At 31.0% G+C, this 576,716-nt stretch overlaps 22 protein-coding genes, 7 long non-coding RNA genes and 1 pseudogene across 45 annotated transcripts; 14 read left to right on the top strand and 16 right to left on the bottom strand.

The window, feature by feature from the left end:
• Positions 1-106,158: 106,158 nt before the first annotated feature.
• LOC148226716 (uncharacterized) lies at positions 106,159-128,029 on the top strand. 9 transcript variants are annotated; one of them, XM_088203479.1, is made up of 8 exons: positions 106,305-106,547; positions 110,544-110,686; positions 113,528-113,665; positions 114,245-114,346; positions 114,415-114,633; positions 114,693-114,908; positions 118,369-118,474; positions 122,652-124,680. In XM_088203479.1, the coding sequence occupies exons 1-8, from the start codon at positions 106,481-106,483 to the stop codon at positions 122,942-122,944; spliced, it is 1,284 nt and encodes a 427-aa protein (XP_088059605.1). In that variant the 5' UTR covers positions 106,305-106,480; the 3' UTR covers positions 122,945-124,680. The 9 variants fall into 9 exon arrangements, with proteins under 9 accessions (XP_088059602.1, XP_088059599.1, XP_088059605.1 ...); XM_088203471.1 differs by lacking the exons at positions 106,305-106,547; positions 122,652-124,680 and adding exons at positions 106,922-107,093; positions 125,376-128,029; XM_088203470.1 differs by lacking the exon at positions 106,305-106,547 and adding an exon at positions 106,944-107,093.
• On the top strand, positions 118,481-122,014 carry LOC148226717 (zinc finger X-chromosomal protein-like). The gene has a single exon (XM_088203480.1). The coding sequence runs from the start codon at positions 119,370-119,372 to the stop codon at positions 119,631-119,633; it is 264 nt and encodes an 87-aa protein (XP_088059606.1). The 5' UTR covers positions 118,481-119,369; the 3' UTR covers positions 119,634-122,014.
• Positions 128,030-129,754: 1,725 nt separating the features above from the next.
• LOC148226715 (uncharacterized) lies at positions 129,755-156,321 on the bottom strand. The gene is made up of 5 exons (XM_088203944.1): positions 156,065-156,321; positions 130,864-132,336; positions 130,609-130,802; positions 130,332-130,546; positions 129,755-130,269 (listed from the first exon to the last, which is right to left on the bottom strand). Exons 1-5 carry the CDS (start codon positions 156,105-156,107, stop codon positions 130,113-130,115), a joined length of 2,082 nt encoding a protein of 693 aa, XP_088060070.1. The 5' UTR covers positions 156,108-156,321; the 3' UTR covers positions 129,755-130,112.
• Positions 156,322-159,900: 3,579 nt separating this feature from the next.
• Positions 159,901-181,235, bottom strand: LOC148226714 (uncharacterized). Its single transcript, XM_088203945.1, has 4 exons — positions 181,032-181,235; positions 164,611-164,811; positions 160,608-160,718; positions 159,901-160,473 (listed from the first exon to the last, which is right to left on the bottom strand). Exons 1-4 carry the CDS (start codon positions 181,090-181,092, stop codon positions 160,241-160,243), a joined length of 606 nt encoding a protein of 201 aa, XP_088060071.1. The 5' UTR covers positions 181,093-181,235; the 3' UTR covers positions 159,901-160,240.
• Positions 181,236-187,783: 6,548 nt separating this feature from the next.
• On the top strand, positions 187,784-227,300 carry LOC148226713 (lysosomal proton-coupled steroid conjugate and bile acid symporter SLC46A3-like). Of its 3 annotated transcripts, none has more exons than XM_088204889.1 (8): positions 187,784-188,027; positions 191,596-191,734; positions 207,726-208,530; positions 208,590-208,761; positions 221,714-221,815; positions 222,616-222,753; positions 224,427-224,667; positions 224,725-227,300. In XM_088204889.1, exons 3-8 carry the CDS (start codon positions 207,727-207,729, stop codon positions 224,993-224,995), a joined length of 1,728 nt encoding a protein of 575 aa, XP_088061015.1. In that variant the 5' UTR covers positions 187,784-188,027; positions 191,596-191,734; position 207,726; the 3' UTR covers positions 224,996-227,300. The 3 variants fall into 3 exon arrangements, with proteins under 3 accessions (XP_088061015.1, XP_088061014.1, XP_088061017.1); XM_088204891.1 differs by lacking the exon at positions 191,596-191,734 and having other exon boundaries at positions 187,806-187,849; positions 187,931-188,027; XM_088204888.1 differs by lacking the exon at positions 191,596-191,734.
• Positions 227,301-227,509: 209 nt separating this feature from the next.
• Rab11 (RAS oncogene family member Rab11) lies at positions 227,510-232,669 on the bottom strand. Its single transcript, XM_088204893.1, has 6 exons — positions 232,528-232,669; positions 231,920-232,041; positions 228,549-228,781; positions 228,208-228,323; positions 227,696-227,844; positions 227,510-227,632 (listed from the first exon to the last, which is right to left on the bottom strand). The coding sequence occupies exons 1-5, from the start codon at positions 232,565-232,567 to the stop codon at positions 227,711-227,713; spliced, it is 645 nt and encodes a 214-aa protein (XP_088061019.1). The 5' UTR covers positions 232,568-232,669; the 3' UTR covers positions 227,510-227,632; positions 227,696-227,710.
• A 228-nt stretch (positions 232,670-232,897) lies between these two features.
• On the top strand, positions 232,898-235,396 carry YL-1 (Vacuolar protein sorting-associated protein YL-1). The gene is made up of 6 exons (XM_088204892.1): positions 232,898-233,056; positions 234,000-234,129; positions 234,195-234,309; positions 234,377-234,635; positions 234,702-234,854; positions 234,913-235,396. Exons 1-6 carry the CDS (start codon positions 232,914-232,916, stop codon positions 235,265-235,267), a joined length of 1,155 nt encoding a protein of 384 aa, XP_088061018.1. The 5' UTR covers positions 232,898-232,913; the 3' UTR covers positions 235,268-235,396.
• Positions 235,269-276,271, bottom strand: p130CAS (Serine_rich_CAS and FAT-like_CAS_C domain-containing protein p130CAS). The gene is made up of 6 exons (XM_088204887.1): positions 275,953-276,271; positions 244,110-244,253; positions 243,858-244,019; positions 237,681-238,194; positions 237,456-237,608; positions 235,269-237,383 (listed from the first exon to the last, which is right to left on the bottom strand). Exons 1-6 carry the CDS (start codon positions 276,001-276,003, stop codon positions 236,512-236,514), a joined length of 1,896 nt encoding a protein of 631 aa, XP_088061013.1. The 5' UTR covers positions 276,004-276,271; the 3' UTR covers positions 235,269-236,511.
• On the top strand, positions 270,614-285,571 carry LOC148226707 (uncharacterized). The gene is made up of 2 exons (XR_015812403.1): positions 270,614-270,757; positions 285,198-285,571. It is a non-coding gene; the product is annotated as an uncharacterized LOC148226707 (long non-coding RNA).
• Ns2 (nucleostemin 2) lies at positions 280,597-283,850 on the bottom strand. The gene is given in 3 exon segments (XM_088203357.1): positions 280,597-280,895; positions 280,957-281,578; positions 281,846-283,850. Coding segments are annotated over 3 exon segments (2,679 nt in total). The 5' UTR covers positions 283,809-283,850; the 3' UTR covers positions 280,597-280,801.
• Positions 284,506-285,060, bottom strand: LOC148226708 (putative small nuclear ribonucleoprotein E pseudogene; annotated as a pseudogene).
• A 12-nt stretch (positions 285,572-285,583) lies between the features above and the next one.
• On the bottom strand, positions 285,584-286,982 carry LOC148226706 (uncharacterized). 2 transcript variants are annotated; one of them, XR_015812402.1, is made up of 4 exons: positions 286,913-286,963; positions 286,174-286,234; positions 285,926-286,101; positions 285,584-285,861 (listed from the first exon to the last, which is right to left on the bottom strand). It is a non-coding gene; the product is annotated as an uncharacterized LOC148226706 (long non-coding RNA). The 2 variants fall into 2 exon arrangements; XR_015812401.1 differs by having other exon boundaries at positions 285,588-285,861; positions 286,174-286,982.
• Positions 286,983-288,352: 1,370 nt separating this feature from the next.
• Positions 288,353-289,034, top strand: LOC148226705 (transmembrane protein 170A). The gene is made up of 2 exons (XM_088204894.1): positions 288,353-288,433; positions 288,510-289,034. Exon 2 carries the CDS (start codon positions 288,557-288,559, stop codon positions 288,953-288,955), a length of 399 nt encoding a protein of 132 aa, XP_088061020.1. The 5' UTR covers positions 288,353-288,433; positions 288,510-288,556; the 3' UTR covers positions 288,956-289,034.
• Positions 289,035-291,170: 2,136 nt separating this feature from the next.
• On the bottom strand, positions 291,171-294,767 carry Cep135 (Centrosomal protein 135kDa). Its single transcript, XM_088204886.1, has 2 exons — positions 294,529-294,767; positions 291,171-294,460 (listed from the first exon to the last, which is right to left on the bottom strand). Exon 2 carries the CDS (start codon positions 294,450-294,452, stop codon positions 291,249-291,251), a length of 3,204 nt encoding a protein of 1,067 aa, XP_088061012.1. The 5' UTR covers positions 294,453-294,460; positions 294,529-294,767; the 3' UTR covers positions 291,171-291,248.
• A 1,546-nt stretch (positions 294,768-296,313) lies between these two features.
• LOC148226702 (SH3 domain-binding protein 5 homolog) lies at positions 296,314-311,941 on the top strand. The gene is made up of 6 exons (XM_088203173.1): positions 296,314-296,447; positions 305,421-305,483; positions 305,584-305,761; positions 305,839-305,957; positions 306,022-306,105; positions 309,882-311,941. The coding sequence occupies exons 1-6, from the start codon at positions 296,397-296,399 to the stop codon at positions 310,659-310,661; spliced, it is 1,275 nt and encodes a 424-aa protein (XP_088059299.1). The 5' UTR covers positions 296,314-296,396; the 3' UTR covers positions 310,662-311,941.
• Positions 296,439-300,426, top strand: LOC148226703 (F-BAR domain only protein 2). The gene has a single exon (XM_088203172.1). It carries the CDS (start codon positions 296,517-296,519, stop codon positions 299,193-299,195), a length of 2,679 nt encoding a protein of 892 aa, XP_088059298.1. The 5' UTR covers positions 296,439-296,516; the 3' UTR covers positions 299,196-300,426.
• A 2,204-nt stretch (positions 311,942-314,145) lies between the features above and the next one.
• if (integrin subunit alpha inflated) lies at positions 314,146-391,849 on the bottom strand. 2 transcript variants are annotated; one of them, XM_088203170.1, is made up of 25 exons: positions 391,514-391,847; positions 369,271-369,395; positions 346,647-346,735; positions 332,871-332,991; positions 332,739-332,800; positions 325,561-325,609; positions 325,343-325,414; positions 324,331-324,506; positions 323,800-324,009; positions 323,624-323,726; positions 323,321-323,561; positions 323,080-323,252; positions 322,738-322,886; positions 321,437-321,660; positions 321,126-321,366; positions 320,888-321,057; positions 320,645-320,820; positions 320,428-320,571; positions 320,185-320,355; positions 319,404-320,127; positions 319,093-319,332; positions 317,145-317,488; positions 316,783-317,081; positions 316,329-316,559; positions 314,146-315,613 (listed from the first exon to the last, which is right to left on the bottom strand). In XM_088203170.1, the coding sequence occupies exons 1-25, from the start codon at positions 391,678-391,680 to the stop codon at positions 315,545-315,547; spliced, it is 4,770 nt and encodes a 1,589-aa protein (XP_088059296.1). In that variant the 5' UTR covers positions 391,681-391,847; the 3' UTR covers positions 314,146-315,544. The 2 variants fall into 2 exon arrangements, with proteins under 2 accessions (XP_088059296.1, XP_088059297.1); XM_088203171.1 differs by lacking the exon at positions 325,343-325,414 and having other exon boundaries at positions 391,514-391,849.
• Positions 391,850-397,509: 5,660 nt separating this feature from the next.
• Positions 397,510-399,639, top strand: LOC148226700 (sesquipedalian-1-like). Of its 2 annotated transcripts, none has more exons than XM_088204244.1 (4): positions 397,510-398,012; positions 398,080-398,268; positions 398,538-398,645; positions 398,716-399,639. In XM_088204244.1, exons 1-4 carry the CDS (start codon positions 397,805-397,807, stop codon positions 398,862-398,864), a joined length of 654 nt encoding a protein of 217 aa, XP_088060370.1. In that variant the 5' UTR covers positions 397,510-397,804; the 3' UTR covers positions 398,865-399,639. The 2 variants fall into 2 exon arrangements, with proteins under 2 accessions (XP_088060370.1, XP_088060371.1); XM_088204245.1 differs by having other exon boundaries at positions 397,529-398,012; positions 398,538-398,642.
• A 1,626-nt stretch (positions 399,640-401,265) lies between these two features.
• On the top strand, positions 401,266-403,138 carry LOC148226699 (uncharacterized). The gene is made up of 2 exons (XR_015812261.1): positions 401,266-401,976; positions 402,780-403,138. It is a non-coding gene; the product is annotated as an uncharacterized LOC148226699 (long non-coding RNA).
• A 3,482-nt stretch (positions 403,139-406,620) lies between these two features.
• On the bottom strand, positions 406,621-442,943 carry skd (mediator complex subunit skuld). Of its 3 annotated transcripts, none has more exons than XM_088204966.1 (24): positions 442,777-442,943; positions 423,907-424,228; positions 419,306-419,390; positions 419,150-419,233; positions 418,798-418,931; positions 418,383-418,720; positions 418,207-418,310; positions 417,871-418,132; positions 417,671-417,798; positions 417,372-417,600; positions 417,180-417,293; positions 416,836-417,108; positions 416,493-416,701; positions 416,195-416,420; positions 415,897-416,122; positions 415,006-415,826; positions 414,744-414,933; positions 414,219-414,445; positions 413,212-413,430; positions 412,764-413,139; positions 412,343-412,620; positions 408,017-408,289; positions 407,694-407,950; positions 406,621-407,242 (listed from the first exon to the last, which is right to left on the bottom strand). In XM_088204966.1, the coding sequence occupies exons 1-24, from the start codon at positions 442,843-442,845 to the stop codon at positions 407,110-407,112; spliced, it is 5,577 nt and encodes a 1,858-aa protein (XP_088061092.1). In that variant the 5' UTR covers positions 442,846-442,943; the 3' UTR covers positions 406,621-407,109. The 3 variants fall into 3 exon arrangements, with proteins under 3 accessions (XP_088061092.1, XP_088061093.1, XP_088061094.1); XM_088204967.1 differs by having other exon boundaries at positions 416,836-417,102; XM_088204968.1 differs by lacking the exon at positions 417,180-417,293.
• LOC148226698 (uncharacterized) lies at positions 429,820-434,436 on the top strand. The gene is made up of 3 exons (XR_015812412.1): positions 429,820-431,073; positions 431,723-432,490; positions 434,307-434,436. It is a non-coding gene; the product is annotated as an uncharacterized LOC148226698 (long non-coding RNA).
• A 4,764-nt stretch (positions 442,944-447,707) lies between the features above and the next one.
• On the top strand, positions 447,708-448,708 carry mRpL50 (mitochondrial ribosomal protein L50). Its single transcript, XM_088203223.1, has 5 exons — positions 447,708-447,816; positions 447,932-448,032; positions 448,090-448,295; positions 448,368-448,487; positions 448,546-448,708. The coding sequence occupies exons 1-5, from the start codon at positions 447,748-447,750 to the stop codon at positions 448,659-448,661; spliced, it is 612 nt and encodes a 203-aa protein (XP_088059349.1). The 5' UTR covers positions 447,708-447,747; the 3' UTR covers positions 448,662-448,708.
• A 39-nt stretch (positions 448,709-448,747) lies between these two features.
• hob (bridge-like lipid transfer protein family member hobbit) lies at positions 448,748-467,660 on the bottom strand. Its single transcript, XM_088203222.1, has 33 exons — positions 467,537-467,660; positions 467,235-467,361; positions 466,858-467,169; positions 466,513-466,797; positions 466,271-466,438; positions 466,115-466,204; positions 465,870-466,049; positions 460,966-461,119; positions 460,741-460,905; positions 459,841-460,668; positions 459,583-459,769; positions 459,353-459,521; positions 459,168-459,290; positions 458,689-459,106; positions 458,467-458,631; positions 458,193-458,393; positions 456,685-456,878; positions 456,490-456,611; positions 456,279-456,426; positions 456,006-456,215; positions 455,718-455,936; positions 455,518-455,646; positions 455,283-455,442; positions 453,520-453,702; positions 453,291-453,451; positions 453,050-453,220; positions 452,832-452,984; positions 452,606-452,767; positions 452,367-452,542; positions 452,057-452,298; positions 449,404-449,627; positions 449,015-449,335; positions 448,748-448,952 (listed from the first exon to the last, which is right to left on the bottom strand). The coding sequence occupies exons 1-33, from the start codon at positions 467,593-467,595 to the stop codon at positions 448,896-448,898; spliced, it is 6,663 nt and encodes a 2,220-aa protein (XP_088059348.1). The 5' UTR covers positions 467,596-467,660; the 3' UTR covers positions 448,748-448,895.
• Positions 461,599-462,447, bottom strand: LOC148226695 (uncharacterized). Its single transcript, XR_015812189.1, has 2 exons — positions 462,281-462,447; positions 461,599-462,215 (listed from the first exon to the last, which is right to left on the bottom strand). It is a non-coding gene; the product is annotated as an uncharacterized LOC148226695 (long non-coding RNA).
• A 7,491-nt stretch (positions 467,661-475,151) lies between the features above and the next one.
• On the bottom strand, positions 475,152-486,526 carry LOC148226693 (uncharacterized). The gene is made up of 2 exons (XR_015812188.1): positions 475,886-486,526; positions 475,152-475,734 (listed from the first exon to the last, which is right to left on the bottom strand). It is a non-coding gene; the product is annotated as an uncharacterized LOC148226693 (long non-coding RNA).
• Positions 475,567-492,581, top strand: LOC148226692 (uncharacterized). Its single transcript, XR_015812187.1, has 2 exons — positions 475,567-475,702; positions 486,496-492,581. It is a non-coding gene; the product is annotated as an uncharacterized LOC148226692 (long non-coding RNA).
• Positions 492,582-535,115: 42,534 nt separating this feature from the next.
• Positions 535,116-540,328, top strand: LOC148226691 (uncharacterized). The gene is made up of 6 exons (XM_088203221.1): positions 535,116-535,223; positions 535,333-535,520; positions 535,584-535,751; positions 535,813-536,109; positions 536,172-540,010; positions 540,077-540,328. Exons 1-6 carry the CDS (start codon positions 535,195-535,197, stop codon positions 540,158-540,160), a joined length of 4,605 nt encoding a protein of 1,534 aa, XP_088059347.1. The 5' UTR covers positions 535,116-535,194; the 3' UTR covers positions 540,161-540,328.
• A 4,619-nt stretch (positions 540,329-544,947) lies between these two features.
• On the bottom strand, positions 544,948-553,815 carry LOC148226690 (sterol O-acyltransferase 1-like). The gene is made up of 9 exons (XM_088203827.1): positions 553,599-553,815; positions 550,841-550,923; positions 550,371-550,538; positions 546,756-546,901; positions 546,540-546,679; positions 546,323-546,477; positions 546,125-546,254; positions 545,907-546,056; positions 544,948-545,512 (listed from the first exon to the last, which is right to left on the bottom strand). Exons 1-9 carry the CDS (start codon positions 553,599-553,601, stop codon positions 545,081-545,083), a joined length of 1,407 nt encoding a protein of 468 aa, XP_088059953.1. The 5' UTR covers positions 553,602-553,815; the 3' UTR covers positions 544,948-545,080.
• A 2,678-nt stretch (positions 553,816-556,493) lies between these two features.
• Positions 556,494-559,575, bottom strand: LOC148226689 (sterol O-acyltransferase 1-like). The gene is made up of 9 exons (XM_088203640.1): positions 559,281-559,575; positions 558,826-558,957; positions 558,578-558,748; positions 558,203-558,345; positions 557,999-558,138; positions 557,776-557,930; positions 557,579-557,708; positions 557,362-557,511; positions 556,494-557,040 (listed from the first exon to the last, which is right to left on the bottom strand). Exons 2-9 carry the CDS (start codon positions 558,909-558,911, stop codon positions 556,561-556,563), a joined length of 1,455 nt encoding a protein of 484 aa, XP_088059766.1. The 5' UTR covers positions 558,912-558,957; positions 559,281-559,575; the 3' UTR covers positions 556,494-556,560.
• A 3,738-nt stretch (positions 559,576-563,313) lies between these two features.
• LOC148226688 (sterol O-acyltransferase 1-like) lies at positions 563,314-569,554 on the bottom strand. 2 transcript variants are annotated; one of them, XM_088203638.1, is made up of 10 exons: positions 569,276-569,554; positions 569,053-569,150; positions 568,411-568,556; positions 567,965-568,141; positions 567,747-567,892; positions 567,534-567,670; positions 567,309-567,463; positions 567,118-567,247; positions 566,898-567,047; positions 563,314-563,967 (listed from the first exon to the last, which is right to left on the bottom strand). In XM_088203638.1, the coding sequence occupies exons 2-10, from the start codon at positions 569,128-569,130 to the stop codon at positions 563,488-563,490; spliced, it is 1,599 nt and encodes a 532-aa protein (XP_088059764.1). In that variant the 5' UTR covers positions 569,131-569,150; positions 569,276-569,554; the 3' UTR covers positions 563,314-563,487. The 2 variants fall into 2 exon arrangements, with proteins under 2 accessions (XP_088059764.1, XP_088059765.1); XM_088203639.1 differs by lacking the exon at positions 569,276-569,554 and adding an exon at positions 569,250-569,268.
• Between the last annotated feature and the right edge of the window lie 7,162 nt (positions 569,555-576,716).

Raw genomic sequence — 576,716 nt, 5'->3', positions numbered from 1 at the left:
TATATAAAATCAAAATAGGTAGTTTCCGATTTTTTTTGTATAACGTTGACTGAATAAATTTTCGTTAAAAAGTGAAAAATACATTTCATTAATTTAATATAACATAAAAAATATTCTGAGCTGGTTTAAATTACTTAAAACTATAAATCAGACCTTCTCAATAATATTTTACAGTACAAAATAATGTTTTTTAGCCTTTGCAAATAAAAAAATTCTATTCTTACAATAAGTCCAGTTTTTTTAGAATATTGTTGATTTATTCGTTAAATTCATATTTAAAATGAAAATATAAACATGTAAATAAATTACATGGATCGATTTATAAAATAATTTATATATATAAAGTAAGTACCAATTTTTTTAAACGCCCTGAAAATATTTATATATATAAAATCATTAGGTAATTTTCCATTTTTATATATAACGTTGCCTAAATAAAATAAATTAATTTACATTAAAAAGTGAAAAATACATTTCATTAATTTATTATTAACATAAAAAATATTTTTTAATTACTTCTTAATTAAATACTATAAACCAGAAATATTTTGATACATTTAAATAATATTTTACAATACAAAAAAAATGTAAATCTACGATTTTTAGTTTTTGAAGATAAAACATATTATTTTTACAGTAAGATCATGCTTTTTAGAATATCGTTGATTTCTTCGTTAAATTCATTTTTAAAATAAAATTATATACATGCAATTTAATCGTATGGATCGATTCATAAAATAATTTATATCTATATATATATATATATAAAATAGTACCACTTTTTTAAAACGCCCTGACTATATTATATTATAAAAAATAATGGATTTATATATAAGATAATGGATTTCTTTCCGATTTTTTTCATACTATCTCCAAACTTCTGACCAATTAAAATAAATCGTGTCTATCGTATGATACAGGGTTACACTTTTATTTTGTAGAGATGCTTTTTAATAATTATATCCAATTTATTTGATCGGAACACTTCGCAACACTTTGGTACTTGTTGATCGTTAGTGCGCATTGTATGTGCGTTATAATATATAGTATACTTTTTTCAGCTGAAAACTAACCATTCGATGCGTCCAAATTGAAATGTATGCATCAATTTGTGAACCAACCATGCGGAAATTATTCCTGGCACATAATGAAACTTTGATAACTGATAATCAGCCGGAGGAGTTCGCTTCGAATGGATCGTTAGTGCTAACGATATTATTCATCATGCGAATAAACGCATTATGCACACTTTTAAAGGTACACTGCTTCAATTATGTTATTAATTATTAATTAACTGAAAAATCTGCTTTGACTATGATTATTAATTAACGTTTCTTAAAAGGAAAGATTCGCATTTATGAAACACATCCTTCATAAGAATTATTGCTGAATAATATATTTAATCTAGCGCTAATTACACCATATTGTTTGTTGATGAGTATATAAACACATAAATATAGTGAAGTAGTAGTTTAGCAAAGTGAAGTAGACGTTTGTTTGAGCCTCGCTGCAATTAAACTCGGGGGTGGAAAAACGCCGGAAAATTGCTAGATACTAATGTAAGCTCTTATTTAAATTTGTACAGCCGCTCGCAATTGCAAACGTACACCGTCTTCTTATCCGTTACACTCTTCTCTGAAACGTTTTGTTTGCTTCTCTCTGACTGCCTTTGATGTAACGTTTCATGGGTTTTGAATTGCGCAGAATGTCTAATTTGCTTATATTCAAGCGAGACTAATAATAATCTAGGCGCTATCTGTTCTTTTTTATATTTAGCCTCTCAAAAAATACGTATCACTAGAATCTGCAATAGCAGATCTTATCTTGTAATATTTCCCCTGTGTGTTTTGATCTTAATGTAAGCTAGAGATAAATATAATTTATTCAGCTCGCAAGGGTAAAGATAACGTAGCTTAAAATATATTAAAAAAACTTGAATTGCGTTAAGTGACACTCAAAATTGTATTATATAGCGTCTTTGCTTCATATTAATCTTTGATAAAATAATATAAGACGCATTACTTAGTAGTTTAGTTGTAAATAGGTATCTTTTTATTCTTAAATAAATCATTTAAGATAAATCGCTACCTAAAGCTCACAAGTATGCTGTGATCCATTGATATAGAAGTAGATTATTATAAATAAATAGTTGATGTATCATATGTATATTGAAAAATTTGGTATATGCTATTATATACAATAGTTAGATAATCAGTAGTAATTGTAGATTTAAATAGCTAAGTTTTATAGCATTGGCTTCTCGCCCTTGAGCCAAATTGATACGTCCAGCTTATATAAATATATAATTCAATCATTACTGATTTATGCATATGTTAGGTAATCCTGAAATGTCGTTTTTTTCAATAAAATAGAAAATTATTTTTATTTTAATGATTCAAAATATTTAACACCTTTTAACACCTCTTAGTATTTTTTAAATTCCAATAGCATAAAATGTTGGTACGATATGCTATTTTTAAAATCATCTACATTTTTATTTTTGTTGCGTATATGAGGTACTGCATGGATAGAAATAAATATAATAGCATATGATGGATGAGTCAATTCTTCGTGCAATTAATTCAGTTGACCACAATTACTGTTTGCCCATGTTTAAAAGTTTCTTAATGCACAATCGTTTTGCAATCCCATTATATATAAAAAAAAATCGAGGTACGTTTTGTTATTTGAAATTATCAAATGATCGAAATAGGGCGAAAAGCTTTGATTTTGTGAAACGGATTTTGTGTGAAACACATATTATTTCCAAGCCTTCCCAATATTTTTAATGAATCAATATGCTGTTTAGTTTCTCTACTAGCTAATGGATGGTTTGAGTAAGATTTGCTTCTATTTCTGCAGTATCGTATCACTTTACAGATAATTTTAGTAGCCATAATTGTCGATTTAAAAAATCATATTACATACAATTTTCTATAAAATTTTCACGTAGTAAAAATTCTGCCACCATCAATTTTGTGGACAATTTGTTTTGTGTGATTTAACACATATTATATATAACAAAATACAGCCAAGGCACGAAAGATTGTTAAAACTTTAATTTAAATTTTAGGTTCCAAGCCTTCCCAATCTTTTTAATATGTTTATGTGCTGTTGCATCGGACTGGCTTAGTATCGTAATGTCATATTCGAATTTTTTTGAATTTTTAAGATTAACGGATATCTAATGAATCACCTATCACTTCACAAATGTTTTTAGTAGCCATAATTGTCGATTTAAAAAAATCATATTACATGCAATTTTTTTTGAACTAACACATTATATTTATATAACAAAATATGAACTGCCATGGCACGTAAGACTATTAAAATTTTATTGTATTTAGGATTACCTAATATATATATTTATTATTAATAAAATAGCTGCAGTGTATATTTTCTTCTAATTCATTACGTTGCGAGTATAAATTCGCTTGTGTGCACATCGTGGAAAAAACGACTAATGTTTACAAAACGTTGTTCACAAATTTGTCACACAATAATGGGCACCTGGCGGAAAGCTCTTTGTGGTATCCATACTTTGTGAATGTATATGGATATGTTATAATATGTAACTGTGACAAAAGCGATACTCGTGTGCAATGATGACCACAAAATGTGTATGAATTGTGTGCAAACGGACACTCGAACCAATGAACATATTTGCATATTTTATTAAACACGGATTTTCATTTGAAACAGTCTTATATACAATAATAAATAAAGCAGCAAATAATTCTTCAGTGCGTTAAGATTATTTTTTTATAAATAAATTTTCAATATTTTATATAATAACGTATAAAATACGCTTACGTTATTTAAACGTTGATTTCTGTTGGTAAGCATATCAGATATGAAACTCTGCAGTTGACAGCTCTCAATTTTACGCTTTAAAATGTTTTTAAATTAATAAATATTACAATGGAGATACGCTATAAATTAATTTTAAATACACATAAAATATTTGGGCATTAGATTGAGCTTTAAAATTATTTGATTGAAAGCTCACTATTAGAGCACTTATAAGCATACATGTACGAGCTTTTATTTATTCTCGTGATATAATAAAAATATCGATTAAATCGTTACCGTTGAATTAAAGTCACAGTTAGTCGTTTTTTTTCAATAACTATTAATGTCGTTTTTTTATTGAATCACAATGTAAAATAACAGGGATATGTTTGTGGTGTTGGATGAGCTTGATCTCCTTCAACGCTTATTACAATACAGATTTTTAAAAAGTCTAGCTCGATAGAACTTAGGACTTCTATAACATTATTATGTTTTACGCGGTCAAATACTTTCTCAAAATCTATCAAGAAAATATAAACAGGTTTACGAACTTCGTATCGTCTCTTAAGTAGAATATACATGCAGAAGAGCGCTTCTTGTGTATCTAAGCATTTTGCAAATCTGAGTTAATAGCTTTTTACAACGTATTTATATGTTTTCCATATTTTTCAAGAACTCATCTGGAATCGAATTAGGTCCGGTAGAATTTTTATTACATAATTATCTTACATAGATATGAATATGTGCGTTCCCGTTTCAAGTTGGTTCTTATTTGTTATGGCTTTTATGGTTCTCAAATAATGATTTTATGTACTAAGTAATATTATTTCATTTGCGTCTTTCAGGAGTGGCATTTTTTTTATTGATTTAGTCTTAAAGTTTCTTTTAATTGTTGTTGTAAATAATATTCGTCGTGTTTTTGTTACAAATTTATATTTCTTTGCAATTTTTATTCATCCAATTTTTCTTGGCTTTTGATTTTTTTATTATAAGACTATGAATATCATTGTATTCTTTCTGATTTCCTACGATTGTTCATTAGTTCTAATAATTTTTCCTCGAAAAACTTCATTGTCGTTTTTTTCATGATGTTTTGAGAGTCAATTTCAATTTTTTTACTTCCAGATGATCCCAATATATGCTAATAATCTTAAGCCATATTTGAGTGTTTCGTAATGCACAATCTATTTGCAATATCAGCATACACACAAAATATCTGTTTTACAGACAGCCCTTCGAGGTAGATTTTGCTACTTACCCTATTTATAACTACTGACTATTACGAGAATGATTGTCGTACAACACATATCGCTCATCCCCAATTATCAAATTATCATGCAAAGGCAACCAGATTCAAGATGCAGAATCTCTTAGAATATGGGCTGTTTTTAGCATTTTTTTCAAGTAATTTCTATCACATGCAATTTTGTGAAAATGTTCATTTGGTAAAAAGTCATTGTAGTTTTGGGACTCAATTTTTTTGTGTGAATTTAAAATACGACATTTATATCAGGACTATCTAATACGTGAAATCTCAGTATAGCGAAGCTCGCGGGATCGAATAAAAAAATTCGTTATATTGAACGTAAGGAAGATGATATATTTTAATTTTATTTATAATAACCTCTCACGGCATAGCCTCGTTTTTTGTTCATTTTTATGGATACTGTAATGAACACAATAAAATTTGTTGAAAAACTGTTTTATAAAAAAAGTTTGAGTTTTGCTACAACTTGACACAATATTTCTCCGAATTTATTTCGTTCTTGACTTGGCGTATGCCGGATGTGTTCACAAGCGTAAACACAATGAAACTCGCTTGCGAACACAACCAGCACACGCCAAGTCAAGGTCGAACTAAATTCGGAGAGTTATTGTGTCAAGTTGTAGCAAAATATTTCGTTATACTGAGATCAGTCTTCGTTACAATGAAAACATTTTGCATGAAAGTTTTTCGGGGATTCGTTATTTCGGTATTCGTTACACAGGGATTTCACTGTATATTAATAATTTATTATATCAACTATATATTTTCTTCTACTTCACAAATGTTTTTAGTGGCCGAGTTGTCATTTTTTTAATTTATAATATATAACATACAATTTTAAAAAAAATATTTTTTTAGTAAAAAATATTTTTCAATATCGGAATATGAAGTCCAGATGTGCAACATCAAATATATAACAAAATATGTACTCAAATAATAACGGCTAAAGTACAACTGATTTTTAAAACTTTTATTTAAAAAAAATACAGTTATTTCTGTTTTTACTTAATATACAATAAAACATTATTACAATCTCTATTAATTAGTTGGAGTGAAGTCTCAATTTTATGTTCTTTGATGCATATTTTCTTTTCGCATTTTATCGATTCGACCTACTGACTGTTCTTAGCATATGCAATATTAAATCGGATAAATCTGTATCTGTTGAGATAAGATTGAGATATCGCCCTAAGTGATCATGGCAACATCTCATATTGAGTCAATGAATTTGATTTAGTCTTCTTAGTTAACCCCTTAACAGTTTGCATATACGTGACTTTGATACCCATGGAACGATATTGCATATTTTTAATGCATAATAATTTTGTGCAAATCTTTTCTTTGTTTGTACTATTTATGGCTGAAAGTCAAGATAAAATTTATTTATAAAAAAAACTGTTTTCTCTGCCCAAATAGGCATTGAAATAAAATCTTAAATTTCAAATGTTATTTTAAAATATTTCCCGACAAGCTCTATCGATTCTATTACAAAAAAAACATATAGGATTTCAATAAAAATATAATTAAAAATCTAAAAAAATTCAAGTACTTGAAAGGCCATCCCCTGAGGGTTACAGTCATGTGTACATTCGCAAATTGGTTATGCAAAAATGTCGGCGGTCGTGTTTTCGGTGATTATTTGACGGTCATTGTTTCGACGGGACGAACGACACGAACCAATGAATTGTCCATAGTTTTCCGTTCGAACTGTAACTGCGGACACAATCAACGGTAAATTATTACGAATTCAGCTTGTAACTTTTAAAACAACAATGCCCGCCAATAACAAGCAGCCTAGTTCGTTAAATATTGAACAGCTTCCCTTTCCTCTATCCTACTCTCTGTCATACACTTTCGAGTGTTTTTTTTTTATTAGTATTTATTTGCTAGGCAAACACGACCGCTAAATTTTTGGCTTTTTCGCCGAACGATTCAATGACCTTTTTGTGTTTTAACTTGCAAAACCACTGTAGATAACAAACAATAAAGATTTATTTTAATCAAACACACTCTCAGATTATTATTAGTTTAACTAGAGAGAGATCACCTTCGATGAATCCGGTACAAAAATTTAGATATAGATATAGTTAGGTATTGTTAAATCGTTATAATGACACGTATTGTTATGATGATAGATATGTTAATGAAAATTATAAATATGTATAATATATACCTACGAATGATGATTGTGGCCAAAAACATTTTCTTTTTAGCTTTGTAGCATAATGAACATATAGATAAACTAAATTGTTCAACGATTAAGCTTTTGTACATATTAAAAAGATCAATAATTTGCCGTGATAAAAATATTATTTTTTCTTATTATGTACGTACAACACAGTTAATATAACTATAGCGGTTAAATATATTAGCTAATAAAAAAATAACATTGCTTTAAAAAATAAAACCAGAAAATAATTTTATTTTATGTAAGACATTTGTATGTAATAATATAAAAATCAGAACTTTTATTTATGAAATTGACAAGTCAAACATATATTTTTTTCTGGAAAACAGTTTTAGCGTTTGATTTTTATGCAAAATGCATACATATTGTAATATTTTAATAGATTTTATTGAACCATTTTTTAAATATTCACTGTGTGTTATAAAAGCATACAATAAAAATGTTAAGCATATCGATATAATTATTTATTCACCGCATAGAGCGCAAATAACATACAACTCGAGTTGCTAATTTATTCACGCCCATAATGAATGTGTATTTATTCAGAACAAAAACTGATTTATTCACTACAAAATTATAAAGCATAGTTGTCACCGAAAATCCTTATGTTTTGCAAGCTCGTGCTAGAAGAGCGTTCTTAAGCGCTGATGTCTTGACTGCAACAGTCAAGAATAAGGGACGCGATCGCGATCGCTACTCAATGGCGCTCTAAACCTGGCAGCTAAAACGCAAAAAAATAAGTACATAATAGGAAAAACTAATTGATTTTAAATTATCTTGTTATTTTTATTTGCAGTTTATAAGAAAAATATGACCATATTATATGTAAATAAATATACTAGATAGGAATATTATTTAATATAAAATAAATATATGTATGCTAAAGTAATATATTTAAATTAAAAATCTAGATAAATAGTTGGTTCAGATTTGTATGATTTAATATCAAAATTGATACAACCTCTCAGCTACTGGGCTAGCGTCGAATTTATTATCATAGGTTTTTAAGTTTTTTAAATTAAAAATATTTGCTCCCCATGATATTTTTTAAAAATACTGCCCAATCGCTAAAATATTTTTAGATACTCTCACAAAATTATACAAATATTCACTTTGTTTTTGCTACATTTTTAGGTACAGATAAAACATCGTTGATATAATAAATCGACAAAACCGGCGACAACTCGCAACGGCCATTTTGCGGCTGGAAAATGTCGCTGCTGTCTAAATTTGCAGCGGGTCATAAGTTCAGATGTTTATTTATTGATCAGATTTTATAATTTACAGAAGCTAGACCATACAAAAATTAATTTATTAAAATGCTTCTCGCTACGTTTTGTTCTCTAATTAAATCCTTAATTATAAAGGATAACGGCTTAATCCCTACTGCTGCCAATTCAATAAAAAAACATTTGTATTAACACACTTTGCACAATTGAATAAGTAAATTTTCCCATGAAATGAACTTAAATTCGTTTGATATTATCTCTAGCTATGTTATTGTAGTTATGATTATAAGTGGCATAAACGCACAATTCGATTTAAAAGTAGTGTATATTGTATCATATTAAAAATATAATTGGAAAAGGCACGCTTAAAAGTAGCCTGTTATAAATGTAGCTATCAAAATACTAGATAGACACGCGTTTAATTAGATATTGCTTTAAAATATAAATTTGCATAAAATTAGTATAATAAATGGATATTATAGATTAAAATGAAATAATTTAGGTTATAAATATTGTAGAGCAAATTGTAAATAATTGTTAAAAGTGCAGATTCATTTTTACCTGAATAATTAATCATAGATTAAGTCCATCGTTTTCATAATACGATGTGCTATATTAAATACATAGTTAACAATATTATTATATTTAATAATTTAGATAACATTAACCGATATTTAATAAAACTATTTGTTGAAAATCAGTCAAGAAAATAAAAAATACATGATTTTTTTTTCATATAAAACCATTTTTTTTTTAATTTAGTAAAAATGTTGTTTTGATTATTATTAATTATTCAATATTTTATATGTCAGTCAAACATACATTATTTTTTTTAATATTGTAAAATAATGTTTTTATTTTTATTAATTATTTAATACAGTTTATGTTAATATCCGGATTTTAATAAAATATTTTAATATCAGTCAAGCAAATGAAGGATACATGAAAATATTATTTTTCTATAAATCGCGTTTTTTTAAAATATAATTTAAATAATTGTTTTATTGGTAAAATTTATTTAATATAAATGACGTCATTAACCGGTTTTTATCAGTTCTTATTGGAACATTTCGTTAAACAATATTTTTATATGATAATCAAGCATATGAAGGATGCACGAATTTTTTTATCTAAAACACCATTTTTTTAGAATAAAGTTAAAATAATGCCTTATAAATATTATTTATTCATTATAATAGATGTTAATAATCGGTTTTTATCAATTTTATTTAAAAAAAAAATGTTTTATATCAGTCAAGCAAATGAAAGATACATGAAAATATTTTTTTTATACAGAATATATTTTTTTTAGAATATAATGAATAATGTTTTTACTATTATTTATTTATTATAATTCATGCCATTATTTGGTTGTTAGCGTTACTTATTAAAACATTTTGTTGAAATAAATCAGTCAAGCACATAAAGAAAGCGTAAAAATATTTTTTTATGTAATTAACCGGTTTTTATTGGAACATTTTTTTGAAAAATATTTTTATATATCAGTCATCCAAATAAAGGACATATTTTTTAAATACAGGAAAAATTATATTTTTATTGTTATTATTTAATAAATATAACTTACATTATTAATCGGTTTTTACTGATTCTTATAGGAAAATTTTTTAATATATTTAAAATACAAGCTAACAGTTTTTAATAAAATATTTTTATGTATCAGTCAAACCAGTAATATATGAAAATATTTTTTTATATATGAAATACCATTTTTTTGATGATATAGTTTATTATTAATAAAGCTTAATATGTAGCTAATAATAATATTAATAATACTCTTTATTTTAAAATAAGTTAACAATCGAAATAAAAAATAAGATAAAATTAGTAATTTGTCACAAATATTCATAAATATTGTATATAAAAATTTAGTCACTCAAGTTAAAATATATGTTAATAGTAGTTTTTTGCTATGAAGCTATTGTAAATATTAGCTTATTTAGTAGTGAATTATTATTATTAATATTAAATACCAGTAAGTAATCTAAATTTTTGTAAAAAAATAAAAGTATTTAAGAAAGGATCTATACATATCCTGCTACAGTTTTTAAGTAAAAAATTCATGCAGTTCATCGCTTAAATCTGAAACTCAATAGACAAAAATATTTATGATATATAGAATATAATACCAGTAATAATATATTATATAATAGTTTTAAAACCAGTAGTTTTAGATTTCAAATGACAGCACTGTTTATCAGTAGCGCATTTAAAAGTATCCCTACATTTCCCCTAAAGCAAATTTATACATGCATAATTGAACGTTGAAACTGCAACAAAACTTTTATCACACTTCAAAAGTCGCCTCGTTGCCCGACATATCCAGTGGTTCTGTAACTTTTTTAGTGGCGAGTGAAGTTTTTTTATCCCACATAATTATTATATCAGCCGTTTTAGAACGTGTCCAAACCATTATATACGATGAAGCCGATTCAAATATTCCACTTTAGCCATTAGAGCGGTTGTTGAAGCAAATTAATGACTTTAACCACGTATTGGGAACCCGTCAATTACCGATTAGACATCTGCCCAGTTTTTGATACAATAAAACCACCTCTCGTGTATTTATATACATACATACATACACATACAGTTGTGCTCATGTGTGCTTGTATTTTTTTGCAAAGCGACCCGTTGCTGCATTACTTCCATAGCGGTTTTCGGAAATATTTCATTACTGTACTTCTTTCTACTGTTATACATTCAGATGAAAGATACAGTTTACAGAGAAAATACAGCGTGAGCGCTTAAACCGTGGATTAACTCCATAACAAAATTCATATCTTAAATATCGTCCCATTGTAAACCACTTTTAATAACAGTATCTAGCATAGACATGTTTACATAGTTTAATAACAGATAGTTAAATGTTATTGATAAAATTAAAATAACTCTTTTATGAAAAGTTAATTTTTTTATGGTTACATATTCTAATAAAAAAAGTTAATAATAAACTTAAAATAAAAATACACAAACAACAAAAAAATGGTTTAAAACTTAGATATTATTTAATTTAATTTTTATATTTTGTATTTATTAAATTTGTATTATATATATATACAATATATAATTAGATTTTATTATATAATCAAGATAGTTTAGTTGAGTAGATTATTAGATGCATTATTATATGATCACTAGATAGATAAAATCTGAAGCTTTTTAAAATAGCTTAAGCAATTCTGAAAGATTTGAACTATATTCGTCCAAAATTACTTTTAAAAATGTTGCGTAGTTTATTACCTAAAAGGCAATTTAAATTATTTATACATATTATAAAATAACTATTTTAATTTTGGACATGTTACTAAAAAAACTGACTTCACTAGTAGCGTCGATAATAAATCAATAAATTACCACGCTTGACCTTTGCGTTTATTTTAAGTAAGGCGCACTTAAACGTAGCCTCGCACATGCCGGCATAAACTAGTGTGTAAATTAAACGTATTTCTATTCCCAAGATTTCCTCCGCGGTCTCTGGTCCAGTCTGACTTTCCACAATCTCCATAGAGTCCCACCTGAGCCTTCGTGTTTGCAACAAAGGGTTTATCTGGGAAACTCCAGCTACAAACAAACAATCAGAATCGAAAACAACAAACTCGAGACTTGATTAAACAAGTATCAAAGCTTAATTTAACTAAATTAATATGTTTATTATTAAATAAAATACATAACAAACTAATAAGTAACTCTAAATTATTATTTAATATTTTTGTGTTAAGGCTTGAAAATAAATTTTAAACATACGAAAATCCAAAACTCGTCATCCTACGACTGTCTAATGTTATTTAAAAATACAATACTGTGCTTGATGATATAAGATTTATTCATTCTGTATTTTTTAGAAATTATAAAGTATCCATCATCAAATTTTTAGGTATAACTTTTTATCACAAATTAATTTATCTTTGTTTTAATGGCATTAAAACGATATTTAATTTGCTAATCGTAAGCTTTTAGAAGCTCTTTACAAATCACTGTTCTAATTATTATGCAAGGACACAATTTTTTTCTTGTCAATTGAACTATTTATTTCTATAAATTTAATTCACTTATGAATTATGCGTTATATACGTTACATATTAATATTATGACACAGTACTATTTTAATATATTGATTCAAGTTAAAAAATTGTATGACTCCAAATCAGTTTTTCAACTCAAGAATTACTAATATAATTTCCAGCAACCAAACTATTCAGAGGCATATTTACTTTTTTCATAGTAAAATGTATATAATTTATATACTTAAAAAGTCAAGTTAAAAATTTCGTATTTTGTATTGTCAGATTATTATATAGAATATTCTTATTTTATGTATTTACATTTTCAAGCATCTTAAAATAAAGTCATAAATTTATGTATAGATAATCTTCATGAATTTATTAAATCAAATTATTTTACTAAAGTTTATCTCTAATTTTATAATAAAAAAAATGGCAGTCAATATTATAGTATAAGCCTTTCTCATTGAATTTCATAGTTTAATTTTTTTCTATTTATATTTTAAATTATATTTGAGCAAATTTCAACTAAAAATAAAAAATCTAATCTCTCGAGATTTTTTAAAAAATATTTTGCTTAAAGAAAAGCGACATTAAATATGTATATGATTAAAAACTTTTCTTTAAATATACATATCTAATGATTTTATACTCTACCTTATTTATTTTTTTTAAATAGAAATGCTTCATCTAATTTTGTTAAAAATGTAAATTTTGTGGATATTCCAAATATTTTCTACGATTTTAAACCAATTTTACCCTATTATAAATAAAAATAAAAATCTTCAAACAGCATTTTTTTGCAATGATTTTATTTCTCATGCTTCTATTCAAATAATAGTAATATGCTTGTATTAAATTAATTCATTAATAAAAAAGGGTTGAATTGCAATTTTTATTTTTTTTGTATCAATAATACAAGCATATATTCATACAAGTACATATATGATTTTTGATAAAATTCATCAGAGAGAACTATAAATCAGCAATTTTTTCTGTAGCTCAAAAATCTGACTTTCTTAAACTATTTTTATGCCAATTACAATAGTATGTTCATATTAAATTAATGCATTTATAGGAATAGTTTTAATTAAGGTTTTTTGTAGTGCTTTTATTTTTTTCCTATATCAGTATTTTAAAATCATACAGATTTTCTTAGGCCACCTTTATATATATCTGTACGAGTATATTTTAAAACATTTACAATGAATTAAAAATGATTTTTCTCTACCTTAAATATGTAAAGACTCAAATCACCAAACAGTACTAGAAATCAGATATTTTCTACTATGACTTTTATTCTAATTTCAAAAATGTACTTATAGGTATTAAATTGATTTTTAGGAAACGCCTAAACTACACTTTTTATTTTTTTTCTTACAATAGACCATCAGATATAAGCATTTAAAAATCAGTTTTATTAGGTTTTTTAATGTATAGTATTTTTAATGAATTGAAAATGATTTTTACATAACTTGAGTATGTAAAAATACAAATCATTTATTTTTATTCTGTGGCTTCAAAAGTCCAACTTTTTGTGATCATGTTTTTAAACTGCTTTTACAGCAATCACAGTGGTGTGCTTATATTTAATCGATGCATTTATAAGAAAGCCTTAAATTGCGCTTTTTTCTGTAGTAATACTATGAGATATAAGCATTCAAAAATCGTATCAATATCGTATGTATTCGTATCAATACATTTACCATGAAATTTAAATGATTTTCTCTTACCATAAATATGTGAATCATCTTATTCTGAAGCTATAAAAGTGCAACTTGAAAGTCTTGTAAATGACAATTATATTGATGTGCATATATTAAATTAACGCTTTTATGAGAAAGGCTCAAATTGCGCTATTTTATATTGTTTTCTGTATCAATAATCAGTTAATTCTTATTTATATATATGCCTACTATTACATTTTAAAACTTTTACCATTAATTGATAATGTTTTTTACATAACTGTGTGAAAATATAAGTCACGAGACAGCACTTGAAATTAGTTATTTTAATGCTTTTATTTATTCTGTAGCTTAAATAGGTAGTTGTTTTACAACTTCTATGCCAATTACTACCTTACATGTGTGAACATTTACCATATGGATTTATTTATAGCTCGTGAATTATCTGTGTAGATTCTATCAATGTATCTTGAATTTTTCAGATGACATATAAACTCGCTTCAAAATTTGTGTTACAAATTATCTATTTATAAATTATTAGAAACTTCAGGAAAATTATAAATTAAATATTGATCTTAGTGTGTTATTGAAATATTTATCTATATTTAATATTTTTCAATCGATTTAATAGCCCTTTTCAACACCCACTGTGTTTTTTGCACACATTTTTTTAGTATTATTTAAGTTATTCAATAATAGATGGCGCTACCGTCGCGCGAACTATGAAAACCACATTAGAATCTAGTTTTATCAGATCTCACGTAATCCGCGATTACATCCATAAAAAAGGGCATCGTCCTAATATGGCCATGAACACATAAGTATGTACTCGGATACTTTACATTCAAACTTTGAATAGCAAAAAATATAGTGGGCCGCGGCACTTGCCGCAGTGCAAATTCTCGGTCTGAAGTCGTAGAAATTTGGGACACGAGGAAAACGTTTGAGAAACGTTGACCTCGCACATAGGTCCGAAAATTTCGGCTCGCGAGGGCCCCGCGATTCGCGCAAGGTCTCTCGCGTTCGCGGTTTTCGCGAAACCACGCGGCCCTGAATGTGCCAATCTAGTCGGCCAGCGGTCGCCAACCTTTCGGCTAGACGGGATAATCATCTTTGTGTGTGTGATGTTGCAGTTACGCCACGTTGAGCAATTAATTTCGTGCACGCACATGTGCGATTCCGTATTGTAGATTGATTACGGTGACCAGTACTCGAGACTCGAGTGGGACAGTGAGATCATCTTGGGCGAATTAAGACTGCCTTTAACACAGATTCAACATTCATGAAACGAAACGAATAACAGGAATCATTAATGCTGATTTTTTATTTGGAGATTTTAATTCGCACTTCATCTAAAAATAATCATTAACCATCATATATATGTAATAAATAAACCTATTTGCTTACTACCTTTTTCTATGGAAGCTAAATATATTATTTGTGTAGGGTCTAAAGATTTTTAATTAAGCTTGAGTCTTTTCAATGAAACATGCCATTTATATTGAAAATGTTTATAATTCTGCTTGCAGTATTGTAAGAACTAGGAACATTCTCCCTTTCTTTCTGTGTTTCTAAAAACATTTCTTTCACCAATATCTTTGCTGCTGCTCTTTTATAACACGTCTACATCAGTGCCATTATTTTTTAAACCAATACTTTTACTCAAATATAATATTATTATATAAGTTACAGTTTGACCACAATTTAACCCAAGCTTTACCAACGATACAATGAAAAATTAGTATTAATTCTGTATCAAAGACAACTTCAAAACATTTGTGGTGTAGTGATAAAAGCATACATCTCTAAGTCTGTAAAATAAGCAGTACTGCCCAACACTAAAGGATATTTAATTAACATATCTTTTTTTAAATATATTTCTTAAAAGATTCCTATGAATCAATTCAATAAAAACATTCTTATTCATCATATAACATAATATTTTTTATAAGAACTTCATTGGCTCGTATCTTGATTTATTGACTTGTTCCAAATAAATAAAAACTGTAGCTTTTATATTTCTTAGCAGTTTTTCAATTCTATCAAATCAGTAGTAATTTTCAACTGTGATTTTTATAGGGAAAGAACTTTTACTTATTTAGCAACATGAGTTACTAAATTTTTGCATATAATTTTCGTTTTCGTTTGTATGTAATATTTTTTTAAGCACATAAAAACCTTAAAAATACAATCACCAGCTAACAAATTAGCAACAATTTTTTGCGGTTTTTGTAAAAATAAATTTGATTTATTTTGCAACGTAAGTCACTAAATTTTTCCACATAATTCTCAGCAGCTTGTCAATTAAATCTCATATTTTATTTAGCAAGTAATCTTATTTACAAATAAAAACATTAAAAACAGCTAGCTAATTCGCTACAATTTTCAACATCTCCAATTATCTATGGTCTTTGTAAAGTCTTTTAAATCGTCTTTTTACTTAAGGGTTAATATCTACATTACAATATTTTTAAACTACGTTACAATATGTTCTTACTTTTAAGTCTTCATATGTATATTTAAACGGTTAAATCAAATTAACGCCTATAATTTTAGCATATAATCAGAAATAAAAACAATCAATCAGAGAGTTTGGTTACTTGTTTCCGTGAGATCACTGGTTGATTTCTCTATTGTTTATCAGAAAAGCCAGTTTCATTCTCAGATATATACATGGGTTAAAAAATACATTTTTTTAATTACCTACAAAAAATTTACCGATCGATAATAATACATTTTTTCAACTCAAAAGTAAGTAAATGTTTTATTTTGCTCATGAGTTCAATTCTCTGGAATTAAGACCCTCACTTTGATAAACCCCAAGATTCAATATTTTTTTTAATTAATCCCGGATCAAAGAATCATATATATTTTACATACGTTTATTGAATTTTAGATGCTCTAAAAATATATGTTATATATTTTTAGAGCATCTAAAAATAAAGTCAGCAATGTTCAGACTTTGTAAAAAAATATCAAAGCTACAAGATTTTTATTTCCGCATTAAAAAAAAAATAGAAAGATATATTTATGTTTTTATAATTTAGATTACTTTATAGATGTTTTTTAAAGTAATTATTTTTAATATAAGAATTCATATAATATATTTTTAAGTTAAACTCTATTTTAGAGCACCTAAATTGAAATAATTTTATAATTAAAATTATTTTTCTATTAATAATTTTTTTTTTAATATTTCTTAGATATATTTACATTAAATATGTAAAAATCATAGTGAGCTTTATATATCTGTGTGCTTATAATATTTTTTAGACCATGATATATAAGCGATTAATTATCTTATGGCATACCTGTACATATATGTATATAGATACGTTCTAATATAAATAAATATATATTTTTTTGGTTTATTGGGACCAAGAAATAAAGATGTAGTGCTGATCGCTTAATAACTTTTATTATTCATATATAAATAATAAATAATAATCTGCTTGCTATCATATTAATATTTATATAACTATTAAAACCTTCTTATTATATTTATTATAATAATTTGTAACCTAAACTTATCTCAAATTAGGACACCGTCCTTGGTGTATTGCGATCGCTGGTCGCTGTAGTGTGTATAATATTTACATAAATCGTATGACCTCATCGACTAAAAAAGGTTTTGAAGACGTTACACATTTGCGGACCTGATTTTTTATTAGTCGACTGTACATATACTATTCGCTAAGATGTGCTAAATCAATTTTTGCATTTTATTTTTAAATGCTTCTGAATGTCTTCAAGGTGAATGTTTTTTTAAACATTTCTTGTTTTGATTTAGACAAATCCATTAGAGGTCAAAGGTGCTTAAATGTGCGAATTCAAGTATGCTTGGTATCTACCATAACGGTAGGAGACTTGTACGTTATAGCGACGTAAGCTGTGTGTTGTTTAATACAAGAACAAACAATGCTGCATAGGATGTTTTAAGAAATGAAAGATTTGCTTTTTTTTTAGAACTTTAAATTAAATTGCCGTTGGCGAATCACATTTTAATTAAAGATAATAGATTTTTTTGGGTACAAAAAATATTCATTCAAATTTCTCTAGGAAGAGTGATGGAAAGTGTACGTAGGACAATATTTTTATTGCATTCAATGGATACAATTTTCTCAAAAGTGATTGCTTTTTCTTGTATCAAGCTACATGTATTATTCAAATCCAGAATTGCTTCAGCTGTTTAAAGAATGCAGGTTCTGAAAAAATTGCCAAGTGCCGCAAACTGTTTAAGATCGCTGGTTTCGAGTACAGGCATCGCATACCATACGACCTAGTTAGGAGAAGCGGTAGTAGTAAGGGTAAGGACAGCGATCTAGATCTTTTAGAGAACGCAAATTTGGCAACGGCGCTCTAGCGTCGAAATTTGCTTAGGCTGCAGAGTGAAAGTGTCTGGACAGAGGAGCGGAGATGGCAAGCCAGAAAGGCCAAATAACGGGCGTGCGCCTGTCTGTGTTTACTTACCGTTGGCCTTGTCTTCTATGACTTGCCAAACTCAGAGCCACTGGCCGATACACTTGCCGCACGGACGCATACAGACGATCGCCAGACGAAAAAAGTGATGATACAATCGAAACGAGCCGTTATCGTAATCAGTCTACGTCACTGACACGCATGGCGAGACGGGAAATCTCGCGAGATCGGTTGAATCTGGCCGAAGTGCTCCTGGAGCTCTCAGATGCTAGGAACTATAGTTCTGCAATTCATTTAGATTCAAAATTTTTAAAGATTAAAAAAAAAAGAAAACTTATCCGTAAATAAAAGTCAAATACTCACGTTTATATTCCTGTATTCTAACGATTGAAAAGGTTATTTAAAAAACGTATATCAAATAAAGTGCGATTTAAGTTAGGAGGCGAAGGACCAGAGAATAAAGGGGTAGGGCATGTATGCTATTTTTTATCGTGGCACACGCTTATATTTATGTTCTCTAATGAATAGAAACGCGTGCCAAATAAACGTAGAAACTGTAACTAGGAAGCGAAGGACCAAAGAGTAAAGGGATAAAGGGTGAAAGTAGTCTATGTTTATCGTTGCTTACGAATAAATAAAAGTCAGATACTTACATTTATTTTTCTGTGCTTTAACGATTGAAATTGTGTGATTTTAATTAAGAAAGTGAAAGGGGAAGACAAGTATGCTATCGTGGGCTACAAATAAATTATTAAAAAATAGCTATTCTAATAAGTAAATAATTATAGATAAAGTCAGATATTAATGTTTATTTTCCTGTATTATTTGTTTGCAAAGAACATGAATAAATTTTAATAAATAGCTTTTCTAAAAGGTGAATAATTATAGCAAAAAAAAGCTGTTCTGAGTAGTTATTAATTATAGTCAAAGTCAGATACTATTTCCTGTATTCTAACGATTAAAAAGACGTTGCAAATAAACGTGCAATTTCAATTTGAGGCAAGGGATGAAAGAGCTTAGGGGTCGGAGAGATATGTTTTATTTATCGTGGAATATAAATAAAATATTGAATTAATTTATTCTCAAAAGTTATTAATCATAGTCAAAGTCAGATAATCATGTTTATTTTCCTGTATTTTAACTATAAAAATGCGTGTCAAATAAACGTGTGATTTTAGCATAAAGGCGAAGGACCAGAGAGTAAAGCAATAGGGAAGGTATGTTATGTTTATCATTACACAGTATTAAAAAAATCTATTCTAAAAGGAAAATAATTTTCAATTTTAACGATTATTAAGGCATGCCAAATAAAGGTAAATAAATTTAAGGGTCGGAGCGATATTATGTTTATTGAACACTTATTTGAGCAAACTTGTAAGTTATTCTCTTATTAAAAAAAGAGTTAATAAATGTAATCAAGTGTAAGGGTAAGGCAGAGATGCTTTATTTAGTCTAATTATCCGTTTTTAGGTGATCAATATCCATTTCAAATATTTTTCGTATTTTTTCCATTTTTGATGTCGACGCAAAAAAAATGAAAGAATCGCTAGAATAGAGATAAATATTGTTCTGGTTTAGAAAAATCTGAAAAATGCAGTCTTATATATGAGTTTTAAGTGTTAATTAGAAAAATATTTTACACCATTTATAAAATGTTTGCTAAAGTATCTGCATCGTGTAATAAAATTGAGTTTATTTAGATTCTAGAAGCAAAGGAATGAAACATGTTTTAAAAATTCTCTGGTATTAATCTCGTATTGACTTGAAAGGGCAAAGCTGATTATTCTCGCAATTGTATTTTTATATTATTTTGGCGAAAACATCGTAAAAACGAAAGGTTATCGTTTGTACCTTTGAAAAAAAATATTACATCACACACTATTTTTACCAGCCGAAGTTAAATCAACACATTTGTTGAGATAACTCGTAAAGTGTATGGGTCACATGTGAATCGCGCTCAAGCACGTGTACACACAAGCATTCGCTATTTACATATACATATTTATATTATACACACATACATATATAATGGTTAAAGTACTGTTAAATTTATATATTAAGTCACTAAACTGCAGAGTAAAATATAAGTGTTGCGAAATGTTCGATCAGTAATACACCTTATTAACATAATATTTGATTCGCTGAAAATGTTAATTTTTGCAATAACCGTTAGAAATATTGTAATTTATAAAATGTAAGTTAGGTAACGGATCGAAGCTGCGTTGTGATACTGATTAGTTTTCTCCATTAAACGAAATGTCTGGTCACAGCACGTTTATCTATCAATTTATCTATGTATACTATACTGTGTATGAGCTTATTCAATTTATAATTAAGACAATTAAATGTGCTATTATGTGTCAATAAATGATATGTGTAAACATATTAAACTATATCGATGTTGTATTTAGAATAATTCATATCAATAAGATTAAGGGTTCCGGAAAAAATATTGTTTTACTGAATTAAAAATTTCCGATGTGAAAAACTGAATTAATGTTTATTTAAGTATATTTTTAGCTTTTATATTATAGTTTGATGAATTACTTTCCGGCCCCTTATGCATGTAATTCGCTTGCGAAATAAAATACTGTGCTTATCGTAATAATTAACCGAAACGGTATTTTTATCATATTAAACTGTATGTAAATAAACGTTAAAATATGTATATGAATAAAGAAAAAAATATGGAATTGCAAACACATCCTTTTCGTATCCAAATTTATAATTAAAATCAGAGGGTAAAACAGTAAAAACGATTACGCCAATCGGTGAAAACATTTAACCGACGTTTTCATTATATCTGGTTAAAAATAACCAATTTTCCGATCCAAACCCGACCGCATTTCAATTTTCAAGTTTTTCAGCGTCGACTGCCACTGACCGTTCGTGTCACTCCGATTCATTAAAATTATATATTTGTGGGCATATATGAACATATGGATTCGGTATATCAAAGCGAATTCATGTTCATAATTTATGCATACGTCGAAAAGGGTGTGTCGATACGTCCGTTGATTTAAAATATAAATATATAGGCCTATGTATAGATTATAAATAAAAAACAATGTATGTATTTAATATCAATGGAATTAATTATACGAGCACTATGTATTTGTGTCATGTTTAAAATACTTTTACTGTATTAATCAGATCAATGTAAACTTTACTTATAATGCAATAATATCATCTACTATTTTATTAATTTTATTTTTACAAAAAATTATATTTATAAACGATTTGTACGACTTTGTATCTGTGAAAGATTCTAAATAGGTGTATTAAAGTTTTAATACACAATAGGCATCATAACATCATTATTTCTACTTTATAAAAATATAAATGTAATGTGTGTACAATAAATTAATTGATGTAACATGTTAGTATTTCATTCGATATGTTTAAGTTGTGAATCCACTCAAATTAATAATAACATGGGAATATCTCTAATCTATTTTTTTATATAATTCATTATCACGCAACATTTTATATTTTAATTTAACACATATTATAATTTAATATAATGCTACACATATATTTATTCAAATGCATACTAAACCAAATTGCTTTTGGTTTAACACGCATCGACAATTCACACCAGCAACTGCGTTTAAGCCTTATCGTTTAATTAACGATAAACTTTAGATTAACCACTTTGCAAAGGGGGATGGAAATATTAGTGTGCAGTTACTGAACGTGTAATATATCATAAACACATACATTCAAGATCTAAATTATTATTATATACCTATACTAATAAATACACGTTAAAGTAAAATATCCTCCTTTTCATATGCACTTACTTTTTCACCATCATAATAACTGCAGCGAAAATCCAAGGATCACTTCTAATAAATGCATTGGTAAGTAGATTAAAATCACTAATCTATTTATTATTAATTTATAAAATAAATTATTATATGTTTCCATTTATATTCATTATAGTGGCGAGCGTTTGTTGCGAGCGAGAAAATTGCCGCTTTTCCCGCAGTGTTAATTTTCGCCCCCATCCCTTCGATGAAAAACTACGATCTCATATTAATATCGGAGGTGCATGGGATGCTTCACAAGGTATGTATGTATAGCTATCATAGTTACAAAGGTGTGTCTGTGTGCATGTGTGATGTAACGACTGTTTCCGCTCTGCGTCCTAAAGGGCGCTATAGCAGAAAATGTTCGCTTGGGGTTTTACCTACTTTAATTGCTACACAAGCGAAAAAAGTTTCCACGGATTTATAAATTCAATGGTTCAAAGTTCTGTAATGAACTCGTTAAAATGACGCGAGAAAACGTGTGCCTTTTCTTGAATTAATAATCTATAAAAATTGAATTTAGAACTTTTTAATTTTAAGTTTGCTCTGAAAACATAATAAAATATATTTTTTAATTGTTATTTTATATGTGTAAAATTATTTAAAAAATATAATATATAGCCTTTCAATACATTCTCTCAGATAATATTTTTTTTATATAAAAATAACCATTTATTTGCTTATAAAAATAATCTCAAAGTGCTTTTTCTAGAAGGTTGATGTGAAAGCTAAGTACGAGTGTTAGTTATGTGTCACGTTCTAACTGAAGTATCTCAATAAATCTAATATTTTAGCTTATATATTATACATAATAAAAATCCATAGCCAATCTTGCAAATTAAGGGCAGAAACAGACTTTTTGTTATTATCTAATATAGATTTTTTTGGACAGTGACTCTTTTGATTTGTACATGTAATCCTGCTTATTATGTAAATGCCTTTAAACTGTTAAATATATGTCTAAACAGATACGCAAAATCGTTTGTCTAACGCCAATAATAAAAATATAAAGTACAGAAATAAATTAATCATTGTGACTTATTTTATCGCAATTTTTAAACCGTATATGATATGATATGCGTCAGTCACTGGTGACCACTATGGCATAGTTAGGAACGATAATATATAGGAAATAACTCTTATGCTAAATATTAAATAAATTAATATACACAATTTCATTACCAAATATAGAACATATTTTTAAATAAATTTAGTTTTAGTTTAACAATATAAAGTAAAGATGCTGCTACATTTATTATTATGTTCTACAGCATTTTTCGGTTAGCTTATGTAATAGATGGAAACTTAATGTTGCTAACTAGTTAATTTATCTATTATCGAGCTGCAACTATTTTTTTATAGTTTTTGATTTGTAATAAATTATTTAGCTAATTATTATTTTTTAATTACATTGACCATTTAAAGCAGAAACATGACTATTTTTTAAGAATTATAGATAATCTTACCGTTGCAAATCAGGCGCGAGCGGTGAGATACTTTCCCTTTCGCTCGCTCGCGTGTTAAGTGACGAGAGTGAGTGAGAGATAAGGGCATGCGGTCCGCATTCCCTTATCTCTCACTCATATCCGCTTCGTTTTTATATACAATAAAACAAAATTGAATATAAAATACATATAAATATATTAAAATTCAATTACTTTAATGAAAATATTATTTGGAGGTTTAAAAGTTGCTCATATTAAACATATGTATAAGAATTCTTATTTTAATATTTTATAAATATTGATTGAATCAGAGCATTTTATGATTTAACACATAATTACCACATTTTAATAATTTAGTATATGAGCGATTTAATTTTATATATTAAATTTAATATATATAAATATTTAAATATGTATGTTTTTTTAACAATATATCAGAAAAAATAAATGTGTATATAGCAAACAATGTTCTATATTAATTATTTTTATTTTATTTACACTACATAATTTAATTTATAAAAAGGGCTCGGACATATTGGTGTATTTTATAATAAAAAAAACAGACTGAAAAATTTATTTAATTTATAATAATTATTAAATCTCACAGTATATTTTCATTAATATATTTAGTAATATCGAAAAAATCACTTTAAAATATTTATTTTTTTATTCTAAAGATGTAATCATTTCACACCTTTCAGTCTATTTTTTTAATTTTATTATCATTAAATGTTAGAAGCTTGAGACTTGGAACCATATAAAATGAAACCTCAAATGATTAAATAAATTAACAATTAATGAAAAAAATATAACTATATGATATATAATGATAATTTTGATATTATAATCACTGTAAATAATTTTATAATTACAAAAAGTGATATTTTAACATTTTTATGTATACTTGTAGATTTTACTAAAATCAACTAAAGAAATTAAAAAATATTTTTTTAATATATTTATGCAACTTTATTCAAATAACATTGAGGTAATAATACATTTATGATATCTCTATATAATTATTATTATTTATTTATTTATCATGCTTCTTATATTTCTTATTTGTTCTTTTAAAATTTAATAATAAATATATTAAGTGTAATTATTATATTTTTCTAAATGTATACGTATTAAATTTATAATTTTATTGTATAAAATTGGAATCCACATACTTTGCTTCCAAGTCTTCCTAATCCTAGTTGTGTGTCTGAGCACTGTTGAATTGGACAAGTTTAGTTTCTCAGCTGCATTATCGTCTCCCAAATATTTTTTTAAGCCATTCTTCACATTAACATTTATTTAATTCATCACCTTACAAATGTATTTAGTGGCCATAGTTGTCAATTTTGTTCTAATAAATTCATATACCACACAATTTTGTACAAATTGTTCATTTAATAAAAATTCTGCCATCGTTACATTTAACTCAATTTTATTTTAAATACGGAATGTGGGGTCGAGATCTGAGATTACACAGTAAAATCTGTACTTGGATATCAACGTTTAACGCAGGACTGACTTTTAAAAAACGACATTTATTATAGGATTACCTTAACAATACATAATTTCTCCTAATTAATTACGTATATATTATTGACATATTTAAGTATTCATATATTTTTGTGTTTTAATATAATATATTTGCACTACAAATGCAGTTAATTAATTAAATTGCAACCATCATCGTACTTATTAAATCTCAGTATTATTAAATTTATCGGAAAATTATTATTAAAATTAAAGCATTTGATTTATGAACAATAGAAAACTATACTCATTGCGGTGAACTAATTGCATTTATATTATGTAATTATATTAAATTACTTTATCAATATTGTCGATTATATTTAATTGCTAAAATTATTTCCGCTGCGGTTTTGTTGGATTCGATCATCTTTCGCCTGATTTGTTCAGCTAAATTTTACGCACACGTTCGTTAGAGACATTAACCTGTTCAACAGGTAAAAAATGCAAATATTAAAAATGTTTACGCAAGTCCCGGAAGCGCGTGAACATTTCGCAACCGAGCAAAAGTGCGGTAGTAGAGTGCACATCGTTCAATTAAAATCAAACCGCAGCCCCGTGAAACAAGATAGGGATAATGATTGTTCGGATTGTAAAAATCATAATGGAGCCATAAATCCCGATTCGGACTGGCCATAATTACCGGTAGAATTATCGCGAATAATCGCGTACATACGCGAACGTTTAACCGAAGCGAATTAACCAAGGGTTTTCAAAGGTGAATTTTACGGTTAACGGACACATTAAAATAGATAATAAATATGTAATTAAAAGCTTAAACAGTTAATGTAGATTACAAAAAGGAACTCACTTCTTGTCAAGAATTTTACTAAAGAAAATTATGATATATTCCAATATCATTTAAATGAAATTTAATGCAGCTTTTCTTATGCCGCGAAGCGCAAAAAATTAAACAAATATTTCTGCTTTTGAAAAATAGCTAAATAAGTCATATTTTTTTTGACTGGTGAAAGATTCTGATTTTGCAAATATTTAATTCGTTACATGAGAAAAAAGTCCTATATAGGGTAATTCGTTTATTACATAAAAAGTGAGAATTAAGTTTAATTACATAGTTTTCACTGCAAAGAAGTACAGCTTTACAGATAAAAAAGAGTTCTTTCTTTTAACGCTATATTAATAAAATTGCTGAAAATGCTTCATAGTATATTGACATACAAATCTCTACAGAAAATTGTGTAGTGCTTGTAAATTAAACAAATATTTACTAATCTCTGCTTAATCTTATTCTAAAAGATCCTCAGTATATATCTATGAACCATTATTATTACATACATTTATTAAAATATCTCTTATGTTGTGGTTTGTTGTTTTCGCCATTTTCCGATACTCTAAACATTCCATATCAGCATTTCGCACACATTGCATCCCACTGATGAAATGTATTATAAAATAGGAAATGCAAATTCAGTGAGACAATTCTGCGTGGAGACAGTCGATCAGGAATAGGAACGTTTCGGATTAGATTGCACTAGCCGCAAAAGCACAGATGCTCAAACGTTTCCGATTTAATTTATTTAATTCCACTCTGACCCCGATCGCATTACAGTGTAATCTATACTGCAATTTATTCTCGTAATCGAATCAGAGGGTTAATGTGAATTCTTTTTGCATGCAAAACAATTTAACACTAACCTTTGATTTACTTTAACATGATACAATGTGAGCCAAAAGTCACTTAACAATTTAAAAATAAAATAACTTATTTGTTTCAATTATCATATATATTCTACATTCTCTATATATTTTATTTAAAAAAAATCTGATGGTTGATTTTCATTTTTATCTTCACAATTGCAAGTTCCTTTAATGATACTCACCACATCTATTACACAACCATAATATAACTCAGATATTTCCACGAATATTATTTTAATGCTCAAGAAAAGATCAAGGCGTTTCAAAAAACACAAGTAAATGACAATATAAATATATACAGGTGTTTTATTTACAGTTTAAAGCATGATGCTGAACACTTTTGATGTACCCTTGTTCGCCTAACCATGTGCACAATCACTGGCTTAGAATATAATTTCTGGGTTATAGCATTAAAACGTTAACGCTTAAAGTGTAATTGAATAAGTTTATTTATATTACCGTCATTATTTAAAAAACATATATTCACTTTCTAATTTCAAATTTAAAATAAAAATAAAATAATATAGGAACCATTTTTTCAATGATTTTTGAAATTTTTACCCAATTCGGGGTTTTTATTACATATATAAAAATATATATTTTCTTGTATAAAAGTTATTTAAGCATGAGAAAATATTTTTATTATTTAGTTATATTTTTTATGAGAATTTTTGTAGCCAAAGTTGCAATTACACAATTTAGTGCAAGTGTAATATAATTTTTAAATGGTGAAAGTTTATAAAAAATATGGCTACTTAAATTTATACATATTTAAACATGAACATTATATAGCATTGTTTCGATTTGTGTAAAAAAAAATTTGTATCATCGAACAAAAACACCCATCGCCCACCATGGATGCTTAAATCGCCCTCTAGTGAGCGGTTTTTGCGCTCTCCTATTGGCCATTTTTATTTAATACATATTATTATAATTATAAGCGTTAAGATAAATATATTTTAGTTCTTATTCCATACTAAAATTGTGTTGTCATTAAAAAAATGCAGTTAACGAGCTTTTTCTGTTAAATATCGGTCTAACGCTGCAATGGCTGCAAGCTCTTTAATAATAGGAGATGTTTCTTAGGATAGTCTGTGGAACAGAAATTTCAAATATTTGTATTGAATAATTATTATATAATTATTTGTTTATTTAAACAGAAGAAAATATAGTGAAAAAAAACGTTATATAAACAGTTTACCTGGATACGTCTTTTGTACCGGTTGCATAATGAAAAATTCGGTCGGATTGTGTTTGATTCGCACGTTCGTGATTTAATTTCATAATTTTCATTATTTTTAATTAAAATGTGACACCTCTAGTGATAAATATGAGTTCCATTTCGTTTCATAAAACAAAAACCTTTGGTATATCCAAGTTGATTATTTTTACATCTGAATTGGTAATTATTCTTAAGATTTAAATTTTTTCAATTGATGTAATTTTTACAGAGGTTGTGGACAGGCATTAAAACTTGAGACTTGATCTTGTTTTCATGAGAAAGAACTATAGATTAATAACGGAATAATAATATCAATATATAAAAAATCGATGATAGAACATCATTGATATTTTCTCGTCCTGGTTTTTTTTTAAAAATAGTAAATATATATTTCAGTGCACACAAAAGTATTTTTCACTCACGTTCTATATATATTTAATAACTATTACCTTGATTAGTTTTATTAGTTATATTAAGGATATTGTAGCGAAATTTATTTTTGACATTATGAATTTATTTATTTTTGTTGCATATATATTTTCTGTATTCTAACTAAAATAGTTTATTGTAAGAGAATTTTCGATAGCTCATATGTATGATTTGCTTAATTTTTATTTTTCATGAGATCAGAAAAATCTATAGGTAAACCTTATTTGTGATGATCGATCAGAATTATAATTATACACTAATCACTAATTCAGATCTCTCAGATACGATAGTAATTATTGAAAAACGCTTAGGTCCATATGGGATTCCATTCTAGATCTTTTAAATTAATAGTCAGAGACTTATAATAATACAATATATAGTAACACAAACTTTTAAAAAAATTAATATATAGTCATAATTATATAATTCTACGACTGTATATTAAAAACAAATTTGACGGAATTTAGTAAAGATATTAACCCCAAAGTTTTCTCTTTTTTGCTTTCTTGTAATTTTCTTTAACTCTTTAACTATAGCTTTATGTGTCTAATGATAGATGATAAACATAGATATTGGTTAAAATAAGCAGGAAACAGTTTCAAACTATTCCGACTTATAATTGAAATAGTGGCATTTCTTTCTGATATACATCTCATTTTTTACGTATTCGGGAAATGCTGCGAACGTTGAGAATGGAACAGACTATTTTTGCCTGATTCTTACAACCTCAAAGTATTTTTGAAAAGTCATGAAATATGAAACGAAACAATTGGAATGATCCGTCCTTTATTTACTAACAATAAACGCTAATTTTCATGTTACTGTTATTTTTTTTATAAAGCTTATGACAAAGTTTCGTTTTTATTGTTTTGAAACGCGAAGTGGTGCAGTGTGAATACGTTAGTGTCAAATGTTCTTCAGAGCTGATTGTGTCGATCGTTCTTCAGAGCTGATTTCTTCCTCGGTAAGTAAATTTTAATTTTTAATCGTGTTTCAACAAAATATTTTTTTCCCTTATGTACAATATATAGACCAACATTAAACTTTACATAATATATATTTTATTTTGAGGACAAGTATTGTATAAATACATATTTTAGGTAAATGGTTATGTTGCATAATTCATTATATAATACAATATTAAACTAAAGCTATTTGATTTTTTCACGAACTGACGCTTTAGTTTCATTTGATAAGGTACTTTCGGTCCTAAGCACGTAATATGCCTATGGTCGTGGTTGCAATAATACCGGCATTTTCAATATCGGTATTAGTATGTAATACCGGTATTACAAAGTATTATTTTGTTTTATTAATTGGTAATACAAAAATAACAAAAAAAATCTATTCCTTCGAATGCTATATTGCAAAGTTTATGCTGTAGTGAATGTTGATACATGCTTGCGAAATTAGCAAAAAAACCAAGGAACTATTATGGTCTTTATATATTTTTTTGAAAATATAATAAACAAGCAAGTCAAATTTCGACTTAAGTTACCGACATTTATGATCGATTACCCGTTTGTCCGTATATGCATATTTCATGTTTCAAACAACAAGTAGCTCTTAAGCAATCTTCCTTACATTCAGGTACTTCTAAAAATACTTTATACACTGATTGTCATTTTTGTAGTTCTAAGCCATGAAAATATCATTTTCAGTAAATAAAATATACGGTTTTTGCAAAAAAAAAAATTTTTTGTGCTACTGGTATTTCATTTTTTAATACCGGTAGTACCGATTTTTTTTTCGCAAATCCGTATATTTTATTTAAATAAATAAATTTTACGTTATAAAATATCCATTTGTAATAACGGTAGTACAGGTAGAATTTATAATACCGGTATTACCGTTATTGGAATCCCTAGACGCGTTCCACATAAAAATACGTAGCAAACCACATATGGTCAGTAAATCGTATTTTTCTAAGGCTCAAGTATGTAGATGTTAACCAGATCAAACCCAATCAACCCTCGACACCAATGTTCATGTATATCCTCGATTTTAAATTAAAAGCCAAACAAGACGCATTCCTTGTGATTACCATCACGTTTCGATTGCATCGTTTTTTGCGTTCGATGTTTGCGGATGAATCGGCCGCAATCAGCGTCGGTGGCCGTCTTCGCCCCGAATCCCATTAGCGTGGGGTCGCTTCCGACCCCGGGCACGTATTATGCACGCCGGTAGGGGGTTACGTGCGTGCACCGCTAATTTATTTGTTGTCGCCGCAAAACCCTCCGCCACTGCAATTTCGACTTCATTATTTGCTGGCGCTGATTAAAAGCACCAGTGTTGCCATATGGCGCTCGCACGAATCTCCGCGCGACAAGATTCGATTAAGGAGCCGCTAAAACAAATGACCGGCTGGAGGATTATAATCAAAATAGAGGAGATACAGTTTTAACACTTTCGGGCAATTGGCTAAGGTGTTTTTGATATTTCTAAATGTTTAAGTTTTTTTTTGAGGGTGAGAGTTAACCTAATACATTAATTTGGAATAAATAACAATAATTTACGTTGTCAACGTTGTCAAAAACACATTGATTTTTATATTAAAAAAATGTATATGCTGCTTTTAGGAATCGATAATAAAGAGTTGGCTTTTTAATAATTTATTTCGTTTAAAAAATTCTGTGAATTTCGGTCATAGTATATACAACCGATAAACATTTTATTCACAAATGTTTTTCAAAGGCGTAAAAGCATTTTTTTTGTTGAGAATAATATAATAAATAATTGAGTCACATTTCAAATCAAAATAAAGACTCATCAAAAACCATGGATAGAGCGACACTAGTCACTCGGATATATTGATAGAAAAATGACTACCCGTGTTGCTAAAGTATAAAAATTGTTTTATTCGAAGTTTTTTATCAAATTTTATTTGATAAAAATAAACAAATATTTTACGAAAATTCGATCAATTATTCGAATATTTATATGTATAGTTGAAAATCAGGTGAATAATACTCGAATATTCAATTAAGAACCCTAGTTGCAACCACTTATTACTTACATAGTTTTCAAGTCGCCTCGAAGGTAGCGTTAAGCTCTCGGGATTTAGATTATTATATCTATTATTTATATTTAGTCGAAAGTAAAGTGGTAGTTATAAATTAAGTTTCTGACTGAAGTGTTGTTCTGGCTTATATTGAGGTCCCTTCTAGTTCTTGATCGTCTGGCCAATATCGTGGATTTGAAACAAAAAAAAAAACAATTTTATTTTTTACTAAGATTAATGTGAGACTGCTCCTTAATTTTCTAACGGAATTAAATTTAATTCGCTTTATTTTGAGTTATATTTTAAGGTATTATAAAGTCATTTATTTTTATTTTTTTCTATCGTCTGACAAATGCAATAATTTGGGGTGGAAACAGACTATTTGTTAATGTGTACTGAATATCTAGTTAAAATATCATTTTATTTATGGCAATGATTGAAAATGGTAAATTTTATAATGATGTAATTACAATAAAATACATTATCTCGCGTTTGTGTATTTAGGAATGTATTCCATATAATATTATTATTAATGCTCGGCTTCGTTATGCGAAGCGCGTAGCGTCCTCGAAAATGGCTCAATTAATTCTAGATATTAATCCGTGAGATAAAAAAAAACTTAACAAAACCTAATCTGTAATGCTAAAGCGGAATTATAATTATATAATAATCCCTATATTTCGATTGACACAATAGAAATTGAAAAACACAAAGCTTTATATGGGAGTAGAACTCAGATCTTTTCGGTTTTAATCCCCTATTATACCACTGGTCTTTCATACTGGTTGATGACAACACATCAATGCTCGCTGACTTTCAGCTGCGAGCTTTAGAGTATCCTAGAGAGTTGCGATCGCGTTCCTTATTCGTGTCCATTGCGGCACAAGACGTCAGCACCCGAGAATGCTCCTCTTGCGTGAGCCATCCAGCTTCTCAACGAACTTGCTAAACACAAGAATATTTTTTTCGATAGCTATGAGGGGCTGGGAAAAAATATGTGGGAAGATTCTCATATATTTTAAGTGTGCACCACAATACTTTTTTTATGTGAATTATTGTTTTTATAATGACCATCATGACGCATTAAGAAAATATGTATATAAAAAAACAATATTTTGATGCACTGATCCTTTGGTTTTATATTTGTAGTGCTACCAAAGATTCTGTTTAACATTTATGTTACTATCTATAAAGTAGATTTCTTAAGAAATATACATATTGCAGAGGGATTTATAACCTGAAACTTTTTCTATAAATAGACTTTGTAAAAATCTCAGCCAGCTTGATTCGCTATATCGTTTTAAAATTACGGATATTCGAATAAATATTGGTTTTAATTATAAAATAAATTTACGCTTGATATTTTTTAATAATCCAGAATCAGCGTTTGCTTATTCTGTTACTATTGTACTAATTTTTGTAATACACTATTTCCAACCGGGGCTATTTTATATTTTTATGGTTATAAAATCAGATTCGTATTCGTTATTTACAGTAGAATAATAAGTATCCTTTTTAACTCTTCTTGCTTTCCTTTTTTAATAATGTTATTATAACATAAAATTTGTGATTGAATATTGCAATAATTTATTTATAATATTTATTAAAGAACTGAATCTAGATCTAAATAAAACTTATTACTTAGAATAGGACAAATGAATATTATGTAAATATGTTCCTAGAATAAAATTGATATAGACCTCTTGCTGGTCGGTAAATTGTTTCGCTACTTATTCATTGCACTCTTATGTGTATATATCACATTTCATTATTTGAAAGCTCTGTCTAGTCAGTCGGCAGTCGGCTTAGGGGTTGCCCCTACTCCACCACTTATTTCAGGTAACAATGACAATAATGACGTAGATTCTATTTTATTTTAATTTTTCAAGTAGCTTAGTTGCATTGAAACGAAGGGGTAATTTGTGCTCCCCGTCGAGCAAGTGAAATTATCCCAGCGTTCGCTATGTACAATCATGAAAGCGATGAAAACATAATTATTTCCATGAACGTCATATTTTGAAACAGTTTTATAAGTATAAAAAGGTAGACATTGTACATTAAGACAGCATTAACTTTTATATTCTCAGTCCTATCACTAGTGCCTGAGCATCGTGATCTTAAAAATTTCTGGAGCAAAAGTGAGTTTCTATTCGTTATAATAATATATTTTACACTAATTTTATATCATATAACATACAATAATCAAATCTGAAGTATTTTTAAAATAAAATAAATCAAGTCTGTGAATCGTATATCATCTTTATTTTTACTAAAAATTTTAGTGTGAGTATATAAAAAAATCTGAAAATAGTATACCTTATAAAATACGGAAATATATAAGCCTTTTTCGATGTCAAACCAAAATACTTTTTAAAACAATGTCAGCTAACTCCGCGTTAATTTTTAACTACATCCGGAACTTTCATTGGGATAAAAATAATATTTAAAAAAGCCCTGAAATAAACTTGTCATCCTGAATTTCGTCGGTGAATGTATCATACGTTAATTTAACACTTGACATTGTATTTTTTATAATTGTTTTCGAATAACATATTTTTTATTTCGAACTTTAGTTATAAACACAATATATTTATAGTGAAAAATACAGATGTTTCTCGTTATTAAAATTTTTACATTGCTGTATTTTTAATTCATGCCTTTGTTACAATATTAGTTCTCATCCACATAGAATTGTTTATTGATCACTATAATTTTTAATAAAAATCATTGTGTTTGTTATGCATCACCACAATAAACGTAGCACTTAAAAAAGCATATTTTCTTTATCCTAAAGCTCGCATAAACATGAAAAATTATAGCGCACGGTTACAAAATATGTGTAATTTAATGCGCCACGTCGTATTATCGCATTACAAATTCTGAACACATGAAATATTGCTGATGTTTATTTTTTGCTGGCACAAATGTATAATACATGTATGTATCACCATTATATCTAGTAACCACAGCAGTACTATCACTAACCTTCGGATCGATACTGCGCTTACATAATGTATTACTATTGTAATGCACATCATTTGTGTGCGAATAAACGCAGCAAAAAACTTAAATCTTTTTAATATAATCAATTTTATGTTGTTTTAAGCAAAACATATATTTTTTCTTCTTTTATATTTATTATTTTCTAAATAATAAATTTTAGCAATTATCAAATTAAATTTAGGCAATGGTTCGATATTGCCTAAGATTTTTTTTATTTTAAAGACATTCATGTATTTAAAAAAATGGTTTTACTCACTCATTGCCGTTATGTAATGAACAATTACCTTGTCCTTATTTCATTAAATAAAGTAAAAAAATATTCTCTGGAATTCAAAATGAAAATATAGATATAGCAGAGCGTTCATTGTCCTGCATTTAAAAATCAGTGTTAGGAAAATCTTAGCAAGTGTCAAGTACTTAAAATCCTTGGTCTAACACTGTTATGGTCTGAATTACTTTAGTCGCAAATGAAACGGCGGAGGTCTTCTTAATAAGTCCTTACATGGATTCTGCCATTTTTCTTAGCAATTTGTTTGGTTCTTAGCAATAGTAAATGATAACTTTATTAGCCTAAGATGTTAAAATATCAACCCATAAGATAATCAGCATTTTTTTCTGCGTTCAGGGACAGTTTTTTATTGTTTTACTGCACATTATAATCAGTTTTGATATTTTTTAATTGAAATAGCTGTGTATGTGTACAATATTTTGAAATATAGAGCTAAAATTTATATTTAGATTTTTTAGTAATTCTTTAAGTAAAATAAAATTTATGGAAAATACCTCCTGATATTATTTGACTTATTAAATATCAGTTAAAATATCTTAAATTTTCGAGTTGCAGGATCATAAAAATATCTGCCGGAAAAATATTCCGTCTTTTAAAAAAGTCTGTCCCTTTCATGAAATATATAAAAAAAATGAAGCTCAAAAATTTTTCTTCAAATAGAATAGTAATTAAACTAGTTTAAAAATAGTAATTTGTACAGAAATATTACTTAACATTATTAACATACATATTTTACGCAATAACAGTTAATAAAAATAATATCTATTTTAATTTAAATGGATCTCCAAATCATGAACTTCTGGTAAGAACTGCCAAATTTATTGAGATGTATTTGCTTGATTTGAATTTTTAAATCATCAAATTTTAATAAATACTTCTGAAATTTTTATTTTGTATAAATTTTTATATTACATGCTGAATAATTACAAAAATTAAAATGATTCACTACGCTAATTAGACCATAGCTTTATTAAAATTATAATCAACAAGTAAAATATCTATTAAAATATACATATTTTATGCATAAGCACCTTTACATGACCTCAAATAATCGACTAATATTAATCTATGAATTATGGAAAATCTTTATAAATATTATGTCAAAGAATCTTAAAAATTTTACAAATTATATTTTTTACATAATTTAATATTATTAACGTCATAAAAACTGTATTTTTTCTAGTTTTTGAAAATGTTTTTAACACTTTAATCGATCGTAAATTTAACAAACTAATTTCTTATGACACATATAAAAAATATTATTAAGAATTAGTTTTAAATTATGAACTTTTAGTGAGTTTATTCTAAAATTTAAAATTAACTTATTAAAAGTTCTTTTTTTAAAAATATTCTTAAATAGAAAAGTATTTTAATTTTTTATATGTGCCATAAGTAGTAAGTTTGCTAAATTTGTTTGTCAAAAATAATAATAAAATACAGTTTTTATGACATTACTAATACTAAATTATGTAAAAAATATAATTCATGAAGATTTTATTTATTTATTAGCACCTTATCGTAATATTTATGGATATTATATTACAATAATAAAATTTTGCTTGATATTATATTTTTGATCAAGTGTTTTTATTACTTTTACAAAGTTATTTTTTATTACAAGTAAAAAATATTTGAGTACTGAAGCATACAAAATTTATTGTATTTAACATAAATTTCTCAAGCATACACTTCTATTATATATCTTTTTGTTTCATATATATTTTTTCTCTTCTACTACTGAAAATGCCTTTAGTGTTTTAATCAAGAATTTTGATCACTTTTACGTTACTAAATTTTAATCGCACGTAAAAAATATTAATATACTTAAAATGAAGGGAAAATATTAAATCTTTATATACACAATATATTGTATTAGAGGTGAATTTCTAAAGCATACTTATATAATAAGTTCTGCTGAAATTTTAATTTTAACCGTTTTTTCAAATATATTTGTACCTTTTTTTTAAATTAAATTGGATTTTTTAATCACTTTAATATATTGAATTTTTAACACACGTCAATAAAAATTGATATGAAGTGAAAATTTTAAGCTTGACCTATTATTTGCGATTCATTTCTAAAGCAAAAATTTCTTTCTGACCTATTTATTGCAAATGTATTGAACGATTTTTATTTTAATCGAGTATTCCGTTATGCTTACTAACTTAACACATGTAAATAAAAATATTTAGGCACTCAAAAATAGTAAAAAATTATTTTCGTTGAATTTCTGAAGCTTAAATTTTTTATATATTTCCAGTAAATATCCAATAAAAATAAAAATAGTTTATGCTAAAGTACATTTACGTTAACTCAAATAATTAGTTTTGATTAAAATTTATAAATTATGGAAATTCTGTAGAAATAATCTTAAAATCTTCACAAAATATATTTTTTTAGTGTTTTTGTCACTTTTACATCATACACTAAATTAGGCACTCAAAATGTGAAAAAAAATAATCAACTATTTTTTTATGAGCTTCAAGTTTTTCCCAAATTCTTATTCACACCTTTTTCTTTCATATGTATTTCTCCAAAAATAATTCAAATGCTTTTATTATATAAAAAAGTAGCTGAACCTCAAATAACATTACTATCAACAATCTAAAAGTATGGTTTGTGGCCTACTGTTAAAAATATTATAAGTACTACTTATTTTTATAAATATTTGATCAACCGGTATAATGTGAGTTTACTCAGATAGTGAAAATTTCCACACAGCAGCAATTATTTCAAAACATACGTGTACTATTTTTTTATTTATTCAGTATTCAAAGCGCAAACATGTACAACTCTAATTTCAAAGGACGGCTAAACTCAATTCTAGGCCTTTCTTTGCGCTAAAATTTTTCAGAGCGTTGGCCCGGCTGACGTGAAAAAAGTGTGCTAAAAAGTCAATTTGCAAGTCGGCAAACTAATTTGCGGCCAGATAAATCATATCGCGAAACGTGTGTCACAGAACATGTGGCTTAGAGGCACGTGCAAAAACACATACAAGCATACATACGTGAGCTTGGTATTGTGCTAAGATTTTCCTCGGAAAAATCAGGCGTGAAAGCGGCGTTTTGTTGGCGACGACTCATTTGCATGTCAGCCGCCATGGGTCGTTTGTCCGATTATGGCTACGACAACGTTTCAAAGGTGCCATTATGTACGCCGTGTAAAAAGGAAGACCTTTGAAGACAAGCGATGTCGTCTGATGGCGAGCGAGGGAAAATTATCGAGATTTCCGTTAAAAAAACGAGGTCGAAAAGCGTTTAATTATCAAGCTAGTGAATAGGATTGCAAACCTACATATGTACACAATGAAAATAAAAACAAGCATTTATAATTTTCGATTTTTAAATTATTTATGTTAATTGCTGCATTACCCATTTTAGAAAGCAATTTTCATCACAATTGATTAGGTTTTCTTAAGCATTTTCATTAACACAATTTCTCGTTGATAATTAATTTATCACGGTATGAATTTCTATAAAGAACAGATTATTTATTTTGTCCATCAATTTGTTCTGTTTTCAATGTTCCAGATATGGCAATATAATCGTTTTAATTTCGGAAAATGTTTGGGAAAACCTAGATTTTTTATTCTTACATAGGAATTTTTGCCCGTTTTTTATACATTACAGTTAAATATGCAAGCTTTATTTTGTATAGCAATTATTTAAAATTGTTTCGATGCATTTTATCAGTTGCGGAATCTTTATCTCTACAGAGTAATTTATTTTCACTGTGGAACTTGCTTTCTGTCAACTGTCTACCTTTTAGTGTCGGAAAATTCCATATTATATAATTTTCCTGCGACCTCGTCCTGGCTATAAAAATTTCTACTAAAGATTTTTACACGTAAACAACGTCTGCAAAAAATCCTGCAAGATTCGCAGCATTGATAAATCAGAATATATAATTTAAAATCCTTGAATAAGCAAATAAATATGTTTTTGAGATATATTTGTATAATGACATATACTTATTATCCGTTCTCGTATTCCGGAGCCTTTCTTTTAAAATCATTTTGCTACGATTTTCTTTGTTTTCACAGAAAATTATGATTTGGAGTCTTTCTTAACTATTGAAGGATACTTTTGATAATTATTTTTGAGGTATTTCAATTTTCAGTTATAGAACAGAACTCAAAACTATAATTTCTTATTACTAGTTGTATTTGAAACAGTTATTTTTAATAGTAAAAAAAAATGTTTAGCTACATACAACTTTATGGGAGAACTCAACAAATTGTATCACAACGTTCCTAAAAAAAAGAAACTGAGATACAAAAACAGATGTAACCAAATTTCTGAGGAACATTTTATAAACTTTTTTAATAAAAATATAATATTTATTTACTTGAGGATTTGAATTTTCAAACCTGATTTAAAAATGCTGCAAATTTCATAAAATAAACAAATTACTGAAAGCCGAGCATCTTAGAAGATTTTTTTATTTAGAGAATAAGCTTTACTTGCTCTAAAAAATATTCTGTTATCTAAATATAATGTAGAAGCTTCCCACGGAAAAATTATATTATATGGCATTTCTAGACGCTAAAGGGCAGATCTCCACAAAAAAATTTAACTCACTCGATAGAGATAAATAGTCTGTAACAATCCGCATACATCTAAAAAAAAAACAAATCATTAGCACATAGAAGAAAAATGTAACTGCCATGTTTGTCATTAATTAATAACGAAAAAAACAGAGGGTTCGGGCTGCACCCTTGTGGAACTCCTGAAGGCGTGAAATATTTCTTTGATAATTTCTTATAACACAGACTTTCATCTTGGAATATTTTTCGCAGATGTCATTTACGTGAAGAGAGAATCGCCATTTGCTCTTTCTTCGCCAAGTTGTTCTCACTGCGATCGTAAAAATATTTTAATGAAAAAATATGATCGATAAAAATACATTATATGGCATTTTCCGACATTGAAAAAAGCCCATATTTATAGAGAATCTTAATTACTTTGAACGAAAAAAAATCCACAATAAATCAAATGCATCTAAATAATTTTAAATCATCAGCATATATTATAAATATCTCATATATAAGCTAATACGGAAATTTATTTGCAATAATGTATATATTATTTATATACAAAAAACTGCTAAATAATTTATCTAAAATTCGTAAATAGTATAAAATATTCTTTGCCTACAATATAAAGTTTTTTGAAGCGCAAAAATTTTTTTTAGAAAAAAGGGATAAATACTATTTAAATCATTACACATATATTTTTAAAAGATCTCCTAAAATATTATTATCATAGAAATTTATATCGAGGTCGATTAAAAATTGCGTTAAGGTGTTAATGCATATCAAAATAATCGTTTTTTTTATAATATGCAAAAATCACTTATGATTTGCAAATTTATTTACAATAGCATATATTAATAAAAAATATTACTCAAGGTTTGTTAAATACATACAATATTTATACACCATATTGTCTTTAATATTGATAATATACAGTGCTGCAAAAAAACTTTACCATTATTGATGAATAAAAAAAATTAAGTCAGGTAGATAACCGTTTCCGTAGATTGATTACCGTTGTGATATATAACGTATAATTACGTTTACTGACCAACGTTATTAGTCAACGACAGTTACGTTGATCTCAAGTTATAACTTATAAATAGTCGATCAATAACTTACGTTTAAGAAAGATTATCACCATATAAATATCCTTTTCAGTTTTATTTTTTATTAATAAGCATAATTTAACTTTTTTGTTCAATGTTTTAAATAAAGTCAGAGTAATAATTCAAGCGAATCCCATAGGGGTTATGGTGATACATATAAATGTAAATTTAATTTTAAATATAGAGATAACTATTAATTCGTTGCGTATACCTCAAATCTAGAACTGTTTTATCAAAACATGCAGTTGCTTTTTATGCCAATTTATATACAAATAAAATTAATTTCGCACACTGTTCTGCGAATATGATTCACGCGTATTTGCACAATAATACTGTTAAATGAGGTCGACAACCTTTTAGTATTGTTTTAAATTATAATAGAGATTTCGAAATTGTACTTCATGATTTTTTTCTTTCTATTGAATTGAGCGTTTTTGATTATGTAGATGTTTTTATTAGATTATATTAAATTGCATATATTACTTTTTAGTATAAATATTATTATTTTAATTGCGTTGTAAATATTTAATTAACATTATTAAACCTCAATAAATTGATCGTTATATTTATTGCATTTAATTCATTATTGTATAATTCTTGCAATAAATATTGATAGAGCACTTGAAAATATCCTAAAATACAATTTGCGTATTTATTTAATAAGTATTCTTAACCTATTAAGGATTTTTTTTATTAATAAGCCCGATTAATATTTGCATTTCCATTATAGGTATTTGTACAAATTCATAAAGCCTACTAAATATTTTCTTTTTAAGCCATTATCTCCTTTGGAATAAATTTCGATTGCTTCATCCAATCGAAGTTAATGCATCATCCAATCGGAATAAGTGCGGTTGTGTTTCCCAACTATGTGTGCACAATAATTGTAAAAGCGTATTTAACTGATGGATAAGTTAGCAAACCCTCTGGGGGTACTTTGGATTTCATTTACATTTCAGATCGACTTAAAGGTCTCGACAAACACGTACGAAAGCTCTTCAAGCCGATTGACAAACAGGGAAAAAACTCGAAACGAGCACACGCAATTTCCGATTCGATAGGTTTAGAATATAAATAGTAACGAATCTACATAGAGAACAAATCAATCTATGCGCCAAATTAAATTAGCGCCAAACCAAATTACGGGTTTGCCGCTTACAACGTAACGGTGCGTCGATGTCTTCCGGCAACTTATTTAATTTTTTTATGTATACGTATTTATTGGCGAAATAAATCAGCGATACGCTCAACGATTTTTGCGGCGTTTACAGTTTGAATGATGGTTTAATAAAACATAAAAGAATCCGTAGAATTTGCATACCTTTAGAAAAAGCTCGGTTCTATTATAGATGCGTAGTTTAGATTCTGACCGTTGTAAACATACCTTAAGAAAATGAACAAAGTTTCGAGAGGAAAGTTTTTATTAAGAATTTTGTTGGTCAGTGAGTTTTTATTTATTTTTATATGCATCTTTGCGCTGCATACTATTTTGACATAGTATAGCATTAAATAACGTTCATTTTTGTATACCTACCGTATCTATTATTGTTGGGAGAACTTATTTTATAAATTCTTCAGATGTAATGCAGGAAAGGTATTTTAATAAAATTTCGCAAACAATTTTATACATTGCATAGATAGCATTTTAATATAATAAATATTAAAGTCAAAGATGAAAAAATGTCTTTTTATGATTTGTAATAATATTATTAAGCTATATTTACGTACTTGGGATAACTATAAATAAGACTAATTTATTTATTTTAATAAAAAAAATATTTGTAAACATTTAATGCTATAGAAAAAATGCGACGAAAAATATTCAGTCTATTATAATATTGTTTTAAAACTGTTGAGTCTTTAACTTTAAATATTGATAATAATTGTTAAATCGATCTTAAAATACATAAAATAAATAACCAAAGGTGTAAAAAAAAATTATTAATTATTTGCTTAAAGGAAAATGTACATATATAAAATTGCTATAGAAATTATACACCTATGTACTTTTGTCGTTTTAATTTATCAATACCAATAAAGATAATTAATATTTCTGCTCTTTTTTATCGTTAATTTTTCTTTTAAATTCAATATATACCTTCATTATACAATACCTTAAATTCCCACTTAATTTAATAGGAGCTTTTATCAGAGCTTTCGCAGGTCCGAGAATGTCCCGTCTATGCCGCCAGTTGGAAATAAAATACTGATCAAATTCAATCTGGCTCGAGTTTCCTCCTATTTCATTGGCTGAGTTTGCATATAGTACATCTGGATTGTGGATTTACATTAATCCATTCGATGTCTGCGTAAATATTTTGCGATACCGATTCCAGCAAAACGAACTATTGTTTCGAGCAGCGCTTTTAATTAACGCGCGCGAATCTCGGTTTTACATGACAAACGATCGTTTTTGATGCCGATTTGTCCAGAATTTAATCCCGGCACCTTTTTGTCGGAAATTTTGCATTTTTCGCTTTCGAAAAATTGCGTTGTTTCATAATCCGGGGCCACTTATCGGCCGAAGCCATACGGTTTGGAAAATTTCGACGAATCAATTTGCGGTCGTTATTTGGTCATTGTTTGCTGGGGAGGAAAGAGGTGAAATATTTCATTATTTTAATTGACCAATATAGGATTTTGTGTTAATGAGCGATTAGGTTGTTTTATCTCAAGTAAATCACTAAAATAATTATGATTTTAATTAATTTAAGAGCATCGAATCATCAAGCTTTAAATCAATATTTTTTTATTTTTTCTGTATTATTTTCAATGATGTATATTAATTTTTGTAAATAACGTGTATTATATCTGTACATATTGATCCTTATTTATTGATTTTTAAGTAATTAAGCAACTTATTATCAATCAAATGGTTTTGATTTAGAATCCTACACAAACTTTGTCATTTATCAATTTCAAGTGAATTTTTTCAAGAGATTGAAATATTGTTAATAATTATAATGCTGATTTATCAGCTTTTCTAGAGCTTAAAATTTAACTAATAAGGTGAATTAATAATCTGATTGAGTTCAATGTACAATAGTATATGGAAAAAATTTAGAATTAAATTATCTAGCTCTATTATTGTAAACTTCAAAGAAAGAAAAAAATGTGCAATTTCTTCTTAATTACTTGAGATCTCCCTTTGTTAAATAAGTTTATCTAGATACAGTTTCTTTTGATTTTTAGGTTCAAGTATTTTTTTCCTTTAAAGACACATTTTTTAAAAATTGTTTTTTTTTTCAATGGAAGCTTTAGATATTTTTAATTATTATATTAAATGATGAGGTAACAATATCTACAATGCAAATAATTTGAAAGTAACGTCTCTAATTTATTAATATTAAATTTAAAATCTAACGTATCATATTTTTTATAAAATTGTATTTCTTAACTACATTTAATTTTAAAATTGATAAAATATAAGCCACGAAAATATAGATAACTTATATTATTTTTAATAAATTTTTGTAACAGTATTCTATTAATTTCTTAATTTCTAAAAAAATCTATGTTTACTTCTAAATAAAAATTTGCTCCTCTCTTTTCAAAAGAATATGTACATATACTATATTTTCTGTCAAGTGCGCAAATTCATTTTTATTTATCAATCGGTGATAAATACGCGAAATATATGAGTTAAAATCCCATATGAACCTTTGTGTTTTACTCTAGGAGTTTTGAATAGAATTAAGATTTTTATACACAATCATTTTTTTATTTCTAGCTTACGAAAAAAAGTAATATCTTAAGCTTATGGTATTTTATTAAGGATTAGACTGGCTAGCGTACTTAGCTGAGTATTTTACAAAATCTATTTTTAGAAAAAAAAGCAAAAAATAGGATTTTTTTATCAATTTGGTATATATAATAAAAAAATAATACTTATATTTAAATTTTTATTTAAGAATGTACTATTATGTCTACAATTTTTGACTTGAGCTTAAATTTTATTTATATTTTGAATATGCACAATTTTGAAACTAAATAGCAGCTCAGATTGTCTAACTAAATAAGCTGAATTTTTTAGTTTCATATCGATATGTTGAAAACTACGGCAGTTATCGTGTTCTCAAATTTTCGCTATGGAATAAAACGAAATTTAATACAATATACTAACGAAAGTTAGGATATTGTTTAAAACTTAAACATGTTAAAAATTTTACATTTTAACTATTCTTTATAATATATAATATTTTGCGTTATATATAAAAAAATTAATTTTGTATATTTGATGGCAATTTACAAATTCGCGATCTTTACTTATGATTTATAAAATCTTTGTTAGTAAATATATATTGTACTTACTATTTAGTTATGGTTTAAAGTACAAAATTGTTTATTATTCAAATTTACTGTAGAATAAAAGTAAAATATTTTTCACTTTGCTTACTCATTATTTAAATATATGAAGCACATTTTGTTTGCACACAATTTGTTGATTTGAAGCGTGGAGCGCAAGATTATGAGCTCGTAGCGCAAAACAGTAACGTAGTATATAACACTCTCTCACTGAGATTGTCATTTTTCTTAAGCAATTTAAACCAAATAACCATATATTTATAAATACTATTGTACTATTAAATTATTAAATAATTTTAGTTTCAATCGATCATCATAGATTTTCACGATTTTCTAGATTTTCATAATCTCACGGATGAATATTGTGAGTCCGAGAATCGAAAGTCGTGCATATATATATGGTATAAAAGAGATTTTAATCAAATATTAAATTATTACAGTGGTACCTCGACTTACGAACTAATTAATTTCCTTCTGTGGTTCGTAACCTAATTTCTATTACATTTTATTGATTACATAAATATCGCAATAGATACAGCGTGCATACCACTTTTTGCGTCATGTTCAGATTAATGAGACGTAAAAACAATATACACAGATCGTGTCTCGAATTTAACTTCTTATATATAGGTTCAAATGATGTATGTAAAAGCTCGTATCACGAAAAGTTTGTATGTCAAGGTACCACAAAAAGTGAATTTTATTTAGTAAAAATATGGTATTAAGTCTAATTTATTTTTTACGTTTATTCACAAAAAAATTGCGTGTTACATTTATTAAAAATAAAGCATTTCAAAAAGTTCGTATCTCGAAAAGTTCGTATATAGAGCAGTTCGTATGTCAAGGTAGTGGCAGTGTAGTATTAATATTAATTTATTGTTCACATTTTTTCACTAAAAATAATGTGTGTTATATTTAATAAAATGGTCTTCTAGATTCATATCATTATTTTATTGTTAAAATTTTGTAGCATATAATATATATATTGGGTCAGTAATTGTGTTTGCTTTTGATCAATAGTTTTAATAAATAGTCCGTTACATGATTTTTTTTATTCTGCTAGCTGCTTTACAAACCATTTCTTGTCAAATATTAATCAGTTCATTTGCGTACTTATTTTTTATATTTTTGTTTAAATTTTTAAGATTAATTTCTCTATTTTAAAGAATTAAGATTTTTATTGCATATGTATCTGAAAAGTATAAATATGCTTTTATTAAAAAGTCTAACGAATAAGTCATTTTCATCTCAAAATAAAGATATTTAATTAATACCTAATATTTTTTCTAAAACAACTAGTTTACATATTTTTTATTTATTAGGTTAGCTTAACATGAATGGTATTTTTAATTGTAAATTTAAATATATTAATATTATTTTATTAATGGTTAGTAAATAAATAAAATGGAAGAGCTTATAGTTAAAATTAAATTAAAATAAAAAATGTAACGTTTTCTGTTATATATTATTATATATAAACCAATAATATTTTTTTATGATGTAAATTCAATTGCTAATGTTACATATAAATAGATTTATATTAGCAAAACATATTGAAAATTTCTATCTTAATTCTGTATTTTGTAACGACAATATGTCTCAAAATAAATATTATATGAGCACATGAACGAACAATAGCGTTATCAATTATGCAATACGTTCAATTGCGATAAAATTGTTTATACCTTAATGTATAACTCGATAAGAATGACAATGGAATTTTTTAATATCAATAATAAACTTTCTAGAAAGTAATTATATGCTATCAATAAATTGCATACATGTGTTCTGCTCATACAGTTATCAAAAATTATGTAAACATTTTATTTTATAATTATACTTAAGCGTGTATTTAAAATTCATATCGCATTATATCCACCCTTTTCCAACGTTAAGCACTCGCATTAAAATATGCATAAAAAGAATATGAAACGCTTTTACTGGAACTTAGCACGGCGATAGTAGCATTTACGATTCCCCAAATCACCATAATCATACAAAGACAAGAAACTGAAATAAATTCTATATTCAATTTAAAAACTCTCTCGTGTCGAATTCTCTAAATAAACCAATTAGCATCGCATAGCACTGCTATGTGATTTGTCCAAGTGTCAAACTCAATCGTAACAACTCAATATGAAACTCGGTAATTGCCGATCAGTCTTAATAAAAGATTTCAATTGTAAATTTCGCCGCCACCAGTCCGACTCTGCATGCATTGCACCTCTCACATACACACGCGTGTCTGGGTAATCTCATCAAACATTTAAACAACAATCGACCGCGTGATTTGTAAACATGTTTTAAAATACACCAGGGCCAGACTCGCTGTTCGAATTAAATTATTATGGTAATGGTATCGAACCGATGAACGTTAAACAGAAGTTTGAGACTTTGCAGTTGGGTTTTGTCTGGCTGCGACTAGACGGAACAAAATTTATTTCACGTATTAAGAAGCGGTGTAAGGTTAAACCTGGTATTATTTAATAAATGTACATTTATATTGGTGGACTAGTAAATTTTGAAGCATCCCAATGGAGAGTTCTATAGTCAAGTGGAGTTGTAACGAGCCTCTCGTTTGAAATACGAGCTTGAATTGGCAAGCCCTCAAATTTTACATTTAGTTATGTAGGATTGTTACATAATATGAACAAAATCAAGTAAAACATCTTAAATTGTGATATATTGATTTTGATATGATCTGATGAACTTGCAGTAAATTAAAAAAATACAAGAGCAATTGTGCGTGAGAACAATTGTCCTCAGAGCAAGTGTCCGTCAGAGCAACTGTTCTGAGAGAAATTGTCGTAGGAGCAATTGTCATGCAAAGAAACATGCAGAGTGATTTGATCCATATTAGGTAATGGATGAGATTAATCAAATTAGCAATTAATGAAAAAACTGTTTTTTCAATCACTGTAAATAATTATCTTATTACAAAAAGTAATACAGGCGGCCCTCGACTTTCGCACATAATTGGTTCCTGAAAATGTGTGTGAATGTTGAATGTACGAAAGTCGAGGGAAGTAAAAAAAATTGAAATTGTGTGTATTTTAAAATATTTATTTATCAAGTAAATATAAGATATTTAAGAGGCGTTTAAGAGACACGTTTAAGTGGGGTTTTCGGATGTTTCCTTTGAAAAGTTATCAAGAGTTAACTGTTTTCCACTATTCTTTTTCTGTTCTTCGTATAGTATTTTATAACATGCTATGTTTTTATTGATCACCCCACGCACTTGAGATATGCGTTCTCCATTGGGATCACAATCTTCCATAATATTTAAAAATTTGTCAAGGTGCGTGAAGGCTTCATTCATATTTTTCATTGTTATAGAGTTTTCCAAAATAAACCTGTCTCATCTACATTAAATATTTGGTTAGAGGAATATTCTACATCTTCAATAATTTTGGATAATTAGGAAATAAATTTTTTTGCAGCATCTTTATCCGCATCAGCCGATTCTCCAGTAAATTTAATATTATGAAAAGAATATCTCATTTTAAAATTGTAAAAGCAACTGTTACTTGCTTGAAAAACCGTGTTAAAATATTTTTTTAATCTATCCTTCCAATCTTTGTACAAACTAAGAGCTTTTGCTTCAATAATTAAAATACTTAGAGGGACATCTTTTTGATGTTGGTCATCGATCTATGATGACAAAGATTTTCCATTTCATCCATGCTTTTTTTATGCTGTGTTTTTTTGGAAACATATCATTAAAGATTGTGGAAATATATCTTTATTTTCCATAATTTTGAACGTATTCTTTAAATATATTTTTATTTTGCAAAATTGAACATATCGTAGACCTTTTTGTATCATACGAACGTCCGATTGAAGCAAAAAATTCACAGCTATCAGAACGTTTTTTTAAAAAAAAAAATTTTAAAAATGTTCTTTTTTAAATCTGCGAAATAGCGAATTGTGCGAAAGTCGAACGTTCGAAAGTCGAGGGCCGCCTGTATTATAAAATTCTTTGGTTTATTTTAGATAAAAAAAATTTTTTTAACTATATTTATAATATAATAAAAAAAATATTACTAATGTCAAAAATTTTATACAGGTTTCAAAATATGATTGTATAAAACTAGGTTAACCCTTAAATGCATGGTGTTGCAAATTTGCAACAATTTATTTAAGCTCTTATAACTCAGTCTACGTTCAATAAAGGAACTATATTGCATAATGCTACACATGTGTAACAAATGCCGAGCCATTGTGTTTTCAAATTATTCCGATAGATGTCTCTGTACGCGTGATAATGCAATTTAAAAATATCGTTGGGTGCAAATGTGGGAATTTAAACATTTGTTTACATTGGTGCTAGTGGATATAAAACGAAATAAAATTAATTTACAATATATTCTGAAAAAAAGTTAGTCTACCATTGTTTATTTATTTTCAATTTCTATTTTTTGTAATCGTTGCATAAAATAAACAAAATATACAGTTGTAAACACTGGCCCATATTGACCAAGAGGAACAGATGCAAAATGTCGAAATGCAATGGAATTTCACTATGTGTGAAAAATGTGGCGTGGTCTTATGTTTTAATAAAAAGAATTTCTACTTGCAAATATTTTTTGTATATTTTTAATTTTAATATACTTTGTTAACGTTCTGCTTGATGTTGCATATTTATAAATATAATCCACAAATAAGCCTAAATATTTTTTTAATTATTTTTGCCGTCGTTTCAGCCTAATTGTAGTATAAAAATATTTTTATTTTTGAATATGGAAAAATCATCCATTTAAGGGTTAAATATTAATTATGCTCATATTCAAAATCTTGCGTTTAGGAATTTACAATTCATTTGAAATTAAATTCACTTCAGATTCTTAAGAATTGTGCAATAAAAAATTTGCCTTTCGATGCTCACACATATGTGAAACTAAACTTTTGCCTATAACTATTCTACCAAAATTTAAATAATAATGGTTATAAAAAAACGCAAGAGGAAAAATCGATTATAAATACTAGATTTAAATTTAGAAAACAGTTACATAATTATGAAATTAGATCTGCCGATTATTTACACATCCCTAAAAAATTTTCTGTGAAGTTTGGCACAAATTCTTTAAAATATATTTCATTTAAAACATTTAATAATTTACTAAAATTTACTAGGAATAATTGCAAAGAAATTTAAATATTTTTTTTCAATAAATACATGCAACTTTAATAAAATTTAAATAATATATATGTATATATATATATATATATATATATATATATATATATATATATATATATATATATATTTATATATATCATATCACAATATAATTATTATTTTTGTTTTCTTTTCACATGCTTCTTATTTTTCTTACTTGTTCTTTTAAAATTAATCAATAAATATTTTAATTGTACTTATTAAATTTTTCTTAATGTATATTTAGTAAATATATAATTTTAATGTATCAAATTGTTATCGCAAAATGAGTTTTTAATAAATAATATGAAGCATATTAAGGAACTAGGTATCTTACTATACATCTATACATTATATTATTTAATAATATATTGAAATATCTTAAAAAAATTGTCAGGCAAAGGCAATTTTTTAAACGTTATTTTATTTTTACATGTATTTATCTTTTATTTTTATTATTTTAATAACTGTCATTTTTAAAGAAGATGTCAAAACACACTTGCTATCTAGCTTAGCTAATATATTTACATACGATCTAATTAAAACTTAGGCAGATACCTCAGCCCTTCGTGATGTCCCGTATTTACATTATTACACATTTTTTTCCTAGAGAGCAAAAAAATCTAGGATCCCGGAAAAAATGTAAAGCCAAAAATAATTAGAAAGCAATGTTAATTACATAAACTCCAACCATGGATTAAAAATTTATTTCAAAATACTACTATTATTATAAAAAAAATATTTAAAGGCTTTGCTATGTTTCTTCTATCTGCTTCCAAATCGTTTTTATATCCTATTTACTTTTCTTAGACCCTGTATTTTCAGTTTAAATTTGAAAATTAATTTAAACGATGTTCTTGAAGCAATTCCCTGTTCAATCGGTACAAAAGGGCAACTTGAATCCCCACTGGAGAAATTTAGCATAACAACAAGCCGTAAATTAATCAGCGGCCAGCTTTGATAAGTTACCTCGGCAAAACCGCGCTCACGTTAATGTTGCTCTTACCGGATTCGAACCATACAACACCAAGGCATATACTGTGTGTGGTGCATTTTCCCGATAGAATTGATATGTTGAAGCATTCTGCGGCCCAACAACTAGCTGCAAGTCGTCAGGGGCTATTTGAGGAATTAGAGCGCGAATCCTCTTTACTTAAACTTTACTTACTTGTTTGCTAAACTTTCGCGAGGCATGCTACTAAAGCTGGTTTATTTCGTTCCCTTGGCTGTACTTGGTATCGCTTTAATTGATTTTTTGAATCTGGTAAAATTCTAAATCCAGTTTAAAGTGAGTTGTATAGGAAAACAAGAAACTTAATACCAGTTGACCTCTGTAAAATTGTAAGAGCAGACATCCGCCTCCCTAGACACCCTCGTCGTACGAATCTCCGAATAGTTTTCGGAGGCTGTGGTCGGTGCGAATTACTGGATCATTGTTAACGTCTCTGCCGTTATATTACACGATACAATTAACAGCATCGCGCCCTTTCAAGCGCTGCAAAATGCCGCCGTAAGCCCTTTTCGGCCTTATTGAATCACACTGACCGTTGGATTGAAAACTAATATCAGTTACATCACACGGCCGTTGAGTTGAAAACTAATATCAGCTGTATCGTGTATGTGTTTTAGCTTATTTTTATATTACGACGTTTATAGTGTGTATCCACATATGTATATTTTAATATTAATTTCTATAGCAAGACTACCTTAATTGTCTTGAATATAATTACGACTAAGCTTAGAATGAAATGATTATTGCACTGTATTTATTTTTTATTGATTAACAATAAAATACTTATTATATGTATCATATTTACGGAATTGTTACACTCGAAAGTATTCAAAGTTATTATCGGAGATAGTTTTCTGTTTTCTCTCTTATAAAAAAGCAAATAGTAATATAAAATCATATTTATAAATAATATTATGTAAGCATATACATATATAATTATTAAAAATCAAACAATAAACCTTGATTTTTTTGTACAATTTTAATCATTGTCTTAGTACCTACAATTAAAAGCTTTGTAATAGGTACTGAAATATATTTTTTACTCAACATTCCACCGCAACTTTCTTGATAAATTAGCAAATAAAATAAAAATATATGGCAAATCTAGTATTATACATACAATACTATCTAGTTACACGCTCCCGCTATATGCGCCGGCGCTACATCGTCTATATGAACTCTATCTCTAAGAAAAACAAATATGAAAAATACTTTTTGCACATCTTTTAAGCAAGCGTTCAGCATTAATTCTGCTCTATTAATACCTAACTTTGTTCCTCAGTTAAAATATATTTTCGGCATACTGTATTTTTTAGATTTTCTTTGATGCAGTGACGTAGCTAGGATATGTGCCGCCCAGGGCGATCCATAAAATAGCCGCCCTCCCCCCCCCCCATATATTTTTTTCAGGATCATAAAATCAGCATTTCTTAAAATAATAAATTAGTTATTATAAATCTCTTGTTATTCGTGGATTTATGTATGTTTTAGTGCATTCAGGGTTAAGAACCACACTGGCGAACCCATCGCGAATATGCCGCCCCAAGCAAGTGCCGCTCGGGACGGCCCGCCCCCTCCGCCCCACCATAGCTACGCCACTGCTTTGATGTCTTTCCCACTTTTTTTAGGACGAAACGCAATCCAAAAATTAAAAAAAACTACCACATTCCTTGTTTTTTTTTAATATTAGGATTTTATTAAGATAGACATGCATTGACACACAGAATGACATGCATTTCTCGGGCCAAATTCAAGAAGGAGGAGGGGAAGCTCCCACCTACCCTTCCCAAATGACGTCGCTGTATCTCACACTTATCACTAGTGTATCTTATCGAGAATTATTTCTCGAGAAAAATGTCATTTCTTGACAAATTTCATAAAATATTTTTTGGGTTTATGCCTAATATGCATACTTCTGGGAATGACGAAAAATTGCTTACAAATTTTAATAATTATTTTTGCATAAGTAATAAAAGAAGACACTCAGATAATAAACTTTCTGAATGTGTTCGTGGCAGATGTTTGAAAAAATGCATACTTTATCGGAAGATCGAAAGTAATTGAATGACTTGCAAATTTGCGGTTTTCTATTACTCTAACCTTGCTTTGGTAATCTAAGAATTCCCTCCGATAAAAAGAAATTACGCTTGGGAATCGTCAGAATGCAAAACGATTTAGGGCTATTTTTCTTATGATAATTCAAACGGTTTTTTTTATTTTGTTTTTGTAAAGTAGCAACAGCTGTTATTGACAATTGTTTCACGATTATTATTGACAGCCAAAAGATATCTATACAAATAGAGCCTCATATACTTTTGGAAGTATAGTAAATTATCTTATAGTGTAATTTCAGAAACATTAGTTTATTTCAAAAATAATAAAAAAATTGCGAATCAGAAATTCTAATAATAAAATTTTTTTTTTATAGAATTAGATTATATGCTACAAATAACGAGTAGCAGGTTGGTTTGTAATTAATGACTTAAAGTGTAAATACACGTATGTGTGTTTGTTGGCATGTGCATATCGTGTAACGTTTCGATGGTCATAGTTATAATTGGATATAAATTACATTGTAACCACCCGTTAGGTATATATAAACACATCGATATCTAATTGTGATATAACGGAAAATTTTTGGTTGAATAAATATACGCAGATAAGCATAAATATTAACCTTTGCCATCCATATATATTTTTTGCATATTAAAGGTAACCTGAATACTTAAAATTCATAATTTTCGTAAAATTATTTGAGAGCCATGTTATGCACACGCAGACGTTTTTTATGCATCTCAGACACGTTTTGCATTAATTAAATATTAATAAAACGCATTGAGGTCAATCATAAGTATATCCCTATTACTATCTTATCATATTATAAATAACAAATAAATTAATTATACATCTTTTGCTGTTAAATGTAATGTTTGATGCCACACACGTTTGGTTACAAACAACCGTCGGTTCGATTTCCGACACAATTCGTTTAATGAACGCATCAATCAGACCTCGATGTAGTCAAGTTCTTACTAAACACACTGTAGCTGTTTGTATGCACAACGTTCCAGTGCTGAAACAAACTTGATGACTTCCAATCAAATAATTTTCATCATGTAGTAATAAAGTAAATGTTTAAGTAGTGTTGGTAATTTGGTAATAAATTTATCATCATGATTATAATTAGTTAATAATATTAATACAATTTTTTTTTAATAGTCAAGTGTTTGATGCATAAACATTAATGTTACGCAATAACACATTCGCTATGTTGATTTGGCAAAAAGGAAAAGTTTTACATAATTCTCTGCATTCCTTTTACGCCAAGGACGTCACTGTATAATTTCGATGGGTCTATAGTTGAAAAATTCAAAGTTTATCGTAATTCAGTGCGAGCAAACTTTGAAAAGGTCGACTGTTTCGCCTTGAAATAGGATATTAGTTGAAAAAACATTTATCACCGTCGGTGAAGAGTGTGTCTGGTTTCAGCAGTCAATTGGTATCAAAAAACTCTTATTACGTTACTACGTGCGTATCATAAAACGAGTAGTTTGTAATGTTCAATTTGTTTTATGTAAAATATGAAATGTCATATGTGTTGTATTAGTGCTAATACTATGCAAAGAATCGCATGTTCGACGCTATATTTAAATTCCTTCATGTAATAGATTTTTAATGTTAATAAATAAAATCTTATTATCATATTTTTTTAGACCTATACATTAAATACAATAAAATAATATAATAATATTTTTTGTTGCATCTGTAAACACTTGTAGTTATTTTGAGTACGCAACTTGTGTCATTGTGACTTAAAATTGACTATGAGAAAAGCATTAGTCGTTGAATTAAGCTTATATAGCATAAGCTCATTGAAAAGGCAAAGTAAATCATAAATCTAAGCCGATTTAAAATAAAAAGCAAATCACAAATAATCAATGTGATTCTTAGAAATATACTAATGAAGATCGTTGCTTCATCACACATGTGTTTAATGTATTATATTTACAAGCAATCGCAAGGTTTAAGTGTATCATCAATTAATACCATTCTTTAGTGTAAGTTTGTCTGAATGCTTCAAGAAAATTTAGGAACCTGAATATCTTACGTCAATTGAGTAAAATAGGCTTGAAACAATCAGTCTTCATTTATAGGTTAAATAATGAATATTTAAAGAGCGTTAATAATTTTTTTTTATATCTATTAATTTAATAAATATTTCAGTATTCACACACATGATATTATGTTAACAAAAAAGTTGCCTTGACCTAGAAATTTGCAGCGGAATGTCCTGTAAAAAATTCAAATCATTAGTGTTCCATTCAGTGACTTAAGATTTATCTATACCAACACAATAAACCGGTGGTATATGTTAGTGAATCCTATTTCTCAATTTCTATCGTATTTGGAAGATCTACTTTATTGACAATTATATAATTATAATTCAGATCGATCATCACAGATTAAGTTTTCCTAGATTTTCCAAATCTCGCGGATAATAATTTATAATAAATCGAGCTTGAATGTGCATTGTAACATCTATTGATTATAAGCTGTAATAATAATTAAATGTACATCACTGATTCAAGTCTAGTGTCTCGCTACTTAGTAGTTGTTGATTGTGTTAGATAGATAGATTCACCATACATAAATTAGAGTATTCGAGACGTGGAAATTGAATCCTTATACCCTAATTTATATATAGTGAATCTATCTATCTAACACAATCAACAACTAATAAGTAAGTAGTGAAGCACCAGACTGAAATCAATATATATTTTTTTAAATATATTATATAGTTTTTTTTTTAAAAAAAAGAGTAGAAATTATTTTACACTCAGTATTTATGTTATATGTAAAATTTATCAAATCATCTAATAATATTCGGAGGGTCATTTGGTAATATTTTGTCAAACAATTTCGCGACCTTTTGCAATCGATGGACGCCCGGTTTTATCTTGCACAGATCAACATTCATATTTACAAAGCTTAACCTATTAAATAATAATACTAATATGATTTAATCGCAGTTGTGTTTCAGTTTATCATAAGAAAACTTAATTTTTGCTCAATTGCGCTATTAAGTTTGTTCGATCATCAATTGACAGATAAATAATATGTTTATTTTGCTCTTGGTCTCATTTTATGTAATTTTAATACTTAAGCATCATCCTGTAATTAAGTTTCCACATTGTATATGCCATATAAGACGTTTAGAATATTAAATTGGATGTTAGCATTGATATTTTTTTTCCTGCAGTTATTTCATGCCAAATAAATATAAAGATATCTTGAAATTCGTTTCAGGGATACTTATTTTAATTTAAGTCAAAATTATTTTTTGTGCAATAAATCATCAAAGTTTTCTCTGGGTGTAATCGTAGACGTAAGAGAGAAGCGGCGGATTCTGCGATTATTGATGATCTGAAGTTGGGTTTAAATTTGTACGTAGTTGGTCCAAATTTGAAGACTCTTGAAATTATGATGCCTTGAACTCTGAAATCAATAAAATTCTCTAATGAAATGATTATTAGTTGCTCGCGTTCTCATGTATATGACATTTCATTTTTCGCCTCTTTCGGTTGAACGGCCGAAATATAATATAAATAAATGGCCGTGTGCTATTTTTTTAAAAAGACAGCCGTTAACCACTAGAGCAGTTTATAAATAATCCTGAAAGTACGTTTCATCTTTTTTCAGTGTAATTACGACATTTTTTTTAACTTTCTGATTTATGATAGGTACTTTAATTTAATTTGCAAAAATGCTTTTCTCACGTTGGTGCCCCATTTTACCAAAAAAGTCCATTTATTGTCATATACGTTTTAAATCCGTCAGTGTATATCACATGCTGAATTTGACTTTGTGTTTGATTTATTATACTCTGTTTTTCATCCATTTTAGTGGGACGGCCAGTCAAAACAGAGTGACCGTTGGATAGTTTTATTGGCCACTATATCACATTACAGACGGTTTGGTTAACAATCCTGAATGCACGTGATAGATATTTTTTAATCATTCTGGTTTATGACAGGTACTTTGACTTAATCTGCAAGAAAAGTTTTCTCATGGTGGTGTTATTTTTGTCATAAACGTTTAAAACCCTTCTTTGTATATCAGTTATTTTATGATTCCTTAACATAATATTCGAATTCTCACGCCTGTTGGTCCAATTGTTTAATAGATTTAATTTAAATTTATTCGTTAAATCCAACATAAAATTAGCGAAATTTGATTTTTAATCCCAAATGCTTAATTAGTAAATTTGGTCTACAGTAATTGCTTGTATCAAAATATACATTTGTTGATTTTGCTCTCAATATTCCTTACAAGTTATTATTTAAGTTTATAAATAATTTATTTAACAAATTTAGCTAATAGTAATTAATTTGAAATATACAATATTATTATCATCTTTGTTATTGTTTTTACCATATTTTTCTTTTAAGAAAATATTATTCTCATGTAATGAGATTTTATTTTGTGCCCCTTTCGGTAGAACGGCCAATTCTAAATGGCCGTGTGTTATTTTTTTAAAAACAGATTGCCGTTAACTGCTAGAACAGTTTATAAACAATCCCTAATGTATATGTAATCTTTTTTCAATGCAATTGCGACAATTTTTTTTAACTTTTTAATTTATGACAGGTACTTAAATTTTATTTGCAAAAAAGCTTTTCTCTGGGTGGTGCCCTATTTCAACAAAAATCCGTCAGTATATATCACATGCCGAAATTGACTTTGATTGTATGATTTAATATACTCATAAGTATCCTATTGTAGATTCTATATATATCGCCATTTTTAGTGGGAGTGGTCTTGGATAGTTTTTTTTAAGCATATTGCGTTTGGCCACTAGATCAGATTATAAACGGCCGTTTAGATAACAATCCTAAATGTACTTGCGGATATTTTTAATCATTCTGATTAATATCAAAATAAAATCTGATTAATATCAAAATAAGCGTCATAACGCTTATTTTGACTTAATCTGTAAAAAGTTTTCTCACGGTGGTGTCCCATTTTAACATAGAAGCTTATTTTTTAGCCATCTTTGTATATTAATATTTTATGATATGAATATATATATACATAATATTCGAATTTTCACGCCTGTAAATTTTACTTAAAGCTTTTTTTATGGTTGGTCCAATTGGTAAATAAATTTAATTGATGTTTTAATCCAGGAAATCAACCAAATGTAATTTTTAAACCCGACTACTTGATTTGTAAATTTGCTTCTTTTTTAAACACTAATCTCAAAACATATATTTATTGATTTTGCTCTCAATATTTCTTACAATAATTTATTTTACAATTTTAGCTAATAGTAATTTATCTGAAATATACAATATTATTAACTTAGCATTTATGAATCATACTAGTTATTCTTTGTTATTGCTTATACATTGTTTATTTTTTAAGAAATAACATTAGTTACTAAATATAGGTTTTGTTTAGGTCTATTCTTGTTAATATTATAATCTGGTGTATAAATTGTCTGACTCCAAGATTATAAACATCATAGGAAAGACAAAAAAAAACGTGTTGTTATCCTTCTTGATCTTGATATACTTATTTTTGATAACTATTATACATAACAACAACTTTATATATAATCACGTAACATAACTTGTTTCATATGTGATGTTACATACATACATATATCAAGGTAATATGTTGATTAAGATTGGATTATTCATATTCCAGATTGATTATTAGATTACAAATCCCTAATTTGCAATTATTTACTTCCATATCCGTTGTAAATGTAGTACTTTATAGTGGCAATATTCATTCGTAGAAGTCCGAACATTCCATCGAGAATTCATCAGTCGAGGAATTTCGGAAACTATGCGCTCCAATCAAATTACATTTTTGTTGATTTGAACTCTTTCTACGCAATTTTATTATTATTTACTGCAAAGTTAAACACATTTTTTAGTTACCCTTTCACTCTTTCGTCTACGCTTAGTCGGGTCGACCACTCTCTAATTAAATTTAATTTGCTGGAAATTAAATTTTTGCCCAAAGTTACAAGAGCCATGTAACCATACGGTTCTAGAGTCGAGAGCCAGGCCCTCGTGCAAGCGGCATGATTGAATTAGGGGTGGAATTCACCTCCCCTCTTGATCAATACCCCGCATGCATCCCGACATGTCCCTAATTCGGAATTGAGCGTGGACACTTGATTAAGCACCGGTTGATGGGTCCATTTTCGCAAGATATAACTGGAATTCTGCGTGGTTATCGTGCCCAATATCGATGATTTTTAACCCGTTAATCGCCATACACAGGTGAAATCTCGACCGATGCGCCGTTCGTGCCACATTTTGAGCGATTTCGCCAAATTAGATGTATTGTCGAAGAAAGCAACGGTGCAGAAATGCAATTCTATTCGTTCCCTTGTGAGTTTACGGCCAAATAGTGAGTCTGATAAAATAATGTCTACATATCTCACCTGTTTCTTCAAAGATAAAATCATAACAATATTTAATATTGAAATTTAAATAAGATAATAATATTTTTTAATGTATATATGTATTTTAAATGCAAATGAAACACTGATTTTTTACAAGAATAATAAAAATAATTATTTCTAGATTAACATAATTTAAAAAAATATTATGTATAGTAAAAATAATATATGTATAATTATATAATTATAAAGTTTTTTTAATATTACAGATACTTACTGAAGTCAGTGTTAATATGATATAATCTCGATTCCTATTTTTGCGAAATAAATCCCATAATGCCGAGAGAAAGAAAAATACTATTAAATATCGAGAAAGATTCCAATTAAATATTTTCTTACTAAGTGATATGATACTCGTTCATTACGCACTTATCGTGCCTAATATCGATTTTTAACCCGTTAACCGCTGCACAGGTGAAATCTCGTCCAAAGCGCCGTTCGCCCCACATTTTCAACGATTTCGCCAAATTATACTTCTATAATATTAAATTTGTCGTCTAATGTTGTTTTTTTTTCTACCATTGCTCCAATTTCCGCAATCGTTTATTAGATTAACGGTTCCATTATGTTGCCACTACTGTTATTAATTGTTGGAAACCAATTAATGCGATTCATACCTTGGCTGTGTGCAAAAATTTATAGCAATCCCAGCCGAAGCAGATCAGAGAGCGAGAGATGCACTCGCGTGTTATTCGAAGCGCTAATCCGCCGGTTGAAAACCCCTGATATACATAAATATATTCAATCCGACTTGCACCAACAAACGCAAATGAACTCAACCCGGGTGTGCAGTTACGCGACCGTTGTTTCAATCTATTACAACTATATAATTTCTATATATGCTTATAACATTTATTATGTACTAAAAACATTCGTGTGTGGTATAGTATAACAATATAACTGGAATGTTTAAGGTACTGTAATTGTTTTTTATCATAATTTGATATAGTATGAATAATTTGGATCGACCTAACCACTAACTGAAACCTAAAACCGCAGTTTAGAAATGGTAACAAGCTAAGAATATTTTATAAAAATTAAAAAATATTAATAATAAACTAATTTTTAATTAGTAGGTTAGTAATTAATATATTAATTAGGTAGATCTACTATTTGACTCAATGGTGACGACTATAACTGGTTTGATTATTAAAAAAAATACTATTCGACTTAATCTATTTATAATAGTTACTTGAATGTTCACTATATAAGTATATGTTAACTAGTATTATTTTTTTAATATATACTGCATACAGTTTTATATTGATATATGTATTAATAATAAATCATTCGATGTGATATGATAGATGTTTACCCAATGCGTCTCAACTGGGTAAACACAATCAACAACTAACAAATAATTAATAAAAAACCAGAATGAAAGTCAGTAATATTTATTTTATTTATTATAAAATATTATTATATATTATTATATATAATCAATAGATGTCACAATTATAATTATTAACACTTGGTTTATAAGTACAAACTTACATCTCAAAGTATTTCGCTGACGTTTTGGCCGCGACGTATAAGAACAAGGGACGCGATCGCGACTCTCTAGCTTACAGATTAAAATCGTCCCTTAATAATTTTAGCAAAATGTTTTATTGAATAGTCACTGAGAGTGCAGTGTATTGTTTCTAAACTCTATAAGAAAAAATACGGATTTTTTAATAAATTTTCTTTGAATCCTGTTTTATTTTAACAACAATAAATAATTTGCTTTGCTAGGATTACGATTGAGCCATTTTCAATAACGCTACGAGCTAACGTATCGTACAATAATAAATTGCTTAAGTAACACGCGCTCCGCATAACGGAGCTGAGCATCTTCAACAATTTATCGCAATGCTTAAAGAAAGCAGATTCTCAATTAATCATTTCCACTCCAGGACTTCAGGTATTTTCGTTAATACATATAATACGCATTTATACGAATAATCTGTAGCACTTACAGGTCATAAACATCTTAATTACTGTATAAATGTCATTGATAAAAGATAAATTGGAAATAATACTAACGAAAAGACCGTTCGAAAAACGAGTTACTTAAAAATTTCATAAGAAACTTTTGCAAAAGACTGCCAATATTGCTTAAAATTAAAAGTGGCAAACGAAAACCACGTCAGATATATTTTTAATTCCAAATTTATCTTTATTTTTGTGAATCAATATGACTTTTGTACATCTCAATGAATTAGGCAACGAATAAATTTTCAGGAAAGTCAGGAATTAGGTCTAGTTCTGTGAATACGCGATTTGTGCTTCAAAAGTCATACTACGTGTCAAAAATGTCGACTTTATTTATGACTAAAAAGGAGCTGAAGAATTTTCATAGTCAGAGTAAATATAATCCATGAAAGCTATAGCAATATCCTAATAGCATTCGGATTTTTTTCTTAGATATTAATGCGCAACGTAACTGATTTTTTTACAATCTTTAAAGTAATCCCTGTGGCATCATTATCATAAATCCGCAAGGCTTGTTTCCTTTTGAGTATTGCAACATTGTAATTTTGACCTATGCGTCTCGTTTCCTGCGGAATCGTTGGTCGAACACACCGTAAATATCGTAATAGAGAGCGGTAAGGGCTGCTTCCAAGTTATTTCAAATATATTTAAATTATCAACCCCATTAAAAAAATGGTTTATTATTTATAATAAAATAAACAACAATTAAATTTAAATATTAAAAAAATACGTTTAAATATCCCTTAACCTCGTTTGTTAACATGTTCTAAAATTTTTTGCTAATTGATTAAGGAAATATATTTTTTAAATATATACATTTATTATAAATTATTAAAAATAATATTTTAAACACATTTTTACTCTCATAGCTTACCAGCATTTTTGCTTAATATATTAAAATTTCACACTGTGCATCCAAAGTAAAATAATCTAGCTAGTATAATTAAGTTTAGACATTGCTATAGTGCTTTTAAAAACTATATGATATATTTTATATAACTTATATAATATAAGATAAACTTAAGTATATGATATAAACAAATTACTTAATTAAGGATTTTTGTAAGAGTTAGTCGAAATATTTTATTGAAAATTGTTTGTTTCGCAATTAGGATGACACCACTGTCTGACAGTACACTTAGCAACGCTATTGCGAAAATTCACATTAATAAATAATCATAATAAGTAGAATTTTTCCAGAAATAACTGACGAACACTGTATTATTATTATTATTTATTTTCTGTATTTCTCATTTGCTGTAAATTATACACATTATATTAATTAATTTATGGGTTAGTATTATCTGCAACGTATGCTAAAACATAAACCTTAGATAAACCTAGTTATTCTAGCAGCAATAATAGTATGCATGTGTTATGTAGTTTGAATCTAATCCCTTGTCAATGTACAAGATTAAAAACACTGAAGGAATTTCCAAAACTTGTTCTTAATTAAAACTTATGTAATATCGATCAACCGTTCGCAAATGCTATGATCTAATTCGCGACCCAAAGGTTATGAAACTTTGCTCTGAGGTCTGGCAGCCAACGTGGCCTTCGAAAAGTTATAGCTCATGTAACGCTTCTTAGCACATTACATACATTGTATTATGTACACATGCGAATCCTCCATGCACCCGACAATGACTAAAGAAGGTTGCAAAACTCGAAAACATCGGAAAATGTCAACGGATCGGTATTAATAGACACGTTCCGTGTGGACAGCATAACAAGAAGTTTTTTTCGTTAGTTTGCCTCCGCCAGTTCTTAAGGCTACTACTATAATCGATGCACAAATAAATTCCTATGTGGGATATTAGGCAGTTGCGTCAGCGTTTTCTATTTTGCCATTTTTTTTCATTTTGGCGTGCCCATCTTGCAAAACTGGTTTTTGGGCACCTATCGATTTGTCCCGAAGGTATAATACTACACGCGCAGACTTGTGTACCGTTGTTTAGCACATTTGAACTTGGGAACTTCGCGCGACGTGGCCTTAAATACACACTACTTGCAAAAAACAAATTCAGACCTCAAAACCGTCGAAGGATCGACTCTAATTGTGAGTAAGCAATTTTTAACAAGCTATTAACTGCACCGGCGAGTCTCGTGAATTTTGATACATTCCACCAATTGCATCTGTTCCAACAATGATATTGAATAATCACTTACCCAATGGTAAAAACTAGCAAATTAAATTCAATGAAGAAAATTATGAATAGATTACATAACAATTAGATTCAATAAAAAATATTTAGATGAAGGTGCTAGAAAAATTATTAGCTCAAGATTTTATATATAAATCAGGTTTTGATTTTTTTGTAGATTTTCCACCCTGTTAAGATAATAAAATTGACTATTCCAAAAAATATTTATTCGAACAAAAAGTAAATATAAATGTAGAATTTACCAATCAATATAGTGCCAGTTACTTTACACAAAAAAAATTGTAAATACCTCAACTTTTAAAAATATTCTAAAATGTACGAAACACGATGCCTAGAATCGCATCAATACATTGAATGATCTGTAATAATATAATAATAATAATAATATACTAAAAAACACGCTAATGTCTGAAATTGTATTTTGATGTATTAGGAGTGATTCAATCAAATTTATGAGTGCGTTGCGTGAAACTTCCGATAGCTCTGAATTATTTAAATTAGTTTATATAGGTATACTGCGCATCATTATCACATAATTGTACAGATCTTATGGTTGCAGATCCAATGTTCCAGGGCGACAAGCGTTTCTTAGAACCAAATTCTCATAGAAATTTATTTCCGCACATAATATTTTTTATTTATTTTTTATTATACACTAAAACTGGTGTATATGACAAAAAAATCTCTTCAGATTTAATTTGTGCTATAATCAGATACTATTTTAATTCCATTGGCGTTCAAAAGTTTTTAGGGACACTACATTAATGAGGTTACAGTATAACCGTTAATATTCCAGGCGATAAGCGACGGAGGGAGTGGGTTTCTAAGAACCAAATTCTCGTAGATTTTTTTTCCGCCACATAATATTTTTTTATTTATTTTTTATTATACACTAAAACTGATGTATATGACAAAAATAAACACTATATTTAATTTAATAATTTGCGGTATTATTAAATACTATTGGTGTTTAAAAGTTTGAGTTGAACTACAAAATCACTAACATTATTGATGTTACAGTATAACTGTTAATATCCCAAGCGATAAGCGATGGAGGGAGTGGGTTTCTAAGAACCAATTTTTTTCCGCCACATAATATTTTTTTATTTATTTTTTATTATACACTAAGCTGGTGTATATGATAAATAAAAAAACACTTAATTTAATAATTTGTGTTGTTATCAGATACTATTGGCATTGAAAAGATTTTAGTTACACTACAAAATCACTGGACTAGTTTAAGAGGCAAAGTCCTCTTCACTCGTATTTTTATATTGTCTACATTGAGAAGATTGATGCCTCGATGTTGATGTGCTGTCGTTGTGAATCTCATTTAATGTTTAAAAGCAAACAGTTTCAGAGCACTGGTAACGTCTTCAAAACCTAGGTTACATTATATGTTTCCATAACGAAGCATTTACAAAGTTGCGTAGCACTTTAATTTGGAACATTTTGACACGTCCCTAGAGTTTTATGACATAAAATCAAACTTGTATCAGGACTTGGTTGTACGTCTTGATATTTATTAATAAATTTTAGTTTCAGTCAATGTCTGGTGTAAGAGAAATGTGCTTATTTCTTGATCCTTTAACTAATGCAGGTGATTCGGAACAAAGCTTGAATTTTTGTTCAGAGCATATTAACCCATATCTTATATTAATTTTTCGGCTACAAAATCTGAATTTTTGTTGTCTATTTATTTTTTTATTTTTTCCCACTGACACGATTTTATTGCTTTTAACGTGAATTTTTGTCTTCTGAGAAGAGATAATTGTTTCTTGCAGTTAATATAGAAGACAGTGCTATTTTATAAAGCAGTAATTCAGTTATTTGCATTACGTTTTCACGCTTTTACTCCATCGCAGCTTCGCGTCTAATGTTAATTTGCATCTTGAGTCCACTTCTTAATTTTGTCAGTTGATTTTTCTATGGTTTATCAATCACAGATGTAGCCATCGTTATCGCTTATACACTAGTCATAGCATACTACCTTGAAGTACTCTAGTTGATATCTTTCTTATGGATACAAATATTATTGCTTAACTCTAAAGTGTCTCTGATATAATAACGAACTATATATTTTGGTAGAAGTGTACCTGTTTTAAATTCGAGCACTATCTGCCACACCTTATCAGAGGCATGAGTGACGTTTGATGAGTTGTGATAAAATGAACTTTTCCCGGAAGTCAAACTGTTGATTCGTAATTATCTGGTTTCTCACACCCCATAATATTATTTATTGCTGATATTCTTATGAATTTAATATAATATTGTCATTGACATTGTTTTTGCGTAACTTAAACATATCAGTGATAATGTTTAATTTATTATTTGCACGCGTTATTTGCATTATTAAAACAATTTCACATTACTATATCAGCGCTCGCCCTTTAATATCAAAATGTCAAATTATCGCGTGTTCGGCAAAACAAACAACATTCGCGAACAAAATCAAGCGTTCCCAATATGTCTTTTACTTTTCCTGTCGAGCACTAATTCAGTAGATAAATAAGATCACCGCATTATGTGTGTGTGAAAATTTTAATAGTTCCAAAATGTGGACCGTTGATTTATTGTACAAACTTTTGCACTAGCTTCATATTATTCAACCGGCAAATATTTGCATTGCGACGAGCGGCGCTTAGGTCGCCAAACGAGTACGCGTTTGTGTGTATGTACCCAAAATTTGCCTGATAATATATTTTTTAAGCAAAACGACGAGAATGTCCGCGCTAGTCTTAGCTAGTATAATCTAGGCGCATAACTTCCTATAACCTGCATTGGAGCCCAAACTCGTTTTCGGCATAGGGAGGAACTTGTTTGCAAATTAAGGTCTTAAATTACACACACTTGTGTACGCACACAGACTTGAAGCGCAAAAAAACATATCTGCAGAAAGACGCAATTAATTCAAAGGAATGAACTGATGACGTTGCGTTTTAAATTCAGGCTCACCAGTAGTTTAAAAGCCCTGCATGTTCAAAGACTTATGATCAAATAGATTTTCGTTTGTACAGAAAAAAAATAATACAGGCAAGCTAAATTAAAAAACCTTACAATAAACGCGTACTTCTACCACTACATAATTAAAATTCTGTCCGTCTGTATTTAAGCTCTAAACAAATATTGAATGAAACGAACTTTGTGTTTTTTTTAAATTATAATAAATATTTCTCTGTAAAGGTTTTACGCTATAATATTAAACAAATTTTAAATATTGCACAACCAATTAGTATACATAGACGAACTAATATTATTAAATGTGTTTTTAAGGTTTATTTTACATTATGGATTTACATTTTAAATTTTAAAAGAATGTCAAAAGTAAGGTCGAATGAAATAATAAATAATTAATTTTATGTATTATTATACAAAGTATCTATAATAAAAAATAGATCACATCGATTTGAGTCCCTTATGTTTTTAAATCAAACGTTTTTCAATCCTGTCTAAGAGAGCTAAATAAGTGATTATTATTTAATAATACATATTTTATTTAAGGTTTTTCGATTAGCCCTTAAATGCATGGTGTTGCAAATCTGCAACAATTTATTTAAGCGCTTATAACTCAGTCTACGTTCAATAAAGGAACTCTATTGCATAGTGCTAGATATGTGTAACAAACGCCGAGACATTGTGTTTTCAAATTATTCCAATAGATGTCTCTGTACGCGTGATAATGCCATATGCAGATGTGTCACATTTTTGGAAATTTCAACGTTTGTTTTCATTGGTGCTAGTGGATATAAAATAAAACAAAATTAATTTATATACTCGAAAAATGTTGGTCCATCATTATTTATTTCTTTTTGATTTCTATTTTTTGTAATAGTTGCATAAAATAAACAAAACATGCAGTTGTAGATTTAACATATTTTGTTCTGGTTTCTGCATGATGTTGCATATTCACAACAAGCATTTTTTATAAATATAATCCACAAATAAGCCTAAATATTTTTTTAAATTATTTTTTCCGTCATTTTTAACCCAATTTTAGTATAAAATATTTTTATTTTTGCATTTGGAAAAATCATGCATTTAAGGGTTAAACTAAATTTATTATAACATATATGTATTACATAATAAAAAATAGATTTAAATTAACCAATACGATAGATCACTGGCTCAAGTCGACTACTAATATCTGAAAGAATTTTGATTGATTTCAATTTCATACTTTTTTAAACCAATTTTTTCAATCATGTCTAAGAGAGCTAAATAAGTGATTATTATTTATTTAGCTAATTTTGTTAATATTTTATACACTAAACAAATTTAAACAGAACATAATATCAGTGGTGTAGCTAGGATATGTGCCGCCCGGGGCAATCCTTAAAATTGCCGCCCCCCCCCCCATATATTTTTTTACAGGGTCATAAAATTAGCATTTCTTAAAATAATAAATTGATTATTTTTAAGCTCTTGCTATTCGTAGATTTACATAAATTTTAGTTTATTCAGGGTGAAGAACCACACTATCGCGAATATGCCGCCCACAAGTAAGTGCCGCCCGGGGCGGCCCGCCCCCTTCGCCCCCCCCCCATAGCTACGCCACTGCATAATATAAACATTAACAGAATAAAAAAAATCATATGTACATATATATTTCCATACTTAGAGAAAATATAATTTAACTGATAAATGCTAGTGAAATTATACGCAACTCGTAATATATTTAGCTAATATAGCTAATTGTTTATACACTAAGCAAATTTAAGCAAAACATAATCTAAACATTAATAGATACATATATATTTACATACTTGAAAAAATATTATTTGCTGTTCTAAGATGTCTATAAAACGCAATTTGACAGTTGCGAAACGCATATTTGCTGCTTAAACACAAATCTAGTCTAATGAAAATTCGTAATCTAGTTTTAGAATTTTTATTATGTCAAGTAAAAAAATGTAAACTAAGCCAATGTATCTCTCAGGGGAAAATAAGCGGAAGAATAAGTACAGACATCGCATCTCACATATTGCTCCATAGTTTGTCTGCATTTCGATATTAAACTATGTTTTAAAAATATGATAGCTATCTTTAATGATCTTATTATGAACTTCTAATATAAGAGGGCTAATCAAAGTATATTCAAACCGAATTTTGATTAATAGGAGAGCACAAAAACCATTAACACTTCTCAGAAAAGCGTGTCGGTGCCGTCGCAGTGAGAACGCTCGGTAACTAGCGTACCCACTACGACGGCTTAGTAATTGTTAATTTGGGTTTTATTGTCAGAAATAGGTGCAGCAACTATAATTTGCTATGCTTAGAAATTCTACCATATTAAATCAATTTATATAGACATGATTTGTATCAATTTATAAGAGAACGTCCTCAGCGACATAATATTAACTCGGAAATTTGCGTCAGCTCCTAAATTTCGGCAGTTAGAGTGATTTTACTTATTGTTTTGTATGCAACTGCTTGTTTTTTGTCCTTTTAGCTTTGTTATGGCTATCGTAAATAACTTAAAGATTGGTAGAAGAATTTCACAAAACATTAAAATATTTTACTAATAATTAGTTGGATATTCTAATAACAATTCCGTCGAATATAATCAGTATTCAAATAGTCTTTATTATAAATCGACCTGATTTAAAAATACTAATCTGTATTTGTGTTTTCTATACATTTCTGAATAATTTAGTAAAATATATTAAAAAATGAAGTATTGTTATATAATAAAAAACGTATTACGCGTTACATTTTTTTTAGTCTTAATTTAAACAGCACACTCATGGATTGTATTTGAAAACAATTACATAATGCATATTCGCCATGAAATATACGATCATTTACACCTAATAATAAACACAAATTGATGATCGATTTGCACAAGTGTCCTCTCAATAAACGAAGAAGATACATTTATGCATACATTTACCGTAAATTAATCACTAACACTTACGTACAAACGTATGGGTATGTGTGCGCATGCATAAAAACGTATCATTACCCTTTACCGAATTGTAATTTAACGCGAAAGCGTTATCTGGTACATTTGTTACATCAATGACCAATTTAGTACAATTGCTTTTCAACCGGAAATTGTTTTTGTGCGAAAATTATATTTTCGCCGAGCGTGCAAAAAATCTCACATACAGAGTCGTTTTCATTGTTTCCGATGCTTCGCGTTTCCATTACAATTATTATGGCTGCGTTTATTATTTTTCACAAATGAATAATCGACCTTAGGAGATTCTTCGTTGGATTAGGGCCAAAGTGGCGTTAAATTCTATTAAAAAATAAACGTGCTTCTTCTCGGCGTTCCTCAATAAATGTTGCCAAAATAAGTACACGACTACTGATCAAAAGTGACCTAAACGACCCCAACATTAACAACAAGATTATGGCGTATCTGTGGAAAAGAACAGAAATATTGCTTGGGCAATTATGTTTTAATTAAGAACTACGTATACATGTCTCATTAGTGACTACTTTAGTATAACATGAATACTGACATATACCGCAATATCTGAAATTGAAAATGTAAAAATATGTTTTCATTCAAGTAACCCAAATAAAAAGCTATCAACTAGATATAGATAATTAAAAATATTCGATATTAGGTCATGGATTTATTATGAAAGCATTAAAGGGTATGAAAACCTTTTATTTACATGGAGATTTTTTTATTTATACATTCAGAAAACTGGTCTTTATATAAAAGGGCTCATCGTTTCCTAATTCATGAATACGCATATATACAAACCTAATCTGCAAAAAGTGTATTAAATAGTGTATCGAAAACTTTGAATTGATCCAAAATTTTTTTTTAAATTATTCACAAATATAATAATAATCACTGTCGGTAGGCTTTAGTGAATTAACTACACGGTTTTCACTTGTGTAACTAATTTCTTATGCCTCTTTAAGACGGTGATTATAAAATCCATGTCAATATGATATGTACAGACTTTCAAAAAGCATTTGACAAAGTCTTCCGTCAACGTATTCTTCAGAAGTTTCTTATAACTTTTATTTTAAAGATTTTATTCGTTTTTGAGAACCATAGCTATCCAATTTTGAATCATTGTTTCTCATTTATGTTCAATAAAAAGCTCAAAATATCAAATATATGATGATGACTTAATAGTGTTTTAAATATTCGCACAAATGCGGATTCGCAGTTTTTATAAAAAAACACATGTCATTTTAAAGCTAATCGATTAATAAGTATTACTAAGTATCACATTATTTCCCGACGGAATTTTCTTATAGTTTAACGAAAATGTTTTAACGAGAGAAAAGTATTAGAAGTAATGTTAGAAAGGGAATGAATATTTAATATGCAACGTAACGTAAAATGTCACTTAAAAATTTGCAATTTGTGTTAGTTCATAGCCTCCTTGAATTTGGCTTTATTTTCTTGTACTCTCTGTTATTAAAGAAGATCCAGAGAATAAAATCCGAATTATATTTTTAAAAGTATTTGTATTCTAGTGTTTTTTGTTGTGTTTAAAATCAAATCATTCCAATTCAAAATAAATCAAAAACAATTTTTGAAGGTCGTATATAAATATCCTAGTGCCTTTTTGCTAGGAGATTTGATATACAAGTCGTTCACTTAATAAAACACTATATAAAATTACAACTCGTCAATGCTCGGCAACTTTCGGCTGCAAATTTTAGAGTACCCTAAATATCATAGTCACGATCGCGTCCCTTATTATTGCCCGAAGCAGCCAGAAGCTTGGCACTTGCGAACTCTCTTCTTTCAATAAGCTTTCCAAACGCAATTATGTTTTCGGTAATAGCTATGAGGAGCTGGAAATTATGTGGGATGGTGCTTGTTTTTTTTGTAATAATTATTTTTTCTCAAAAAAAATATTGGTCATAAAATTTAACTTAATATTTTATATTATATATATATATATATATATATATATATATATATATATATATATATATAATATAAAATATTAAGTTAAATTTTATCCTCATAGCTATTACCGAAAACATAATTGCGTTTGGCAAATAATATATATAAATATATATATATATATTTATAATTTTGAGCTCTCATATGTATACTCGAATCGTGAGACAAATAACAATAACAGCTGTTGATACTAATATAAAAAACCTTTTTAATTATCGAAAAAAAGTAGCTCTAAATCGTTTTGCATTACGCGTAATTTCTTATTATCAGTGCGGGTTCTTAGATCACCAAAGCAAAGATAAATCCGCCGGCCGGTTAGAGTAATAGAAAATCGCAATTAAATTGTTGATCATTCAAATAATTTCGATCTTCCAAGGAAGTATGCTTTTTTTAAAACATTTGCCACAAACACCTTTGGAAAGGCTTTTTATCTGAGTGACTTATTTTATTACTCAAGCAAAAATTTGTAAGCAATTTTTTGTCATTCCCATAAAAAATTAAAACACTTCAAGAAGTTTACATATAAAGTATGAATTCTTACTTATGCAACGTTATAAAAAAGATAGTGGTTGTAAAATTTTAAAAATATTAGATTTAATTATATATAATAAAAAATGCTTTATAAAATATAACAATCCTTAAATTGTCTCACAAATTACAATTTTCCTTCAAATTATTTTTTTATCCACTATTACCTCTAAATATTGTATATTATCATTTATATAATAGAGCTGAGCTAATTGCGAAACGTACATTGGCTGTTCAAACCCAAACCTTACTTGATATAATGAAAGCTTAAAAATGAACTATATTTTTATTATATTAGGTTTAAGATTGAACAAGTACATTTTGCAACAATCTAATTTAATTTCAAACCTCTTAGAGCAGCAGTGTATCGGTTAAATTATATTTCCTCTAAGATAAATATATACCTACCGGTGAAATTGTATTCAGATATAATATCACTGAAACGCCAGCGAAAATATAACTTTACTGATAATACACATTTACTATAACATATATTCTGATATATGTACAATAGATGTTCTGTGTTGTTAGTAACATGTTTATACTGATAAATCTTCTTTTTTATCTCGAAAGTCAAGTTAACTCTTGAAAATTCAAAGTTACCAGATTGGGCGATCAAAATGAAAGCGGATTATTTTGTTAAGACCTTAACTTTGTCGTCTGTGTTGATCCAGGATTAGCTCCGCTAACTAAATTATTTAGTATAACAAATTAAGTAATAAAATATATCTACCGATGAAAATGTATGCGGGTATGATTTCACTGAAACAGTAAGTGAAATTATATTTTAGCTAGTTAAAATTTATCTTTACTGACAAATACATATTCACTGAAACATATACACCACTACGCTAGTAATTAATCAATGGTACAAATGCTATATATGTTTTAAAACGAGTTTTTCAAATAAAAAAAAATATCATTTATAAATTTAGTAATATTTTATTTGTAGCAAAAATCTGGTTGTTTAATGTAATAGTGAGAAATCATTGAAATAAATTTTGACTTAATTTTTGTCTGCTTTAACTATATTATACTAATGTTATTTTTTAGCACTTATATCTCACTAATATTTTGCCAATAAATTACTTACACACTTTAATGTTACTATAAAATTTGTCTGATATCAATAAAATACGTCGAATTGACTTCGATATATAACTGTTATCTAAATTAATACTCATACAAGTTTAATATACATTATCGTAATATCATAGCATTCTTTGTGTCCTACACTTATTTTTTGATTAATGCTACCTAGGAGTTCATCTATTTTATCATCCGAATTAAATTACGGATTGTATCAAGCATTTGTTATAGTTTCAATTGAGCTCCAGTACTTAAAAAATGATTACGAAACAATATAGTAATTGAAACGGATATTTATAGGTAACACATATTTAACTAAAAAAATATGCTGTTCATGCGCAATAACTTCTAAGCCCAAAAAATACGTATTGTTAATTCCACGCTCGCAAAATTTTACTCGCTGTCTTGGTAATTTTGCAAATAAATCTATGAGTCATAAAGGGCAACGACCATCGGCTCGACTAATTCTACTTTAACATCAATTTTTATGGTATAATTTAAAGGTTATTCATCTTGAACCCTTCTCTAACGCGCCTACTTCAACACACACACATATTTATTAGCATATGTGTTTCTAAATTATTTGGCAGCGCTTATCTATACAATTTAGGCAATGTCTAAAAATTTACGTTGCGAAAAATGACGTAGGTTTATGTTAAATAATATGTTTTTTATACCATCTAACACACTGACTAGTTATCAACGATTTATCAAAATAAATAATTTAATATACATAAAACCGATAAGTGTTACATAATATTTGAGATGAATATTTTATATAAGGCCATGTACCTCTTGATAATTTAGCAAGTACTATTCAAGGATTTTCAAGTGCATTCATAAGATTATCAACTATGAAATGTTATTGTATAAAAAAATAATTTCATAATTTTAGTAAAATTATTTATAGAATATATTTATTATTTTTATTTTGATAAAATATTTGTAGCAGATGAAATTATACATGTTTTTCATTCAAGTATTCGCGTGTATTTATTATTATATATAAATATAAAAAAAAATATTTATTTAAAATGTTACACATGTGTGCTAAAGTATAAACAGCGCTCTTATCTGACTCTTGTGAGCGTCCTTATAATTACTGTTTATTTTCTTACATAAGAAAAATTCTAAAAATCACAACTCGAAACATCAAGTATTTGCAGATTGTAAATATGGAAACTATTTATATTTTTTGTGATAAAAATCTCAAATAACATTTTTTATAAAAAAAAATATTAATTACATGCATATGTAATATATCATAGCTTTATGCATAGAGTCGAAAAAATATGTCTATTTTTAAAGATGTATAAGGGAAACGTGTTTTTTTTTATTATTTAATCACACTACGCCACTGGCGTTAAAAAACCTACGTCAGTGGTTCGAGTGTACGTCGCACGCTATTATAGTGTTTGTTATTATTTCACTTGTGGAATTTCGCCTTAAATTCGACCATTTTTTTGGCCTCATTCCAAAGTTTAGTCCTATGGAATAAAGAAAGTCTAAAGTCTGCCCGCGGCTTTAAAACCATTTGTACAGTTATAAAACCATTTGGATGCTGTAAAGTGTTTGAAAACTTATTTTCAAACGCTTTTTTCCACGTTGAAATTGCATAAATTATCTGTGCAAAAAATATGATCAAAGCGAGCAAAAAACCTTTGGGTAAAAAGCGCATTAAAATTACGACAGTATACAACAAAGTATACAAACAAATAGTATTTTTTGCATGATATTTTAAACTCCACTCATTATTATAATATCATTAGTAGTTAAATAAAATACCGAATTGTAATTTATTTAATCTTATTATATATTATTATTAATCCATAAATAAATTATTTTTAACCAATGGTTCATTAATTTCCATATTTTCTAAAACTGTTTACAACGTCATATTACGTGGGATTCATTTAGCTGAAAATAGTATTCGTGAAGTATCCGTAGTCGTTATAAATATAACTCACGATTGGTTCGTTACTATTTTTATATTATCTACCTATTGTAAAAAATCGAATATATATTTGTATAAAACTCGATGAAAAAACACATCCGTTGCAATTTTTACAAATTTATTCAGAGGTCTCCCGCAGGTCCATGCCAATTCGAATTTAATACTGGCGTGAATTTGGAACCGATTTATTTTTAGAGTCTCGGTTACAAAAATACATCTGCGCCGTTTTTTCTAGACAAACGGCGCCCTTTGGCCATTGCGAATACATGTGAAAATTGTAATTGAGTTTCGAACTGAAAACTAATACTATGTCAAATAATAAAGTTCACGAATATTTATTTAGTTCACTAGATACATATTAATCACTAAAACACAATAAAAAATTAGAAATAGGATATTTTTTATTTTTATTATATGGATATAATACAGTCATCAGTGCAAATACATGCTTATAGTCATCCATAGTTCATCATGACTAAATATAAATATTAATTTTACCGAACAATGATCAAATTTGCAGTTACGTGATATGACAAAAGTTTGCTCTTAAACAATGGTTCTCTTTGGATTTGATTTAAAAAAATAATTAATAATAATCAATTACAAATTCAATCAATATACTGTAAAAAAATAATTTATTATTACTTTTGCCGAAAGCATGTATTAATATGACTTAACTAAAAACCGCTTATGTATTTAATACACAAATAAATACAGTTAAAAATATACATACGTTTGATAAAAAAATATATTTAACCGAGTAGAAAGAAGTTTGGATCTCAAACTCTCAATTCAAAGATCTCACTTTTTAGTCAATGAGCGCTGTATTTAAGCTGACTTGTCGTCCATTTGGAACATACCAGTTCAGCTAGCTGAGGTCGGTCGACGAGGAGATGTATATCTTATCAACCGACTAGTTGCAGTCTCGATTGAAAGGTATATGTTTACCTCGCAGGCAGAAATTTAAGAATTATAAATTAGTTCGTTCAAAAATTAGGAATTAATATTAAACGTAATTTTTGCCACGATTTTGGATATTAAATCGATGTGATTTTATATTGTTTGCTTAAAATAAAAGATTACATCCCGAAATTTATGGTAAAATTGTCAGTGATTATATGAGTTTCGGTTGATATTGTTTTTTTTAATGATTATTAAGTTTTATTTAATGATTTTCAGAGATAACTTAATTTTAAATTGCACTGTTTTTGGCGAGGCTATGTGTCATCATACATAATTTAGCAGGTGCGCGCGTAAACAAAGGGTAAATTTAATATGGCATAATGTTTTTTCTGCATGTTTCAAGATTATTATATTATAATACTTTTAACAGTGGTTATCAACCGTTGGTCCTTATAATATTCATGTAAACTTCGCATGGACATTTTATTTTATTTTATTTTTTATTACGAATCATGACTAGTCATTCTGGTTTCTTGATGTTTTTATTTCTCGAGAAATGAAGTTTCTTGATTTTCTAAAAAATATAGTGTATGATTATAATATCACATTATATTATAGTAGACTTATTTATATCATTGTTAAACAGAACACTAGATGATCGTTAAAGAAAAAATCTACAATAGAATGATGATTTGTTATAAAGGACCAAAAAAAATCGATCTACTTTGACTGATTAGAGCGTTTAGTTATGAAAAAATTTTGGGTTCTCTTATCGTTTAGAAAGGTGTCAAAACCAGCTGTTACTTATTTTACATTTTCATATTTCGAACAACATCTTTATGTTTTTTGCCTTTGCAAAAAACTTCTTTGGAATATTAAAAACACGGGATTTAAATTCGCCAACAGGCAAATTTTATGGCGTAACTGGGTGGAAAGCCTCCATAGATTTTTGCTATCTGCCGATTCACACGCTGAGCGGTTTTTTTATCTGATTATTAATGTAGTTCTTATAATATCACAGCAAAGATAGCTCAGAATAGTTGAGAAAATCGTAAGCATCTGGCACGGACCCGCTCTTATTTAGGCAGCAAAATAATTTTAAATGCAACCTTTAAAAATATTTGTGCAGATTTATTTTTCAACAAAATATGGCTCCATGAAAATTCTTAAATAATTCTGAATTGACGTTTTTCTCAGAAAATTTTCGAGAAATACTTCCAAGAACGTATTTTTTTCGGGGTGGGGTACAAGGTGGAAAGTCAGTCATTAAGATTCAAAGTATTTTATTAAGTGACATGCATTTTTCTAGCCAAATTTGTATAGGTTAAATTCAAAGCTCGGTTATCTAGATATAATAAGAATTTTTATAACAATACTACAACTCATAATAAGTGAGAATCAAATAAAGCATATCTAAACCGAATTTTAACCTGTGCCTTTCTATTGACCAAAGTTTTGCTAGAAATAATATATATTTACCAGTCAAAATTAATTCGGACTTCACCAGAGAAAATATATATAGATCATAAAGAAATTGTAGGACATATATTTGACTATAAAAAGGTTAGGCATTGTAACTTGACATAGCACTTTTTATTTTATTATATATAAAATATTCTCTACGAGCTAAAAATAGCTCATTATTAGAGAATTTTCAATACCAGAAATGTACTACCTAGATCGATTTTAATTAATCATCATGATATTCATCTGTGAGATTAGGAAAATCTAGGTAAACCTAATCTGCGATGATCACTCAGAATTATAATTAGCACTAATTCCGATCTTTTAGACAAGATAAAAATTTAAAAACACTTAGGTCCGTATGGGATTCAGGTCGTGCTGGTCTTTCAAGATATAAAAGTGTTTCTCAAAAATAATTATCTAAAATTTCAAAACTTCTAAACAATAAAAGAGGAGTAATACTTTAATCTAAATAAAGTGAATTTAAAACAATATCATGATCTTTTTCTTGTGATTATTCACTGAAAGGAATAAAATCTTATAACTATAAAAAAACCCATATATTCATTTAAAGCTTAAGCAACCATCGTTGCATATGATTCTGATGTGTAATGTTTATATATTTTAATGACTACCAACTTTTCAAATTAAATTTAATAAATAGAAAATATATACTACACCACTGGATTTTTGTTCACATACCTTCAGGGTCTTCCTGTCACAATTCAACACGTGCCTCAAACTTGTTCAGCGCCTCGTTTTGAAATATGGACCAGCAAATCCGCAGCTTTCTAAAATTGATTGGCGATTTTTTTTTAAGCAATTCGACGTTCGCCTCCAAAAAACCTAAACGACGTTTTGATAAAATTCGCACATATTATGTTACGTGTGAAAACGTTGCTCAACCCTGTTACCTTCTAAATTTTAAATGTTATTCAATAATCCATTTTTTATACATAGTTTTTAATAATATAATTATTCTACAATTTTACCTCGAATGTAAATTATAAATTTGATACATTCAAACGGAAAATCTAAGCTATTTATAAATCACCACCTGTTGTTTCTAAAAACACGCATTATACCTCTAAAATAGTTATTTAATATTATATATGATTGAACATAATGGCGATTAAAGTACTGACTATAAAGGGTACTATAGTATATTTATATTTTTCTATCGAATGACAATCATAGTGATGAAATTGAGATTTTCATACTTTTAGGGCATCTTGAGAATCGAGTGTTTTATTATTCAAATACATTTAATACTACTTTATTTTGTATTGCTATATATTTTACTTTTAAAACATATAGAGATAAATATAATATTAATCCAATTTACGCTTGTATCATAATATATTTTTTTTATTAAAAATAGATAAAGCGATCGCATTCCTTCGTCTATTTCCTAAATAAAATAATTATTTTCCACCAATCATGGCCATTAATTTATATGTTTCTCTCTGAACCGCAACACTTTTCCCTACAGTATTCCAACGAATTACGTGCCACACAGATAAAAATAGCACACGCGTACATACTTACTACACAGCATAGAACGAATCCCTGTAATTTTAAAATCGCTCCATTCAACGCCACTCGCATAAATATGTAGTATGTGATTTTTTTTATATTCAGATTTTTTCTCAGCATCCGACGCCAATTTTTCTCTATTCACGGCAACATCTGTTTACCACGTGCAATGTGGAACGCGGTGCATCTTTTGCTCGCTAGCGAAATAGCGAAAGTATGAAAATAGCGACACAGGAAGTAGCACACAACAACATACAAACACAGATTACATTCGCGAAAAAAACGCCTTTCCAAATTTCGACTAAGCGGGCCCTAATTGAGGGGTATAAAAGCAAAGGCATCTATGTCTCACATTTTTGCAGAAGGCAAAACACTATACAGAATTATTAGCAGTTTGGATTTTATATTAGATTTAGAGTTGCACGAAAAAAATCGATTGAGATTAAGCGAACAAACTCTTTAAATATGTTCTAAAATTTATTCATGAAAATAGTTCAATTAAATATAGTATTCAATATAAAAACAGACTTCAATCGATTATGGCACATATTAATAATAATAATGTATTTTGGTTTGTCAGTGTTATAAATCGATAAAACTCGCCGATGCTTATAAAATTAGGAATACAAATTACTGTTTATAGTTGCTTTCTATTTTAAAATAATATTAATTATATAAAAGCAATAGTCCTAAGATGTTTTAAAAATACAAAAAAATCGTTTAAGTTAAAAGGAAAGCTAAAGTAATTTTAAATTATCATTAAAATTATATATTAATTTAACTAGCGACCTAGATATACTGAAAATTTGATTTGCATCTCTAAAGCATTTTATTTTGTTTTGGTCTTATCATAGTCATTGATTCTGAGGATTAATAAGCTATAGTTTAGTATAATATAATATTTGTATAAGTATAACAGTGTTCTTTATATGTTGATATTAAAAATCTACTATAAAGTTTTTCAAAGTTAGTACATAAAGAATGAGTATAAAAAAAATGTAATACCGGCGATACTCCACACCGAGCAAGCATATGCTACTACCGCTCTAATTATCTGTTTATTTAACACAATTTATTTATCAAAAAGAATTTTGTTCAACAAATGTCTTTTAGACTCGAGTTTCTTGGTATGTTTCGTATATTAATTCCAGACAAAATATATTTCAATATGTTTCGTAAATATAAGCCTTCTTTTTATTTTACGTATAAAGGTTTCGAAGAGAGTCTGAAGTCTGTGATAAAACTTATTGATTTTTATCAGCTTTATCGCGTAATATTTTAAAAAGGTTCTTTAAATAAGTTTCAGCTTTTAACATGACGTTAAACAATAGCTATCGCTTCGAGCGTACTGCGGATCAGGTTAAGATTGATATTATCAATGTCCTGACGGACCATATGATACGAAATGCTTTTCAAAACAAACAAAAAAATAAGTTTAATCAAAAATATAAATAAATCAAAGAGAGCATTTTTCGACTTATCAGATAAAAATAACAATGCCGGTTTCATCATCGTTGCCTTGAAATATGAGCGACTGACCTCCGCTTAAGTCGTAAAATATTTGATAACTCGTACCCTCACACTCAAAACAATACATTTTGCATGAAGTAAATTGAATTTTTAAATATATTTTGTAAATATAGTGAAAAAAAATTACAGCATTATTTTACTATTTTTTTTCTTGTAAATTACGATAGTAAAAATCCTATTTTATTAGGCAATAAATAGTATGTAGAAAATTAAAAATGTAGAAAAATGTATCGCCTGAAATTTACCGCCAGCAATTAATCGCATTTTTAGCCTACAAATGATCACTAGCATATTTTACCGTCTAAAAGCACTAAGATGCGTTGCCACAAACTCGCTTATTCATTAATTAATTGACGGTGTGTGCTCAAATTATACGTCCATGAAAATCAATTTTACAGTTGTGAAACGTCCATTTACTGTTCAAACCCAAATCTAACCTAAGCATATAAATCAAATGGAAGTTCAAAAAATATAATAAGTTTTAGAACGTTTATTAGGTTAGGTTTGGGTTTGAACAGCAAATGGGCGTTTCGCAACTGTTTCAGTAAAGTTATATTTGCAATAGTATGAATATAATTTTACTAACTAGGCCAGTTAAAATGTTTTAAACAATTGATTTATAATTCCAGTAGTCAGTATCAGTGGTAAAAATAATAGCTATAAAAAAACATTATTTTCAATTTCAAAAAAAATATGTATTGCCTGACAATAATATGTGCTAGCGATCATTTGTATGCTTTATTTTATTAATGCGATCAATTCACTTAGCGGTAAGCTGCTAGCGAGTAATTGCTGGCGACGAATTACGGACTAAAAACATTCCGGACCCCATAAAAAATTCTGATTAGGTTAATCAAAAATATTTTATTGATTCTTCAATATTTAATTTGTGCACTTCTCAACATATATAATACACTTTTGTGGAATATGTACATTATTTGGCTTAGTCTTCATTTCATTCAGTAATCCTTTATTTATCCGTTCTCTTTTTAATTTTCTATTTATCTGTAAAAGCAGAAACAAACTACAGTATCGTGATGCAAAATCCAAAAGTTTGCCTACAATTCTGGTCTATTTATTTAGATTTTTTACGCAAACAGTGTAAATCTGCAAGATAATACTTCTTAAAAACCATAGTCGTAAAAAATAATAGGAAGAACCTTGCCATTTGATTGAACTTAGCGGGCTTTTTCAGGTCTATGCTCTTCATGGCGCTTCTTTTGAGGTGACCTTAAAATATTTGTCCGATATATGTTATGTTAAACGATTTTAATAATTATTTTTCTAAAAAATTAACGGCTTTTTATCAAAATGTCAAAATTGCCTGATAGGAATTTTACGAGACACCAAATTTTTGAATCTCCCTAATAGTAATTCGGTCAATGCTAAGTAGAATGTTCTTTATTTAGTACTTTGGTTGATGTGCATTTTAATTATTTGTGCCACTTATAAATTCATGGCAAAAGCTTACTAAAACACATCATTGAAACTTATTTCATCCTTAATAATAAAGACATTATTTTCTATATAAAAAAAATGTCCAAACATGACAAATTGCGTCGTCAATATGTTCCGGTTAAATACAAACTACGCGCAGAATAATTTTGACAATTTACATTATCTAGACATATTTTTTTAAATTAAGAAGGTTAATTTTATATTCCTAAGCACTGTTAAATTTTTGTTACATTATACTTTATAAAAATATTGTTTGAAACGCGTGTATTTTTTTATCTACCGTTGTAACCTGACAGGCGTATGCCCAATGCGTTACAGCGAATAAATCTATACCAACTGGGTATGGCATCAAACATAATGAATACAAAATACATAATTGCAGCTGAGACAGACTTTTTGTTATTAGCACATTTTTATAATTAAATATTCGAGTCTGTTGCTGTGACTCGAACCCGAGACTTTACGGACATTTTACGGTTAAAATATCAGATATTTTGTTATTGTCTATTTAGCTAAAGATCAGTATCAAATTAAACTATTTTTTTATATTTACACATCGCACCATTAGTAAAATACTGTAAGGGCGAATAAATAGTTCTATCGATTTTTTATTAAGCGATACTCTTAAATAGAGATTTATTTATTGTTACACAACATGCGTTACAACAGGTTCAACACGATCAACAACTACTAAATAATACATCAGACTGAATTCAAAGTCTATAAATTAGTCACATCTATTATATTAATTATAAACAATTAATATCAATATATATTACTATTCCTGATTTTATTTTAATTATTCATCCGCGAGATTGGGTAAATCTAAGATAATCTAATATGTGATTATATTTATTTAGACCTCCAATTCACGATAGAGATAAAAAAAACATTAGGGTTTATATGCGATGGAAAGGTATTAGTCACTAACTGTTTTGTGCTAAGATACAAAAGTATTTTTTTGAATGGCAAAAGTAAAATAAACAATTTCAACCATTCAGCCAAAATTCAGTCAGTCTTTTACAAACTAACTTAGGTTTTTATTGTATTAGTTTATTTTGAATACGTGGGTTAGTATTGTTTCAAATATTTTTCAATCTCCTCTATTTTATAATATAAACGATAGTAGTATTCCCACAGTATAAAACTATTTTTTGTAAGAAACGAAAAAGAGAACATGTTTTACAGTTTTTAACCGTTGATGTTATGAACCTCTGCAGAATTATAATAATATATATTTTTATATTTAGATCAAAAGGCTTTCTAAGATTTCTCTCATTCATCATACGAATATAGTAGGACTTTAATAAGTTTAGAGTTATTAATCAAATCCTACTAAACTAGCAATTTAAAATCCCATTCATCGCAACGTATTTATTAGGCAATCACTAATGATTTTCTATTATGTAATATACTTACCTTAGTATAATATATAATATTTTGATTTTGTATTTAATCACAGTTTCCATTAATCGTAATTACGTTTTTATATAACGTCTATTTCCATACCTTAGGTTTATAGTAAATCGTGAATTGCCACTCATAACTAATTTTCGCGGTTTTGCTGTTAAGCCCATTCCAATTGATGAAGGACGCATTTCGCCAATGGTCTATTTTAGGCCATCAGAAGTGGCCAATCGTGATCAATGGACTCGGGTCAGAACCTAGACCAATTCCACTCCAATCAATCATCCCCTGGACGTCCGGTTAATTAGATGTAATTAGACGCGATACAAAAACGTCATAGGCGGTTATGCTTAGCATGACATGACAACGTTATGGAGAGTGAGGCAGAAAAATGGCATGGTCTAAACACACCTTAAGACATACTTCGAGAGCAACGACCTTTGTCGATTTGGCACATGCTGTCACTTGATCAAAATGACCGATGTAAAAAACATATGTAGATACTGCTCCTTGGTAGGAATGTGTGTGGCATGTGCGTATTTGTAAGTTCCTGAAACTGGTGTAGCTCATAAAAATTATTGAGAATTAAATGCCAGATTTAACATATCTCATATCACACACCAGATAACTAAATCACTTGATAAGAGTCGTGTGTTAAAAGTGTTGTGATGACTCTCTGAACATTCAAGTTACAATTCAGTACATTTTTTAATATATTTGTTCAATTTAAGTCGAAATATATGATTTTTAATTATGTTTTTTTATTTAAAAACAAGTTTTCAATATATTATGGCGTAAAAAAGTATATATTCAAAAAAAAATAAAGGCGAGGAAATAAGATTTTGAAGGCTTCACTTCCAGACTGGCGTTACACGCCAGTGCTTCTCAATAGTCTGCGTTACAACTTAAATGTAATATTGCATTATGAAAAATTCCTTTAGCTCTTCTCTAGTAAGAATTTATTAATACATGTGTATAAAAATGTAATTTTATAATAATTTATTTAAAATCTATCTATAGATAATAGCATTGTTACAGATTTTGTCATAGGTAAAGGTTTCAAGGTTATCTAATTAAAACCTCTGTTCTCTTTTCAGCTTCCAAATTTATTTGATAGCTTAAGTAAATAAAACACAATGTAAATATTTATTTAAAAAAAATGATAAAGATCAAAGTAATTCAGTTTGAACTCTCTGAGTTATTCTTGCTGAATCTCCCTTTTTACTTAATACAAAATGTAATCAAACTATCATTTTGGTTGATTCAATTAATTACCTCGTTTTATTGAATATTACTTAGTTTCACAAGAGCTTTATGAAAGCCTAAAAAAATCAAAATAGACATATAAATTAACAAGCAGTTTTTCTTTGTAATAAGATTATCATGTTTCTCAACAATATCAATGAAATTATTACAAGTTACTAGAGCCCTGTTAATCTAACTAGAAATATCAAATCAAAAACTTGCAGACAATTCAATATTCTAAATAAGCATTACCGTATATAGTGAAATCTTTTTGGAACGAATACCAAAATATCGAAATTCCCAATATAACGGATCTTCAATTTGTCCCCAAATAATTATCATACAAAATGTTTTCGTTGTAACGAAGACTGATCTCAGTATAACGAAATATTTTGATTCGAATTTAAGAATGACGTTTCAACTTGACAACATTCGTCCTTGACTTGGCCGGTGCCAGATTTGTTCACAAGCGAAATTCAATGTGTTTCGCTGACCCTCAAACTTTTTATATAAAATATTTTTTTTTTAATTATTTTTTTTATTACAGTATCCTTAAAAATAGATAAAAAATTATCTGTCAATCTTGTAAGAGGCTATTTTGATGCTGTGGTAATTAAAAATAAAATAAAATTATATCATCTTCTTACATTCAATACTACGATTTTTTTCTTTGCTCCTGTGAGTTTCGTTATACTAAGATTTCAATGTATTTATTTTCAACAATCAGTGCACAAAAACTTCCTTTAATGTGTGAGTATCAATTGCTCTTAAATATCTGCTCTGTGACTGGCAGGTTGCTCTGAGGGATAGTACCACTATGTGTAAGTGCACAGGTGTTTTTTTTTTTTTTTTGGGATATTATTACATTATTTCCTCTTCTTTTTTGTTAAAATTATATAGTATACGTTATTCATTATAACTTTTGCCTTGCTAAAATACATAAAATATACACTTTTTTTATTTATTATTAACATTTGTTTGATTCTGCGTGTTTTTTTTATTTAATTTTTCAGACTATCTTAACTTTTCTAATTTAATAAAATACATTAGGTGGATTCAATTTAAAATTAATACTATTTAAATGTATTATTCATTTAAAACAAATTATTTTAAATATAGACATAAGTAACACATTATTTTTTTACGAGCGCGAAGTTATTGTAGGTAAACTTCTTGACAAATAAATATAATGCAGAGAGACTTTCGTATTTTTTATTACATAAAATAAATAACAGACCTCGTAAAAATCTCGACAAAGTTCGTTAGCTAACCTGATACGCAATCTTGTTTTAAAATAGCTGCAAAAATAAAAAAGTAGTTTTTTCTAAAAAAAAATTATGTATAATGAATTTAATAAAAATCGTAACTTAGTTGAAAACAACCTTAAAAAGTGTAAAGAGGTCAAAAATATTCTATATAGTTTTATATACATCATTTTTTTTTTAATTTTATTAATTTAATATTTTTGTTAAAATGTCATTAAACCCAACCCCTCTTATAAACGAAATATAATATAAATAGCCAAGCAACGATTTTTTTCTCTGCCAATTTATATTTTCATAACAAGAATTTGCCTCGTTTTTAATGGTAGTAATAATCGGCGATTATTTTAACTCGTGCAATATTTATAAATATAAGTTTTCTATAATACACCAGAGCTTATTATTATATAATAAATTATATTATATGTATAGTATATCTTCCATTAGATTATTGATTATAAAGTTGCAATAATATTATTTTCGAAACAATGCTTATGGCTATTTGAAATTGCCATATGGTGATCGAGGATTATTTTATCTTTAATATAACTTTCTATTTAGAGAGGTCTATCATTGAAGTATCCTTATAATTAGTTTAGCGCCTGTGTTAATATATAATATTACTTATTATCATTTTAGTGCTCTTGTAGCTCTAAAAATAAATATTAATTTAAAATGATTTTTTGTTTTTTAAGATATGAAATAGCTGTTTAACATTTTTGCGATAGTAGTCTTCATTTGTGTTAAAACGGTAACTGCCTTGGTGTTCACCGGTACCTGGCAATCAAGTATGGCGTTGCGCCATGGTATTTAGCGGTGCCCGGCAAAGTTTTAAAAAAATCCGCATATGCAATTAATCACATTCCTGATAATGCATACCATATTATCTACAAAAAAATATTTTGTTAATAATTGTGTAACAAAATATTTTTTGAAACTAGCGCAAAATTTTCAAATTTCGCTTGGGAGTTAACGTGTTAATCATCTACTAAGCTAGCAAATTTTTAACATTTTTTTTAAGCTCATATTTAAATATGGGTCTAGTATTTAAACTTTTAAACGCCATATTGATTAACTTAAGCCTAACAATTAGCTTAGCATATGATTCAACCTATGATATATGTATGTATCTTACATATGAATATATCTCACTCACCATATGGCAAGTTTCAAAGGGAATCGTTTATAAACTCGGACTCTAAGTATAACATATTATTGATTATTTAAACAAAACGTGTAAAGAATACTATTCTTAGGCTTCCACAGTGGAAACTATTAATGTATAAATTATAAAAGATCAATACAGTGCCATAAGATAATCATGATATGTTATGTGCATGTGTTACGAAATATTAGAAGTTTAGATTATTTTATATCACATTTGTGCTATGAATATAATATTTTTTTTATTAAAACTAGAAAATAAATATCAAAGGTAATTTTTGCATTTTCTTTGAATACAAGAGATCATCACTTAAAATATAATTTATTTTTTGCCTTTAGCAATATTGTGTATTTCCATAAAATAAACTATACATAATTTCGTTCTCTTTTTTATATAAGACTAATATATTTTTTGTGGAGGTAGTACAACATTTTTTTTTTAATTTATTTATCCAAATTGATTTTTCATATTTTTATATAATTGGATATATTTTTATGTATATATTATATTTACATATATATAACAAAACATACAGTCAGAGAAAATTGCCATATTACTTAACTAATCACACTAATTTTGCTTAAAAAACATACCAATCCTATCATAAAATGTTGTGATATATAGTTTTTGGTGACAGATAGAAGTTCTATAAGATACTTGAAACGTTAACACCTAATTACCAGTCTTTATTAAATTGCAAAATTGTCTGAAGAAAATGTTTATACTCGTATTGTATTTACTCAAGTTATCAAATAAACTTGAAAGCTGAGAAAAATGCCGAGAAATTGAATCCGGTGACCTATCATAAAGAGATATACTATCAAAATAAGATTGAATTATTATATTACCTTTACATATATGTATACCCATGATAAAACAAGTATTAAATTAAATTAAAAATAAATTTTAATGACACTAAAAAAATTAAATATATTATATATGTATAATACTATTTATTTGTGATGTAAACCTCTTTAGCAAATGATAAATATATATTTCATTATGATAGTTATGTATTATATGTAACAATGTAAATTAATTTTCTCTCGAATTGATGCGAATTCCGACAAACTTAAAATTTTCTGATTAACGATCGCCTCTCCAATTGACAGAAACTTTGACAGAGTGTAATCCTTATAACTAATTTATTTCATTGCTGGGTTTAACCATATTTTAATTTTCATATAATATTCTTCATAAATATTGCCAAAATTTTTGCAACCTCATTATTATTAAGAGTATAAGAACGATAATTGTCATTATTACAAGGTTTTTTTCTAGTTACGTAAATATTTATTTCCATAAGTCTAAATTAAATGGCTTATTAACAATCGTTCTATAATCTTAGATACAATCTCTGCTTGGCTCATCAAAGGTCTCAAGTAAAGACGATTTCCTCTTGAAATTTCGATCTTGAGATTTCGAGTCTCATAGAAATATTTTGTGGCACTGGTTATTTGTTTAAGAGATTGGATTATACCGTCTGGGCTTTTTCAAACGTTATTAGTATTTGATTTACTCTTTCCAGTTTCCAAGTGAGTGACACAACAATAAATGAGAACGACTCTGATCGAGGTGGTTTCTGTGAGAGTCCTGATTAACTATCCAATCCGGACTTACTTGGTATTTTTAGGAAAATCTCTTAATTACTATTTTTCGGTCAATATTACACCACTTGTTCAAATCTCATTTTATTTTGTTTTAAAAACGTACATCTTATTTGTTGAAAACGATATAGTTTTGGCTTTGAAGTACTAAAACGACGATACTTACATATTTTATTTTATTAACCTATACATTTTATTCTCCGCTTCGACTTTAAAACAGAAGCGGAGAATAAAATGATGCTCCTTATATGGTATTAATATATGTACTACATAGTTTTATCGGAAATATCAAAGTAGAATAATATTTTCAGAGGATCAAAATTTCAAAATAAAATAGAAATCCGGCGTTAAATTTTTTTAATTTAATTTAAAATGTTTGATATTTTTGTACGATATAAAAGGAATAAATGTGGTTTATCTCAGGCAAATCTAACTGTACCTATCAGCTCCCAGTAATTTTGTTATGTAACAGAAATGATCACTTTTGGTAGAAGGAAATGATAGAAGATCGATAGTTATCGGTCAGATGAGTGATCGTATGGTTTCAAGTTATTTGACAAAATGCTCCCGAATAAAATATAATTAGTTGTTTCAACATCATGAAAATGGTCATCGCATTGTCTTCCAGTTCAAAAATGAGTATGTAGCGTTTGTTGCTGAGCAAAACTCATAAGTAATATAATATATAACAATATAACATGCGTAGCAAACGGTCCGTTTGAACACGGATAATATCGATATTCACCAGAGTCGAAATGATTTTGCATAAATAATAAATTATTTGTATGCCGTGTTATCAATATCTTAAGTTACTGAGAGTTTTTATTCGTATGCCAATGTTAAAAAAAATACATACGCAATGCAAATCAGGAGCATGCTTTTCAAAACAACCGAGATCAAGTTCACTCGGGTCACTGCTCCACTCCTATATTCTGGCAGCCCTACACGCACCATTTGATTGTCGTGAAAGTTTTCGCGAATAGTCTGCGTTGCGCAAGCCGCGCCACGCGTGCACATTCGCACGTTTGAGTATTTTTTACGCGAAATAGCGTATAAATAGCCCGCAAGTGAAATAGTTCGAAATCTCTGTTGGTCCCCGACGTATGTGTGTGTAGCATACATAGCGTCTACGTCAAAACAGCGTGTAAATGTATGCGCAGCATAGGACACAGCATGGGCCGACACACATCTGCAGCCAAGGGACACGCACACTGCCGCACGCCCACTGCCATCGCTGTTACGTAAGCGCGACGATCAAGGACGCAGCCGCTTTGGGCCAAACGAACTAAAAAAGTTTGCAATTTGCACGCGACAATGCCGATGCGAATATAATCGACTGTTTGTATTCGGCGCGTACGTCGAGAGGCGAATGGTTGACCCGTTGTTTGTTGGGTTGCACTTTTTGGATTGGCCTATTCAAGGTTGTGCAATCATTTTTGGTGGTGTTCTCTGGTGGAATCATATGAGCCGTAGGCTCACGACTAGTGAGCCTTGATTTTTGAGAAAGCCCGGAAATATTGAGTGAGAATAAATAATCAATTTAATTAGAGATTCAAAAAAAAAATATGTATGCCTATATGTGTTGAAAAAAACTTTATTAATTATAATAATTACAATAAGCAAGGCTTTTTTTTTTTAAAAAAAGGTGCCGAAACTCACTTCTTGTCAAGCTTTTTACTAAAAAAATATATTCAAATGTCATTTAAATTAAATTCATCATATTTTTTTTCTTTATTATAGACATGTAAAATTTAAATTTAAACGAACAAATGCAAATATACAACTGAAGATTAAATGTAAAATAAAATTTTAAAACATTATATATTTCAATAAAAGTTTATAATGGTTATCAAAATTTTTTCCAATTCTCGTTTTAACAAATCGTCTTGATTCATTTTTTTAGTGTTGTTCTATGGCCAAATTAAATTAAAGAGACCACAGATCAACGTATTTTGAATGATCGAAAAGTGACGTAGGTGGTCCAATGAGTATGATGAACAAAAGTACCGAAACTGTATTGGTCTTAAACGAAGCTCTTATTGGGGTAATAATTAGATTCATTTGCGAAAACCCGCGTTCACATTCATCTGAAGAAATGGGAATAGAATTTATAGCATATATCAAACCCAATATTTATTCAAGATGTCTTTTCGATAATGTATTCGCAAAATCCATGAATCATTTCTTTCGTTTAGTGGTAATGGTCTAACTGACATGTTTCTAATTTCCATCTTTCCAAATGTTAACTGAACATCAATATCTTTAGACAATATTTTTGATCAAATGCGCGAGTCCAAAGTGAAAACTCAACATTTTTGCTATCTAGTATCATTTTTTAAATTGACCCTTTCAACGTGGAATAAAATGTTTTCAAGTCAATAGAATTATGTTTTTTTTATTTTTTTGTGATTTGAAATGTACAACAGCTGCAGCAGTGTCGTAATTTGAGAGGTTAGGTGCTATTTTCCTTCCCTTTAATTTGGTCAGAAAAGTGCATGTCTTTTAATGAAATATTATGAGTTTTATTGAAATCAAAATATTAAAAATAAACGATCACTGACAAGCCAACTTTTGCCCCCTCTCCCTGTAAAAACTGAAATGTCGTCCCTGATTACAAATCAGAAATTCATTCAAAATCAGATTATTTCTCAAAGAAAATCTAAATAACAGTCTCGAATCGATCCCAAAAATATTTTTTTAAATATGTTCATTTCAGTGAAATCATATCGGAATACATTTTTACCAGTAGATATATATTTTTACTAGCGAAAAAAAGCTCTAATGAAATTATATGCTGTTCTAAGATGTCTCTGAAATTTAATTTGACAGTTGCGAAACATACATTTGTTGTTCAAACCCAAACATAACCTACGTGATTTAACCAAACCCAACATGAACAAATGAAAATTCTAAAACTAATTATAATTTTAGAACTTTCATTAGGTCAAGTCTAAAAAACAAACTTCGCATGTTGCTTCATAGTTTTTCTGCACTTCGATATTACACTATGTCTTAAAAATATGAGCTATTCTCACCGATATTACTACGGACTTCAAATATGAGAATATTGGTCAAAGAGTATTCAAACCTAATTTTGGTCAATAGGAGGGAGCAAAAACAATTATCACTTCTCAGAAGTCAAAAATTCACGTCAAAAGCAATAAAATCGTCTCGGCGTCGTCGCAGTGGGAACGCTCGGTAACGAGCGTTCCCACTGCGACGGCGGCGGCACGATTTTATTACTTTTGACGTGGATTTTTGACTTCTGAGAAGGGATAATTGTTTTTTGCGCTCTCGTATTGCTCAAAATTCGGTTTAGATATGCTTTTTTTATTCGATTCTCATTAATTATAAGTGGATATATTGCTTTAAATGAACGCTAGGTAACCGAGGGTTTTCACTGCGATGGTGACGGCACGTTTTTATTGCTTTTGACGTGGATTTTTTACTTCTGAGAACTGATAATTGTTTTTTGCGCTCTCCTATTGGTGGAAATTCGGTTTAGATATGCTTCTTTTATTCGATTCTCACTTATTCTGAGTCGTAATATTGTTATATAAAGTATTGTTATAAACACTACATAACCGAGTGTTTCTACTGCGACGGTACGATCTTATTGCTTTTGATGTGAATTCTAAACAACGCATATCTTTTAATGAAATACTATGAATCATAATGAAATCGATATATTATATTTAAAAAACGACTACTGACTGACTTTTGCCCCCCCCCCTCCCTGTAAAAATCTGAAAACATATCCCTGTAAAAAAATCTGTTTTCTTACTTTTTGAATCTTGTGTTGTTATTAATCATTTTATACGCTTAATTGTGACACTCTATACATAACTTGGTTCTGATTACATTTTTGACACAATGATATAATAACATGAGTTATTTATTTTGTAAGGACCTTATAGCATTATTAGTTCATTTTTTCCGTTAAGTCAAAGGGCATAGGCTTTCTGGTGGCTGTCATCTGAGAGCAGGCCTAGTCTCCTTAGGGCTGTAGTTTCAGAGTAAATGAGTGTAGGTTGTGATTTATGTAGGCTCTCGGAATACACCAAAATCTAGAGGATATAGAAGCAAACGGTCAAGTGTAGAGCCATTGCGATGAGCATGACTCCTATATCCGTACTCGAAAGCGACTTTTTTGCGAACGGTATTTAAAGATTTAAGATTTCGATTGATTAGTCATCCCTTATCTTGCCATGCCATTCAAGACATGTTAAAGTAACGTATTCAAAAGTTTAATAAGAACATATACATGTTAAAAATATATTATGCTAATTATCAGGAAAGAAAAATATAAATTCTTAAGCAAAGTACTTTATTCTCTAATTTTGTATGTGTTTTTTACAACAAAAAAATTGTTTATTTTATTTTCTAAATTTTTTTTTATAACGTAAATATATTGCTTCAACTATTATGTACGTAGTTTATTACAATCTTTCATTTTAATTTGTATAGTAATATTTTGTAGTGCATTTTTATATATAAAAAAATGATGTTGATACAATCTTTCATTTTAATTTGTATAGTAATATTTTGATGATATCAAAAAATGAGATATAGTGACACAATTTAAATAATCATGTAATTTTATTATATATTTATCAAGTTCTTGAAAAATTGTTTTTAATTTATAATGGAAATAGATTAACAGTATAATAGTTTTAATTATGAGCAAAAATATGACATTAATAAAAATACCAAAAAATATTTAATTTTACTTTGATCAATAACTTTAATAATTTATTTTATACAAAGTAAATATTTTAAATATTGTAAATATTATCGCTTTATACAAAGTAAATATTTTTTATAACTTATAAACATATATGCATAAATTTAAACCTAATAAAAAATATTTTTGCTCATGTTGATATACATATACTACATTATATAGTGTCTCGAATATAAAGCTTATACTGAAAAATCCCGGTTTTACCTTTACAAAAGAGAAAGGGTGTGAGATGCTTCATAGAAAATTTATTTTTAAAATGTTAAGGAAAAAAATATAGAGGTGTGAGTAGCTAGCTTGGTAAAAATCTTTTTTAACTAAGTGTTGAGAACTGCTGATATATAATAAGCGGTATAATATATTAAATTGTTATCTTATTGACAACTATAAGGTTGACGATTTGACCCGTTACTGATTATGTTTTGATATCGCCTTTAGCAAACTCAGACTTCACTGTTTTATCTTATTTTCATAAGTGACAATCTGCAATACTATCATTGAAAATTTTTTTTTTATCAACAATCGTTGATTAGACAGATATGTTTTACTCTTAATTGTTAGGGGATAATATACGCATGATAAAATAATGTATTGGTTCAAACAAGTACTAGTTGTTATTAGGCAAATCTAAGGACTATTTTTTACCACTGTGGAGCATTGCAAAATTATATATGCAAAAAAATGGTTAGGTAATTTTACGGTAAACTTTCACATTTTAACGCCCATAGACAGTTACCTACTTGGCCTGGCGGACAAATCGCTACTGTAAATTGGGCTAATAAATTTGCCATAGATTAAATAGTAAATGGTGTCGCAGATTCTCGTTTAACGATTACGGTTCGGTAAATTGAGATTAAGTTAATCGCAGGAACAATATGGTATATAGCCCTTAATTTTAAGTATAACGTTTTCAAATATAGCCCTAAAATTGGAATATTACTCGTTTCGATCGCTAGCCTAGCGATTATCCCAAGTAAAACGTAGGCGTCAGAAATTTTAATACAATTGCACATCAAAGAGAAATTAGGGCAATGGTTGAATACATTTACTGTGTTAGTGGTTATATCCATTTAAATAATAAAATATATAATAGATTGACGTATCTCTCTATAAGAAAAAAAGTAAGGTTAAAACAACGTGAAAGTAAATGTGAAGGTATAATAAATTAATTCAATAAACACTATATTGTGAACTATTGTTCAACATTTCGCATACTATTCGTAGTGTAAAATTTCTATAAAAAAATGTTAGGTATATATGGACTGATTATATGTCTACAAAATTGTATCTCAACAATGTCGATACAACAAACATTAACAATAAGCTTTTGAAAGCATTAAAAAAATGTTATATATTATATTAATCATAAAATCTTGGACTTATAAATATCGGAATTGCTCAAGGCAAAGTACGTCATAAAGTCAGCTCGTTTACCAGTGTTTCTTAAGCTTTGTATATTAAGTATGTTGTCACCTGTTAAACTATATGAGTTTTACATTCATGTCTTATTGTCTATTATGTTAGATATTCCTAGATTTTTTGACACAAGTACTACATATAGATCGGTATATATAAATTTTAATATTCAAGTGCATATAATTAAATATAAAATAGTAAGCCTTTGAAACACAGCTAATGGTTTTCAATTTTATTTTAATGTTATTATAAATTAATCACCAGAACTAAGTACTAAAGTATTAAAACAAAATTATCTATTGTATAAATGTATGTACATATAAACAGGTTGTTTCTAAAATCACTATATATTATATTTTATTATATTATAGTTTAATTTTAAAATTAATAGTTGCAAGGTAGAATAAATACTTTTTTATAGAACCACCTTCTGATCTATTTGTGTAAGTAAAATGCACATATTTTTACAACTGTCCATACAGAATTTTGTATTAGAAGATATTTGTAAAAGTGCTAAAATGACTTGCATTTATAAATATGGAGGAGCTTATTCTAATAGCAATATATGTAACTACAAATTTATTCTCTACATAGTCTAAATTTTTCAAAAATTTTGTAGTGTAAATTGCTGGTAATATATGTACTAATTAAAAAAAGTGTTCCAGGTGCAATATTTACACTCAATGTTATACATGTTTGAGAGCCACTGTCACGCGAGCATTGTTTGCTCTTGTGGCAGTAAATTGCCTAATGACCGTGGCCCTCGATTTCAGCTCTGACACGCGAACAAAAGAAATGCTGTCATATTTGCTGAAATAATTTTAGGACGTGTAATAGTCGTACTACAGACTGAAAAATATAGTTATTATTCAGTTTGCATATATTGCCTCACGAGCGTATGACGTTTACAATAATTACTACTTTAAAATACTATAGAATAGCTTCTATACAAATACATAAAGGCCTTCACTTTGAGTTGCGACCTTTGATGACACATCCCATTCGCTACATCCGCATATAGGGCTTCCAGAACACAATTTCCATCCCGAATATATCCTGACAATTTTCCCTGTATATGTATGTCTTTACTCAGGTGAATACACATCGCATATCTAAAAATCAATGTTCGTTTTACGCTGCATGCGTCTGATGTATGATATGCCAGGAGAAAAATGTAGATATGCCATAATCAATCTGAAACCCTTTCTAAGGCGTTCAATTTAAATCGCTTGTTAGATCCGATTCAGTGTCACTTAGTGAGTTTTAAAATGTTAATTTGAAGTAACCAGTTTGAATAATCAAAGCGACAGTCGGGGCCACCAGTGAACCTCAAAAGGTTAATTAAGTTGCTGGTAATTTCAAAAGGGCAGCATAAAATTGAATAATATTATAAAACAACTAATTAAATCCGCTTGTTAATTGCGCTTATATTCAAACTTTTTATAACAATATTATAACTTACAATAAATGAGAATCGATGCAGTATAAACCGAATATTGACCAATAGGAGAGCGCAAAGAACCATTATCACTTCTTAGAAGTATAAATTCACGCCAAAAGCAATAAAATCGTGCCGTCGCCATTGTAGTGGAAACGCTCGGTTATGTAGTGTGACTTTATATATCAATATCAAGACTTACAATAATTGAAAATCAAATGAAAGAAGCATATCTAAATCGAATTTTGCCGAATCTGCCAAATCCCACGCAGAGCGGATTTTTCCTATCTGATTATAGTATCAAGGTAGTTGAGAAAATCAATTTTTTGCAATTTAAATAAAAGCATGCATATATTTACACATCTGGAACGGACCCACCTTTTCTTATGCAGCAAAATAATAAATTTAAAAATTATTTTTTATTACCATTTTAAAATATTCGCAAAAAATTTTTTCAACATTACAAAAATTTCTTAAGAAAATCCTCAAAAAATCAGCAAATTTCTCAATAAACGTAAATTCCCAATTTAGTGTTTTTCTCGCGAAATTCACGAAAAATACGTTTTGAACCCCTCCCTAAAATTTTTTTTTCGTGGAGGGGTTCTAGCTAAAAAGCTATTCCATGATCGTTTTTTTAATATTTCCACTTCATTAGGATTTTTTTAATTGACATTTTTCTGGTCAAATTCAACGCTCGGTTAGCGAGTTTTTATAACAATATTAAGACTCATAATAAGTGAGAGTCAAATAAAGCACATCTAAACCGAATTTTGAGCAATAGGAGAGCGCAAAAAACCGAGCGTTCCCACTGCGACGGCGCCGACGCGATTTTATTACTTTTGCCGTGAATTTTTGACTTCTGAGAAGTGATAATTGTTTTTGCGCCCTCCTATTGACCAAAATTCGGTTTCTATACACTTTAACCAAAACTTTAATATTAGAAATCCATGATAATATCGATAAGGATAACTATCTCTAATTTTAAAACATAGTGTTGTATCGAACTATAGAGCAAGATGCCAGTCTGTACTTCTTCTTTCACTTATTTTCTCATGAAAGAAATATTTTGGATTTTACCTTAACTATAATAAGTTTTCGAACTTTCATTGGTTTAGGTTTGGGTTTGAACAGAAAATTTACTTTTCAAAACTGTCTAATAGAGCTTCATATACATAGAGCAGCATATAATTTCACTAATGCCAATCAGTTCAATTATATTTTCACTAGTATAAAAATATATCTACTGTTGAAAATGTATTTGGACTTGAAAAATACAATCATTTATACATCGCATGTAAAAAATAATGATTCGTATGTAAATGTATATGTTACTACATATAATTTTACTAGCACCTACTAGATAAATTGTATTTTCACTGGTAAATACATATATAATACATATCAACCTATGACAATGTATTCCAATATAATTTCACTGAAATGACATACATTAAAAAATATTTTTGGGATAGACTCGGGACTGTTTTTATTTTAAATTTTTTTGAGTGATAATCTGAGAATTTCTGGTTTAGAATCAGACATAATTTTATATTTTTCAAGGGGTGGGGGGGAGGAAGAATTAGCAAATCAGTGGTTGTTTTTTTTAATACTTGGATTTCATTAAAATTCATAGTATTTCATTAAATGACATGCATTTTTTTCGCCTAATTCAAGGGAAGGGCAATTTCTACCGCCTTTTCCCCCTCTCCTCCTAAATGACGTCACTGCATTATTGTAATTAAAGTCGTTTCAAAACTGTTATTCACAAATTAGATTACTTTTTCGAACATCGTAACGCCAACGATTTTTATTAGTATTTATTTTATATAATGACGGACAACGATATATCGCTGTTTAGCACTGAAAGGGCTTAGAATTTCAGAGTATATATGTAAATAAAAAAATTATAAGTACGTAAATGTATATATTTTTAATAGCACCTGCCAGATAAATTATAGTTTTTATCAGGGCAGTGTACAGCTGTTGAATATGCGCATGTGCAAATACAGTGGGGTTGGGGATACGTCAAAAATTGCAATCCTAACTCAACCCCAAATGTCTGGTTCAGAATCCGCCACCCCAGGTCGTACAACACGTCGGACAGTCGGCACATGATTGATCGATAATCTATTAGTCGGATTGTTACCTTCGATGACCGGTTGTGGGATATTAATCCAAAAGTGTATTTACTTCCTGTCTACTAACATGCCAAGATTATATACATAAAAGGGTCAAAGCAACGCGCAATTTGCCACAGGCGATTAGCAATTAATCTCCTCTACACAATACAAATTAGCACTTCCGATGCGTTCTAATAGGCTCGATGCCTATTTGCCAAGTTCTAGCTAGAGACTACAGGAATAAATTTTTCGCGTCATTCACAAAACAACGCAGCGTACGATACGCTCCATAATCTCGTGGCAAAAACTGCAATTATTAATTATTATTAATTGACTTTGGAAGGCTCGCCAGCTTAATTGGCTGTAGTGCTTCTTTATCTCTAATCTGATCTCAAAGTGCCCTGTTTCGAGGTTGGCGCGGCTTAGAAATTAGCAAGTACTGCGAATATCTCTCGAAAAGAGGGTCGGTAAAATAATTACCTAATATCCATCATCAAATTATGTATAATATACGAATAACTCATATAAGATCGTGTGATAAATCTTTCAAGATATTCGGCTTTGTTATAAGGAACACATTTCACTTTGACGATCCATCAGTTATTTGCGTCCTCTATGAGATCTATAATTTGGAGTCCCCGAATATCCAAATACTCGGTTTTAATCGAAAAAGTTTAGAAAAGGTTATTGTTATATATTATCAGTTCTTGTATCCCAGCGTCTTTATTTTTGAAGCGTTGGGTTACGACTCGATTCAAGTTCTCGCAGAGTTGTATGTCCTAAGCTTTTTTTTAAACCATTGAAGGTTGCTGTCATAATTAAAGTAGAATATTTGTTATTTTAATATTTACCTCAAACAGGTAATGGCTGAGCATTTCACAAAAAAAGATGACCTGAAGAAATTTATTCATCGGTTCTGTGCGTTATTTATAATTTTTGGGAAAAATTGATATTTCATATTTATCTTAAAATAATCGTTTAAACGGTTAACCGAGTTAAAATAGCCGGTTTTCGTTTTTTTTTAAATTAAACGAAAACCGGTTAATCGGTATCAGTTTTAACCGGTTTGAAAGCCCTAATGTGAACAGGCAATAAAACAGCAATACAATTAGAAACTTGACCTTGTTTTTATGAGAAAGAACTTTTAATTAATAATGAAATAATATCATTAATTACTGATATTTTCTTGTCCCGGTTTTTAAAACGTGAATTATGAAAGTCTGAATTTTAAAAAATAGAAAAATTCACGGGATTTTACAGGAGTAAAATAGCTCCATCGCTTAGTATGGCTTTTCAGGAAAATGCTAATTCTAGCGAGTTTGTTATGATGTCAACTAGGTATATAAAAAAATATTTTGACACGACACGATTTTATTGCTTTTGACGTGAATTTTTGCCTTCTGAGAAGGAATAAATGGTTTTTGCGCCCTCCTATTGATCAATGTTAGGTTTAGATATGTTTCCTTCGTTCGATTCTCCCTTATAATAAGTCGTAGTATTGTTATAAAAATGCTTAATATGAACGCTATGTAATCGAGCGTTTCCACTGTGACGGCGACGGCACGACTTTATTGGTTTTGACGTCATTTGTGTCCACTTGGATTTGGTCAAGAAAATGCATGTCATTAATTGGTATATTATGAATCTTAATAAAATCAAAATTTTAAAAATAATCGACCACTGACTGGCCATCTTTTTCCCCTCCCTGAAAAAAACTGAAATGATGTTCTTTATTTTTTCTTAACACCAATTTTTGCCGCCCCAGGAAAAGCCTAGTTTGACCCCCCCCCCCCCCCATAGATCTGGGCCGAGTTATATATTCATAAAACACCTACCTTAAATGTCTTGAAATTCTTGATTTAAGCTAACAGTATTTTATAATGTTAGATTACTTCTGTTCATCTTTAGGCAATAGGGTTCTGAAGTACAGAAATATAGATTGATTCGACGCTGCGGTTGATGTATTTTGTATGTGTGTATTCACGTTTTTATGTATATTACTATGACTTGAAGCTTTACGACGTAATCTACTAATTTAATTTTATTGCTAACCGAACCGAAGGTCGCAGAATCGCAACTGGTTTTCTTCTATCTTCCATCGAATCGAGCTTCCCTGTCCCGCTAGTCGGTCAAGACCGATATCTAGAATATGCTATTCAAAATGGTCTGCACACCTTTGGCACGGCAAATATCTCAAACGTTCGACTCTCTTCCATTTACTGTACAACACATCCGAGACAGGTGTGTGTATACCTTCTATTATATACACTGCTCGAGTGTGCGCTTCAAAAACGGTCTCAGTCATTTCGACTATGAATAATTACACCATTTGCGCCACGCCATGAAAATCTGTTACACTATTGACAAATTCATTAGTTTTCATGTCTTTCTGTATCATATCTATAGCGTTTTTGTCACTATTTGGATCTATTCTACCATTCAGTAGTTTGCTGTTGTTGTGTTTAGTTATATTTTCACTCTGTAGAAAAATAGTCTTCCGGTGCTTTTCCGGTGCCAGTTCCGGCGCCGTTATTTACAGTTTGCGCTCAAGATTTGCATAAAATCTTATTAACTGCTGCAAATGTGCCATTTTTTTCTTTCCACTCTGCTCTTCTCACCGACGTCCCAAAAAAGAAACATCGACCGGTTCGCTAGTACATAATTGTTATGGCGGTCGTGCACCAATTCTTCTTACGCCTTAATCTCCTCCCTCCCCTTTCTTTTTGCATCACATGTGCAATAATCCTAAGCCAACGGATGCGTTGAAAGTGCGAATCATTATAACGTATAATGTCCGATAGCTAAAACGGTTAAATTTTTACGATTTAATTACGGTAAATTTGCTAATCATCTTTCTCCCCTCCTCGTATATTAATGTGTATATTTGCAATAAGCGAAAATGTTTAACGATCATATTTTAATTGCTTGCGGTATTAATGTGTACATTTTATTGTTACATCTGTGTAATCGTTTAACGGTATGTCTTATTGTTTTTAATTCACAAATAATGTAATATGTTGATACGCAATCTTATCTAACGCTTCCAATAAAAAATAATAAACTATGTGTTTATTTGGTATGTACTATATTTAGATGCCTCGTTTATAATTTCAGTAGCATTGTCTTATCGTTTATGACTCTCTGATTTTATCAGTTCCAAATCCATACTAAAAAAATATATATAAATTATAATATAATCCACGAAAGTATGTAGTTCCAGAATTTGATGCTTATTGTGGTAATGCAGTATATAAATTTTGCTTTAACCCAATTATTCCAGCATAATTTATAAACTGCAAGCACCAAGCACTTTTCACTTTACAAAATTATATAAAATTGCTTCCATTTCCAATTCCGTATCGTTTTACTCGTTTAAATATTCAATGCATGATACGTCATAGATGGATAACCTTAGACTGAAATTAAACGACTATTTCCCGCCCTTCGTTAGAGATGTGCAATGTCATATATCAACACAAAGCGATAAGGTTGATAATGCTGCTATCGCACCACATTTTTTTTAATTGGGTTTTTCATACACGTTTCATGCAACTCTAGCTGGTTATTTTTAATCCGTAACATTTGGGCTTATTGTATGTGTTTTGTATTATAAATAAGAGATAATATCTAAGATAGTCAACGCTATAATGCTATACTAGTATGTATGTATTATTAATATAATGTATAAAGAATATGACTTTGATTAACAGACATGATTCATTGCTGAAACAGTTTTTTTTTATTATTATATATATGAAAAAATATTCATAATAATATAAATATAGCTTACAATCAATAATTATAACTTTTCCAACTAATATTAGCGCATTTTTATAAATAAAAAATTGAGTCGGCCGTGGAAACCGAACCCACGACCTCTGGATTATTACTCTAGCACCTTACGAACTACAGTATTCTGGCCTTATATGATACAAATTTTTTAGGCCACCTGAACAATAATATTATCAATACAATTTTGTGATTGTTTTATCTATGGTAGCGGTTACTTTCTCAACCTAAGTTGGAATCTACATTGTATTAAACTTGCATATGTACATTTATTTTTTTGCTTAGTAAACAGCCATTAATACAATTTCGTTATCTTACAATCTTTCCCACATTAAATGTTAAGGTTATGTACATACAGCTAGTGTTTCTTATTTCTCGATTTTAGATACATTCGGACATATGAAAAAATATATTTAATATACAGTATGTATTTATATTATTACAGTATATAGAAAATATATTTACTGATTTAATTTACAACAATCTAGGTCAATATTTATACATGTAAATAGTATAGTTAACAATTTAAATTTAAAAGTAAAAAATATATTAAGACACTGGGGTACATAATTATTACAAATTATTTAATTGATGATTAATTAACGTTAAATTTTCATTACATTATATTTTTCATCGTATTTTGCAAAAAATGACAACATTGTATTATTTGCATAACATTTAAATGAGAGCATTGACTCATATAATCCTTATCATAGATTTAATAATATAGTCATTCTTAAGTATTGATCCTTGCCTTCTTTGTTTTTTAATGATCCGGCAAATATTCAAGGAAGTCGAAACAAAATGTTTGCTAATCGTTCTTCCTTGAGTGGGTCATAAAATGTTTATTATCAAATAATTTTTTGGAGTATTAATTAAAAATCTCTTTTTAGACTACCTGCTCTGAATGCAGCTGTGAACTTAGCAGTTTTATAAGACTTCTTGTTTTTAAAAATTTCACTGAAGTTACAAAATTGTAAACTATACAAATTTATTTTTGGCAATTTTTAATATAAAATATTTTATGAAAATTCTCCAGAAATCTTGAGAAGAATCACTACATATAGCCAACATTACTCCTGTATAAATAGAGTTGCTCTTCAAACAGCCCTACTCGCATTGTAATATATACCAAACTTCGTGTAGAACTCAAGTTTCAGCGTAACATGAGTTGGAAAGAATAAACTGTTACTGAAATTAATCAGAAATTATTTTAGAAATGAAATGATAAACATGCTAAATGTGTCAAAGCAGAAAAAAGTAATAATATGGTAGAATAATGGAGGATTCCAAAGATTTTAATAACGGTCAACTTCCTATAAGTGACCCTGATCATACCACAAAGTCACCCTCAGACAAAATCTATCTATATCTTTATAGATATTGTTTTAAAGGTTACGATAACTGTCATAATTTGAATAAAAAATTACCTAAACTTGTTTCAAAATTGCATTAATTAAAAAATCCTAGAGAAAACAATGGGTAATAGTTTAAAATATTTTTTTTTAAAACAGAAATATAACTGATTATTTTTTTATGAATATGACTTTATATATTGGAAACCTTCTTTAGCGTCCTGTTAAAATTAGTTTTAGCAGAAGTCTGAATGAGACGTGTTTAGCTATTTTTATGAATAGTGGTTGACATATATGCTACATATCATCAACAACTACTTGTGCTGCAGTGATTAAATATTCTGCTGAAATTAGATGATACATTATATCTATCGAATTGCAAGCCTTCAAAAGTTTCATTGAGATTACCAGCCATAGCCTAAAGAAAAATTGTCTTGATAAGTTATTGGAAAGGGGATAGAAAACTAACAGTGATTGCTACTGTACCTTAATGGGCAAGTTACGAAACCCCACCTGATTAACACAATGCAAAAAAATCCGGTTCATCACTCGTCAATTCAAATAACTAGATAAACCCATTACATTGGCTTTCAATTGCTCTCCTATGTCCCATATTCACCCTCTGACTCCTCTGAAGAGTCAATCAACCATATTCATATGAAATATATAATAATTAAAGGAGATTGTACTTAAGCAATGCTACCCTAACCATTGTATTTCTATTTAATTCTACGAACTTTTAGATTATTCCTCGTATAGATAAAACATATTGACTAAGGGTGGTTTTGGAATCTTCTTGTGATAGTCAAATAAACCGCAAAAAATAAATCACTTCAATAAATACTATTTGTATTAAAATCTACATAAACGATCGTATAACGAGAATATTGTGAAACACAGCCACCGATGATTTTACACACAACACAATCATGTTCCACCACGACAACGCAATAACCGCTGAAATATATTATCTTTACTTGCAATTTTTCAAGTTTAAAATTTAAAAACAAATGTCGTTTTTTATATTTCTGGTCATTTATACAAGTTTTTGAAGATAACTGTCGTAGTTCTAATCATATAGACATTAACTTGAAAATATATTGGCTATGTTCGTTAATCAACTCAACAAAATCTTATTTAAAAATGGCGGATATTCAAAAGATTAAAAAATCGTCACTTTTGATTAAAAAAAATTAACATAAAAAAATTAGTATATAAAAAACTTCACTTAAAAAAATCCTAGAGAAAAAAGTAGAGGTCCAAAATGTTCTATAATATATATTGAAATAAAATTTAAATTAAAATATACAGAAATTTAAATTTATATACTACATAATTATTGCGGCCTTTGTCGTTTTTTTTTTGTTTTATTTTATTTATTATTTCTGTGTATATTTTTTACATCCTATATTTTTTTCAAGTACTCTTAAAATTGGTGACTGATTATAAATGGTAGGATGTAGATATTGATTTTAATTTTTTAATTGCTATGTTATAAATTATATTAAACGTAATAATTAATAATTATGATATGTCATATATGCCCCTACAGCTGGGGCCGGTTTTTTTTAATAATAGTGCATTTTTATATTTAAAAATTCGAGTGTCGGTGCTGGGGCTTGAACCCGCAACCTTATAGTTACTGGTCTGAGACGTTACGGACTACGCTATTCCGTCCTCATAATGTCTCTGTGTTCAACTGTCGTGTGGTCAGTTGTCTGGTTTCCGCTTTTCTAAGTTCACTCGTCCACGCAACTCGAGAAAACCATATCCCAACATACCTTGTAGGAATTTTGTGGAACATAAAAATTGATAATATTTATATTTCCTCATATACAGGTCGTGTGCATTATTTGCCGACCAGAACAATGAAGAACGTTTAAGCATATTACGCACTGGGTGATTATACAATGCACAGTCCCCTCTAGCTCCCCAATTTATTGCATGTTTTATATAAGCTGATGGAATCTGTAGTACGTTGGTATAACATAAGGTGACAAAACGTCCTCCTTTGAGGATTGTCCTTTTCGAGCAAAAATGTCCGAGGTTACTAATTTTTAGCTCCCGCAGCATCCCTAAATGAACAAAAAATCCTAAATAACTTTTTTTTATACAGAACTTCCGAAATTACCTTTCTTTTGCTTCTGCGTCAATTTGTTCTCTATCAAAAATGTCCGAAATGATTATTCTATTTTTAGTGACCATTGATATGTTGAAAATATGGTCACTTTATATAATACAAGGTACCCTAATCGGTTACCAATTCAATCGTGGTTGTGTGGTCTTTTGGTTATAGTCGAATAAACTGCAACGAGTTTTGATAAACAGTATTTGTACTGATAATGAAGTATCGTGAGTTAATAGTAGGACGTAGAAAGAAGGTCCTGGTTCAGTTCAGGTTTCATAAACATGAAAATTCCATTCTCTCGGTGAGATGATACAATGGTGGTTTCGATCGAACGAAGTATTGGAAGAGCATAGAAGGATAGTAGAGAAAATGTTGCGCGCCCCTGCCGCCTCTGAAACACAGCCGCCGATGATTTTTTAAGGGATCTCGGCCTTCGTGACATCACAGTCAGCCGGCGCGGGACAATTATAGTTAGACGGCGCTAGAGACCGGCGAAGAAAGCTGCCTTCTAGATCCGCGCGCTCTCGTCTCAACGGGCGTTCGCAAATCGGTAGGGCTCTGTCTATCGCGTATCGCGAATGGCGAAGGTCGCGTCTCGCTATCGTTTTCGATAATCATTCGGGCGGCGACGGCTGAGGCGGAGGTACGCGCGTTCCGTTTTCGCGATATGGCCAAAAATTACGCAAACTAACGGTCTTCTTCGTCGGTCTTCCTCGCCGACGCGCGGCGCGTCAAATGTGCACCGTGTCTAGGGACGAGCGCTGCGCCAAGGCGCCGCCGCGTTCGGAGATCTTCGCCAAAAGTACGTAATCGCACCCTATCGCACCCGTGCTTACCGACGGAAGGGTTTAATGTCAAGGTCGCGAGCGCAGATAACCCATTATCTGCGCGCGGAGGAGAGGTCGCGCGGATCTCGCGAGCGGCGCTCGGATCGCTCGGATCGCTCCGTGCGAAAACGGCGGTGTGGCGGAAGTGGCGCGTTCGCGAATCCGGAGACGATTTTGCGCACGGCTCCGGCGTTCGCGGACGAGCGAAAATGTGTGCGAATTTTACAAAACAGTGTATTATCTCTTCAGCGCAGTGATATATTTTTAATAATCGTGCAGAAAACTTTTCTAATTTTGTGAATTGTGAACGAACGTTTCAGAATCCAATACCTTTGTGCAAAAGTGCATTTTTAACGTTAGAGTTTCATTTAATGTGTATTTTTTTTATATATCCCTCCCTCCGAATATTTTCACAAATGTTCAGATAATATACAAACAGTTCAGTGCAGTTTTAATGTTAGAGCGAGGAACAACATTTGGTGTTAACATTTTTAAAATGTTATCTAGTTTAAAGTTGATAGGCAAGTAATAATGCAGTGCTTACAATTTCGTGTCAATGTTGTATTATTCAATAATTTCTCGTTTTGTAAAAAGGTTCACTCCCCCCCCCCCCACCTACCGCATACTTAATATTATTTGCATTGCAATATACACAAGTGCTACCAGTTCTATTGTGAGTGCAAAATTATTTTTTAAATATAATTTGATAGTGCCTAGAAAAAAATTGGTTTTACTATGTTTACATATTGAACATCAATTTTATATTCAATAATTTTCTATTTTGCCCCAACATTTTTTTTGTTTTTGGTAAAATACAAATTTCTACAGAAGTGTTGACACTTCGATTATCAGTACATTTAAATATGATTTTATAATCGATAGAAAACTTTAAATATTATCCAGTAGTGGAGTGATTCCGCAGTTACATATCATATTTGATCATTTTTCAAAAAGTTTCCACTCCCCCCCTTTACTGCTCATTTAATATTATTTACATTGAATCTAAGTGTTACAAATTATATTGTGAGTGCAAGATTATTTTTTAAATTTGCTTGTATAGTGCATTTTTATAACTGAAAATAAAATTTCATAATGCCTAGAAAAAACTTCGCTTTTAAAAAACTATGGTATATATTATAAAGTTTCTGGTGAAAAAATACTACAATGCTAACATAATATACACCGAAGATATATTTAATAATACCTAATTTTTCCCCAACTTCCCCCCCTCTTCTCGCTTATTTTAATTTTTCTAAAGTGTTAACAGTTAGATTTTTAGAGCATTTAAATATAATTGTATTATTTACTGTTATTTTTTAATCGATAGAAAACTAGATCTTATCCAATATAAAGTTTCCCCGGTGTTCCATATTATATCGTATAATTCCTCGTTTTGCTCAATTTTTTATTCGTGCAACAGTAATAGTGCAGTTTGTGGATATTATCTAATTTGTTAATGAGTGATACAAATTTGATTTAATGTTGTTTGCTAAACTCACCCCCCCCCCCATTATTATTAAAATGTAAAAATAATTAAAAACAGTGTTGATTTCAAAAATGTCCTTCGTAAATTAAAATAAAAAAGTTTATTTTGCATACCAAAAAATGGTCACCTTGGACATTTTTGTGCATTTATAAACAAAACTGTCCGAGGTGACATTTGTTTCAGTGTCCTTTGATATTTTCAAAATCTGTTTCAAAAGTTGGTTTTACTAAAATACTTTTTCTTAAGCAAATAAAATAAACTAGAAATAATTGATTTTTCGGTCGGGCTCAAAATTTGAAATTACGCTTGGAGTAAATTTTTATTTATATTGAATGTTTATAAATGCAGAATTGCATAATGAAAAAAGTTTTTGGACAAGTAATACTTAGATTTTGTCGAAAACACTTTCACGCTTTCATTATTTAAATTGCAATATCCACAGAAGTGTTGCTAATGCTGATAATACTAAGAGAAAGACTATCCTTTCAGTAAGTCGGCTTTCATAAATGATGCCATGGGCTTAGTGGGGTGGGGGTCAGCGGAATTGTGACAGGGTGAAATAAACCGGAGACGGGCACAATGATACCTTGTGACAGAGGAGTGGGTAAAAAAATCACGAAAACCTGAGACATAATTAAATAATTTAAAGAAGCCGCCTAATAGCAAAGTTTGGTTTATATAGTATTTTTTTATAAATCATTGTCCAGAATTTCAAAATATAAACGTAGAATTGAATTAAGTTTATGGGAGCAAGTGTTTTTATCAAAAGTTTATTTTTTATCGCAAATTTTAAATTACAAACAGTGCATAATATAAAAGAGACTAGACTTTTAATTAAAGATTTTATAGTGTATTTTTTGTAGATTAAATTGCAGAATTGTAAAGCAAAGAGACATTTTTCAGATACAGTTTAGTATTAATTAGATAGGCTAACAATAATACAGTGCTTACAAAAAAAATAGTGTTTCATATTTTTTAATGTTAGAGTTGAAGAAAGGCCTAATTTTAAATTACTTTTTTTATAAATTGTAATGCAGAATTACAAGGAAATGCTTACTTTTTTGTATGAACTTGATAAGCGAATGATAAAGTAGTGCTTACAGGTTATATTTCAGTATATTATTTGCCTAATATTATAATTTAGAACTGAATGAAAATATAACTTTATAGTGTTTTTATTATAGATTCAAATTCAGAATTGCAAAGAAATACTTATAAAGCATAGCAAACTTTAGATATTTACATTTTTCAGACACCTTGTTTGAGCTTGATTGACGAATGAAACTGCAATACTTACAAAATATATTTCAATTCATTTTTTATGTTAAAAAATTGATTTACCAATATTTATTTTATAAATTCTAATGCAGAAAGATTTTAGGTGTTAATTTTTTTCAGATATTATCTAATATGGTCATGATTTGCAGATGAAACTGCAGTGTTATTACTAACTATTAAAAATAATAATTTCAGCTAGAATGCTTATTAAATCGAATAAATTTGTTTAAAATATAAATCAATTTATTCAAAACAGTGTAAAACGTTTCTTGTTTTGAATCTAATCGTTTATTTTCTCATTTTTTGTAAAGTAATATTTTTAAATTTGAATGACTTAACCTTCCTGAAACCGCCTAGTGTTATATTTGATAATATCTTATATCTCATTAGAGATGCTATCTAGTATATTTGCAAAGTGCCACTCCCCCAACTCTTATTTGGGAACATTATTTTTAATTTGAAATGTTCACAGAAATGCTGCCAGTGCAGAAAATTATTAAGTGAAAATATTTAGTATAAAGATGAATTTCCCCCTCCCGCGAAATTTGTTTTGATTATTGAAAATTGCAAGTGTTGCCAGTGTCGAAAATAATTGTCGATAAATAGGGCAGTGCAAAATCGAAGGAAGACAAGCGGAAGAGCTTAAAAGCTCGAAATAAGGGCTCCGGCGGCCGGTGGGGGGCGCGCCTCTTTGCGAATCGGCGGACGCGGCGTAGTTGGCGCGCGAATCCGGCCGCCGCACGTCGATCGCCTCCCGGCGCGTTCGCGAATTTCCGCCGTGCGAATTTTTCGAAATTGGCGGTCTCGCGTCGTGGCACCAGTCGCGAACCGGAGTCGCGGCCGCCGCCGGCTCCGTGAGGCCGCGACACGGCGACATGCCGCGAAGGGCCGCGGCCGGCGAGGGCGTGCACCCTAGCCAGCAACAGCAGCAGCACCACCGCGCCCCCCCGCTCCACCCCCCGCAGCACGCGACGACGCCCTCAAGGGACGATTTCGAAGCCCCGCCCGGTGAGCCTTCGCCCCCGCCCCGCAACAAGTGGACTCCGGGGGGCGGCGCCCCTCGGCCCCCCCGCGCGCCCCGCCCCTCCCTTCCGCCCGCGTTATTTATATTATCGAACTGCGGCGCGTTCGCAAATCCGCGCGCGCTGCGTTTCGCAATATGGTCGCGAATGTGAATTTTTGGCAAATGTGATTTTTCGGCTTGCAGCGCCGCTCGCGCCCAAGATGGACCAGCAGTTCTGCCTGCGGTGGAACAACCACCCGCACAACCTGACCGACGTGCTGGCCAGCCTGCTCCAGAGGGAGGCGCTCTGCGACGTCACCCTGGCCTGCGACGGCGAAACCGTCAAGGTACCCCCCGCTTCCCCTCACCCTCTCCATACAACCCTCGCTGCCGATTTATTTAACCTTTTTTTTAAATAAACAAGTGCATGTGCACCAAGTCAATTAATTACACACTGGAAATATTTTCAGAACGTCTGCTCAAGAAGCAAGTGAACTCGTTTCAGAGCTCGGCGTTGAAGAGTGTAGTTTAAAAACAAAAACTAGTGACTGTTCTTGACCTATTTTTCAAACATTTTATATATTTTTAAATCTTTTCAGATATAATTTTTACAAGCAAATCTCTTAATGATATCCCTCAAACTTGAAAAAATAGCATAAAAATTGCTGCTGTATAAACCCTTTGACATTTAGTCAAAGTATAAGTATCAATTTAATTTCAAAACTTAGCATTTAATGTAATTGTTGACCCAATTTCTTCCCTTTAAAAATTAGAAATAATCCTTCACCATAAATGTGAAAAAATATTTAATTCCCTATACTCCGACCTATAAAACATATATTTATTTATTTCCCAATTTGGGTTTACCATTAATATCCTTAATGACTCATACTTATGATATATTTTATCAACATATTATTTAATTAAAATAATGCACTAATATATACATCATATCATTGCATTATCTCTAATGTAACATATTTTACTTTTTTGATAGATGCTAATGGTTGTATGATTGTAATAATTTAAAAAATGTTTGCTTAAAATTCTAACGTTCAATGGACTTAATTATCGATAACATACTCGATCATCTCTAAACACCATATATGAAGTGCATACAATATTAATCCTTTGAGCGATATCGCCGTTAATGTATGATGGTCGATCTTTCACTGTTTTGAAGTACCCCAGATAGTTATATATTTACATAAATAATAAATTAAAAACATTTATATAATACATTTTATAATTTGATTCATTTTATAAAAAATATTTATACAAAAGAAATATGTAAAATAAATTAACAAAATTCAATAATAGAAAAGTGTTAAAATAAATTATTAAAACATACTAATACAAAATATTAGTAAAATAAAACGCTGCGAATCACTGATTTTCTTCTATAATTTACTATAAATGCAATATAAAACAAAAATAAATAAATTACAAATACGCAAAATTATCTCACTAATCAAAGGGTTAAGAGTTATAATAATTTTTTTCATATATCTAACAATAAAATAGCAAAAAGTGGATTCTGAAATTTTTAAATGCCAACTGAGTGGAATAAGATGGAACAAACTCCATTGTCTGACCGATTGTTTCTTGAAAGGGAATTTTATAATAATTTTTAACGTTTTGTTTATAACTAGGCTTTGTCAACTATAAGACGATACTTGTGGCTCTTGCGTGTCTATGAAACATATGCCGGTATAAACACAACACTAAGAAAAATGATATTCTTGATATTTCGAACACATACTAAACTGTTATGTGATATTTTTTATTCATTCATTAGAATTAACCCTCATTTTGTTGATATGCAGCTATTGCGCTTCGTTCACTTAATATACGGAAGTGACGTGCTTTTGACCTGAAAATGTCAGATTAATTGCTTCTTAAATGGTTAAGAGAGAATTCAGTAAGGTATCATTTTTTTATTTTTTATATAATTGTGTTCATCACACCTCAAAAAAATAACATAGTAAAAAAGAAACAATCTTGGATTGAGATTTTACTAGACCGAATAGATATCGAAACTGCTCGGCCAAACTAAATCTTATTTCAAACAAGTTTGAGACGAGTTTTGTCAAGTTATACTTATTCCGACTAATTATGTTTCGTATGGGTTGCTATTTCGCCCTTAATTTTGAACGCTAAAAGTCAATTTAAATAAGTAATACATCAAATAATTGTTCCATAAAACAAATCGTTTCATGTAAACAATTTCTATAGAAAATGATTCCAATTAATTATAGAGTAAAATAAATAAACAAAACAAAAAATATTTTATGGTGCGATTTAACATGGACTTATTTTAAGAGATATGTGCATTTAAATAAACGATTTTTTTGTGCGTTACAATAGTAAAAATATTAGCAATAGATAAATATTATGTTCAATAAAAAATGTTAGATTCAGCAACATTTTATTTGCAGTGTGCACTAAACGGATAATATGTGCATTAAAATAAATAAGTGCTAGTGTAACAGTCAACGACCGAAGTTAAGCAAAATTAGTTGGTACTTGGATGGGTGACCGCTTGGTGACGTCGGGTATCGTTGGCCATAATATTTAGCTATATCAAGTTTTTCATTACCGAGCGAGCATTGTTCAAAACAGTGAACATCCCTTGAATAACTGCAATGAATCTATTTAAACGGAGGATTATATAAAATAGTTTAATAACTTGTCGCATTATCACCAAGCAGTCGCAGTACCAATGTTGTTTTACTTCACTCGTTGACTACACCTGCCTATTTATTTTAATGCACAAATCATTTGTTTTAGTGCACACTACAAATAATTTTTTTTTTTATTGAACATAGCTATATTTATTTAATACTCGTTTTTATTGTAATGCACAAAAAAATCGTTTTATGGTACAAAATATTCATTTAAATATGCACATGTCTTAAAATAATTCCGTGTTAAATTGCACCTTCAAATATTTTTTGTTTTATTTATTTATTTCGTACTTAAATTATTTATTTATTATATTTGTAAATATGTAACTATCTGATGTTCCGCAAAACAATGAAAGATCGATCATCGTATATGTACGGCGATACCGCTTAAAGGGTTAAATGATAGACGAGTATTCATTTATTAATGTTGATTTTATTCCAATCAGCGTTTTATAATAATATATTTTTGCAGATCTTTTAAACATGATATTTCTATTTCAGGCCCATCAGACGATCCTTTCGGCGTGCTCCCCGTACTTTGAGAGCATATTTCTTCAAAACTCACATCCGCACCCCATAATATTTCTTAAGGACGTCAGATATAACGAGATGAAATCGTTGTTAGACTTTATGTATAAGGTGACTATGAAGTGCTTGTTGTATTTGGTGCGACGGAAGCGGATTAGACGATTTATGAAAAAATTAAAGAAATTATTCACACGTAAAAGGAAATCTTGCCCGAGTCAAAAATCACAACTTCACAGGAATGTTAAAACAACATAATATGATACAATTCTCCGATCGACTCGTTTAATTATTTTTCCTCAATTTAAATCATAAATAGCTTTTCGTAAATTTCACACAAATAGAGAAACTAGTTAAAATGAGACAATTTAAATAAGTTATATATAAAATAATTGTTTCATAAAATGAATTGTTTGTGCATTAATGTTGAATAGTGAATACCTTATATATAACTTTGCAACGAATCATTTTCTGAAGATTTGCCTTACATAAATGCACATATCTCTTAAAACAACTCCCTGTTAAATCGTACCCATAAAATAAATCCAAGGCTCAGGATTTAAAATATATAATATTTGAACAGTTGTAATGTGTTTATACAGTCCTTAATGTTTATGAAACATTGAATTTATCGTCTAATCGCACCCGTCACACCTCATATGATCGAACAGTACTAACTGAACGTTTCCGAAGGGCGAGGTCAACGTCGGCCAAAACATGCTGCCCATGTTCCTGAAAACGGCCGAAAGCCTACAAGTCAGAGGCTTGACGGACAACACCACCTTCAATTCGAAAGTATGTTCGTCTTCGTCTTTATCGTCTCGACGATGATCGTACCGTTGTAACGCTCGAAAACATTACAGGCGGAAGGGAGGAGCACGCCTTCGACTCCCGCTGTGGAAAACCTGTCGATGAGCAGCAGAGATGAACGAATTCCCGACAAGAGACGACGCAAAAACAGTTCGACCGGCGCCGCGTCCAACAGCTGCGACAGCCCGCATCCTCATCTCCTGCCGCCACCGGCTCATCCTTCGCTATTAGACACTTCCGCCCCCCTACAGAGGCATTTCGCCGAGTCGCAGGTACTACGATCATCGCGTTTGCAGCCCGAAACCGTTCATTTCAAACGTGCGCCTTTCAGATATCCTCGCTAGCATATAAGAGTAGTCCGGGTCTTGTCGGCGGTCACAAGCAGAGCGGCAGGTCGAGCAGAGGGACCGACGAAGAGTCCGGAGGGAGGGACGGCGCGAGTCCGCCGCCTCCTCCGGCTCATTCTACTCCTCCCGTCAACCAAGCGATGGTCAAGCAGGAGACCATCGATACGCCCTATCACATAATGAATACTGAAATGCCGTTGGTGAGTCCGCTTTTCTTACTTCGTTGTGTACGTTTCCAGTCTCAAAAAAATCTGTGGTGTAATTATATAATTATAATTGGCTAGATTAAGTTTTTATTGTAAAAGGGGAAGAATGAGAGACTCGGCTCGTAGTGATGCGCCGTAATTGGAACGGTGGATCCTGTGATATATTTTTTCATTGTGTATATAGTGATTTTCTTTTAAAGTGAGTGAAAAGTGTGATTGCTAAAGACAATATATCCATTAGTGCATAATAAATTGAAGTAAAAGTGTATGTAAAACATCCCAAGTGTAAAGTTCTCTGGAAAACGCCCGTCACTAACAAATTATATATCGCGACGACGATAATATGTTAACCGACTCGCTACAGGGAATGATCTTTTTCTTCTTTGTAAATTGTAAAATAGAACGAAAAACATAACGTGTCATAAGCGAAATCGTTAATAGTCGTCTACACAGGAAGGAAGGGATCTGCTCTGTCGACCTAAATTTTAATACTTTTCGAAAGACGAGAATGTTTCTTTTCTCTTGCGAAAAAAAACATTCTTATTTAAAAATATAATGATTGGTATAAAAAACAAAATCCTTTCCTTCTTTGTTGACAGACGATTGATTGGGCGAGACTAAACGCTCGTGGGGCATCTCCTGCTAGCGAAGAGGGGATGGGTCAGGCGGCCGGATGGCAACCGTCTCCCCCCACTCCTCCGCAATTGTACTCTTCCGAAAGCCACAGCACTTTACACCGGTATCTTACGCAAAGCAAGCTCACCGAACCTCCGCAGCCCATCGACTACTGCACCGACTCGGTGGGGCGGCGGACCAGAGCGAAAGAGTCGCCTAGGCACGATTCTGTCATTCAACCGCCGACAGCGAGAGCGCCGCAAACGACTCGGAAAGGAGGTCGATTTCGAGCAAACTGGTTGGAGCAGTTCGATTGGCTGCAGTACGACGAGAGGATGAACATCATGTTCTGCACGTACTGCCGTCGCTGGTCACACGAGCTCCCCGACATTCGCACGTCTTTCGTGGAAGGCAACGGAAACTTCCGCTTGGAGATTGTGAACCATCACGACAAATGCAAAGCTCATCGGCTGTGCAGAGATCGAGAGAGAGGAGCGGGCGACGGAGGAGGAGGGACGACCGCTATGCAGGACGAACCTCGATGAGCTACGTCTTTGGAATCAGTGCATCGACACGTTGTGAAAAGAGCACGCTACTATTATAAAAATGTGCCAGAGTGAGGAACAATTATCTGTGATTTTGATGTGATCGTTCGAGTGTTAGCTGGTTTCTTACGAACTGACCAATATTGAAGATATTAGATTTGTGAATCAGATAAATCAGTCCCTGCAGAAGTCAGTTTACATTACTTTCTTTAATCCTCCCCGGTCATGCCCAAATTAATTCAACAATTTGTAATGCTCATTTTTTATTATTATAATGCACAAACAATTATTTTATATATTGCGCATTAGAATATTTTATAAAAAAATATTGAGAGCTTCTGAATTGATATAAAAAAATACCACAAAAGACAATTATATAAAAATATGTAAAATAAATTATTATAATATACTAATACAAAAAAGTAGTAAAATAAATCAACGCAATAAAATGTTGAGAATCATTGATTATTTTTCTATAATTTACTATAAAGGCAATATAAAATAAAAATAATAAATTACAACAGAAATAATTATTACTATCAGATTTATCGAAAAAACTAGCTAAAAATTAAATTTGTGCGAATATTTTTAAATGTTTTAAAAGGCTGCATAGAAAAGGGTGGATCAGTGTAAAAAGTTTTTGAGTGAAATACTGTGACCGGGAAGTGGTTAATAGAATTGCAATTTAATAATTTTCCTATAATTCTGGCTTGCCTTAAAATATTAAGCAATGTCCTAAAATTTTATACTTTCTATAAAACATAGATATTTATATTTTTTATATTAGGCTTGCTCAATGCTTGCCTTTCTGCAGGCACCGATTCATACATCGATAACTATATTGAATCTGTGTAAAGCATTTTTATACATTTCGGTTGTGATATGAAACATTAGCGTTTAAGTAATCCTTTTTTAATATTATAGCTAGATTATATATATATATATATATATATACATATATTTATATTTATATATATATATATATCTTTATATATATATATATATATATATATATATCTTTATATATATATATATATCTTTATATATATATATATATCTTTATATATATATATATATATATATATATATATATATATATATATATATATATATATATATTTGAGTTATTATAATGTTACGATTATACAATATAGTCTATGTTATTTTTACCGTAAAATGACGACGATTGAGAGAGAACATTATTTTTAAAGTTATAAAACAACCGAGTTTGATATGGATTACTTTTGCATACTCCATGACTAGCAATTAAGTATGCCATTTTGTCTTCAGCATTCACTGCCACTATTCGGAAGACGTTATTGAATTTTTTGATAAACTATGGATTGCTAGTCTTCAGATAACATGTAATTATTTTATATAAAATTTGTTATATATGAACTTTTACAATTGTGTTTTAATTAATTTTAAAGACAACTCATATTTTCGTAATGAATTTATACATTAATTAATTTTTTATTTAGTTTCTCGATAGTTCCTTAACGATGCTGGATTGAAATCATTAATCATATTATGTTTTACTATCTATATTCATACGACAAAGATGTAATTATTATATCATTAAATGATGTTATTATGTATTGATGTTAAATGTATTTATACGATATTGATGGTGCTATGTCATTCGTTGCGTTGGCAAGGACAGGGTTTTAGGTTATACAATATTTTTCTTATTAACGTTTACATACATAGAACGGAATAATTGTTAAATATTTATTGTTAAGCGTAACAGAAATACGCACTTTAATTAATGTGCCATTATATAGATAAAAACGAATGCATTTAACTATTTTAAACCGCGAGTGGCATATCGTCTTAACATTTGCATTCCAAGAAATGATCTAAGATAACAAAAATCTGTTTTTGACTGACTTGGCATCGTAAAGAACAAATTCCCGTAAAAGAACCAACTCATATGATAAATTTACTGTATTTATGGATGCTATATATATATATATATACATATATCTTGTATTTGGATAATTTTGTGATTGAAGCTTTGTATTTATTTTTAGTACATTGAAGGTGCATTTTAATAATGCACTAAATATATTATTTTAATAAAAATCTAAAATGTTTTGTAATTCACGTATTCATATTCCGAAAACCATAACAATCGAATTGATTGTTTGACTTGTTGCATAATCTTGTAATACTGGAAATATTCAGACGTCAGGTGTTTATATATGCGTCACTTTTGAGATTGGAAACGTGTCACAATATAATAATATAAAGTAATCAATTTTTTAAATCTCTTGCAAATTGTGCTCTTTTAGGGTCCAACCGATATGACATCTTTACTCCAATCTCACGGAATACCGGATCACACGGATTCGGATAGCATGCTGCCGTCACATCTCGAAGCCTCCGACACGATGGATGGTAAGGGATACTATTTTACAAAAGAAAAAGTAATTTTAGACGCATTTTATTATTTGGTTTGCTTCGGGTATAGAATTTTATTTTTATTACAAAATAATTGAACAATTCAAAATGACCATTGTAACCGATTGTTGAAAATTATAGTTCAGTATTATTTTGAAACACAATGAAATAATTTTTATGCATGAAAGTGTTCTTTATTCGGTTTAAAATTGAAAAAATACGATTTGTATTATACATATGTATGTACATAAAATTGTGGTTACAACATGGTTACAAAAAAGGTACAGATAAATATTAACAACTTGTATATATAAGAATTTACAATTATTTTTTTCATCTGTAAATTTTTATATGTACAAATCTTGCATGAAGTTCGCATGTTGCTTGTTTGATTTTATTTTTGTTAATATACTCTTATCGTTATTAATCGGTGTATGGAATGTTGCTTGTCTAACTGTCATAAACATAAGATTTAATTATAATAATAAAAAAATAATAATAAAACACTGGTATCATATACTCACATACACAATACATCAATTTTATTTACAGCGTTGAAAATTTACAAAGATTTGTAAATTTCGAATCAATTATTTGCATCTCGTAATATGGGGTAATTTATTTATATATAAAAATAAACAACATTAAATAAAACTGTTTTCGTAGATACATTTTTAGTGTTACAGTGAATGCCATGTCCCATTTTGAAGGATTCTATAATGTATTCATTTTTTAGAAAGGCATGTAAGTAAATTGAATAGTAAAATGGGAAGGATTTGAAATTAAAATAGAGATATATAAAGATGGCAAAAATGTTATTCGTTCGTTTCCGTGGGATTTTGCAGAGAACATTTCCGCCGACGAGAACCATGAACCTCCGGAATACGCACTGATGCAGTCCATCCGCCGTAAGAGCGAATCTAGCATTAGAACCAAATTGCTGCTGAAGGGCAGCAACCATTCTTTTGACTTGCAACCGTGCACCACGTGCGGTAAACACGTCGCGAATATCAGGAAGCATATGAAATCGCATAATCCCGATCAGCACAGGTGTCCTTATTGCTCGTTGATCCTCACGAGGGCCGACAATCTGAAACGACACGTTAAAATGAAGCATTTCAATTCAGAACTAGAGAAGAAATGCTTGAATATATAAAGAATACTTTGTTTTTGTTAGGTACTTATTTAGTTTATATAGTAAAGAAATTATTTAGACACTGTAGTTAAAATCGCAACTTGTCGTTTCTTGTTTCACTTTTTTTTACTGTAAAAAGTTGCAATTATTAAAATAATCAAAAACCTTCCATGCCTTCCAATTTATTGTATCAGTTTACAGACAAAAATTTTAAGCATATTTGCTGTATCCTTAAATTATGCAAATAATATATTACAATTTTATTTGTGTCATTGAAAATTGAGTTACTTCTGAATCTTATGTAACTTTCACCATTATTTATGCTTTAAACTGGTTACTCCACAGTTTTAATTATTAAAATAATCGAGAACCTTCCATGATATTTTTTAGTATATTTGCTGTATCCTTTAGATTTTAAATTATGCAAATTATTCTATTCACGTTTGTGCCATTCAAAGTTGGGTAATATCTGAGCCTTATGTAGCTTTCACTATTTTTCATTCTTTAAACTGGTTACTCTACATAAGTATCAAACGTTCCATTCCTTCCAAGATATTCTATTAGTGTCTAACAAAACTTCTTTAGACTTTAAATTATGCCATTAAGAGATTTGTGCCTTTCAAAGTTAGATAACTTATGTTTTGCTATCAATAAATAAATAAATAAAATACAACGGAAGTGGAATTACTTTTTTATAGAAGCTTATGACAGTTGTCAAATTTTGACTAATACTATTTCTTCTAGTGTTCAATAAAAACTAAATAAGTACCTTTTGGTATTCATAAATTTGATAATGTACGATTTTTTCTAATTTAAATTTGATTTTTTTTAACTACCTAGTCAGGGTTTTTTTTAATTTTGCTCTAATTTGTCGTCTTAATATATTGAAATACTTTTACATTATTTCAATATACATTTATTGAACTATTTTTAATAGGTGAACTCAGTGTGATATGACTTATATAGTCGGTAACGTTCCTAATCGAAAACCGCAAGACTGATTTTACTTTTATACAAAAATATTTTTTATACCTTTTTTATTTTGATATTTATAAATATAACGAATTTGGTTTGTTACGATTTTATAATTATAAGGTTTTTAATGTTCCAAGTGCCTCAAAATATTAAAAAGACTGATGAATTTGTGCCAAATGTTATTATATGTATAATTAATATTATATATAGTTTTTTTGAAATATGTTAACTATACTCGCTTTGTCTCATATTTATTTGACTATTTTTAATATTAAAATGTGAACACAATAATAATAATCTTGTTCCTATTATTATTATTTAATCTTTGATTTTATATTAAAAGACATTGAAATTTCTTTCGCTTTTGTAGTTTTACTCGCATCTATATTGAAACTGCCCTTTATATAATCTATTTATTATCTATTGGTTTTTGAAAATTTCCACAGTTTTATGTTATTTCAAATCGAGCAGGTATGGTATGGGTGATCGTCGGTGAATATAATATGACATCTTACCCTCATTCGTGTTTCATACTCTTGCACCAATCATCATCTGGCTGTTATAACAAAACGCTTCCGCATAACTCGAAGATCCGCATTAATTAAAACTGTTTTGTAAATAAGTTGTTTTGGGGGAGTGGCGAGATAATTTTCCAAAGCGCAAGGTATCTTTTCTTCTCATTTCTAATCTTATCCATGCATGTTTTCATTTTTCTAATTTTTAATATGTAATAATTATGATTTAATGAATCGCGTGAAATATTTGCTTCTATGACGCTTTAGTAATCATGTTCATTATATGAAACACTATAACGTATGATGCTATATAAGTTTTTTTGATAGCTAAAAGTCTTTTAGTGTAATTATTATATAATAACAATATACATATATATTTAGTCCGGAGTGTCTCCCTTTGAGGCGAAACATAAATTAATGCAATATTTTGTAACACTCCTGCCGGGGGAACCAACATTCCATATATTTCTTAGATCAATGATGACGTACTTTTTAAAATCCACGGTTTATGGATATATCACGTTTTATCTTTTGATTTGAACATATTTAGGACATCTTAGATATATTGCACGTATAAAAATGAGTATGATATTAAGTTGGTGCAAAATCTCAGTTATCAACCGTTGACTTTAAAAATGTATAACTGTACTTGTTATTTAAGAATGATGAAAATCATTAATATGGATTATATTCAATCATTTCACAAAGTCTACTTTATCTGTAATTATGAAAAAGGAACGGATTACACGATTTTTAAAATAATGATTATTTGATATTGTGAAAAACACTACTATAAATAAATAACCACATGTAAATCGTCTTGTAATTTTGTTTTATAAAGATTATATTGTATTTTTTGCTACAAAGATACCTGATTTATATGTAAAATTTTGAGCTTTTTATTTATGAAAATTTATAATGCAGGGTTTATATTATATTACAATATTCAGTAGTGGTCGTTATAAAATACTATTATTTTTTCTAGCCTCTCAGACTTTTGCCAAAACTTATAGTAAATGATGCATATTTAATATTGCATTGATTTAAATATGAATTCTCGGCTCAAAATAATCATTTTTGTTATCGTAGTTGCTGTAAGAGTGTATTACTGTAATTAGTTTTTTATTAGCACGATTCTTTTACATTTATTACAGCTAGTGTTTTCATTGTCAACATTAATCACTACGGTGAAAGCATTTTAATACCTCATTGGTAAAATCAGTGCAATTATATTATGTACTATCGTATTGAAATCGATTAATCAGCGCTTAATTTTATATATAGATCAGGTTTTTCATATTTTATATATAATAATCTCATACTAGATTCCTTATCTTTGAATTTACTATTCGGCCCTCGGATTACAATGTTCTGCGTATGCATTTCTTAAGTCAACGGTCAGAAACGGGAATCAATTTTGCACCAACCTGATATATAATCGGATCGAACAAAGGTATGGCAATGTGGTTCGACGCTTGGGCGAACGTCCCCCGGTGGTGTGTTGTATGGGTGAGGAATGGCGGCGGGCAGTGACGTGTGTGTGTTACAGGCTCCAAGGGTTGGCACATGCGGCTGACATTCGAGAGAGTGGCGGGCGCGCTGAACCTCCACCGCTGTAAGCTGTGCGGCAAGGTGGTCACCCACATACGCAACCACTACCATGTGCACTTTCCTGGCCGCTTCGAGTGTCCCCTGTGTCGTGCTACGTATACGCGTTCAGACAACCTACGCACCCACTGTAAGTTTAAGCATCCGGCGTACAACCCCGACACACGCAAGTTCGATCCGCCGCCGACGGCGCCGGCGCTGCTGACGTCGCCGCTGCACCACGGCCTCGACTGATCCTCCCTGCTGTGGCTGGGCTTAGACGCGCTATGATCCTGCCCCGCCGCCGCTCCCCTATCGCGCGCTGCTGGAATCTCAATAGGTGCATTTGAAACTTTTACGAGGCCTTCTTGACGAGAGATGGAAAGAAAACGGAATGTGATCTAATGGATATTGATAGATGAAAATTTTTATACAAATGTAACTATTTACGGAGATTGTTTTATATTATATATATATTTAAAAAGTGAAATTTTATTATGTCATATTTAATTTTTTTTTAAATTTTATTAGTGTTGATTTTTTACGTGAATTCTAATATATTATCATATTTGAATTTTATATATTATAGTCATACGAGTTCTACGTAGAAGCAGCTTTATTGTTTTTTACACTCTGATAATTGAATTGTGTTCATATTACGCACATATATAATATATATGTGCAGCGTGAGCGTATCTATACAACGAAACCTTGTTTTTACGTCTTTCCGACCGATGCCAAAAAATGAACTTAAAAATCGTCGATACGCTGGTGGCATATATGATGATCGGTAGCTGCAGAAGGCTTAATTACTTAAACCGATCAATAGCTTAGATCGAAGTCTGTATCGTTATTTAATATAATCACTTCTCTCGGAATTTAATTTATTTTATATAATCACAACTTTCTGCAGGGCCCGATTGGTGTATTTTAAAGACGGTATGTTTAACATAATAGGGTAGTCACTCAAAGTGATAATTTGATAAAGCGCTGGACGCTGGAATAGAATTAAATCGGCGTATACGATGGGAACAATTTACTTTGGAATTAACATAAAATCAAAGTCTAGGTGTATAAATACGCACACGTCGAATTATATACATGTATATATACGCATGTCTGCATATATATACATATATAACCTATTTAGTATTTATATAAAGATATACACACACACACACATTGTGATCTTCCCGGCGGTGAACGAGTCCGTCGCGGCGTATGCTTAAATAAAATATAAATGAACACAACTTCGAAAAACGGCATTAAATATTGGCATTATGCGATTGGGACTAACCTAGAATAATATTAATATTAAATTCTGTTAAATTTTAGCTAAATTTAGGGTGGTACGGTAATCAAATTGTGATATATTGGAATGGTGCTACAGCCTAAGAGTGAAACACGGTGCCCCGTGTTGTCAGCATTGGCCGACTGTCGTAGATAGATAAATGTTTGCATACTTCGATTTGATCATTTATATAGCGGGTTACGATTATATCATCGATTGATACATACTCTGTGCAATATTACTAGTTATTTAATTTTTAACCAAACTAAATGTTATATTGTAACAATTGTCTAAACGTTGCGTCTACCTGATTTGTTTTTCTTATAAGTAATTTTTAGTTATTATTTGGGTTATGGTTAAAATCAAAACTAGTTAAGTAACAAAGATAAACAATTTCCATACCTCTGCAGATTAAGAGCTATTTAATACATATATACTTATACGCGCTCGCGTGTACGCATATATAAATATATATCTAATGTTATTATTGCCTAGCAATTATGTTCCATTACACAAAGTCAATTGAAATTTTATTTATATCCCATATTAAGTTATATAAATAGCGAATGCAATTATGTTGCATTCTATACTGCATTTATCTGTTGTATTTATTACTAATTTACATTAAATTGTGGTATGTTACAAATATATTGTGTTGTTATTGTAATAAGTTAAATAAAACCCCCAGTTCTCAAGAAAAGTTTTTTAAATATAAAATACACGTACACACATACACTCATACTTACAGAAAGTGTTGCATGCGCCGTCTTGTATTGTATATCGTTAGTTGCTGACTGGTAGACGTCGTAGCAGCAATCGTCAACTTCGGAACAAATCGACAGCATCGGTACAAAACCCAAAATTGGCTTTGATAACATTCAAATAATCCATGCGAATCATCAACTAATTTTCCTCTACCAAACCCTTCTATGATTTATTCTTCATCTTTATATAATAAATTACGCTTTCGTTTAATCGTTATAATCTCAGATTCACTGAATTTCAATTTTCCATACACTTATTTTTTTAACGATTGTGAAAAAAATCATATTTTAGTGAGCATGTTTATGTGTTAGGAAAGTAATCATATATCAGATCAATGCGAATCGGTGCGAAGGATGGATGCTGATACTAACTCGATCATCACTCTTAGCATGATTTTTTACTTCACTATCACGACCGCTTCTTCATCATGTTTTTGTTAACAATGCTTTTATTAATGTGTCGTTGTCTCTAATGTTGCAAAGACGTTCTTGCGATGCATGTTTGATGTGCTAAACGATTTTTTGTGTAAGTTTTATAATTTCACTTAGCTTTTATTGTTATAATTAGTTCGTATGAAGTATGACTGGTTCTCGAACCGTTTCTAAAAAGATGATTAAATATATTTTGCAGACGTGAACTGCTCCACACTGTCATATCACAGCATGTACACCGCGACATCCGATAACTCTGGATTGTGGAGGTGCAAGTCGTGCGGCAAGGAAGTATCCAACCGGTGGCACCACTTTCACAGCCATACGTCACAAAGATCCTTTTGCCCCTATTGTCCAGCCACGTACAGCCGAATCGACACATTACGATCTCATCTAAGAATCAAACACGCTAGTCTCGTCATGAAGCATTAAATCGTCGTCGGGGACTCCATCGCGGTTTATTTGTTTAACTTACGACCGCTTGTAAAGGAAGTCTTTAAATCTCTTCAATATTTTACTTTATGTATATATATATATATATATATTTTTATGTTATTTATATATTATATACAATAATAATGTATCCATGATTAACACGATTGGGACCGAAAATTTGGATCTATAATTTATATAGACAACGAAGTATATATATACATCTTTTGAACATACGTATATATATCAATATATATATATTAAATTTATCACAATTGTTAAAAAAAAATGTTTTTCCGTCCTAAAATTTTGTTCTCTTTCAAACGATTTGGTTTGGCTTTTGATTTAAAAAAGAATATTGTGTAAGAACATACAGTACTTATTAAATTGGGGGAGGAATTATAAATACATATTTTAACTGAAAAATATAGTGCCAAAATAATCTAAATTGTATCAAAGCAGTTTGCTTTTGCATCGGTGATGTCAATCAAAAGACTTGAAAAATATTGAACTGAAATTTTTATTCCATTGAAATTAATTTTGGCATGCCATATTTCAGTTATGGTTACCATTTTTTTAGTTATTAATCGACTATTTAGAGTCCTATTATCAAACTAATTTTCCAGTATTCGCCCTTTATGACTATATATGATATAATATTTATCCTTTAACGTCTTTTGTAATAAATATGGCCCAAAATTTTGCGCATACGTCAAATGAATAAATATTTACAGTTCTTAGAAAGCGCATGAATATTTGGATTAGTGCGGCAGATGTTCAACGATTGAATAAGCAGTATGGGGCCAAACATTTTCATTGTAGTAACAAAACACCTGTCCTCAGAAGTTCACATCGTTTCGATTGGATTTCAGATCGAAGATAATTCTTGAGACTTGTGTATGTCGTACTGTTGTGCTTCAAAACTAACCGTCGTTCATCTCAAAACAAGCATATTTTTTCTTCTAGATGGTTATATATGGTGAGGAGGTATGTGAACCCAGATTTATTTTTAACAATCAGTGCACAAAAACATGCTCTAATTTCTGACTTGATGGATGTACCGGTATGTGTAAGTACACAGGACGGTATTGTTTTGTTATTCTCGAGATAATTATTTTATCGCCTCTTTTATTTTTTTTTAATTTGATTTATTTTTTTAAATCAATATTATTTTTTGCACTGATTGTTATTTTTTTAAGAACTGCAAAACATCATGTATGATATGGTACGCTGATCATGTCTCACTTTTACAGTACTCAAATATTTTTTTAGTCCACTAGTACACTTGCTAGAGTGATATACGTGCATCGCCATACTAAACTTTCATTTTTCGATTAATTTTAATGGGTTTCATTCGCCAAATAACACAATAGAGCAATGCTTTCATATTATTAACATAGACTTTTAATAACAAAAAAGTGTACTAAATATAATACTTCATTTCTCTCTTCTGCTTTAACCTATCTATCTATACCCACTGCAAGATAAGCATAATGATAATATTTTGCAACTCCTCAATCCTATCTCTTATTGTTGAAATAAATTTCTTGTTACGTTTTATAATGTAATAGTAATATTCACATCCATCAACATAATTATTGGTCACATAAACATAAGAGGTAGAGCGGCACAGTAGATAGGGACCGGCGATTGTTATTTTTTTATTGAAATTTCACTTATCCTGTAACATTTTCTTGCGTTGTTTTAATTTATACCATTAAGTCTTGCTATGAAACATATTAATCTATATGGCTCTTTACACTTAACCACTAGTCCCGTTGATTTGAATTTGCTTGTAGGACTTTCATGAATTGAATTATTATTATTTTGCTTTTGCTTGATGACATGCAGCTGATTAATAGTGCCGAATAAATTTTCTTTTAATAAACTATATCAATTACAAGTTACTGAAAGGGAAGAAAGAGTTATAATATATTTATAAACGTTAAGATCTCATCCGAGATTAGCTTTAGCTGGGTGCTTTGCGAGAATAATAATGCCTTTGTGATAATTTGCGATATTTATTCTAAATTTTTCTGTCAAGTTATTCGAGACTAAGACGATGAACTGTGATTTATAATATGGTTAAGGTTTGTGACAATGCGATCAAACGCCGTCGTGAATTCATGAAGTGACAGAATATGGTTTTTGTTGTTTGTTTTTTGTTATACGTGTTTTCTTTGAAATTTTAATTCGCGTTGGTAAAGGCTGTGGAATGATACGTCAAACGTAACAGTATTGAATTTGTATTTTTGCATAAATCAAAATTAGGGTAATTTTGGTTCGTTTTAAATATAACATTTATTGTATGACATTGTTTGTATGACAAAAATAATCATTCTATCCCAAACTTACAGGGTTATAAGTAGAGGAACCAAATAAATTTATCTAGTGATCGAGATTATAGACGAATAGCCGAAAGAGTATTTTCATCTCGAGTCGCATATTAGTGTAACTTGTACATAATTGTGGTAACCGTTTTGAGATTAGAAAAAAATTGTGCGATATTATTTTTGGTAACTTAAAAAATTGACTGAATTATTTTATTGAAAGGAAATGATATATAATTTTATACTTTCACATATATTGATCTCCAACATTATATATATATACACTATTATTTTAATGGAAAATAAAATATTGTATATGTTTTAACATATATGATTATTATACCCAAATACCGTTTTTTTATTATAACTTATGGATGTATTTTATGTTCTTCTAAGGTTTTGTGTTTCAGCTACGAACAATACATCACAGCACTCTCATACACTACTTTCAGAAGGGTAAATAACCTATTAAAAGTTTGTAAATAAAATTATCGATTCACTACATTGCACTTCTCGTATTATAGAAATATATTTATCATATATATTCAAATAATTTAATTGTAAATACGACTAAAGCGTTCATACCATGAAATTTACAAAGAATTTTATCGACTACATATTCACTCATACAGCTGAACACATGTAGATGATATTTATTGCACATAGAAAATTCACACTGAAAATGTGCCAATATTTATAGCAACATGAGAGTTATTAAAACAGGTATTTATTAATTTTACAACATTAAGCAAATTTGTATACAATGTATTGTAAAGACGCACATATACATTAATAATAATAAACCACCATAAATTATATGATTAAAACTTAATTCCAAATCGATGAAGAAATGCTAATACTATGAATAAAAAATGAGGTTATGTCGTGACAGATAAGATATATTTAAAATATAAAACATACGTTTTACTCATCGATTTAACTTAATTTATTATTATAAACTACTCTTCTAAGTTGAAATATATAGTTTAAAAACAATAGATGCCATAAGAAACGTCAATCTGTAAAAGTCGTCTACGAAATGTCAACGCATTTTGGCCATAACACGCATTTTTTCAACCATACTTTTTGGTCTTAACATTCCCTTTCCAAAATAAATCATTTTTAAACGTCTCTTAAGACAATTTGCTATAAAATAAATGCTTATTCAAGCTTTTTATATATAATAAGTATTTCTAAAAACATTTTATAGAATAAGATCAGTGTGTCAAATTATTACATTTATTCTTAAGATTTACATTCTTAAAACTTCATTTAGAATTGATTGTTAATGTCTTGTAAATATATTTATAATATGGTTGATTTTGTGATATTTTATTTATTTAAATAAATTTTAAAACATCGTAAATATTTCATTTTTATTGTTTTTACAATATTAAATCAAGCTAGTCATAATTCTCTCAAATATATTATAAATGTGATTATTTATAAAAATAAAGGTTTTATATAATATTATAATAAATTAAGACATTTTAAAATAATATACATACTTAATTCAATTCTTTTATTAAATTTATTATATGAATAATATGTTTATAATTAACTATAATTAGTAAATGTTCACTATTTTATTGAAACTCTGTTGATGTATAGAATTAAAAAATATACATAAGCTTTATCCTATTTACCATGTGTCTGTGTAAAATATGTGTGTAAACTGTTGTATTTTTTTTTTGCATACTCGCAGTATTGTTTACATATTATTATATAATTTGAAAATGTTATTTGCATTTATTTAAAATTTAAATTAATGTGTATTTTTCATTCCTAATAAATGAATAATAAAAATAATTATATCTTTTATTTTATTGTGATTCCCTTTAAAAATGTATCATGTATTAAGGCACTGTTTTCTTACACTGACTAGAGTTTTTTTTATTGTTTTTGTGACAAACATTAAATTGGCACTTCATAGTTTTCTTTTATTGAAGTGTCTTTATTAAAAATACCTAAATGGCTTTAATATTATAAATAAGAAACATTAAACTATTATTGCACAAATAATATATACATATCCATTTAAATAGTTTAAAATAAATAGATTAAAAGCAATATTAAGCATTAAAATAAATACTTAATTGTTCTTGAGATCTAAGATCTTAAAATATTTACAGATTTTTAAATGTTCAGTCACATTCCTAAATGTATACACCATATCAATTATCATCATATGGTTTTAACGCTCCGCTCATACCCGAACTCTTTATTTCTATAACATCCACTTTTTGCATCTCTAAGCTCGGCTCTGGATTGGAAATCTTCTTTTTCTTCTTCATCTTTTCCTCTAATTCTTTATATTTGATAGTTAAATATCTGCAACAATATACATTGTTTAACACTGATTATTATTTAATATATTAAATACAAGTTATTACTTATCAACTAATGGGCCACTGTAGTCTTCAGGAAACTTTGGATTGAATGGTAATATGTATTTATAAAGCCTTTCGTTTAAAACATATAATTGAGTTGTGGTTGAGCATTTAACATTGAACCACCAGTCACACGTTAATGCCACTTGACTGAAAATTGTGCCATTCGGACATAAGAAAGACGCTTGACCTCCATTTAGATCACAGTAATGCCACACCTAAAATAAAACACATTAATATCATACTATAAATTTTAACATATAAAATAAAACTGTTATACTTGACAATTTGTTTCAGGATCTCCAAAGAATCCTTTATAACGTTGAGTTTTGCAATCAAAACTAGTTTTTGGAATGGTCGCTAAAGCTGGATAATCGATCCCTAATTTTCCAGGCGTTCCACCAACTTCATTTGAATCGGCCGGATACGATTGACTACTACCTAATCCATGTAACGGTGCTTCAACGACATGTTCTAAAAAGTAAGATAGTTTTATTATATATGTTGAAATAGCTATATAAATATTTTGACTTACCTAAGTCTTGTGACGGATATTCATGAACTAAAACAGGACTTACAGTCGGTTTTGTTAGGCTCACTATTTTTTTTGAAGGAATAAATGGTGTCAATATAGCTTTTGGATGAGGCAGATGTTTGATTGCTGGTTGAAAAGGCAGTGGTGAGCTAATAATTGGTTTAATTGTAGAAATTTCTACATATTTGTGATTATTACTCTTCAAATTCTTTAAGATTTTGACCAAAGTTTTGATTGAAGAATCTACATTATCTGTTGTTATAGTTTTAGGTAAAGAATTTGAAGCTTGTAAGCTCTTCAATATCGATGCAAGATTATTTTGTTCAAATTGATCTGTCGAAGAAGGTCCGTAGTTGATTTCTGGTGCTTTAGTTATATAGTCTTCTGATGATGGATTTATATAAATTGAATTTGCTTTATAATAAATTGGTTTGCTTGTAGTCCCTGAATTACTCTCAAATGAAATATCGATTGGAGAGTAAGGTATTGTATTGAAGTGAGATACTTTAGTGTTACTTATCGGTGATGCATACGATGGAAATATTGGTTTAAAACCTGTCGACATAGTCGGAATGGCGTTGTACTTAGATGTATCTTCTTCATATTCTTTTTCAACTTTAAGATTGCTCGTATCATAGCTCTGATAATTCTGAACTTCAGGTGTATATTTATAAGATTGATCAAAATATTTATTATGCGTAAACACAGGTTTCTTTTCTTCTTTGTAATAATTATACTTCTTAGATTCGAAATAATCATTAGATTCATCCAATTCTGGAACATGAACCGGCGGTGTTTGCTCGTATGGTATCAATTTATATTGCTGTTTTGGTACCTCTATAGATTTTAAGAAATAATCTGAATTTGGGAATTCTTTATTGAAGTTTGAAGATACTTTTACAGGCACCGGTATCGGCCTTTGGAAATCATATACAGATTTGGTTGGCGGTCTCATTATCGATTTGATCGGGGCATATTTAGTATCTGATTGCAGATTATGATTTATATATTTAGAATGCTCTGTATTGTAATAATAATCTTGAGCTATTTTATCCGGATATGAAGAGGCAATGTTGAATTGAGTCAATCTGTTTCCTTGATAATGAGGAACTTTGCTGTATTGAATAGCCGATTTGCTGCTCTGTGTCCTTGTTATGACATTATTAGGTATAGCTATTTTTTGTAGAGGTACTTTCGAAGGTTGTACATCATTCTGAGGGTCGTTAAAATCATTGGCGAGATAGAATGTCATATACGGTATCAACCGTCTGTATCTTTCGTTGACCGGAAGGGCGGTAGAGTTTAAGTAACTCTTTTGCTTCAAATTACTCTTGCTCGTTCTAGGAGAATTCGTGTGTGGGTTTATCGGTACAAAGCCACCAAACTCTATGCTCTTCTTATCGATGGACAGCATTTTTACGTCTGGACTGTGTCCGTTGGATGAAATCGTTATACAACTGCCATGGCATATAACTGCAATCAAACAATAGTTATTTAAATTAGGCAATAAATTAAATGGTCCGAATTTCAATCAACTTTGGGTTAGAATAAATATCAAATGGTTAGAATAAAAATAGCATATGGTCAGAATAAAAATATAGGACAACCAGAATTAAAATATAGGATGATCATGTAAATTAAAAAAATAATATAACATTTACAAATTAAATAAGCAATAAATTATTTATTTTAGAAATATCTTATAAACTATCTCGCTCACAACAAAGCTTTTTGACAGGTTAGGTACGTAGAGCGGACGTTTGTCAGAACATTGAACACCCCATAAATAAATTTAAATGAATCTATTTAATTGTATCTATGATCTGTTGTATGGTATTCAGAGCGATGAACGAAGCATGAATAACGACAGAGCGGCAGTGGAAAGCACACTTATCTTGTTGTGTTGATATCTGACAATGTTGCGAGCCCAACCAAACAACACTTTGATAATGATAATGAAATGACAGATAGACCAGTAGTGCCAATTTTTAGAGTTACATCAATAACAACACTATATGATAACAGTGTTACCATAACACTATTGCCAACTGAAAAAAATGATTTTGAACATATGTCAAAATAATTATTACTATTTAATTTAAATTCTGACCGCAACCGTATTATATTTTGACCCTTTAAATTATCATTATAGTTTTAAATCGTATAAAAATAGAGAAAGTTGATTTCATTGTTAAACAATTAGATATAAAACATTTGTTAAAAATACATGTACTTTGTTCAAAATTTATATAAAACACCTAAGGCTGTTGTATTGTTCATTTTTCTCAATTTTATTGTCAGAATCTGTGTTATAATTGTGTAATCATGTGCTAGATTGTGATTGCATTTTGATTATGTGCTTGGAGGTAATAATGGGTTTAAATGAAAAATAAATAAATCAAAGTGAATCATATTCAATCATAACGGGTGTGCCAATATAAGGAAGATATATTAGAACGGGGCCCGATTCAAAGTTTAATATAATATATTTTTTCTAATAGTATTGTAGTATCATATTACATACGTAACAAAAAAAAGTAAATACACCATAAAAAATACATACAATTTTGAGGGATAATTCGATAATATTTGGTTTTGAATCAAGGGCCTCATTTCAATTTTTTCCGGAAGTAAAAATATATATCTACCAGAGAAAATGTATTCCGTTATGACTTCAATAAAATGACATATTTTAACAAATGTTTTCTGGATATATTCGAGACTGTTTTTAAGATATTTTTGAGGAATAACCCGATAATTTCTGGTTTAGAATCAAGGACGTCATTTCAGCTTTTTCTGGGATTAAAAATATATATCTACTGGAAGAAATGTATTCCGATATGATTTCACTGAAATAATATTTCAACAAATATTTTCGGGATAGATTCGAGACTGTTTTTTTAGTTTTTTTTAGAGAAAGTCCGATAATTTATATTTACAATCAATGTTTTTTTCGGAGAGGGGAGAGGGGAAAAAGTTCGCCAGTCAGTAGTCATTATTTTTAAATATTTTGAGTTCATTAGGATTCATAGTGTTTCATTAAATGACATGCATTTTTCTGGTCAAATTCAAAAGGAAGGTGTGCAAATGTCTCCACTTGCTCCCCCTAAATGACGTCTCTGTGTGATGCGGGTGTCACTTAAATAATTTATTGCTGATTCGCGCTCTGTACGATACGCTAGTTCGTAGTGTCCTCGAATATAGCTCCATTGTCTAAATTCCAAGTGAAGCGAAATTGTTGTTGGAGAGAATTCAAAGAATTTGATTAAGATATCTCTATAAGAAGAAGTACGGATTTTTTTTTTTTGAAGCATATTTTTAAAGATGCAAAGGAGTGGTGTCGATAACCTGTTAATACTCGATAACTTTCGGTCGCGATCGCGACCCTTGTTCTTACCCATCGTGGTTAAAACGCCAGCACTTGAGAATAATCATCTTGCACGAACCATTTAGCTTCTTAAAAATATGTCGAATGGTGCTCATATATTTAAAATGTGCACCATAATTGTTTTTGCTTTAAAAATATTAAATTGTAATCATCATGAAACATTGGAAAAACCTGTCAAGTCACGATGGTCATATTTTCAATAAATAATAAAAATAAAAATATATGATCATTAGATTAAAATGGGGTACTAGCGTACCCCTCTTCGCTCAGGCTAGGTAAAAATATTTTCTGTGACTAAAGTTAATAAATAAAATGATCCAATTTAAAATTCTTTTCGTGCACTTAAGCATCTTCTTGCAAACGAAGACATCAGATTAGGTGACATAACATGTAACGGCCACGAAAAAACCGTAACAATATCACGCAACAGGGCATAACGGCGCCGTTATCGGACCGTGAAACAAACGTGCACTTGTCAAGGCTGTACAAACAGACAATGCATTTTGAATATACGTTTTCTTTTCGAAGCCATAAGCCCCAGTGTATATACACAGATTGCGTAATCTCATTGTGCTTCGTTTTTTTTCGTACAGCGCGTGCCATTATGTCAGATTTATGTTCCGTGGCGTGGTGACTTTTAGGAATTGCGAGGAAATTCACGGTAGGAAACTCGCCTAGTGTGCGATTTAATTGAAGAGCAGATTCTGCGAATTAGAGAAACATGCGGAACATACAACATCCGCAATTTAATAAAGTAGTCGATTAAAACGCAGCTTGAAACATCAAATGATCGGTCAGTGCGGAAGGAGATTTCAATCACAATTTGAGATGTGGGATTCGGAAAAATCTGAGAAATAAACTACATTATAATGTGCATTTTAGGTTAAACTATAACAAATAAATTAAAGTAATATATTAATACAACAATTAAATATAATTAGACAGTTTAAAACCATTAAGAAAGTATGTATTATTTCACTCGCGGTTAACTTCGTGTGTTATATACGAATCTAGTTGTTTCTTATATTCATTATCACGAAAAGACAATGAGAGTTTTAGTACCATAAAATCATTTCTCGTTAATCTAGCTTAACTGTTGAGAATTAAATATTTATATACTTTACTTAATATAGTATATTATTGTTTTCGGAACTAGGCTAAGGCCAGATAATATACGGCGATACTTTTCAGTATCTTTAATTGTAAGCTCATTAAAATGTAATTGAAGATATGATTTCAAAGTTGTTTAAACAAGCTTTTTTTAAGGTTATTATTTCATTGGAATTATATAATACGCCATCTGCGATAAATAGTTCAGAACATTTAATTAGCCAGAAGAATATAAACTTTAATAGACCGCAAATAACTTGCTCACTATTTCAAGAATTTAATGAAGCAACTTGAATAGCTTATTTATTGGTATGTCTTCAGATAAACGCCACTGTTATGAGTGTGTTAATCTGAGTGATGTTACTTTCACAGATTGCTATCTAATTGAACAAGTTTCGAGCCTAATAGCTGACAAGATTGATAATCGCACGGGGAAACTCACAGTTTTGCTATAACTTCCTGCAACAATAAATTCATATATATATCATATCACACTCCAGCCTTGACTGAAAAAAGAGTTGGCGAAAAATAAGTAAAAATTCATATTGTTCTGTCGTAAACAATGGGGCGGTAGAGAACATTTCGCATAGAGTACACGCCGGACCCGGCGAGGAAAGTATGAGAATATTGTATTATATGTTTATTTTTTTAAGAAGTACTTGATTTTTTACAGTCGTTGAGTAAAATCGTGAGAATTAGAAGAGTGATACGATTGTGGTGTCTGTCAATTGGTGGTATTTTTCTTTCCTGTTGTTATATATTGTACTTAAGAAGGAAATTCTTAGGCGTCGATAGCGTAACTGTGATATAAAATACACTTCCATTTGTATTTTTATTTAATATGATATGTCTTTGATACATTATCTATATAAAAAAATGGTCAAACATGTACTTAAAATATGAATAATAGTATAAAACCTAACCAAGTTCAATCCGCACAGAATATTCTCACATAGACTATTAAGAAAACTAATTATTAAGTCATTATGAAAAACAATTATTATAATTTGTACAACAGTAATTATGGTCACTCACACAATCCATTAACCTAATTCTAGTGATAAAAAATAATTATATCCTTCATCATCTAATCCAGTCCAGATTTACCTGATTTAAAAAAATGAATTGTGCGTGAGAGATTCTTTAAGAAGTAAATTATTCAACGAGTTGTATAAATCATATTTATCATTTTAATTGTAACTGAAAAAAATGTCGGTAGTCTTCTCAGGCTATTAATTAAATAAAATCTGTAGTATTTTTAATAAAAATACATGGATCTTTTATGTGAGTGTAAATAAAAAATATTTACATAGGTGAATAAAATAACTACCATAGGTTACTTGTCATTTTAAACTATTCAAATATCGAATAGTAATCGATAAAATATTATAATATATTTTTTAAGCTTACCCCGGCGCCTTTATTTGATTAGGACAAAGATACATTTTTTTGCAACAGTTATTTATATTCATGTAGTGGATTTTATGGTCCGATCAATTATATAAGGGTAGCGAATTTCTTTGAAATAAATTGCCGTTGGCTGTTAAGGTATATTGGAAACGGTTGCGCGCGTTATCTATTCTTAAAGCAATAAATATTTAATGTAACGAGCGCTCCCACTGCGACGGTGACGGCACGATTTTATTGCTTTTGACGTGAATTTTTGACTTCTGAGAAGGGATAAATTTTTTAAGCGCTCTCTTATTGATCAAAATTTGATTCTTACTTATTATAAGTCGTAATATTACTATAATTATATTTTAATATGAATGCTAAATAATCGAGCGCTTCCACTGCGATGGCACCGAGACGATTTTATTGCTTTTGACGTGGATTTTTGACTTCTGAGAAGTGATATTTCTTTTTGCGCCCTTCTATTGATAAAATTCGGCTTGGATTCTCTCTTACAAAAAGTCTCAATATGAACATTAGATAACCGAGCGTTTACACTGCTGATTTTATTCCTTTTGACGGGGATTCTAAACAGGACTCCCTTGAATTTGGCTAGAAAAATACAAGTCTTTTAAAAAAATTCAAATATTACCCCCACCCGCTCCTTCTGAAAAAAGCTTTACGTCCCTGATAACACAACAAACATCTTGCGCTTGCTTGAAAATAAGCCTACGCCATGCAGTCTATTACTATAACAAGGTTTGCAGTAAATAAGTGGCGATGATTCTGCCCTGCCTATTGCACTCTCACTGCTCCTAGTGAGTTCCACTAAAAAGTGCCGAGTCTTAGTGGAATACTGGACAATATTTTGTAAGCTTGTGTGATTAACTAGCACTATTAATAACTGAAAGACCTGAGTTCATAAACCAATTGTGTTTTTCAATTTATATCGTATCTGTACTTTTGAATAATAACTACTAATTTATGTACTTATGCAAGCGATTTTTTATATTTTATTTTAAAGCTTGTATTTGCAATACTAATGACTTGGTTTTTTTTGTAATGTTATTAAAATACAATAAAACATATTATATAAGATTGAGAAGAAGGTGTAGGTAGAAGAGCTCTGGTTATGTCTTATGAATTATATATTATGAAACGGATGTTTCTTGAATAATGTTGCGATCTCGTATTCTGATCGTCCATTTATCAACATCATCACTATCCTATGTAAATTCAGTATGTATTTATGTTGTAAGTAGTAGTGTTGAAAAATTAGAATCGTGACGATTCAGATCCAGTTTTGAACGTTCACTTCTGTTCACTGTGAGTAAAACGGGAAGGTTTTGAAAGACACAAACAAAGTAATACGCTCTAACAACTTCGAGGAATTTGCACGTTTTACCACACATTAACGCTTTTGTAAAGTTATCATAAATGTCCATACATTCCATACCACATCCAAGAGTATCCGCGTGAAAGTACATCGTACACCCAATTTATTGTGTAAAAAATCACTTGGAGAACAATCGGGGGCAATTAAGACATTGTCTCACGATACGCATCGAATTTGCATGTAAAAAGTGTTTTGTGAAAATTTCAATTGATGATGTATGGTGGAACGTTAAATTTAAATTGAAAAATGATGGATTGCTCTTTTTATTGTTGTTCTTTTAATTTAACCGTAATTAAATTAATGTATGTGATTTTTAGTATGATAAAATCATGTAGCGTTTAAGTATTAAATCAGAGATGTTATGACCAGTGGTCCTCGTGCTACATTCACCACACTTACATGATGTGACAATTACACACGAATATTCATCCCCGTCTCTTTTCTCAATCACAACCTGATCCAGCATTACGCAAGAAATCGCTGGAATTCGGTCCATCGCGCGGAAGAGTCGTTATATGAATATTACTTTCGCACGCAGTGACGGTCACCGACAGAGTTGGCAAACCTATGGCATGAAAAAATATACTGGCATGTAAATGAGATAATCTGGTTTAATTTTTCTCTGTCTTTTTGTCAACTTTAAATATTTTTTCAAGGGTTATGAAACAAAAAATGGCAGATAAAAGGAAAAATGTAGAGTTCTCCAAGGGTCCAATCTGGACCCTCATCTATTTTTATATTTTTCATATGTATGCCTATATTATTTAAAATTGCTTAGATGTGCGACACGTTTTAATCACGATTAATCAGCATTAAATACCGGAAAAAACTACCATTTAATATGAAAATTATATTTCATAGACAATGAATAAAAATTACTATTGTCATTTACCCCCTTGTTACCGATCGCCGTAGGTGGTCATTTGAAAATTTTAATTTTATTTGTAAACTTATTTTCTAGGTATATCCAAGAAGCAATGCGATTGCCATATCATATAAAAATCAACAATATAAAAGTTGCGACACTTGATCACAGAGAAGCAGACGAGAAGAGACAGACAGGCATTAGACATATCGAAAGATCATCCAGTATCATAAAAACACATCGCAACAGATCCTCGCTGCTCCACTACATTCAAGTCAACACTCCAGCGAAGACGCTTCGACTTTCAAGGTCAGATATTTTGTCTTTACAACCTGATAACGACAGCTATGTACATATATCTGATATTTTATATATGCTTAATTAAATAAACCCAAAACATTTATTAAGAGATTTGCTTTGTTATGGTGTTTTTAAATATCGAGTGGTCTGCTTAATACATCCCACAATGCGTGGTTATTGTGCAACTCTGGGTGTCCTGCTAATCACTAATGTTTTGTTAGAAAGACTATTGTCATTTTGGCGATTTTTAATTGCACATATATTTTCCCTAAACCTAAGTTTGATGCTTAAGTTTTATTTTTCATGTATATTTATCTTATGAAAATTTAAGTAAAATTTACGAATTGTTTTCTCACGGATTTTCAAGACCAGCTATGTCAATTTCACCATTTGATAACGGCAGCTACATTTTCATTTATCCGTTATATTTTATATACGCTTAAATAAATAATCTGTAAAGTCACATCCCTTCGGCCTTAAAACCCAATGCGGACTCTTTCTCTGTAAAAAGTGATTTAGATAGTCTTTGAAAATGGGCTTTTTTAGTGTGTTATTTTATGAAATAAATATGACGAAGATTAAGAAATCGAATGACTGATAAATTATTAATTTTATAACGTATTTATTAGAATGTTTGCCATTCCTGTCACAGGTTATTTGTGATAAACTTAATCGTTTTCGACTCCTGACCACGTTATTCGTGTGACATTACGCCAGTGGCCCTTTTAGAACGTAACGAGCTCTTTTGTCCACCTTTCTAACGCGGCTAACCGATCGAATCTTTTGTAACACTGTATTATGTCATCGAACACTGGATATGGATGTGGAGTTGTAAATCAGAAGTTATGCAAATTTTCTAGAGGCTAGTATTGGTTTGTTATATACTTATAGTTATCTTATATACTTAATACACTTATACATTAAAGGTCAAAATTATCTTGTTCCGCTAAAAAATGATTTCTCGATACCGCGCAAGATTCTATCTGGAGGCCCGCTGGGCCGTTCCTCTTTATTCTATATACTAATGACATTCATATTTAAAAAAATACTGACATATTAATTGTACACAACCGTCACAGTTAGTTCTTACTGTGTTAAAACGGTTAAATTTTTTTTTTAATTTTTTAAATTTAAATCTCACGTAGATAAATCACACATCAGCGATTTATAAATCAATTTTTCTCTGGATGTTTCTCCAGTCTTTTCTTATATTTTTCATCTTGCATTTTTCACTCCTATCTTGCCAATTCTCATTTTCAAGTCTTTGTGAATAAGAAAGTTTGAAACCACAAGGCATTTTATATCAGTCTTAAAATTTTATTTTGTGTTAGAGTTGCTTGCTGATCTCCAGAGTTGAATACTGTACATCCAAATTAACTTAAGGATTGATTTGTATACATGTAGCTTATTTCCTATTGTCATTTAAGAGATTTTAGCCATTAGCCAGTAATATTTTCTCAGACTGAGGCCTAGATGTTTTTTTCTAATATGGGTTTTCCAGGTAAGTTCTCTGTCGAGGTGTATCCCCAAATACTTTGCAACATCCAATGGTGGAGTTGTTTTGGTGTTGTTTAATCGGACTGAAGAACATGTTTTCTTTGTCATAGGAATTGTAACATGAACAGACTTTAGCTCGTGTGCCTTTATTCTCCAAATACAAACGGCGGACAGACAAATATGTGTCTTTTCTCAGTTGGTAAAGTCTGATTTTTGCGATCCGCGCGTGTATGGCTATTTTGTTCAGATTTTTTAAGTTCTTAAGAGATTTCCATTGTATTAAAAAATATTTGAGTCTTAATATTGCTTTAAGCATTTTGGAGGCTTATGTCTTTTTAATTATAAAATTTACTTTATAATTAAGGTAATAATTATAAATAGCCTTAAGCTTTCTAATTTTAATAATTTATGAATCTATTTTTTTATCGTGTGTTTTTTGTGACTATTAGTATTATTTTATATTTTTAATGTCTTGTTGTAAACTAGAAAATGGTTATAAACCAGCAACTTGTACTTAATTTGAATGTCATATAGTTGTAAAGTTTTATTTCAATATTGAAATTTGGCTATAAAAAAATAGACTGACGAAATTATCGTTGAAATGTTTTCATCATATTCAACTACTATCAGATTTTACGAATATGAAACATTGAATTTATGAAAATACTGTGCATCGTTGATTTTGATATAAATAAAACTATTTTTTTTATAATATTGAGTCACATCAAATATTTTGCTAAATATGTATAATAAACAAATATGACATTAGTCAACTATACAATATTTTAATAATGTCTGTCATTAATACTGAAAATATGCTAATTGATAATAATAGCTTTTTCTATTTATATTGTAAGCCATAACAATTATAGTATTATAAATAACAAGCTCTGATAAAAATAAGACATTAATTATGTAACACGGTCGTGTAATTGAAATCAACCTTATTATCCACGACTGTCGAAAGATCATATTTCATTCCATTTATATTAATGCGATTATTGTTTACTTTAGATGAAAAATTTATTGCAAAATTACCACCAATCAGTTATTTGGCCCGCGTGCTCGATTTTCAACGCTTCCATTTCATTTCGCCATAAAAACGGATAAAATTCCGTTGAAAAGCACGATAATGAGTGAATATTTCAGTTAAATTGAATAATAACTTAATACTGATTGATACAAGGCCGTCAATGAAAAATATTGCAATATTCAATTCCATGATAAATAGTAACGATTTTTTAGACCGATGATTTTCAATCGATCAAGTCACGCAAGACGAGCTCATGTGAGGTAATAAATATGATACAAAAAAAATAATCATCACACGAGTTTATACCAATGAATCGCATAATGAGCGTAAATGCTTTCTAATACGGTAAATTAAACTGATTGTAAATATGCAACATCGTGATTATTAAATTAACATAAAATTATTTAAGCGTTGCACAAATGTGGCAATTAAGTCACTGGTGCTAACAACATGTGTGTATCAAATTGATAAAAATTAATGAAATACATAGAAAAAATATTGAGTTTCTTTATATGGAGTAAAATCAACGATGCATAAATTAAACTTGTTTAATATTTGACTAATCAGATTATAGTGGAATATGATGAAAACGTTTCAACAAGAACTATATTTTTTAGACAAATTGCAATATTGAAATAATACTTTATAGCTAAACGACAATCAGCTTAGTGTCTCAATTTGTACCCATTTATATCCTTCAACTACTAACTTTATTGTGTTTACCTAGTTTCTTACTCCTGTAATGTTGCAACAAATTTATTTAAAATAATATTAGGATTTTATTTTCTCGGCTCAGATTATTTTTAATAACCCTGTTTTATTCAATATTCTTCTAAAAAAATCTATTCTCTGATGATCAACCGAAATTATTATAATACAATATAATATAATAGTAACTAATTCAGAGTCTTATAAAAAAATTATAAATATTTAAAAAACAGGGTCTATATGTAATTATAACCCAGGTCTTTCATGTATCATTCAATAACTTATACCACTGGTAAATTGTGTTTTATATATAAATGTATATGTAAATGTAAATGGCAAAAATAATTTTGAAAAAGGTTAGAATTTGGCTATTTAGCTCAAATGATTTTTCACTGTATTATTTAGTAATATTTTTTCTTAATAAATAGTCCAACGACGCAGTTTAAACCACAACTCGTTTCAAGAACTTCCGATCGAGATTAAAGCGCAATATGAAGACATATACATTTAGTAAAGGAAATGTGATTAAGCGATTATTTTAGTTAAAAGATAAAATATATATATTTATGATAAAAACGATAAATAAATACAGAATTAATTCTTAAGACATCACATCAAAACTTCATGGTAGAGAAAATAAATTCATATAACTTTTCCGAACCATTCCATAATCGTTGCGTAAAAGTAATTAGATCTTAAATTTTCCATGGTAACCTGACTTCCAAACCGGGTAAGAACCGGGTAAGATCAGGGCCCCGGATACCCGATTCTTTTCATTTCAATATAATGTTTAACTTTTTTTAAATCTGTTGTCACACGATTTTAAAGAAGCAAAATTTTCCGTCTTTTTTTTCGATTTTACAAAACCTATTTAGAGATTAGTTAAACCCTTTCAGGCAATGCTATTTGCAGCTCCATACAGATTAGGTAGTGATAAGCGGGGTATCGAAAAGGTAAAATGAATAATGATTAAAATTCATGATAATTCAATATAAAATCCAAGATATTTAGTATTCGTAAATTTGAACTCTGAGTTACTATATAATAGTTGACAAAAATTACCCGGAACCAAACCGGGTACCCGGTTCCTTTATGGAAGTTTTACCCAAGAACCGGGTAATTAATTTAGGCGGGTATTTGAATACTTACAAGCTTGACCTTAAGGCGTTACAACTGTGTAAATCAGTACCAATTGGGTAAATCAATCGGACACAAAAAATAGCTATCAATCAGCCTACTGAAAGTCTAGGAATTAGTGACATCTATATAATTAATTGTAAACTATAATGTATTACTATAATTTGCAATCAATATATTTGCAGCTGGGTCTGGTTTTAAATAATAGCGCATTTTTATAAAAAAAAAAAAAATTCTGCTGCAAGGAACTGAACCCGTAGCCTTTTGGTTAGCAGTCTAGGCTTTACGTATTACGCTATTCCAGCTCTTTTGAAATGCAACGTATTGAGAAGTTTAGACGTTTAAATAGAACTACATTTTGTTACTCAATTATTTGAAAGGGAAAATATTTAGTATTTATAATAAATCAATTTTTAAAATGCACTACAAAAATAATCTAACATTTATTAAAGGTAACAAAACATATTCATAACACTTCAAAAATATATTCATATTCACCAACACATGCGAGATCGCGATATACGTTTTTTTAATTAACAATATTAGGATATATTTTTTTTAAATAACGAAAAAATTAGGGAGGGGAGACGTAATAAATGTTTGCAAAATTTAAATCAACTTTGGATCAGAATTTTATTAACATCATGTTAAATATTTATATGAATTATATTTAGGGTTATGCCTGCATTACACTCTGGAAGTTGGCCAAGGTTGTACGGAGAATATAGTAGGTTACTTCGGTCGATTTCAGTTCTGCCCGCTCTAAAATCTCTCGGAAGTTGTCTAAGGTTACCGATAACGGGAGGTTAAGTGGGGGTAATTCAATTAACTTGACCAGCTTAGAGCGTTTCCGAACATTGTCGGCAAACGGACCGAAGTCGGAGCTGCTCTTTCGAGCGCGAGCGGTGAGATACTTCCCCTTTCGCTCTTTCGCGTGTTAAGTGACGACAGTGAGAGAGATAATGATATGGTTTTTCGCAAACTGAGATAGAACGAGTAACTTGGTTCAATTTCAGTATGCGCGTAGACGTCCTATGGTCAACACGCATGACGAGCGCTGCATCGTGATCACGTGGTCAAGTTATAATACCACATGCTTATCGGGGACTTCAACAGACTCTAACTGACATCTTTGAATATTTTAGGGCACCAAAAGGGATTAATTATATTTTTGATAGTATATTCTTCAAACAGATATCGTTATTATATTTTTTTTCATACAAAATTATATAATTAAAAAATAATTAGTGGTACTTGATTTTGTTAAAAAAAATTGTTTCGAATATCCTTATGTATTTTCCTAGATCGGTTCATATAAATGTCACACCATAACGAATTCTTATTTAGAATCGATGGCGACAAATTCTAGAATAGTCACAGATGTGGTGTTCGTTTTCTGAAGTATCATTTTTATGCCTTATGGCATTTTGCAAAAGCCGACAAAGATTTTGCGTAAATTGAATATTTATGACCGAAAAGTTTTCACTGATATTGTATTGGTGAGTGCCCACACAAACTTTTATAAGTATCAGTATCGTAATTTCAATAATATGACAATTTAAAAATTGCGATTATTTGGCACATTTTTCGATTGAGCGCAAATATGCCAGCTGTACGTGACAGCAACCGCCGTGCGGACGTCATTCACGGCCGAAATTTGTGGCGGTATGGCCGCTGCTCGAAAGTCGGCCACCTTGACCGACTTCAGTTGAACTTCGGTTCGGACAACATCCAGAGAGTTTAGCGAAAGCATTAGATAGGTTAGGTGCGAGCGAGCGGTAGCGAGCTAGCGTTGGTCAGAACTTGAACACCCCATGAATAACTCTCTTTGTTATTGTTTTTAATGTATTGGCAATGATGGTGGAAACACCAAACTTTTTATATTCTCTAATTTATTTATTTTGCTTATAATAAAACTGATTATCAAGCAGAAAAATATGTTAAAATTATTATATAGCTTTTTTTAAAAACATTTTTTTAACTTGGCCCTTTTTATCCCAGCATTAAATATTTTTAGGTACATTTCTGTTGGGTTAAGCAACTGTAGCAACTGTGTTTAAATAACTTTTGTTCAATGCCTTTATTTTGACAATTTAATGAAATAAATGTTCCACTATTTTTCAGTTAAGAATTTGACTTTCATTTACTTGAATATTAATTGCCGCAAACATTTATATTTGTGGTACTTAGTACTTATTCAAAATTTGTGAAGTAATGACAATTTAAAAATAAAATAAAACTTTTTTATATGTTTGTTATGCCTGTTACTGAATACCCATTTTAAATATCTATATATTTTATATATATGCTCATTTAGAACGAATGCGTGGAGTGACATTAAAAATATTTCATGATTATAATATAGAAAGCGTTGGTTTAACACATATGAACTTTAAACACTTAATATTATTAGATTGTAATATGTCAATCACAGATAAAGTGAATGTTCTTGTTAATATCAATGTCTAAATTATATAACATTATGGTTAAAACAAACATAGATGTATTAGCAATTGTTTTTTACTTACATTTATCTACAAATAGAAACAGGTTTAATAACTTTTAACTACAATAATATCTAATAAATATGATATTATAGTACAATGCTGCTTTCAAATACGCTTTCCATAAAATTATTGTATATTATTATAATCCATAGATTAGAATCAATAGGAATTGATTTCTATATCCGGAACCTTTCGCAGGATCTTATTGCACGTTTCACCACTCACACAAATAAACAATGGCGATTTGCTTCTGATCACGACTTTGCACAATGCTCGCAATAATGAAATGCATGTCCGCGTTTTTGCGCAATAATTCGCAATAAGGATCGCCTTTCAATCGGCATACACATTAGCGGTTAAATAATCGCCAAATCGATCCACTAATGGATTCCCCGGAAGTTTAACAAATAACTCGTCCGTTTAACTGTTGCGGTTAACCGTTTAATCTTTGGTTAATTAAACCGAAATCTAGTTACCTAACGATCGTTTGATGGTGTTGAAATGTTCATTAATCTGTTGTTGATAGCGTTTAAAGTGCGTTGATTATATTTTACGTGTTATTAAAAACGATGAGTGAGCAACAATCTCTTATTGATTTCATAACTTTTTTGATCTGGATGGATCTTCCAATAGCAAATATTACGATGCTCGATTTGATTAATCATTCTGTAAATCTGTGCGTGTTAAGATTACTTTCACGTACGTAAAAACGTGTTGAGTGATATTTGGTAACATTAAAACGTAAGGGACTAAAATTTGTAAAGCTTATTATCCATAAAATTATAAATACATTATAGTAATCTATTGTTTTCTTAACTGGCATGCTTTGCCATCAACAACATTGTATATAATCTTAAAGATAGATACTTGCGTGTTTTTTTATGTTCTCATCTTTAAATAAATAATATTGTAAACACCAAGAAAAAAAGTTTTGATTTTTCATACAATAAATATGTTGGTTCTCACAATAATAATTATTAGCTCGCTTTATTAAAATAACAAGAATACGCCAAAATGCTGTCCTAATTGGCTAGCATTTTTACTCGTATGAATGATCCGAGTCCGGAGCGTATCTTGGGGGACAGCGGGGGACCGCCCCGGGCGGCACTTGCTTGGGGGCGGCTATTTCGCGAATATCTAAGAGCTAAGTTGAATATGTGAAAACAATAAACAATAGTGCAATGAATGTTGATTTTATTACCCGGCTGGTTATAAAATTCCGCCTCTATAAATAAAAATATTTTTGCTAGCCCACTTTTTTTTAAGGATTGGGTACACAAGAAGTTGCCTGTCCCGGAAAGTTTTGGAATATTGAAATTGAGTATCAGATTTTTTATTAGAGTGGGGAGAGGCAAAGTTAAGGATCGATTTCCTTCAATAATTAGTTACTTTTTTGCTGTCAAAGAATTGAAAAAGGCAATTTCTTTCTTTTTTTGATCTGATAATCGACTACATTTTTTTGCACAGGTGTTTTAAGCAGAAATACTTTCGTCGATGACTTGAAAGTCACATTCGAACAGGATTTTGTATACAGATTGCCAAAATTTGCGATAAGGAAACGAGGATACTCGGCTTAGTTGTGTCACTTTATTAATTTATTGGCGATTTGCGTTTTGTACGATATGTTAGTAGCATCCTCGAATATGGCTTCATTAGTTAGAATCCGAGTGAAGTGTAGTACTCCTTATTGTTGGAGAAAATTCAAAGAAAAATTCTGAGATATCGTATCCATAGTTTTTGTGTATTTTATGGTGCAAGTTAAATAAAAAAAATACTAAGAATATCTTATTCGAAAAATAATGTATTTTTGTAAACAATAAATTATTTAATGTCATTTATTTGGGTTCGATTGGCATACAACTACTGTTTTTACGTCGCGTGTTAAAGTAAAGAACAGTAACAATTCAACTCAAAAATAAAACTTTCTGTTCCAGAATCATTAATTATTACCATATTGAGATTCGTTGTGCGCGATTTTTATCAGACATTTTATGAAATACTCATATTCTGCAAATTAACACTATTCCTAATTTTTAAATGCCTGTAAATTAATATAAGTCATACGTTATGCTAGGTTCTGTCTCGTTAATCTCGGACGTGCTTTGATGGCGGCCCTAATATCCTCACTAACAACCCCTTTTTTATTAAACAAAATTTTTAGAACCACATATACCACTTTTTAAATTTAATGGCATCCCTGTCCATTACATTATATTTGTTTTTAACTGTTATTGTCGCATTATGACCGAGTTTAAACTCATAAACCATAATATAGCTTAATTGAGATTATTTTATCTCCTCTGCCATTGTTGATTTAGGGTTAAAAATATCGAAACAAAAAAATATCCTATTACTAAATAGTATCATTGATACGACTACTGTAAACAAACACCGACAGGATAGTGAAATTATCGTTGATTTATAAAAATCATACATTTTTGTAAATGTAAGGGGAAAAATGCAAAGACATGGGACAATCTGATTTATGTGTCCTAGTGCTTTTTTTCTATGAGTGCTCTGATATAATTTATTGTATTATTAACGTAGCATCTACTCAATTGCAAATAACCCATCAATGATCAGTGACTTTCAGCTTTGTGAGTCGCGATCGCGTCCCTTGTCATTACCCGTTGCTACCAGGACGGCGCTTGAGAACGCTCCTCTTGCACGAAACACTTCTGGAAAAAATATTTGGGACGATTCTCATATATTTTAGGTACCATAATTTTTTTTATGATGCACTGGGGAAACCGGTCAAGTCATGGTGAGAAAATTTGTAATAAAAAATAAAATAAAATATATATGATAAACCTAAGTAGTTTAATCTATGGTACGGCTTATTGCTCTTCAAAAGTATGTGTATAAGACCTCATATTCTAATAAAAAAAATGTCTTTAAACAGTTTGAAGCATAACAGTGATTATAAGTAAAAAATTTTCGATTGATTTCAACGTCTAATTTGTTTGGGAGTATAAGTGCAATACCCAAGGAGAATTTAAAAATATCTCTGGCGAAACCGATATATTTTTTTAGAACAGAGGTAATCGAAAAATAATTTCAGTATTTAGTAAAATGTGAATTTCATTCGCTCATCAATTACACACATGATGTAAATAAGTAGATCACGAGCTCAGGCACGCGCGATTATAGCAACTCTGTCAACTGTTTCCTATAGTGAGGTAACACTTTTTTTTAATCGTGCCGTCGACGACGTTTTAATTGCTTTTTGATTTCCCCAACGTTTGTTATTTTTAGGACATACATTATGGTTACTCAAATCAGCGAATTCCGATTGATGTCGCCCGATTGTGTCTTCCGTTAATTTGATTAACGCCTGGTGAAACTTGTTTGTCCTTGAGCAATTTTGATGGAATTGAATCAGTTCTGCACAATGGATTCGATTAAACTTAGGTGAACTCGATTTGCGCCATTGTTGCCAAAAAATCCAAGAATGTGGAACAATGATGCGATTGAAGGTCGTTACGGTAGATTGTGTGTGAAAAATTAGATGTAAGAACACGTGGGTTGCATAAAGGGCTAGAAAAATAATAAAATTTCCTTTACTGATTTTTCTGTTCATTTAGATTTTTTTACTCATCCCAAAATTTTGGAATAAAATCAGTTTTCATCCAGGAATTATTTGGAATGTAATAAATTTATTGAATATTTTTAAATAAATATTCTTTATAAATAAGTAAATATTTATTTATAGCACATCCTTGTATATACAATACATTTTTATATCAACTATTGTGATATATCATTTTTATATCAACTTATTTTAATCTAAATAATTAAATAAATCACCGAAAACAATTTTTTTTCAAAATCATTTTTTTACTGGTTTTTGCGTAAAAAGATAAAAAATCAATCGATTTGCGCGTTCAAAGGGTTTAAGAAAAACAGTGTTAAATAAAAAAGTCGAGATCTATAATATATATTTTTTTAACATATCTATATTTTGTCTAACTACCATATAATATATTATTTTATTTGAAGGGCCGGATCCGGATCGCGGGCCGTAATTTAACAATCTGTATTTTATCGTCTGGCATCAAAAATTTACAATTAAAAATCAAGCCCATATAGTTGTTAACGACATTAAATTGTAGACGAACTAATTGCACGTTAGCTGCACACAATTCCATATACAGAAAGCTGCATTCTTAATAGGAATGTTTCATAGCCTTATTATTTTTTATATAAAAAAAATACTTAATGAAAGCATTTTACTTTTTATATACAAGATTTTATTTTGGAATTGCCTTATAATATATTATAGCACATCTATTTGAGATAAGCAAAGTCCTAGAGAGTGTTAGACATTAGACATTTTATTTTAGGATTGACTTATAATATCTGATATCACAATTAATTATGAAAGAGTCCTAGTGAGTAACTATACAAAAAATATTTGGATCGCTCGATTTTTATAGTGAATAGGTATACCAACAAATTTACATTACATTGTATATATAATTTTGACCAGTGGTTGACTTTTAATACCTATAAAATACATTTGTATACAATTTATTAAAGGACACTTCTTGACATTGCTCATTAAGCTCATCAATTGTTAAATGCCTGTCAAAATAATTTTTTTTTTTTTTTAATGAGGTGATCCTCCGTTCCTCTATTTATAACGATAGACATTTAGTATTTTTTCTGTATATTTTGATTAAACACGGCCATATAAATTAACTTTATTTTTCGAATATTGAACTGTGCAACGAAACTTCATTCATTTTTTTCGTAAAAAATATGGCAAATTAAATCAATTTAAAAAAAATATTTCATAACATTATATTTTTATAAAACATGTAGGAAGTCGGATGTTTCACAAATGTTCTGTGATTTACATACATCCTACTTATGCATGTCAATTTCCTTTATTATTTTTTGTCATGAATTAAATAAAATAGTATATGTTATATACCAAGATCGTTTATAGTTATTTTTAGCACTTAAAATTAACTACAGAAAGTCTTCTCAATCGCCAAATAAATGACAGAGATGATATTGCATAATTGGATAATGGTGAAAGTGAATTTTGTCAATGTTGATCTAAAACTTGAGTGGTACTTTTATCGCACGAAAAAGATGAATGATTATTTCGTAATACATTAGATTCGCATGCAAAATTGGAGCATTGTATCAACGGCCAATCTATCCGAGAGTGACCAGTAGTGAAAGCGAAGAAACTTCCAGTCGAGAAGACGATGGAGACAAGAAACAGGCTATTTACTTTCGAACTTTCATCTTGACTTTTTCGCAATGGATAACGCACGGAGACGTGATAATCAAACTTGTTTGAAGTGCAAACACGCATCGGTTTGCATTGAAAGAAAACTGTTTAAAACATTAAGAAAGACCAATGCTATATGAATTATACAATTATATTAAATAATAATCAAGAGTGTAACTCATAAAATTAAAGAACGTTTAGTCATGTTAACACTCAATCACAATGCTTCACTCGAAGGCCGATTTTTCTTTTCATCCCCAGTTTCTCAGCATTTATCCAAACAAATCCTTGGTTTTTATCGGCTCCAATTGTACAATCGGGGCGTGAGTTTCGACAAATTAACAAACAATTAACTAAAGAGCGAGTAAAATAAATTAAAAAAATATATGCACATAAATAAATACTTAAAGGTCGCATTGATACGAGATACCCATTGTGCTCGTGAGAAACGAATAGAAAAACAATAAGTAACGCCATTCTAGCGTGTAATGCCAGCTATTATATTTTTATATAAGAACATACGATTTGTTTTCGCTGCGGTCAATCGAAAAAATGTTGTTGATTTTTTTTTTGACGGGAATTATGCAACTCCCCGAGCGCCGGCGCATAAATTACGCCTGCATTTGTATGGTTTGTTTTTTTATGATTTATACCGGTATGTCCGTCGATTCACTTTTGTTTTTGACTTTAATGCCGTAAACTGGTTCGATGGCAGTGGGTCACTTTCATCCGAGTGACCGACTGGTCAGGCGTGGTCAACATACTAGTAGAAAACGACATCAAACTTGATTAACGATAATAAGTAATTAATCTGTCTCAGAAATACTTTGTTGTAAATTATAACTACACTAATAATATAGAAAATTTTACACAAAGGCGCTTCGAAAATTGAAATAAAATATTTTTTAGCAGTGCCCATAACATTATCACAATGTTTTCAACGACTTCCGATAAAATCACTTATTTCGACACTTTTATACATCTGGAATCTCTCGCATTCTACACCAACGCTGACACCTAATTTAAATCTATATACTTGTATGCATATATTAATTTGTACAGTAAGCATTAATAAAAGTCACACGTCTTTTTGCTCATATTTAAGCATTTTTGGTTATATATGAGCAAAAAATTTTTTTAACACATATATAAATATCTACAAACATATACTGTATTATTATAATCACATACTATATATTACATATATTTTTGTATTTATCTAAATTTCTCGAGAATTCTTGTAAAAATTGAGAATCCTCTAAAAATCAAAAAAGCATATTTGCGTTTTGCGCTATTTAACTAAATTTATTTCATTAATTGCTATATTATTAATGAGCTTAAAGCATTCGGGCATCGTGTTTCGTATATTTTATATTATTTTAATAGATCTAAATATAAATAAATAGAATTTATATTAAAAAAAGTAATTTAGATAAATTTGAACAGATTTTTTTATAAAATAAATAATTGTACTTTCTTTTTTTTTAAGACATTTATTTATTCTATTTACTTATGTATTTTTATTTAATTATATTAAGATTTAATTTAATTATTTCACTATGCTTTATGTGTAAAATATATTATATTTATACTATTTATAAATAAGTTATTTATCTATCTTATTTATCTGAGGTCGATTATGTAGTTAATTATAATACAGTGAAATCTCTTTGTAGCGAATAACAAAATAATAAAATTTCCAGTATAACGAATCTTCAATTTGTTCCCGAAAAACTTTCATACAAAATGTTTTCATTGTAACGAACACTGATCTCAATATAACGAAATTTTTTGATCCGAATTCACAACTTGACACAATATTTCTCCGAATTCAGTTCGTCCTTGACTTGGCGTATGCCTGATGTGATCACAAGTGACATTCAAGGTGTTTCACCAACCCTCAAAACTATTTTATAAAAATTTTCTTTAACAAATTTTATTCTGTTCATTAAAGTATCCTTAAAAATGGACAGAAAACAATATTTTATTTTTGTAAGAGGTTATTTTTATGCTGTAGTAATATGGTAATTATATATCATCTTCCTTACACTCAATATAACGAATTTTCAGTATAACGATTTTTTCAGTCCTTTGAGCTTCGCTATACTGAGATTTCACTGTATTTAAAACATTTATTTTACTAATACGGGCCACTCTTATATGCCTAAGTTTGTAATATATTTTTTTAAACTAAAACAAGATCATAATCAGAGAGATATATTAATAAAATGTGAAAAAAGAAATAAGTTTTTCTACCCCTGATTTGATTTATTATATACACGATGTATATAGTAAACTTTTATCATGTTTATATTATTTGATCTATTTTTAATTTGATCTTAAGAAGTAAATTCACATTATCGATATAAACTTACATACACATAAATATGTATACAAATAATATTTATCTACGATTAATGTTTTCTGAAAAGAAACATGAAACAGAAGTAGCACTTTATACAATAATAAAAAAAAAATTATCTAGCTTTGCTTTATTTTATTGATTATTAATTTTACCCTTCAGTTACCTATAATATATATTATTAAAAAATAATTTTATGAAATAAATTATTTATTGATATTATTATTTTTAAAGACATTAATTTCGATTCTTATTGTATTTTTGAGGGCTACTCTTATTTTTAAATATATATCAAATTGTGCAGTAACACTATTTTTATACTGACTAAAATATTAATATTTATTAAATACATAATATAATAATATTTACATTTTGCTCCCTTATTATCTAAAATGAAATTGATATTATTTTATAATGTTATATAAAATCTTTTTATGTCCACATTTTCTTTAACTAAACTAGACATTTTGAGTGGTTTTTAAGAGGTCTATTTTTTATGTAAGTCTTAAGCAATAAATATATTTAGTATACAAATATAATACAACCATAAATCGATTAAGCATCATGTTGTGATTTTTTCCATGAATAGTACTTTCTATTTCGTCTTACAATATTTAATCAGATCTTCAATAAGCTTCGATTAAACAAATATTGTATGACGAAATATTGAAGTGCTACTCATGTAGAAAATTACTAGATGATGCTAAATACATTTTTATCAAAACGTCATAGAGTAAGTTATTAAATAACAATTTTTATGTATAAATATATTTTTAATTTGGTTCAATATTAAATTCCGTTTTGTTAAAAAATTACAATTATAAAAGTCTTATTTTTTTTAGCATATCAATATTTTTTTCTTATTTAGTAGATACTTATGAATAAAATAAATATGTTTGATATCATACTATGTATTGTTATTTTAATATCGTGACGCATTGGGGTAGCATGTTAGGTCACAATGGTTTTAATTTAATTTAAATAAAAACGTATTTCATTTTTTATAATAAAAAAATGTAATATAAAATAAAATAATCGAACGACCTCCACTTAAAAACGCCACTTACTTATTTCGCGTACGTTTTTATGATATGACGTTCATTAAGCAACTTAAACCTTCAAAAGAAAATTATATACTAAAGCCCTAACCGATTTTATGCTTTTAACCAGAACTATATAAGCCGATCCATTAATGGTATAACAGATTGTCCGTCGCTCTGCTAATTTCGCCTTTTTTCTAAAGCAAATCTCACTTTCGAGATCAAAGCAATTTATTTAATCGCCAATGAATTAACTGTTTTTTTTAAGTTTCGATCGTAATTTCTAATTCAACTGCTAATTCTTAACTAAAACATTATACAAAATATACGTATGGAATATAATGACAATCTTAGAGTAATAAAAAATATATGATCATCGAAATTCGCGATCGTGATAGTGAAAGCATTGAAATTGATGATCGATAGCATTTTATTAATGTTGTATAATTTTTTGTTCGCATATTGCCTAACTGACATTGATCTTGGTTCGAGAAAACATATCTCTAGGCGGTATATTCGATGTACGAGAGAAACCAGTTAGTGTCCGTGCAATTTGCAATTTTTGCAAAACGATACTTTTTCCACAAAAAATAGTTAACCAAGGTCTAAGTTAATTGAAAAGTGAAATATTCTCGAATAGGAAAATATGGTATTGAGTTACACTTATTTTTTTATGTCAACGTATGAATATTTTGCAAGCTTTATTTAAAAGCTCGTCGCTATGAAAAATATTATTTTTTCGATCCTAATTTATTTTTAATTTCAATTTCTAATGATAAAATACTATTAAAATACATTGAATTAATAATTTATAATTTTATAATATGAAACCAATTTATTTCTACCACAAATTAATTTTATGCCTTGTTATTATATCAATAAACATATTTTACAACTACTAATTTTTTATCTTTATTATAATTTCAATGCGTGCAGTTAATTTGCATTGAGATAAATATTCTCAAGAAGAAAAAAAGATTTAGCACGCTCTACATTAATAATGATCCGATATCAATGTTAACGCATTGTACCGTAGATTCATTTGTTTAAATCACGTTAGATTATTCACTTTCGTTTTTAAAAACAAATCGATTAATTAAACAAACAATTACTGTTAGTTACATCACAGTATTGTGTTAATCGATGCGTTTTTACTGTTAAAAAATATTACACTAGAAATACTATTTATACGAATTAATAATAAAATAAATATTTACTCACCAATAAATAAAACGGTCCATATTGGTATCGACGTGCTCCCCATTTTTATAAAATATTAAATTTTCAATTGTATTATATATGTATCATAACTTAAAATATACTCTTTTAAGTGTTAGTGTTAATAGTTTAATTTTATATTTCACTGGTGAAAAACTGAAAATGTGAGTGCGTCGCGTTTGACAACCTTCTTCAAGCAGTTGTGGTTCTGAACTGCCGTTAAAAGAAAACTGACTCGGTTAACTCGATGCGTTCTCTCCACTCGAGAAAATTATACATGTATATATAAACACCTTGCTTGTCATGCTGTTAATCGTTTATGTTTGTTTATCTGTCAACATATTTTTTCCTCGAGAAATTTCCGAAAATCGGAGAGATCTTTGATTGTTTTCACACTTTTCTTAAACAGCTTTTATTGATGTATAAAAAAATAAATTAACGACTTAGAAATTTTGTATTAAAATGTGACAATGCATGAATATAAATTGCATCATATATTTCAACAAACCTTTTAGTTATCTCCCAATAACATTCAATTTTACGCACTTGTATATATTGCGCAATATACAAAAAAATATGATAATTTTGTTATCTCAATGAAAAAGATTCAATCGAGTGAAAATTTATGTTTTTTAAGGAGTATTATTATTTTTATAATGTATTATTAGTTTTGGTACATTCGAGAGTTCATCTCGTTAACACTTTCACTAGAGAAAATTTTGCATCTTTGTATTTGCAATTTTACATGGCGCTAAGATGATTTTTATGATTAAATATAATTTTTATAGTCCTGTATAGAAACTTTGCATATAAATCATCTATATATTAGCATACATATTTAACGAGGTAATCTAATTTCCTACTTACATATATTATACTATAATTAATTTAAAACCCATATAAATTTTAATGTGTTAAAAAAAAGTATATAAATATCACAAACTGTTTCTATAATTTTACAAAATTTTAAGCCGACAATAAATCATTTTAAAAATTACTAATTATGTTAGACAAATGAATATATATCTAATGTATGATTTAAATAGTTAATTTTGAATATATTTATTTAATTAAATAACATACATTGTTTTCAAACGTATTGCAATTCAATTGATTCGAAACTTTGCTAAATCTCATTGTATTATAAAATTATGTTATTCAGAAGTTTACTTTCACAATTTATTACCATGCTTTAAAATTATATTTTATTTTTTAGCATAAATATAATATTATAATTTAATATTTAATACATACTATAATAAATTTACTGTTAAATTAAAATTATTTTTAATATGTTTAAATTTATTATTGTAAATTATTTATTAATTTTATACTTTTCCTGTTATTTTTTTGCGATTGACTAAAATATATTTAGCAAAAGAATTATTTTTATTAAATTATACATTATATATATATTATATATATAAAACAAAATAATACAATCGTTCGTCCCTAATTTCTAGTTCATGCTTTTCATACATGATTTTTTTTAAATTTGTAATTAAATAAATGATCTTGTTCTTTTCGTCTGCAACTTTTAAAATATATATTTTTATACGTTTTAAGATAGTATTTATAAATTTAATTTTGAATACTATTTCATAAATACAAAATTAAAATCCAAATAAAAAATATTACATCTATTTAAAAAAAAACAGTTTATTTAATATGTATGGAATAAAAAAAATTAAATATGTATGAAACAAAATTGCAAAATTTCATTAATTTAATTTATTATTTTTTTCAGGAATGTCAACTGAACGAATACCAAATTTTGTATTAATTCTGAATACAAAATTACCCAACTGAAAAATATTCTCTCACTTCTGCTTACAAGAATCATTCATATAAGGCTGAATCGTCGATGGAAATTTTTATAAGTCGTCTATTAATTTTAGGTTCAGAGAACCCCCGCCTCTCCGCCAGACTCCAGGGATAATGGATGCGAGCCAAGGTTGGGTAACTGCGCACCACAGAAAGCTTATACTCTCGAGATCTTCACATTGCAGTAGTGGGCTTAGCACGTCCATAAAAACAAGAACCGACCTACGTCTTCCAGATTATGCACCTCGATAACCGCAACCCTAGATGCCGTGTCGCCACAGCAACTGCGCTCTCAGGTACCCATCTAATAATACATATATATATATATATATATATATATATATATATATATATATATATATATATATATATATATATATATATATATATATATATATATATATATATATATATATATATATATATATATATATATATATATATATATATATATATATATATATATATATATATATATATATATATATATATATATATATATATATATATATACTTTATATGTTCTGTATAATTTATTTGTAATGTAACTTTATTTATTTTTAATGTTTGAGAATGGATTGTGACTTCGTAGCTAGTGAGACACAGGATGGAATATTGTTAGTTTTATTAAATTATATTACAACAGACAATAAATGGCGAGATGTTTTCTCCGAGCGGTGGCGGAGAAGCTGGCGCAGGGATGATGTCCGTGGGAGGTCCTCAAGGTCTTGTAGGTGGTGTGGCAGCGACAGTATAGCGGAGGATGATCCCTCTCTGTTACGGTGGTGCTTGTTTGGAGGTGCCCCTCTCGGGATGTGAGCGCTCATTTTAGTATGTTGTCCGCGTCCGAGTCTTCGAGTGGCTACTTGTGACTGCCCTCTCCTCATCGGAGTCCAGGCTTAAGTATCCAGGGCTGCAAAGCTCGCTGACCAATCACAATCATGCAGCGATCATCCAGTACTCGTTTCATAGAACAGCGAAATATGTATACGCCTTTGGAAAGCGACAAGGTCGTGTACTGTAATAGGAGTCTTGTGGATCCGATGATCTATTATATCCGTAACCGTTCCGCATCAAAGAAATATTATTTCAATGACGGATAATATTTACAGTAAGAACACTTGGGTGTTATTTATGTGATTTTTTCTGGTCGTAACGAGGGCTATTGTGTGGTCCCGATCCTTTACGCTATTATCTTGTTTCCTTGTCGATGGATAATCTTTTTGCTCACGGTAAATTAACGTGAGTTTTAAGAATAAGACCCACAAATATTAACATTTACTGATTATCATTAAAAAATCCAATTTGACTTGTGATAAAGCATTTTAACCGTTCAAGTAAATATGTATTTTTTCGTTAAAATCCCTTAAAGGCTTTAAGTGCGCGCCATAAATCAGAAAATATTAAATATCCGCTGCCTTATATAACACGTTCATTATATGTGCACAAAACAATCGTTTCTGAGCTGTCTTGGCGGCCAACGGAAATTTATTTCATAAAAACCCGCTATTCTTCTGTAATCGGTCGTCCTATCGAAAATAAAACGCAAGCAACCAGGGATAACTTCCACCTCAGACACTTTATCTGTATACAAAAACCTCTCAAAGATTTTCTCTCACATCGGATAATCTTCAGGTTGGACTACAACCAAGAAAAGGCTGACTCAACTTCAGACCAGCGAAGATTTCAGAAGCCGCCGCTTCTCTCTTCGCATTCACTGGTCCAGCTCGACGTCCGCAATTCAGAATGAATCCACTTTGGAGACGCCTGCAGCTTACGGACTACTGACTAACTAACGGTAATTATAATATAATTATAATATATAAAGATATACATAGCCCTTTATGCTATGCTAAAAAATCTCATCCCACTCACTTTGCGTATTTAAGTATTAAAAAGTTGGGGCATAAATAATACCAGCAAACTCGTTTTAGATTATTTTTGATAAATAATAAAATTATTTTTTTACATATTTTATTTACAAAAAATAAAAAATCTAATCAAAAAAACTTGTACGTTACGCCCTCAACGCATTATTAACTATATTTTAATTAGAGAGACATTACCAATACATTTTAAATTGTAATTAAATTTTACTAAGCGGTCAGTACATAACGTACAAGTGAAATAATACATTAGTACTTACTTACATTTTTTTAAATTACATACATACATATACTAAACCTACAATATTAATAAAAAAAATACTGCATTAACATTCATATAGGACTTTTAATACAGTTTCGAACAAATAAATATGAACTAGATATCTGAACAGATTAGGCTTAGCTGGTTAGATTAAGCCATAAATATCTCACGGTTTATTCGCTTTTCATTCGAAACTATAGTTCCCATTTATTTCTTGCTAAAAATGTTCTCCAGTAACTCCTTCGTTATGACTCTGTGTCTTCTCGTCGGACTCTCTGTAGTCTTTCTGTACAGACGATCGTTCAGGAAATACAGTTTTGGTGACAGATCGCATCTGACATTGAACCACCAATCGCAGACGAACACCGGTTGAGAAAACTGAGTTCCATTTGGACACAAGAAGGTCGTCTGTCTTCCGTCGATGTCGCAGTAGTGCCAACCTGAGAGCAAAAGGGAATTTCGTCATTAACAATCGTCTTTTATGCAAATCAGCAGCGACAATGTGTCGCATCAAAACAAAGTATAGCCCGGGGCCATTCTGTCACGGATTGACTTGCATCCATAACCAACCCACCTTGACATCTCGTTTCTGTGTCGGCGAAGAAGCCAGGGTAAGGTTGTTCATCGCAGTAGAAATTTGTGTACGGCACTGCGGCGAGAACGGGATAGTCTGTACCAGGTCTTCCTAGAAAAAATAATATAAATTATAAGAAATGTAGCAAATTAAGTATTAGGGTTGTATGCTATACTTTATCTTAGAAACTATTTTTGTATCTACAACCAAACTCTCACTAACGTAGACAATCGCTTCTTGTGTTGTTCCGTCTTTCCCAGCCACCATTTACCATTACCAAGTGCCAAGATCAAGTAACAGTTTTGCGATGCAAATTAATATTATTTTAAATAAAATATTTTAAAGCAAATATTCTAGTTCCACCCTTAATCATTTGTATTGATTGACTTTCTATTTAAGTCAGATTGCTACCATACTTCTCAAATCAGAAGCCTAAATTCACTTCATAGCATATCCAAGTTAAAACTTCAAGTCCAGAAAACTAGACTCACACTCAAACTTCAAGAGTTTAACTCGATATTCGATACGACTTAGAGACTGTAAAGACGCAACACGTCAGCGATAACAACATAGTATAACGCATATATCCACATACATTTATATTTAAGAATACTTCAATATATATAAAAAATAATATCTGTTTATATCACAGATGTCAATATGATTTTACTTTAAAAATATTATACAATTATTTTAGTAATTTAAATTCTTACATTTTTTAAATTATACATATTTTTTAATTTAAAAAATTATACTAACCTTTTGTTATTTTATACACATTTGTTTATTAGTTATTTATTTATTATTATTATAGTACATTATAAAAAAAATCAGTATTCTTAACATTTTTTGCTTTGATTTATTTAACTACTTTTTTTATATAAGTAGGTTTTATTAATTTACTTAAACACTTTTCTATCATTAAATTAAATTTAAATATAATTAAATAAAATTTAAAAATATTAAATACATATATTATTTTTTATTTATTACTTCTTCACTTGTATTTGTAAATATATGGGGTACTTAAAAACAGTGAAAAATTGACCACCGTACATGTACGGCGATACTCCTCAAAGGGTTAAGCAGTTAGTATTAGAATTAAAAATGAAATATATTTGACAAGCAAACAATCGTCTAAGTTCAGAATTTTTGTTTGTGCAATAATTCGGTCACCATATATCAATATTGCGCAATTTTTACTGCCTTATTTCAAATGACTGTATTTTAAAAATAATTTCAAGGAAGATTGAAAATCTGAATCTTAAAATTCATGCGACTGTTTGGCTCGTTTCGGCTGAAGGTTATTCCAAAACGGAAGCGAAGTGGTAGTTAGTGATTCAGTACGGCAATTAATTAACTTTAGCTACATGGAACTGGTCCGGTGCGTATCATATTATTTTATGATTTTTTTCTTTCTTGCTATGTATTATTTTTTATCTTTACTTTTTGTATATTTTAATGTGCTGTTTTTTAACCATCGTGACGCATTAAGATAACAGCTGGTTTTAATTTAAGCTAAATAAATAAATAAATGTCTTGAGAAAATGGAAGAAATATAACATCATCTAACCATTGTCAATAATTCAGAGCTGAGTCAGATTTTTTTGTTATTATTTAATACATATCTTATTAGATTTGAAATTGGTACAATTAACAACGTCGTCACTTTATGTAATACGCAATCCGCTAAATCTGTACCTGCTTCACATAGTAATCATTCATATTTTTCACTGACCGTTTAATTCTAATGTTTTAAAATTCTATAGCTGCCAAAAACTCGGATTCAGAAAAGACAATTAAATATATATCATAACGCAGCGATCGTAGGTTAACGTAAAAATATGCAACAGAAAATAAAAATAAATTAAGACCAACGAACATAACCATTGTACTTTTTAACCTTATCTGCGGTGATGTACAATCAGTGTACATGTAAAAATATAGCTTTAAAATTAGATAAACATTAATATTCAATCGAATTAATTTATTATGATTTATAAGGACGAAATTGCGTAGTCCGTAACGTCCCAGATTAGTAACTCTGAGGTCGCGGGTTCGAACCCCGACAGCGGCACTCGAATTTTTATTTTAATTTAAAAAAAACGGCCTCAACTGCAGTGACAGCAATTGTATAACACATAATAATTTATAATTTATAATATAGATATCACCGATTCCCAGACTTTCAGTCCAATGGTTAATACTCACTTGTAGGTATTCATTATGATTGATTAACATACTCAGTTGGTACAGATTTGCTAATGGCTTACGCTCAGGTTACAATGGAAGATTTAATAATTAATAATAAACACAAACATTCGACTAGTAACACATACATTTGACTGATTTTGTTAATAAAATATTTATTTTTGTTTCTTTATAAACTTACTAATAATATGTAAATGTGTCGCGAAAGAATACATAAAGTATGAACATTTTATTTGATAGTCATAGTAATATTTACATAAAATGATGATATGTACACTCGGTGTACATCACAGTATATGAAAGGTTAAGAACACTAAATTAGTTGCAAAAATTTTTTTTTAATAACATTAAATATACATAATTATAAATATATGTACATCCATAAAATATATATGACTAATAATAATTTAAAATATTTTTACAGAATGAGATGATGTGTTATTTTATTTACATTGAATATAAATCTGTGTTGATTATAAAAAAATATTAAAATAAATTGGTATATAATTTTAATTAAATTAATTTAGCTGTCGTTCAACAGATGTCTGAAATTATTGTATGTGTTATAACCTCGCGTATGATTTACATACATATAATTAATTAGCCGGCGAAAGGATTGCGAAGCCTTCGATGTATCGCTGTCATTTTTTGTAATAACAATTATTTTTTATTAAACGATGGGTAAATATATAATAAGGAGTTACAAAATCAATAAAACGAGCAGCACAAATTTTATTTTTTTCACGAACTTGAGTTATATATTGGTGTCGATAATTTATTCGGCGATGATCTGTTAGTTAATATATTACGCAAATGTAGCTTTTAATTAAAAATAATAATTTAATACGAAGAAAAAAAAGAGATATTTTACACACGATTCATTTCGACCAGAAATGGAAGACCTTGGCGAAAGAAATTGTTTTTTAAGCCTTGGATTTTTAGTTTTATTACGACTGTTCTAAATCTCGAGGGTCCATCCGGGGTCTAAGGTCAAAACTTATCTAAATCGTTTCCGTGACTTTGAAGTAGGCGTACTAATATTCAGATCATGTTTAACTTATATGATATAAGAGCTTCTTTGGTACAAAAGTCTGTTCTAAATATAAATATAATGCATGGATAATGGTTAATATATTTTTATTTTGCAACGTAATGAAGCGTGATTATGATAATGATGATGAAATATCATATATAAGAATATTGCGAAATTTTTTGTATGAAAAACTCAATTGCATTGTTTACCTTTTCAATGGAGCTTGTGGTGGGCGTTTGACCTTATTGTGTGGTGTGGTTTAACTTATTACTCTTACTACTTTAACTGGATATGTATTATATTATATAAGTACAGAGCTGTGTCGAGGATTTTTGACGCCCTAGGCAAACCAGGTATTCCCCTATTGAGACTTTATAGCGTTCATAAGCTATCTAGATATGTTATGGACATATAAAGAAAGTAAAAGCTCTACAACCATTTGCACAAAGATATATGTATTATATAAGAAGACAAAAGGGCTGAAATTACTAGATAGATATGTACTAAAGAGCTCATACTAGATTTTTTATTGATATTTGAACAGTTCCTAATATGATACATCCGGAAAATTTGGCTACCTAAGATAAATATGAATAATGATCAACAACCTAGAACTAGGTTATCAACCCTAACATAACGACTTTGTTTATACACTTATCGGAACAATGATCGTTTGAAAACCAGTTATAAGGAAAGATTCACCTTCTCGTTTACCTTCACAGTTACAGGGCATTAATCACTTACAAATACTTTCCATACCTGGTATAGATTTTCCCAGTTCAAGATACTCTTTTACAGATGGACTCAAAAATCCGGGAGGTGGCGGTCCTGGTATGATATCTGAGTTGACTGCGGGTAAAGATCCTCCTCGTTCGTCCAAGTCTTGCTGTGGTTCCTCCGAGTAAGTCCTGGCTGAAGGCGCTCGAGGCCTTTTATATCTGGCACCTTCTTCAGCTCCATCTGTAATTTGAAATATATTTTTTCAGAAAAATAAATATTGAAAGTCCTTTCTAAATATTAGTAAAAGACCTTGCGAAGACTTTTTCACAGTGGATCGAAGCACATTTTAAAAATCAACCATTAAAATGGCAATTGCACCTATCTATTGACACGCAGTTCGTGTCCAGTCACAATGTCGTGACTAAAGCCGTGAGATTAGCCAGATGAATAGTCCCTATCTCTCCTAATTTCGGATTTAATTGCGATGGTGCTATTTGGGACGCTTGTATTTTTTTCAAAGCATTTGCATATAGTCACGTTGTTTCGTGTCCAAAGGTGCAATCTACCCAAGGCTGGCCGAATGGTGACTGATGATAGCTATGTGCAAAGTAAAAGTTACGAAATATACAATCGAGAGTGCTTATGTTAAGGGTACCGGAAAGAAATCTAACTTTTATATGATGTTTTACAGTTGTTACATTATATCTTTAGATATCAAATAATCAAGACTATCACCACATATAACAAATCCGATTTATAGTATTTCTAATGTAAAGTTTGAGTTTTTTGTAGCGAAATCTTTGGTATAGTAATAGTCTGCAAGTAAAGATACAATTTATTTTTTATGAGTTGTCAATACTATCATTATTCCAAACGCAGCAACTTTTTGCTTACTGTGGTTATTTAAAACGGTCAAGTTAATTTATGCACAATCTATTCTGAGATTCTATGCGAAAATAAAAACTGTTGCTAAAATGTATCGCCAATTTATGTATTATTAAAAAATTAAGGCCGTCTGTAGTCACTGATAAACTCATTCAAATAATTTAAGAAAACAGTCGTTTAAATAGGCATTAAAATATGATAAAAATAAATATGAATGAAAATGTGTCATTGAAATATGATCAAAATAAATATGAATAAAAATAAAAACGAATTATTTTCTACACTGGTCATTCGAATGGGAGAGAGGCTAATTTAGAACCAATTTTGTTATTGGTTAGCTCCTAAAATGCTATTATTCCATTTCAACAGGAAAAATTGAAATGGATAAATGACACCTAAACTAATGATAAAGATTTTTTTTAGTTACGCTATACGTTTTTTGCTCGTATGTCGAGTCAAATTAAAAAAAAATTGCTTGTATCTCGCGTAAGTCGTAGCTCCACAGTATTTAAATTCACATTTTATTTTTCTTCTTCTTCAAATTCTTTTTCTTTCTCCAACGAAGTAGTTATTTTTTCATTGATCATTGATTTTTTTCAGTGATCATTTTTAAATAAGATTACGATTATATCTGTTTACGTTTATTAACGAACTTAGCTAAGATGTTTACAAAAAACATTCTTAAATAAAGTTGATATGATTAAAACTACGCCAGTTATCGTGTCATAAACTTTCGTTATATCCAACAGCAATGAAAAAAATAATTAAAAATCAAAGTTATTTTTAAATTTTATTTAAAATTAATTTCTATGTTAAAACGTTTACTTTTAAAAATTTTCATCTAAGATTTTTTTCAACGTAGTAATTTTTTTTAATAGCCGCCATTTTGAATCAAAAATGCGAATCATGCTGGCTAACAAACTTAGCTGATATATTCACAGGACTTATTTTTAGAATGAGTTTTATATCAATAAAATTTAAACTATGGCATTTATCATATACTAAAAAATCGCTAAGTCCCACATTATTAGCCAAAAATAAATATTTTTATTCTTATATTTATTGTAATTTTTATTACAAAATGTTTTTTACCTTTTTCCCCTTAAATTTTATAACGAAGATTATTTTTTTATATACGTTACAACGGGATAAACGCAACAAATAATTAGTAAAACACCTGACATAAATAATAGCATTTATATAAATAATTATAAACTTTTATTTTAATTCACAATCAATAAATGTCACCACCTGGCACGATTTATTTTATTTATTTTTCCTTGAGATTAAGAAAATGTAGATAAACCTAATCTGTTATGAACGATCGGAATTATTAATATATAATAAACACTAATTCCGATATGCCAGACACGATAGAAATTGAAAAACTCAAAGTGCATATGGGATTTAGTATTAATTTTTTAAGGAGTATCGCCGTACATGTACGGCGGGTGATCTTCTAGTGTTTTGTGGTACCGCAGATAGTAATATATTCACATATTTTTTTTAATTTGATTTAATGTAAATGATTTTAATGAAAAATAATATATAATAATGATATACTAACAAAGAACGAATAATATATAATAATAATATAATAACAAAATAATATAATAACAAGAACGAAATAAATTAACATAACAAAAAACGTTTTATATTAATTTTATAAAAAATATTGAGAACTTCTGAATTAATATTTTTTTTTCACAAAAATTAAATAACGTAAAAAAATGTAAAATAAATCAACGAAATATATTAATAGCATGTTAAAACATATTAATAAAATAAATCAAAGCAATAAAAATTACTTATTGTGTTTACCCCGTTGTAACGCACTGGGCTGTCGGCTGTTATATTGCAACGGAAGATTAAAAAAAAAATAAGCTTCGGTACAAAATTGTAGGGGAAGAATTATAAAGGTTTTAATTTTAATTTAATTTCAATAAATCTAAAAGTGAAAAATATTTATTTTTTGTTAATTGTCACGACCTAGATCGATTTATTTTATTTATTCCTTCTTTAGATTAAAACAATTAACCTAAAACCTAATCTATGATGATCGATCAGAATTATAATTAAATAATATTAATTAATTCCGATATCCCAGACACGATAGGTCCACATGAGACTTGAACCCAGATCCTTCAGGTATTAATCACCGATTTATACCACTGGTCTATCGTGCATATGAAATTCTTATAGACTCCATTTCGAAACAAGATGGCGGATCAGGCTTGTTAAAAAAAATATTCAATATTTTACAATGTCTATTTTTAAGAAAAGATACACGCAATTACCGTGTTCATAAAAACCGTTATATCCCATATAAATATAAATATATACTACAATATATAGAGATATATTTTTGAGAAATCTACTTAAAATTAATATATGCAATATCTATATTTATTCTATATACAATCTTCCACAATTTTACTGATTTAAATAAAAAATTTCCACCTCATTCCAATAAAAATGTATATTATATTTCACGTTAATCCATTTCAAAATTCGCTCAGTTGCACTATACGTCCCGGTAAAAAATAAAGCTCTCTTCTATTCCCACCATAATACCATCTAACAAACTCTTCAAACTAACAAAAATTAAATCGCCTTTTCGTTGCGTAAGATTTTTTACTTTTTTTAAAAAACCACTATTTAATTTTTAAATATAAAATAAGAATTGCAGTAAATCATTTACGGACAGCAGTTAATAATATCTTATTAAAAACATTATTTTTAACAATTAAAAAAAAATGTATATATATACATATATTTAGTTAAACTTATTAAAAAATATCAAATCAAAGTAAGCTTTAGTGTCGCATATTTTTTGCCAAATCTCGGTTAAATATTTTTAAGATATGCAAATAGTATATATCATACAATATATTATCTTCATCAAAATGATTGAAAGTTAATCAACACATAATATTTGACAGACTACCATTGAAAATTAATAGTGTGTCTTTTAAGAGGGATAAAATGCGCATGCGCAATAAAAATTGTTTTTGTTTATTACTCATAAATAATTGTATTGCCTTGATATTATATAATACACCATTCATATCGAGTTTTTCAATTATACTAAAATTAGATAGTCCAATCAATAGTTATATTAGTATTGTATTATATAAATAGCAATAAATTGACTCATCAGATTACATCTAATAACAATAACTACCCAAAGCTAATCGAATTTCTTCAAATTGGATTTCTTTCCGGTACTTCTTGTATCAGCCATAAATTAACCGCTGGGCCTGTAATAAAATATTAATCACGTTTTCGTGACTGCGATTAAGTTTTTTTAACAATAATTGTAACCTTGCGCCGTTTGACACGTGAAAAACGAGTTCAAAATTTCGTCGTGAGGTCATTAACAATATCGTTCTGTTAAAAAAAAAACGTGTCCAAAACTAGAACAGCGGAACGCAAATATCGACAGCAATTAAACCAATCTATTATTTCACATTTTGTTAGACACGCGCCGCACAGTTGAGACATCTGCGATAATTCACTTTCGGATCAGTATATGTTACGCAAATTGCAATATATTGACACGTTCGTATTTACCTGACGTAGTCTAATATTAAATGGACCAATTCATAGTGTGTGAAATCATAAGCTAATATCAATCTGGCGTTCAAGTTTTGTAATAGTATATTAGTAAGATGCAATGCCTAAATACTATATCTGAACGATATCTTTCAGATTGAATACATTAGATTCGTAAACAATTGTATCGTATAATTCGATACAACTGTGTAAAATATCGATGGGAAAATAACATAACCGATAATCAAAATTGTATGTAAAAATTAAATTATAAAACTAACTAAAAAATTCGAAAATATAATTTTAATAATTGCATAATATAATTAAGTAGTATAAATAAGTTTTCATTATATTGTTTACATATGTAACCAATAAAAATATAAAATTGCAATTCTTATTATTTATAAATTGCTCAAATATTATTGTCTAAATTATAATACTGTGTCTAAATCACTTAGTCTAAATTATAATACTGTGTTATCAGGATTGCAATTTAACTAAAATTATTCTTGGAGTAAAAAATATTCATTAATTTATATTTTCATATAAATAAATGTTTATACATATACTATACACTAAATATTATTTATAAAATAAGTCAAAAATTAAAAAATATAATTTATTGCTTTGGATAGACAATATATTGCCAAATCATAATTTTGCTTTTTATTTTATAATATATTTTTATATTTAAATGATTTTATATTTTTATATTTAAATTACTTACATTTTTAACGATGCTTTAATTGCATTTTGCAGCATTAAAGTGTTAACTATGAGCATCTGGCGAACCCGCACATTACAAGCGCAGGTGTATCAATAATGTAAAAGTTGCTCAGAAAGCAACTTGATTGTTCTTGATACAAATCAACTATGAAATTTTCAGGATTACGCTTAGTAACCCTGAAATTCATAGATTAAGGTCAATCATTTAGGATTCCAAAATCCCTGGATTGGATTCCCTAATGATTTGTTAAATTCATTTAAAAGCAATAACACAATTTATAATAATCCGCATATCTACGTGTTTAAATATTTTTAATCCGGTGTTAAGATTAAAAAGGATAATAAAAAAGTACGCTACTTTGACAAGCATTTCTACACACAGGAAACGGTTCAGACAGTTTATTTATAGCAATAAAATTTGATACGGACTTGATTATGAAAGTTCAAGAAATAAAATAATTGATCACGAACTAAGTGTTACATATATTATTTTTTTAAGTTATTAATATTTTCATTCAACTATTGATGATATCAATATATATTGTAATATATAATATGTACTATATGGTAAATCTGCTTTTAAGATTAAAAACGTTAGTTAATATCATTAGGCCTAATTAACAAAATAACGTTTTTGATCCAGCATTTCTACACACAGGAAACGGGTCAGATAATTTAAATATAACAATCAAATTATAAATAAATAAGTGTCACGTTTTAAAACATTTTTTTAGTTATTCGTACAAAAAAATAATTGTGAATTTTCTTAAGTTAATTAGTCGGTCCATATATTTTTTATGATTACTTATTTCCCCCTTTACGGAGCTTGAAGTATGACCTCATTGGCTACATACCATGGGGCGTTAGTTACACTCTAAGGCACCTGGTCTGGAATCTATTATATTTATGTTAGAGGTGCTGATGGCCCCTCACATTTGTATTCCGTATGTCGATATAGGCTTCAGCTTAGGTTTGCAGATTTGCGCTTTGCATTTTAAAGACAGCCGTGACTTGCCAATATTTTTTTCTAAGCATAGTTTCTACCAAGACAATTTTCTGTCTAAGTGCATCTCGAGGTACTTCACGTTTTCTGCCTGTGTTCAGTTATTATTAAGAGATACTGGCAGGTAATTCCCTTTTCTCATGGAGAACATTACATGCATAGATTTTGTTTCAATTGATTTTATCTCGAATTTCTTCAGCCACGCCTTAAGGTTTTTTGTAGCATTCTTGGGTTGTCATGTGGTGGCAATATCGCAGTATCATCAGCAAATGTAGCAACCATGGTATGATCCGTTTTAGTGAGATCTGCAGTATAAGTGTATAATAAATATAATACTGGTTCAAGCATGCTTTCCTGTAGGACACCCATGGCCACCGAGAGCGAACCCTGGCCCTGGGAAAACAATGTTTCCAGACCTCATGCCAAAAATGATATTTTATATATTTTAACATCGTATTGAATAAATAATAATAGGTACGAGTTAACCCTTCTTATGCTACAAATAAATATAAAAGTTAGCCTTTAAAACAAGTTTTGTATTAAGTATCGGACCCCCATACAAGCTTTTATGAGACTTGCAATTTAGTTAACGCTGCGATTAATTGCTGACGGTGAATTGCGGGCGATAAATTTTCCGGACAAATTAAATCCAAACCAAATTTTGCAGCGCGTAAAGAACAATTATTCTTACTCAGAAGTCAAAAATCCACGTCAAAAGCAACAAAATCGTGCCGTCACCGTCGCAGCTTTTATAATATGAGCACTTCCAAAAAGTGAAAATTAAATAAAGTGAACCTGAACCGTTTTTTGAGCAATAAAAGAGCCTAAAAAAATTTCCGGACCTTCGAAAATTCACGTCAAAAGCAATAAAATTATGCCGCTGACGTCACAATGTGAGCGCTCGGATATCTATCGCGCACACTACTTTTTACAATAATATTACAAATTAAATGAGGCACATCTGAACCGAATTCTGCCCAATAGAAGAGCGCAAAAATAATTATCCCTTCTCAGAAATCAAAAATTCACGTCAAAAGCAATAAAATCGTGTCATCGCCATCACAGTGTCGACAAATCATAATTTACCCCCCCCCCCACCCCACCCCACCCCCACACACCTCTTTTTATAACGATTAGCCCAGAGGGAATTTTTTAGGTTGCTCGTAACTATTTTTTTTTATCTAAAAAGTCGATCCCGACAACAAAGAAATTAGCCACCCATTTTGGTATAAATATTATTTCTGCAACTTTTTATTGGTCCGGGTAGTATGCTACTATAAGTATACCATTAAATATATATTTAATGAGTCTCATAACTTTCTCTGGAATTTCTTCCTAGTAATTTTCCTGTAATGAGGTCATACTCTGGTGATATTTTAAGCTCAGATTCCTTTAATATCTTTAATTTAAATATACTTAATTTATGGGTTTATAAGGGTGCTTATTCGAGTATTTCCTTGCCGGCTTTTGTCGGCTTGTACAGCTGGTGTGATTTCTTGTGGTTTTGTTTCTTGTCCAGCTGCCATCACTATTTATGGATAGTGTATTTGAGGTTACTTTATTTTTTTTATTATTTTTTTGAAAGCAAATAGTCGAATCCGTTGCAATTATTTTTTATGTTTTTTGTTCTATAGATTCATCAGCTTTCATAGAGTTGTTTTGATTCGTTTAATACAGTGGTTCTTAATCACTGTTCCGCGAGTATGTTGCAAATGCTTCGCGAAATGATAAAAGCCAATATTTAATGCCAGCTCATCAACACTCTCGCCGAGAACAGGGTGTAACACGCTTAATTATCCTTGCAGCGTTCTCGTTCTCGCTCTTGCTCGTTCTCGATATTTTGTGCCAAAAACGCGCTCTTTCTAATTGCATTTAAGAATTCCCTTTCGGCTCACATTACATTCGCAGAATGCTGTAGAATGTTCCGGTTGCATTGCAAACGAATCCTGGTGTCCTGTCAGACTCTCTGATTTAGTACACTTTCATGTGTTTTTATTTGGATTGTGCGCTGTGCCCACAATCAAGACTTGAGAGCAGTATTAAAGCCTATACTAGAGCAAGTTTTAAATATGATAAACTATGATACATAAAAACAAGACCTTTAAAAACATATCTGTGGAAGCAAAGTACAAATGTTTGCTTTAGCAAACTCAAGTGAGGTGGTTATGCCTATTCTTAAAACTTGAAATAGAATCATTAATATTTTTCCAAAATGAAGGTATGGATGATTTAGCTGATATTTTTCATTACATAAATAGCGTTAATACTAGCCTTTAAATAAAACAAGAAAATAATTTGCCATCCACTGACAAACTGACTTAATACCAAAAATCTTAATTGTAAGTAATTGCTAATTGTAAAAAATATTATTCGTATGTACATAATTATATAATTTTATTTGTAATGCACAGTTTATTTTAATTGTTCAGTAAACAAATATTTCTGTCCCCTAAATAAAATAATTTGTAATGGAGAAAGGATGTGTGGACCTTTTTTGCTATCTAACACTGTTCCCTAGCTATATTTTCTCACTCATCAGCCATAATATAATTTATGCCAATAAAAAATAACAAATATTTTTATAAACGTGAAATAAATCGAAATGAATAATACATAATATATGATAACTTGTGTTTTTAGTGGCATGTAAAATGTTAACATACCCACACATACATATACACTCAAAAAGATTGTGTAATAAATGTCAAAATGATCCCATCATATAAATTGGACCAGCAGCTCCTTGTAACAATCGCCGAAAACATCTGTGTCTTGGGAGCTCATTTAAAAATTGAATATAAAAAATAGCAACGGCTTAAAAATAATAAACCTGTACTTCCATGTATACGAATATGCAAATATAAATACTAAATGTATGCGTATATGCCTGGCAGGTTTTTGTAAATATTATTTATTAAGTATAGTAATAAATAAGATTTAATATAATACATATGTGTGTATGTAACTACAATTTAAAATCACTGACATATTCAATTTTATTATCTATAAAATTTAATAACCATACACATATTGCAGTAATTCATAGAATCGATAAAATGTCAGGCTACTTATAAACGAAACAACAGAGAATACATTATTAATCACTTTTCGTTAGTTGTACCTAATCAAAATCGCGTTTTGAATTGAACACTGACCTTATTTCTGAGTGTTAACAATCAATTTAAACTTACTGCCCAGATTTCGGAAGATCAAATGTTATGCAATGAAAAGAATTCGTGGGTAAGTCGACATTTTTTATATAATACACGTGTGTATGTTATTATTTTTTTTTTGTATTGCATAATCGGACAAGAATATAAAAAAACTCGTATATCAATGATGAGATAAATTATATACTTAATGTATAAGATGCAGCAAACTATATAATGCCCATGAAAAAGATTGATTTATAATAAATTACTTATAAACCTACACATTGCTTGGTAAATTATTGTTGACAACATAAGTTTTGACATAATAAATCATTATTATATCAAAAAAGTAGACGTATATATACTTATTAATAACCCACATATTTTTTTCAATATAAATCTGTAATGAAACCCGTGAGAACCAATCCTTTCTAAGGCGTCAGATTAACATTGTAAAAAATGAATAAATTGCCCCGGATGCACAATAGAAGTTACAGCTTCTACAACTCGACCTTCGACACACAAACACAACCATAAAATGATATTCGCACACAGAAATAATTAAGATATTTGTATATATAATACTATGTAGGTGTGCCGGTCCAGCGCAGCCTCCGGGTACACAGCCTGGGAAAGATTTGCACTGGTATCGTGATATCTTGTGTTTCTCTCGAGATTTTACCCTTTCGAAAACCTCTTGCTCTCGTCTAGTGTTTAATGGGATTTTTTCTGACCTTGTGTAACTATAACACAGAGCTAAAGTTAAACAAAAGCGAATTTTATACACCACGGTTTTTTTATTTTAACTCTTGTTAACTTAAGGTCAAAATAAATGTATAATACTTATTCATAAGCTTCCAAAAAAATATGCAAAAATATTTAACAATGACGCCCACGTTATTTAAGATGCTCGTATACAAACATAAACATATGAGGCTATTCAAATAATAAGTGTTTTGCTATATTATAACCAAAAAACTAAGACTAAGTTTCGTGTACTCTTTCATATGAATACGAATTTCTCGACAACTGTAGAATTATTTATTTAAAGTTTATTTTTTTATCCTGTTTATAAAAATAGCAATAGCTATTTTTATTGAAATATATATTTTATTTAAAGAACATTTTCAAGAACCTAATGAACAATACAAATTTTAGAATGATTTAGCTTTAGTATTGAAATTAACTACATTTTTCTTGGAAAAAAAATATTTATACATATTCAAGACCTAAATATTATATTTTTGTCATAAATTATCAAAAAAATATTAATTTGCAAATGTATGTATATTATATTGTGGCGGCGTTCTGACAGTTCTCAGTGTTGCCACACCACCGCTCAACTCGTGAAGCGGGTGTTTTTTAAATTAATTTTTATTTATTAAAATATACATTCTTTTCTTTTTTTCAATCAATATATAACAACGGTCTAACACCCCAGGTCCTCGCCAGCTCTATAAAAAAAGGTCGTTTAATTACGTAGCCCCAAGAATTACATTCGCTACAATATATTTAATATAATAAATCATATCATTTCATAAAAATTATAAACTCACAACTCTTAAAATGTTTAATAAAGACTTAGAAAATGAACGAATTAATACAAGAAACACAGATTGACAATCTGGAAATTTTTAAAAAAAATAACTTAAGACTCTGAGATTCTGATTTTCTACTGAAAAAGTCTCAAACTACCACAACTATATCACTAGAAATTTTGCAGCGCTGAAAGCAAAAATTTGAGAATGAAAAAAATAGTAATTCATTGCTTAATATATTTTTTATAAAGCTCAACTAAGTTGCTAATTAAAATTATTTATGAAGTGGCCCCTCAAAAATATACATAATTGATTAATTGGAAAGATTTATTAAAATGACTTTTTTTTAATTTATCATTCAAAATAAGAGATTAAAATAATTAATGAAAAAAATACAGATGACAAATTAGAAGAATTAAAGAAACATCTAATAAACCATCATTTTTTTTAGTAAAAAGCAATAAATGTATTCGACGAAATGAATTTAATATTTAGCAGCCAACCGAAAAACGGACTCAAAATCTAAAACTTGTATTTAAATCTTTGCTCAAAATTAAGCCAACATCAACGGAAAGCTAGTATTCTCAAAGGAAAAAAGGGAAATAAGACTGATCTATAAATGTCAATAAAATTTACTAAAATTCGAAGCGTAAGGTTTATTAAAAGGAGCAATAGTGCCGACAGATATAACAAAATAATGTGCATTTATACAATTGTATCGTACCCCAAAAAACGGTCACCCAAATATCGTCACCGTGCTTACAGGTAGTGAGCGAAAATACTGTTTTGCCAATCTTACACTTTCTGACTTTTTATAACAATATTACGACTTACAATAAGTGAGAATCGAATGAAGCATATCTAAACCGAATTTTGACCAATAGGAGAGCGCAAAAAACAATCATCACTTCTCAGAAGTCAAAAATCCACGTCAAAAGCAATAAAATCGTGCCGTCGCTGTCGCAGTGGGAACGCTCGTTACCGAGCGTTCCCACTGCGACAACGCTGACACGATTTTATTGCTTTTGACGTGAATTTTTGCCTTCCGAGAAGTGATAATTGTTTTTGCGCCCTCCTATTGACCAAAATTCGATTTGAATATACTTTGATCAATACTCTCATATCAGAAGTCCGTAGTAGTATCGGTAAGGAAAGCTATCATATTTTAGAACATAGTGTAATATCAAAGTGCAGACTAACTATGGAGCAATATGCGAGATGCGACTGTACTTCTTCTTCCGCTTATTTTCCCCTAAGAGAGATATGTTGGACTTTACCTAATGAGAGTTCTTAAACTATAATTAGATTTAGAACTTAAAGCATGAACTTCTAAGGGTTAGACTGTTTAATGAATATCCGCTTAGATAAAAAATAATATTTCCATTACAACGCGAGAAAAAATCTATTCCTTAAAATCCAAAATAATTAGTTTTATATGCTTTTCATAAATGCACTTACTATAGAGCGACGATGGCTGATCCTGACAATGACCGATAAATTTAAAAGGAATTTAACTATTTTTTAATGCCAAAATTATATTTTTTTTTCATGGGCTACATTATATTTGTTTTATTTTCCTATTATTTTTTTTATGTTTTTAAAACATTATTTAGACATATAACAATTTATTATCAAGTGATTTTTAAAAACCAATGCAAACATATTTCTATAATGAACAGTAAAGTAAAAAAATGAGACAATAAGTCATGCCGGAAGATCTTTTAAAGACAACGCTGCAAAAATTAATACAACACTGACTGTCGAGCATTATATATTATCTAATGTCATGTGCGTTTATATAATGCAATTTGCCACATAGCATAACACTGGCTTGCGATTGCGCAAGCGTCGTTTAGAGCTTTTTCATCGGAAGAAAGTAAAAGGATCGTTTGCCGATTATGCACGCTAATGAGGTTCAGCCCGTGCAAAAGATTAGGTAGCGATAAATGGTGGCGAAATGCAAATCGCTCCGAGGCAAATTGTCGTTCGTACCGACCCCTAATCAAACGTGATGCAACGGTGAAAATTGAATTGCAATATAGCCGCTGGCGCTCAATGCGCGTGCGCATATATCTCGAGCGCATGCGCCGTGCATGTAACAGTTGAAAGGTTATGTTTGACGGTTGAAAGCTCACAGCGTGCCTGACCTACGCTACGGTTCGAGCACAATGGAAAGGCAGCGGAGGCCAACTGTCGGTATAAAACGACAAAAGAACAAACATGCGCAGTCACGCGATGTGTAGAGAAAATTTATGAGCGTGGCAGATTTGTTCAAATTGTATTCAATGCTATTTGTAATTATCTCTCGTTGTTTCTTCTGCAGTAGATTTTTTGGTACTGTAAAAATTATTTTAAATTTATTTTCAAAAATAATGAATATAAGCTTATATTTCTGGTTTAAAGAATGTTTAGTTGTTAAAGCACTAGATACTATAATAATTATTGCACATTAAATTACACATTCAATATATTTACTATTTATAGAAATTCTCGAGAAATATTTAGAAAAAAACTACGTTAATAATACTTCTATTTATTTTCAACAGTCAGCGAAAAATAAAATAATTGAACACGTGATAATCTCGTGCTTAGTCAATGACCCTGAGGGATGTACCGGTATGTGTAAGTACACAGAGCAATATTGCTTTACTGTTTTCGAAGTAAGGCTGTGAATTTATTTTCTTACCGCCCCTTTTAATATTGTTTTTGGTTTTATGTTTTATTCAGCATTTAAAATCCTTGCCATGTCTTATTTCTAAAATTAATATTTTTTAAACAACCCTGTTTGTATATGTTTTTGTTCTCTGATTCTTAAAAAAAAATAAAAAGAGGTTCTTCTTACATTATTGCTATTTCTAGTATTAAATCTACATATACGTTATACTACCCCTGAATATAAAAAACAAATGTTTCATTGAAAATACAATATATTGTATAAAAAATAGCACTTAAATAAAAATATATAATACTTTTACATCTACGGAATTTTCTCTGAATCCTCCATTAATGTCGGAATAGCGTGGTCCGTAAAACGCTGGACAGATAAACTAACGATCACGGGCTAGAGCCCCCGCAGCTGACTCGATTTTTATATTTACAGAAATGCCCTTTAATAAAAACCACCCCTAGCTGTATATTGGCATTTACGGATTATAAATTTTATGTCACAGATTTGATTATTACTATTATTGATTTACTAATTTGGTACTAATTTACCTTGTTGTAAGGCATTGCAATATTTGCAGCGAAATATTTGTAAGAATACTCTTATACACTATTGTGTCATCAGTATTTAATAAATATTCTCAGTTATCAATGGCCAGAATTAAATAAAAAAAAAGTAACGGACCAAAAGTGGACTCCTGCGGTACTCCAGAACTAGGGAATTACTTCAAAAAGTAGTGTGAATAAAATTAAAAAACCATTTCAAAGTTTAGTAACTTTTTGTTTTCATGTTTTTTATTATTATTTTCTGAAAACAGAAGCTTCGAAAATATAATAAAATAATAATGCAAAAAAATTTTCTTTAAGCCCAGCAATATATATTTTAGTTCGGCTTTTCAAAAACAAGGGTGCATTAAAATCTACTAAAAAGTGTGCATCGTAATGTAGAGAATTCATTTAAAATACAGGAGCAACAAAAAAATACGACTGTCCATTTAGCAAAAACAATAATATAGGCAAATTTTTATAGAAAGAAAAAATACAAAAATGTCTTTTATTGATTAATGAATTTCTCTGATATTACAGCTTTAGAATTATTTTTATCGCGATTTTTAAAGCAGTGCTTGTTTGTCAATAAGCCTCATTTAGTTGAATAAATTCTTTATCTTAAATAATTAAGCTGAATAATTCATTCAACTTGTAAGACAGTTTTTTGTTAAAGAAAAATAAAAAAATACAGCAACTATGACTTACATTGGCGAACAATTGTTTGTCAATAAGTATGTTATATATTTTTAAACTATTTTTAATAACCACTTAATAAAAAAAGTCTTTATTTTTTTAATAACCACTTAATAAAAAAAAGTCACTGAACGAACTCATATTTGTAGTAGTTCTTTACAATATATTATTGTTTATATAATATGTAATATTATACATAAGTTAAACTTATAATATATGTAAGTTAAGTAAATTCTATACTATTGTCAATATTTTCTAACTAATTAATAAGAAAAATAATATATATAAAAATAAGTACTCAATTTTCAAATAATAAAATGACTTTTGCCTTAATTTTTGACAAAAAACTGTAAAATAAGATTTGATATAAATAACTTAATATCATACATATATTTTACAGAAATACATAATATAGAATAATACTTTTTTAAATATATACTAATATTGTATAATAGAGTTTAGTTTATGAATATCGAGAAGATATTTTTAGCAGAAAAATATAAACATAGAAAAATAATAAAACTAATATATTTTAATAATACAATACAAAAATATCTTTTGCAATGTTTCCGCATATTTTACTCATGATTATGGAACTATATTAACTTATTATCTAATGAACCAAACCATGGTAATATAAAATAGAAAAGGTATTTTGTATAAGAACAAGGTTGTTTAAAAAAACGCACTAAAACTGTATAAAAACAAAAATAAAACACCTTAATAAAGGTTAATGGAAACCTTTTCAATGAATATGAAGGTCTGAAAATGAGATTTTTACGTAACGACATTTCGCCTTTCTCAAACATTAAATATTCCGTTTTGAAACGGATATTGACTTAGTGTGTAATATGCAACGGAAATGTCTTACTTATAATGAGCTTAATTTTAATGGCTTTTTCTTTAGCTTAAATTTTTGATTCATTAATTTTTTTTCAAGCTACCACATGTATGTTTAAATGCTGCCCATGAAACATTAGATATTAATGGTACCTAGTATCTAAGATATATATTTTAGTTACTCGTGAAAATATTTTATACATACAATCAAGATCCGGAAAAGAAAATATGCCTTATAACGAAATTGTTTGTATAAAATAACCATTACAGTCGCTTGTAAAGCTCAGCTTCATAATTCTTCATGATAGCAATATACGTAAGTAGTTTTTAATTTACCTGCTAATTTATAGCTTATATCATCTTTTAAACTGAGTACTAATTAATAATATAAATAAGACAAGAAAATTCAGATTTTCCTCATGTTACATCCAATTTGAATGTCACGTCAGATTGTTAAAAAAAAATGAAAAGTGGCACTCGTGGATGTCCTTAGTGATGCCCTCGGACGAGATAACCATAAGAGTATAGTGTCATATCACTATAATTTAATCTTATGTTAATAATAACTAATTAAAAATACATACAAACTCTCGATTCATAATTAAGTTTGTGAATAATCAAAATACCGATTCATAAAAGTAAATCATATACATATGACTTGCTCTTTAATATACAGAAATACAATACATGCAATTTTAATACAAAAGTTTCATTCGTATAATTCAAGTAACAATTGCAATAATTATGCTCAAGAGAAAACGCTTTGAAGAAACCGAAGATTTTCGTAATGCTTTATTCTACCATAAACACCATAATTTATTCATGTATGTATAAATTTCGATATAAACAACATACCTGACACCAAAATACATCCAGACAGCAGCAAAACTACGCGCAATATACTGTTAAACTCCATCTTTAAACCAATGTCAGGCAAAAGAGTCGTAAGTCGATTTATGTAATGTTTAACGGAGATATACGATTCAACTAGTTTGTATCAGATTGATTTTGGATTCATCGTGTGCACACAACCGGCATTCGCCGGTACAAAATATCACTGTTTATAGTGAGTGATTCTGGAGGTCCAGTAGACTGCTCGATCTCCACCTCCAGACAGCCTCAAGCTGTAGTCAACCTTTGGGCTTAGAGCCGACTGGCGCAACGAGTGCGTGAAATGTCATTAATGGCAGAATTGCGCCATTGCATTGGACAAAAGAAAATTATAAGACTAAATAATTCTGGGTTTGAGCAGCAGATTAGGTCACACGTGTGAAATTACTAGGTTTATGTAGTTTGAAATGTAAAAAAAAAGCAATAAAATAGCTAACTCATATATTTGTAAAATAATGTATCACCATCTGCTACTCACTTAAAAAAAAGTTTACGATCCCTTCATTATAACTAACCAAGTTTTTTACTACTTACAAAAACGCATTAAAAGACGACGAAAAAATGTTAGTACTAGTGCGGCTAAAAATGTATTAATTTTCTACAATATTTTCGAAAGATTTTCCTATTGTTGTCAATAAAAATAAAGGCTTAGTGAAAGAATCATTTAGATATTTTTTTCTAAAATATTTTAAAAGTAAAAAATCTTGAATTTATGTGTAGTATAATATTTTAATTAAATCGCCTTTAAAATAAATGCTTCAGAATGACAATATTCTTATAGTATATATCAGGTTGTCCCATTAGTGTTTGCGGTTTTTTTTTTCTGACATGTACAAAAATGTAAAACTTTTTTATAAATTTGTGGAGGATCCTATACTTGAAACTCGCGTTAAAATCTGTCACCAGAAATTATATGAAATAAACTAGACAATAGTGGGACCACACAAAGATCTCGTTACGAAGAGTTTCTCATAAATAACATGCAAGGATTCTTCGGTGCATTGAATGAATATTTATTTGTTACGAAACGGTGACAAGAAACAATATATCACCGGAAGACAAAAAGCACCGTGAGACCACAACATTCCCGTTGCACAATTCGACCTCAATGTCCATCAAGCAAATGTAATTTTCCTTGTTCTAAGAAGCGAGTGCAACGATTGGCTGGATGATTGCTGAATGACTGTGATTGGCCAGCAAGCCTTGCAGCCCTGAATACATAAAACTGTTCTCCAATGAGGACCAGGCAGAAACTAGCAGGACACGATCATTGCAGCAAGAGGAACAGAACTATCATTACCAATTACAAGACCCCTGAGTATCTTTCACTGACATTATCCCTGCGCCGGCTTCTCTACTACTGTTCAGAGGAAACATCTCGCCCATAAATAATAACTCAATGTATATGTAACTTTAACGAATAAATTCTTACTAGTCGCTTACCACCCGCTTCTTACTGGTTGCAAAGTTACACCCCTTAGGGCTACCAAACGTTAAAAATTAAAGATAATTTTACTATTCTTTCGGTGTTTGTTAACAGATGTCATATTAATGATACTATTTAGTAACGGGATATTTTTTTGTTTCGATATTTTCAACCCTAAATCAATAATGGCAGTGGAGATATAATATTCTCTGTTAAGCTATATCATGCTTTATGACAATAGCAATTAAAAACCTCTGTAATGCAATGGGCAAGGAAGCCATTAAATTTAGAAAGTGTCAAATATAGTTCTAAAAATTTTTTTTATTAAAAAAATATTCCATGGGGGTTGTTAGTGAGGATATTAGAGCTGCCATCAAAGACGGTTTGAGATTAACGATACAGAAGCTAGTACAAAAGCTCAACGTATCTCCTGTTAAGTTAAGAAATGTGTTAATTTGTAGAATATGAGTATCTCATAAATTTTCTGAGGAAAACTATATATCTCAATATGGCGATAATTAAAAATTCTAGAACAAAAAAAAAATTTTTGAGCCGAATTGTTACTGAATATGAGAAGTAGATCGTATAATTTAACACCCGATGATACAGTGGTGAAAGAGAAAAATACCCCAATAAGATAACTATGCATTTAATGGAATATTAAGGGCGTAATTCATTGTGAGTTATTGGATTAGGCACATAAGTGATGCAAAATATAAAAAATACCTTCCCTTATAAATTAAAGAAAGGTAATTTTACCCAAAGACAGCCCTCATTTATCCAAAAAACGATAAAAAATCAATGGATTTTTTTGGGAACTCATTTCTCATCCACCGTATTTTTCAGACATTGCTCCAAACGACTGTCATATATTTAGATCTGCAACAGTTTTTATGTGAATATTTTTTTACTTGAGCGGATATAAAAAACGGCAATAAATAATTTATTACTTCCAATAAAACATTATTTGATTAACATGTGGAGAATAATTTTAAAAAGATGGCGAATATATAATTTCGTAAATGTATTACACGTTTTAATTTTCAATTCATTTAAACAGCGCCTTAAAAAACGCACAGATTTATAAAATAAGTTGATAACTCCAATATATATTTCCAATTAATTATAAGTTAATAAAATATTCAGTTCTATCTTACATATATAACAGAAAATTAGTGTGCTAAAGCAGCAAAAACACGCGTACAGTGAGCTCTGGCGTTATGAAATTTATAGATAAAAACAATGGCAGTTTACCCCATAAGCGCATGAGACGCGCACTTGGGGCCTCCATATCGCCTCAAAAATAATTTATATATAACCCATGTATTTTTAATTTTTATGTTGAGACAAACTGAACTATGGTTGTGTGCAGATACAGATACAGATTTATAAAAGAGACAAGTTTAAGATCTTACATTTGAATGGTTAAATAGTTCTCCAACTTGAGGTGGGTACATCTTTCCTGGAAGTGAGGTCGCAAGTCTGTTGATGATACATAGTCTTACATAAGTATTTTATTATTTGTGCTCTGATTATTCAATCAGGGGTAAAATAAAATTAATATTATTATATTATTACATACCGGTTTTATTTTAAGAAAATGTCTCAGCTTGAACAAGGATTTCCTCTTTCTTCTTAATCAATAGAATTAATTTAGAATGTTTATAAATTTGTAAAGAATGAAAGTGAAAACGATTTTTTATTAATGTCGTAGAGTACCGTAAATATTATAAACAATTTATAGTTGCTAAGGTGATTAGGATCACAATGAAGTGTCTTTGAAATATGTTTATTTTGAATTATATAACTCTATATATTAATTTTATATGTTTAGTTTAATTTTAATTATACAATATATTTTAATTATACATTATTTTTTTATAGTGTTTTTATTTGATTTTATAAATTTAAGTTAATTTTTAGATACATATTATATACATATATGTAATTTAATCGTATTATTATATGAATATTTATTATACTTCAATTTGTTTAAAAATAATAAAACAATAATTTTGTTGAAACCAAATTCAAAAAATAAACATAAAATATAGCTGTTAGTAAATTTTGTGTGCACCGCAAATCAGAGACGTCATTTAGGTGGAACAGGTGAGAGCATTTTCCAATTCTTAAATTTGGTTATGGGGTACCCAGAAGAAATACGTTTTTTTATTGAAAAGTATTTTTCCAATAACAAATTATTTTACAATATTATTGAACAAAATAATCTCCATTGACAGATACAAGCTTCTTCCATCGATTAGACAATGTTTTAATCCCATATTTTTAAAAACTAACTGGCTATTAGGTAAAATATTAAGAAAGAAATGTTTTACTTTCACTAACACAATTATGCTGTAGAGACTTGCGTAAATGGTAATCTGATGGTGCTCTATTGGGAGAATATGGAGGGTGAGCAACAGTTTTTCATCCGAGAGCGTTATTTTTTCTCGCGTGATTCTCGCAATTTGAAGCAGGCGCGTCGCCTTGTTCTAGTCGCTTAGTGCGTGTGAAATCCACACGCCTGTATAATATTTTTAAACTTTTTCTAGTGCTAGATTATGAACATATTGGCTTCAATTTCTGCAGGTATGCAGTGATCATCGATGATTTTTAGTCTCCAACTTCCAAACAAAAATTTCCAGATATAAATCCTTTGAACTAATTTTTAAATTTACGAACCAGTAAAACTTAACCATAGACGGCACAGATGTTTTTGGTTGCTGTGGTTGCCGTTTTTTTGTGAAATTCATACAGCATAAAAAAGTGCGTAAAAACACCTTACTCGGAACAAAATCTTACATTGAAACTTAATGTGTTTTTCGTTGTTGTTATGTACGTAACGCACTCTCCAAATGTTAATCCAAACACTACTAAAAGAAAGACATGATACTCGAATAAAAAAATAAGTCACAATTGAACGTCAAAGTTATTCAGTATAAAAACGACCTTTTTTTTGAGTACCCCAAATATTTATATTAGCAAAAATATAATATAACTGATAGGCACTAGTGAAATTATATGCTGATCTAAAATGTTCATGAAACTCAATTTGAGCTAGTTGCAAAACTTACATTTTCTGTTCAAACCCAAATCAAACCGGCAAACATCATATTTTGCATATCGCCAGATAGAGACGCTGGTCATTTGATCTTGTTCCATTAAAATTATAAAAAGGCTCCCTTTTGTTATTGAAATGACGCCAGGATTTCTAAATCCCGTCAACTTGTCAAACCGCATTCGTCAAGCTCTTTTCCTTGGCCAGCTGTCCCCATCGAAAAATCCGCCTCATTTAAGGCATCCTTACTGAACCTTTACACTGCATACACATAATGCGGCCCTCCTGAAAACGATGACACCAGACGCTTCTAGTTGTCGCGTTGCCAAGGGTCTGCGCTCCCGAATAATATGCTCTGTGACGTTATCCCCAGTGGCTAAAATATGTTAAGTGTTTTGTTATCCATTGAATTGCTTCCGATTCACGGGCATTCATTATCCCGAGAATATAATAGACCAATATTATTTGCAAATGTAGCCATTCTTTAGTCTCTCCATTGACACTCCATTGTGAAACTACAGAATATATTGAATGTAGTTTTCAGGTTTTAGAGCCAAAGTTTATTTTAATATGTACAATTTACTACATTATCGAAATAGTATCGTATCATAATGTGTCGAGTTGTAACTGTCAGAATTCTGGTGATGTTCTTGGATGTCTATGAACGATCTGCATCTGCCAAAATCTCTCTCTCTCTTTCTTGATGTCTATCTAGAGTTTTCCCCAATGTGAAAAGTGATGCATATATTATATTGATCGTTGAATAATGTTTTCGAACAAATTGCATTGCATCTTGAACCCACTAGATAGCTACTTTGCGATTGTTTAACAGACTGTCCGAATAACAATGATAAGAAATAAGGACTGGATTAGTCCTTAAACACACTAAGCGCGTACTTAAAAGTACCAGAAATTTTCAGTGTTAAAGTCAGTTATTTCTTGCTTCGGATGGACAGCTTCTCAGAAACAATATTAAAATGTATTATTCCATAAAGCGTTTTTGAAATGTGAAACTTCTCTTTCGTTGTTCAATTGGTCGTTGTAGTGACCTCTTATTGACATAGAAATTATTTTTTGACAAGAATTTCAGGAACAAATAATTATTCTATGAAAAAATTATTCTAAATTTGTCTAATAAGACTTTTTTACTAGTTATAATTTTTATTAATAATTAAAATAATTTTGTGGACTAGGTAATTGAAATATTTCTGACAAAAACCAAATCGATAATCAAGTATTAGCATTTTTGTCACATTAATAGGTTAATTAAGTACTAAGTCACATTAATAGGTTAATTAATACATTAATTAAGTCTAATTAATATTTAATAATGGACTATTGTAGTTTTAAACCTTTATGTTTATGTAAATATAGCGAACTAATAACACGTATTTTTTTAAAAAACTGTTGTAAAACACAAATAAGTTTTGCTATTTTACAACAGATGGCTCTATTTATTTTTTAAATTTAAGCAATATTTATTTATTAAATGTTAATTCTCAGTATCATTAACTATCATGTTAATATAAATTATTTTATATTATTTTTAGCAAATAGATTAACTAAAATTTAATTGTAATAAATGAAATAGTTATTATTATAAAGTAAATTATGTTTATATCAGAAAAATATTTAAAATACAAAATATGTTTTTTAAATTTGTTATCTTACAACTGTTCTAATAAATATATTTTATTTATTAGAACATATACGTACTTGTACAATATAATATATACAATACATTTTTGCATAGAGGTGTTTTGTATTCGCGACGCAATCGTTCGAATTACTGTCGCTTGACAGGCCTGCTGAAGTAACTGTCACATGTAATTTTTTAATAACTGTAATATAAAAACAAACTTTGACTGCGAAGTGTAGATATTTATTAGATTAGATATTATTTTATTCAAACACTTTTCCTATATTTATACTAATTTATTACATTATATTCCGCATTGTAAGTGTAAACAGTAAATATTTATTCTACTTAATAAAATTCCAATTAATAAAAATAAGTACTTTTGTAGTATTGATTTTTAAAAGTAAACTTCACCAGTAATCAATCACCTGTGTAACTATGAGTTTCCGGATATTTTAAATTATATTTAATAGATATTACATTTTTTAATGCACATACATACATAGAAGTTTGTGTAAAAAATTGATTGAAAACCACTGCCCTCCGCCGAGAGTAGTGTATCTGTCAAAGCATTTAAGAGGCAAGATACAGTTGGATTGACTACAGTCGATCAACTTGGTTAACTTAGATCAGTCATCATCAACCTGTACATAACAAATGTACTAACCGAACATTATATTAAACACATAATAGCATACAACTGAACCAAGTTCTGCATATAAATTTACGAATGTTTTCAGTGAAGTGGATTTTTTCAGCATTATAAAATTTAGTGTTTTTTTTTCAAATACCAATTGTGTTTGTGTAATTTTAAATTATTTTTTAAAATAATCATATGTGAGTACTTTTATCATTTTATAGTAATACTATTAAAATTATATGTCAAAAAAATATTATTACGTTAAAATCGTGCATCACAAATTGTCACGATTTTAATACGAGGTCTCAAGAAATTCATATAAACGATTAAAATTCACCCTGTATAACAATCGAATTTACATTTTACACGATTCTATTATCAGTTAAATTGCTGGTATATCATAATACTTATATTAAAGCTTTCAAACGCATTCTAAATATCGGACAAAAAAATTCTTTATGTTTTAGTTTTCCGTATATAAAAAAATATAACTAATTTCCTTACAGTTTAACTTTTAATGGATTAGAATGCACTCTATTATATCATGTAACAAAAAGATAATTCAATAGTATACATTTCCGTGATTTGATAATAATATTAAGCCTTGTAAAATATTTAATGATAGGTTGCTTTAGTTTAGTAATGTTTTTATATATATATATTTGCTAGTAACTCGATTGATTGATTTAAATTATTTTTTAATTATCGAAAAAATATTAATAAATTGTTTTAAGATAAAATCATATGAAAAAAAACTATGAGTACATAAAAATATAATTAAAAATGTACTATCAAAGCTGGATTACTGCTATTAACTATCAACTACTACAATAAACATAGCGTAACCGTTCATTATATGCGATAATAAACAATTAACTCTTGTGTGGAAAATGGATTATGAAGATCCATTGTGTTGTTCAAATTGTCACAATTTCGCGAGAGTTATTAATATTAAAGCTCTTCTTTATTATTTGTATTATAACATAATTAGATTTTTATAGAAATATTATTTTATGTAGCATAATGTTGAATCACTGGTTCTTAGCTTATTCACACCTTCCAACGATTCATCCAGTCATTGAAAAATTATATCTTTATTGCCATTTCACTGTATTTTGATTCGATAATGATACCAGTTGAGTCTTGAACGCATCTTATGCGAACGAACAATTCGCTGACATCAAATTCTTAGATCTAATATATTATTAATAAATATAGAACGCAACGTATGTCCACATTGATCCAATCAAATCGGCGAATTGCAGATTTCCTCTCGTTAGTACGCCACATTTACTAGATCACGCACATGAATATTTTACTATAGTAAGTAAAAAATATACATTGATTAAGCAACGAGTGACAGAGCTTGACCGGTAAAAGTCATAACGTGTCAACGAACCGTAAACATTGAGAAATTTGCAATGCAAAGCATATCAAATTAGCAATAGCTCTATCAATGGGTTCGTGTGATTTATCAATGGGTCGATTAGGTTTTGTAAAATTTGAGATACTCACTTTCACCTTCGATATAAAACCTTGAAGATATCCAAATAGGGCTTAGCCTCATCCTAATGACAGGTGGAACAATTTATTTTGATTGTATGTATATGAATATAAATTATTTATAGTTTAGATTACTTCTAGGCAAACGCAACCTTCGTTAAAACTTATTCGTAAATAATAATATTTACTATGTTAATACTCAATACATTTAACTAAAATATAGTCTATAAAATTAAAAATTTGATACATGATTATCAGTAATATTGTTGCTGTCATCGATGAGTTGGAACAGCATCGATTTTGAAGGTTCTAAAGAGATTTGCTAGATATTTTACTTTTAATTACTATGAGACACAGCTTTCATAGTCATCTTTGTAATTAATCAAAACCTATAATTTGGTTAATATGGAATACCGATTTTACAGACCAGATTTTATCCCAGACTACATTCTGAAAGGATGCAAATATGATATTTTGAAACCTCATCAATTTATACTAAATTTAATTTTGAGATCCTCCTGTTTTCCAGAGTTGTAGTAATGCACTAAGCTCAACCGGTATCATAAAAAGGGTGTCAAGTTTCACATTGACAATTAAAGAGCAAATTATTTGAAATTGTATTGCATAAATACATTTTTAATCATTTCAGGTGTATGCTTCTCGAGTAGCAACATGTTTTTCGTCAAGCTTGATCTACTGTCACTAATCTTATGGTTTTGTCTAACTTTGTTTCAAGATCATTGAACACTAGTGTACAAGTGAACGTCATATACACAGATTTTGAAAAGGCATTTGATAAAGTTAATCCTGCTTTACTTGTGAAAAAATTATTCTGAAGGTCTCAAATTACTTGACCAATATATATATATATATATATATCATTTATTCAAGTATAAAAACTCTTTTTCAGAACGGTTTGAAACCTCTACTGGAGTACCTCAAGGATCCAACTTGGGTCCATTGCTGTTTCTATTGTTCATTAATGACATAGAAACAGCAATGCATCATTCAATTTTTTATTATAAGCAGATGACTTGAAAATTTTCAAGAAAGCGCAGTCGATTTCGGATTCCCTCGACCTGCAAGAGGAAGTGGGCTTGCTTTCAGTGTAAAGAAATGTCACACAATTTCATTTTCAAGGTCGTCAATGCCGGCAAAATATTCTTACCATCTCGGTGACAAGTCTTCTTTTACAAAAGATTTAGGTGTGATTTTCGAAGAACGTTGTAAATGTATCCAGCACATTTATCTTAATAAATGCGCGCTACTTCAGGAATATTGTGCACTCTTTATGATGCTCTAGTCCGCAGCATACTATAAACTAGCTCTATTATTTGGATTCCGTGCGTAATTGAAGCTGGAAAAAGTACAGCGTAAATTCGTTCGATATTTATACTTGAAAGAATATGGGTATTATCCGTTTTTATTTCTCAGTGCTTTTATTTTGATACATTTTTTGTCAACTCGCAGTAGGAATGCTTATATAATTAAACACTTCTGGAAATATTTCAAAGGCATCGTAGATAATCCTTCGGTGCTCGAGCAGCTCCAAATGTGTGAAGGTGGTTATAGTTTTCGATCGCGTCCACTGTTCTTACCTGTGAATTCTAGAATTGGAGCACTTTCCAACACTTCTCGATCAACGGCCGTTCGTTTGCTATATGATAGTGATATTTTTTCGTGCACATATGGAGTTTTGATTTAATTCGTGTGAGACAATGCACACCTGTTGAGGTAATTTGTTTCTTTTCTTTTATTTGTGTTAGTGTTTTTACTTATATTTGATGTGTGTGCGTATATGAATTTGTATGTATTTTAAAATTGTAATATATTTTATACTTTTGGCAATCGTGACGCATTAGGTTAAGCTTTCAGATCACGATCGTCATAATTAAATTAATAAATATCAAGACTTTTGAAATAAGGAACAGAATTATGGCCGAGCTTTTGAATATTATAAAATTTATTTATAATTATTAAAAATACAAATGTTTTTATCTTAATACGAATTACAGTCGTTAATTGAGTTTGAAAATATTCATAAATAAATGAGCAACATTTTATTATTATTTTTTGAATATAATAAAACAAAATATTTTAATTTATTTTGTAAATATTACATTCATATGTCTTTTCCGTATAAAAACTAGAGTCAAATATGAACTTGTGGAGTGAAGTAGATCAAATTATGTAACACAAGTAATTGTATATATTTCTCAAGTATCAAATACATATAATAAACTAAATAAAAATATATAATAGTTACAGCCCGGTGCAAATTTACACTTAATGCCCTGTCCGTTTATCTCCGAGAACTTAATTCCCTAATTGGGTCACGAACAACCCAAGAGGAAGTTTTAATAAAAGGGACTTGTGACAAGACACAAATGTGACAAGACAGGTAAACATTAATTATTTTTATCATTATGGCGTTGCTAATTCTCTGTAGTTAAAATATAATCGCGGTCACGGTCATTTAATAGGAAGTAAATAAATATTTTAGTGTAAAAAAATGTGCTTATTTATGCAATGGATTATGTTAGAAATTTGCCCTAACGATCAATAGGATTTATGATTCGTGTTAGTGGTACGTTCTGCAAAAGTCAGCAAGTACACAACTTGAACTGGGGCGGATGCGTTCTTTTTAAAACATTGAATTGAATGGATATAAAATCGAAAAAAATATCTATCATGAAATATGACTATCTCTTAAAGGAATAATAAGTCGGATTCTTATATTTCTATTACTCTGATTTTATAAAAATATATTTCTTGGCCTATAAATATGAATTTAGATAGATACATTGCGTCAGTTTTTTTATGTAAAAAATCAGATCTACAATTAAAGTATTATTCCATTAATACGTAATCCTTTAAAATATATATTTGTAAAAATTACTAAATTAATCTGATGTGTCAAATTATATTAATATTTTTAATTAAATGACATACCAGTTTTATAAGTCAATGAATACTATCTAAAATCCTGGGTTTGAGTGTTTTTCAATTGTGTCTGGAACTACTGATAATTATATAATTATCATTCCGATCGATTATCGCAAAATATTTTTTTTTAGATATTTCCAGGGCTTTTTTTTTAACAAAAAAGTTGCCGGAACTCACTTCTTGTCAAGCATTTTACTAAAAAAAAAATAGATTTAAATATCATTTGATTTTTCCTATGCCACAAAGTTCATAAAAAATTATATGAGCGATTTATTTATTTCAACATTTATTGATTTATTGGTCAAAGTGTATTTAAACCGAATTTTGGTCAATAGGAGGGCGCAAAAACAATTATCACTTCTCAAAAGTCAAAAATTCACGTCAAAAGCAATAAAATCGTGTCGGCGCCGACGCAGTGGGAACGCTCGGTAACGAGCGTTCCCACTGCGACGGCGTCGGCACGATTTTATTGCTTTTGACGTAGATTTTTGACTTCTGAGAAGTGATAATTATTTTTTGCGCTCTCCAATTGGGCAAAATTTGGTTTAAGTGTGCCTCGTTTATTTTGTAATATTATTATAAAAAGTAGTATGAGCGATAGATATCCGAGCGTTCACATTTTGACGCGAATTTTTGAAGGTCCGGAAATGTTTTTTGCGCTCTTTTATTGCTCAAAATACGGTTCATGTGTACTTTATTTAATTTTCATTTCTTGGAAGTCTTAATATTCTCATAAAAACTGCTTAAAAAAATATTTTTTACGCTCTCTCATTGAGTAAAATTTGACTTAGGTGTGCCTTATTCAATTTGTAATATTATAATAAAAAGTCGTAGTATCTATTGAATTTATTTTGGGTCCGGAAAATTTATCTCCCGCAATTTACCGCCAGCAATTATTCGCTTATAAAATGTCTTGATATGAACATTAGAAAACTGAGCGTTTCTTCTGCGACGATGACGGCACGATTTTATTGCTTTTGACGTGGACTTTTAAATTACAAAATTTTTGTGTGAGATTTATTTATTTCAAAATTGATTGATATGAAAGTACTTATCAAAGTGTATTCAAATCAAATTTTGGTCAATAGGAGGGCGTAAAAATAATTATCACTTCTCAGAAATCAAAAATTCACGTCAAAAGCAATAAAATCGTGTCGGCGCCGACGCAATTGTAACCTTCTCTTTTGTGTTTATTGGGTTTTTTTAAATGACGATTTAAATCATTTACAATAGTCAGAGCATTTTGTTTATAAGAATCAACATAAAAATAGGTTCACTAATTGCCAACCACAACTACTGATTGATTAATTAAAAAATTGATCAAAATCAAAGTAATAATAATAAAGATATGTGTTTTATATAGATAGATCGATAGTTAAAATATTTTATTATATAAAGTTGCTAGATTTTACCAATTTTTCAATATTTTTTTTTTTTTCGTAAACAACATTCTAAAACGCGGGTCATATTTTAGCTGTTTTTAAACAAAGGGCAGTTTTACGAAAATTTCATAAAGCTTAAAAAAAATATTAGCATATCTATTTTAACTATTTTATGAATGGCTTCTGATCTATGAGACGTGTAACATTTAAATTAAAACATAATTAATTTACATGTCAAGTGAGTTTATTATTAATAAATAAAATACAGTCGTTGACGGGTTAAAACAGCTTTTAAGGGGCATATTAATATATTTGTTTTATATTTTATGAGTTTGTCACGCTTGGAATCAAAATAACTATAAAAATGTACAATTAATATATATTTAAAAGCAGAGAACTGTTTTGATTTTTATTCCAGAGGAAAAATAACATTGCAATTTTTTTTCCTCTAAAACATTTTTTTTCTCGGATAAAAATACTCTATTCAACCTCAGCAAAGCAGTAAAAATATGCGACCCATTAATTACTGCAAATAAACATATGTATATTGGTTTAATATAGGTTTTTCGGTCTTTATTTGTTAACATAGAATTCAATATTATTATTAGTTTTATCAGTATTATATTGAAGATTAAGAAGCAAAGATTTTTTTGTATGACTTTATACGGGTGGTAAAGCCGCATAAATTTCTCATAAGGACGGAATAGCGTAGTCTGTAACGTCTCAGACTAATAACTCTTAAGTGGCGGGATCGAACCCCAACAGCGCCACTTGAATTTTTATTTAAAAAAATGCGCTATTATTAAAAAACCGAGAGGGAAAGTATCTTACCGTCCGCATCTGGTATGTACATATATATAACATATAATACAAAAAAAAATGTTTTAAAAGAAGCAAAATTAATTTATTCGTCATTTATCTGTTTTTTTTCCTCAAAAGTCGAAACTATTATTAGTAGAAATATTTATTCAAATTTAAATTTCTTACACATTTTGAGAAAAACATTTCGTGCTTAGTTTGTTAAATAATTACCAGTTTATCTTTTATTTTTAGTCAATTTTTATTTATTTATTCATATCACATATAAATAGTTTTTATCTTTCGGTGCATTTTTAAAAAAAATAACATTGGAATCTATGTTTATTGCAATATTTTCTAGCTTATTTATTAACTTAAATTAAATCTCTTTTTTCTGAATCATTAATAAATTAGCTTTCAATTTCAGAACTTCAAAGGAAGTTATCTAGATCGTTTTCATTTTTTCATCTTTGCCAAATAATACCTCAGTATAATATTTATGCAAATCTTGAAAGCCATCTCTAAATGAATTCGATATGCTTATAATGTAAGCAAATTATTTTTACCTCTAGTGAATGTTTCTGAGTATAGTAATATTCAAACGGCAAGTTTTTTTACCTTACAAGCTAAAACAACATGCTATAAACAATTTCTAATTGTATATTAGAAAAAACGTATTTTTTCAAATATAATTTTGAAAACAGTATAAAAAGTGATAAGATCATTTTAAATTAAAATAGTGTTATTAATGTTCTATATATATGTAGGTAAATAAAATAAAATATGACAGATCTAATACACTAGTGCAATTTGATCAAAATTTAACTGGCTTAAATGTAGTAGAGATTCAAACTTTTCATAAAGATTATAAATCATTAAAAGTAATATATATCAAAATATGCTACAATAAATACGCGATGCTTTAAAGCCAGATCAGAGCTGACGTGAAGAGGGAAGCGGCTGCTTTCTCAGTCTATACTTAATCGTTGCTCCGCTTGATGTATGGTTGCATTCTCACTGAACATCCGTTATTGATAGTCGATGCAAATCGATAAAAATTTTTGGAATCTCCGATCGTCATGTCGTCAACATAGCAAATGCCTTTTTCAACGAGACTAATAGCATTTTCGTATTCATACGGTCAATGATGTTTCTTACTGCCTTAAATAATGACTATTTCAAAGATTCAACTACTCTCAAAGATTCTTATTTTTTCGAAAGAACTTCAGCGTTGGGTTCAATAATTGAATCGACAACTCAAGACCTACTGTCCCGGGGCATGGCTCAAAACCATTGATATCCCTAGCGCAATCCTGAAAAAAAATTCTCAGAAACGTGTTACTCATCAAGATTTTTCGATAAGTCTCACTTTTTATTTTTCTTAAAAAGCAGTTTAAATCGAGTTCCAAGAAACATCGTTATCTCCCTGGGCATAGAAACTATCGTCATACCTATTTTTCTTCTTTGAAACTGAATATTTAGTTCGTTAAGTTTTTTTTTTGTTTTAGAGTGTTTATTAGGATTAAAAGACAAAATTTTACTGCAAATTCTTCGAAAAGCGATTATTAATAATAGCAGTTAGTTAAAAAAAAATGGAGATTGCTGTATAAAACAGAAGGTCTCCATACCAGAAATTTAGTAATCTGTACTTTCACTAATCTTAAATATAAAGATAGAATTTCCTTTGTCAAATGCTTGAATAGTTTAAGTGTCTTGTAATTGCTTGAAGCAGGACATCGTAAAATTGGTAGCCTCGCCATAATCGTTCAGTTTGCAATTGGATGAAAATCTAAACAGTAAACTCCTTTTGTTCGTTATGTATACATGCTGACGACATCAAAGAAGAATGCCTATGTTATGAATTTCTTTCTTTTTTACTAACAAACTTTGACTGGATAGTAAAAATTTATTCCATATGCAATGATTGGTAATACATTTTATTTGCTACTTTACTAGAAAAAAGGCATTTCGAGTCCATTTTCACTTTTTATACAGACATTCACTGACAACAATGACTCTTTAAACGACCTTGAAAGAAATTGTGTCAACAGTAATGAAAGGTCAGAATATGAAGTGATTCTCAACTACATATAAGTACGTTTGATAAAACTCTTTAGACGCTTTCTCAAACTTAGCACACAAGTTTAATGTATTTTAGAAGAAAATAAAACTCACCCTTGAAACGTCTTAAAAAACATACCGATGGCTTAAAGTATAATTTTCTAGCTCCACTCTTATGTGAAAATGTCATATTGTACCTTTAATAGAAATACACATGCTCAAAAAATTGCATTCTACAAAATATTCACTACAAACTTAAGATATTGATTTATTTTCCTATTTTCGAGTTGTCTATTTAGTTATTTGTTTCTCTTGTAAAATTGTCAAATATGGAGTTAGCAATTTTACACTGCCATCAATATATATTTTCATTATGGATGCAGCAACTGAAACGTAACAAGTTTCCTTGGCTTAATTATTATTATTGATGACGAGAGTAAAGAACGATACTTTTGCAAACTTTTTAATGTTAGAGAAAAATAAGTACACAATTCTTTATAATAATTTAAAGGTTATTTCCCTATTGATGATATAGAAGTTAAACTATGAATCCAAAGTCCTTTTCTTTCTGAATCTTTACAAACTGTATCGAAGGCTTTGATCTAACCAAAGATAAGCTCATTGCTCTTAGGACAAAAAAATACTGGTACTTACTGAGAGAAGCACATCCTCGTCTTCTATTCAAAAGACAAAAAAAATCGATTAAATGTCAACAAAACATGCGTGTTGTCTTATCAAATACCACTACGCAGTTTATTGTTCTTCTTCAAGATAAATAACAACAGCCTTCACACTGACATTACTAAAAAATAACTTAAACTCTCCTGTATTTTAAATATAATTATATAATTACAACCAGAGTAAATAGTTTGTTTATTGCTAATGGCGTATTTTTTATTTCCTGTTGTTGACAAAGTATTGAAATAAAAATTGACTTGTTTATATTTTTCTTTTACTTAATATTGATTTAATATGGTAGTAAATAGATATATTTTTATGTATTTATAAAGAAGTCTTATGTAATTTTATTTTATGTATCTAAAAACTTTATTCTGAGTAGGAGGCCGTGATTTATAGAATAAAAAATCATAATTGATTGCATAAATAAAAAAAGCATATTTCGTCCTGCCTTTTTCGATCCGGAATTTTATCTCTAGTGTGTCATAATCTATCTAAAGTGTATTTTAAATATCATTAATTACTATATTTTTTGTATTGCAACTCAATTTTGAAAGTTAAGACGTAGTTTATACACTAGTGTGTAACCTATTGCATTTAAAGTCATTGTATTTTAATTTATTAGAGCTGTACCACAGAACAGAGAATTACATAGAAAGGCCGTTAAAGCAAGCAGTTTTTCTTAAGATGAGGTATTTTGATTCTGGAACAAGTTTGATGTAAATACATTGTGATGTATTTTCTTGAATTTCTACTAATCTATTTATTTCTCCAATTACCGTTTCAGGGAGCACCAATTGAGAAATCATGAATGCATAGTTGATAAAATCCATTTCGAATGGATTAATAAAGAATGATATAGTATGATCTAAATTTTGGTCAATAGGGGAGCATCGCCTTTGACGTGAATTTTTTACTTCTGAGAAGGGATAATTGTTTTATGCGTTCTCTTATTGGTCAAAATTCAGATTAGATGTGCTTTATTCGATTCTCATTTATTGTAAGTAATATTGTTGCAAATAGTATATTTTATTGCTATATAGGGACGTCATTTAGGGGGGGGAGGTGGGGGTATTTTTCTCCCCCTTGAATTTGGGCAGATTATCATTTAATAAATTACTATGAATCTTAATGAAATCAAAACCTTTGACTGTTCAACTTTTGCTTCCCCCCTTCCTCCTCTCCCTCTCTCCCGGAAAACTAAAATTACGTCCCTGATTGTGTCAAGTGCATTCTTGGTTTCGAATATTTATTCTTTCATAAATACTTCTGCATAAATATAACGAGTGTTTCTATATCCGCAATAAATATATTACAGAGCCGCATACGGCTCTTGAGCCTTCATTTGCTATATAATTCGTCCCTGAGCTTTGACGACTGGTAAACGGAAATATTTTGGCATAAAACACCAAAATATGTCGTTAAAAATATAACATTACAGTGTATATTTTCAAGAATGTCAAAATAATATTTATGACCCAAAATTAAATTACATAAATCGAACCAGCTCCTCATGACTGACATTGCACAGATCAACGTACAATGCCAGTGTATTAAGAAGCTGGATGACTACTGCTAAAGGCTAGTTAAGAAGTGTGAATGTCCCTGCTTGAATCTCCAGAAAAATTTCTAGAGGATGTTCTAAAACTCAAAGCTAAAAATTCTCGAAACTGAAAGATTTTTTACAGTACGCTTTAATGATTTTAATAAATGCTTTGCAGTGTATAATTTTTAAAGCTCATAATATAAAAAACGCTAGGATTTAACAAAGGATATTAACTTATAGGTTATTAGCTTCATCATATAGAGATATCGTAGAATATTACAAAGACTAAAGCATTATAAGGAGCGCGATTAATTTATGTACCATTGAAATTAAACGCGTTCCCTTTAACAAGAATCTCTTCTTATGTATTATTTATAAAGCTTCCAAAAAGTATGCATATTTTTAAGCATCTGGCACAGAGCCACCCTTTCTTATTCGATAAAAAAAATACAGCAGTAGTAAAACATATTCAATATAACAATATTAGTTAAAAAATATAGTTTTTAACAAATAAAGATTTTTTTTAAATTCTCGAGAAATCAGCAAATTTTTTGAAAAATATGTATCTTCGATTCAGTATTGTTCTCAAGAAATTCTCGAGAAGCAGCACTAATTAATACAGAGAGAATTTCTGATGCCTTTATTTGACATCTCTCTCTAGCTAGTTAATTTTCACACTAGTAATAAAAAAAAATCAGATCGGTTGCAAAGACAACGAATAGGAAAATCTTTGGATAATTTTTCACACTTTCGACAAGTCATCGGCATACAACATAAAGTTTTTTATGGTTTTGTCTATGTCGTTTATGACTTATAGGAACAATAGTGGTCCTAGGTTAGAACCCTGCGAAAATTATCCATAATATTCTAGTATATATACTACTTTAAATGTATGTTTTTTTATTTATATAATATTAAAAATCTATTCAACATTCTCTTCAACAACAATAGTAAAAAAACGCATCAAATAAATTTCATTAAGTATACCTTTATTATCTCTGCTTTAGTACCCAATTATCATACATATATTTAGTAATCGATTGAATAAGAATATTATATAAATATCATAAGAAAAAATATGTATTCGATCAGACTCCTGCCATGGTCACGAGTCACTATTGCAAAATACTAATTAAAGACCAAATATGCTTTCGTTTTTAACACCTGTATTTTGCATAGCAAATCGCACTTGACACTTTTAAAATCATATATTTCATTCAGACGTATTGAATACAGTTTTTTTATACGCGAAGCGTTCAAATCACAACCTCTATTTTTTATGTTAATCTTCGTTTAACAAATCAAGGTCTGAATACAAAAGAATGACTTCAATATAAGTTCTCATTAAAACCTTAAAAATATTACGAAATTGTAAACAAAATCACGCTTAATTCAGCTACAAAACTATTGCCCAATGTTATTGTCATATTTAATGAATTTACATACAGTTTAATCACGAAAATTTTGACACGTTTGCATAATTTAGTACGGTTCAATCATTATAATTTCGTGTCGCATTCGATGGTTATTCACATAAACGTGGATATTTAATATTCATCGTTTGTCACCATAAAGCGGAAAAAGGAAAACGAAGATGGATGTGTGTTAGTACGTGATGTAACGATTTTCTGCATTGAAATGGATTTACGTGATATTTGGTTAAAATATATTTTTTTCGTAATCAGCAAATGTGTGATTCATGAAGTGCTTGCTTGATATGAAATCGAACATGACGAAGATTAAAATTTACATAGGCTATCCAAAACACGTTCGAAATTGAATAAAAAGAGTTTGAGTGATTATTTTTTTTCATTTATAAAAAAAAATGGTCAAACACGGTAGTGATGTTGTAAAAAAAGTAAATATTGTTTAAAAAGTGTTACGAAGAAAAGATTGTGATTTTTAAAAAGTGTTATTCACAAGTGGGGTGAGAAAAATTTTTTGCTATTTTATCAAAATATATCGCAGCAATTTGCCTTCATGCAAATAAAATTGTTTCTAAAAATTGTTTTTAATTGCTAGTACTTGATAAGTTTTTCTTCAAATAATTAATTTATTCATAAAAGAACACATTTATTTGTTCTTAGAACTACCCACATTTTTGCTAATTATTAAATAGATAAACTTAATTTTAGATGATTTTTTTATTTTAGAAATAGTGAATCTTTTAGTTTTAAAATCGCTATAAAATGCTATTTGTTTTACAAAATAATCAATATTATGATTGTAGTAAATAAATTTTGTTTATTTTTTTATGCGCTTCGTGGCATATGAAAAGCTGCTTTAAATTTAATTTAAATTAAATTTTCTTTAGTAAAATGCTTGGCAAGAAGTTTTAGCACCTTTTTTATTAAAAAAACCCTACAAGCAAGAATTCTCCCGTGCATTGAAAGACTTTATTTGCTGCGAAACGGTCTCGGATAAAATAAATCACTGGATTCACAAGATTCCCGTTGCAGTATACGACCTTGGACAATGGCCATCAAGCAAATGTCTCTTTCTAAAGGCGTATACCTATTTCGCTGCTCTAAGAAACGAGTACATATATTGGCTGGATGATCGCTGCGTGATTGTGATTGGTCAGCAAGCTTTGCAGCCTTAGATACTTAAGCCTGGACTCTGATGAGAAGGCAATCACAAGCTGCCAGTCGAAGAGACAAGCAGATGTCCGCCACCCGCGGACATCATCCCTGCGCCAGCTTCTCCACCACCGCTCAGAGAAAACATCTAGCCATTTATCGTCTGTCACAATTGTAATATAATCAAATAAAACTAACTAGATTCCACTTTGCGTGTCACTAGCTACAAAGTCACACTCCTAGGGTTCTCAAACTATAAAAAAATATTTTTACAATTTATGATATATAGCTCGTATTGTGTTAATTTTAGTTATTCACAATTTAGAAACTTTTGAACTTTACTATTCACTATTCGAATAGTTTATGATTTCTAATATATAAAATCTCTAGTTAAATGTACATTTTATTTTCAAAATCTGCATCATTTCAAAAAGCATCAAAAAATTGAATGTATGCATTTTTAAGTAAAAGAACTGTATAGTTTTTGCCACAAAGGTTAAATAAAACAAATTGCATATTATTTTTTTATTTTCTTAACCACTTAAACGCCAGCGACTCACCATTATTTTTTTACAAATTAATATTTTAAAACAAGTAAACGAATTATTTACAAATTATATTTTATAATTATTAAAAATGATTAAACTAGCCTTATTTCGCAATAAACCAAGTATTTTATATTTGTTTTTAAAAAGATATACTGACCCGTGGAGATAAATAACAGGTGATTCATAAAAAGTCGCTGGCATTTAAAGGGTTAATAATATAAATATTGTTATAATCATGAGCTTAAATTATCTTTCAAAGTAGAAAACGTAAACATTTAGTATTAAAATTGCCATTAAAATTATATTTTTTCACAAGTAACGGTAGTGATAAACAATAGATTTTACTGCCGTTATCAGTTTTTAATTACCGACTTTGTTATTCTTGTTACTAGCTAATTTGTTATATATATATATAGTTAATTTTATGCTTTTTAATGTGACAGGTAGATAATATATTCATTCTACGTATAAAACTAAATATTGTAACAAAAATTAATAATATGTAAAAAATTAGTGATTATTTTTGTGCTACTTTTATTAATAAATTAAATAAATTTAACATGTGTACTTAAAAAAATGCTTAACTCAACTCAACTACAATATAATAATTATATATTATAGTCTAATATAATATATATCAAAAATTGAGGCAAAGTTGTAGGCAAACAGTTTTAAAAATAAAAATAGCCAAATAATTTAATCAAAATCCCGAGAAATTTGTAGCAAAATATATTTACTAAGTCAACCTCAACATGAAACAAGCAGTGTGATTGTGAATCTGAAATTATATAACACAATCTTCCTTGGATGTCTTTTAACTATCTAAAATAATCATTTTGATTTTGAAACACAACCAAATTTCACTTATTCGAAAACCGTTTTATTGTTTCAATCGATAGTACTGTTTACTTTATTCACCCCTAAATTTCAACACATCAAAAAATAATCAATATCCAAGCAACATGTGTGAAAAACAACACAATTTCTTTTAATTTTAATTAATTTTTCATTTAATTTAAACTAAGCTAATATTTTTTATATTATAATATTTATGTGTAAAAATATTATAAAATCGTATTTTTTTACTGTTTCCTTAAATTGATTGGAGCTCACAATTAAAACCATTCTCTCTACATTTCTGAATAATTAAAGATTGTCATTCCCCTAAAAATATTCATATTGTTCAGGGTATCTACAATGAATCACCCACAATCACATTGTGTTATTAAATAATTTCCATATAAACACGATCATGTAACATTGACCTTAAAATTATGTAACATATTAAATTGTGAATTAAAAGTCAACGTGTGCTAATTATATAATATAACATAGTCACACATGATCGTGACCCAAATTGTAGGGTTTCAATATCAAATCTATAATATAAAAATCTCCATTATCGTTTTAAATAGACATTAGAAGCATTTTGCATACGTTTTTTATTTAATAATCGATAAATTGTGTAACTATATTACTCCTATTTCCTTTTTGTAACGTATAATAAAAGACCATTGATCCACCATAAACGCTTTCGATTGCACAACGTTAAAATTAGAGTTTATGGTCGAATGCAATTTTGCGAAACTGGGTTCTAAATAAAAAAAAAAATTTAATAGCTACGCAATTAAATAATAATATGTTTCAAGATAAAAAAAAATGTAAAACTATCGTTTACATTTAACTGCTTGATTTGCATGCAAATTGTAATAAAAAATAAGTTTCTTTAGTATGATAACATGGAACGATAATCACCTTGGATTAGCTATTTAGGAGAAAAAAAACAATTCGAACTTAATGAGATAATGACACTTATTTTTTATCATTGAAATTTTTGTCGCTTTGGTCCATTGGTACAATAAACAAGCAAATCAAAAATTGTATTATATGTTTCTTATAAAATATGAGTTTTCGTTAAGGTAGTTTAAACATTACTTTAAATATTTAGATATCACTTTTCAATATCAAGACATTTTCTTAAATGCATATCAATAACTCGTATGACATAATTTACACACTATAAATTTCATAGCATGTAAATTAATACCATAATTATCACTGATTGTTTAACCTTTCAATAAAATATTGCAAACCAAAATAATGTAATGATAAATGAAAAAGTTTTGCTGGACGTAACATTGCCACACCTTTTATTATATATAGACCCTTTGAGGAAGCTTAGACGAATAGCAGAAAATTTCATTTGAGAGCTAAATTTATGGTTTAAAGTAAGGCTATTTTCGGTAATTACAAGGTTAAATTTTTATACTGATTATGATTATTGCTCGTTTTTGAAAATTTGAGTGGCTATTGTGCAATACTTGGTGTCCTACACGATTTCTATTATGTTTTATTTTGAACGCCTTTTAATTATTTGTTAAAATCCAAGCCATTGCCATTAGCATGATTTTTAATGTTTTCTTGTAGTATTCTGGATGAGACAACAATTAACAGCCTAATTAAATAAACTTTATATGTCAATTTTGCAATGAAAAATCGTGCAAGATAATTGCATGTAAATCATTGGAATCAGATGCTGAAGTTATGAGTATATTTTGTCGATTTTTTGCCAATAACTTTCAGCTGTAATTGTTTCGCCAGGCTTAAAAAAATATTATGAATTTTATCGAGCGTAGATCACTAAGCATTCTATTGTATTATCAGTTTTGAAAACTTTCATTGTGCATACCAAATTCTGTTATGTAAAAGATACACTTTTTGTCGCACTTTAAAATATACAGAACAAATTTCATGAATGTGATTTAATTCAGTTTGTGCGAATTTTTTGAGTATATTTTATTTTTATATATGCTTTAAGTGATCCAAAACTGTCGTGCGTGGTTCAGATTAAGCTAAAGACTTCAATTACTCGTCATCAAGTAAATAAGGACAAGAGTTTTGTCCCAATACAATTTTTTTTAACGTTCTTTAATCAAGTTTTTCTCATTTCTCTAGAAATGAGAACTTGTTCCAATTTTATATATATTAAAAAAATATATGCAAACAAGGAATTTATTTATATTATTACATATATATCTTAATATTATATATAAAAAATATTTTTAGTTATTACATTTAGAAGAATTTGTGTATAATTAAAATATAAGGAAATAAATTATAAAAATTACATCATAAATCCCTGTTCCTTTTCTCCCTACCTGCTTTGAATGCAGCTGTGATTTTTTTATAAACGGATTTTAACCACTATTTTTAAAATTTGCATCGATTATAAACCACATAAAAATTACATTTTCTCGATAAATTATCGAGAAATAATTCTTGAGAAGAAACATTAATAGTGTCCATATAAAAAACATTGTTTATTTCACGAGCTGTTTACTACATATTTTAAACGCATACAAAATATTCTTTCAATTTAAACTTTAATAGTCCAATTTAAAGCGAAATTAATAATAAAACTAAATTTGATTCTCAATTGCCAAATAAGCATAGTAATAACATTGAATATTTTTTATATGTATTTCACAAATTCGTTACACATACGAATTTACACAATGGAAAATTATTGATAATATTTTTCACACGCCATAGAGAAAAATCGATCATTAGTGGTTTTAGATGTTGACAGTCACGATTATAGAACAACCATTATGCGAATGTTGGTTAACATTCACATGGCGAATGGCTAATTATCTAGTATGTCTTATAATGGAATTGCATCGGCAAACATTGAGACATAATCATCGCTGGCCGGATTTTCGCAATGTTTTCATAAGCCACGTGTTTCCTTATTTACAGTTTATCAGGGCTATTCAATGTGATATAGGAATAAATGTATTATTATATAAATTATATTATAAGCCCTTTTCAAATCAACCATAAATGAATAAGTATAATGAGATATCCGGTATTATACAAATATTATGAATCTGTAATACACTTTATAGTTTTATTTTTAGCTCGTAAATATTATTAGTTACGGTGGACGACCACGAAACGATTATCCAATCAACCAATTTTCACCATATACATAATTGAGGTCGTCTCTATTGTGAACTTAAATCAAATAATACAATTAACATCAGACCGGTAAAATCTAAAAAAAAGCACATATTTAACACGCAAAAAACTGAGCTTTTTGCTCCTAATGAAACGATCTGTGTAAAAACCATGCAAACTAGAACCAAAACCTTGAACCAAAAGAATTAATGGACAATTTTTTGCAATAATTTAACAGTTTGACCTGGTTTGGCTTATTACGAAATTTTGTTTACATACATAATATACATTTTTTATTTACCAATATATTGTCACAAGTTAATTGCTGTTTTTTTTTCTTAAAAATAAATGTGTTTATCATAAACAAAATAAAGGATCATGCCACATTCAAAGTGATAAATCTATCTTGAATTTTTATTGAGGTTTTCCATTGAGAATAATAGTTTGATTCGTGTATGTTCCAATCAAAATTATACATTTTACTGCATTCAATTTTGAATACTAGTGAGTTGGAACCTTAAATACATTTCTCACGGCATTCTTTCAATCATAAATTATTTTTAAATTTCATTATGGATCAACTAGAATTAAATGGTATTTTTATCTACTAATATATAGCCATGACTAACTATTCAAAAAATAATTATGACTTTTTGCTCAACGTGAATCAGAACTTTTGAAACCCAATATCGAAAAAAATGCTTCTCTGAAACTAGTTTATAAATATTTATTTTACATATATTACTACTATACTTATATTTAGTCAAAATGGCAGTTGATTACTTTTGGGTTCAAATAACTCAAGAGTGTCAGAATCATAAAATCAATACCTCAAGTATTAAATCAATAATCAAACTAAAAATTTAGTTATATTAAAATTTATTTTCAAATGCCTTTTCTCAACAATTGTCACAAATGAAAACGCCTCTGCCTTCTTAACTGAAGCGTGTTTTATGTCACCACTTTTCGCATATTTTACACATGATCTAATCTTCGTATGGATATGTGTACACCACGTTTTCTTGGTAGTGTGTTCTCAACTTTAGCTCTATTCTTTTTAGAATTAGCTTAACTACACACATTCATTATCAAAACGCTGTTTACTCCTAACTGACCTTGTATATTCTACAAATGTAATTTTTTTAAACGTATTTATATTCATTTTCAGTGAGCAATACTTGAACGACTTGAGTTAGAATCTCATTTGACCCTAGAGTTTTTTTCTTAATCATCAAAATATTATGACAATTTTAAATTTAATTTTAAAAAACGTTAGCTTATCGTATACATTGGATTTAAAATACAGTTTGGAAAAACTATTAAAATACTTCATTTTATTCGCTATTTGCACTCCACTACGACAACATACAAACTGACCGTTCATAAAAATGATCATTCGTATATTAAAATAATATTTGAGACTTATATAGCATTCGATTTTAAGTGACTTTTGTGAATTAATTAAGATGTACAATTACCAATGTTATCTTTCGTTTTTTTCGATATTTTTTTGCGCAAAATGGGCTTTAGTTAATTTGTTAACGATCGCCGAAAGTGACAACTTTACAGTTTCACTTTTAAGCCGTAAATATATTTGTGGGTGTGAACAAAAAGCGATGCAATTGGCCCGCCAACATCCTTATCTGTGATTCGCCAGAGCTGTCTCGAACCAGCTCATATGATAACGGCAGCTACGTTTTCATATATATGTTATATTTTATATTAGCTTAATTAAATAAATTTTTATGTTTATTTTGGCTGTAAAGTCACATCCATTCGGCCTCAAAACCCAAAAAGCTTGATTAAAATAAGGTTTATTAGTTGCGCGGCTCCTAAGGCGCGTACAATTATAGAATATCAATCGGTTCATTGTTAATAAATATTTTTCTTTCAGAATGATGAGTGAGGTAACCGAAAACAACGCTTCAAAGACCGAAAAATCCGATAAACCAGAAACTGAAGGCCAAAGCTTAGGATGGCGAACAAAATCTTTTCTGGAAAATCTCAAATACATCAGATCTCACATCACAGTAGAACCCATGCTAGCATGTTATATCATGCCGAGCGTTTTAGCTGGATTAGCCACTCAAAATCTAAACTTAGAAAAAGCCTGCAGAGTAAATCTTAAGTATAGCGATCAAGTCTGCGACGCATTAGCCAGCAGAGAGACCGCTAATTATACAGCAGAAGAAGCAGAGGTTCAATTGCTGGTAGCAGCCATGCAAGGCTGGAAGACTATTCTCCAATCGGCTCTTCCTTGTATGTTGATATTGTTCTTGGGAGCTTGGAGCGATAGGATCGGTAGAAGAAAACCCTGCATGCTACTTCCGATAGTCGGAGAGTTTCTGACTTCCATCGGTCTGTTGTTAAACGCTTACTTTTTCTACGAGCTGCCTATGGAAGTTGCCGGGGTTACAGAAGCACTGTTTCCTGGATTAACTGGAGGATGGTTCACAATGTTCATGGGAATATTCAGCTACATTGGAGACGTAACTACAGAAGAGTCTCGAACTTTGAGGATAGGCATGGTTAACTTGTTTTGCTCGCTCGGTATACCAGTTGGAATGGCGCTGAGTGGTGTGCTTCTGAAGAAGATAGGATTTTATGGAATATTCTGTGTTTCGTCCGTATTTTACATGATTAGCTTTTTGTATGGTTATTATTGTATTCACGAAGTAGCGTCGCCGAATATATCTAAGGTATTATAATACTTTTTTATTATTGTATTAATTTATGTGTAAAGTATTATTATTTTTAGGAGAAACTAGCAGAACAACAGCCTGGCTGCTTTGGTTCGCTAAAGAACTTTTTCGATTTTGATCACATTAAGGACACTTTCGCTGTGGCTTTCAAGAAAGGAGAAGGAAATAGAAGAACCAAAGTTGCACTTCTCATGATAGTCGTCTGCGTCGTAATAGGACCAATGCACGGTGAGTTTGCTCTTTATGAAAGTCAGATGATAGAGATGGAAAAATATGCAAATTTATATTTAAATGTAAAACATACCTTTAAATATTTTGCGCTCATTGTTAATCTATTTGCATACTTGTTTTTTTTGTATGGTGGTTAATCATCTACAGAATTAGCATACACAAGCTCAAGTCGTGTTTTGAAATTAAATTTTTTTGCTCTTTTGGCACAGCAAAATATAATTACGTTTGATTATTTTTTTGTAAATATTTTACAAAAATCAATTAGGTCAGCCCATTTTATAAAATAATATATAGGTTGTTAAGAAGTTGGCTTTTTCCTCTACAATGTGTTTTAAGAACTTTTATTATCTAAGTAGTTAATATATTATCGAAATACTGATTAAAAACTCATCTAAAATAAAAACGTATTACTTTGGAACTAAATTTAATTAAATACTTTATTTATCATTAAATCCTCCGTTGTAACCTGGACAGGCGTAAGCCCGATGCGTTACACGGGCAAATCTGTACAAACTATGTTCGTCAATCAGACATAATGAATCAAGTAAAACAATATATCACAATTGACACCCAATTAATCATAATCATAATCAAAAAGGTTTAAAATTGTTTAAGATTATAATGAATTTCAGTCATCAGACTATTGTAGGCTCTTTAAGAAAGCGGCAAAAATACGTACATATATGTAACTATATAATTTTAGACTGTAGGTGTAAATGTTACAGTGATTTAGTCAAACCCAAATACATTTTTACCAGTAGATATATGTTTCTACTAGCGAATATATCATTTAACTAGTAAAATTAAATGCTGCTCTAAATAGTATATGAAACTCAATTCGACAGTTGCGAAACGTCTAGTAGCTGTTCAAACCCAAACCCAAACCTAACCTAATGAAAGTTCTAAAACTGATTTAAAACTAACCTAATTTATTTTTATTTATTTATTTATTTATGTAAATAAAATTAAGACCATCGTAACCTAACAGGTTATCCCAATGCGTCACAATGATTGAAACGAAAGATTTAAAACTAATTCTAGTTTTTTAACAGAGTCATATTGCTACATAGTTTGTCTGCATTTCGATATTACACTATGCTTTAAAAATATGATAGCTACCCTTACCGATATTACTACGGACTTCTGATATAAGAGTATTGATCAAAGTAAATTCAAACCGAATTTTGATCAATAGGAAGGCGAAAAAACAATTATCACTTCTCAGAAGTCAAAAAATAACGTCAAAAGCAATAAAATCGTGTCGGCGCCGTCGCAGTGGGGATGATCTGTAATGAGCGCTCTCTCTGCGACGGCACCGACATGATTTTATTGCTTTTGATGTGGATTTTTGACTTCTGAGAAGGCATAATTGTTTTTTGTGCTCTCCTATTGGTCAGATTTTTCGAATACCAAATATATTCGTCCGTTATTTAACTATTCGTTATATGAATATTAGTGCATCTATTGATGGTGGAATATTTTGATATTTTTAATTAAAAAAAACGACTTAGATAGGCATATATTTCTTCGATGTACCGCTTCATTATCTTTTTTTTGTTTTGCAAAATTAATCTTCTTATCTTTGTTATTTATAACAGCCATGCCAATAACAAAAAAAAAACAGGAAACAAATATTGAAAAAAAAAATTATAATGGCGGAAATTTCTGTAATTACTCATATTTCCAAAATAAAATTGTGCACCTGTGTACTTTCCCAATGGCTGGTATTATTTTTTTTGTATCTTTAGATCAATACGAAAAATAATAATGGACTCTGACAAAAAAATTTTAAGCATTACAAGTTGTAGTATTTTCAGCATTAGGTGATTTAAAGTGTACAACATATAATGCTCTTTTATTAGATAGTTACGTTTTATTTTTATTTTTATTTTTTCGATTAAATTAAGACCATCGTGGCCTAACAGGTTACCCCAATGCGCCACGATGGTCGAAAGCAAATTATAAATTTATAAAACATAAAAAAACGTATATATATAAATAAATATAACAATACTTGAACATAACAAAAAAATTATAAAATATTAAAATTAAAAGATATAAACCGGATCAGATCCTCGTAGCTAACATTAAATAAATCAATTTTCAATGCCAGCGTATTAAGGAGCCGTATGGCCACAGCTATAGGCGAGTCGGCAAGTGCGGATGTCCTAGCCCTAACTGCCATCAAAAGAGGTCTCGATCGTGATTCTCGAAAATGTTCCGGAACCCAAAACTGGAATTCCTCGAGAATAGCTGGATTGTCGACAGCACCTTTTAGTAGTTTGAAAAAATGCTTAGCGACATACAGCTTTCTGCGAGAATTCAGCGAATCATATCCCAACGCTTCTAAAAGAAAGGCGCTGGGATATAAGAACGGATAATAACCAAATGTCCTTTTGTAAAGGTATCTTAAATACCATTTTTGAATTTTTTTCTACTAAAATGGAATATTTGGCTATACGGGGACTCCAAATTATAGATCCCGATTCAAGAATGCTACGAACTAAGGTGTCATAGAGGATGCGAATAACTGACGGATCGTCAAAGTGAAAGGCATTCCTCATAACAAAGCCGAGCATCTTGGAAGATTTATCACAGACGTCGTGTATGTGTAGAGAGAACCTCCATTTGCTCTCGAAAGTGATTCCGAGATCTTTAATGGAAGTTTCTCTAGTCAAAATGTTACCACCGAGATGGTAGAAATAAGCTGATGGCGAACGGGATCGAGAAAATGACACAGTATGGCACTTTCCGACACTAAAGGGCAGACGGTTAACGGAAGCCCATCTCCACAGAGAGTCTAAATCACTTTGTAGAGAGAAGGAGTCCGCAACAGATCGAATGCATTTATATAATTTTAAATCAGCTGCGTACAGAAGAAAACTTGAATTTTTAATTGCTGTATTTATGTCATTAATAAATAACACAAAAAGCAGAGGTCCCAGATTGGATCCTTGAGGAACCCCCGAAGGGGTAAAATATTCTTTTGACAATCGGCCACCATATATATTGTTAACATATAAATTTTTATGTATGTTTAGGTGACTTATTTATATTCATTACCAAAACTATAATTTTCGATTCTTCATAACCTTAGGAATATATTCGAATACTTTGTAGTTAACTATTCGATTAAAGTTATATATTTAGATTTAGAATCAACTATAAAACCTTCTGAAATCTTCTGACAGAAAATTTCTGGATACAATTGTGGACAGATTTTGCTGACATGAAATTTCCGGACATAGATTATTCCAAACATAGAATATTTCACACAGAATTTAAAATTATATAAAAAAATATATAAACATTTGTATTGTTCAACCCCCGATATTTTAATAATATAAAATTTTAACATTAAGTTTTCAAAGCAAGAGTTCAATCTATTAATCAATTGGAATTGAAAATTAAATCTAATGAATCATTTTTCACTTTGTGAAAAAATATTAGCTATTAATAACTAAATTGTTATAAAATTTAAAAAAAAAAGTTTTCCATATAACCATGATCTTTCTAAAGAAACTTTAAAAGTAAAATTAATTTTTTTCATAATCTTTACAATTTTTGATCTTAATAGTTAATACTTTTTACTTGAATACGCACTCAAGATTATATTTTACTATTTAAAATATTCATAATTACAAGCTTTAAGGTAAAATTGTAATCTAAATAAAATTGACATGAGAGAATTACAAATTAGTTAAATAGAATTTTCTCAAGCGATTGGTGATTTAAAGCATATAAAATTTTGGCGATTTTTTAACTGTCGAATTCTTTAGAACTGATAAAGTGCCTTTGCAAAAAGGATTATTATATATTCTGCACATTGCCGGCTATTTTAAACCTTTAAAAAAATACATATCATGTAATACTTAGATACATTTCATTAATTTGCATTATTACATATTACATTTAAAAAAATAAGTGTGTACATAATTAATTTGTATGTATGCGTAAATAAATAAATATATTTCCTAAATTTATATAAAAATAAATAAACAACAGAGTAAAAACGTTTGAAGATATCGTAAAGATAAATAATTTGTAAAAAGATATTATTATGAATAAAAATTTAATCAAAGTACAATTGAAATAAAAACTAAATACATATCTACATATGTAAATATATTCAAATTAGACATACATACAAAATCCAAAATATTTAAAATAGCTAATGTTAAAATATTACTATATAACCATTTTATTTATCGTAATTATATTTATAAATTAATTTAATCCAACATATTGAGATATTAACATATTGGGGGACAGGTGGGAATTTACTTTAAATTATATAAAAACTCCATATTATTTAATATTGCATTTATTGTGAATTAGAAAATATAACATAACTAGAAATATTTTATATTAATTTTATAAAAAATATTGAAAGCTTCTGTATTGATATAAAAAAATCTACAATAACCGAATAATATTATATGTAAAAAAAATATGCAAAATAAATTAACGGTATTTAATAATAGAAAAGTGTTTTTCTTTAATTCACTATAAATGCAATATAAAACAATTATAAATTCATAACTATAGAATTTTTTGAAAAATATGCAAAATTAACTCATTTCCTGGGATATACTAACAAATTAACAAATGTGTATAAATTAAATCACTACTCAAAGGGTTAAAATAAAAATTATATTGTGCTATGATGAACATATGTATTATTTATTAACTTAATTTTATTTGATTAAAGTTGCATGAATTCATTAAAACAATATTTTTTAATTTCTTTGCCATTATTCATAGTTGATTTTGGTAAATATTTTAAATGCAATATATATTAAATAATTAGTGCCAAAATTCACAGAAAATTCTTGAAGAATGTGTAAATCATCGGCAGATCTAATTTCATAATTATGTAGCTCTTTTCTAAATTTAAATTTAGTATCTATAATCGATTTTCACTCTAGCATTTTTTTGGTTACCATTATTAGTTCATATTTTGGAAGAATAGTTGTAGAGAAATTTTAATTTTCATTTATATGTCTTTTGAGTAAGCATCAAAAGGCAAATTTAACATTTTTTATAGCACTATTTTGAATCACCTGAAGTGATTTTAATTTAAATTTACTTGTAAATCCCCAAACGCAAGTAAATGAATTTATGCATAATAATTTTTTGATTTTATTTTATATGATACGATAAAATACTCTGATTCTTAGTAAGCCAAAGGACATAGAACCATTAGTTGCTTGGCTCTTTTATCGAGTCTTTCGCAATTAATTTCGGCGCAACGATTGGATGCTACCGACAAAACAAAGCTTGATTGAAAGCGAGTTTGATAGTATTCTACATCGCTAGCTAAACAATTAAATAATGTCAATGTTGTCAATGATGTTATTAAAATCCACTATAAAACGCAATTATTTCATAGCAACCTAATATTATCTCTGACCTGTGCACCGCTCTTTACATTTCAACTTAAAAAAAGAACCATTGTTCAGCTGTTCTTGAAACAGGGTCACTTTTGCACCATATTTGCCGGCTTGACCTTAAAAACCATATTAATATTCAATACCTTACGGGTGTTGAACCTGCGTCGCGTTATCACCACATCGCAGCGACGTTAATCGGTGATTGTAAACGTTTATCTTCATAGGACAAAACGACGATTTAATGACAATAATTCGGTATTATGATGGCACGCAAAACGGCCTCACCACACACACATACGACCATTGTGTTGAACGCGATCTTGTCCGTTGATATGGTCCACGGAAGGTCATGGCGAACTTAATGACTAGTCCCATAATTGCAACGCTATTGTGAGCCGGTCACCTGTGCTCATTTCCGGCATAGGCAGGAACGCTTTCATACCATGGCAGTCGGCTGAAGAATCGGACACGCTGAAAGGCGGATTGAATTTACATTTGGTCACGAGCTGACGTCATTTGAATTGGATCATTCACAAAAAAAGGTTTTGTAAATATGAGACCGTCCTTCAAATTGACAGCTTTACCCCTTTGACAACGAGGCTAGAAACTAAGCGATTAAAACTCGGGCTTATTGTATATGATACTTTCAAAATCAATATATGGCGGCCCTGTTAAAATTCTCTTAGTCCACGTGCCATTATTTCTTATGCAAACATTTTGAGGGCCAAAAAATCTTTTGCTGGTGGGAGCAAAAAAAATATTTTTGTTTGTTAAGGGTGTTTTTTAAATTGGCAACACTTTTGTCAGTGACATCTGATTTGTGTTCAGTTTGGTTTGCCATTTCACCATGAACAGTACATAGCTTAAAACGGTATGACAATTTTAATATTCCTCTTCGTCGCTGCTATATTTTAATCTAACCTGTCGTTTTCTTAGAATTAGTTCAAAATCATTATTATCTATACTATATTTGCGTTAACACAGTCAGTTCGAGAGCAATCCATTTCATCATTATTCATAATTGAGAAAGAAACGGCAAATTATACGTTCGATATACTTATCATTACTCCGATTAATTGACAAAAATAAAAATACAGTAATGATTTTAATTTCTAATAATAATAATAAACTGGAGTAATGATAAGTATATTGAACGTATATCCGTATCGTGCTAGAGCTAGTAGGAGCGTAAGCTCAAACTTTCCATCTCTCGAGCTGACTGTGTTAACGCAAATAGAGCATAGGAAAACTTTTTCTGTGATGATCTATCGTAATTATAATTATATAATAATCACTAATTTCGATCTCCTAGACACTAAGGTCAATTTGGAATTATAGCCTATGTATTTTAGGTAATAGTCACCGATTTATATCACTCATCTAGTTATGGCTAACATAAACCATTTTAAATTTATTAAACTAAACTATAAAGTATTGACCTTTTAGGTGCGTTTTATGTGAAGAAGATAATTGGAGGCTACATATTTAAATAATGTATGTATTAATCTATAGAGCCATACAGTATCGAAGGCTTTTTCAATATCAAGCGACAATAAACCCATGTTTTATAATAATATATCGGAATGATATATTCCTTTGCGGTTTTCCATCTGAGTTATTTAATTAATTAGATAGTTTCATTGAGCAGATTCAGATAGGTATATTTATAGATAATAAACTAATTATAAACCATAAAAAAATATTATAGCTATTATTTATTATACTGCGAAATTTTGATTGCAAGCGAATTAAAAAGATAATATTTATTACCATTATTTTCAAATTAAGGTTATATGTTTTACTATCAATCTGCAGCAATTTTATGTAGGTTAGATAGAGTTATGCAAAAAAAAAAACTCCAAAAAACCGCATTTTTTTAAATAATAATAGCTAAAAGTGGTTCAATGACATTCATTATTCTATTCAGGCTAAAGTTTGTCTGTCATCCATTCATTCAATCGATTCACAATGGGCGTCTGTCAGCGCAGATTGGGAAGCACAGGCGGAAACATGAATTGCATCGAATTGTATTAATATGATCTGTCGCACAAATTAAATGCAAATTAAAATTTCTCGCAGACAATGAGACAGGATAATCGTGTGAAGATGGTGTCCGTAGTTTAGTTGAGCAAACGAGCGAAGACGTCACATCCGCGCTAGTGCGGTAACCAAATTTTTAAATCGATTTCAATCGAAGTAAATTCAGTCATATGTGACCCTGATTGACCTGTGAGATGCATGTTAAAATGAAAATTGCTCCTTGAAGAAAATCAGTAATCTAACGCAAAGGTTATTTGACGCTGCTCATACATATTTGTGACCTTTTCGATTCATCAATGAGATAATTTTTAAAGCTGCCTTTTAAGCACATGATTTATACGGCTATAATAAATGAAAAACAATAGCTAGTGTCATAGCTCTTCAAGTAGTAATTCTATTATAAGATCTATCAGCGAATAACCAAAATAAACAACCCGTCCCCCTTGCGGAAAAGCAATCATCTAATCAACCTCTATCATGGCGACCTCCTTGTCTCCATCTTTATCATCTCCTCCCGATTGAGTTTGTTCGCAATTATTTTAAAACAGTTTCAAAATTCATATTTTTTTTCTTACACTGTCAACGAGTTATTGTCGCAGCGATTTAGAAAGCGAAAACCAAATTCTTTAGTTTAATACGGTGAAAGTACAGTGACAGATTGACCTGTCGTTGTATTTTTTATTTAACTAGATTAACCGTAATACTTTTACAATCATGCTTGACAATCACAGACTAAAAAAACTTGAATTATAAATTAGTTTTATATTAATATTTAATTAACTCAGACATAAATGATTCGTATGATATATTATATATCAGAGATTGCCAACTTGTTCAGGATTGGATCGACTATATTTTTTTCTGACACTGTGACCGATTTATTTTAATTTTGGGATTTACATGAATTTGTTTATGGAATATACAAACTATAGATTATTTTAATATTTTTAATACACGACAGAATTTAAATTTAATGGTAAGAATTATTTTGACAGATGATCAAAATATTTTTTTCCAGTATTGTTATTGCTATTGCGCTGAAGATTTGTATAACTGGTCAATTTGTCATTCGCATGTCGTTAGTTCATTATCATTATCATTATTGTTTTAATGTCAACTTGTTTAGTCGGGCTCGCAACATTGTCAGATGTCAACACAACAAACCAAGCGTGCTCTCCCCCGCCGCTCTGTTGTTATTCCCGCTTCGCTCGACGCTATGAATACCTGAATTTTATTTTTAATACCCCCCCCCCCCCCCCATAACAATTGTTTTCATTATTTAAAAAAATATATGTCTTAATAATAGTAATTAAAATGTTTATTATTTTATTTTTTTAATCTGATGCTATTTAATAAATATGATTTAATAAATTATAATAGATTTAATAAACATATAAGATATGTTTAATAAATTAATTACAATTAAAATTGGGCAATATAAAACTGTTATAAATATTTTTTTTGCTTATACTTAATATATTTTTCATCCTAGATAAAGAAATATACTTTCAATGGCAGAGAATATTTACAGTAAGAACACTTGCGTGTTATTTATGTGATTTTTTCTGGTCGTAACGAGGGCTTTTGTGTGGTCTCATCCTTTACGCTATTGTCTTCTTTCCTTGTTGATGGATGATCATTTTAGTCGCAGTAAATTAACGCGAGTTTTATTAATAAGACCCCACCGCAGTTATGCCTTTTATATATTTTTATAAATACATAAATAAATTAGTAGATATGTGAAAATTTCATATAGAATATCCTGATGGAAGTGTATATCTTAATCTCTATAAATCTTACTCACAATGCGAGGATTTAAGGCAGAAACAGACTTTGTTGTTATTTGTTACTTTTCTTATAAAAATGGTTTGCGTAACGGTCAGAATTTAAACATATGGAGATTTGGCAACGCTGTCACTGGACACTTGCAGTTTGGATTCCTGCTATCGCACTTATATTGCTCTTTTTGTATCAACCGTTCTTTAGATGCATTTGTAAATAGCTCTAATCTATTTAAAATCCGATCGTGACGTGCATTTGTATAAATAAGTCATAAACACTTAACAATTATTTTTTATTACGATTTTAACGAGTAATTGCGACAAAGTTTAGTTTCTTATGGTATATATTAATTAATTGTTTATGTATTAAACATAATTATATAATATAAGATAATTTTTATTTATTTTTATTGATATTGTCTCCTTAGTCCCTATTAGATGTATATGTTACAATTAATATGTTTTACCAGTGAAGTTATATTTTCAATGGCGTTTCAGTAAAGTGATAACCAGATACATTTTCACTGGTTGATATATATTTTTACTAGATAAAATATAATTGAACCGTAGAGCAATAGAAATCCTTCAACTCTCAAAAGTGTATAAGCAAATATTGTAGTGATATGAAATAGAATATTGAGCTGCCTTTGGAACACTTCTAGTTTATAGTATTCTTCAAAGAACCCTAAATTTAGATAACAATTTATGATAGTGTTTCTCAAATTTTTGTTACCTACTTTAGTTCAACCTAAACATAATTATATTTATCACGAACAACCGTGGGGATATAGTACCCCCGGAAAAAATGTAATCGCAGATCATTCTTTGAAAAATATTTGTATAGAAAGTAAAAAAAAAATATTAAATAAATCTTATTTTCTATAAAATATGTAAATACAAAGTAAATTAATACAAACAAACACAAGGACAAAAAATACAAATAAAAATCAGTAATGACTAGGCTGTGCCTATTTTTTATGGCAAAGCATATTTATATCCGAGATTTGTAAACGAAAAGTGTTGAATTTCTTCTCATTAGTCTACTTTTAAAAACTTTTGCGGAACCCAGGTTTAAGAATTATGATGCAGAGAGTGTGCATCAAATTTACTAAATTTAAAATTTGCAGTCATTGCGGCCCTAAGACCAATTTTTAACAGAAGAAGCGCGCTAACAATTTGTTTTAATAGCATAAGCTCAACTTGACCTAATTCAAATTCTAAAACTTACTTAATTTTAGAACCTTTGGTTAGGTTTGATTTAATTTATTTTAAATATTATAGTATTCTGTCGATGAAGTGACGTCACAGTTATGTGAGTCTCTGATTACATGGAAACACGCACACCGGATCATCCGTTTGTAAACAAATACAGTTTTATTAATACCGAGTAGTAAAATTGTAAATCAATTTTTTGTTACACTTTAACTGGCTGAGTTAGTGAAATTGTATTAATACTATTGTAAACATAAATTCACTTAAAAATATGTATTTAATGCAAAAATTTTTAGCTATTTATACATAAACGACATTTTGTTAAAATATAGCATGACGTTGCATTTGATAGTTTATGATATCAAATTCAAACAAACGGCAATGTTCAGTTGGCCGCGTAGCGCAAATTTTGTATGTCATCATTTTTATCCATTTAGTTTTACTAGTACATTTTCAGGTGTACAAAAATATAATGTAGATTTAGCTTTTATTTAACACCATCCAATGTAGCTTCTTTTAGAATCTAAAAAATACTTTGTGATCTGCAATCAAATTTTATTATGAACTAAACCACTAATTATGGTTTACAAAATTACTCATAGGCTTATATTCTTTACAGTAATTGTCCGAAAATAGGCATTGGTAGTGTAAGCAAAATGCTGTATGTAAATAGTTGTACGTGACAAATGATCTTTCCCTATCTACGACCGCTCTTTGTGCACTAAACGTATTATTAATATATTTCATACAATACAACATAATTAATACCAACATTAAATAAATTCAAATTAGGAGTGTCCAAAATAACAGGACATTTTTATGTTACCATATAATACATACCATAAAACACTAGTACCGTCATCGAATTTTTTACTAAATGTGTCACACTATATCGCTGTAACTTCTAGAAGAGATGGTTATTTTAATCTTACGTTACAGCTAAGTATATATATTTTATCGTGTCTTATTTTGAAAACCAAATAAGCAATTTTGCACAATAATTATTTTAGACAATTTTCAATGAGCAAGCGCGTAATTGGACACGTTTGCAAAACGTCTCATTTGCAATTGTCGCCGTGTCTCACAGATGAATGCGCTTCTCAAATTTATGTTTAAATTACGCTTTTATGTTTTAATTATATACTGCATACAGGTGTATATATGTATTTATTATTTTATTAGCTTAATAGCACCTCATTGACATTGCTTAATTTTTATAATCGTTGTTATATTGTAGAAAATTACTATGTTTTTAATTATGATTAAACTAAAACGTATAAAAGCCATACGTATTTTATTGTAATATAGCTTTATTTTAAAGTGGAGTATATATATCAGAATATGTTTCTGGCTAGAATTATGTTTAAATAAAGAGTTTATTAATAATATAAACGTTTCAGGTCAGCGAATATGACATGTACGCCAATCATCGATGAAAATTTGTACTTAGTAATCGACGAATCACTTTTTGAAAGATTGCTGAAGAAGTAGATATTTCGCAGGGTTCATGAGCAGCCAAATATGTTCAAAAACTTGAATTTACAACAAAATAACTGAGCAATTGTTAAATGAAGTAGCTTACATTAATTTTCTATTGTTTACAAAATCAAAAAATCACAATAGGCAAAACAAATTATAGTAATTTCAAACCAAAGCTAGATTGGATACTTTCCTGTTATCCGGAAATAATTTTTAAATATGTTATTTATTTGTGTAATATGTTATTTATTTATTTTTATTCAATTTTTTTTTATTTACATATATTATTTATTAATATACCATTATAAATGACATTATAAGTAGAATCATCGCAGAGAGTTGTTAATGGAGTATTCACTGTTCTGAACATCGCTCGCTTGCTGAGGCTCGTTCGCACATCTAACATATGTAGCAAATATACAAAAAGAAACAATTGTACAAATAAATAATATTATTTAAAAAAATGACTGGATTATTACAGTCAATTAAAATATTTACATTTTCGCGTAACATAAATATAAGGTATTTTTTTATTTGCGATTGTAGAATATGTAGTGCTTATTAATTTTCGTTTCCACACACGAAGTCTCGGTCGTTCGCGTCCAGTAATTGCCAATTATGAAAATGATGTCCTGCGAATAAGACGTCCGCCAAGGGCCTAATGTCCGACATCCGGACAACTTGTCAAATGTCATCGAAAATATGCTATTGTCTTCCATGGATGACAGCGTCGACTCAAGACAATTTATTATAAATAATCGACAATTTTGAACAGCGTGCGTGGCTTCAATCTAAAGATAAAAATAGTTGGTTCAATGCCCTAAGAAATGTTAGTTACTATCTTGTTATTATTATTATTATTTAATACTTAAAAATTTGTGATTACTATTCTATATCCAAAGGAAACACATAATGTATTGTTTTTACACCAATTAAAATAAGAGGTTTACAGTGTATTTGAGCAAAGAAAGAACGTAAAATTAACGCTCCCGAAGCCAAACATTAATCATTTTAAATGTAATCTAAAACATATTTTTTTAATAGGAGAACTGGTGGTGACATACCTCTTCACCAGATTTAGATTCAATTGGGATGAAGTGGACTTCAGCATATTTTCCACGTACAGCATGGTAACAAATTTGTGTGGTAAGGTATTTTATTTTATTATATTATAAACTACATGTATCCTTTAATCGATGTGAAAAATATAGCATGATTAAATTAATCAAAAACATTCAAACCTTCGTAACCAGGCTAAGGACAATTTAATATTTCGCGTATCTTTTCGACCGTGGCGCTTAAATAGTAACATTGATAAATTGGAACATCACTAGCGCTTTTTAATCGTGGCGAGTTTTTTTGATAATATTAAATGTAACATTAAATAATTTTAATATTGCAATAGACACCATTTATTTATTTTTTATTTCAGTGCATTTTTTATATTACTATTTATTTTATTTACATTGTTAAATAATCTATTCATTTCCTCCTTCCGCTGGACATTCATCAATAAAGATCAACGTTATGTTAGCTTTGCATTGTTAAGTTAATTTTAACAAACAAGCAATTAATTAAACATTTAAAATATCATATGTATTTACAAATTCAAAAATGGCTTAATATTTATTCAAGCGTCAAAAATATGACACTTAATATCTTGTTACGGCTATCAAATATTTAAAAATAAAATTCATTGTTGAACTTGACATTTGAATAATTGGCGATAGCACTGCAAAAAGTGTCCTTATAATCCCCCTATAAAAAATATGACGGCTTAACTGTACATCAAATCATTTTTTACTGCCATTTTTTTATACTAAGTAGACCGTTACTTACCTTGACTGTTTCGTAATTGTGACACTGCATTTTTTTAGTATCGACCACAATATAATATTAATTATTAGGTTATAACATAGTAACTATTTTTTATTATAAATTTTCAGGTACACTCTTTTCGGTTGGCGTCTTCAGCCATATGCTGAAGTTTGACGATGCCATAATTGGAATAATGTCCAGCATGAGTAAAATTCTATCTAGCTTCGTCTACGCGTTCGCCGTTACCAAATGGCAAATGTACTTAGGTAAGTCATTAGTTTTTTGCCCCGAAACACGTACGTGCATTGCAATTAGTATTTATTTCATATAATTGTTTGTAAAAAATTGAGTCAAATGAAAACCTTAAATAATATTTCAATTATATATTGATGGAAAAGGGTGCAAAATAACATAATTTATCTACATAATCTACATGGCGTTCAATACAAAAAAGTGTATGGATAAGCATATCTAAACCAAATTTTGATCAATAGGAGAGCGCAAAAAACAATTATCACTTCTCAGAAGTCAAAAATCCACGTTAAAAGCAATAAAATCGTGCCGTTACCAAGCGTTCCCACTGCGCTGACGCGATTTTATTGCTTTTGACGTGAATTTTTGAATTCTGAGAAGTGATAATTGTTTTTGCGCCCTCCTATTGACCAAAATTCGGTTTGAATACACTTTGACCAATACTTTCATATCAGAAGTCCGTAATAATATCAGTAAAGATAGCTATCATATTTTTAAAATGTACTTCTTCTTGCGCTTATTTTCTCCTGAGAGTTGAGTTGTCTTAGTTTGTATTTTGGAGTTGACCTGATGAAAGTTCTAAAGCTCTAATTAATTTTAAAACTAGCATTAGGTTAGGTTTGGGTTTGAACAGCAAATGGACGTTTCGCAGATGTTAAATTGAGTTTCATGGTAATTTTCAAGCAGCATATAATTAAGTAGTTAAATTATATTTTCGCAAAGTAAAAATTTAGTTTAGTAAAAATATATATTTACTGGTGAAAATGTATTTATACTTCACTAGTGGAAATATAACTTCACTAAAAAATATACATTCACTGTATATTACATGCAAATAAATAATGATAACTATGTAAATATTTATATTACTACATATAGAAAAATTGAAATCATTTAATTTTACTAATATATGCCAGATAAATTATGGTAAAAATATATACATCTACAGGTGAAAGTTTATTCTGATGTGGTTTGATGAACTGAAAAGACATGTTTTAAAAAAGATTTTCGGGATAGGTTCAAGACTGTCTTTTTTAGATTATCTTTGAGGGATAACTCGAGAATCTCTGGTTTAGAATTAGGGATGTCAATTCAGATTTTTCACAGGGGGCAAAAGTTGACCAGTCAGTAGTCATATTTTTAATATTTCGATTTCATTAAAATTCATAGTATTTCTTTAAATGACATACATTTTTTTTGCCAAATTCAAGGGGGAGTAAATGCCTCTACCTGCCCCTCCCCCCACGCCAAATGACGTCCCTCTACTACTTCGTCTTACCTGAACATCTTTCTTTTTGTCAATGTTAAAATCACTGGTATGTTTAAATAACATTGATTTCCAATTAGTCAGCACCTACTACTTCAAATTGCATGCAAGGCGATCATCAAAATACGTCATTCCTTAATTCAATAATTTATTTTTAACGTATGTCTGTTAATGTCTGCAGCAGAAATCGCTCCGTTTAGAATTTTTTGAGTCCACTCGTACACTTGCAAGAGTGACGAACATGTATCACTATACTTAGCTTTCATTCGTCGATGAATTTAATTTCTTCACTACTCAAAAACGAATGATACAGCGTCATAAAGCTGTCAATTTACAGATTTTTTCATTTAAGATTTTTATGTGACTCGCCAATCATAATTATATTTACAAAATATATTGATGATTACATATACATTTCAGCTCCGCTTGTTGAAATATTGAACGGAACTTCGTTCATTGCCATGAGATCCATTGCTACAAAATTAGTATCCAGTGAAGAATTGGGTAAAGTTAACTCATTGTTCGGAGTGTGTGAAGCGATGATGCCGTTGGTTTATGCTCCCATGTATACTACGATGTATGCGGCAACTATAGAAACTCTACCGGGTGCTTTCTTCCTATTGGGCGGGGGTCTGACTGCTCCCGCAGTTGTAATCTTCGGGTGAGAATTACATAAAATCATGAATTATGAGCGACATTATATAAATTCTCCTTTTAGTTGGATGTATGTGATGAACAAGAGAGAAGAACAGGAAAAACAAGATCTCGAATCGCAGAATAATGCAACGCAACAGGCAAACGGTGAAGTGAATAAGGCTTTCCAAAACGACGAAGATAAAACAGCTCCGGAAGATCAGCTGCCGAACATGGTCATCAGAAGAAACGATAATCGCAGATCTTTCGACGCAGAGCATTACAACAGACACGACATACGCAGGCCGTCCATAATAGAAGTGGCCGAAACGATGAAATGTACTTCAAAAATATGATGAACCAAAAGTACTACTTATTACCTATAAGACTATTTTGTATTATATTTAAGAGGAAATTATTAATTTTAATCGATACTTATGTGATATTAAGATAAGTAAGTGTTTTTTGTAAAGTAATTCAAGGTCGGTATCTCATTGAAAAACTCTTGATAGCGAAAAATGCACCTTCAAAGTTGGTGTCATGTATTATATTGTAGTTAACAATACAAAGTTTGATTTGCATAAAAATGCATATATTAAATGTAATTATGTATTAATATATCCTATTGTTATTTATTTTAATGTATGTATGTATGAGAGTTATCATAAATATTGTAAAAATGTGTCCACCACTTTATATCGTCGAGTGATATTTATAAAGGTTGATGTTTTTTTTAAATATTTATATTAGATTTATGTATAAAAAACTTTTTTTTAGATTTAAAACAACGCCAAGCATATATCAAAGGTCATAAAATTATGTGCTCAGTTTAATTCTAAAACATAAACTGTTACATATGTAGTTTATTATACTGCCAGGAATTGAGTATTGTAAATATATCCTTAGCTATTAGAAGCATCATATTAGATCTCGAAATTTTTAACTTTTTTGTAATGCTATCTGTTAATGGAACCTTCTGCAGGACCTTCTTTGTCCACTTCAATGAAATTTTTGATATACTCGTTCACCTTGAAAGTATGAAAAATTCTTCAGCATTTAAAAAATAACAAAGGTTTTCTGTAACCGGATAAATATTTTTTTCTATGAATATTATATAGATTGCATATATTAGATTATTCAATATTTATAATATATACTAATATTTATATTTATCAGTATTTTTTATGTATATATTATAATCTTATATATTTTCGATTAAATATTAGGGTGTATCTACAGTGTGAATAGAATAAAGTTAAAACAAAATGAAAAAATAATACGATTATTTATTTTATTTAAAAAAAGTACTTTATACACGAAAGCGTCGATCGATCGTATGTGTACCCAGTAAGTTACCGTTCTAAAAAATAATAATACGTCGATAAAAATGCAACATTAGTTATATACAAATACATTTCTTTATAAAATATTGTAAGATATTAAATATTGTAAATGACAAAAATACAATAAATAACTTTTCAAAGACATTCTCTATTATTTATTAATTTAAATTAATAATAACGACGAAAAAAGAATAAGCATTACAACTGTGGCGCGGGTGTGATGTGAAAGCTCGTAATAACGATCAACACTGAATTACAACATTTAGCGAGATATATGTATAATTATATAATATATAAGGCATTCGATTACGAGGAATGCTTAAATTTAACTAGTTACAAAATTGTCAACAGTTCCGAATCGAACGTCGCCTAAGTAAAACGAGAAGAACGCAGCAACGGCTACTTTACATCAATTACATCATACGGGGCGACCGGAAAACGCACATCCTACTAGTAGCACCATAAACGCATCAAAAACTGCATCTGTGGACCTTACTGGGCGCCGGCGGGGAGACGACAAATAAAACATGACGGTGTACGTTAAAGCTTTCGCTAGCTTCTCTTATATTTATTCTCATAGTTAAAATATATATATAAATAGCAATTTACAAATTATAAACGGGGGCGGGAGGAGTCTCCGCGTGCTCGTTAGCATGCACAATCCGCGGCGGCAGAATAGCCAGGTAAAATCGTTGTCTCGCAACAACGTCGACGACTATAATCAATTTAATAAAGATCGGTATAGCTAAATAACGAGTTAACACTATGAGTTGAAAATATTTTCCTTTGGAATTTCAATTATAGTCGGATTTGGCGATGAAGACCGATCGAAGTTTTGTGCAGTCGAATAATATTGGGTAGGATATAGAAACATAAATTACATTCCAATGTAGAATATGAATTCGAGCATAGATTTAATTTAAGACTCCATGTATCGTTTTAACATCCCTCAACCCCACACGGTGTACAGCCGACTACCTACTCGATATAATTTGACTGAAAACTCGTATTAAATTTTGACCAGTTATCCGACTTAAAAAATACATAAATAACAAACGTAAGGCCTGGTCTATTTGCATCCCTATCTCTCGTATAAAAATAATTTAAGATGTTCAGTCAGTTTCGTTCGGAGAGCATGCGATAATGGCTCTCGAAGGAAAGCGACGAGATGGACACGACGGGCAATAACACCCTGTATATTTATCGAATTTACGTTGCAGCGGCCGGCGAAAATTGAAAAAACTTTCGATGCGAAACGTCCCAAGCAAAGTATCGTCGCTATGTGTAAGTATATTTTATTTATACTACAAACCGCAACATAAAATGAGTGACGGTAGCCTACGATAATTGCCTGTATTTTTATCATAAATATATATATATATATATATATTTATATATCATAATTTCAATAACATACTCATATATCAATATATGTAAATATACATAGGTATAATGCTATATAATCTGTCCAATTTTTTTTCACAATTATTAATGGAATATGTTAGTGATTTATATTTTTACAGTTGATTTCTTTTTATAAATGGAATTTTCAAATAATATCTACATTAATTGTGTTTGCTATCACGTCAGTAGGAGAATGACCATCGGCCATGCTGATACCCTCGTTTGACAGCCCTATCTGCTTAAAATCTGAAAGTAAAAACATCTGTTTCGTTATTTGTTACTATATTTTATAAAAAAAAATAAACCTACCTTGCTGTTATGAGGCTACTGGCAGCACTGACGCCGCACGTTATCGGCCTGCGTTGGTTTGACGTCGATAGGCTCTACTCGTTCCGGTCGTATAACGTCACCTTCGGGCGGATCACGCATTTGTTTTTGGGAAACAATTCCATATATTGCTGCAAAAATAAAATTCATAAAGATAAAGAGCGTAAAAATACTATGATTAATTACAATTATAAAAACCTTGACCTTAACTGAACAAAGTTTAATCTATTTCTTTATCAATTTAATAACTTCAATAAATGAAAGAAAAATGGAACAAAAACAATATGAGTCATTGTTTCATCATAAATTATTGACTAGCAAAGTCCAAATAAAAATGTTTTCAACTTTGGCACAGAACACTACAATGCAGTGCTCTATGTTTCTGAATTGAATTTGATTTAGCGAAAGTTTGATATTTATCAAGTAATTAAATACGGTGATAAATCGTCACCTCTCGCCTATAGCAAACTATTTTATTATTTTTGATATATTACCTGTGAGTATATTTTGAAAAGCAGTTTCTACGTTAGTAGAATCTAACGCAGACGTTTCTATAAAACTGAGGCCATTTCTTTCTGCGAACGCTTTCGCTTCATCTGTTGGTATAGATCTGAAAACACATATTGATGAGTCAACTAAAAAAATATTTTTTCTTCATTATCATTATTTTATTACACTGCCTATTGATAACTCTAATAGAACACTATACATTTTAACTGATAACACAACGGAACAATAAAAACGCCCGCTCCAAAATATGACACAATCAACAGCGGTTTGCTTATCAATAGGATGTTACGAATATAATTCAATAAAATATTTTTCGGTATCGTACCTGAGGTGGCGCAAATCAGACTTATTGCCGACTAACATAATTACAATATTTTGATCGGCGTGATCGCGCAACTCGCGCAACCATCGCTCGACGTTCTCGTACGTTAAATGCTTGGCAATGTCGTATACGAGCAAGGCTCCAACTGCGCCTCGGTAATAAGCCGAAGTGATGGCACGATATCTCTCCTGGCCGGCCGTGTCCCAAATTTGTGCCTTAATTGTTTTATCGTCCACCTTTAAAAAGCACACAACAAACATTAACACAATTGAATTCTACATACGAATTGCAATATTTCAATGCACATTCCAAAAAGTTTTTAATTATATACACTATATTATCCCTATTTAAATCTACATAAACGCAAAAACTAAAAAAATAAAAGTGCAGATAAACATTTAAGATGCGCAAATTTGTTTATGTATATAAATTTATTTATATCTTTTTGAATATTTTAATGTAGTCGATCATCGATGAGTCATCAAAAAGATTTCTATGACCAGTATTTGCTGAACTGTCAAGTGGAAAAAATGATAGTCGTCAATTGAACAGCAAACTACGAATCACAATGTATTTATAACTCTATTTGTTAGTAGTTTCTAAAGAATACAAGACTATTGAAAAGCATAACTTTACTGGTAAAGGTTGAGAAATATTTATACATATTCATTGCTCTTACAAGGTTTCTCATATCTCAAGCTATATTTAATCAAATCAATAAATATATTTGGGTTTCTACAATTAATATTTTTGTCTACCAATTTAAAATAAAGTATTTATATTTTATTAATATAATTAAATTAGGGCATTTTCAACGCATAATTGGGCTAATTTTATGCGTAGATGCGGGCGACGCATTTTTGCGTCATTTGCTGTTCGGTGACTAATAATAATATGACTAATACCAATTAAATTTTCTATAATATTTGAAACAATATACAATAATATTAAAATTTATAAAATATGATAGTAAAATTTGTTTATATTTTATCTTAAATATAATAGTAGTTTACTTGATTTTTATAATATGGTTTTAAAATAATGTACTTAAAATAAATGTATGATTATTAATAACGAGATATGTTAAAATAAAAATAGTTATAGATAACTCTATTATAGAAAAGTTGATGATATAAAATATTTAGGAGTAATTGTAGATAAAAAAATTAAACATTGTAAACACAGAAAAATAATCTACAATAGTACTGTATTGTTCTACTTCAATTATTGTGCAACAATATTATATATACCTAATAAATTTAAGGATAGACAAGGTAAAGAAAATGAGTACAGTCAGGGGAATACTGTATGGAGGTGTGAATTTATACAAGATTATTAGAACAATCTGCAAAATTAAAAATGTAGCGGTTTTCCTCAATGGAATAAGGAAACGCCTTTGTGTAATTAATTATATTATTAAAGTAATTTTTATCTGTTTAATTTTGTATTTTGATTATATTGGTTTAATGTATCAACAATTGGCTATATTAGCTAAATAAATTAATAAAATAAATAATGTATTTTACTTCAATGTTCCATGAATATTTACGTAAAATCGGAAAGTTTAAACATAACACTAAAAAAAAGCATTTTATTTGGAAAAATAGAATATCAGAAGCAATTTAGGATCAGAAGTCTAGAATAAATTAAGGTAGCCATATTTACAAATTATGAACATTTTTGTTGAATGAATTCTGGATTTAGAAATTGGAGAAACTAACTATAAAATCCTACATTTAACAAAAACACCGAAGTATTAGAGTTTGAAAATGAAAAATTAAGCTTTTTGTTTTCTTCTCTATGTTCTCATTTATAATTATTTTTAATTACTGTATGTATAAACCAAAGTTGTCTATAGCAATATTTCTCATATAAAATATCATTATCATCAAAAAGTTCTAAATATAACAAAAATAAGTTAAAAAAATGTATTTCCTGTATTATTTCTAGCCCACTGAACTGACATTTTATCAGTTTCGACTTTTTTACTATGTGAATTTTTTCACATTGTGATTTTTGCGATATCTTTGTATTTAGAGCAAATATATATTATTCTATACATTAAATAATCGCTCTTGAAACATGAACAATCGTGAGAATTGAGAAAACGCCTACGAAATATATAAGTGAGGAAGAACTATACTTATTTATTCCATCGACATTCTAAATTTGGATTTACCGAACTATTTATTAGCAAAGATTAAATACTATTTTTAATAAAATAAACAGTTTATTACAAGAGAAACATCAGCAGATCAAATGAATAGGCAATGAAAAATTTTAAACAAAAGTCAGTTGAGTGATTCATTTTGTTAATTACTAACTACACTGAATTTTTTATAGGGTATTTGTAAAAAAAATCAGAAGACTACATTAACAAGAAAAAGTTACAATTTCGAATTTTTAATTTACCATCATAATATCCCAGAGCCGAATTATAGTTTTTTTATAGAATTATCAAAAATAGACTTGAGACAATATAATGGCTTTTCAAAATAACCCATTTTTTTATCAAATTTTTAATGTTGGGTTTAACATTTTTGTTATTCTCTTTTGTATTAGGTTATAACAGAACAGAAATTTTCTGAAATTCAGATGCATAAAATCATTAAATTTTAAGTATTTTTCCATAATTATTTCTGTTGTTATTTATTTATTTATTATTTTATTATACATTACATTTATAGAAATTCTCAACATTTTATTGCTTTGATTTATTTTACTACTTATGTTTTAATCGTTTATTTGAACCCTTTTCTATTATTAAACTTCGTTAATTTATTTACATATTTTTTTATATATTATTCGGCTTTTGTGGATTTTTTTATATCAATTTAGTTTAATTTATCCTAAGAATTTAATATATAAATGTTTTTAATTTATTATTTCTTCAGTTATGTAAATATATAACTATCTTGGGTACCTCAAAACAGTGAAAGATCAACCACCATACATATTCGGTGATATCACTCAAAGGGTTAATCAAAAATAGTAATTAAAATTTACTATTTTATTAATTTGAAAATTTAAATGGTACTAAGAGGGTTAAAAAACAAATAGTTATTTACTGTTGTTGTTATTATTATACTTTACATTTGTATAGGAATATTTGAACAAATGATGCTTTCTAAATTTTGAATAAAATTTTAGATTTAATACCTAAATAATAAAAATGAAAAATATTTTCTTTTACTACTATAGACATTTATCGGTTATTTTCGTTGATAATTTTGATATACGAGTGCAATATTTGACTTAGGACAAGTCATATTTTATGTTTAGATAAAATAAAGTCTGGCATTATTGGTTGTTACCTAGCGAAAATATACGAATTAGGAAGCCAGAGCAAAGAAGTAAAAGCATATTATGTTCACCTTTATACTTCTGGTGGCGAATTCGACGCCTATCGTCGATTTTGATTCTAGATTGAATTCATTTCTAGTGAACCTCGATAGTAAATTACTCTTCCCGACGCCGGAGTCTCCTATGAGGACCACTGTAACGAATAAAAAACAATTAAGACAATAAAGACAATAAAAAATCAACTACGTCGACCCCGGAGGGTCAACGTTACATAAACTCGGATGCATAAGTAATACGCGGAGTCTGATCGATCCGAAACGTCATAGTGCAACAATGAATCGCGTCACTGATGGCAACGAGAATAATGATCGATTTTTTTCAAGACGCGTGACGTGTAAACTTTCTTTCTAGGCGCGGGCGGGTCTGTTGGGCTCTCCGACACGGCGAAGGGGCGCAGCCCGAACTAAAAATGGCGGCCATTTTTATTTGCGCAAATCGCCGGCGATGATAAAAGACCTTCCTTTATGCGTCACCGCCGATCGCGATCGATCGCATCGGCGTCCACGGCGATGCGGACCGAGCTAGAGGGGGGCGCATTCCGCAGCGGCTCTCGACCGTTTCGAGGGGCGAGCGCTCGGAGCCCTACTCGGAGCTCGGAGCGACGGGAAGCGAGGCGTACCTTTGAACAGATAGTCGTACTCGTCGTCGCGGGTGCCCATGGTGGCGCGGTGGCGGTCTAGGGGGCGCGGGCTCGCTTCGATGAGCCAACGGCCGAGAGGACCGACGGTCGGCGACGATTCAGTCGGCCACTCAGGTGGCACAATATGGCGGCGCAATAGGACGCCCCCCGCAGCTGCGCATGCGCAATCCCCAGACACGTCACCGCCGCCGCCCGTACGGATATTATGGCCAAAACGTTCGATTCGACCAGCCAGACGCCTTTTCGATTTAATTCTCCCCTCTCGTAATTATTTCAAATTATTTCTCATTTATTTTTATTTTTATTTCACAATATTTATTAATGGATTTTCACAAGTGGCAACACTGGCACATCTGTCAAATTGTATGCAGGACGCCATGGCGGATCGGTCTCGTCGCTCAAATGCGGGCAGCCGCATGACGCGGCTGCTGCAGCAAGAAGAGGAAGACGACTTTTATAAAACCACATACGGAGGCTTCGAGGAGCTGGACGAAGACAACGACTATGTGTCAGTATAATGATCTTCAATTACTACCTTGCCTTTACGATCTAAACTTTGCTAAACTGAGAACAGCCTTAAGTATTCAGGGCTGCAAACCTTCCTAACGAATCACAATCATGTACCGATCATCCAGCCAATCGTTGCACTCACTTCTTAGAACAACGAAATATGTATACCCCTTGACATTTGCTTGATGGAATATTGTGCCTTACGGTGCTTTTTGTCTTCCGGTAATATATTGTTTCCAGAGGCGACCAGATTTTGAAAATATCAAAGGACACTAAATAAAAAGGCCATCTCGGAAATTTTTGCTCGAAGTGGACAAAGAAGGATAAATTTCTATGGAACCAAAAGAGGTCATTACGAAAATTTCTGTTCAAAATCCAGCTCCGAAATTTTTGTCCAAATAAAGACAAAAAAGGTCTGCGATTACTTAAAGAAAACAATAAATCAATCCAAGCTCATCGCTACAAATAAGTACAACTATTGAGCTTCTCAGAAATGTGATGCATTTAATAAAATAACGCTTTTGTGCAAATGATTTTGTATTAAATTGCTGTAGAAAAACTATAATGATTCGTCAGAAAAATATTTTTCAAAAATTCTAGAACCCTTTGGGGGTTTGAGGCAAGCTCCTCCCGCGCTTGTGCGTAAATCTTATTGCACCTTTCACGTGTTTTTAGCATATGCCTATATGCTAAAAACACGTGAACATCGCAACGCTTCCAGTCTATAAATTATATCCATTTTTCGAGTCCAATAGCACTGACCAAACATACCACTTTACATTATCAGAAATGATTATGATACCTAAATCAGAAAAACTAACAACAAACATCACAATTTACTCTCCTCTTAAATACAACTAAATATTTAACTTGGGCTTCACTGCATTTTCACTATTATTTATTATTATAATGTTGATGTATGTTTCCCTTTTTATGTTTAGTCAAATCGCAGAAGGAGAAGATGTTGTGGACTCGGATTTTAGTATCGACGAAGATGATGAACCCGTGTCGGCTAATGAAGACGAAGAAAAAAAGAAGCGAAAAAAACCCGGCATGACAAAATCATATAAAGTGAGATATTTTAATACTCATATATAATATTTTTCAATTAAAAATTAAATATATATTTTTGGCAGGACCCGAAATTAAAACCCAAACCTAAAGAGGATCAAGCTAAACCGAAAGAAGTCAAACCCAAACCAAAACCTGCCAAAAAGTCAATTGATAATCTTGAAAAAGTTGTCGTTTCAGGTTGTTTTTATTTATATTTATTTATTTGCTTTATAATCTATTTATTAACCATACCTTGCTCATTCAGAGAGAAAATCTATCAGAAAGTCAACCGTCGATAAGTCATTGGAGACAAAACAGAGGATCAAAATCAGAAATCAGTTGATGAAAGGCAAAGTGAAGAAGACGAACGTCGACGATAAAATGCCGTCTCAAGAAGAACTATTAGCGGAAGCCGCGTTGACTGAGATTGAAAATCTGAAAAGTTTGGAGCGTTTCCAGAGACTTGAGCTTGAGAAAAAGATCACGCGACCGACGAAACAAATTTATAACGGTCCAATGATAAGGTGAATTAATTGCAATTTAATCATTATGTAATTTTAATGATGTTGTACTATTATTTTAAAATTTAGATATCATTCCTTCACTGTGGATCCGTCGAAAGTTAACGATACGCATAGTAAAATTAATAGTTTGAATGCCAAAGAAACTAGAAGAAGTCTCGTCACAGATATTACCGATGAAGTTAAAAACGATGCCGATAAACCGTATTCGCATTTGGATATGTACGTTATTTATTTTATATGCTTATATATTTCGTTTATTGATTGAATTTTTTTATAGATTGGACGGTAAGGACACGAGTAAAGATGATAATGGTGGTAAATATGAACGTACTCTGATTACGTTTGTGAACGATGTTAAAAATAAAGCGTTCAAAGCAGCGCTACCTGCTCCCACTAGACCGAAGAGAAAACCGAGGATCTGCGCCGTAACTAAACAACCGGCTAAATACTTCGATCCGGTCACAAACTTACCTTATAATAGCATAGAGGCTTTTAAAATTTTGCGGGAAGCTTACTATCAACAGTTGGAGATTAGAGGGAATCGTTCGATACCGGAAGTTCAAGAATGGGTCGCTTGGAGGATCGCCACTCGCAAGGAAGCGGCCAAAAAGATACAAACAAAAAAAATATAAATATTGTTTCATCGTATATATTTTGTAATAATACATATTGTATGGGTACAAGTTTATAAAAGAAACAAAAAAAAAACACTTTGTCACATAAATATACTTACAAAATAAATCAACAAATTATATAAAATTTATTTACATTCTTTTTATACATTTACATCTATCTACAAGTAGTCCGTTAAATATTTTCGTTACATAACTATACAAAATCGAGTGTACGAGCCAAGCAACTTGAGGAACATTACGCTTATAATTCTGTCAATAAATAAGGCAACAAATTATTTTTGTAGTTTTGTAAATAAGGCTTTTTGCATTTATTTCTTTAACCTAATCATATGTGATTTCAGTACTACTACTCGTTATAAAGATTTGTCAATCTTTTTTTGTCATTAAAACCATCAATCTCGGTCTGAAATTAGTTCAATAAAACGGCATGCAAAAGCCACACACATGTTAGTTTTACAAGAAATTATTAGCTACATGTAATATAAATTCATTAGCACAATAAAACCTTAATCGTATAACTTGACAGCAAATTAAGGTTTTATTAATAATTTTAATTCGATAAAACTTTATAAAAGAAAAAATCATTTTATAATCAATATTGAGCTTTTCAGTCAAGTTCTTTATTTGCGCTCTTATTCATGTCTTGAGATCGTTGTCATTTAAATACAGCGGAACCCTTATTGTGTTGCTTTTTATTAAAGCTATATGAAAATCAATTAAATTGCAAAATTATTAATACCACAACAGTAATACAAAGCTGTTCCGCTCCCCGTATTGTCATAATTTATCATTAAAAACATTTTAACAATTTACAATCCTGCTTATACCGTATGTAATATTTATATAATAAAAATCATTGTTAATAATCTGGTAACATGTACATTTAAAGGGTTCCACTTTAGTCTCAATTAAAAATTACCAAAATTATGAAAATATAAAATTGATGCATTTCACAATAAATTCATTATTGTAGTTGATATTATAAACACTACGTCTAATCTACAAATATTTTGTATATATGCAATATATATATATATATATATATATATATATATATATATATATATATATATATATATATATATATATAATATCGAGCAGTCGTTTATATTTTTTTGGAAGTATCTATATTTATAGTTTTTCTCAAATAATATTTGATATTGGTTTCATGCTCTAATACCTAAGTACCAAAATCTATTTGACTATATAATTTATAAAATGGCAGCGTTTTGTTTAAAAAGCTACGGTTGGCTAGCTCCTAATATCATACACTGCTTCAAATCTCTCGCAAAGTGCGAAACGTCAGCGACGGAGTCCACCATGCTCTGAACGGCCGCCACGCTCGGATACTGCAAACCAGCGTTCTTGGCGTTGACTACGGTCGCCGATAGGCCGTCTGATAAGGCATTCGAACATTTTAAAATCTTATCTTTCAGTTCTTTATTCACAATATTTTTATACACTGTATCACCGATATACACTAATCTGTGCGCGTTCAGCACGACAAACTTGCCATGAGCCAAAAATATCTTAGGCGGCTGGTTCTTCTCGACCGTTTGCAAAAAGGCGTCGATGGAATTGGTTAAATATTTAAAATACGTTATCGTCTGAACGGCGTAAAACGTTATTAGCTGCTTCTCGTCGGGAGCTAGATTATACGGCTTAGATTTTATATCGGCAGTACCGTTATCGCCGTCTTTGATCACTCTATCGAAATTCTTCTTTAGATTGTGCGGCATCTCTTTGCTTATCTCTGAATATTTCTTATTAACGGCATCCCTCGACTCGAGTTTAACATAATCGTATTCTTCGATCCATTCTCCGGTGTTGCTCATTAATTTGCAATTACTTCCTTTCTTGAAGAGCAGCGTCGAATTACCTTGAATGAAAGACGTAGTCTGTCTTATATCTTCGGTTAACGTTCTAGCGCAAGCGATCAACTGATCCAAAGCATCTGGAGTAATATTTGATAAAGTAGCGTCGTCCACTTCATCCGGCTTCGATAACTGATCTATTGCCCAATTTATTGCATCTAAATTTGTATTTATTTCATTCACTAGTCTATCTGCGTCTCTTAAAGCTTTCACGAGCGGCCGGAGTTTAATCGCCAGACCTAAATACAAAACGAAACACTTGAGAACAAATACCGTTTTACATTCCATTCAAAATAGATCTATTATCAAACCTTTATCATTAGCACTTGCCGCATTTCCTAAGCATCCTTCGGTAAACTCGGCAAAATCGTGTAATGCGGCTCTCAATCTTATAGCGGCGAGCCGTATGTCTAATATTTCTGGAGACAATGCTGAATGACTGCGCCAACCAGGTCTTACATATCCTAAAAATATATAATTTCATCAAACCACTACACTTGTCATGAAATTTAAGAAATACCAAATAATATGCTTACCTAATAGTTTTGATATCGCTCCAGTCGCTTCGGACTGGAGCCTTTCGAGCATCTCCAACGCCTTGCTCCATTCGAGAGGTAGTTCTTTGGTCAGAGCACCAGACGGTATATCACAAGATTGGTGTGAATGAAGGCCTCCTCTTGGTTTTGGTACATCATACTCAGGCATAGTGGCTAAAGAAGACCGATTGCTCGAAGACATGGAGTCGATAGTCAGAGAACTAGCGCTGCTAGAGGGCGTCAGCTGCTGCTGGTGCAGCAAAACTGGCACCGGGTTCCTCGGAACGTCGTACCAATCGTTAGCCGCATCTTTGTTGATCGGAGATCCTCTGGACCAATTCCTTGGCGTGTCATAATTGATTGGAACAGCTGGTCTCGGTACGTCGTACAGCTCGAAGTTCTGTCCTGCTTGCGCCAGATGCGTCTGAGATTGAAAGGGTCCCGGAGAAACGCTGCATAAAGATTGGGGTTGCTCATACAGATACACGTCTCCCACTCGCTGGGGTAGCACCACCTGAAACACAAATGAAAACAAATCAATTGTAGATCTCCCCTAGTTTCGCCAAGGTCTTAACGAACAGTTTGGCTGTTGCCCAACAAACTTTGGAACATGCGGGCGTTTCGTAAATTTAGTAGTCACTGCTAATAAGATCCAATTTCTAATAAAATGACTAAATGGAACTTGCGGTTAGTGTTTCAGTTTCGAGAAAATCATATTTAATTATAGTGTTTTAAATGCATTATGAATCATGGTCAATGTTCACCCTTTGGAATACGAATAGAGAGGGGATTGGTGAGTAGCAGATTTTACCAGCTCAGTGATTGAAGTGTGGAATATTGAATTAGCATTCCCAAAGCTCCCCTATTTTTTTATTTTTATTGTATTTAATTTGCTTTCATTCCGCGAAAAAAAATCCGCAGATATCCTTGAATTTTTTTTTTTTTTTTAAAGTTCGGAAAGAAGTTGGATCATTTTTATAAAATTTATATTTTTTGGCAGTACCAGATTTGAGCCCCCTTTCTCTTGTGTACCTATTGTATCTGCCTAGTTACGGCACTCTATATAGATATTAATTCAATAAAAAAAAAAAAAGTTTTTCAATGGCTTAATTTATTAAATGCAGATTTCACACATATTGTAAACCAGTTTTAGTTGATTTATTGGTGTGGTTATATAATAATATACCAGGGGTAAGCAATCTTGCGGACCATATTAGACTTTTGATTTTAACCGCAGAACAAATTATGGAGGGCAAAGTTTATGTCAGTCCTATAGGAGCTAAAATATATCATATTTATATATTTAAGTAAGATTTAAAAATACAATACAACTTCTAGTTATATTGTATTATTAATACGAATATCTGAATGGGGTTAATTTTTTCCCAGTTTCAGCTGTAAACGTAAGAATTGTATATTTAATACAACGAACGTGATGAATTTCACATTTATTGGAGGTAGTGTTGTTCGCTTGCTGTGGTACCTCGCGACAGTGAGTGACCAACAATTACAATATTTATTAAAATTATATTAAGTGATATGTATCTGAAAGGCCTGTTATTAAAAATATACTATAAGTAGGATTCTCAAATATCCGAATATTGAATAAAAACTTGATCAAATATTCGACTATAATTCGTATTTTTTGCTCAGTTCTTAACAATATTAATTTATTTAATCAATCAGTGCAAAAAATTGCCTGTATTTTAATATTTAGTTAAAAAATAATTAATGGTTAATAATAACCATTAATTGCTTTCATAATAGTTCATTAATTATTATCATTAACAATTAATCATTGTTAATCATTAATTACTTTCATAACTTTTATAAATCATGCATAACACAATGGTGTGCGAATTACTGATTAGTGAAGGCGTCAAAATAAAATTGCTTAATTTATAATTTTACAATTTTTTGATCAGGTACGTTATTTTAGCTTTTATAAATTACCAGAATTAGGATCAGCTACGATTGAATTAATTCAGCAAAATTAATGGAACATTTTAAATACACAATTTTATCGAATTTATTCTATGTACATATATACAATAGCTAATAGTGCTTGAAACAAATTTGAAATACATAAAGATCTGATCCGTATCGGCATTTTATCTGTGCGGATTTGCATATAGATTAAATAACTAGAAACAAATTAACTGCAATCGAATTATTGAATTGATTGAAAATGAATCTTTGCGTCTTGAAACAACATATAGAAAAACGTCTGTTTTTGAGATAAGCGTTAATTGATAATAAAGGATGGGTCTTTCAAACGTTTTGTTTCGTTCAACGAACGAATTCTGCGAATTTCGGTCATAGTAGACACACCTGATAGATATTCTAATAACAAATGTTATTTGAAGGCGTAAAAGCATTTCTTTTTGTTGAAAAGAAGCGTCTCATTGTCTTGCATTTTGAAAAAAAGATGCGCATAAAGGACCATGGATTTTGGAGCGGCACTAGTCACTCGGGTATATTGAGAGACTAACTGTATTGCTCAAGTATACAACTTGTTTTATTTTAAGATTTTTCAAATTTAATTCGAGATAGTGTAAACGAATACTCGATCAATTATTCGAATATTCATATAGTTGAAAATCGGGCGAATAATTAAAATAATTGAATATTCGATTGAGAACTCTATCATCAAAAAATTGCGTAAACCTAGAATAGTGAATATATTATATTTTAATATATTAATATGAATGAACATGCGATTAAAAATGTAAATTCATCAAACATATAAACTGCTCCCGGCTATCAACTGAATGTTTATGAACAATTTCCATGAATTCGGAAGGTTTGGATTAGTCAAATCCCTTCAAACGGACCGTATGTTGCTCATGTTTATATTTATGCTATTTATAATCCGCAACACCAAATAATTTTCCTGGTATCAACAGAGCTAATTATCCAGAGTATGGTCAATTAACTAATAGCCAGCATACAGTAAACAAATTAATATTTGCTAATGAATTAAGTAAAAAAAAAAACAGAAACAATTATTCTCAATTTATGAATAATTGAAGCATCCCCTACATACATTAATAGGAATGGTGACGCATCAGAATTCAAAGAGTGATCCCGTCAAGAATTAGGGTGACCGTGTTTGTCCCTGAACGTGATGTTTCCACGGCGATGTGTGTAGTGAACGTGGAACGTGGGGGCGTCAAGGGGGGCAGATTCCCCGGACGGGTGCCGGTGGGCGGCCGCAGTATCGATTCAGATGTGTACGCGCGCAACCCTCCAGAGCGCAGCTTCTCCAAAACCGAAAAGCTCCGGAACATTGGTTGGTTTGTCTGCCCACTATCCCTATCTACCGGTATAGGATGACCAACATTCCAGTCCCTCCACCCCTTCAAATGTGCGCGTCTAATTTTTAATCATCTATTGTGTACTATGCAGAAGGCTACGAAAAATATTCTCCGTTTATTTTTTATATGAAGGAATTATGTGATTACACTAATACTTTACTATTTAGCTTCACAAACACGTCATTTCAGTTTTTTCAGCGGTGGGGGGGGGGGGCAAAAGTTGGATAGTCAGTGGTCGTTATTTTAATATTTCTATTTCATTAAGATTTATATTATTTTTTTAAATGACATGCATTTTTCTAGCCTAATTCAAGGGGGTCTCTGTTTATTATCCACGTCAAAAGCAATTAAATCGTGCCGTCGCGTCGCACTGGAAACACTCGGTTATCTAGCGTAGATATTAAGATTTTAAGTGAGAATCGAATGAAGCACATCAAAACCGAATTTTGAACAATAGGAGAGCAGAAAAAAACAATTCTCTTCTCAGAAGTCACAAATCCACGTCAAAAGCAATAAAATCGTGTCGGCGCCGTTACTGTGACGACTTTTGACGTGAATTTTTTCTTTCTGAGAAATGATAATTGTTTTTGCGCTCTCTTAGTCAATCAAATATAATTAATACCTACAAGTATTAACCACCGGACTTCTGGAAATCGATGACATCTATATAAATAATTATAAATTATTATGTGTAATACAATGTATAATCAATAGATGTGACTTTGCAACTAAGGCCGGTTTTTAACAACGGCGCAATTTTATAAATAAAAATTCGAGTCTGCTGCCGTGTCTTGAGCCCGCAGCCTTTGGGTTACCAATCTGAGACCTTACGGAATACGCTATTTCGGCCTTATATAATTGTAACTCATTGGACTACAATTAAATCGTTTATAGCATTTGCAAAAACGACATACGCCGATTCGCCGGTGTCAAGACAAAGGATACCAAGGAGTTAAATTATTGCCAATTCTGCAGTTTTTAATCATTTTCGCGAAATTTTAGTGTGACTTTCATCAAAATAATTATAATAATGTATTTAAAACCATCTATCGATAAAAGTTTAAATCTTTTTACGTTCGCACGATATTTTTATTTTATTTCATTATTTGTAACCCTTTAAAAATCGTGAACGAACTGAATTTAAAATTTTGCTATCACGCGAAAACGCATGAACGGACCGTAATGTGTTAAGATTTTATATATACCATAATATTACATTACTGGCAATTCTACTGATTTTTTAATCATTTAACGCAGATTATTTAATAGCCATTCGAATATTCGCATTGGCCAGAAGATCGAGAACTAGAACGAACATTGGAGTACCGTGTTGAATTCACTACAGTCAGAACTTGGCATCACTTCGCTTACGACTTGGAATAGGCGTACCAAGCGGAGCTACGCCGAGCATCGACCCCCAGAAACCTGAAAAAACAGGTGCTTTCCTTTTCGACAGTTAGACCAAGTTCATTTTCAACCCCATCTTTGAGCTTATGTGAAACAGTACTATGACGAGAGAAAATACATACGTATATATATTTATTCTTTATTGCATAAATTGTACAACGAATATAAAATAAACATATAAAAATAAACCTAACACCGATGTTTTTTGCTTATCTGATATGTAATATACTCGTCATATCTAATGCTTCAATATTTGCAAAAACATATATTTCTGATAATATTATACTGTATATAAGAGCAATTTTTGATTAAATGTTTAGTAAAATAATGCATGAAATGATAATATAATAGATATCCTCGTTTATAAATGCAGCTTCGCATAAAAAATATCTTCACAAATATGAACGTATAAATCTGTTTTATATAATATATATAGAAATTAAAAATAGTACCCAAATATAATATATAGATTCCAGAAATTCTTCCATAATCCTCTCCTGACAGTGCTAAAAAAATCTTTCCCTGTTGCTCGTTGGGGAGTTGTAATTGCGTTGGGGATTGGACATGTCAGAAACATGTGTGGAAAAAGAATGAGGGCAGAATTAACAATGTTTTGTGGATATATAAGAGCTTTAAGATAAGTTCTGGATTATATAAAAATATATTTAATTGCTTCTAATCGTTATCCTACTATCTTTACGATAAAGTATCTATGAAGTTTTAAATAAACAGTAAGAATTAAACTATGATATTTAGATTACAAATGTATTATTAAGGCGTTTAAAAATATGAAATGATTATAATCAATTTAACTTTTCACGCTTAAAGTACGTAAGTTTGAGAAGCGCCGGCTCGCCTTCATTCATACTTCACAGTGCACGTTATGTAGTAAAATTGTAGTGTTTTTATTTAAAACTTGATTGAGAATCTGTTTTATATAAAATAATAGAACGTTACCAAACAAAATAACGTGGGACGATGTCATGATAAAGCTACATAACTAATTACCAATATTGTTCATTTCTAAGTACTATAACTTAGAAAGCTTTATAAGGAGCCTACAGCTGTTCGCAAAGCATTGCATTATGAAAGTAAGTAAATTTACTACTAAACCAGCTTGGACTAAAATCTGATTGACTTTAAAATAGTGTTGACACCAAAAAATCCTTGCATGCGAAATAATTCCATTGCCATAACTCAGCCAACTTGATATCTTGACGAAATTGCTCCTCCATTAAAAGTGAAAGCGAATCTCTTAAAAAAGCAATTGCCGATTATTTTTCGTTACGAAATGACCTTTAAAAACATATTCAGGGTAACGTGAAAAGTACTATCGTTATCTACATTAAATATTTATTGATTTTGGAACAACTCGTGTAACGCAAATATCGCACGTGTTTATTCAAACGCCGCTGATTGTGTTTTCAGAACTACCGCCCTTATCTGAGCTTACCTTCGTAGGCTGGAATTTCCACGAGCGTCGGCGGGCGTGGCTCTGGTTCGAGGAGACTGCGGGGGCTTGTGGGGGCGTAGGCGTCAACGGAGGCGACAGGGGGCCGCCCCCCGTGTCGTAAACCCCGGCCAGCAAACGCAGACGGTTTCCAGGGCAGATACCCTACGAAACACACACGCGAAATAGGGGTTAAGCTTAATGTTATAGAACGGCAATTATGGCATTTGATAAGCCATTAAATTTTATAGTTACCTGTCTTCCTCTGAGGGTGCACAGCCACCAGCCCTCGCTGCCTCCGGTGTTTTGCTCCAAGACCGTCAAGGTATCGCCTCTCCTGAACGCCAGTTCATCCGGAGACTCCGCCAAGTTGTCGTAAAGGGCTCGAGCCATACAATGCTGCAACAAAGGCAAACGCGTTGTTTTTTTAAAAGCCATCAATTTTAAAACCGCACGCTCGTAAAGGCTCATGCATAAATTAGCCCATTGCCCAGGGCGTTTGCCCATCCCAGGGCGTACCTTGAGCACGCCCCGGTACTGTGCAAAAGGTTTGCGAAATTAAAAAAGAGCCAGTTAATTTTGAAAATCCTGAGAGAATTTAGACGAAGGTTGAACGAAGTATTCCTTTGTAAATACATATATAGATACAGTTATAAGATGGGGACAACAAACAAACCAAGTTTGTTTGTTTGTTGAAATACGCATTGAAAAGCAAAACCATAAATAAAGGTAATGTCATATAAGTAAATATATTTTATACTCACAAAAATTTACGTTATTTAATAATCAAAATAAAAAAGTATTTTATAATAAAAAAACAACTATTTTACGAATAAACTATTAAAAATTACTAATTTACCTACGTATCAATCAACTGTTTTATTGTGTTTTTTTTTTTATTCGATTTTCAATCCTTTTTATTTATTATTGTTTTTTTAACTATTATGCCTGCACTAGAGAGATCACGGACTACAACGGAGAATATAGTGGGGTTACTTCGGTCGAGTTCGGTTATGCCCGCTCTAAAATCTCGCGGAAGTTGTCCGAGGTTACCGAGAACGGGAGGTAAAGTGGGGGTAATTCAGTCGACTTGGCCAGCTTCGAGCGCTTCCCAACATTGTCGGCAAACGGACCGAGGTCAAAGAAACCGAAGTCGGAGCTGCTCTTTCGAGCGCGAGCGGTGAGATACTTCCCCTTTCGCTCTCTCTCGTGTTAAGTGACGAGAGTGAGAGAGATAATGATATGGTTTTTTGCAAACTGAGATAGAACGAGTAACTCGTTTCAATTTCAATATGCGCGTAGGCGTTCTATGGTCAACACGCATGACGAGCGCTGCATCGTGGTCACGTGGTCAAGTTATAATACCACATGCTTATCGGGGACTTCAACAGACTCTTACTGAAATCTTTGAATATTTTGCACCAAAAGGGATTAATTATATTTGTGATAGTATATTCTTCTAACAGATATCGTTATTATATTTTTTTCATATAAAATTAAATAATTATAAAATAATTAGTGGTACTTGATTTTGTTAAAAAAATCGCTTCGAATATCCTTATGTATTTTCCTAGATCGGTGTATATAAATGACACACCATTGCGATTATTTGACACATTTTTTGATCGCGCGCAAATATGCCAGCTGTACATGACAGCAACCGCCGTACGGACGTCATTCACGCCCGCCGTCCGAACGGCATATGAAATTTGTGGCAGTGTGGCCGCTATTCGGAAGTCAGCGACCTCGGCCGACTTCAGTTCAGACAACTTCCAGAAAATGTAGTACAAACATTAAAACTTATTTGAAATTTTGACTTTTAATTATTTTTATTACAGACTTTTTTGTGAAATACAACACTTATAATATTATAGAATACATATTTATTAATATATATATAAATGGTAACATTTTGTTGAGGAGCGTTATGTCGCGTTAGCATTATGTCGCTTAATGTTTTTGTTTGTTAGTGTTTGTCGTGACACCAAATCAATAGTCTTTGTTTTTGACATTTTAACATTTTAACATTTTAAATAATGTCTTATCTACTTCTAACGACTTTGTACAACATTAATTTTGTAATCATATTAAAATGCAATTATAGTTGTTACAACATGTTTGATTGGTAATATTTATAAATATAAATATATATCTTAGTATAAACATATCAAAATATAGCTTAGATTTTATACATTACAAAATTATTGAAAAAATTGCACAAAATTTTAGTTAAAGTCCGGACTTATAACTAATAAAAACCAAAATTACTAAGCTTTGATCATTTATAGGTCTGAGTATTGTAACGCATTAGCTAACGCCCATTGTGCTACAGCGATATACATATTAAAAATATATATAAAAATAATACCGTTTTATTATTATTTATATTTAAAATAAGCAAAATCGGTGATTTTTTGGTAAGATATACTACGATATTGCATAACATATCGTAAAGATTAAATCTAATGATAGTCAAATCTCGGACAGAGCCTGGTAGTAAAGTATTTCAACTATAAAAAAGAAAATCAATTGCCTAAAGCTGCAAAATATTTTGTACGGTGAGCATTGACGCATGGAAACTTGCACAGCTTATTCTGTCTGGAATTTATAGGTCAACGCAAAGATAAAATTATTGATTATTTTAGGCGCAAATCCCTTGACATTTATTATCGACACAAATGGCACTAGTATTTCTGAAGGTATTCTCAAAGTGCTGTCGATATAATATATGTAACATCTGTACGCCAATGCAGCACATATAAAAATATTTACATTAATTACATATATAGATAAGTTATGAATGGTTAGACCGCAATATAAAAACACATGCCTATTGTAATGCATACGTCTATTGTCACGTACGGTCTGCACCGAGCGCTAATCCCTTGTTTAATATTAAGCTTTATCTGCTATTTATTTTAAGTGGCTTGATGATAAGATTTCTAATATTTTATTTTATTAATAAATTATGGTAAAAAAATGTTTCTCACGCCAACATATTAAACGGGTACAGGTTATACTCTAAATAAAAAACTTAAATGTTGTGATTAAATTAATTGAACCGCAGTGGATTTAATAATGCGTAAAAGATTTTTTCTCGCGCTCAGTGCGTCAATTTCAATAAAAACTTTTAGAAGTGCATTGTTTTGGATTTGTTGTGAAATTGCAAGGTAGTCTAATTGATCAACAATAATAGGATGTATTTAATCGCAGAGTGCTAAAATTTGGGATATTGGTTTCATAAATGGATGCAAATCCGAAGTATATGGGTCTCTAGTTAGCAACTGTATTTAGAAGCATATCAATTTAACAATCACATACAACAAAATATTGCATTTTTATTGATTTTCCCCGATTATTTTTTATTCAAATATCGTAGAAAGTAAATGTCAGTTATTATATTTCTGTATAAATATTTTAATATATTAGAAAACAACTTCATAGAAAGTTTAATAAAAATTAGCAAATTACTATCTGTACCAAACGAATTGATTTAAAATGAAAACCGTCTTGCATAATATTGTCCGGTACATAATTGCCCTGGGCGCCAAAATTGCAATCGAAAGTGCGCCGCAATAAGTATTTTTTTGGAATCAAAGACCACAACGATCATAAACGACTGTTTTCTCACCGGTAATTATTGAGAACAAGAAAGCGATTTCATATAAATTTTGTACATTAACCTCCTTTTCGAACCAAAGAAAGGCTGTGTACAATAACAATTTTATTGTTTCCACAGCTTCTTTCGGATAAATCACTTTTAGTTGATCTCAAGTACGTTGGCAATCAATCAATGCAGAATTGAGAAGCAAAGCGCAAAAAAACGAGTGCAATGCTGAGTCATCCACAGCTGACCATATCCTGTCAAAACAGTGGTCAACTCTTTGAATAATACAACAATGACCTACCAGGAAAAGTTGTGACGTGGGGCCAATTACGAAGATAGGTTCGTTAAAGTACATTAGTCACAAGAGCAACTAACAATTGTGATGAATAATTCATTGTTGAATACCAATCATCTATATGGTTCGGTATTGGAATTCGATTGTCAGATTCGTGTTATAGGGTGGTCTATGAAATCAGATGGGTAATTAAGGTCAGGTCGATACTTTGGAAACAATCTATGGAGGAGAGGTGGTGATGGTATGCGTTTGTAGCATGCTTCGCTCACGATGTAAACTGTTGGTGAAGGTTGGATCGCGTGTTGGCTATAGCCCAAAGACCAGGCGACCTCGGAAGGTCGCCAGGACCACCTCCCCCCTCCTACTCAAGGCTCAGGTCCTCTGTGTTTGTCTGATTCATGCGACCAGAACACTGACCCTAGATCAATATCTCCATTTCTGACTAATCGTTCTGAAAACTTGGGCGGAAATTTGCGAAATGCATTCTATGCTTTTAGTCTATGAAGTCAAGCATAAATTGTTTCACAAATGATAAAAAAACAGTTCTGAAATACAATGGAGATAAAAGATAAATTGAACAGTATACATTTAAGTGCAAATCTGACGTCCATTGCACATATTGATTGTGCTACAATTTTTCTTATGCATCAGCAATATTTTACATTTCAAAGGCACGTAGGATCAAACAGTGTTAAATTATTAAATCAATATTTATTTTCCAGATCATTAAAACGGAACTCACTTAGATTTAGAATGCCTCATAAAAATGGAATAACGACATTAAGTAATTTTATAAATGTTACAGTGAATGTGTATTATTAGTGAATATATATTTTCAGTGAAATCATATCGGAATACATTTGCATTGGTATTATAAATATAATTTATAAGTATATGCTTTCAACTTTTTCATGCGTTTCACTATTTCGCTTAAAAAATTGAGTGACATATCAGAATGTTCTAAAATTAACTATAGTTTTTGAACCTTTATTAGCTCAAGTTGAGTTTGGATAATTCGTTTAGGTTAGATTTGGATTTGAACAGCAAGTGGATGTTATAAATATATTAGAGCGGCATATAATATCAATAGCGCCTACCAGTTAAATTGTATTTTCGCTAGTCAAAATATATATCTACTGTTTAAAATGTATTTGGACTTCACTAGTGAAATATATAACTATACTGAAAAATACACATTCACCGTACCATTTAAACTACATGTAAATAAATAATGATAAGTATGTAAATACACGCTGGTTCTTATACGTATTTTGATTATCAACTTTGATGCACTTTTTACCCATTTTTGAATTTATAACAGTTAATTATAATTGTTAATACTGTTAAAAAAACAAGGGTTTTGTAAAATTAGGAATGTATAATTGCGTCCCAGTAAGTGCATAATGGCGAACCTCCAACTCAACACGTGCGCGCGACCTTTTTTGTTCTATTCATAGAAAGCAATATCGAGGACATTTAAAAATTAGAAGCTTGTAATAAAACACTTTTATAACATCTTAACAAAATTATTTTGACGTAATTTCACCTTTATTTTTAATAAATTGTATTCTACCTGGCATCAATAAATACAGATTTTCAATTATTTTAAGTTCGATATCCTCTTCCGAATTAGCTTTCTTTGAATAGCAGAACCACTAAACCCCACTCTTCGCGCTATCTCTAGAACTGAAACCTTTTCTTCGAGATATGCAATTATTTTAGATTTTACGTTCAGATCTCTTTGTGATTTTGGGTTTGTCTTTACATAACCGAAGCTAACGTGCAACTGAGGAGGCTTTACAAGTTAAAATATTTTGTAAATTATTACCACAGATGCACATGAACAAGTTTTAAGGAAAGAATACATTTTAATAATAGAATTCGTGAAATATTGCTTATGAAACTTTTAATTAGCCACACCTGTATTGCTATTTACCAGCACCTGCCAAATAAATTATATTTTCACAGAAATTTATTCGGATATGATTTTACTGAAATGGTAAATAAAAAAAATTAATGAAATAACTGAAACAGTTGAAAATATACTTCACTGAAAAATACACTTCCTATTTAAATTTTTTGATCAAGTTTGATCCTAAGGACTTGAGAGCTACCAAAAGTATTTTTTTAATTACAGCCTGATCTCGGGATCTCATACCGGATCATTTTTCATACAAACGAATTGCAAGTTGGATCATAGCGGTTACTTTGCGATTTAATCTCTGCACAAATCCAAGTTTATTGAACTCTGGAAATGGTCTGGAGAATTATTTTTCCCTTTTTCCATAGCGAAGGACTAGGCTTCTTATTAAAGTGCATAACTGGTCCAAGACCAGTTTATTTCTCCAGACACTTTTTACAGTAGCATCCTGTGAGTGATATCACATTATGAGAGATAATCTAAATGCAGCAACCGAGTCAATGTGGTTTTTTTATATAACAGAAACTAGTATCAAAGTGGCGTCACGATCTTCAAGTAATGATTCACGGTTACCTGCTAATAAAAAATATGACTCATGTGCTGCATGATTGAGTGTGGCGAAAGTATGCTGATTAAGATATTTCGAATTGTTATCGACATTTTTTCAAATGCTTATTGGAGGAAGTTAAGCGACATTACTTGAATTCCAAACACGAACGCTCGAACTTACGTAGTTAAATTTGGAGAGCAAATTGCATATTCTAAATTCAGTCACTCCTTCTACTAATAAAAACGACTGTGACTAAATGTGAATTGATCCAATGATCAACTTAATTTTATATTAATGATGCCATAACATATTCAATGCCATCTTGACTCATTAATAAATGTTTTGTTAAATGGTTTATTAAAAAAACATTTATCAAATCACAGTATCATACTTTGGAATCATAAATTCATTGTTCTTTATTATGTAATAAGAAATGCGTCATTTTTAGTGAGATAAGTGAAAAGTAATATGCGACCTACGTAATGGATGTATATTATCGTATTTGTATTAGATATTAATAAATAATTTTGATAATGATATAAATAAGACTTAATCGTTAGTTAAATATAAAATAATATAAGCTAATCTTATATAGTATTATATTATAAAAAACACTATAACCAAATCTCTCACTTTAAGTGCAAATTTCTGTCTCTGTTCTCCAGCATCTGTACAAATCCGACGACGCTCAGGTCCTTGAACCGTTTTCCACAGAACAGAAATATCCTTTGCTTTTCAGCACATTTTTTGCGTGCTGGTCACGTGAGTGCATGTACTGCTTGTATCACATATTGTTTAATGGACATATTGTCTGAAAGCCGAAGGTCGCAATGGTTGACCGTCCAATTGGTCCCAGAACAATTGGCCTATTAAAGACGGTGGATGCAAATTGATCTGCGACGTTGATTTATGGACGATTGTTTCATGTGTTTCAGCAGTTCACAATCGACTTCATGACATGCTATCCGATATATTTCGATGGGCACGACCCGTGTCAATTGATCGGTGGTTCGATAAATGAAAATGTATGTTGCGTGTGCCACCGCAATGTTCAAATGCCACGTAGTAATCATTGGATACTAAATTATATATTGCGCTGGTGTTTATTCATGAGCGATTATTATAAGTACCGAAACATATTTAATCTATTTGAGGTGTAAAAATATATAACTCAAATATGCATATACAGTTCAAGATAGATTTTTTAACTCGTTATATAACGATTATGACACATTAACTCTACTTTGTTTATATATGCCTAATATTAACAGTACTACGAATTTATCTGATAACATATCAAGAAAGAGTAACCAAAAAATTGTAGAAAAATTAAAGAGCATCGCAAATATTTATTATATTTGTTAGGTGATTTTCTAGAAATGAAAAAACTATCAAAATTATATATTTGTATGTAATTTTTAATGTAACATTTATGTTTATCAATGTTTCTCTATTTAAAAGGCGTTATATGAACAAACCCTTGATAGTAATCATCATATTAGAAGAATCAGAACCAAACGTAATCAATGGCCACTACATAAATATGAACATTAATCACATTAAGCAAAAAGTTTCTCACTGCGTCGAATCAATATCATTGTTTATGGCCATCGGAAAGCTACCACAATGGTTTTATTTATAAAGGGCCCCCCGGGAACCTACGAATCATTAGAGAGGCGAATTTTGACAATTTTAGGATCGATGTAGAGTAGTAGTAAAAGTGACGAGGCTCTCTAGTCTCTGGTTCTTTATGATCATCTGAGTAATGTGTGATGAAAGGATTTGTTTAACCGTATATTAGGTACTCGAGACAGTGAAGAGTATTAACCCCATGCACTAAGGATCATAAATAAATAAAGATGGTTAGCGAAGTTTATTTTTTATTACGGTAATAAATAATAATGGCTTTTTAAAGTTTGCATGGCTGTTGTGAGTGAAGTCCCTCTTCAAACTATGTGTTCAAAAATTAAGATTTTACTCTCGTTTTGTTTTAAGATTTTACTTTTGTACTTTCTAGATGACAATTATGTGGGAACCTCCGCTAAAATATTGCCAAATTGGTCTAAATAAGGCTTTTATGTAATTTTTTTAAGAAATACACATATTACAAAGGCACTTGATGCGATTTCAAATCTAGGAGAACGAAAACCACCCTTGGCTAAAATTTTAATTTATTTATATATTTATACATATTATATACATATATATGGGATACATCAAAATTTGTGCATTACACATATCTCGGCTAAGTCAATCTGATCCGCCATCTTGTTTCAGCTATAAAATGGCGGCTATTCAAAATTCAAAATTGATATAAAAAATTGATAAGGAAAAAATGAATAATATTTATAAAAAATGTTTTTTTTTGTGATTTATGCTTTTGTGAAATTTTAAGGACACTATATATAGCACGTATTTTTTATAATACCAACATGAAACTTGTTCTAAAATATAATTTTTGTAAATATCTTAAGTTAAGACGGGTCAGAAGTACAGCTACGTGTTATCCGTAATAAGGCCCTACGAGTCCAACCCTTATGGGCGGGCACCCAGTTTTTGACGGCCGGGTGAACAGGTTCCCCACCCTCCGTAGTACTAAGCATTTATTGGACTTGCATTAGTATTTCTCCCGTGTGAGTTAAAACTGGTCATAATGTAAACTAATATTGAATTTAAATTCAAAAAAAGATCTAAAAAGTAGTAATTTTAACGGTTTTTGAAAACACGTAGTTTTAATTGAAAGGAAATTTAAAAATAGCTCGGTTAAATTAGTGAGCCAACCTGATGGATCAAAATGGCGGCTGTTCAAAAAAATTAAAAAATAGTAAAAACTTGGTGAAAAAATTCTAAAAAAATTAAAAATTTAATATATTAAAATAAAACTACTTTTTTATGTTTCCTATTTGTTAAAGATTCAGTAACATAAAAAGCTTCACGCTCACTTAGTCAAAAAAGAGACTTCAAATCACATTCAGGCATTTAGAGAGGAACCAACATCACTTATTAAAACTTAAAATCGACTGCCTGCTACAATTGTTTTTCATCTACCTGTACTATTTTGCATTCAACAATGCCACCCGACACTAGCACCTAAAAAAGCTCATATTTCCCGGGTCAGAATTGTATTACTATTATGGTTAGAATACATCATTCTGAATAAATATTAGATGGTTAGAATTTAAATTGTATATTAGAATTTAAATAGTAAGAATTATTTTGACAGATGGTCAGAATCACTTTTTTCAATTGACAATAGTGTTGCTATTGCTGTAATGATAAGATTGGTACAACTGGTCGATCTGTCAACCGCGTGTCGGCAGCATTATCATTATCTATGTGTTTTAGGGCTAAATTGTATGGTTGGGCTCGCAACAATGGCAAATATAATATTAACACAAAAAGCGAAACGTGCTCTCCGCCGCCGCTCTGTTGTTATTCCCGCTTCATTCGTCGCTCAATACCTTCGCATCCTACATACAATTAAATATTCTTTTTAAATTTTGACCAACAGTTTAGGTGCGAGGGGGATATTTTATAAGGTATTTCTACAATAAAAAAATATTTCCCATTTATATTTATAAATGTTATAATATTTTTTTAAATTCACTTGATCGTCCTATATTTGAATTCTGATCGTTCCATATTTTTATTCTGACCGTATGCTATTTTTATTTGTCCTGACACTGAATAATATAATTATGACCGTGATTTGCTTTTTATTCTGACCCAAAGTTGAATTAAATTCTGACCATTTAATTTGTTGGCAATAAAAAATATATACTGACAGATTCGCAGTTAAAAACACACTACTCAGTAGCAAACCAAAAAAGAATGAAATATGATGGTAGACGAGATAGTTAAGAAATTCAAACCTTTAAAATACAATGACTTTTATTTGGACAGGGCAAAAGATTCGCTATGCTATGCAGATGACGTATTTGCCGAAAAATCTACTTAGATATTAATATTAAATTCACAGAGGAGTTGAACAAGACAAATATCCTCCTTTCCTAAATATACATAGATAAAAAATAATATTTGCTCATTATTACTCAGATCAATTAAAATCGCTAGTAGCATCGTTTTAATGCAAAGCAGAAAACCTTACAAACTAAGAAAACACAACTCAAAACTAAGATAAAGATAAAGAAATGATATTAAGATAAAGAAATAATATCGAATGATTTTCAGAGCATATCAGACATCAAAAAATACATGAGATAAAAATACTGCAAAATTTAAAAAATATTTTGTAGACGAAGTAAAAATCGACAAACGTATTTTATGAACAAAAGAGATGACGGAAAAATGAAATCTTGGCTTCCGATTCTGTTTCGGATAAAACTGGTAAACAACAATGTTTATTATTATATACATATACATTGAAATTAATGATAACGTTTATAAAAATAATTCTACTTCCAAGTAATGGCGGTATAAGATAAAATACTTTAAAAACATCATGTAGATGTATTTAATTACGGTTTAAATACATTTGCGCTCATGGATCTGAAAAGTAATGATTTATATTTGTAGTAATAATTATATTAAATGCTTTCATATGTATTATATTGTACATATTTTCTAAAGTTTGTGAATTTGATTTTCAGATTTGATTAAGATTTAATTGGAAAAGTTTAGTTTAGAGAAGTATACTTTGAAGGGTCCTCAAAATGTTGCTCGTCCCTGATATAGATAAACTTTTCCTAAATAGATTGGGAATCAATCTAAAATGGTTTATTAAAAAAAAAATGAAAAAAGCAAATATTTTTGGTTAACAAAATAGAAAATTATAATTTAAATTGAAATATCCAATTTGCATTTGAAATAAGCGTCATCTGCGTTCGACATCTAAACGTCAAATTAACGACGCTACTACGCATGCGCGCGCATTCGGCCATAACGTTCGCTTAATCGACCAGCAAAAAAAATACAAAACACGATCGTGAATTTTATTCACGCCGTTTAATCCAATCAAGCGCATAATCATACTCCATTAAATATTTACAATATCGCTCGTCGCCGACCCACGCCATGAGTGTTGCCACTCGTAAGCTTTCAATCAGCGTGATTTATTAAGATTATATTAATTTAAAGTGTAACGGATTCTTTTTACCTGCAATTTACGATCAAAGTTTGGTGGCAGGCGGCCACGTTGAATGAAATTCAATTATGAATATTTGACTGAGTGCGCCCGAAGTTGCCTTATCAAGTCTCATAATGGTCCTCCCGCTTTCTACACGGCTCCGGCTCCCCTTTACGCCCCCAAACGGCGGATCAATAAAACACTTCTGCCCCTACTCGCGAGATGAGGGAGAGAGCCTTTCCCTTCTTTTTCGCCGCTCTACGACTCTTACATACCGACTGTCGAAAAACGCATTCGAAACGAGATTTGTTTGCGTTTGCTAACTGACCTAGAATGCTTGAACACGGTGGTGCATGTTGTGCGCAGTATGTTTCATGTTAATCGCGACATAATTGAGGCGGCGCTATTTAATTACGAGACTCGTCAATGAGGTGCTGCTTTGAATAAGTCTGGCTTCAAGCCAGAGAGTAATGCAACTTGAGTTTCAAATTATTAATAACAAAAACGTTGTCATCTTATTTAGCGTTGCATTAAGCTTCGCATCATTTTTAGATTTGGCAACACTGCAACGCACGCCACGAAAAAAACCGTAATATCACATATAATAAAGGAAAACAAATTCGGAATTTATGCAGCTGTTACTTAAATTTTTTATGAACATGTATAAATAGGTATTGTATACAACAAAAAATTGACACGATCAATATAAATCGAACAATTTTTACTTCTAAGTTTAAAATCATAGAAACCAAAGACAAATCTTAATTGCATATGTTTTCTATGTGCTGATGGAATATATAGTTCTCTTGAAATAGGACACCCAAATCGGTTACCACTTCTGTGCGATAAAGCACATTGTTATCAATTTTATAATCAAATTTAAGTGATGTACATTCCTTAGTATATGTCATAAAATGACATGTTTTTATGCTAAATAGTAATATATGAATATTTTACAATCCTCAATGGATTATATTTAAAAGTAAGAATTTATAATTAATAAATAGAAGAAATATTATTAGGCCAAGATTAGAACCTTGAGAAATTCCTGATGTGACAATTAGGGTTCCTAATTATACGTAGTTTTTACTACTCGAATATTGAATAAAAAATAGATGAAGTATTCGAATATTCGAACAGCACCTCTACTTAACTATCTAATATCTGAGTTGTTAATAATAAATTGCAAAGTTGTGCAATATGTTTTAACGAAATTTAGATTTGATTCAAAGAATACATTTATTTCTATATTTATATAAAATTTATTATTTAAATATTTTGCAACTGAGTCACATATTAGCACGTATGGCCCTAGCTAAAATCAAAATAAGCCGCTTGCGGCCCGCGGGCCGCAGTTTATCGACCCCCGGTTTGAAGCATATTTAATAAGTAAGATTTCGAATATTTGACTGGTGCTGATAATACATTTCGAGCTTTAGAGTAGAATTGGGATTCGCGATTGCATCCTTTATTCTTTCCCATCTCAGCGTCAAGAACGCTCCTTTTGCATCTAACTTCTCAACGAGCAATCCAGCTTACCATTATAAAATATTAAACTTATAAGATTTATTTTATATTAATAGTTAAGCGGCACTCTGGTAATACTGACGTAACGGCAGCTTGATCTTTGGTGGACCTCACTGGGAATACACGCGACCGGCGACACCTCGTGCGCCGATCTCTCGTATTATAATTTTTCAACAAAATATAATTTATTGTGAACCCGTTTTTTCATGACCGTATTGGACTCAATTATTATATATTTATAGTAAAAATTGTAAGTAATAATAATATATACAAGTATAAATAATAAAAAATCCCTTAATAAAACGTTTGAAGATAGACAATGAGTCCTTCATATTTCCAGATTTTGCTACAAGCTGACATAAAAAATATATAAATCCAGAACGTGCTATTGCCGCAACGAGCAAAGTCTGCTCGTTATTAGTCTGCCAGAAGCGCCCCATCCTTCGAGCTGAGCTTACGCCCACCCTTTCCTCTCCCTCGTAGTGAATCAGCTGTTGGTGTTCCGCCCTCTCCGCCTACGTGAACTTGTAGTAACTCTCGGCAATATGAATGAACTGCGACTACTCGCACCTGGACTTCTGATTCGAGTCACTGTGCATAATTGTCCGCCCACTCAGACTGAGTACCAACAGTTGGCTTATAAAAAATCAATGAAGGCACGCTCGTTGACTAGCCGAGTGCTTCTCTCAATTCCCTTCTCCCTTTTGAAATATAAAATACTACCCTCGGGAAAGGTTGCTAGGGTGCGCTGTGATCTGCGATCTGCGATAAGATCAGACATTTATTTTCAGTTAACTTATCACAGTCGCTCGAGTGGATAGAAAGAGACATATAAAGCGCCACCTATTATTGGATCAGTTCAGATTTTAGCAAAGATACGATTCACTGACATGTGTGTTGAAAATAATTGTTTTATATATAGTCAGGTTTATTTAAGACATCGAACGCCGCCATGGATTTCCGCCTTTTCCCGACACTCTAATGAGCTTATGTATTCTGAGCTTAAGAATTTTTCGAACCACTAATTAAAATAAGCTCTTCCGACGATCCCATTAAAGTATACAACATATTCCAGTGAAAGTTAATGGCCAATAAGTGAAATATGAAACAAAAAAGAAGTACAATTTATACCTCCCGCCTTTCGCCGAGTAAAGGGCCTGGCATTTGCATATGTGAGAAGGTTGCGAAAATTCACCGAGGTCATTTGCGACATAAATTTTCAAACCATATCCGAGTACGCTTTGAAACGCTCCATAATTAATGCGGAAGTTATGAGGAGCGAGTGCTCTTGTTTCACAAGAGACCCTTATGACTTGAATAAAGCGGGAGCTTGAAAATTATGGTGTTATTGTATAAATGTTAAAAAAAAACTATCAATCATAACCTTCACTGCGATAATATTAACCCTCTGTAGTCCGAAGTTTTTTTAATAAGTATTGCCCAAGTCCAAAGCCATTTTGAATAAATATATATTTAAATTAATAATTTAATGATCATTAAATATAAAAAAAATATTTTTTTTATATTATATAAAATAAATTATATTTTGGCATAACTAACTTTAGAAGTTAAATAATATATTTATATTATATTGATTCAAAAAATGTAAAATATTTTAATTAAATTAATATTTATTTATTACCAGAATTTAATTTTTTTTATTGAAATTTTATATTATTAATTTTGAGACATAGGAGCTGCCAGTAAAAACTGATGTCTAATACAAGGGACTCAAGAGGGTTAAAATATAACATAATACACATAACTGAACAACCGTCAAAGTCAAAGGGCTAAATATATAAGCTGTTGAAATCCAGCTTTAACGTATACACATATTGAATTACCTTCAGTTAAAGCAAATATTAATCTTATAGATTAAGTCAAGATTGATCACCCGGAGTGATACGAATTGTATAGCTTTTTCAAAAGTATAAACCTTATCAGAACATTTTATTACTCACACACATACCAAGATAAAAATATTTACCCTGAACAAACGTCGGACACTCCTTTGAGCTTAGTCACTCTGAACTTTTCGAAACTTGCGCAAGATAATAAGTTGTAGTTGTAACTAATATTAAATTAGCCGGGCTCATGATAAATATTAACCGGAATTCGGTGGAATACCTAGTAGTTAAGATATTTCTGGCGTCAGGAAGAAGTTATTGTTTCAAATGAACCAACTCTATATTTAGTAGTGCGAGTGTTGCAAAGCTGTTTTTGGCTACGGAAGCTATCGTTTTTTATGAAAAATGTTTATGACTACTGAAATCGATAGGGTAGCACGTGTTGCGGTGAAACACAATAGAATGGGAAAAGTACCCCAAGTGCATACTGTAAATAAACAATTTAGTATTATGTCGCCCCAATTCAATAAAATTGCTTTCCATTGTTATATCATACAATGAAAGAAATAAAAACAAACATCTCTTGGTGATACATAGGGATTGAATAAATACAGGGATTTTCAATACCGGTATTGTCATTATTATTATTATTTTAATTATTTGACTGAAAAAATAATCATCTTTATTGATCCGGCAACTATTGCTTCGATATATTTAATTAAAACACTAAATGTTTTCGTAAATTCAGGTGCCAAATTTTTTTTTTTTTAAACTGCTTCTGGATGCCTCCTAAATTTTTATACCAGGGGGCCGGGCCAGAGCACCAGTTGCCAATTTATTCCAATAAATTATATTACTCATTATTTTTTGTTAGTTACGATTATTATCCGAAAAAACCTTATAAGAATATTAAAAAACTTTGTTCAAAATGCGTCGTATTTAATATAAAAAAAACATATTTATATGATTGATGATTGTGATATTTTTTGTTATTTAGTTATATTATTTTAATTTAAGTATTGCATATTTAATATTAATTTTAAAATATTACAATAATATTTATTTTCGAATGATTTATCTCTCGTATAGGTACTTATTTATTTCTACTCACGTTAAAAGAAACATTAATTCAATTTGAGTTATAAATGTTCATGTAAATATTATAAAATATAAAATACGTAAATACTGGATAGCCCTTAAAGGGGTTGTCCAGTATTTTCTGAACTAAAGTTACAGACAATTTGTCCTATCATATGCGAATTTTTTTATTTTTTTTTTAAATTATTAATTTTTTAATAAATAATGTTTTAAAAATTTTAAACTTATTAAGTATACTTTTAATTAGGGATTGCAATATCGTAGATACGATAATACCGGTATTGGGTATACTATAATACCGGTATTGGTACGATAATCAATATTGTAGATACGATAATACCGGTATTGGGGCAAAATTGCCCTTCGGTACTACCGGTATTACAAAATTAAATACCGGTAGTACCAAATTTTTTTTTTATATAAGTACGGTCATCTTATTCATTAAAAACGATATTTTCGTGGCTTAGAACTACAAAAATGACGATGCCCACATTACTTGAAAGCAAAAGCATAGAATAAAATGTATATTTCAGTGCAAATTTTTAAAATTTAATATAACATGTTCGATATTTTTGAATATGCACAACGTGTCAACATAAAATAAATACATTTGCTTTATCTCAGGCAAATGTAATGGTACCTAGTTGCTCCCAGTAATTCTGATATGTAACAGAGAAATGTCTGAGCCTTTTTTTGTAATAGGGATGGCTGGCGAAGTGAAAACATGTATAGCATACACGAAATTATTACTATTTATATTTTTTTATTTCCATTCAGACAATTTTTTTCCTAATAGTCCATGGAATATTAGCAAAGAGTAAATCGCAATAATTATATTTAAATAAAAATTGCATTAAATACATGTTTTTTCTGTTACCAACTAAAGATAGGTTAAAATGTTTTAACTGATGTTTTTTTAAATCAAACTTGATTTATATATAATTATTTAATTGCTTTCAAGCAATATGGGCATCGTGATTTTCGTATATTTTTTATCGTTTTCATAACATTTTTTTTTTTATCGTTTTAATAACATAATTTATATAAGATTTTCGATGACATCGTTTTCAATAAATAAGATAAATATTTTCGGTACTACCGATATTTTATTTTGTAATACCGGTAGTACCGAAGATAATTTTTTGCCCCAATACGGGCACTACCGGTATTGCAATACTTAATTGAGAGTACATAATAAAATTAAATTAATCAGTGATTTTTTCAAATAAAATGTACTGATTTAAAAAATAAAAAAATATTTTCGGTACAACCGGTAATACCGGTATGGCAAATTCTAGTGTTACAATATATTATTGAATCAAAATTATTATAAAATATAACCCTCAGAAAATGTATATTTTACTACAAAAATATGTATTATACGACCTTGTGATTTGGGGTCACCAAGATAATATCACTGTAATATACGCAGATAAAGAGCTTGAACTTTGTAATTAAGTATCTAAATATAAATATGTGTATCTAAGAGGTACGCGATGGTAATAAAAAAAAGGATCGAGCCTTGTAATAAAAACCGGGACGAAATGGATCTACCTATGGCTGTCATAAATATCCATTAAGTACACGAGATATTTAATACCATGAAGACCTCATAAAGGTACTTGTAACATTCTTATTAGGTTGTTCATAATACATATAATAAGCGCAATAAACCATTGATTTATGGGTCAAATGAGCTCTATAGGAGATTGGAAGTATCATACTTTAATGTTTCGGTAGATGTACAATAGAAGGATATGAATCAAATATTTATGGATGCTGTGTATGAGATGATAAACGGATTAATATATTGGAACAAAAAAAACGTTTGAAGTATTAAAAAACATGTTTATATTTGGTATGTTAATTGTTGTTCTTTGACACAAATGAACTGTAGTTGATTTATGCTTAGTAGACATGAAAATAACGACAATGGGCAGAAGCTTATTAAATTATATATATATATGGAGGATTAGTCAGTGTATCGTCCTGTCGTGACCACCTTCACATTTTGGACAAATCGCACACGAGCATTGAATCGTCAATTAAACACAAACGCTGACGTCAGCTTCAATTTGCACGACTCTAGAAGGGTCATCCATTTCCAATGAACCGCACAGAGACTGGTTTCGATTCCAGGTCTTGCGAAGGCTGCTTCGCCAAATAAGTAGCTTTCCACCATCTAGCAAACGTAGACACTGCCCACCTCAGAGAACCGCCCGTGCGATTCGCAAAAAAAATTTTATCCACTTTTCCAACCAGGAAAATCTCGGTCTCAGACTTTTTCGAGAATGCGAAAGAAAGCCGGCGAAGAACCTGACCGTGACACTTGCGGCTGTCAAGGGCCATAAATGGCGAAATATGTGCTTCTTCGGCATTGAAAGCGTCTAAAGATGGCTTCGATCACTGATACCAATAGCGGTAAACGAATGCACGCCGCATTGCTGGGTGAAATACCGCAAAATGTCTCTGCGAATCGTACGTCCTAGATTTTTGGAATTTTTCACACCAAATCGTCAAGTCTGATCGACTAGCTGCGCTTCGGTGAAAGTTCGATCGACACCTGAACGGAAAGTTTAAATATTTCTAAAGTCGAAACCTCTGATTCGCAAGCATGGAACCCACGTTGTGCCACCGTTTGGTGCTTTACGCGGATCGATCCCACGCGTTTCGCGAATTCATTCACAAGTGGGAGAGACTGGTCTGAAAAGACTCGGTACGTGGGATAAGCATATTGAAATTTATAGTTTTGAATGGTTCAATAGTAACACTTGCTATGTCGATACTCACGCGTGGGTTGACGATTTACGACCCTTACAGCTCGTTATATCCATAAGATGTATCAAATATTTTTAAAAGATCACATTTGTGAATCTGCATTCATAAGTCGGATGCGAGCTTCAGATAAGTGGATAAAGTCATCAAGGGCCAAACCCTTGTCAAGTGAAGAAGGCACTCGCAAGGCAGCACCTTGAAAGTGCATATTGTGACAAGACATCGTTATTAACGATTTGTTGAGCACCCAAGTTTTTTTACATGTTTTTTTATTGTACACATTCAAGTCGTTGACCATAGAGAACAGTTAGGTCCAGAATTGATTTGTGTCACGCTGTGTATCATGCCAATTATGATGATTCGCCATTGGCGAATTCCATCTGTTTAATCATCATGATTTAGCGAATGTTATGCAATGTTATTTTGCATTAAATTTAATCAAACTATCAGTGTATATATATCGGAACGAAATGCATATATAATTTTAAATAAAAATGAACGATTCACAAAAATATATTTTTATGTTAACTATATGATTTATGAAGCAGCAAAACTCTCAAAAGGTGAGCTCTGACGAAATAAATTTGCTCTGCCTATTTTGTTTGGAATTTATAGGTAAATGCATTTCAGCGTACAGCGTTAATTCTATAGTGAGCTGTGGAGCTTTGAAATATGCATTAAACTTATTAATTTTGACTAATACCAGAAAAGCATGAATTCAAAACCTATATATTTATATGCTATTCAGAACATTATGGTCTCTTTTCAGTTAAAAACGTTTAATCAACTGTAAGGCATAAATCTTTAAACTGTTTATTTTACTGTCAAAAAATAAGCAAGGGTTGCCATAGTATTAAAATAATTACACTATGGCAACATTGAAAAAACTCCGAGATTTGGACTAATAATTCCCTAAAATAAACTAAATGTTTTTGTTCCACTGGTCTCCGAAAAGCTTGAACTCTGGAGTCTTAAATTTACAAATCTTATTCTATCCAAAAGTTTAAAGTCAACGCAACTCTTTTTAGCTTACAACTGTATATCTATCGTGATTTATTAAGCTTTAAAATATCTATATAATTGTCAAAAAGACACCAGTGTTACCATATTATTGAAATAATAACACTGGCAACATTAGAAGAACGGTTTAAGCAGAGATTTTGGCCAAAATTTAGCTAAAATAAATTAAATGTTTTTGTTGAACTATAGAGAAGAAAATCTGTTTGCACCTTATAAAGCAGCAAGCGGTGAGCTCTGTCGTCTTTAAATTAGTACAGCCAACATTTTTAGCTCGAAGTTTGCTTGACAATATTTTGGTTCCATAAGGCTCCAAAAATCTTGATGAAATGACTTGAAAATCTTTAAGCAACTATTTTCAGAACATAACGTCAAATTTCAAGACAAAATTTTGTATAAAATTGAATTTAATGATACACAAAATAATAGTAGTAAAAATCTAATGATGTTTTTAAGCCAAGGCATAATTTTGTGCACAAAAAAAAGCAACGAAGTGTATTTATTATTTATTTAAATTAAATTAAGACCACAGTGGCCTAACAGGCTACCCCAATGCGTCACGACGGTCAATATATAGTATTATTTCAAAACACAAAAAATAGTATATAGAAATAAACAAGAAAATATTAAAATTAAATGATACGAACTGGACCAGCTTTAAGTATTAAGGAGCCGGATGGCGACATCCATAGGCGAGTCGGTTTATGCAGACGTCCTGGCCCTAACGGTCATCAAAAGAGGGCGTGATCGTGATTCTCGAAGATGTACATATATTGTAAACTTTTAATGTGTTAATTTAAAAAAAAAAAAAGTAATTTTTAATGTAGGTTAATTTTTAAAAAAAATTAATTTAAAATAAAAAGACTTTTACATATAAAATTTGAAAAACGTTCCGGAAACTAAAACTGGAATTCCTCGAGAACAGTTTGATTGTCAACAGCAATCTTCAGTAATTCGAATAAATGCTTAGCAATATACAACTTTCTGCGAGAAGTCAGCGAATCGTATCCCAACGATCATAAAAGAAAAGTGCTGGGGTACAACGGTACAAGAACGGATAATAACCAAATATTTTTCAATTTATTGATCCAGATTCAAGAATGCTGGGAACTATAGTATCATATAGCAGCGGTCGCCAACGTTTCGGATCTTACGGAACTAAAATCAAAATATTGAAGCACGCGGATAGCAACCAAGATTTTTTTATTAAAGGAACATTTTAAACATGAAATGGTACTTGTTTTCCCACGAGGGTAACTTAGTGCTCGCCCATTAATTTCTGACACTGCCAGTTACAACGATCTGGGGATGTAATTGGATTAGCCTGTTTTTTTAACTCAACTTTTATGACCGATACACTTTGCAACCAAGATTTTTTCATAAAAGTAACATTTTAAATATGTTTTTTCCGTGAGAGAAACTTAGTGCTCGCCCATTTATTTCTGGCACGGGCAGTTACGACCATCTGGGGACGTAATTAACTTAGGCTGATTTCTTACTAGACTTTTATGACCGATGCGCTTTGCAGCCCGTCATCTGAACAGGTTTGAAACGGCCGTTAAATATTTTACTTCATAGTTGTATCGCTTATCTGGGCTTTAAATTAACGCCCAATCTAATTAGGCGAAAATTAAAAATTAAATGATAGTCGATTCAGAATATAATAAAACATTTTATTAAACAATTTTTATGTATTTTTCAAATTACTCTGCGGAGCATCACAATTCTCTCAATGACCATCTGTGGTCAACGGACCGCTGACAGCTGAACATCATGGAAGATTTATCACAGACGTCGCTTACGCGTAGAGAGAACCTCCACTTGCTCTCAAAAGTGTTTCCGAGATATTTAGTGGAAGTTTCTCTAGCTAAAATATTCCCGCTGCGATTGTAGGAATAAACTGATAACTAGGGCCAGGGGATGGAGAAAATAACACAGTTTGGCACTTTACGACACTAAAGGGCAGAAGAATAACGGAAGCCGATTTCCATAGAGAATCTAAATTACTAATAATAGCCCATGACAAACCTTATTGAAAGCCTTCTCAAAATCGGTATAAACGACGTCTACTTGAATATTCGCATTGAGATTTTGTCACAGTTTTGGTGAAAAACTGAAAGACGAAACTCAATATTGCCATAAAAAATTTGATAATATCATAAAGCATTACAATTAGGGATTCCAATCCCGGGCCAAAATTTTGATCCCGGGATTTCGGTATTGCACTTAGTCGATCCCGGGATCCCGGGACCAGTCCCGGGATAATTTTCATGTTATTTTATCGATAAAAATAATTTAAAATGAATAATACAATATCGTTTTACATCTGTTTTTTATAACGTACAATGTATAAAGTACGTATAATTTTAGTCTTAGACTTAAAATAGAAAATAATATAATAAAAATAAAAAAGGGAAGGTTATATATTTATTTGAGAAGAAAAAAATTAACTTTTGACAATGAATGTACATAGGTATGTACATTCAAAGACACAATTAATTGAAAACATTATTTTGAATAAAACTCACGAAGTAACATCAAAGCATCAAGTGTTTTATCATTTAGCCTTGATCTGATTTTGGTTCCTAAGCAGCCTGCTGCTGAAAAAGCACGTTCAGACTCACAGCCTCAAAGATTCACAGATGACACGTGCAACTCGCGCAAGTTTGTACACGAAATATAACGATGTTGTCAATAATAATTCGATTGTGCTTGATAAATCAACCAATCCGAAAAATTCGGGATTATGTTTTATAATCCCGGGACTCATCGGGTATTGAAAATCGTTCGGGATCCCGGGATCCCGGGATTCGGGATCCCGGGATTGGAATCCCTAATTACAATAATACAATTAAATATAATTTTTGTAATGATTTTTATACCGAAAAGTCTGGGTTTATATTCCATACTTTTCAATACTTTGTCTGGGAAGAAATTGATGATTATTATATAATTATAATTCTGATTGATTATCACAGATGAGATTTTCCTACATTTTTCCTATCTCACGGATGAATATCATAATATAAATTGAGTTGAAAGTGTTGTTTAGTTAATACAGTAGTTAGCTGTAAGTGTGGAATCGTTCTTGCTTTAAAAGAAGTTATCAGATCTTCGGTATTGAGGTCGTTCGCCGTGTGCAACTGCGATTATCAGTCACGTATATAACTAAACACACATTTTCACAGGTATGTCAAACAAAGTGTTTGCTTAGTGGTGCAACAACCGATCTTCCCAGGGCCGAAGCGCAAACATCTGGATAAACATTATTTTATCATTAACCCCTTGAGAGATAAGAGAGTGGTCCATCCGATTCTACAGCGGCTGCAGAAGAAGAACGAGACCAGAAAGGAATCGAGAGCCGTTTCTCTCACGAACTAACCAACCTGTTCTGCCCCGGAGCTAAACATTACTGCCATAATTTCATATTGCAAATTGATAGGTTAGAAGCAATAGGTGTTCGGACGCATCTGTAACTAAGCTAGGCGTCGACCGATCCGAAATTTATAAGTTTGCCATATATATTAACCGCTCGGGTCATCCATCAGAGCGGGGTTGTTTGTATCCATCGCGATCCAAGGGCGTACCTTAACCTGGCACCGGCCCTGAGTCGCGAAAGTGGTCGTTTAACGGTGTCGAAAGGACCATTATACATATATTGTACCGCTGAGAGGATCGCTGAGTCATATTAATTTATTGTCAAGGCACGTTTCGGCGTATACGAGAACCGAGTTTCATCACGTATCGTGCGTAGGGCCCGAAGGGTTACAAAAAGCTAGAAGACGGTAGTAGTAACCGGCTCTCGGAGACTTGGACCTGGTGTCCGATTCCTTAAAAGGACACCGCCAACTGGCGACGAGAGTCTTGGCCGTCTCATGGCAATCTCATCGTATTGTTCGCGACCTTTTTTCTCTCAACAATTATTTCAATATAGCGCCACGGATACGTAACTTATCTGATGTTCAGATCGAGTAGCTCGTGCCAAGGGCTTTCGCAACTGTCTGATGACTTAGACACGCTTGACCTTCGTTTTTGATTGGAAATCAAAAAAAAAAAACTAGAAGAAAGAGATCAGATTTAAATTGGAGAGCAAGCTCGTTCTTTTCACGGTTAGAGAGCAAGGACAGGATTAGATTTTATAATGATATATAATACATCAATGGCCTATCAAGGATATTACTTTCAATCATTATCCAATTTAATGTAATTTTAATACGCTCAATATTTAGCTTTGTTATAAGACTTAGCACTTGTTTTAATCATAAAATACAAGAAACTGCGCATATTGCACAATCTGAATTATTTTTTAAAGAAAAATAATTTACACAGCTGTACGTGACAATTTAAAACACTGTGAACTAAACAATTAACTTCTAAGAACACATACTTCTACGTGTGCTAGAACAAATATTTGGGCTTTTGTCAAAGTGATGATGTAATACATAATTATTCGAAATTAATAAGCAAATAAATATTTTTGGCACACAATTATCGGGTGTTTCGCTTATATAAGGAAAAACAAAAAAGACAGAATAGGCAAATATAGATATTACAGTAGACCCCCCAATAACACTGTAAATTTGAGAAATTCGGTACTTTATGTGAGAGCGAGCAAAAGCGAGAATATCTCACCACACGAGGCTGATTCATACGTGCGTATTGCAAAAAATTGTATTTTCTTAACCCCCAACTACACGCACCCAAATTACCGTGTTATTGGGGGGTCTACTGTACTCTACATGGTATATGATACACTTACATACAAAAACTTATTTAATTTTTAAATAAATAAGTGAGTTTTGATTCACGTGCATAAACATTACTTCAGTGTGATTAAACTTAATTATCACTTGAAATATGTTATATATAATAATTTTGTATTTTTAAAGTATAATTTTACTACTATTAAAAAAGTGTTTTTTTATTGTATAATAGTAATATAGATACTCTTGCTATAATTATATTTTTAGTTAATTATAGTAGAAAATAAATCTTTGATTAAAAAATAAATATATAGGGACAACCCGTGATTGTTGCGATAAAATTTGACGTTATATTATACAAATGATTCAAACCATTACACGATTTAAAAACACTTCGAATGGTCGGTGCCAAACACAAAAGAATGTGTTACATATCTCCGCCACAGAAAGCGAACCTTCTATATTCCATATATTGTCAATTTTTTTTAATTTTTAAATCACAAATACCTTAATGATGTCTAACTAGATATTTATTAAACAATAAAAAAGACAGGCGCTAAACCCTAACCCAAAATTATCAAGAATATATAAGCACAAACACCGAATCACTTACATCAAGAATATGCTTTCGACGTGAAATAAATGAGAGTTCTGTTGAGTAACATTGAACAAAATACATTATTAAATGATTCATGTGATATTTGTAATACATATTGTAATACAAAATGACATATACATCGTTTCAATCATGCATTTTAAAAAAGAGCCCCGTGCGGCTCGCGAGCCGCACGTTGTAGACTCATAAGCTATAGATTAACCGCGCTTTTAATTGTGGCGGATTAATCAATTATTTCCGTGTCAGTTTTTGTTACGAATCCAATTACCTAACTTAAAAAAATTTAATTTTTGCAACATGACTCGTTGCGTGACTTAATTAATCACACAAAGTCATGTCAAGTATGTGAATCACGCAAACTTGCAACTATAATGGACACAATAAAATGATTATACAGTTCAATGTGGTGTACTTTGAGAGGACGAAAAAATCAGATGGCAAGGACCTCTCTTCTGGAGGCGTTTTTTCCTTGTACAATGCGCATATGTATGCAAACGAGTGTACATTAATTTTAAAAACTCGTCCTTCCGCCTCGTCACCTTACCAATTGCTTCGTTTAAACCGATTAGCCCTTGGACATCGATCGTTTTACCCCCATGTCTCAATTAATCACTGTTTGTCATATGAACGCATTCGTGCATCGAAAGCTTTAACTAGAGGGCTTCCTTCCTTTCTATAATTACATTAATGCAGATAAATTGCACCCGTATTTTACTTGAGTGGTGTAAAATCAAAGGCAGGAAAGAATGTTCATCATCTTGGTGAAAAACTAGCACTTAAAGAGAAAATTAAAAATCTTATACAACATTATCTGAGTTGAAGCACTTGTAGTTTTCCATAAATATGGTCATTAAAATATGTATCTTTAATACAGTAAACACTATCATGTTATGACCTAGGAACGTTATGTTTACCTTTATGATTCTACGTATTTACATCAATTTGCGATTGGTTTTAAAATGCAATTATCGTGTTACTGATAGATATAGAGACCTCGCCTTTTGTGTTTTCAAATTATCAGTACTCAAAATTATAAAACAAGCAACACAAACTTGATAATAAAATATCTACAATATAGTACATATTTATATAAGAAGAAAAAATGGATCTCAGTGTATTTTTTTATAAATTTTTCATTGCGAATAATTCCGTATTTAATAAGTTATATTGCTATAAATAAAAATTGGCCCGTTTCCTGTGTGTAAAAATGCAAGTCATATCGCATAGAAAAAAATCAATGTAATCATACAAATGGTTACAATGTATGTGAATGATAATGTCACTCTCAACCCTCATCGTAATATAATTTAAAATACCTAGTTTTATATATATATACATATATATAAATATTGTCATTCTTAGTTATGCTAGTTTTTGACGAAGCTAGTTTAGAATTGTCATCTTGTAAGTCATAGATATGCAAAGTATTTGGCAAAAAGAAATTGAAAAAAAAACAGGTGCTGCTAGTAGTGACGTCAGAAATTTCTAAAGACCATTATTCACAATCCGTTCCAACGACGATAACATCTAATGAAAAATGATTAACAACGGTCACATGCTTTCAGTCATTATCGGAACGTATTTACATATTTGTCCAAAATATTTTAAAACATAAATATTTGCTTTAATTAAATGTTTTTAAGATAATTTATTTTAAGAAAAGTCGTTATGTAAAGATAAATGTATATATATATATATACAAGCTATAGAAATCGATAGAATTCTTTACGTCTAGCAGCCGGCCTTGCTGTTAATATAATTCAACAACAAGCAGTAGTCATCTTGAGCAAATTTTGAAACACGTCCGCATAAAAGTTGCATAATCCCTGACGATCGGCGCCAGGTCGAATTCCTTTCTCAGGTAACTATGCATTACTCAGGTAAAATCGAATTTCGGTATTGCGTTTCGGAAACGGACGAAGACCGAGTCGTTTGTTTGCAGATTCCCAAACGTTTGGAAGACAACGTCAATAAAGGATCAGAGTCAATCCTAAACCGGTTCCGTTAACTACTCTTCCAGACTAGTCTGAGAATGGGAAAAATTTGATAAAAGGGTCCAATTGACGAATTTGGGTGACATTGATACTAAAATAAAAAGGATGCAATGTTCTTGTTGAATTCCTATCAAAACAATGAATATTCCTAGGTTATCTTATCATCATAAACTATGACATTTCATTGTAAATAATTAATGCATTTATGGCAATAGTTTCTCTAAGAGCATGCATTCCTAGCGTAATTACTTCATTGCCTTTATTATAGCATACACTGCATACATAAGCAAGTCTACGTTAAAAGTGACTTCTAAAGTTTTTTTTAATTTTATTTTATGTTCCTTATTTCATCCGGTTGGCATCATGAACGTGTTCTTGATCAAAAAGAGTCAAACGAGACACTAAAGACATTCACATATCTAGAGTAAAAACGTAAAAAAATACTACATTTATGTCACAATAAAATCAGCTTAGTTTATTAAGATATATTTTTTTAATATAAATTATACAGGTTATACTATTTATTAATTAAGAGATTTTTGCTGCTAAGGGTATATACAAAAACGCCTTTAAAAACCCGTTTTCTATTTTTGTATAAAAAAAATATAAAAAAACATTTATTTTTATTTAATACTTTTTCATGCTACTAAATCTGTGTATACAAAAAACACCTTTAAAAACCAGTTTTCTATTTTTTTATATAAAAACTAAAAAAATATTATATTTTATTGAAAGCTTTTTAATGCTATTAAATCTTAGTGTTATTATGAATATACAACACAACAAACTAAAACGAACACTTAATCTTGCTCGTATTCTATGTGGATACAAACTTATAAAATTTCTAATATATTATTTTCATGACAACAAATAATGAAAATAATTTTGTAGTTCTGTATATGGTGGCCTCAGATATTGAAAATTAGAATTATATTTTTACAGTTTTTTTTTATTTCTGCAAATACAGAATTGTGAAAGTACTTGTACAAATTTTGAAAAAATATAGTTTATTCCCACTAACTTCAAAACCCCAATCTATATTCTACCCCCCATTACGTTAAATATCTATAAAAATACTATAAAAATACTGGAATTTCAAAACCGTAGGTTAGTTTGTATAAAAAACATATGTGAATTTTGCAAAAAAAAATATTTCATATTTGATTTTTTCATAGCCATTTTGTTTTAATCTACGCTTATTATCATCTTTGTTAACACACCAATATTAGGCATTTAATTAACCTTTTATTTTACCAACATCATATAATTAACCATTTATTTTAAAACATAATTAGATAATTACCGGCGAAATACTATAATCACTGACCGTTTATCAACTGACTTACTCTTTAAATATATGCCTAAATTAATGGTTTCTAGACATGAAATTTATACAAAAATCAAATATAATAATTTACGATGTATACTATAACAACAGGTCTATAAATAGTATTGAAAAACTAATGACAACAATAGAATACGTGGAGGAAAAGTTGTCAAAAACTTCCTATTGATAGTTATTGACTAGCTAAAACTTAGCACGGTTCATATACTATACGTACAGTTGAAAGACAACTTTTTCATTTACAAATAACAAAAAATGGATTTTTTTGTATAATAGTTTCGTTATCTAAGAACGCCTAATTGACACCTTTTAGAAGAGCATTTTTTTAATGAAACACTTGCCGCAATTTAAAGCACAGATGTCTCTCCCTTTAGCGTATCGATGACACGAAACAGATCTTGCTAAAAGTCTTCTGTGGGAAGACCGATGGCATAATCCACTCTGTGGGAACAATTTTGGCGATTTTTTCACTGTGACACTCCGTGTGGGTCCGCAATTTGAAACCGGGGGCGTAGCTAACGGATCGTTTCCAAAAAAATCCCGATACTTCATCCACTCGAGGATTATGGATGATTATATTCATGGCGCGTTTACTGGTTTCCTTTTTTGTGGTGCCGCCACGCAGCTACACATGTCACGTCGAAGATCCTGGAAGATTAGCAGGCATCTTATGACCACATGTGCAGCGACGGATGCATACGAATGCAACATACCAGATTGACCCAAAGCGGACGTTTGATACTAAAAACACGTGTTTCTCAAATGCGTTAGTAGCGGTGCTTCATTATTTTTCACAAATGTGTGACCGTTCCAAGAAAATCAACGCCGAACAAAGAGCGCCGATTTTGGGGGATGTTTCGTGAAAAGAAATTCCTCAAAGGCATTCATTCAACGTAAATTGCAGCTTCTAAAGATAATAAGAACGGACTGAAAGGACTTGGATTCTCGGAAGATAAGTTCATTCATTGATTTTGTTTTTGGCTCTCGTTTACATTCATGGAGCGCGATTTTGAAAGCTATTGAGACCATTCATCGAAGTTCATTGTCTATTTCAAATATAAGCTTGTTACTTACATTTCTATATAAATTTAGCAGGTGATATAAATTATATAAACATAACCTAATAATGATTAAAAGGTCTTTCGTTTATAATGATGATGAGTAAATCGAACGTATATCCGTATCGTGTGCTTTAGAGCTAATAGTTATAAACCTAAACTTGCCTAATTATGAATAATGATGAAATGAATAGCTCTCGAACTGACTGTGTTAACGCAAATAGAGTATAGTAAACACATAATTATGTGATTATACACGATTTAAAAATCACAGCCAGTGAAGCGCTCTTCGCCAATATTCATAAGCAAGGGTATTTGGGTAACACCCTTATTATTTACCTTGCAAGTCAAGACACATATATACAATCGATATTATCATTATCACTCCTCCTTTATATTTCCTATCAAAAATCAGGTTAATGGTATAATTTATATGTAATTATAGTTAAAGATCAGATATTAAAATTTATTTTATTTTTTTATTAATAAAAAAGCTTTAGGAGTCTAGGGTAAAAATAAAAATGATTATCATGACCATGTCGATATTATCATGACCATGTCAATCAAATTACAAAAAAAAAGTATAAGAACCATTTTTTTAAATATGCACATTTTTAGAACTTTAGAGAAAGCATACAATTTCCAAATTTCAGTGGCAATAAAATGTATAATCATTGCTAATTTCATCTAAACCAATAAAAGGAAACACGAATAATGAATCACGTTCCTTAAAAGCAGGACACAACAATACAAATACATCTTAACCCTTTGAATAGTGAGTTAATTTATAGTTTTATACACATTTGATAATTTGTTAGTATCTGGGAGTAAGTTCATATTATGTATTTTTCTGTAATTATTTCTGTTGTTATTTATTATCATTTGATATTGCATTTATAGTAAAATTCAGAAAAAATCAGTGATTCTCAATATTTTTTATAAAATTAATTTAAAATATTTTTTGTTATGTTTATTTATTTCGTACTCTTTAATTTATTGGTATTATTTTATACAAAAAGCATAATACATTAAATCAAATTTAAAAAATATATAATGTTTTTTATTTAATATATAACTATCTGTGGTACCTCAAAACAGTGAAAGATCGGCTACCGTACATGTACGGCGACGAAATCGATCAAAAGAATCGGTATTTTTAAATATGCACCTTTTTTAAGTAGCGAAAATATAGTGAAATAGTTTGTATGACGGGCTTATACGACGAAAGTGGACCAATGAACAGTGATTTCTGAACAGAATGTTGCTGCAATAAAAACGTGCAAATATATTTATACAGCTATACTTGACAAACGTGCTGTCGCACAAGACGTGACATAATTTATTTATACGTTTTAAAAATTGTAATTATGCTACAATATTAGTGATATCATTCTGGAGGGCAACTAAAATATACGCAATTAGAAATCATTTAAACACAAATTATATTAGAGAATGCGCAATCAATAGCAGATCTAACCCTATAAGGAGTATCGCCGTACATGTACGGTGGTCGATCTTTCACTGTTTTAAGATATCCTAGATAACTAATAATCGCATACTTCACCGAAAAAACAATAAATAAAAAACATTATAATTAAATAATATTTTTTCCATTATATGTATATAAGATGTAAATGATTTTTATTATTGAAAATGATACTCATAAATTGATGTAACAAAAAATATTTCATATTAATTTAATAAATAATATTGAAAGCCTCTGTATTGATATGAAAAAAAACACAAAAGCCGAATAATACATAATAAATATGTAAAATAAATTCAGGATATTTAATAAAAAAAAAGTGTTATTAATAAATAATAAATTATTAAACGATACTAATACAATAAGTTGCAAAATAAATCATTGATTTTCTTTATAATTTACTATAAATGCAATATAAAGTAATGTTAAATAAATATCAACAAAAATAATTATGGATACATACGTAAAATTAACTACACTAACAAATTAACAAATGTGTATAAATTAACTCACTGCGCAAAGGGTTAATAAACAATACATTAATGTAATCTTTACCTTTTTGAATTATTTATGTATTGCCAGAAATTAAAGCCATGAATTGTATAAAGTATATTATTTTCATATCTCCAAAAAACAGCCCTTCGTTGAAGTTCATTGTCGCGCAAACACACCCCCAAAAAGCGATAATTCACGCGATCGCAGCGCCATTGTACACAAAAAAAAAACAGATCGTTATTCTTACAATACTTATTAAAAGACTTGTTCATGTGTCGAACTTAAGCGTCTGCTGTCAGACGACGCCTTAATTTATGTATGTTTGTCGGTACAATCGATTAATATCCACCATTTTGTATAAAAATAATATCGCTCAACTCAAATCACGGCTTTTCTATTGATCTGTTTTTGTCTTGTTTACTTGCGAAGTGCTTATGTATTATTTAATCAATCCCTTGAAAGTTTGAGAAACGCCGTTGAAAAAAGAGGCGCTATACGATAAAATTCATTCAACGTATCACGTACTACGGGATTCCACGGATAGATTATTCCATGGGAATAAATATAACGCATAAATAATCAATACCGAAAAGGCACGTGCGGTGAAAGCCGATTGCAAATTAGTTTCAACTTAATATACTTTCTTATAATATACAATATTATCATCTTATCACTTACCGGCGTCGTTTTGTTGATGGACACCATACTGTGGCCCAGCGGCATGGTCATATTGTCACAATATTAATTACACACACAGCACAATCAGATTATTAAGTGTTTGCGAAGCAATCGATAAATCCATAAGAGAATTTTATTTTCGAACGTCGAGCGCCCACTCGAATCTGACTTTTTTACATTTTTAAACGGTTAATAGATGAGATCTATTTCAGCTTTTTCAGATTGGGGCTCGTTTTATTGAACGTATAATAGAAAACCGAAAGTCGATAGAGATAAAGACGAACGTACGACCGGCCCGAACAACGCGCAAGGCATGACTGATAAAAACGAACGATTTTTAAACGTACTACTCCCGCACCACCTGTCGGTCTCGTAATAAATTACTATAGAAAACAATTTTAAAAATCACTGACAAAAATCGAATGGTTATTTATATTTATTTTTCACATATGTAAAAAACAAATGAAATAAATGTTTAGTTAATTTTTTTTAAATATGATTTTAAGCCACCTATTGCTGGTTTGTAAAACTAATTGCTAATGAAAAATGTCTGCAGAATGCTAAAATGTAGTATCGATAATATTATCACCGGATTTAAATTAACTGATTTTTAAATCTATTTATAACCAAAATCAGATATCGGCCATTTACTTTTTTATCGTACTAATAGCATTTTTTTTTTAAATGGTAATTTCTGTATGAAAGAAAGTGCAAGTACAATGGCGTCATTTGGGGAGGGGCAGGTGGGAGAATTTGACCTCCCCCCTTTGAATATGGGCAGAAAAATGCATTTCATTTATTTTTTTATATTAAATAACTCATTCTGCAGTTACAATTAGATACATTAAAATTATAATAATAAAATCGTGTCGGCGCCGTCGCAGTGGGAAAGCTCGGTAACGAACGTTCCCATTGCGACGGCGACGGCACGATTTTATAGATTTTGACGTGGATTTTTGACTTTTGAATAGGGATAATTGTTTTTTGCGCTCTCTTATTGCTCAAAATTTTGGCTTAGATATGCTTTATTCGATTCTCACTTATTGTAAGTCGTATTATTATAATAAAAAATATTAATATAACCTAGCGTTTCTACTGCTGATTTTATTGCTTTTGACGTTAATTCTAGACAGGGACCCACCCCTTTGAATTTGGCAAGAAGCATGTCATATAATAAAATACTATGAATCTGAATAAAATCGAAATATTAAAAAAAACTACCACTGACTCTCTAACTTTAGCCTCCCCCTCCCCCTTTTAATAAATTAAAATGTCATCTCTGGTGCCTGGGCTTTGCCCTGGTTCTTCTTTTTGAACCAGGGTGCCGCCCTGGCACTTCAATTGCAATGGAATTTACTTTTTAAATACATTTAAAAAATCGTATAAAATTTTGTAATTTGTTTTTGTTTTATTAGAATTGCTCGATCAAACAGCTAATAAAATTACAGAATTATTGTTAATTTGTCTTAGTGTACATGAATTTGATGATGTGAGTATATATAAAACAATCTTGTGGGTTTTATCTGGTATCACTCAACGGATGTTGTGTGATAACAGATAAAAGCCACAATTTTTTTATAATCAAGCCACAAATGTATCCCAATATTATTACTTACGAATCTGCCAGACCGCCAGATCGGTCAGATATCGCTTCCCGCCGCGACAGACCGCTTTCTGTGTGGCCGAGCCTTTAACCATCGTCTAGAATTGTCCATCAGAGATTTAACTAATGAAGTACAAGGAATCAACAATTTTCGGAGGTTTATGAACAAATTGTTCTTAGTATATAGTCAATCTCCAAAAAGTCACCCGTTGGAACTTGAAGTGTGTTTTGTTGATTTAGGACAAGAGATTAAAAAATTGGTTGTGTTTTGGAAGTAAGGTTGGCAACGAGTTAATTTAGAACTGTATCATCTGTTTGGCAAAATTATTCATCATTCTTCAAAGTTGACCAAGCAAAGTATTGTGATCTTTTAAGGCAAATTTCGTCAAAACAATTTTTGGTGGATCTCGCTTTAATGCATGACTTTCAATTAGAATTGTCGATTTTTTCGGATTCCCTTCAAAAAAATAAAGAAAGTTGTATTTATTTTTTATTATAATGCGTATAAATTTTGCTATCTTAGATTTTTAATGTGGCTAGCATTTAAGAAAAGTTTGACGACAATCTGATTAAAACTAGAGCAGTTATCGTATCATCAAAATCTGATATATACCATAATTTGTAAATACAATAACCCAATTATTAAATTTATCCGTGTATAATTTTACATATAAAACGAGTCATTTTAACATTATATCAAAAATAGTGCTTAAGTGTTATTATTTGGAATTGGAAGTAATAAGAAACATAGATAGTGTAGTGGGCAACTTTTATTATTATTCGTGATAATTATTACAGTATTAAAATAATAACATTCTAAACGTGTATAATCATATTATTTGAACAACTAGAGTAATTCCGTCCTCTTGTACGTAAGTAAACATATGTACGCACGCACGAAACGGTGAGGTCATCAATCATACCTCTTTGACGTAAATATACTAACTTATATTGTACATTACCCCTTCGTGACAATGCCAGCAAAATTTACCATGACAGAAGTATCAATTCCTATCATGTAAGATTTTAATCGCAATTTATTTATTATCATAGCAAAATGTAAATAAAACTATCAGAAGCAAAAAGGCAAATCGCCAGGAGTCAATATAATGCTATAAAATAACACGTTTACCCCTTCAATGTGCCAATCAGAATCGTGACGTATGTTTTTACAACCAATTCCAACGTCTTTTACGGAAATGCTCAGCTCCATTGCACTCCCCGAAGGAGAAATACAGATACAGTAGACCCCCCAATAACACGGTAAATTGCGGACGTGCTATTTGGGTGCGTGTAGTTGGAGGACTAGAAAATACTCATACATTTTTAGCAATACATACGTACAAATCAGGCGCGTGTGATGAGATATCCTCCCTTTAAAAAAAATACTATAAAACTAGGAATATTATCCAGAAAAAAAATGTTGCTAAGTATAAACACCAAAAAATCTACAATGGTACTATATTTAATTATTTTACAATAATATTATACATATTTTCTTAATAAATTAAATAATAAGATGTTGCAAAAATTACAAAATAGGGTAATGAGTGTAGTTTTAAATAAAAATAAACTCATTAATTGTAAAAGTATGTTTTAAAGATTGGAATGTTGAATATTCAAGAAATATTGAAGATTAATGTTTTAGTATTTATATATTAGTTAGAAAATGATATGTTAGCAGAGTATTTTAATAAGAAATTAAGAAATAAATATGTACATAGATTTAATACTAGAAGTAGATAATTTAATGATTTTAAGGTATAAGAAAACGAGTACGGCTAGGGGAATATTGTACGGAGGTGTTAATTTGTATAATAATATTCCTAGAACAATCCGCAAAAATAAAAATGTAATGGGTTTCCTCAATGGAATAAAGAACAACTTCGTGCATTAAGAAATAAATTATAATAATTAGTATTTTTAATATTATATTTAATATGTATGTTTTGATTATATTTGTTTAATGTATAAAAAAAATTTAAAGCAATTTCTTCTTTATCATAAACTTTCTTTTCACTGCGACTTTAAAAATCGTTTACATCATATGATTCGTCGATTTGTATATTATATATATATATATATATATATATATATATATATATATATATATATATATATATATATATATATATATATAATACTATACATGTTAATGGTTTATTATCATTTTCATGTATGCTTAAAATTTGTTAAAAATTAATAATATAAAATAAAACATTGGTGTTTATAATTTAAAGAAAAAAATTAAAAACCCTTTACAATTTAAGCAAAAGAAAAATAAGAAAGTCAAGTAATAATTTGAGTACATTATACTGAAAATCTGGAACCTATGCTATGTTATCTTTCAATCAATATGTACTTTGGCATTTCCTGCTTGTATATAAATTTAAGAATGTTTTATGTGAGGTCACCGATACACGAGATTAGTGGTTTAGTGTGGTTTTCGAAATATTTTTTTATATTATCTGGTATGAAAATGACAGTGTTCTTTAATTGTTGGCATTTGAAAGCTAATGTGCATTTTTTAAGATTAGTATTAAATGGTATATTATATATTATTTTTATAGTTTTATTTTGAATGACTTGTAATTTAGAAAAAAACAGTATTACTGGTATTATTCCACACCGGACAGGCATATGTTAAAATGGGGCCAATTAATTGTTTATAGGTTCAAATTAAATTTTTTATAGTTAGCGTGCTCTTTCTCAGGGTCGCAATGGCGGCAAGTCCTTTAAAGCGAAGTTCCAAAGTATGTTTATTAAATTTAAGTTTATATTTAACGCGTTTTCCATTTTACGTTACTGCCCTCTTCATTTAGGAAAGGTGGTGACTGTTTGTCTACATTTTATGATTATGTTGATATTATACACACACATTGAAAGGCGAAGAAGTAAAATAATGGTAAATGTTACTTAACAAATCGATATTCTTGAGATATATATATATATATATATATATTCTGTTCATTTTAATCATCATACAAAACAATATCTGTATTTCATAATTTAAGTTAGGTGTTATTCAACAAAAAATCCAATTCTTAATGATTAATTTTATTCGTCGTACAATGTATACATGTAAAAAAATGTTAATCAGACCATATTCAGAATGTAATCACACTCATCGCACAAAATTCACTTTCATTATCTAATATGTCATGTGCTAAATGATAAATCACAATCAAGAAACTATAAGTACTATTATTAAAAATGTCCGTTTTCATCTATCGATTCTAGATAGATCTAACTGCACCCGCGTCTGCCTGATCTGACGTTCTTCTCGATCTCAAACTGTCTCAGATCTGTGCGTTGAAGGAAATCCTGTCTCTCCAAATACCTAAGACAGAAAAATATTATATAATTCACTCTTAACGTATTTTAAGACGTAGCTAACTCACCCGTCTTTGCCCCGATTATGCGTGGTAACTTCTTCTTCAATCCCTTCATCTTTCTTGAACGAATTCCAATCTAACTTTGATTTTTCTAAAGTGGACAGTTTATTGGTTTTATTGATTCTGTTCAATACGGAAGATAAACCGGAACCGCTTTTATTGCCTATCGGTGTTCGCTTACTGCTTATTCCAATCGGTACGCTATCTAAAATATATGGTTGCAATGAATATTTGAATTAATAAAATATTTTCTTTTGTTATAATTTACCTTGTCTTTTAACATCTACAGCTTTTGTTTGTACTTTAGTTTCAATTACAGGTTTACTTTTGGACGATTCAGGAATTTTAGATTCCGGAGCGGTGAGGAACGACTTCCATAAATCGTCTTCGTAATTCTTATCTACGGAATGATCGAGGGTTGTCTTGACATAATCCTTCTTATCCGCTTCTTTCTCTAGAGCCAAACTACTCCTCAGACGTTTGCTTTCGACGACTGGTTCCGTTACGTCGGAAGATCTTTTGCCTTTAATCTTTGGACTTTCTTTGATCGCTTCCGTATCGGAATCTACGTCAGAAGTTTCTTTCTCATCAGGCACAAAATCAACATCGCTCTCGTCGCTGTCTGACGGATGGTCCATTTTTATTTAATTTTGACACCTGAGAGAAAGAAAAACCATGTTAGAGTTACGTTATAAAAAAAATGCTACTTCTACTAATCGCCAATACGGAAGGATGCAAAATACTCGACTTATAAAAAGAGTTGAAGGTTGATAAAGAAAAAGATATGTATCAACATTATTGAGAATTTATTAATTCTTAAATAACTTAGCCTATAATATATATTTACAAAAATAAACAGGTTATTATTCTTTCTTCCTGTTCCTATTTCTGTTTTTGACGTTTGTGACCTCGTAGAAGTTGCTTCCTATGGTCTTCCGTTTGCCGGCTCTCTCTACTGCTCTCCGCTGTTTGCTAGTGAATTTTTTGACACCGCTTAATTTGCTCTTTATCTTTTTACCGTCGACTTCTTCTACGGAAAACGCTCCGCTAGAAGCTTTTAATTTATCTTTTGATTTTGAAACAATTTCTTCGTTATCTGAAATTTCCTCTTCGCTGCGACTGTAAAAATCGCTCACATCGGACGATTCGTCGCTTTGGACTGATTTAGAATCATCTTCTTCGTGGACTACAGATTCTTCGTTCATAATCGAATCCTCTTCAATAGTTGTATTATCTTCCGGCAAAGATTTAGCATCTTCTTTGTCGTATTCCAATCCGACTCGAATTTTAGCGAAATCTTGTAAAACTTTAAACGTTCTACCGATCTCTACCTTTTCGTTCCTGACTTCTTGCGGAGCTTCTTTTTCAGCAACGCTAACATCTGCCGTGTTGGTGATTTCTGATTGAATTTCATCAGATTCGCCGTTCTCAGTTATTGACTTTTCTAAAGGTTCCGCAAAACCTGGCGGCGGAACATAAAACGGCAACTTTCCTCTTTGCCAATCGTTTAGTATTATCTTGGCAGCAGAGCTGACGTCCGGTTTACCTTTTTTCAATAATCTACCGCTTCTAATTGCTATTTTTTCTAAGAAGTCGTTGGGAGAATCCCAATCGGTAATTTTATAAGTCTTGGCTAGATATTCTTTTTTAACTCGCTCTAAGACAGTTTCTATGTAATCTTCGGGAGATTTGACGAGCTCTACCCGAACGACTCCCTTCAAAACTTTCTCAGTATCGGTTTCGGCCGACGGATAAACGACTCCCGGACAGTCGATCAAGAAGATGCGCTTCATTAGAGTGATATATTGCCATACTTTAGTCTCTCCGGCGATCGGAGCCACCTTACAGACTTTCTTAGATCTTAGCGTGTTGATCACGGACGATTTACCGACATTGGGATATCCGACGAACCCCACGCTTATGTGTTTCTTGTCGATATGAAGCTTACCAAACTGTCTCAGAAGGTTTATCAAAGAGCCTTTACCGAAAGGATGCGTCAGCGAAGAATGAAAAGCGACAGTTGGATAATCTTTGTTCAAAATGGAAACCCAGCGTTGAGTGACCCAAGCGGGTACCAAATCCACCTTGTTCAATATAAAGATGAGATGTTTATGTGGCTTTTCTTTTCTGAGAAACTCTTCGATTTTAGGGCAACGAGTGCCTAGAGGATCGCGCGCGTCTAATATCTGCAATAAAACGTCGGAAGAATCGATGACTTTATAGAGCTCGTTCCATATTCTCTTGCTCTGTCCGGCGCCGAAGATCCATTCTCTGACGCTGTCTCTCACTCCGCCGTTGTCTCGTACTAGATCTACGTCCTTCTCTTTATCATAGGTATCGGCGCGTGTGTCGGCAGCTTCGGCGAACTTCTCGAGATCCGGAATTCCGATGTTGACTCTTTTCCTATGCTTTTTAGGACCGAACGTTCTATCGAAACTCTCCGTATCCAACAAATGAACCCTGGCGTTAGCTGCTTTCTGATCGAGCAGCGTGATAGGCAAGCCCGTAGGCTTCATCACGACTTTAAAAGGATCTCTGACGGCCTTGCCTATCTCGTCTTGGAACTTCTGCAGCACGCTCTGAGAGATGACTCTGGAGTTGGAGAACCACTTGCGGTCGGGGTGGACTCTGGCGCGACTGCCCGACGGCAGAAAACCCTGGTAAGGCGCAGGCTTGACGATGTGACCGGTCCTGTCTCTCTTCGCCTTGAAGTCGCGGTACATCTTGAGCCGACGGATGGTAGAGCGCGTTCGAGCATTCCCCACCCCCTTCAACCCCTCGACGCTTCGGTCGGGATTCATGGAGTGGTTGGAGGGGTTGAGCCCCTGGCGCCTGGGCGCAGCCCCCGTCTTGCCCATCTTTGCGGTTACCTGTGTGTACAGAGAGGCCGGTGCGACACCACGTTTTTCGGATGTTGCCACTCGATAAAAACTATACGGCAATAACACAATCCTTGACGGCCATATGTGTGATGCACTAAAATCATCAAACAAATTAAAAACATTCACAATAACGCTTATTTTATATTGCTATGTTTGAAGCGTCATATACAAAAATACTTTACATGACACTTAAAAACATTACAACTGATCATCAGCAGTGCCAAGGCTCCCATTCTCTCGCTCTAGTTGAATATCGCGATTGTAAATCGCTAGGGCGGGGGTTATATGGGAGTCGAATTTAGATTTGTTATGGCCAAAACTGGTCGGCGCTGGAGTAGCATCCCGTGACCGTTTTTTCTCTCTCTTCCGGCAAGCTTGTAAGGGTTATATAGGTACTTAAGAGCAAACAATAACTCAGAAGTAGCATTTTTAATTCTCAATATATACATATGTACATTTTAAATAAATTTGAAAGATACTAGGAGTTTCTCTTTATTATTGTAATTGAAAATATAGAGAATACCATATAAGAAATGCATTATAGCGAGGAGATAATATTGATAAAATAACACGAAGCATTATTTGTTTTAATGTGAATTTAATTTTAAATTATGCGACTTACAATTAACATTAAAAAATAGTTAAAATAGTTTTGTGGCGATTCTCAGTGTTGCCACACCACCGCTCAACTTGTGAAGCGGGTGTTTTTTAAATTAATTTTTATTAGTTTAAATATACATTCTTTACTTTTTTTCACTCATCATATAACACCGGTCTAACACCCCAGGTCCTCGCCAGCTCTCTAAAAAAGGTCGTTTAATTGCGTAGCCCCAAGAACCACATACGCTACAGTTTTATCACTGTCGTTTTACACTATATAATCTTGAGCGAGCCGGGATTGACGTTTTGTATTAAGGTTATGTTGTCGCCCTTCGTCATGATGCGACCCAAGTGTTTTCTGACGCCAGTCTTCGTGTACAGCTCCTCGGCGTCCTCCAGCACCAGGTTCATGTATTCGTCGAAGCCGACGATGTGACCTTCGATGCGCATAGTGACGTTTTCATACAGCCACACCTGAACTCGCGATCGGTTCTGCAGGTATCTGAAGATCAGGTTGATGGGCTGTACCATCACCTTTTGCACCTTCGCTGGACCCTTGTACGACATCTTGGCTTGATTTTGCTGTTAATCGAAGCCGGGAAAAACACAATCTCAAACGACGCTTCGAAGCGGTACGAAGTCCTCAAGCGACGCGATTTTTCTCATGTTAAAATTTCATTTAATAATCATATTTAAATTAAATTTTTTACCTTACGATAATATTTCGTTATGTGCTTTTATTAAATAAATCATTTAATGTTTCAGGGAAAGGAGTGTGTTAGCAGGGAAGAGTTCCAGGAGCTGTGGCAGCAGTTCTTTTCTTCCGAAGATCCTAACACTCCCGGAAACTTCATATTCGGCAAGACCAACTTTTAAGGGATCACGTTTCTCTCCTTTCTTTGCATCTATTACTCCAAACATTCCAATTAATCAATTTAACTAGTGCTTCAACGTATTATTAATAATACAAATATAGATGTTTTTCCTTTATATAATACATAATAAAAACAAAACTATGTAGCTTATTAATAATAATGTGACAACGTATCGTGGTTGGATTATAATCAATGTTTAAAATTAGTTATGTTATTAAAAATGTTCTATTCAAATATTATTCCCAATAATATATAAATAAAAGTTACACCGCTGTTTTATTTATCAATTAATTTATTGGCAAGATTATATAAAAATAAAATCAGATCTTACTACCTAATATCTATCATGTTTGATTTTATTATTAATATGAGTTGCTGTATCGAGAGTGTACATTTCGTAATTGGCGACGGTGAAGTAGTAATCACCCATGAGACTCTCGGAACAGGCGCCTTCTCCGTCGTAAGAATGCGGTAAATTAGAGTAGCTTGTTTGGTTTGAGTTGCAATTGTGCGAGATGAACCGATCGGCTCCAGCTCCAAATATTGGTCCACGCCTTTCATTGAGAAAATTAGATAAAAAAATAATAATTTTATATGGAAAATTGATGAGATACTTACTCTGAATGATAGCAAATCGCATAAGGCTTCTTCACAATGTTATATTTTATGGGCGTGTCCGATATTCCGTGCAGAGAAAATATAAAAGCTTTTTCGGAAAGGATATATCCGGCTTTGGGACTCGTTTTGTGCCAAGGGACATCACTAAATCCTCCACAAATCTCTCCACGGGTACCCTGAAATTATTGAATAAAAAAAATCAGTGTTGAATAATGAAGTAGTATCGACTTAATGCTTTTGATATCAACCTCAAGTATTTATTAAAATAAAAGAAAAATAGTATAGTTAGCTTAGTTTAATTTATTATCCCTGGAAAATATAATTTATTCATAGTAATTCAATTTATTAAGAATATTTATTTATAATTTAAGTATTTATGAACTGCATTATTATTGTTGTATTTAATAATATCAAATAGTATGTTATTCTTTAAAGAACAATCAGCAATATGATTTAAAAAAAAAACATTTAAATAGACATCTATTAGAAAAGCTTGTAATAAATTTAGTCAAGTTTTAAACCATTATGTAAATATTTATTATTTCTCAGTGAATACAGAAAATTATCGATAAAAAAATCTATTATTATATGTAGTATAATATATTTTTGCTATAATTTTCTGTAGAACTCAAACGTCTCAAATGATAATGACATTTAAGATTTTCAGAGTAGTGAGATTTAAAACAATAACATTTCAATCAAAACGGAATGATTTTCTCAAAAATATAAATAATATTGATCTAATGTGCTGTTTATTAATGTTGAAAGAAAAGGGAAGCTCCGGCGGGGTGGCAGCAAGTGGGTTTGCAGCGGCTCGGCTTTTTGTACTGCAGCGGCGGCTGTGTCTGTCATTTTACGTCTGACTCCATGTGCGTGCTCAGGATCACGTCGGGGTCACCAATTTAGGGGGCGGTGATGACGGATGGCAATGAGACACAGATTGAGCCGCTGCAGTAATATATTTATTTAACGGTTAACAGTGTTCACATGGTTAGAATGGGGCGGACGCGCGACGGCACGCGTCCGAACCCTTACAAGCCTGCCGGTAGAGAGAGCGACCGCCACGCAATGCCACTCTAGCGCCGACCAGTTTTGGCCATAACACATCTAAATTCGGCTCCCATAACGCTAATCATCCAACGTTGCGCTCGATATATGACAAGTTGCGCTGTCTTGTTGGAACTACATGTCTTCCACATCAATATCTTCGATTTTACGGTAAAATAATCGGTTATCATGTGCATATAGCACTCATCGTTGACTGTTAAAGTCTGACCTTCATCGTTTTAAAATAAGTAATGCCCAATGACGTCACCTGACCCCAATGTGCAACAAACAGTAATTTTTTGGCTATGTGAAAATGAAAAACATCGAAATTTATCAACATCTCAAAAACTGCTCATATTTCTTGATTTTAGATTTCATTTTCGAATTTAACGCGTGATTTTACTTAAGAAATTACTGTCAAATGTTATGAGACAATTTTTTATTAAATTGCTGCATATGTGGCGTTGAAAATCTTCATGTGATTCACGAGAGAATTAAAAAAAAACTGACTCATAACATTTGATAGTCATTTATTAAGTAAAATCACGCGATAAATCCGAAAATAAAGTCTAAAATCAATAAATAGAAAAAAAATCGAGATACTGCTAAATTTTTGCTTTTCATTTTGGTTTTGATTTTTTTATTTAAATAAAAATATATCTGGTTCTAGTTAGTCGATTACATAGAATTGTTTGTAAAATGGAAGGATATTGAATTTACTATCAACCGTATATACAAAACTTTCCAATCAGATTATCGATTTAGACACTTAACAAATAAACAACAATAAAATAACAACAGCTTAACAAATGCTGCTTTTATTACCCTAAGTGAAAGCTACCCCAAATACTCCTCATTGTCACAAATTGAAGTGCGTCTTTATGCACAACTCGGCACTGTGTCACAAAACAGTATTACTGTATTTCTAGCTGAAAAAACATTAGGGTCGCCAAGGAATTCATCACCACCAAGCGGCAGCTGATATAAACCTTTATCAAAGTGTGGCATCACAACATTGAAATCCAGCACAATGCAGAAATCTATGCAGATTTCTGCATTGGCCGAGTTTCTTATACTCGCTTATTTAATTAGGGCTTCTTGGTTTCGGAGCCTCCGACACCTAGAAGCTCTAATTTCAGGAAAGGGTTGCACTACTGAGTTTTAAGATTTTTCATTATAATTTTCTTAGATTTTTATTTAAATTATTATGTTCTAAATAAAATAACTATAATACCTAAAACCTCTAAAAAACTTCAAAATACAAAAATAATAGTGCTGTCCATAATAATTTGACCACACAGTGTAGAAAAGAAGCCATTGTGGTATTTTTCATTGTGTAATTTTATAAAATAATTTTAGCTTTACATTAGCCTCTAGGCGCTACAAGTCTTAGCTGCGACGTTAAAATCAATAACCTGTAATGTCACATTGACAGCTGACAAATGCAATACACGGAAACTGGTATACCGGATACCCTTTAAAATTGAATTTGATACCTTTTAAATTATATCTAACGTCGATTTTTATTTAATTTCAGACAAAAATGTAATACTATAACGAGGGTAGCGCATACAAAAAGCAGTCATGTACAGTATGTTTTCTGAGTTTCATCCGTCCGAACTGGACACGATAGCGGACGTGATCAGTCTGACTCCGGCCGACCCACTGAACACGTTCGCCGAAATGTGGTACCAAATGTTCTTGTGGTCGCTGATATCTTCGATCCTCGTCCACACCGTCGCATCGTTGATAGCTTTCGGCACGCTGAGGAAGCACAAGTTTGGAAAGTTCTTCCCGATATTTATATGGATAATGGGATTGGTCGTGCCTAATACGTCGGGAGTCTTGAGCAGCGCGGCGTTGGCGTTCGTGTATCGGGCGTCTTCGTTGCAGATGTCCGCTATTTACGCCATGCTGTGGGGAATCGGTCAAACGGTCTTGTGTGCCTCTTTAGGATTCACGCGTATTTTGGCAACGTTGTGAATGTGTCTTGTTATCTATTACTATAAGAGCGGATGTATGTGTATATTCGATTTGTAAATATAAATTGAAATTTATAAAATGTTTTATTTTAATCAAACAAATTTTTTTTAAGTGGAACTGATATTATATGCCCACATTGCTTGAAAGCAGAAGCCGAGAATAAAGTTATTAGAAAGTGTATACTAGGAGCAGTTTATTTGGATCCGTGTTATCAAATTTTACTTTCGACGTCACAAAATGTGCAAGCTATGCAATGTTTGAAATATATTTGGAACACATTATAACAAATTAAACAAATCGATTTCAATCACAATCATCTAGTGAAACGTTTCATGAAAAGGTAGATGATTTAGAGAAGTAAAGAATTGAGCCATCATGTTAGGGGTGAGTTAATTAAATGTTTGATGAAAAATTGCAGACTTTTTCTTTTTTTTTTAGTTGATAACTTTGTAGTTAAGAATTTGTGATGGCCCGCGGATGATTTTATAAATATCCAAATACCCCTTGGCATAAAAAAGGTTCGCCGCCTCTGCTTTAACCGAACCAGGGTCGTCATTTCAGATTTTTCCCGAGGGGGGCAAAAGTTCGCCAATCAGTGATCGTTTTTTTAATATTTACATCTCATTTAGATTAATAGTATTTCATTAAATGACATACATTTTTATTGCCAAATTCAAGTGAGTCTATATTTAGAATCCACGTCAAAAGCAATAAAATCGTGCCGTAGCCGTTGCAGTGGAAACGTTCGGTTATCTAGGGTTCATACTGTGGGGCCCCATTTATGTATTTATATATTGGTTTTATTATGGCCAGAGTTGACGGCACTCTGGTAATACTGACGTGACGTAGACAGATTCTCTTGGCAAACTTTGGCGGGCTCGCAACGCTGGTGCGGCTTCATGCACCATACACTAATCTTGGCTAAAAGCGGTCGCCAGAATATTAAGACTTTTTGTAACAATATTACAATTTACAATAAGTGAGAATCGAATGAAGCATATCTAAACCATATTTTGACCAATAGGAGAGCGTAAAAAATAATTATCACTTGTTTTTTTTCTAAATTATTTGTTCTTCCAAATGTTGTTATAAATTTTTCTTTTGTATAATAAATACATCTGCATTTTTATTTAAAAGTAAAATAAAAATAATTTATTGAGCAATATTGTTTTTATTTCTCACAATAAAAGGTAATATAAGTATAGTCCTTTCAAAAGTATTTCAGTAAAAAATATAACTGTAAAACAAATACACGTACGTAAATATAAAAATTGTTGAGTTTTGCTCACCTGCCTAAGCTGAGAAATGCAAGTGTAAAAAGTGTAAGCACTTTTAATACAAACATGCATTTGTACGTACGAATTACAAAAAAATTCTAATCTGTAAGTATACACTCCCTATCTACCGTGTTATCTAGAGTATACTGTACTAATATTGAAGTCCTTTAACATATGGCAAAAGAACGAGAATTTATGCGGAACATCAAGATAAGAAAGCTTTAATGTCTCGGCCTTATTATGAGAGGAGCAAAATATAAACTAAACCAATTCAGGGGAAAATAAGCAGGCAGCCGTTATATCTTATGGCTCTGCAATTAGGTTGCAATTCTACTATAATATTCTGTGCAGAATAACTAAAATCAAAATTGCTAATATGAGATGGTGCAAGAAGAATAAAATAATTATAATTCTGACAAATTATCACATATAATTTTACGGTTGAATAATCCAAATAAAATCAAACAAAGCATATTAATCGTAAGCTGTAATAATAGTCACTGGTTTACAGATTATATTTTCAGTCTGGTGTCTCACTACTTACTTAATAATTGTGTTTATCCCTTTGTAACGTATTGGGCTAACATTTATGATGTTACAACGAAAGATGTACAATAAATAAATAACTTTCATTGAAATAAGAAAATTTAATTATACCAATTCTACGAGTTTGCTAAAATAAATATAACACTAATCTCTTCATGATTATATCTTTTTTTGTGGACAAATTTGTTTACATAAATATAAAACCCAATACATACACAAATATGCGTAAATCTAATATTGATTTTGTCAAGTAATATGATAGTTAAAGCAGTCCTTCCAGGACAGTTGCTATGACAATAGATACAACATAATTTCCATAGTAATTAAATTAGAAACAGAATCTATAAGATTTAAACTTCCATTCTATTTTAAAGGTACGAAAACAAACATTATGTAAAAATTCAATTTAATAAATTATTTAATATATGTGCTAATATAATACATCAATTGATATAAATAAAAAAAATTAACTACAAAGTTCCACTCGGATAGAAACTACTCGGTCTCGGCTGAGAAGTATTTCCCCGGACTCGCTGATATCTCTCGTCGGTCATTTGCATCTGTAATTCTTGTAAATGCTTAGCCGCTTCCTCTGTCCTTTGTCTATTACTCAAACTTTCACTTTCTAATTTTTGTATTATATCTGCTTTCGATCGCAATATACGGTTTTCTTCATTAATAGCTTGAAGAGACATCCTCAATTGCACAATCTCTCTACGGCTATCGCTCAACAGAGTTTCTAAAGATTCAATACTAGCTTTATCCTTATTGAGAGATTCTTCCAAAGCTTTCTTTTCGTTTTTTAACAGCTTTAGATCTAGCATCAAATTTTTATTCTCAGAGTCCGCTTCCCCGACTCCGATTAGAATATTATGTTTCTGACTATCTAACATTTTGCACATCTCTTGAGCGTGCGTTAACATTTGCTCGGTATTTTTATTAACATCTTTCTGTTTACCCAATTCAGTTTCTAAAGTCGATATTTTATATAGCAAAGATGCGATTTTTTCCTCTTGCATTTCAACTATCGATTCCCTCGACTTTAATTTTCTTTCTATATCGCTCATTTTTTCTTGGGCTGCTTGCAATTGATAGTTCTTGGAGGCGGCTTCGTTTTCCAGTGAATGATTATTAGTTTCCAAGACTGTGGCCTCGTGAGATAAACTTGCAAAGTGATCGAGCATCTCTGTCCTTTCCGCTTCTTTACGAGACAAAATATCCTCGATTCTCCTAACTTCGTCTACATAATGTTGTAGCTGTTGCTTCATCTCCTCGACTTCCTTTCGAGAAACGTCGTATTCTCTCTTCAGCGTTCTCAAATCGCTCGTAACGGCGGCTAAATCGCTCTGCAATCTTCGATTTTCGATCAGAGAATTATCCCTCTGTTTTGTAATCGTATCTAATTCTAAAGATAAAGCTTCGTTGCACGTTTGGGAATCGCGACTCTTATGCTCTAAAGATGCATTTTCAGTAGTCAGCATCTCCAATTTTTTACTCAGCTCTGTTATTTTATTTTCTAATAGTTCTATGGACGTGTTTTTACTTCGAAGATGATGTTCCAGAGACGAGATCCTCTCGGTCTTCTCATCTATATCCATAATCAATTTATCTCTATCTCTGTCTATCTGATTTACGTTTTCTCTTAACGACGATTTATCAGACTTCAGCAATTTTACCTCGTAATCTAATTCATTCTTAAGTTTTTCAGTAGACATTAAAGTATTTTTTAAAGCATTAATTTCTTTACGCGTGTCATACAATTGAGCTTGAGCGTCTGATACAGTTTTATCGCTCTCGACTTGCAAAGATTTCAACTGATTATACATAGTCTTCATGTGTAAGAGTTCGCCTTCGGAAATTTTAAGATTTTCACGTAAATTGTTACATTCTTGTTGAATCTTCTGTAAACTAGAAGCATTATTATTGATCTCTTCCGGCAATCTGACTTCGTACAAGTGTCTATATGTAGATTCACCTTCGGTAGCGTTTTTCAGTCTATTCATCAGCATGTTCCGTTCCATTTCTAATCTACTTATCTCTCTGTTTGCGTTGTTCAAGTCTTTTTCTAAGTTATCCAAGATCGGTTGAGATCTAACGCTTGTATTGTATCCTTCTCTCATTTGATCCAACTGTTGCTTTAATTTATTATTTTTTTCTAACATCACGGTGTTTTCATTATCTAGACGGAAAATGTGTTGTTCTAAACCGAGAATTTTATTTTTAAGATCCGATACGAATTCTTCTCTAGGTGTTTTTTCTTTTAGTATATTATATTCTCTAGCGTAATAATCTCTCTCGCTTTTTAATTTATCATAATCATTAACATCGAACGAGTTTCTCGATCGTGTTTCATTTAATTTCATCTTAATGTCATTTATATGAGTCTCGTAATAATTCCGTTCTTTCTGAAGCAATTTGAGTAAATCCTCTCTTTGTACAGCATCTGAGCAATCGCATTTTTTCGCTCTATTTCCATTAACGAAATCATAAACGTCTCGCTCTTTAGGTTGGTTTAAAATAGAAGATAAGCCCTCGTTTTCAGTAATGAGATCGTCCCTAACTCGCGAAGTATCTTCCAGGACTTTCCTCAACGCTTTGATCTCGTTGTTCTTTGATTCTAAATGAGCGGCACACTTCTCATGCGCCGAACCGATACAATTAGACTTTGAATTGCATCTATCTAAATGTTCGGTAAGATTCCTTATTTCATTCTGCAACGACTGAATATTTGCATGCTTTTCTTTCAATCGCACGTTACATTCGGCCTCTAGTTTTAAAGCCATTTCGTCAGTAGAACGCAATAGTTGTTTTAAACTATCATTTTTATCAGACAGTTGCACAGCTCTGCTCATAGCTTCGTGTTGCTTGGATAGAGATTCTTTCAATTGAGCGTTTAGATTCATATTCGCTTCTTCTAAGTCGATAATTTTCGACGATAGTTCAGTGTATTTCTCACTATCGTCAAAATTATGATAGCATTCTTTCTTCAAAGCCGATAAAGGACGTCCGCCTTCCAGTAAATTATTCAATCTACGTATTTCTTTGTCTCGTTCGTCCAATTGTGATTTCATAAAAATAATCTTGTCTATAAACGTAGAGCGCTCATTCTTGCAAATGTTAAGATTATACGACTGTTCTTCCAGTTGACTTTTAAAGTCTAAACAAGTGTGGCACACTTTTATATTAGCGCTTTGCTGATCGTTCTTAGAAATCTTTTCGTTTTTAGCGTTTTTACTTTTTGATACCGATTTCATAGAGGAACTGACAGTCTCCGCGGTGATTTTATGCAATTGCAAGTCTCTATATTGCTCTTTCAACTTTTTGTTTTGATCTTGTAACAAAACGATGTCGCTCTCCGACTCTCTGATCTTCAAATAAAGCTCGTTCGTTTTATTGAAAAATTCTTCTTTACACGTCATCAGATCTAAGTGAAGTTTATTATTTTCTTTGATGAGTTTAGCGTTGTCACATTTGTAAGGTTCGGCGGCGCATTTTAAAGAATCCCTCTGCTGCAGTACGTCTTTGGACAGCTTCATATAGTGCTGGAGACTGTAAGTCGTCTGAACTAGATCTGCAGTCAAACTCTCCACTAACGGCATAGATTCGACGGGGAAATTTTGCGTGTAGCCAAGGCAATGCAATTGCTTGCGAAGAGTTAAATACTTCTCGTCCATCTTGAACGCTAAAAAATGATTAATCAATAAGTTTGATTTAAAATATATTAAAAATCATTAAATATACACTACATACCTCGTTTTAATATATGACAGAGTTCAAAGGATAAGTTTGTTTATATCTTTTATATATTCATCTAAAATTATCAATCTATTAATAGTAAGCGTTTACTATGTAACAGTTACGTTATCTGCTTCGTACAAATTCTGTCATATTTAAAATTAATTGACAGAAAGAGAAATAAAAAAACAATTCCATGTCTACCGAGCGACCGAAAGTACAACATACCAACGGTCGGCAGGCGTTGCCAACTTAATAAAATAACTACACTTATGTCACAACGTGAACTAACATAAAAATAAAATCAAGTCATTTATTTTAATTTTAAAACAGTACTTATAAAAATTATACATACATAAAAATATGTATTCTATTTTATATTGATGTATTAATATAAAAAAAGTGTTCATTATTACCCTAAATACTTGAATAAATTAAGGCCTTCCATTATTATGCCAAATAAATCCATGCGTTATTCTGCTGTTTAGTATATACACACGCAAACATAAGTGATTTCAAATCGGAATATTAATAAATATCTCTGTAATTATTTATAGTTGAGGTCAACATGTAATAATAATTAAAATTTAATTGCTGAAAATAAAAAAAATCATTGACTGAACGGCACAAATCACCAATTAAACAGATTTGAATGGAGGTCCGAGAACTACTGTACACCCACGCCAGTTATTTTCCTTTTCGCTCGCTCGCGTGTGAGTAAGAGATAATAACGTCGTCCCGCACGTCTGACATACGTCATTGAGGTCATTTCCGGGGGTTATAAATCATATAATTACTTTTTATCATTTTAACTTTTTCCAGAAGAGGGAGGGAGCAAAATTTGGCCAGTCAGTGATCGTTTTTAATATTTCCAATTCATTAAGATTTATAGTATTTCATTAAATGACATGCATTTTTCTGGCCAAATTCAGACACTAAAACTTTTAATAACAATATTACAAGTTGCAATAAGTAAGAATCAAATGAAGTATATCTACACCGAATTTTGACCAATAGGAGACACAAAAACAATTATCACTTCTTAGAAGTTAAAAATTCAGGTCAAAAGTAATAAAATCGTGTCGGCAACGTTGCGGTGGGAACGCTCGGTAACGAGCGTTTTCACATCTCCGAAGGAGAAATACTCGATCATTTGAAGAATCTAAAATAAAAATAGTAAAAATGTTATAGAAATGAGACCAATCAACATGTTGTCTTGAATCGAAAACAATATTATGTGAACAATAATCGGAATTTAGAGAAAACAGCCCACTGAGACTGCATTACAAGTAGTTATAAATGATTGGTTGTTAGCCAAGAATACAAACAAAATCAGTGAAGCAGTTTTCTTGGATTTCAAGAGAGCTTTTTCAACAATAAATAGAATAATAATATTGAAGAAATTAGAGAATATCAGTATAAGTGAAATAATTTTAAGATGGTTTAAAATATACTTAAAAAAAAATAAATAAAAGTGAAATTATTTCCAATTAAAAAGACAATCTGCAAAAATAAAAATGTAGCGTGTTTTTAAAATGGAATAAAGAAACGCCTTCGTGCATTAAGAAATAAAATATATTATAGTATTTTTTTATTTTCCGTTTATGTTTATTATTATGTATTATATGTATGTTTAGCCAAATAAATTATTAAAATGTTTAGTTTTTAAAAAAAGAAAAATATTTTTTTGGCCCCTGTTTAAATTTTCATTAGCTGCTACTGAATATATTATTTATGAATTTGGTGATTAATGATTAACAATTAATTCGATCGGAACGAAAAGAAAAGGCTATCGGCGGAGGTTGGCAGCAGTGCGGTCGGTAGTAGTGGTGTAGTGGTGTAGTGGTGGGGGTCGTTGCGGGCAGTGCGAGTGCCCTCGCGCGATGGCGGCCTCCGAGGACGACGTCTCCCCGGAGCTGGACCCTCGTATCCAGGTCAGTAGCGTCGCGTGAACAGCCGAAAGTGCCCCGCCGTTCGCTGATCGCCGATCGCCGCCCGCCGCCATGACGCTCAACTTCGCCGACTACTTCTCGGCCGAGCACGCCAGCTACGACATCCTCTACCAGAATATGAAGTATGGCCTCAACGCCAGCAAAGAGCTGTCGGAGTTTTTGCGCGAGCGCTCCGCCGTCGAGGAGACCAATTCCAAGCTCCTGGCGAAGCTGGCCAAACAAGCCAACGGCGGTGCGCAACAGGGAGCCTTCGCCCCCGTCTGGGCCGCCTTCAAGAGCTCCGCTGAGAAACTGGCTACGCTGCACCAGCACATGTTCCAGAAAGTCGGCGAGCTCGTCAAGGACGTGTCGCGCTACGCGGACGACCTCCACAAGAAGCACAAGTCCGTCAAAGACTCCGAGTCGAGCACTCTGGAGATCGTCCTGGCTGCGCAGAGCACCAAGCAGTCGCTCTCCAAGGCCAAGGACCTGTACCAGTCCAAGGCGGCCGAGGTGGAAAAGCTCAAGAAGGAGAACGCCTCTGCCAAAGACTTGGAAAAGGCCGACACGAAGCTCAAGAAGCTCAGAGAGGACTACAAGGCGCTCTCCGAGAAGTACGCCTCCGTCAAGCGCGAATTCGAGACCAAGATGACGCTCACCTGTAAACACTTTCAAGACGTCGAAGAGCTCCACCTCAAGCAGATGAAGCAGTTCGTCGCCGCTTACGTGGAGCTCGTGCAGAACAATCACGACCTGGTCGGACAGGTCCACGTAGACTTCAAACACCAGTGTCTCGAGATGACCGTCGAAAAGCTGCTCGAGCAGTTCGTCTTCGATAAGTACAATTCGATAGATTCTAACGTCAAAGCAGCCTCCGCTAATAATTCTATATCGGAGAACGATCAAATCGCCGCCGTCGCCAACGGTTCGCACGCGGAGCAGAGAACCAAGAACGCGGCCGTTTTAAAATTAGCCAAAAAGGAGCCGACGTTCGCTCAAAAGACTTCTAGGCGCACCACTTCGCTTCTCAATCTCTTCACGCCCAACTTTCAAAGCAAAGACGAACCCGGCGGTAGTTTAGACGGAGCGGCGCCGTGTTCGGCGCCTTCCAGTCCGAGCGGAACTCAATCCGGAGCGGCTCCGCCGCCCGCTGACAAAGCTGACGAGACTCAGATGGGTAGAAATCCGCTACGAGAATCTAGATGGTTTCTAAGGAGCAAGAGAGCGAAAGCTAAGTTGAAAAAGTCGAAAAAGAAGAAAGACGATCTGACCGACAACACCGGTACTATCGAAGATAAGAGCGATCTGGAAGAAAAGGAAGAAGAAACGGCCTCTAAAGATTTGGAATCCGTACAATCTCCGGAAGTGGACGAAGACGGCTATTGCATAAGACCTAAAGATGACAAAGGGAGTATATATAGTACGTCGGATTCGGACTCGGAAGAAGAGCGAGAGCAAAAGATACACGTCGAGATCAAACCGCTGAGCAACGGAGCAGCACCCATGTCGGCCAGCGTGGACGAATTAGTAGCGACTGTCGAGAATCTATCTTTATTTCCAGTCGGAACGGCTAGGCGCGGTTCCAACGCCGCCGGAATGAAACCGAGCAGCGATCTCCTAGGACTAAATTTCTTTCAGAGTCCGACCGGAAGCAATCCGACGTCTCCGTTAGGCAACGCCGCCAATCCGTACTCGTCGCTGCAGAGCTCCAGAGGCGCTCTGCTCGAGAGTCCGACGCCCGTCGGATCCGGAGACGCCAACGATACTATCTCGGAATCGGGAGACGCTTCCGAGAAGCGAGCCGTCACGCCTTCGACTTCGATAGCAATACCTAGACCTCCGTCCAGAAGGTCCGAGACCGGAGAGTTTCGCGCGGGCGGAGTCACCGTCGCCTCCCGAGGGCCCTCTCCGCTCACCATCGGAATGGCCGATACCATTCCGCTGGCCGTCGCCTTTCACGAGATCATCCACTGCTACTTCAAAGGCGCGGACGAAACCAAATGTCAAGTCAAGATGTCCGGCGACATGATGCTGTCGTTCCCGACCGGAATAGTGGGCGTCTTAGCCAACAATCCCAATCCGGCGAAGCTCTGTTTCAGACTGAAGAACACCTCCAAGCTAGACAACGTGCTGCCGAACAAGCAGTTGGTCTGTCTCAATCCGGGAGCTTCGCCCAAAGATACCGTAGTCGAGTTCAACATGAACGCTTTGACGTCGCTCCTCAAAAGGCAGTCGGAGAAGAACCCCGGCGCCGCCTACTTCAACGTGGACATCCTGAAATATCAGATAAAACCCAAATACGGAGCATCTTCGTGCCCGTTTCAACTGGTGTCGTATTGGAAGTGTGAGAAGTCGCACACGGACCTGAAGATCGACTATAAGTACAATCTGCACGGGATGAGTTCGCCCTCGCCGCTCTTGAACTTGTCGATATCGGTGCCGATCGAAGGAGACGTGCTGAAGGTGAACTCCAAGCCCGGCTGTCAGACGTATTCCAACGAAGAGTCGACCGGACTCCTGTGGAAGTTCACCGAGCTGTCGCAGCACTCTGACAACCACGGCGTCGGCTCTCTGCGGGCTCACGTGGAGCTCGAGTCCGGTCCGTCGCCCAAGTCGACGATCGTGTCTCAGTTCAATTGCGAAGGCGCCACCCTGTCGGCGGTCGAGTTCGAGCTCGTCGGCTCCGGATACAGACTGTCGCTCGTCAAGCGGAGATTCGTTTCCGGGAAGTACATATGCGACGGCGACTAGCGAACGTATAACATGTAATGCGATCGAACGAAAATAAACTATGGCTCCGGCAGGGGTGCATTAGGCTCTTTTACCGTTTCTCTCTCTTTCGGCTACCCTTGCGGTTCACGGCGGTTGTCGGTATGTATTTTTTGAATCGTTAAACTAAAACCGGATTCGAGATTCGAAGAGCAGACTTCGCTCTCGAATCTGAAGCGTAAACTTAAGATTAAAGATCAAACACTGTAAGCGTTCATCTCCCGTCTAATGCACAACTGACTGGCCATACTTTATTCGGGCTTTGTCACCGTCGTCGTCGTCTTCGAACGAATATTTTTGTCAATTTACGGTTTAGTCTCGGCGAAGACCGTATCTAAGCGATGAGTGTTTTGCGGAACTGATCACTGTGCCTATGAGGTAAAGTTAGCATATAGGATATTACGTTAGGAACTCGCGTATTGTATAATTTTTGTAATCGAATCCGCCGAGAGGGCTAACCGACTCTCGAGCGTGTCTAGCGACGATGAACTATAAAGCTATGTTAAAATTTATTTGTCTATTGTTATATTACACAACGTAAATGGTCGATATCCACAGTTGTGAGGATGAAACAGGGTTTATGATGTAAATTTATAAGCAACGTAAAGATCTGGGTACGATATATTTATACCGCAACTGCATCTAACATACGCAGGTATTTTTTTAACACACAAATGATAAAAACTGATGTGAAATGAAAACCTTAAAAAATATTTTTTAATTTAACACTACCGACCGACAGTTTCACTAATGCCACGCGCCACATACGGGGCTCATTCGCTACGTGACCGTAATGCCAAGAACCACGTACGGGGCATTTACAGAATATGTTACGCTACGAAATAATATTACAAGATACTTCTCGACTAAATTTTAAGCGTTAGATGATGGGGATTTTTTATTGTTGTTATATTGCTGGTTTATATTTTATTTCTGTATATAAATGAATTCAATACTGTTTTGTCATGCCAACACTTCGATTTTTAACAGCTGCAAATGGTGTCCGAATGCACCGGAAACAGCATCCAAAAGCTCCTTTCTGGTTATAAAAGTCGTTAACATATGACATATTTTTTTTAATTACTAAAATAAAAATGAGTAATCTCAGTATTTAAATAATATAATTAAAATTTAGACAACCAGCTCAAGCTTTTGCAAATTTATAAAAACATTTTTTCCTGCACACTTCTTTCACAATGTTAACAAAGAAAAATATGATATACCTAAAAAAAATTATACGTATATTCAAAAATAATCCATTAGGTAATAGAATTAGTATTTTTTTAGCTTTCGGTCACAAAGTATTTGCGATTATTCAAGATTGGTTGCAAATGTTTATCTGCAAAAATTAATTTTTTATTACTACAAATTTACTGTTATATAATTTAATTGCAATCAAATATTCACTCACCTTTTTAATTTGCTCCATACTAATTATGCACATATGTGAATATTACACACTGTCTTTTACTTGTAAATCAACTTTCACAATAATTAGTTATACAATGAAACTTGAAAGAGTAAGATGAATAAATTGAAAATCGATGCACATTGAGATTTATGATACTTATTCTTAAATTATACTATTATTTTTTTTTTAAATGATACAAGGAGAAACATTACTGTTTCTAAATGTCATAAATGCTGTCTCCATTTCTGATGGCTCTTTGTTTTTTATCCAAAAATTTTCGATGCTCATCAAATATTCATAAAATTTCATTTTAGTGTTTAAATTTACTTTTATAGGTAGTAAATGCATTAAAAAGAGCACAGTTGAATAAATATAAGGCAACCTTTTTCGTCCACTTTTTTGTTTTTCCTACTCCTTTCGTGTATTTATTATAATATACTATTTAAATCGGCTTTTGATTTGTTAACCAATACAGATGTAATGATCCTTTTTTCACAAGGCCCATCAGTAATATCAAAGTAAAACACTTTGTTACATCCACCCATTTCATTTGCAGTTTGTATGTGTTGAAATGATTATGGTATCTGTTCATTTCTTTCACAGTAAATATGTGGGAATTTATTTATTACGGGACAGAAAAAAATACAATAGAATTTCATTAAACTGACCATTTTGAGATTGTCGGTAATCCAACTCTGTAACGGTAAATGATATGATAAATTTACTCAAAAAATCAAAGAATATTTAAAAAAAGTAAAATTTAAAGAAATACAAAATATATGTGTATAAATATTTATCTTTTTCAAAATAAAATAAAAATTCGCATATATATTTAGTCATGCCTTAGAAAATTTCAAATAAAATACTTTTAATTTGACATTGAAATCATTATATACAGAAGACGCCAATTGGCGTCCGCGGTATTTAACATTCGGCACAATCAGGACACCAATTGGTGTCACTGGTAGGTAGTGTTAATAAACAAAAATATTAGTGTTGGATCGGAACTATTTTTCCTACCGTCGCCTAATAATTATAATCACTGGGGACGAATATTTCGTCATGATGAAAATAAACAGCATGTACATAACCAGTCAAAAGCTTAATACCATACTATTTTTTGTTGATATTCTTAATATAAATTAGATATATTATAAAAATTCTTCTTTTATTTGGGAGTGTTGATGAGCATTGTCCTGTTGAAAAATAAGACCTTACCTGTTTAAATGTTTGCCCATATGTAGCATTTGCTATTTTAAAATTGCTTTATTTTTTTGTTACTAATGCTGATCCTGTAGTTTTAATGTAATTTTATTGGGTAATAATATTTTAATAATTAAAATAAATAAGGGTGGATTTGTGACTATGAACATTGTTGCAGGTTTTAGTCTTAAACTTTTGACTGGTAGTGCCGTACTGTTGCATGTAGTGCTTTAAAATTACCACTCGTTTATCCCAAAAGAGTGCATAAACTTTCTAGTCCACTCATACACATGCGTGCATCACCATACGTCGATTAATTTCAATAGATTTCACTCCTTCACTATTAAAAAAAACAAATGACAAGAGCACTACTATACGTGCAGCGGCCGTTTTAAGCTACTGCAGTGCCTTCGTGTTGCATTACTGATTCATACTATATATAAAACGCTGTTAGCAATGTATAGGACAATATAGTTTATATTTTTAGGGTTTTCATTTGACCCACCTTCGTATTAACACATAACTGGCCATTTTGCAATTAATGCTATATTTTTTGAAAGTGGGATAAGTCCATTTATTCATACGTTGAAATATTTAAGGGTTTGCATTTGAACCAACCTATAAATATTGGCAAGCGTTAGAAATGTTTTTAAAACTATAAAGCTGTTAAATTTTATTATGCAATAGTAATTATTAAAAATGTTAAAGAAAACAAATGTTTTTTTTAGTCACAAATAGACTTATACTAATTTCAATAATAACAAATTATGAAAAATATAGATAATAGCAATTTTAAATTTGTATTTTAATTGAAGTTGGCTTTTCTAAAATGTATTTTTAATATAAGAAAACGAATAATCGAGTTTATTAATAAATAATTGTAATTATATTATAATGAATCTATAAATACAAAGTATGAAAAGTCAATTCCACTTTTAAAAAAACATTCTGGCGATAACATTTTACAGTTCAGCTTCTTTTGATTAATTTATGGGAATATCCTGCAACATTGACTGTGATTATAAATATAAAAAGAGGATATTATCTGACTAAAATTACCATTAACTCATTTTTCCAAAAATGTACTTATACCACTTTCAAAAAAACGGCTCATGTTTATTTATTTTTTATTGCCGTCTTCAAATACTTAAATGCTATTTAAATTAAAAAACTCGGATGAATTATATGCAATACACTTTCAATTAAATTTTGATGTAAAGCCAAAAAATTGGCTTCCTGTTGTCTGCATTAATCTAACTGGAGCCAATTATTTGGTTTCCCGTTTGTAATATGTTGATATATTAATATTGATTAAAATGATCAGGAACTCGGTCGGATATGTGGTACTCTATATACCTTGGTTCGCGGGTGCGGTATAGATATGTTGTACTGAATCTTGATGTGTGGTTAGAGCATGTTTCGAGAGATTTATTTTGTCGCTTTTTTGAGAATACTTATAGTTGTAAGTGATTTAGCAAAACATATGCCTTTACTACTTTATATATTCATTTGAATCTGCAGAACTATAATAAATGTTATAATATAAATAGATCTAAATAATACCTTGGTATTATTTTTTATGTATTATGTAACTTCTGATCTAACAACTTCAAATAAAATAATTATGTCAAATATTCTTAAATAATTATTAAAAATATTTTTTTAATTTTAAAGACAATAATTCTCAACCACAAGTTTGTATGTGTGGATATCGACATTTAATAATATTGTAAATTGAATATCACCATTGAGTTGATATCATCGAATTATATAAAAAAATTCATGTAATATATTTTAAAAATCTGTTTTAATATCTTCTTTGATTTAGTTACCATTAAAATTATACTCGATTTATGTTTTAATTGCCATATATTGCGTAATCGTTACTATAATATTTACGTACGCATTTTTTTGTTAGTATAGTTCACCAATCGAGTATCAGTGCAATTGTGTTTGAAAAACGCCCAAAAAACCCGATAAAAACTATTTGTACGTTGCGCGTCCTAAGTTAACGTTTTGAAACTGATTATTTATATTATGTATATATGAATTTACTTCTTTAGTTATTGTCATTATTTTAAATTAATGTATAGTTCAAATTATTGTAATTTTATATTTTGTTTCATCGTCGTAATCATTCCAAATGTAGCGTCCTTCGTTTTAGTAGTGCGTATGTTTTGTTCGTTACCGGTGCTTTGGTTTCAATTGGTGTTTGAATCGTCCGTAACTCAATTACTGGGGTCAAGCTGTTCACGATGCTAGTTGTGTCATTTAATCTGTTTCAATTTGCCAGACAACCTTTTCAACGTTGATAGAGAATATGCTTTATTATATTATAAATTTAGTATTATATATAAACACATGTGAAATTTGAATGGGATATCTATTGCCCTTGAATTATTATCGCACTTTGCCGGCAGTATCACTGCTTATGTTATTTTAGACGAGGACGCTGCATATTTGTTTTAAAATTCATATTCTACGTTATATAAAAATATATTTTTATTATCGATATTCGTACGTATATGCGCATATACGGGCGTCGCAAAAGGATCGAACGTAATATTATTGTTAAATTAATATATAGCTAATAAAAATTCCAAAGTTATATTTCATAAGCGATTTAATACTTTCGATTATTTCAAAAATTGTTCAGTTCTTTTGTAACGGCCCTGTAGTTTATTCGAAATTATGTTCAATTATTGCAATATTTATGTTTTATTCTAAGCAAATATATAGTTGTTTTTGTGTAAGTTTTTCGTTGTTAATTTTAAGTATCCGTTTATTTACTCATGTGTAAAAATATGCTCATATTGTAATTATTGTAACGTCACAAAAATGTATGTAATTAAAGATATTTTCGGTCTTGATTTGTAAAACCAAAGCTGTTTAGTTTAACTTTCCTTTTAAATGAATATTTTTAAGAAATTAAAAAGAATGTTAATGACTTGCACTGTACTGGTTTTAATGTATAGTTATGTTTATGCAACATTATTTTTGTAATGTTACGGTTTTTAAATAAAAATTACACAACAATCTTGTCGGTGATTCAATGAGATACCAATCCGTCCGATCGAGAAGCAGAGTAGAGGTTATCATCTGACGACGTGCAACGTAAGTACTACGTTTACCTTGCTACATGTGTAAGTTTGTTTGCATTAGAACGGAATGTTTGAACACATTGTAATGAACGCATTGCAGGAAATTTACGCTTACAGTGTTTGACGATAAAATTTTTAACATAGTTCAGCGCGACTACTGTAAAAAAATAACATTGCGACGGTTGTGCAGAAAAAATAGTTCAGAACGAGATAAGAATAAATACCGACAAAACTCTAATGTTCTTTTTCACAAATCTGTGCTGCATCCTGTCTGATTAGGATTCAGGGTTGCCACAAGGACATTTATTATCCGTTAAATTGACAATATTTTTGGTCAAATAGGTTCTGCCCGCATACTTGTGCGTACAAAGCTGAAAATGCATACCTCTTTTTTTAGTATAATATAATTAATAATCGATCTTCGTCAAAGTCGGTGATGTATTCTAACATGACAGTTAGATATCCAATACATTGTTTGTATTAATTTTTCAGCTCGAACTAGAAAAGTTAAACACTGAAACGGCAGAGATTAACAGACTAGAATTAGAGCTAGAGGTGAGTAAAGCAGTCGACCTAAATTGCATTAGTGCAGTTCATCGACAAGTAATGTGATTATCAATGTGGCTTCTCGTTATGGAAATATGTTTATTTTTAGGAATCTAACACCACGTTCCGAATGCTTTTGAACGAAGCTACCCGTAGGCTCAAAGGTCTTGCTCAACGTTTGGGGAACAGTGTGGAGAGAGCCAGGCCTTATCACGAAGCAGCGGCTGCCGCCCAAGAAGCTCGAGCGGCTTGCCAGAGAGCTGCCGTTGCTTACCAACGCGCTAGCGGTAAGTGTTAAACTTCTACAGAATGAACTACATTGTATGCTCATTTATATTATATGTTTATCGCGGTGTATTTTTAGAAATCCACGCAGCTGCTAAAGAAACTGTGGCCTTAGCGGAGCAACGGTTCAAAAGCAATCAGCACGAATGGCAGTTTGATAGTGCTTGGCAAGAAATGCTCAATCATGCCACCATAAAGGTATAGCTTTTCGTGAGTATAGTAATTGAAGGATACATTTTTGATGGTCAATTGATTTTTTTAGGTCACGGATGCCGAGAATAAGAAAGCAGAAAGCGGTCGTGAGCATCATAAACGTGCGCAACTCTTCAATGGAGCTGAAACAAAGGTATGCATTTTTCATGCTGGTTAGAGTTAAATTTTCGATGCTTATCTAATACTTTGTATATATGATAAGCTTTAGGCATATTGTCGCTGCATATTTAATATTATCTATGTGAAGATTTTAACAGTAATATTAATGCAATTCAGTGTGATTTATTTATCTTATCATTGAAGTATAAACTATGTAAAAATAAAAATAAATAGTTAAAGAAGTATGTGTCATATAAATGACGCACTTGGACGTGACCTATGTGACCATAGATCATATTAATCTTTGTGCCGAGTCTACATTATCTAGAGCTGATGTATCAGTCACATAAAATACAAAAAAAATCATAAACTGATTATTGAACATTGTTTTTTACTGGCAGTTCCTATGACATGTTTTCTGAAGCTATTTAAAAACATATCCTAAAATTAAAAATATTACAAATTAAATAAATAAAACGTATTTCAAATATTTTATTTATTATATAAATATCTATATAATATAATAAAAGAAGAAACTGATAAAACAATTTTTATAAATAATAAACTTGTATTATCTGAAAAGATTAATATTAGTACATTTCATGAATTAACCATTGAACTGCAGATGACACCTATAGAAGTCATCAAGAAAATCACCAATATGCATTGGGCACCTAAAACGGTCATTAACCTTTTAGCCTTGTAATATGTTTTTTTGTAAAAATTATGGTTGAATAACATTTTAATTTATTGAAATAATATTTTAATAACTTATGGCATAAATAGGTGCTCTTATGATTTAATATCAATTAAATTATGAAAATTAAATTTCAATAGAAAAAATATTCCAATTAAAATAATTTACTTCTAAAATAGAATTTATTTCATATATAATGTAGAAGATATTTTTTTTTATATATTTAATGATCATTAGATTATTTAATTATATTCATTAAAAATGGCTTAGACTTGCGGCAACACTTATTAAAAAAAATTTAACTAATAGGTTAACTAATAAATTAGTTTTTATGTTTTCACGCCGATCTTTACGATTTGGCCAAATTGTATATAAAACATTCAAATCAATCCGTTTTTCTAATAATATATATGACTTAATTTTCAATAAATTATCTAAATGTTTTATCTATAATTTAATATGTGCTTTAGATTTGATAACATTCATCTAGCTAAATCCACGTTCACATTCAGTACTTGATGTTTAAAACGTCCCACAAATATCATTGAATTCTTTATACTTTCCATCTTTAAGGACATACATATGTACATAATAATGTCATTAAATGATTTTATATAACCAGTTTTATATATTTCATCAATAAAAAACTTGCAATCTGTAATTGTTCTAATAGTTTTCATCGTTATTTCTAATTAGATATTCATATTTAACAAAGTTTTTTATTGTTTTTTCCGAGCTCTGTATTTAAATTGTTTTTTATGAAGATCTAAAACATTTCAACATGCTATGTCTTCTTCTGGAAACCTGTCAATAAGTGATAGCATAGCAATTTAATAAATTCCATAATTCTAGGAGAGTCTATTAGAATTTAAAATATCCTGAACCTCTGCACACCAGTAAACTACGCCATTAAATATTGTGCTTTTATTTGATTAATTAATTTTAAACGCTCGGTAACGAACGTTCCCACTGTGATGACGACGGCACGATTTTATGGCTTTTGACGTGAATTTTTGCTTCTGAAAAGTGATAATTCTTTTGCGCTTTCCTATTGACCAAAATTCGGTTTGAAAATACTTTAATCAGCCCTTTTATATTAGATGTCATAGTAATATCGGTAAGGACACCTATATTTTTTAAATATAGTATAATATCGAAATGCAGACAAACTAAGGAGTAATATGTGAGATGCGAAGTCCATCTATGTACTTATTCTTCCGCTTATTTTCCCCTGAGAGATGATTTGGTTTAGTTTATTTTGTATTTTTGACTATAATTCTATTGGACTAAAATTAAACCTAAGGTTTCGGTTTGAACAGAAAATAAACGTTTCGCAACTGTCAAATTGAGTATCATAGACATTTTAGAGCAGCATATTAGTGCCTATCAATTAAATTATATTTTCGCTAGTAGAAATATGTATCTACTGGAGAAAATGTATTTGAACTTTAACTAGTAAAAATATAACTACCAAAAAATACACATTCACTGTAACATTTATACATCGGATGTAAATGAATAATAAGTATGTAAATATATATTGCTACATATAGAAAAGTTGAAATCGTATAATTTTATTAGCACACCTCCCAGATAATTTATATTTTCACTGGTAAAAATATATATCTACTGGTGAAAATGTATTCCGATACGATTTTACTGAAATGACATATTTTAAAAATATTTTCGGGATAGATTCGAATGTTTTTTTCTATATTTACTTTTATGAATAACTACATAAAACTGAATGTATTATTTATTTATTTTGCTGCATTAAATCTAGTTGTCAAATTACCGTTAATACAATCTATAAAAACATATTAATTTATATAATTCAGCTGGTGCTGTTGTTGATTTTTCGTTATTTTTTTGCTTCTTCCCTAGGTACTCGATCTCAAAATTCAGATCGAATACCTAAATTTACTGCTACTAATTAACATTCGTTGAATATTTTCTTTCATGTCTAATTTTTTTTAAAGTTCAAAAAGCAATAAATTCAACTTTAACACAAACGGAGTTGCGTCAAAAAACTACAATCTGTCCCTTTGAATGATAATGTTTATTGTGAAAATACTACCTAGAAAGTAGGTGCTTTTGAAGGCAATGTTCTGCTCCTTTTATTTCTTGTATAATATGTATAAAAAAGGGCTAAAGGAACTAATACCTGAAATACATCAGTATATAGGTACATGTAAAACAACTGTTCAGATTCATTATTTGAGGTCGATTTTTACTTTTTTTATAAATATATTCTTTCTATGATTTTTTCCAGAGTTGGGCCCCAAGAATTTGTCCCGTCTCCTCCCCTCCCCCTCAAATAATATATAACTTCTAAGAAGCTTAAAATGCTAATTTCTCCTGTAAAGAAAAACATTTACAAGAAAGTTGTTATTTTTTTTAATTTAAAGCGATAGCAATAATCAGCTCCTTTATAAGGAGTCAAATATCTTTTTTGCAGAGAAAAAATATTAATATTATTTCTATTTTGTATGAACGAAATAGTTTAAAATCAGAAATTTTAGTTATTAAAATATTAACCCCAGATACATACCTAGGTTTTTGTAGAATTGTAAATAATACCATGATTCGACACATAATTTTATTGAAAATGATGTTTATATTAGGATATAATATCTAATACTTACGCAAAATCTATGGAAAGATGTTGTTTGATGCAACAACCAAAGATTATTCGGCAAATAAATCTTTAAAAATAATGACTTTAGCGTGTATGAGAAGGCATTGTCAAGAAATTGATACTGTTTTCCTGTTTACTGACCATATAAAGCATAAACGTTGCAAGGTGTATATTAACATATTCAACATCAGTCAAAGCGTGTACTTAGGTTGAATTCATTAGCAACTCTTAGATGTAAAAGACAACAATATTGATTCACCTTCGGAAGTTATAAGACAAAAGTAAAGAATGTTAGAAGGTCGTTTTAAATCTGTAATAAGCCTTCTATTCACTATGAACATTTTTCTTATAAAAATTATTACTGTATAATCTATATTACATGGTTCATATTTAATGTGCAGCGATGATATATCAAAAATGTATTTGTTGTCAATATTGTTACATTTTAATAATGTTAATTTTTCCAAAAATATAGTTACAACAACTGGAAGATCATCTTCGAAAACATGTCATCAAATCACGTCCGTACTTTGACGAGAAGCAACTGTGCCAAGAACAGCTCAACACTCAAAAAGAACGCATTGAATATATCCAAGGCTTAATATCAAAAGCCAAGTTTAGATATTCACAATCGTTGAAAATGTTAGAAACTATATCGGACGAGATACACATGAAACGGGGAGATATATACGGAGACGCCGTCGGCGAATGTCCAGTCGGTCCGAGAGAGCCGGGAGTCGGAGCCGAGAATTACACCGATTATTCGTTGGAGCTAGAACGGCACGATTTGGGTATGAGGAGTATTTCTTCGGAAGAAAGCGAAGAAGCCAACGATGAGACGAAGACTTTGGAAGAGTTGAGGAATCGAGTGAGACGATTGGCAGCTAGACCAGTGGAAGGGGGCGCAAGCAGCGATTTTGCTTGGGAGACTGAATTGAACGAGACTGTAAACCGGCTGGATCAGATGCTTATGCTTAGAGAAAAGGCGCAGCAGAATAAATCCCTGAAGAGTACAGCTTCGCAATCGCCGCAACAATCGTACAGTTTTACACCGGAACCCGTGAAAAAGTCTTATGAACATCTCGAAGATGTGGCTCAATACAAATCGGATGAAAACGACGATTGTGACAATAAAAATGAAGTATCACTAGACGAAGAAATTAAAACTGAATCAAACGAACCGATAGAAAAAATAATTGTTTCTGAACCTGTCTCCAATTCCAATCGAGAATCTGAAATTGCAAATGACCAGTAAGTTTTTCTAGATTAGGTTGATTTTAATCTTATGATGATTACTTAAAAGTTGTGATATAAAATCTCATTAATTTTATATTGTAATAAATCTTATGGATATATATATTAATACAATTATGCTAAACTAGTTTACAGTGGAATATATTGATGAAATAGATATTTCAATTTTCTGTAGAAATTTCATCACACAATTTTTGGACGGTTAGTGATTTTTTTCTGTATAAGATGTAATTAAAATTATCTCAATTTTATAAAAAAATGCGATTAGTGTTTTTCAATACATCCAATTGAAGGGTTAAGGTGTTTTAATATATCAAGCCATTTATGTTGCATTTTGATGTCATAATTATTCCGCTGTATCTCTAGTGATACTAATACAGTTTTAAAAATAGTTTTCGATACTTATGAACAAATAAAATTAATAATTATTATAATAGACAGAGATTAAACTGACAATTTTTCATATTAATAATATGCATGGTGCTATACATGACTTTATATTGTAAACCCTTTTTCATAATGTATGGAAATTGACATGTGCGGTTAGATTCCGATCTCGTATTTTCAGGTTATGGTGATTTTTAATGATTTAAATTTATTTTTAAAAAAATATTCGCGTATTTTAAGATTTTTTATTTAATGTTATGATTTTATGATAAATTTTTGGGATATATATAAAATTAATAAAGCCATATTATTTTCGTATGAAAATAAATGCATTTAAAATTTTATCAAATTATCGATACGTTATCGGTTGTGATGTTTGTGAACGATGGATATACAAAAATAACGTTGAGCGTTATGGAAGATTTTATTAAAAAAATACGGGTGCCATTGAGCTTTCTATTTTTAATTTAACTTTTTTGTAGGTCATTTTTAAATATGAGATGGCTTTGGCTAAAATTTTCATTCCATCTAAATATTAAATATGTTGTTGAAAAAGTGTTGTGTAGATCTACATTGTTTGATATTAAATATTGTTAAAAATATGGCACGTTTAAAAATTAGTGTATTTTAGTATTTTTAATTTACCGTTTACTAAAATGCATTTGCATATCAATTGGTACAAAATGTTTTGTTGTGTATTATCACATGTATTATTTTTTTATTATTATGATTTTGTGTTGTTATTTAGTGTTATATTGTATTTTTTTAAATGACAGAAAACATGCGTTCGTATTATATATGAATATTTATGTGTATTTTTCTTGCAATTTAAATAATGCAGTTAATAGATGATGTATATATAAATAATTTTAATAAAATATTTTTTATACAAGTATTTTTTAATTATTCGATTGATAATTATTTTTTCAGCCAGACACCGAAAAAAAATTTTAAAATGCCTATTAAAAAATAATATAAATTATCAAACTTTTTCTACAATATGTTTTTTTAGGATAATAATTAAAACATATTAATTATATTAAGATAAAATAATAATGGTAGAAATGAAAAAAGTTAAACATCTTAAAATGTGTAATTCTGCATTTAATTACTGTGTGTCATTTAAAGACATTTTATTATTTTTAAACTCACTACTTTTTTAGGCAATAATGTAAATTAAATATAATAGACATAAAAAATGTTTTAGACCACTAAAACACTGCTCGTGATAAATCCAAACTCATTATAATTGCTCTTATTTATCCTGTTATTATAAATTTATTTTATTACGATATTTTTAGTCTCTTGTCTTCACCTATCAGTAGCACGTTGCTCTTTAACTTAACATTCAACTTAAAATATTACTTTTAGGTTAAATTGATTTTATGATAAATTAAATATTTTATTGCGAAGACCTATTTATTCATTATGCCAAAAATTAGGTGGCACTCTGGTAACACTGACGTGACGGCGGCAAATGTTCCTTAAAATATTCCTTAGCGGATCTCTCATTGGTCGGTCCATGAAGCAGAAAATCAATTAATTGTTTTAATTATTGCAAAAAACTTTTTTTCTTAATTCCTGCAATCAAAAAGTAGCGTCGAAGCATATGCTAAAAAATTATCGCCTCAAACTACCATTTTGTGACATACGAAACGGTTTTTGTACGGGTTTTTTGTCATAATTTATCAGGAGTGCATATGAGTGAGAAGGTAGCTGACAATTAATTTATTATTTTAATTATTAGAAAAAGTATTTTTTTTAATTTCTGCAAATTATGCTAGGATATGAACTTCAAGAGTCGCGTGAAAGCATATTCAGAAAAAAAAACGCTTTAAACTACCGTTTTTGTACAGGTTTTTTGTTATAATCTACCAGGAGTGTAGAATAGATGAGGAGGTAGTGGAGCTAATAATTTATTTATTATTATATATAATTATTTTAAGTGTTACCAGGGCCGTACGCTCTATCTGCTATGGAATAATAGTATCTATTTACACATACATAAAGCCTATTATTGCATAACCGCAATTCTCAACGGTTCCGACCAATCAGAAAAAATAATTTAATTATTTTAAATTTCCATGGAGACGGATAATCATAGAAAAAGGTTACTATGTACATAAATAAACAAAATACACAAGGCTCACTATCGAATGCGTGTATAATGTTATTTTTTTAAGTTTAAGAGCTTACAATGAGTAATCATAAAATATAATTGAAATAATTCATATAAAATAAAAAAATGGCCGATGACATCTGTTGATAAAAGTATTTTCCATTGATTTACCGATTTAATATAATTATTCGAATTGCAAATAAACCAGGTACGTGTTAACCTTAAACATGTTATACGTATTTTATATTATGTACGAGGATTGAAAGTTAATGTGGATCAAACTTCATAAACGCTAATAAAACGTTTTTTGTATCTTGTGATATTTTAGGATTTGTGATGGCGATCGCGTAACAATGATTATGAAGCAGGCGGTTATTTAACTGAATAAGTTTGGTTTCGTTTCGGCGTAAAATTTTAGAATCTTCTTTCGTTTTTTTTTTATAGGTATTTCTTCGCTATCATCTCAGGAATAAGATCAGGCATGCGATTCTGGACGCTAGAGCATCGCCCTGCCTTGCTGTTGAGTTTTCGCAAAGGCTTTGGTAGATCATTTTGTGCTCTCACTTGGCATTTGCCATTTCTCATTGTGAGTTTCACCGAGGAGATCAGTTTTCTGGTACACACTACTCTTTAGATTATTTCACGCGTAAAAAATCGCGACAAAAAACCTACAAATTCTTAAATACCAACAAAAGAGTATTGTGTCAAATATAATATTGGATTACTTTAATTTAAATTACATTTTTGAGTTCATGTATTGAGTTATTAAAGTATTAATAGGGGGGGGGGCGAAAATTTAGTGTTTGCCTGGGGCAACTGGACTGCCGCATACGCTATAGGAAAGTTCGCTGTAAGGGGGTTTATTGTATAATAATTTAAAGATCTTTGTTATAGTCACCGATAATTCTGGTGATTCCCTAACCCCCGCAATTTATTTGGTAAAAATTAAAAAGTATGATTTTCATATTAGAAAGATTAATTGTTATTAATATCATATATTTCTGTTCATATACAAATTATAAGTACAACAATTGAAACACATCACCAAATAATTACTTATAGCATCAGTTTCGGTGATATATTTCAACTAGATGTGAAAAAATATTTTATACTGAGGCACATTTCATTATTGATATAATTCAAATAGTATTTTAAAATTACGGTGAATTAAATTTTGATTAATACCAATTAGCGAAATTCAAGTATTTATACGTACTAGTTACTGTTTTTTTTAAAATGCATATTCCAAAATATAAAGCTAAAGGTATTTTAATAAATTAATACAAAGCTGAAGCTTCAATTATATCCTAAGCAATAAATTGCTCATAAAATTTACATTATTCTTCTCTCGTCAATGGCACATTTTAGTAAATAGTTTATTACCCCGCGTGTTTAATTCTCTACACATAATTAAAAATCAAACAATAGACATAAAATTACAACGTTTATGAGTAATACTAATTTAATAGATGTTCAACACGGCAACGCTAATTCTTCTTATAACTACACTGCAGTGTAAAACATTTCAATATTATGAACACATTATTAAATACATTTATCGATACGTCAAATACTTTTAAGGCACATTCGTGAAAAAGCCACATGAAATAAAAATCTTAATTTACAGTAAACTTATTCGATGGCACTAAATTCATATTCATGTTTACAATTATTATCACATTAAGTATTTACAGATTGATAATAATATTACTGAACGAAGGCACCTGATGATACTTTTGTTGTGATAAATGTAAAAAGATCACAAAAATAATATAAAAATAAATTATTTACAATATACACAATTATATACACAGTCGTAAAATAATGTTTTCGATGAATAAAAAGTCAATTTTCACTAATCTTCATTGAAGATTTGTGCGAATTTTAACTAGATAGTTAAATTATCAGACGACACGTTTAATATTATTATTTTACATTTCAGATATGTTAACAATGGTCGTTATTGTTATATTTTTTAATATATTGCGTTTATTCCTAATTTTTAGTAGCTGCATACGAATCTCACTATAAAAATGACTATTAAATAAAAAATCTCGGGATTCATTTACTCAAATTTGGTTAAAAATCCATATAAATCATTCACAACACCAAAAATACTAACACAATTTAACATTGATAATAAATAATTTTAATGTTTTAACAATTCACTCCTTATTTTTTAAATAATTAAATTATTGCAATACTAATACAATATCGTTTATAAATTTGTTAAAAAGTTCATAATTTTGTTAAGTGCAAATTCACATCACTTTGTCTTGTCACTATATAGGTTAGGTTTTGGTTAGTTTATGTTATCACTGGTTCGACACTTGATTTTTTTAAATAATGTTTCAAGCTATTTAAGAGATGACGGAACATCAAAGTTGTTCGTCTCGAAGTGGCTGTCTCTCGGGTCCAACCGGTCGGTTTCGTTCGAAGAAGTGGCACTGAAATTGAATAACAAATTAAGTATTTATTTATTGTTAATGTTTCTATGCAACATGAAAGGTTTTAGCCCAAAGCGTTATAACCATGTAAGCACAATCAACAACTAAGTAGTGAGACCAGACTAAAATCAGCAACCAATTTAATTTTATATATTTACATGTAAGATAAGGAAAATCTAGGAAAACCTAACATATGCAATCCATCGGAATTATCATTATATAACAATCAATAAATCTGATCTCCCAAACACGATAGAAATTGAAAAACACTATGATTCATATATTTTTTTTATTAAATCTTCTGTTGTAACCTGACAGGCGTAACCCCAATGCGTTACAAGAGGAAAATCTGTACCAACTGAGTAAGTCAATCAGACATAATGAATACCTACAAGAAAGTATTAACCACCAGACTGTAAGTCTGGAAATTGGTGGCATCTATTGTATATTATGTGCTATACAATTTATAATCAATAGATGTCACTGCGGCTGGGGCCGGTTATTTTTTATTTTTTAAATAAAATTCAAGTGTCATTTGAATTTTATGCATCAAGGCGCATTTTTATAAATAAAATTCAAGTGCCGCTGCCGGGGCTTGAACCTGAAACCACAGAGTTACTAGTCTGAGACGTTACAGACTATGCTATTCCGCCATTACAGGATTCGAACTCAGGTCTGGAATTAAGTTGTTTAATAAATAATTGATATAACATACCTTATAGAGCCCGTAAATCAACAGTAATAGTAAAGCTGTGCCTACACAAGCTGAGAGAACCACAACCCAAAGTGGCACTGGCTCAGCAGGTTGCAAAGATGCAAACGGTATTAAATTGGTAACCGCTTGTTGAGCGAGAGGAGTTCTTTCAACTGGTGTTCCTATGTAGGGAAGTTCTAAAACTCTTATTACTCCTACTGAAGTTATAGTTACATTTTTTTCTGGTGCCAACTAAAAAAAATATGATTTAAAATCACAATTGTAGAAAAATTATTCTTTTCTTGTCACACCAGCAAACTAATTTATTTAGAATTGAATTTGTTAAGAATTTAAAGTATATAATAATCACTGATGCTCAAGTTTCCAATAGCGACTACTTGTGAAACAAATGTTTATATACCACATTAAAAGAGAATAAGTTTGCTGGAGTTGTTTCAAATATAAGTGTATGTACCTTTTGTAGTGTTTGGACGTTAACCCTAGATCTAATTCCAACTAATACTTCTTGATTCGCAGCCAATGGTCCCGCTATACATCTCAATACTGCACACCTAAGTCCTGAACACTTCATAGCTTCTCTCAGTTGATTTTCATTATTTTCTTCTGGCGTAAGTTCCCGACGTTCTCTAGAAGATCGTTTTTCCCATCTAAAGTGTTGCAGCGGTTTGCTCGTAGGTACATTATCGCCGCTTTGAAGCGAATCACTCCCCCATTGTCTTTGGTAAGTATTTTTATATTGAGTTTGGTAGGCAGCTAAAAAATATATTAATTAATGTACCATTGATTAAATGTTAAAAAATAAATAAAAATACTCACATTGAGAACCATCCGAAGATCTCCATTGCTGTCCATCTTGATTACTATTTGTAACGTGCATTCTTGAACTATCCATTGAATTCTCATTAGCACTGCTTCTACTATTACCGTCAGTATTTATTTGCCCTAAATCCCATGTGCTTACAGTAAATCCTTTTCCAGCTGCTATTGCGCCTAATCCTTCTTCATGACTATTCGAATAAGTACCAGCAGCAAGTCCTTGACGAAGACCTTCGGTGTGTAATTGATTTCCACTATTGATGATATTTTTATTAACAGTTTCTTCAGTGGACCACTTATGGCGTGTTCCAGCTGCATGACCTTCAGCTCCAACGTTTCTATTCCTAAAATATAAATTATAAATTAAAGTAGTATACCTTTTAAACGAATTTTGGTCAATAAGTAGGGCGTAAAAACAAGTATCATTTCTCAGAAGTGTAAAATTCACGTCAAAAGCAATAAAATCGTGTTGGCGCCATCGCAGTGGGAACGCTCGATAGCGAGTGTTTCCACTATGATGGCGAGGGCACAATTTTATTGCTTTTGACGTGGATTTTTGTTTCTGAGAAGGGATAATTGTTTTTTTCACTATCCTATTGGTCAAAATTCGGTTTAGATATGCTTCATTCGATCCTCACTTATTATAAGTATCACCGATAAATACGAAGACGAACGAACAAAACTAATCGATCTCGTAACAAAAAGTGAAAAAAGTTCTGAGAAGGGATAATTGTTTTTTGCGCTCTCTTATTGGTCAAAATTTGGTTTAGATATATTTCATTCGATTGTCACTTATTGTAAGCGGATGTTAAATAATGAAATACTATGAATATTAATAAAATTGAAATATTAAAAAAAGGGCCACTGACTGGCCATCTTTTGCGCCCCACCCCCAAAGCTGAAATGATGTCCCTGGATGATTTTTTAGCTGTCCCAGTTTAGAGGTTCATAATTATAGTAAGCCTAACAAAGAGGACAGTCCTCAAAGAAGGACTTCTGGTCACCTTATCTAAACGAATTAACCAATCCAAACTTTACCTAATGAAAGTTCTAAATCTAACTATCGTTTTTACTAAAACCAACTGTCAAATTGAGTTTTAACTACAAAGGTAAAAATGTTCTGAAAGTTCCAGTGAAATTATAAATCAACTATTTGATACATTTTCACGTTAGTGAAATTATATTTCTACTAGTGAAAATATAATTTCATTGAAAAATACACATTCACTTTAACATATTTGCTATATAACCAGTGTTAAAAGCGGCGGCCGGTAAAAAGAGCGTATGAGCGCTGCATCATATGCACAGACAGTCATATGAGCGCCTGACAAAAGAGAACACGTCATAAGAGCGCAAAAATACTTGGAAAAAATCAAGTAATGAATATTTTAGGAATTAGGTATACAAAATACAAGTAAATTGCGAGAAATTTACAAAGAATAAAAATTCACGAGATATAGGCGGTAAAATGATTAGTCAATGAAAACATTATTATTTATTAATTATTACGTACATACGAAAGTATAGCTCTCCATACGTATGATATACATATGTTTTGTACTAAAATGAAACGCTAATTTTGAATTTATCATTAGATTTGTTCTGTAATATTTTATTAAATTGACAAATAATTATCGACTCGACTTGCAATGAATGTGTATAGTTTTAAGGCAGGTATATGGCCCACCAGATCTTTTTTTTCATTTATTTTAGACGACTAAACTTTATAGCGAATGGCGGCTGAGTACGAATATTATATAATATATTTTAGTTAATTAAAAGATTAATGTCTTATATTTAAAAGTGTAAGAAAATTCATATTTTATTTATCCCACACATATGATATGCTTTGTCAAGAGCTCTTATGATGCAGCGCTCATTTGACGGTGCTCATTTGTGACAGTGCCGTTAAAAGCATAACACTATTCCTAAAAATAATTATACATACTCTTGTGAAGAAGCAGTTGATCCATTATTGAAATAAATGCGCCTATCTCCCAACTTATAGTGTCTTCCTCCTCCGCTCGTGTAAGATCCAGCTCCATAACGAACAGACCCCTGTCCCTGTCCTTGGCTTTGATCACCTTCTTGTCCATAATACGTTCCCAAATCTTGATCGTATCCAGTTCTACGGTGTCCGCTTACTCTTGAAGAATGTGTACTATCAATGGTATTTCCAGCACTGATTCTAAAATAATTTAAAAGTAATTAATAAAGAAACACAAATTAATCGCAAATGAAAAATAATTACAAACATACCTATTGCTAAAGGATGAACCAGGTTCTCCTTCTCTTCCAACAGTATAGTATTCCGTGCTAGTTTCATATTTATCTTCTCCACTCGAACCTTCCATCGATGTGTAATTTTTATTCGAGTGGTAGACTATAGTAGGTCCAGATCCTGATCTACTGCTGTTCCATCTTCTAACATAAGTTTGATTATATAAAGTCGGTTTGCTAGTGTAAGTTATCCAATAGCTCTCTTTGCTGTTTTGTCCGGCACCGACATTTTGAGACTGCTCTTTGGAAGTCCATCTACCCTCTTGACTTCCGCCGTAAACGTGCCCTTCCTGACCTCCTTTATTGATAAAAACCCTTTCTCTAGATTGATCGCCAGTCGTTCTTTCAATGCTAGCACCGCTAGAACCTTGGTTCTTGTATACATTATCTTCATTGACATTTTCTTCGTTAAACCGATTCACATATTTCGTTTCACCGCCAACGTATTTTTGATCGCCACCTTGGGAAGCCCATTGGACATTTTTATTCTTAGAAATTGTCGCATCTGAAGACGATTGCTGCCCTTGACTGCTACTAAACGACCAGTGCTTACTTCCTTCGGAGCTGGCTTGTCCTTTATTTACTATCACACCGTTCTCGTGTGCTACTTGAGCTCTTTGAGCGTGAACATTTGATCCATCTCCTTTACTAGAACTTCTTTCTTCTTCGTCCAGTCTTCTTTTTTGATCTTCCGTTATGCCACCTTCGCAAGATACAGCATTATTACATCATTATTTCAATTAATCATTTAACAACATACCTGAACTTGAAGACCAGGATACGTTTTTAGAAGAATAACTCCAACTCTTAGACTCGGCACTATTTGAACCACCACCCATTTTATTTACAGCGCCACCGGAAGAACTTAAAGAACCACTAGAAGAAGTAACGACTTTTCCAGATTCATCCGCTTTGCTTCCTTTCAATTCACCTGTGTAATTGAATCATATAATAAATATGCTATATGAAAGGTTATACAACAATAACAATAACAAGAAAATACTTTTGAAAGCATAACTAGATGATTCTAAATATGACTTTTTCTTTGGATCAATAATCAATTTATAGTCGTTTATGTGTTCCACTGGAAAGCATTCGATCGCACCAGAATGTTTCGGTTCTTCAAGCACATACATCAAACTATCACCTAAAAATTAAAAAGATATAAAAAAGAAGCTCGATTTTGGATCTAAAAATATACATAATTATAACAATTTTACCAGCTAATGTCTCATAAGGCCATGCAACAAATATTTCAGCTTTTTCTATAAGAGAAGCTCCTGTGTTTTTAAATTTGTAGACGTGTATCAATTGAGGTCCAATATCGTACTCGAATGTCATATTATCTCCCGAATATAAACTAGTATTGTAATGAAGCTCAGGTGGCGTTGAATGGCTGTTAAGTGTAATAGATTATAATACAAATATAATTTCATCTTAATCGCAACTAGATCTTCATATACCTTTCAATTTCAAATTTAGTTTGAACCCAAATGTTGACTGTCATGTTTTGAACATTATCATTACCAAATAGGGGATTTTCTGGATTTGTACTGTTAGCACTCATTTGCAAGTTATAATACAATGGCATTCCATGTTCATAATAAGGTTCTAGCAGCACGTTAAATTGAACCTTAAGCATTTCATAATGATTTTTAGATTCAATTACAATCCGATTATATTTTATAATAATTTACTTACAAGGCTCTCTTTGGGTAAAGGATTTCCAATGTCACATTTTAATGTAGTGGTATTATTGACGTGAGATGGTGAACATTGCACCGGTATACTAAGATCTCCTAATTGCATGATTTTTACATAATTTACACCTCGCGGTAATTGCAGGTTGTAAGATGCTTCAAACGCATCCTCGCCACGATTTTCAACGATGACGTGTATGATGAGATTTTCGTTAGTGCCCAGTAGATAATTCTTAACATTGCTGAAAAGATAAACTATGTTATTGTATAATACAGCAAAATTTAACTATAATATAAAAGTAGAAAACTCACGCTTCAGCATTCAAGTGTAAGTCTGGAATGCATACATCATCTGCGCCACAATCTTTTTGAATATTTATTATAGCTTTCTTCGAGTTGAGCGTATTTTGATCTAAGATTGGCAATAACGCAGCTTTGGGGTTGCGAGTCAATTGTATGTTTTCTCCATCTAAATCGGATCTCAAGAAATATTGGATTTCAACCTCGAGAGGCGTCAATTTATCGCGTACATTGTCCTGTTGAAGTATTAAATGCTATAAATCTTATTTTATTATGCGCATCATTAAAGTGAGTAAATGTTTATTTTTAAAATGGAGGATCTTGTGCAAGATGGTCGAAATATTAACGTAGATGTTTCATTGATTTTGAGAAGGTGTTTGATAAAGTCTAACATAAGAAAATGAGGAAAATTTAATATATACAGGAATAGACGATAAGGATCTCAAAATTATTTACAAACTGTACTTATATTGTATAATATATTGCAATAAAGAGCAACGTATTATCGGATGAAGTCGAAATAAAGTGAGGAGGGAGACAATTTTGTATTCTATCCCTTATGATTCTAAACATCTATTTCAAAATTATTTTTGCCAAAGCATTTTTGAACACAGATGTAAGGATAAAAATAAAATTCACTCAATGACCTTAAAAACGATGCTTAAAAAATATAATAAGCCTGTAACATATATGGAGTAATACAGCAATAGCCAAACCGTGTCCCGCGGGCCACAAGTGACCCACTTGAAGGTTTTGATTGGCCCTTTTGAAGTTTTGAAATTTCTATATTTTTTACATTTTCATACCGATCGACACCAAAAAATTATCATGTAATAAAAAATAAATGTTGCCCTTCAAAGACTTACTTTTTGTTACGAGATCGATTAGTTTTGTTTGTTTGCCTTCGTACTTGTTGGTACCTACTAAGACCGAAGTTCATAGAATTCGTTTGTACTTTGTTGTTAGTATCGTAAATATTTTTACGCTTATCCCAAAAACAAAGTTAGGACAATATTCACTGAATGAAGAATGTTATTTTTGGGAACAACTTTAACTTGGTATTAAAAAATGAAAATAGTTAACTGTTATGTGTTCTCTGTTCGTCTATATGTAGTGGAAGGTTAGACGCTCATGGAAGAGACGATCAAGTGATCGAAGACCTTTCGCTATGATAATAAATAAGTCACAAGGACAGTCGCTCAATATGACAGGAATGAATTGAAGAGATGAATGCTTCTCTTGTGGTCAATTTTAAATCGAATAGAGATAAAAAACAATAAATTGATACGAAATCTAATAAATTATTAACTTACCATTATATAAAGAGTAATATTGCTGCAATACAGCTCATTGTGATTCAAAATAATCGAAGTATTCATCGAGCTTTTCATTTCAGCGTCTAAGAAAAAAAGACGAGGATCCCGAGGCTTTTTTGTATCAAGATTAATTGTTAGCATAAAATCTGAAATAAATAAAAGTTCTTTAGATTGCTGTAGTGTTTAATATCAATATTGATAGAACATAAAATCCGATTATTATCTAGCTAACTATATACTTACCCATCTGACAAATATAGCCGTTTGCTTGTAACGAAAATATTTGATATGATAATATAAACAATACCTACGTACACCAAATACAAATAATACACTTACCAACTTCTCTATCTACGCCAATTCCATCATATTGCAAGCAGTACTTCAAATAAACACATGGATACTTCTTCCTTTTGTTATTGGGCAACGGACATTTCTTGTCTTCCAATGATATTGAGTTTGTTTGAGAAATGAATTCAACTTCCGCTACCATCGTGACAACGGGCCTTGATCTTAAAAAAATAATACAGAGCATTAATATTAAAAAACCAAATTTATAAATTAATATAAATATAACTACCTGAATAACATAGCCAAGTCTGATTCATATGCTCCAACGATCAAGTCGTTATATTGATTTTTATCTAAATCCATTCCGCCGGCGACAGAAAACCCAAAAGTTTTAATTGGGGTTCGATATTGTACATCTTCAGCTTGAATTATTTGGGAGGGTTTTTCACGCAGGCCGTTCATACCGCCGTGGTATATATAAACAGCACCACGTCCTTGTTCTCCATCATAAGGTGCTCCAACAGCAATATCTATAAAATTAATTTAATTAAAAATCATATATAGATGCAAAAAGTTAATAGAAATAAATTACCTCGATATCCATCTAAATTTATATCTCCTAAACCAGCTACGGATAATCCAAATCTTGATTTGGAATTGATTCCGTTTCTAATGCTTCTCTTTTGGAATTTACCCTATTAGTACATACATTAATAAAAAACGATCTATTCATAATATGATTTAATTTAATAGAACATTCATATTGACCATTTCGGAGACTTGATAGATTACGTAAATTCTTCCAGTTTCATATTTTCCTTCATTATTCGGTATGGTATACAAAGGTGCTCCTACAATTAGATCTTCATACGAGTCTCCGTTAACATCGCACGAACATATACTGTATCCAAAATATTCGCCTGTTTGCTCTCCGGTAACGTTTAGAATGTTTTTAACATCTGCTGTATATAGAACGACCTGTAATATATAAAATAGTATTAGATTGCTTAATTTAATATTAATTACTTTTAAAATATTATTATGGTTGAGTATAAACGACAGGTAAGCGTGGGCGTGAATGAGTTGACATCTCGAGATGCATTAAATTATTCATTTTTCATGCTCTATATATCACAATAAATTGCCTATTAGATTTTTTACTAGTGAATATTATTTCTTTATTGAGTCAAGGCATCGGAGATGTGGTGTTATAGAATACTTATGGATAATTGATAAGCGAGACCTTAAAAATTTAGCACGAAAAAGGACACACAAATGTAAAAAGATATTTTAGCATACCTTTCCTTTCAGATTATCACCACGAGGCATTCCAACTGCAACAGCTTGCTCATTATTTCCGTTAAAGTATCCAGTCGCAACAGAATATCCCAAATATGAGTTGTCAAATTTTGCTCCACTCTCCAGAGTATTGATCACATCCTTTCTTGTATCCATACTCTGCGAATAGATCTGACCTGAAACCATTAAACAACATATTAATATATAATCATTACTAAATGAATTTATAACCCTTCCACCACAGTTTCTTTGAGGCATTTGTTATGCAATATTAGTTCATGTTATTAATTTATTTTTTTATTTTAAGTACTGTCATTATTTATTTCACTGAATAGAAAATATTCATATTTTTAATTGTAAATAAAATTTAATAGTTCTACGAATTATAAATCATCCACCATTTTGTTACAGTTATAATTTTAATACAATAGTGTCGGTGATTTCATCAATGTATTTTTATTTTTAACAACTAACAACTAGACGACATTCATATTATAAACATCTATCATGCCAAATAAATGATCACTTGGATTTGAGTCAATCGATTTTTTTCATCACTCGCGTGATAATCCAAGTGCAATAACATTCAACTACAGATTTACAACATTGAACTTACATCTAAAATTTGGAAACATATATAAAATAATAATAATAAAATAAGCATATAAAAATTGATGATTTGCTCGATGATTTTTTGACAACTCCACCAACGATAACCTGTAAAGATTTGTTACTATTATCTGTTAATAATAATTTATAATTGGAAGAGTTTAAATAGAGGCTCTGACAACCCTGGAATCTTATTTATCTAATTGCAAGATTCAAGAGTTGTTTTTTTTTTTAATTTATAATATATAAGCGACGTTAGCTGAAGTATCCGCTCCTCGCTGGATGGTACTAAATATTATTACAAAAGTTCGACCAGAATTACAACAACCACTAGTATGTTTTATATAAATATTGTTTGCTCGTTGTTAAGGCGGTCAGTGCTGTATTTCTCTCAAATGTTTACCTTCACCGTAATCCTGGTATCTTGGGGGCAAGTACGGAAAAATCGCTGTGGGATTAATCGAATACACCTGGCCTGCGAAACATTTATGGAATTTACATTGGACATGTTGAACAGGTGATGGAAATAACGCCCAATTTGGGAGACATGTAAGACTAATTATTTTATAATATAGACAATTAACAAAAGGAGCTTAATGTAAATATAAAATGATATTTTACCTTGCCAATACCAGCTTCCTGGTGCTCCGATGAACAGTCTTCTTCCATCCTAAACAAAAAGGAAATTATTTAATATGTTGTTACATATAATTTACATACATCAATAACATTGATCAGTTGTATATCTTTGTAATAATGGATTTTGAAGATATAAACCAAAATGAAAAGATCATATAAACACTGGCTTCATTGCCAATAATTGTGAAATACGAACTTTTAAATTATTATTTCTAATGAATTCTCTTACTTAACATATAATATATGCATTTGTTTCAGCTAATGCTGAAGCACATTAATTAACGTCTTAACATCAGTGAACTACTACTGTGTAAATGTCAACAACCAGCTAAATTGTAAGCTAAAAAACTAAAAGGTTATTCTAATTCATCTCACGATATTTAGAGCGTAATAATTGAGGCTATATATTTTTTCCAGTTTGAAGAGAAAATTTGATTAAATTGTGTTTCGCGTCCATTTTACACGGACTTCTGAACTTTATTAACTCGTTAGCGCCGGGAAACACATATATGCGTCATTGTGTGTAAGAGATTTCCTTATTAAAAAAAATATTACTAGTACTAATTAAAATATCAGGTAAATTACATTATAATTAATTAAATATATTTAAATTACTTAGCTTTTTCGTGAATTGATGTCACAAAAATGTTTTTAGGAAAATTTCGATAACTTTTCAACTGTAGTCCTTCAAAATTAATTTTATTTAATTATCTTTCCCGATAATCTGCAAATGTGTTTATCAATGTTAATCAGAATATGGTTTGATAATCATTGAAAAAATAAATTGTTTAAATACATTAAATTATGTAAATACACTGCATCATTTTTTTAAATTACCGCTAGTTTTAAATTTATGTCCAATTTTGTAAAATTATTTTTGCAACAGGAATTCGCGGAACATAGTTTGACAACTATCAAAAAATAATTTATTTAAATGCATTAAATTATGCACACCGCATCAATTATATTTTCAAATTACCAATAAGTTGAAATTGTTGAACCTTTTCTTAAATGAATTTTTGCAAGAGAAATTTTAAATACATTAAATTATGTACACCGCATTCATTATTTTTTTAAATTTTTGTTTGGAATTTGTCTAATTCTGAAAAAAACATTTTGGCAACAGGAATTCGCGGAACAAACAATCAACAACCACTAATTTAAAATTTACGATCCTTTACCAAAAACATTTTTGCAACAGGAATTTATAAAACATAGTATGGGAACAATAAAAAAAATCCACCATAAATAACACGCAAGGATTCTCCGGTGCATTGAATGAATGTTTCTTTCTTACGAAACGGTCACGGGAAACAATATATCACCGGAAGACAAAAATTACCGTAAGGCCACAACATTCCCATTGAACAGTTCGACCTCGGAGATGTCCATCAAGCAAATGTCGCTTTCTAAAAGCGTATACTTATTTCGTTGTTCTAAGAAGCAAGTACAACGACTGACTAGCTTATGAAACTTTGCAGCCCTGGATACATAAAGGCTGGTCGCCAATGCAGACTCGGGTAGACACTCAAAAAGACTGGCAGACGCCCACCCGTCCACGGACAACATACGGTCATGGACGCTTACATCCTGAGAGGGACTCCACCATACGAGCACCGCAGCAGAGAGGGATCAAGTCACTGCCACACCAATCAGAACCCTAAGGATTTTCCACGGACATCATCCCTGCGCCAGCTTCTCCACCACCGTTCGGAGAATAACAATCTCGCCCAGCATAGTCTGTCGCAATATGTAATATAATCTAACAAAATTCTCACTAGTTTCCACCTGCGGCTTACTGGCTGCGAAGTCACACCCCAAAGGGTAAGAATCCTGAAAGTAGCAATTGTCCTTTTTGCAATTTTTACCAACATTATATTAGTAAAATATTTTTTTCAGAGATATAGCAGTTAATAAGTTACGCCTTATTGCATTTCAATGTTTTCTTTATTGACACTATCAAGTAAAATGCACAAAAGATTTGCTGAAAAGTTACTGAACTGTATGTAGCAATAATATATTATTATATTTTTTTTAATTTGATGTTGGTTATTTCAACTTCCAACTGGATAATAATTACACCAGTACGATAAACCAGTGGTAAAAATAATAATGGACTTTAATTTCATTCTGGTGTCTCATTACTAATTTAGTATTTGTTAAATGTGTTGAACCTGTTGTAACGCATATGTTTCCTATTTTGTAATGAAAGATTTACAAGAAAACAAATTTATAAACATATACACGGTCATGTATATATGTGTTATAATTAAAAAATAGAAGATTTTGTAATAACAACAGGCAACCCTATTTGCCTCATTGCTCAAGTCCAAAGATAACCAGTGACTGCATCCTACAATAAAGCAATTGAGTCATAGATGCATAAGATTTCGCCCGTGACTCTTTTTTATCTGAAACTTCTACTGATTCACGCTATTATATGTGGGTGAGTATATAAAACGCATAAATATCAAACGATGCACGAAGAAGTCTCATGATTCACCGTTCGTGAGATGAAAATGGAGGTTGCACTCTTTTTATTCCCCTCTTTACAGGAGCCACGCTCAGCGCCGAATATGGAGACCACGAACGGCTGGCTGCTGTTGCTGCTGCAGTTGGTAACCTTTGTCATTTGTTAAACGCTCTCGTGTTGGCAGCATTGTCTCTTTCCGCCCTTTGTTGTTTTCGTCACGTCCAACTCCAAATCGGGACGCGGGACTATTGTCTCGTGCGATTTGCAAAATAAAATGGAAACAGAACGACCTAAATTTCTACGCTATATTCAGAAAAGAAAGTTATATAAATTATGATTCTTGATCTATATCTATAAGCACCAATCATTATATCCTTTGGAAAATATCTAGATATGCTTTTATCTGGAGCGTTAATATTTACTGCATGTCATATAAGAGCGAAAAACTAAAATATATTGATATCCAGATATGAACTCAATGTTAAGTTTCAGAAAGATGCATATGATACAGTGGCGTCGTTATAATACGAGCTCTATGAACTTTACCGGCGGGTTATAAGTTGATTCGCATCGATTAGAAATCAAAAAACATAATAAGACATGGGCTAATTTGTGTGGCTTGAAAGCAGGCCCAAGCGGTGAAATCGATGCGGCCGCATGCTCTTATCTCTCACTCGCTCTCCTCACTTAACACGCGAACGAGCGAAAGGGAAAACGGTCTCACAGTTCGGGCTTGTTTGAAGGCGCTGAAAATGTGGGACTGTCGCGGATTTTTAACTACTGAGAAGGGTTTTTTGCGCTCTTCTATTGGTCAAAATTCGGTTTAGATGCTTTATTCGATTCTCACTCGTAATATTGTTATAAAAATCTTAATATAAATGCTTCATAATCGAGCTTTTTCACCGTGATGGCACGATTTTATTTCTTTTGACTTGGAGTAGAAATTCACTATATGACAACACTGCAAATCAGCAAAGAAAATACTAATGAGTAGAAATTTTTAATGCCTAATTAAAATATTTCGCATAAAATATGATTTCAGAAAATTCGCAATGGTGGCTAATTTTTATATTTATTTGTAGCATAGAAAGGGCTAACTCGAATCTATTATTATTTATTCAAGAAATTTTATTATAGTAAGAAATACATAAAGTGCCATTTTTGTCATGAGGCTCAGAATCATTGTTTTTCCAGGGCCCGGGTTCGCTTTTGGCGGCCCTGTTAACAATCAACGTATGTCTGTTGAACTTTCAAACGCCTATTGACTGTCAGAAGAAAACACAGGAGCATCTTAGGGGGGCCATTGTTTTTTTGTGTATTTTTTTATTTACTGCGTTGAAGACAAACGTTATGGAACGATTCATAGAAACGACACATTCAAGTTGTTCTGGCCCTTGTTTATTTTACACAAAGGGTTCCAAGGGTCCCGCAAATTTGACGATGGAGTTTTTGTGGAGCGCCAGGCCAGCTCTGTCTAGGTATACGTCTAGTCTGAGACAGCAAAATCGACACTAGAATTCGCACAAATGTGATTTCATCGTGTTTTTTTAGGAGAATGAAATATTGCTATATGAATTATAACTTCATATCTTGTGATAAAGATAATATTAATTTATTTTATACGCGAGTGAATCGGTTGAGTATGCTCAGAGCCGCCTCTGATCTAAACTATAGAGAAGAAAATCTATTTACTGAAACAGAAGAAATTCTCTTAATATTATGTAATTATGTCTGGAATTTCTAGACATAATCCAACTATTTTCAGCTCCATCATGAGTTGTGGAGCTTTGGAATATCTATTTAACTGTCAAAGACAAGACAATGTATTGCGTAACATAAACATGAGCTTAGTTTACTATAGTGTTTTTTCACTTAAAGAATAGATTGAGTGTATTAGGCCGGATGCGTAACATTTTTAGATATTTTTAACCTAACCGTAAAAAGGCGAAATATTTGGATGTTTAATCATAAATTGTTTCAAAGTTCATTAATGATAAATTATATTTTTAAATAAATTTTGCACGTATACTTTTTATATCAGAGCTAAAGCATCTTTCACACGGTTGCTTACATATTCTTTCATAAATCAGATTAGTTTGAAAGCAATGTTTTAGAAGTTAACCACCGCGGATGCTATCTGGACGACAAACTGTTTAATATTTACATGGCATTATGAGCTCCGCAGTCTCTGTCTGTGACTAGCCGCTTCTGCAGATCTGAAGATAAGCGCTGAAAATGGCAGTGAGCTAACTTTTCGAAAAGTGATAAAGTTTAAGTTTAGCCGACAGAAACGATCGGCCTTTTTATGGCCGATGGCTGTGCCGCTTAACAAATTGCTCCCCGTTGGTATAACATAATTCCGGCGCAAAGGAGGTAAAGCCACAAAGGAAATTCCTTACCAAATACGTCCCCGTGGTGGTATATACGCAAGAAAAAAGGCCCAGATCGACGTTTTATTATTCGTTCGGGCAAATTTGAATATGCTAAACGGTCCATTCCGCTGCCTTGCACTCTGCGGTGGATACGTATGGTATCAGGCCAAATACGGAAGGAAATTATGGACGATTGTGTGTGACCACAGGCGTGCCGGAATCGGAATTAATACGTCACTCAAGGAACACCAGATAAACTTTCTTTAATATCATGGAGCTAAAAGTAGAATTATACATATCTACTTTCTTTATAAAGGTATTTCCGAACAGGCATAACTTCCACTTTTTCGAATTCTTAATAACTTCAAGAACTATGGCTCATGTAAGGAGCTGAGCTTTTTTCTCGAGCGCTGAAGTTCTGCTTGCATTCGTCAAGAATTATGAACGTAATCGCGACATAACAGCCCGCAGCTAAAAATCGACATGAAAGTGTTTCATTTAATACAAATACGGATACAAGTCGTAGTGATTTTAAAGACAGATTTTTCTTTTTTTACTGGAATTACAAAAATTAGAGTCATATTTGAGGTCGTTAAAAACTGATGTTCCGTACAGAACGCAAATGCCAATAAATTGATAAAGTGAAACCTCTTAACAAGATTAAAATATACGCCGCCTTGAGAAGAAATAACTTGTGCATTTAAATTTATCCTTAAAACGACCGTTTCTTACCTGCCTTAGAAGTCGACGGCAATTCGTTTCAAAAAAATCCTAAAAATGTATGTAATTGTTTGTCCCACCGAAAAAGGGGTGAACAACATAATCTACTATAGAGGCGGCTATCAATATAAATACGGGAACCAGGAATCACTTTTATTCCAACAATGGTACTGGTATCTATACTGGAGTTCAAGACCACAGATTTTCAAAAGCCCTTCAACTTGGACCGCAACTGAGAGGAGGCCAACTTAACTTTAGACCAGCGAAGATTGCAGAAGCCGCCGCTTCTCTCTTCTCGTTCACTGGTCCACTCGGCATCCGGAATCAAGAGTGAACCCATTACGGGAACGCACGCAGCCTACATATCTCAACCGTTGCGCAACAAATTAAATAACTATATTTATCTTAACCAAAAAAGAAGATCAGGAAAGCATACTTAATATCAATCCCTAATCGAACGTCACGGATATCATAAATCACCACATACGTGACACAAAAATGCAATATGACCTTGGACTAGCGAACGTCGCTTTCTAAAGGCGTAGACTAATTTCACCGCTCTACGAAGCTAAGCTTTTTAAATTGTTGAAAACTCCATATAAAAAAATATTTTTTTATAAATTTATTGAAAAGGTATCGAAAAAAATAATCTTTAGTAACAGATAAATTAATTCTGAGTTTGCTGGCGGCTATTTCACGCTGCGAGCTTTCTAAATTCATCCTTTGCGCTCATAATCTCGCGCTTTGCGTGTGAAGAACCAAATAAAAAATATGATCAGATAAGAATGAATTTCAAGCATCATGTTTCGTACGACTTAAAACATTCTATCTAATTTAGAACAAGTATATAAGACCAACTAAATTTGATGTAACAGAAAGCTGAAAAAAATTTACAATCTGGTGGTTATGAAAATTGAACTTTCACTAAAAAGAATTAATGTAAATTATATTGTTAAGCGATTAAACCAACATTTTCATAAAATGAACTCAATTTTTCGGTTCTAAAACGTACGATGAGTTATTTTAAAATACAAATAAAAATATTTAAGTAATATTATCGTCAACCGCAAATAATTGTGACACGATAACTGCTGTGGTTTTTATTATTTCAACATGACAATTTTTCTAAAAATAGACATTTCATCTTGTTTCAAAATGGTAGCAACATAAAAAAACTCTTTTAAATATTTTTTTAGAGAAAAATGTGAATAAGTAAAAGACATTTTAAAATAGAAATTAAAATAGCTAATCTTATTATCATGATTTAAAATAGTGGTTATTAAAAACAATAAAAAATCATAACTTCGTTAAAATTAAGAGATAAAATATAGGTATGGTAAGATGTAACATAAACTAAATTTTCTTTTACTTATCTTATGTCTTATAATGTGTAATTTAAACTTTATTTTTTAAGCTTCAAAAAATCTAAGAAATGTCAGCTTTAGTATTTAATGAAATATAAAAAATAACCATTTTACTAAATAATATATCTGAATGGACTACTTTTAAATGTGCCATACTTTGTCAATGTTTTAAATAATATAATCCAACAGCTTTTAATAGTAACTAGTAAAAATAAGAATAAAAAAAATTACACTAGATATAGCAGCTCCTAAACCAGCTTGACAGTATCCTTGTCTATGATAACCATATTGTCCTGAAATCCAACAAAACATTTTAGGGTTGTCTTTTTCGAGTTATTGATATATATGTACGTATATACTCACTAGTTCTGCAGGGAGCGTATTCCAAAATTTCGCTAAATCCATTTTTGGCCACAAAGCAAGTGCCTACCGGATCTCTCCTGTCACCCTGAGCACCCAACGCCACGTACCTTGGAGCGCAGGCCTATAAATAAATAGAAAAAACATTGGATTAAAGATTTGAATACCACTCGATAAAAGTAATGTGTCGGGACAAAAAGTAATTGTGGAGTGCGGGATGTACAAAAAACTTAAAAGCTCTCAAAATTACATAGCTGAGGACGGATCTCTCGCTCGCGAGAGAGCTTTTTTATCTGGACCACTTTGTCCTGACAATTATACAACGTTCAATGTGTATATATAAGGACACGCGTGGAATTTTAATTGATATTAGCCATTCGATTGCGCCGGACCCCAATGTGTTTTATATTCAATATATACAAATAAATTAAAATAGTTTTTCTCAAGTCGGACCTTGATTTGTTTTATTCAAGTCATATAAAACACTGATTTAAAAAATGTATTATTATACAAACAAGCAACAAGTTGTGTATTATACTTCCCCTTTTTCGTTTTACAAAGATCAAATTTAATATCCTTTGGGGATATGGAGAGTTTACATCGCGCGCGTTTGTGGCGAACAGATGTGTTCCTTGAAAAAATCGGTTCTTTCCTCGAAGGAATAGAAGCTCGTCTGTTCTCGGTCCTGGAAAAGGATGCGTCTCGCTTCAGATAAATCATAGTGTGTTTACACCTCTATGTAAACATCGGCTTCTGCATTTGGACCGAAAAAAAGATCAATTATGAGCACACGCCGAAAAATTCTCATTGAACGCACGTGCCTTAATGATGATGGACGCTCTCAACATTTTTACTCGGGGTCTTAACGATTTACTTTGAGCTTTGTGAAATACGTATGTGTTATACACGTAGTGTTAAGGCAGGAACATGGGCAGATGCCTAGGGCGTTGACTGAAGTGAATCTAAGCATTAAAAGTTGTAATATTAATTTCAGATTATCCTATCAAGATTCACTTACGATAACCTTCAATTATCAAAAATATTTTTATCCACGTTTAGATACCTACTTATTATCTTAGTCATGTATATGACTTTATGGCTTATTTAAGTTCGGTTTGGTCACACATCATGGCCGTGATTTGAATCACATCATCACAACCGCTGACGCTATGTACTGAAATATGTTTTTTAGCACTCGTTATTTCTGTATGTTTTGGGGTATTTATAAAGCGACGCCGAGTCGTGCATAAAACTATTTTAAAGCTTCAACTTCTAACTCTCGAGCAAAATAATTAATATTTATTTGTTTTGATTGGTGTGAAAAAAACAGTAACGTCTCTTCTAAGAGTATTTTTAATAGTATGACTCAGCCCTGCTGGATGATGCATAATATATTTACAGTCTTTGGCACGAATCCCATCGGTGGAAGATCACTGATAATAGAAACTCAATACAGCCTGATCGATTGAACAAAAAAAGCACACTTTCAATCTATCAAATATCAACACAATGAAAAAATGTAATAACTGATGATGGCACCGACCAATTTGACTTAAGTGGGTCACGTTTGCTTTTGAGAATCAATTTAAGCGTTGACTTGATTATTTCTTATTTGTAACTCTCTATATGCAAGTCATAAATAAAATAAAACATTCTCATCATATCCAGGCCTGCCGAGAGAGAGGGTGGGGGGCAAATTCCCGGGGACCGACAAGCAAGAATATATTCATAAAAAAATAAAAATCGACCCCAAATAATCTGAACTAAGCTTCAGTTGTTTGAGAAGTATGGCCTGATGTACATATTTCAGGTATAAGTTCATACAGCCCTTTTTATACATACAAGAAATAAAAGGAGCGGAACATTGCCTTCAAAAGCACCCAATTTCTAGGTAGTATCACAATAAACATTATTATTCGAAGGGACAGATTCTAGTTTTAGACGCGGATCTGTTTGTGTTAAAATTTGTTTGCATATTGTTGACTTTATTGCTTTTGGAACGTTTAAAAAATATTAGACATGAGAGGAAATATTCAACAAATATAAATTAGTAGCATTAAATTTAGGTATTCGATCTGAAAATTCAGATCAAATACCTAAGGAAGAAGCAAAGAAATAACGAAAAATCAACAACAGCACCAGCTGAATTATATAAATTTAATGTTTTTATAGATTGTATTGTGACGACCACACACAGATGCCCACGATTAATTTAATGTGACAAAAATGATCATGGATCAACAAGAAAACAAGACAGTAGCGTTAATGATGGGATCACACACAAAAGCCCTCGTTACGACCAGAAAATCAGAACACGAGTTTTGTTCTTACTGTGAATATTATCCGTCATTGAGATATTTATTTGTTGCGAAACGGTCACGGATATAATAAATCACCGAATCCACAAGATTCACGACCTTGGACAATTCCCACCAAGATAAAGTCGCTTTCTAAAGGCGCATACCTATTTCGCTGCTCTGCATTTTCTCCAGTAGATATATATTTATACCAGAAAAAAATATAATTTAATTGATAGGCGCTAATATGGTGCTCTAAAATATCTGTGAAACGCAATTTGACAGTTGCGAAACGTCTATTTGCTGTTCAAACCCAAACCTAACCTAATGAAAATTTTAAAACTAATTATTGCTTTAGAACTTTTATTAGATTAAGTCTAAAATACAAACTAAGTCATGTATTCACTCACATATTGCTCCATTGTTTGTCTGCATTTGGATATTACACTGTTTTAAAAATATGATAGCTATCCTTACCGATATTACTATGGGCTTCTAATATAAGAGGGCAGATCAAAGTAAATTCAAACCGAATTTTGGTCAATAGAAGAGCGCAAAAAACAATTATCCCTTCTCAGAAATCAAAAATCCACGTCAAAAGCAATAAAATCGCGCCTTCGCCGTCGCAGTGGGAACGCTCGTTCCCACTGCGACGACGCCGACACGATTTTATTGCTTTTGACGTGAATTTTTGATTTCTGAGAAGTGATAATTGTTTTTGCGCTCTCCTATTGGTCAAAATTCGGTTTAAATGAGCTTTATTTGATTTTCATCCTAATATTGTTATAAAAGTATTTATATAAACGCTTGATAATCGAGTGTTTTCACCACGATGGTATGATTTTATTGCTTTTGACCTGGACTGGAAATTCACTATATGGCAACACTGATCAGCAATGAAAACATCAGATAAATATTATGCGTAGATATTTTTAATGCATAATTAAAATATTTCGCATAAAATATGGTTTCATTAAATATATAAATAACATATAAAGAATTAACTCGTACTTATTATTATTATGGGAGCCGACCCGTTTTGGCCATAACAAATCTAAACTCGGCTCCCATATATGTAGGTATATATAGGAGCCGAGCTTAGATTTGTTATGGCCAAAACAAATCTAAACTCGGCTCCCATATTATTTATGTAAGAAAGTATAATACTATATTAAAAAATATATAAAATGCCATTTTTGTCATGAGGCCCGGAATCATTGTTTTTCAAGGGCTCGGGTTCACTTTCGGCGGCCCTGATTAAATCATATATCAAAATACATACACAATATTTGATATTTCTACCCATCTATGATTAACGCAAATTTATTTCCTACACACATAATACTTATACATCTGTCGCGGATGTAGCTTCATAAACATTTGAAGACCACCCGTCGGCAAGATTTCTTGAAAACCGTAAAATCTTACTCACAAACTAAAATCTATACTACTCCCAATAGCGTGACTAATGCAATCGTCTGTATTTTAAAACTTCACTCTCCCTCTGAAACGAGCTGCAAGGCGTGCCCAATTATTCCGTATCCTATTCGGAGTCCTTTTAGTGTTTAAGATTTATTTTTAGAGGCCGTGAATCAGTTGGCGGAACAACGCAATTAATTTTAGTGCCTCTCCTTGCAGACGCAGCAGGGTTACGACCTCTTTGAGATCGATTCGTTTGGCGACATATCATCTAAGAATAATATCGAGCGATAAAAATTGCTGCTGCATCTGGCGGAAATCTGTACTTTTTAACAACCCTGTCTTTAAAAATACAAGGGGAGCGTGCTGGCATGCATGGCAGTAGCTAAAAGTAATCGCATGTAAACTACCAAACATAAACTGCGGCGACGAAAGACAAAACGAGTAAAGCTATTTTTTCCTTCTGCCATCAATAACATGTTTGAATGTTATTTTATTACTAATATTGAAGGGCTTATGTTATAGCCCTTTTCAGTAGAAATTTAATAGTCCAGGAGAATCAATATTGTTCTTAAAAATATTAAATAATTGCAAATTTTACGCTAAGAAAGTTGAAGAATATTTAATAAAGATTGTAAATAACCATAGACTAAGTTTTTATTTTATGTTCAATTATCGTTTCAAAATATGATGATATTTAATATTCAAAGCCTTCCACTATCTTTGGAAATTGTTCAAGTGCATATTTCAGTGCGCCGTATTTCGAGTAGGGATTGCAATAATACCGGTATTACCGAGAGTAAAATAGTCAATACCGGTACCTAATTGTCATGTTCAGTAAAAAAAAAATATTTTAGTCTGCTATAATATCCATTAAGATTATTCAAAAATTGGTAGACCTGGCTTTGAATTTTAATATAAAATCCTTTTGGATTAATACCGGCCGTTCATATTATGCAGGTTTTGTCGGTCTTTTTTGCAAGTGTGTTTACTGAATATCAATTTGTATCAAGTCGATAAAAAAACTTGTTATTAAAAAGTCACAACCAAATAAAGCAATCAGAACTATAAGTCAATGCGTGGGCTTTTTCTATCTTCTAAAAAAATATTTTGTTGCCATTTCTAGACATGTTTTAAAAATTGGATTATTTAAACGAATTTTCTGATCATTGTGAATAACTTATTGTGAATCGCATATTTTTGTAAAATGTAATTAATTGTCTCTTTTAGTACTAATTAATTAAAAAAATAATTAAAATTTCAATACCGGTAATAACGGTATTGGCTGTTTTTCTCTCGGTAATACCGGTATTACAGCAATCCCTAGTTGTAGGTAATTAATTTAACTAACTTGAAAAACATATTTATTTATATTAAATTAAGATTATCGTGACCTAACAGGTTACCCCAATGCATCAAGATAGTAAAAAAACAATACATAGTATTATTTCAATACACAAAAAATAATACATAAAAAGTAATAATAAAAAAAGTCATAAAATATTAATATTAAATGATATGAATCGGACCAGCTCCTCCTAGCTGCCATTAAACTGATCAATGTGCAGAGCCAGCGTATTAAGCACTCAAGTACGGATCCCGCATATGTGCGGGATTTTCAATTTTCAAAGATGAAATTATGTATTATGAATCATTATTGCTATTGTTTAATTTTATTATTATTATATTATAAAAAACATGGTTTTGTCCAAAATAAAATTGTATTTAATATTTATTATTTACTTAAAAAAAATATCGTTTTTAATTTTTAAACAACGTTTGAAAAATATTTTAAGCATGAATTGGTTAAGGAGCCAGATGGCGTCATTTATAGGCGAATAGGCAAACGTGGACGTCTTAGCCTTAACGGTCATAAAGTCATGATCATGTGAAGCAATGCATGATGTTGAAAACCCGACTTCATTTACGGGATAAAACGAATAACCAGTTCGGGGTCTGATTGCCTCAAACAAATTGAAAGGCTTGGAACACTCTAATACAGAGGTACTATATTCAACTTTACTCCTTAAACTAAGGAAGTAACATTTTGTAACAAGTAACAAGTTTGATCTCATGTCCTAGGAGAAATTTGGGCACCGACCCTACTCATTGACAACGGTTTTTATGCAAGTGCTTTTGCAGCGGTTAATAGATTAAGTTTAATGGTATACGCCACCTTAAAAAGTTGCAAATAAATAAATAAATTTTTAAAGAACTTTTTAGCAAGTCCTTTTGTTAATAAATATTAAATATACATTATTTTAGATGTTTTATTATTAACAGTTGCAAAAGCACTTGCATAAAAACCGTTGACAATGAATAGAGTCGGTACCGAAATATCTCCGCCGAACGAGTGCATTAAAACCCAGATTATGCATTTGATAGATTGATGATGCTGCTAAATTTTACCGATTTTTAATCATTGATATACAGTCTAACAATATATTTATTATGCAATAACGAGAAGCGCAATTTTGCACCGAATCATCAAGATTGACCAGTCAACTCTCAACGATAGGAAGGGACATTGGATTTAAGACGTTTGTTCTGTACTTCATAGATACATTTTCTTCAGAACTTCTAGATCCAGAATTACCAATTCGCTTCCAACTTGGAATAAGAGAGGGTTCAGTCGAACTCACACAAAGCAGAGTTACACCAAGACGACTTTTAGACGACCAGGTCCAACCACGTCCAGCTATAAGCAGCCACCCAGGTTTGACCCGATCTTCGAGACGACTTGGATATTAAACGACGCAGTACTAAGGCAAAAACAGGCAAGTATATGTTTATAAATTAATTATTCCAACTATAATTGCGCACAAATTGCAAAACTAATCTATCTGGTAGTTGCCATTTACACGGCAGTAATATTTACTAGAACTGAAACGATTTACAAATTGTCTAAAAAAATATTATTGGCTATTTAAGCATTTATATTTATGGGATAATCTCACTTCCGCGGGGTACATAAAAGGTCTCGAGGCCATATTTTGCTTACCCCTGCAATATAACATTTGCTACATGATGGGTTGTTTGTATTCGCGAAACGAACCGGTAAAAGCTTTCGTATACACACAAAACTAAAGCTTTTTAGCAAAAGGGCGTTGTCCAGATCTGCGACATCGTGCTAAATTTGACATGACCTGACAATTTTTATAAAATTGATTCAATTTAACCGTTTAAGCGGCATCGGCGGCGGCGCGATGACAGAATGCAGCAATTCCTCCATTGTTCCCCCCACGGTTGAGATATCTCGACACGATTGTTGAGATAACATCTTCGATGCCTTCTCGTATCTGGCAGATCGTGGCGGAGAAGACAAGAGGAATGTAAGAGGAAGATACTCTATGCTCCATTGTCTCTATGTGTTTCTGTCACACACAATTAATTACACGATCACGATTGGCCAATGGTACACATATTGTGCATATGAGAATCAATATTGAATTGCTGATAATAATTATGAAGTAATTTTAATTTTATATTCTCTTCATACTATCTATTGTTCTATTGGTACTACCTCAAAAGTGTTAGATAAGCCTTGGTTTATTCGCATGTTCTATATATTTATAGAGCCATTTCCATCGTTGAATTTTTTCCACTTCCATTTTAGACTCGTGCCCTTTCGGAGAGTGTATGAAAGCCATTATTTCATTCCTGTGCCAATGTCACCATAAGTTAACGTCAGTAATTCAGAAGGTGGATTTTTCCTTATTGGTGAAGCACATAAATAACATATCATACGTTGAACAAAAGGGTTCTGCGGCGCAGTGGTAGGCTATCGGCTCTAATCTGTCAAACATTCTACTTACATGGAACCTCACTCATGCAAAATTTATGGTGCTGTGTAGTATACCCTCTCGGCCGCATTTGTAAACAATGGACGTCGGCTTCTACCAATTCCATAAATAAATAAATGAAAAAAGTAAAGGGAAAACGCTCGGCTTTCAGCGGAGGCACCGACAATTTGTCAGAGACCCTCAATGTGATAATTTTAAGGATTCCGAAGACCTTAATTGATTCGGAACGCGATGAGAATATAAAACACCTTAGAGATGATTTAAGGGGTTATGTTATAATATTATATTGTTATTTTATAATAAATAAATACTAAATCTTGAATATTCAACCATTCAACCATTCCAATCTTTCAATCATACTTCTAAAATAACTCGCATTGTCTTATTTTGTCATTTTTGCAACATCTAATTTATGAAGCATATTTTTATTATTGTTATAATCTGACAGGCGTAAGCCCAATGCGTTACAGGAGGAAAATCTGTACCAACTGATTAAGTCAGACATAATGAATAGCTACAAGTAAGTATTAACCACCTGACTGAAAGCCTGGGAATCCGTGACATCTATATTATTAATTATAAATTATTATAAGCTTTACAATTTATAATCAATGTTTGTCACTGCATCTGGGACCAGTTTTTTAATAATAGCGCATTTTTTATAAATAAAAATTCAAGTCCTGCTGTCGGGGCTTCGAGCGCTTCCGAACATTGTCGGCAAAGGGACCGCTTTTTCGAGCGCAAGCGGTGAGATACTTCCCCTTTCGCTCTCTGGCGTGCTAAGTGACGAGAGTGAGAGAGATAATGATATGGTGTTTCACAAACTGAGATAAAACGAGTAACTCGGTTTAATTTTAGTATGCGCGTAGGCGTCTTATGGTCAACACGCATGTCAAGCGCTGCATCGTGGTCACGTGGTCAAGTTATAGTACCACATGCTTATTGGGGACTTCAACAGACTCTTACTGACATGTTTGAATAGTTTAGGGCACCAAAAGGTTTTGAGCGGTTAATATAGACTGATAAAATAATTAGGAATTTATTTTTACCTTAATATATTGATAGAAGTATCTCTGAGTAAGTAATGAAATAAAATACTGGGAATTTTATCACAAAGTCTTGTATGAAATATATTGGGCGTGATATACTAGATGCCTTTGGACTGTAGTGTTAAAACCATGCTGGGCAATACATACATGCCTTTGGACTTCAAAAGGTTAAAGTTGGAATTCAGTGCAAAAAAATCATAATTTCATAAAATTAAATCTTTGAGAAAAACGTGAAAAATAATTTAAATAAAAACTTTTTTAACACATTTTTATACATTTAATTTTTTTAAATAAAAACCATTTTATTTTTATCTTTTAGTATACGTATAAAATTAAATATAAAAAATAATGTAAATTTAAGTAGGTATAATCACAAGACATTAAACACATGTGGTTTTGCAATTACCTAGTTAATTAGGTAAATTAAATTTACCTATAGATAAACATATCAAACGAAATTAGTTTTCAGACTTATGATAAACGATAATACAGACTACCATAAAAAATAGGGTTCGTTAACACCAGCGTTTCTTAAAGTGAAGGTGTGGCGACATAATCGTAAGCACAAATTAAAAAATTAGGTGTAAAATATACTAGGGCTTACATATTTTGCTTTTTATATGATTTTTTATATTTTTATGATCCTAAAAAAATAATGCAATAGAACAAAATTTAACCGCATAATTAATTTTTAATATTAAAAAATAGCGAGTATTACATTTTTTGCACTACGATAACGCATACTCAAATCATTATTAATTTGTGAAATTTTGTCCAAAAACGACACCGTCGTGATGCCGCAGCAACTTTTTGTTGCTTGACAAAGAGGACATTAAAAGAAAAACAGCAATAAGTATATTATATCTAATTGGTAATAAATACTTTTAACCCTTTCACCGCGGATGGCTTCTATAGAAGTCATCAAGAACATCGCTAATACTCATTGAGCACATAAAGGTGGCATACCTTTGAGCCTAACATGTGGCTATTTAGTAAAATTTAAGGCTGTAAATCACTTGAATTTATTAAACCATAATATTTAAAAGAATATGGCATGAATAGGTGCACCCCACATATTACCAAATTTTGAAATGCCGCGCAGAAAGGGTTAAGGGACAGATAAAAGAACAAGTATGCAAAATACCTATTTGTGCCACCCGATGAAAATAATTAAAAAATATATTATATAACTGAGAGAACTATTCATATAGCATAAGATGTGTCGTCTTCAATGGTAGGTGTGTCTCAAACTAATGCTAATTATAACTAGAGAGAACTACTAAAAAATAACTTTAGTGTCCATAAATCTTTGAAAGAACTTTGAACCAACGATAGGCATAAAACGAAGATGTTCAACGACCACTCTCGGGCTTCTCCCGTTTAAAGCTTTTCACAAATAGCAGAATAGTGCTTAGATGTCCGATAAAGCTCAGAATATAAATCCAGATATTGCGGTATAATCTCGAAGCAGGTGTCGGCCCTCAACACCAAGATGGTGGTTAACGATAAGGAGTTCACACGAGTGCGAGACGATAACCAGACTCGGCATTGTTAAAGCATAGCGGCTTTTAAGGGCGCTTATTAATTCTAGACACATGTCCCGAGATCAATTAGAACCCTCAAGTTGTCTCGAGGGTCTTTGACAAATCGTCGTTACCACTTACGTTTTGTACATGTTTTTTATTTAGTATTTAATTATATATATATATAAGTTGAATAAAATTTCACACATTTTTTTAATACCTGCTTTCGTCTGGAGACGACAAGGTTCTACGGAGACATTTTGTAAAATACCTACATCACAATTTGCACGCATGAGGTCACATTGAATCGACTCTCGCATTTCGAATTCGAAATTCCGCACCAGCGTGTACAAAAAGGGGCTGTCCGCTCTGACAAATTGCTAGAGTCCCCGCGGATTGCGGACCCTTTGTTTTGGGATCAAAAATTTGATACCTTGAGCAAAAACTCAACGGAACCGAACGAGGTACCAATGAACGATCAAGATAGTCGGCCTTTGGACAAATATCGAAATTGGTCACGTACAAAATTGACAAAAAAGGGCTAAAACCGACAGTTTTGCTCATCGAATTTACAACGTGCGCGGACAGGGATGTATTGGGTAATTTTCGAATCCTGGATATTTTATTATGGAAAAAAACGCATGATTATTGATGGTTGATATTGAAGAAGCATTCGATACGTTACAGATCGACGGCTTAATAAATAATGCTGTCCTTGCACAGTCTATAAAAGCACATTAATGGTTGATTTATTTTTTAGTTTAAACCCAAAAAAACTCTGTCGCTAAGAAATTAAAAATTTAGAGCAAAAATAGAGAAAAAATTAAAATTAACAATAATTTATTTTTTATTACTATTCTGATCATCATGACTTGACAGCTTTCCCAAATTTTACAACTACACATCAACTCAAACATACGCTCATATTCATAAGTACCCATACACACATTCTATATCATATCGAATCATATTTTTGTATATGTATTACAGAAATTAGATACCTTCATTATACATACAGATATATTTTATGATTCATTGAATTTATGTATTTTACCCATTATTACTTTTATATATTAGACATTTCTTCTTATTTGAATCATAAATATTGCCAACTTAAAAATAGTTATAAACCGATAACGTATAATGCAATACCCTGTATTCATAAATATTGTAAATTAAAAAATGGGCGTTAAATTTATGTATCGCGAAAAAAATATTTTAACAATTCATTAAATATGTTTGTAAAATATAAATATATAAAGTTTATCTGTATGTTAGTTTAAGCTTTGGAGTATTAGACAATTAATAGTAAGTATAATAAAAGAAAATTTATTTGTGTAATTATACGATAAACAAAAATTTAAGAATTTAGTCATACTTATGTGTTTTAACGGCAAAAAAATAATTCTAGTTCCACAGAACTGTATTTTTTTCTAAATCTCTTTCGTTTAACTACTTAAGGAGTATTGCCGTACATGTACGGCGGTCGATCTTTCACTGTTTTGAGGTACCCCAGATAGTTATATATTTACATATATAGCTGAAGAAATAATAAATAAAATACATTCAAAACATATAATATTTTTTTTAATTTGATTAAATGATTTTTATAGAAAATAATACCAATAAATTAAAGAGTACGAAATAAATGAACGTATCAGAAAATATTTTATATTACTTTTATAAAAAATATTGAGAGTAGAAATATTTCTAATAAGCAGAAGAAGTACATACAGATGTCGCAACTCGCATATTGCTTCATAGTCGGTCTGCAATTTGATATTACACTATGCTCTAAAATATGAGAGTACTGGTCAAAGTATATTCAAATCGAGTTTTGGTCAATAGGAAGGCGCAAAAACAATTATCATTTCTCAGAAGTCAAAAATTCACGTCAAAAGCAAAAAAACCGTGTCAGTGCCGACGCAGTGAGAACGCTTGGTAACGGCAACTTGCGCTCTCCTATTGACCAAAATTCCGTTTAGATATGCTTTATTAGATTCTCACTTACTGAAAGTCTTAATATTGTTATTGTTGAAAAATCTTATTATTAACGCTAGTTAACCGAGCGTTTTCACTGTGAAGGCACGATTTCATTGCTTTTAACGTGAATTCTAAACAAGGACTGAACTTGAACTTGGTAAAAAAAAATGACTGGCCAACCTTTGCCCCTATTGGAAAAAGTTGAAACGATGTCTCTGCATTTGACATTTTGTACACGCGGGTTTATTGACAGCTGTCTGATTTACAGTGCTGCCAATTGGATCACCCTGTCAATTCTACACGATTTAAACGAGACACTTTAAATCAACAATAAAAGTTTTGCAATCTATAGAAGTAGGAATAGCAGCAGAATTAGATAATGGAACTTGTTTGAGGAAAGTTTTGTGTGAAATCAATAAGTATTCAAGGCCATTGGATTTTAATAAAAAATAATAGTAGAAATTTAGAAGTCCAATTTTCGACTACTTTTTCGAGGCCATATATCGACAATAACGCAGCGAATGTTGTCTTCCAAGTCGTCCATCGTCTCTGGCTTATCAGCGTAGACTAGACTTCACATATACACACAGAAAATAATCTAAAAGTGTTAAATCACACGATTTTGGAGGACAATTCAAAGGTCTATTACGCGAAATTATGCGCTCATCGAATGTTTCATAATTTTTGAAGAAATATGGACCAATGATTCCATCAGATAGTGACTTTTTGTGGATGTAACGGCGCCTCAATAATAACCTGTGGATTTTATTTACTCCAAATGCGGCAATTTTGCCTTTTGATGTATCAAGTCAACCAAAAATGAGCTTCATCGCTGAACGAAATTTTGTGGTGAAACACGAGCTGGATCTTGTAAGTTCGTAAACCAAGAGCTTTAGGCAAAGTTGATGGACACAGTTACAATAGCTGTGCACGATGGCGAATCGACTCATTTGTGACCTTCTCAATATTACGCTCCACAGTAGAAGCAACTTATTCGGTGCGCACTGTACGACGTCTCTGCGGATGCGTATTATCAATTAGAGGTGATGCGAAAACGATCCATGGTTATTGGAATTACTTGCTTGGGTGGACCGTAAAATGGACATAGCGCACTGTAAATTTTGCAAACTGAACCACGGTTTTCGAAATAAGTTAACATAATTTGCAAGCGTTGTTCTGGCTTAAGTCCATTCATGGTGAAATGGCAAACAAAACTGAGCACAAATCAGCTGTCTGTCGCTGAAAAAATGTTGCTTATTCAAAAAACAAGACGACACGTTTGCTTACAATGTCTTAATTACGACTTGTATCATTAATAACTGAAAGATGCTGTATTTAGACTCTCGATTTATATGGCTACTTACCACATACAACCGAGAAAGTCGGAGCATAAGAATATAGAATATTTTTTTATATCTCATAATCAAGTCCACTGATAAATTTACTATGCCCTCCGAAAGGAACGATTCAACTACGGTCTCTTGCACATACACCGGTTGCTAAACTTATCTATCCAACTAGTCTACAACAATGCTGATCGAGTGAGTGACACGACAACGCACGGAACGCAGTCTGTCACCAGCGTGGCCATATTTGGAATAGGAACGCTCTCTTGTGCTCAACGACTCCCACACTTTTTAATCGAGCAGTTCGACATTCGCCATATTGCCATACAACAAATCGAACGTATAAAATTATCGCTTACCACAAAAGGAGTATCTTCACCTCCGCTGGAGATGGTGGCTCCGAACCATTGGTCGGATTTGTTTTCGGTTGGTGGATAGGTCGTGTTGTCTGCAAAAATAAAAAAGTTTAGGTTTAATCAAGTATACTTTTTTTACAATTATGACACAGAGCACTTTATCTAATACATTTACACACATAATCTTTTTACTGAATAGGATAAAATAGTAATCACTCAGTCATGATTCATAGTAATGTCTATGTTTGCAAATATAGTTGCATTTCCGTTCGTCATGTAGATATTGGCGCCTCTGACACGTGTTTTTTCCCGTCTCTTATAAAACTTTAAGTACATGTTTTGTAAATCATGAAAACCATAAATCGAACAAAATGTTTCTTATGCGTGAACTTATTGCTTGACGCGTGTATTAAATTATTATGTATATAAATCATTCGAATGAGACATTAACGTGTGTGAATATGTAGAAGAGATATCTCAATTTGAAAAACATATGCTCTGCGAACAATGCAATGGAGAAAATGAGAAGAACGGCGGTCGTTAACGTCGTGTGAAAGCAAATGACACTTAGGACTTATCTTTGCATGTGGTAGTATTGCATAAAAATACTATTTACTATAAACACACCTAATTACTCAAATCACTACGCATAATTAAAGATTTATTATTTTAATTATAATATTTTTGTGGGGTCTTATTCTTGAAACTCGCGTTAAGTGTGATCATTTGTAATAATATGGATAAATTAGACAATATAATGTAGAGGACGGGACACACAAAAGCCCTCGTTACGTCTAGAAAAAAGCGTTCCCATAAATAACACGAAATTATTCTCCGATGCATTAAAAGAATATTTAATTGATGAGAAACGGGCAAGGTAACAATATATCACTGGTTTATCATTCAGGGAAACATAAGCAGAAGAAGAAGTATAACTAAACGTCGTCCCTCATGGCTACGAAATTCGAGAGAATAGTATGGATGCAATTTCACTGAAATATTCCGTTCAGCAGTAAACAAAATCAAAATCGCCAATATGATAGGATATGAAACAAGATGAAAAAGAATACATTATTATCCAAAATAAAATATAAGAAAAAATAGGACCAGGAAAAATAATCTTAGGTAAAAAACACCTCTAACGTATAATAGTTCTTAAAAGCTCTTTACTTCTGCAATGCTTAACATTTTTTAACATTGAGCATATTACGTTTTGTTCCTGGTCATTGTAAAAACTATGTAACAGACGTTTTGGGGTAAAAAAATCTTGGATGAAACTCGAATGTTGTGAAACAATTACTTCTGTTACACATCTGAATTGATATTATTTTTTCATGTAAATTGCTCCTATAAAATTTTGAACCTGCCCTAAGCATAAAAAGGTAATTTTTTTACTACTACTAATAGGCGAATTACCATTAATTGAAAATAAGAGTTTCCTTGTAGCCTTTTAATTTTATTTTATTTATTAAATATTAAATATCATTAAAAAAACATTTTCTTCAATTTTTAGACCACAATAAACACAGAAATAAGAAAACAGCCCGAGGGCAGATACGCTCAGACACGACTCGAGGCCAGAGAAAGACTCCACCAGACTGTCACTGCATCAGAGAGAAGCTGACCTCCGCTACCATGTCGCTGCCACAACTACAAGACCTCTGAAGATCTTCCACTGACATCATCCCTCCGACAGCTTTTCCACCACCGCACCGTTCAAAGAATAACAATTCTCGCACACCATAGTTTGTCGCAATATATGTAATATTAACTAATAAATTATAACCAGTTTCCAACGGCGTCTTTTTGGCTGCGAAGTCATGCCGCTTAGGGTTAGTAAATCCTTAAATTGGTGACCCGACGTGATATGAACTGCTTATTTAGGACATGGGTCTAATTCCATAAGCAACCGCCTTTGTTCAGTGGTTGCATAAGGCTCAGAACAAAACTAGCTAGGCTTTACCTCCTTGCTGCGTTTGGGTGCATTCAGCAAAACTCACGCCGGATTGAAACAGGCGAAACATTCAAAGCCCATAAAAATATAGCCGCTTCTACATAGATCATCAAATCTTGAATATTTAAGAGTTGAACTAGACCTTCAAGACAACTTAAGAATCAAACGACGCCGTACCACTATCAACACATTCACATAAAAACAATACAGCATGTAACTATATCATTTATTGCACATTATTATTAAAATGAATAGCTTATTATACTCTACGATGACAAAGGAAGATACAGAAATGATTTGTGAAAGATTGATTAGTCATAAAATTTAGTTTATAGCTATAAGACTGTACTGCAAAATGCTGCAGACAAAAGCATATAAGAACATACAACTAAGCAAAACTATTATACAATCTAATAAGTAATTAAGTATACGGCGCATTCAATTGATACTCTTCATGAGTCTTAAAGAGTATCCATTCAGTTTGTTTATGGATAAAGTTACAAAACCATTTTGGCATTGCACCAAACCATCCATGCTTCATCCTACCTGGCGCCAATCATTAGTCGGCCTCGGCCACTAAATATAGAAAGATGACAGCCAATGGATATAATCACCGGGATCCACGTTTCAAATCTGACGCGACGTTCAAAATATTACAGTATCGACATGAATCGTTTTGTCTAATCATGATGCCTCCATTTTCATGATTTATTACGATAAAGCCATTTCGTCCGTCGAACCGAAGGGTATAATTTCACCTTACACGTGTGTCCAATAAGCTCCTTCAATTAACTCACTTGCTCTTTTTGTGATCGGCCCTTTATTAATTACAGACCTCGGCGGCCGATTGATTAAAAATTCTGACGAGGTATCCAGGAAGAGTGACCCGAGATAGTGATAGTCTCTCGGACACGAGATGCACTTTAATTTTTTGCTGGACAGCACTGGTGTCGTAAGATGGCGTTTCGATAAGTCGGACGTGTGAAAAGCGCTTTCAAGTGCTTGTTGATGGTGTTACGAGTGCTTTTTAATGATATTTATTTGTCTTTATATTTTAGAAGTGTTGTTCGTTTTGTATTGATGAATGGACAGTGTAACCGCTTTTTGTGCTTCTTAATAGCCGTAGATGGAATCATTAATGTATGTCTTGTAATGTAAGATTTAATATTTAATGTTAGTAATGATTCTGCTCGAGAAGTTTCTACGTAAAGTAATAGGAAAAATAGTAAGTTAATTACAAATCAAGATATAAATAAAATAATTGAGATTAATAAAATGTGAACAACATGTCATATTTTTAGCGTCTTTCCATTTTATTTATAAAAGGCTATCACCCGAGGGATATTATTTAAAGAGGCTGATCAATTTAAGCAAGGTTATGGATGCTACAGGCTAACAAGCATTATAAAATAGCAACACATATTTTGATATGAGTCCTATTCGTTCTGCCAAATTACAGACAAAACTAAGTTTTTGGTTTGTATTTAAAATTAACCGTGTACTTTTGCACTCGATCATAATGATGAACTCATTGAGAGGCGTCGTCATCTTGCAACGGCATTTCATTTCAACATTGTGCACATGACACCTGTATGGTGCTATCTAGGGGTAATAGCCATAATGACATAATTAAAAAATGTACGTTATTTATTAAATGTGTAATTAATAATTTTTAGTATTTATAAAATATTCATAGCCATACTAAATATAAAAATGAATTCGGTGTAGTTTGGAGAGGCGGACCGTCCCGGGCGGCACTAGCTTCGGGACGGCATTGTCGCAATGAATGGGCCGTTCGTGTAGTGTGGTTTTTAAAGTAAATGCGCTAAAAATATATATCCAGAAATAGCTAAAAGCTTAGTTGAATACGTGGAAACAATAAGAAACAGTTTAACAAATGTTAATTTTATGATCAGGGCAAAATTATTTTGGCTAGCCCGAAAATTTTGTCAGTTTCTTGGCATCGGTAAAAGTCTAATTGAGACCAGATGTTCATCATTGTTTGTTCGAGTCGAGCATATGCTAAAATAATGAAATCCCTGATAACCATTAACATATTTTATCAAACTTAAGAACTGTTATAATATGTGAAGGGTACATAGCGTAGCCAGGGACGTCGGCTGGAGGCATTTGCCCTACCTTGAATTTAGCAAGAAAAATGCATGTCATTTAATGAAATGTTACAAATTTTAATGACAACAAAATATTTTTTTAAAATGACCATAGACTGGCCAATTTTTACACCAAATATGGCAATTGATCTAAAAATTGATATTGCATGTTACTTCTGTAAAGATATTGGCAAATATCATGAGGCTATTTATCACAAAAAAATACATTTTGAACTGTTTTAAAAACTTACAAAAAGTCTTAAAAGAAATAATAATTTTAAAACACCCAAGAACCAAGCTTAAACAATGACCACCAGAGATATAAACATGAATCACCGTAATTCATTCCTATAACCTTTTGTTACCACTTAGCACTAGGTATTGTCCTTATGCAATATATTTTAGTTTGGTCAAAATAAAAATAATTATTTCGCGCAGCAAATAGTTATTCAAATTCGTGATATTTGTGACATTGGGAAGCAACCACAATGGTTTCGCTATTAGAGACCCACCCGGGAGACATATTTATACTTCATTAGAAAATCAGAGTATGGCAATACAGTTTAATTGAGCTAAATATGCTTTTTTCATATTTATTCAAGCTTTTATGAAAACACATATAAAAGGTTTGTGGACAACTCTCTTTTGACTGAAGCTATATTCTGCTACTTTATTTATTAACCATTTCTGACATTGCCACCGATAGACAAATAAGTTTTAACAAATCAGGTACGTAATTTAAGAGGGGAAAGCATGTGGGACCATTTGCCCCCACTTGAATTAACACAGAAATATGCATGTAATTTAATGAAATACTATGAATTATGTGGTAATCAAAATATTTAAAAAAAAACACTACTGACCGACCAACTTATGACCCCTTTCCTGGAAAAAGCTGAAATGACGTCCCTGATTCTAAGCCAGAAATTCTCGGGTTATCATTCAAAGAAAATGTAAAAAAACAATCTCGCATCTACTCCAAAAATATTTTTAAAAATATGTCATTTCAGTGAAATCATATCGGAATACATTTACAGCGGTAGATATACATATCTATTTGATCAATAGGAGGGCGCAAAAACAAAAATTCACGTCAAAAGCAATAAAATCGTGTCGGAGCCGTCGCAGCGGGAACGCTCCATTATTCACACTACGACAGCGACGATAGCATATTACGATTTCTAAAAAGGCATATTGAAGACATGCGTTAAGTTACAGACACTTAGGAAGGTAAGATTTTGTATTAGATAATTGTATAGAAGGGGGGGGGGGCAAAGTTAAGGATCTCTATAGATAAAATAAGAGAGCCGCTCAAATATAAAAGTTGAAATTTATAACCACACAGAATTAATTGAGTTTTTTGTTTGCTTATAAATATATCAAAAAAATCGATGTAATGTTTATATTATTAAAGAAATATAATAATATAAAAACTTGTATTTATAAGTAAAACTAGTTAATGTTTTTTAAATTTTAATTTAAATTAAAAATATATAAAAAAATCGTTCGATATTACCCCAACTGGCATAAATGGTTAAAAGTGTTCTATTAAATTCTGCATTCGAGCAATAAGCGCATTGTAAGAGAGAAAGATTGCGTTGTTTATCGTCTTACATCAATTAACTTTTATACCAATTGAAGACTTCATCGCCACAATTAAATTGCACTCAAGCGCGAAAACGCCAGGAAACGTTTATTTTGTAATGGCAACACGGCGACGCGACACTCGTGAGCCAATTTTAAAGTGGGACGTCTTTATGACAGAATAATGCTAAACAGCATTCGCTGCAAAATAAATTAATGTATTAATAAGTCAATATTTAAAATCGGTATATCGAAGTCTATATAAATACGATACGCGCATGCGTCATTTACGTCAAATGTGTTATTTACTCTTAACACCTCACATAGCGACCATCCTCAATAGCGTTTTAATTAATAGCTGAATATTTTACTAAAACGAAAGTGGAACATAAATTATATGAGCATCGGAAAATACTATACGATCAGATTTAATGATATTTCACACATCGCTCGCACACGCGATATTCATAAAAGATGAACGAAGATGGAAGTAGTAATTTAGATTCGTGTCACGTGCCTAAACGAAAATTCGGCGTAATAATAATGTTGTGTGAGATTATGATCGTAATATAGCGTTGATTAACGTGACGAGAAATAATATCGATTAAATGCGGTTGTTTATTTATATAAAATGTATTTTTTCAGTAGGGTGTTATAATCGAGTTAAGGGACAGTTACAATGGAACATCGCAGTTAAGTTTGTGTCGCCGGCGGTTAAATATAAAACGCACGTTGCGTACATCCGGTCTTTCGCCGGAGAGGAAGTTTATGGGGAAAATTTAATTCGAAAGATATTCGAGTGATAGATGAGTTGTTTATTCACATTAAATTAATATTAAACATCCTCGCATGTTTCATTAAATATTTTTTAGTAGCTGGTGAATAGAATCCGACATAATATTGCTACAAAAACCAATAATTTTGAGTATGAATAAAATGCTCATAACACTAAATATGTACATATAAATGTATTACACTTAATTGTTCTTAAAAGTCAGTGCACAAAAAAACAATATTAATTTTAAAAATAAATTCAATTAAAAAATGCACGTAAATAAATAAAACATATAATTATACAAACAGTGAAAGGGACGGTAAGATTATTATATCAACAGCCGTACATCAAAATAAAAATACCACCATGTGTACTCACACATATCGGTACCTCCCCTCAAGGCGACCGACTAATCACAGAGCAGAAATTTAAGATCACGCGTTGAACGATGTTTTTTGTTTTGTTTTTTTTTTTTAAATAAATATAGAAAAATAAATATATATTAAAATATATATATAAAAAAGAATGCAAATATTGTCATCTATCTGCTACTTTGATCAAAAATGTAGTGTATTTGTTTTGTCTTTAAAAGTTAATGTGCAGTCTAGTTTAGATGCAAAACAATACATTAAATTATCTTACTGAAATCAAAGATGTTATATGTATTAGTGTAAACAATTACATTTTGTGCTAATCTCTACTGACATTGGCCACCACCCACGCTGCATTCCTATTTTCACGAATCGTTCGTGGTTCAGATCTTGTTGGTTTCGTCATCTTGGGTATATCAATGAGATAATAGTGACCGGATCGGCCCACGGCCTCTGTCGTCACAACCAGGAGAGCGGGAGGTGTCATGACAGTCGTGCCCGTTGTTGCGCGAGAAAGTCGCTGATTAATGCTAGCAGTGATCAGTATCCTATCGCCACGGGCGGTTTGTACATTTTAACATTTTCATTCACGAAAACTAGTTATGGACGATCGAACGTCTTGAACTTGACCTTGCATCTTGGTGTGCCACGACCGAGGAGATTTGTCTCATCGTGGAAGATGGCTTCGTTTTAGAAGAAATATTACCAAAGCATTAACATGCAAGAAGCATACTGTGCAATTTATAGTTTGAATATGCATGAAGGCAAATAACAGAAACAGAAAAAAATTACGTCAAAAATAAATCTATTCGGAACACGCTTTCATATTCAAATATATTTAGATGCAGTTGTAAATCAATAAAGATGTCTATATGTTTTGGTTCATCTAATATTTTATGTTTAAATATTTAATAAAGTATTTAAATCTAAAACCAGTTTTCGATTGGAAACTTTGAGATCATAAGATGTTCATTTTTAATGTTAAATAATATAAATTTACTACCGGTGATCATTTGTACCGTTGAGATAGTTATACTAACTCAAAACGAATGACAAATGGTACAACCAACCAAATGCATAAAACTACCTTTCACAGATTTAATCTTAGTTTGAAAGTTATAGTCTGACGTTTCGATTGAAGTAAGTGATTATTTTCTAGCAATATATGTTTTTTGTAAGAATTAATAATTTAAATTTATTACTTAACAACTAAGTACAAAAGAAAGGATCTCAATAATCTAACTTGCAAATTTTATACATTTGCCGAAGAGGAGAGTGAGAGTCTTGAGGTGATAGTTGTGACGTTATATGGAAGGGAAAATAACAATAAAATGACGTACTAAAATATGGAAAGACCAGACGAGGAAGGTGACAGAATATTCTCCTGCACTTATTAACACGGCGCTGCAATAGGCAAAATAGGAAATCAATTATCTGTACATTATTATGCTGATTAGGTAACAGTAACGAAATCACATTGTGAAAGTACATATTCATAATTGTCAATCGCTACGAACTCTTATATTTGCACTTCACTAATTAAAATTATGATCCAGTAGTCTCCGAAACGGGTTCAAGTCAGGATTCCGTACGTCAAACCATACCAGAGGATGGTTGGGTCGGCGTCAAAGTTCGTACGAACTTAGTGGATTCAAGTTGGAGAGTTCGGTTTAACTTTTTGATAAAATGCCAGTTTCAGTAGAAGTGATCGACAATTACCAAAGACGTTTGTTTAGGTACCTGCTGACGTTTATGACTTAATATCGTACATTTAAATTCTCACGCTTTTGCGTAAATTTGGCTAAAAGCTTTTTAAATGGCATGGTGGTTCAATTTGTAAATTGAAGGATAGTTCATGTGATGAATCTAACAACACCAACAGCGAAATTTAAATAATCAAGAAGACAGTCATTAAATAAATGCTTAAAATAATTATTTTTCCTTTCTTTTAGAAAACTGTTCTCAAGAAAGCCTTCAATATGCTAGAAAATATAAAGATTGGTTATTATTATCCACACACTTTTTATTTCCAAAAACATGTCACAATAAATAGTTACTAACTTTTTTAGAGCACATTGTGAGTAACATCAATAGACAATTAAATAGTAAATCCGCACAAAACAAACGCCGATATTTATGTATATCAAATTCGTTCCAAACATTATTAGCTATTGAATATAATTATTATAAAGCAATAATTATTTTTTAATTAAATAATATTTTAAAAGTAAATAATTGTTTTTTTGGACAAGTTAGCAAAATAAATTAATATCGGTAAAAACCGAGAAAAAAATACGAATATATCCGAATATTGGAATACATTTTCTATTCAATATTCGAATTTCATAATATAATATATATTGCGCAGCAAGAAATTTGTGAATATTATGTTAATCGGCGGTATCTACTCTAACCGAAATTCGTATAAATGTTGAAAAGGCCCACCCTTTACTATCGTTTAACGCTTATCTCAAAAAAGGTGAACGTGGCAAATTTTTATATTTCTTGTTTCAAGATGCAAAGATTTTATTTCAATTTATTCAAAAAGCTTATGATTATAAAAGTAAGCAATGATTAATTAAAATAATTATTTTTTAATTAAATAATATTTTACAGGTAAACAATTGATTTTTGGACTAGTTGGTCAAATAAATTAATATCGGTAAAAACCAAGAAAAAATTAAGAATAAATCCGAATATTGGAATCCATTTTCTATTCAATATTCGAATGTCATAAAATAATATATTTTGCGCAGCGAGAAATTTTATGATTTTTCAAGATATGCTATATATCTTGATACACAAATTACAAGCATATTGTCAAATTCGTGTCAACACGTATTTGACCTTAAGGCTATATATAAATATAATGTAATTTTAAACAAAATGAAGAATTAGCTTATTGCCTATTTTTATTTATTATTCATATTTAATATCTAATTAAAAGCCAATCTTAATAATATATTTGATTTGTTAAAATGGTCTTTATATATTTATTCCCCCAAACCCCTCTCTTATTCATTCCCATTCTTTCAAAAATATTTTATTGTGTTGGCAACATAGTGGGCAACCCTATATTATAATAATAACTATTAATTACACCCCTATCACATGAAATAGCGGCAACAACTCTTATCAGCACTGACGTCTTCGTGCTTGGCTATAAAACTCGGAAAATGTAGCAAATCAGAGCGGACGAAAACAAAAAGAAAAACATCGCTCGCTCCACCCACCTGGGCCCAGTAATCCACCCACTCTCCACCACCACGCACATTCGATTCTTTTTCACAAATCGTTACATTATATGACCGTTTTCGTCGAGCATCTGTCACGCGCCATATGTTTTCACGCGTGACGTGCTCGCTCGCTCGATTCGGCACCCCGTCACAAAAGGTTGAGAGTCGCTTTCGAAGAGCAACAATTGAAATTTTACAATAGCCGTTATGCGTGACATTAAATCAACAATAACAGTCGATCAATCAGTTCATATTGGAAAAATACATATTTACAGCGAGAGGGTTTAATTGGTTAACTGTGAAATATGATTTGAGGGTCAAAAGCTAAAATGTATAAGAAAGTTAATATCAGGGTTGACACTATTTGTAAAACTTATTTTATTAAAATTTTTTCAAGCAACATATAATTTATTCGCGATACACAATAAATTTAAAAATGTATTAGTAATAATAGCTAGTGAAAAATAATTTTATTGAAAAAAATGCGTTAAATATTTTTTTCTTTCTTTAAAAAAAAACTCTTTTCAAGAAAGCCTGCAATATGATAAAAGATATGCAGAACAGTTATTATTATCTATAAACTATTCCCAAAAACATGTCACAATAAATTGTTATTAAATTTTTAGAGCACATTGTGAGTAACATCAATAGCCAATTAAACAACAAAGCAAGTGTTTTTTTTTCAATCTAACTCAAGGGCTTCTAAAGTTTTTCAACTCTCAGCGCCCTTGCTGAATCTATGTTTTCCCGAGGCGTACTATTGCAAATCATAACAACTGTACTTTGTAAAGCAGCGAATATTTTGTATCATTGAAAGGCAAGATGAAAATAAAAACAGTAAGTACCACTTTTCAAATGCTTCCAAAAATAGTTACGTAATAAGTGAGTGCCTAAAGGCTTCAATGAATAGTATGCATGCAACAACTACAGATGAAAATATTTTTAGCAAAGTTCATTCTGAAATGAAATCAATTAAAATGTGATATTTTTGCGGAACAGGCTAAGGCTTAATTAGAAAAAAAAGTGGAAGGCTTGAGGACCTCCCGCGGACATCATCCCTGCGCCAACTTTTCCACCACCGCTCGGCGAAAACATCTCGCTATTTATCGTCTCTCGCAATTGTAATATCTATTAAAATTTTAACTAGATTCCACTAAGCGTCACATCCCTAGGGTTTTCAAACCTTAAAAATCGTATTTTATATATTTCATTATTATATAAATATATCTATAAGAAATTATTAAAACAATTCTTATAAATAATAAACTTTTAAAATCTAATAAGGTTAATATCAGTACATGTATTGAATTAATATCAATTAAATTCCATTTAATTATAAAAAATAAATTTCAATAAAAAAAATCTAGTAATAAATATAAATACATAATTTTACTTAAAATTAAATCTGGCAAAATAAAATATATTTCATCAGATATAATATAAAAAAAAACAGTTTATTTTTTGTGATTATATTTAATGATCATTAAATTATTTAATGAAAAAATGGCTTGAATTTTTGTGTAACATTTTGGACTACAAAGAGTTAAGCCAACATCAACGGAAAGCGAGTATTTTCAACAGAAATAGATTTATCTGATTCGTCCTAAATGCCTTGGTGTTACCCACAAAAATTAAATATGTATTTTAATTTTTATAATATAATTTTACAATTGTTTATTAAATGAGAGAAAGATGCAATTAAAAGCAATACAAATTATTTACATATCAAAGCGTGACAACCCTAGACAAACCATGCGATTGAAATGAATGAAAGGCGAGATAAGCAAATTATCTCGAAGCTATTCATCGTCTGTCTGTCTGATCAAGTTATTAAATCTAAGGCGCTTAGATTGTCTAGTGGAAATAGAAGACGTAGGCGGGACAACTCTTGCACCAGAGCCTAACCACTACCAATCAATGAATTCATTGACTAATCCGACAACAATTAATACACTTGTACTAACTTTATAGATAAAACACACACAATAGAATTTATAAATAGTACGACCGATAGCGAGAAAAGGTCAATATCACGCCTTGTTGTGTCGGATGAATGATTTTAATTGTTTACAATTGGCGTTACTACTTACTCCCCTGACTTTATTAAGTCTCCTCAATCATAAAAAGGCTGCCCTGCCATAAATTTAAGACCGTAAAAAGTGTCAGCGTTTAATGGGACGAACGTCCGTAATTTATAGATGTGCCGTAGAGGTTAAAATCGTGATGTCACGTAAGTCTCGAACCGAAAATTGGGAAACTTTATGCGACCTCAGACGCCTTTAAAAAAATTGCATAATGCATAATATGAGAGAATACGTGATAAAAAGTCTTACAATGTAGATAAAACAAGTACCTGAGTCATTACGAGATAATTTGAATGATTACGACTGATAAAGCAAAAGGCGAAAGATTTATCTTATTAGTCATTCGGTATAAGCCAAACATGTTATGCTTCCACTTCACTCTCCGAAAGTAGGCGACAGTTGGCCAAGGACGGGAAATATAATGTGAAAATTCGGGCTTACTTCGGTCGAGCTCGGTTGTCCCCGCGCTAAAATCTCTCGCAAGTTCTCCGAGGTCACCGCGAACGGGAGGTAAACTGGGGGTAATTTTGGTCGAGGCGGCCGACTTCGTCGCCTCCGAAAATTCCCTCGCTTTCCGAAAGTAATACCCGAAGACGCTTCGAGCGCGAGCGGCGAGATACTTCCCCTTTCGCTCTCTCGCGTGACGAGAGAGAGAGATAGAGATGGTTTATCGCAAACTGAGATAGAACGATTCAATTTTAATATGGGCGTCTTCACGATCGCGCCACTGTTTGGTATTTTTGCCCGATCTGGACGGCCAAAATTATTTCACCACTTTAGTTGATTCCATAAGTGCTCTTAGTCAAATATATAATATTATAAGTGCTAAAAAATACAATTATTTAAAGTATTTCTTTAATTGTAGGCCCGAGGAATAGGAATTCCGTGTTGAACGGTCGTGCGAATTTCGCCGCGTAGCGTAAAAAAAAAAATTGTATATGTCACAATTTTGCTGTTTTTTATTAAGAAAAAGTATTTGACTAGCATTTTATCATACTCGGTATCGTTTTTTTAAATATGTATATATTTAGTCATTCCAAACAAATTTTTATTTTATTTCATTAGTACGCGATCCACAATTTGACGTTTACTGATTTTACCACGGTAACCATATTATTAAAAAATTACAATCATTACAAAACTGTATTTTAAATTTGACGTTAACATTTCTTTAATTGTAGGCCCGAGGAAGAGGAATTCCGTGTTTAACGGCCGTGCGTAGCGTAATAAAAAAATTTAGCCGCGTAGCGTAAAAAAAAAAATTGTATATGTCACAAATTTGCTGTTTTATATTAAGAAAAAGTATTTGACTAGCATTTTATCATACCCGGTATCGTTTTTTTTTTAAATATGTGTATATTTGGTGATTCTGAACAAATTTTTAGGTCGTAACTTTCGCGACTAAGCCCCGTCCCATTTTTAAGAATAATACATTTTTAAGGTATGCAATGTGTTAAAAACCGCAAAAATCCGCAGTCAATTTTGCATGTATCATAAAGAGAAAGACCTAAGCTATATATTGTATATAAAATCTCAATTCAGCAAATTGACTTTCCATACTTTTCCTTAAAAAATAATAGAAATTATTCATTAGTTGCACACTTGAACGTTTCCTGTTTATTATTTATTAGTGACAGTGAAGCCTCGATTCAACATAAAATGTCTTATTTACTAACATTGATCTATTCCGGTGCATTGCAATCATCCACCATCTCCTTTTTCTCCATTTGGCTTTAATTTTTTTTGTGTTTAAAACACGCACGTAGTTATAATACGCGAGGTTGAGAAGCGTGCACGCGTATGAAATTCCCGGCTGTGCGAACGCTATTCGAAAAACTGCGACCTTGACCGACTTCGGTCGAACTTCCACTAGGACAACTTTCGGAGAGTGAAGTGCGGGTATTAGATTGAAGCGAATACTTTCTGAAAGTAAATTAATGATTCATCGTTAAATTTGCAATCAGCGTAGAAAAAAATGTAAAATTAATATAATTTAACATTGTAGTGTTATACCCGCACTTCACTCTCCGAAAGTTGTCCTAGTGGAAGTTCGACCGAAGTCGGTCAAGGTCGCAGTTTTTCGAATAGCGTTCGCACAGCCGGGAATTTCATACGCGTGCACGCTTCTCAACCTCGCGTATTATAACTACGTGCGTGTTTTAAACACAAAAAAAATTAAAGCCAAATGGAGAAAAAGGAGATGGTGGATGATTGCAATGCACCGGAATAGATCAATGTTAGTAAATAAGACATTTTATGTTGAATCGAGGCTTCACTGTCACTAATAAATAATAAACAGGAAACGTTCAAGTGTGCAACTAATGAATAATTTCTATTATTTTTTAAGGAAAAGTATGGAAAGTCAATTTGCTGAATTGAGATTTTATATACAATATATAGCTTAGGTCTTTCTCTTTATGATACATGCAAAATTGACTGCGGATTTTTGCGGTTTTTAACACATTGCATACCTTAAAAATGTATTATTCTTAAAAATGGGACGGGGCTTAGTCGCGAAAGTTACGACCTAAAAATTTGTTCAGAATCACCAAATATACACATATTTAAAAAAAAAACGATACCGGGTATGATAAAATGCTAGTCAAATACTTTTTCTTAATATAAAACAGCAAATTTGTGACATATACAATTTTTTTTTTTTACGCTACGCGGCTAAATTTTTTTATTACGCTACGCACGGCCGTTAAACACGGAATTCCTCTTCCTCGGGCCTACAATTAAAGAAATGTTAACGTCAAATTTAAAATACAGTTTTGTAATGATTGTAATTTTTTAATAATATGGTTACCGTGGTAAAATCAGTAAACGTCAAATTGTGGATCGCGTACTAATGAAATAAAATAAAAATTTGTTTGGAATGACTAAATATATACATATTTAAAAAAACGATACCGAGTATGGTAAAATGCTAGTCAAATACTTTTTCTTAATAAAAAACAGCAAATTTGTGACATATACAAATTTTTTTTTTTACGCTACGCGGCGAAATTCGCACGACCGTTCAACACGGAATTCCTATTCCTCGGGCCTACAATTAAAGAAATACTTTAAATAATTGTATTTTTTAGCACTTATAATATTATATATTTGACTAAGAGCACTTATGGAATCAACTAAAGTGGTGAAATAATTTTGGTCGTCCAGATCGGGCAAAAATACCAAACAGTGGCGCGATCGTGAAGACGCCCATATTAAAATTGAATCGTTCTATCTCAGTTTGCGATAAACCATCTCTATCTCTCTCTCTCGTCACGCGAGAGAGCGAAAGGGGAAGTATCTCGCCGCTCGCGCTCGAAGCGTCTTCGGGTATTACTTTCGGAAAGCGAGGGAATTTTCGGAGGCGACGAAGTCGGCCGCCTCGACCAAAATTACCCCCAGTTTACCTCCCGTTCGCGGTGACCTCGGAGAACTTGCGAGAGATTTTAGCGCGGGGACAACCGAGCTCGACCGAAGTAAGCCCGAATTTTCACATTATATTTCCCGTCCTTGGCCAACTGTCGCCTACTTTCGGAGAGTGAAGTGGAAGCATTAAATATAAAGGGTCATAAAAATGCATGCCTTCCGACGTGCCATAAAAATATATAAAGCATTTATGGCGTATATTGAAGGATTTATGAGCTTGGGTCGTATATATTTTTTAGTATCCTGCATAGATGAGTAAAATTATGTCCGGTCAAATAATGAAATATACAACCATAAAAATATTATGTAAAGTAATATTTGAACAATGTGTTATAGTCGATTTAGAATAGATTTTTAAATAAGATTTTGCAGAACCTTTACAGGGAGATAAAATTAAAATATTTTAAGAACGTGTTTATGAATATGTACTTAGTACAAAATACGTATTTTTTCTGAGCCAATACAACATGAACTACACATTTTAAGATGACACGATACGAAGGGAGTAGGAGTTTAATCTGTTGCCTCCCACCTAATCGAGTCCAACGTACGACAAACACAGTTTTTTATTAATTTTCTCATTACCCAAACTATATATTCTTACTGTACTTTTTTGCAATCCAAAGAACAAGACCCATTCATCTGTGCCCACCATCTAACATGTCTAATTAGCGAGTGGGCATACGCGTTTTAGGCATTTCCTGCACACTTCCACTCACAGTTGTGCAATTGCACTCAGATGTCATCCTGTTTCCAACTTATACCTGTCATTATCGATCTCTTCCGATGCGTGAATGTATAAACAATACGCACAATGAACATATGGTTGTTAATAACGCATTATTGTGCTATTGATCCAGCCATAAAGCCGCATAACTAATGTGACACACCTTTCGCGATTAAGGCGCTTATGTACCTTCGATGTGAATGGTTTGTACCACAATTATGAAATAGGACTTTTAGAAACAAAAAATATAAATAAAACTGTAAATGTCTGTAGGACTTCGATAGTTTAATCTCGACAAAAGAGTCGGTTGAAATTGATAAAATAATGATAATGCATGTCAAATCTATGCATGCATACAAACATAAATTAAATATTATAGTGACAAGTATAACAATTGTTATCCCGATTTGTTCATACCTTATAAACCAGAGCTGTTTAAACTTTTAATAGTGGCGATCAATTTTTATATATAAAAAATCATCGCGATCCACCAATATGCAAGGGGTAAATAATATTTTTTTAACCTTACAAAAGCAGTACATAAAAATAACAATTAAAATAAAAAGTTGCAGCATAGTAAATACTACATTAGATCAAATATTATTCTCGAGAGATCGTTGATCTGCCCAGATTTGACAATATTTTTTAAAACAGGATTATTAGATGAACGGATAAACGTCAATATGTTCATCACTCAAATAATTTAATACAGGGAAATTGCTTTGTAACGAATCTAAAATTTGTACCCAAAAAAGTTTTATAATAAATGTTTTCATTGTAACGAAGACTGATCTCAGAATAACGAAATATTTTGATCCGAATTCGTCCTTGACTTGGCGTGTGCCGGATGTGTTCACAAGCGACATTCATTCGCCGACCCTCAAACTTTTTTATAATTTTTTTTTAACAAATTTTATTGTGTTACAGTATCATTAAAAATGGACACAAACGATCTGCCAATATTGTAAGAGGTTATTTTGATGCTGTAGTAATATGCTAAATAAAAATTAAAAAAAATAAATCATCTTCTTTACATTCAATATAACACGTGACATTTTTAAAATTCTAAATATAGCTGGCATTGGGATCGTGCACTGAGAAATATACCGTAGCACGAAAACGGTTTAAAAACAACATTTATCCTAATGCCTGCACTACGCTCTCTGGAAGATGACCAAGGTTGGGCAAGGACGGAGAATATAGTGGGTTACTTCGGTCGAGTTCGGTTCTGTCCGCTCTAAAATCTCTCGGAAGTTGTCCGAGGTTACCGAGAACGAGAGGTAATGTGGGGGTAATTCAGTCGACTTGGTGCTTCGGAACAACTTGGCAAAAGGACCGGAGTCGGAGCTGCTCTTTCGAGCGCGAGCGGTGAGATACTTCCCCTTTCGCTCTCTCGCGTGATAAGTGACGAGAGTGAGAGAGATAATGATATGGTGTTTCGCAAACTGAGATAGAACGAGTAACTCGGTGCAATTATAGTATGCGCGTAGGCGTCCTATGGTTAACACGCATGGCGAACGCTGCATCGTGGTCACATGATCAAGTTATAATACCACATGCTTATCGGGGACTTCAATAGACTCTTACTGACATGTTTGAATAGTTTAGGGCACCAAAAAGGATTAATTATATTTTTGATAGTATTATTATTTTAACAGATATCGTTATTATATTTTTTTTTCATATAAAATTAAATAATTAAAAAATAATTAGTGGTGCTTGATTTTGCTAAAAAAATCGTTTCGAATATCCTTTGTATTTTCCTAGATCGGTTTATATACATGTCACACCATAACGAATTCTTATTTAGAATCGATGGCGACAAATTCTAGGATAGTCACAGATGTAGTGTTCGTATTCTGAAGTATCATTTTTATGCCTTATGGCATTTTGCAAAAGCCGACAAAGATTTTGCGTAAATTGAATATTTACGACCGAAAAGTTTTTACTGATATTGTATTAGTGAGTGCCCACACAAACTTTTATAATTATCAGTAGCGTAATTTTAATAATATGACAATTTAAAAATTGCGATTATTTGGCACATTTTTCGATCGCGCGCAAATATGCCGGCTGTGCGTGACAGAAGCCGCCGTCCATACGTCTTTCACGGCCGCCGTCCGGACGGCATATGAAATTTGCGACAGTGTGGTCGCTTACTCGAAGTCGTAGGCCTCGACTTCAGTTGTAACTTCGATTCGGACAACTTACAAAGAGTGTAGTGCAGGCATAAGTAATACAAAAAAAATATTTATGTTCCATTATTCGTGATAATATGTCTTTATTTTTTTGTTAAACTCATGACTAGAGCTAAAAATATTATTTAAAATTATTTTTTACAATTACTCGTTAAATATTGAATTCAATTATAATTAGAGAGGGTTCTTAACATAATTAACGTTCGGGCGCGGCTCTTTTCATTTAATGAATTAAAGTTTTTTTAAACATAAGCACATAATCATTACAGGAAATAAACATGTCAATTTACATATTTTTATTTTTGCATACAACATATTTCAACATTTTGTGTAAATCGTAAGTCACCTGCGGCTGGACATTGCTTGCCATGGCATGCATAAAAGAGACATCATTTAGCAGGTAGTGGAATTTGCCCCCCCCCCCCGCCGCTTGAATTGGGCCAGAAAAATGCATGTCTGAATCTTAATAAAAGCAAAATATTTACAAAACACAACAACTGACTTTTGCCCCTCCCCCTCCCCCCCGAAAAAAGTTGAAATGACAGAATTATCAGGTTGTGTGAATGATGGAACATTCCCACGGCGACGGCGCCGACACAGTTTTATTGCTTTTGGTGTGAATTTTTGACTTCTGAGAAGTGATTTTTGCGCTCTACTATTAGCCAATATTTGTTTAAGAACTACTTCATTTGATTTTCATTTATTGTAAGCCGTAATATTGTTTAAAAAATACTTAATATGAACGCTAGATAACTGAGCGTTTCCACTGTGACTGTGGCGGCACAATTTTATTGCTTTTGACGTGGTTTTTAAGCAGAATTATGGAAGAAATAGGCATGTCATTAAATGAAATACTATGCATTTTATTAGAATCGAAATATTTAAAAAAACAACCACTGACTGGCCAACTTTTACCCCACTCTGAAAAAAATTGAAATGTCGTTCCTGTTCCTAAAAAGGTAATAGAAAAAGCATGACAAATAGCTTATTAAAGATATTTAAACGTCCTACATTTGAGTACAACTTCTACGATAAAGTGATCTAATGTACGCACGTATACACTAACTCGAGTATTGTACTTTTACGCACGCTAAAACAATATATGGATGTTATAAACAGCTTTGAATACAGAACGTCGCGTCTGCTCTATAAGTGATCAGCAAACAAATACGCAATAGTTACCGACTGGCTTACAACCACGACATACAGCGCCACGTGAAAGAATATACGCAAGAGCATATCCGTTAATTAATCCTCTTCGCAATCAAATATATTTAGAACAGGATATTTAACACTACATTTCAACGGTATTGATTTTTTCTATCCTTTTATGGGCAATGTTAAAATATGAGCAATGAATAATAAAATTTTGACTTCTGACTTGCACCCATCGTTATTGGACAAGTTTATCACAAGATGGATGATATTATATATAACCTTCATAGATTTATTACATTATATTGCTTCATCTTTAATTCAGCGTGTATCTATGTCGTACACCCTTTCAGAATTATCAATGCTGTGATAAGCGCCACTTATTATAAAGCGACACATTCCAGAATGCCACGATGATATCATACACGCTAAGGATGTGTCAGGTAATGCAGAAGTCGATTTCGTATGTTTTTCTCGAATCTGTGAGTAGGCGGAAGGTGATATGTGGGTGAGTTGCCTCCGCAGACCAACAACTGTCGACATGGCGTCCCGACGCCCACCGCGAAAGAAACTCGAGCAACTCACAATGCCCTTCAGAAACACCATATTGCCATTTATGACCGAATCGCGTATGAATATACAACCAGCTTAGTATCGCCGTAAGGTTAAGGACGACAATGAAACCAAAACCACTATGCAAAACCGATTTATCGCCTATGCATAGTTCTAACCTTTGTAACCAGAAAAGGTTTTCACAATGGCGAGTTAACGATCTAACTGTTTCACAGTTCATGTGGCAAATTGGCGTACACCTGTAAACAATGGAGGTTCATACGTAAAAGTCCAACTTCCTCCATTGATCGGAAATGGCTTGGATGTCCTCTTTTTTCGCATACAAAACGATGAAAAGAATGACGGGAAATGCTGCGTCATTCGATGCTTAAAAATATTTTTAGAAACGATTTATATGTATTGATTAATTTAAAACACCTTTGGGTGTCATTTAAGAGTACTGATACGTTCTACAGGGTGAGGCAAACTCCCTCAACCATTTCTAGCAAATGCAAAATACTTTTCTCTACCGCTTGAATTTCGATATTACTAGATCTTTTAAATATTCATTAGATATAAACTTTTATTTCTCCCACTTCGTATGTTCCTGAATAAGCTGAATCAAAGGCAATTTAGCTTGTTTTAAAGAATAACTTATTAACCTATTATTATACAATTGTTGCAATCCAATTGCTACTATAGATCATTTTCAAACCAATATAAGAGAGGTTAGAGAAAAATTTAATTAAAATGTTTGTATAAGATAACAAAAAAAAAATGCTTAGAAAAATATTTGTGAATAGAATGTTTATCTGCCGTATCTACTATGATCGAAATTCACAGAATTCGTTCGTTGAACGAAACAATAAAGGCTCATAAGTGTATCAACTTCGTTCCAAACATTATTAGAGATTGTATATACAATAAATTCGATAAAATTATGTTTTATAATGTTCCATAAATTTTGCTGAATAAATTCAATCGCAGCTGATCTTAATTATGGTGATTTAGAAAAGCTGAAATGACGTCCCTGATCAAAAAATATGTAATATTAATTTAGACATTTTTCTTTTGAAAATGAAAATAATTATTATTGAGCAATATTTTAATTTATTAATTTGTGGCTTAATTAGTTAAATTAATTAATATCGGGGAAAACCGTGAAAAAATTAACGAATGTATTCCAATACTTCATCCATGTTTTATTTAATATTAGAATAGTTGAAAACTAGTCAGGACATATTCATTCGAATCACAGTAACATTTTTTTATATCGTTTCAATAAATTTGATAGAATAACTAAGAATTTTAATAGAAACCTTTTGTGATAAAATTTTAACCTGGAAGCTGAGAGAGTCCCTGAATTTCATCCTTCTCGAAACTTAACATTAACAACAACAGGATTGATCAATGACAATTTATAATAATAATATAGTGAACGATTTTTCCTTACGATAATTGCCAACCCCTGACCTTAGAGATTATGCTCGTTCATTAAGGCGTCTTGAATTATGAAATGGAATGCGATGACCGGTCATTCTGTTAATGACCGTTGAACCGGAACGAATGGTCCCGAGATCAACACAGACTCAATTGTCTGCTCGATTAATTAACTGAGTGCATTAAGATTCGATCGAGTAGATGACAAATAGTGAACAAGCTTTTAAGGATTCTCCGGTAAACTAAAGAACCGCACGAAATCCAATACTAGTATTATGCAATGGGACATTTAGCGCCCTCCATGTCCTAACAAGGATTCTTGAAAGGTGATCCAATGCTTGGGTTACACAAAACGTTTGTGTAACCCAAGGTATTATCCGGTAAATATACAAGGGAGACTTTTTAATTATTATATTTATATTGTAGGTGAAAATGTGTTGAGATATGATTTCATTGAAACGCCAGAGCAAATATAACTTCACTGTATCACAAATATTGAAATCAGCTAATATTTTAATTATGCTATTTTAGATACATATCCAACATCCTGCAGATTGTTTATACTTTCTATTTTTTTTTGCGATCAACCATCGCTCTCTCTTTTGATTCATTGAAATACTATTTTTCATCAGTTATAGAATTGATTATTAGAGAGTTTTTCTGCTCACATTGAAGATTCGTATACTGTCTATTTTTTGTGTGGAATTACTTTTGGCCGCACCGCCGTGATTCATATTATAATGATTCATGTATCCAGTTTTATACATAATATGTAACCTCATTCGTATCAATTAGTTCTCGTGCGGTATCCCGCTGCGCCCCCGCGGGGCGACTTCCCACTTTCATCCCCCGTTAATTAATAACGAAATCGGGAAGGCATCATGATTTATAGGTTCCTTCCCCCTTTCCAGGTGGGCCGGTCGTTTGTGAAACGTAATCATGCCATTATTCATAGCCACGTATAAACATAACGGACTCAATCGAGGTAACATAACCTAAATAAAAATAGATACTCACTGCTTTTATCGAAAGAAACTTCCACACAGGCGTTATCCTTGTCGGGTTCGCAACGGTAGACTACTCCACCGTTTTTGATGTCTTCTCTGAGGAAAGATTGAGCTTTCGGTGCTCCTACCATCATCCTGCAATACGAAATAAAATATGTTTAAAACAATACTTAGTTTTTGTTAGTATGCATGATTATTAAAAAAAGTGGCATTGCTTATTCAGAATTAATTTTATGGCATCCCAGTAAAAGCAGATTCACATTTTTATTATTATATCCTTGAACCAAAATCATATGATACCAGTTGCGTAACGTCATCATCGGGAATGCGAATGAGAGATGGACATTGACGAAGACAAAAACTCGTCAAGTTTGCAGTCAGTGGTCATCTTTGGACATCCATTGCGGAGGCAGGTCTGGCAACTGTCCGTTGGGTGAACGACTCCGAGACGCTGACAATCAGCTCAATTGTGACAATCGAACAGTACTAAGAGTAATTTGATGGATCAAGAGACATGCTAAATCATTGCGAAGAGAAAAGCCAAAGATCGTAGAAAGATTTTTTTTAGTTGTGTAGAAGCACTCTTCGATTACTTAAGAGAAGACAGAACGAATGAAAAAATTCAAGTGTCTTATGCTTAATTTTTTGCGACAATTCGTACCACATTCGTCAGTGGAGGACAAGCAATAATTTCCAAAACGGCACTGTACGTATCGTACCATTTTTGGAATAAGGACATATGGACACAAGGAGTGGATTTTACCGTTCTGCTGTTCGATGGCTCATTTATGCTTAGTTATTTCGATTTTTTTTCACAGTTTATATAAATATTGGGTTCAGTGATTATTGCGCAAACAACAAAATTTTGATCATATATGTATATTTAAGAATACGTCAATATATAAAAAAAACAATATTTGTATTATATATATAACAGATGTTACTATGATTTTAATTTAAATATATCATGTCTTAAAAATATTTTACAATTATATTAGTAATTTACATTGATATGATACATTTTATAATTACATAATCTTTTACTTAAAAATAGAGAAAAATTTAAAGCAATTGAAATTAAAATTCAATCAAATATGTGCAGAATTTTCATTTGCGCAATAATCCGATAACTAATTATTGGTATACATGTGAAGTCCTCGTTTGTCTGTGTCTGAAGGATCTAATCATCTCCAAAGATCGGGCTAAAAAATTTACGTGAAGAGAGAAGCGACTGCATTATCGGTACTCTCCATCTTTCCATCAATAGTCTGCTTAAATCAACTTTGTGAGAGGATTAACTGTTTTAGGCGCTGCCTAAATGAGGTTTCGTGCTCTGCAACAACCAATTACAAATATTTGGGGGTGTAATTTGATTTGATTTTTTACATTAACGTTTTTTGTTGCGTGGCCGTATAAACCGGTGTGTAAAATATGTTCTGCCTGAAGGCTTCCGATTTCAGCTGTCATGCATTTAACTCTTTAATGAGTATTGCCGTACATGTACGGTGGTCGATCTTTCACTGTTTTGAGAAACCCCAGATAGTTATATATTATATAATACATATATAATTGAAAAAAATAATAATAAAAAAAAAATTAATTTAAATTAATGTAAATAATTTCTTTAGAAAATAATACCAATAAATGAACTACTTGAAAAGTATCGCCGTACATGTACGGCGGTCGATCTTTCACTGTTTTGAGGTACCCTATTTACATTGTATATAACTAAAAAACAATATAATTTTAATTTTTGTAAATGATTTCTATACAGAATAATAAATTTAAGAGTACGAAATAAATAAACATAATAAGAAATATTTCATAATAATTTTTTAAAAAAATATTAAAAGCCTCTGTATTGCCATAAAAATTTCCATAAAGTCGAATCTTATGTAATAAATATTAAATTTAATAATATGAAATTGTTGAAATAAATTATTACAATATACTAATACACAAAAGAGTGAAATAAATCAAAGTAATAAAATTAATAGAATCACTGAATTTTTTATTATTATTTGCTATAAATGCAATATTAAATAATAATAAATAAATAACAATAGAAATAATTATGGAAATATACGTAAAATTAACTCACTACTCAAAGGGTTAAAAAGTACGAAATAAATTAACATAATAGCAACTATTTGATATTAATTTAAGCCTCTGTTTTGATATAAAAATATCCACAAAGCCGAAAAATACATAATAAACATGTAAAATAAATTAACGAAATTTAATAACAGAAAAGAGTTAAAATAAATTAATAAAATATACTGATACAAAAATTCAATATAAAATAATAATAAATAAATATCAACTTAATTAAAGTAACTCATTTCCATGTGTATATTAACAAGCTAACAAGTGTGAAAAAACTAATTCAATACTCATAGGGTTAAGTATGATTTTAGCTAATCTCTCCATTGCCACGTATGGTAAGCCGAACAACCTACCGCTGCGTCGCAAAGGCTAATGATTTAATTATGGCGCTTTTAACGCGTAAGAAGTTTTTCTCACGGTCCATTTCAATAAAAATTTGGTCAAAAGACTCCACATTTTATATTTTTTTGTAACGTTAATATATTAATTTAAACTATAAATTATATATTTACAAAACAATAGCAATTATTATACTTATCGAAATATATAATAAGTTTTTTTATAGCTCTTCGTATATTGTTTATGACCTATGTAATAATAGGTCATAAACAGAATAATCTAAATTTTCGGATTTAGTGCACGATTTTACTTACTAAATGTTTGTCAAATGTAATGGATAAAAATCGCTGTTAATTATTGTAATCACACAAACGAAGATGTTCGTAAAAACTATTGATGGTGTCATTTTAAGCACGAATCTTAGTTACATCATATATGCGAGAGGTAATACAATAAGTGTAATATGAAACGATTCGGATGTTTCTTTTGTAATATATACTTCTAACATTCAAACAAAACACATTATAAACCCCATAAAAATACTATCTACGAATGATATTGGATATATTTTGTTAAAAGCCTTATAGAACGCGTGCTGAATATAAACTTCAAATTAACTGAGTTTGACATTCTTTAGTAAATCTTCTATTAGAACTGCTTCTGAGGGTTGAACCTCATCGAAAGTAGTAATGTTTACAAACAACCGAGTCGTAGCATTATTATTGTTATTTCGTCGAGGGCGGTGTTGATGGGTTGAGGATGCAGCGGTCGAAAACAATCGGCATTCGAGTCACGCGCAGGCCGCATAGCGGAAACGGCTGGTCCAGCATTCGCTCTCTCCTTGTGGGAATCTTGTGCCGTAATACAGTTATTCCACAATCGTATCGTCGCCGAGAAGAATTGACTGTTGATGTTGATGACACCGAACGGCATTTGTTTTGTATCAAAGATAACTATGTCGCTACCATTAAATAACTACAAATGTTTGTAAGAAAAGTGTGACGCGACACATTCTAGCAGCTTAGGGTTGAATGCAGAACAAATTTGCAACAAGGTTGAGTTGGAAAGTTGATGAAATTTGCATTACAACATAGTTTTGTAACTTGTTAACAGCAGGTCAGTTGATTGTATGCCTATTATCTATTCAAGTGAATATAATTGAAAATAATTAAAAATCTGGTTTGCACTCTAGATTGTGTTGAAAGTGTTTAGATATTTTATTGTAAAGATACATTTGTATCTTTATTATATAATATTTAAATAATATCTAAAGATGTGCGTGCTGTGATATTAGGTATTCGATCTGAATTTTAATTATAATATTTCCTCTCATGTCTAATATGTTTTATACGTTCAAAAGGCAATAAAATCAACAATAATTTGCAAAAAAATTAAGAAAAAAAAATCATAACAAAGGCAAAATATGTGCGACGGTGCATAGTCACGGTGAAGCAGTGGTCCTTTTGTTTGGATACTTCAATTTTTACTTCGCAACCTTTCATCAGATCATTTGACAGTACATATCCAACTGTATGGTATATTTACATATCGATTATCGCTATGCACTCTAAGTGAGAAGAAAGACGCTTCCGTTTCACATCATTCTTTCCCTGACAGTTCACCCTCTTCTCACTTTTGCTGTCTAGTTTCCGGAATACAAATACAAGCTAAATTTATTAACTAGTAATGTAACCGTTGAAAACTAATAGAGGACTGTTGGAAAAATATTGCACTGTTTAATATTCGTCCAATGCATTTTGATATACAAGTTTTTATTAACGTGTAATGATGTATTTTATATAATCAGGCATTATACATTTTTATCATTCAAAATCATTCCTTTGGGAAAGCCTATATTTTCAACGGACATATTTAACGTAAATTTTTCATTCACGACTACCTTAATTCTGTTTTTTAATGTAAAAAATATTTAAGGGATTGGTGGTCGAGTAGTAACTTTTTAACAGTTTATTGTATCTTAAAAATATATTTTTAACAAAAAATGTGTATAAGACAATATAAATGTTTTAAGTGTTAGTCAAGTGAGTAGTTTCTAAATATTTGTAAAGATATGAAGAATCGAAAAAATATATTAAATATTAACTACAGTTCCATAGAAACAAACGTATGTATGTGTTATAAATGTAATTAACATAAAATCAAAATAATAGAACATTTAATATTTCAAACGTTAAATCAGTACGAAGTTCAATAATAATTATACCTGCTGCTGATTAGTCTACAACTCTTCCAAAAAATATCACCAAAATAAATTACTTTAGGCAAACTTAATATAAAACATTATTTGTATTGATTTAAAGAAGAGAAAAAAGAAAGTCCACAGCTGCACAATATTAACTCGGAAAAAATAGTTGTTTCTGGAAGTTCCGCAATAACAAAGTGTTTTTTTCTTTATTAATTTGTTTGTCAGCAATCAGTTGCTATGGACATTTATGTTATAAATAACAAAAAAAATACTGAATTGGGCTATATATCGAATAAAAAAATGACTACCTGCTTCGTTGTAATACACAAAAAATTATAAATAATACAAAAATCTGTTTTTATAATAATTATTAAAATTTCAGAATATTCCACAATAATTATCAAGTTAAAAAAAAATCCACAATAAATAATAGTTAAGAAATGGCGAATATATTCGGTATTCAAATATTCGATTGGAGTTGCGGGAGTTCCAACCACCAGTACAATTAATTTATAATTCATTCTAACAAATATTTCAGACAAATAAAAACTATTTCATGGACCACTTATTATAACATCTGTCTCGAGGCGTTAATCACTTGTAAGCATAGGGATAAAACTACTATTTGTTTGGAAAGGATGCGCGATAGACAATGCGTTCTACACCATGCAAAAAATACATTGTTTATTTTACCATGGCCACCTGGCAATTTCACTTTTAAGGCGTAAACATATGTCGTGAGTGTGTCCAAAAAGCGATGCAATTGACCCACAACATCCTCATCTGCGATTCGCAAAGCCGTCTCGAAGCAACAATGTAAAAAATGTGACATTTGGTCATAGAGAGACAAACGGGCAGGCAAAAAGATAGAGGAAGATGCTTCCGCGACTTAACACCAAGGATTCCAGCACGAGGCACATCAGTGGATAACCCAGCATTATCACAAAATCACCTCACGACAGCTACTATTCCATATATGTGTATGTGGTATTTTATATTTGCTTAATAAAATAACTCCTCCGGCTTAAAAACCCGAAAAAGTCCTTTATGAGTGACTCGTATTTTTTGAGTGATTGGCAATGATTGGTGATAAGACGCAGTGTCACATTTATAATGATCCTTCAAAGAAACTTATTCCTTTGTGAAAGTATATATTTTCAACGGTCGCTCGTGAGCAACCGACTGATAATTACAAAGGATAATTAAAATAATGCGATGACATTAGTGTTTATTAGGCAAATTTTGAAGCTTATGAAAAAAGGTTTATCCTTTTGGGTAGTGAGTTAATTTTACAGTAAATTATGTAAAAAAAAAAATTTTTGATTTATTTTACTACTTTTTGTATTAGTATGATTTAATAATTCATTTTAACAATTTTCTATTATTGAATTTCGGCAATTTATTTTACATACATATGTACATATATTTTATATATTATTCAACTTTAGTGGAAATTTTTTATATCATAATATATTTTACATAATAATTTTTTTCCATACTTATTTATTCATACTCTATAATTTATTAGTATTATTTTCTATAAAAATAATTCAGATAAAATCAAATAATAAAAAAAAATTATTTATAATTTCTTCAGTTATATATGTAAATATATCTGGGGTACATCAAAATAGTGAAAGATCGACCACCGTACATGTACGGCGAAACCGCTCAAAGCGTTTAGAAGTTGTTGTGGTACATAATTGACAGCTTTCAAAAGTCTGCCTGACTATTGCCAAATTTTGCCGAACTCTAATATTTTATTTTGATAATTAAATGTCATTGTTAAAGCCCCCACACTTTTTTTGCCAATTGACAAATTCTATCATATTGCTGTAACTAGTTTTCTATCATCATTTATATTTTTAAGGCACAAGTATTGAAAACCACTGTTTGTATTCATATCACAACATATTTTGATTATAAGTTTAACGAGAAAGTTTGATGATATATGTATGTTTATAAAACACATGATATCTAATTATCGACTAAAACTATTAAATCATATAAAGCCAATACCAATCGCTTGGCGCTAAGCACATCCAATTACAACATCAATATTAAGCTTTACATAAACTATTTATAACGATTTAAAAATAATAGTAGTCATTCTGAACGACTTAAAAATAACCATAGGCGTACTCAACCTTTCACACAAATATTTGAAGCACTTCCTCTTAATATATACTACACAATATCCCATAATTTACACTGCGCGAAAGTGGCCATTAGCACAATTCGATCGTTTTCATTTTTTTCCATGGTGGAAAAATGGACGTATTTATGCTTCGTCCGGAAATAGACCACCGCCGACCTATTTCTTGGCCTCCGCTCCTCGTTATTGTGGCCATTTCGAAACAGGCGATGATGTAACTATATTCCAAGCAAGTGGCGACCTCAAATTTGCAGGAATTCATTTGACTGATTCGCGAAATCGTAGGTGTAAGAGAAAAACATAAGGTACGGTGTAAATGTACCCATTATGCAGATCAAGACTGGTTACAAATGGACACTTAATCTGAGCTGATCTGAATAGAAATTAATGGGTCGTCGAGAGGGAAATGCTTCTGGAGTGAAATTTTGTAACGGTGTCTAACCTAGTTATGAATCTATTTAGTGTGTTTGCTTAACGATACAACTGGTTTAACCATTAAATTATCAAAGACGTTACTTCACAACTATCTCATATGTATTCCTATCCCGTTGCTAACAACTACCATATAAAACTTGACGCCTCGCAGAACATCTTGCGAAAATTTCGCCACGTACTCGAGGATTCAAATTGGCTTTTACTACCTATGTTTTTATAGTCTATATCTCGGCTGGCTATTTGGCAAGCTTTTACCATAACAAGCCAAACGAGAGACTGAATCTTTTACACCAAATTGTCCTTTCAAGTATGAAAAAGGCACGATACACTGCACCGTATAATAATCGACACTGAGTAGATACACACACCCAGACTATAATTCGTTTGGCTCCACTGACTATAAAATCCATTGTCGTGCCTCCACAGGACCATATGTCCAGTGTCTTTGAATGTATATGGGGTGATATAAAAATTCTCTGACTACACACACGTAAACCTTCATGTGCGAAATTCGGATTTATACCACGCTCAATAAAATAATTAAAAATAAAATAAAAAGTCACGTAATTAGTCAATTATACAATTATCCAACGGGACGACTGTCGATGATCTGCTAGGGTCGCTAATGAGCCGAACTCGGCTTACACACGACCTGAGGAAGCGGGTGGGAACACCCGGGAACCGTCGTAATCACAATCATTCAGCAATCATCCAGCCAAACCTTGCACTTGCTTCTTAGAACAACGAAATATGTATACGCCTTTTGAAAGTGACATTTACTTGATGGACATCTCCGAGGCCGAATAGCGCAACGGGAATATTGTAGCCTAACATACATATATATTGTTTCCCATGACCGTTTCGTAACAAATAAATATTCATTCAATGCACCGAAGAATCCTCGCGTGCTATTTATGGGAAACACTTTAGTTCTAGTCGTAACAATGACCTTTGTATGATCCCATTATTGTCTAGTTTATCCTTATTGATGAATGATCATTTTTGGTCACAGATTTTAACACGAGTTTCAAGAAAAGGATCCCCGAAATATTTATTTTTAAAATGAGATACTGACGCGTGAAGATAAATAACAGATGATTCACTAATTAGTCGCTGGCATTTAAAGGGTTAAAGCGCTCGCATTGCTCTAACGCCGGGCATGATTATAAATATAAAAGAAATTCCATAAAAAATGTTGTGTGTACCATCTATCAGACACATGGGTAAAATAATAATATTTAGTTTTTATTTTATCAGTCCACAAACTTTCTGATCTCTCATCGTATACACGGGGCGTAGCTCGTAAAAACGAGGCCCTCATTTGTTGACACTCCACCGAAATGACCTTATATATAAATGACGGTTAATTGCGATTAACCAACTTATCTATATTGTTTTTTTGTGTTTAGGGGAGGTCACGTTGTATTTTTTTTAGAAGCACTGATGAGCTCGCCCTCATTTCCAGACCGAAGCGAGGGGTCAAAATGTTGGTCGATATGTTTCTTTTTTAAATGACACGACTTGGGTGCACCCAAGGAAGTTGTGCCGGTCTGATGGGTTGGTCACTATTATTTTTTTACGGACGGTCAGTTTAATTGAATGGTCAACAAATGACTGATGGTCGTGTAAAACAATGGCATCATTATGTTATGTTAGAACTGGTTAAAATTTATTGGGCTTAAATAAATAATTAGATGTAGAGATACATGGTTGATATGTAACATACTACAATTTAATTTATCCATAGCTAAATAAACACTGATAGGAAAGATTTTACCTTTGACTCAGTTACATTAATTTAAGTGTTAAATTAACTTAAGGTAAACAAATTATCTTCCAAATTAAAACTACCATTAAGCTAGTATTATCTAATTACTTGTACCATCAACTTAATATTTCACACAATGGCAATTAGCTGATTGCTCGAAGAAAGTTTCCGTTTCAGTCGTTAGCATTTGCGTTGAATCTTTTAAAATTGTACACGTCGATTCAGCAACAACGCGACACAACCATCAATCATTCCGCAAAACTCGTGTAAAAGCCTCCATTGTAGCTTTCATCCAATTTCCATAGCCATAGATCATTATTCATTTCTCCTTGCGGTCGTTTGTCATCGGTTTATTACAAAAATAGCTAATGTAAGGTCTCCGGTGCATTTCCTGCTCTGTGACCTTTCCTACGTGAGGACACACCCTCGTTTGTCCCATTGTGCAGGTAACATTTGGGGTAGTTTTCCATTCCCCGACGGGGTGAATATGCAAAACGGACAAAGTGTGTTTGGATACTGTGACACGCCTTTTACGAGGTCGACCGAGTCGCTGTAACCCGAGCGGCTGCCCACAATCACGATAATTATCCAATCAACTGTAAACCTAGGGGTTACATCATTCTCATGACGCTTTTCATAAATTGTGTATGCGTTGAAAATTTGCACTGTTTAGATACTGTGTTTTGGGAGAGGGGAACTAATGACTTCGATTCTAGAATGACGACTTTATTTATTATACTCGTGTTTCGTATTGTAAAATACCACACACTAGAAATAAAATGCCGGAACGAGAAAGTCAGGACAACGCTCACCTGAATGAAAAATGGTATTCGAAATCAATACAATCAATAAAAAAATTAAAGCTCTCAATTCGATGCGTCGTTTTGAAACATCCAAGGTGAGATACAAAAATGAAGAGGTCCTGGAAGTAGAATCCCTTTCCAAAGCCATGAGCAGTCAGTCTGAGGATTTTAGACAAATCAGCAGTAGGGATTGCAATACCGGTATTGGGCAAAAATTTACCTCCAGTACTACCGGTATTACAAAATATTTTTTTTATATATTTTTTTTAATCTCAATGTCTATGAAAACGACGATGCTAATATTGCTTGAAAGCTAAAGCGTAGAATAAAATGATGCTCATTGTAGGGGATTAATCTTAGTAGTTTGAGCCAACTAAAAACGTTGATATTTTTAAAATCCGAAACAATTTAAAAAGTGAAAAATGTTTCGATTTTTCAATTATAAATTTTTAATAAAAGTATTTTTTTCAATTTTCCTGTCATTTATGCGGGTTTTTTGAGGACACGATAACGGCCATAGTTTTATCCTATTTAAAAAAATATAGCTATTGTTCGAACCAGCAAAGTAACTACATATTATTTTATTAAAAATAAACTGGAGGGCAGGCGCTAAAGTGGTGACCACCGACGTGATCTTGACACGGAAATCTGCACCTCGGCGCCAAACTATTATGCAGAATATTTTTGACCTACTTACTTTTTAAATAGTGCTACGATTTTTTTTTATTTTTTTATCTATATGTAAAAACTCCGAGATATTTACAAGAACTTTTTAAAAATAAGTCGATTTATTTAAAATCCGTAACTCCATTTACAAAATGTATAGAGGTGAAAATCGTTTTGAAATCACTATTATAGTATTTTTTTCATTATTTTTTTATCGTTTATGTACGTTTTTAAGAACACTGTCAAAATGTAACTTTTTCTAAAAATAGAACTCGCTAATATTTCTATTTAATCCGTCATATTGTTTCAAAATTATTGACACTCCATTAAATTACATCGTAAAGAAAACGGTAAGTGATCAAAAACGTTCTATATTTTTTTTAAATTGTTTGTCATTTTTATGTAATATAAGTTTTTGCAACTACAATAATTGCCGTATTTTAGTAACAATAAAAATCCTAATTAAATTAATTTCTCGACTCAAATGTCTATTGTAGCATGTCCATATTACTCAATTGACGAAATAACAGACGAATAAAAAGTAATAATATCTAGTTTCTGATCAAATAATCGCTATAAATAAATGGAAAATAATACAAGAACTAAAAAAGCAATAGAATTTTCCTGCAAGGAATGACTACAACAACATAATACACTAATTTAAAAAGAAAGACTGTACTTAAGCAATAAGAGCTCCAAGACAACGATGATAATAGTTCACCGACTTATAGTATAAAAAGCAAAAGAAGTACAAAAACAAATATATTCTGATCAAAAAGTCTGAATATGAATGTCACTTCTAGCTACCAATATTAAAAAACTGCTTATTGAGCTATATAATACTAAAAAACACGCAATTAATTATTATATAATATCAACAGTTTTATTGCTATTGATAAAACATTTGAAGATCAAATATATGATCAGCAGTATTCCTGGACGTCGCTCAATTCTTTGATCAGAATATACTTCTACCTAAACCATATAATTTGTAGAAGATGTCTATCTTAGAGTTGTACGTCTACAACTCTAAGAAAGACATCAGTTGGGAGTACCTCAATATAGTGCACTGGGACCGGTACGCTTCAAAAGATTCCCGTGTCGTTACCGACGAAGTACCGTTACACGTAATAGAACGCTTTATCTCTTTTTTCGTTGCATGCGACACCCCTACCATTTCTCTCTTCAGGGATCGGCGTCAGTCCTGGATTATTAAATGAATAAATTTTAATAGCCTACAATACCACTTACTTCATTCCATAATTATTATACTATATTATATTAGAATTATTATACTCATTATTAAATGTGCTCCTACTAATTATTGCTCATAAAAGCAATAAAATATTTGTATCTAAAATAAAATAAAATAGCATTATTATATAATAAAAATGAAATGGCAACTATTTTGATGCACCCACGGTGTATGGCTGAGAGGCAAATAGTAATGGATTCTAATTAGAATGTAGATGCGACCGGAACTTAGAATTTGTGGCACTACCATGATCTTGTGGCAAATCAAATTGAATGTGAAAATGTGAATTTGAATCTATATAAAAATAAATCAAAATGAATTTGGATTTTAAAGTAAGATGTCCTAAAATATAAGACGATTATTCCAAATTATTGATAAAGCATATTAATTACTTAATTAAATACTAAGCATCGAAGGGGGACTTATAAATTTAAACTTCTTTTTACTATCGCGTTTTTGAATCACATATTAAGCATAGACATTATCTTTGTATAATATTTAAATAGCGAGGTTTAATTACGAAACTTAAAAAGAAATTGTTTGCCGGGCGATAAAAAGGTGTTTAAATTACTTTGTTATCTGATGTTTACTGGGAAGTACACACTGGTAACATTAACCGGGCAGTTGCATAATGCAATTAGAGATAACTTTACTCTCCGATGTTGTTGGTTTATCTGGCTACACCTAGAACGAAATAATTGTCATCGTCCGAGGCAAACAGTCTCAGATTTACGTGAGCCACGGATAAAGCTTCGGACTCGACAAACAAGCGGATTTGTAAACACAAAACCAGATTTTTGGTGTAGGACGTGCGCTAAACGTAGTGTAAAGTGGAGGATGAAAATGTTGTTTCGACGCCTACTTAAAATGGGTCAAGATTCAAGACGACTGTCTATAAAAATAAATGTTTACTAAGATTAGTATTTTTTTTACTAGTACGTTTCAGATAAATCTGAACGAAAGGACAAAATGATTGATATGTCATAAATATTTGATAACTTACAAGAAATATAAAAATGTGTGATTTACTAATTCATATAAATTATAGATACCGATTCAAGAAGGCCTCGATATGTGTCAGAGAGGACACGAATAACTGACGGATCGTTAAATTGAAGCGTGTTCTTCATAACAAAGCCGAACTTCTTGTAAGATTTTTTGCAGACTTCGATTACGTGTAGAGAGAATCTCCACTTGCTCTCAAAAGTGATTCCGAGATCTTTAGTGAAAACGAGATCAAGAAAATATCACAATATGGCACTTTTCGACACTGAATTGCAGACGGTAGACGTAATTCCATCTTCATAGAAAATCTGCAACAGATCGAATGTATACTACAGTCTTAAATTATCACTATACAGAATAATACTGGATTTTATAACTGATATTTTTATTTATAAATAACGCGAAGAGCGGGTCTTTGAAGAAAGTGTAGTTTTGACATCGAAATAAAAATCCCATCAAAAAAGCATGTCACGTTCGATCAAATGTCAAAGTTCTTCCTACTGTGTTCTTCGATTATAACGGTTAATTCCATCACAAATTCCTACTATTAAGTCGTAAAAATCAAAAGGCAAAATCGTTGAGTGAGCGGAAGACTATCAAATAGTACATTCCACGAATGTTTTACGGATTTGAAGAAATGTTGGCATAAGTGTGTTATATCTGACAAGTACTATTTTAAAAGAGAGTTTTTGATAAAAAATTAAATTGGATCAATTTTTGTATCTCATCTTGTATATCTATATAGGCGCGTACGGTGAGATACATTCCCTTTCGCTCGCTCGCGTATTAAGTGACGGGAGAGAGTGAGATATAAGGGCATGCGGAACGGAACGAACAGTACGCGCCTGATATATACATACATATTTATGCTATTTCCATATCATGAATCTTGGTTAAGTGTTTCCAGCAACACGGACCTGTCAGTGATTTATTTTGAACATATACAGTAAAAATAACTTGTGTGCAAATGTTCTATGTAAATCTATCAAAAATATATATGAAAAAATAAGTCAAGTTCTTTGCATTGGTGAATTATAACCAGTAGTGCATTTGCAAATACATATAAAAAACTCGTATAGAAATGATGTATTGGGTTGTTAGCCTCTCTTCTGAAAGCAGGTGAGGCTATTCCTAGTCATCATCATTTCACGATGTAAATATTGGTTCAGCCATGAATTACAATAGCTGTCGAGATAAATACGAGACGGCGTAGGTAGAACACAATGCCAGATTGCATCATCACCAAGCTGTTCGAACGAATTTTTATATACAAATTCACGATAGACCAGGTGTGCGTACACTTTGGACTCATGTGTTAAAACTGCTGAAAATAAGTACTTACGTCATACTAAGAGCGCAGTTTTGTTGCCTTATCTGTTTGCTTACGTTTATTATGCGAGAAATTCAAGAAAGCGAATAATGTAGATTTTGATGATATAATATCTATATTTTTAACTATGGCTTCATAAAACATTAATATTGCACTCAGATTCGCTCAACAGCCTTGAATTAAATTAAATATGGAATAACGTAGTCGTACATATTTATATTGATTGTAAGCTCTAATAATAGTTAATAAAATAGTTTCAGTATGGTGTATCACTACTTACTTAGTAGATGTTTGAGTCTGCCCCTTTGTAACGCATCCGGGTAATGCATTAAAAAGTTTGATATGCTGATTTCATTAAATTCACAAAATACAGTTGAAAGAACCTAACCTCAAATTTTGTATGGGTACGTAGTACTCCTATAACGAAGTCCCAACCTCTACGCTACATGGGGGGTCGACTGTACATATGTACATATATATTGAATCTATGACCAGAATTTTTGTTGTTTAAAATTTCCGCTGTGCGCAATTTTCATTTCCGCAATAACTACCGATCCATTGAAATTATGTATTTTTCGTCCGTGTGACACACGTAGCTGCCACAAATGAAACGTTAAGAAACGAAAGAATGCAGCCTAGATATAAAATTGAAGCTGCATAAGTTCGATTTACATTTGAATTTAAACATAATGATAACACCATTTAACAAAATAAACTTACAGATGCAAAACTAAAAAAGACATATTTTTTGCAAATTTGGAAAAATGTAGTAGAAGTAAAATTGAAAGTGATTATAAAATATATATCCAGTGTGTGATACATCGATATTGTTCTATAAATAGGGATGAGAACTTTCAGACAATACTTTATCTTTTATTTTTTTACGAATAAATGTGAATCATTAGAATGACACATATATTATATTATAATTACATTAGCGCCATTAAATATATCCATAAACTTACATAAAAATGCAAAAATATTAATCACCTACTAAATATTAAAATCTTGCTAAGATTGTGATATGAATGGTCCAATCAAGAAGTTAAAATGATATTACCATAAAACATTTTCCAAGATTTGCTCTTTAAATATAGAAAAACGACACAAAGCAAACATACATACGATTTTAAAGATGTAATTTATTTACAAGTTGTAATATCAATATATAAACTCTCAACCTGTGGCTCGTGTTTCATAAAAAAGTATAGAATACGTGACATATTGATTATGCTAATTAGTATATGATACATCTGACGCGCAGAGTATAGGTGATGTAATTCAAAAACAATATGTTAATATTATAAAATAAATACCGGAAATGTAGTTAAGAATATTTTTTTGTTATATCTGATCTATTCATAATTTTGAAAAGAATCTGCAATGTAAATATTTATAATGAAAACACCTAACAGAAACAATGAGGAAAATAATTTTAGCTTAAAGACAGCAAGCAGTTCCCAAAACTTTCAGAGGTAAACTTCATGAAATGGGCCAAGGTGAGTATACCAAGTATAATATAATGAGAAATGATGCGATTTTACGCCATACGTGATCGTATAATAATAATTGTATACGCAATATGCGGTTTTACTCGTAGGGTTTGCGGTTTTTGATGACAATCGATTAACTAAGAATTGAATGGTTTGTTTTACATGGAAGTTGATGTAACGATGATATAATTGTCTAAACATATAGTTCATGTTCCGAATGATTGAGTCATTGGTTGAATCTTCAGGTTATTGCTATATCGCGTGGAGAATTGGAAGTCTGAGAGGAATCGGTAGTTGGTACTCAATCATTGGCCAATTTAACACGATCTCAACGAGATGCGATGAGGAGCATGGGAAGCTGCTAATCTTCGTTTTCGATGCCCTCAAAGCCAATTACCTATGATCAAATCGTTAAGGTGAAATTAGTATGGGCTGAGGGCGAAGACCGGCGAGAACCAGAGGTCAAGGCGCAAATAGAAAGGTCGTAAAATTTACATATGGGCAGTATTGAGTGTGTTTAAATATTTAGATACGTTGTTTTGTATGTAAACATTAGTTCAATATCACTAAAATAATATATGTACATATGTTCATGTACGAATTGAAATTTTAAAAGCCAAATCAGATTATTTTTCTTTCTATATCGTCATAAATAATTTAAAATAAGATCAATTTTCTGTGATGTTAATATTACAACACCTCGAAAGTGGTTGTGAAGTGAAAAATATCAGAACAGAAAATATCTACTACTATAATTTATACAACATATAATCTAATATTGTGCTACTTTATAATGAACCGTAATATTTATCATGCAATTGTGACATACCTGACATAAACGCCTCTCACCTTTCACCCATTGAAATGCATCGACGAAAAATTAAACGCATTCATAATATTACATTGTACGCGCGATTCAATCAGCGATCGTCAACGTTCGATTCGTGAAAAGATTACGAAAGTTCAAAATAAACCATCCATCTTCATTAACGATCCAAAGAATCGAGTTCGATCACAAATAGAAGACACGACCAGACGCCATTCTTGCGGTGGACTTATATTCTAGCCACTCAATGGATATTGCATCCATTTTTTTTTAGTTTTTTACAACCTCTCTAAGCTCTGAAAATTTTACGATAATGGAAAAGTCGAATTAAGCTTTCAACTCCGAATAGCTTAAATTCTTAAAGTTACCACTGTATAATTTTCGTCATTTAAATATTTTGTATACATACATGAAAAAGCTTCAACTGTATGGTTATATCTATGTATTGTAGTTAAATCACTGTAAAGCACAAGACTTTTAGGCTTAAAACACATTCTTGATCTAATTGAGCGAACACGTTCAAGACTCAATTCCGCATTCTTACACACATGATCTTAAGGAGTTACTCACATATCTGGTGCATCGGAGTCGGACAATTTAATTAACCGATCCCATTATTGGCCTTCCATTAAGATAGAATGTTTATTTTTGGTGTTGCATAACCGAAATAAATCACATGCCATTGAAGCTCTGCCAAAAAATGTTTTTCATCTCCATAGTCTCAGGTGTATAAGAGATATGCGGTATCTTACTTCACTTCCGCTATAACCCAACAAGTCTAATTTTATTTTACAATCCTTTTCATGGTTTATATGCGCATAAATAAGTCAACACGAATCGATGAACATCTCCGTTGGTATTTTTCTAATGAAGCCAACGGAATAAAAGTCGCAGTCGCAGATAAATAATGATCTCAGACATAAAGAGACCGGTTAGTCGCATGCAGTTTTATCTGTTTCTATTTCGACGTAAATAACACATCTACTGACAACGCGTTGCTGAAAATCGACAATTGACAGTGTGCAAAAAATATACTGAAAACTAACTAACATTGCCATGATTACTGATACTCAGGGTTTTGTTCTGGTTCTAAAAATGTGTATTATTGGAGTCGGAGGAAGCCAGGAAATAGACACCTACAGAATCTATTTTGGAGCGTCTACCTAAACCAACGACGACGATGTGTAATAGACGAAAATATTAACGCTGTTCGCGCACGATACAAGATTTTCAATCATAATAACTCAATTTTGGGTTAGGGAACTAGAACATAAATTCACTGACAACTTTCTTAGTGTAAAAAGCTATATTCACTATCATGAAAAAAAAATAGTTAAAAACTTAAAAGGTCAGATTTAAAATATAACTGAATTGCAAAACAGTTATATTTTTAATTCATTATACTATTTCCATTTTATTACTCCAATGTTACAATTATTTGTCTGGAACATCCCTATCATATATACACAGCTCTATTTTTGCGTTCATGTTATGCCAAATAAAAAAAGTACATATATAACCGATTACATTCCGGTATATATGTAGGTACGTATATGTTTACTCCCTGACAGGAGACATAAATCATCAAATTAAAACAATCGCTGGGTATTAAAAACAATTATCCATTTTGACGTTTCGATCAGTGTTGCCAACGTCGAATATTCGCTTTCATTGATGGAATGACGCGACCGAGTTCAGCGTAACGAATTTGGCCTCAAAACGAGTTTGTTGATTTATAATGGGTTGTTTTGTTCACTCGTTAATCGATCGATAGATTTGACTTCCGAGAGATGCATTTGGCCATAACGCGTAATTTTATGATCAATCAGCCGCTAATTGGTTCGGAGTATAATAAATACTGTTTAACGTCGTAATTTTCATACAATCGTCCTAAAGTATGCAGTTACCAAATCAGTGCTGCCAACGATATTGGGCATAAAGATTGCGCAATCGATTTGACAGTTGCCGGCTTCCGAGCGATGGGTAATAAAATTTAAACTTAACCTTTAGTAAACCGTCCACTATTATTTATTAATGTTTTCTAATCATTAATAAATATATTTTGGAATTTCCTAACATTTAGATAAGTATATTTTAAGAATAATGACAAAGATAAGTAAAGGGGAGGTTACAATAATATCTAATAATTGTACTAGTAGGTATAAAATATTTTGTTAAAAATATACATTTTTGTTATATGTAATAAATTTTTGACTTATTTAAAAAAAAATTTGGTATAAAATCGATTTTATGCTTTAATAGGAAGGTGACGCATGTTTTAAAATACTATTATCGATTATACAAATATTTTAGTGCCTTATCTGGTATTTACAATCATGCATAACCTTTCTTCGTTTTTAATAAAATAGTTTTTCGTGCTAACTTACACAAGAAGCGATAAGATAATAATTTTGACTACCGAACCTCTAAAACTGAAATCAATAACGCTCTGTGTATTTACACATATCGGTACATCCTTCAGGGAAAACGACCAATCACATGGCAAATATTAAAGAGCTTCATTAAACGATTTTATTGTACACTGACTGTTAAAAATAAATATACGGTAATACTCAATTTATAATATATATCAGTCATATAAATGTAGTATAAAATGATTTAAAATCAAAAATTTTGAAAAATGAGATCAGATATGAAAAACTTATGATACAACAACTAACAAAAAAAAACCTTATTATATTTTTGTTGCAAAAAAGTGATTGTTAATCATCATTTATATATCGGTCAAGTATTTTCAAATCATAATAAATTGGACAAATACATACTCGTTATGGTTATGTTTATAAAAGAGTGACACGATCGCATTTGTAAATCAATACCTTTTATGGTATTGTTTGCTCTGTGAATTACATTTATTTTATTTTGTTTTGTATAAAGTATAAATTAAACAAACTTCTGTCAAAGGGTTAAAGCTCAACTTAGCATTTAACGGAAACGCCACCAAAAAAACCGAAAGGTTAACTGGTTAACAACTTACATTCTCGCCCACATAATAAATATATATTTTATAGTTGGTTGTAAATTTATTATGCTATAGATATTTTTTGCAAAAAACGTAAACGCGAACATAGGTGAGCGACTAATGCAGCTTGATTTGAGATTACATAAGCGACCACATCGACTCAACCTTGACATTATTGAGTTCGAAGTGTTGTCTCTCACAATCTCACGAAAACACCAAATGAATGCATTAACGAGACATAATGGTCGGAATTGTCTACAATTGGGCACTTGCAAGGATGCTGAACAATCTATTGTTTGAACTTCCGAATGTATCGAATCTTTTCAGTTCTACCTTTTATTCTTAAGAATGTATTGAACAACTAATGACTTTTAGAGAAATTTATATTCTTTGAAATAGTGATTCAGTAATGGTATACTGACCTACGACAAAGTGGTGAAAGGTGAGCTCATTCAAAGAAAACGAAATTCTGTGACGTCAATATAAATTCGCTAACGATGACTTCATCATACAACAGCTGCTTTCGTTCTCGGAAAAAGAGAAAATAGTCTCGAAAGCAATAGAATCAAAGATGCTGAGTGCATCTAGCCGATAGACAATCATTTAATCAAGGATAACTAGATATCTTCGTAGAACGCGTATTTGTAGTTTTGCACTTGTACAATTATTATTGAAATATATTTATGTCAAAGTCGAACGAATACTATGTCAAGTACTATACTAATAATTTAATTGAATTAAGAGTCAAAATATCACTAATTAAGTATGTAACAGGGTTGCCAAATAATAGTATATTTTAAGCATTGATCATTGCTATTTTAGGTGACTTCGTTGGTGTCTGCCGGTGAATATGTTTGAACAAGTTTTCGACACAATGGTCTATCAACTGCGACTCTGTCAACATTTTGAAATTCTTCGACGATGTCGACAGTTTCACTTAAAGTATCATACAATCCAATTGTAAATATATTCACAATCAGACTGTTTGTTTATGTTTTTTTATTGTTGATTAAATACCATTTGTTATGTTTTTATTGATTCGTCACTGCAGAAATAGCGCGAAAGCGTTACACAACCAATATCTTGCACATGGCGTTGTCGTCGAAGGTTGGTAACCAAAAATGGACCTGACGATGAAGAGGGATATTGCCGTTCGCTTTGGTAATATGCACTTTTAAAATCAATTAATTTTGCAACGAAAATTAATGACTATAATATATAAGAGCAAAGGTTAGATTGAAAAAGGATGAGTTTATCGTTTTCTTCAGGTCAAGAAGTTATTTTATTTTATGAACATTCGATCGTTGAATTTCTAAGGTTGCGAATTGACTGCCAAGATCGCTTCTTCAATAAAATTAATATCTATGACCCTCTCCTTTATTTACTCTATACATGACACTGAATACTTTTATTTAGGAAAATATCATATTTTCAACATACTTGTAATAATCATAATTTTTATTGTTATCAATAATACAAGACATAAATATTTGTTAGTTTTTATGAGATATGCATGCACGCAAATATAAAATTAACGACCAGAAACAGTAATAAAAAAAGTTCGTCACAATATATATTATATGTATATTTCTATATATCATCTCTCTACATATTGATTCATGCAAAAGCGCATTAGCAGCTCTAAGCGATAGTACTACAATGACGAATATTTGCGTCATCGGCTATTAACTGTACAAACTAATCCCTAATCGCTTCAAAAATATAAGTTGCGTCTGAGTTTTATCGAAAATGTACAGAAACGAATATATTATTTAAGTTTACTGCTGGTATGTGGAGTAATTTATTTTTTCTGTTTCGCCATAGTTCGTTAGCCAGCCCGATTCGCTAACTTGTAAATAAATGTGTATTGTATAAAACTAATTTTAAAAAAAATCGTAAAGTGAAAGATAAAGAAAGCAAAAAACTTTAAATATTAGAAAATTGAATAAAATATAAAATCTAATCTAATCAAAAAAATAAAAAACTCCGTTTAAAAAATCACAGAGAAAAAACTAAAATAGACCAAAGACGTTCTGTCGTAGTTTTCGTATCGACATGAAACTTGTTTCAAAATGGCGACTATTCCAGAAAGTTTAAATTCGTAATTTAGTAAAAAAAAAAAATGTGAAATTTTTTTTTATTAAAAAATTAAAAAAAAAGTAAAGTAAGCAAAAAATGTTTTATAATAGATAAAACTTATTTTAAATTAAATTCATTTTTTATACACTTTTATATACAGAATATTATTAATTGTCATTTTTAGAAATTTCATAAAATATTTTAATGGTTCAAGAAAACGGACCAATTATTTTTTACACTGATTTTTTCCATTAGCACGGTTATAAAAAAATATTTTCACTTGATTTTAACTAGTGAGAATTTTATATTTTTAGAACCAATATATAATTATTGGTAGCCCTAATAATAAATTAAAATATAACCCACGCTCTGAGTAAACTATTTATATTAATATACTTCTATTTCAATTGTCTATGTATATTTTTCAAATAAACAACATGTTTATGTATTTTTTATTGGTTGCGAAATTTTATTGGCGTTGAATACTAAATAGTATAACTAGCCTAAGTTAATTGTTTTGTTACATAAAAATAATACATAAATAGTGATGCTGTATGCAATGACGAACAAAATTGCTTTTTTCAGCCAATTCTTCGAGACGAAGACTCGCATATGTCGGACCCAGGTCAAAACTTCGCCAAAAGGTCTTATGCGTTAATTTACGATCTTACAGAGAGACAATGAGACCCTAAGCAGAAGCGCACGTGCATCCATCCCGAGATGCGAAACATGTGTTCAGCAGGTAGCGATATGTTTCGAGGAACTTTTGCATCCGGCTGTCTTTGCAGATCAAATTTCACTCACCACGCGTGTCCCCTTTCCTTATGAGCTGCGACGCTGAAGCCGAACATGGCCGGAGTCTTCCCGGGGGCCTTCTGCACCGTGCAGTCCCGAGTCTCCAGGTTGTAGGCCGAGTTTTCCACCGCGAAGAGGGCCAGAAGACTCAACCAGAGCGGAGCCATTTTTGGCATCGTCGGGCAAATTCACTACACACTGATCTATTCTTTACACAGAATCACTCATGAGATTTATTCAAACGACCGGCTTTTCGCGCCGGTCTCGTAACTTTCGTTCGCGATTGTGAGTTATACCGGCGCGAGCGCAGACAAACGAGCCGCTCGGCGTCTGGAAGCCAACTGAGTATATTGCTCGTAGAGTTGGCGCTTGTTGCACCCTGCCGGAAAATCAGACAGTTTTCAGCAGTGGGAGGCGCGCTGGGAAAGTCTCTCGCCATTTTTTAAAATAATGGAGAGTCTATAACAGGGGTAGGCCACTTTGGGGATGAAAATGTAGCCGAGTGTTACATTAAAAAATTGCATATTTTTAAGTTAGGAAAGTTATTTTAATATTATAAAACCAAAATGCGTATTTATTGTGCAAAAATAATTTGGTGAAAAAAATCAAAAATAATGTTTTAAAACAATAATCAAAGTATACAATTCTCATATAATATCTCAAGAAGATGAATATTTTTTTATAACATATAACAATAAGATAAATATTTTTATTACAAAATATATATCAACCGTTTTATCAAAACGAACAATTCCAAATAAACTAAAAATGCAAATGTAATAATAATATTTACATATAATATATAACATTGAATTTAAAAAAAGTTTAATTTTTCATTAAGTCAATGAAATGACCAGAATTAAATTTTAACGAATATTAATATTTTTTTAGAACGTACCATTTTATATTGTGGAAAACATAAAAGGTGGAAACAATTAACAGTATACAGGTTAGCAGCATTGCCGTAGCTGCCTCATAGCAAAGGCATGCAAAGCACGAAGGCCCAGCTTAACAAGGACCCCAATTTCTAAATACTCAATATAAAAAATAATTATTATCAATATAAAAATACCAAAAGTCACATAAAAAAATACGATGAATGTCTGGCTGAGTATTTCAGCGACATAACTTGGGGGGGGGGGGTAGATAGAAACATTCCCCCCTCACTATTGAATTTGGCCAGAAAAATGCATGTCATTTAATGAACAATTATGAATTTAAATAAAATCGAAATATTAAAAAAAAATACAGACTTGCCTCCTCTCCTGAAAAAGCTGAATTGGCGTCCCTAGTCCAAAACCAAAATTTCTCGAGCTATCCCTTGCAGAAAATCTAGAAAAAAACAATCTCGAATCAATACCAAAAATATATCAATTAAGTGAAATATCAGAATACATTTTCACCGGTAGATATATGTTTTTACCAGTGAAAATATAATTTATCTGGCAGGTTCTATTAAAATTATATGATTTCAACTTTTCCATACGTAGTAATATATACATTTACATACTTATAATTATTTATTTTCACGCAATGTATAAATATTACAGTGAATGTGTAATTTTTAGTAAATGGCTATTTTCATTCGTGAAGTCCAAATTCAGTAGATATATACATATATATATAAAAATAGGAGTTTCAAGTTCTAAATAAACTTACATAATTAAAAAAACAGTAAATTAAAATATACATCAAAATAAATTTTTGCTCGAAACTTTGAATATTTTACTAAAAAATATTTCATCAATATCGGGTGTAAATTGTTTGGATAATTTTGTCTTTAGTGATAATTTAAAATACTTTATTATGTGAATATGTAAAAACATGTAGTAAAAATTATTTCAACTCATATTAAAAAAATAAAATAATCTTTGCACAAGGGACCAAAATCTCTAGCTACGCCACTGGTTAGCAGCACTGTAAATCAGACAGCTGTCAATAACCACGCGTGTTCAAAGTATAAAATGCTAAATTGAAACAGCAGATTTACGAAATGGATCGCTTAACCACCGCTTAACGTATTAAAATTGTTTAATTGTTTTACATAAATAACACTTCTGTACGAGTTGTGTATCGAAATTTACGGAGAGCTTATGGCAAATTTAATCGTCCTACTGAGCGAACAATTCGCAACGTAGTGAAAAAAATTGAAAAGGCAATACCATGGCCAATATCACGATTTGTATGTGTTTTATTTCATTTTAAAATTCCATACCTCTAAAAAAACACACCCTTCATTATGTCACAGGTATAGAGGAGAGGGGCTCGAGCGGAATTCTGACATTGTGTCCAAAATAGGAGTCTGGGTTAATAAAATATTGTAACATAAGGGGGGAGGGGTGGAAAATCCACGAAAAACCTGTGACATCATTTATGGAAGCCGTAATTCGTAAAGAAAAATCACCATTGTTCATTTATTAGCCATTATTCACCTTTATGTTCATACATGATAGTAATACAATCTAATATGATCGAATGGAGCTAAAATTAATAACAACTATTAAAAACTCTAAGCTCCCCAGACAAAAAGTAAAATTTATCGAAAATAGTGGACTCACGTGAGATTCGAACATATGATCTTCAATTGGCGAGCTTCGAAATATTTTATCAGCAAATTATTTGTTAGGAACGTTGGCTAGCAACTAGAAAAATATGGACAAATGAAACGATAATTATTTAAATTTTTTGGGTTTGTCTTTTCTCAGTAGTACATTTAATGATTAGATTAGTAATGATGTGATTGGTTAATTTTATCCTCCAACCTCCATTGATTTTTTAATTAGTATATAAATTATTCCAGACATAAATCTGGCGTTATCACAATACTTTTTGTTGTTCTGATGTAATTTGGCGAGCATTAGTTTAAATTTAATATATTATATACTTGCGAGACAGTCTTTTAACATTAAAATTGTTTCTAATACTCGTCGACTCTACGAATCCGTATGTATTAGTTTATTATTTATTTATATATATATATATATATATATATATATATATATATATATATATATATATATATATATATATATATATATATATATATATATATATATATATATATATATATATATATATATATATATATATATATATATAAAACAATCTAAATTTAATACAGTAATACAATTTACATTTATTCAGAAACAGCCATGTCATCAGCTATGACATAAATAACACGCGAGTATTCTCCGATGCATTGAAAGAATATTTCTTTGTTGTGAAACGGGTACAATATTCCTGTTGCACCATTCGACCTCGAAAGAATGTTCATTAAGCAAATGTAACTTTCTAGAGGCGTATACTTATTTAGTTGCTCTAAGAAACGAGTGTAACAATTGTCTAGATACTCGTAGCATGGTTGTGATTCGTCAGCGAGCTTTGCAACCCTTGATACTTAAGGCTGGTCTTCGTTGAGAAGAGTTCAGACACGACCCGAGAGGAGACACTGTCAGACACGGCTCGAGCCCAGAGAATGACTCCACCATACGAGCACTGCAGCAGAGAAGAACCAACCTCAACTACACTGTCGCTGCCACAACTACAAAACCTCTGAGAACCATCCACTAGACATCATCCCTCCGCCAGCTTCTCCACCACCACTCGGAGAATAACGATTCTCGCCCACCATAGTTTGTCGCAATTTATATAATATTAACTAATAAATTATTACCAGTTTCCAACGGCATCTTTTTGGCTACCAAATCACACCCCGTAGGGGTAAAAAACCTTAAAATGCTGGACCCCGACTTGATATGAGCACGCAAAGTTCAACACTTTAAACAACTACATTTCTCGTAGAAAATGCTTCATCCACTTCACTACCTCTTGTAGCCAAGGCTTCACAAAGTTTCCAGGCTGATTCCTCTTCATTATATTTTAAATGTATTTATTGATTTCCATGCGTAAATAATTATTGAATGGCTTAAGAGTCTGGAGATTATTATTTAAGTACAGTTATTCCTGCGGGAATCATTATTTAATGAGTACTCGCTAAATTTAAGATTAGCAAACCTCTTTGGCGACCTCGTAAAACAGGTGGCAGCATTAAATCAATCTACTTCCTTATAACTGCTTATCTTGCCCTTAGTAATAATTGGAGTGAGACCTTCTTGTCAACCAGACTAATTGCCAAAAGACATGTAACACACAAACTTTCCTAACCAGTGGAAGGAATATAGATTGACGAGGCACCATTGGCATGAGTTTGACATCATTGGCCTATAAACATTGCAGTTTCATTCCTAACAATCATGTTGGAGAGTTAGTACTTTGAAAAGTCGATGCCATCAAAAAAATACTTTAATGCAAGTGCGCGTGATATCCCGCTTTAAGAGATGTGTGAGTATTTCCCGTTTTCTTTCGCACAGTTTCCCTTGTACGTATGCGAGCTAGATGCACAAGTGTGTGTGACAGATCGAGAGAGCTAGCGCAAGGTGCCTCACGCTCTAATTTGCTCTGACACATGCATCAAACGGCGTTTCAATCGTGCGTCAGTATTTGTTTGGCTGTCGTCGGGAGAGTTACATCAAAGCGCAGAATCTTCCTGCGATTCTCAATTATTTTTCGACTAAGCAAGTATATTCAATAATTTTACTTCGTTAACTAATTTTAATATAAACTAACTTTTTATTTAAATAATATTTATAGCGATTACCGAAAGATATAATGATTCCGATGAATCGAATCTCGAATTTGAAGATGTAGAATTTTTCACGGATAACGAAGGCAGGATTGAAATGTTTAATTCGGAATCAGACGAAGACTATTGCAATTACGAAGTAAGTACTTTTCACATTTACATTATTATTTATTATAACAGTAATAACAAATTTTCATTATTTGTAGTTCATATCAAATATGTCAGATTTATGAGTGTAATGAAAACACGGAACATCCGGATAATGTAAGTATAATATCAACATTTTGTTATGATAAAAAATATGACAAATATATATTAATTTGCAGGAAACTTTTTATATATCTATATCGGGTCATATTTAGAGCTTACATCCTCTTTGGAAAAAAAATGGGAAACTGCCAATGCTGGAACATCTTACATTCTAAACTGCAAAGTAAATACGGGCATGAACAATAATAAAAGAGAAGTCAATCAAGGGATGAGAGCCGTCAAGGACATGACAGCAAAATTTAACGGTACCAAAAGAAATATTATCATAGACGTTTTTATCACATCTATTCCTTCAGCTCAATGTCTATTACAAAACGATTTATTTATTACCGATACATTGAGGGCCGACAAGCCCGAAATACCGAAGGAGTTCTTAAGGGATAAGTTGAAAGAATTGCATGCTTAACCTGTGCTTGGCGTCTTATATTTCAAAAAAATTCACACGGTTCTGTTGCTCAGTACAAATAATTTTAACACGGATAGTGAAGGCTGCATAAACAAACGACCACCGGTAATTATTTTTTATAATAGAACACAAGGTGGAGTTGATCTAGGAGACAGAATGACTTGTGAATATTCTTGCGTACATTTTGTCATAGACGTATTTTTAATGTAATAAAATGCCCGGATTGCTAGGCATTTAGAATTTTTTTAATTTATTATTTTTGCATGTTATATGTTTATAGATGTGTTTTATTTTAAGTAATTAAGCTTTCATTTTTATAGATATGTTTTTATCAAATATTTTTCAATATTATTATTTGTAAAGAAAAAAATGTCAAAAATATATAGCGTTTTATTGCGAACGTTTGAGAAGCAGCGCGTGCCTAAACAATGACAAAAAGGCATAGCGTGGTCTCGTCCTATGCTCGATTAAGACTATTTGGTCTCTTGACAGTTAAAATTACAATAACTAAGTGTCGCATGTTTAAATATATAAAACATATTGGTTGGCTTGAGTAAGACAAGTATCAACTAAATTAATTAAATTACAAATATTAATTAATGTAAAGATATTCCTTTAAGTAATTTATCAATTTAATTTTACGAAAAACTTACAAAGCAATTGATTTTTATATCTCCTGGAAGCAACGCACTGAATTATATATTTTTCATATGGCAACATAATAAAATTTGACAGTTCACAAAATTCAGCAATGGGGCGGGGTGCTATTGTCAGTATCAGCCCTATGAAAAACTGTCACTGCCGAAATGTTTATTGGAACCCATTTTTGTAAATCGAATCACAAATTTTAAAATACTTTAATTATCTCTGTTACCCAACGACTAATCACAATGATTTATTGGATTATTGATAAGATTTCATCATTGTACGTTTAAAATTATCTTTATATATAATATACATAAGATATCAAATTAATATCGAAATGGCTATGAAAATAAACGAGCGAGTGTTATCGGGTATAGCCACCTCGAGCAGCCCCGTAGATCGCGAGGGCTGGCTCAATAAGAAAGAACAAAACAAATCGTTCGTTCGCCGGTGGTTTGTACTTAAGGGCAATTTGCTATTTTATTTCGACAAAAGAGGCGACAAAGAACCGATCGGTGTGATAGTATTAGTCGGATACAGAGTCGGTGAGGATTATTTTGTATGGAATGTATCTTTGTGACTATATTTTTATTATGTAATTTGCTTTTATAGAACTTGACGAAGATGATAAGCAGTTTACTTTCAAGATAATATTTCATGGAATGCAAAACAAGGCTTATATACTCGGTGCTGATAGTCAAGATTCTATGGAGTTGTGGATGAAGGCGATAACTTGCGCTGGATTCGATTATATGAAATTAATGGTAGCCGAGTTGCAAAGACAGATTGATGAAATTGAAGGTAATTTTTCATAATCAAAAAACTATACAGTCAACTAATATTTGAGGCATTAAGAATATTAAAATATATATTTTTTATTTCATTATAATATTCCTCAAATATTGAAGCATAGTTATAAAACTTTTAGTTTCCATATAAAAAAAATCTATCCATCTCAATGGTAAATTACATTTATCTTAGAAAAAATATTTTCGCTCCTATAATTCGTTAGATAGTTTGGTTGAACGTTGAATTTAATTTAATTTTATTTTATCTTTTTGTATGTTTAGAAGCAACTCCTCATATTAAAGACGTGCCTAAAGTTCCTCCAAGAGAGCAGCGTCACAATCCATTCAACAAGCTTTCAGATGCAACGACTTCTAAACAAGGAAATGGTGGTGGGCATTGACCATTGTCAAATTTTCATTCAAACCACAATATACGACTTGAACTATTATTTTCTTACAGCATTACCTCAACAAAGCATCGGACCGAAGAAAATTTCATTTAGCGAACTGCACGCATACTACGGTGAACCAATTCTGATAGACCGAGAAGAATGGCTAAATAGAAAAGAGGAAGAAGAATCTAAATTGAAACCACTCATTGAATTATAAAAAATAAAAACCCACCTGTTATACATTTTTAACTTTTGCAAACTCGTATGAATTTATAATAACCAAGTACAACTATGATTTAAGTGTTGATTTTTTTTAATTCCTATATTATTGTAATTTATTTAATTGTATGTTTTATGTTTCAATACTCATGTAATTCGTAATGTTTTGTGTCAGTATAACAAGGGTTTAAAAATATAGATTAAATGTAGCGATCCACGACACTATAGTAATTAATACCAAGGGAGTTTAAAAAATATTTTTTATATGATGAAAATTGTATATCTACTAAAAATGTCGTATAAATAATTACAGTGGAATCTGTAATGTGCGTTCCCAACTTTATACCCCTTACATTCCAATACACCTTTGTAAATAATCAATGCCACCTTCATATACTCGAGCTTATGATTAATTTTAATTATTTTCTTACTTATAGCTTTAAATAATTTTATTAAATTATTCAGTAGAACTTCGTTAATCCAAATTTATATAGAATGGAATCATCTTCAATATTTTAAAACACAAATAAATACAGAAGAAGGTTCAATATGTTCTATATCTGGATAAAGCAAATTTTTTATCAATAAGAATGTCCTATTACCTTTTAATTCTTTATTAGATTAACTTTATATTTCAAACCAAATGAGGATAGCGATGATTTAAAGTGTAATTATTCTTATCTTGCCATTCCCACAACTAAAAAGGGTTCCACTGTATTATGTTAACAATTGTTTTAAAGTTGTAAATAAAATAAAAATAAAATATTATATTCTACCTATGTGAATAATTCCAAATCAAACAAAAAAATGCAGTATGCAATATGTGCTTCAAAGTTAAAAGCAGGGCTGTGGAGTCGATTAAAATTTTACTGACTCAGACTTTTTATCTTATGGTCCAACTCTGATTTTAATAAGATTATTTGTTGCTGGCGTATAATTGATAGAAATAAAAATAATGTCAACGATTTTCAAATTATAAAAGAAATACAAGGATTTTAAAAAATCATTAAGCAAAAAAAGGTCACGTCTACCTAAATCATCTTTAGTGACTTATTATAATAATCTATGTAAAAATGGTATAAAAGATAAATTTAATAAAAAATATATAATGTACGTATAGTAAAATAGAATATTTATACATTTTATTTTACTTGCTGTATATTATGTTTTCACATATATCATCATAAGTCAATAAGTTTTGCCTAATGATTTTTTATATATTTTATTCGAATAACATCTGTGAATTGAATATTTATTGGTGGTATCTACTATGACCGAAATACGCAGAATTCGTTATATTCATTTGAACGAAACAAAATGTTGGAATAGCCCACACTTTAACGCTTATCCCAAACAGGTGTGCATCGCAAATTTTAATGAAGTTCATGTTACGTTTTTGTATTTGTTGTTTCAAGACACAAAAATTTTATTTCTAATTATTTAATTTATATGCAAATTCGCACAAAAAAACACCATTACAGATCTCATCTTAATGTGCATCATATTCGTTTCAATCATTATTAGCTATTGTATATACGAAAAATTCTGAATTAGCTCAAACGCAGCTAATTTTAATTTTGGTGATCTTAAAAAGCTGAAATTACGTCCCTGGTCAAAAATATGTAATAATAAATTAAGCATTTTGACGCCCTCACTGATCACTGATCACTGGTCAGTAATTCGCACAGCATATTTTATAAAATTCAAAAAGTCGAATGATTATGCAAGTAATTAAATAATATTTTACAGACAATTAATTGTTTTTTGCAGTAATTGTTTCAATAAAATATCGGTAAAAACAAAGAAAAATTACAAATATATATTCGAATAGTTGAAAACTACGAATAATTGAGAACTCTAGTTAAGAGATAAAACATGTCTTAACGGAATACAATTTTAAAATCAAGTGTACTTACCAAAAATAAAATAATCTTTAATGAGCAAATTGAGAACAACCGATCGTAAGTCTTCACGCTTGCTCACAATTTCACAAAAAATCAATACAAACATGATGCAAAGTTGTTTTGGAAGTGTTCCATGCGAAAGCACCATTTCATACATATTCTAAAATTCAGGTAAAATGGTTTGTTCCATTCTCAGTGCTCACAGCATTTCACTAAGACGTAAAAATAAGTAATGTATTGGTAGAAATGCAGCCATTTGAACTATAAACTCAAAACTAGGACGGTGATCTGGAGTGCTGCATTGAAAGTGAGCATATGCCATATAAATCGCATATCCGGGACTAAGAACAACAAAAATAACACTGATTAATTCGATTTCTATTTTTATTGTTTTTATAAATGCACATACTCTGGAATGTGGTTCTTCAGAAAGAGCACACACTTTTCAACTACCCATATTAACCTCTTAATCGGGCAGTTTCTTATTACGTTTTGGGGACGGGTGGTAATTAGACACAGACTGAGCCGATGCAGTAGTATTTTATTTAAAATTAATATAACGGTTTACATGCTATTACTAAGAGTAGACGGTGCGTGAGGCACGCAACGGCGTGCCAGCCCGTCAGAGTCACCAATAGAATGTATCCGTCACGCCAGTGTTATCAGAGTGCCGCCAAGTTTTGGCCATAATAAACCTAAATATATATAAATTGACCCCCTACAACGTGAAATAATTGACTCTGAATGGTCAGTTAAATTAGAGGACAATTTACGTAAGTAATATATAAAATAATTGTATCAATGAGCAATATATAAAATAAAATAATTCGTTGTTTAAAACAAATTGTTCATAACTGTTGGACAGATTAGATGCGAGCAAGCGATCATTGGTCAGAACAGAGAAAACCCCATGAATAACTCTGTAACGAATCATTTTCCGAAAATTTACTTTAAACTATGGGAGCCGAATTTAGATTTGTTATGGCCAAAACTGGTCGGCGCTGAAGTAGCATCCCGTGACCGTTTTCTCTCTCTCTACCGGCAAGCTTGTAAGGGCTCGGACGCGTGCCGTCACGCGTCCGGCCCATTTTGTAATGTAAACAACAGTAGCCCTTCAAATAAATATTACTGCAGCGGCTCAATCTGTGTCTCATTGCCACCCGTCATCACCAGCCCCCTAAAAAACAATTCGTTTTATGGAACAAGGTATTTATTTAGATGCACGTATTTCTTAAAATAATTCCCTGTTAACAGGGAATTATTTTAAGAAATTTAAATTTAAATTTAAATTCTTTAAAAGTTAAACGTACCCGTCATAAAATAAACAGAACGCAGAGTGGGTGGCTAAAATTCGTCAATCAATGAAGACTTTTTGCGTCACGCCCATTATGTATGAAATATATATATAATTACATGCCCGATTAAGAAGTTAAGAAAAAAATTAGTAAATACTTGGTAATTTAATGTTGTGTTGCAGATTTCTAGACGTTCCTCTGTGATATTCTTCACATTCCTATGCGCAACAGTCTATAACTCGATTTTAGCCATAAGACGGATTTCCTGTACCTTTCCTTCTTCTAGGCACATATCTGACCGCCTGTAAGGCGAAATCAACTTCTAGAGATCTAGAGCCAGATTGAGATCCTTTAGCCTTAAAGCTGCTCCAACCCTTTTTTCTTATCGGAAAACCGAGAGCTATGGACCATGACTTTGATTACTTTTGTGGGTACCACACAGATCACTCGTTTGTGGGGGATCTTATTCTTGAAACTCGCGTTAATTACTTTGACTAAAAGTCCGATCACACAAAGGCTCTCGTTACGACTAAAGGGTTCCCCCATAAATAACACGCAAGGGTTCTCCGGTGCATTGAATGGATATTTCTTTGCTACGAAACGTCACGGTAAACAATATATCACCGGAAGACAAATAGCACCGTAATGTCACAATATTCCCGTTACGCATTTCGACCTAGAAAATATTCATCAAGCAAATGTCACTTTCTCTAGGCGTATACTAATTTCGTTGTTCCGAGAAACAAATGCAACGATTGGCTGGATGATTGTAATTGGTGAGCAAGCTTTGCAGCCCTGAATACTTAAGCCTGGACTGCAACGAGGAGAGAGCAGTCATTTGGCATACTCCAGCAGACACTCGAATGGACCAGCAGACGCCCGCGGACAACATACTGTCATGGACGCTCGCACCAGAGAGGGATAAACCTCCGCAATACCGTCGCTACCGCATCAACCAGAACTACGAACAACATCCCTGCGCCAGCTTCTCCACCACTGTTTGAAGAAAACATCTCGCCATTCATAGTCTGTCGCAATATGTAATATAATCTAATAAAATTCTCACTAGTTTCCACCTGCGTCTTACTGGTTGCGAAGTCACACCCCTTAGGGTTACCAAACCTTAAACTTTTCTATTATAAATACATACGTTGAATATTTAAACAAAAATAGTAACGTGTACTATTATATTTCATTTACTGAGACATCACACACATGTATAATATATTTGTAGCTTTTAAATCTTAATTAGAAATTCATGAAACTAGTGATGATTTAAGCTGTCTTTTGATTCTGAGAAACCTTTCCTCCGCCGCCAGGCACCAAGAATTCGAGTCAGCGGGACAGCAGCAGAAAAAAAGTACAATGAAAACCATGAGTGTAGGAGGGTTTCCCATTAAAAGCTTCTAATTTTTGTAAAATTTATTTTGGAAATGACAGGATAGGGTAAAATTAAATTCAGTGATTTAAATATGTAATATTTTTTATTCATAATTACCTATTTATATATATTTTTATATATTTATAAAGTTTTACTAATATCAAGAATTTAAATGATCTAAAGATTACACTAGCTACAACATTTGTGTTGTCTGATTCTGCGTAATATTTACAAATTCCCAATTCCCTAAAATTGACGATGCCTATAACAAAAACAATAATCCACTTTACACTTTTATGTACATATACATCGTTTTGTTAATTAAATTAATATGCAATGATGATAATGATAATAATAATAGTAAATTAAAAACAATCAAGTCTAGAAGCAGTGTCGAGCGGAAAAATGAACAATTATTCATCAAAATATACACATTTTGGGGAGGTAAAAACATTTTTTCTATATTTACAAAGAATCACTCGACGCCTCGTGACGTAAAGGCCAGCCCCGTGTTTCGGGTCAGGCGGATTGCACGCGGAGGGGCTCCACAGTCGCGCTATACAATTTACATTTTGGCCCCATCTTCACATCCATATAAAAAAGTATTTTTGCTAATTTCCTCATCGTTTTTTTTTTGTATTTTGTTTTCTTTTACATTATAAATAATCGTAATTTACAAATAGCTCTTATTACTTACACGTTTCGTGAAAATAAAAATCGGAAAACAATCATAAATTACTCCTATAACTTCCGGGACTATCCAAATGTTTTTTTTCACACACACACACACTTTCTACATTCACACATGCGGGGGTTTAAAAGCAAAATGTTCCAGTCCGAAAAAGCGAATCGATGAATCATGAATTAGTTTTTGATATAACGAGTGAAAGTAATAGTGAATAAATATCTGGTTAATGTGCCAATCATATTTGAGTAAGAGCACTTAAACTAGATTAGCAGAAATACGTATATCAAACTACACATTACTCAGGAAAATGTAATGCGAGTGATAATATTACCTTTATTAATGTACAATTTTAATTATATTGTATTATGCTTTTAAACCCCTCAGTCGTAATCCATCATCGCTGCAGTTTTTTTTATTATACGTAAAAATATGCTTGCATTAAAAAAGATAGTCTCGCTTCGATTTCATTTAAAAAGTTGCACATTCAGCCACCGTTTGACAAGAAACGACATTTCTTTGGTTAAAAAGGTTAACATTATAACAATTTGCTTGAAAAACATTGTATATATTATAACAAACAGCTCTACAGTGAAAATCTATATAATTAATATAAAAAGAAAACACTAATGATGTATATACTTTATAAACTATATAATCGACGAATATTCATCTTCGGCAAACAGTAAGGCGGCTTTTGCTATTGCTTTTAAAAAAATTCAAGTATCATAAAGCGGAGATTCGCGCTTCAAAATATATAAATATTACAAATGTATAACTACTCAAAGGCATGGTGGTGTTATAATAAATACGTTTGTCGGGGTATTAAGCAACGGCCACGGTTGCCACGCTGTAAAACGCTACGCTAATTTGGTTAATGACATAGTTATTTTATGTATATTAATATAAATATGTATGTATATCTTCTTTTTGGCACCTGCGACAAATTAAAAATGTACATGGAAGATGCGACGCATTACAAAAACGTAATCCAGTTTCAGTGAATCGTTACGATCTCTCGGACCCATAAAGTTGTTCGTAACACACATTACAAACGAAGAAAGCAGTGCAAGAAATGTAGAGTTGAATTCTTGAACTGTCAAAGGCACGAGACTTTTTTAAATAAAGAATTTCATTTAAAATGTATACTGAATATATGAGAGGTCTCCAAAATTAGTGATTTCAAAACAAGAGTATGATATGTAGTACATATTTAGACATGACGTTTAGATATTTGGTTCCATGTCATTTCCGAAGTTTGATACTCCAAATTAATAAATTATCAAAGACCCCTTCTATAACACCAAAACATTTAAAATATCTTAAAATCTCTTGATGGTACTTTTAATGATCGCGTCATATAACATTCCTCGCCTACATCACGCTTTAACCACATTTGATCATAAAATTCACTCACATGTATATTATATACAAAAAAGTTCTTGTACTCGGATTACAAAAAAACCATTTAATATTAATAAATTAAATAAAAAAACTGTTATGATACATTCATACAAACAACTTAAACATTACTCATATGATTTAAAAATAAATATATTGCAAATAAATAAATTTTCTTATAAAATATCAACATTATAGCGTATAAAAAATAAATTAGGTAAAAACTACATTTTTTTTATTTTTACTTTTTAAATTTCATTTCGAGAATTGAGTTTCTTAATTAGACTACCTTTATTTAAAAATTGTTTTAATCGTAATTACAATAATATAATAATAATGAAACATCAGCAACAACAAATTGAGGGCATGAACATATCATTTATATCATCTTCGCGTGAGCCTCGAATGTCTTCGGACTTAGTTTTAAAGTAGCTACCCTATCGCCAAATCTTCCATTTCATCAAATTTGATCAATGCATAATACTATTAGATATATGTTCAAAAATGATCCAGGACAAATAAATAACGGACAAAATTTGTTTTAAATAAAATACTTTTTGCATTAAAAAATAAATAGGAATGTTTACATCGATATCTGTCCGATATCTCAAAAATAAGTTAAGTTTTTTTAAATATACATATAATCATACCAATTAGAAAGAAATCAATATACATTATTATGTTCAGATAGAACCGGTGCCACAATTTCGTCTTTAAATACGCGTATAAATTGTCTTTTCATTACCGTATAAAAATAAATTACAATACAAACCAATCGATCGTGTCAAAAACAGGTTAACATTTAAAAATTAACTCTAAAGTATTGTTCAGTTCTACGCGGAACAAATCTAAATAATGAGATTCCATATTGAGAAGGCATTGTTTGCGATGGTAATGAGCAAAGACACGAATCAATCAAGTGTGCAAAAGGAGACTGAGAAGAACGCGGTAAATACACTAACGCTACTTTTTTAAGTACATGTTAAACATCTTAATTACGATAATTATCTCTTATAATCGTGTCGTTAAAAATATGGTCCCATTATTTGGTAAACTATTGGTAAGAAACTAAAAATGTTAACCTTTCATTTTTATTTATTTTTTGTTTAATATATAAATATATATTTTGATTAGCGTGTACATGTGTGTATAAATATAAAATTTTAGAAAAGTAGAAAATGACGTTGGAAAAGTAAAACGCGCGTCGACGACGCAAAGCAAAATGTTTGTTCTGAGTTGGTAAATTTCACTTTGACCATTCGAAGACATTCATTCTGAACACTTCCTTCAAATAATACGTGTACACGATTAAAAACAATTCACGGTTAATAGTATCAACTTTGCATATAATTATGAATAAGCCATAATCGTTCAGATGATATTCAATTCACTTACAAATACATCGCAATGTCAACATGGAGAACGTCACGATATATAACATTAATGAACACTCTGAAATTAATAACAAAAAATAAACATCTTCTTTATAAATATATATAAAGGGAAAACTTTTTATTATTAACACTGGCAGTGTAATTTGTATTATCTTCTTTATCGTTATTGTAATAAGACGAAGACTAGACAAGCGCCGATGTTAAATGGTACAGTTGCATTAGCACTTGTACGTGGAAAGGCAAACAGGAGAGCCGATCTTGAGTGTTGGAATCTAGGGCTAGCCATGACAATACGTTGTAACCCTCCAAAACGTATCTGAAACATAAAAAATCATTAAACAAAAATCAAAACAACTTCTCTCTAATAACTAATAAGCCCTTTCATAATAACTTTTAACACAGAACATATCAAATATTCGCCTCGAGACTCAGATCTATTTAGGAAGGTTCATACTCAGTTTGTGAAACAAACAATAAAAATGAAGGAACTAATGAGACTGATATTCATTTCTAATGATAAATATTGCTTTATTACACTTAAAAATATGATAGTTATTCAGTAGTATGCAATATAGGCTTAATCATTCATTGAATGTTTGTTTATATAACAAACATTTGTCTTTAACTTTGGCACATAACACTATTATAGTGTTTGTGTTTCTGTATTAAATTATGATTTAGCGAAAGTTTGATATTTATCGTGTAATCAGATACAGCAATAAATCGTCATCTCTCGCCTATGCAATAACGTTATCGTCTCAAATTACCTGAGCACGTCCGTGGTGAAGTGAGAGTCGAGCGGATGCAGCGGTAGATTTGACGGAACCTGTTGCAGAATGTCTTCGCTCGTCTGTTGAACTGTCGGCGAATGTATGTGTAAGGCGTTTTTGAGAAACGCAGGACAAGCGGAGGCGGCGTGAGGGCAGGCCGCCCACCACCACCGTGGCATTCGGCCCAACGGCGCCGTACTAACTAAGTAGCCCAAAGCCAGTGGCTGCTGCAGCAGCACTCCGATTTCTTCCCACTGAAACGAGTGTTATATTATAGAATCGACCGCACTAATAATTTTACGATCAAAAGTAACACTCACCCTAGAGTTACCGTCGTCAGACATTGGCGAATGAGGTCCCATATTTGCGCCTGGATCGCGACCTGGCGAACAGGGACCGGAAGTTTCGTTGTCTTCGCGTTTCGGACTAGCGTTGGGACTCGGAATGGCAGATGGCCAACTGTTGAATATATCACTGAAGTCGTTCATGCCGTCCATGCCTTCCGGCATGTCGTCATTGAGTACCGAAAATAATTCGTCATCTCCTAGTTCGGGACCGTTGATATGCTGTTCATGAAACGCAGTTTGTGCAGACTGAAACAAAAGTTTAAGTACTTAGTAAATTTATACACAATTATTAATTTGTTAGTACCTGGGAGTGAGTTAATTTTATATATTTTTCAATAATCATTTCTGTTATTTGTTTATTATTATTTTAGATTGCATTTATAGTAAAAAATTCTCAACGTTTTATTGCTTTCATTTATTTTACTAATTTTTTGAATTAGTATGTTTTAATAACTTATTTGGCTTTTTGGATTTTATTTTATATCAATTCAGAGGCTTTCAATATAAATTATAAAAACTATTTACATTAAATCAAATTAAAACAAATATTATATTATATGTCCCTTGACTTCGCTAGATATATATTCTGTGACAGGCGTAGTGCCGCCACGTTTCACAATACGGTAAGAAAATATTTATTTTTGTATAGCTATGGAAAAAATTATGATCAAGCAAATTAATGTACATATTTTTTTAATACATTATGCATACACTTTTCAGGGGGTTTCAACCATTCTAATTTTTTATAGTAAAATTATTAAATTATGTAATACATATCAATTACAAATCTAAAAAGTATTAATTAATCATAAAATATATTTAAATATATGATATAAGACAATACATCCAACATTAAAATTTTAGTGCATTTAAAATAATACGTAATCTTTCTAAACTAAGCTAATTTTGTATTTTAAAATTTAAATGCAAAACCCATGTAAATATTATAATTTATTCAATACAATTGTTCCACAGAGCGATCTACTGAATTCAAAAAACAATTAGATAAATGTCAAGCACCATATTATAAAATTCGAGAAGAAATGCAGACAGAAGACAATAAAGGAAATTATCCTGTTATTAATGAATGCGGCGATGAAATTATTAAGGTATTAAAAAGGTATCGATGGAACGTGATGTTAGATGACACTGACAGTAATTAAATGCACAATTACACGATTTAAGATGTTTAACTTTTTTCATTTCTACCATTATTATTTGTTTTTAATATAATTAATATCCTAAAATAAAACATACTGCAGGAAAAGTTTAACAATTTATATTTACTTTTTATTATTTATTCATTGTAGACTTACGTATTTTAAAAAATAACTAAAAAAATTGTTACATTTGACTCTCCTGGCACTCGCAAAATCAAGGACATTTATCGCACGCGTATCGCAATAAGAACATAGGGTACGTGCTCTTGTTTACAAACTAAATACAAGGTCATTTAATACATAAAAATGAGAAAAAAGTTTGATTTCCTGATTTCGTTAAATTCACAAAATACAGTTGAAAGAACTAATCTCAAATTTTGTATGGGTGCCTAGTCCCCCCTATAACGTAGTATTCCTAAAGAAACAACTGCCATTAAAGATCAAAATAAAAGAGAGGTAGTTGAAGGAAAATTGAAATGCAAGAAAAGTCAAAAGAAAACAGGATATCAATTAATTTTAACGATCCTCCTTCCTGGATCCACCGAAAATATAAAATGTAATATAATTGAACATGGATCGAAGCAAGAAGACCCAGATTTAAAAAATTTGCATCCGAAGATGGAAGAAAACGGTTTTCAAAAAACATATTCAAACGGGAAACGAATTTATTATAATTGACTTATTTTTTCAAAAAAATCTATATCATTATTCAATTTTTCGTGCATTATTTATGTTGAAGGAGAAAAATCAGATTCTGCTATCTGTAACCAAAATCGAGGGTTTAAAGATTGGAAGAATCAATTCCAATCGGATTCTGCATCTTATTGTGATGCATATCTTCAATAGAAATGTTTTGAAAAGAAACTGAAAACCGGTGGTTTTATGGACGATACATCGCAAAAAGCAATACAGATAGAAAAAGAAAATTGGTGAAATATTTTACGGGTTGTACTAAATGTAATTTTATTTTGTGCAAAACATAATTTACCTTTAAAGGTATGCAACGAAACTATTGGTGAACACAATTAAGGATTTTTTCAAATCTTACAGAATTAATAAGCCGATACAATACGATTACAGAACACATCACTAATCATAAAATTTCTTATTTCTTAATAAAATTCAAGACGAATTTCTCTCACTCCTAAGGAATCATGTCCGAAGGAATTATTTCTAGAGTTAAAAAATCATAATACTTTTCTTTAATACTTGACTGTACACTTAATGTATCACATCAAGAACAAATGTGCCAAATTATTTGATATGTAATTATTAATGACAATTGTAGAAAGATTTATAGATTTAATAGTGACAAGAAAAAACGGGTAGCGGTTTAGCCAATGAAATTATCGATAAATTATAAAAAGATGGACTAGATACTTCAAACATCAGAGGTCAAGGATATGACAATAGAGCGAATATGTCTGGTGTTTATAATGACGTACGAGCCATATTTAATCGAAAAAATGAACTAGCAATGTATGTTCCCTACGTGACCCTAAAAATTCTGCTTCTTTGCTACCATGATTACATTTTTCGTAATCGTTCAGAGAATCTATACAATTTTTGTGACTTTGACGATTATTAGGGTCTTTATTAAAAACAACTTTGAAAGGTCATATATACACAATGAACCGTAAGAGCAAATGCCATCAAGGAATTGGATCAGCAAATACCATTAGTATATTATGTGTTAATGGATTTAGAAAATGAACAATTCTTACACCGTGTCGAAATTAAAAGCCTATTGAAACAAACGATTTTAAAATTTTTGTGTACACTGTCTGCATGGAATTAATTATTGCAAAAAAATAATAGAGTAAACAAAGCTTTGCAGTCAAAAAGGATGACTATAATGAAAGCTACTTGTTTAAAATAAATATTATTTAATTCCTTGCAGCAAATGAGACACCATATTAGAAAATATTTTTTCTAAAAGTTAGAAATTGGCCTCAGAAATGGTATTGTCTACTGAATATAAAAATAAACGATGTAAAATTTTCAATTAGATGATTGAACTCAACAATGTGTTCCTTATGATACATTTTTATTTACAGTAGAAATGAAAGGAGTGATGGATATTTTAATAACACAACTTAGATGAAGATATTAAAAACTGTATGAAATTTCATCAGATTTCAAATTTTTATCAAGAAAATAATTAATGTCGATGAATGCGGAAAATTAACATAAAGCAGTACATATATGAATTTGCCTCAAATTTGCCTAAAAGTAAGTCGAAAAAAATATGTTTTTTATATTTTTTTGTTATAGACTCTTCAACCAAATATTTTTTTGTTAAAGTTGGTGTCATTTTATTTTTAATATGTCCAAAACTTTTTCACAACTAATGTACTATTACTGTGTTCTATGACTTTTTTATGTAATATAATCATCAATAAATCTATTTTGTTTCCAAATTTGTGTTATATCTTATATTTGCTTAATATTATATACTTATTGAAAGTAAAAAAATTACATAGAGGCGCAAATTTGTTCTTTTGCCTCACTCAGATGACAAAATGTCTAGTTCCAACCCTGTTCTACGAAGTAGGTCTCACTCAATTCTCACTTCTCAAAGCTGTAAATAGTGTTATTGCAGTTATAGTGGAAACACTATTAAGTGGTACAAAACTCAAACATTAGGATGTGCATTTATTTATCAACACCTATACTACAATTCCTTCGCATTTTTAACGATAAAAAATCTACAATCTGTTTATTTTTTAGTCAGTGCGTAACAACATCGTTCAAAGCATGATCATCATGTGTTATGCTCTGATTGGTCAATCAACCCGAAGAAAGAACCATTATGTGCAAGTACACAGGGCACTATTGGTTTATTGAGAATATTATCTTATCGCCCCTGTCACTATAGTTATATATGTTTTATTTATTATAATACTTGTTTTGCTCTATATATATTTAAAAAAATTGTTTTAATTCAACCCCATTCTCAGTGATTACGCGAATACCGCATGCATTCGTTATTGTCTGCTGACTCTTAAGAAAAAAATAGAGTAGTATTGTATAGATAAAAGGATTTGAATTTGTAATATGAACCGTCTCACTTACAGACATAAATTAAAAAAAAAACACTTTTTAAAGAAAGATAAATTAAAACAGCACAGATTCTTACCTGCGAAGTGGCACTCGTAGGAAACACTAGTATGTGAGTGCAAGACACGTCTTGTGGGGTGCTTAGCTGACTGGCCACTGAAGCTTGACTGAAGCGTTCGTCGGGGGTAAATTGATCCGCCATTAATCTCAAAGTAGGATCGGGTTCGGTGGATACGAGACATGCGCTCAGTATGCAAGGTGCACCCGCGGGATACATCAGTCCGCAACTTGAGCATACGTCTCGCAACTGCATCGATGCTTTCAACAAATTCTTTCGCGATAATAACCAACTCCAACCTAAATAACAAGTAAATGCATTGTAATTTTTTTTAATTTTCAAAAGATCTTGATCAGGTATATCATGTAAAATTAAATATTCACAATTTCTCGAAAACTTCTGACAATCAAACTATGATTTAAATAATATAACTAAAATTTACCTTTAAGTTCACCGTGACCGATTCTGCCGATGCGGCCGACGACTAATCTCCAAGGTTGCACTGACTGACTCATTACACCGAGAGTAAAGTCCATCAATTTTGTGAGACCCAAGCGCCGCGCAGGTGGCACGCGCCGCCTTCGGGATCGTCCAGGTACGTCTACGTTTATTGTACAGGTTTCTAATAGTTCTCCACGTCCATCAGTCGCAGCCGCCAATAACCAGCTCTGATCCGCTGATAAGCAATACGATAAATAAAGTACAGAACATGGTTCTGGCGTAGCTTGTCCGAACGTTTCCGCGATATCTTTTAAAGGTCTCGGCGGCGCTAAGACGAACGGTGGGGCGTATAAGCGATACGGCATTCTATTTTTCTCCTGAAAAGATCATTACAATTTAGTTCATAGAGCTCTGTGTTGAGTTTGTAAATCAGTATTATAGTAACTCACATCTTTGTTTTTAAGGAAGAGATCGGCGTTGGCAGCAGTTCCGAAACCGGTGAGGGATTTTATGTTGCTTGCATGTATGAGCTGTCTCTTGCATTGCGAGAATATGCTAAACGCGAAAGATCGTAATAATGAGGATCGCCGCATGACACGTCCGTTAGATGTTCCTATAGTTGCACCGGTCGCAGTACCGGTATCTGATATACTTTCAGCGGAAACAATCTAAAATAAATTTATTAAGATTAATTATTGATTTATATAAATTCCATGTGATCCAATTCGAGTTCCCTATGTTGGCAGCATTGTAAATCAGACAGCTGTCAATAATCGCGCGTGTTCAAAGTGTCAAATGTTAGTTTGCAACAAACCGTATACGAAATGGATCGCTTAACCACGGCTTAACAGTGGTCGGCTAACCGGGGTAAAAATATAATTTTTGGGGGTAATGAGCATTCCTTCATTTAAAAATATACATTATCTGAAATATATTTTTAAAGACTCCAAAATCAACAAAAGACGCTGCCATTATTTTTTGTAATTTCTAATAAATAAATTGATCTTTATTAGTCTTCATGGTTGATAAAAAAAAACGTTCTCGCACAAAAGTTTACAAACACTTCATGGGTTGCACGTCTTGTGTATTTGACTGATATATTTGAGAATGTAAACGCATTAAACAAAGAATTGCAAGAAAAAAACATTAATATAAATTCAGTCAGAGAAAAGATTTCAGAAAGCTGTTATATTGGAGACAAAGTAGAACAATACAAAATAGCTGTTCTTTCAAAGTTAAAATAAAATATTACTTTTGACAATATCAAGGACACAAAGAAAGGTTCTCTGATTAATTTCCCGATCTTGATTCATACTGTCAATTGGATTGTTGATCCCTTTAAATGCGAAATTACATTATATGTTCGATTAATAAAAAAATATAAAGATCCTTAATTGTTTTTTTTTAATTTGGAAACTGAAGTTGGATCACCTTTATTATAACATCAATACTTTACCTTAACAATGATGTTTGATTTGATGTGTTCTGGTAAGACTTGCATCAAAGATGCCGCCGATCGTAACATAGCTAGACACGCTACCCGTCGATCATCAATGAGACTCGGTTCGACTAAATAAACAACTAGAGAAGGAGCCGCTCCTTCTTCGTCATCATTCGCTGAATTATCACCGATGCCCGATCCAATCGAGGAACCAGCGTTCGTTGCAGAGTTGCTATCGGTTTCTGTTTAAAAATGATTACATGTAATGTACGTAAGTCAAAATATACTCATTTGTTATGAAAAGCAAATCCATATACAATAGTTGTGCATGCAAGATGATCATATCCACATGTCATTTATAATTAGAATTAAAAAATGTCTTCAACTTTGGCATAAAACACTACAATGTAATGTTTTATGTTTCTGTATTGAATTTTGATATTGCGAAAGTTTGATATTTATCATGTAATCAAATACGGTAATAAATCGTCACCTCTCGCTGATATGGAAAATACCCTTTAGTTTAATATGTTTTTTTACCGTGTTCGTTATGGGCTGTTGGTGTCGGTGGATGATCAGGAGTAGACGGAGGAGCCATAGGCGAAGGTGCTGGTCTTTCGGTGGGCGTAGCCGGAGGCGGCGGACGCGCATTACCTCCAGGTTCTCCATCAAGTAAGGTACGATCTAATTGAACGTTACTCAACGCTGGACCTAACACGCCTCGACAGATCTAATAAAAAAAAATTAATTTTATCCCCATTCATATTATTATTAATAAAAAAAACTATAAATGAAAACTAACTTGAGCATAGAGTTTGAGTATTTCGGATGTTGTGTTTTCAGGTAACGTGTTGAACCATTCGTCCAACGGTTCTGAGCGTGGAGAACGAGGTACTCGGAAAAGGCCATCTTTTGAGATACGGGAAATGGGCGCGTGACGACCCAAACGACACTGTTCGTACACAGTCGAGAGATCGCGGAAGAACGATTGCACTTTCGGTATCAAAGCAGAATTATCGGGCACCAGCACAACGTACCCAATGTCTCTTGAATAAGAATAAGGTTCCAATAATAACTTGTCCCATAGGTGTATCGCGTGTGGCGACAGAGACACCCAGTCCCGATCGTGGCCCACAAGAATCGGCGGAACAGGTTGAGGTTCACAGAGGTCATCTGCTCCTCTTCCGGCGAGACGGTGAAACTGTCGCCACGTGAGAGGTCCAGCCACAGCGTCCCATAATTTTGTACTGCATTTTTTCTGAATTGCGTCTTGTAGCAGTGGCTGAAGGCGTCTCATCACTCTGACGACGTCTCGACCACACGTTGGCGCAGGAACTTTCAAAAACGGCCAACTGTGCATGGCGGGGGTGGATCGTCCGGCGGCAGCTTCCAACGCTAACGCCGTCGCCTCTCCGCAATCCGTATACTCGAGTAGATGTATTCGGGGTTCGGGTGAAGCTTGTTCTGCCGCTTCTATAGCTACTAAATGTAGCGCACTTGCAAAATTACCAAACACGCTACACTGTTCTCGAACCAATTCCACTAGTGCGGCTGCGCACGTTTTATTACTTTCACTAAAAGCACCGCCTTCTTTTTTGTACTCTGCGGGATCTTCGGCGACACCTTGATTAGCGTAAATTTGATTAGTATAACATAAGCGAAATATATTCCAAAATATTTATAAAAAATTTACCTGTGATTTCAATTTCATCTTCGTAAAATAGTCCAGCACGGTGCGCTAATCGCCTATTGACGACTGCACTAAAACCGCAACTGCAACGGATTGGTTCTTCTTCTAAAAGACCGTTGGCCGGTGGCGGCGAAGGGATTCCTAAATTAATACTATCAGGTGAATCAGGAGATCCTCCGCCGCCAGACAGATAAACTCCAGAATCGGCACCTCGAATATTACCTACGACCTATTTTAGAATAAAACATCGTTAAAATTTTACACAATAACTAACAAGACGCATCTCGGGAGTTATACATACCTTAGGGCCCGCGTTACAAACGCACATAGTACAACTGTCAAAATTGTGGTCCCTAAAAATGTTAAGAGCCGTGTCCGCCAAAAGGAGGTTAAGTAACAATGCGCATGCGGGAGCCGAAGGCGGCACGCTGGAAGCGGGTGACGGAGTTGGAGCTATCGGCGGAGGAGGGGCGCTGCCTATGCCCGATACGCCTCCGACGGAAGCGGGTTGAGATATAGTGCCCACACTAAACGAAAACACAAAATTCAATTAAAACCAAATAATATCGATGACACGACTCAAAAGCTAAGAATCAAACCTGTGTAGATTCGATAGATGGTGAGGAGTGCGCGGGGCCGGAGGTCTTTGTGGCGCGCGAGGTTCGGAAGCGGACGATTGAACTTGCCAAGACGGTCGATAAACACAATGAGAAGGCGGTACGGTACTGGATAGTCCAGATAAAGCGGCATATTTGGACGAGCCGACGTATTTGCATATCGTCGGGGGTTTAAAAACATAGGACCAATCCTAAAAAAAGTAAGACAAGACTTGAAAACGTGCTACAACTTAAAAATCAAAAGGAAGCATTAGGTTTTTTTTGACACAAAACATTAATTTTTATTTAGAAATTATATCAAATAAAAACAAGTGGTTAAATTTACCTCGATCGGTTCGTCAGGTGGTGATCCGCAGCGTAAACTCAACGCCGGCTCAGATTCGAGCAACGTAAACGAACCAGGCGAAGGTTGCGGATGTTGCTCCAATGAAGGCGGCGTCGGAAACATTTTGCACAATTCCTCCGGTCGCATGGCGCAAGTGCGATTGTTCGTTCTCACGATGCTGTTCATACTTCCTAAGATGGTGGTGCCGCTTCCGTCGTCGCCTACGCAACCGGTAACACTTTTGTTTGAATCCGGCGGCGTATGCACCTGTAGCTAACGAAGATAACGACAGATTAAAAACAGCGCTTCAAAGTGTCGCTCGACGTAAACTAACTATCTCTCACCGTCTCGTCTCCGCTCGTGTCGTCCGAATTATCAAATATTTGTTCTAGATCTTTATAGGAAGGTTGCAGTCCGTCCGACGTAAACAAATTTTTATTTTCTTTATTGGCGTCGTCCTGCAAAACGCGACAAATTTTTAAATCGGTCAAAACGGTAACGGTTCGGGCGGTTTTTGTAGGATAATTTCAAATTACCTGATTTTGATCTTGCTTCTCAGATTTAATATATTGTAGCATAGAGCTGTTATAAGTCTGCGGTTCGGGTGCCATTTTGGTATGATCGTGACCAGCGTATAGATCGTCTAATTTTCGCCAAGGTGACGGTTCTTCCCAGCCACCGAGTCGTTCTGATTCAATAGCGACTTCGCCTGCACCTGTCGCTTTTTGGTCTTCCATTTTAAATTTCTTCACCGGATGATTTAACCTACAGACAAAAATAGCCTCATTAATCATGCCGAGAGACAAAACTATAAATTGACTAAAAATATACATACCAAGCTTGGAGGGATGTGTAGTCGTATAGATTATCGAGAGGTTTATCTTCGTCGAGCGCTTCGGGCTCAGATTCTTGAAGAGCTAATATCGGTCTCTTTAAGCTTTCGACCGGCGATTCAACAGAGGCCTATTTAAAAGTATGGTTTAATTTAATTTTCCTGTTTAGGTATTAAAAAATAAAATTAAAATAAAGCAGTACCTGGTTATAATTAGTTCGAGGAGTTGTCGGTGGATGAAAAGAAGGGGGTGTCAGCTCGGGTGTGTGAGGCATGAGCATAGGAACCGCCGTAGCCCGCGGCGTGTTGGGAGCGGCAGAAGGCGGTTGCGGAGGAGACGCCATCACAGGGAGAAGCCCGCAGCTCCCCGGACCGGCACTAACCGGTGGTAAAGGCGAGAGGCCGCCGCAGCTGCCAGGTGAACCTCCGCCCGGTGTTCCGTGGTCAGTTAAATTGTTGACACATCTAATTCAATAATAAAAGATTAAATTAGAATCGCCAAATAACAATATATTTTCTTTCAAAAAAAAAAAACTTACTTAGTGCAAGTACATGCAGCTTTTCGACTGGTATCGACAAAATCCCACTCTCTCACAGGTTTAACATCTCCGTTGGTTTCTGGACATGCGACGATCTCCGGCTCCTTTTGAATAAATAAATCGACAATAAAATAAAAACAGTAATAAGTAAGATTTAAATTGGAATGAACGCTTACTTGCTGTCCAATGCCTAATTCTGTCAATGTTCTCTTGGAAAGAACGGCCGATAATTTCGGAGGTAGATATTCCGAAGCCATAGAAGGTGGCGGCATCTTAGAAGCCGGTTGCTCAACGTCTTCGGCTTCGGTGAGTAACACGTACCGCACCGGATAGCGCATCCTGGCACCGCCGACCGCCACTTCCACGGTTTGGGGTTCGATGCATCCGGAGGCCAACGGGTAAAAATGCTTCCAGGCTTCGAGCAATCTCGTGCCCGCAGGATCTGCGGACGGCACTGATCCATTGTTATTTTGGTTAATCAACGTACCCGCTAGTCCAAAAGGTGCCAATATGACTAAAAATGATAAAATAAAATAAGATTTATTTGTGTTTACAGAAAAAAAACAATCATACAAGAGCAAAAATTCTCACCTTTAGTGTTATGTGAGTCAGGTTTCAATCTCCCGAGTCGTCTCACTGGCGGATGCTGACGAACGTCAACGCTGGCGCAGACGGTGTTTTCGCCATGAACGAAAAAAGCGAATGAAAACGATAAATGCCAGCAGCTACAAAGAAGAAACAAAATTCTAATGAGTAAAATTTTGACACAGTATTTTTAAATTGTGCAGAGGGGAACGATGAGTCAATTTAGACTTCAAAAAAGGCCCACAGAGTTCTCTGCTAGTATATTCTAGGAAACTGTAAATTTTCAAGTCGCACTTTAAGTCGAAAAGAAATAATAAAGACAGTTTCCAAACTAGTAGAAAAAAGATGCGTTTAATACCTCTTAGCAACATCTTCTTCATCTTCATCGTAAGGCTGAACGAACCATTTACCCAGGCGTACAAAATCCCGAGACAGCAAGCATCTAAAAATGTTAAAGATTTTGGTTAAAATATTATAAGAAAAATAGAGAAAACTGATGGTGTAATATTTTTACCTTTCGATTAAATTGTGCAACGCTTTGAAAAGTAGAGACCTGCACTCGTAGGAGAGACCGGATTCCCACGACCCTTGCTCGCTCTCTGCATAATTAAAATAAAATATTAAAACGAAATCTAAAATAATGGGATCAGAGATACAATAAATAAAAATATTATATAGATATAAGTAAAACCGGCTATAACATTCACTTTGGTATAGATAGATATATTTTAAAAGTATGTCTACATCAAATATGGACATTTTTGTTATATAATAGTTTGATATTGTTTTTTTAGATTGAAAATTGTTACATAATGGAAATATTTAATATTAATAGCACAAGTAGCAATTAGTAAAGTAACAACTAAGTACGTACTAAATGTTTCTAACAAGGGATATTGATTAGCTACATTGAAAGAAAATAACAAATACATAATACTTGAACCACAATTGTCACTTTTTCTCAAAACTTACATTTAGTTGAATCAATGATATTGATTCAACCTTTATCAGAAATCAAGTTGAAACCTGCTTATAATTATTAGAATAATTAAATTACCAAAACATTATTATTAAGATTAAACAATGGGCTAGTAATGTAAAAATAAAATAATAAATATCAAATGTGCTGTTATATATTTTAACCAGACTTATATTGCATTTGAATGCAATATCAAGAAATTTACAAGGAATGATTTCGAATTAATTTGAAAGAAAATAATGGTATGGAGAATAGAATATAACAGCGAAGAAGTGGAATATTAAAGTTATACTTCTGTTTTTAATATTACCTGTTTATTAATTAGTTATTTATAAAATAAAATAGTTTTCATATGATTAGCGCGAATTTCTATTTGTATTTCTGTTATTAAGATTCATTGAATGACATGTATTTTTCTGAACAAATTCTCCCCCCCCCCCCCCCCAAATAACATCCCTGATTTTAACTGCATCATTGGGTTTTCTATATCTTGTTTCGTAGATTTAGTTGATTTATATCAAAGATGGAATTTATATTAATCACCAAAATTTTTAATTTTCTAATTAAATAAGAGGACAATTTAAATGGGCAATATATAATATAATTGTTCCATAAAAGAATTGTTGTTGGTGAAAACAGTGACTCCTTATGAATAACTCTCTGTAACGAATCATTTTTCATTGTTACTATACCTCCATATCAATTAAATTGACAAACCGACTTATCCCTGTTTCTACTTGCTTTTATTTGTTTTATTAATATTCCTTTGAGAACGTTTTGTATGGGTGTGAGACCTTGACCTTTCAACAACGTGTGGTAGGTTAAATATCAATTATATGTAGCTACGTTTATATAAAATTAAGCTTTAGATATTCTTTTTAAATATTTTTGTCTACTTTCTTTAGGTGTCTCAAAACCTTGGATCACACAATCGACTTTGGTTGACCATTCAACTGTAGGAAGGCACTTGATAACACATTAAAACGGGGTTAAAGTGGTGAATGGCAATATAACTTCTATTGATAAATAATAAGCAAAAACGTTTTGATTTATGCAAAAAATATAAAGATAATACTTCGGAAGACTGGCAACGTTCAATGGAACAACGAATCAAATATGAGATTTTTAACAATAAAAGAAGACAGTTTGTACGGAAGACGGAAGAAGATTATTTTTAATTAACACAATGTGTGTTCAAGTTTAGGGATGTTTTTCCGTGTCTGACATTTTTATCCTAATTTTTATATTAATGCAACTACAGATGAATAATATTTATAGCCCTCCACACGTTGTTGAAAGGTTAAGAACACAAAATCACAGTAATTAAATTAAAAGCTTGAAAATGGTACATATTAAAATGCATTTTTTCACCCAACTTTTAACAATGAAGGGATATCGCTCTTATATTTAAAAAATATGTTTAAAATAGTTGGTGAAAGAAAAAAGTTGGATTGTCTATTTAATTGATGCTGTGGTATTACATATCAAATAACGTTTACGAATAAGGTAAGCCAAGACTTTTGCACAGCACTGTACATGGATGGAGATTTCATTAGAATCGTTTGTGCCGCCTGAGGCGATTCTTAATTTTACCCCCCCCCCCCTCGTAGAATTATCTAATACAAAATCTGACCTTCCTAAAAATATGTAACTTAATGCGTGTCTTTAATATGAAAAACTTTTCTTAAGCAGACGAACCCTTTTGCCCCCCTTCAGCTACGCTACATACCCTCAACATTAATGAATTTCAAGAAAAATATGCAGGACAGTTTTCAAGTTTGATGAAATATGTCAATGTTGATCAGGTATTTCATTATTTTAGCATATGTCCAATTCGTACAAACAATAGTGTAGCTTATTTTGTAAAACATCTTAAGAAACTGATCAAATTTTCGGGTCAGCCAAAAATATTTGTATCTATAGTCGGCATTTTAGGACAGGCAGGGTCATAAAATCAGCATTTGTTGTCATACTTTCAACTTAGCTTTTTAGCTATTCGTGGTTATATATTTTTAGCACATTTAGTTTAAGAACCACACTACAGGAACGGTCCTTCCATCGCGAAAATGCCGCCCCCAAGTAAGTAATGCCCATTCCGGCATCCCTAGCTATGCCATTGCTACAATACAAAAACTATAATGTGCATAGTATAAGTGAATGGATGGGATTTTTATATTTAATAAAATGTACTTTCTAGTTTGTAATACAGTGATCCAATTTGAGTTTTTTATGTTGGCAGCACTGTAAACCAGACAGCTGTCAATAATCACGCGTGTTTAAAGTGTCAAATGTTAGTTTACAACAACATATTTAAGGAATGGATTGCTGCCTAACGCGTTTAAATCGTTCAATCGTTGTACAGAAATAACAAGTCTGCGCGAACTATGTATTGAAATTTCGTCGTCCTACTGAGCGAAAAATTTGCAGCAGAGTGAAAAAATTTTATGAGACTGGAAGTGTTGGAGATAGGGTACGACCTGTGTATTATCGTGGCGTCTGTTCAGCCGAGAATATTGCTGCTGTACGTGAAAGTGTAGCCGAAGATCCGGAATAGTCGATCCATCGGTGTTCACAGCTTTTGGACTTTTTTTATGGCTCCCTTTGGCGCATTTTGCATTTTGACTTGCACCTACACCCGTATAAAATTTAGGTAACACAAGAACTGAAGTCTAGAGATCATGGACAGTGAAGAGTTAGAGCAGCAGGAAGTTGATGCTGATTTTTTAAAGAAAATCTTCTTCTCTGTTGAGACACATTTCCACCTCTCTGGGTATGTTAATATGCAAAATTGCCGCATATGGGGCGAAAAACATCTTCATGTGATTACATGCCAAAACAGTGACTATTTAGTGCGAATTGTGTAATTATTGGATGTCAATGATAAGTATATCGAACATATATAACGAATAGTGAAATAAGAAAATTCCCAGTATAACGAATTTTCAATTTGTCCCCGAGAAACTTTCATACAAAATGTTTTTATTGTAACGAAGACTAATCTCAGTACAACGAAATAATTTGATCCGAATTTAAGAATGACGTTACAACTTGACCCAATATTTCTCCGAATTCAGTTTGTCCTTGACTTGGCGCGTGCCAGATATGTTCACAAGCGACATTCAAGGTGTTTTGACGACCCTCAAACATTTTTTAACAAAATTTATTGGGTTCATTACAGTATCCCTTAAAATGGCCAAAAAATGATCTGTCAATCTTGTAAGAGGTTATTTTGATGCTGTAGTAATATGGTTATTAAAAATAAAACAAAAATATATCTTCCTTACATTCAATATAACGAATTTTTTTCTTCGGTCTCGTGAGCTTCACTATACTGAGATTTCACTGTAGTAGGGGTGCGTAAACCCAAACTTGCCATCTCTTTCTCAATTATGAATAATGATGAAATGGATAGCTCTCAAATTGAATATGGGATTATTATAAATGCCTTATGAAGTTAGCAAGCCCATGGAACTAAAATGATATGTTTGGAAGTTAGCTGAAACTGAAGTTGGATCACCTTTTATATATATGTAAATGAATAATATTTTCATTTATTTATTTATTATATTTTTAAATATATTTTAGAATTTTATTTCAAAAACCATTTATTCTAAAAGCTGTTTGAGAATAAACCTGAAATAATTAAGTTCGGAATATAGGCAAATGGTTTCTTTATTTATTTAAATTAAATATGTATTTCTAACTAAATCATAATTGCATTAAACTTTTGTCTAGTGCTGTATGCATCATTTTTCGCAAACAGAAATCTAGCCGATTTTTTGAAATTCTGGCAGCCCTGTTTAAAGTACGCGAGCCACTGGTACCGTGGTCACATTTTGAAAATGTCTATAAATAGGAAAGTTCGAATCGAGCAATGCATTTTTTGCAACATCGATAGAGGTCGTCGCACTCGATGACGATCGAGAGGAGCACATAACCTCAAAAGGCGTATAGGGGGGGGGGAGTGGGGGTCGATCGATCGGCGAAGCGTCGCAAGGTCGACGACGTGACGTCGAACGCGGGCGGAAAGCAACGAGCGACGAGCGGCGCGCGAGGGCGTAACGGCGCAACGAGAGCGAAGTAACGGAGCGCGCGCGATACGTAACGGTACGGCGCGTGTTTACAAACAAACGTACCGGAGGCGATGAGCTCGGGCGCCAGCAGGCCGCCCAAGTCGGGCTCCTCGCCGTACCAGAAGATCCACAGCTCCTTGGGGGCGTGCAGGTTCAGCGGCGGAGGCGGAGGGGGCGGCGGCGCCGGCGCCTGCAGCTCCAGGTGGTGCTGCTGCTGATGATTGTGGCCGGCGGCGACCCTGCGCCACACGCATAGCACGTCCCCGGCGAGGCAGCGCGAGTAGCTGCTGAGCACGGGATCGTCGAGCGGCTGCCGGTCCGCGGAGGCTGAGCCCCCGGCCGCCGCCCAGATCAGCTTACGCCATTTTATGCCGCATAGCTCGGTCTGAAACGAAACAAAATCGTTACAAATTGGGTTATCAAGAAATTTTTCAAATCGAACTTCTTTGGACGGCGGCTCGCGAGCCGCATACGGCCCACGAAACGAATTTTTCAAAACATTTGATACATAATCTACATCATAAATTTTATTTTTGTATTTTAAAATATTTGAAAAACGCTAGTTTTAACGGTTACAAGTAAAATAAATGCTGCTAACGAAATCCACCGATTTGTATCCGCGAATTACGCAATTGCGGCGGTTCAGAGGTAAAATAGGGGGTGGTTTCCATAAATCATATCAGGCACACAACCCTGAACAAAAGACCACATATTTATAAATATGTATACCTTCAAAAGTATTCTGAATATTTTAAAATAATAAAATCACTATAAGCAAAATTAATATAAATGATTTCTAACGCTATAAACATTATATAATAATATATTTCACAAAATCACATTTATTATTCAACTTTTGGCAATAGCATTTGACGGGTCCGTTTCCAACCTGTTCATTATTTTGGCGATATGTACGGAAGTCTATAGCACTGTTCAACAGTTAAAGCGTTTCTTTAACTACGCAATATTTATTCGAATTTTGCATCTTGATTTTCTGTGTTCTGTTCGTGAAAAATATATTAAAAGAACAATTATATATACATAAGATTCAAAATATAAAAGGAGTGATGATCATGTCAATGGTATATGCGTGTCTTGATTTGCGAAGGATGACCCGAATATAGCCTTTTCTCACTTATGATTATGAATGTACAGGGCTGACGAAAGGGGGGTACTAGGTATACAAATAACCGAGGCCCGGCCAAGGACGTCAATTGAGGGAGGGGGCTGATGAGGGGGCATTTGCCATCCCTCTTGATTTTGGCCAGAAAAATGTTTTTACCAACTTTTGACCTCCTCCCTAGAAAAAGCTGAAATGACGTACTTGATTTTAAACTAGAAATTATAGGGTTATCCCTCAAAGAAAATCTAAAGAAAAGATTCGAATCCATCCCGAAAATATTTTTCTAAATATGTCATTTCATTTAAATCATTTCGAAATACTTTTCATCGGTAGGTATATCTTTTTACCAGTGAATAATGATTTAAACTTAAAAATATTTACATACTTAACATCCGATGTACGAATGTTATGTGTATTTTTCACTAGAGAAGTCCAAATACATTTCCACCAATACATATACAAGATGTGATAAAATAATTGGACCACTCCAACATTTCACATATTTTGATATTTTGCAAGCAACTAATGTAGGCAATAATTTTTGTGCGTTAGAAAGACTTGGAAGCCCGTTAATAGGCGATGATTTTTAGCAAAAATAGTAAATATATGTATACCCAAAAGGTTATGGATAAGATACAGTTACAAATTGAACAAAGGAGACTGTATTCAGTGTGCAGCAATTTGTGGTTGTGTCAAAACATTCGGATAAAATAACTAAGTTTTATTTTATAATCTGTTTCTAAACTATCACCCATATCATAATTTATGGATTAATTCGATAGTATTTAATAATAATTTTTTGGTGTAATACTGATTTTTATAAAATGGCTCAAACAAAAAATAGCTATTTCTCTCAAATATTTAAGAGAATTGTGGATGTTAAAAGCAGCCACGCAGTGAAAAAGCATTTTTTGTAAGTTTGTTTCTTCGACAAGAACATCATGCGTAAGTTGATTGAACAATGCGATTATGTGCATCGACGACCTTAGAAGAAGTACAAGGAAGAAGTATAATTGTATAACAAGAGTCGTAAAATATCCAAGTTCAGTGATGTCCCTCTATTTTGTTCAATGAACGATGATATTTTTTTATAAAACGCTTTAGCTAAATATTTTTACCTATAATTTATTGATAAGACCATTAAAAACAATAACTTAATATTTATGCAAGATGGAGCTCCCTGCTATACGGTAAAATCAATATTAAAAAGATACTTGCAACCAAAAATATACAATTTTAACTTGGCCGAGTGATTGACCTGATTTAAATATTATAAAAAAAATCTTGAACCGTTCTTCAATCTATGGTATACAAGAGATTAATTAATAAATTAGATATTTAAAAAAACTTTGAAAACACGTGGCTCAATGATCCAAAAATAAGAATAAAAAAACTATAATAGTGAGTATAGAGATTATGCATAGAAGAGTACTCTAAGTAATAAAAGAGAAAGGAGGTGTTACTAGGTAATATTTTTAGATTGAAAATGTGTGAAAATACTTTTTTAAATTATATAAAAGTGTGTAAAAACTACAAAAAATATGAAAAATAATGCTTGGTCCAATTATTTTGTCACACCCCTGTATATATTTCTACTAGCGAAAATATTATTTAACTGAGAGGCGCTAATAAAATTATATACTATTCTAAAATTTCGACGAAACTCAATTTGACCGCTGCGAAGCGTCTATTTGCTGTTCAAACCCGAAACCTTTAAAACTAATTATAGTTTTAGAACTTTCATTAGGTCAAGTCCAAAATATTTCTCTCAGGGGAAAATAAGCGAAATAACAGACAGATTTTCTGATATAAGAAAATTGGTTAAAATTAATTCAAACTAAATTTTGATCAATAGGAGAGCGCAAAAACAATTATCACTTATCAGAAGTGAAAAATTCACGTCAAAAGCAATAAAATCGTGTCGGAGCCGTCGCAGTGGGAACGCTCGGTAACGAGCGTTCCCATTTTTTGCGTTTTCCTATTGGTCAAAATTCAGTTTAGCGATTCTCACTTATTGTAAGTCACAATATTTATATAAAAATACTTAAACTATAAACGTTAGATAACCAAGCGTTTCTACTGCAATGGTACGAATTTTTTGTTTTTGACGTGGATTCTAAACAGTGACAACCCCTTTAATATTCGATAAAAACTAATCGAACTAATTCTGCGATCGCGATGCGTATGACTTAAGGGCCGGACCAATAATGTTGTTAATACGATTATTGTGTCAGATAACATAATACAAAATAATAATAATTAATATGTGAAATCGCAAAAAATGCTTATTTTTAAAATATCTATAATTTGATTTATTTTAATGCGAAGTAGCCAAAATTTTAAGAGAAGTTTGAGGGTAATAATCATAGTGTATTCGTAAAAACAATGTTTGCTAATTTTTAAAATTTCCATCTTTAATTCGATTTATTTTAATGCGAAGGGAAGGGGCCGCAACAACAATTAGCACTGAGGCCCGATTTTTCTCTCAGTGGCCCTGTAAGATATAACGCTTCACTAACTAACTTTTAAATCCAATGATTAATTTTACCTACATTGCAAAATTGACATTTACGATCTTGGAATATTAATTAAAGATACGCTTTGTTCATTGTCACAAGGATAAAACTAACGTGACTATTATGTGACAAATTAAACAAATTTTACCTAGTATAAGATTTTAAAATTAAGCTTTTTATAAGTCTAAGAATATATATTAAGGATTAACGGAATTTAAAATCCATATAAACTAACTTAAATATGACATTATTATTTAGTATTATGACATTATATAATACTCATATGTTAAGTTTCTAATTCATACAAAGAAACAGTTTTTTTTCATATACACGAAAATACCGTTCCACTACTATCCGATCAAAAACGGATTATGTATCTTATATTTATAATTTAATTACATACGTTAAAATTAACTTGATTTGAAGCATTATATTACAGTTTTACAAACATAATAATATAGCATTGAAATGAAATTATTTTTAACACTTTAATGTCAACATTGATACCAATCCAAAAGCAGATGAGAATTTTGAATTTACAACACAATTAAACATTAAATCAAGTACAGTCGACCCCCCTATAGCGTAGAGATTGGGACTTCGTTATAGGGGGGACTAGGCACAAAATATAAAATTTGAGGTTAGGTTCTTTAAACTATTTTGTGAGTTTAACGAAATCAGCAAATCGTTTTTTACCCCATTTTAATGTATTAAATGACCTTGTATTTAGTTTTACATCTAAACCTTTTTAATACCTTAATTTTATCATCACTTTCATTAATAACTGGATAATTTTCTTAATTGTCTCCCGTCCGCATTTTTTAATATGGTGCTTGACATTTTTCTAATTGTTTTTTTAATTGAACAGATTGTTCTATGGAACAATAGTGTTGAATAAATTATTATATGTACTTGGGTTTTGCTTTTAAATTTTGAAATAAAAAAATTAAATTAGTTGGATAAAAAGTGTCTTATATCATATATCTAAACATCTTTTATGCTTCATTAATACTTTTTTAGGTTTGTAATAGATTGGTTGAAACCCCCTGAAAAGTGTTTACATAATGTATTTAAAAAACGTGTACATTGATTTGCTTGATCATCATTTTTTCCATAGCTATTCAAAAATAAATATTTTCTTACTGTACTGTGATAAATATTCCTGGAATGTTATAACGCTGCGGCGTTTTACCTGTCACAGAATACGTCTAGCGAAGTCAAGGGACAAACAGTAACAAAAACTACGCTATACAGGGGAAAGCTATAGGAGGAACTGCCGCATACGCTATAGGGGGGGTTTACTATTTATTAAAAAATAAAAAAAGTAATAATTATTTTCACAAGAAGATGGTAGTCGTATTTTAAAACACGCACCTACCTTAAGTTTGAGTTAATAGAAAAATAATTTTATTCTCGACTTAATGATTTAAATGTGTTGATTCGAATTTGCACCTTCTAATTAAAAGTACATCTAGTTGAGTATTTTTTCACTCTTAATCAAAAATAAAAGTTGAACGTAGGCTTTTGAAATGGTTATCTACACCTTCATATAAACAGGTATGTCAAACTCTCGAATAGATTCCATTTTTTTATATTAAAAAATAAGCAAAACAAGAAAAACCTATTTTACATAAAACGATTTTCACAAAAAAAGTCATCAGAATTTAGACGAATATCAAGAATTGTAAGGATCGGATCGCGGATGATTTTTAGTGCTTTGCCTACTTTGTGTAAATTGACATGACATGCGAAACGTGATGCATTATTTCAAATCCAAAATAAGGTAGTAAACGTATCATAAATCAAAAATATGATTTGATGTATCTACGTTATTTTTTTAAAATCATTCATAATATAAATTAAAACAATTTCCGATCCGACCCTTACTGATCATTAACATCTAGGATCCAATCAGCGGATAAATATGTGTACAATTCAGGAATTTCAACAAATTAATAATCAATAATTTCGATTTGAATGAACAGGCACAAACTAAATATATTAATTTATAAACATCGTTTCTAATTTTTATTTGCTTTCGCCAAGGTAATGCACTTTGTTTAAAAATGTAAATACAGTACACTATACTGTCCATTATTCGCGCATACGCAAAGTTTCAATATTTTTATAAAGAAATGTCGAGGACAACGAACTAAGAATTGCGAAAAATATCTAATAATAAGTTGCAAACAGTTTTATATACTTACAAATTGGCGAAGATTAAACTCGAATAAAATGAGAATCACTGCTTGAATTCTGTTAAAAACTTCACAGACAAAAAACTGCGTGGTTTACTTTAAGATTTATCTAGTTATTTTCTATTTTATTTACAAACTGTTTTTTTTTTTTTTAGAGTATTGTTTTCAATGAGAGGTTTGATTTATTTGAAATATAAATTGGCCGAGGAATTTCAGGCAAACGCGACTACACACATATAATCGTAAAACGATCGAAACGAAATCGATGCATTTATATTTAAAAGATTTTCATTGAAATTTGACGGAATCACTTTTTCGATGTAACCAATAACTCGACACGGCGAGAGGAAGACCTACATATTCGACCGCGATTCTCAAAAAAGTTCAATCTTGTCTAGCGTGTTCTAAAGTTAAATATAAAAAAAACGTATGTACGTAGAATAATTTTGTTTACAAAATGAATTGATTTGGCCTTCTTCCTTCCTCTCTTGTGTTATGTGATAAGGCGGCCACAGAAATGTGTAGATTTATGGCTTAGGTGGTTTTGAAATCTACTTCTACTTTCATCGTTACGATGATCTTACGAGCCGCCAAAAATAAATTAATCTACTTTTATTTAAATAATGAATGTAATTTGCTTTTAAATGTTAGCTTCCTCGTATGATACAAACACGGTGTCAAGGTTAAAAGCAAAGATATCGCGACGAAACCGAAGAAGAGTCAACAGATCGAAGACGAAATCTGCGACAGTTGATAAAAGGATAATTAGGATATTTATCTATAAAATCGGCATGGATAAAAATGTTAAATTTAATTTATAAAAATATTTTTAATTGAAAAAATGCCTATATCTAGGGTTGACAACTTTTCCTGAGACAATTCTAGGACACATAACCCAAAAAAATAGGCTTACCATAACTATGAAGCTCTAAATCTAGACATCTAAAAAAAAGGTCACCCCGGACATTTTCGTCAAATATCTGGTGGGAGCTAAAAAAAGGTCAACTCAGATTTTTTATTAATTTAAGGATGTCGCGAGAGGTAAAAAGGTTATCTTGGATTTTTTGTTAATTTAGGGCTGCCGCGGGAGCTAAATAAAAAAAGACCAATTCAAAAAAAAATGTTCAATAACGTCTGACGTGAATTTGGCGTACTTTCTCTGAAATTCCGGAACAATTTAGCACTCAACCTAGATCCGATTTTAATTCCGAGACTGTTGGCTAACCTACCTATATCATAGTTTTTCAGTAATTATATTATAGCAAATTTGATCATGTGTTGTTAAACTCATTAAGCAATAGAGATACAATAAAAGTGTAAAATTGAAGAGCAAGAAACACATAAGAAATATTTCTCAAATAAGGATATTTTTAATAGTATACATCATTCACGAGTAGGGATTCCAATCCCGGGCCAAAATTTTGATCCCGGGATTTCGGTATTGCAATTAGTTGATCCCGGGATCCCGGGACCAGTCCCGGGATAATTTTCATGTTATTTTATCGATAAAAATAATTTAAAATGAATAATACAATATTTTTTTTACATCTGTTTTTTATAACGTACAATGTATAAAGTACGTATAATTTTAGTCTTGGACTTAAAATAGAAAATAATATAATAAAAAAAAAAGGGAAGGTCTTATTTATTTATTTGAGAAAATAAAAAATGAACTTTTGACAATATATGTACATATGTACATTCATAGACACAATTAATGGAAAACATTATTTTGGAAAAAACTCACGAAGTAACATCAAAGCATCAAGCGTTTCATCATTTAGCCTTGATCTGATTTTGGTTCCTAAGTAGCCTGCAGCTGAAAAAGCACGTTCAGACTCACAGCCTCAAAGATTTACAGATGACACGTGCAACTCGCGCAAGTTTGTATACGAAATATAACGATTTTGTCTATAATAATTCGATTGTGCTTGATAAATCAATCAATCAAAAAAAAAATCGGGATTATGTTTTATAATCCCGGGACTCATCGGGTATTGAAAATCGTTCGGGATCCCGGGATTGGAATCCCTATTCACGAGTAATCCGCGCAGAAAGATATTCTACATTTTATTAAAAAATATTATTTTTACGTCAAGAAAATTATGTAATAAATTTTTATTTTAAAATAAACTGTCATAGCTTTTTAGCTGCTCAGCGAGATTTTAATAAAAAGCTGATAATTATACTACACTTACTATTGGGAATAGTGGCATTTAATCTCCATATTTTGACAAAAAAAATATGCCGTTAAAATGAGACCGCCATTTATGCATCACAATAAATGGTTAAAAGCATAAAACTAATTGTTGTATATATTTGCGACTTACTAGGAACAAGTATACAAGCGCACGTGTCGAACGTCTATTTTAGCGGATCAGGACCAATCGAAAATGTATATTTCAAATGGATCCAAGCAAGGAAATGTAATGCCATAAGAAGGTTTTCAGATCGTTTCCCAGTGACAGCGTGGCAAAAGCTCCATCTGTTTGAATTATGACCGTTACGCAAAGGACCACTCTTATTATGATTATTTTTATATTTTTGCCTCAAAGCACCGTATTGGCCAGAACGGTCGAAAGTCGGTAAGAGGGCAGCACTTCCCCTAACTTCAAAAGAGTGTTACGTTCAACCTGAATACCTCACCGAGCAAAGACTTTTACCACATACTTCCGAGTACCTACGATTACGCCATTACCGAGCAAGACCGAAAAAGCACCCGCTTTCCACTCCAAACCAAACCTGGCCAGTTGCAAAATCCTAAATCGAAGTAACCTGAATCTTCAGAGACGACTTGAACGCGACGCACAGTGTACGATTTGACCAATCTAGCTGGACAAAACTCAGAATCAGACGTATAGGATTTTAAATGGTCTCAAATTACAATTTAAAGATGTGGCAGCAAATAAAACACAATTTTGTTAATCTTACTAAATTTATTTGGATTTTAACAAAGTTTTTATGTGAGCAAAATGTTTTATGCTGCTTTTCTTAGGCAGTTTCCGTAATAAATAAATGTAAGGATCAGACGACATTAATAAATATTTAAATAAATCATAATTTGTGCGAACACGAGAAGTTTTTAATGTGTGACCTAATTTGACCTTCCTAATTTCTTTGTTTTTGCCCTTTGAAGCCTCTTCAGACATTTGTTCTATTATTTCTGCTCCGTGTATCAGGATCTTATGCAATGTAGCTGGCATGTTATACCACGGGTATAGGATGATATATAAGTCTCGTGTTTCCAAACAATATTGCTTAAATTTGTCCGGGTCCATTTTATAGCCAGACGCTATGACTGTAAGAATAGTAGATAAATCAAATTTTCTTTGATACTGGTGATACGAGCCGTTGCTTTAAAATCGTGAAAAACGCCCTTGCGTTGTTCCCATCGTTGCTCGTACCAAAATCTGTTTTAACTTTGTCTACTATGAGACTGATTTCTTTGAATTTACCCTTTATTTCATCCTTCTTCTTCTTCAGCATACATTTGCACAGTGAAATTGTTTGCAATAAATAAAGCCAACGCTTCTTCCGGGGTGTAAGACCGTTGTTATTTTTTCACGCTAATTCATCTCCGAGCTTTTTTATAACCAGTAGCTCGTTTTGGTAAAACTGTAGATACTTCCTCCATTAAATTAGCAGCGTCTCATTTTCCACTGGCTCGCACGCTTAATTGTGCAGCAAAAAATAGCTGTGCATCGTTATATTTTTCCAATTGAACTTTGCGCTTTTTCGTTTTTGTACAACTATCTTCAAAACGCTTTTTCGGTCTACCAATACTGAAACTTGGTTTCGGTGACTATTCGTGGAACATATAAAACACTAATTCTTAATTTAACCATTTTTCATAGACACTTAAAAATAAGTCTAATCGTACGAAGCCATTTCACACGAATCTTCTCACATTCTTTTTTCAGAAAGGTCCATAAGGGCTTCTCCTGATCTTGTGTAAAGAGCAAATCAACAAATCTTGACTTTACAAACATAATAACTTTGTTTAATCTGCCTTTGGAAGGGATAGAACGCCAAAAGTCAAATAATGACTTTCGTGAAATTTGGGCACTTATAATGAAACAAATTAAAAATCTTTAGAATCGCACATAATCGCACAAAATAATTATGCTATTAAAAAACTATAATGATGCGAGAATACGTTTAGAGCTTTGTTATGCCTTGACTCAACTTGACTACATACTTTAAGACCATCCAAAGTTAATTTTTGTGTTTTTTTTGTTGTTTTGAAAATGGTATATTTTAAGACAGTATTCCTAAGTATTCACGAATATTTTGGTGGATTAAAATGCGATGATAGATTGATAATTACCTCTAGTTGAAGAATCCATCACTAAAAAGTACTTAAATCACACAAAACACAGTAAGCCAAGCACAAACGTCAATGTTCACAGCTGCACTAAACGGCTAATCGCGGCTACCTAGATCCAAAACGGTAACTTTGCCCATTTTTATTGAAGGGATCGCGACTCAAAAACTGTTTTGGAGTACGTTACCGGTTGTAGGGAACATTCAAGGGTATAGTAATATCAAAAAAAAGCAATATCTGAACATTATAATTTTAGACTTTTGTCCACCTAGATTAGTCAAATCGTATACTGTGCGACGTAGACAAGGCTACGAGATCAGCGCATCTTTCTATACTAATTGCACAAGTTGTACGTGATTTCAAAAATCTTTTTTATGAATATATGATTATGGATTACGTTTTTAAACATCTCCTCTTTGCTTTTTTTTCACCAGTTTTTTTTTTACATAATATAAGAATAAACTATAAAGGAATAGTACCTATTTGATAAGCTACGCCCAGACACGCCGTGATCTTCTCCTGTTAGACATAATTGTACTAGCTAAATATCATTTTTGGAAAAGTAAATTTTCTGCAAGTAATATGATCATTATATATGTATATGATATCCTTTACTATGAATAACGTATCGCAACAATCTTATCGTACAACTGAAAGACTATACTCTCGATTAAAGTAAAACATTAAGCCTAATTAATTATCGCAACTTATAAATAGGGCACAAAATAATAAATATATGACAATTGATTCGTAAAAAACTTCGAAATATTGATTTGTAAATGTAAAAACAAAACATTTTCAATTGAGAACTACGGATAACAATTAACACGTCATATTTTGACAATAGTCGGGTACTCGACGAGTGGTTGTTTCCAAAATCAATCGATACGAATTATAGTAATTTTACAATTCCAGGTAAATGGTTAAGAATTACCAAATCTTTTTACCGTAATATATTTATAGAAGTATTCACGAGTAACTAATGAAATAAAATAATGGAAATTTTAGCATCAAGTCATTTAAAAATGCTTCAGAAAATAGAAAACATATTATGTTAACTTCAAAAGGTTAAAGCATATTTTATATATAAAAATAAAATAATATAACAATATTCCTCATTGGGTAAATAAAATCAGTGGGAAAATCGCCACATAAAGCTATCATTCCATCAACTCATCGGAAAGAAATAACGGATTAAGATAACCCGTTTATAGACAATACACAATATTGGGCGTTTGAAACAATGCATTCTTTGCAACAGCTACTGGCGAATCAACAAAAAGAGCATATATAGGTTTTATTTATTTATCGTAAATTTTCCATTGTAACATGACAGATGTTAGCCCAATGCGTTACAATGTAATCACAATAAAAACCTACAAGTAAGTAGTGAGACACCAGATCGAAATCGGTCTGTAAATTGGTAATATCTGTTATATAAATTATTATTACAGCTTACAATCAATAGATGTCACTATGCACGACATAGTTCAATTTTATTTAAATATGGCTCGTATTTTTCGGGTCAGAAATTGAATACCGTTGTGGAGCAAATGCCCCCACATGCTCCCCCCCCTCCAATGACGTCCCTGTAAGGCGGGTGATATGAGAATAAATAAGTTTTAACTACTTCCCGGTCACAAAACTTTTTAAAAAATGACTGAAATACTTCTTGCACGGACTCACCCTTTCCTATGCGGCGGTTATAAAACATTTAAAAATATTCGTGCAAATTCAATTTTTTTTAAAAAACTATGATAATTTGCTGATTTTTGATATAATAATTCATAAAATATAAATTTCCGAGTTTATTGGGTATGACCGGGAAGGTGTTAACTTAGAATGTCAATTCAATAGGTTAGGTATGGGGTTTGAACAGAAAATGATCGTTTCGCAACTGTCAAATAGAGTTTCATACATTTTAGAGCAGCATATAATTTTACTAACGAGCGCAAGTAAAATTATATTCGGACTTTACTAGTGAAAATATAACTTGACTTAATAATCCAGAGGCAGCTATTTAATTGATATTTTTATTCATAATTAATGAAATACATCAAACGTTCGATTAATAAAAAAAAATCAGAAGATATATTTAAATTTGTGTTTTTTTTTTAAAGTTCGGAAACTGAAGTTGTATCACTCCTTATATATGATATTCTTCAGCATAAACAATGAATCACAAAAATCTATCATAGAACTCAAGGATTACTCTCGATTAAAATAAAACATTCAGCCTAATTAATCCTCGCAACGTTATAGACCTATAGGCCACAAAATAATAAATATATGTCAAAATCAACTTTACTATCCGGAATTTAATGCTCTCAAAATATATTGTCAAAATATTGAGTTAATTTATTTAAAGAAAATATGTATGTAAATGTAAAAAGAAAATATGTACGTAAATGTAAAAAAAACTTTTAAATTGAGAACCACAACTAAAAAAATCACATGTCTAGGTTATGAGCGGTTGGCACAGACTGGTCAAAAAATTGTTTTCAAAATTCATCAATGGATTAACAGATTTTACGGCGAACTTTATTAATTTGACTATTCCAGATAAAATAGTTAAGAATTACTAAATATTTTTACAGTAATATATTGATAAAGTATCTCTGAGTAACTAAAGAAATAAAATACTGGAAATTTTATCATCAAATCATTTAAAATTGCTTCAGAAGTTAGGTATGGCATACATGCTTTTGGACATCTAAAGGTTAAATAACTATCCGTAAGATTGTGAAAATCTAGGAAAACCAAATCTATGATTGATCGGAATTGTAATTATTTATATTCACTAATTTCGATCTCTCAGACACGATAGAAATTGATAAAACATTTGAGTGGATATGGAATTTGATGCCAGGTCCTTCAGGTATCACAATGTGATTATTTAAGACGTGCAAGGACGACTTCCACGGAGATCCGAGTTATTGCACAACAAAATATTTGTTGTGCAAGTAGCTCGGAACTAACTACAAGTACAAATTAAGGGGGTTGATTTCTCTCCCTACTAGACTATTTTTTAGTGTACTATATAATCAACTACATCGGGTTTAAGATTCAACAATATCTTGTCTTTTCCTCCAACACTGATCAGTGAAAAAAAATTGTCTGGAGTAGTGGAAGCGCCGAAAGCTCTTAAAGGGAGTTTTCGCTGCCGAAAGAATGTTCGACGTGTTAGTTTGCGTGAAAAGTGGGCGAACGGAGAAGGCAGTTGGCATTCTTATCGACCGGAAAAAGTGATCGGTTGGCTAGCCTGAAAGAAACGAAATGGCAAACACGGCGGCGCAGGTGCGGCGCATCAACAGGTTATCGGGAGAGACAGTAGTGGTCAGCGGCGGCGGTCAACCCTTGACCTGGAAACGTAATCGCTGGCTTGTTTATGTTTACTATGCGCAAGCCCCCTCCCCGACGCGTGGCTCTCCCGCCCCCGCCCCCCGAAGCCGCAGCGCGCGACGCCAGCGCCGACAAAATCGAAACGGGAAGAGTGGGAAACTAACGCCGTTTGACGTTTCGAGCTCTCTCCTATTCGACGAAGCGCGACGATTCGTTGATGCGTTTTTTGGCCCTAACGCGACACTATTGCCAACGTCTGCGAAATAATTTTTGACCATAATCTACATTTTTAAAAAGCTCCTACATTAACGAAATTTTAAATAAAACTTAATAATATATGTATATATTAAATTTAAAGCCATTTTTATAAACCACAAAAAAGTATATCTCAATAAAAATTCTCATACCTCAAAAATATTATTGTTTAGCATAAGATAATATACATTTCCTCCTATCCACAAATCAAGACCACAATAAAAATATGTTACACTAACAAATTTCTAATTTATATCGATGGACATTTGATGTTTTAATAAATGTTTTACAGCTAATCACTATCAACGAACTAAATGCACAAATTTCATTCAGTTCAAATTACAAGCATTAAATACAAAATGAATATATGTAAGGATAAAAAATACAGTAGTATAATATTGATTTATTTTAAAACATTGTTTGATAGTCACTTTCACTGTGCTGCAATAATAACCAACTATTCCATTCGTTTGCGATAAAATTTTGTTATTTAAAGCATAATTGTGATGTGACATTTAGCATGTTCCATTGAACCTAAAAACACGTACAGTTCAAAGGTGCGAGTTAAAGTGCACGATTGATAACCTAAAACCGAGATCAGCAATGGACGATGCCAACTTCCTAAATAAATATCTTAGCGTGAAAAATGCAATTATAAGCATTAATTTTTAGGTAGGGAAATTAATTAATTTTAATAAATCAACTATTATTATTATTTCAAGTATAAATCGTGTAATACTTGTACAAATGAATGTACTGAATTTTTATACGAACATAATCAAAATTAAAATCCATCAAGTGCACATTGAGATTATAAACTACATTACAGAAGTGTGCGCATGGGTTCTTTATCGGTACAACTGACACTGATCGCAGGTGTAGAAAACAGCAGCACATAAAAAACATATTTTTATGTTTGAATGTATATCTACGGAATGATAATAAATAAAACAATGCAGTTCTTCGTTTATGATTTCACTGATGTTAGAAAGAATATTAAATTCCATAGGTGTCACCTTTACGAGAAGAATAAAATCTGTTATTTCCAGTCCATCCACATAATCTATTCTGATGAATAAGCAATTTTTCAGTGTTGCTATTCTTCACTTTTATAGCATATGAACAAAGTGAATATAAATTTAAAAAATATGCAGTGCAAACTTTTTTTTAAACATTCAGTTAAATGAAAAGTTAGAATGAAAGCAAAATAAATATCATTTGATGACCTAATTAATAAACATTCGTGATATTAGTATATTTGAGCTGATATATTGATTTTTTAAAATGTCTTAGTGTAAGCAAATTTGAAAAATAGGATTTTGTATTATTTTGTAACAATTTTGTTATATTTCATGTTTATATACTTTCATAAGAAAATCATTCGAAAAACTGAAAATTAGATTGTTTGAATGCATAATAATATTTTATAATCTTTTTCATTATTCCTATTTATTAATATACGTTGGTTTATATAAAATAAAATGTTTGTAAATACTTGAGATATTAAAAAAATGTTCTTTATTTTAAATTATTTTTTGTTACTGTGCATTATATCATCCACAACAATATTTCTCAATATATGAAAATAAATTTTAAAATGTATATTATTATGTTTATAAAAAACAGGAATTTCAAAAGGTTTACCAATATATTTAAAACAGTAGCAACATTCAGGTTTTAACAAAAATAACCCGGGATAAACATATTAATTAACAGTTTCGTGTAAAACCACCACTGTTCAATGTCTCTCATATACACCATTATGATAGATTTATTTTGTGATTAGACAGTGTAGATTTTATTGTTTATAGAGGTCAGTAAAAACCCAGTGAAACTACAAGATTATACATTAACAGTTTGATATCCAAATGGCACAAGACCCCATTAAATAAAAATGTAAGTAACACTATTCAAATATGATCTTAGTTTATCTGTTATCGGGGAGCAAATTTATTCTAAAAAAATATAAATGACATTTTTAAAGTAGATTCGATGCAGAGTTATTCATGGGGTGTTCACTGTTCTGACCAACGTTCAATGTTCGTATCTAACCTGTTTAAATTTTAAAATGTATTGATGTAGCAAAACATTTTGTTAGATAAATAGGCGCGAACGAGCGGTAGCGAGTGAGCATTGGTCAGAAGTGATATATTAATAAATAAAATATATAAACAAATAAATATTTTTTTAGAATAAATTTGACCCCCCAATAACACAAACGTCCCCTTTTAACATTAACGCATTGACTTATCTTTATCGTGAATAAATTTGGCGATTTAAAATAATAATAGTGTAGATACAGAGAATAAGATCATTAACATTAAGTTTTAAGAAATATTGGCCAATCAGAATATCTTAATATTTTAACCCTTTGAGTACCGAGTTAATTTATATTGTTAGTATTCACCTGAGAGTGAGTTAATTTTACGTATTTTACCATTATTGTTTCTATTGATATTTAATTAATATTATTTTATATTGCATTTATAGAAAAATATAGAAAAAAATCAGTGTTTTAATAATTTATTTTATATTTATTATTTGGCTTTTGTCATATTAATTTATTTCGTAGTCTTTAATTTATTGGAATTATTTTCTAAAGAAATCAAATTAAAATATTATTGTATAAATGTTTTTTTTATTTATTATATATATATAAATATATGTAAATATATGTAAATATATGTAAATATATATATATATATATGTGTGTGTGTGTGTGTAAAACAGTGAAAGATCGACAACCGTACATGTAATTAACGAACCAGGCTGCTCAAAGGGTTAAGAAATCTAGCATAACATTTAAAAATACATAACATGTGCAGACATTAACCGAAAATTACATCCAAAATTTGTAGTAAATAATTTCTAAATAAAATCTACCTTAGACTGCTGTAGTCATAAGAAAATAAATAAATAGTTGGTAGAAGATTATGCGAAGGATTACAGCGAAGAATGTAATTTTATAGAATAGGCTCTTATGTAGAAGAGTTCAATTCGAGTTCACTGTAAAACAACTCATGGTTAAAGTATTATGAACCAATAAGTGTATGTAAATAATATGGAACACGAGTCAACATAAGGTGAAGAAAAGCCATCAGATGTTTTATTCAAGAAGACAATGATCTGTAGGGATTAATAAAAGCATGTTGGATTATACGGAACTTTATAAAGTAAATAAAGTGGATAGGAGCTAAATCCTACAGCAAAATTTAGTGAAGAACTGTTGGTAATTTAATTTAATATTAATAATTATATTTAGGTACTATTATCAACAAAATTATTTTGAGATATGTGCATTAAAATAAATACTCTTTCATAAACAAAGAGTTTGTGCATTTATAAAAAATAAATCTTTGGACTTTTTCTTCAAAAAGGATTCGTCGCAGAAAGTAATTCATAAAGTAATGCACAAACAATTCTTTTTATAGACAATTATTTTATGTATTGCTCATTCAAATTGTCCTCATTATATCTACTTCCATGTAAACATGTTGAAACATTGTAGTGATTTGTTTTACCATCTAATTCAAAACATTTTCTATAACATATTTTTTAACTAAATGATACTAAAATATCCTTTCACACGCACAAATCTACCTGATTCTTGGAGTCAGTTTTTTAAGCAAATGTGTCATTTTTCATACAAACTGTGCAAAAACGTAAGCTTTTCATCGTATATTATATTTCAGTTGGTGTATTTCTCCAGAATATATTCTTCACAATGAAACTGAAAACTTGCACAATGATCTGGGTGGCTAATTCCAAAAATTCTTAAAACTGAAATAAATTTAATTTCATTTGATAATTATATTCGGGTCATATTAAACAAGGAATTATTTTGAGAGATTTGCGCATTAAAATAAATATTTGGTTCCATAAAACGAATTGTTTGTGCATTTGTAATTTTTTTCTCGAAAAAGTATTTGTTGCAGAGTTATTTATAAGGAGCACTAATCTGTCCAGTACTAAACAGTAACGCACAAGCAATTCGTTTTATTGTACAATTATTTTATATATTGCTCATTTAAATTGTTCGGAGGAACAGTCTGGAAATGGAAGACCAAAAAAGTGGCCGTCGAAGTTTAACTGCAGAGATTGAACCAAATCCAGCTACTCAACAAAAACAGGTTAAAAAAACAAAGAAACATGTGAACATCCTTCGGAATTTAAATGAGAAACGCTATTTTTAAATAATTTATAATACATACAATAGAAATTGAATATTGTATTCGAAACGAAGGACATAAAAGACAATAGTTAGTAAAAGGTCAGGCAGGAGAATTTGCAGTCAGATGAACGATTAACGAAGAGCTTTCAAAATGACTAACTGAGTATTTAAATTCAAAGCCTCCGAAACTTAATGAAATCAGCTAAAGAACATTGACAGAAAGGTTATACCGTGTTAAATATTATGGACTTTTTTATACTGACTAATTCGTGGGTCACTAACATCGTCTTAAGATTTTGATAGAATCACCATCTATTTAAATGAGCATTGTCAACAAGCGAAGTTTACCAGTCCATTAAATTTGTGCCAGTTGGGTTATTTTTGGACCAATTTAGGTAAAAATATAAAAATTGATGGTCGAAATGGGGTCGTGCTTGTGAAAAATACATTTGAAGTCACTGGAAAAATAAAGAATACGAAGAACAAGTCCGACTGGATGCAAACATCGATTTTATGTGATAAAAAATACATTTTTGGAGCAGTAAAGGTAAAATTAATAAATCTTTATATGGTAAACATATAGTGATATATTTTAGTGTCGGTATATATTGTACTGTCGCAGTTTGGAGTAATTCAAATCGGATTATTGTGCAAGCATTTGCTTTCGTTCTTATTTTAGTATTAGGACGATTAAAACGCGCAGCTAATTGAACGTCTGGGCCGCAAAACATAAACAATGGTATCTGTCATTCGACCGATTGTGCAACGGATCGAAGAACGAAGCAGCGCGGGGCGAAGAGGGGGCGTCGCGGGGGGCGAAACGTCGGGGTTTGACGTTAGGCGAGGCGCGGGAGAGGAGCGCGCGGGACGGGGCGCGGGGTACGGGGGGCAGGGGGCGACGGCGGAGGGGAAGCGGAGAAGGGAGGGGTTTCGAACGGCGTCGGCCGAAAGGCGGAGCCCTAGGGGAGGAAGAGAGAGTTTCGAACGGAGGTTCGCGTACTGACCAGCGCGAAGAAGTTGGTGTGGCAGTCCTCGAGGCTGGCGCCGTTGGTGTTGCGCGCGTGCAGCGTCATGGGCGCCGCCGCCGCCGCGGCCGCGACACCTGCAGCAAAATGGCGGTCGGCCGCCGCGCGCACATACACACCCGCACACCCGCGCGCTCGACGCACACAATCTCAACACGGCGCCCACCGCAGGCGCGCTCGCGAACGTTCGCCGCCGCACCTGCGCCGAACGCGCGCTCGCGAACGTCCCGCCCTGCCGATCGATTCGCACGCTTTCTATTTTGCGCGCCGCTCTCTCTCTCGCGACGAAAAGCGACCGACATAAATTACACCCCGTCGCCCATATCGACGCAATTCAATCGTACGATATGAAGTATCCTTTCATTTACAAAATTCAAATTACAGTCAAATTAGTTCAAATTAATCAAACAAAACTATCCAAATTTTCGGCCATGACCCAAAATCAAAAACTAGCACATTTTCAATGACAATTTTCAAGTTTAATTAGTCATACCCTTTCTATATAATAATATACGCATTCGTTTCAGAACCAGAGAACGATTTTTAGAAGACTTTAAATTACAGAGCTGTCAAGTCAACTTTCTTGCTTCTCTTCACTAAAAACATCGTTTCCTGTTTCGTGGATATGTACAAAAGCCGACCCGATCCACAAAAGGGGCGATGAATCAAATATCAAAAACTTAAGCTTAGTTGTTTGCTATAAGCTTTAGTGGACCAGCAACGCAGTTTTTGGCCACTTCGTTCGTTCCACGGTCACTACAGCAGATCTCGATATTAAAATCAAAAACGACTTTAAAAATTTGCCACTAATTTCCTTTTCGAAAATTAAATAACTATGATGTCTCGAAAAGCTTTTTCTTGAGTTACTTGAATAGCCGTGGTCAGCGTGTGTGCTATAAAACTCGTTCTGGATTAAATTTTGTGTCTTTTGCTCTTTTCCTTATTATTATTGTCTTGCACGCGGACATTGGCAACTCAGAATATGAAGAATTAAAAAAAGCTTTACCATTGACATTAAAACGCCAAACATAAATGAACGTTGAACATTTAGAAAATTGGTCAAAAGATTCAAATATGACGTTTGAAACTAGATGCAATGCAGTACAATTGTTACAAATTATTTTAATTTCATTGTTTTGCTTAATTTCTAGGACGTTAACAAAATATCAAATAAAAAACGATTTCAAGATCCTAACACGAATTTCACAAAAGAAGTAACTGATCTTGAATCTCTGGAATTAGAATTACTCAAATTCCGCCATGATTCATGCAAAAAGTCTGTTAAAATATAAAAAATAAAATGCACAGATTGGAAAATATAAATTGAAAAAATAATTAGGCAATGTAGAATGATGCCAGGAGAAGTATTAATTGAGCAGAGTTTTTAGTAGAATACAAAATCATACATCAACAGAATTTTCAAGACTAAATAAAAAGTTTGAACTTCTGCTGGAAATCGAAACCCTTCTTTCTAAAATATATGAAAATAAATTACGACAAGATTGCACAAATTTTACGAATTTACACGACACAGACGACGATGGAAAGAAGTTTTTACAAAACACTGCTTACTAATGGTAATGAAGTATTAACGAAAAATCATTTGGATCTTCATACTTTTATTGTGTTATATGCAAATGACATATTTACAATTTTTCCTATTTCAGATTATTTTGGCTGTTACAGTATCGATTGTAAGTTGTGAGCGATCATTCAAAAAGTTAAAATTTATTTTGTCATATTTGCGAGCTTTAATTGAAGAATAATGATCACACCATTATAATAAATTCGAGTAAGGTTTTTGATATGTATATATGGAGCTGAAACGTATACAATGCTGAAACGTGAAACAACAACTAATGAAGTCTTTAGATGTGGTGCTAACGAAAGATGCTCAGAATCAAATTTATTAAAAATAGGTTATGGTTCCTTCTTTAGCAAATTTATCGTGATTTTTCAACAAGACATTATGTTTTATGATGTCTTTCAAATTGTTGAGTGTAAATGTCTTTCTTAGCTTATGCAGCACATTATTCATTTGATTCATTCTTATTTTTTATTCTTAAATCCTAAGCATCATAAGTATTAGTTTAAATACGATTTGTATCGATTAATGCATTATACTAAGTGATATATAATCCTTTTTATATATCGTATTAATTAAAAAAAATTATACAGGATATACAAAATATAAACTACGGTACAAAAAATTATCTAATAGCACTATTAATATTGATATACTAAAAATAAATATGAATATGTAGGCACAAATTGAACACGTAAATTTTAGTCAACAGCGCTCATGGTTCTGGACATAACCGATGTGAAATATTGGACGAGTTTTACCATTATAGCATGCATGAATGAAAGAAAAAGTATTTATAAGTTCACAAAATAATAATGTTAATCTGACAAATATTACTAAATATACATATTTTTTTATTTCTGCGTCATCGTTGTCAAGGAAATAAAATTATACAACACAATTGTTTGTATATTTATAAAATTAAATATATAGAGAAATACAGTAGACCCCCCAATAACACGGTAAATTGGGGACGTGCTATTTGGATGCCCGTTACTTTATGTGTGAGCGAGCAAAAGGGAGGATATCTCACGTACTTACGTATTGAAAAAAAAGATGAGTATTTTCTAGCCCCCAACTACACGCACCCAAATAGCATGTACCAAATTTATCTTGTTATTGGGGGTTTACTGTAAATATTTGGATGAACAGAACAGTCTCTATTGGCAATTTAAAAAATCTAAATAGTCTACATTTTCATCGTATGCTCTACTAGATCAGTGATTCCCAAAGTGGTCTATATTGACCCCCAGGGGTCTATGATAACCTGCAAGGGGTCTACGTCAGCGAAAAAAATTTGGGGGTCCATGAAATAAAAATGGGGGTCCACTGAAGTGGATCTCAACAAACACTGATAGTACCTATCTACTTACATTATAATCTTATAAAATAAAGACATATACATTATTTATAAAAGTACCTATGAAGTAAAATATTTATTATATATGTTAATAAAATTGTGTAAGTTGTAGGATGTAGGCATTCGCTTTGTGGTCGCAACACATTTTGAACTTGTAAAAACCTGCACATAATGATATACCACCGTGATTCTCAAAGTGGTCTATATCGACCCCTACGGGTCGACGACGACCTGCAAGGGGTCCATGTCAGTGAAAAATAAAATTGGGGATCCATGAGATGTAAATGTGGGTGACTTTATTTTTGGCTTTCAATGAATGGAATAATCCACATACACAGATTGTAGAAATCTTTCAAAGTGAGTAGCACGATACCAGCTGTCAAAAACACATTTGAAGTTGATGAATTTGCAAAAAATCAATATCAAGCAAGCAGGGGGTCTACCCAAAACCGAAAAAGATGGCAAGTGGTCTACGAGACAAAAAAGTTTAGGGACCTCTGTACTAGATGATTGTGCTTGTACATTTGTGATTGAAATTAATTTCTTTAAAAATTATAATTTGTTTAAAATATTTTTGCGATTGCTTGCTTGAACATGGATCGAACCAAAATAAACCGATATTTATTTTCGGCTCAGCTCCGGTTTTCGTTTCGACAAAAATAACGGTTTTTCCGGTTTTTGTTTCAGTACCGGTACAAAGCCCTGATAGAAATACACTTCACGAAAAAATGCGTCAGTTAAAGACGTAATCGTCTTAGTTACATATTATCTAGAACTGGGGTGACCAACCCACGAGATTCATCACACTTTTACAAAATATATTTATTTTATAATCGCCAATATACTATTGACAATTTTTCACTACAGAAAATGTCTATAGAGTATCTAAATCTAATATGGGTATATATCATTTTATATGTAGCCTGTGCAGTTATGATGCATTTCTAAAATGGCCCGCAAGATCATTTGGGTTGGCCACCCCTGCTCTAGAAGATGTAATATAAACAAATATGAAAAAAAATGTCGTAAAGTGAAGAATAAACTGTAGCACTTATTTATAGGTGCGATTTAACATGGAATTATTTTAAGAGATATGTTTATTTAAATAAATACTTTGTTCTATATAACAAATTATTTGTAGATTTATGTAAGGCAAATCTTCGGAATTTTTCTTCGGAAAAAGATTCGTTTAAGAGAGTTATTCATAAGGTGTTCACTGTTCTGAACAATGCTCTCTCGCTCGCACTTAATTTATCTATTAATAATGCACAAATAATTCGTTGGATGGAACAATTATTTTATATATTGTTCATTTAAATTGCCCTTCTTATTTATTATCTTTTTTTAAAGTATATTATCTTAAGACATATGCCTATTTACCACCATTATATGCATTTTTATGACAGCCAGAAAAAGGCCGTGATTCGTTTTACGATGGTGGTCTGGAACGTAATCCGTCATATAAGCGACATATATGTATATTTAAATTGCAAGGATAAGTTAAAATAAATCAACATGGCCACAATATGAGTATTTTAAGTAACTATCCTTAAGTATATTACCTATTTCAGGGTCTCATGTCACAAATAATAAAATATATCATTTAATGATTATTAAACTACCTTCATCAAAATGTTAATTCAAATGTCGGTCAAATTTTTCTGAAACATTACCCTGACATAATTTTAAGTGTAAAAAAATAGTAACCTTATTTAAGGTAGCATATTTTAAGAGTTTAAAATAAAACTGAGTTTATAACTATTATATTAACAATTTTACAGAAAATGATGTAATTAAAACATCCTTTGATTGACTTATTTCATTTATTAATTATGATTATCTATTTATTATATTAAATCACAATGTTCTGGTGGTTTATGAGCCCAATTCTAAAATTGCGCAGAAAGGTCTGATGCCGTATGAGACTGTCGAGGATTCGCGTACACCTTAGTTGGCAACACCTTTGACGTTTTTGGCCTAGGTCGTCTACCCGGCGGAATCGACCATGGCCGCCGTCTTTAAATGCTTTTTCACGACTAAAAATCTATTAGTATCGTCTGCGAGTCATGCTTATGTTCGTATATCAGCTACTATAACGCTCGAATTACTCTAATCATCTGAATCGAACGTGTTCATGATTTTAGAATATATTTTTTTGAGGTTATGTTTTCGATGATTTTATTTTCCAGCTGACCGCTCGTTGTATGGGTTTAAGAATTGTAAAAAAGAAGAAAGTTCCTTTCGTTGAGAAGAATTTTAAATCGTCGCGTAACATTCTCGCAGCCAGAGGGTGCGTATTACTAGTTTATATCGGTTCGAACTATCATACATTAACGTGAAATTTTAGATTCTTGAGAAATTATAAACCGTACAATCCCCCCGAGGACGTATATGACCGAATTTCCAACATATGCGCTCAGTTAAACGTAGACTCGAAAAGACCGTTTTTACCCCTCTCTGATCCAGCCGTGAGATTTTCTGTTTTGAATGAATGTTTCAAAGAATTCAAACACAGCGTGCCTAATTCACTTTTATATCAGATTCAGACTTTAGGTATTATAATTTGATTTGTTTCTCGATATATTTTTTGTGATATTTTAATTTTTTGAGATATTATAATTACAGACGATGTTATGGAGTTTTACCAAACAGAAGTTGATTTGAGAACGCCTTATGATACATTAAAAACCATGGATTTGCCTAAAAATTTGCACGTTCAACAAGATTACCACAGATTTCATCCAGGTTTGTTATTCGAGCTATTGAATTTAAAACATTTTATTAAAAAAAAATATTATTTTAGATACGGACACTGCTTTTGGTGGAATATCAGCTTTCCCCGGACAATCGACTTTAGTTACCGGTTTGAAATACAGAAAGAAATATCCAGGTTACACTGCCAAACCGGTGTGGAAATAGTTTAATTTGTTATAACTCAAGTCAAATAAAATTATGTAGTTCTTAAAGATTATTTTTTTATCACCCAACCCAGGTAAATAACTATATAGATAAAAATAAATGCATTTAATAATTTAGAATAAATAAACATGATACAATACTTATTAGGATAATACATTTCAATAAAATAAAAATATACTTTCGCTTAATACAAATATAAGTTAATATTTAATTAAATATGTAATAAATAAAAAACTACTTTTGAAATCTAAATGTGCTGGTTGAGGTTTTTTTCTGTGGTTTAGCCTCTCCCTAAAAAATATAAAATTTTATATATCGAGATTTTTTAGTTAATTACATTTTTACAATTATACCGTTCTTCTGTCGCCTAACAGCATCCGAGCTTTATCTTCTTCAGGAGGAGAAGTACTTCCACCTCCGACTCCTTTATTTCTATGTAATTGTAGCTTTTGTCTGAGAGCTTGAGATATTATAACCTTTTTGCTGTCAGACTTCATAGCCAATAATAGATCTAACCATGTCCATGTAACATTGTGATACTCCAACGTCGGAATAACGATCGATATGTCTCTCAAATCTTCCAAATTCTTCTCTTTATTCCCCTTATAACTGACGCGGACCGGTACTTCTGGTATTTTAATATAAATAAAGAGCTTATTTTTTTCGGCTCTTTCCTATAATTCGATCGACATAATCTTAGTAAAATTTATTATTAATTGTTTAATAATATAGAATTGTATACCTTCATTTTTTCAACGTCGTCCTTCTGCTCGATCTTCACATAGAAATTGGTGTCTTTTCCCAATTTTTTACTTTTCACCTTTTTACTGCTTCCTTTTTCGTTTTTCAAACTACCAGTAGTGCTAGCCGTATCGTCGTAATCGATGCTACCTTCTTCGATCTTATCTGGATCTCGTTCAGGAAAGCAAAACTTCAACATCTTGTTGAAAAACTTTTTCGTCAAAGCTTTAAAAAATAATAAAATTATAGATCAGTTCAATCTCAAATTTATAATTCTAAAATACGACGATAGTATTCTTCTAAATTATTGCTTATATCTTTTCAAAACTATATATACAAAAGCGTTTTAGAAAATGCGACATCAACGATGCATAAATATACATTGAAGAAATAAAACATGGCTATAGTAATTTATATGAAACCGAATAGAAAGAAAGATGATATCATAGCACTGCGATAATATGATATGAGGATTATCTTTATAATTAAAAAGATTTTATTTCTATGACTTAAAAAACCATTAAGGCAGAGCAAAGTGAATATTTTAGTAAGGAACACATTCATTAGTAGCTTAATAAAATATTTCGAAGCAAAAATCTAAAAATATAAAATAATAAAAGTGCTGATTTACTGATCGTAATTTGCTACATAAATGTTTCTTTGAATACATTCGCTAGCGAAATATGAGAGTGTTGAATCGTATTGTATTCGGACAATCCTGTTGCGTTAGCAAGTCATAAAAATGTGACGAGTCATATTTAGTCATAAAACTAATTAAGTGTCGTATTTTGCAAACTAGTTAAAACATTTATGGTCAAAAGCATTTTTTTTACAGTAGTTAATAAATTGTATTTTTAGCGTCGTCAAGCTTTTGTTCAACACAAACGAAAAGCATACACGTGCTACTTTAATACACATTCCATATATTCCTTATATCTTTTATTATTCTTTTTTTGGGTATGTTAGAATAGTTTACAGTGGCGTAACTATTATGCTGCAGGGGTAGGCAGCGCGTGCGGGCCCTTGGGATTGGGGAGACCCAAGAGGATCGACAAATATGTATACATTAATCAGGCAAAACGGAAAATTGAAATAGTTTTTCATCAAGTCTTACATCATACATCATCTGAAACACTCGATCGTTATATTTTTTTTAATCATTATGCATATCCAGAAATTAAAAACGCATGATGCCCTGAATCCAGCGAGTCATCGACTCCTAGTCGTTTTATGACATTCTATGCTGACCCCTTCCCGGTCAAAGTAAACTCGTAAATTTATATTTTGTGAATTCTCATCTCAAAAATCAGCAATTTCTCGAGAAAATTATCTTAGCTTTTAGTTAAAAATTAATTTTGTACGAATTTTTTTAAATGTTTTACAATGGCTACATATTATTATACCGCTGCATGGGCCTACCCTTTCCTATGGGAAAGGGTAGGCCCATGCAGCTTATGGGAAAGGGTAGGCCCATAAGTTTTTTAGTTATTTTTAAAAAAGTACTGTGACCGGGAAGCGGTTAAAACCATTTAACGGCGGGTCGGTATTTTTCAAATCGGTATTAACAAAACAAGAGGGGTAAATTCCCCCCTCTATCCCCCAAACGATACCACTGGAAAAAGCACAAAAATGTCATTGCAAGACGTGATTGCAGAATTTTTTTGTTTAAATATTTGACTAAAGTTATTGAAGTTAATTAAAAAATATATAATACAAAAACCCATTAATTGATACTTCCTGTAATACAAAAATAGATAATAAATTTTAGGATAAAAAAAATTAAATTTGTTTTTTTCCGCAAATCTAAAAAACTGCTGGCATTTGCAGACTTTTGCGACTTATCAAGAATTAAGATTATATGAATATTATTTAAGCAAATAAGTCCTTTCTCTATCTTAACAAAAATGTGAGGGTTTCAACAATGACTATTATAAACCTGGTTTACAACAATAAATATCGGCAGAGCACACAGAATTGCACAATAGCCACACAGTCCATCGAAAGTCATTATTCAATAAAAAAAACTCCTTAAATCCTCAAATAATAAAGATTTGAAACTCGTCTAGAAATAACATTAATGGCCATACATCAAATTAGCAGTCCTTTGTAATTTTCGAAGGGTGTGATTTAACAGTGAATTATTTTAAGAGATATATGCATTAAAATAAATACTTTATTCTATAAAACGAATTGTTTGTGCATTAATGTAAGATAAATCTTCGGATTTTTTATTCAGAAAAAGATTCGTTGCAGAGTTATTCATGGGGTGTTCACTGTTCTGATCAATGCTCGCTCGCACCTAATCTGTCCAACAGTAATGCACAAACAGTTAGTTTTATGGAACGATTGTTTTATATTTTGGTCATTATCTAACTGTCGCCCAACGTAAAATCTCTTGAAAATATACTTTCACAAATGGGATGATTTTGGAGGTGGAGTTAAACTCTAATGCGATTGACTTTCAATTGACCTCATTTTCTATTCTTTCAAGCTTCCTCGAAGGACCATTATAAAAGATGTGACACCCAATCGCATCACCAATTAATGGCAATCATTCATCATCAATCGAATCATCAACGGCCACTAATCACGAAAAAGTATCTCAAAACTGAGTTTATTTATAGTTGTTATTAGATATTAATTTTATAACATACCTATTGTGATTGGTACCACGTTGATTTCAAAGTGTTCTTTGACCGATATGCCTCCAACTGGCGGACGTTCTCGGCAAAAGACTCTCAGCACTCTTTGTCTCGCCACTGGCATGTGACTTCGACCTTCCGTCGGCACCAGAACTTCAGTGTACGCCTCATTGGGAAGAAGATTAGTCATTCGTACATAACCCAACTCTAACAAATGCTCCACAGAATCATCACTTTTAGTGTTTTTAGTATACCTAAAAAAATACATATCCTTGTCTAAAATATTCAAGAAGAAATAATATCAAATACTCATAAAACCAACTGGAAATTTGAAAGGACAAGATCGGCGATTCCTAATTGACCATCTGCATCCGTGAGTCGCCACTGAGCATGTTTGAAATAAATTTCGTTGGCTCTCACGGGAGCAGCTGAATGTGCCTGTGCAGCTGGAGCTCTGTATCTCGATTCTTGATAGCAAGCTACCATTGTATGTAGTTCCTGTGTTTAAATAAAATATATTAGACACATTTTTACATGTTTTTTTACTTTTTTATAACATACTTCTCCATCTCTAGCCAATTGTTCTTTGCATTCCATAACTTGTCTTTGAAGATCTTGTAAGTTTTGGTCATGATTTGGGCCAGCGTTGCCTTCAGATTGCGCTTTTTGTATTAAGTAAGTCTCTCTTTCGAGATATCGTAGCTTTGCAACCAATCCCCTAACCTGTATTTATAATACATAATGTATTATAATGTATTATATAGTGCTCAATTATATAAATACAAACTTGATTCTGTAAAAGTTGTATAGGTCTTCTCGGATCGGATACTCGGTGTAGTTGTATCTGGAAACGCATACGAGCTAATCTTTCCAATGCACGTTTACGTTGCGGTTCTACATACAACACCAAGTTGTTGACTACGTCCAGTAACATAGCATACTAAAAATCCAAATTGATTTTTTAAATCATTGATGTATAACATAACATATTAAATAATAATTTACCTGTAATGAATTCGTACAAACGTCTAGGTCGTGATGCATAAGAGTGAACGAATCGCAAGGGGTGTCTGGCTCTCCCCAGGCACTGCCACCGTTAGGTTCAGTTGAAACTACAGATTCTTCGTATCCAACATAATAAAATTCGCAAGTACATCGAGATACGATTCTTTGGAGCTAAATCATTAAAAGAAGCATTATATAAGCATTTAAATAAAATATGTTTATAAAATAAAGTAAATTTTACTTGTGGAGCATGAGATTGATCGTCGCAAGGTCCGACTGTACTACCCAAGACACCTCCAGCCGAATGACCGCTCCCAACAAGACTCGGTACGTCTGGTAAAGCGGAATAAACGGGTGGACCCTTTTCCTCAATTTCTCCAACAGACACCCACATAATGTTTTCTGTAAATCAATTTTTATACAATAAAACGAGTGTTTATTTTAGGCCATGTGTAGTCTATTTCACTTGCCGTGTAAATGAAGATTTTCTCTCGCACTGACTGTAGCGTAATATTGCATGCTTTGCAAAGATCCAGCCCATGTGGAACAAGATCTTTTCAAGCGTTGTCTTACTTCTGCACGAGCTGCACATAAGACTACGTAACCTTTTGTTTCGCACCCCCTCAGTACAACTTGGGCGTTGACCAAAGCGACTTTTGGAATAGATATTTAAATATTATTATAGATGAAATATTAACAACTATGAATAAAATGTTACTTTAGTTTTAAATTCATTGATATTTACAGTAAAATACAGTACACAGCAAATTCGGCTATTAAGATAAAAGTTTGGGCCATCTGGTTATAGAATATGCTCAGTAGAATATAAATTAACAAAATAAAAAAAATATAAAGAAAACCTGATTGAGCTTTTATTGTTTCTGTGTAAAATAAAATACTAAAAATTGCGGTTACCAGTATTTTTGATAATTAATTTTTTATGAGACAATATCATAAAAAATTGTTAAAGTGCAGCCTTTTTATTATTTTTTGAACGACTGCCATTTGCATTATAATAATGCTATGATTTTAAAACTATACATCAATATAAAGGTATTTTTTGACTTTTGAGATATCTCAGAATTATGAATATTTTTTAAATGGTGCGAATTCTTTATAAATTTGATACTTGCACTATAAATTTAATAATTTTTGCCCCCCCCCCCTTTGGAAAAGGGGGGGGGGCAAAAATTAGCCAGTCTGTGGTTGCTCTGCTGGATTTAGTATTTTCAAAGTGGAAAACAGTATTCCCCGCTGCGTCACATTGCTAGTTTGGCCCTAACGGCAAAGAAAGCGGCCAGCAGCGTTTCGCTACATAAATCCCCACTGCGTCACATTGCTGTAACATTTAATCCTCCTTTTAAGTAGATTCGTTTCAGAGAGTTATTCATGGGGTGTTCAATTTCTGACCAGCGCTCGCTCACTGCCGCTCGTTCACATCTAGCCTGTTTAAATTTTAAAACGTATTTATGTAGCAAAACGTTGTTTGCCGCTTTTGAAGCTTAGGGCAAGTTGACCAAACGTCCTCAAAAATTTTCTTCTCCTTTTATTCGTCTTTGTTCTTTAAAAAGAGATTTTGAAGAAAAATTTCCATGATGACCTTTTTTCTTTAGCTCTCTTAGGAATTGTCTTCAAACAAACATTTTTGAGATAGCCTTTGAACAAAAATTTCCAAAATAATATTTATATTTTTATCCTCCTTTAATATATTCAAAATATGGTCACCTTAAGTTAGGGCCAAACCAGCAATGTGATGCAGGGGAGAATACGTAACCATTGGTTTTTGAGTGTGGCGCCTTCATTCTAAACAAGTACCAAAAATTCTTCTTGCAAAATAAAAAATAAATCTTATAACAACGAATTGTTAGATCTGTTTCTTCGTTCAAGATCAAATAATTTTAAACAGATATTCTAACAAATTGTTGATCGAAGATTTGCACAACCCACATATTTCCTAAAGGGGAATAGTGTTCCGGTACTACTTTTTTTAGAATAATAATGGGGCACCCCATAAAATTGTGTGTTACCCTTTACAAGTGCATAGTCTGACCGAAATATTTTAACAGGTAGTTTCAACCATATTTATGAGTACTATATAAAGGAATTTGCTGTTTAGAATTTTTTACTAGAGCAACAGTTGTGTGATTTCGGCTTTTATTTATCGTTATTATTTTTTTTATTTAATAATTTATTTTGAATATTATATAAAAATTTATAAAAAGTAGGAACTTACTCAGCCAATTACAGTGTGAGGTATCATCAAGAGCACAAGCAGCTGCATGCGGAGGTGGTTGTGTAGTACCTTCAGATAAATCATCCGAGAAGACCACAGATTTATGCTCAGCTTCTGCTACCAGTTGAGCGAGCAAAGCTTGAGTTTGACCACCACTAGTCTGATACAAAAAATAATATTTCCATAAATATTGCATGGCAATCTTATTAATAATAAAAAATCATGTAAGACCAACATGTATGGAAGCCGTCGGTGGAGTTGCTGGTGTGACCGGTTGAGGGCCACGTCCACTTTGAACATTAGACTCCGCATCCTCAGCATGAAAGATTTTCAATGCTTCGGTCGATAGATTTTTTTTTAGTTGCTGTAATGTATTAAATTTATACAATGAATAGCTCTATAATATTCAAAATATATTCAACATTAAAATGTAACCTTATTCTTCATATATGTATCAAAGAGAGCGAATGCTATATCTCTGTTCGTTTTTGTCCAAGCTGCTTTCATGTCATGAACGACCAATCTATGAGTCGGCGGAGATTCTCCAGTCGTCAAGGTATTCGCAGGTGGAAGTCCACCGCTAAGCTCACGTCCGTAAGAAACTTTTCCAACGCTTAAGCAATAGTAACGCACAAGCTTTGGTAGGTCCGTTATCTTTTAAATGTTAAAAAATATTATGATACTAATTGTAACATATATTTAATTCATTAGTAAAATGATTACCTCTTTGTGAAGATCTTCAAATAAGGAAAACCAGACTTCTGCATTATTAAGTTCGCAATTGATGTATAGGGGGGGCCATGTGGCACGTGGTCTTCGGCGTAATCCATCCCTTGTGGGTGTAAGTAAAAGAGTGTGTTGCGCACCGCATGTTACGCGTTGACCGCAGACGTCAACTCCTCGCTGTTTTGCAAATGACATCCAATATGTCGTCTATAAACAAGATTGATATGAGAATAGATAGCGTTAAAAATAGTATAAAAGAGCTTGCAGTACTTGGAAGCAATGTAGAGCTAGAGAGAGACGAGCGTTGCGGAAATGACGTGAAAGTTGAGGCTTTCGAGGACGGACATTATTGAACACGGCACCCCTTCTAGTCGGACGAGTAGCTCCGGATAAGATTTGTTTCAAGCTCTCGAACCACCTGTAAAATAAATATAAATAAACGGAAAATAAATCATTAGTTTATGAGAAATTTTATACAAACCGAAGTGTGCTTCCATAGAGCAAGACCCTTGGACAATCATTTTCATTTGCATTTGGCCTAGTTTCAAAAGACAGATGTATGTCCAGTCCTTGAGATCGAAACGCACGGAATGAATCATGCTCCTGATTTGAGATGATGCAGTTTTAGATAGTATAGATTAAATAGTATTATAAGAGGAGGAATAAAAAAATGCACCTGATTGATTGAATACTCAGGAATCTTATCTGGAGCACACTGTATCACACAATGATGATCATTAGGATCCGCTAAACATAACCATTTTATCTTCGAAACGAGTCGAAGATTCGGTAAATGAAGAAGGCAACAGTCGTCGTATTTTGAAGCAGTTCGAACATAGACATTCAAATCGCCTTTGAAGACAATTTTTGCTGAAACATAAATTAATATAAGCAGTGAATATATTGAAACATTCGCTGAGAAAATTAACACGGTCTGAACTTCTTATAATTCGCCAAATTAAAAAGCCACATCACTTTTTCTACAAAACCAAATCAAATTCGATTGCAGATCCCAAGCAGCATTTAAGTATAATTTTTTTATGATTTTAGATCACATAAGCAATTCCTCGAATTATTCGCTCGATAGAACGATGAAATTGACCATAATCTTCCTGTAAATTTTGATACACAGTTCGTACAGAATTATTATTTCTGTAGAACAAGTGAACAATTTAAATTTTGCGTTGAGCGGTGGTTAAGCGATCCGTTTCGTAAATGTGTTATTGCAAACTAGCATTTGATACTTTGAAAACGCATAATTATTGACAGCTGTCTGAATTACAGTGCTGCCAACATAGGAAACTCGAATTGAATCAATCTATATATATATATATATATATATATATATATATATATATATATATATATATATATATATATATATATATATATATATATATATATATATAGAACCACCAAACATTTTAGTTGCATGGCTTGCTAACTTCAGAAGACATATATAAGAATCCCATATAGATAGATTGCCTTTTTAGGCTGTATGAAATATGTTCAAATTGAAACATACAATCTTTTTACATTTCAAATATTGTATTAATTTATTAGCCATTGATAACATCGATAATCATACATGATATTCTTACAATCGAAGGTGATTGATGAATTCAACAGAATTTATAATGATAAACCTTAAGTTCAATCTAAATTTTTTTTTAAAAATAGTGAATTTTAATTTGTTGATATTCAATTTTCAAGCTATGAATAATATCAACCTGTAATTTGTTGGCAATGTTAGTTAGCAAGGAGGAAAATTTAAACTAAAGAAACGATTTTAACCCTTTAACCGCAGATGACACCTTAGAAGTCATCGTCAGTATGCATTGGGCACCTAAATATGTCATGAACCTTTGAGCCTTGAAGTATGTTGGTTTTTTTTTGTATAATTTAAGATTGAAAAACACTTTTATTAATTGAAATAATACTTAAATAGCTCTTACATAAATAGGTGCTCCCCCACATATTATCAAGCTTTGAAATGGTGCGCAAAAATATCAGAAAAAATCACCATTTCAATATTTGATTCTGAAATATCATTTAAAAACAAGTTTCATTGAGTACATAATTTTATAAAATACATGTTTTTAAAGAGTCAATTTATTTATTATACTAATATGTGCATCTTTTCCGTTGATTTTTTAATAGGTAATGATATAAACATAAACTTACCGTTGGTCCAATCCAGTACTAAATCAGTCCAAGCCAACTCCATCTCTTCGGTGGTGTTGTAAGGATCAAGCGAGGCATGTAATAATAAAGCCATTCGATGGACGCATAGCGTAAGTCTACCGTGCATCATCAGCCGCATCTTATCCCACCACACCATCGGAGCACTAGGATCTCTTGAACCACGAACCACTTGTTCCCAACCTATTATAAAATTTAATATTAATTAAATACAAAATAAAATCTGTCATCGTCAAGAACATGAAAAAACTATTACTTAAGTTGCTCTGTGCTATTATTGGCTCCCAGCACGGCCCAAAAGCATATCTATATTGATCCATTTCGCAATTTAGATCATGATAGAACTTTAAAGAAGTCATGCTACGTTCAATTTCCATCGAGCCCCAAGGTGCGCCTTGATCGACTTTCGTTACTCTTCGTGCTAAATTAAGAAGAATTAATAATGTATTATATAAATTAATATTAAATGATCTATCACCTCTTGGTGGAGGAGATTGCTCCGCTCCCATCAGTCTTCCCCATAAGTTGATAGAAACGGCGCACAAGAGTGGTTGTGGAAAATCTCTCAATTGCAACCTCCATTCGCTGCAAGAAGCCGAAATCCAGCGACACCACAATGTCGTAAATTCGAGTCCTTCTTCAGGCCAAGGACTATCTGGATCGATTTGTCGCAAGTTTTTAACGCAATTGACCGTTCCGTGAATAGTTGGATCGGCCAGAGCTAAAATATGAAGCTTCATGAGGCGGCAAGTGGATAAAGTGCGACTGCTTGTTCCTCTCGAGAGCTGACGCGATCTTTGGACGTATATTTGAGCGTTGCATCTATTTAAACCGGCGTACAGTTCTTCGACTTTACCAGCCGGTAGAAATAAATGAGGTTTGCATAATTCTGCGACCTAAGATATAAACATATGTTTGGAAACATTTTACATGTGTTAATAACGCATTTTTACTCACTTTGGCATCGAGCATATTTTTCCTTTTGAGACTCTCTTTGTATTCGTCTTCTAATAATTCATAATTGTCTCTTAGCCTCACTTCAAATGGATCATCAGTCATTTCTAAGATGAATTCTTCAATCTAGACAACGAAAATCAATATTTTATTAACGATAGTTAAAAATATTTTAATTTTAATCTCACTTGAATGCAAAGATCACTAGGAAGAGGACTATCAGCCGTAAATTGCTTCTTTTTATAATTATGCACCATTTTGATCCATTTCGTTAATGATACAAATTCATCTTGAATGGCTTCTGCGAAGTTATGTTTGTGTGGGAAAATAACACGGAATGATAATATAGTTACACCCCTAAAAATATATTAAAGTATAAAAATACGAATTTCTGCATAAATTTTATTTTTAAGTATACCATGTTTTATTCCAATTTAACACAAAATCTTCAGCGTTTTGTCGCTCCTCAAGAATCTTATCGTTACTTTGTATTCTTTCTAGAGTAACTCCTTCAATGGTGAATATTTCAGCATCGTCAACGGCTATGTGGCACGAATTCCACGACATATTAAAACCTCCAACGTCTCGAGCGAATGTTATATCATCTATTGAAATCGTATATTCGATTATTTTCTTAATAAAAAAATAGTTGTATCACCATTAAAGATATACAGACCAAAATTGAACAGTAGTTTGTGATTTTCCCATAGTTTGATATGAACGCCAACGTCACCTTTGAATGTTAAGCTCCAACTACTTGAAGGTTTTTCAGTTTTGTCAGGTTCATTTTGAATGTTTAATATTTCCCTTAGCGATGATCTGAATTCCTTCAGTTCTTTAATCGTTGCCAAGCATCTCAGATGAAGATTAGCGCTCCAATAAATATTAACAATCTCCAACAGTTCGATAGTATACAACCTTACTTCGGTATCAATCCTCGCTAGTTTCACAAAACAAAACGCGTTGTTTATCTCTTCGGTTCTTTGGCAAATGTAGTGATTGTTACTTGCTGCTATATCGGTGATTTTAAACCCAGAAATAACGAATCCACTCTTGGCACCGTTTCTCTCAATCGATATAGTATCTATACGTGCCATTAGAGCTATGTTATCTTGAGTCAAAGTGAATAAGTTTACGTTCGTTAGATTTATATTAATGATTAATTTACTATCAGATTTTACAATTTGCCGCTCGCGTCTTAGTCCAGTGTTTGAAGAATAGTCATTTATGCATTCGATAAGATTTATGATGGTTTTAGCGATCATTGGACTTCCTTCGGCGCGAAGGCAATCTAGCATAGCTTCGATTTTGGTACCGGACAAACCGTGACTACCCCATTTGATGAGCGCAACGCCCACAAAGAAACCAGTTCCCCACGTGTGATGTTTCTTTGTCGGCGTTTCACTGCTTCCGACTTGCAACCAAGCTGAATCGATCAACAGCTCAGTACTCCAGTGTCGCATTCCGACGATCAAACTAGCAAAATTTGATTTGTAGGGTGTGCCTGAAATATATATTTTAAATATGATCAATCATATCAATCGAAGATTAATACAATTTTTAATAATATACATACAACGAAGATCTGAGAGCTGATCTAGTTTGACTTTGAGACCTTTGCACGCTAGAGTAGTCGAGTGTGAGCCTCGCCGTCCACCTAAAGACACGTTCCAAAATTCGGCACAACCTTGTATGACGCAAATGTCACAAAATTTACTTATCCATGAAGGTACAGTATTGCCTAAAAATATTCATAATTAGATAACCATAAATCATTACTGTAAAATGATAAACAACATACTTTTCTTTTCTTTAAATATGATATTACTACTTGATAACAAATCAAGATCTTTTGGAAGAAAATATTTGGAGAACCATTCGTATATATCGTCATGATTATACGACAGTGTTAGCATCTTAAGAATTAGATATAAATTAAGAACTTCATTAACTAGCTGTAATGAAAAAATCATTAATTAAAATGTAAATTATAATATATTAAATAAGTTCTGTCCATTTTAATTATTTTATTAAATGTAAAGTGAGTTTTAATATAGTTTTACTAACAAGGTTCTAAAAGTATAATTTAAATAATATTAACATAAAAGACACAGATGTACATATAATGTATGATGTTGCATGCATGACTCTGCCTTTAGATTACGTAATCACAGTATATTAACAAGACACGAGTCTTCTTAATTTTTATTGCCAAATGGACAGAATAAACAAAAATAATTCACTTTCGCAGTTGAAGAAAAATAAACGAAGAAAGGAAACACATTTCAACTAAATGTAATGTAATATAAGAGGGGTTACCATACGCGGCTAGTAATACATTTTTAGAACAACAAGAGTTCTTCTTGGCGCTACGTCCCAGGGTGAGACTTAGTCTTCTTTACAAGCACTCTTTACCAGCTGCTTCCAATTTTCCTTTTCCACTACGAGACTAATTCGTCATTCGCTTCTCATGACTGTTTACATCCATTCTTTCAGGGGTTTTAGATACTACAAAATCTAGTGCTGGTTTCTTCATTGAATAAGTTCGCCATCCAAGGTTTGTGCGTCCAAATATATTCGCCAGGATTTTTATTTCGAAGACTGTCCAGCTGTTTTTTTTTCTGTAGAGTCATACTTAATGTTTCAAAGTCATACGCGATAATCATAAAAGTCTTGTACAGCTGAATTTATTTTTTCCCTAGTACCATAGTTTATTTTAGTAGCCGCATTTTAATTTCTTTTTCTATCATATTTTGAGGGTTGAGCATAGATAAATAAGTAAATTTATCCACTCCTTCGTATACGTGCTGTCTATATCTATAATAACCATATATTTTGTTTTAGCTTCATTTTTTTCTAAGCCACGTACTGCCGCTTTTCTCAGGCTAAAGATGACTTTAATCTGCACACATGGGAGTGGTATTGAAATCTATATTAAGTTTGTGCGCTATCGCCTGCAGCACTAAATTGAATATTATGGTGGACAATTTATCTCGAAACCCTCGGAAAGCATATATTCTCGATTCACATTATTGAAAGCATGTTTGAAGTCTAAAAATAGAGTTTATTGATTAGAACCGTAATTTTTTTACAGTTTTTATGAATTATTTTGTCACCTTTTTTGTATGGGTGTAATAACTCCTCAGGAACCACTTCATTCCTCTGTATTTTAGTGATTAACAATATTATTCTGACATCATAATCGATTGGGTAGATGCTAAAGTATGGCACCATAAAATGGAAGGTAACCGACAACGAGAAGGAAAACCTCGAATGAATTACCTTGGCCCTTCAAGTTTGGGGATTCGGCGTAGAGCCAATACCCTACCCTGTAATGTATATGTTTATGAACAAAAACTGGTTTAAATAAAGACAATATATGCGCCAGCGATGTCTGCATTGTCAGGGTCTATCTGGGATCTATCATTAATGCAAAACAAAAATCATATTTGCGCCGGGATTGGTAGTAGATTAATAGGTCTCTGGCCTGCTTTGAAACTTCAAAAGCACCAATATATCCAGAGGAATTAAAACATACAAGACTGGAACTCTCAGCAGTAGCAGGCTTTCGAGGATGGTATTTAACGTCATTAGTACAACATATAACTGAACGAGTTATAACAGGTTGTATTTAAATTGAACTAACCCTTTCGATAATTGAATATATTAAATTAAAATATAAAATAAATGATGGCGAAAAAATAAAAGACCACAATCAAAAATTTTGATTAATAAATTTGCGTTAAAATAAACTTTAAAATTAAATCCGGCTGACAATTCCATACGAAAAATAATAAAATCATTTAAAAATAAATACTCTAATATTCCACCATTAAAAATCAAAAATGACGAACGAAAATTAATTAAGGCTTTATATGAAAAAGTGCCAATGCTCACTTTTTTATTGTCGAAATGTGCTGGGCATTCTCTACAAGCTCCGCTAAGGTAAAAATTGTAAAAACACCATTGTCACAAAAAATTTAAGGCCACTTTTGGAAAAACAGCCAATGTCCAAACATTTTGTATGAAGAACTACCAATGTCCTGTACATTGGTGGTTCTTCACATTAAACTGACTAAATAAGGCATGTATAGATTTAAAACATTGAATGAAAATAAATGTATGTCTTCTTCCTTAAAATTTAAAAAGGTGAAAATAATCAATAAAATATTTTTTCTCATATTTCATGTAAATATTATTTTATATTCCTCGTATTTGATAAATGTGAGTTGTTCACACAAGTGTTATTAAGAAGAAAATAAAATGTGATAATATATATGTGTAATTTTAGAAGCTGTGGATCCTTAGCGACCCTTTTTTTACACAAGATTGAGCAGCTCATATTACAAAAACGCCGCAAAAACACAAGAGCAAACGCATCGCGTGCATACACAGAACAGATATTCTCTAGTCTGTGCGTGCAATCATGCTTCTGATACACAAACAAAATTTCGTTTTCTTAGATGTCGAGAGATTTCTTCATAAATTAAATAAATTTTTAAATGTGCTTTTTAATACAACTTTTAATTATTGTCATTAACTTAGGTTCGACTTGACGAAGGTATTGTATTATTTTCTAATAATTTTCTGTTAATTTTAATATTTAAAATTTTTTTTTAGTATTTTTAATGTATGCATGCATTCAATAATGTTAAGCTTAAGCAGCAAATATGAGAAAATTGTAAATAAATATATTAAAAAAAATAAGTTTTATTGTAAAAACGGCCATTGTTAAAAAATGCCCAAAAAATGGTTTTATTTTTTATCATTTTTTTTTGTGTATTTTATTTCTAATATAAATTTATTGTGTTTCAATACTAAATGTTTATATTTAAAACATATTAAATAAATTATTTCCTTGTAATCAAAGAAGAAAATTAGTTTTTCATGTAAACAAATATTTTTGTGACAATGGTTGTTCTTAAAAATTCATAAATTAGATAATCAGGCAATTACGTAGTAAATCCACTGGAAGTTCTGTAGTATGTAAACAAATTAAAAAATAAAAAATACCCTGCATTAGATGGATTAATACAAAACTTAACTGAAATATTTAATGCGTGTTTATCATTTAGGTATTCTTCCACTATCTGGAAAACAGCTAAAATTCGTCCAATTAAAAAACACAGGATAGAAAATAGCACTCCGATTATTTATCCATTCATTAACCTATTATCTTCGCTTGGTAAAATATCTGAAAAATTATTTTATTGCATCTGAAAGAATCTCTCGTTAGTAAGATTATAAACGAGCAATTTTGTTTTCATAAAATGCATTCAATGACTCACTGACTTAAACAGGCTAAATGGACACATTTCCGCTGATTTTAACATGAAAAAAAGTACAGGATTATTAATGCTAAACATAGAAAAAGCATGATAAATTATTTAAATATAAAGCATCTATAAATTATCTAAATATAAAGCCCTTGATTATTTTATACACATTAAACACTTATACCTGAAAAGTTGAAGCTAGATACCCAGTAAAATCTAGATACCCAGTAAAATTCCAGCTGAAATCCCATAGGGTAGTTTACTCATTATGTTCCACTTCATTCGATATGCTAATGCATTCCTATTTTTAAAATAAACTGATTTATCGATGTAGGCTGACAACACAGCTGTTATAACTAGTTCTTAGTGTCTTAAATCAATTGCAATTGAATTCTCGGCCTCCACCTTTTAGAAATGAACTAGGAAACCACATTAAATGAAAAGCAAGCGTAAAATATCTGGGACTCCAAATTTTAATTCACTAAACATATCACGAGCTGCTGTCATTGCACCCCTAAGACCAAAATTTAACAGAAAAAGCGAATTATTAATAATTTAACTATATGAAAAGTTAATTAGATCAGTAATTTAAATTTTTGTTTACTCCTAGTTATTCAAAATAAAATATTAAAAAACTTCATAGTAGATTTCTAATACGAACAATTAACACTAGATTTATGAAACCAGTCAAATTTACGGGTTTCTGATATTTGTATCAGACAGTATATTTTCTGTGGTTTTTACGACTTTTTATATTTGAACAATGCAAATATATTAACACTATTTTTATTTTCGGAAACTTCTTATTTTTAAAAATCTGGTCATTATTATCTGGGCCTGTTTTAATGACATCCGTCAAATTGACAGATTTATACCCGTAAATCTAGTGCTAAAGGACATTGCCATAATCATACCGAAAAATATAAAAACCACATTAAACCAATAATCTCCAGAATCAGTGAATACGACAAAACCAAATTTATATTTAATTATAAACATAAAATGCTTAAACACATCTTGATTCAGAGGCTGTAAGTTTGAAAATGTACGTATTTCCCTGTATTTTTAATATTGTTATTAATGTTTATATAAAAAAGATTCTGACTTTGACAAGTATATTAAAATACAGTGTTTCAAGTAGGTCGGACATCTGTTCCGCATGGACAACTCGAAACCCGGGAAATGATTAACATTTTATAAACCTGATGATGATTTTAAATTGAATTATTTGATACGAATACGTTATACTTTACACGGTTAATACATATAATTATACTACTAATAATTTAAAAGGGTTTTAGTTAGAATCTGAAATATGAATTATGGATATTAGTATTATTTTGTTATTAGTCCTGGAAGTTTCTAAAGAATATGATTATATTACATGAGTGGACAGAACTTATATGAAAATATAAAAATAGAAATAAACCTTGGCATCTAATTTTAACTTATCAAGAAATAAAAGCTTTTCTTTATTGCTATTAATTTTTAATTGGTCCATTTGAAAAGCTAGATATACTTGGGGCAACCGTACGGGCGATGGACTTTCTATTGGATTGTCCATGTCATCTGAGTTATTCAGAGAATTTGCAGAAAATCGAGCGTTGATCTAAAATATATATATATTATAAATTAATATAAATTTAGCATCGACAATTTTGCATTTAAACATACTTGAAGAGTGTGAAGTGAAGCGCAGAAATCTGTGCGACTGTTTTCTCGCACTCCCGTCAGGACAGTTCCGTCAATTTTAAAAGTGAAATTCTAAAAATAACAGTATGCGTTTTAAAGTATTAAATAATTATTTATTTATAAAATATTAATACATACTTTTGGAATGATAGGAGTTATTCTGGTCAGTAAGCTATCTTGACAATTTGGTTGAGGTACGTCTATAGGAACATTGTATTTCTTAATAGTATACTTCTTCTCTTGCATGAATCTATAAATTCCTTCGTTTAACGTTGCCGTCGGGTTGCTTATACTACATGCTACTTTCTAACAATATAAAATAAAATAATATGATATATATAAAAATATTTTATGGTGAAATTTTATATTTACATACATACCTCTACATTTAAAGGCGAATCTACCAGCATTGATATTTCTAAATTAACACCAAAAGACACTTCGACTAAACATGTCTGTAAACGATTTGGGTTCGGAGTGCTTCTTAATAATTTAGCACGAGCTTCAGCAATCGATCCGGATAAGAGCAAATAACTTGCTGTTCCTGAACCATCTAATCTTACAGACGCAGCTGTAGCATGACACAACCAACCGGCATTGATTCCTTCACCTTCTTCAGCTCTCAAGATCATCACAGATAAATTATAGATCTTGACCGCCAAGAACTGCATTTTTAATTAATTATAAAGTGTTAACAAATTAAAAAATAGCAAACTAGAAATTACCTGCGTAAACAAAACAATGCTAGTAGGTAGTTCCATGTCGCGAAAGTCCAAAACATCTTTGGTCATATTATTCAATTCAGTATTGATATCGTTGATCTCTTTACTAATTGGATCTGAGGTAATCGTTGGTAAAACATTGGTAACAAATGAATTTTGTTTCATAAGAAGAGGTTTCAAAAGGCCACTGTTTGATTTTGATTGCTTTTTCTCGAAGACGTCTTTGTTGACTCTTACATCTCTTATGACGATAGATAGCAATTTAGTAACTTCCGAATTTGTTAAGCTACTGTGAAAACTAATTTGCTCTATGTGCTAAAATAAAATAATAAATAAATATACACGCTGGATACCGATAGTTCACATTTATATATACTTACAATCTTATATCCCTTTTTAACAATTGTAACATCTTTTAATATTAACTTATGTATTACTATGCGCCCTATCTTCAAATCGACTTTATATTTCCTCTTAAACAGCCATGCTAACAATTGTGGAATAAGCCTGAAACGTTTAATTATAATATCGATGTAATCGTGACTTATGCTTAACAAGGAATTACTTAACGATGACGCGATAAGATATTGTGCGCTATGGTGTATTAAATTACACAATACAATTAATTGAAATTTAATATTTCGGTTCATTGATGGTAAAAAGCAACGCAAAAGCGACTTACCATGAAATTGTACAATATATCGAAAGAGCAATGATGAAAAGACCGGCAAAATAATTCATTTTGACATCTTGTTTGACAGATTTATAAACAGGGCGCTGACGTTAGATGACACTGGGTTGCCAGTGTAAATAAGGTTTTATGTTTTTCATTGTTACCCAAAGCTGTTCAAATAATTAAAATGAACATAAAAAATTTAAGATCTAAAAAATATAATTATAATATACTTTAAATTTCAGCAATAGCAATTTTAATAAAATATATTTTTTAATACATAGATAAAAAGCGTAATTAAATTAGTAATGTGTTATATTTAGTGTTTTATTACGTATAAATTAAAATTATTTTTTTATATTTTTTTTGGTATAATATCAAAATTTTCATCAGATTCAATGCAAGTGAAATAAAAAAATCATTGTATTGACTTTTTCTCACTGATTATTTTAGCTTAAAAACATAGCATTTATAAAAAATCGCGTGCGGCGCTGATTTGGTATTTTTATATAAAGTTAATTTAGCGAACGGGTGGTGACGAGTGACAATTTGACACAGATTGGGGCGCTGCAGTAGTATTTATTTATAAGTTTACAATTTAGTTACACTATAAAAATGGTTGTGTAAATGAACGACGGATGAGACACCGCCGGCCACTTATGTCACGACCAATTCCGCTTAAAGAATGTGTTGCTTTCCGCCGCCGTCCCGTTAGTGTTACTACAGTGCCGTCTGTTTATGGCCATAATAAATACGAGTAAATAAATTAATAATTTCCGAAATTATTTTTAAATTTAAAAATTAAAGTGCTATAGGGTACTATTTATATATTTATTTATTAATTCATTATAGCGGCACTCTGGTAACCCTGATGTGACGGCAGGGGAGGGCAGCACTTTGGGTGGACCTCGACAAGAAGATAATGGCCGGTGGTGCCTCATCCACCATTCACTAGCATATATTTCAATAAAAATACTACTGCAGTAGTTCTATCTGTGTGTAATTGTCAACCGTTACTACCCGTCTGCCAAAGTACCATTGTTAAATGATTAAGAGTTTATATCGGAAACCTATTGTTCAAAATTGTTCTGACAGCACTGTTTTTTGCCGATGGGCCCCCCGCGGTCGAGGGGTCTGTTGTTGGGGGGGGGGTAGTTACGTTTCTGTGTTGACAGTAGCTATTAAGTACCGACATTTTTCCAGAAACTGGTCACTAATAAGTCTTTTATACTTTTTTGCTTCAGCATCCTAACATCTTATAGTGGCGTCTATATTTTAAATCATAAGGAATGCTTAATATAGAGACGCAAGTAATCTTCTGATATGTGCTGTATATTTTAAAAAATTAAATCAATAACTTTTTTAAAAAAAATATTCTTTTTATAAACGAAAAAAAATCAAAAATCATTCATTAATAAACGGATGGTTTTCAAATTTCTAGTTTGAAGCGTTGTTCGTTAATCCCATATAATTATTTGTCTGTTATCTATAAAGCCTACTTTTCTCAACATTGGTCGGTATAATTCTAATCCTAAGATGGCTTCGCGGAGCTGTTTACTTACTGTATTTTTAGCAATAAAGATTAAGTAAATACACTAATTGAAGTCGAAATTTTTGTATCGAATACAGGGATACCGGCGTTGAAAGATATCTGTTGCACATTTTCATCATAGACAATGGTAAAAATGAACACTCGTTACCAAACGTTACCACTGCGTCGGCGCCGACACGATAGACATATTTATGTATATCTCTAAATCACAAGATTTTATTGTCCACTTGATCACACAATATGTTTTTATATATTCATATGAAATGACACGTAATAATATGGCAAATATGTATGTTTATGTGAAATACGTATATTTAAATATTAAATATATAAATGTGTTTAAATTTGCTGCTTATTTTTTCCACATTCGAGGAAAAGTTAGCATTTGTCAATGGTACAGGAATAGCGATTGGAATAATTAAATCAGTATTAAAAAAATTATATATCCTGTACTAATTAAAATCATTTTTCTGCTCCATATTCATGTTCTTGTTTAATTACGTTAGGCTTACCGATAGCTAGTCAATTTTATGATTATTATTTTGAACGATACATAAAAAATTCACCTTCTGATAGTTTTAATTAAGATAAAAAATATTAATATATTTTATGTAGCACAGACAACAATTATGGTATTTATTAAGCTTTATTTTCCTTTACTTATCGTAACATTTTAATTACTCTCGTATGGCAACTGCCTCATTAGCGTATTTTGTACTCATGTCATTGCTAAATAAAAATAAAATGCAATAATTGTATATGTATGTGTATAAATATACGTCAAAAAGTTGATGTGTGGCACATAGAGATAATAGTCATCGTGCATGGGTTATCTTTTGTTTGACCTGAAAGGCCACCAGACAGAAGATATTGAGGTCAACAAAAATATATGTTGTCGATTATATGGAGAAATAACGATAAACAGGGAACAAGCTATGAATATGCGAGACTTTATTACCATTATAATTTTCTTTGTTACTATATGATACTATAACAATCGAACAATTAAATTATAATGAAGGAAAAAGGATAACATAAAGGTCGGCTATGGGACATCATTAAAAGACTTTAGGAATGTTTATTCAAATATATTTAAGCCTATTATTTGCACAAGTGTGTAATTGCACTTTTTTATAACAAAGAAACATATTATCATATACTATGGAATATGTCTCGATATAATCATCATATTATATCACAGAGATGAATATTTAATTTGTGATAAAACAAAATTAATTTAATAATACTACCATATGTTCATATTTCTACCATTTCTTTTAATCTAAGTACATATAATTACATAAATTCATAGATGAAAAACAATTAATCATATTTTTAAACATTATTTTGGCAATACTATATTATATAATATATCATTTCTACATTATTATAAAACATGTAATTATACTTTTTAATGTTAAATGATCCGTAAAATTAGTATTAGTATTGAACTATTTTATTACAGTATTGAATCATGGAATAGTACTGAAATTTAGATTTAGATAGATTTTTAGCAATTAGGGATTAAATTTATAAATAAAGAGAGACTAAATTTATTATAAATATTAATTAATATGCGTTAAAAACAAAAATGCCTCTCACTATTACACACAATTTGGGGTAAAATTTAAAAACTTTCATACATTTTGTATTTAAACTAGTACATATTGTCAAACTCAAAATATTAGATTAGTTACAAAATAATAACATTTTTATTTTATTATTTTAACTTTCATCCTTTGAATGTGTTATTTTATTGTGATTATGTTAATATCAATTAAAAATACATTAGGTATTATAAGCTAACTCTTTATATTGTGTTATCAATTGTAAAATAATGATTGTAACTTCTAATGGTTGTTAAAATATGGTTTAAAAATATAATCATACCCTTTTAGCAATCGAGTCTTTATTGACAGAGTAAAAAATGATTTGTTGAATTTAAAAAATAATATTATATTGAAATCCAAATTTTAATTTTTTTCCATCCATTTAATTTTTTCTCATAATAAATTTGCAAAGGGATAGGTAGTCCCTTCTAATATGTTTATTATATCAAATTATTTATATTATGTAGGTTAAAAATTATATTGAATTTATTTATATTTTTAATTTTAAATGTTTAAAAAAATATAATTACAAAGTATGGAATTGCGCCATGGTGTGCACCGGTGCCCGGAAAAGTGTGCTTCTGAAAATAATCACTCACTTACATAAATAGATTCGCCACAAAATTTGTTTATTAAAATTGTAGAAAAATAACTAGAAAATGGAATATTTGTTTTGTTTGTTAAATAATAAAAGATAAATAATACAAACTGATAGTGAACCTAAAAGATACATGTATAGTCCCACATAAATTGTTTCAGTTTCTCGTAGCTATCGCCGAAAACATTATATTTGACAAGCTCGTTGAGCAGTTGGAAGGGATGCAATAGTGACCATCTAAGGTACGCTATAGTATGCAGCTGAAAATTGCCGAGCATCGCAATATTGTTAACACCACCCCTTAGCAACAAATTATTGTAATGAGACGCGCTCCGCATAACGAAGCTGAGCATCTTCGACCGTTTATCTTCATCCACGTTCGGACGTCACTCCCAACTTCTCGACGAAAGTATTTTTGGATAAAATATCTATGTACATCATATGTGAATTTTAAAGGTAAAGAATATCTAGAGAATGTATCAATGTGATACTTAGTTATGCTGAAAAACAAATATACTCCAAAACACTTTTAGGACTTTGGTCTTATGCCGAATTAGTCGTTTGAATAATTTTTTTATATGAACAAATATTTAAGCATCTTCATCATCAGCACTTATTACATACGTACAATCCATAGATTAATCATCAGTAGGAATAAAAAGAGAAAAATTGTATAATTGTAATAATATAATGGTTAATATTTTTAGGTTAGGTTTGGGAAACGTAGTGAGAGTAACAACTGGTGGCTTTTGAGCGCAACGCCGTGCTAATTAACAAGTACCTTAATATATTTCTATGTAAATCTATTATATGTGGTATATCAATAATTTAAGTATTGTGAATAAAAATTATGGCGCAGAAACAATCGGCTATGAACCTTCCGCTGCGGTTTGGCCCAAACAGCTACGAAAGCGGTCAACAACATAAATACGTTTTAAAATTCAAGACTTTATTTTTTATCGCCATGCGCGTGATTATTGTAAGAATTGCAATTAATCGTTTATCAATGTCGTCGTGTGTTATTTGGTGTGTTTGCAATCATATGAATATTGGAAGGCATAATTAAATTTAATGTATTTGCTCTCAGGCTAAATTCAAACACATAATCTTGATGCCAGTTTTGGTTTATAAGTCTTTTTATAACAATATTACGATTTATAATACGTGAGAATCAAATTAAGCATGTCTAACTGAATTTTGATTAATAAGGGAGCGAAAAAAACAATTATCCTATCTCAGATATGCGCCTGTTTATTCCCCAAACCTTTATCAGTGTCGTCGATAATACTGAATAACACATGATGATTAGTGATGAGCAAAATTTGGAATTGTGAACGGGGCCGAAAAACAGAAAATATTAGGAACTTTGAGAATTTATAAGTAAAAATGTGTTTTTTATAAAGAGGTTAAGAAATAAACCAATATTTGAGATAGTTAATCATTTAGTTCACCAAGGATCAGAAAATGTAAATTTAAAGTATTTAAACATAAATTCTTTTATAAAAATATTTGGCTGTCAAAAACCAGCATTTATTTGAAATCTATGTATATAATGCTATACAAAATCCTATTACTAAGGTGACCAGATTTTAAAAATATCAAAGGACATGAAAAATGAAAAGTTTTATTGGAAAAAAATTTCGATGAGAATAAAGGAGATTTTTACGGGAGCTATAAAAATATCATTTCAGAAATTTTGAATATTTGTTCAAAGGCCATCTCATTGTTTAAGAAGGACAAATTGCTGCTGGAGCTCTAAAACTCGCGTTAATTTACTGTAACCAAATGATTATAAATGATTATTATAATAAATAAACAATACAATAACGTAAAGGATGGGACCACACAAAAGCCCTCGTTACGACCTGAAAGAATCACATAAATAACACGCAAGTGTTCCTACTGTAAATATTCTCCGTCATAGAAAAAATATTTCTCTGTTACGAAACGGTCACGAGAAACAATAAATCCCCAGATCCAGAAGATTCGAATCATGGTAAAGAAAGAACTTTAATTTTTCGTATAAATTCAGGCGTCCCTCAGGGAAGCGTGCTTGGGCCGGTGTTATACCTGCTGTATACCGCAAATCTCACAAAGACGAAAAATACTGTGGTGGCAACATTTGCTGAGGACACGGCGATATTAGCATCACAAGACGACCCAACCATCGCTTCTAATATGCTGCAAGAAAGCCTTAATAATGTTCGGCTCGAAAAATGGAGGATGAAGCAAATTAATTCAAGTCGGTACATGTAACATTTACCATGAGAAGAAAAACCTGCCGACCGGTGTACTTCAATAAGAACAGATTGCCACAGGCAGAACATGTGAAATATTTTGGCATGCACATGGACCGAAGATTAACCTGGCAAAAACACATTCAGTAAAAGGAAACAACTTAGTATAAGGATAAGAAAGATACACTGGCTTATATATCGCAGAACACGACTCTCGAAGAAAAACAAATTATTAATATACAGCGTAATACTGAAGCCGATCTGACCGTATGGTATACAGTTGTGAGGAACCGCCAGCATGGCAAGTATTAATATTATAAAAAAATTATGGCCAAATATCTAAGAATGATTATGACGCACCATGATATGTGCCTAATAATATTATACGAATATTATACGACGAGACTTCGGTATAAGCTAGAATAAAGAGTGAAATTCGTAGATATCACGTTAAATATATCAAAAGACTGGGGGATCACCTTAATCAGCTAGCTGCAAAAATTACCAAACTATGATCTAATGAAAGTTCCAATAAATTGTTTTAGAACTTTCATTAGGTTAGCACCTGACGGATAAATAATAATTTCACTGGTAAAAATATGCGTCCACCGGTGAAAATGTGTTTCTATATGACTTCACTGAATAAACATATTTTAAAAAATATTTTCGAAAGAGATTCAAGATAGGGTTAATAATCGAATATTCGATTATTCGAATTATTTATCCGATTTTTCAACTAAATGAATATTCGTAAAATATTCGTTTCTACTATCTCGAATGAAATTTGACAAAATATTAGAATGAAACTATTTGTATACTTGAGCAACACAGGTAGTGGCTTTTTCTCTCAATATACTCGAGTGACTAGTGCCGCTCTAAGATTCATGAATTTTTATGTGTTAATTTACTTCTATTTACTAAATTTATCTTCAAATCTGCACAAAACAAACGCCAATACGGATCCGATTTTTTGTATGTATATTCAATACGTTCCAAACATTATTATCTATTTATTGTTCAGATATACACTTAATTCGATAAAATTGTGTATTTAAAATGTTCCATTAATTTTTATGAATTAATTAAATCACAGCTGATTTTAATTCTGATGATTTGGAAAAGCTGACACGACGTCTTATTAAAATGTATTTAAATTACGAAAAAATTACAAATACAAATAGATAAATTACGAATAGTTGTTTATTTTAGACTGTTTTTTCAAATTTCCTTTGAGGGATAACCCGATAATTTCTGGTTTAGAATTAGGGTCGCCATTTCAGCTTTTTTTTAAATATTCATATTTCATTTAGATTCGTAGTATTTAATTAAATGCCGTTTTTTTGGGCCAAATTCAAGAGGGGGCAAATGCCCCTCTGCCCAAATTGTAATGTTTGCATATAAAAATCCAGTTGTTATGTTTGTATATAAAAATGTGTAAATCTGTTCTTTATATTTTATTAATCTTAAAAATTTTCCAATTTTCCCATCGTGGTTTATTTTTTTCCGGGGAATAAACCGGGAATTTTTTCGCCGGCACATCTCTAACGACGACTCTGATAGACGGTTAATTGCGATATTTTACTGATGTTTCGAGAATAAACACGCGCACGGCAATAAAAAAGCAAGCTTTTAATTTTACAACGTATGTATTTATGTATCAAAACGTTGTTGGCCATTTTTGCAGATGTTTGGGCCAAATCAAACAAATCTTCATAACCACCGGTTTGGATTTGTAATTCGGCACCTCTCGTTTTAATTGAAAAAAAGTGAAGAAAAATTATTTTTTATTTAAAAATGGCAATCGAACTCTAAAATCTCGCCATCGCGTTGGCAACACTGCGTCGCGATAGTTCGAAACTGGCCCGATTCGAATCTCGTCGTCCGTCGCTCGTCGCTCGTCGCTCGTGTTCGTCGTTGTCGCGTCGGATCGATCGGCGGCGTTCGAATCCGTTAATTGCGAGCGCTTGCCGCGCGTATTGGTTATGGCGGTTAATCGGGTGGTAATTTATTGTCGGCCGCTCGCGGGGGCTGGCCGAACGGCCAGTCGCGCCTCGACCGTCGCCCGCGCCGGTGCTCGTGGCGCTCCGCCCCCCTAATATCCCCAGTGCCAGACGACGACTTCGGACGCCGGAAAAATTCACTTTTCATCCGCCGGCTTTTCTCGCTGTTGTGCATCAAGTATGTAATAAATATTTTCATAAAATTCACGGCTGAAACAAAATGGTGATTTAAATTTGAATTCAATTGGGCCGCCATTTTGCAGGGTGGCCAACGTTATGCTTTTATATTGTCACAATTATTAGCACACCACACAAACACACCAAATAAATTAAAAAAAAATGTTTTCAATTAAAATATTACAGTTTAGTATGTATAGTAGGTACTTGTCAATTGACAATGTTGCACTTGCAGTTGGACATTGAAAATATCTATTTATACACGACGTCAACATTGCCTCGTTGAATCGAAGCAGGATGGCCAACCTCTAAGGTTGTTCGAACACAATCCCCTTTGAAAAGGGGAATTGTGTTCGAAAATACCGCTTTATCGTCGTACGCAGAGAGGGTAGCGATATTTAGCGAAAATAATATCGCTGCACTCGCACGAGTCGCGTTCTTCGGAGATAATGCTAATCGCCGTTTTATAAATAGGCGTTCGTTCTAACGTCGACGTTATCGACGACGTATCTATCTAAAGGCCAGATTTTGACCCCAGGGATAGCAGTAAGCCTTGGTTGCGTAACGGCGTATGCGGCGCCGTAGAAAGCTTTTCTCTTAACTATTTTGTGGCTTTTTTCGCATCTAAACTTTGTCGTCTTCGGCGATTGCCTCATTATTAATGGGAGAAAACCGGATTCCACCAAAATCCATTACGAAAGTCGTTATTACTCGATTGATCGTAGACGTACGAACACGTGCACGATGCATGTATTGGTCGAGACTAATATGTTTCTAGTTTTGCTGGAAAATCTCGTTTAAGAATGGGTAGTATATTTTAAGTTAGCAGTTGCATACATATATCAATCAATGATTATCGTTCAAAACCGTACGTGTACAGTGTCGAACAAAATCCATATCTTTATTTTTCTAGAAAGAGTCTAATTGAAATTGGCCGATTTTTTGCTACTATAAAATTTCCATTACGTGTAAATTAGTTATTTGTAAAATAGATAATTTGATTTTAATTAAATTAGTGAATTTCTTGTTCATTCATTTTTTAAAATACTTATTTTTAATAATATAGGTAACTGTAAATTTACATTTAATGAAATTGTAAGTGGTATTTTTTATAAAAAGTTTAAATCAAGTAGGACAATTTAAATGAGCAATATATAAAAATTGTTTCATAAAACGAATTGTTTGCGCATTACTGTTGGACAGATTAGGTGCGAGCGATTGGTTAACAGAACGACGAACACCTTATGAATAACTGAATAATCAGAAAATTATTAAACAAAGTATTTATTTAAATGCACATATCTCTTAAAATAATTCCCTTTTATATCTCACCCTAAATTAAATTCGCGGCCGAGCAGTGCAATTTTTTCTTAAATTTTCTCTTTTTTAGAAAAAGATTTATGATATTTTTAATTTCCATTGCTGATAATTCTTTATATATTTTACCCACTATTAGATTAGTTAATAGCCAATTGTAAAACGTAACAACAAAAATCGGTACTTTCGTTATTTATATACAATTATAAATGACATTTTCTTAAATAGATTCGTTGCAGAGAGTTGTTCATGGAAGACTTTCTGTTTTTTTTTTAATTTGCTACCCGATAACAGGATATAACGGAAAATCAAAACCATAAGGTGTTTCTTGGCTGAACTTTATTTTTGCTCATTTTCCTATGTACAGGGCTGGCTTTGAACATACGCAACCGATTCACTCGCGTAGGGTCCTGCGATCAAAGTAAAAATTAATGAAAACAGACATATCATTGTTATCACAAAATATGAAATTACAATTTATAAAGCGATATTCCATTATCCTAAAAAGCACGATGTAATAAAAATTGTGCGAATTCTGGTATCGGTTTTGCTGTCTCAGATTTGATGTAATTTTGTAAAATTCGTGTACCTAGATAGGAGCCGGCCTCGTGATCCGCCAAAACTCCATTGTCAATTTTGCAGGGCTCTTTGAACCCTTTGTGTAAAAGAAACAAGTGGCAGAACAACTTGATTGTGTCGTTTCTATGAATCATTCCGTAACGTTTATCTTCTTATAAATCTAGAGAATACACAAAAAACTATGAACTATTAAGACACACATGTTCGATTCTGTGTTTTATTTTGTCAGTCCATGTCTCGGAAATAATTGGCGTTTCTAATTTCAACATATGTTGATTGTTTCGGATACTTTTGAGGTTGAGCCCCTTTTTAAAGTTAGCAATAATTTTACCGAGGAATAAATTGATTAAAAATTAATAATGTAAAGATTCCTTACTCGCTTTATAATATATAGTTCTAAAACTTATTACTTTGATATTAAAAATATTTTTTTTGAGGAGGGTGGCTGTCGTTTTTTCTTATATAAATATAAATGAACACCTCTATTGATATTTAAAAATTATATATATATATATCTTTCAAATTAAGATTCAATTTCATAAGTGGCGCAAAAAATCTCAAATACAGTAGTTCGCGATCGACCGTGGTGACTACTGGTGTGATTAAGATGACCATAGACATATTTTGTTAAAAAAGCTCTTAGGTTATGCCAAATTATTATAAAAACAATCGCTAGTGTCATTAGTATTATTTCGCGTTAAAGGTTTGAAATCCCATCTCAAACAAAAAACGCGAAAAATTTATAAGATTTTTATTTGAAAAAAGCGGTATTTTTATTATTATTTATTGTTGTGGATTAACATGAAATATTTGGTTGTGCAGTGAGCGATTTGACATTTTCTCAAAACCATTTTTTATTTTATTAATATTGTTATATTACTGGTTTATAATGAGTAAAAATGTTAGTTTGCTAATAAAGCAAAAACAATATTGAATACAGTTTTGTTGTGACAACTTTTAACAGTATCAATATGCACCGGAAACGGCACCCGGAGGCTCCTTTTGGGTTACAAGATTCTTTGACAAGTCGGTAACACTTTACAAATATTTTATTTTTAATTTCAAAAATAATTGGCACTGGGGTCTTGGGTTACGAAATATACATATTGGGTTGTGTTGCATTTATAGCTCATATAGCTATAATTTTTTATCAAAAGCTATTATTTGCCCGCGCAGCGAGATATTTTAAGTTTTTTATTTATAAACCAGTGGTATTAGTCGGTGACTAATACCTGAAAGACCTGGGTTTTTAGTGTTTTTTAATTTCTATCGTTATTACTTATTTGAATTACGACCATCGTGATCATACAGGGTAAAATATTTATATGAAACATAAAATAATAAATTGAAAAATATAAGAAATGCATCGGACCAGCTCCTTATAGCTGACAACTGAACAAATCAACGTAAATTGCTAGTATATTAAGCTGTCCCAGCCGAAACTTGAATGAAAAATAGTAGGTGCTGTTGAGGATTTTTTCGATTCCGGGATTCGGGATTAAAAAATTGTAGAATCCCGCTAATTTAAAGTAGTCTTATTAAAAAAATAAAAACACGTTTATTATTTCTTGGTTTAAAAAATTTACAAAAACAGATACATTTTTATCAAAAATAAAATTAAACACTATTTATTATTTAACATTTTGCCAGATTGTTTAAATAGTAAATAGTGTTTAATTTTGTAATTTTTATTGTTTTTTATCTATTTTTATTATAAAATATAAACCTTTGCTATATTAATGTTGTTTATTTTTACATCGGAGTTGGTAATTATTTTACAAAATGTGTTTAACTTCTGTAATTTCTACAGAGGATGTGGACAGGCAATAAAACAGCAATATAACTTGACCTTGTTTTTATAAGAAAGCACTTGAGATTTATAACGGAATAATATTATCAATATATGTATATAAAAATTGATATAAAGTTATCGATGTTAAAACATCACTAATATTTTCACGTACCGGTTCCAAAGCATTTTCCGGAACCCATAGCTGGAAATTCTCAAGAATAGAAGGGCTGTCCACATTTATGAATATGATTATAATTCCGATCGATTATCAGATATATGGTTTTTATAGATTTTCCTAAACTCATGATTAAATATCGTGATAAATAATTAAAATAAAATCGAGCTAGATCATTTAATTTCTGATTTTAATTTCAATCCGGTGTTGCTGATTGTGTTTACCCCATTGTAACGCGTTGGGCTATAATGTTGCAACTGAAGACTTACAACAAATAAGCAAATCAAAAGCAGTTGTCAAAACTCCCATTACTCAAGAAGAGATAATTTATATACAAACCTTTGATTATGGTAACCCTGTGTTTGATTGTATCTGACACTGCGTGTGTGGATTACGGTGTTCACACACACCCGCGACAATTTTTTATACTATTCTATAATATTCAACTCGCTAAGAACCGTTCGCTGCAAACAGGTTCTTTTCACGGATGCAACGCGTATTAGATTCGTTCGAATGAATAAAATCGTCCCGATTTTGATTAACTTTCATAACTCGCCCGGTGGGGCCTGCTGCAATAAGAGGTCAACGAGTAAAACGAATTATGTCAATGTCACGGCTGCGGCTTGGTATTCGTACCCATCAGCGTTTCTCAGTCTTTCTTAATTCGAGCAGTTTATTTAAATTTATGATTCATTTTATTTTCATGATTTTCCTTAAATAAAATAATATCATAAATTTTCCGCATAATAAATAAACTCTTGATTATTGAAAAAATAGTATTTTAAAAATAGCGATTTCGCTACGCGGCCCTCGATCTTTTTTTATTTTTTATTTGTACCGATAGGCAGAATTTAATAATATGAGTAATTTAATCATATGAGTCTTTACCCATTGTCTCAATCTCTTATGCATATCAGAGAAATGTCGGTAGTGGGGGAAAGTCATATTCACAATTCAGATTACACTGGGAGTGGGAGTGGGGATACACATTAATAATGGGCGCGATTATGCATTTAATTAGTTCTTCATTAGTATTCGATCCAAGTGGATGCAGTTCTTCAGAACCGAACGCGTATGTAAGTAGTATAATGTTTAATTTGCCGAATAATTATTGCTTTGCGCTTTATCAGTGCTATACAGTATTTGCAAAAATATGCTAGTTCTCTTCATTATGTTGAAAATGCATTTTCGCAATCGATACTCGTGCATACAAAGGACCGTACTCTACGAACACGCACAGTAGCCGCATTACCCTGCAGGAAAAATCAATAGTCACCGCAGGGTGCAGCTCGGCTCTTCGTCACCCTCGCTTTGTAAAGCTGAAATGTTCCGATCTTGTCCATAGTTCGATTTCAATTAATGCAGCAAACACGATTCATTAATCATAGAACGAAGAATATTTTCTTTTAAATATACTGGCCGCATGGCGCGTATTTATAGCATACATATCTCGATTGAAATATTTCATTATCAACGTTGTTCAAATACATATACAGATACATATTATAAAAAAATATATACGAAATTTCAAGTAGCAAATTCGCGTTTTCAATGCGGTCATTGTGTACTTCTGATTAGATAACGTCATACTCGCATGCCTTGTAATATGTGATTATAGATTTGTGATTTTTAGTGCTTGTGTATCGTATGCAAAAATTTGTACATTCGTATGTTTGCGACGTTCCATGTAAAAATGATATTGAAGTTGATTAGCTATCAATTTTTAGAAACATATTGTAAAAAACAAAAAAATATCTTTTGAACACTATGCATTTAAAACACGTTTCTCGTTTTTACATACATACATGTCATTCTATTTTAATATGTATTCTTGGTTGATTTTTAATATTACCTTATTTATATTTCGTCTTAGAAAATAATTTTATTTTTTTACATTGTTACTTTGCTCTTCGGAGGTTGGAAATCAAAACAAAAAAATATTTTTGATGCAGCTATCGAAATAATAACGTCGAGAAGCATTCGAAACAGTCCCGCAAGTTTCTCAAACAAATTAAGTGTTTTCTTCCCGCACTACACCTTCCTTGTATTTTTCCTTTACGGATAATACATAGAATATCATCCTTTCATTTTTTCATGAAATGCGCAAAATATACTAGCTTTCTATTTTTAATAGTTATCAATAACTCTATTTATTTCTTCATTTGAATTAGGACATACTCATTGGTGACTATATTCATCCACGAGATTTTCTAAAGTATTGTATACTAGGCTTAATTTTAAATGTTTTTATCTATGCACTACAGGGACGTCATTTGGGGGCATTTGAATTTGGCTAGAAAATGTATGTCATTCAATGAAATACTATAAATTTTAATGAAATTTAAATATTAAAAACATGAACAATAACTGGCTAAGTTTTGCCCCCCCCTTCCCGTAGAAAAAAGCTTTTCCCTCAATGAAAACCTATTCAGAAAATAATTTAAAAAATATGTTATTTCAGTGAAATCATATCGGAATACATTTTCACCGGTTTTTACCACTAAAATATAATTTATCTAGCAGGTGCTAGTAAAATTATATGATTTCAACTTTTCCATACCTAGTAATAAATATATATATTTACGTACTTATCGTTATTTATTTACATGCGATATATAAATGTTACAGTGAATGTGTATTTTTCAGTGAAGTTATATTTTCACTAGTGATGTCGAAATACATTTTCACCAGCAGATATATATTTATACAAGCGAAAATATAATTTAACTGACAGGCGCTAATATGCTTCTATAAAATGTCTATGAAACTCAATTTGACGGTTGCGAAACGTACATTTGCTACCGTCCTTAAATTATCTCTATTTCTAGTATTAAATCTATGTACATCTTTATTTCTTATTACACTCTTGTAACATATTATTTTCTAACTTATATTTAAGTAGTAAAACATTAATCTTCAATAGTTTTTGAATATTCTACCATTCCAATCTATCAATAATACTTCTACAACTAGTAAATTTTTATTTTAAACAACTCTCATTTTGTTATTATTATGCATATCTTATATTATTGCACAATAATTTAAATGGGGGCAATGTGTTTATACTCATCCTGGATAATATACCTATTTTCTACTATTTTTTTTAATATGTACGTATGTTCCTTAAAATTTAATTTTTGATTTACAATTACTACTAAATATTTTATATCAACTATTTATGTAATAGAGTTATCTATTATACAACTAATTTTATACGTTTAGTTTAAGTACTTAATTCCTTATTTAAATTATTTACAATTTCTTTAACATTATTTTCAAGTGTCGTCCGCAAACAGATGTATTTTACATTTTTATATTGATTATATACATAATATTTTTTCATTTTTTATATAGATTTCAAAATATATTGTCGTATAAAACTAGATTAAACTTTTACTATGGACATATTCATATTTATATTGCGTTTGGGGGTTTACAATTAAATTCAAATTAAAATCACTTAAGTTTATTTAAAATAGTGCTATAAAAAATGTTAAATTTGCCTTTCGATGCTTACAGGAAAGACATACATACGTATATAAAAACTAAAATTTTGTCTAATTCTAAAGTTCTACCAAAATATTTACTAATAATGGTAACCAAAAATGCTAGAGAGAAAGTCAATTATACATACTAAATTTAAGTTCAGAAAACAACTACATACATAATTATCAAATTAGATCTGCTGATGATTTACACATCCCTCAAGCATTTTCTGTGAAGTTTGCCTCAAATTATTTTTAAATATATTGCATTTAAAACATTTAATGATTTACCAAAATTTACTTGGAATAGTTGTAAAGATGTTGAAATGAATTTATGCGATTTTAATTAAATAAAATTAAGTCAATAAATAATGAATGTATCGTATCATTATTTAATTTTTATTTTTATTTTTATTTATCTTTTACTGTGCATCTTATTTTTCTTATATGTTTTTTTCAAATTTATTAAAAAATATTTCATTTAATAATGTCATTTAATGAAAAATACTATGAATATTAATGAAATCGAAATATTAAAACAACTTACAAACGTAGCTCGATCTTCCGTCTGTCAAAATGACAACGCCGTGACACGTACACGTGTTGGGCGTCGCTGTGATCCTTGCAGAAGTTTCCATGCTTTTTTCCACAACATTTCAAAAACCGATTAGGTTCAATGACACTTCTCTTTCTCTCTGTCTCGTCATCTCCAGGTGGGAGTCTCGTTTTTTCCACGTTAATCTGTCACCCGCATGCCTTGCATCTTAATGGATAGCGGCCAATTGCCGGGATCGTGTAATGTAACGTGCGCGGCCGGCCGCGATGTCCTTTATGTATATTCGGAGTCGCGTTAAAAATATATTCGGAAGCTGTCGGAAAAATGTTGACAATGGCTGGGCGGGTCGGTTTTGTTTGGCATTCCTCGCTGGGAGACCAGCTCTTCCCGGGCTATTTCCGACTTCTGTCACACCGATGACCGAAAACAACGCTCGGAAAGAATATTATGCATTGACCGCGCGAAACCATATTTTTCCGAACGCGATCGATCGTTTCACTTTTTTCACAGCTGCTTATTATGAAAATATATGATTTGTGTATGTGTTTCGTTTCGAACCCTCTGATTTTCGCCTATAATCTTCTTAACAACCATACAAGTGTTTGGTGAGAATGCACAGCTTGAAAATGTACGGTATCTCATCGCCACATAGCACGCGCGCCGCAGTGAAATTTCGCGACGATTTTTTTGTTATTATTTTATTAATTTGTGCAACGATTCGACGTAATCCAATTAGGTGGGACGAGTGTATTCGGTGCGAGTCGAGTTCGAATCCCGCATGCGCTGTAATTGACGTAAACGAGCGTTCATTGCTTCTGAACAGATTTTTTTCTATGACGTAATCGATTGTGTTTTTATTAATATTTATTTCGAACTACGTGATACCGTCTAATAGTTTCTCTAAGATTAACAATTATGGAATATTTATTTTTGAACTTTGAGTTCCATATGTATACTTTTTTTTACGATGCATGCATGTATGTAAAATGTGTCAAACGCCTTCTCTATATTCTACGAGTGATCTCTCTCCGAACACACATTTTGAAAAATTATTTCTATTTAGATGATATCTTATCGAATTTAATAAGACTAATATTTTCAATCACACAATTATATTTATTTTTAGATGGCGTTCATCAAATTTCATTAGGGGCTATTAACAAATTTTATAGTTCGCTATAGCATGGTTTTGTTATATTATTACTACCGCACAACTCCAAGCGGCTATACACGCGTACATTATAATCAGAGCGATAATAAAATATACTTTATGGCAGGCATTACATTACTGCAAAACCACGTGGATTATAATCTAAAAGGGAGTAAATTTTATTTTAGAATTTTTACCGCTTATCTACGATCGATTTCCAATTTGCCGTTTCGCCCAGTTATTTAATCTTAACATTGACATTGTGTCGGTTAGTTCGACGGCTCGTTTTGAAATATCATAATGGCGCTTTGTGTGCAACGCGTGTAGTGCGAGACGTTAATTGGATCTCGTCCAGACGTTTCAAACTATACTTTTTGTCCGGTCACATTTCAATGTAACTTATTAGTGTGCGCCCATATTATTATTACACTCGCTTTTACTTGCGTGACCATGACATCAATTTTGTCATTCAAAGATGAGCGCTTTTACCGGGAGGGCTCGTGTTACTAGTTTCCGATAAGGGGTTTCATTCGCAAGGAAATCACTTCCGGACGCACTGCAATCGCACGAAACGTTTCCAATTTGTGCAAATCAGTGGCGGAACGCGATTGGTATTTATTTTTATTTAATCACGACAAGCAAACAGGTTATTTCTATTCTTGGAAGGCGACCGGAATCGCTTATTACTTAACCAGTAGCTTATGTCGAAGAGCCTAAGCGCAGTAGGGAGGAGGTGCGAGGATAAGGATAAAATTAATGCTATGTTGTGTATTATCTTTGTGTTTTATAACGCGTAACGCTTGTAATTATCACTAACAACGTTAAGTTACACTTTTATTATTTCCATAATCGTCAAGTGGCGCGTTTATGTTATTTTAATAACAGAGCTTTCGATAGTCAATGAGGATTGCAAACGTACAGAACTATAGTTTTATTTTGTTTTCCTATTATGTACGGGTTGTTGAAAGAGAATGCGTTGGCGTTCGTGCCAACTTTTGTGTGATATTGATATCCATCTCGAGAATGATTACGCGCCTCGTTGAACAGTCGTCGGAAAAGTGTGTAATCGTTTTGCCTAATTGAGGAGTGAAAATCTCTTTAGGAATTTAATCTGTACAATAAATGAATAGTTTAATTTAACGTTGATTTAACTATGATTTAAAAATTTAAATTTGAAACTGCCTCGAAGATGTTGAAATGCAGATTCGTATAAAATTCTAGAAACGTTTTATTTGTATGTAATTAGTTTTACGTGTACTTAAAAATAGTGCCTCCCCATAAGTACTTACAATAAGTACACACGCGCTGTTAAATTGTGGGGCACCGTTACGTCTGCGAATTTTCCTCTTCGTTTTCGGGGTGACGAGCTTTCGGGTGCCTTCGACATAATTGGGCTTTTGTCAAACCCATTTTGTACATACACATTCGTGCAAATATACGATAACAGTGACACGCTCGACAGTCCAACGGGCGGGACTCATTTGTAATGCGGCGACAATTGTCGGAGTTTGCACTTTGCACGTTCTTTTTTCTAGCACTATATCGACGTCGCTCGCAAGAATGTTAAAAAAAGTCTTCGAAAGCAATTTCTCGCGAGCGGCGAAATTCGATATTGCGATCGATTTTCAACTATAAATCACGCACGACAAACAATACTTATTCACCTTTAGAAATTTATTGCGATCGCGCCAACAATTGAAGTCATAATGTTTTATGCGCATTTTATTTTTTTATTTTCAGGTGCCTGTCGATACGCTCTCGGTTGTGTGAAGTGCTTTCGCTGGTGGTGTGTTCGTTAGTAAGTCGTAGTCATGTTACAAATCGGTTGACAGCGATTTTATTTAATTTAATGTTATCATCTTCATTTTAGTTTTTGCTATTTCTAAGATCAAACCTGAAAAAAAGCAATTGTTGCTGTTCGATACTTATTATTACGTAGTATAATTACAAAAAAAAAATTGTACGCGCACACGTTTATCAAACAATAACTACATAGTCTATTTATGTAAAACAAAAACGGCGCAAAGTGGCCGTTGAACTTTGTGCGGTTATTATGATTAACTTCACCCTTTCGTGCAAAAATGCAAAGATTTCATCCAGTCGATAGTGAACGCGCGTGTATGTGTGTGCTCTTTTATTTTTAAATACACACAATAGAACCTCCGAAATCCGAAAAAAGAGCGCGCGCTAATCGCTCGCGTGCCCTTTGTGCTTGCAATTTGCTCCGCCGTACTAGTTAACAATTAAAAACTCAGATCTTATCCGACGACGGTGCAATTCGAGCGGCTATTTTTGCGGCGCCCCCCGAAAGGGCGCGGCCCGAGGCGCGGTTTTTCCACTAGCGCGAAGTGCGCTGTTTTCACGCGACTCTCCGACCATTGACACGCTAATTATCATAATCGAAAAAATGGCCGCTCGCGTGGCGTCCTCGCGGTGCGTCGCTCGCCGGGGCGGGCGGGCGCCGCGCCGCGCCTCCCTCCGATCCGGGCGTCGCTCGCCACAAGATAAACTCTTCCCATCGCGCGGGTGTTTGTTTTATTCGCGGCAATTATTACGCTGTGTGTGCCGAATAATGTCGTGTTACGTTAGATATGGTGTGATATTGCCGTAGCACGCCCCGCGTTCGCGTGTAACGTTAAATCTATAATACCGTAGCACATGTTGGTTAAATGTTAAAATATGTGTGAGGCCAGTCTTTGTTTAAAACGATTAGATTATAAAGGCGCTTTTATTGTAATATATTATAAAATTAAGTACAATTCATATTTATCTATGAAACTGATATGATTTATAAAATTTATTTTTTATATTATTTTACTAGCCGCCATTTCAAAACAATATGTCGGTGTAGGCGCTAGCTAACGAATTTGTATCGTGTCCATATAAACCGTTATATTTTAATGACATATATTTAAAAGTCACAAGGAAATTGCACATATGTTCGCTAACTACAATACTTCCACGTCGTTTAAATTGAAATTATGCATAAGGTTATAGTTTTATTTAAATTAATGGGTAGCTTATTTTCTATCCCCTAAAACAGTAGATGCTAGTTATTTCGCATGTGTACGAAATACTACTTTGTATACGTTGTTATAGTAACGAAAACAAAATTAACAATTAGTTTTTACACCGTGATGGATAACGAATAAACGGTACAATTTCTGAAATGACTATCTGGAAAGCTGGCACTTAGTTTTATTAGCTACTTCGTAGCATAAATTTGCTAATAAATGTAATTGAGGCGCAACAATATTGACCGGCAGTGCTAACGTGCCTTTTAACTTTAAAATATTACAATTTCCGGTAAGGCTCGTTTTTGCAATGCCCATAAATAAATTTAAAGTTGCGGGTAAATTTGGAATCACCTTTCTTTTTCAGGTAGATTATAGTTTTTGTTGTTTATTATATGTACAATAAAAACAATATTACATTAATTAAAATATTGTAGTATGTTTACATCGCAGTTTTTAATTACAAAGCGGTCGAGCAACGTCGGGGTTTTCTGCGTTTCACATATAATATATGTGTTGAGTATATTAATGTCTAACTCAATAAATGCACATTTTGTGTTAAGTTATCGAGTGATTGGAGTATGTTGAGTTTGCAATTTATTTCGCCTTTTAAATATTTATATATTCATCTGGCAGCGTAATATTATTTCATATTTTTATTGCTTTACTTATGGAATAAAATACTTGTTGCTCTTTTAGTTTTGAAAAAAATATTAAAAAAATGGAATGAGTATGGTTTTTTGTCACTTGGTAAAAGTCTAATTTTTGTAGAAGTTGCGCTATAAAACCATCTGAAATAAAATAGTATTTCTATTGACATCTATCTAAACTGAATAAATAATTCGATGTCTCAAGTCTAACCAAGTGCATGTGTAGAATCATGATGAATTTTTTTTGATGATTTATTTATTAAATATTTTATTATGTATATGAAAATATAATAAAAAGTCGCAAAAAAACATTTCATAATATTTCATTTAAAAAAATAGTTACCGGTTAGATTCTAACGGGAATATTGTATAATTGAATTTATTTGCATATAAAAAAAACTTTTTTTTAGATTTATTTTCATTCTAATTTAATTTGAATAAAATAATAGGGCGGCTAAATTATAAACTATCAAAGTTTTTTTTAGGTAATGTAGAAATTTATGACAAATATATTGCTACTTCTATTAAGAAAATAGGTAAATTTTTTGCTGCCCTTTCAATTCAGTCTCGAGAATAAAGGTGAAATTTGAGAAATATAATTAAAAATACTGGTCTAAATAATTAAAGAAGCAGTTTTTGAAATATTATATATATTATACACTTTTCTGACACGAGGCTAAATGCTTAACATTTTTATAAAAAATATATATGGTATTTTTTATAGTTGCTCTCATAAATTTTGCTATTTAAGTTAATTGATATGTATCAGTTTGTCCCATAAGTCTGCCTTTTTTCTTCTAACGTTTACAAAAAAGAATAACTTTTTATAAATTAATGATAATTTCACTATTATTTCGATGTGTGTTACCATAGGTCGAATCAATGATACTATTTAGTAACGGAATATTTTTTGTTTCGATGTTTTTAACAATAGTTGTTAAAATACCTGTAATGCAATTAAATTTAAAAAGTGTCAGACGTGATTCTAAAAAAATAGTTCTGGGAATTTTCATATTAAATATATACGTAAGGGCGGGTAGTCCTGAAGGGTTGTTAGTGAGGATATTAGAGCTGTCATTAATCCGAGATTAATGATATAGAAGCTAGCACAAAAGTTCAACGTGTCGCCAATATTAGTTCACAGACGTTTAAAAAATTAGAAAAGGTGTTAATTTGCAGAATATGAGTGTCTGAGGTAAATGCCAATAATTTATGATTTTAGAACAGAAAAAATATTTTTGTGTCAATTTTATTTTACACGCGACTTAAAAGGCACAATAAGATAATGCTATGCATTTAGTGTGATATAAAGAGAATAATTCATTACGAGTTGTTTGATTATAGGCAATTAATTACGACAGACGTATAGTGTGCTCAATTTTTTTTTTGAAAGCAACTGAGTCCTTAAAAATACCTTCCATTATAAATTACAGAAAGGTGATTTTACACCAAGACAGCGCTCGCTCTCATGTATCCAATATTTTGTATTTTATTTTAAACTTCTTTCTCACCCGCCGTGTTTTTCAGTCATTGCTCCATACGACTATCATCTATGTAGATCCCTGCAACAGTTTTTTAGCTGAATTTTTTTTTACATATTTTATAATTTTTAAAGAATTTATTGCTTTTAAAAACACTAATACTTATGGAATATATGTATGTATTATAAAAATTCAAATAGAAATTAAATTTTCAATTGTGAAATATTTTATTATATTTTGATGCCGATCCATCTAAAAACTATCATTCATTTAAGGTCAGTAACAATAGAGTGATTCTAAGACGCACCCATATATGACGTTTAATTTTTTTAATAATTTTGCATGGGTAAATAATTTGTAATAAATCAAACTTACATACGAGCTCATACAACAAAAAAAGTATCAATTTTAAAAATAATTGAGAATAAAACGTTTTAAACTTTAAATCAGTTCGAGGTTTTATTTAATTGTTACTAGTATCAAAAACACTACAACTTGGTATGCTTAAAAAAATGTTACCATAGTGAATTATTTTCGACAGATTTAAAATTTAATAGTATTGATTTAAAAGAGATACAAAAGTTAATACGTCCCTGAGTAAGTACACAGCTGCACAATATTAACTCGGAAATATGAGTAATTTCTGGAATTTCAGAAATTAAATTAAGATTTTTTTTTTGTTTGATTATTTTAATTGGAGTCTCTAGTAGCGACCATTTAAAGTTGTGCGATTAATATTGGCTACGTTCAATTTGCAATATCTATGTATTAAATATATTTTCGCTCATCGGGACCGAAATAATCCGGAACTATTTTCTTCGTTAGCACATGTGTGTACACAACGCATATAACTAAGTGACAAATGTTTTCTGACGTTTTTATTGGAGAGACGCCTCGCCGCTCGTTACGCGTTTTATTCTGTCCGGGCTGAGTCATCGTCGCGTCCCCGGGGGACTCGGCGAGATGTGGTCGCATGAAATTCTGTCATGTCGCCGGCGGTGTGTCTCAGGTGTCCCGGGACGTCTGAAATACCTGTTTGTAATCAATATTCATGGCGGCCGGTTGACTTCCTCCATCGTCGTCAAATTGCACATCGCCGCCGCTGCCGATTCTGATGAAAGCTTGCGAAGCAATCGCGGAATGCTCGCCGCAGTTTTTTCTCGGCTTTTCTTCTCCCTCTCTATCGATCCATTTTGGCGTTCCGTGACCGTTATTGCTTCAGCAAAGCACTATAGACGCTGTGTGTGTGTGTAAAACGGCGATTGTTGCCGTAAATGCGAGTAAAAGTATTTTTATCGAATCAATACAACTCACGGTTGTGTTGCTGCTAATCTAGTCGGATGCACTACTTATTTTTAGCATGTAATAAATTACAACGCGTCACCGGACCGCATTGTATCTCTAATGTTATATATTCATGTGATTATGAAGTCACTTGATTTATATTATATATATTGTTTGAGTAATCTTTTGCATCTTAATTTCCAAGGTTGTCGCTATTTCTTGATTAATTCTTAAGTTTACATCAACAATGTATTGCTTTATAATGTAATGTATAATCGATAATAATCGAAAATTAATATAATGGAGTTGTCGGAAAACTTTTACTTTCCATAATTTAGCTATTTTTATAGATTTTTATATTAAAATCCTTATTCGTGAATGATGAAGTAAGCATTTGAATAAGCTTGTACAATATTGTTAATGCAGTGTTTGTTTATTATTTATCAGTTTGGGGCGTTGACGAAATTGAAAATAGTGCGGGACCGTCGCATGAATTATACGCCCCCGGGGTCGGCCGGCCGTGGGACGACGTTCGGTGGACACTTGACGAAAATTTCTGTTTGGTCTTTCCGATCCTCGGTCGACGTGTAGGAAGAGACGTGTCTTTTTCGTTGCATTGCTATTCTTTTGCGTCACCGTTTTGTGGGACGCCTACGTATCGCGGTATGAGGTGATCTCGCGACCGAATAGGTCCCGTTTAGAATCTTGTCTCTAATTATATCCAGAATGCATTTCTAATTAAAGCGCAGACAATAGACTGGCCCCGCGAAAGTCCATTCAAACTGACCGATTGATGTAACTCAATAAACAGCTCATTTAGTGAGAGAATTTCTTTTAATTATCTACAGTGTTCATAAATATTGCAATGCTGCGCCCACGCCTTCGCTTTCGGCGCAAGATCGCAAGCAAAGGCGAATCCATCGACGAGACCATTAGAATTTTTCGTTAGACTCTGAAAAACGACAGTATTTATTAATACGTAGCGCTGAAAAGAACGACGTCTATTTTTAAATGCCTGGTGACTTTTCTATGAAATTCTGACAAATTTCATTCAGCTTCATTTTCTAATTATTGGCTTCGGCAAATAATGGATATATCGGGCCAAGGATGTCATTCGAGAGGGGCAGGTGGGTTCATATGCCCCCCTTATATAAAATACTATGAATCTTAATGGAATCGAAATATAAAAATATAATATGACCACTGTTTAGCAAACTTTGACGATCCCCCCCTTGAAAAGTTGAAACGATGGCCCTGTTTTTAACCGTTTGAATGGCATAAGGCGCCGGTGTCTACTTATGAACAACGACATGAATACCGCTAGGACGCAGGTGTCCGTTCCTAGTTTTGTATTTTTATTTTGTTCCTATAATAAATATAAGTTTACACAAAAAAAATCAGAAATATTTGTTTAAAATATATTTATAAAAAAATCAAAAAAGTTTGGCATTCTTAGCATACACCGCCTAATTTCACTTGGCACTAAAAGTGTTAAAACAGACATTTTCGGGTGATCCCTCAAATAAACTCCAAAAAGACTGTTTCGAATATATCCTGAAAATATGTCATTTATTAAGTGAAATTATATCGGAAAATATTTTCACCGATTGATATATATTTTTACTAGTAAGAATGTTATAATATCTATCTGGCTAGTTATATTTTCATTTATACATTTTCGCCCGTAGATATATATTTCTACTAGCGAAATTATAATTACTGATAGGCGCTAATATGCTGCTTTAAAATGTCGATAAAACTCAATTTTTATTTTATTTGTATTTACGTAATTTCGCATGAGTAATAAATAACTCATTCTGCAGTTTTATGCAGCTACGTATAAATTTAGATAAAATTATTATTAAATTTTAAAAGAAAAGTAAGAAGTATGTTAAAGGAAAAAAATAACAATTATGTAGTAATTTTATTCGATATATAATTTTATTTGATTAAAGTCTAATGGATTCTTAAATTTTATTTTATTTATTTGCTATTATTCCTATTTGATTTTAGTCGTTTGATCGTTAAAGGTTTTAAATGCAATATATTTTAAAGAATTTGTGGGAAACTTCACAGAAAAAGCTTGAGGGATGTATAAATCATCAACAGATCTAATTTCATAATTATGTAGTTGTTTTCTGAGTTTAAGTTTAGTATTTATAATTGATTTTCATTCTAGCATATTTTTGCTTACCATTATTAGATCATATTTTGGTAGAATAATTCTAGGAAAAAAAATAGTTTTTATATTTATGTATGTCTTTTGCGTGAGCTTCGAAAGAACATTTTTTATGGGACTTTGAATAACCTGAAGTGATTTTAATTTAAATTTACTTGTAAGCCCCCAAACCCAAGACATGTATGTTAAATGGCTATGAATATGTGCATAATAAATGTTTAATCTAGTTTTATAGGATAATATATTTTGAAACCTGCATCAAATTATTGACAATGATAATATTTTTTTATTATATATATAATCAATATGCTAATAAAAATTTAAATTTTTATCTAAAAGTATACCTAAGAATTTTATATTATCACTTTTTGTTGTGATTGTAATATCAAAATAATCATTAAATATCATATAGTTTTTTTTCAATAATTGTTAATTTGTTTAATCTCATCCATTTACTGATATGGATCAATTCTGCATGTCTTTGTATGTTTTGGAGTTATATATTAGCACTGTATCATAAGCATATACAGTAGAACCCTTCCTGAAAATATACATAGGGTTAAATCATTTATGTATAGATTAAATAATATAGGCCCCAAAATAGAACTTTACCACCTTGTACCATTTATTACAACTACTTGTCTATTATTTAAATAGCTTCTTAATAAATTTAGTGTTTGTCCTACTGTTCCAATATGTTTAATTTCCCTAATATGTTATGGCCTATTGTGTCAAAAGCCAATACATAATGCCAAAGTTTTATTTTTATTGTATTTCATTAATTAAATAAAAAACTGCATATTTTGAATTGGATTTGTTTCCAAATCCGTATTGTAGGTGTGATTTAAAAATTATTTTATTCTATTGGCTATACTTTTTGATAGAACTAGTATAAAAATGACAGTTGCGAAACGTTGCTGTTCAAACCCAAACCTAACCTAATAAAAGTTCCGAAACTAATTATAGTATTAGAACTTTCATTAGATCAATTACAAAATAAAAACTTACCCAACTCATTACTTAAGGAAAAATAAGCTGAAAAAAGATTGTTTGCACTTTGATATTACACTGTTTTAAAAATATAATAAGCTAATCATATCGATATTATTACGGACTTTTGATATGAGAGTATTGGTTAAAGTGTATTCAAACCGAATTTTGGTCAATAGGAGGGCGCAAAAACAATTATCAGTTCTCAGAAGTAAAAAATTCACGTCAAAAGCAATAAAATCATGTCGGATTTTATTGCTTTTAACCAGGATTTTTGACTTCTGAGAAAGGATAATTGTTTTTTTGCGCCCTCCTATTGGGCAAAATTCGGTTTAGATGTGCTTCATTTTATTCTCACTTATTGAGGGTCGCAATATTGTTATAAAAAGTCTTAACGCTACGTTGAACGTTTTCACTGCGACTTTGACGGTACGATTTTATTGCTTTTCACGTGGATTAATTTTTGCGCCCTCCAATTCGTAAAAATTTTCATTTGATTCTAATTTAATGTAAGTCGTAATTCGCTAGATAACCGACGTTTCCACTGAAACGGCGACGGCACGATTTTATATCTTTTGGTGTGGATTCTAAAGATGGTCTCCTTAAACTTGGCCAGAAAAATGCATGTCATTTAATGAATTACTATGAATCTTAATGAAAAGGAATCACTGACTGGCTAACTTTTGCCCCTCCTCTAGAAAAAGTTGAAATGACGTCCCTGTTTCGGGGTAATAAGTGCAGAGAACCAAACCGCGGTTGGTAATAATGTCGCTCAATTAAAAACAAGCTCACCGGACCCCCGTCTGAACCTGTTGCTGCGCATTCCGCCCAGTTTGACGATCACGACTCTTTAATTCCTGTACATAGCTGCTGTAAGCAATTTCGCCAAAAGTTTAACCAAAGCTTCATAAAGTATCCGGATGAAATATGACTGATTTTATAACAGTTACACAAATGCTTATTTATGCAGTTGCTATGTTGGAATCTCTACCATTAATATATAGTTCAATACAACTGTTTATTGCTCGAAACACGCAGAAAAACGAGGAAAAGCCGTCTCGATCAAACGATCATGATACGTTTCCTACACTTTAGTAACCAGTCGTAGACCACTTAGTTGAGTAATCTTTGATCTCGAGCACGTACGTCCTAAGCGTTTTACAAAGGACTGTTAGATCACCTCAAGGTCGATTAACCCCTCCTCATTGAAAGTGAAAGTCAGTACGATCATCAAATTACACATTGGCATACACGCATATATATTTCTTTTAACATTTAATTAAATGCAATTATTTAACTAATGATTGAGGTTTGTTTTATGATTAACTTGTGTTGCGTTTTGAAATGAACAGTGCTTTGGTAGGGGTATTTTAAGATTATGTTCTTCCGGGTATCGATATTTCCAAGCACGTGCTCGCACGTGGCGCCTTCGGGCTCAGGAGTGGAATACAATTAGCGCGCCGACACCTGACCTCTAATCGCGGGGTCTCTCAGCTACCGGACCCCTATATCCCGTTGGCGCCGAGAAGCGTGTTCATCGTAGTCGTCGTTCACACAGCAAAGCAAACCGGGTGGATGCACACGCGCCTCGACCGCCAACAAAACAGCTGATGCGAGGTGAACAAACCTGTTTGCTTTAAATTTATGTTACGGTTTGGTCTCCGGAGGTCTACGGCCTCCGAGAGTGACCAAACCTCCACTTCTTGCATGTCGTCCTCCGAAAAAAAATGAGAATCTCTTCGACGAAACCCGCCAAATGCGGAATACGCGCGTTTCCTTTTGTGAACGCCTCTCTACGCCTGCCGTCTGCCTCGTGACTGAAATTTCGAAATTTTGAAGAGTGCCGAGTATAACAATATATTTGCACACACGAAGAACGATTTTAACCATATGTATATATTGCGAAGGTAACCTACCCTCATATAATCGAAACTTTCTAGGGCTACTTTTACTAGTCTAGAGCTTTTGAATCATTGTAGTACATTTGCTTGCACCCTAATGTATCAATATCTTTCTGATATTTCTATGAAGATTTTACATGAATTAAATTAAAATGTTATTATATTTTTTTCTTCATTAATATTCAAATTTAAAGGGGTTACTTTGTACCCCATTTCGGTCCTCGTTACCATTTTTGAGTTTTCGGTTGTAAAAGATGAACCATTTAAACATTAAAAATAGCTTTTTATCGCAATAATATTTTTTTATTATTGCGATATTGCGTATGTATTTATATTAAGCTAATATCTACTAAGGACATCGTTTGAGGGGGGGGGGTAGGTTGAAATATTCTCCCCCCTTGAATTTGGACAAATAATGTATGTTATTTAATACATTTTATTGAAATCGAAATATTTAAAAAAAAACATTGGAAAAAGCTGATTCTAAGCCAAAATTTCTCGGGCTATCCCTCAAAGAAAATCTAAAAAAAATTCTCGAATTTATCTTGAAAATATTTTTAAAAATATGTTATTTCAGTGGAATCATATCGGAATACATTTTCACCGGTAGATGCATATATAATTTTACTAGTAAGAATAAAATTTATTTGGAAGTTGTTAAAATTTATTTGGAACAATCATATTTTAATTTAAAAAAAGATTGAATTTTTTATTATTCTGATTTTACGTATGTACTTATGTTAAGCTATTATATTACGCCTTTCTTGTATTTACTTTTTGCATCAGCCCTCTTCTTTTAATAGTTATCAACATCTCTCTTTATTTCTTCATTTGAATCAGGACATATTCGTCGGTGACTTGATCTACCTACGAGATTTTCTAAATGTTGTATTAGATATCATTTTAAATTTTTTCACTTATGCACTTACAGTAGTCATTTGGGAGCATTTTTTCCTCCTTGAATTTGGCCAGAAAAATTCATGTCATTAAATGAATTTTAATGAAATCGATATATTAAAAAAAACAATAAATGACCGGCAAACTTTTGTCCCCCTCCCCTGAAATCTGGAAAAGCTGAAATCACGTCCTTGATTCTAAACCAGAAATTATCGGGTTATCCCTCGAAGAAAATCTAAAAAAAATAGTCTCGAATCTATTAAGAAAATAGTTTTTTAAATATGTCATTTCAGTGAAATGATATCGAAATACATTTACACCGGTAGTATAATTAATATAATTTATTATATGGTTTCAATTTTTCCATACGTAGTAATATATACATTTACGTACTGATCATTATTTATTTAAATCCGATAAATAAATGTTACAGTGAATGTGTATTTTTCAGTGAAGTCCAATATATATTCTACTAGCGAAAATATAATTTAACTGTAGCGCTAGTGAAATTATATGCAGCTCTAAAATGTCTATGAAACTCAATTTGACGGTTGCAAAACGTCCATTTGCTGTTCAAACAAATTATAACTGGAACTTTGATTGGGTCAAGTCCAAAATACAAACTAAGCCAACTCATCTCTTAGGAAGAAATAGAAATAGACATCGCATCTCACATATTGCTCCACAGTTTGTCTGCATTTCAGTATTACTACAGCTATCCTAACCGATATTACTATGCACTTTTAATATTAGAGGGCTGATCAAAGTATATTCAAACCGAATTTTGGTCAATAGGAGGGCGTAAAAACAATTATCACTTTTCAGAAGTCAAAAATTCACGTCAAAAGCAATAAAATTGTGTCGGTGCCGTCGCAGTGAGAACGCTCGGCAACGAGCGTTTCCACTGCGACGGCGACGGCACGATTTTATTGCTTTTGACGTGAATTTTTGACTTCTGAGAAGGGATAATTGTTTTTTGCGCTCTCCTATTGGTCAAAATTCGGTTTAGATGTGCTTCATTCAATTCCAAGTAATTTGGTAAATCGTAATATTGTTATATATTAATGTTTCATAACCGACGATTTGAAAAAAATGCATGTCATTTAATGAAATACTATGATCGAAATATTAAAAAAACGACCACTGACTGACAACTTTTGCTTCCCCTGGTAAAAACTAAAATGAGGTCCCTGATGTCTACACGTGTTAATTATATTGAACATGGTCGTCAAAGTGTCATTCATTTTATTTTTTAGTCTTGTCTATAATTCGGTCAATCAACTTATATTTAGCTGTGTTTTAAAATAAAACATAAGTTGTAAAATAAATATATATATATATATATATATAAATAAAAACATAATTATTCATTAATATTGTCAAGATTGTTACTGAGTACTAATTAGTTTAATATTTATTATCTGTTAATTTTAGTAATTTAGTGCGTACATCGTTCATTGTATATAATATTTATTACAAAAAAGAAAAACACATTGTCTCATTAGTCTCAGCATGAGAACATGCCGCAATTAGGGGTTTCTTCAAGTTTTAAGTTTCGGTGATATTACTTTAATTTATTATATTTAGTTTTGTAAAATATTCACGCTAACGGAATCCTGGCGTTGGTCCTTTCGAACACCTACTAGCGGTCAATACTCTTCTGAGGTCAAAGTTGCCATTTGAGTTATTCAAATTTTCAGCGGTGGCCAATGAGCTGGTCACATACGAATATTTAATCATGAGCATACCGTCGAGTCATCTATGCAGGGGGCGCCAAGCATTTTAAATCGAGGGTCAATCGCTAGATTTTCACAAATATTATCTTATTTTGCGTTGCCAAATTCTATGTAGAGACATTTGGCGTCGAACCCTATTATGTGAATGATTGTTTTAATTAAACGCGACATTTTCACGCGCTTCTAGACGACGACATTAATTTCTGCCTGTTTCGATAAATACATACTCATCATCGCCAGGGCTTTTAAAATATATTTGTTTATGTATCGCTGTCGACCGTTGCGCAATTGTGTATTATGTGTATAGCAAACGAGTTATATTTAATTGAGCTGTTATGGAAATTATTAACGTGATTATGTGTTTTATGCTATTATAACGGAGCAGTCGCGAGAGCGACCCAAGGAGTTGCTGTTCACATCTTACCGGGCAGCATTAGATTCTTGATTTGATAATTTCTAATACTGTCAGGTAAAGATGTCGTCAGTGCTCTGTATCTTCAGTGGACTCAAGATTAAAAAAAGTGATATGTAACTACGAATTGTTTTTTTTTTATATTTCAAGAAAAGCTGCAAGTGAGATCCGACTAGAAAAAGGTAAATGCATACATTTTTCTATATAATATAATTTTATGTATTTTTACAATTTACAGTGCATCGATACAATTGTTCTAAACATTTAATTTGCTTTAATATAATATATTTTTTGGTTGTCTATGCACTTTGTGGGCTTTCTCCAGTGTCTTCATCTGTGTTTACCTTTCTCCTCGGCGATTATGTTAATAATATAAACGGGTACGCATTTAACTGCCGCGGTGCAATAAACATCGTCTTCTCTATTGAAAAGACCATTATAAATTTAAGATTTTGGACGCTCGATAGATTTGGGAAAGCTACACCAACATAATTCTGTCACTTTTAGCCAAATTTACATTCGTATGTTAGAAATTCGACGGGACACCTGTTGACTGGTATGCAATCCGAATATTGTCTTGAAATTCAGAATGTTTCTTCGAACACGAGCCACTATTTTGTGGGTTTAGTTATGCTGAAACGTATCCGAGGGTTGTTTTCAATCCGGACCAATCGTCTGAAATCGCAGTCTTTGTGAATTGGTTTATTTTTACTGAATTTTTTTCGAAACGGTCGCCTATAAACGATATTTGTGTGGCTTGAAATCGGCTCGAGATGTCTCGTCGGGTGGCATATTGCCAACGATCCTCGGAGAAGAATCTTAAATGCTGTGCGTGCGCCCAGCATCCGTGTTTATTCGCCGTGAGAAGTGAAATACTTTAGGGTAATTTGTTGTTCTCGGACAGATTAAGACGAGCCACCGGAGGAGGACGCCCAACTACTAAAATAATCCATTGTCATAGCGACTGCGATGGAGGAAACTTGAGAAATTTCTCATTTTTATGTACATATAGAGATACCGAAAAATTTATTGTCACAACTTGTCAAGTATGTAAATTAATTATACATAATATAAATGTACATATGTATATATTTCAAGGAAAACTAAACCCAAATGTATTATATTATCTTCCAAATTTAATCATAAAAGTGGTTTTATGAGCAGATGTTATGTCGTGTTTTATAGGCACCATTATTGTTATAAATTATCGGAGGTAGTTTCTAGATGCAGCTTTGCAAAATAAAATTTACATCCTAACGAAAGGAATGTTATTATTTTATGGAAAAAATTGACTAAACTGGTTTTAAAGAATTCGATTTATAAGCCCTGTTGCCTTTAATTTGGCAAATTAATATTTTATTGTATTAATTAGTATTCCTAATGCTAGGTAGCGAAGAAGGGCGTACACGTGCATTTCCTACAGTCGAAGTCAAAGAACTCATAACTTAACTCAATTCTACCGCAATGAAGTCGAGAAGAACAATGGTTTTATAAATTCTATAACATCTAATGTATAATTGCTCTAATCTTTTATAATATATAAAGTAATACATGTTTATAAAAAATTACCACAATTTTTACAATTTAAAATATTATGATCACGAAAATGACAAATCAATTATTGATTCTTCATCTCTATAAGTCGTATTCTTGTCGTCTTCTCAAAAGTGAAGAACCTACAACTAATCATATTTATGATGCGTTTATATGACACATTGATCCTTAACCCTTTGACCGCGGCTGATATTTTTGCGCGCCATTTCGATGCTAGTTAAATACTATTATATTTCAATAAGTGTTTTTCAATCTTAAATTATACATAAATAAAACATATAACAAGACTCAAAGATTCATGACACCTTTAGGTACCTAATGCATACTGGCGATTTTCTTGATGACTTCTGTAGGTGTCATCTGCCGTCAAAGGGTTAATATGTTTGAATATGGGTCGATAATGTTGAATCACAGTAACATTAAATATTCCTTATTGTATTATATATACATTTTCGTTTTTTAATATTAAACACTGAGTATCTATCACGCCTTGACCTTTCAACATTTTCGCTCTTCAGTTTTTTGCTTTGGAGCACGCACATGCACTGTTTATTTAATTTATTAATGTGGTTAATAGTAGGGAAGACATTTCAGAAGAAAGGGGGGGGGGGACAAAAGATAGCCAATCAGTGGTCGTTTTTATTATTATTTCCATTTCATCAAATGGCACTCAATCCACGTCAAAAGTAATAGAAAGGCAAATTTAACAATTTTCTATAGCACTATTCTTAATAAATTGAAGTGATTTTAATTAATGTGTAAATCCCCAAACGCAAGCCAAATATGTTCGATGACTATGAATATGTGCATTTTATACGATGATACATTTTGAAATCTGAATAAAATGATATGACACTGGTAAAAAATATTTTAATATATAATCTTGTATTTAGAAAAAAATTATAATTAGAAAATTAATTACAGTGATTGTGATATTAAAATTATCATAAATTATCCTATAGCTATACTCTTATTTGCGTTAACACAGTCAGTTCGAGAGCTATCCATAATCGAGAAAAAGATGGCAAGCTTGGGTTTACGCCCTCTACTTTTAGCTCTAACACACACGATACGTTCGATATACTTATATCATTACTTCTGTTTATGTTTTGAACAAATTCATAGAAATTAAAACTATTACTATATTTTTTATATTTATCAATCAATCGGATTATTGATTAGTATATTGAACGTATATCCGTATCGTGTGCTTATAACCAATAGTAGAAGCGTAAACCCAAACTTGGCATCTATCTCTTTCTCAATTATGAATAATGCTCTCGAACTGACTGTGTTAACGCAAATATAGTATCATTTTTTATTAATTATTAATTTGATTAATCTCATCGATTCACTAATATGCATAAAATCTTTGCATATATTTGTATGTTTTAGAGTTATATATTAGCACAGTATCATCAGCATACAGTTGAATCCTTCCTGCAAGTTTACATAGGGCTATATTACGAAGTGAGAATCGAACGAAGCATATCTAAACCGAATCGTGCCATCACGATTTTATTGATTTTGACGTGAATTTTTAACCTCTGAGAAGTGATAATTGTTTTTGGGCCCTCCTATTGACCAAAATTCGGTTTGAATATACTTGAATAAATACTCTTATAATATCAATAAGAGTAGCATATTTTTATCCAAGTTCAGACAATTTGTCTGTACTTGTTCCGCTTAATTTTCCCTGAGTGATGCGTTGGCTTAAACTATAATTAGTTTTTGAATTTTCATTAGATTAGGTTTGGGTTACAACAGCAAATTCATTAGGTTAGATTTGAGTTACACCGTTTCGCAACTGTCAAATTGAGTTTCATAGACATTTTAGGGCAGCATATAATTTCACCATCAGTTAGCGCCTATCAGATTATATTTCCGCTAGTAGAAATATATATCTACTGGTGAAAATATATTTGGACTTCACTAGTGAAAATATAACTTCACTAAAAATACAATTATTTGTACATCGCACGTAAATAAATAATGATTAGTTTTTAAATGTAGTACATATGTATATATTGCTACGTATGGAAGTGTGAAATCATATAATTTTACTAGCACATACCAGATAATTGATATTTTCAATGGTAAAAATATATATCTACTGGTGGAAATAACATATTTAAAAAAAAATTAATATCATTTCAATAAATTCTATTCCCGTTTCATTAATATAATATCTTTATAGAAATATCAGCAAAATATCATTTAAAACATTGTGGTTCAAATACTACAATAATTCTAAAGCACTAGTCTAGTAAAAACAACCCTAGAAAGCTTCGATTAAATGAGGGTAGTAGTGTAAGTTTCATGTACCTTCGCCATATCTAATGGTGAAAAAGTATTTATTTTTCACTAGTGAAAATATAACTTCACTAATAAAAATACACATTCACTATAACATTTATACATCGCATGTAAATAAATACTGATGCGTATGTAAATGTATATTTTATTACGTATGTAAAAGTTAAAATCATATAATTTTACTAGCAACTGCCAAATAAATATATATCAACCGGTGAAAATGTATTCCTGAAATGACATACTTAATATTTTCGGGATAGAATCGAGACTGTTTTTTTGCGGGATATCCCGAGAATTTCTGGTTTAAAATCAGGGACGTTATTTCAGCTTTTTATAAGGTAGGGGTAAAAGTTAGCCATTCTGTTTTTTTTAATATTTCAATTTCATTATGATTTATTCAAATTAATATATATTATTTATTGCGCATTAAGCTGTTAAGCCATGCGTATATATTTATTAATAAATAAATGAGTGGCCAAACAGTGGGAAAATTTTATTTTTTTGAAAAAAATATTTGAAATTAAACATAACTAGTATTATAACGTCAATATATAAAACTATCATTCCTTTTCCTGAATTGCAGCTATAGATTTTCCAATTATAATCATTTTATTTTCCACGTTTTAAATAATATGTATACTTTGAAGTGACATCCAACTTTCAGATATTCCTGTATCGCCGACTGGGCGGTGGTCAGCAACAGTGGGCGGTGGCGCCCATGAAAATGTGTCTCGCCTCCCCATTCCGCACGCCACTGGCGCACGCACGCGCTCTTTTGCGCGCACACACACACCTCCACGCACGCTACGTACGCCACTGGGATATTAATGTTTGCGGGGTTGAATTTACATATAAATTACGGCCTGAAAAAGTGTGACCCTTGCGCGCCTTCAAAAGCAGGCGTTGCCAATCGACGCCGGCTGTTGACCCGCGTGCCGGACCCTACCCTAAAAGGTTACGCTTTACCTCTTTAATATCGATAAACTATATATTGTCTAGAATTTGCGGACCACGCCCACGTTATTTAATTTAATTAATCACATGGGAACAAATATATTGTGTGGCATTTTATGGGCGAGTTGCCTAGTAAATATCCAAGAATTTTTATTATGGCAATGCTTAGTAGTGTTTTTGTGGAATTAATATTATATAATGGCAGCATATTTAATAATATATGATATTTAAAAAATAAAAATTATTATTTTAATGATTTATAATTATACAATTACAGTGGTGCCTCGGTTTTCGTTGACTTCGGTTATCGTCGATTTTTTCCCGCGAAAAAATTGTCTCGATTTTCGTCGGTTGCCTCGGATTTCGTCGGCGTGCGCGACCGTTCTATTGATTGCGAGTGCTAATATATACTACAATTACATGCCCCGTAATGTTAACGATTGTTTTCAGACGGATGATCAACGAAAACCGAGGTACCATTGTGTATTTAAATATTTAGCAAATTTTATACTATTATTATATCTTGCAATCATGATCAAATTTAAACGTTCTTCTCTTGCTATCGTCAAATTTTAAACTCATATTGTTTTATAGTCACTAAAGCGTTATGCAATCAAAATAATTACACACGAGGCGTTTATTATTACGTTTTTCAATAAGGCGTTTTTGTGCTTATCTTCACATAAAATTGATTTATGAATTTTAATGAGAATTTTCACGCCGTATTAAACGGTATATTTTCGGTTAATCGATTATGTATGATATAATATAATTTAACTGTGCAAACTAATACTTAGTTTTTTTATTATTATATTATACATTTTGTTAAAGCATATGTTTCTAAATCACTTTAAAAGTTAATTATACCTCAGAGATTTGGCCAATATTAATTACTATTTGTTTTGATTGTTATACATATATAGTATATTTTAGTCATACGCACGTTTTCCTAGAAGAACTTGCACCTGTTGATATTCGGAAAGATAACGATCTTACCACAGGTGAACGGTTATTCGATTTCAACATTTTTAATAAATTACATAAAATATAAATATTAATAGATACATTTTTCAGGATTTTAAGGATGATTAATAGGACCGTGACCTTTGACTTTCGATTTTGATTCGAATTCTTCTCCATTAACTACTATCAGTAGACTCGGTGATTGTCAAACCTTTACAGTTAAATTGTATTGTATGATTAAATAACTAAAATCAAATACTGGTTCAAATAAACAATTAAAAAATATCAATATTCAGGAAGTTGAAAAAAAATTAAACATGTTTTTTTTAAAGAATACAAGTCTAAAAAGTTTTCATTATGTTCTGTGGATGAATTGCTGAAAAAAAGCTGGTGCCAAGACTCGACTGTAGACGCTATAAAAAACGTAATTTATATTGTGAGAGAGACAGTGGCGCTGTGAGACAATATTGCACAGATGTTGGATTGTGAATGACAAAAAAATGCACGTGTGTATTTGTGGTGTAATGCAATGAGTTTTTAGACTTTGAGTGTGTTCTTTTAGGTGCAACAAAGATGTGCCCAATTTGTTTTGAGAAGCTAAGTTCAAAGTCAACAGTTAGTCATGTAATAAAACTGCTTACAAAACGATGCCATATAATAAATGGGATCGATCTTGAACGTGTGCGTCGAGGAACACTTGTTAAAATATTTGATTTGAAGTATTAATCGACGATTACGACAAAGTTAAAGTAATAATTATTAATATAATATGTATAGCATTTGCGAATAAATTAAAAACTATATTTTTTACTAGAGTGTAATTAACATTTCCGCTCGGAAATGGTACTGTGTCCACATGTCAAGGAATTAACTTAAAAGCTTACATGACGATAGCAGATACGAATATTTTTTAAGTTACATACTTATATAATGTGAATAATCATGCTTTAACCTTTGAGGTTAACACTACCTGATATCGAAACTTATTATTAATAGATAATTTTATCAAAAGTTGAACCATCCAAGTGCTTCGATTCGGGTCAATTGTGTCTCGAGCAGGCCAAATTGCAATGGAATGCTGTCTCTGGGCTACTTTTAAATGCACTACTAAACAATTATTTATAATCAGATAAAACTTTGAATATCATTATGAGAAACCTGTATTTTATTTTTTTAGAATGGATAAACAAGCTGACAAATGTATTTATTTGTTAAAAAACTTAAATCAAATTAATGATTCCGACTCATCTACGTGTTGGATTTGTTAAGTGCAAATTTATTTAAATGGTAAATTGAATACAGGACTCCTGTCAAGTGTCTACATCTATGATGTATGTATTTTATTATATATTAAAATTACAAGGAAAAATCTGGATTTTTATTAGTTCGGGAAGATTATTCGAATATTCAAGACTTTGTTCTATATACTCTTAGTCTTCGTTTTCCACTATGAAGTAGGTAAAATATAAATATAGAAACATGACAACTGACAACAGGATTGACAACTGACACTCTTCCTACTAGTTAATGTAATTTTATATGTATAGACAATTTCTTTTTGTTTATCAATGATATAGATCTAGAATTTCTTGCTCAGCAGCCAAATAACGCTTGTCATTTTTTGCCGAAATTATCAGAATTTAGGAATACAAATCATTCATATGATTTACGGGCGGGAGACGAAAATCTTAGTTTCGCGACGCTTTTCGGTTAAAAACGGGAGACAAGGACGAAACATTTTTTGTACTGTGATGTTGGGATCTGTTGTCGTAAATATTTTTTTTATCGTAAAGATGTTTTAAATTAGAGTAAAGTTAAATAAAACAACTGGTTATAATATTTCAAATTTTTGGATTATTATTTTTTATTTATTATTTTTTATTTGGCTCCCCGTTTTGCGCGTGTTAAAATAAATTGAAATAAATTTCACGCTGCACGGCTGTTGTAAAATCGTAAAATTTCACGCTATGCGGCTTGATACCATGATCTGGTGCCTTCTCAAAACGTAAAATCATAAAATAATTTAAATATATTAAAAGTTCGCTAGATGATTTATATTTCGAATTTAATATAGTTTCAACACGTTTTGATTAGAGATCTAAATATTCGAGTACCGAATTTTTTTTAAGTGTTTATATTGTAGATAACTATTTACAGTAAATTATGCCATTTTATGTTTTAAAAAATATTAATAATAACCATGGATTAACAGCTAAAAGTTGCCAAAAATGCAGTCGCATTTAAAATAATAAAAAAAACACTTTGTACAATATTTGCAGAAATTCCGGAAATTACTCACATTCCTATGTTGAAATTATGCTGCTGTGGACATTTTTTCTATTCTAAATGAATATGTATAAATAATGTCTATTTATATTAATTTATTAAGGTTATACCGTGTTTTTGTTGCTGCTGCAACACATTGGTTACAATAAAGTCCACATCAACAGCAATTAAATAAGTATTTTCTGCAGCAGGAATTATTAAAACGAAACTTCGTAATTAGTTAAAGTTTGGAACATTTCAAAATAAAATTGATAAAATACGTGTTCAATGTTTAAATTGTATTTTTATTCTTTACGAATTATTTGATCAGTAAAAAACATCGAAATATTTGGAAATTCTATTATTAATATTAGGGACCTCTAAACATATTTGTGAGACTATTGTATTAACATTAATTTATTTGCTACAAATATTTTTTCTTCTTCTACAATACGTCTTCAAATTTTGGGTCCAGATTTTGCAAATCTTGATTCCCATGTTTTTCAAACCTGATATCTTGTATGTTATATAATACACAATATGTGTATTTAAAACAGGTGCTAACATTATAATTTGTTTCACTGTTTTTGTAAAGTCACTAGAGACAATAGAAAAATGATTAATGGATGATTTTTTACTGTGTCTAGTGCTATTTTGAATATGTTTCAAAATTCATTCATATAGAATCGTAATATATGATGATCTTTATAACATTTAAATTAAATATATAATTTCAGTTAGGAATCTTTTTATATATTATATATATATGTAATAAAAAAAATTGCGTATACAATTTTATAAGTAAAACTTTCATTACGTTAAGGGTTTTAAAGTATAAGTATTTATTCGCTGCTCTCATTTATTTAAATTATGATTTGTTTAAATATCATAGTATTTTGTTATTTTTATATGAAAAACAAGCGAATCTTAGTTCAATATATAATAGTTTATATTAAAACGAGTTTTTTTATACATCCTGTAGATTTTATTTAAAAAATAAGCAAATGGAATTGATACATTGTTGCATGTAATAAACTTGCAGATTTATACGAATGGAGTCGATATAGCGCATAAGTGCTGTATACTTTAAATATTGAAACACGAACATATTCAACTCGCGTCTCAAACTTATGCTTGTGTCGATTATTTGTATAAAATTGTAACCTATTATTTGTTTCAGCAATTTTTGAACAGCAGCAGCTGCAAGCAGCACAAGCTGAAACCACCTGAACAAAGACATATTCGTTCGGAAAGTCAACATGCCACCGCAACCGGTCGGCGCTGTTAGGAATTCGTCAAAATACGACAACGCTTTCTATACATGAGGTACCTATACACATTCGATAAAACCTACTCGTATAGGTTATGTATTACACAAGTGACACCTTCGTTTCGAATGCGGCGAATTTGTAAATCGAATCCAGCATCCGTTTACATACATTCATGTATTGGCTTTCGATTTTTTTGTCGCTGTAAATCTTCATACATAAACAATTTCGTGGGAAACTTCTTATCAATCTCTAGATACGTCTATCTGATAGGCGAAGGAGTTAAAATATTCGTTTCGGGTCAATGTCAGTGGTAGTCCGTGTAATTTTTTTAAAACATTTCTATAAAATATTTAATTTTATTGAGCAAAACAATGTAAAAGAGAATAAAAATACATTGCGAAATGCGTATTATCATGCATGACGTCATCTACAGATGTTTGTATTGTTAATACATCAATAGTTGCAATTGTATTTTTAGGAGCATTTTCATCGACTCCTTGAACAGGTGGCATTTCGTATTATATGTTATAATGCTCGTTTCTTTCAATGGCAGCTTAGCAATTATGAACACTGGAACCTGAAAGGTTATTCATATTTTATTACTTTTTTATTTAAATAAATATTATTTAGTACTTATGCACTAAAGATTATATACCTACTACATCAATAATAACTATCTTCATTAACTAATTGCAGTGTTAATATAATATTATTTTTCCATCAAGCAGATAACTCAATGGTTATTATTTCTATAGATAGAACTAACAAAGATTCGGTTTTAAAGATTTTTTTTATTTAAGTATCATTTTAATTGTAATGTCATATTTTTTAAGGACGTTAAACGTTTATCTGAACATGTTGAAAAACCGCATGTAATATATACATACATAAACTGTACGAAAAATATTGTTTATGCTTGATTATGACATATAGTAAATATTTAATTCATTTAAAGATTATTATTGTCATATGTCATGATGTTTTTGCTAGTTTATTGATTTATTTAATGCACTTTGACGCGAATTAGCCCAATACGCTACAACGGGTATAACACAATCGATAACTATTAAGGAAGTTGTGAGACACAATACTGTAAATCAGTAAAATATATTTTATTAATTATAAAATATTATTTCTTCTATTAGAATTTCTATGCACGACTTAGTTTTTTTTTTGTTGAATACATATAATTTATTCTCTATGAGCTGATTTAGCTCATTATTAGAGAATTTTCAATACTTAATCATCACGATATTCATCCGTGAGATTAGGAAAATCTAGGTAAACCCAATCTGTGATAATTTATCTTAATTATATTTATATAATAATCACTAATTCCGATCTCCTAGATATGATAGAAATGAAAAAAATCATTAAGTCGAACCCAGGTCTTTCAGGTCAATAGTCAGTGTCTTACACCACATTGACTATTAATTCTGATTATTTATCACGATTATCGCGAGATTAGAAAAATCTAAGAAAACCTAATTTATGATCCTAGACACGATATAAATTGAGAAATACTAAGTTACATACATATACTATTAGTGACCGACTTATACCACTGTTATGTCATGGTTTATTACTTATTATTTTATTAATTTATTTTGCTAATTGTTTATACACTAAATAAATATAATCAAAACATAAACAGAATATAAAAAATACTTTATTATTATAATTTTTTTCTTAATTCCCGCTACATTTTTATTTTTGCGTATTGTCATAGGAATACAAATTCACACCTTCGTACAATATTCTCCTGGCCGTACTCGTTTTCTTATACATAACTATCCTTAAATTTTCTCTTATTTCTACTATTAAAACTATTTACATCTGTATTTCTTATTAAATACTCTGTTAACATAATATTTTCTAACTTGTATACTGTAAACCCCCAATAACACGGTAAAATTTGAACGTGCTATTTGAGGGCGTGTAGTTTGGGACTAGAAAATACTTACAACTCAGGCGCGTGTGGTGAGATATTCTCCCTTTGACTCGCTCACACATAAAGTAACGTGCACCCAAATAGCACGTCCCCAATTTACCGTGTTATTGAGGGGTCTACTGTATAAATACTTAAACATTAATCTTCTTTTTTTTAAATATCCATAAATTTTGTAAAATAATTTTGTCACAAATATGTTATATTAAATGTAGTTATTTATTAATATTTTATTCAATAATAAATAAATATAACTATATAAATGCCTAAATCGGATATAAAAATTAGTGATTAATTTTATATATAAACTTTTTATATTTTATATTTTAGCGAAATATGCATATTAAAATAAAAAATATTAATACTAAAAATAATATCGAGCATATTTTAAGGATTGAAATGTAGAACCGAGAAATTTAAAATACTTTAAAATGTACTACATATTATAATTAATTATACAATTTTATGTGTAGTATTTTGTCAAAGTAAAAGTGTTAAAAACGGTATCTGAGACATGGCTATTATTTTACAGTGTAATTGCTATAGTTTCATTCCAACCTCCCTAAAAAAGTTTACTCTGATCTATGGTCTGCAGAGGGTTATTGAATTATCCATTTTAAGCACTCGTCTTTCTTTCGGAGCTCAAGAAAGAAAGTTGTTTCGCGAACAAACTTTCGATGGTCTATCATTCTATTTGTACTAAAAAAATGTGTTCATCGTGTCACTGAACCTGGCATCGAGTTCCTGAAGACCGGTTGAGTTTTGGCCAACGGTTCATAGCAAGCAGAATGTACACCCGCAAGATATATAAAAGGACAGCGGCGGCACGTACTCAAACCGGAATATCCGGGTTGGTCCGGGTCGACGGCCTGAAGTTTGTCTTCCCTGGACTCGTTTCCCGTATACCGTCGATGCCTTATCCTGACTTGTGTATTGATTGCTTAACGCGCATGCAAGGAGCGACTTCATGACTCACTTTCCATGTCTAGACTATTGCCGAAGCGACACGGGAATAATCTCTGTGAACCAAATGTCGACGAGTTAGCATATATTTGCGATGATGGCGAAAAAGATGGTGCAAAGCGCAGATAGGCGCGGTCAGCAATCGGATGGGTGTAGGTTTCTATGTAAATTAATTTACGCGATGTCGGTGATGTGTGTGCTTTTAAGGCGGTCGGTAGCGTAGGGGTTAATGCAGGCGTTTTCAACTATCAATAATTTTATTATTTATTTTATATGATTTAGACGATTTTTACACAGAATATAAACAAACACTTATGCTTTTAATAAAATACGTTATTTAATTAAAAACTTATTTTCTTCTTCATGGTTTAAGGGAATACTCTTCTACTGAAATTGCCTATTGGGAACTGGGTGGTATATATTAAGCAAGAAAACAGTATTTTAATCGTTCAAAACAATATATAAACACAAGAAACAAGTGATCTTAAAATAGTTGGGACTCCATTTGTTGTAAATGTCATAAAAAATATTGTTACCATTTCCCACTACGTATCTCTGCGAAGTCTTGTGATAATAAAACCTTTGACTGAACCCTGAATATGATATGCGTAGCAGTTTAAAGATAAATATGAATCCTTTCGTCACACATTACAATGCGATCAATAAATGAATCGTATTATAAGCAACTTGAGTCGATTTTTTGACCATAACTCTCAGTAATCGTTTCATCAGGAATTTAGAGATAATACAGAGCAAATAACATCAATAAGCAAATATTATTTCTTGGGGTATAATATCGGTTTCACGAAGTGTTTTGGAGCTAATTTTTGTAGTTTAATTAATTAAACTATATAGTTTAATTAATTAAACTATTATGCAGACCGCAGTCTGTTGTCGTAAATTATTCATTTATGTCTCATGTTACAAGCATGATCGAGAAATGGATCGTTTGTGTTGCCTAAAAAATGCAGTAATTCATAAAAGTGAATTTTTGGTTTTTGTTCAGTTCGTGCGGCACCACTTTGTCAAAGTGTTTTATGTTTAAGTGGCATGCTAGATTTTTATTTATAAAATTTTGTGAAAGCTATCGAATTATTTTGAGTTTTTGTGATTCAACTAAAGCTTTAGTTGATCTACTGCTTTCTAAATTTTCAAGGGTCTCACTCTTTGTATTAGTATGTTTTAATAATTTCTATTATTAAATTTCGTTAATTTATTCTATATTTTATTCGGCTTTTGTGGGTTTTTTATATCATTTCAGAAGCGCTCAATATTATTTATAAAATATTTTTTGTAATGTTAATTTATTTCGTACTCTTTAATTTATTGATATTATTTTTTTTTATGTAAATCAAATTAAAAAAAATATTTTATTTTTAAATTTCTTCAGTTAAATATGTAAATATATATATCGGAGGTACCTCGAAACACCGCCGTATATGTACGGCGATACCGCTTAAATGGTTACTGATAATAAAAAAGAACAGATCGATCTACTTCGATTGATTTTGTAAAGCGTTGAGTAACGAAGGAATTTTGCGAAACATTTATACCTAAATCGTAAAAAATGTCAATAACAGTTGTTGCTACTTAACATTCTTAATATTTTGAATAAGATAAAGATCAAAAACTTCTTTGGATTATTGAAAACATTAGATTGAAGTTCGCCGACAGGCAAATTTTATTGCGTTCCTCATACATTTTTTGTAATCTGTAGATTTCCACGCGTATGATCTGTTTATTAACTCTTTGTAGTCCAAACCATTTTGATGAATATATTTAATTAAATAATTTATTGATCATTAAATATAATTAAAAGAAAAAATAACTATTTATTTAACGTTATTTCTTTCTAGGTATATATTATATGAAATAAATCTTATTTTGCCAGAATTAACTATAAAAGTTGAATTATATATTTGTAATATTATATAAATAGATACAGTGAAATCTCTATGTAACGAATACCGAAATAATGAAATTCCCAGTATAACGAATCTATAATTTGTCTCCGAAACACTTGAATACAAAATGTTTTCATTATAACGAAGACTGATCTTAGTATAACGAAATGTTTTGATCCGAATTTAAGAATGACGTTACAACTTGACACAATATTTCTCCGAATTCAGTTCGTCCTTGACTTGGCGTGAGCCGGATGTGTTCACAAGCGACATTTAATGTGTTTCAAACTTTTTTATAAAACATTCCTTTAACAAATTTTACTGTTTTCATAACAGTATCCTTAAAAATTGACAAAAAAGATGTGTCAATCTAATATAGTAATTAAAAATAAAATGAAAATTTATCATCTTCCTTACATTCAATATAACGCGAGCTTCGCTATACTGAGATTTCACTGTATTAATTTAAGAAATACAAAAAATAAATTATATTTATTTATTTATTACTAGATTTCTAAATTATTTTTATTGAAATTTAATTTTTATAATTCAATGGAATTTAATTAATATTAATTCAAGAAATGTACTAACATTAATAAATTTAAAATTAGATTATAAAAAAATATTATTTATATTAATTGTTTAATAATTTGTTCTTATATAGAGATATTTATATAATATATTACATTAAATATTTATTTATTTAGTTTTCTTATTTATTAAATTTTTAATATTATCAATTTTAAATAACTTGAGACGAAATGTCCAGACGGTATGGACGTTGGAGTTTCCGGTTAAAACTTAGATTAAAGTAGTTGAGAAAATCGTAAACAATTTTTTGCAATTCAAATACTTCTGACCTCTATTAATAGCTTCCAAGAAAACATTCATATTTTAAAATTTCTGGCATAGATTCATGGATCCCTTTCTTATGCAGTAGTATAAAAAATGTAGTGGTTATAAAACATTTACAAATATTCGTACATATTTAATTTTTAACAAAAATCTTAAGAAATCAACAAATTTCTCAAAATATAAAATTTCACGTTTCGCTTTTTTTTTATCGAGAAATTCTCGAGAAGAAGCACTCATTGCTGTTATAATATCGTACATAAAAATTACAACAAATAGCCAAATATTTTTAATAACAAATACACGAATTCAGTATTTGAATATTAACATTCGAGTCTCTAATAGTGTAGTTATTAAACGAACTCTAGAGTAACTGTGATTAATTAATTTTTGTTGAACGTGCAAAAGACAAAGTAAATAGTTAAATGATGTAAAAATGAAATTTAGATATAGTTGATAGATTAAGATAAACCAAGTAGGATTAAGAGAAAATTATATTGTATGTAACACAATAGTTCTATCTCATTTATCTTATGCTAACATCTTATTTTTAGCCAATAATGTGTATGCAGACAGACTTCAAAAGCTGCAAAACATAGGAGTGAGAGCTGATCTAAATAAAAATATGTTTATAGGTACAAAAAAATATGATGGGTGTATGGTAAAAAATATTGAGTATGAGTGTATTAGTTTTTATATACTTATTTGCACGCTAAAAATTTAAAGTTTTTCCACATTTTTCTGCATAGATTTGTCCAGCTGAGTTTAACAATTGTTCGCCGGTGCTGACAAGTATTTACTTAAATGCAGATGTTTGTAGTAGAGGGTATGTGTTGGAATTCCATTTAGCATATATTTCAGCAATAATTATTTTAAATAAGCTCCAAGGTATTCCATACTTTGAATGATCTAAAGAGCGGCATTGATATTGATGCAGGATGTAGACGAATGCCCTTTTTAGGTTGCCAATCCATTCTAGCCTTTGTTTACATTTTAATCTCATCAGAATTTATATATTAAATATAGTATTAAAAAAAAATATATTGTACTTTCGCAGCAAACTGGTAGTAAGGTATCTCATTGACATATTCCTAAACCGTTCGCATTGTCATTGTCATTTCATGTTATAGTTTCGGCGGAAAGCTCAAGCAATCATTATAGCGGTCTCACCTTCAACACTGTCACAGTCGATCATCAGTCACCGGCGGAATGCCAAGTCGTACCACACACTATTTGAAATTCAAATATACTGGTGTGATACGATGCGATCAGTATAACCGATGGAAATGTTAAACGTTTTATAATTCAGTAGCGCCAACTTAACCTAACCCAAAGTATTTTCTTGAAGCGGATATGTGGAGTTATGTACGGCGTGCCAGAATTTGAATACTATACGAATACATTAGGTTAAACCATTATGTGGATATATAAAAATAAATTATTTTTAAATATGTTTATATGCGAGTGAAAAAGATCGCTACCGTGAAGTATGTATATGCAATTGTGGATATATATTTAATATATTCATCAACAATTATCAGTTTCGTTTCGTATCAGTTTGTTTTATAATTTATTAACGAGTATTTATTTACTCGGATAAGGACCATTGTCTGGAAGGTACTTATTGTTTTGAAGTTATCGTACATAAGTATATCTACAAGATATATTGAACGGATCTACAATATATATTGACAGTACCTTTTTGTTAGGAGCGTTGCATTCTAAATATTGCGTGTATTCAGTAAAGCACTTTTTAATGTTGCTGAGGGGCGGTGTCGACAATCAGTGGATGCTCAAAATTTTTTAGCTATAGGCTAATCAATATTCCATTCAAAAACTTCTTTATTGAATTTTTGTAATATAACACAAAATTTTGATATTAAAATTAAGATTTAAGATTGTGTCTTAGTACAATTAATACGGTTGTACCCGAATCGATTTCATGTCAAAATGATTTTTTTATTACTAAATTTACTATTTTATATAGAGAATAATCCAAAAATATTTTTATAAAAATAAGTCATAATGTTATTATATTTTTGATGTACCAAATATAATTTTTAATAATACAGATTAGGTAATTTTTGGCGTTTTTTTTAAGAACGATTGTTTTTACCAAATTCTTATAATTTTAATGAAATTTAATTAAGTAATTTTTTGAAAATAATAATTATATTATATTTATTCGAAAAAAACCGATTTTTTAAATATGCATAAACCATTTTGCTAGGTACATTGCATTCTCGATGTAACGTGTACTCTCTGAAGCACTTTTAAAATTGCTGAGGGGCGGTGTCGACAATCCGTTGACTCGCTAATAAATAGATTTTTAGATGCGAGCTTTAGTATACCCTAAAGCATTGATTCTCAATATTTTTAGACCAGCTGACCGTGAAAATATAATATTTTGCAATCCACTGACGTAGGAATAAAAACTATTTAACAACAAAAGTAATTTATGATATTCGCCGAATCATTCATCTCTGCGTTTAGCTTAGGAGAAAGCTTTTTTGCAGCTAGATGCTCTTAGTGGATAATACAATGAGTGGAACAACATTTCTGATAAGCCACATTATTTATCTTTTCTACACTTAAGCGATATCTAATCATGTATATATCACTCCGACACAATTGTCATAGTCCAAGCCCTGCGCTTGTATATGTTACAGCGAATGTGTATTATATTTTCACTAGTATTTCCACATGATCAGTGCCTTCATAATGTTTGATAAATACTACAATATTTAAAATTAATCAAATCAAACTCAAACCTAAACTAAATGAAAGTTCAAAAATTATAGCTAGTTTCAATTTAAGTTAGGCTTGGGTTTGATCAGACAATGAACGTTTGAGTTTCATTTTAGAGCGGCATATAATTTCACTAGTGCTTATCAGTGAAAATATATTTTCGTGGTACAAATATATATCTTCTAGTGAAAATGTACACAGATATTATTTTAATGAAACGCCAGTAAAAATATAATTGAAGTAAATGCAACAAAAAAGTCTCACGAAACAAAGTAAAATAGCACGGTTACTCAAACAGTTCATTCGTCGAGTTGATTTGTAAAACATCTCGATATTGGCAACTTGCTCGTTAATATCAGTGGCAATGACGTTTAGTTCGAAAGCAGTATATATATACTGCCAGCAATTTACCGCCAGCATTTAATCGCATAAACAATTTATAGCCTACAAATGATCGCTAGCAAATTTTATCGCCAGGTAATACATATAATTGATATAATTTTATTTGTCTTTTTAAACTAAAAATAAGGTTTTTATATAGGTGTAATTTTTACCTGAATTATTTAGCAAAATTTATTATTTTATTTTGCGCAACTATCTGCAAAAATTATAATTCTGACTAAATAATTTACTTTTATCAAAAGTGTAGATTTTTTTAAGAATAAAAAGAGAGTGAAATTTAATTCTAACAATGAAATATATTTTTGAAAAAAAAAACTATGCAGTGAAATTTTACGTAATTTAATTATTTTCTGGTGTTTTATAATAACTTATTTCTTTAAATCGATACAAATTATTTATAGCAATAGTTATTCATGGAAAAAAATATACGAAATTATTTTATATCTTATTATTTTATGAATGTCTAATTCAGTCCTGATCAAATTTATGAATAGCACGTTTTTGTGATGCGATAATTATAGCAGATGTTCCTAACCTATTCGCACGTTGCAACCGAACTTAAGATTCAGATGTTTGTATAATAGGACATTTGTGCAAATTAGACTCAGTGCTTTCCAACATTTTGAAATTAACATTATTTTATTCCTACCCATTAATTCAACGTGTACGCTATAAGCAATGCAAGGCGTCAAAGTAAACGAATGTAAATTTCAACTCCTGTCCCGATTCGATTATTCAAATAATCCTGTGTTGAAATTACGATACTCTGCAGCATAAACTGCTTTACTGTTTGCTTTTTCGTTCCCTGCAAGGTCTCTGGTTCAACGCTTGTCGACGTGGCCCTAGACGCTAGGGGTCACTTCCTGGCTTTGTATGAAAACGTCTGTTCTGAATTTATGCTAATTACAATTAACGAAACTTTTGCATGTGTCGCTTCTAAATAATCATGAAAATGGATGTATGAAAAAGCATTAGTCACATCCCAGCGGATTAAGGCGCTGGGAGAATTCCATATATACATAATGTTAATTATTTTACTAAGTAAATAGGTTAACTGTTAACACGTGTTGCATTAGTATATTGTTGATGAACTGTGGAAGTAAAAATATATTATATTTAATGTTTATAAAACATATTCGAGTCCAGAAAACCACTAATATATATTAAAAAAAATCTCTACAGTAATTATTTTGTTTAATTCTAAACATATGTTTATATGTATTTAAAACATCTCAAAACTTATTTACATATAACATTGATTTATTTACATATTTTCTATTTGCATTATTTTTGTGATGTGCAGTAGAAAATACTATATACATATATATTTTTTTCCTATAACTTCGCCATCGACTTATTTTAATTTTTGGATTCGTATGGATTTTTTTGTGGAATAGACAAACAATAAATTATTTAATATTTTTAGTATAACATTTATGATGTTATACTACAATATAAATATACATAATTTAGGAAAATTTAAGGGGAATTTTCCGCAAAAATATGAAAATTAGGGAAATAATTAGTTAACGTTTCAAAGAATCTTCCGTGTGACTATTCGTCAAATTTACCCGATTTTTATGTTTTAACAATTTAAGATACGAAAATGCTGATTCACATAAGTATGTAGATCCGAAACACGAATTCATATATTCACAGCATCTCTTTAAATTTGGGTTTTCGTTACAAATATATTTGAAAAAATATTTGTCCAATGACCTGGCTCTCAAAGAATTTTATTATTAAAAAAAATACATCTGTCATATATAATAAATTAAACCAGAATTTCAATGTTTCTAAAATATTGTAGGACGTTCTGTATTTCGGACATGTATTTTTCTGCGTTGAAAGGATTGCATGTGTTTCTTTGTAAATAGTCCCTAATATTTGGAAATCTGTCAAAACGTTTATCCCTGAGATCTTGGATCATAACTTAAGCTTGTGATTGAAAGCAGAAATGCTACTAATCAAATCACAGATAGTGTTGTTTTGTAAATCTAAATTCAACTAACTTGCTAAGTCACACAGCCAATTTTAATCAAGCAGATGATGATCATTTCCTCTTTCTTAAAAAAAATATTTTTTCATTAAAAAAATCTTGAATTCTTTGCAAAAACTTACTTCTATTTAACTATCTTACATGTGTGTAAGATTGTATTGATCTTATTATATTTCATCTAGCTGCATTTGGAAAAGTCGCATTTGCAGAGATCCTCTAATCGATTTAACGATCTTAAAAGCAATATCCATCACAAATTTTGTATTAAGTCTATTGCTAGATAAAACTACTTGATGTATAATTCAGTGTTCAAAGGGTTGTGATTAGGGTCAATGGTCGTTTTTTTAATATTTCGATTTTATTATGATTCATAGTTTTTCATTAAATGATATGAATTTGTTTTAACCAAATTCATTACTTTTTTAAGAAATTTTTAACTTTCAGAGTTGAAAATAGCACAGTTGATCTATAATAGAAATGGCAAACAGAATGACTCGTGCAAATGCCTCGTCGCTACTGTTCACCGCTTGAGATGAGTTCTCGTGACATAAAAAAAGATGTTTTCTGTTTTGTTGTATTGATTAAAAACATCTATATAATGATTAATATTTTTTGTAGGAAAACAACAATTTTTAAATTATCTGATGTACAATTATTGATTAAAAATATTGTGAAACACATTTTTTCGCCCTCTATCCCATTTATAACGATGAACTCAAGCGCGTGACTTACAACCGTAAAGTGTTAACCTAATTTATTTAAAATTTATTTGATGAAATATTACATCCCACCCACAAAATCACGATCTATACAACCATTTTTAAAAATGAGATTATACTATCGGTAATTTGGTCTTTGGCTGCTCGTGGCGTGTATTAAAGATAGCCTGTCCACATGTCAGGTTTCTTTCGTCGAAAGGATACATTACAAGTGAACTTGGTCACCCTTTGGGTAACTTAAGTCATTGAATAGGATTCCAAAAAAAAATTAAAATTATAGAGGTTCTTAATGAGTATATTAATATAGATTGCTAATCATTCATCTATCGAGTTGGTTTGATTAAAATTATTGTAGTTTATGGTCATCGACTGACAAAGGATGACCGTGGCGTGTCTAGCAGGAATTCGGACATAAAGACGGGAAAGTATCGCGTGTGCATGTGTTATACCCATGTTTTTTCTGTGTGTGTGTTTCTGGTATTAATATTGATGTTTTTTATGATGTTATGGTGTGCGTCTAGGGATGCCCGAGGGAACCCCACCTCACGCACTGATATACGTCCGTTTTCCACGCAGGAAAAACGGCTCAGCTAATTAATGGCCGCCTTTTAGGGTTGGGCCGATCAATGCCAACATGAATTTTAATACAAACATCAAAGCGAGTCGAAACAACTTGTAGAGTGTGAGATAATATTAGTTTTCCTTTTAAGCAATTGATGACACTGTTGTCTGTTAATGGTCGTTTATTAAAATAAATATGAATACACAATCATTCCTTATTGAACTTGGTTAAAAATCGATTCATTAGGTAGTATTCGGTCGACGAATAACTTTTGAAAAGTTTCGACTACCTTTGTATAACGCGTATTCTTGGGTGGGAATGTGATTGGTGGTTGGCATAATAGTACAGCTTGTGGGCGTTTGTGTTTGTGGGGGATTGTGTTTGGGTCTAGATTCGCTAAGTGTTGTAAGTGAGCTACCTTCGACCTCGAACTACTTCTTTGCTCCAAGAACATCTTCGCTGAACGGACTCTTTCGAACTCGGACTTACGCCTCGCTTCCTGTACTAGCAATCACCTCTAGGACACGCGCTCAAGGACAAGCACTGACGCCTTCCAGAAGGAGATATTCATAAGAGCCACTTTGTACAGCTCAATTGCTTGTTTCATATTTTTTTGTAGATTTTCATAAATATATGGCTTAAAAAAATAGTATTTTTACTTCCACTTTAACCGTAATTTTATTTGAAATATTTATTTTCTCAATGTAATTAATTGTATTTTAAAATAAGTATATTTTCTATGTAAATTTTCTTTATATATTTTTTCTATGTTATATTATATGTATATAATTTTTATCATTATACAAAATAAAAAATATTTTTTAATTTTTGCATTTACATTTTTTAAATAATATATCATACGTGTAACATTATTATCGACCTCTGCATAAAATCGACGAATTATGCCAGACAGACAAGTAAAAACAAAAACATCAGACAATCGTATTTTCGTGTGATTCGGCCCTAGCACGCGCGAATGTAAGTGTAAAAAATTGGAAGCCGTAGCGTACACTGCAACAACACACTAGAGATAAAATGCTGGATGGAAAATATTTTTGAGCACGACTTTAATTTACTTTTAAAAATGCTACAGCTAAATAGTCTTCAAAATGTGGATCTACAGACGCAAGCTCTGAATCAGTTGGATGGACAAAATAACAAATAGAAAAGTGATATTGAAAATAAAAAAGATCTTGTGATGTGTCATACATTTAAAAAAACAAACTATTACACATTATTATTCAAACTTAAAGAAAGAAGAACAACATATTGGTTGAAAACAGCGGTTTTCAAAATAATCACCTTCTTAAAAATTACAGTAGTAAATCACATACCTGTAACAAATTTTACCTGTTACTAAAGTAAGGATCCTGCGCTTGCCACCAGTGGAGCACGCGCTAAATCTGCACAGATGCTTCGTTACATATGAAAATAAAAATAACATACGATCAGAATAAAAATATAGGATGATCATTGAATTAAAAAAATATTATTACATTTCTAAATATAAATGGGCAATAAATTATTTATTTTAAAAATACTTCGCTCGCATCAAAACCTCATGAATAACTCTAAACGAATCTGTATCAAATGAATTTAATTGTATGTAGGACGCAAAGGTATTCAGAGCGACAAACGAAGCGGGAATAACGACAGAGCGGCAGCAGAGAGCATACTTAGCTTGTTGTGTTGACATCGGACAATGTTGCGAGCCCAACCAAGCGTGTCGTCCCTAAAACACCTTGATAAAGACTACGCATTATTATGCTATATACACAAAACTGACATTGAAAAAAACTATTCTTTATAAATGCTGACCAATGAATTGTAATAAATACTGAACTAAATAAACACTGATTCTGACCATTTATAAAAATAATTCTCACCATATAATATAAATTTTGACCAGTTCAATTTAAATTTTAACCATTTAATATAAATTATGAGCAATTACTATAAATTCTGACCTTTTAATATAAATTCTGTCTCATGTAATATAAATTTTGCCCACAACTAGTATTAAAATTCTGACCCAAAAATACAAACCTATATAAACAGCGTCATAGCGGCTGAACTAAATGGAATATCAGGATAATATAAAACCAGCTTTTTATTTCCTTGCCGAAACCAATTAACGCGAAAACAGGATTTATTATAATTTTTTGTGCAATTTGAAGAAACCAATCGCAGATAGTAATAGGTTGTTATAGTAGATGGGTAGTTACTTTACAATTCCATCGTTGCCGGATTTATGCAACCCTGAATGAAAGCAAGTCTTGTAAATAATTTATTAGATAGAACAGTGGTTATTGTTCTACCGATGTTCTTCGATCAATCACTATTTCAGTTCGGTCTTTAACTCGCATCCAATGGAACTTACATCAAATTGACACTAACGAAATCATTGATGCCAGAGGGAAAACAGCCGCTTTCACTTCGATCGTCTGATCTGGTCTACCCAAGCAGTCTCCTATATTATTCAAGATTTTACCTTGATTTTTGGAGATGGTCAGTAAATATATACACATTACAATATATATTTATTGCACAAATTGTACGGTATATTACTTGAAAATAATTTATAAACCTTTATAATTTGGACGTAAAAATTAATACGAAAAATAAATGCACCATACAATAGTAAATACAAAGATTTAATTTTTAAAATAAATATTAAATAATATATAATAAAAATTAAAATACAGCAAAAATATTAGTCTATAAATGATAAAACTGAAAATCAAATAGGTAGAAATTTCAGTAATGGCGCAATAGTAAAATAATAATGATACAAGTGTAATTCTAGATAAAGTTAAATTTATCTCAATTATAAACTATACGAAGAAAATGAGGGGGTTGAAATATCACACACAAAACGTGTCTTCTTATTGTTTTATAAAAAAAATGTATTAAAGAAAAATGTGACATATTTTTTAATTAAAGAAAGAACACCAATGTGCTATCTTTATAATATACACATTTTTTTCAATAATAGCAAGATAATGCCAAACATCCTGTTTAGCTATTAGTCTGTATAATATTTACATATTTATACTAATCTAGAATATTTTCGTATATGGGGCAAATTCGTGTGAGCGTGGATCTGGAATTCATCCGAACCGTATGTTACACACGGTACTACACTATGAAAAAATATAGTTTATAAATATTATATAAAAAGCTATATATAAGTATGTAATAATGTTTTCCAAGCATATAAATAAAATTTGTGTAAAATATGTCTTAAAATAGTTACCCTACTCCTAAAATATTTAGTTAAGTTACTCGAAATAATATTGTTTGTAAAATATTATTTTGATAATAAATATATTTAAAACTGTATTTTATTATTTTGCTGTATATTTCAGAAAATTAAAAACTAATTGGCATAAACAATATAGCAATTTTTAACAAAAAGTAGAACGGTGTATAATAAATAATACATGTAAACAAAGGAAATATATTTAATTATAATAATAAATAATAATTAAAATAAAAATTGAATTTTCTTCATTGCTTTCCGAGGCATTCTGTTGTTTCAACCAATGAAAAACAAGCATTCAAATATAAAACAAGATGGCGGACAGTACCGTGACAACAGTTTTAAACAATTATTATTTAATAATAAAATTTTGCTACGCGACAATAATTTTCATTAATTCGTCATTTGACTGAATATAAATAATCGAATTGTAAATTAACTGGCTGTGTTTTAACTATGAAAATTAAATATATACATAATGTGTTGAGGATTAGAAGAATACATTGATTTAATAAGATAAACAATCAATAATGAAATCTTCAAATTTTGAATTCCCGGCGACGGGCTCCGAGGCCAAAAAGTGAGTTTTTCCATTTGTATAATACATAAACATTATCATTGCATCCGATTTAATGCACATATACGTGAGATTAGACTGAACTAGGTACGTTTTAAACCTGATCACGTGACAATGATTGTGATGCAGTCGGTTATTTAGCTGAAGAAGCTTGGTTACAGCAAATTGGATTAAAACCATTATTGCAGCAAAAAAATTCACTTAGATCGGTCCGTTCCGAGTGACAACTCGCAAAATCCATATGTGTAGTATAATACTAATTTAAATATTTTTTTAATTATAAAGTTTCACAATAAAATTTCAAGATTTATTCAAAATATTTTTATTTTAACCTTAAAAATAATTTTAATTTTATTATGGATTTTAAATATTCCTAATTTATTATAGATTTTAAATATGTTTAGTTTATTATTCATTTTAAATACAGTGAAAACTTTTTGCACTTATTGATTATTAAAATATTGAATGCTGCGCAGAAAAACATTTTCTTTAAAAAATATATGAATCATGATATTTTTTAATAAAAATAGTCTCAAAATTGTTATTATTTTTGAAGCGCACTTTTGGTCCAAAGTAACAGATTAGGTGTTTGATTTTTTCAGTTTATTGTTTTTTTCTAATTAGTAAATTTAATTTAAAACTGGCTTTTATATTTACACATAAAACATATAAACAACATTTTTTAATTATAAAGTAACTTATGGTGTAACTAAAAAACGTTTTTATTACTAAAATTAACAAAAAAACCGGCCCAGCCGCAGTGACATCTAATGATTATAAATTGTATAGCACATAATAATTAATAATATAAATGTCACCAATTCCCAGATAGTCATTAATACTTACTTGTAGGTATTCATTATGTCCGATTGCCTTACTCAATTGGTACAAATTTGCCCGTTGTAACGCATTGGGCTTACGCCTGTCAGATTACAACGGAAGATTTAATAAAAATAAATAAATAAAATATGCATTTAGCTTCTAAGCTGTGTCTTGCAATACGTGCATCAATTGAAAAGCTCGAGGTCACTGTGTGCCTTGTATAATCACCTAGTACGCATGCTTCTCTGGATTATTTGCCAAATAATGCAACCGACTCACTTCTAATATTATAAAAATGGAACATAAAAAGTTTCTTAGATGTACATGAGATAATATAAATATCCATTTATATTTCCTAAAAAATTTCTACAAGGTATGCTGGGATATCATTCCCATGAGTCGCGTCGACGTGTGTACTTAAAAAATAACATTATCGAGCTGCTGTTGGGAATATACACAGAATTTTGTTTTTGTGTGTCACCTAATTACTAGTATTGTTTGAAGTACCGCAAGCTAGAACAAGATTATTAGATTTCCTTAATAAACACAGCTATCCGACTTTTAAACCATCTGTCGAATAGCATTGATTTGTTCCCAACAAGGTACTTCTAGTTGTTTGAAATACAAGATAGCGAATGAAACAGTCATAAAATATCGATTTGATTTAAAAAATAGTTTGAACCTACATAAGCGGATTAACACAGTAAAAACATAGAATTGAGGTTGGTAGGCATATTAGACTGTTAATTTTTTTATACATAATCCTACGTAGGCAATCAGTGTGGTAACATTGTTTAGTATTAATTTGTACTCGTCCAGGTACTTGCAGTACGTAGATGTATTATGGTCTTAGCATTATTAAATATAATTAAATCTTATTGTTTCTGTGAATATTTTTTTATGTATTGTATTGGTGTAAAAATATTATGCCATTTACATGTATTTTAATAGGTAAATAAATAAATAAAATAATTTTATTAACCCCGCTTAAGAGTTATTACTTAAACTTAATATCCTTAAGAGGGCTTTATAGTATTCTTATATAACTATAGATAATTATCTTCAGGTCAAAGTTATAGTAAAGATAATTTTAGGCAAAGGAGTACAATTTTTTTAGTTAGTTAGAAGATAATATGTGATACGAATATTCTCAAATTTTAATTGTCTTCTTGCTCTATGTCGTCAAAGATGAATTAAAAAATCAAATCGATGTTTAAGTTACTTTGTTAATGTGTATGTTTATAGTTTTAAAATAATATATAGGTACAACATTGCTTATACTAATATTGTATTATAAAAAAATAATATTTTACTGTTTTGTGTACATTTAAAATATAACATGTAAATTTTCGGTTACGCAACCAGTTTCGTTTTAATTTGCCATATCATTTTTTAAACACAAACTGCAACTTATGCAGAAATGGTTCAGTAAACATCTTTATCATTCCAATAACGATAAAACGTTATGTTCTTGTTAACAAAAACATTATTAAGTAGATCATAGGTCAGCAGCGATTTATTTGTTTTTATCTACAGTCTCGAATGTGCAATAATAAATATAACATACTGTTGATTAACGTTCTTAATATAACAAATAAAATATTATCAGTGGTCAAAGTGTCATCTCGTTGTACAAATATTTTCGAATCGAATGCTCATAATATTTTATTGAACATTTTTGTGCGAAAACACAATTATAAATGATATAAACTTCAATATAATATCTTCATTCGAAACAGAAACCGATAAGGACCAAACGGTTATTCGTAACCTCAAAGATAACCTCACAACGTTTGATAACTGTTTAAATTTTGCTCACTGCTGAGAATCGATTTTTTCCACTAAAAGTACCTTCTTATCTTTTATAGAGGTGGCAAGAGTAGCGATAATTTTTTTTATATTTATATTTATTACCGCGTGAATACACGTATGCAATACATATTTGTTATCTTTTATGCCCTTTAAACTTTCTTATTCATTTTATTTCACTTTTTTTGGAAGATTTTAAATTAAGTGTAATTATCAAAGCTATTATATTTATACATATGAGAGTAAACATTATTATTATCACCGTTTTAACAATATTATTTATATATTATTCTTAAATAAGTATTGTTCTCGTGATACAATACAAAGTATTGTATCACATATTTATTAATAAAAGTTTCTAGTTGAAATGGTAATTTATTTATAAATCAACTATTGTAGCTTTACAAGTATAAACCAAATACGATGCAGTGGGAAATGACGTCACGTTTAAAACACAAACACATACAATATGCATTCTAATTCTTGTTTTTTAAATCATTTATTTTATTTGGTATTGCCTTATGACGAGCCTAGGAACGAGATTCTTGATTCATACGTTGAGAAATCAGGGCTTTGGTTGCCAAAAAATCAAAAACGCATGCAGTTTTGGGCGCAGGTTTTAAACAGTTGTAGACACTTTGACATTGTTAATAATTATAACAATTATATATATATATATATATATATAAGATGATCTTTGCTACTCGTCCAGGGCCGGCCTGAGGGGCAGGCAGTACAGGCGATCGCCTGGGGCGCTAGATCTTGTGGGGCGCCATGATTCCAAATAAAGGCGCAATATTCACTTAAAATTATCAAACAATATTGTTAAAGAATATAATCTGATATTATTTTTTTGTATACACCACTGTGCAATCTTTAGATTATTTCACGCGTAAAAAATCGTGACGAAAATAAAACTACAAATTCTTAAATACCCACAATCGCAAAAAAGAATATGGTGTTAAATATAATATTAAATTACTTTAATTTGAATTATATTTTTGCGCTCATGTAATGAGTTTATGGGGGCCAATATAGATTTGTTATGGCCAAAACTGGTCGGCGCTGAAGTAGCATTGTTGTGACGGTTTTCGCTCTCTCTACCGGCAAGCTTGTAAGGGTTCGGACGCGTGCCGTCGCGCGTCCGCCCCATTTTGTAAGGTTAACACCGTAACCGTCAATAAATATATTACTGCAGCGGCTCAATCGGTGTCTCATTGCCACCCGTCACCACCACAGTCCCTAAAAGTTATTAAAGTATTAATAGGGGGGGGGGGGGCGCAAATTTAGTTTTTGCCTGCGGTGCCAAATAACCTAGGGCTGGCCCTGTACTCGTCTATGAGTATTTCGCTCGATCTGGAGTACCGCAGTGATTCTCTCTTCGCATCCACTGATCCAGATCAACGTCTAAAATCCAGAACAAACTCACTTCAGAGATGCCTGCAGCCTACAGACGTAGAACCATGGACAACACGTCTCAATCGTTGCGCAACAAATTAAATATTAATTTTTCTGAAGTCAGAGGTGTTTATTTCTTTTACGAAAAAATATCAAGAATGACAATTTCTTACTATGTATCATTCATTTTTTACATCTAGTTCTTAAATAAAACATATTCCCTATATGTATTGAAAACATGTTATCTATTATAAATATCGTAATTTATGTATAAATAATCTGAACGAGCTTTGAATAAGCTTATCAGTCATTCACAATTCTGCATAAACACGTCGATTATGTTTTATTTATATAATTAGTATTATTGTAATTTTAATTGGATTGATAAACGATGCATAGATTCATTATTTTGTCACGTTATGATATATGTCTCTTTATGTGCATTGTTTGCGTTTTTTTTCTTTGAGCGTAAACAAGATTAATTATTTTGGCAACAATGATCTCGTTATGCCAATTTATTTAAAATAGATTGCTGCAATGCTTATTGTCAGTTGAGCAATTAAGATAAATGAAATGTATTTTTCACCCGGACTCCAGCTATCTTCAATAATATATTGAGAGGCAAGTCAGGGGTCAAGTCTTATCACAACCTTATCACTTGGTAACGCGTTTGCGTCGAAAAATATAGATATTTTTAAGTCGGATGTCTAAACTCGAATGTAAAGTATGAGGGTGAGTTTCCCCCTCAATACGCATGCTCAGTGGGTGGTCCATTGCGATGCTGGGTTCGCGAATTTGCTCTCCGATTTGCTACCCTTCCGCCAATGGCGAATCGCCGTTTCGCCATAAAGGCGTCGCTGCGAATGGAGAATTTACATAAAACACCATGAACCATGAACGAGCGTGCGCATAGAAAACTGGAAATCATTAACGGGTTTACGAACTATTGCGAGTGGTGGCGTATACGAAATTGATTACAATATCAAAAGACCCTAATTAAAAATTAAACATAACCTTTCACAGGCGAACAAAAATTTATCAATATTACTTATGTAAGGATATTAATGAGAAAAAAATTAGCTGAATCAGCGAATTGTGATTAAGATTTGGTTCGGAAAGTCCACCGATTCTATAATTGATCACCGATGATGTATTTCTTGAAAACCATGAAACATGATTTAACTTATATAATTTGTTTGTCATTTTATACGGTAAATACATATTCTATTTTTTTACTTTTCCGTAACTGTTAATCAAATTTCAATGAATTTTAAAATATATATTTACAATGTGTTTTTCTTTATGATATCTTTAAACGTTTGCTTCATTGTTTATATATTTATTTATAAATTTGGGAAAATTATTTATTTATTTCTGTATAGATACAATTTAATTAGGGATTCAAATATAACGATGAAATTAACGAAGAAATAAAGAAATAACGAAAAATCAACTGAATTATATAAATTTAATGTTTTTATAGATTGAATTATCGGTAATTTGCCAACTAGATTTAATGCAGCAAAATAAATAAATAATACATTCAGTTTCATGTGCGTTTTCCTAAAAGAATATCTAGAAAAAACAGTCTCGAATCTACCCTGAAAATATTATTTATAATATGTCATTTCAGTAATATCATATCGAAACACTATCACTAGCGAAAATATAATTTAGCTGATAGGCACTATTATGCTGCTCTAAAATGTATATGAAACTCAATTTGACAGTTGCGAAACGTTCATTTGCTATTCAAACCCAAACCTAACCTAATGGAAATTCTAAAACTAATTTTAGTTGACTGGGGAAGAAACGTTCTAGACCCTTATTTTATTGTTCCATTTTAAATTAGTTACAATACATTTTAGAAATATTAAAAAAATATATTTCATAATGTTTATTATAGTTTTTATTCAATAAACCATCGGCGATCAATTGTTGAATCGTTGAATTTTCCAATCGACAAATTTACCTTTCATGACCAAACTAAAATCAGTGTTAGCAACTACAATAATATTTTCTATTACGTTTCTGTTTTAGATTCCTAGTAGGACCAGCCGAATGTGTAGACATTTAATTAATTGCGATTGTACTTACTTATTTCATAGCCACAACAACTTCTAAATTAATAATCAATACATTTCTATAGTTAGAAAACACTGGTAAACTTCTAACGAGTCGATCATTGGAATATGATGCGCGATTATGATTAAATATGCGCATGATTAAATATAGCTATAAAACATGTCCAACATATTAAGCTAGAAACAATATTCATATCGTTGGTTTAAAGGTAAACCTCATTTTATAACAATTCCACATTATTCATTTTATAAGTTTTAAATATATATATATATATTAAACTAATATTTTACTACTAGAGCTTTAATACCCAGATTCGTTCTGTATTTAATATTTTATCTTATGACGGAAAGAGTATTTATTTAGTACCAAATGTGTATCTAATGTACCAAAAAATATTTATTAATTTGAAGCAATAAAAACATTAACATATATATCTGTTTTATAGTGAACAAGTAGCAACCCTTTTATACATTTTCTAACAGAAACTTGGACGAATGGGAAAATGGTTTATTTAAATTAATTAAGCCGTTTTTCACCTATAGATATTCTAATAAAGCAATAATATGTTTCCCGGGCGCAGGCCTGATGAGAGGGGGGGGGGGAGACAGAACAAATTTTGAGAACAATTTGAAATATAAAATTTGGGTTTTATATATTGGTTTTTATTTTCGTAATGACGTTTGCACACAGTGTTGCCATATGTGAAAAAACTCCCTGATCGCGAGAAATTCACTTTACTGATTCAACGAATAAGTTTAGTTTTAATCACGTGTTTGAAATAAAAAATGTTACGTGCAATAAATAAATTTACTATATGGCAACACAACTAATCATCAAATAAATAGTATGAGATGAGAAATCATAATTCGCATAAATTATGATTTCAGAAAATATGTCGCAATGGTGGCTAATTTTTATATTTATTTGTAGCATAGAAAGTGTTAACTAATACCTATTAATATTTATTCAAAATTTTTATTATGATGTTAAAAATACATAAAATGCCATTTTTGTCATGAGGGTCGGAAGCATTGTTTTCTTAGAGCCCGGGTTCGCTTTCGGCGGATCTGCCCGGGCGACCCTCTATAAATGAAACCATTGCGGGTGCTTTCTAATGACTACACAAGTATTTGTTTCGAGGCGTATTTAATGATTACACAGCACATTATATAAGCGGTGACAAATACTTATGTTATTCGAAAGTCTGTTGTGTTCATTGTTTACATTTGGCTTTTGGGTGTTCTACAATGAAGTTTTCTTTCGAGGGTTTGTTTATGAAGCGCCTTTGTTCAAAATGATGCCTTCTAATGGGTAATTATGTAGGACCTCCTACATAGTTTTAACATAGAGATTGGTTTAAAAAATTATGTACTATAACACAATTTAATACATAAGAATTTGGTTGGTTACAATTAGGTTAAATTCAATAATTAAATTGAAATTGTATAATATTGTGTAATTAGCAATTATCCAATAATTTTAATAAAAAAAAAATATTTTTTTAATTATTATATTTTTTTAATTTTAATTTTATTTTATTTAAAAGCAGCTATTTTTAAATAAGACGAACTTAACGAAGAAGTTTAGATTTTATTTGATGCAATAGTTGTCGATTAATAATTTAAATAGTACTATAGATTATGTAGGATTTTACAAAAGTTTAATAGAATCGATGAGTAAATTGAAGTAAGCATAAATCTTCATAAATCAAGTTTATTATGTCAACAATTATTATTAAAATGGCATTTTCCATTGAGTCTTAGGTAAATATTATTATGTGTAATAAGTAGTTTTAATTTTCGTATTGAACCATCATTAAAGTAGATAAATATAAATTAAAATTAATGGATTTAAAAACACTGAAAAATTGTAACATAATATCGTCCATATCATCATGTGTTAAAGATAATGAAATGATTACAAAATAGCAATGAAATAGCGTATCTAAAATTCGAGTAATTTTATGAATTTCGTAAATCCAACTTGCTTACTCATCCTTTATCAATTATCATATTATTTAATTTACTGTTGTTGAAATATGTTCTTGTGGTTTTGATTATGCTTTGGAAACATTCACATATAGTATTATATGTATAACATAAAACTACATTAGACATATTTATATTTTTACATATTTATATACATTGTACATCGTATTTGTACATATTTATATTTATATAATATATAGTACAATATTTGTACAAAATGTGATATAAAAATGATATTTTTTGGAATTCGCGAGCTGATGGTTTTTTCTCAAATATCAATTTTCATCTATATTGGATGCGTAATTTGCCTGGCGATTTCTTTACTTTATAAATGACAAAGAATTTGCTTTAAAAGAGTCATAAAAAGTTAAGACAAAAAAGTACGCCAAGTTCGATCGAATGTCAAGGTTATCTTTACTGTTTTCTACTAGTATAGCGGTTAAGTCCGCCACAAATATAAAAATAGTGATGATTTGTGTTTACAATAAAGGTTTTATATACACTTTGTATCCTAAATTGACATTTTGTCATTGCGTGATTAAAAATGTATTGTGGTTTATTTGACTTGTATGGCGTGAGGCATATTTGCTCGTCATATATTACACTTTTGTATGAAAGTATAAAGCTTAGTTATATAATGAACATACCTATCATATCTATATTTCTCATAGTATAGAGCTAAAAAAATTAATATTAATTTTCCTCAACTGAGATTAGTTAATGATTGCACTTATTAAGTACATAAAATTATTATTTTTATAGAAAATAGACATCGATGCAAAACATAATAAAAACGTGTTAAAGTAAATATGCTTTAGTCGGAAAGCATATTGAAATGGAGAGTGTGAAGGTCGTTAAACATCAATTAATAGGTATAAATCGTACTAACATTGATGTAATGACCATTTGAATGGCTTTTAACGTAAAAAATTCGAGTGCCACTTATGGTGTCCGACTTTAATGATGTTTTTATCTGAGCATTATAAAATATTTCTGAATTATTTTCTAATTGCTCTGAAATCAAAATAAATAAGTAATATATGTAAATAACCACTATTGGTTTAATGAGTAATTACCAATTAAATTGAATTAGAATGATTATTTATTAATATGTTGATTTAATACATACATAAACAGTATAGACTAAAATCTGAATGAGATTTTAAATTAAAAGAAAGCCCTAAGAGGAAAATCATGAAAACGAAATCGAAAAAGTGTTTACTTCTAACATTTTACTCGAATTATAATATTTATAATTTTAAAATTTATATGCATATAAAATAATTCGCTTGTAATAAAATATTCATATAATAATATTTAATGTTCAATAATTTATTAGTGTATAGAAGCCGTAATAGATGGCACTTACATTTATGGTTCAAAGCTTTACTACCTTTACAATATTTTTTATCACCAATTTGGCCGTAAGCAAAGATGCAATGTTGTACGGTGTCAAAGATTTTATTTCAAAATGATCTTTATGTTTTTTTATGATTCAAATAAAATAATGAATTGCAAATATTCACTGTATGATAATGTAATTATTCTGCTATAAGCATTTTATCTGGTTTGGTAATAAAAGCCCGAAGAAAAGTAAAATAAATTCCCTCAAAAAAAAAAGACAATAAGATTTTTATTTATATTATAAATACATTTTTTTACCTCTGTAACACATACATTTTAATTATTATTTATGTTATTAAATTAAGGACAATTTATATGGGCAACATATATAATATTTGTTCGATAAAACGATTTTTTTGGTTCATTACTAAATTAGTAATGCACAAAAAATTCGTTCAATCTGTTCGACAGTAATGCACCATTATTTTTGGACAGATTAACTGCGAGCATTGATCAAAACGCACACCTAATTTTTAACATGTAACTTCGTTAATTCTAAATAAATATACTACTGCAGCGGCTCAATCTGTATCTAATTATCACCCATCACCTCCCGTCGGCAAAAATCTATTAAATAAGTCTTCATTATTATTAATAGAAAATTAAATAGCCTAAAAATATGTTGACATATATATATATATATATATATATATATATATATATATATATATATATATATATATATATATATATATATATATATATATATATATATATATATATATATATATATATATATATATGTGAGATTTATATATGTACGTCTGGTCCTGTTATTTGTACCAAGGATGCTTATTTTTTATTAATTTCACTTATATTTACATACAATTTGTTTATGTTGGTATTTTATACTTTATTTAGTATACTTATTAAATATTTCTTATCAAAGAATAATAAATTATTTAATTGAATCGTGTGCGATTTTTAAGCACTACAATTTACATATTTCACTCCGATCACCGTCTTATCAATATTTAAAATAACGAAAGATTTTTCTATATAGGGTCATTTTTTGTGGTGTTATTGCCAAAAGTTAAAAAAAGCAAATGTCAGTTCTACTTGTTTGTTTTACAGTATAGATTAGGGAAGCAATGTTATCGAATATTATGCTTTGATTAAGCATTTTCAATATGACGGGCAGCAAAAATAGAACGCAGAGGTATGTATTTATTATCAAAAATCAATAATTATAAAAAAATACAATATTACGGCTCATTTATATCTAGTAATACTTATGTTTTTTAATTATAAATAAATATTAATTCAAGTAAATGCCGCATGTGGGAGAAGGAACGAAGAAACAAACTGAGTACAGCTTTCGTCGATTTAGCCCAATGCTTACCGTCAACGCCTGCAACGACCACAAAAATATTGATATTACAAAGAGCAGTAAAATATATCAAGGAATTACAAAAAATTAGTGACGAGTGTCAAGCGAATGAAAAAAAACATCCTGGTATGTATAATATTATTGGAAAGTCTTATTAAAATGTTATTACTATAATTATTATGTTTATAGGTAATATTACTGTACTTTTGGATAAGTTATCGTTGCTAGAAGAGCGATGTTCACAATTAATAGAACACATGCAGCAGAACGGTCTTTCTGTGGCATCGCCTTTGTTATTAAATCCAAAGGACAGCAATATAACAATCGATATTGAATGTACTAGTGAAATTGTTGAAGGTATGTATTTATTTAAAAATAAAAAATAATGTTGTTTTTAATATATGTATTTATTTAATAGGAAATAAAAACATTGAATTGGAAAATAAATTAAGCGATGTTGATAAAAGTACTGCAGATAGCGTAAAAGAAAAGGTTGAAGAAAATGTTCAACTTCCATTATCTGATGCTTCTAATAAAGAAGATAAATCTAACGCTAAAGATGAAAAATTAAATCTATCGAAAATTACTAAAAGGACTCCTAGAAAATTACATTTAACAAAAAAGAAGAATTCTAAACGAAAACTGAATGGAGAAAATGTTACAAATGTATCATATCCTTCAAAATTGACTCAGAAAAATAATACAATTAATAATGGTATGCCATGAAAAATATAAATAATATTTTGAGCTTATATTTATTTATTTATTTACTTTCAGTTTGGCTCACAAATGGCAATCAAAACGGAGCAATGATGCTTGGTAATACTATACTTCCTTTACTTCCTAAAGCTTCTCCTTTATTGTTATCTTCGACTCAACAGACGCCAGCAATATTTTTGTTACAAAGGCCTGTGATTACGAATTTTTCTAATAAGAAAGATTCAAATCCGAATAACCTTCCGGTGATTATGCCTGTGAATAGTCCAGATAAACAATTTCACAGAATATATTCGAATGTTTATGGATTGGATGTTACTAAGACGACTATGGTGAATAAAGTGCCTATTCCGGCGTTTTCTAGCTCGAGTTCTATGGTCAAAGGAAAGGCCTTGTCTAAAAATTCGTGTTCGTTGAGAGTTTCTCATAAAAACCGCAGAAAATTCTTAAATTCAATCAAGACCGCTAAAAAAAACGAATCAAAAACATTACCATTGAGCTCAGAGAATGATAAAGAAAATATTTCTAAAGAAGTCAAACCGGACAATGTAGTAAGAGAATCTGTAATAGTCAATACAGATAATGATGTCGGTAAAGATGCGGATGTTAATCTAGTATCGAGTGATAAGAATGAAAGTAATGAGGTAGCTACGAAAGATTCAAATAAAAGTGAAATTCTAACTAATGAATTGAAAAATTTAGAAACACCGCAGACTGATAAAAATGTAATTGAAACAAAGGTAGAAAATACACAAAATAATGTAATAGTCAGAGATAAAACACAGAATTTCTTAAATGAAAAGGTTGAGCTTGATATAATTGAGAAAAAGTCTGATGTTTTACCTCAAGAGCAAGTTAAAGTTTGCTTGCCAGAAAATAAACTAGTGCAATCGAAGAGTGATTTTGAAACAAATAGCTGTAAGGCTAATAATAATTCTACGAGTGTGTCTTCGGATTGTAGAATGCATATGAATAAGGGTAATAATATTATGGGAAGTTCTGATATTCCTGACGATTTATTGGCTTCGTTTGTGGCTCCACAAGAGCCGATGCCTTCGTCTCCTTTAGCTTCATCTCCGTTAGCTACGTCTCCGACTGCTGCTTTCCTTTTAGCTTTTCCTCTTGTATGTTCAGGTCCGCGACCTGATACACCACTTAATGATAATCTCCAAACACCAAATCTATGCTCTTTGGAAAATTTTTCATTTTTTACTTCTAAAGATGCCGCTATTGGTAACAGCCATCATTTATTCACTGATTGTCAGTCGAAGCAGTTAGCTCCGATTTTGAGCGGAAAACCGAAGCAAAGTTGGTCCAATCCTCAAAGTTTTCCTAAAAATGAGATGACTTTAAAAAATGAAAACTGTTCCAGAATTCCCACCGTAAATAAAGATTCGAGCGCAAAGCTTCCAATATCGACTTCTTCTACATGCGCTTATTCGAACACTCAAGCTATTTTTCAAAACTCTAAGCTTCCCAACGCAGATTCTCAATACTATTTAGGTGAAAGTTTATTCAACTATGAAACTCTTACATCTCTGTCGAATCAAAAAGAATCTATCACAAATACAAAAGATGATACTTTACCTTCAAAACAATACAACTTTGGAAACGCAGCTCAAAATAATGTAACAAAAAATAAATCTGTAGATAATATTGTTTGTCCTTCAACTACATCAAGCTATACTCAAAACATACTAACTTCTACAGCTTGTACCAATAATAGATCTTACAATTATAATGCTGCTTCGTCGTCAAACGCAGATAGCTGCAAGCGAAATCAAAACAATGACAATTGTATGAAGCTTGTTTTGCCCGGAGTTATTCCAGAATATTCGTCTACATCAAAGAATATTGATATTCCATTTACATTCCAGAATCAAAGCAAAGCCGTCTTTCCTAATTCTTCGAATATTTACACATCTTGCAACACTTACAATCCGTTCAGTTCTGATTTCACGTCCAATTCCATGAATTTAGGCCTTACGTGTGGTAATAGTTTAAACAGCATAAGAACAAAAGCCACCACTACATATTTCCCAGAGTTCAATTCTTCAAATATATATTCTCAAAATTGTAACATTTGGTCTGAGGAGACTCAGATTGATTACGATCCTGGAAAGATCGATTACAACCGAAAGTTGAACATTCCGATACCGTTCAATCAAAATCAATCGCACAACATAGTACCAGATTTCCAAAGCGATATAAGATTCTCGTTACCTGTAATATCTAAATGTTCTAACATCAAACAGAATCCTATTGTCGATTCTAAAAATTCTAAAATCGCTAAATGCTCAACGAAAGATTCTAAATATGTTGCTGAATCTAAAATTAAATCTGATTATATGAATCAAAAAGGACCTGTTAATTGGATGACGTCAGACGTTACACATAACGATGCATTTTTCCCGAATTATAAAGAGATTAAATCCGAGCAAAATCTGATGCTTTCGAATACGAATCAGAGTTGTTTAGACGTCGGAACGAATATACCTGGAATAAGTTCGTTGAATTGTAAAAAGACAGAACTATTTGAACAACCGTTCTTTCCGATTCCTCCGAGTAGTTATATGTCTCAAGTGGTAACGGAAGAGAACCAGTTCACGTGGTCGCCTTCAAAGTTGACGACGTTCGGAGACAATTCGGCTTTAGCGCCTTGCAGTCTACCGACACTGGTTGGCGATCTCGCTTTAGGTATCATTTCCGAACCTAAGTTGGTGTATCAACCGTTTTCACAAGAGCAAGAAAGTACGAGCAAAGATAGAAAGGCGATTGTACAAAAGAGTATCAATAACAAAAACAATTGTTCTCAAACTGCCGAAGCTAACGTTTCACAAAACTTCTTCTCAGTTAGTCAATTAGTTGAACGAGGAAAGATGCCCGATAGTGTCAACGATCATTCGAAGAGTTGCATCACTCATAAAAACGTCATTGCAACCGAAGAAGCTAAAAATTTTAATTCAAATAAAGTTTACGACCCATCAGCCAACGTTTCTGTGTTTCCACCGGAACATTATTTGATTCAACCTCTGTCGAATAATCAACATCTACCTAAAGACACAAATTTCAATAAAGTAGACAATAGCAATAAGAATGCCAATAAAAATAACTATTCGACTGAAGCTCTTTTACAGAATAATACGCAATATCAAAATTCGCGTAAACAAAAACAAAGCATTCAGAAGTTGTACGGTGACGGAAGTTATCCGATACATGGGAATCAGTTTATATCATCAAATCATCCGCTACAATTCGATAACTTTGCTCAGAATCAGCAATATTCAAACACAACGTTTCCTTATAGTGGAACGACAGTATCGATGAATTCGTCGTTTTATTCGTCACCTAACTTCATTACTTCGACTAATACAATGGGAACTTCTAATTATATCAACACTAGTTTTCATTCTGATATGAACGATTTTCAAAGCAGCGATAATCTATTTTTTCCTCCCAAGACCGAAAACGTCAAGTCAAAACAACAAATCGATACACTACCAGATTTTACTAAATATTCTATAAACAAACCTACGATGATGAGCAAAGATAGCTCTAAAATCAAACCTGAATCTTGTGTTAAAAAAGATATGGCTCCGCCTAATAAGCGTCAAAAGAAACAAAAGACCACTTACTCCAACAACTATGGCGATAGATGCTTCGGAACGATACCAAATCAGACAAACTCACCGAAACCTATAGACGAGTCGTTTTATGGATATACCTCAAGTCAAATGCATCCTTATCCAGCTCAACCCAATTTACTACCAACGATGCATTCTCAAAAGAGCAACTTTAGCGCTAAACCGAGTGTTAACGTAATGTCAAGCTCTCCCAATCCTGTCGGTACCAGTTTGACTAACTTCAATTTGAGTACCATATTTCCAGAGATAAATAAGGTATATAGTTGATTGAAGTTATGTTCTAAAGGTAATAATGATATTAATATTTTTTTATCATTTCAGCGATCAACAATGCCAGGATTTAACGATACACAGCATTTAAGCGCTCATTTATCAAAAGCGCCATCGTCAGGAGTGTTCCATTGAATTATATATTTAGCTTATAATTATATTTATTAACCTATCAATTATCTTTAAATCAGTTATATTATTATTATTCATTTGTATATAAGCTTAAAATATCTATATTTATGCAATTTTTTTATTTGTACCTGATTTTTTCATTGTGTATAAAATATAATTAAAGTATTATATTAACTTTCATACAAGGCTTTGCCTTTGTTTTATTCTTAGTTATATCGTATTCTTGAATATAGATAATGTATTTTGTTAAATAATTTTCATGACTACCTCTTGAGCGTGAGACTAAATTTGTCGCAATTATTTGTTAACCTTTTGAAGTACAAAGGCATGTATGTCATGCCCAATATATTTTCTATTTTTTGAATCCATTTGAAATGCTTTGATGATAAAATTTCCAGTATTTTATTTTATTAGTTACTCAGAGATACTTTTATCAATATAAATGTGTTTTTTTAAGGTATAGAAATTTAAAATAAAATAAAACACATAAAAATCGTAGTAATGGCCATGGTATTGGCTTTATTGGAAAGATAATTTGATGCCATTACTGTTTAAATATGATTTCAGACACATGGGCACCTGGCTCGAATAAAGTGCAATCCAGAAGTCTAATTTTCGAGCAGCTGAGGCCGTATATCGGAAATAACGCGACGAATGTTGGCTTCCAAGTAGTCCATCGTCTCTGATTTATCGACGTAGACTAGCGACTTCACATATCTCCACAGAGAATAATCCAAACTTCTTAAATCACACGATCTTAGAGGCCAATTCACAGGTCCATTATGCGAAATTATGCGCTCATCAAATGTTTTCTTCAATTAATTGATTGTGGCGCTCGCTGTGTGGCATTTTGCGCCGTCTTATTGAAACCAAAGCTTTTCCATATTAATGCCATTCAATTGGGGAAGAAAAAAGTCGTAATCATAAATCTATAACGCTATTTTTGAAGAAATATGGACCAATGTCCATAAAGCACACCAAACAGTGACTTTTGTGGATGTAATTTTGCTTATTGACGTAGCCATTCAACCAAAAATGAGCCTCACAAGAGCAATCTCGTTTTCTGCCCATTCAACGAGCGTATGACGCACACGATGGTCAAGCGGCTTCAATTCTTGCACGAGCTGGATCTTGCAAGCTCGTAAACCAAGATCTTTGTAAAAAATCTTCCATAAAGAGGACGGACACAGCTCCAATTGCTATGCACGATGGCGAATCGACTCATTCGTGTCCTCCTCAATACGCTCCACAGCAGAAACAACTTCGGTACGCACTGTACGACGTCACTGCGGATGTGTATTATCAATTAGAGTATACGTGGTGCGAAAACGATCCATGGTTATTCGAATTACTTGCTCGGATGGACGTTTATGTCGACCGTAAAATGGACGTAGCGCACGTTAAGTTTTGGGAACTAAACCATTTAATTTTAATATTTTATGATTATTTTTTTATTTGTTTTTTCTATGAATATTTTTTTTGGTATTGAAATAATACATGTATTGTTTTAGACAATCGTGACACATTGGGGTAACCTATTAGCTCATAATAGTATTAATTTAATTTAAATAAATAAATATAATTGTTTTATGACGTCACTTTCGTTTCCGGACGCGCTCGCTTTAATATTAATTCGCACGGTTTTAAATGATACACGCAAATAAAGGAAATATATTTAATTATAATTATTAAAAATAAAAATTGAATTTGCTCGATTGATTTCCGAGCACCTGATATTGAATTCTTTTGTTTTTGATTGGAGGCTCTGATTGTCGACCAATAAATAAATCAGTATTTAAATATAAAACAAGATGGCCGGCAGCTACGTGACAGTTGTTAATAAAAATAATTTTAATTAATTTTTAATGTGCGTTGTTCGATTTGACTGAATATAAATATTCGGATTGCAAATACGTTTTAACTTTAAAAATGAAATTATAATCATGAAACAATTCTTTAAATTTTGAGTTCAGTCGACGGGCTTCGAGACCGAAAAGTGAGTTTTTTCATTTTCCATACGTCAAAATTATCATTTATTTCTGAAAAATAGTAAGAGTTTTATACAATAGTTAATAACATTACGAAACATTATATTCTTACATATAATTGTCCAAAGACGCTGGACGTAAATATTTGAATTCCTCATATTACGTTGTGGTGATAGAGTGACAGTGGTCCCCAAAATGCTTTACGCTATTGTGTTGTTTCTCTCAATTGCTAATGAATGATCGTTTTTGGTCACAGTCATTAACGCGAGTTTAGGGTTTGAGACAATGACCCTTTCAAACGTTGTCATATGTGTGTGGTCGTTACATAACTTTTCTCTAATTAAAATTTTACTTTGGTTTAAGACTATTTTTGATTTCTTTTTAAATTTTTCGATTTTTACCTTTATGCTCATGTATATAAAAATAAAATTTTTGGCAGTTTTTTAGTAAGTTATTAAATGAAAAAATAATAAGAGTTTTCATGATTTTTTAAACAGAGCGTTTTCATTGCGACAATGATGGTACAATTTTATGATTTTCGAGAAGTGATAATTGGACGAAAAGCGTTAAAAATATTTTTTACACAATAAAATGCATTAAAATCAATTCTCAAAAGTAAAAATATTCACTTAAAAAATAATGAAATTGTCTTGTCGCCATCTTAGTGAAATGCTTGTTACTAGCTTTTGTGCTATAAAACTCACTGAATGGCCAATCACGTCCGTAATAACACTTTTATTTAGTTGGTTAAAAATTAGAAATCTTCTTTAGATACAATATAAAATAATATTTATTTTTAGTAACAAAATAATATTAAAAAAAATTACAACTACTAAGTAGTGAGACACCAGACGTTAATCAGTAGAATCTATTTAATTAATTAAAAAGTATTATTACATTTTGTAAGCATATACACATGTCACTGAGCATGATCTTGATCGATCTTAGCTTAGGAAACCTTAATCTGTGATGATCGATCGGAGTTATAATTATATAATATTAATCACTGATTCCGATCTCCCAGATACGAAAGAACTTAAAAAGTAATATGATTCATGGGATTCGAACAATGACTTATAACCACTGGTCTATCATGCTGGTCGATAAGAATCATAGAGTCAAGACCCAGATAAGTAGCTGGGTTTTGTCAATAAAAATATAAAGTATTATCTATATAAATGTAAAATTAATATAAAATATATATTTTTTTCAAAAGCAACTTCAACACACTTTTATTAACTCAACCAATTCCTGCATTGTTTCTAACCTCATCAGATCTGAATTTTTATTTTTCGTGAAAAAAATATTTTTGATAAATTCTTTTACATTTTTAAAGTTTGAGAACCCTAGGGGGTGTGAGGCACAGGTGAATCTAGTTAGAGTTTTATTAGATTATATTGCAATTGAGACGGATGATAAATGGCGAGATGTTTTCTCCGAGCGGTGGTGGAGAAGCTGGCGCAGGGATGATATCAGTGAGAGGCCCTCAAAGGTCTTGTAGGTGCCGTATAGCAGAAGATAACCCCTCTCTGCTACGGTGGTGCTCGTCGTATGTTGTCGCGATCGTGTGCTGGTCTCTTCAAGTGGCTGCTTGTGACTGACCTCTCCTCATCGGAATCCAGGCTTAAGTATCCAAGGCTGCAAAGCTTGCTGACCAATCACAATCATGCAGCAATTATTCAGCCAATAGATGTGCTCGTTTCTTAGAACAGCGAAATAAGTATACGCTTGATGAGCATTGTCCAAGGTCATATTCTGCAATGGGAATCTTGTGGATCTGGAAATTTATTATATCCGTGAGTTTCGCAACAAAGAAATATTCTTTCAATGACGGAGAATATATACAGTATTAATAATGTGATTTTCTGGTCGGAACGAAGGCTTTTGTGTGTGATCCCATCCTTTACGATATTGTATTTTCTTTGTTGATGGATGATCATTTTGGTCACAGTAAATAAACGTAAGTTTTGAGAATAAGATCCTTTCAAACGTGGGCATCTGTGTGTGGTTGCCACAAGTAAAGGTGTATCAAAAATATTTATTTAGTTTTCTGTAGAAATTTTAGTTTATTTAGTACATTAAAAGCGTATTCATTTTTTTTGGTATTTTGAAATATTAAGGTGTAATTTAAATAATATTATATTATGTACAAAAGTTGCCGATGAAAATTAAGCACTAAAGTTATTATACATTATAATATGAGTCTAGAGAGGTTAAATTCAAGTGTTAAATTTTTGTTCACAATTATAGTTCGTTGCGAATAACAGTAGCCCTGTTATAAAATAGCTTCATAATGGTAATTGTTTTATAAAAATCATTTTTTTATATGTTCTCTTACATGAGATAAATTCATTTTCTTTTAGATTTTAGTCCAAGTAGGTCTTATTGTAGCATAAGTATGTCTCCCGTGTAGCCCTCTATTAACCAACCCATTGTTGTTACTTCCCGATGTTCACACACAGCATTACAAATAAAAAGTTGAGCAAAACTAAGTGATAAATATGACAATTTTGGTATTAGTTCTTAATATTAGGTAATCCGGGTAAATCATGATTTTTAATAACTCTATATTATATTATTTTTAATTAAAATAATTATCAAAATAGAAAGCCAATATTAAAATGGTGCATTGCTGTAGTAATTTGCAACAAAATGTTTTATAACAATATAGCATATAAGGTGAGATAAAAAACAGCAGGATAAATTTTGAGAATGGGAGTGTAGCTTAAATCATAATTTACACACTTATGCAAAATATATTTTTAAAAGTACTTAATTTTTATTTTAAAAATATACAATATGGCATTTATAAAAATAATTTTATATTTATCAAAAATAATTATATTATATTAATCATTAAAAATACAAGTATGTAATATATGTACAATTGATTTAAATACTTATTTTATAAATTGTTCTATGTAATTTAATTTCATTATTTAATCTCTGCACAAAACCAGGAACGTGGCAATAGAGCGTCCATTAGTTCGTTGTTTTTGACCATTGGACAGTGCATTCGCGCGTAGTATTCCATGCCATACATGCACCATATTAGGCCATTTCCGGTGGTCATCGTTAACCACAAGAATATATTTCCAATAGCTGGGTTTGCGTTTTTCGTTATGAATTTGAACATTACTCCAAAGAACGCAAAGAACACAAACATGGCTGGATAGAAGTATCCAAAGGCGTACAGCAAGGCGATCTCGTGGTACACAGCCGAGACCAAGAATACGGTTAATTGTCCTAGTGTTCTGTTTCCAGTCAATATGGTAACATCCTTGTAAATGTATGTGTACAGCCAGTCATGTACGACCGTGTTCCACGTACGGTAATATCCACCATAGTCTGATTGATTCCACCAGTCCTGAAATAATATTTTTATTGTTATTTTGTTTTAAATAACAATGGAGACAACATGCAATTTTGTCGAATGATGGTTTTTATCAACTCCCTTTAGGTGCTTATACATAATATATAGATGTTAAATAAAGTTATCGCTGAACCATTAACCTGAACTGAGTTCAAAGTAGCTCCAAAAATAATTTATCAAGTTTTATTAACTTGTATGTTGGCGGAATGATTTAAAGAGTGTTACTATGTAGCTGAAATTACATGGAATCATAATCGCAATATTTAAAGTCAGTTTAATGATACGAAGTTCTTCTATGCATGTAGAAAAAGAACGCCACTTTGAGTCTCTTCCACACTAGAGATTATTACATTTTTGGATCATGTATAAAAAATCAAATTTTACATACCAAATAGAATTGTCTATCAGCAAACGTAAGGATTTCAGAAAATGCGTTGTGCCAACAATGGAGCAATAGATAAAAACAGCAAATCAAGTTCAGTTGAGCCGGTAACATTGAACCAAATATTGCCAAAACCATATGTTTTGGCTCAATAACCTAAAATGCAAACATAATTATGTTAAATTCAATTCACAATTCTTATACAATATCTTTTTGACTATTACCGCAGGATCTACACCAAAATCGTTCCAATAATAAATTAAGAAACGATCAGCCAGGAAGCTCATATAGAAAATAGTAGCAACTATTTCTATAAAATACATAAACACTGCTTTCCAATCGGTGCTTTTAGTTCTATATAATATACAACATAAATAAATTAGGTTGCAAATAAAATCTTATATCATAGTTTAATACTATACCTTGGATATGAATCTCTATAAACAATTGTCGGAGCGAATAAGAAGTATAAGTACCAAGAAAATGTTGGCAATTTCACTTTTGATTTATCGTTTCTGTCTAAAACGCGCGGAGATACAGAACGAACATATGCATAAGTTTTCATTAAGAATCGTATCTAAAAAAATAATGTGTTATTTATAGTAGTTATATAGTTATATTTTATTATAAAATTATTACCATTTCTAATATCACAATGAACGCTGAAGCAATTGGTAATTTATAATACCAAACCATTTTTAGGGGATACGAAGTAAAAATAGCCAAATAAATTATAAATGATAGAAGCCCAAAAATGTTCAACGTGCCCTTTGCAAAAGCTATAAAAAGTATTTCACCATCAATATTGAATGTGTTTATTTTTAAATAGATATTAATTACGTTCAAAGTTGTTACATGGTATTTTCAATTGCAAGCAAGTGGCCCATAGTTTCAGACCAAAGTATGGTATAAAAGATGCTAATTGCATACACGACCATATCGCAGCCACTGTACCAATTTTTCCAAAGGCAGATATAATCAGTCCTGTTCCTAGGTTTATCCTGAAACATTAAAAGATAATTAAACTTCAATATGGTTTTGTTACGTATTTAATTTCTATAAGGAAATAGTCGATTTATTGTAATAACTACTTACATGTAATATATAATGTTTTAATGAGCAGGTTACAAATATTATATAAAAATTAAAGTTATTATTTTATAATTTAAGTAGCTGATAATCAGGCATAAGAGTTTATTATAAATCAATTATTCGCGTTATATTTATTATTCAAGTTGATTAAAAATATAACACTATTAATTTAATGACGATTAACTTGTCATATTACATTCAATCTTTATTTATGTGTATAAGGTACTATAGAATATGGTTATTCAGAAGCAAGAAAATGTGATTCCATTTAAGCAAAGAACAGTAAATTGTAAATTTATAAATGTTTTGGAAAAAATGCTTTCATTATGGCTTGTACAGGAGTATTTTATTTTGTACAAAAAATAAAGTATTGTAAATATTAGGGGGACAATATTAACAAATTAAGTCTTTGAGGTTAAGGGCTGCTTAAACCAAGGTGACCAGACATTCTCCTCAAAAATTTGGTTCTCCTTTGTACAAAAATTGAACAAAAATTTTCGAAACGAACTTTTTTTTGCGCTCCCGTAACAATTTCACCTCCTCAAAAAAATTTCGGGGATAGCCTCTGAACAAAATATTCCGAGAAGAGCTTTTTTTAGCTCCCGTAGCAATATACGCTATTCCAGCAAGGACGGAATAGCGTAGTCCGTATCGTCTCAGACTAGTAACTTTGAGGTTACGGTCTCTAGACCCGGCAGCAGCACTCAATTTTTATTTATAAAAAAATGTGCTATTATTAAAATAACCAGCCCTAGTTGCAGTGACATTTATTGGTTTTAAATATTATAACACATATTAATTTATAATTATTAATAGATGTCACCGATTCCCAGACTTTCAGTCCGAAGGTTAATACTTCCTTTTAGGTATTCATTATATCTGATTGATTTACACAGTTGGTACAGATTTCCCCCGTTGTAACGCATTGAGCGTATGCCTGTCAGGTTACAACGAAAGATTTGATAAAAATATGTCTTCTTTATCCTCTTTGAATAATTCCCGAGATAGTGTTTGAACAAAAATTTCCGAATTTTTAGCTCCCGCAGCCATTTATCCTTCTCGAACAAAAATATAGCCTATTTATTTTGTTCTCTGATCACCTAAATTAAACCATGGTTCTGGTCAATCCGTCAACCGCCTATAATATTATTTATTTTTATGAAATTTATCCAGTATTGATTATATTTTTTAATATAGACTTATTTATTTTGTAAATCGACTTATACTATATTACATTTTCAATGGCTAATATAAGGTATCTCGATTAAATGTATCTGAAATATGCTAGGTATTATTTGATTTACGATGTGTGCAATAAATAGTTTTATATTAAAAAGTAGAATATTCAAATATCGAGCGCTTCGCGCGAGATTATGAGCCCGAAGGCAAAATATATAACTCAAATATGCATATACAGTGAAATATCTTGTAACGAATACCGAAATAACGAAATTCTCGGTATAAAGAATCTTTATTTTGCCCCCGAAAAATTTTCATACAAAATGTTTTCATTGTAACGAAGACTGATCTCAGTGTAACGAAATATTTTGACGTGCTCAAAAGATTATCTTTAAAATTGAATTATGTAGACATTTTTATTTATTTACTAATGACCAAAAATTTGGCCATTGCCATAATTCAATAAAAAATATCAGAAAATATAAGTTTTAGATTGGAACGTATAAGTATATTTTCCCAACTGTTGGTTTTATTTGAATATGTTACTACATATTTTGATGATGATTTGTTTGGGTGCAATGTTGTCAGAGTGCAGAAATATGCAACAATACAATATATTATTTAATTTATTTGAAAGAACAGCGCTATTTAAAAATATTATTACTACTCTTAATAAACTGGTGTGCAAATAGTTCTTTAATAACTGGTAAAAAATGCTTAATATAAGAACGCACTTTACCCTTTCACCGTAGCTGATATTTTGCGCGCCATTTTGAAATTTTTAAATATGTGTGGGAGCACCTATTTATGCCATATGTTTTTCAACCTTAAATTATAAAAAAAATATTACAATGCAAAAAGGTTTATGACACTTTTAGGTGCCCATTGCATAATGGCGATTTCTTTGATGACTTCTATATGTGTCATCCGCGGAGTTATCAAGGTAAAATATATATTTTTTCAAAATAACAGGTAGAAAAAGCATTTGGTTAATGCCTTAAAATGTAGTCAGAAACATAACTGTTCTCATTTATTTGAGGAGTCATTTCAGGTTTTAGATTTATCTAGGAACGTCATTTCAGATTTTTTCAGGGAGGGGGGGGCAAAGTTATTCAGTCTGGTGTCATTTTTTAAATATTTTGATTTCTTTAAATGACATGCATTTTTCTAATTAGATTAAAAAGAGGGCAAATTCCCCTATCTACCGCCCTCAAATGACGTCACAGGATATACCCGTTACAAATGTTTTTATGGCCAAGAGATGTTTGACTCAAGTCGAGCGGGAATCTTATTACTGCGCGGACGTAGTGGTTAGCCTACGTATGAAAATCATTTTAATGGTCTTTTAAGCCACGATAAGACTTGGGTACAAAGAAGAATAATAAATCGCCGATTTCTCCTCGAAAAGAGAAGTTAAGCAGTACTCCTGCACGCGTTCGGCTTAACAAGTGCGAATTCTTTAGCGAATTTAATTGCACAATCACAGAATTTTGTTGAGTCATAGCAAGGAAAGAGCAATTACCGTTATGATATTATTTTGTTGAGTGGAAACATATCACTGTTCAACCTTTTTTGATTTAAAAATGAAATTTTGTTGCAAATTGCAGAGTTGATACAAGCAAATAGCATTCACATTACCTAGTATTGTGTCATAAAGCTTAACAAAAATATATTTATAATTTTTAACAAAATTCCGTTAAGACCTCCAGAAAATTTTGTCAGCGTTTATAAGGCCAAGATGTTTTTTTCTCCCTTAGCCAAAGATCTATAGATTACACTACTGTGTCTCTTCTCAAAGGTTAAATAATTTTTTGTTCAGTACTCTTTTTTAGTTTTACAATTTAAAGGCATATGCATGACTAGTTTGTGTAGCAACTTGAATGTACAAAAAGCTTAATATTTTATGGTAAAGTGATCTAAAAATCCCCTTAAGCTATATATTCGTGGGGAGCGTAAATAAATTGATCAGTCAAAAATATAAATTCTTCAGTTTTGGAAATATTTTGTGATGAATTTATTAAACTTACCAATATTAATTGTGGCATTTAAGATGCAAACTATTATATATTATCAGTTATAATATTAAAAAGTACATGTTTAACATATTGACCCTTCGTCTACACGCGCACCTGCTAAATCACGCGTGACCAAAAGGTCAATTTATTTTTCATTAAATTTTTATAAAACTTTAACACTCACTTTCCAACAACGAAGTAATCGTAGACCATCGAATTCATGAAAAATATGATCAGAATGACCAAAAAAATGTTGTAAACCGTCCTAATGTGTGGGATTTTCAGTATTTCAGTCATCAACGAGTCTCTCGCCTTGAAAACTTTATCTGCCGGGATTCTCGGACTCTGTGACCTGGAATAGAAACGAAGCAGATTAATTATAGTGCGTACCAAACATAATCTAGGGTCATAGTACGTAGCAAGAATTATTATGACAAACATGTACTGGGTTTGTACCGAGTGTATTCGGTTCGCGTGTACCCATTGTTTGTGTTCATTATTTCAATGAACTGATTATACATGTTTTGAACTTATTGTGTACTCTAAAAGGACGTAAGCTTAGCGTGTTTTAACAATTATATCAGTTTGATAAGTTCGTCAATGGGCGTGTGATTATTTTTTTGGTACGATTGATAAATCAAAGAAAGCTCTCACCGCCTTTTTTTGTGATCGACGTCCACTGTGTTATTGACATTTTTATTTTTTGAATCAGAAGTGTTGTTGTTTGACATCTTGACCTGTGAACATAATAAATATTTATATTAAATTACTATATTCAAAATACCTGTGAGATTTTCATACCTTATAATAATTATATATATATATATATATATATATATATATATATATATATATATATATATATATATATATATATATATATATATATATATATATATATATATATATATATATATATATATATATATATTTGATTATTGCGATACAAAAAAGTATGTTTAAACCATGTTTTTTTATGAAATGCGTCACGACTTAAAATTGGGTCAATTAGTCGCAGATTTTTTAAATTTAAATTCAATTTTTTATTTTAATTATTGAATAAGCTAAACATATGGAGCAAAAACTTTCTACTTTCTCTATCTTTTATCCATTTGCAGCGGCACTTTTATTTATAAATAATGCGCTATTAATTAAAAAAAATGATCCTAGTTGCAGTCACATCTATTGGTTATTGATCATATTACATATAATAATTTATAATTAATTATATAGATATCACCGATTCCTAGACTTTTAGTCTGTTGGTTAATACTTACTTGTAGGTATTCATTATATCTGTTGGTACAGATTTATTCCATTAATAAATAAATTATAATATTAAAGTCTATATGTATGTTTTAAAAAATAAATTAACCAAAAATAAATAAATAGTGGACCATTATACTATTTTATTCGTTGAGGTTAGGTTTGGGTTTGAACAATAAATGGACGTTTTGTAAATGGAAAATTTGATAACTATAAAATATTTTCATATTCATTTCCATTCTATGTAATAAATTCCTAAACACATAAATGCTAATTGGCTATCAGTAACAGCTGATGGTTTTTGAGCATGGCGCCGTGTTAACTAACAAGTACCAAAATTAGTTATTTGATAGATTTTAAAACTTTCAATATTTTAATTGTTATAAGTATATGTTATTTTATTAACCTTTAGTCAGGGCCCAAAAAGGTTTAGAAACACTGGTTTAAATATAAATATATTGAATCAACAAATACAAATAGCAATTAAAATAGGTATAATTATATTAAAATACCTAAATAAGTTAACATATTAATAAAAAAAATCATAATATATGTTTTAAATTAATGATATAAAAAAGAACACACATTTCTGAGTAACGCATGAAGTTATTCGCAAGTGAAATATTTTTTTTTTTATTATAGGATTTAAGCTTTACTAATTGCTTGAAAAAATCAAATATATTGACTTATGTGTTCATTTTCAGTAAATTTAATTTAATTTTAAATTTTATTAAAAACGAATTAAAAAATACATCATTAATATTCTTACGCGTTTTATAAAAAATAATATTATCAGAATAGTTTTGGAATACGTAGGGCTTGATTTTTAGTTTTTAAATTAAATTATAAATAAAGAATAAATTATATATTTTTGTAAATATTTAACCCTTTGAGTAGTGAGTTAATTTATATAAATTTATGCATTATTTCTGTTGTTATTTATTTATTATTATTATTTTATATTGCATATATAGTAAATTATTGATTTTCATGGTTTTATTGCTTTAGTTTATATTACTACTTTTTTGTATTAGTATGCAATAATAATTTCTTTTAACACTATTCTATTATTAAATTACGTTAATTTATTTTAGATTTTTTTAATATATTATTCAGCTTTTATGGATTTTTATGTCATTTCTTAAGCTCTCAATATTTTTTATAAAATTAACATAATTTTTTTTGTAATGTTTATTTATTCCGTAATCTTTAATTTGGTTAAATATGTTAATATTTAACTATCTCATGTACCTCAAAACAGTGAAAGATCGACCGCCGTACATGTACGGCGATACCGCTCAAAGGTTTAAAACTAATATTTATAGCCATTAGCCGCTTTTTATTGTAAATATTTTAAGAAAAAAAAGTCCATAATTTAGTATGTATATCATTATTAATAACATATTGTAACCTAACCGAAAATATTAATTTTATATTGATAGTAGGTAACGCATGTTTATGATATAGCAAGATATTGTTTGATTTACTAAAATACAACAATATCATTATCACGATTATTATGCATAAATATTAAATTATGTTGTAATGAATAAATTCTATTTTTTGTAATAAGTTACAAAAAATGTTTTACCACAAATGACCATAAACTATTTTTTATTATTCCTTGTTGATGTATTGTTATAATGTTTTAAGGAAAAATATTATTAATAGTAATAAAAATAAATAACAAATGTACAAAATTGATTGGACAAATATTTGATAAATAACATATTTTGCTATTTACAATAAATAACAGCAATATTGCAATTGTATGTATACCAAAATATTGAAAAAAAATTATAAAAAAATCAACGATGTGTAAAGACTATATATCAAACACCAAAATATAAATATAATAAAAAAAAGTTGTTGCACATTAAAAATTCTTATATATTCCCGATTAAACTATTTAATTTTATTGAATTTTAGAAAGGCTATTTTATATGTATAACAAATTACTAGACTTCAAAAATCATAAAATTGATTAACATACTGTTTACTATGTTAGGTTTTAATTTATATTGTCTATTCACGTTTTATTTTATTTATAATCACTTAATCATATACAACACGTATTTTTTTACAATTTCTATATTGTTAAAAATTAATTAAAATATTAAAAAGTAGTACAATTAATTTAACTTGCCATTTTAGGTCCAGTGTCTGAAGAGCTCGAGCTGACGAGTAATTTTGTCCGCGTTCAGTGTTGTTCTGATTTTGATCGATATTCTACTTAATATTTTATCTGGGGAGATGTTTGTCCTTCTCACGCAATGACGTAATTGAGTTTACACATATACGTATTCGATATAGTTCGTAGTAGATAGGATTATCTCCAAGACTGACGAGATCCACTCCTCAACTGTGTAACTAAATTCAAAGTTTCGGGTATGTCAGTTATTAAGAATGTAGTTGCAACACCAGAAGTTCAATTAAATCGAAATATATTTATATTTAGCGATGTCGACGTTAAAAATCGCACAATAATCTAATCATGCAAAATTCAAGCAACTTGTATGTAATCATTATCTTTCATAATAATAATACAATGATAATCATTCATATTATTGTTGTAATGCGAGATTTTAATAATATTTGTATTAAAGATGGCTTTATTTTTTATTCAAATCTTACTAATCAATTGCCATCAAAATTCATAAATGCTTTTTGGGTAGAATTCGATGGTGACCTTATTTTTTTAACGGAAAATATACAAAAAAGAGTTACAAAGTTAATTCTTAAATAGGATTATCGGAAGTCCTACAATTTGAGCCTGGTTATATATAATGGATTACCAGAAGTCTTAGATGCAATTTGAGCCTGGTTATACATAACGACATATTTATTACACAAATAACAGTTGATATTAGCGCGATTCTTAGTAAATTTAAGTCGACAAGACGGCTTCTATTTGTATCGATCTAGAGCAGCTATTCTTAAACTTAAATTACCAAGGGTCCGCGAATCAATTTTGACAATGGTTATATCAATTAAAAAGTAGTAAAAACATCATATGAAGTATCTCTACTAATATAAAAAGCTGGAAAATCTCATAATATAGCAGAGCAACTAATTCTTCGTGTTAAGTACAAAAGCAATAACGAATATAATGTTGGGAGCAGCAGAATATGAAAAAGACAGTGTGACTGTCTCACCCTTCAGTCAGGAGACAGGCAGTTAGAGTCATCAGCAGCCACCCGAAGAGATCAGCAGACGCTCCCACTACTAACTACCATCGCCGCAAGAAGAACTACCTCTTGACACTTGCTGCAGACAGCCACAATAACCGTGAAAATCATCCACGGGCATCATAATCTGTGTCAGCCTCACTACCACTTGGAGGAAACGTCTGGCCGATAATCATCCCTCCCATTCATGTAAATATTGCGATAAAAAGTCTTACTAGATTCACATTGAGTCTCATTGGCTACGAGGTCAATCCCCTAGTCAATCCCTGAGGTCAATCCTAGTACCATAACACTTAAACCTTTTTGATAGTGTAATTATTTAACTGCAATATATTATTTATTTTAAATTTTTTTTTTATTTTTTTTATATTTTTTTTTTCATGAAATCAGATAGCTTTAAACCTATTACAGAAGATAAAAAATGTCATTATTATATTAATTAAAACATATAATAACATTCGCAATAACGTCGTTGCCACACCAACCAGAAATTTAAGGATCTTCCACGGACAACATCCCTGCGCCAGCTTCTCCACCACTGCTCGGAGGACAACGATCTCGCTCATCATAGTCTGTTGCAATATATAATTAAATCTAATAAAATTCTTACTGGTTTCCACCTGCGTCTTACTGGCTGCAAAGTCACACTCCTTAAGGTCACTACATCTTAAAGCGCCAACGAACTGCTCCACCTCCGCTCTTAACCGTCAGAGTTGATGATCTCCTGGCATCACTCTATATGGACTTGAGTGGAAATAGGGAGTAAATGGGTGTTGATGTGAGTAAAGTTTTTATTAGTTTTTTTGGACGCAATCTGGAAGAATCAAATAAAAGGCTTATTTGGTTATGTTAAACGGCATCTATATCAATATGCGTGATTTAACAAACTCTGTAATGATCAAAATCATGTTTTTGGGTCGCCCTTTATATGCGAAGCCATTGTGGTCACTCTCGAATGTCAACCAAAGAATAAGTATACCAATACTGTTCGGTGCAGTAGACAATATCAATTGATATCTAGGTGTATGCCGAAAATCATAAATAAATAAAGGCACTTGGTGCGATCAAGTAGTTTTTGACGGTAATTAAAGTTCACAGTTTAAAAAAAAAATGTTATGTGTTCCAAAATAACGATTTCTCTCGTGTTCTTGTTTAACAAAACATCTTTATTCGATACGCTTTCTAAAGAGTTTTTTTGTTTACTTGCTGCTGTAATGAATGACAGACTGTTGTTCTTCTTTATGCATTTTGCAATAACGGTTGCCGTTTTAAACTACTGCTGTGTGATAGTGTTGCATGCCTGATTAGTATTGCCACCTGTTGATAACTCTTAAACATCTATCTAACCCTACTGAGTATTTCCAGAACATTAGAGTAGTGTTTTAAATTATTGAATTAAATAATATAATTTTTAATAAATTTAATAGAGCTAACTTTTATTGAAAAATGTGATAATAATATTATTTAATTATATTCCATATATAAGTAATTTTTTTTTCTATATTAAAAAATAATTTTTAAATGCAATAAATAATAAATAAACATATCTTTATAAATCAACAGATGTCTCAATAAAAACGGCAGTATCATAAATTATATTTTTTTGACACTCGCTTATAGAAATCTCTTATTTTATTTGTAAAGGTCATCAAAGTATAAAAACAAATAAGATTAGAATATCAAAATAATTTCTTTGAGATAATATTATTTTCGTGTATTTATTTGATAATTAATTTCGCGCTTGATAAAATATTTCTTAAATATTATTTTACAACAATGTTGCAGTTGTTTAGCATAACACTAATCAGTAAAGTCAGGGGTTATCTATTTATTATAAAATGTAACACATCTAATTTTGCGATATGAAAAACATTTATTAATTAATGTATTATAATGTGTTACATAAGTATAATAATAATATCACTGGAAAAACGAAGACAGAGGATATTGCAATTTCCATCCTTCTGGAAGATAAATTTGTTGACAAGCGAAGGTTCTAGGAGAAGCAAAATCTACTAATTTTTCTTCTTCTCCACTAGGACAGTTGTATCTGGCGTAATATTCAATTCCGTATAACGTCCATAGAAAACCGTCTCCTATTGTTATAGACCACCATATGAAGATGTTTCCAACGGTTGGATTGAAGTATTTGGTGAGGAAGATCACTATGACTCCGATGACGCCGAAGAATATCAGCATAACTGGATAGAAGAATCCGAAGCTAAATGTCAATATGACTTCGTGGAATATAGCAGAAACTAAGAAAACCAAAAGTGTAGATATTAATTTGTTTTTGGTTAGGTAGATCATGTCTTTGTAGATGTAGGTATGGAGCCAATCGTGTATTATGATGTTCCAAGTCCGATAGTAACCACTGTAGTTTCCTTGATTCCACCAGTCCTGAAAAAAACAGTTATAAATAAGATAATAAATATATTAAGATAAATAGAACCTTAAATATTTTATGTATCGATTGATGTATTTTGATTAAATATAAATTATTGAGATAGCTCACTGTATTATTGATTGATAAAAAAGACAATACACATTTTTAGATATATCAATATGCTATTTGAAGTACACTTAGTCTTATCGAAGTATTTTTAGTACATATGAACTGTTTGGACTATAACATATAAATACTTTAATCTTATTGTATTATATATCAATTTGTGAGCTTATTAAAGATTTTATATTAGCTCAAAATTATAAAGATAATACCGTATAAAATTGCCTATCAGCAAATCTGAGTAGTTCTGCAGTTGCATTGTGCCAGCAATGTAGTAGCAAGTAAAATCCACAAAGGTTTCCTAATAGCGAAGGCAATGTAGATGCAAATAAGGCGTAAACAAAGTCAATTGCAGCGATTTTCTGAAAATATAGAGATTCAAATATAAAAAAATCTATAAATTTATAGTATTAATGTTATCATATGTACCTCATCTGGCAATCCAAACCTTTCCCAAGGTCTGACTATAATATGTTCGCACAAAAAGCTGACGCAGAAAGAAGCTACTACAATTTCTAAAAGTGGTGTAGCGACTTTTTTCCATCTAATCTTATCTGTCCTATAAGTCATATCAAAAATAATTTTAAATATACGACTATTCATCATATTATTTAACCATAACATACCTAGGATAATTGTCTCTGTAGATAAGTGTAGGAGCAAACAGATAATACATGTACCAAGAGAATGTTGGTATCTGGGCATTGGATGACTTCTTGGCATTAATCACTCTTGGTGTCATCGATCTTACAAAAGCGTGTGATTTCATTACAAATCTTATCTATAGTGAAATATAAGTTGATGTAATCTACTTTGGTTTATAAAAATGATGGTATTTAGGCAGTCTACCATTTCTGTCAGCACTATAACTGAAGATACGAAAGGCAGTTTGTAGACACGAGTCATTAAGCATGGAACAACTGTCAGTATACATTGATAGGTGATGAATAATAATAAAGCAGTGATGTCCCAAATTATTTTAAAGCCCGCTGAAATATGAAAAAATGATTAATAGTAATAATAGATATGTGTGATATTTTTAAATGTACTCACGCGTAGGAAATTGTCTGCATTTTGACCAAATTTTGACAGATACATATGGAAGCAAAGCTGCAGATTGCATGCAAATCCAGACTAGAGCAACTTTATTTATTTTTCCGAAGCCGCCTATCAAAATTTTCAATCCAAAATCAACACTAAAAATGTAATAAATAAAACAATGTTTTTTTGGCATTTGGAAAAACACAAATCTGATCCATTATTTTTTTAATAAATATACTGACATTTACAATTCTGTGTGCGAAAGGAAAAATGTCACGAGCCACAAAAATACAGTATGTTAAGTTGATTCTAGTGACATATATTCATTTTTTGCTTCTACACACAGAATCGTACTTTTTATTAAACTTAAAATATATAAATTCTAACCTGCCAGTGCTGACCAAATCCGCAATGACTGAATTCATAAAGAGCAATATAAATATTACTATCATAAAATTTTTCACAGCTCGAACGTGAGGTATTTCCATCAAATCATTTAAAAGCGAATTTCTAGGCATGAAAACTTTTTCATTCACCACCAGCTCCTTTCGCTTCTCTCTGAAATCAATTCAAAATATCTATTAATAAAGATACAATGTCATACTATTAAAAATTATAATTAATAGTTTTATTACTTTACTCCCGATTTGATATGTTTACCATTACTGGTAAGATTGTTGTTAGATTTGTCACCATTTGATTTAAGAACTTCTTCGACCATCTTGTCTGCTCTTGGTCAACGTCCTTTTAAGATTTTTACTAAAGCGCTGAAAGGAAAGTGCAAATCTATTGAATTGAATTTGAAAACATATGTTAATAAAACCGAGCAAGTTGTGGTTTGTTCTCGTAACAAGATAATGACCACTCAGATGACTTCAATTGGCAAAGAGTGCAATGCAAATTTAAATTGTTTCGAAAATATTGACACAAAGGATGCGAACGTGCATATACAATTTTATAAACATAATATAATATTTAATATTAATGTTATCAAATTGTTTTATAACCTAAATTAATATATACCTTTTGATCTACCTCAATATAATTTTTTTTATTAGTCAAACAAATTATGAATATTTTAATTACTTACATTTATAATTGTCTCCTTAATTTCTTTAGCTTTAGCTTTTTATAGTATATTTTAGATTAAAAATAGCGACAAACGGACCATGGAATAATACGGTAACCGTCTGTCCTGTATAACGATTAATCTAATAATGAGACGTTCATGAATAGCAGTGAAGATAATACGTTAATGATAAACTTGGGCATTGTTAAGTTATAAAATATTTTCATTTAATTCGTCGATGTAGAGTTCAAAAGTGCACTTTTATAAATAAATATTTACACATATGCATTCTTTCATATAATGCAATTAAACTGTCAGGGGTCGGATATATTTTTTTTATTTGATTAACATAGTTCAATCAAAGTTATAAAGATAATGTTAAGAGAAGTTTGACAACATTTTATAATTGGGTTCTAGAGGCACTAACATATTATACTTAGTCAAATCTTAAGATTAATATTTAAAATGTTATTCCGTACTACACTCTGTCAATGTCTATGCTTTTTTTTTAAAGAAGTGTTATGTCGATGATTAATACTTAAAAAAAAATTTAAATTTCGATCGGAATTAGTGATTATTAATCAAATATCACAGATTATGTTTTCTTCAATTTTTTATAATCGTGCACAGTATCAATTGTAAGCTGTATTATTAATTGATAATTAATAAAGAAGATGTCACTGATTTAAGTTTGGTTGTTGATTGTGTTAGCATTGTTGTAACATCATGTTTCAACGAATGCATTTTAATATTAATATTATGTTAATTATTATTATTTATTACTATTATTATTATAATATTAATTAATTATAATAATTAATATTATGTATTTTAATATTAAGTTGATACAAATTTAATCAAAAAAAATCTTTAGCCTACTACAGAAAATGTATTATTTGTGTTAAGGTTATGATTTAAAACATCAATACTTTAATTTTCATGTTAATCAGATCTTGTTTCTATCATAGTCTTAGTTTTGCAGTCGTTTACTACAAGTCAGACTTTTTGCTAATTTATTTACTGAAAAATTAAACTACTGGTTTTAAAATTTATATCACAATGTAAATGTCTAGAAATAGAATTATCTCTTTTATCGAATAACGATAATGAATCTCGTATTCGTGTTTTTCTAAAATATCTGATATCTAATACTTCTAGGTCTTATCTTCTAAAATCAAATTTTTTATTAACTTTATTGTAAGATAAATATAACGATCCATATTTATTTTATGTAAATCATTATAAAAAACAAAAAATATGGGTCGTACACTGTGCTTGAAAATTAGTCAAATCATCGTTTATCAAGTCAGATAATATATATTTTATATAAAGTATTTATAGAGCAGTAAATAATGGACAAGTCTATAACAATGCACATTGTTATATCAACAGCGAAAAAAAACAAAGCAGACTTTCGTCATAGAAGCACGTGGCAACAAACTTTTATGGCAACTGAGTTATTATGGCTGACTACCCTTAAGAAAAACTGACTTAAAAAGTCTGTTGGGAGCATCCTTGATGGTTGCAACGAAATTTATCACAATGCTCTACAAAACTAATTGCACTAAGAATTAGGCTTTTTATCATTGACATTATACAAATACGCTGTATAATACATTTTATAAAAATTATATCATTGTTAAGTCTACTGATTTTTGAAACGCCGTTTCATAAAAGAACCTCAAGCTATGTATATATTTATTAAAAAGCACAAAAAGTGTGCATCTGGACATTTGCTTCAGGGAAAACGAACAATTTTTCCGAAAATATTTAAGGACTAATAAATTTATGGCATATACTTAGATGCAAACAAAATTATTTTTAGCTAAAATTATTTATGACTTTTATTATTTGTCACGCCATTATACAAGCACACGTACCGATCAGCAATTTGTACAGATAAGGACCATTCAAAAATGCAGCTTTTAAATAAGAAACAGTTGAGAGTAGGAAAGGCCTAAACATCTCTTTTAATTTAACTTAAAAGAGTATATAAGTCACAGTTTAATTACAATACTTAAAACCATCAGACACTTTTATTAAAATCTTTCATAGAGAAGTGTCACTTATCAGAACTTCACATTTATATTAGTAAAATATGTTCAAAAAAAAAAATGGTTCACAGGAGTTAATAATATAACACAAAGTTTATATACAATTTTGGCGCCAGGGGCGTGCTAAAGCGGGTGGATTTTTTAGCCTAATTATTAAAAGACAACACATAGAAAATAAATATTACTTTATTTAGGGACTCAAATAAATAATTTTAATAAGGAAATTTCTTCACGTCTCATTCAGAGATTAAGATAGACAGAAGATTAATAATATTTATAATTTTATTATAATATTTGAGGTACCCTTAAAATAGGGTGAAATTTGTGTTTATGATTTTAAAAAAAAAAAATCACTTACATTTTTGGATGTTTCTGCATTTGTATGCTACATAGACTAATACAGTTTGTGAATTCTAAATTTGTCAACATTAGTGCATAAAAATATTTTATAATTTTCTATCGAATTTGCAAAAATTTGGCGTGTAAAAAAACAGCTGAAAAGTTAGCTTTAAAAAGATCAGTTTTATTTTTTTAGATTTCTGCTTTTGACGTGGATTTTTGACTTCTGAGAAGTGATAATTGTTTTTCGCGCTCTTCTATTGATCAAAATTTGGTTTATATGTGCGTTATTTGATTCTCACTAATGATAAGTCGTAATATAACCCTATGTTAACTTGCAAGAAGGATTTACTAACTGTATGCTGTTGATACAGTGCTAATATATAACTCTAAAACACGAAAAGAATCATACAGAGTGATTTTATCCATATTAGCGAATGAATGAGATTAAAAAAATTAATAATTATTGAAAAAAACTATACTCTATTTGCGTTAACACAGTCAGTTAGAGAGCTATCCATTTAATTATTATTCATAATTGAGAAAGAGATGGCAAGTTTGAGCTTACGCCCTTATTATTAGCTCTAAAGCATACGATACGGATATACGTTCAATGTACTTATCATTACTCCGATCGGTTATAAATATAAAAAATATAGTAATGATTTTAATTTTTATAAATTTGCTTAAAATATAAACAGGCGTAATGATAAGTATATCGAACGTATATCCGTATCGCGTGCTTTATCGTTTTTTAAAACCAAAATTGCCATCTCTTTCTCAATTATGAATAATGATGAAACGGATAACTCTCGAACTGACCGTGTTAACCCAAATATTGCATATCTGCATTTGACCTTGCAGCGCAACCCTTTTAGGATTTCAATAAAGTTTTGAAATTTTATTTTACCCTCCACATACTTAACTTTTTATTTTTGGGAGAAAAAATATTTTTGCTAAATTAATTTATTAAGAACATTAAAGAAGCATGATAAATATTACAGCGTATTTTTGAATAATGTGGTTTATTCTGTAATATAGAAAAGATCCTGGTGAATATAAATCGAAAATGGCTTCGAAAACAAGTAATGTAGTTATTGTACATTACAATGTGCACTGGGTCTGAGAAGTTTTTAAATGAAGGTCATCTTATTGGACTCCGAAGGACCAGCGAGTCACATCCATCTTTCTTGTGTGTTAGCAACAAATAGGTTGAAACTGCGTCTGATTTTTACGGACGCCAACGGTATAAGAACGTGCGAAATCTCGCGTTTAGGTTAGTCAAATTATCTTAGCCGTAACAAAAGTTTTGCTAAGCTTGTTCCGAATGAATAAGAACAGATTTCTAGATATAATAAAATTACTTCTGGCTATTTCTAAATAGTCTAATGCATTTTCAGATTTTGAGACGAATTCAATGCATGTATTGTACTTTCTTTATTTAACAAAAAAAAGCTAAATACAATGTTGTAGGTAATTTAATATTTAATAATTAAAAAAGAAATATATATTTTAATTGCGTTTTTCTAAATAATAAAAATAAACACATAATCATATTAAAACCTATATTCATCATGGAAAACTAATTACTGAAATCAATTAATGTTTATTACTTATTACATAACCATGCTAAAAGTCTGGTGTTATAAATCAATACACAATTTTTAAATCAATATTTATTTTACAACATAAAATAACATGTGTCATAAATATTTTGTTTACAATTAATTTTCAATAACGTCTTTAAATATAAAAATAAAATTATACATCAATTAGCAATCATAAATAAACATTATTTTATAAAAAAATATATGTTGAACTGGTATATAATAAAATCAATCCGCATTGTACTCGAACGGATTCTGAAACTTCCAATCGGGTGACAGGACGATCTTATGGCAAAACCAAGATCTTGGCACCATCAAATCCAGATAATCATTTCCTATGGTTTTAGGACAGTTCTGTCTAGCGAAATACTCTGCGCTATATAAGCTCCAAAGCAAACCATTACCAACCGCTAAAGTCAACCACATGAAGATGTTTCCAATCATGGGGTTGGCGTGCTTTGTTATAATCATTAATAAAACTCCAATTCCTCCGAACATGAGCAATAGCACTGGATAGAAAAATCCAAACGCGAAAGTTAGGATTACTTCGTGGAATATTGCAGAAATCAAGAACACGAAGAACGCTCCAATGGTGCGGTTTCCGAATAACATGTTAATGTCTCGGTATATGTAAGTGTATAGCCAGTCATGGACAATCATATTCCATGTGCGATAATATCCGCCGTAATCTATTTGATTCCACCAATCCTGAAAAATAAATTTGTAATGAGATATGTACATACAAAGAATTATTCTTAATGCATATATCTCATGAACTGTTAATGCTAAATATACTATTCGGTCTTAAGGTCAAAGACAGATATAATTGTATCTTGCTTTTGCTTTAATTATATGAATATATATTCACACAAATAAATAAAGTAAAGATATTTTTATTTAGTAATTAATTAATGAAATTTTAGCGCTTACCGTACATTGACAATATTTAACAATATCTAGAGTCGTAAATTTCATTCAAACTTTATAGTTAACGTTAGTTGTATTAAAACTTTATAGCAAATAATAAGACACTCAAATAGTGCATTTCAACATCGACCCAAATTACGTCATAAACAATGCAATTTTCCAAAACATTCCAATAAGTATAATGGATACCCGTACCACAGCGTCGAAGGACATTGTCACATTTTATAAGAAAACGACCGAAAAAAAAATGCCGCTCGCAGATAATAAAAAGGGACGAATGTACAAAAGCAAAATAACCGATAAAATACACTATTATATAAATTTAGTTTTGTTGCAAATTTTATTTCTAACTTATCAGCTTTACAAAAATATGAGTAAAATCGTAACAGTAACAGGGAATATACCGCTTCAGATAAAAAACATTAATTTCAAAACTTTGGTAGTAGGTAAGCATTTTCATTCGGGCTTTGGAAGCAATGAGCTTAACTTAACATTTAAGACGGCCATAAAATCTGAAATGATTAGATCTACAGTTTGCTTTATGTTAATCATACCGAAAAATAAATAAAAGGTCAGCATTTGTTAATCCATTCAATTTTTTTGAAAGATAGGGTTTTGAAGTCCAGATTATTTTTAAGGATTACCAGAAGATCACTAGACCATGCGCCAAAATAGCACATCACACAAAATTCTTAAGTATGTTTTAAAAATTAAAAAAATAATATTAAGTATTTTCAAAAACTATAAAATATATCAACAAAAAATCTAGATATTAGCAATTTTTTTATTAAATTTTTACCTTTAAAATGTCCTTATTTTTGTATTGAAACAGATTCCTACGATTAATACACCTAAAGCAGAGAAATCATTATTCAGGCAATGGTTTAAAAAGCTATAAAAAACAAATCAATAGTTTTTTTAAGGAACCTGAAAAATGACAATCAATCAAATCTGAAGACTAAATTTTAAGACAATTAATAATATAGATTTATTATTTGATTCTCTAAGAACGATAAAACCATCATTTCAAGTAATTTTTTATTTCGGATAGTAACAATATTAAGTAGTAGTTTAATTGATATTTATGTTTTTAAAATAACAACGATTACAGATTATAGATAGGTATTCATTATATCTGATTGATTGACGCAGTTGCTACATATTTATCCCGTTGTAACGCATTGGACTTACAACGAAAGATTTAATAAAAACAAATAAATAATTATAAGCGAAATAAAGTTATCGTTTAGTTGACATTTTATCTATTTTAGAAATAATATTTTCTAAATAATTATTTTAAGTGAAATATAAGTTGTAGCTTCATAAATAAATAGTATTATATATGAACTTCGATATGATTAAGTATAAATATTTTTTTAAAGAACCGAATCCTATGAATATTATATAATTTGATTTTTATGAAAACGGTTATCTAATGTATTTTAATGTAATGTTCTAAAAAAACTATTAAAAAATCAATTAACGGTTTTTAGGGAACATGGAAAAAAAATATTAAATCTGAAGACCATATGTTTAATATTCGTTGCTCACAATAAAAGTAGATAAGATTTATTATTTTACTCTCTAAAAACAATAACACTTTTATAATTTCAGATTGTTTTTATCTAGAAAAGAAACAGAATCATATAATTATTTAGTTGACATTTTTAGTTTTTTGGAATCATATTTCATGAAGAAAAATACTAAATTATTTAATTTAGTATTTCTTATAAATATTTTTTTTGAAATTTACTACTAAAAACATTTTTTTTTAAAAAATAGAAATAATATAAAAACTGATAAACTTGAATTTATTTATAAAAAAATATTTTCTGATAAAATTTCAATATTATATAATAGTACTGCTAGAACTAATTTTCAAAAAAAATATATTTTGCCTGTTTGAATTTATATTATCTGCACAATTAATTTAAAGGTTCTTTCAACGACCATTTCAAACAAATCTAAAGAAAAAAACAATTCGTGTCGAAAGTAAATTCGAACAATTGAAGAGAGATCTCAGGGCTAAAAAGCGCGTTAATAATTGGTGATAATTTATGATCACCTACTAGCGCATTCGACTCGAGACGTTTATCACTCATTATCATACATGAGTACCAATAAATCTACTCCTTATACGAAAAGGATGCGCGATAAACAATGCGTCTTACTCTGCACAAGAGGACTATTGTTATTTTTACGCATTGTTAACGATTGCCGTAGAGGTAACATGAAAAATTTACTATTAATGAGTAAAAGTGCTTTGTGCATATGTATAAGAAGCGATGCAATTTACCCTCTAACATCACTATCTGCGATTCGCCAGAGTTGTTTCATACCATTGTGTCATAGTGATGAGAGAGATAGAGAGGCAGACGAAAAAATACGTTCAGTACAAAGCACATCAGCGGATAATCTAGCATTATTACAAGATCACAGTCGACAATAATTCAACTCGACATTCCAGTAAAGATCTTCCGACTTTTAAAACCATCTATTACGACTTTATCACCCTATAATATCAATAAAACTCGAGCGTTTTTCATTGTAGAAATTGAAAAATTAGTATAATTTTTTTTAATACTAATTTAAGGCTCGTTTTAAAATTAGATTATTACGTTTTAATTACTTTCTCCGATATTTTTTGTAAAATAAGTTCATTGCTTAATTTTGATATGCGAGTTTAATAAATAAATATTGCTAAAGCATACCATATAGAACCTTCTATCTGCAAAAGTCAATATTTCAGCTGAAGCATTGTGCCAAGAATGAAGCAATAAATAAAATCCACAAAGGAATGTTAAAAGAGCGGGCAGCATCGACCCAAAGATTGTTAAAACTATTTGCTTCGCTTCCAATATCTAAAATAATTAATCAAACCATTATTTTAATATTTAATACATATAAACTTAATAACAAATAAAAAGTTACTTGTGTCTGCGATCCAAATTCAGACCAACTGTAAACTAAGAATCGCTCGCAAAGGAAATTCATGTAGAATATGACGGCAGTTACTTCCAGGAGCCTAGCCATCACGCTTCCCCAATGAACTTTATTTGTTCTGGAAGAAAATCCATAGCTTATGAAATCTGTTTGGGCTTTATAATGTTTATTTATGATACCTTGGATAAGAATCTTTGTAAATCAATGTGGGAGCAAATAAGAAGTACAGATACAAAGAAAATTCTGGTAAGGCTATGCTAGAAGACGTCTTACTGTTTAAGACTCTTGGTGATACGGATCGAATGTAAGCATGTGATTTCATCATGAAACGAACCTAAAATATATAGAAATTGTTTATAAAAATTCATGTTATTATTAATAATATTAATAAGTTTCATAAATACCATTTCCATAAGTACAATTAAAGATGACGCTACAGGTAGCTTGTATTTTAGAGTTGAAGATATTGCGAATATAAGCAACGTAATATAGTATGCGATTATTAACAATAATGCTAATATGTCCAATATTTGATATTTATCTATTTTTTTGGAAAAAACATGTTATAATAAAAATTTAGAAAAATTTAAGATTCTAATGTATAATATTATACTTACTTTTACTTTCAGAACTTCTACATTTGTGCCAAATTTTTACCAATACGTAAGGCGTAAAAGCAAAAAATTGCATTACGATCCAAATACATATTGTTACGTCTATCTTGCCAAATCCTAAGATGATTAAATCTAATCCTAAATTGATCCTAAAAAAACATATTTACAGAATGAAACTTAAATTTAAACAGAGCTAGATTACATCTTATTAAAATGCTTACCTTCCATGATCGACTAAATCATAGATAATGGTGTTTAAAAACAGTAAAATTAAAATAACTATAAATATGTGGTATATAGTTCTGATGTGTGAAACTTGCAAGAGATCCGTCAGTAAGGAATTCCTGGGTATAAACACTTTCTCGAATTGTCCACCTGTTTTCTGGCGCTGATGACCTCTGGTCAAAAAATTTTAAGATTAACGCACATGCTATATAATTTCGACACTGATTCTGAGTTCTATTGCACTTGAAGCTGATAACTCAATCACTCAAAGGGTTATTGTGTTATTTCAAGTAGCAAAATAAACTTTATTAGTGATAATAAAAATTACGTTCAAGTGCACTGATTTTGAGTTCTATTGTACTGGTATTTGATAACAGTTTTTAGGCGAGGGTTATTATTATATCTTAGAGATGCAAAACTGTCAGATGTTAAATATAATTACTTTGTGTATTCTTGATAGTTGTTATTCAAGGATCGCGATTCCATTTTTTGTACGAGTGTGCTATCGTGCAGTACTTCTTCAATGACTCGATCAGCCAAAGATCTGATGTTCTCTTCAAGTTCCGCTTTAAGGTCGTCATTGATAAGCTAAAACATATAATTAATTACTTTGCTTGATTTGGTGGCGGCCGATATGTGTCACACAGACGAAAAATAATGGGATTTCAGTAATAATTCGAGTTCCGTTTCACAAGTCAGTCGCACTGGAATCGTTCTCGAGGATGGACGCAGGAGAAGTGCCCACCGCCGGGGATCAACCCATGACTGATTGGACTCCACAGAAGCCCCCCAGACGTATGGCATCCCAGAGCGCTATAGAAGATCCTACGCCCCCAGAGCGCCCGAAAAGATGGCAACACCGTAAAGGGTCTGCCGCTCCCCTAGAAGGCCCTAAACCAGCGCCACGGAAACCAAGAGAGCCTGTGCCCCCTAGAGAGATCTCGTATTATACCATAAAATAATAAATATATTTTTTTAATCACCAAACCAAAATTCTAGTTAAAAACCATTTATATTTAAATATTAATACATGCTAATAATTAAAACTGTATAAAAATCAATATTGATTAAAAATTATACTCACGTTTTTAAACTTTTCTTTAGCTATAGCTTCCAATGGTTCACTATTTTGATTGCGTTTATTCTTTTTGTTTTCCACCATTTCGATTTTTTATATTATTACTAAAACAATATATTTTTATTAATAAAATTATTATTTATATTATTTTTTAATGATCAAATATCTATTCTTAATAGGTAAATAAACAAAGTTTACTAAACGATTATATAACAAATTATTAACTCACTTGACACTCGTGCTAACTCCACAACGAACGAAACACTTTTAACTTCGTATCAATCCCAAACACTGACTAATATCGTTTCGGTGGATTTTTTTTATCGAAATACCGAATTAAAAACATGAACATCTGCAACTTATTACCGATAACATTACAAGATTTCGATTAAACTTTAGGATAAAAACACGTGAGCGCCTAAACGATTAATATCTAATTGATACAAATAACATTAATAATTGCACAACAGATTACAGGTTTACTCTCGATAATAAACCGATTTGAACTGAAGTCTACGCTAAGCTATGATTCAATCCTTGGGTAAACACATACGTGTTATTGAATGCATTCCATAGAAATGTGACAAGGAGTTTTTTCCTGAATCATATTTGCCTCAACCTACATTATTCACAAACAACGTGTCTAGTTACGAGTGACGTTTAACAATCAACCTAAACCGCAAAACCTAAATTTTAACGTACGTCTTACTTACACAGTATTGATAAAACATAATAAATATATCCGGTTTTCTTTGCAACAATAATACACTTAGTTTTAATAAAATAATGGGTACCAATCAATTTAACAAGCAGGGTTACCATTGCGGATTGTTAATGGAGTATTTATTAAAAAAATCCTATAATAAAATATTTTTAGAAATAAAGAATTATTGAGCAAATACAAAAAATAAATGCAAATGCAAATGCAAGTAACCAATATGACTAATAGATTTAATAGGAAATATGTTATCTGGTTATCTCCATGTTTGGAGATAACAAGGCTATTGGTCGTTCAGGAACAAATGCAGGAATACAAAGATTTTTTTCTTTATGGTTAAATGTAATGAGTTCATTTTATCGATTACATAAAATTAAAACGGTTACGAATAATTTATGTTTGCAATAAAAATATATTTGTAAAAAACAGAGTCATCTGTTGGTAAGTTCACGAATAAGAATTTTTTTTGGTTTGTAACTTGACTATATTATTTACTAAATAAATACGTAGAGGTGAAGATGATTAAAATTACATATATATTTACTACATAATTTACGATTGAATTTGCGTAAAATATTGCATTTAAAAATGTGTTACAAAAACAGCAAAACATATTTTCTAATTTATTCAATAAAGTAACGGAAATAAATTTTAGAAACATTATTTTTTTTAGCGGAGAATTTTATACTATGAATCTTAATAAATTTAATGACGTCAAAGCAATACAGATTTTATTGAAAGACCGTCAAATAAAAAAATTGACTGCCGACGTTTTTCAGAACCGCTTAAAAACTGATTTTCAAGAAGTATAAAATACAGAAAATATAAAAAGCGCGGTCCTAAGTAATTTAAATTTGTGCTTAAAAGAAACCTATTATTTGTGTATTCGCATGGGATATCAATAGTTTTGAGCCACGGTTGACAGTTGATCTTTGGTATCGACCAAAGCAGAGCGTCAGGATTTTTAATATAAAAGTATTGATTAAAGTATATTCAAACCTAATTTAGTCAATAGGAGGACGCAAAAACAATTATACGAAAAATAAAAATTCGAGTCTGAGGAGGGTAAATTATTTTAAAACTTTATTAAAATCCTAAAAGGTTGCGATGGAAGGTCAAATGTAGCTATTAATATTTTTAGCAGTAGTGTTAAAAACCAGTTTTTTGGCTACAGAAACTTTTTTCTTGTGTCAAGTACCCGCCAAGAATTATGACTTAATATAGTAATTTTTAGATTATTACGCTTGAAATCTTTTTGAAAGTTTGAGACCTGTCGATTAAATTTCTTCATTGTATTTAAAGTATGTCTGCTGTTTTTATTTTGATACCTGTTTTAATTCATCCTGTCGTCAATGTATTGATTTATTGCACCGTGGTCCAATTGTTGAATCCGATAAAAGGCTTAGAGATTGTACTTGATCCCTGATTAATATTATACTATATTGTCGCGTCACATCGATCATCACTGTATTTTAATAAATTAAAATAATAATTATGTTCATCAAATTAAAAAAAAATAAAATTTGCTTAAAAATAATTATACTCACGGCTTTTTTTGTCATATAACGCAGTGGAACGGCGTTCCGGCATCTTTATTGTTTCAAAAGCAATTGTTACTGAATACACATATGTAGCGATTGACAATCTGCGGAACAATTTATTTATTTATTTTTACCTAAATATGACATATTTTTAAATGTAAAGGTTTAACACTAAGTTGGCTAAGGTTAACCTGCGATCACATTAAAAAAAGTTCAAAAAAATAACTGAGACGTCCACAGAAAATATGGAAGTATTGGTGCAAGTTGATGTTTCTGAATCATCTCAACTCAAAATGATTGGTCGGATTCCTAGTCATTAGATCAAAATCGATTTTTGCTCAAAAATTAAATGATTGAACATACACAAAATGACACTTGCCTGCACACCTTGCAGAAATGTTGGAACATTTGGAACTCAAACTACGATGTGAATAAAAATTTCTAAAGAATGGTCTAACAATGAAATCACTTATTTTATAAAATACAGGAAGCTACAATTGAGCTCAGCTTAAAAAAAATCGGTCAAACAGCAGCATGTAAAAATTATTTCTGAAACCGAAAAAAAGAAGATTAAAAACATTTTTTTAAATCTCGATAAAAGAATTGTTTATGTAACAAACACATGCATTAATATTGAGAATCATATGAGTGTTGAAATGAAAAAAATGTATTTAAAAAGAATGCTTACTCGAAAAATATAATCAATCAACAACCATAAGCAAAAATAACACCCCCATTGTGTATGTTTGATGCTGTATCGTAAGTGTTCGAATGAATTCACCGTTTAATTCATTTTTAGACTTGATTGAAATGGAAAACGTAACGACGAAATGAATATTTGAATCCTTACTGCAATGAATTTATTTTAATGAGATAACAAAAGAATATTTAAAAATATATTTAGTTTCGGTAGCATGCGATGGCGCTGCTGTGCTGTTGAGATGTCAAAGCAGAGTGAAAAAATTTCTGACAGAGAAATCCTTCCATTATAGTTTGGCATTGTGCTAATCACAGATTCGAATTATCAGTAAGTGATGTAATAAAGAAAATTTCATGTTTTATACCATGCCATACGTTTCAGAAAAATAATGGAGTTGCATTTATATACAGAACCACCAGGCGTTGAGGTGCAGAAAATTGAAAGAGTTTTAAGAACCCTATCTAGTTTTCGTTCAATTTCTCTTGTGCGTCATTTTGAAGAAGCGATGAATAATCCTACAATATATAAAAATGATAAGTATACTTACGATAGCTGGAAAAAATAACACCTGCAGCCTTTATATTGGATGTGAAGTTGTACATTGCAAATCGAAAAATAAATTTGTAATAATAATATGTAATGTAATATCGGTAATGGTAGCAATAATATTTCTTAAACATGGTGTAATATCGATTTGCAGATAAACTATGGAGCAATATGCAAACGCTCGGTAACAAGGTTAACACTGCGACGGTGACGGCACAATTTTATTGCTTTTGGCGTGGATTTTTGACTTCTGAGAAGTGCGCTTTTCTTCTTCTTTGCGCTCTCCTATTGGTCAAAATTCGGTTTAGATGTGCTTCATTCGATTCCCACTAATGGTAAGTCGTAATACTCTATGTAAACTTGCAGGAAGGATTTACTAACTGTGTGCTGTTGATACAGTGCTAATATATAACTTTAAAACATGCAAAGAAACAGTGATTTAGGAGTGATATTATCCATATTAGCGAATGAATGAGATTCAACAAATTAATAATTAATGAAAAAAATTATACTCTATTTGCGGTAACACAGTCAGTTAGATAGCTATCCATTTCATTATTATTCATAATTGAGAAAGAGATGGCAATTTTGTGTTTACGCTCCTACTATTAGTTACGGTACGATACACGATACGGATATACGCTCGATATACTTTGATTAATTAATAAATATAAAAAATATAGTAATGAGAAATAATTTGCCACTTTTTAATCTTTTAAAATACGCTAATCTGTGGTTTCTCAGATTTCATTCGGCCATGGATTTGTCAGACGAGAATTGGACCAAACTTAGGAAATCACTGTAAACTTTGTATCAAATATATGATGTTTTACAATTTTATTTTACATTTATTCTTCAGTCGCACATTTGTATTTGTTCTTAAAACTTTAGATTTGACATGTCTTAAGTAAAGAAAAAAAATGACAAATTTTGTTTATTTTTTTATGCGCTTTGTAGTATAGGAAAAGCTGCTTTAAATTTTATTTGAATATCATTTCTATAGTAAAAATATTGACAAGAAGTTGGTACCGGCAACTATTTTCTTAAAAAAACCCTGTTTATACCCATTCATTAAAAAAATGCGTTAATTATCGATAGCATATATATAGTTATTCAATATTAAGCGTTTTAACTAGATTCGTATTTCATTGTTAGCATATTATATTGCAATTAAAACTTCACAATTTTAATTACAAATTCCGCACCACGTAAATGAATTTTCCAATAACAGTGTGTACACGTTGCGATGTAATTTTCACACAAAATGGTTGGTTAATTAGGATTTGACTTTATCGGGTTTTATAGAGCCATTAAAATCAATTAAAGGGCACGAAGTTTCACTTTTACCACCGCGAAATATATCAGTGGCGCAAACAAAACAAAGTAAATTTTGATCAAAATTAATTTAATTAAAAACTGTTTACCTTTATTTGAAACGTTTAATGTGAAAGAAAAATATAAAATTTGACATTTCGTCCTTTGAATTTATAATTCACACGCACAAATACTCCAAATTCCTTTGTTATAATCGGACATTTTGTTTAATCAGCGTACGAGTTCGCATACAAACCGTTTACTGCAAACAGAGCTTTTTATAAAGCGCTTGTCGTATGGTTGCCTGAAATATGAAAGCTTTTTTTTTAGGATTGTTTTGTGGAGAAACAGGGGGATATTTGAATTTTCATATTATGTGTATCTTTATTTAATTAATTAAATAAATGGAGAAAAAACAGAGCATATAACATATGGGTTTAGGTAACACAGGTTTTATTTATTTATTTTAAAATTTTATGGTAATTGATAACATTTATTTGCTTTATTATTCTACCCAACAAACTTATAGTCTCGGTGCTTTAGATTATGCAGATGTAGCTGGTGCATATTTGGGGATGATTGGTCATCTTAAGTGACAGGGGCGAACTTGAGTTAAATAGCGAGCTGGTCAGTCTCTGGTAAAATTCTTAATACGAATCCGGTGTCAGCCGGCGATAAAGTATTTATCTCGATGTCTTCAGAATGAGATGGAGATAAATGTATATACAATACTATAATTATAAATTTTAAAATAAAAGAGCTATATTTTTTTGTATTGTTAAAAAATATTACATAATAATCATTTTCTTATGATTCAAATAATAACTTATATACTTTTTTAATATTATATTTAACAAAAGTTGCCAGAAACTTTGCCATTACACTACGTGTTCTCCATTGAGTTTGATAAAAGTCCTCCAGCGATTGCAAACTTCTTTAGAAAAAATGTATTTAAGTAGCGCGAGGAGTCATTAATGTAGTTGAGCGTCTTTCTTTCCATCGTCTTTTGAGACGTAGTAATCTCAAAGAATGGTAAAAAATATATAATGTTATCTACTGCGTCACATAACTCTTGTATCTTCCTACTGATAACATTTATATATATATATTCATTCGCTGATGGATTTTGATTAAGTCAACCATCAATATAGTGAAAATAAACGTATTTGATTTGCAAAATTTGAAGATAGCAAGCGTACATGTGTACGTAGTCGCTTCGTTAGTTTTCGCTATTTGATCTCGTGCGTGTATCCTGAGGTGATGTTCAAACAGAGGCGAGGCGTAAGTCTATGGTCGAAAAAGTTCGTGTAGCGAAGTAGTAGCCCGAGCGTCGATTTATAGTGGAGTCGAGTGTGTACATACATCGTCGTACAAATAAACCGTATACTCAACCCGCACGTTGGAGGGGGTAGTAAGAATGCACCGTGCTTCTCGGCGGCTGCTAAGTTCATGTGCACAGTTCGCAAGACTTCGGACGCGCGTGTGCCGTCTACGCTACATAACAATTGTCACGACTATGTATTGTGTCACTATACATATAAAAACAATTGATATTTGTCTCTTGAATTAACTTAAAATCGTTTTTTTTTGTCAGGGAATTAGTAATTGTAATTAAGATACAGAAGTATTTAATGATTATTCACTTATTTATGTTTTAACCGAAAGTTGTAGGGTGAAATTATTTAAAAACTTTCACGCTAATAATTTGAATCATACGAATATTCGTATAATGTCTGCCACTAATGCACCCGTTGAAACTTTTCTCTTGTGAATAAGTTACGGACGAGCGAAAAAACATAGTTGCAAGTCAAATTATAAAAGTTAATTTTAAGAAATCCTGTCAAGAATTTTATACTTATTTGAAATCAAAACCAAATTTTCTTAAGCAAATTTGTTCTTCAGAATTTTTTTTTGAATGTATGTTTGTATTATTTTTATTATCAAATTGAAAATAATAAAAATATGTTTGAATGCACATACTATAGCCTAAATATATAAATAAATATATGTACCGTTTTGAAGAAAAAAATAAATGGTCACATTAGTCGTGCCGCATGAGTTATAAATATATACGAATGTTTATGTTTATAACGCTTGGTTGTACACTTATAAATGCCACGGTAAAATTCAGGCCAGTAATTGGTCATGCCAGCAAAAGTGTGAGAGCTCTAAATATCCCTCAGGAGGGGCCACGTGTATAAAAGTTAATACAGGGCCCAAAGATAATTTGTATCTAAGGACTCAATTTGACCACACATCAAGAGCTCTTTAATTTAGACTCGCTGAGTTTATTGAGATAATTGAGGATCAAAGAAGCAACCACTTTTCACTTAAAACTCATTAATTTACTGTATCACTAAAAACTTATCTGAATGCGAAATAATTCGCAAAAAATTCTCGAATCTCTATGTTATTAAATTGGAATATAAACTATTGATAGATATATAGTAACGGGCAGCTTTGGTAGTACAAATATATAGTATGCTACCTGTAGATAGGTATAGAAAAATGAGTGATGCGTTCCTATCTATGTATCTCAAAGATCAGAGTATTTTTATATTATATATGATAATTACTCAAAGATCACAGTATTTTATAGGTTTTTATAACATTTTTTCATTAAAATTTATTCAAGGAATAACTTTATAATAAAAAATCCTTTGATTAATTTTAAACGAAAAAATTTGATATGCTATAATTATACCGTTTTATTACAAGATCCGCTAAAGGATTTCATTGACACAATATAAATTGAGAAAGGACATAATGACAGTCTGCTATGTATTTTGTGTAATATTTTATTATCGTAAGCTTCGGCTCAAAATTTTCAGTGTAACATAAAATCCCCTTT

This window comes from Plectrocnemia conspersa, unplaced genomic scaffold (assembly GCF_051122295.1).
Source record: "Plectrocnemia conspersa isolate PC_06_02 unplaced genomic scaffold, ASM5112229v1 ptg000014l, whole genome shotgun sequence".
NCBI lineage: Eukaryota > Metazoa > Arthropoda > Insecta > Trichoptera > Polycentropodidae > Plectrocnemia > Plectrocnemia conspersa.
Note: the sequence above shows the minus strand (reverse complement) of the source record. Positions and strands in the feature narration are given on the sequence as shown.

Coding starts and splice junctions, on each gene's coding strand:
- LOC148226716 (XM_088203472.1), top strand. CDS start 110,212: ATGCCGCGAAGGGCCGCGGCCGGCGAGGGCGTGCACCCTAGCCAGCAA. Junction 110,687..113,527: donor GCGACGGCGAAACCGTCAAG/GTACCCCCCGCT, acceptor TTTCTATTTCAG/GCCCATCAGACGATCCTTTC. Junction 114,347..114,414: donor ACACCACCTTCAATTCGAAA/GTATGTTCGTCT, acceptor AAAACATTACAG/GCGGAAGGGAGGAGCACGCC.
- LOC148226717 (XM_088203480.1), top strand. CDS start 119,370: ATGCAGTCCATCCGCCGTAAGAGCGAATCTAGCATTAGAACCAAATTG.
- LOC148226715 (XM_088203944.1), bottom strand. CDS start 156,107: ATGGGGAGCACGTCGATACCAATATGGACCGTTTTATTTATTG. Junction 132,337..156,064: donor ATGGACCGTTTTATTTATTG/GTGAGTAAATAT, acceptor GTTTGATTGCAG/TTATATGCCATGGCAGTTGT. Junction 130,270..130,331: donor AGTGGCCCATTAGTTGATAA/GTAATAACTTGT, acceptor ATATTGTTGCAG/ATATTTAACTATCAAATATA.
- LOC148226714 (XM_088203945.1), bottom strand. CDS start 181,092: ATGGAGTTTAACAGTATATTGCGCGTAGTTTTGCTGCTGTCTGGATGT. Junction 164,812..181,031: donor TGGATGTATTTTGGTGTCAG/GTATGTTGTTTA, acceptor TTCAAATTACAG/ATGGAGCTGAAGAAGGTGCC. Junction 160,474..160,607: donor CACAGAAACGAGATGTCAAG/GTGGGTTGGTTA, acceptor TTTTGCTCTCAG/GTTGGCACTACTGCGACATC.
- LOC148226713 (XM_088204888.1), top strand. CDS start 207,727: ATGATGAGTGAGGTAACCGAAAACAACGCTTCAAAGACCGAAAAATCC. Junction 208,531..208,589: donor CGTCGCCGAATATATCTAAG/GTATTATAATAC, acceptor TATTATTTTTAG/GAGAAACTAGCAGAACAACA. Junction 221,816..222,615: donor CATGGTAACAAATTTGTGTG/GTAAGGTATTTT, acceptor ATAAATTTTCAG/GTACACTCTTTTCGGTTGGC.
- Rab11 (XM_088204893.1), bottom strand. CDS start 232,567: ATGGGCACCCGCGACGACGAGTACGACTATCTGTTCAAAG. Junction 228,782..231,919: donor TCGCCACCAGAAGTATAAAG/GTGAACATAATA, acceptor TGCTTTTTAAAG/GTGGACGATAAAACAATTAA. Junction 227,845..228,207: donor TTTTCAAAATATACTCACAG/GTAATATATCAA, acceptor TTATTTTTGCAG/CAATATATGGAATTGTTTCC.
- YL-1 (XM_088204892.1), top strand. CDS start 232,914: ATGCAGGACGCCATGGCGGATCGGTCTCGTCGCTCAAATGCGGGCAGC. Junction 234,130..234,194: donor GCATGACAAAATCATATAAA/GTGAGATATTTT, acceptor TATTTTTGGCAG/GACCCGAAATTAAAACCCAA. Junction 234,636..234,701: donor TATAACGGTCCAATGATAAG/GTGAATTAATTG, acceptor TTTAAAATTTAG/ATATCATTCCTTCACTGTGG.
- p130CAS (XM_088204887.1), bottom strand. CDS start 276,003: ATGACCATGCCGCTGGGCCACAGTATGGTGTCCATCAACAAAACGACG. Junction 244,254..275,952: donor CCATCAACAAAACGACGCCG/GTAAGTGATAAG, acceptor CCTTTGTTGCAG/CATTGTATGGCTCGAGCCCT. Junction 237,609..237,680: donor AGCGATATCAAAACTATTAG/GTAAGCATATTA, acceptor ATATATTTTTAG/GATATGTAAGACCTGGTTGG.
- LOC148226705 (XM_088204894.1), top strand. CDS start 288,557: ATGTACAGTATGTTTTCTGAGTTTCATCCGTCCGAACTGGACACGATA.
- Cep135 (XM_088204886.1), bottom strand. CDS start 294,452: ATGGACGAGAAGTATTTAACTCTTCGCAAGCAATTGCATTGCCTTGGC.
- LOC148226702 (XM_088203173.1), top strand. CDS start 296,397: ATGGCGGCCTCCGAGGACGACGTCTCCCCGGAGCTGGACCCTCGTATC. Junction 296,448..305,420: donor AGCTGGACCCTCGTATCCAG/GTCAGTAGCGTC, acceptor TTAATTTTTCAG/CTCGAACTAGAAAAGTTAAA. Junction 305,762..305,838: donor TGCTTACCAACGCGCTAGCG/GTAAGTGTTAAA, acceptor GTGTATTTTTAG/AAATCCACGCAGCTGCTAAA.
- LOC148226703 (XM_088203172.1), top strand. CDS start 296,517: ATGACGCTCAACTTCGCCGACTACTTCTCGGCCGAGCACGCCAGCTAC.
- if (XM_088203170.1), bottom strand. CDS start 391,680: ATGCCAAAAATGGCTCCGCTCTGGTTGAGTCTTCTGGCCCTCTTCGCG. Junction 332,801..332,870: donor ATACGCTCCCTGCAGAACTA/GTGAGTATATAC, acceptor GTTGGATTTCAG/GACAATATGGTTATCATAGA. Junction 325,610..332,738: donor TAGGAGCTGCTATATCTAGT/GTAATTTTTTTT, acceptor CTTTTTGTTTAG/GATGGAAGAAGACTGTTCAT.
- LOC148226700 (XM_088204244.1), top strand. CDS start 397,805: ATGGCTATGAAAATAAACGAGCGAGTGTTATCGGGTATAGCCACCTCG. Junction 398,013..398,079: donor ATTAGTCGGATACAGAGTCG/GTGAGGATTATT, acceptor TTGCTTTTATAG/AACTTGACGAAGATGATAAG. Junction 398,646..398,715: donor TTCTAAACAAGGAAATGGTG/GTGGGCATTGAC, acceptor ATTTTCTTACAG/CATTACCTCAACAAAGCATC.
- skd (XM_088204966.1), bottom strand. CDS start 442,845: ATGACGCTGCACGCGCGCAACACCAACGGCGCCAGCCTCGAGGACTGC. Junction 424,229..442,776: donor ACACCAACTTCTTCGCGCTG/GTCAGTACGCGA, acceptor GTTTCGTTTCAG/ACCGAGCTATGCGGCATAAA. Junction 416,123..416,194: donor TTTGTAACGCGGGCCCTAAG/GTATGTATAACT, acceptor ATTCTAAAATAG/GTCGTAGGTAATATTCGAGG.
- mRpL50 (XM_088203223.1), top strand. CDS start 447,748: ATGGCCGCCGTCTTTAAATGCTTTTTCACGACTAAAAATCTATTAGTA. Junction 448,296..448,367: donor ATATCAGATTCAGACTTTAG/GTATTATAATTT, acceptor TTATAATTACAG/ACGATGTTATGGAGTTTTAC. Junction 448,488..448,545: donor TTACCACAGATTTCATCCAG/GTTTGTTATTCG, acceptor ATATTATTTTAG/ATACGGACACTGCTTTTGGT.
- hob (XM_088203222.1), bottom strand. CDS start 467,595: ATGAATTATTTTGCCGGTCTTTTCATCATTGCTCTTTCGATATATTGT. Junction 455,647..455,717: donor ATACATATATGAAGAATAAG/GTTACATTTTAA, acceptor AATACATTACAG/CAACTAAAAAAAAATCTATC. Junction 452,768..452,831: donor TACAACTTTTACAGAATCAA/GTTTGTATTTAT, acceptor TTATAAATACAG/GTTAGGGGATTGGTTGCAAA.
- LOC148226691 (XM_088203221.1), top strand. CDS start 535,195: ATGACGGGCAGCAAAAATAGAACGCAGAG. Junction 535,752..535,812: donor TACTAGTGAAATTGTTGAAG/GTATGTATTTAT, acceptor TTTATTTAATAG/GAAATAAAAACATTGAATTG. Junction 540,011..540,076: donor TATTTCCAGAGATAAATAAG/GTATATAGTTGA, acceptor TTATCATTTCAG/CGATCAACAATGCCAGGATT.
- LOC148226690 (XM_088203827.1), bottom strand. Junction 546,057..546,124: donor ATTTTGGTGTAGATCCTGCG/GTAATAGTCAAA, acceptor TTTGCATTTTAG/GTTATTGAGCCAAAACATAT. Junction 545,513..545,906: donor CTGATAGACAATTCTATTTG/GTATGTAAAATT, acceptor ATATTATTTCAG/GACTGGTGGAATCAATCAGA.
- LOC148226689 (XM_088203640.1), bottom strand. CDS start 558,911: ATGGTCGAAGAAGTTCTTAAATCAAATGGTGACAAATCTAACAACAAT. Junction 558,346..558,577: donor GATTTGGTCAGCACTGGCAG/GTTAGAATTTAT, acceptor TTACATTTTTAG/TGTTGATTTTGGATTGAAAA. Junction 557,931..557,998: donor TTATAGTGCTGACAGAAATG/GTAGACTGCCTA, acceptor ATTTCACTATAG/ATAAGATTTGTAATGAAATC.
- LOC148226688 (XM_088203638.1), bottom strand. CDS start 569,130: ATGGTGGAAAACAAAAAGAATAAACGCAATCAAAATAGTGAACCATTG. Junction 567,464..567,533: donor TAATTGTACTTATGGAAATG/GTATTTATGAAA, acceptor TATATATTTTAG/GTTCGTTTCATGATGAAATC. Junction 567,048..567,117: donor AATTTGGATCGCAGACACAA/GTAACTTTTTAT, acceptor TAATTATTTTAG/ATATTGGAAGCGAAGCAAAT.